We start from the raw sequence: 469,156 nt of genomic DNA, 5'->3' as shown, positions 1-469,156 counted from the left end.
TACTCCCATCCCCGATTGGGCTGTTGTGGGGGCGGGAGGAGGGCGACGATCCGTAGAGAAGGAAGGAGCAGGGGGTTGTCCGTCGGCTGGGCTAGGATAGGCGGAGTGGTGTCTGCAATTCCCTGCTGCAGAGAAGGGGTTGGGAGGGGCAGGAGAGCGTGAGGTATTTACTGCGCAAGCGTCTTTCTGTTCCCCTTTCTCTCTTTCCTTCACCCCCGACTCCTTAAATCTTCTTCCAGGAAGACATCCCTTCCCCCTTCCCCTCCCTTCTCTAGAGGCCAAGATGTTGGGACCTAACTTGTCCGGAGACCAAGTATCCCAGAGCGGAGGACCCAGTAATTCAAGTCTGTTCCCATTAAGCAGAGGTTAAAACTGAGGTCCAAAGAGGACCTGAATGACATGCCCAAGGTCACACAGCTCAGAAGTGGTAGAGCCTGGATGTAAACTATATTTTGGCTTTTAACCACTTTTCAATAAACAATGGCTTTTTTTTTTTTTTCAACCATAACACCATTAAACAGATATCGAATAAAAAATTGGGCTTGGAGCTCCTCCTGAACAAGAAGGGGACCTGGTACTGAATGAAGAACGTTGGTTAAAGGGAAGGAATCGGTGAATCCGCTTTGTTTCGCCCAACCACTACCCCTTGGCGCCCCAGAGACGTTTGGGTGACTGGCTTTGGGGAAGGCAAAGCCTCCGGAACTCCAACGACCAGGGCTAAAAAGAAATTTGGGGCAAAAGGAACGGGGAGAGTCCTTCTGTCACCTCGAGGAACTAAGCCCCACCCGCCAGCCTTTTCCAGTCTCAGAAGCCTAGTATTTTTGGAATGAGCCTTGGGGGAGTGTCACGGGTGCTGGGAACATCCACTCTGAATCCTGGGGGTATGGATAACGCCATTAAAAATATATATATTAGTAGTGGGGTTGGTACTAGTCTGCTTTTCAAGGGATGCAAAGAGAGACATCCAGAGTCTGAAGAACAGGAAAATTCTGTCCCTAAGGAAGAGGGAAAAGCGACCCTCTTCCCAGCTTTAACTATCCACCTCCCTCTCACCCACCACCTTCAACCCTTCACCCAGAGCCCACCAGGAGCCAGATAGAGTAAACTCTGGGTTTTTGTTGTGGGGTGAAAGATGTCCTGATTCTAAGTCCTGTCATGGGTAGGTGGGGGAACTCAGTCCTCTCCCAACCCCCTCTAGAGCTCATAAATTAGCCAAAAGTTAATTTTTAAGACTGGCTGTAAAGCAAAGGCATTCCGGGCACACATGAGGAGTCAGATTGGGAAGAGCCACCCTAACCTGAAAAACCCCGAGACTGTCCCATCCTGCGTGGGGGGTGGATGTGGCGCCACCCACAGGAGCTCATGGACTCATCCCTGCCCAGTTAGAGCAGCACTTTCCAGAAGATGTACAGTGGGAGCCACAAATACAGTTTTCAGTATACTCCTGCCACGTTAAAAAGAAAAAAAAAGTAAAAAGAAAAGGTGAAATGAATTTTAATAATATATTTCGTTTAACCCCGTATACCCAAATATTATCATTTCAACATAGTTGACATTCTTATCTTCCTAAGTCTTTGAAATCTGGTGTTTATACATATAGCACAGCTCAGCTGAGACATGCCACGTCACAAGCGCTCAGCAGCCACAAGGCCATTATTGGAAAGATAAAATTACAGGACCGGATTTGAGTAAGACCATTCTGGGGTTCAGGGGCTGAGGAGGTGACCCATTGCTAAGTTTTAAGACCAGGTCATGAACAAGTTCATATATGGGGGTACAGATGAGGCTTAGACAAGTCCTTTTTGGTTTCAAGATGGAGCATTGGGACTTACCTGGTGGCTCAGTGGTTAAGAATCCGCCTGCCAATGCAGGGGACACGGGTTCGAGCCCTGGTCCGGGAAGATCCCACATGCCGCGGAGCAACTAAGCCCATGCGCCACAACTACTGAGCCTGTGCTCTAGAACCCACGTGCCACAACTACTGAGCCCGCGTGCCACAACTACTGAAGCCTGCGCACCTAGAGCCCATGCTCCACAGCGTGGGAAGCCACCGCAGTGAGAAGCCCGCGCAGTGCAATGAAGAGTAGCCCCCACTAGAGAAAGCCCGCACACAGCAACGAAGACCCAACACAGCCAAAAAAATAAAAATCAAATCAAATCTTTAAAAAAAAAAAAAAAAAGATGGAGCATTAAGAGGGAACCCCAGGAGCTCCTCGAATTGCTCAGGGGTTGAACCACAATAGCTTTTAAGATTTTGACCTGAACAAATTAACTCCTGATTTTCTCCAGAAAAACTGGACTCATCCCCAGTCTTCCCATTTTGGCAGCTGGGCCCGCCATCAATCACCCAGGCACTCTTGCCAGGACGGACCCCCTCCTGTCCTTCACCCCAAACCAAAGCCAGAACACACCCCAAAGCCGGTCACCTCCTCCCATCACCACTGCCTCACCTGGTGCAGGCCACCATCACCATCATCTTTTGCCTGGAACCTTGTAGTGACATCCCTGGCCATTCTCCCTGCTTCCATCCTGGCCACTCAGGGTGCTTTTTGCAACATCAGTCAGCTGTGTCCTTCCGCAGCTTAAATGCACCAGACACACTGGCCTCCTCTTGGCCATTAAGACCCTCCAGACTCATTCCTGCCCCCTGCCCACCTCAGCTTTCCCCATGGCTGGCTCATCCTTCAGGTCTCAATGCAATGTCCCCTCTTAGGAGAGAACTTCTGGATTTAGGGATTTAAAGTGACCTCTCGGGACTTCCCTGGCGGTCCAGTGATTAAGATTCTGTGCTTTCACCCCAACGGGCATGGGTTCAATCCCTGGTCAGGGAACTAAAATCCCACATGCCGTGCATCGTGGCCAATAAATAAAGAAATAAAGAAATAAAGTGACCTATCCGTGTCGTACTTGAACACGTTATCCAGTATTAAAAAAAAAAAAAATGTGTTACAGCAATCCCACTCCTGGGCATACATCTGGGAAAGACGAAACTCTAATTCGAAAAGATACATGCACCCCAACGTTCATAGCAGCACTATTTACAATAGCCAAGACATGGAAGCAACCTAAATGTCCATCAACAGATGAATGGCTAAGGAAGATGAGGTACATATATACAATGGAATACTGCTCAGCCATGAAAAAGAATGAAATAATGCCATTTGCAGCAACATGGATGGACCTAGAGATTATTACACTAAGTGAAGTAAGTCAGAGAAAGACAAATATGATGTGATATCACTTATATGGGGAATCTAAAAAAATGATACAAAGAACTTACAAAATAGACTCACAGACATAGAAAACAAACTTATGGTTACCAAAGGGGAAGGGGGGAGGGATAAATTGGGAATTTGAAATTAACAGATACACACTACTTTACATAAAATAGATAAACAACAAGGACCTACTATATAGTACAGGGAACTATATTCACTATCTTGTAATAACCTAGAATGGAAAAGAATCTGAAAAAGAATATATATACACATATACATATATATATATATATATATATATATATATATATATATATATATATATATATATATATATATAAAACTGAATTACTTTGCTGTATACCTGAAACATTGTAAATCAACTATACTTCAATTAAAAAAAATTTCAAGGGACTTCCCTGGTGGTCCAGTGGTTTAGACTCTGCACTCCCAATGCAGAGGGCTTGGATTCAAACCCTGGTTGTGGAACTAAGATCCCACATGCCACGCGGCGCAGCCAAAAAATAAAAACAAAAAAAATTTTTTTTAATGTGTTATAGAAATTTTCAAATATACCCCTGCAAAGCAGAAGAGTATAATGCACCCCCATAAACCCAGCTCCAACAGTTATCAACATATGACCTTTATTCTTTCATTTATGATCCCCTGCATTTGACTTCCCTACCCCCCACTGGATTATTTTAAAGCAAGCCCCCCCCCATGATATCATTTCATCCCCATCACCCAGTTTCTTCTCCAACATTTCACAATGAAAATTTCTAAATATTCAGAAAGTTGAAACAACTGTACAGCAAACACCCATATACCCCATCGCCCCAATGCTGGCATTAACATTTTACTCCACTCGCTTTATCACAAGTCCATCTGGCCTTCCCTTCCTCCATCCATCATCCATCATGTGTTTTTTTTTTTTAATTTTTAAAAAATTTATTTATTTTATTTGGTTGCGCCGGGTCTCAGTTGCAGCAGGTGGGCTCCTTAGTTGTGGCTTGCCGGCTCCTTAGTTGCAGCACGTGAACTCTTAGTTGCAGCATGCATGCAGGATCTAGTTCCCTGACCAGGGATCGAACCCAAGCCCCCTGCACTGGGAGCACAGGAGTCTCTTTTTTTTTTTCTTCAAGTTATCCTAATTTATTTATTTCTTTATTTTAATTTTATTTATTTATTTATGGCTGCGTTGGGTCTTTGTTGCTGCACGCGGGCTTTCTCTAGTTGCGGCAAGCAGGGGCTACTCTTCGTTGCCGTGCACGGGCTTCTCACTGCGGTGGCTTCTCTTGTTGTGGAGCACAGGCTCTAGGCGAGTGGACTTAGTAGTTGTGGCTTGCGGGCTCTAGAGCACAGGCTCAGTAGCTATGGCCCACGGGCTTAGTTGCTCCGCAGTGTGTGGGATCTTCCCGACCAGGGCTTGAACCCATGTCCCCTGCGTTGGCAGGCAGATTCTTAACCACTGTGCCACCAGGGAAGTCCCAATCCATCATGTATTTTTAATGCATTCAAAGTAAGTTGCAAATAGCACTATTCACAATAGCCAAGATATGGAAACAACCAGGTGGTATATACACACAATGGAATATTATCTGGCCATGAGAAAAGAGGATATTCTGCCATTTTCAGCCACGCGGACAGACCCTGAGCACATTATGCTAAGCTAGATAAACCAGACAGAGAAAGACAAGTACAGTATGATTTCACTTATATGTGGAATCTTAAAAAGTCTAACCTGTAAAAAAAGATTAAAATGGTGGTTACCAGCAGGTAGGGTGTGGGAGATAAGATTGATGTTGTTTAAGGGTACAAACTTGCAACAAATAATAAATAAGCCATAGAGATCTAATACACAGTATAGTGAATACAGATAACAATATTGTACTATAATGATGTGATAATATAGCTACAACGGCAATCATATTATAATATATAAATGTATCAAAGTAAGACACACTTTAAATTTATAAACACTATATGTCTGGGAATTCCCTGGCAGTCCAGTGGTTAGGACTTGGCCCAGGTTCGATCCCTGGTCAGGGAACTAAGATCCCACAAGCCATGCAGCATAGCAAAAAACAAAACAACAACAACAACAAAAAAGTCAAATTTATTCAATTAAAAAAACAATTAAAAAACAGAATAAAACAAAGTTGCAGATATCAGTACGCATCAACCCTGTTACGGGTTGAATTATGTCCTGCAAAAGATGCTCAAGTCCTAACCTGCAGTAGCTGTGAATTTGGCCTTATTTGGAAATAGGGTCTTTGCAGATGATCAAGTTAAGACATGGTCATTTGTGTGGGCCCTAATCCAATATGTGCAGTTTCTTAAAAGGGGGGAAATTTGGACACAGAGATAAACAGTTCCACAGAGAAGATAGTGTGAAGACACAGGGAGAAGATGGCCATCTACAAACCAAGGAACACCTAAGGATACCAGATACTAGGGGAGAGGCACAGATTCTCCCGCACAGCCTCAGAAGGAACCAACCCTGCTGACACCTTGACCTTGGACTTCTGGCCTCCAGAACTTCCAGACAATAACTATCTATAGTTTAAGACGCTCAGTCTGCAGGACTTTGTTACAGCAGTCCCGGGGTCTAACGCAACTCCAAATATTCAACATGCACGTCATGAACTATAGTTCAGTGCTTGTTTAGATTCTTTAATCGGTAGAATTCACACACAATAAAAGGCTCAAATCCCAGGTGCACAAATCGACAAGCTTTGACAGACGTCCACATGGCCATCACCCAGTTTTGATTCCCTTTATATCACGTTCGGACATCTGGTGTTTTTGGTTTGTTTCTATTGCCCGCCTGTCCCCTTCCAACCCCCCATAGAATGTAAGATCCTCCAGCGCTGGTATTCAATCCCCGTCGTCCCCCAGATCCTGGGAAAGTGACAAATCCAATGTATTACATGATGAATCAAGTCTGAATGGAGGGGCTGGGTGACCCCACAGTGAGTTTCAGGGAAAGGTAATTTGGACCCCTCCCAAGAACCAGTGGGTCCGTCCACTGTAAGTTCTGGACTAGAATGAATTTCACTGTGTTTCTGAAGGGGAGGGACAGATCAGGGTAGAACTAGAATCCTGAACAAGAGTTCACTGAGGCCCCCGGGGGAACGTGCCAAGTCACGTTTCCCCACCCTTGTGCCCCCCCCCCCTTACTGGGGCCCCGTGGTTGGGTCCTTTATGAGGCAGGCTTGTGGGGACAGGGGACCTTGAGGGTCAGTGGTCAGTGTAGGTGGAAAGCCTCAGAGGAAGGAGCCCCTGGGAGCCGGGCCCTCCACAGGCCATGGCGAGCGTGGTGGTGAAGACGATCTGGCAATCCAAAGAGATCCATGAGGCCGGGGACCCCCCCGCGGGGGTCGAGAGTCGCTCCCAGCTGGTTCCCGAGGCTCCTGGGGGAGTGACCAGCCCAGTCAAAGGGATCGCGAAGAAAAAGAAGGCCGTGTCCTTCCACGGGTGGGTTTGTAGCACCCTGTCGGGGGCGGTTCCACCACCCAGCCCTTGCCTCTGACAGAGCACAAGTCCCCCTGTGGGTGCTGTTGGAAAGGGAGGAAAACAGGCAGCAGGGATGGAGGAGAAAGAAGAAAGCAGGCGTCGAGGTTGAAGTCAGAGAGAGTAGGGAATGTGCAGACAGGGAGGCGGGGTGGGGGGGGGCCGTACCCTGCTGGGGTGGCATCTTGACCCTCCTGCCTGTTTCTCCTCCCCAGGGTGGAGCCTCGGATGTCCCATGAGCCAATGCACTGGTGCCTGAACCTCAAACGGTCCTCAGCCTGCACCAATGTGTCCCTGCTCAACCTGGCCGCCATGGAGCCCACCGACTCCTCGGGGACAGACTCAACCGTGGAAGACAGCGGCCTGCTGGCATTGCCCGTGCCCATCCCACCCTGGGCTCCAGATGACCCAGACATCACGGAAATACTGGTGAGAGGGCCCTCGGCCGGGCTGGGGAATACGAGGGTTCTCACCCTGGTGGTAGGCAAATACTGAGGATGGGTTTGGGGGGGGTGTCTTCTTGATTTGGAATGAGAAGGTTCTTGTCACCCTTTGAGGCCCTACAGTCAGCCATGAGTCTGCTCCATCCAGGGTGAATGCTGCCTGCTGCCTGCGAGTTGGTCTTTTGTTCATTCAGTCACTTCCAAATGTCCTGGGTGAAGCTGGGGTCACAGATAGGAATCAGGCCAGGTCCCTGCCCCAGGAAAGCCCCCAGTCTGGTGGGAGTGACAGATACAGACTGGGGTGACAAATTCCATAATGGAGGTAACACTGGGGATCCAAGAAAAGGGCCCCTCAAACCAGGCCAGGGGTATCAGGGAAAACTTCTGGAGGAGGCAGTGTTGGAACTGGGCTTTGACGGATGAGTAGGAGTTCTCTGAGCAGACCACCTCAGACTGTGGGGAAAAACTGGGAGGTGAACAAGATCTAGGAGAATTTAGAGAATTCCTGACTAGAGCATAGAATGCTACAGCTTGGTCCTTTAACTCTCCCACCAACCTCCACCCCCTGCCAGGCTTCTCCTGGGTCAGACCCTGAACTTGGCTTGACATGGACACTGAGAATTACACTAACAATAATCACGGCCATAATGATACTAATAAGATTCGCTAGCGGGAATTCCCTGGCGGTCCAGTGGTTAGGACTCCAAGCTTCCACTGCAGGGGACATGGGTTCAATCCCAGCTCAGGGAACTAAGATCCCGCATGTCACACGGCATGGTCAAAAAAAAAAAAAAAAAAAAAAAAAAGATTCACTAGCATATACTGAGCACTTTCTGTGTTCCAGGAGCCTCAGTGTCCTCATCTGTAAAATGGAGATGCATGTGTTTGTTCTTTCAAGAAATATTTCTTGAACACCTACAATGTGCCAGGCACTGCTCTAGGAACAGGAAATATAGCAGCACCCAAGACAGAGTTCTGGAGAGAATTGCACCCATCTCATGAGGTTGTCATGACAATGAAATGAAATTCATTCATGTAAAATGTTTAGCACAATAGTCAGCTGTATGCACGGAATAGTTAGTCATTATTTTTATCCTCATTTCACAGATGAAGATATTGAGGGACTAGAAGGCTAATTAGCATATCCAAAGTCATACGGCTTCTAAGTAGTGGAGCCGGGCTTAGGAGTCAGCACCTGCATTGCTGGGGGCAGTAGAGGTCACTGTGGGAGCCCTGAAGAAGAAGGCCTTGGCCCAGCTGACCATGGTCAAGGAAGGCTTTCTGGAAAAGGCAGCACACAAGCTGGATCTTGAAGATAAGGAAGGCAGAATACAGGGAAGGGTATTCCACCTAGCTGGAACAGCATATGCAAAAGGGCAGGAGTTGAAAAGAGCCTGGGGAACATGTCCTTGTGGCTAGATTGTGGTGTGTGGGAGAGGTGAGGCTGGCGGGGGGTGGGCACAGGACACAGAGGCTGAGAAATGTGGGCATTCTCCATTCTCTTGAGGACAATGGGGAGCCATTTGAGGGTTCCTGGGGAGGGGAGAGGAACAACTCGGCATTTGGGCTCCATATCCATTTACTGAGCATCTACTATGTTCCAGGCACTGTGCTACATCCCTATGGTGGTGGGGGGGTGTCTCATTTTCCCCTCTTAGAGGTTCTGCAAGGAAGATGAAAACGAAAATAAGTGAGGTAGAGAGAGGTGGAGTGACCCCATGCAAGGTTAGAGAGCTTGTAAGAAGCAGGGTCAGGACCAGAAGCTTAGCGAGTGTGATGCTTTCTTTCCCTAGAAGATGCCTCTGGCCCCGGGAGGGAGACGTTTGGAGGGGAGAGACTGGAGGCAGGCAGGCCGGAGAGGAGGCCGGGCGAGGGTCCAGGGTAAGAGGACCAGGTGGAGAGAAGCCAGCAGGCAGAGAGAGAGAGTCCAGGTGGGATGGATGGCCTGGGAGGCATCCCCTCCCACCAGAACACTTTCCTCCCCTTCTCTTCCAGCATCGCTCAGGCAGCACTTGCAGAGGTCCGCCTCCCACTGGAGCTATTTCTGAGTCACATCCTCCAGAGGATTGTGATGCCTGAGAAAGAGCCCTGGGCAGCCAAGATCAAGGTCTGATGCAGCTGCGGCTCACTGTGGGGCTGCAGGGGAGAATCAGCCTCTATGGGGCTTCTCCATAAAATGGAAAAAGTACTGTCAGTCAACACCTTAGGGTATAGGCAGGAACCGTGAGGAGGTGGTCAGGAAGAACACAGGCTGACACACAGCATCTGAGCTGCATCGGGAGAGAAAGCTGGAGATGGGCAGAGAGGAGGGGGCGGAAACCCAGAGAAAAAGGAGGACAGAGACCCAGAGAGAGGAGGATGGGGACCTGGGGGGGGGGGACAGAGACAGAAAACCAGAGATAGAGGAGGGGGCCAGAGACCCAGAGAAGGAAGGAACGGACACCAGAGAGAGAGGTGGGACAGAGAACTAGAGAGGAAAGGAAGAGAACACGGGAGCGATGGAGACCCTGGGTGAGAGAGTGATAATTCCCAGACTGGATGGAGGGTCAGCAGAAGAATGGTGAAGCAGACAGCTTTGGCTCCTGGCTTTTTTTTTTTTTTTTTGGCCGCGCTGTGCAGCTTGTGGGATTTTAGTTCCCTGACCAGGAATCGAACCCAGGCCCCTGGCAGTGAGAGCATGGAGTCCTAACCACGGGACCACCAGGGAATTCCCTGGCTCCTGTCTTAAGCTCTGACATCTTTATGAGGCCAAAGGATGCAACTGAGGAGGTAGTATTGCTTTGGGGGAAGGTCAGTGCCTCCATGCGGAAATGGCCAGAGCAGGTGTTCTGAGCCCTGCTTGGAACTTGTCCTGCTGTCTACAGATTTCCCTGAGGCTGCTGTAGGGTCTTGGTGCTAAGCCCTTTCCTGGTAGGTCCTGTCGTGTTGTTTCTATGTTTAACGATGCTGACACTAATCACTGCGCTTGGCTTATGGATCTTATCATCTTCTTGACCTTTCCTCACCACCATCCGAGCAAGGTATTCTCATTCCCATTTGACAAGAAGGGAAACCGAGGCAGGCTCGGAGTGGGGAATTGGATTGCCCAGTTGCATGGCATGTGGACGGCCAAGGAGACGTTTATCCCCAGGTTTGGCTCCCCACCACCACCGTGCCATTCGCTTTTTTAGCCAAGGCTAGCAGCCTCTGCCTTCACCATTCCCGAAATCTGCTCTCAGTGAAGCTAAAACTCACCTCCAGTGACCCCAGCTGCACTTTCTCGTTTCCCAAGTATTGACCAAGGGCCTTTCTGGATTAGCCTGTGTTCCTCCCAACAGCAGCCCTGTGAAGGTCGTTATTAGTCCCTCCCCATTTTACAGGTAGGGAAACAGAGGCTTAGAGAGGTGAAGTCCCCTCCCTGAGGTCATACAGCTAGTAAGTGGAAGAACTGAGTTGACTCCAGAACCTGCTCCCCTAGTTTCCCAGAGCAGCTACCTATGGGAAATCCAAGACCGTTGGGTCTTCAGTTTAAAAATATCACAGCTATTGCTGTGAAACAAATGATTCCCAACCTTAAAACAACAAACCTGGAGTGGCTTAATTGGGTGGTTCTGGCTTAGGGTCTCTCATGAGGTTGTAGTCAAGATTTTGGCAGGGGCTGCAGTCATCTGAAGGCTTGACTGGAGCTAGAGGTTGGGCTTCCAAGATGGCACATTCACATGGCTCTTGGTTGGAGGCCTCAGTTCCTTGCCACACGGGCCTCTCCATAGGTAACTGTTTAGAACATGGCAACTATCATTCTCCAGAGTAAGAGTGAGCAAGAAGGAAGACATGGTTCCTCTTATGAACTCATTTCTTAAGTCACATACCATCACTTCTGCCTTATTCTATTTACTAGGTATGAGTCACTAAGTCCAGCTGACTCTCAAGTGACGGGAATAAGGCTCCACATTTTAAAAGAGCCTCAAAAAATTTGTGGGCATATTTTAAACCACCATGGTTTTGTGTGGGTTTTATTGCTTTTTAATTTTTTTTTTTTTGTAGGTGCCCTTCACCAGGATGAGGAAGTTCCCTTGTGCTTCTAGTTTGTTGAGTGTTTTTATCATGAAAGGGCATTGGATTTTGTCAAATGCTATTTCTCTATTCATTGACATGATCGTATTTTTCCCCCCGATATTTTACTAATATGGAATGTTACATGGGTTAATTTTCACGTTGAACCAATTTTGCATTCCTGGGATAAATCCTACTTGGCATGGTGTATAATCCTTTTTATATGCTGCTGGACTTGGTTTGCTAGTATTTTGTTGAAAATTTTGTGGCTGCTTTCAGAAGGAATATTGATCTGTAGTTTTATTATCTGGTGATGTCTTTGGTTTTGGTATCAGGGTAACATTGGCCTCATAGAATGAGTTAGTTCCCTCCTCTTCTGTTTTGTTTGTTTTGTTTGTTTTTTGTTTTTTTGGTGAAGGGTTTGAGATGAATTGGCAACAACTCTTTTTTAAATGATTGGTAGAATTCACCAGTGAAGCCATCTGGGCTTTTTTTGTTGGAAGTTTTAAAATTACTAACTCAACCTCTTTACTTATTACAGGTCTATTCAGATGTCCTAGCTCTTCTTGAGTTAGTGTTTTGCTAGGAATTTTTCCATTTCATCTAGGTTATCAAGTTTGATGACATACAATTGTTCATAGTGTTCCCTTGTAATCTTTTCTCTTTCTGTAAGATTGGTAGTAATGTCTCCTCTTTCCTTCCTGATTTTAGTAATTTGAGTCTTCCTCCTCTTTCTCATGGTCAGCCTAGCTTAAAATTTGTCAATTTTGTTGACCTTTTCAAAAACCCAACTTCTGGTTTTGTTGATTTTTCTCTACTGTTTTCTATTCTCTATTTCATTTTTTTCCACTCTAATCTTTATTATTTCCTTCATTCTGCTAGCTTTGGGTTAAGTTGTCTCTTCTTTTTCTAGTTTCTTAAGGTGGAAGATTAGGTTACTGATTTTAAGTTCTTTTTTGATGTAGGTGTTTACAGCTCTAAATTTCCCTCAAAGTATTGCCTCTGCTGCATCCCACAAGTTTTGGCATGTTGTGTTTTCATTTTCCCTCATTCCTAAGTATAATTTCTCTTGTGATTTCTTCTTCTACCCATTGGCTGTCTATGAGTGTGTTGTTTAATTTCCATATATTTGTGAGTTTCTCAAATTTCTTTCTGCTATTGATTCCTGATTTCATTCTACTGAGGTCATTGAGGTCAGAAAACATACTTTGTTTTCAAATTCTTTTAAATTTATTGAGACTTGTTTTGTGACTTAATATATGGTCTGTTCTCGACTATATGAACAATGTTTAATTTCACTTGAGAAGAATGTGTATTCTTTTGCTGGGTGGAATGTTCTGTAGATGCCTGTTAGGTCTGGTTGGTTTATAGTGTTGTCCAAGTCTTCTATCTCCTTCTTGATCTACTCTCTAGTTGTTCAATCCATTCTTGAAAGTGAGGTATTGTAGTCTCCAACCATTACTGTTAAATTGTCAATTTCTCCCTTCAATTCTGTCAGTGTCTTTTTTTTCTTTTTGGCCATGCCATGGGGCTTGCAGATCTTAGTTCCCTGACCAGGGATTGAACCTGGGCCCTCAGCAGTGAAAGCATGGAGTCCTAACCACTGGACTGCCAGGGAATTCCCAATTCTATCAGTTTTTGATTCATGTGCTTTGAAACTCTATTAGGTACATATATATTTATGATTGTTACAATCCCCTCAATGACTTGACTCATAGTTTTGGCCAGTTTGGAGGGGTGGAATTTGGGGGTTTCTGACTCCACCATTTTGCTGATGTCACCTTAATACAATATTTCTTATCACACTTGTTCTCCAGAGCAGTTATGCAAGAAATGTGAAGTTGTTCCCATTTTACAATGAAGGAAGCTTGTTCTCTCTTTTCTCTTTGTGTATTAGTTCAGCAGCTGTGAAAGAAACCAAAATATCTGGTTGAAGCAGGATAGTTTGTTGCTCACATAAATGTCTCAAGTACAGCAGGTCTCTTCAAATGCAGTAGGTTAGAGGCTCCAGTGTTCTGGGGGCTCAGCTATTAAGTCACAAGTTTGGCTGCTGTAACAAAAAGGCACAAAGTAGCATAAACAAGATGGAAAATGTTCTCTTGGTCACGTGTATAAAAGTATTCATAAGTGGTTGGAATTGAGTATGGCGGTGTCACAGGGTTGAGGATTCAGTCTTCTTTTATATTGTGTCCTCCATCTCATGGTCCAAGATGGCTGCTCTGGCTTTAGCCATCAACATTGTAGGGAGAGAGAAAGGGAGGTGTGCTCCCTACTTTCCTTTATTAAAGGCATGACTTGGAAATTGCCTACATCATTTCCACTCATATTCCATTGGCCAGAACTTAGTCACATGGCCACACCTGGCTGTAAGGGCACCTGGGAATTGTAGTCTTTGGCTGAGCAGTGATGTACCAGGCTAACTCTTCTATAAATGTGGAAATGGGAGGGTGGAGATCCTGTCACATGCATCCCTCCTGAGCCAGTTTGTTTGACAGGAGTCACAAAGCATTTTATGGTGACATAAGGTAGCAATGAACAGAGGCCATATGGCATCATGGTTTGAAACAAAGGCTCTGAGCATAAATTCTGACAAGGCCACCTCCTGTCTCATGTACCCAGGAGTACAAGGGACATCACCTCTCTGGGCCTCATTTGCCTCACTTGCAAAATGGGGCAAATAACCTCAAGAGGTGTGGTTGTGAAGAATAAAAAGGAAAATGTGGGTAAGGGCTTGGCTTGGTGCATAGTGAGTGCTTATATCTGGAAAGTGGGTTATCTTTAGAATTCTCCACTGCCTGGAGAGAAAGACAAGGCATGTGTTTTAACAGTTTATCTTATTTATTTATGTCTGTGGACCCCAAAGGCATTTACCTCAGGTTAAGACCATCCTCCTTCTCCCACATGTCTGAGCTTCCCACCCCCCACTCCCTCCTGGATCCTACTTATTTTTCTTGCCATCCGCTAAGCAGAAAACAAGGCTGCCCCCTGGTTTTTCTTGCTTTTTTGGTTTTTAATTTATTTATTTTTATTTTTGGCTGTGTTGGGTCTTCGTTTCTGTGCGAGGGCTTTCTCTAGTTGCGGCGAGCAGGGGCCACTCTTCATCGCGGTGCGCGGGCCTCTCACTGTCACGGCCTCTTTTGTTGCGGAGCACAAGCTCCAGACGCGCAGGCTCAGTAGTTGTGGCTCACGGGCCCAGTTGCTCCGCAGCATGTGGGATCTTCCCAGACCAGGGCTCGAACCCGTGTCCCCTGCATTAGCAGGCAGATTCTCAACCACTGCGCCACCAGGGAAGCCCCTGCCCCCTGGTTTTATACCAAGAATCAAAGAGGCGCAGCCCTGGCCCCAAATTCCACAGCTATTCCAGGGCAGAATCAAGGTGTAAAGCTAGTTCTAGACTTTCTCTTGGGGTTGGGGTTTGCTCCCATGCACCCACTGACCCACCTGTCTCCCGTTCTTCCCCAGAGTTGGGTTAACAGTGGATTGGTCCACGCCAAAGATTCCATCACCAGCTTGAAGGAAAAGACCACCCGGGTTAACCAGCACGTGCAGACGCTGCAGGTCGTGAGGACCACCCGCCCCCTCCCGCAACATCTCCTCTTCCTCCAGGGTCACATTGCCCTCTTAGAGCTAACCTCCAACTCAATGCACCCATAGCCCAGTTGGGGAGACTTAGGCTCAGGAGGGAAAGGAAGCTTCCCGCCTCTCCTCCCCACGGGGTGTCTCCTTGAGGCCCCGGCTAACCCCTCCTCCCTTCCATGCTCCAGAGTGAGTGTTCTGTGCTGAGTGAGAACCTAGAGAGAAGGCGGCAAGAGGCGGAAGAACTAGAAGGGTACTGTAGTCAACTCAAGGTGAGCTGCTGTGGGGCAGGAGCGGGGCGGGAGTAGGAAGCGGAAGTAGGAAGAGGGTGAGAGGAAGTGGGGAGGAATGGAGTGGTGGACAGGAGAGAGGTGGGGTGAAGTGGAAAAGAAGCATGGGAGAGGTCCGAGGAAGAACCATTTCTTTAGCCAAGGGAACCGAGCCGGGAAAGGGCAGACCAATAACCAGAAGGCAGACCTTGCGGAAGGAGGGGGCGTGCCTTAAACGCGGCGGGTGGAAGCTGTATGGAAAATAGCGAGGGTAACGGCTGGGAGGCGGAACTGGAATGGGAAGGCAGGGCCCCCCCGTCCTGGTGTCCTGACCCAGGAGAACTGCTGGAAGGTGACCCGGTCGGTGGAAGATGCTGAAATAAAAACCAACGTCCTGAAGCAGAACTCTGCCCTGCTGGAGGTAAGGGGGAGGGGTCTAAGGGCTTGAGGAAGGTACTCAAGTAACCGAGGTACTTGAGGTAGACTTCAGGTGGGACTTCCCGCCCTGCCACCACCACCACCACACTGCCCCTTCACGTTCATGGTCATACTTTTCCATGCACAGTCATATTCAAGTCCCGGAGAGAGAGATTCGTATCGGACTAGGAGTGGGAATGCCTGTCCTGCCCACATACCCACTCATTTCCCACCAAAATGTTGGAAAAGCTTCAGCTGTTCTTCCTAAACAGGAGGGACTGGAATTGGATACCTTCGAGGATTAGAGTGAGGGTGGAGGGCTAGATGGAGACACAGAGGCAGGCATTCAGTCCAAGGTGAGTTGGACTCCAGCTGGGCTTCGAATGGGGCATCCCTCCCTAGTAACAGCAAGCGGGAGTCCATTAAGACTTCAGGTGGGACTTCCCAATATCCCGTCCCCACATCCATTCTCTTTCTAGCCTCAGGAATTTACTGGGCGGATTTGGTGGTGGAGGGGGTGGTAGTGGTGGGAGGCAAGGGGCCGGACGCAGTAACCCTGCCCTCCTTCCCCACCCAGGAGAAGCTGCGCTACCTCCAGATGCAGGATGAGACGCCCAGGAGGCAGGAGGCTGACCTGCAGGAGCTGGAGCAGAAACTGGAGGCTGGCCTCTCCCGCCACGGCCTGGGCCTCGCCACCCAGCCCCCAGGCTGCTCCAGCCCGCCGGGGAGCCCCGACGAACCCCCGCGACGGCGAGGCGTGGCCCCAGGCGGCTGGGGAATGGGGCCCCGGGCAGGGGAGGGCCCCGTCGTGAGCGAGCAGGAGTTGCAGAAGGTCTCTGCCGCCCTAGATGAGCTGAGGTGAGTGGGATCCTGGGATGGGCCCAGGGGGTGGAGCCTCGAAGAGGAGCGTTCTGGGGGCGGTGACCCGGAAGGGCAGGACTTCGAAGAACCGAGTTTTGAATATAGGGCAGGTGGCAGGGAGGTCCGCGTCGGGTGAAAATGAGGTGGGCGGGTTTTGGGACGTGGCAGGTCTTTGGAGGCTCCAACTCCCGGGGGACAGGGTTGGCGCGAGCGGTATCTTGAGGAGGCAGTGTCTGGAGGAGCTGATGTGGGGCTGGGAGGCAGGCCGAGAGAAGGCCAGGATACCTGATAAGGGGATAGAGGCAGGGTTCTGGAGGACATGAGAGGGTCCCAATAAATGAACAGGACAGGAGAATTTGGGGACAGGGTGGGTCCGGAGCCACGGGCGTGGTCTTGACGGGGCGCGGCGGACGGGGGCGTGTCCAAACCTAGCCCTGACGCGTTCCTTACCTCTACGCCTACAGGAGGGAGGTGTCCTTACTGACCGCCCGGTGGCATCAGGAGGAGGGGGCCGTGCAGGAGGCCCTACGGCTGCTCGGGGGCCTGGGCGGCAGGCTCGACGGCTTCCTGGGCCAGTGGGAGCGGGCGCAGCGCGAGCAGGCTCAGGCCGCGCGGGGCCTGCAAGAGCTGCGGGGCCGGACGGACGAGCTGTACACCATGTAAGGGCCCAGATGCGCGCACGGGGCGGGGACGTGGGAGGGCGGAGCCTTGAGGGAAAGGGGTGGGCCAATCAGCTGGAGCCAATCGGGTGGGAGCGCATATACTGACAGGTGGAAGCCCCAATTAGAGAGTAGGGAGGGGCGTGTTATACCTAAGAAGGACTGAGGGGCGGAGCCACTTAGAGAAGAGGTGAGTTCCACACCTTAAAAGCAAGGGACGGAGCCAAGTAGGAACAGGGGAAACCAGTTAGAGAACAGGGAGGTACATTCCCGACAATAAAACGCAAAAGGAGGTACCAATCAGAGCAGAGGGGGCAAGGCAGAGCGGGGTATTGCAAACTGGATGGAGACAGAGGTGCTGGGCTAATTTTGGGTGGAGCCTTGCTGGGACTACAGGTTTCCCTGCCATCCAAAAGTAGAGCAGTTCCTGTGAAACCTTCTGTAAGCCAAAATAGCATAAAGCGAAGAAGCAATTACCTTAGAATACATCTTGCTAACAGATGCACAAAATAAATTGAGATAAAGCACAGGTGCCCATAGACAACACAATTCAAAGCTATGGTGGCTTGGTGTTGAGATACTGAGTGTAGTTCTCAGAGAAGGGGCTTGGTGGCGCCACTCTCGCTGCTTGGAGTGTGTCCTGCTTCGGTAACAGCTTGCTACAAAACAAATGCTTTGCGCTTTTTTTCATAAAAGGGAAAATCCTCTTCGGACTTCTTTTGGTTAGTGAAAACAGGTACTAATGTAGGCCTTTTGTAAAAATGAAGTGGGGTAAAGCGAACTTTCAAAAACCGGAGGATGCCTGTATACTGTTGGAGAGGCGACCTCACTGTACTGCTTACTCTCACACCGCAGGGTGGAGCGGTCAGCAGTGTCTGTGGCTTCACTGAGGAGCGAACTGGAGGCGCTGGGCCCAGTGAAACCGATTCTGGAGGAGCTTGGGCGGCAATTTCAGAGCTCTCGTAGAGGGTCTGACCTCTCTATGAACCTGGATCGGGCTCCCCAAGGCTCCTGTGCCCGCTGTGCCAGGTAAGGGGGCAGCGCCTGGCTCCAGGTGCATTCTGCATCGTATTGAGGACCAAGCATTGAAGGAGATGAGACTTTAGCAAGAGTGGAGAGGGAAACTCATTGTGGGAGACAGGGCATCCCCACGTATTGTAGGATGGGCCAGTCTCGCGGCATTATGGGAGTCACATTTCTTCCCTCCCCACAAGGTGAAGTCAGTGTCTTGTGGAACGCAAGAAAGACTTGTTATATTTCGAGCATCTTGGATTTCCAGTGCATTGTGGGAAGGCTGGGCAGTGGTACTGGGTGGGAGGCAGGTTTTCTCAGTGCATCGTAGGAAAATGAGACCTTGGGGTGTTGGAAGCCGACAGATACCATGCTTGATCTGTATTGGGAAGGGTGCAGGGCACTTCCAATACAACATGGGATCGGTTTTAACTAGTGCATTGTGGGAAATGTGAGTTTCTGATGAACCGAGGACCGTGTGGTGGAAATCCCCAGGCACTGTGGTAACTCCCCACGCTGTGGAAACCAGAGCATACCGGATGAACTATAGTTTGGGCCCAGTGCATGGTGGGAAGGTTGCCTGGGTGCATAGTGGAAACGGGACCTGGGTGGAGGCTGGGCAGATGGGCATGGTGTATCCTGGGAATGGAGTTGGTCCAAGGCCTCTTTCACCTGGTGACTACCCCTCCCCCAGCCAGGGACAGCAGTTGTCCACGGAGTCCTTGCAGCAGCTGCTGGAGCGAGCGCTGACCCCGCTAGTGGACGAGGTGAAGCAGAGGGGCCTGGCTCCTGCCTGCCCCAGCTGCCAGAGGCTGCACAAGAAGATTCTGGTACCAAGGACCATGGGCCACCATGCCCCACTTTTTGGTCAGGGCAGGGCGGGGGAGCCCCAGGCACAAGGATACTGCTGGTGTGTGGCAGGATGGGAAGGATGAGCTGTGGGCAGCAGGTGTTGGGGGAACACTTGGCTCTAATACGTCGGGACGGGGTGAGAGGGGAGCTGCTTGGTGTTTAGTGAGTCATAGGTCAATCATTATGGAAGCTTGGGTGATGGATATGGGCCCAAAGCATGATGGGACATGGATCTGGTGCACTGTGGGACAGAGGAGACAAACACCAGTCTATAGCTTCATGGAATATAAGCCTGATTTTCTATGAGCCTTAAGAGAGGCAGTGCATTATATGGGATCACTGAGATCAGACAGGGGACCCAGCGAGTAGCAGGTCACAGTAAGCTAATGCATTATGGGAAATGGAACCGCAGCTCTTCATGAGGCATTGCACACAGACTCAGGACCAATAACTGATGGAACTTGAGGCTGGTGTACATTCTGAAATATAGAGATCTAGTATATTATGGGATATTGGCCTAATGTATGATGGGATATGAGTTGTAGTGGGTGAAACAGACAAATGAGGCAGTAACGGACAGTCATGTGGCAGGCCTAGAGGACTAAGACATGATAGGACATGGGGGCTGGTACATTGTGGGATATAGGGAACCAGAGCACTGAGGACTATTATTGTGACCGAGAGGCTGGCCTAATAGATAGGATGTGGGGGTCACATCCCATAATGTGAATTATGGGATGTAGATGATCACCATGTGATGGGATACCGGGGCCCAGACATCAAATGCAAGATGGCTCATGGGCATTAGGGGACAATGTGATAGATGCTGATTTAGTGCTTACAGGGACAAAGAAGTCCAGTGCAATAGGGGACAGACAGTGGGACAGACACAAGTCTAGTGCACAATGGAACTTGGGAGGCCCAGTGCACCGTGGGATGCTGGGGTCAGCCTCAGGCTCAAGGCATGATGGGATACTCTGGGGGAGGAATGCGGGCCCTAGGGGACCCTGCCCCTTGCCCTCCGCGATCCAGATCCCCCTCCACTCCCAGCCCGGTCCAGCAAGCCCAGCAGCACCTACACTCCTCTCCCCAGGAGCTGGAGCGCCAGGCCTTGGCCAAACATGTCAGGGCAGAGGCCCTGAGCTCCACCCTTCGGCTGGCCCAAGACGAAGCCTTGCGGGCCAAGAACCTGCTGCTGACGGACAAGATGAAGCCGGAGTGAGGAAGGAGGCTGAGGGCATGGGAGGAGGGTGAGGTCTTGGGGAAAGGGCTTGAGTTACCCCCGGCTTCCACACCAGCCCCGAGGCATCGGGCCTCCCGAGCACTAACTGTCCACCCTCTCGTTACAGGGAGAAGGTGGCCGCTCTGGACTATCTACACTTGAAGATGTGCTCCCTCCACGATCAACTCAGCAACCTACCACTTGAGGGGTCCACGGGGACAATGGGGGGAGGGGGTGGTGGGGGAACTCCCCCAAAACGTGGGGGCCCAACCCCTGAGCAATAAATGGCCCCTCATGCTGGCATGAATTCCATCTCCTTTTTGGCACCAAAAGAGGGCTAGTAAAATTGCACACACACCGTGCACCAGCCTCTGTGCTCACTATGACTTGATCCTCAGCCAACAGGGTGTCGATGGTGGTACAGTTCTTTAATTTCTTGGGGTTTTTTTTGTTTTTTAATATTTATTTATTTGTTTACTTTTTTTATTTGGCTGCACCGGATCTTAATTGCTGCTCACAGGATCTTTTAGTTGTGGCATGTGGGATCTTCGTTGTGGCATGCGGGATCTAGTTCCCTGACCAGGGATCGAACCCAGGCCCCCTGCATTGGGAGCTCAGAGTCTTAACCACTGGACCACCAGGGAAGTCCAGTACAGTTCTTTGAAAAGGAGGCAGAGGGTAGAAATAAGGTTCTGTGGTGCAGTTTGAGCCTGTCAAGCCAACATTTTTTAGGATGACTTTTACTAGATAATGATATTGTCTACCACTGTGTAAAAAAAGTACCCTCCCCTCCAAAAAACTTAGCTGCTTATAACATATTATCTCACATAATTCCTGAGGGTCAGGAATCTGGGAGTGGCGTAGCTAGATGGTACTGGCTCAGGGTCCTCATGAGTTTGCAGTCAGGATGTCAGCTGGGGCTGCTGTCACCTGAAGGCTTGCCTGGGGCTGGATGTTACACTTCCAAGATGGCGCATTCACATGGCTTTTGGCTGGAGGCCTCAGTTTCTCATGGCAGCTAACTTCCCCCAGGGCAAGCAGTCTAAGAACAAGCAGGAAGCTAAGGTGCCTTTAATGACCTAGTCTTTGAAGTTGCATACCATCATTTTCTCTTTTTATATTGACTAGAACTGAGTCACTAAGTCCAGATCATACTCACATGGTGTGTCAAAGAATTTGCAGACATATTTTGAAGAGAATGTCAATTTGTGGAGATATTTTAAACCACCACACTAATACTATTTTTAAATGTACAGTTGAAATATAATATAAACAGAAAAGTCCACAAGTTAAAAGTGAACAGCTTGGACTTCCCTGGTGGCGCAGTGGTTAAGAATCTGCCTGCCAATGCAGGGGACACGGGTTCAAGCCCTGGTCGGGGAAGATCCCACATGCCACGGAGCAACTAAGCCCGTGCACCACAACTACTGAGCCTGTGCTCTAGAGCCCACAAGCCACAACTACTGAGCCCGTGTGCCACAACTACTGAAGCCCGCGGGCTTAGAGCCTGTGCTCCGCAACAAGAGAAGCCACCGCAATGAGAAGCCTGTGCGCAGCAACAAAGACCAAATGCAGCCAAAAATAAATTTTTTTAAAAAGCCAGTCGTTTAAAAAAAAGTGAACAGCTCAATGAATTATCATGAAATGGACGTGTTTGTGTAACCACCACCGAGATTTAGAAACTACACCTGACCAGCATTCCCTGAATCTCAATCACTACCCTTTCCTTCTACCCCAAAGGTAACCCCTATTCTTCTAACACCATTGCAATAAGGTAAGAAAAGAGAGACTATGGGATAGGAAAGGAAGAAAACTATCATTATTCTGAGATGGCATAACTGTACATATAATCATAGAGAATCCAATAGAATCTATAAATTACTAAAAATCAGCTTAGCAAGGAAGCTGAATAAAAGGTGACATAAAAGAATTATCTCTGTATGCCAGTGATGAAAGTTTAGAAAATGAAAAACTTTCAAAGGTGCTAGTTCTAAGTAGCATAAAACTAAAAAATGCCTAGGAATCCAACAAAAGATAAGTTATGATCTCTACATCAAACTCTAAAATATTACTGCGAGAAGTTAAAGGCCTTAACAAATGGGGAGTTATACCATATTCATGGTTTATAAGATATCATTATAAAGATGTTACTTCTCTCCAATTGATTTATAGATTCGAAGATAGCAGATACGAGATTTATTAATGTGGTTTTGTTTGTACCAACATGACAATGGGAACTGTGGGATCTAAAATCTCTCAGAGGATGAATAATTATTCTCATTTTATATAGTGCTGTGGACTCTATGTGTCCCTCAAAATTCATATGTTCAAGCCCTAATCCCCAATGTGGTGGTATTTAGAGATGGGGCCGTTGGGAGGTAATCAGATGAGGTCATGAGGGTGGAGCCTCATGATGGGATTAGTGCCTTTTTAAGAAGAGACAATCTCTCTCCCTACCATATGAGGATACAGCAAGAAGGCAGCCATCTGCAAACAAGGAAGCAAGCTTTTCACCAGGCACTAAATCTGCCAGCACTTTGCCCTGGGATTTCCCAGCCTCCAGAACTGTGAGAAATAAATTGTTTAAACTACCCAGTCTCTGGAATTTTGTTATAGCAGCCTGAACTGAGGAAGCTACAGAGGAGGAACTAGGTCCAGAGAGGATAAATTATTTACACAAGGATACATAGTTAGTGGGTGAAAGAACCAGAATTACAACACATTTTATATTCCTCCTAGAGACAATGTATTCTAGGGATAACTGTAATCCCATTTTCCCCCTACATAGATATCATTTCTTTGAAGTTCAAGCAGATGAACACCTAATCCCAGAATCCCATTTTGGGGATCTGTTTCCTGAGGTCACTCTTGGCACCAAGAACCACAGCAGTCAAGACTCAACTGAGGGACTTCCCTGGCTTTCCAGTGGTTAAGACTCCATGCTTCCACTGCAGGGGGCACAGGTTAGATCCCTGGTCGTGGAACTAAGATCCTGCAATCCACATGGCGCAGCCAAAAAATAGAAAATTTTAAAAATTAAAAAAAAGGTGGGCTTCCCTGGTGGCGCAGTGGTTGAGAATCTGCCTGCTAATGCAGGGGACACGGGTTCGAGCCCTGGTCTGGGAAGATCCCACATGCCGCGGAGCAACTAGGCCCGTGAGCCACAACTACTGAGCCTGCGCGTCTGGAGCCTGTGCTCCGCAACAAGAGAGGCCGCGATAGTGAGAGGCCCGCGCACCGCGATGAAGAGTGGCCCCGCTTGCCGCAACTAGAGAAAGCCCTCGCACAGAAACGAAGACCCAACACAGCCAAAAATAAATAAATAAATTAATTAATTAAAAAAAAAAAAAAAAGAATTATGAAAACTAAACACTTGGATGAGAGGCTCACTGAAGATGGAACTCAGACCACGAGGAGGAGGGAATTGTTCAGATGGTGCAGGTGTATCTGACCTCAGAGGACCACCAGGGACTAGGACCTTCCTTGGAAGCACCCTGAAATGGTGCTGGCATCTGTGAGGGTGTGCAAGATTTGGAAAAACTGCAAACTAGATTTAGCAGCTGCTACAGGAAGGAACTGCCTCAGCTGGGGTAAAGAAGCTGTGCTGGGTGATGCTGATGAGAACAAGAAACTGACAGGAAATAAGCAGAGAGCAAACCGGAAGAGCCCAGTCCCATTGCTTCCTCCGGGCTTCTTCAGTCCCTTTGGCGCCCCCTGTTGGCAGAGTCGAACACAGCCAGTCGGCAAAGAAGAAGTGCGGTTTGCAGAGTCCCACCCAGAGTCCCAGATTCACAAGGGAGTGAATTTGAAACCAAGAGATAATAGCTTAATAACTGTGCCCACATAACTGTAGTGTGTGCCAAGGACCAGCGGCTATGAGTAATCCAATTCCGTACCCCTAAGGCCCAAATATATCTTTTAAAGCATGCTTGAATACCTGAGAGTAATTATTTTCCTGGATAGCTAGTCTGAATGTTGTGATGTTAATTCTATCCAAGTTTCATTGTGGTTTTAATGCAAATTCAATCCAAATCCCAATGAGATTATTTTTTAAAGAATTTGATCCAATTATTCTAAAGGTCTTCTGAAGAAATAAGATGAGAGAAGCAAAGTTTTTTTTTTCTACAGAAGAGTAATAAGATGGGTCTAAAGCCAATATATTAAAATATAAGGTAACGCTAATCATGTGGTTCTGAAGGAAGATTAAAAGGATGATAAAATGGACTTCCCTGGTGGCGCAGTGGTTAAGGCTCCGCCTGCTAAGGCGGGGGACACGGGTTCAAGCCCTGGTCAGGAAGATCCCACATGTTGCAGAGCAACTAAGCCCGTGCGCCACAACTACTGAGCCTGCGCTCTAGAGCTCATGAGCCACAACTGCTGAAGCACCGTGCACCTAAAGCCTGTGCGCCACAACAAGAGAAGCCACCGCAATGAGAAGCCTGTGCACCACAGCAAAGAGTAGCCTCCGCTCGCCGCAACTAGAGAAAGCCCACGTGCAGCAATGAAGACCCAATGCAGCCAAAAATAAAAAATATAAGTAAAGAAATTTTAAAAATATTAAAAAAGATAAATATTAAAATTTCATACACAATAACATCTGACAAATATGTTATTATAAAGCAACAAAGAATAGTGAAATTATTCAAAATATTATTGGGGGGGAGTGAAAGTTTTTTTCCTCCCCTGACATCAAATAGTTTTTCCACACTAACTAATTCTCTGATTCTCCAACACCAGCTAGGTGGTCTAGCAACTCAATTCAATTCTGACACTAACCCTCCAGAGTTAGCCCGGACCCCGCAGGTTAAGACCTCAGATGCTGGCTGCAAATGGGATGACCAGTCTTCCCCCACTGCTGCCCAGCCAACTACAAATTCAGGAGTTCCCATGATCCATGACTCCCAGGTTCAATAATTTGCTAGAAGAACTCACAAAATTCAGGAAAGCACTTCAGTTACTATTACTGGCTTATTATAAAGAATACAACCCAGGAAGGGTCAAAGGGGAAAGATGCATAGATAGGGTGAAGCATGGGGGAAGAGATGCAGAGCTTCCGTGCCCCCTCTGGGCATGCCACCCTCCCAGCACCTCCATATGTTCACCAACTGAGAAGCTCAACAATTCAGGGGTTTTATGAAGGTTCCATTACCTAGACATGATTGAGTCAATCACTGGCCATTGGTGATTGAACTCAATCTCCAGTCCCTCTCCCATCCCCAAGAGGCCAGAAGGTGGGGCTGACAATCCCAACACTCTAATCACTGCTTGGTCTTTTTGGAGACCAGGCCCCCTCCTGAAGCTACCTAGAGGCCCCTCAGCCAAGAGCCATCTCACCAGCATACCAAAAACACTTTTATCACTCAGAGACATTCCAAGGAATATTGTCTTTTAGGAATTTTTAGGACCTCTGTGGCAATGAAGGGGCAAAATACACCACTTTGGCATAAGGATTATTTTGAACTGGAGGCAAATGAGAATCAACAGATGCAGAAAGAAGCCTTCTCAGAGCTACTCTTATCTGACTAAAAGCAGAAATTTCTGAGAAGTGAAGACTTTCATAAATCCCCTCTCCCAGGGCAGTTTTTAAAAATTAATTAATTAATTTTTTGGCTGCGTTGGGTCTTCGTTGCGGTGCGCGGGCTCTCTCTAGTTGCGGCAAGCGGGGGCTACTCTTCATTGCGGTTTGTGGGCTTCTCCTTGTGGTGGCTTCTCTTGTTGGGGAGCATGGGTTCTAGGCACGCAGGCTTCAGTAATTGTGGCTCGTGGGCTCTAGAGCACGGGCCCAGTAGTTGTGGCGCTCGGGCTTAGTTGCTCCGCGGCATGTGGGATCTTCCCGGACCAGGGCTCGAACCCGTGTCCCCTGCATTGGCAGATGGATTTGTAACCACTGCACCACCAGGGAGGTCCCCCCAGGGCAGTTTTATGACCATGAAGAATATGGAAAGTTGACACCAAGATGGGTCTTATCTTCCATTAGTTTTGCCCATATATATATATCCTAGTCACTTTCCCACAACTTATCACCCCTAGTCTAAAACATTTTCTTTTGTCACAGAGCATCTCCACAATTTATTGTTCTTTGTTAAAAAGGTATATAAGCTCTCAGTCCTATCCACTTCTTTGGGTCTTCACTTTTCTATGAAGGCCTCCATATGCATACTTAATATTAAAACTTTTTCCCTGTTACTCTCTCTTTATCAGTCTAATTTGCAGGGCCCCATGTACTGAACATAAGAGGGTAGAGGAAAAAAAGTTGTTGTGTTTTTTTCCCTCTCCTACACCAGGCATTAACGACAAAGACCAAATACTTTTTATCAAACCACAGTGTTATTGCTTAAAATATATAAAATTTAGATCCTTTTCTGACATATTACTGTAAAATAAATTCCAAATAGATCTTAGGAAAAATAGAAGAAAATTGAAATGAACTTATTTGAGTAAGCCCTCTTGGGGTAGATCTGTGAAACTCATCAAACTTTTCCCCTGAAAAGTGTTATTCCATGTTATAAATTGAATTGTGTCCCCCCAAAAATATATTTTGGTGTCCTAACCCCTACCCCCGTATCTCAGAATGTGACTGAATGGGAAGACAGAGTCTTTACAAAGGTAATCAAGTTAAAATCAGGTAGGGACTTCCCTGGTGGTGCAGTGGTTAAGAATCTGCCTGCCAGTGCAGGGGACACGGGTTCGATCCCTGGTCTGGGAAGATCCCACATGCCGCTGAGCAGCTAAGCCGGTGCACCACAACTACTGAGCCTGCGCTCTAGAGCCTGCGAGCCACAACTACTGAGCCCACGTGCCACAACTACTGAAGCCCGCGCGCCTAGAGCCCGTGCTCCACAACAAGAGAAGCCATCGCAAGGAGAAGCCTGCAAACCACAACGAAGAGTAGCCCCTGCTTGCTGCAACTAGAGAAAGCTCGCGTGCAGCAATGAAGGCCCAACGCAGCCAAAAATAAATAAATAAAAATTTTTTAAAAAGTGAGGTAATGAGAATGGGCCCTAATCCATTATGACTGGTGTCCTTATAATAAAAGGGGAAGTTTGGACAAAGACACACAGGGAGAATGCCATGTGGACATAAAGGCAGAGATTGGGGTGATGTTTCTACAAATCAGGGAACACCAAAAGTTGCCAGACAGCCACCAGAAGCTAGGAGAGAGGCCTGGAACAGAGTCACCCTCACAGCCCCCAGAAGGAACCAACCTTGCCTTTACCCTGATCTTGGACTTCTGGCCTCCAGAACTGTGAGATGATCAAGGCCTATTGTTTAAGCCACCCAGTGTGTAGTATTTTGCTACAAAAGCCCCAGGAAACTAATATACTCCCCTGCCTCTGGCAGTAAGCCCTCGTGGCAATGTTTACAAGTTAGTCAAAATTTAAGGGAAGGTAACAGAAGCTACCCTAGTTCTTTTAAGCAGAATAGATTGAATACAAGGAAATAAAGACAGAAACTGTCAGGAAGGGTTGTAGGAGAGGACCCTGGGCTACATCTCTGGGAAAGTCTCTCAGAACAGCACTGCCAAAGCACCCTTACAGGGTAGCTATTATCTCCTACAATCGTGAAAGCAGGAACTAGGGAGCTCCCACACCCCAGCCCACAGCATGTGGCTGCAGGAGCATAATAACACAGACATAACTGCTGGGGTAGTCAGTTTCATTAGAGGCTCAATGAGCCATAAATCCTAGTGTTCATACTCTCTGTAGGTCCCTCCCTTTCAGTCTGGCCTAGTGACGTGCTTTAACCAGAAGAATACAGTGGAAATGATGCTAGGATGGTTCTAGACCTAAGCTTAAGAAGGCCTGGCTCCTCCATATTTGTACCCTGGGGAACCTTGGGCTGCCATAGAACAAGTCAGGCTGCCCTGTTGGAGAGAAACTTGTGAAATAGACCCCATGGAGAGAGAGAGTCCTGCCATCCCATTTCCCAGCTGACACTTCAGCTTGATGCAGTGACCAATGCCCAACGACCACAGCAAGGCCAGTGAGTCCAACTCAACCCAGGCATGAGCAAATGCAATGGCTGGCTTTTAAAACTGTGGCAAAAGACATGGAAACAACTTAAATGTCCATCAACAGATGAATGGATAAATAAGATGTGGCATATATATACACAATGGAATACTACTCAGCCATAAAAAAGAATGAAATAATGCCATTTGCAGCAACATGGATGGACCTGGAGATTATCATACTAAGTGAAGTAAGCCAGAAAGAGAAAGACAAATACCGTATGATATCACTTATATATGGAATCTAAAATACAACACAAATCAACACGACTGTGAAACAAAACCAGACTCACAGATACAGAGAACAGACTTGTGGTTACCAAGGGGGCGGGTAGCGGAGGGAAGGATTGGGCGTTTGGGATTAGCAGATGAAAACTATTATATATAGGATGGATAAACAACAAGGTCCTGCTGTACAGCACAGCGACCTATATTCAATATCCTGTGACAAACCAAAATGGAAAAGAATATGAAAAAGAATATATATATGGGGACTTCCCTGGTGGTGTAGTGGTTAAGAATCCACCTGCCAACGCAGGGGACACGGGTTTGATCCCTGGTCTGGGAAGATCTCACATGTCGCAGAGCAACTAAGCCCATGTGCCACAACTACTGAGCCTGCACTCTAGAGCCCACGTGCCTCAACTACTGAGCCTATGCACCGCAACTACTGAAGCCCAAGTGCTCTAGGGCCCGTGCTCCGCAACAAGAGAAGCCACCGCAATGGGAAGCCTGCGCACCGCAATGAAGAGTAGTCCCCGCTCGCTGCAACTAGAGAAAGCCCGCGCGCAGCAACAAAGACCCAACACAGACAAAAACAAATACAATTAAAAAAACAGAAGTAAACTGACATGCTGATATTCAGCCAGTAGACCATGATACGGGAAAAAAAAAAAGAATATATATATGTATAACTGAGTCACTTTGATACAGAGCAGAAATTAACATATTATAAATCAATGATACTTCAAATAAATAAATTGTGGCAAAATATGCATAATATAAAATTTACAATTTTAACCTTTTTTTAAAAAAAATTTGGCTGCGTTGGGTCTTCATTGCTGTGCGCGGACTTTCTCTAGTTGTGGCGAGCGGGGGCTACTCTTCGTTGCGGTGTGAGGGCTTCTCTTTGTTGCAGACCACAGGCTATAGGCGCGCAGGCTTCAGTAGTTGTGGCGCACGGGCTTAGTTGCTCGGCAGCATGTGGGATCTTCCCAGACCAGGGCTCGAACCCCTGTACTCTGCATTGGCAGGCAGATTCTTAACCACTGCGCCACCAAGGAAGTGCCTGCCCCCTGTTTTCTTCTAAGAGTTTAATAAGAGTGCGCTCCGCGGCCCCCCTCCCCCGATCTGTCTCTTGCTTCAACAGTGTTTGAATTCAACAGACCCAGGGACGCCCCTTTGCTCCAGCCTCCCACCAGCCTCCAACCTTTTTTCCAGTCGCAACCTTCGAATCAGCCACTCAGCTATCCCCGCTCAATGGGACCAGCCAGCACCATTTTTCGGGCTTAACTCCTTATTACCAATCAACCATGAGCTCCCAGATTCGTCAGAATTATTCCACCGAGGTGGAGGCCGCCGTCAACCGCCTGGTCAACATGCATCTGCGGGCCTCCTACACCTACCTCTCTCTGGTGAGGGTCCCCAGGACGCCCCTAGCCCAAGTTCCCCTCAGCTGCACACCTCCGGCCCTCTGCGCACGCGCTGGCCTTCTTTGTCCTGTTGGATAGTCAGAAGGCGGAGTCGGCATGCCTGGCCCCGCCTCCTGCTAACCGTTATTCCCGCCATCTCTTCCCGCAGGGCTTCTCTTTCCACCGGGAGGATTTGACTCTGGAGGGTGTGGGCCACTTTTTCTGCGAATTGGCCGAAGAGAAGCTCGAGGGCGCCTAGCGTCTCTTGAAAATGCAAAACCAGCATGGCGGCTGCACCCTCTTCCAGGACGTGCAGAAGCTGTCCCAAGATGAGTAGGGTAAAACCCAGTACCTGGTGGTAGGGTAAAACCCAGGACGCTGTGGAAGCCGCTGTGTTCACGGAGAAGAACCTGAACCAGGCCCTTGTGGATCTGCATGTCCTGGGTTCTGCCCATGCAGACCCCCATCTCTGCGACTTCCTGGAGCCACTTCCTAGATGAGCAGGTGAAATTCATCCAGAAGATGGGCGATCACCTGCTCGACCTCCGCAAGCTGGCTGGTCCCCAGGCTGGGCTGGGCGAGCATTTCTTTGAAAGGCTCACCCTCAAGCACGACTAGGAGCCTGCAGAGCCCAGCAGACTTTGAGGAGACCCCCTGATGTCAGGGCTTCTGCCTGAAGCCCCTCTCTGCAGCCAGTAGGCAGCTTGTTAACCACACTGGAGCCCTCTCCCCAGCCATGGACCATATGGAAACAATAAAGCTTTTTGCAGAAAAAAAAAAAAAGAGTTTTATAGTTTTAGCTCTTACATTTAGGTCTTTAATTTTGAGTCCATTTTTGTATATGGTGTCAGATAAGGCTCCAACTTTGTTCTTTTGCACATGGATATCCAGTTTTTCTTTTGCACATGGATATCCAGTTTTCCTAACACCATTTGTTGAAAAGACTGTCCTTTCCCCCACTGAACGGTCTTGGCAACCTTTCATACCAGGGTTTATTTCTGGGCTCTCTATTCTATTCCATTGTTCCATATGTCTGCCTTTATGCCAGTACCACACTGTTTCGATTACTGTAGATTTATAATAACTTTTGAAATCTGGAAGTGTGAGATCTCAAACTTTGTTCCTCTTTTTCAAGATTGTTTTGGCTATTCAGTGTCCCTTGAGATTCCATATGAATTTTAGGTTGGATTTTTTTCTATTTTGATAAAAAAAATCACTGGATTTTGATAGGAATTGCATCAAATCTGTAGATCGCTTTGGATAGTATGGACATCTTAACATTATTGTCCTCCAAGCCAAGTTTACGAGATGTTAACAAATTTTAATTACATGTGTGGCTCACAGTACTGGCTTAAACGTTCCTCAGAACACCACATTAGTTCACCCTATCAATAATATCACGTTAATCAGACTGGATAAACAAGAAGCAGGAAGCGCATTGGAGGTATTGATAAGACACATGCTGTCCAGGGGATGGGAAATAAACTTTACAAAGTTTCAGGGACCTATCACATCAGTGAAGGTTTTAGGAGCCCGGCCATCTGAGGAGTGGGCAGTACCTACTGGAAAGGGAAGGACAAATACCGCATCTTACCACTAAGAAAGAAGCCCACGCTCTTCATCCTACGGGCTCAGGCATCTTCAGGTTCTGGAGGAAGCATATTCTACACTGGGAAATACTGTTCTGATCCATTTTTTGGGTGACACGGAAGACTTCTAGCTTTGAGTGACTCCCAGGCCAGGAAAAGACCTGCAGTAGGTACAAGCTGCAATGCAAGCAGCCCTGCCGGTTGGGTCATGGGACCCAGAAATATCTGTAGATTGGCAAAGATGTCACACACAGTTTCTGCCAAGGATTCTCCCGACAGAGAAAGCACAGTGTCGACCCCAGGGTTGTGAAGCAAGGCCATGCACCGTGTTCCAGAGGAACTCCTGGTGTGCTACTGAGCCGATAGAGATGGAGGATCAGAACACAGGATATCACATGACATGCAGCCAGCGTGGCCCATCGTGAGTTTATTCTGTTGGAACCCCCAAGTATTTCAGGGTGGGCGGATCCAACAGTGATCCATCGGGAGGTGGATCCTAGATCAGGCGTTAGCAGGACCAGAAGACACAAATAAGCTGCATAAGCAGGTGGGTCAGACCCCCGTGACATTCACCGTCCCCCCCCCAGCTTATGATTGCCCCCGCTTATGACTGTATTGGACAGGCTGGAGTGGGGAGGTGTTCTTTATAATCAGCAGACAAAGGAGGGAAAAAGCTGAGCAGTATTTTCACTCATTTAATTCTTTTTTTTTTTAAAGCTCAATAACCTTGAATTTAACTTTTTTTTTTTGGCCCCCCCTGCCCAGCACAGCATGTGGGATCTTAGTTCCCCAACCAGGGATTGAACCCGTGCTCCCTGCAGTGGAAGTGCGGCGTCTTAACCACTGGACCGCCAGGAAGCCCCCTCATTTAACTCTTTGTCATGGAATTTTTAGGCATCTACAAAAGTAGGACAATCTCTAACGAACATTGTAAATCAACTATACGTCAATTTTTTAAAATGACAAAAAAAAAAAGTAAGATAACATGATGAACCATCCCCATCCCAATGACCTTTCCCCTAGTTTCACTACTTATCAACTCGTGGCCAGTCTGGTTTCATCTATGCCCCTGTGGTACGCAGAACAATGGTTCCCCCAAAGATGCCCACCTCCTAGTCCCTGGACCCTGTGCATGTGTTATGCTACATGGCAAAGGGGAATTAGGTCGCAGATGGAATTAAGGTTGCTAATCAGTTGGTTTTAAGATTAGGAGCTAATCCTGGATTATCTGGGTGGGCTCAGTCTAACTACAAGGGTCCTAAGGACCACAAGGGTCCTTAGAAGAAAGATGATGGCAGGAGTCAGTCACAGGAGGTATGACCAGAGGAGAAAGCCACAGAGGGATGCAGCAATGCTAGTTGTGAAGATGGAAGATGGGGTCATAACCTAGGAATGTGGGCAGCCTCTAGAAGTAATAAGAATCCTGGGGGATTCATTTAGGAGATGTCAACCTTTAAGTTTAGGGTGGACAGGGACTTCCCTGGTGGTCTAGTGGTTGAGACTCTGTGCTTCCAATGCAAGGGGCGCAGGTTCGACCCCTGGTTGGGGAACTAAGCACCCACATGCCCTGCAGCCTGGCCAAGAAAATAAAAAAAAATAAAAAAAAAAAGTTTAGGGTGGGCAGTTGGTATTGCACCTGAGCTCATGAGAGCTCGTGGGGTTGTCTGACTGGGATGGGCCTTGAATGGTTGGGTTTGGTGTGACTGGGGCTGGGAATGCAGTAAATTGGGCAGGTGTTGGGGGTTATAGCTGATGTGGTGATTGTAACCGGGAATTCGTGGTGGGGCCCGGAGATGGATGGGAACTTTTCTCCTCCTCCACCCTGACCCTCACCTCTCCCATCCCTGCCCAGCTCGAGAGCATGGCAGACACCACATCCCCAGCGCACACATCTTTATTAGACCAGATGTGGGATTCCCAAACCCAAACAGGCTGCTTCTGTCCTGCACCAGCCCAGCCATAGAGACCTTCCCCCTAGTTCCTGGGGAGACCAGCTCCCCTCTGGAAGGTGTCAGAAGTTAGTGGCTGTCGTGGGTGCCCTGGAGCCCCTGGTATGGCAGGGGAGAGAGTCACGGCTGTGCTCCGAGCCCTCCTCCGCTAACCCTCTGCGCTTAAGACGCTGCCCCTCCTGGAAAAGGGCGGCCACGTCCAACAATGCATCCTCGATGTGCTGCCCCAGCCGGTGGGAGTCCTGGAAGGAGAGATGTGTCACGTCCAGGAGAAGCTGGGAGAGGAGCTCCCAGGGGCTGAGAAACAAGAGGGCTGGGGTCCCTGCTCCTGGGTCTGAGGGATGAGGGGTTTGGGTATTAGGACTCCTGGATCATGGGGTGGTCGGGAGTTGGGAGTCTGCACTCCTAGGCTGTAGGAGAGCAGGGAGGTGGGAGTCCTGAGGGAGGAAGGGGCGGGGGTAGGTTAGTCTCACCGTTCTTGTGCTTGATTTTTTGCTGGAGATGTGGAAGGTGATCACATCATCCCCCATGAAGATGTAGGAAACACCATAACCATGGTCATCAGCCTTGACAGGGACAGAGTGAGGGCAACAACATAGCCCCTGGTCCCCCTCCCCACCCCCACTAGGTAGGAGTGCGGACGCCCAGCCCCCTCCTGCCTCCCTCAGGGCCCAGTTCCACTCACAGGCCCGAATCCACCACCAGAGGAAACATAGTCGGGGTAACTGTGGACGTCGAACAGGTGGATTTGCTGAACAGGAATCTGGCTGGTGGCCAGCTGCCACTGCTCCGAGTGAACCTGAGGGACAGAAGTCGGTCACGTGTGCGATAAAGACAAACTGACCCACAGGTCCGCGCCGCCTTGGCTGAACTGCCTATTTCCCTTAAATCTGTGCCCTTCTGCCCCTCCGCTTCCTGACGTCCCCCCTCTGCTCTTCTCCCTTTTGACCACACCCCTCTTTCCTTCTCCCAGAACCCGCCCTCTCTCCTTGTCCCCCCTCCCCCAACTACGCCCCTCTCCCTTTCAACCCCTGACCCCGCCCCTCTCCTCTCTGACCACGCCCCTCGCGTTTCTTTCCATAACCACGCCCCTCTTTCCTGGCCCCTTTGCCCTCTCCGCTCTCTCTCCCTTTCTTTCCGCTCTCTCTCCCTTTCTTTCCCGGGTCTCCCTAACTCTCTCCTCTGCTGATACCTCCATTTTCCAACATCACCCTCCTTGCCCGGAAGTGCCTCCCTTCTCCCGTGGTTTGCCACTTCCCTCTTTAACCCTTTCCCTGCACCCCAACCTGGTCCAGGAAGGGAGACTGCAGGTGGAGGAACTGGGACACGATGTAGAGAGCAAAGAGGTGGCGGTCGACCCCCTGTCCACTCATCGCTGCCTTCAGCAGGGCTTGGTGCTTGTCCACCGCCAAGCGGAACAGGGCGAGGCACTGTGGGTCCTGGGGTCCCCGGGGAGGTCACAGGTCATGGAAAGACAGGAAGTGGGCTTACTGCTGAGGCCTGTCACACCCCCGGCCTCAACCCAGCTTGCAACATCCCTGCAAGGCAGAGATATCAACTCTATTTTGCAGAAGGAAAACAGGCACAGAGAGGGGAAGTCACTTGCCCAGGGTCACACAGCAAGGCAGAATCAGGTGGATCCCCAGGGCTGTCTGACTCTAGGGCCCAAACTCCTTCCATTGAACCACAATACTTCGTAAGTTGTGGGGAGAGGCAACAGAGAACCCTGGGGGGTTCTGAGCAAAGAGGTTATACAGGGAACATGAAGAATGGTACAAATGAAAGGCACAAGGTCACATAGAGGTTAAATAAAGAGACCTACATTGTGGAACCAGGGCTCCCTCTTGGGTGCTCCCCCAGTGCCCTCTGTGTGACCCCCATTAAAGCATGTATCACACTGTGCTGAACTACCTCTGTCTCCCCCCATCAGTGAGCTCCTTGAGGTCAGAGACCGGGCTTGGTTCCTCCCCTGTCCCATCACGGAGCTTGGACCTGAGAAGGTGTTCCTTAAAAGTTTGTATATGTATGAATGAGTATGTGGAAATGACTGAAGCCTCAAACGAGGCCCACACCCACTGTCTTCTCTTTGTCCTCCATGGCTCTCACAAAGTTGCAGGCCTCCCTCGTGCAAGAACGCACCGTCTCTGTCCGCCCTTCCAGGAACAAGCGAGTCATGGTCGACTCATAAGTCAGGCAGAATTGACCCCTGTCCTGGGGACAAGGAGGAGAGGAGCCTGTCAGCTAGGTCCAGGAAGTCTTCACGGACTTGACCCACCTCTGTCTGGACCTCCAGCTCCTCCTACCCATGGACATGCAATTGGGAGAGAGAAATCAAGATGGTGGACCCACCATGGCAATAACCAAGAAGTCATTAAAGGGGTCAATGCGGCGGGTCTTGGGGGCCCAGGTGAACTGAGGTCCTGAGAGGGGGTGGGGGTCGGGAACCCAACTGACCCGAAAGTAGGCCAGCTGCAAGGCCATCTGGATGAAGCTGTCTGAAGAGAGGTGGCAGCGTTTGATGAAGCTCTTGCCGAAGTGGGAGAAGGGGAAGACGTGGCAGTCGATGTTTCCAGACAAGGTCTTGGCTCCCCTCAGGGCTAGAGAGATGGATAGATGGATCTGCCAGAGAAGGAGGAGGGAGGAATGGCCAGGGGTTACAGAAAGGGGTAGGTTAGAGCTGGGCATGGGGCTGGAAGTGATGGGAATGGAGTGAGGTTGGGGTGGAATATGGAAAAGGGGACAAAGAAGGGAATGGAGCTGAAGGGCTAGGTTAAAGATGGAGCTGGGGCTGGCAGTGAAGGTCGGGATAGGATTGGGGTTGGGGATAGGGATAGGACGGGGAATGGGGTTGAAAATGAGGACTGAATTGGAGCTGGGGATGGGGTTGGGATTGGGTATAGGATGGGATATGAGTTGGGGTTGGGTATGGGATGGGGTTAGGGTTGAGGATGGGGTTAGGGTTGGGTATGGGATGGGGTTAGGGTTGAGGATGGGGTTAGGGTTGGAGATGGAATTGAATTTAAGAATAGCGATGGAGTTGGGGATGGAGATGAGTTTGGGGTGGAGATGAAGTTGGGTTTGAGTGGGGATAGAACTAAGTTGACGCTGGGGATGGAGATGGGATTGGGGTTGAGCGTGGGGTTGGGTGATGGGAAGAGGGTTAGTGTGGGGTGGGTTTGCATTTGGGGATGGGGTTAGACTGGAGATAGGGTTGGGGTCTGAGGTTGGGGCTTTTTGGGGGATGGGGTGTGGGTTTGGTGTTGGGTTAGGGATGGGGTTGATATTTCGGTTGAGATTGCGGTGGGGATGAGGTTAGAGTCAAAGCCAGGAATTTGGGGACTTGGAAGAGAGGCCTAGAAACCAGGCCTAACCTTGTCTGGAAGGTCCCAGTGCAGCCGCTGGGGCTGGGGCAGTGAGGGGTCAGGGTGTCCCTTGCAGTGACCGTCTGCCGAGTAGCCCAGCTGAAAGCATTCTGTGGCCAGAGTGAACTGTGTACAAATGGAAGCTGTCAGAGTCCCTTCCTCCCCCTGGACCAAGGGACATCTAACCAGGGACCTCTTATGTCCCTTCTTAAGGGGGTCAGGGACAATCCTTGAGAAACAGAAACCTCTGATGGTCACAGGTGGGTTCTTGGGGTCATACTCATTGAGAGCAAGGCTAATACTAATACTCGGTGCTTACTGCCCTTGTACTTCTGACAGGTGGATAAAGAGCCACCAATGGCTGCCCCAGCCCTCCCAAGACAACCCCCGCCATGATCCTAGGAGAGGAGAGAGAAAGCTGGGCATAGCATGGGCTTCTAGGGGTCAGCATTCCTTCTGACTGAGTGGTACCCATGCCCTGCTGGTGGTTAAATGTTTTAAATCAGTCCTGATGGAACACCTACTACGGGCCAGCCTCCCACTTAATTTCTCCCTAGAAAGAAGGGATTAAGATCCCCATTTTGACATTAGAACTAAATGAGAAGAAGAACCTCTCACTTTATGCCTTAGAGTTTCCACTTCTCTTTATCTTAGTCTATGTGACATCTCTTTGTTCAAAGTCAATATGCAGAGATGACAGATGACAGGCAGTGTCTTGAGGGTCTGAGGTTAAATTGAATTGAGAGTGTCATTTACCAATATAATCAAAGGCAAATTCCCATTTTATAAACAATAAACAGGCACAGAAGACTCAGTGCTTACCTGGGGCTGCTCTCAAGATCTGGAAGCAACCTCCCTTCCCCTCATACATGCCTGATCCGCACCCTGGATCCCAGCTAACCCCTCATGCAACACCACGAAGACTGGGAAACTGGTGGGGTGCAGACACCACCCCTTATGATTTAGGTACTAAGTGAAATAGAGAAAAGAGAGATGCTAAGGTTCTCAGGACTGGAGGGGAGCTTAAAGCTAAAAGAAAATCCAAGCTTTTCACCTGATGAAGCAGAAACTGAGGCTCAGAGGAGGGGAGTAACTTGCTGAAGGTCACACAGCAAACCAGAGCTGGGAGATAGGTCTGACTCAGTGTGAGTATGATATGGTTGGAAGGCCTCACTCACACTCTGGTCTCAGAGCATTCTGGATTCTTATTCTCGCTCTGCAACTTCTGATTCTGTGACTCTGGGCAAATCACTTCCCTTCTCTGAGCCCCAAATGCCCATTCGTCAAAGAAAGGTCATAGGGAATTCCCTGGTGGCCCAGTGGTTAGGACTCAGCGCTTTCACTGCTGAGGCCTGGGTTCGATCCCTGACTGGGGAACTCAGATCCCACAAGCCGTGTGGCACGGCCGAAAAAAAAAAGAGAGAGAGAGAAAGAAAGGTCATAATCCCAGACAACCTTTTTTGCTGCAGGGCAACCCTGGTCTGGTCTCTGCCTCTCTCTGAGCCTCCGTTTTCCCTCTGACCTTAAGGCGCTGGAGAGGAAGGTCTTTGGAAATGGGGGCGGGGGGGTGGCAGCCCCCAGGGTGGGGCCGGCCAGCTGCCATACCTCCCACATGTGTCCTGAGATGGGGCAGTCAGCCCACGAGTGCTCCACGCTGAGGCCCAGCTTCCCGTTGGAGAAGACGATTAAGGAGAAGGATTTGTCAAACCAGCTGCGGGGGGAGAGTTCAGAGTATTCACCAAAGAGGCCAGAAGGGACGTTGGGGGGCTCTCTGTGGGAACTCAGGGGGTTTCCGTGGGGAGATCTAGGAATCAGGGCTGGGGTCCTGGTATGGGGAGCTCTAAGAAGGTGGAGGTACTGATGGTCTCTGAGATGTGTCTCAGGTTTGGAGAGTTCAGGGCTTTTGAAAGAATGTGATAAAAACGGTTCAGGGTTTACGGGTGCTGAGAGCTTAGGCGGACTCTCCCAGGAGCCTCAGAAATCAGAGTGGTACCTGGTGGGCACCAAGGAAGTTGTCTGAGGATCTCTACGTAGGCGTGGTCCCAGGTGCGAGGTCCTGGGTTTGGGGTGCCTGCATTAAGGTCTGAGGATTCCATGGTTTGCAGTTCTGAGTCTGAGGTCCCCAGGCTTGGGGTCTAGCTGCAGGTCTCTGGGTCTAGGGGTCCCAGGTTTGGCATTTGTTAATCCTCAGATCTGGGGTCACTGGGTCTGAGATTCTGAGTCTGGAGTCCCAGGTCTAGAGTTTCTCATGGTCTGAGGGTCCAGGTCAGGGGTTTGGTGGTCCTTAGATCTGCAGTTCTGGATCTGGGGGTCCCAGGTCTAGCAGTTATCTGCTTCAGAGGTCCCCAGTTCTCAATGCATTGGGTCTGGGGTCACATGTGGGGTGGGGTCCAAATCCCCAGGCTGACTCACCGGTCGTGGCCCCTGCCGGCCAGCAGGGCGTGGGCGTAGGCGTCTAAGGAAGCTGCAGGGTCCTCCCTGGTGAGCCCCGCGGGCTCAGAGTCGAGTGATACAAAGAAAGCAGCCCCTTCGACGGCCTCCAGGGCCTCCTGGGCCTGGGTCTTCAGGGACCTCCGCACCTGGGCCCACATGTCCCTGTCGGGGGAGTGCCTGAGTTCCGGCTGACTCTCTACCATGCCCAGCCTCCACCCGGCCTGCAACCTCAAGACGCTGGCTGGGCCTCCGGGCCCCCAGATCTGTGACCCTCACCTCGGAGCAGCGGTCAAGGCCGCCAGATGCTCCTCGTGGGGGCAGGCAGGAGAGGGGTCGTCCAGGATTCGCTGGAACTGCTGCTCCAGGGCCCGCGGGGAAAGCAGGCCACTCTGGGAGTGGGTCCCCACGCGGAAGAATCGGCCCCGGTGGAAGACGGCCACGTGTCTGCTGTCACGAAGGTGGCGGATGTGGTCTAGGGGTGATATATTATAAGAATAACGTGCTCTGTGATGACCTAGACGGGTGGGATAGGGGGCGGGGGTCCAAGAGGAAGGGGATATATGTATACATATAGCTGATTCACTTTATTGTACAGCAGAAACTAACACAACATTGTAAAGCAGTTATACTCCAAAAAAAAAAAAATAATGACCTTTATTAGGCACTTACCAAGTGGCTTGCAATGTCCGACACACTCCTTTAGTCCTCACCACCCTAGGTACCCTTATTATCCCATTTTAGAGAAGAGGAAACTGAAGCTCAGAGAGGGTAATAACTTGCCCAAGGTCACACAGCTTGGGAGTTACAGAGCTGGTATTTGAACCCAGGCAGGCTGGCTCCAGAGAGCGTGCTCTTAGCCACTACACTGTTCTGCCTCTATCAGTGAGGAGGGGAGAGGGGGCTCACCTTTGTGGACCCCGGGAATTCGCGTGGTGTTGAATATCTTCTCATACTGGGCAGAGCACAAGGGCCGCATTCCCATCAGCAAAGTCTGCAGGAGGTCATGGGTCCATGAACTGCCTCCCAGGACCCACGTGGCCTCATGGTCTCAGGACCACAGCCTCTGTCCCCAGCCCGCGGGCGCAGCCCTCTTACCGGCAGGATCTCCTGGCGGTTCAGGCGGTAGCGGTACAGGAGGAGGGCGTGGACTGCGTTCCCGGCACGGGCGGCCTGCACGGGAGTGGGCGTGACATACAGGAAGTCCTGCGGGCCGGTCCAGGGGATAGCAAAACGCCTGGGGTCAGGTTTGCCTCTGATGGGGGCACTGACCCCAAACACAGGTCTTGATCCCAACAGAGGCAGGATAGTGAAATCCAGATTGTGATTGAGGTCACTGACCCTAAACCCCACATTCTACCCAGACACCCCAACCCTAGACCCCAGGAACTATGAACCCCATCCCCGGCCCGGTTCCTAACCTCCTTCTCCCCTTCTCACCATCATATAGTAGTTGCTATTCACCATCAGTGAGTTCCGGGAGCGCAGGTACACAAATTCTTCCCACCAGTCGCTGACCTAGGAGTGGGGCAGAGAGACACACAGCTGCGGTGGCTGGGGTCAAGGTACGGGGGGGCAAGTGGGGGAGGGGAGCCCCCCAAGACTTTGCTATGGCAAACAGGGAGGGTGGAGCTCCATGAAGGAGACATCAAGATCAATAACTAGCAATAACCTAGAAGTCCATCGATGGGGGATCAGTTAGCTTAACCATGTAACCCTCATGTTACGGAATACTTCATAGCTGTTAAAAATAAGTTACATCTGGGCTTGCCCGGCGGCACAGTGGTTAAGAATCTGCCTGCCAATGCAGGGAACACGGGTTCGAGCCCTGGTCCGGGAAGATCCCACATGCCATGGAGCAACTAAGCCCGTGCACCACAACCACTGAGCCCGCGTGCCACAACTACTGAAGCACACGCGCCTAGAGCCCGTGCTCTGCAACGAGAGAAGCCACCTCAATGAGAAGCCCGTGCGCCGCAACGAAGAGTAGCCCCCGCTTGCCGCAACTGGAGAAAGCCCGCGTGCAGCAATGAAGTCCCAACGCAGTCAAAAATAAATGAATGAATTAATTTTTTAAAAAAGTTACATCTATATTACTGACAGAGAATGAGTACCAAGACAGGCTGCAGAGTGAAAAAGGCTAGGCACACAACAAGATATATGAAACGATCCCATTTTATTTAAAAAAATACTACTAAGACCCAACCTGTCCACCAAGCGGATGAATAGACAACCAGAATGTGGTCTATCCATACGATGGAATGTTAATATAAAAAGGAATGAAGTTCTAAGTCTTTGGGGCTACAGCATAGATGAACCCTGAAAACATTATGCTAAGTGAAATGACTCAGACACAAAAGGACAAATTCCATTCCTATGAAAAATCTAAAATAAGCCAATTCAGAGAGACAAAGTAGAACAGAGGTTACCTGGGGCTTTGGGGAAGTGAGAATAGGGATATTTTGCTTAGTGGACACAGAGTTTCTGTTTGGGATGATGAAAAAGTTCTAGAGAGAGATAGTAGTGATGGCTACACAACACTGTGACTGTACTTAGTACCACTGAATTGTACACTGAAAAATGGTTACAGTGACAAATTTTATATTATGTATGTTTTAATCGCAATTAAAATTATATATGATATTTATGTTTTATATATAATATTAAATATTAGTGTGTTATATGATATATAACATATTACTAAATACTTTAAAATTATATATTATAAATAAAAATTATATACTTAAATATATATATATATCTCTCTCCCTGGGTATAAATATATGTATATATACACTCAGAAAAGACTCTGACCAAAGTGTTTCTCACAGGCGATGGTGGGAGAAACAAGAATTAAAGGGAGGTAGTCAGAGAGGACTTGAATGTTTTCTAGATGTTTTTCTTTCTTCTATGTCATAGAATCGCATAGAGTCTATGAAGACATACATGTTTGCTTGCGTCTTAAAGTTGATGGCATCCTACACTTCCTTACACTTAGACTAGGCAGGATGTAGTTGTCATTCCCTGGGAATGTGCAACATCTTCTGGAAAAATCCATAAGTTTCCAGCAAACGGTAGAAAAGTTCTATATCTTGACCTAGCCAGGGGTTATCTGGTTATATGCATACATAAAACTTCATTAAGCTGTACATGTAAGATTTGTGTATTTTACAATACTATATGTATAATATTGTGGAATTCCCTGGCTGTCCAGTGGTTAGGACTCTGCACTTCCACTGCAGGGGGCATGGGTTCAATCCCTGGTCGGGAACTAAGATCCTGCATGCCCCTGTGGCCTGGCCAAAACAAAAAAAAAATTGTAACATTATATGCATATCATGTACCATTTTTTTCAAAGAAAAGCCTCACCAGCATCAAAGCTTGCTAAAGTCTATGACTCAGAAGAAAATCCTAGAGATAATTGTGGAGCAAGATTTTAACTTCCAGGAACCCAACTGCTGGGATGGGAGGTGGGGGGGGGGGAGGGGCGTTGGGGAGGTGGCGATGAATCAGAAAATCTCCAAAGCAAAGCAAAAATTAATCTGGTTTTAATAAAGGCCACTTTAGTGCTCTGCACCAATGGCTTTAGGTACATTATAGGATCTTTCAGGAAATGCTGCATTGTCAAGGTTCTTGACAACACAGAGGATGAAGCTGTGCGGAAAGTAGGAAGATATGGACAAGTCTGAATCAAAAAGCAATTGAGAAGAGATGGATTCTGAGCGTGAAAGTCTTAGGGATGCCTAGGCCAATTTATTACAATTTACATTTCCGTTTTTCTGAGCTTGCTTGGGAGTGATAGTTGATACAAATCTATGTCTAAGTAAGTCTGAGCTGTTTTAACGTATACAGTTGATTCTCATTACTCGCGGTCGTTATGTCCTATAAAGTGGCAGTGAACGCTGATTAGCGAACACTGAGCCATTGTTCCAAGGGGAAATCAGGGTCAGGTTCCTTCCAGCCCTGTTCCATCTCAGCTTGGAACATGTGCATCGCGCAAGCCAAAATTTTTGCCATCCTGCGCATGTCCGTGAATGACTATGAAAGTGCCATGAATACTGATTTGGGGTTACAAATACATTTTAGCAAGTCGGCAAATCTGCAAATACAGAATGCATGAATAATGAGGATCGACCTATATAATAAGTAATAAGAAAGCACTGTGTTAGACTAGTTCTTTTCCCTTAGTTGTCCATAGATAATGGTGTATGTTATAACTGGCAGTGCCTTAGAGGTACAATGAAATATATCAATGAAATATATATAATATGGTGTGTACATACATTATTTATATGTAATAAACAACACATATTTATATACTTTATATATTATATAATTGCTATATTATTTATATGTGTATATATATATATCTTTTAAGAGCAGAATCTGGTCCAAGAGCATGAAGGGAAAAAAAAAACAAACCTTAAAACTAAGGCTTATTGGGCTTTCCTGGTTGCACAGTTGTTAAGAATCCGCCTGCCAACGGAGGGGACATGGGTTCGAGCCCTGGTCCGGGAAGATCCCACATGCCGCAGAGCAACTAAGACCGTGCGCCACAACTACTGAGCCTGCGTCCTAGAGCCTGCGAGCCACAACTACTGAGCCTGCATGACACAACTACTGAAGCCTGTGTGCCTAGAGCCCGTGCTCCGCAACAGGAGAAGCCACCGCAGTGAGAAGCCCGCGCACCTCAACGAAGAGTAGCTCCTGCTGGCTGCAACTAGAGAAAGCCGTGCACAGCAACAAAGAACCAAAGCAGCCAAAAATAAATAAATTTATGAAAAAAAAAACCCACTAAGGCTTGCATAAAAAAGAATGAAATATTGCCATTTGCACAACATGGATGGACTTAGAGATTATCATACTAAGTGAAGTATGTCAAAGAAAGACAAATATTATATGGTATCACTTATATGTGAAATCTAAAAAAGTGATACATCTGTCTCTTCTTCCTACCTCCACCTCATCACATGCTGCCTGACAGATATTTGTGGCTTCCTACGGAATGGGAGGCCTGGAAGCCGCTTACAGGGTGACTCGCTTACTGGTTCTATGCCTCGGTTTCCCAAGGATCTCAACTCAGAGTTCGTTATAGGGCTCTAGCTCCTGAAATCATAGTAGAAGCCCGTTTGGCGTCTTTGCCCAGACAGGGGAGAGGAAACAAGAACTGGGGGCGGGGCTTAGAGACTCGGCAGGTCAGAGGAGGGGCTGAAACGTTGGAAGGGGCCCGGAATTCTGATTTAAATATTGGAGGGTTGGGGGCGGAGCTCTGGATGTGGGCGGACCCTGGAGGCGGAGCTTAGATTATTGAAGAGCCGGGCTCAGAATGCGGGAGCATGGGGGGACGGGGCTCAAAATGTTGGCACAGGATGGACGGGTTCCAGAATATGGGAGAGGAGGGAGGAGCTCAGAATATTGAAGCCATCTGGAGCTGGGTTTAAACTATTGGAGCGTGGGGGTGGGGCTCAGAATGTTCTCACGTCTGGAGTGAAGCGCCAATCTCCGCTGGGCCTGGGGGTTGTGGGCGGGGCGTGGGGCGGGGCGAAAAACTCGCAGGGTTAGGAGGGCCGGCTCAGAACCTTTGCCTACAGGATGCGGTACTCACGTAATTGGACGCCCACCAGGACTTGAGCTGAAGGTACCACTGCAGCAGTGACGCCTGCAGCCTCAGGAATTCCCGGGCTAGGGCCGCGGTCCAGTCGAAGTCCTCGTCGGAGAGGACGGGTCGGACAGACTCCAGATACTGAGGGGCAAGGAGGGGAAGACGGCAGGTCACACCCCACTGCTCAGCAGCCTCCCGCCCCATCCCCGGGGACCTGGCCCACCTTGCGCACGGTGTCCTGCACGGAGGGCACAGGCTGACGCGGCAGGGAGCGTTGGTAACTGAAGAGCATTGGGTGGCGGCCGGAGAAGATGCGAACCAGGGCCTGGCGGAAAATTAGTGGTTCATTAAACTCCTCACTGCAGCCCGGCAGCCAGGTGTTGGGGGTAGCGGGGTGGCAACCCACAGAGAAAATGGGGCAGAGAGAGTTTGAGCAGGGCTCTGCCCCTCCCATACCAGCCAGGTCTTGGTGCGTGAGGACATGGCTCCGTGGGGTTGAAGGAGCCAGCCGTGGTAGGACAGAAGTAGCCTCAGGGCCACATGAAGCGTGAAGATCAGAGCTCCCCACAGACACGAAGCAAACAGCGCGGCCGCCAGGACCCCCCGAAGCCTGTGATGCTGTCCACCCCTGGGGTGGGGGGATAGAGAAAAAGAGTATAAGCCTGGGTCTCCTGGCCTCAGAACACCCCTCCCCTCCAGCCCCACCCAGCGCCTGCCGTTCCTAACACTCTCTGACTCTGATCTTTTAGCTGTTGGAGGAATATCCTGAAGCATTAGAGTTGGTCAGAAAAAGTCCAGTTTCCTCATTTGTGAAGTGCTAGGTGTGATTTTCTCTCGGTACGCCCACCGTCTCCTCCCAGGACTGCGGAGACACCAAGTTTCTAAAATCACTTCCCGTGGAAATTGGCACGTGCTTAATAAATAAGAGCTGGTATTTCTATTGAAATATACCAGATCAAATTACACTGTAAGGCAGTGGTTCTCAATGTGTGGCCCTTGGACCAGCAGCATCAGGACCACCTGGGAGCTTGTTAGAAATGCAACTTTCTGGGCCCCATGATCTCCATCTCTTGGCGTTCAGGCTAGCAATCAGTGGCGTAACAAGCCTTCCAGGTGACTTCAATACAAACTCAAGTTCAGGAAATGCTGGTCTAAAGATACAGTAAATCAACATGTTTGCAAAGTTGCAATCAGACAGGCTGTGAGCAAATCCCACCTGGAGGACTCGGGGCGAGTCACTTCCCCTCTGTGGGTAAATCTAGCCTTCCTAGAAATTTCTACGTCTGATCCTGGATCTGCCCTTTGAGGCCGTCTGCACAAAGTTTGAATCGTCTTCCCCAGGAGGACTAATCCAAGAGTTAGAACCTGCCACATCACCCACATCTGGTTTCCAAACCTTCCCCAACAACTATAATAATTCAACCACTCCCATTTAATAACCTCCTAGTACTGTACTGAATATTCCACATGCATGATTTTGTTTAATTCCTCCAACCACCCTAAGAAGCAATTATTATTATCCCCACATTACAGGTGAAGACCCTGACACCAAGAATGGTGAGGTCTCTTGCCCAAGACTACACAACTGTAGATTAGCAGAGTTCATACTTCCATTAGTATATATAACCATAACTGGATATTGTCTAGTTTGCCACCATCCCCTTTAGCAAGAAGCAGCCAGGGTGGAAAATGTACAGAGACAAGAGAGGAAATCACCTCCTTTTACTTGAGTCTGTACCTTTATTTATCTGACCCCAAGTAAGTCTCAAGGGTTGCTTTTCTTTAACCGGCATACATGCTGATAGAGAAACTTACTGGGTGGAGGGAAAGGGATTAGGAGGTTACTGGGCTGAAGTGGGAGACCTCACCAGTCTGGCAGCAACTCTTTGATTTTCTCCATCAGTCCTAAGGAAGGATCCAGCTGGAGGAACCAGGCAAGCTGGATTGCACTGAAGAGGAACAGCCAACTGAGGGGGCTAGCAGGGAACACACCTGAGAGAAAATCGTTCTGTGGAGAGGAAAGGGCACCTATTCAATCAATTATCCCATCTGCTCAGCACCATTCTTAGATGTTGATTCAGCACTGAGCTGGGTGCACCAGACGCCGTGGGGAACAGACACATCTGGGTCTTGCCCCCAGGGAGGTAAGACGAGAATGAAGTGAGTACTAATGGCGATAGGATAGGGCAGGTTGCTCAGCCTGAAGGAGTCAGGGAGGGCTCCCCGGAGGAGAGGTTACTCCCAGGCAGGACCCCGAAGGTGAAACTGTCAAAAAAGCAAACTGGTATCCCATATACAGCAGTGTCCAGAGCTCAGGAGCTGGCCATGGGATGACTGAGGAATGAATGAAAGTGTTGGGTAACTAATCAGACTCCCAGGGAAGCATGCTAGAGTTGACTAACATTTCTTTTTAATTTTTATTTATTTATTTATTTTTGGCTGCGTTGGGTCTTTGTTGCTGCCTGCGGGCTTTCTCTAGTTGCGGCAAGTGGGGGCTACTCTTCTTTGTGGTGTGTGGGCTTCTCATTGTGGTGGCTTCTCTCGCTGAGAAGCACGGGCTCTAGGCGCGCAGGCTTCAGTAGTTGTGGCACATGGGCTCAGTAGTTGTGGCTCGCGGGCTTAGTTGCTCCACGGCATGTGGGATCTTCCTGGGCCAGGGCTCGAACCCGTGTCCCCTGCATTGGCAGGCGGATCCTTAACCACTGAGTCACCAGGGAAGCCCCAAGAGTTGACTAACATTTAATGAGCACTTACTACATGCCAGGTGCCATTTGCAAGGCTTAAACTCTTTAATTAACTCCCAACAACCCCGTGAAGTAGGTACTAAGATGTTCTCTTTTTACAAAAGAAAACACGTAGGTTCAAAGTCACACAGAGAGCATGGTTAAGCCGGGATAAGAGCTACTGTTGGTTTTGGTATCACCACCAGGGCTCAAGAAACCACTCCCTCTCCTCTTCCCACATTTTAATGACCAAGAAGGCCTCAGAGATCATGGTTTAGACCTTGGGCTCTGGAGTCCCCACCCTCTGGGTTCAGATCTCTGCTCTGTCACTACCTAGTTGAGTGACCGCAAGCAAGTGACTTTACCTCTCTGTCTCAGTTTCCTCATCTGTAGAGTGGGAACAATCCCAGTACTTGGCTCATAGGGCTGTCACAAGGGCTGGATGAGGAAATATTCCACAAATGCTTACTGCAATCCAACAGCAGTGACAAGACAGCAAGATTCCTGCTCTCATGGGGGATAGAGACAATACCTACATAAGTAAAGGCTTTAGTGAAGTGGGTCGGATGACGAGAGGCGCTATGGAGAAAAATAAAGCAGAGGGCTCGGGGTGCGGGGAGCAGAATGGTAAATTGCATAGCTCATAGCCAGGCACACTGTAGGTGCTCAATAATTATTATGACGATCCTCTCTGTTGCTAATCTACTTCTCGCTGGAGATGTAGTTACTTGACAGTCTCCCTTTGGCTTGGCAGGAAAAGGTTACTGGCAAATGTGGTTATTTTTGTTGTTTAATTTTTCTTTTTAAAAGAAATTTTCAGTTCTTCTATCTAGGGCTCTGTATTGCAATAGAAGAGGGGCATCCTAATAACAGGAAATGTCTCCATAGCACTTCCCAAGTACAAGGAGCATTATTAAATTATTTCGTTCCCCTGTCACTCAGTAAGATAGAAATTATTATTATCTTCATCACATAGGTGAGGAAACTGAGGAGATAGGAAGTTTGAAGAACTCGTCGAAGGCTACATGGCCAGGAAGTGGTGGAGGTAGGATTTGAACCCAGGTTCCCTGGCTCCAGGGTCCACTGTCAATCACTTAAACCATCCGGGATGCCTTGTGACCCTAATGCACCAGGATGAACCACAAGGCACCGAACTCTGAAGTCTGCCGTATCTCAGAATTTCATATTCATTTGGAAATGATTTCAGATGACAAATCTGCCAATGAACCACCCACTAAGTGCCGGATGCCACGCCACATGCTTGGCCCAAGTGACCCACTGCACATAATTCACAACAGCTCTCTTGGCATAGATATTGAGATCACATTCTAGAAAAGCACCCCAGGGTAGTGGGGCCTCAGCATGGACTCCAGAGCCAGACTGCTAATTCTAGCTCTGCCTCTACTTCTGCATCTTAGCAGCTGTGTGACCTGGGAAAAGTGAAAGCACCTCTCTGGGCTTCTCTTTCCCCATCTGTAAAACGGGACTAATGATAGGCTTACCTTAGAAGACCCTAATGGGACTTCCCTGGCAGTCCAGAGGTTAAGACTCCACGCTTCCACTGCAGGGAGCGTGGGTTCGATCCCTGGTTGGGGAACTAAGACCCCACAAGCCGCGCAGCACGGCCAAAAACAAAAAGTCTTAACGAGGACCAGATGAGCAACAGAGTCAAAGGGCTTGGTTGGTACAGAACCTGAGACACATTACTACCTAGTTTGATTTTAGAAATGAGAAAGCAGAAGCTCAGAGAAGTGACTAACATGCTGGAGGCTACACAGCACCTGCGTGGCACGTAAGACAAGAATCGTGATGCTGGAGCGGTCACTTCTGTGAGCCAGGCCTTCTGCTAAGACAACTAATGCTTACAACAATCCCTTGAGGGAGGGACTGTCAAGGTTCCCATTTTTTACGTGAAGAAAGTAAGGTTTAGGGCTTCCCTGGTGGCGCGGTGGTTAAGAATCTGCCTGCCAATGCAGGGGGCACGGGTTCGAGCCCTGGTCCGGGAAGATCCCACATGCCGCAGAGCAACTAAGACCGTGCGCCACAACTACTGAGCCTGCGTGCCACAACTACTGAAGCCTGCATGCCTAGAGCCTGTGCTCCGCAACAAGAGAAGCCACCACAATAAGCCCACGCACTGCAACAAAGAGTAGCTCCCGCTCGCCGCAACTAGAGAAAGCCCGCACGCAGCAACAAAGACCCAACGCAACCAAAAATAAATAAATAAAATAAATTAATTAAAAAAAAAAAAAGAAAGTAAGGTTTGGCAATGAGTCTATGGAATTACAGCTCTGGCATTGCTGAGGGCACAGCCCCCATCTTGGGACCAAGTTCCAAGAGCTACGGCTTCAGGGTGGTTCCTGGGGTCCCAGATTGGAGAGGAAGGATGTGAGAGCTCCACGTGACCATCAGGGAGAGAGGCAGCTATGCGATAGAAAGGCAAGAGTTGTCATTATTACAATTATCAATTAATACTAATATGAGGTTCTGGTGGGGGCCATGGCAACAGGTGACATGAGTCAGAAAAGAGCTTCAGAGGTGACTCAAATACAGGGGTGACAGTCAAAATATTCAACACAGCAACACCAGTCCAAATCCATCTATAAGCATAGAAATCAGAACAGTGGTTGCCTTGCAGTGAGGGTGAGGTAGGGAGTGCTGGCTGGAAAGGAGCTCGAAGGAACATCCTAGAATGATGGCAGTGCTGTCTTGATGGGGAGTTGGTTACACAGGTATTATACCGGTTACAAAGATATTACAAAATTCAAGGACTGTACACTTAAAACAAATCTGTGCATTTTTCTGTATATAATTAGATCTTAGTTTAAGTGTCTATTTATGTGTATATATATAAATGTGTGTATTTAACCACAGGTTAACATTTTAACTGCTCGGTTGGCCTGAGGAGCAGGGGGCTCCAGGGGCAGGGTCTCTCTGGGGCTTTGGGTTAGTGGCTATTTACTCACTGGAGCAGATACATCTCTATTTTAATAACCATTTTAACAACCAATATGGCCATAGAAGTGTGATCCACCCTGCTCAAATGTCTCAGCTTCCAGAGATCCTCCTGGGCTGCCCCCTGGTTTTATTATAACACCTCCATGCTCCCTCTTCCCTGCCTGCTTTATCTTCCTCCATAGCACGACACCACCTAAAATACTCTATGGTTTGCTTATTTATCTTCTTTATTGCCTTCTCCTCCAGCTTGATCAAGAGCTCCATGAGGGCAGATCTGTCCCTCTTGCTCCCTGCTGTGTCCCCAGTGCTCCAAACAGTGCCAGGCCCTTAACAAATGCTCCACAGATATTTGGTAAATGACAAACAGTATTATAATCTAAAGCTAACCCTTACTCAGCACTTGCCATGGGCCAAGCACTTGGCTCAGGGCTTACATGTAAGAATTCGTTTAATCCTCGAAACTGTCCTGTGAGGGAGGTGCTACCATCACTCCTGTTTCACATGTGGGGAACCTGAGTCTCAGAGCAACGTGGCTGCCCAAGGCCACACAGCTAGTCAGTGGCAGAGCCAGGATTCAAACTCAGTCCTGGCAGACCCCACAGGTGTTCAAGACCTGTGTTCACAGAAAGACGGTGTGAGCAGCAGGGAGCCTCCATACGTAGATGGTGCCAGAGTTCTAGAACCGGGGAGTCTGGGGCTGACGTGGGCTCTGGGTAGATGTTGGCATTCTAGGGCAAGGGCAAGGAGCAGGAGCTTGGCTTTTCCAGAGCTGGGGCAGCAGGGTTTGTGGTGATGGGTAACTAGAGGATACAGACAGTGGAGGTTCACATCTCAGAGCCGTAGGGAGGGTGCGCCACATACGGGAGAGGGTACTGGAGGTTCACAGCAGGGGCAAGGAGGGGCCTCTCAGACCCAGTGGGTAAGGACTATGGGAAAGGGGGGCCTTCAGGATTGGCGTGTGGGCTACCCAAGATGTTGATCAGGCCATGGGGTTCTGGAACGGGAAGCACCTCGTTTAGAGCTAGAGATGAAAGGGAACGGTAAGGGGACTGAGTTCTAGAAATTGGGGTGGAAGTTGTGTTTGTGGGTGTGGGGAGAGTGGGAAGGGCTTCCAGGAAGTGGCTACAAGAGGTGAATGGCAGTTCCCAGTAGGTGAGGTTGAGGATCCCGGAAGTGAGCCATAGAGAACCCGGAAATGGCTTTAAGGGGTCCTGAAGTAGACACCAAAATTCCCAGAAGGGGTGACAGGATCCCAGAAGTGGGACCACCAGGATGCCGGAAGGGAGCCTTAGGCATCCCGGAAGCAGGTAACTGGATTCCTGGAAGGAAACCAAGCCGCAGCCCTCCTCACCCAGAAACGGGACAGATGCCTTTTCCAAGAGCGCAGTCCGGAGAGGTAGATCTCCTGCAACATCGGGGCACTGAGCTCCACTTCTCCCGCGTCCGAAGTCAGCGAGGGTCGGAAGCCCACGGCCTGGTGCGCTTCAGCCATGTCACGCTACAGCCCTGGGAGGAGGACAGAGGGTCATTCTCCAGACCCCCAGCCCCTTCTCCGCAGACCCAGGAATACAGGACGCCAGCTCACCCTTCCCTAACCACCTGAGGGGTCTTGAGGGTCCTGGCCGAAGACTCCGGTATTGGGGGGACTTCAATTGGGGACCTCTGTGAACGCACAGAAAGGCAGGAGGGATAATTTGCGTTAACCCCTTTTGCGGCTATTCTGAGAACATGGTGCGGGGACAGTGCGCCCCCCCCCCAAGGGCCTTTCAAGATTCGGGGGTCGGGGCGGGAAACCGGTCCAGGGTGAGTTGCGGGATCTCGGGAAAAACATTAGTCCCAAACCCATTTGAAATGAACACCTGCCAGACGTTGGCATTGTCCACTCCATTTCCGCTTCCCATTCCAAGGCTGGGGATGGGGGGTGGGAGTGAGGGGGGAGTTGGGTGGGGGTTCTCTATAAATTCATACGCTCTGGGGTAGCCCAGCGTCCCCTCCCCCCGCCCCCGGGCTGAAGGGGATGGGGGGAAGCACCCTACTGCGCATGCCTCGCGGGCAGGGATGCTGAGGCTGAGAGCAGAGGCGAGCGTCGAGGACAAGTGATGGAGAGGCCCGCACTCCCAACCCAAGACACAATCCTCCAGCCCCCACAGGAGCTCGGGCCCCTCCAGTCCGGCACTTACCACGCTGAGTCAGGGGTCCGCCGATCGGATCCTGGAGACCAAGCCCGAGTACACCCCCCCGACCCCCGATTTAGAGCGCCGGACTCAAGCCTCCCGCTTGCATATGTCCAATCCCAGTGACTATGAGTCCAAGACTTGGTCGATGGGCCTCCGGAGCACCTGTCCGCCTCCGACTATCCAACATCCAGGAACCCGGATTTCTGTCTCACGGGTGCCTCGCAGGGTATTCAAGTCCTAGGGTTTATCCCCGCCCCCTTCCAATCTTCTATCCCCGCCCCTTTCCAATCTCCGCGCTCAGTTCCCGCCCCCTTCGAATCCCAGCGTCCAATCCCCTCCCTCCGTTCGATCCCCAGCCCACAGACTCCTACCCGCCTGATTCTCCACCATTGGGCCTCCCCCGTTCTACGCAGCACCTCTCCTCCGAACCCCAGTTTCTTCGGCTCCCCAGTCCACTCTTTGTCTCTCTTCTTTCTCTTTGAGGAAGGAAGCTCAGCTTGGAGCTCACAGCGCACGCGCGTGGGAGCCAGAGTGAATCTCAGCCCTACCACCTAGGTAGGGGAGGGAGGAGGACTGCTTTGGGGTCAGGTCGGCCCACCAAAACCACCCACGGAAGATGCAGCTGCAGGGATTAAGTTGGCGTGGAGGTGCTACAGCAGATTGGATTCAAGTTAGTCAGAGGGACTTCCGTGAGGGGAAAAGTGCGTGGGTAAAGGGGAGGGGCTCAGGGACCGGGCTCAGATTGGGTGGCCAGAACGGGCACAGACAAGCAGAGACTGAAACATGGAACTCTCGTTTTATTCAGCTCTGGACGTTAATATTCTTTGTCCATGCTGGGTCCGGTGTGCACGTGGTCCAGCCCAGTCGCAGCCTGGGGAGAGCCCAGGAGGTGGAGTTAGGGGAAAAGAAACTTGGGGTCACGGCCCCGATACACAGATGGGTAGACTGAAGCCAGGGGACGAGCAGAGATGTGCCCAACATCACCCAGCGAGCTGGGCACTGAGCTGGCCTCCTTGCCGCAGGCTGGGGTCCTGAAGACGCAGCAAGAGTCTGGCCGCGCGCCGCCGGCGGCGCCCATAGCTGTGGGGATCCTGCGGCTTGCGGCCCGCCTTCCCTGAGAGCTCCTTGGTGGAGGCAGAGCGGAGCCAGTATATAATCTCTGGCAGGCGGTGCGTCTGGCACGTGCCCAGTGAACAGAGGTGCCCGCGCAGCTGGGAGACCTGGTGCCGGGGCCGCCTGGGGATGGAGCGTGGGAGAAGAGCGGGTTCAAACAATCCACTCGAGAAATGGAGCCCCGTGGGCGACCCAGAACTCCGAGATTGGCGGGCGCGTTTCCTGATCAACTTCCCATTCCACCGAAGCGGAAAACCGCCTAGAGAGGTCGCACGCCCCTCGCGTCTCCCTCCGGCTCTGTCCCCGCTGCCACCGGCGTTTCTCACCTGCCCGCGGAGTCCGGGTACCCCAGGGTAGAGGAGGCGAGGAGCAACAGCAGGAGGATGTGGGCGGTCATCGTGGGGGTGGGGCGGGCGGGGTCCGAGAAGCCGGTGGGGTAAGCTGCTCCTCTGGGCTGCGGCCCCGCCCCCTTCCCGGGCCTGGAAAATGCCCTCTGAGGGACTGCGTTAGTGCGAGGAATCCGGGCGTCCCCACTTCTCAGGCCGAGAAAACAGAGGCCAAGAGCCACACCATGCCAGAAGGGCAGGATTAGGATCCGGACGCCCACCTCCCGCACCGCGGCCACGGAGCCCTCGCGGGTCCCGCCGAGGTGCTATCGACGCCCCTGGGAGGCCTCGGGAGACGCGACCCCTTTAAGGCGGAGGGAGGAGGGGCGGGGCAGCTGACACCTGCAAGTGACGTCGCAGCTTCGGGCTTCCAGGAAAGGGGTGGGGGCGGGGAAGCGCTAGGCTACTTAGATGCGAACTCGCCCTCATCTCTGTCGGGGACCCGACTAGCGTTAAGTCTCAGGGGACAGGCGACTTCCAGAGAGGGGGCTGGGCAATGTGGGACATTGGCAATTGGGACAGGTGGCAAAGACAGCCACCTGAAGTTGTAGAGAGAGTCTGGGCCCTAACACCCTCCTGGTAGAAGAGGAATAGGTGTAGTCGGGTGTGGGTTGCGGGCAGGCCTAGCGCTCCAGCTGTACTGAAGCAGGTGTAGGAGGGCCGTGGAAAGAAAAGCCTGGGATTCTGTCTCCGGTGATCCAGATCGTATGGACAGAGACCTGGGGGACTAGCAACTCTTGGGAAAGGAAGGGCAGGCACGTGTAGACACCATGTCGGCAGCAGAGGCTGAACAGACAGCCCCTGGGGAGTTGTGAAGCAGGCTAGTGGGGCCTCAGTGTGCATCTCCGTAAAGTGGGGCAGAGGGTGGGAACCCCCCGAGCTCCGAGCCAGGCTGGGGGAGGAAGCAGGCACCCAACCCCACAAAGAACTCTATCCCCGGACTTCCCTGGTGGTGCAGAGGTTAAGAATCCGCCTGCCAATGCAGGGGACACAGGTTTGAGCCCTGGTCCCCTGGTCTGGGAAGATCCCACATGCTGCGGAGCAACTAACCCCGTGCACAACTACTGAGCCTGCGCTCTAGAGCCCGCGAGCCACAACTACTGAAGCCCGCGTGCCTAGAGCCCGTGCTTCGCAACGAGAAGCCACCGCAATGAGAAGCCCGCGCACCACAGCGAAGAGTAGCCCCCGTTTGCCGCAACTAGAGAAAGCCCGCGCGCAGCAACTAAGACCCAACGCAGCCAAAAATAAATAAATAAAAATTTAAAAAAAAGAACTCTATCCCCCTCCAACACCCCCCCCCCCGACTCAGTTTCCCCAGCTGGAGAGGGCAGGGCAGTAGTCTCTGCCAGTCAGCCCTGGTTTGGCCTTGGAGGGTCCTGGACAGGAAAAAACAGCCAGAGAGGAACAATGTGTGTGATGGGGGAAGGCGGGAGAGAGCTTTCTGAGGAACTTAAGGGCCCAGCTGTGCCGGGAACCCACACTCCAGCCCTCCCCCAGCCCAGCAGGGCAGCTGGGAGCAGGAGTCTGGCCCAGTGGGGACAAGAGGGACCAGGGCCTCAGGAGGCCTGAGAGAGAGGGAGGTGGGGGGCACAGACCCCGAGAGCCAGTGGAGAAGGCCCTGCGAGTGACCTGAGGGCAGAGGTGGGACAAAGACTTGAGAGCAGGGCTGTGGAACCCCAGAGACGGCGGGGGTGGGGTGGAGGTGTAGTAAGACCCAGAGACACAGAAGTGGTGACAGAAACCGGCAGCCACCAGCAGGCGCTGTCCCCACGCTCTGGGTGCCTGGCATCTCAGCACCTGTGGACGGAACCCCAACCCCACTTCGCCCCCAGGAAGCTGAGCCGTCCCAGCTGAGGATTTATTGGCGTAAATGCAACCATATAAAAACATAAGTTATGAAAAACACAGTCACGATGTGCCCGCCCCCCTCCCCGCCCCTGGCCCCGGCCCCGGAAACCCCCTTCTGTGGGAGGGAGGGAGAGGAAGGGGGAGCCCCGAAACTGCCTAAGAACGCTGCAGCCCCTGGGCCCTTGCAGGGCCGGCCCGGCCGGGGTGGGAGAAGCCGGATGCTGCCTCAGCGCATCCGGTAGTCAGTGGAACAGGACAGCTCACACAGCTGGCCTTTGAAGTCCAGGTCAATGGTGAAGTCCAGGTCACGCTGTGGGGAGAGTGCGGGCGTGAGGGGGAACCCGGGACAGGGCAGGCCGAGACAGAGGGCAGCGGGGGTGCGGTAGGGAGGGGTGGCCACCCCAGCCCACCTGAGGTGCCGTGGGCCCCCCGGCTGTCTACACACCCTCCCCAGAGACCCCACATTGCCGGTCCCACTCCCAGCATCTGTCTTGAACCCCGCCTGACTCCCCGTGAGAAGCTCCACGTGACATCCTCAAACCCACCTGGAACCCAGCCACGCCCCCGCCTTGGGTGGGGTGGCAGAGCTCAGCTGCTGTCTCTTGCATCATGATTTCCCCCATCAAAACCATCCCCATCAGCAAGTTATTTTCTCCTTCTTTTACAAGAAGCAAACTTCCTCCTCTCAAAAAGCCCTGTGGTCCTACCCCACCGTCCCCACTTCCTCTCCTCCAAGGCTTCCTGGACGCCAACCCTCCTGTGCCCGCCACCCCCAGCACGCTGGAAAAACTGGGGCAAAGTCACCAATGACCTCAATGACTTCCGCCCTCAGTCCTCACTGCACTTCACCCCTGGCTCCCAGCTTCCTCCTCCCTCTCTGGGTCTCTTTCAGTTTCTAGTTTGGATTTTCTCCACCTCTGCACTACTGACATCTAGGGCTGGACCACTCCTCGCTGTGGGGGGATTCTTATCTTGTGCGCTGCAGATAGAGCAGCTCCCCCGCCTCTACCCACTAGATGCCACCAGTACCCCTTCTTCAGTTGTGACACCCAAAATGTCTCCAGACAATGACATGGGTGGGTGGGGCAAAATCATCCCTGGTTGAGAATAGCTGCTTAAACCGGTTCTCATCTCCCTGACTTAAAAAGCGGGCGCACCCACACTGGCCGCGCAGAAGCTCCTGACTTTGCCCCAGACCTGCTTCCCCACCGTGTCTCAGGCTGATGGCAGCTCCGTCCTGCCAGGTACTCAGGAGAAAAAAGCAGGGGAAGAAACGGCCCTCCTTCCCTTCCCTCACCCCCATACCTGGGCGAGGATATCCTGTCAGGTCTCCCTCTGGCCCCGCCCCCACCTGCTCCAATAACTGCCAGCCCCTTTCCCAGGTGGACACAGAAGTCACCTCCTGCTGGCATTTACCACATGACTGTCCTGTGTCTACAACATGAGTGCCAGGACGGCAGGGGTTCAGCCTGATCACCGCTGGGGCCCCGCGGCCCCCTGGTTTCTAGTAGGTGCTCAATAAAACTGTGGTCCATAGACAGACCTGGGGGGCCCCCAGACAGATGAGGCCAGAGCAGAGTGTAGCCAGGCCGGCTGGCAGGCTTGGGGCTGAGGGGTGCTGGGGCCCCAGAACAGGGAGAGGTGCCCCTGAGTCCACCCCCCAGCAAGAGCCTCACGTTGTTCTTGGCATTGGGCCGCATGCCAATGGTGCCAAAGATCTCCTCTCCTGTCTTCACCGTCAGGTAGTCCTCCATGTAGAACACCGTCTGCTTCCAGTGCGTGTATGGGGACTCAGGGCCTGGAGGGGGAGGCGGGGGAGGCGGGGGAGGCGGGTCAGCCGGGCCCACCCGCCTCCGAACCTTCCCAGCCCGCACCTTCCCTCTGCCTGGACACCCCACCAGGCAGTGACTACCGGCTAAGCGGTGACTGTGGCCCCTTCACCCTTATCAAGCCTGGGAGGGGCTGTTTCACGGGTAGGGAAACGGAGGCACCGCACGCTCAGGTTGGCTGGCAGAGCTGGCGTCAGAACCCGGGTCCTCGGTGTCCCCGTGGCTCCCTCTGGCCACTCTTGTCACGTGCCCCACGGTCCCTGGGCCCCCGCCGCCCCAGGGCCCCGCCTCACTGGTGGAGAAACCGGTCCTCTTGTGGCAGCGGGTGAACTCGATGTTGAAGTAGGCCACCAGCGCATGCACGTAGTCATTCCGCTTCACTTGCAGGCAGAAGGGGGAGGTGAAGGTCAGGTCTTCCACCTTGACCGTGTAGATGTCCACCTCCTGCGGGATGAGCCTCGTGAGCCCCACTCCCCGACCTCTGGCCCAGCGGGGAAACCTGGGGGGGCCCCGCTGGAACCCTTGTGCCCTGCTCTCCCAACTCCAGCCCCAAATCTGACAGTTCGACCTCCTACAACAACTACTGTCCCTTAGAGAATCGACCGTTTTCCCCTCTCCACTGCCTGTACCCTGCCCGTGGCCACCATCCCCCCCTCCGATGCGGCAGCACCTTAACAGGGTTCCATGGCTCCCGCCCTCTCCCCCCACATCCCTTACTCCACGTTATCAGCCAGTGCGACAATTTAAAAACAGATCATGTCACATCCCTGCTTAAAATCCTTTGACTGCTCCCCGGTGCACAAAACAAAACCGGGGCTCCCGACTCAGGCCGTGGAGGCTCGTCCAGTCAGGGCGCCTGCCCTGCCATCTACCTCTACAAACTCCCTCCTCCACCCAGTTTTGCCCGCCATGAGCATCCCAGCAAGATTTGATACTGTGGGTCGGGAGGGGGACCTCAAAAAATGATGGCTGCTGGTAGTCTTTATCAGGGATCCATGTGTATATAAACTCACTCGTGGCGCTGGGCTTTCTGCATTTGGTGGCCCTGCCTGGGGTCTTGGCTGCCTGCCTCGGGCGGACGTGCCCTCCGGGAGGTGTGCCTTGGGAGCAGGGCCAGCCCACGTCACTGCCTTGTTCTGGAACCCAAGGGCCATGCCTGGCTCACAAAGCTCTTTAAATGAAGTGGCTTCTCCAGGCGTCTAGCGCCACCTCCAGCAGATCCGTCAGGCTCCCAAGACCTCAGGCAAGCAAGCACTCTGTGCACTGAGGTCCCACGCACTGGCCCTTCTTGGGTTGACCCTGTGGGACACCCAGCCACCCGCCCCCCCCTCACCTTTATCAGGCAGGCGTTGGTGACCAGCTGCTTGGGGTCCACCACATCCACCAGGGGCTCCTTGATGGCCACGTCTTTGATGCAAGACATGTCAAAGCCGTACACGTTCTCCCACCCTGGGGAGGAGGGGAGGGGTGAGCCCGTGGGGGCACCCGGCCCCGAGCCTGCCCCACCCCTCGGGCTCCTCGGGCCCCGAGCTCACAGTGGATCTTATAGTCTTTGTACTGCCGGTCCTCGATGGCCGTCACATACAGCGTGGCTCGGTCCGGGAAGATGAGGCCATCGGGCGCCTGCAGAGTGCAAAGGAGCAGGGCAAGGGCATGAAGGATGGGGGGCCTTGGCAACGCTGCCCCGTTTTGTCTCCTTGCCCGTTTTGTCTCTTTATCCACCACCCCTGCCCCCGCCCTGGTCTGAGCTACCAACATTTCCCACGTGGATTCCTGAAGCAGCCCCCTCACTGGTCCCCAGCCTTGGCCCTCGGTTTACTCCCCGGATGGCTGCCTGATGGCTCCCAGGAGCATCTACGTCAGACCCTGCCCTTCAGAGGTCCTGAGGGATCCTCAGAACCACCACCCCCGCCCCCACTCCCCTGAGGAGTAAAGCAAAATCTCTCAGGGGTCCACGAGGCCCTGCGAGACCTGCATAGGCCCCTCCACCCCTCACCTCCAACTTCACCTCCCAGCACTCCTCCAGATCCTCATTCCACTACAACTTCGCCGCTGCTCAACACACAGCAAGCGCACTCCTGCCCCAGAACCTATGCACTGGCTGAAACCCTCTGCCCAGTGTGCCTTTCCCCTCAGATCCCATGCAGCTCCTTCCCATCCTCTGTTCAGGTCTCAGTCACCTCCCGTGGGAGGCCTGCTCTGACTTGAGCACCTGGGACCACAGCCCCCCAGTCCCTCCCTATCCCTATGCCCTGCTATCGTTCTCTTCCCAGCATTAACTCTCCTGACACTGTACCATCTCCCTGTCCCTGTCTAGCTTCCAGTACTGGCTCCCCTCCGTCTTGGCTGTGGGCCTCCTAACATCTGTGTAGAAGATGTATTCAATCCCCTGTATTCACTGCCACTGTGGGAAATACCTAGCATGGCTTTCCTTTTCTGCCTGGATCCTGACATATGCTCAACAAACAGCTGAAGGACCCTGGCCTGCATCAGCTGCTCCCACCCCACTGGGGGCCTCACCAGCCACTTGTCCCGGGCGTAGAGCACGGTGTTGAGCATCGACTCGTAGAAGAGGCAGTAGCCCATCCACTCGCTGATGATGATGTCCACCTTCTCCACCGGAAGCTCCACCTCCTCCACCTTCCCCTTGATGATGGTCACCACTGTGGGGCAGACAAGGGCACATGCCACCAGCCCAGAGGAGGCCCATCTGCTCGCCTCCCTTGGGGGGGATGGGGGGTGGTCCAGGGCCTGGGGACCCCACTGGGACAGCCCTTGTCTTCTCAAGGAAGGGCTGGGGGTTGTATTGGGGCATCTACAAAGAACTCTGCGAGCTGAAGCCACACCCTGTTAACTTAGTTTTAAAATTCATTCATCATGGGGTATTTTTGAGGCAGGAGCAAAAACTTTACGTGGATTAGGTATTAGGTGATGTTAAGATTTTGCCACTAACAGTCAGGCCTGGGGCCCGGTGCGGAGAGCCCTTCGTCCTGGGACATGAGGCCCGGTCAGAAAGGTGGCTGACCCCTCGCCCGTCACGCACTGCACATTCGTGGGGAAGCTGCTAAACCATTCGTAGACGACCTGCTTCTGGGTCAGGGTTTCATACGCAGCAGAGAAGCTCCCTCGCTGCAGTCTATTAAAAGTCAGCCCTCGACGCGAGGGTTTTGCTTTGTTTTGTTTTTCAAAAAAAGAAAAAAAATTTTCCCACTAACAGTCATGGTCTTTTTTTTTGGCTGCACCCTGCAGCTTGTGAGATCTTAGTTCCCCGACCATGGATCGAACCCCGGCCCCAGCAGTGAAAGCGCCACGTCCTAACCACTGGACCGCCAGGTCACATTTTGTGTGTGGGGGGGGTTTAATTTACTTATTTTATTTATTTATTTTTGGCTGTGCTGGGTCTTCATTGCTGCGCATGGGCTTTCTCTAGTTGACGTGAGGGGGCTACTCTTTGTTGTGGTGCACGGGCTTCTCATTGTGGTGGCTCCCCCTGTTGCGGAGAACAGGCTCCAGGTGCTTCAGCAGTTGTGGCTCACGGGCTCTAGAGCGCAGGCTCAGTAGTTATGGCACATGGACTTAGTTGCTCCGTGGCATGTGGGATCTTCCCGGACCAGGGCTCAAACCCGTGTCCCCTGCATTGGCAGGCGGATTCTCAACCACTGTGCCACCAGGGAAGCCCAGGTCATGCTTTTAAAATGGCCTTATCTATTAGAGACACACACAGCAGTACTCATACAGTAGGAATTTGCTCCAGAAGGAGATATTTAAAGCTGAGTGATGGGTACTTGGGGATGCGTTATATTAGTCTCTTTTAATAAAATCCCTTCAGCTTCTAGAATGCCAAGAGTCCTCACATCTGGAAAACCCACCATCTTCCCATGTTCTCTGCCCCTCAAACCTTGCAGGTGGGAAGGACAATTTGGCAGTATGTGCCCAACTTCCATTTTTGACCCACACGATCCTACTTTTATGAACTGACCTCACAGATACACTAGTTCGTATATGAGATGACAATGATGTTACGCGTGGGGGAATGAAAACCTCGGAAGCTTAAATGCTCATCACCAGGGACTTGGTTAAGAAAGCTGGTGTATGTGTAGACAGATGATGGCAGCCATCAAAAAGCAAGATCCTCTCAACATTGTGAAAAGCGTTAAACCACACAATAAGCAGGTGAAAAAAGCAAAGGGCAGAAGACTTGTATCAATATGTATGAAATGCTATCTGTGTCAAAAACCGGCACGTGAACGTAGAAACACACACACACGTATATTTGCTCATAGATACGGACTTCTCTGGAAGGGACCATTGGCTGCACTCAGAGAAGCGCGGCTGAGAGGCAGGTAGGAGACTTCTTACTACAGGCCCTCAGATGCCAACCACGTGACTCTAACACTCACTGAAAAAACTAAAGACTGCTTCTTGCCCCGCTCCCCCTCCCCCCCTTTTTTAAAGACTGAGGCACTGAGCTTGCGACTTCTGCACTCAGATTCTAAGATGACTTGTCAGGTGGTAGGTTCTGAGAAGGCTGGATTCTTGGGCTGTCGGCAGCCCAGAGTCCACGGAGGAGGAACGCCTGAATCTGAGTTCAGTGGCCCCCATCCCCTTGCTGAGGGCCCCGGGGAAGCTGGGATCACCCGCTCCCTCCCCACAAACCCGTTCTCTTCCTGGGCTCACCGTGGTCTAACTTGTTGGCTTTGACGATCTTCACCGCATAATCAGAGATACTGGAACACTCGATCTGGGGGCCCAGGAAGAAGGGAGGGTGAGAGCCCCCCCAGTCCTACCCTCAGTCCCCATCCCCCTCCACCCAATCCCTGAGCCCCAAGGGGCCCCCTTTCCGTCCCCAGGCCCAGGCCCGCCCACTGCCTAGGACACTCACCCCGATGACCTTGCGGGCCCCGGCCTTGGCAGCGAACATGCAGAGGATCCCTGTGCCCGAGCCCACGTCCAGCACCACCTTGTCTTTGAAAAGGTGCCGGTTGTGAAACATGGAGTTTCGGTACGTGAGGGTGCGGACCTCATCTTTCAGCATTTCCTGGAGGGGGTGGGTACAAAGATATCATGAGGGGGCCTGCATCCCCAGCTGGAAAACAGGGTGCCCTGGCCTCCAACACACTGACCGTTTCGAGAGCTAGAGCTCAGACCTCAAACTTGCTTTAGTCCCCTTGGAACAAGTCATTTCCCTTCCACACGCCTCAGTTTCCCTATTTGTAAAATCGGATTGGGTGGACTAAACTCCCATATCAGCCAGGTTCTACCATTGACACCTAAGCCCCTGTGAGCCTTGGCTTTAAAAAGTCCTCAGCAAGTTAATGCCACTGAACCGCATACTTGCAAATGGTAAATTTTGTTATGTATATTTTATAACAATTAAAAAAAGAAAAATCTTCACAATTCCATCCCAGCTGCTTTCTGGGACCTCAGCCTCCATCGCGTGCAAAAGGGTCGAGAAGCCTTCGGCACACTGGGCACGAGCAGCTGGGGGACAATCCCGCCGCCGGTCACTAGAGGGCGGCAGAGACCGGCAGGCCCTGACCTCTAGCTGAAGTCTCAGGCACACATGCGCGCTCCAACCCCAGCCTCCCAAGAGGGGCCCGGCAGAGAGCCAGGCTAACCTCTGTCTCCAAGGCAACGAATGGCTGGGAGAGGCGACCCTGGAGTGAGCCTCGCATGCGCAGAGGGGAGGCCCGCTGCCAGGGAAGGCAGTGCGCATGCGTTGGAAATTCAGTTCCAGCCCTCCTAAACATTAACCCCCTTGAAGACTCAGCAGCTTTAAGAGCCGTCTGTCCGTACTCACCTCGTGGATGCCAAAGTGAGCATAGGAGTCAAAGTAGTAATCTTTGGACGTCATGTCCTCAGCGTTGGGCTTCTCGCTGCTTTCTGCCTGGGCACAGGAGACCTGGGAGCGGGCGGATGGGAGCAGGGGTCAAACCTGGGGGCTCCCCACAGACTCTTAAGTCTCCAGGTCCCTACTTCTCCCTGGAGTATAGAACCACCCTCCCAAACCGTACCATGGCAACCCTACAGCCCCCGCCTGCCATCTTGCCTCTCCCAGGAACCCCCAAACCTAACACCCCATTTTCCTCTTCCAGGACCCCCCCCAAAGCACCATCCAGGAGAGCACCCCTGATACCTCAGCCACGCCTACCATCTCTCCAGTCTCTCTGCCCCCGTCTCTAGCTCAGCCCACAGCTGGGGAGGGGAGGAGAGGGGAAGGCAGAACGGGGGCAGACATAGGGAAGGACAAAGGGGGGCTGGAAATGGAGTTAAGGAAGTAGCCACAGTGTTGGGGGAGGCCAGATAGGGGCCACAAACCTGGAGGGAGTTTGTACTAAGTGTTTCCGGGGCACAGGGTGAACTGGTTTGAAGCAGGAGGGATCATAGTTAAGACCACTAGAAGGGGCCTGATGTGTGACAAGATATGTATATGTGGGGAAGGGTCTCACAAAAGGATATTTACTTCTTCAAGAGGCGGCTGGAGGCTCATCCCATTAGCCAAGGTGGCTACAAAATTCTAGGAGAGAGTAACAGGGAGAAAGGATTAGCTACTGGGAGTGACTAGGGGAGGGCCAGGCCAGGGGACCCGGGCTCTTGGGGGAGAATGAGGTGTTTCCTACAATTCTGCTTTTTTTTGAGGGGAGTGGTGGTAGAGGGAACAAATAAAGAGGCAAGGCTGTTTTTAAAAGGGTGCAGGGCGGGTGGGTGGGAGCAGAGGGGGAAGGGGGGTTCTATCCCAGCTGTGGCTGGAGAGATGGTGGCCTGCACCCACACTGCCCCTCTTTGGCCAGGCACCTGATGACACACACCTCCCCCATCCAGGCCAGAGGAACTGGCACCCGCTGGGCACACAGGCACTGCCAGCTGTCACTCCCCCTCATCACCTAATCCCCCCAGATTAGGTGACACTTCCTGACACAAACCCCCATCCTGGGGTGCCACGAGTAGCTGGGGGAGGGTGGCTGGCAGGGGGTACCCACTGGGCACCTGCCACCTCTGCAAACCAGTCTCTCGTCTGAGAGGATTCCAGAAAGGAGGTGTGGCACACAGACGCCCCCACCAGAGCTGGCACCCCGGCCACTAGCTCCTGCCTTGGACTCAGGGAGTCCCAAACAAAACCAGTGAGAGCCAACCTTCTCGATTATCACCCTCTGCCCAGGAGGGAGGAGGCCCGACCCTGGATCCTCAAGCCCACCTACCCTCCATTCAAACAACTATCCCAGGCCCTGAAACCCCCCCGGTGTGGGGCGAAGTCCTGGGGCAACCTCTGGGGAAGATATTTCCTCCACCCACACAGGCCCTGGTCCAGGAGAGAGCCGAGGGGGATAGGAGTCATTGAAGTGTCCCCTAGGGGCTGCCCCCCAAGGTATGCATCTTGGGAGCCGACCTCCCATTCCAGAGACTGTTACAAGGTAAGGGGTGAGAGTAGGAAGACCCCATCAGATTACAGCTTTTCCCGATGTAACCACCCTCTAGGCTCCAAGAAGCGTGAAATCACAGACATGACCCCCTGGGCTCCAAGCCCCACCTCTATCCTCCCAAGCCAGTGAATGACGCGGATTAAGAAGGGCTGCTGGTGAGAGGATTTCCCACTGGGGCGCATTTCTCAACACCGCCGATACCACCGCCAAACAAGCCCCCAGAGCGCTTGAAACACAGCACCGGAACCAGCCCCACATGGCTGCACGAGAACCAAACCTCACGGGGCACCATTTCAGGCAACCAGGCTCAGGACCCTCAAACAGGGCCTCAGGAAGGGGGAGGTCAACTCCCACCCTCACAAATGCCCCAGGGAGAGAACGGGCTCCAGAAGCGGGTAAAGTTCGCTGCGTCCATTCCCTCACATCCCTTTCCCAGTACAGATTCTCCCTCCCCTCGCCCGGGAGGGCTTCGACGGGGAGGTGGGCTTTGGGACACGCCCCATGAAAAAGATGTCCCTCCCACACACCCAGAAATGGCCACAAGGGGGTGCACAGCGCCTAAGCCGGAAGGATCTCCTTCAGCTAGATGCCCCCCCACCAACCAGAGGGAGGTCACAGGGGCATGCCCCATCCCCCTAGCTCCCAAAGCGGGGAGAATCCAGGGACAGGAAACAGGGGGTGTGAGGGGGGCCCGGAGGGAACCAATCCTTCGTCTTCCTACAATCCCAACGCAAGAGTGCACGAAACCTGGACGGATGCCTAAACAGATGCCCTGGTCCCGGGAAGGGATTTGTTGAGAGTCGAGATACACTGCCCCTCCCAAGAGACTCTTTACTTCGCGGAGGTCCCCAAGTAAGTCCCATCCCGAGGTGCCGGTCACGATCCCCGGGGAGGAGGGCAGGGGGTCTCAGGAGGGTCGGAGCCTCCTCTCCGCCCCCCCGGGGCGCCCCTCCCCCGGCCGGGGGCGGGGCCTTTGTCCCGCACGTGGAACCCGCCGGGCCAGCGGGCACGGCACACCACCTCCCCACCCACCGCGCCGCGGCCACGTGGGGGCCAGGCCGGAAGCGCCCCCAGCCCTCCTCCACGTGGAAGGGGGCAGGAGACCCTCGGAGCGCCGTGCTGCCTCAGGCCCCCGAAAGCTAGGGAACCCGCACTTCAAACGGTATCTCCGGATCCGTTGAATGCGGCGCCCCCTCCGTAAGGCTGGGGGCCTTCAGCCCCAATCCGGCGACTCAGAGCCCCTTCCCCAAGACGGAGGCATAAAATACCGACCTCCAAACCGCCCCCCGCCCCCTGCCCCCGACGGCGCTCCAGGCGCTCACCTCCATGATGCAGTTCGCGGCCTCGGCTGCCGCCATCTTCACCCGCGCCTACTCCTCCTCCGGCCGCCGAGACCCCCCCCTTCTCCGCACTCCCCCGGGACCGCCTTATACCGGAGGGTCCAAGGCCCGCCCACCGCGACCCCGCCAGGAGATCTCATTGGCAATGGAGGCGACCCGTCTGGGAATACCGTTTAGCAATTGGGTGAAGAAGACGCCCATCAAAGTCGAGGGGCCCGCCCAGTCTGGCGTGCCGAACCCCGCCCCCATAAGTCGACCGGGATGGGAAAGACTGCCCGTCTGTCGCAAGAAGTGCGACTGATGATTGGGCAAAATCTACCGGGAGTTCCCGCCCCTACTCCCCAAGACCGCCTCAAAGCTTCCCGGCAGACCCTGCGCTAAGCGGACATCTTGAAATAGAGCTGTCTATCACCAAAATGACCCGCCTCTTCATAGCTGCTATTGGTTTATCAAATCTGTGACGTCACGAGGCCTTTGGCCAGCCTCCGCCAAGCGGCCGGCCCCAAGGAGAACATGGCGATTGGCCCACGAGAAAAGAAGGCAGGGCTTTAGGCTCCAGCGATTGGCTCAAACGAACTGTCACTCATCGTCCATTCGGTGGCTTCTCACAGTCTGTGGGAAATCCAGGAGGAACAAGGGAGCTCGTGCCCATTTTCCTGAGGGAAAACTGAAGCAATGAGAGGCCCAAAGAGAGGGAGGTCATGTCCGGGGTCCCGAAGCAAGTCAGGAATAGGACTCAGGTGTCGAGGCATTGAACCCCTAACCCTCTACTTAATTGTTCCAAGTTTTTTAAACCCAGTGACTCCATTCAAGTCACTTGGCCTTTGCCAAACCCCACCCCTGCCGGGAACACCCACCCCCTTCGTCTGGCCAACTCCTATACGTCAGTCAGGGCACAGCTTAGTCGCCACCTCCTCCAGGAAGCTTTCCTGGACCAGCAGAAAAAGTTACTAGTTGAATGAAGATAAATGCAACTTGTGGAATGTATCCGTCACCCAGAAAGTTCCTTCACGACTCTTTCTAGTCAACATCTCCCCCACCCAACCCCAGAAGCAATCACTTTCTGTTTTGTGTCACTATAGTGCAGCTTTTCCGTTTCTAAAATTTCGTATAAATGGAATTATACAGTATGTGCTCTTTTGTGTCTGTCCCTCAGCATAATGTTTTTGAGATTCGTTCATGTCGCATATAATGGTTGTCCAATCCTTTTTACTGCTGAGGAGTATTCCATTGTATGGATGGATCACATTTTCCTGTTGATGGACATCTGGGTGGTTTTCATAGGGCTGGTATGAATAAAGTGGCTATGAACGATCATGTCCAGGTCCTTCTGTGGACGTACACTTTCACTTCCCTTGGGTAAACCTAGGAGCACATGGCTGGGTCATAGGCTAGGTGTATGGGTTTTTTGTTTTGTTTTGTTTTTGTTTGTTTGGTTTTTTGGCCGCGCCATGCGGCATGCAGGATCTTACTTCCCCGACCATGGATCGAACCCGTGCCCCCCGCAGTGGAGGCACCGAGTCTTAACCACTGGACCGCCAGGGAAGTCCCCTAGGTGTATGTTTGTAAGAAACTGCCCAAAAGTTTCCCATGGTGTTCTACCATTTTGCATTCCCATCAGTGATGCAAGAGAGTTCTAGGTGCTCCACATCCCCTCCAGCACGTCATAAAATCAGTCTATAATTTTAATCACTCTTGTAGGTATGAAGAGATTATCTCCTGGTTGTGACTTGCATTGCCCTGACGGCCAGTGTTGTTCAGCATCGTTTCATGTGCTTATCGGCCATTTGTGTATTTTCTTTTGTCAAGTGTCTGCTCAAGCCTTTTGTGTATTTTTACAAACGGTGTTGTTTTCTTATTCACGACTCATAAACGTTCTTTATAGATTCTGGATACAGCTCTCTGTCAGGTATATCTACTTTTTTTTTTCCTTAATTTATTTATCTTATTTTTGGCTGCTTTGGGTCGTTGCTACAGCGCGCGGGCTTTCTTTTTAGTTGTGGCGAGCGGGGGCCACTCTTCACTGCGGTGCGCGGGCCTCTCACTGCGGTGGACTCTTGTTGCGGAGCACTGCCTCCAGGCACGTGGGCTCAGCAGTTGTGGCACAGGGGCTTAGTTGCTCCGCGGAACGTGGGATCTTCCCAGACCAGGGCTCGAACCTGTGTGCCCTGCCTTGGCAGGCGGATTCCCAACCACTGTGCCACCAGGGAAGCCCGGTATATCTACTTTAAATTTTTCTCCCAGTCGGTCACCTATCTTTTCCTTTTCTTAACGTTGCCTTTGAAAAGCAGAGAGTTTTTCATTTTGATGAATTCCAATTAATCGGTTATCTGAACCCACGTCTTGACCCCTACATTGTATGTTGCATGGATCTTTTTTTTTTTTTCCTTTTCTATTTCTCCAAATGTTTCAGCAGGGTGTTTGTTTCTTTTTACCTTTTTTTTTCTGATTTCCAAGCATTTTAACCCAATCAATTACTTTTGCTCTGTGTTGCTATGAAGAACGAAAAATTGTAACAAACTCTCTACAACACTAGGAAATAACCTAACGTCATTGGGTATAGAGTACAGAGGAGAAGTCTGAGCTGGAGGCAAAACTGGGGGAGTCGTCAGAGTCAAATTCTGCATTTTCCAAGATGGCAGCCACATGGGACAACTGAGCAATGGACCATGGCAAGTCTCAACTGAGATTTGCTATGGCTGTAAAACACACACCAGATTCTGAAGACTTCACGTAAAAAAAGAATCTATAATATATCATTAATATTTTTTATATTGATTACATGTTGAAATGATTCTATTTTGGATAAATGGGGTAAATAGAAATTATTGTTAAAATTAATTTAACTGTTACTTTTTACTTTGCTTTAATGGGGCTACTAGTGTATTCTAAATAGCACATGTGGTTCATATTATATTTCTATTGGCCAGTGCTGCACTAGGTCACGGAATGGACAAGAGCACCGGGGAGTTGGTGTGATTAGAAGTGTGGTTAGAGGGACTCCCCTGGCAGTCCAGGGGTAAAGAATCCGCCTTCCAATGCAGGGGATGCAGGTTCGATCCCTGGTTGGGGAACTAAGATCCCACATGCTGCGGGGCAACTAAGCCCGCGCGCCTCAACTAGAGAGCCCACGCGCTCTGGAGCCTGCGTGCCACACCTAGAGAGAGAAAACACATACGCTGCAACTAGAGAGAAGCCCACGCACCGCAATGAATATCCCGCATGCCACAACTAAGACCCAACGCAGCCAAAAATTTAAAAAATAAAATAAAAAAAAAGAAGTGTGGCTAGAAGACCTGAGTCAAACTGGAGAGTCAAGTGTCCACGAGCTGCGATGGTAGAAACTTACATCTCTCGCTAAGCTGGAACTCGGTCCTTCCTTTAACTGAGAATTTGGGCAACACATCAAAATAGGATTAGCTCCTGTGCCTGGTTCCGCAATATAAATCACAGAGGTTTGCATGTCACATGACAGTTGCTGTAGATACTCCTGTGGTGAGCAGGATTCTAAGATGGCCCCCATGATCTCTGCCCCCTGGTGTTACATACCAAGGAGTAGGTTGTGTTATATGACAAAGGAGATGGATGTCACTCCCTTGATTAGGTGACCTTATATGGCAAGGGTGAAGGGAGTTTGCGGATGACATTAAGGCTTCAAATTGGTTAATTCTTTTAATTAATTAATTAATTAATTAATTTATTTATTTATTTAGCTGTGCCGGGTTTTAGTTGCAGCATTCGGGATCTAGTTCCCTGACCAGGGATCGAACCTGAGGCCCCTGCATTGGGAGAGCAGAGTCTTAACCGCTGGACCGCCCGGGAAGTCCCTCAAATTGGTTAATTTTAAATTCATCAAAAGGGAGATTTTCCTGGGTGGGCCTGACTTAATCAGGTGAGGCCACACTGATTGTCCTGCTAAAACCACGTGCACTGGGAAGAGGCTCCCGAGTCTCAGATGAGATTGAAGCTGAAACCTTGATAGCAGCATAGTCATATCCTGAGCCAAGCACCCCGCTAAGCTGCACCTGCGCCCCTGACCTACAGAAACTGAGATTAGTGTGTTATTATAAGCCACTAAATGTATATGACTTGTTACGGTAATAACTAATCTGCCTCCAAATGTCATTCCTGTTCTATTTAGAAATCATGGTTATGAGACCCACCCTAGGTGTTTTTAATGAATGTGTTAATGAGGAGGCATGCCTATTATTATTTTTTAAATTTATTTTTAATTTATTTTTGGCTGCGTTGGGTCTTCATTGCGGTGTGTGGCCTTCTCATTGCAGTGGTTTCTCTTGTTGCGGAGCATGGGCTCTAGGCACACAGGCTTCAGTAGTTGTGGCACACAGGCTCAGTAGTTGTGGCTTGCAGGTTCTAGAGCGCAGGCTCAGTAGTTGTGGCGCACGGGCTTAGTTGCTCCGTGGCATGTGGGATCTTCCCGGACAAGGGCCCGAACCCGTGTCCCCTGCATTGGCAGGCAGATTCTTAACCACTGCACCACCAACTCTGGCATGCCTATTATTAGGCCACTAATTTTTATATTAATCTTGAAAGCTTTGGGACTCCTGGTGGTGCAGTGGTTAAGAGGCCGCGCTCCCAATGCAGGGGCCTGGCTTTGATCCCTGGTCAGGGAAAGAGATCCCAGATGCATGCCGCAACTAAGAGTTCGCATGCTACAACTAAGGGGCCTGCATGGGGCAACTAAGGAGCCCGCCTGCCGCAACTACAGACCAGGCGCAACCAAATAAAATAAATAAATATTTTTTAAAAAATCTTGAAAGCTTTATTTCCACATACACTCGATTCTTATTATTTGTGCTAGTTACGTCCTATAAAGTCGCTGTGAACACTGAACTGGCAAACACCGAGCCATTGATCCTGGGGGAGATACAGGGTCAGGCTCCCACGAGCATCTTGTCACAACACTTTTGCCAACCCATCAACATATAATCAGGTTTTCTGTGTGTTTTCTGTTTAAAGACACGTTATTTAATATAGAGTTGGTCCATTCACAGTGATCTCACAGCCAACAGCAGTGTAACAAAAATTATCTACAACGAAGCTTGTCTAATAGAGGCACATCGCAGCCTTTGTGCACTTAGGAACGCTGGCCAGCACTCCAGCGCTATGCTTGGGGCCCTTTCAAACAGCGAAATCACCACAAAAAAGCACAGAAATGTGAAAAATGTGCCACTAAACAGACTGCAGAAAGGACGCTTGTATACAGCGTGAGAGCTGAAACAAGAAGGCGCGTTGCCTCGCCTGAACTGAGCTGAAAGGTGCCCACAGGACGAGTCAGATCCTTTGCTGCTCTGAACACAAGCACGCCTGCCAACAACTGCGAAAGCACGTGAGTATTAGCTTGTGGACTACAAATAAATGTTCGCGAGTAGGTGAATTCGAAAAATACAGAATCCGCGAATACTGAGGCTCGACTGTAATTGGCTTCCTTTGTGATCCTGTGCGTTTCATTTTAGGCATTTACAAACATAATTCGGTGAAGGGGGTGACAGCCCTAAAAAGGTGACAAATTTCTGGCGGACAGGCAGATGAGGAGAAACCAGCAAAAAAGGCTCAGAAGGAGCTGTGTGAAGAGAAAAATGAGAAGAGGGTGGTGTTCTGGATGTCTTGTGAAGAAAGATCATAGCTTTCTTCTGGAAATAGCTAGAAAGACTCCAGGATTATCAACACAGGATTAGGTGGAATAAATAAATCATGCAATAGGGGAAAAATATAATTAGCTGGAATCATATTTACAGGTATCCTCAAATATGCTGTATATTTAGGTGACAGGTGCTTGTAGGTACCCCAAATAAATATTTCTGGAATGAATGAATTGGTTCTTTCCTCAATTTATAAACCAGAGAGGTCTCCGAACCGAATCTCCTCTACTTAGAACTTTAGTTCTTGAGTGAAAGGACAAATCATTAAATACTTTAAAAAGTTTTTAATGTCAAAACATTTTAAACTTTTTTTTTTTGGCAAAAACAGAGAGGGTGGGCACCACCCCACAGCCCTGAGTGGAATAGGAAGGCTTGGAAAAAGAGTGCAGGGACATGAGGTCCAATCTTGTAGCAGCTTCTGAGGAAAAGCTCAGTCCAGGGGTAAGTTCAAGTCCACAGGTGAAACTGCCAGGATGCCCCCCTGGAAGGGAAAAGTGGCAGAGCCCCCTGAGCAGAGAGGCGTCCTCCACTCACAGCAGCACCCACACCAGCCCAGTGAGAGCAGAGGCGGGGAAGGCAAGGAACCAGAGAGGGGGAGGGGAAAGAGACCCAGAGAGAGGTGGACAGGGATGAGGGATGGAGACCCCAAGAAAGGCGCAGAGACTCGGGGTGGATGGGAACAGAGTCCTAGAAGGGGCGGGGGGAGACAGAGCCCCAGCGGGGGTGGACAGAGACTCAAAGAAGGGGAACAAACAGAGTCCTGGAGCTTTAATGATAAAGAGCCCTGGCTTTGTGTTAAAGCCCTAATTCCAATCCCCCACCCTGCATAAGTGACTTTCCCTCAGTCTCCATAAAACTAGGATAATAATCGAATCCCATAAGGTTGTTGTGGGGTTTCAATGGGATCATTCCACTAAAGTCCTTGGCTGAGTACCTGGCCAAGCTTACCCGTTATCATTCCGTAACAAATAAAATGATTTTACAAATAAACCAGCTTCTGCTCTGAGCTACAGACACTAATATCGACTGTCCCGTCATCATCTTGCTTTGAGGTCTCAGGGGTCTCTCTCCCTTAACTGGACCACCTCCGATCACCTCTGCCTCTTCCCCAAACCTGCTCCCCACCTTCCCCTCCACTCCGCTCTTCCTGGTCCCAGAGGACATCAGAGGTAGCCCTGCAGCTGCTCAGGCCAGCATCTTTGGCATCATCCTTGACTCCTGTCTCCCATCCACTCCATGAGCAAAATCTGTCAGGTCTACCTCCAAATTAAATCCAGAATTCTCTACTACCCCGACCCTGGTCTGATCCACCCTCACCTTCTCCCTGGACCAGCCCAGTCACCCCCTTGGGTCTTTGCCCTCTACAGTTATTTGCCCCCTACAGTATTCTCCACACGGCCGCCAGAGGGCACCTGTGACCACCCAAGACAGCTCACATCCGTCTACTCTGAGCCCTCCTAGGACTCCTGGCTCACTGAGTCAAAGTGCAAGTTCTTACCTTGACCACAAGGCCTAAAGCCTTGCATGATCTGGCCGCCCCTCCTGCTTTCATCTCCCACCCTCTCCCCCTCACTAACCCTGCTCCAGCCCTATTGGCTGTCTCTCTGCTCCTCAAACGCACCTAGCCAGCTCCTGTCAGTCTATGAAGCAATGCTTACATTCTGAGAGCCTGGCAGTGATGAGGCAGGTGAGATGGTGCCCACTGAGCGGCGTGAGACTGGTATTCAGAGAGACGGGGACAGTTGCCTAGGTCACACAGCCAGTACACAGGAGCTTAATCCAGCTCTGAGCCCAGCACTGGATTTAAAGTGGTGAGCAAGCAAGGTAAGGTGGGATGGTGTGGAGGTGGCTGCGATTTTAAATGGGGATCAGGGAAGGGCTCGCTGAGAGTGATACCTGAGCAGAGGGGCAGAGGAAGCAAGGCAGGGAGATACCAGGCAAAGGGCATTCCCGCAGGCAGTGCTGCACAGGCAGACAGTCACCAGATAATCACATAAATGTCAAGTACTTACAAGGATGATCCCATTTTAATCCTCACAATAACCCTTTGAGGTAGGTATACAATTCTCCTCCCTTTACGGATGAAGAAACTTGTTTCTAGCTCATAACTGTTAGTGTATACCAGAGTGGTTTAAGTTGGGCATAGCATCTGCACTGATCACTACAGTGCCTCGTGTACATTAGGTGCTCAATAAACACGAAACGGATGAATGGTGGAGCTGGGAGAACACCCGTGACGTCTGAAAGGCAGCCTAAGAGCCTCCCCGCCCACCTCCCCACCCACCCCCAATACACACACATACAATTACAATTACAGTTAGGTAAAGGGAAGCCCAGAGAGGCTTTAGCGGCTCACCCAGCCCCCGTGGGCCTGGATCCAGGGCGCAAAGCTGTGCACGTGCTCTACGCTGAGACCGGCCAGGGTGCCCCCCAGCCTGGCCACGCGCCGGCTCAGCTCCATGGCCAGGGCTAGGCGGGCCAGAGGCTCCGGGGAAGGCGGTGGGGGCCCGGGGCACGGCAGCGAGGGGCGTGCTTGGCTTGGGCGAGGGTTGCCCTCCCGGCTAGAGAAGAGCTCCACTAGGCGGCTGAAGGAACCGGCGGAGAGGCGGGCCAGCTTGCGCCGCAGGGCGGGGTCTGAGGCCAGCTGTGGGGCGGGGAGGGGAAGAGGCAGGGTCTGCCTCAGTCACACCCTCGTAGCCAGCCAATGGGAGGCTGGGAGGCGTGGCTTCAAGCAAGCTCTAGATACAACTGACGCCCTAAGCCACGCCCCTATCCAGCACATCTGCCAATCACAAACGAGACTATATGATCTCGGCCAAACTACTCACAGCAAGATGGCCTAGAACCGGAGAAGCCAAGCCTCGCCCCTGCCAAGGCCTCGACAGCCAATCAGGACCAAGCCCTGTATTAGCTGTGTTCTAGCATGCTAACATTCTAGCCACGCCCCTGTGGGCTTCCCCGAAGGCCAGGCCAGTGACTACGGCAACCTTGCCTTCTACCAGACAATGAATATTATAAGGCCATACACTTTGCCCAAGCTCCTGACCCAACCTGATTCCAGGACAGAGTCACAAGCCACACTCCCTCCAGCAGTCCATTTCCCCCATGTTCTAAGCAACGTCCCTATATAGTCAATCAGGGCTTCAGATTTTAGACAGCTGTCTTCAAGCTACCCCCTCCTCCCTTTCCCATCACCATACATTCCCTTACTGCCTCACCTCGTCCAATCTCCTTCCTAGAACAGTTTCTGGTGGCCACACCCCTCTGCCTTCAGGCCACGCCCCTTTGACGATCAAAGAACGTCACTAATTTAAGGTATTGCCCTGGCTTACCTGTCACTCACCCCTTCACTGAAGCCTTGTCCCACCTTCTCCCCACCTGACCATCCAATGAGAATGCAAATCCAGCTTCAAGTCCCAGTGCAGAACCATGCCGCAACTCCTATCCTAGCTAAGGGATGGAACAGACCGCCCATCACCTTCTGGTTGATAACTTCTGCCTCTTCCTCCAGCAAGGCCACCAGCTTTCGCAGCAGGGCTTCCTTCTCTGTGGGTGCGTGACCCTGTAATTCTGGGGGGCAGAAGAGAATTTGGCTGGGGGCAGAACCGTGGCGACCCTCCTACCCTCATCCTTCTCCAGGGCCCTTCTGCACCTCACCTGGGCTAGGTGGGGATTTCAGTTGCTCTTGGACCAGCTGTTCCAGCCGCTGGGCCACCAGGGCATAGAAATCTGGAGTAGCTGGGCCTGGGATGAAAAGAGCCAATGATGGGCCTTCAGGACATAAGGAACTTAGGGATTCTCTCCTCCCAACCACCTTGCCAGGTAGCAATGATTTCCATTTCAGAATGGGATAAATTGAGGCCCAGTGAGCAAACTTGGTAAAAGACCCTTTTACTTTTCCCCAAATTGGACTTCGAATGTTTGAGCCGAACTGGACCTTGAAGATTATTCCATCTAAGGAAGGCAAACACATGGCACTCCAGCTACTACCAATCTATCCCTTGCCCATTTCAGGCAACAACTCATCACAGAACTCTTCTCCCCAGCTGTGAAATCCTCTCCAAGCGAGCACTCCCAGGAGCCATTGCTAGTCTATCCAGTATCACATATGAGAAGAAACCTACTGGTCACTCTTGATCAAGTCCAGTATCCACCGCCCCCCCCCATTCCTACTTTGCTACTGGAGAAAAGGATTCATGTAACCAAAACAGCCAGGGAATTGTGACTGGAAATCAGGTTTCCTGCCTCCCTAATGGGGGCACTGGTGGTTACAAAAGTCTTAGGGGCAAGGAAGCATGTGTGGAAAGAGAGAGGTAACAAATAGAAAGGCACCAAAACGAAGTGAGGGAGTGGCATGGACATATATACACCACCAAATGTAAAATAGCTAGCTAGTGGGAAGCAGCCGCATAGCTCAGGGAGATCAGCTCGGTGCTTTGTGTCCACCTAGAGGGGTGGGATAGGGAGGGTGGGAGGGAGACGCAAGAGGGAGGGGATATAGGGATATATGTATACATATAGCTGACTCACTTTGTTATACAGCAGCAACACAACATTGTAAAGCAATTATATTCCAATAAAGATGTTAAAAAAAAAAGAAAAGAAAAGAAAGAAAGAAAGGCACCAAAAGCCCTCCTGAAGCCTGCTCACAGAATTGACAGTTAGTAAACCAACTGGGGGTCGGGGGTGAGGGTAGGTGCTGGAGATCCCCCACAGCTACCCCCTTAGCTGAGTCATCTTGAACTAGTTCTTTATCCTCTCTATGCTTTAAGAATCAAAGCTGCCATTTCTTGGGTGATCGAGGGAAATCTCTTACCAGGCTCTGAACCATAGCATGGCCGGAGGGGCAGGGAGCAAGGCCGAGGGGACTCAGGGGGAACTGCTCCTCGCCCCAGGGAGCAGGGAAGACATCTTCGAAGGCGGCTCAGGAAGTCTGTTGGCTCCTCTTGGGCAGGGCTCCTGGGGAAGGGGACCTCAGAGAGTGATCCCAAAGGCCCTTTGCAAGCAGTACCTTTGTCCTCCCACTGAGGGCCTTTTCCTGCAACCCCCAGGACAAGGAGTGGAGCCAGATATAAAGAGGGGGGGAAAGGAGACAGACTGAGTCCAGGAGCAGGAGTTGGAGAGGGGCCCACCCCAAATGCCGTTCCCGGAGGGAAGAGGGCAACTCCTCTTACCTGGGTGGGGTCGGAATGGGAGACCCCGCAGCCTCACCCCGCCTTAGGAAGGCAGCTAGGACCCTCAGCGTGTCCTCTCGGAGCCCCAGCTCTTCCGAGCCTGCCATGGGGGCACCTGTGAGAGAGGGAGCTGGAGGATGGACTCCAGGGTTCAGCGGGAAGTAGAGGCTGGGGGCCCAAATTCCTAGTCCCCGAATGAGGAGGGGACCAGGACTTGTGAGTCCCCAAAGAGGGAAGGGGCTGAGGGTCTGCATTCCCAGGTCCTTTACGGGAGTTGGGGGTCTGGGGGCCCAGACGCTTAAGTCTCCAGATGGAGAAGAGGGGTGAGGAGGAAGACACCTTGATCCTGGGAGAGGAGAAGGCTGGGGATCCAGATTCTTGGGTCTAAGGGAGGAGGGGCTGGGGGCCTGGACTCCTGAGTTTTCGGAGAAGGGGGCTGGGGGTGTGAACTCTTGAGTCTAAGAGAGAAGGGGGCGGGGGCCTCAGACTTCTGAGTCCCAGAGGGAGAAGGAGGCTTGGGGACTTCTTGATTCTGAAGGTATATGCCAAGCTGCTCACGTCCGTAGAGGGTCGAGAACTACCAATCCCAGCAGGCTTCATAGCAAACATTCCCCTCCGTCCGTTACTGGTTCGCCGCGCAGCCTGCTGGGAGGTGTAGTTCCACTCTCTGAGGCTAGAATTTGAGGGACCCAGGACACTCAGATGTCGGAGAAGGGGGACTGAGTTGCCCCCTCGTGGATCCCGGCTCCCTCTTCTTCCCTCCTCACCTAGCCCTCGCTAACGTCCCGCTCACCTGGTCCCGGGCCCCGCCGCCGCCACCTCCTCCACTGAACTTGTATAAACTTTCTTTTCTTAATTGAACTTTCCCGCGCCTGCGCCCTGGGCCAGGTTGGTGACGGCCCAAACGTAGAGGGGCGGAGCGTTGGGTCCCGCCTAATTTGCATGTGACGTTCCCAGCATGCCCGCGGTCGGAAGGCCTAAAAAGAGCATGGGGTTGGGGGGCGGCGCCCCCGCTTATCGAGCAGCCTCTTTGGTTTTGGAGTCACCCAAACGACGGTGAAGTCGTTTTTATTTCAGGAAATCGATAGAAAAGGAAGCCCCACCTCTAAAGCTCAGCTGACAGGAAGTGGGGTGTGCAGCTAAGAGTTCGAGAGATACGAAACGCCAAAGACCGGCGAGGCTGGGGCACTCGACGCGCCCGACCCGCCACATAGGAAACATAGGTAACTGGCGAGTAGGTAGCGTTCAGAAGTGAGAAATCGGACAAAGGTTGGGTTTACCCTGCCAGTGGAGAAGGGGGGGTGTGTAGTCTGGGGGAAAGTGAAGTAAGAAAGAAAAAAGTGAAGCAATGACTGGCGCCGAGATCGGCTGTAAAAAAAGCAAACGTAGAAAAAGTAGTGGAGGGGAGAGGAGGCGTCTACACTGGGGGATCTAGGGGAGAGATCGATGGGACTCTGAGAATGGGAGGCAGTCCACTCTAGAAAGTGGGGACGTGCCCTGGAGGAGGGAAGCTGTCTGTCTGGGAGGGATTGTGGATGGTCTACGGTGGGAATGGGTGAGGGGATCATCGGGACGGGGGGAACTGTGGAAGGGGGTCTACCTTGGGGTAACTGCGGCAGGTAGCGGTCTACAGGTCACTAGTGTCTGCATTGCAATAACTAGAGGGAGGGCTCTACCTTGGAAGTGGGAGTACCTGCCTTGGGTGTGGGGGGGAAGGAGGGGCTTTCAGTGGAAGAGGGAAGGTCTACACGGGCGCAATTGAGGGAGGTAGAGGTATCTACACAGAAGAAGCTGGGGAAAGGAGGGGGGTGTAAAATGGGTTTGGGAGGGAGTTCTCGCTGAATTAGAAAGCCTCGCTGCAGGATGGGAGAAGGTCTCCTGTTGGTACCCCAGGAAGATATAGGTGAGAGACCTGCGCCGTGGCCCGTGAGGGAGGTCTGGGTGCGGAACCCCCGGACGGGGTGGCCCTGGGAGGCCGCCTGTACCTAGGACCTGTTCTCTGCGCGCAGGCCGGACCATGGGAACACAAAAGCCTCGTATCCTGCCCTGGCTGGTATCTCAGCTGGACCAGGGGCAGCTGGAGGGCGTGGCCTGGCTGGATGAGAGCCGCACGCGCTTCCGCATCCCTTGGAAGCACGGCTTGCGGCAGGATGCCCAGCTGGAGGACTTCGGCATTTTCCAGGTGCGGGCGCGCCGGGCGGGCTGGACTCCGAGGGGGCGGGGTGGACTCCGAGGGGGCGGGGTGGACTCCGAGGGGCGGGGCCGAGAAGGCGGGATTAGCAAGCCTGGAGAGGCCCGCTCTTATTCTGACAGACTGAGATGGGTGGAGTTAGAACGGGAAGGGGTGAAGTTAGCAGGATCCACGGACTGGTGTCGGAGAGCAGTCAGGATTAGAGCTGCCAGATTCCGGTAATAGAATCGGGAAAGTGAAGGAAATGCATCCTGGGGAGTTCGGGGCCCCCGGAGTGGGGCTCTTGGTTGTAGAATTTCTGGGGGCCGGTCTTGGACTATTAGAGGCGAGACTTGGCCCTGAAACTGAGGTTTCTTACCACCAAATTAGGATACACCGGTGGTGGTAAACCGAGTTAGAGTGCGAGGGGGCGGGGTTACTACAGAGGGTGTCCTGGGGCAGGTTGGTGGCAGAGTTAGACACCCATTAGGACCTGGAAGGCTGGCTTAGAAAGCAAAGGTGTTTGAAGGGTGGTGGTAGGGGGATTCGGGGCGCAGAGAATCTGAGAGTTTGGGGATGGAACCTTGCCAAGTTAGAACGTGTCGGGGGAGGACGATGTTAGGACAAGAGGAGACAGGGTTGGGACCCCTGGGGCAAGGTCTAAGTCATCCTCTCCACTGTCTTGGTATCACTGGTCCCCTAGGCCTGGGCTGAGGCCAGCGGTGCCTACACTCCTGGGAAGGATAAGCCCGACCTGCCCACCTGGAAGAGGAATTTCCGGTCCGCCCTGAACCGGAAGGAAGCGTTGCGTTTAGCAGAGGACCACAGCAAGGACCCCCACGACCCGCACAAGATCTATGAGTTCGTGACCTCAGGTGTGCTGGAAGTGAGGCTTCACTTAGAGGGATGGGATTTCGAGTGTCCCCGGCACCCCCACTCCACTCCCCACCTTTCTCCACAGGAGTTGGGGACTTACCTGAGCCAGACACCTCTCTAGACACCAATGGCAGATACAGTACCTCTGATATCCAGGTAAGAATGCGCCCTGACCATCCTGCTCTCAGTCTCTGCCCCATCCCCTCTCTGCGTCCTCATGGGCCTATTCAGGCCTCATCTTCTTCCCCTGGACCATCACCCCAGGCTCCATTCTCTCCCTTGCAGTCTGTCCCCAACCTGACTCAGTGCTGACCCTGTCCCCCGACCCCCTGCCCACAGCCCTCCGTGGCTTCCCAGCATCCTCAGGAGAAAATTCAGAGCTTTCAGCAGGCATTCAAGGCCCTAATCCACCTTTCTAGGATTTAATAGCTTTCCTCCCTGTGCAGGGTTCTCTCAGCGTTTTGGGAACTCAGAACCTCTCTATCCTTGATCTTGCCGATGTCTGTGCCAGGGGAAGTCCCCTCTGAAATTCTTCCCAGCCCTCTCTGCCCAGGTCTTGCTTGCAGAGAGCCAGATCCTTGGGTGGAATTAGCTGCTCCCCTCGGGCCACTGTAGTGCCCGGCATACATCAAAGCTGTACATATTTTACTGTCTGTGCCCCAGGTTAGAAGCCCCTTGAGGGCAAAGCTCAGGTCTGTCTCCTCTCTGGGTCCCCACATCGCTGAGCACAAAGCTTGGTCCGTGGGAAGTCTCCAGAAAAGGCTGTGGAAATACCTGGATCCTTTTTTTTTTTCCCTCTCCAGGAAGACATTCTGGAGAAGTTACTGAGTGACATGGACTTGGCCCCAGATGGAGGGCCCTCAAGTCTGACCATGGCCCCTGAGAACCCCCCTCAGCTCTTGTTGAGCCCCAACTTAGATGTCCCTGCTCCTTGCCCAAAGCCGGGACCCCCTGAAAACCCACTGAAGCAGCTGTTGGTGAGCGAGGAAGGTGAGCGCCAGCTGCGGGGTGGGAGGGGTCAGGGCTGGGCCGCAAGCCCCCTGACGTTCCCTCATCCTCTCTCCCCCTTCACATTGCTGCTGCTGCTCAGACTGGGAGTTCGAGGTGACCGTCTTCTACCGGGGCTGCCAAGTCTTCCAGCAGACTGTCTTCTGCCCGGGGGGCCTGCGGCTGGTGGGATCAGAAGCAGGGGACAGGACACTGCCTGGACAGCCGATAAGACTGCCAGACCCCGCGGCGTCCCTGACAGACAGGGGCGTGACAGGCTACGTGCAGCGGGTGCTGAGCTGCCTGGGCGGGGGACTAGCTCTGTGGAGGGCTGGTCAGTGGCTCTGCGCCCAGAGGCTGGGGCACTGCCATGTGTACTGGGCCGTGGGCGAGGAACTCCTCCCCAACAGTGGTCACAGGCCTGATGGTGAGGTGCCCAAGGACAGGGAAGGAGGCGTGTTCAACATGGGGCCCTTCATAGCAGGTGAGTGAGGCGGGGCCTCAGCTCTGCTGTGGAAACGGCAGGCAACGGTGGTTAAAAACTCTGGGGTCAGGAGGTTTGGGATCGAATTCAGACCCTGCTGCTCTGCTTGTGGTTGAACCTGTGGGTAGAAGGACTGGACTGCCCTGAACCTGTGGAGTCTGAGGACTGTCTCCTCTCTCTCACCTGCCCGGAGCTGGCAGGAGGCACAGGGCCCAGCGTACAGAAGGTGCTTCGGGGAATTAGCTGCCATAGTCGTTATCATTTATTACAATTATGGTGGAAAGACAGATGCAGGAGAAAGAAATCCTTTAGGGCTTCGCTCTCCAAACAGACCTTTCTGCAATGATGCAAATGCTCTGTATTTCCACTGCCCAATATGGTATCCACTAGCTACGTGTGGCTATTGAGTACTTAGGTGAGGTGAGTGCAAATGAGGAAGTGAGTTTTTTAAGTTTTATTTGATTTTAATTAGATACAACTAAAACTTAAATAGCCACGGTGGCTAATGGCTACATATTGGACAGCATGGCCTTGAAGGGTTAAAGAGCAGTAACCACCAACCACCTTATACTCCAGCATCACTGAGCATCCTTGGGGGAGTGGACTCCCCTCCTGGGCCTGTTTCCCCATCCAAGTGCTGAGGCTCCGGGCGGTGTGCGGGGAGGCCTACCTTCCAGCCCAGCCCTGATGGAAGGGAGGAGGAACATTTCAGCTTGTGCCAGAACAGGAGGGACTTCCCCCAAATCAACAGCCCCCCCTGGTCATGGTGGCAGAGACATGTTGAGCTTTAGATCAGGGAAGAAGATGAGGATGTTACTGAGGTTTTCGGGGAGCAGGGAGGGGCAGGTAGAGGGTCTTCTTCCCATCCCTGACTAGGTTCCTGGGCCCCCAGATCTGATTGCCTTCATCGAAGGAAGCAGACGCTCACCACGCTACACCCTCTGGTTCTGCGTGGGGCAGTCATGGCCCCAGGACCAACCATGGATCAAGAGGCTCGTGATGGTCAAGGTACTGCAGCCCCAGGCTCCTGGAGCTGAGGGGTAGATCCTAAAAGGGAGGAGGTTGCTTCTGGGAACTACAATTTCCACAGTCCCCTCGGAGAAACTACAACTTCTAAGAGTCTCTGCAAGTACCAGTTCCTCCTCAGGAGCTTCTGGTGTCCCTCCCACGGCCTCACCCCCAAAGCCTACTTTGCATTCTCCCAACCACGTGCAAGTTGGTGGACTGCAAGTCCTAGCAGGCTGGGTGCGGTACTACAGCTCCCAGGAGTCCTTCTCATCACAAGCTGCTCGGCTCTAGCTTCCAGGAACCCCTCAGCAGCCTCAGCCCTAAGACCCATTTTTGGCCTCCCTTGGTGGTGAATATGGGGAAAACTGTAACGCCCAGCAGCCCTGGGCCTAACGGTTCATCCTGGGTTACAGTGGGGGCTGTCGGGAATTGTAGTCTACTCAACCCATCCCCGACAGTAGATGGTGCTGGCTGTTTCCCCTGACTGTTTCTCCCCCACCTCCCTCAGGTTGTCCCCATGTGCCTCAGAGCCCTGCTAGACATGGCGCGGGTAGGGGGTGCCTCCTCCCTGGAGAACACTGTGGACCTTCACATTTCCAACAGCCACCCACTCTCCCTCACCTCGGACCAGTACAAGGCCTACCTCCAGGACCTGGTCGAGGACATGGACTTCTAGGTCACCGGGGAGGCCTGAGCCCTCAGCTTCCACCTCAACCAATAAACTGGTTCCGGCCATGGTCATCACTTGTCTGTCTGGTGTTCACTGTCCCTGGGCCAGCCCTGACCCACGTTGGGGGTTATTCCTTCTTAAGGCCCGTTTATCCATCTGTGCAAGCCACTTATATCCTAGGTGCTCACTGCATAAAGGCCAGGCACCGTGCAGGGGGCAGCTGACACTCCTTACCTCTTCCCTGTGGCCTGGTGAGTAGGTGACAGTCACCCCCACTTTATAGACCAAGACACTGAGGCTTAGAGAGGAGCAAAGTTCACAAAGTAGGAAAATACAAGACAGGTCAGAATCCAGGTCTGACTCTAAGGTTGCCACTCTTTGAGGGCGGCCTTGGGGCTCAATCTGGAACCCCCATCTTGCCTATAAACAGTTCAGGCCAACATCCAGTAAGCACAGAGCCTTTCGCCTGACTGTCCTGCCTGTCAGGGGCCTTGGGTCCCCTCCCAACTCCTGCTAGGTGACCTCAGGCAAGTCCTTCTCCTTTCCAGGCCCTGGGCTCCCCTCCGTGTGGGCCTACGAGGGCCAGTTGTAAAGGAGTTCTGAGCCCACCCCCAACCGCAACCCACCCTCCCCCCGCAGCCTGGCTGCACCCACCTCTCCTCACCGCGCCTGGGTTCTGGGTAACAGGGACTGATGGAGGCCAGCACAGCCCTGATTCACTGTGTGGCCCTTGCTGCTCTGTGCCTTAGTTTCCCTCTCCATCTCGGGGGAGTCAATTAGATCACCCCAGCCGCATAGGACTGATAAAAAGAGAATCCAACTGAATGGAGGACAAAGATCCTGTTTCTGGGGCAATTCCAAGGTTAGACAAATAGCACCTAGAGGCCCTGAGCTGGGCAGACACTGGTCAGGTGGGGCAGGGACCTCTCCCTCCCATCACCACCACTCTTTATCAGTAGCAACGGCTTCCTATGTGCCAGGTCCGGTTCTAAGTGCTTCATCCGCCTGCGTCTTTCTTAATCCTCACAACACCCACTTTATAGACGAAGAAACAGGCCCAGTGAGAGGAATGCACTTTTCCCAAGTCACACCGTCTACTTCCCTGCTAACCACCCTCACACTTGGGCCAAAGCTCCTCCCCAACCCTTTCCCAAACTGGACTCTGAAAAGAAAGGGCTAAAAGTCATGGGGCTCAGGGGTAACATTTCATGAAATCTTTAATGAAATTGGGGTAGGGGCACGAACAGAGGGGAGGGGCGATGGGCACAGGCTTGGGGCGAGGGAGATGGCAGTGGGGCTGGGCAGGGGGCTCTCCTCTTTCCCGCAGCAACCCTCCCCCAATCATCCCACTGACAGGGGAGGGACGTAGGGAGGCAGAGCCATAAATACGTCCAGAATTCCAGAGAGGCAGCGAAGGAAGAAAGGGGCGGCTGGGGATCTCAGAGAGGGGGCAGGGGCAGGCCCGGGCCGCCCTTATCAGGGGGTCCCGGCTCCTTGGGCGGCCGTGGGGGCCCCGGGGGGTCCCCCGGCTTGCGGCCGTGCTTGCGGAAGTAGCGGTAGCGTTGGACGTAGGCGCGCACCAGGTTGCTCACCTTCACCGGGTTGATCTCCCCACTTTTGCTGTGGCAGATCTGCGGGGCAAGGGGCAGCTGCAGTCACCGCCAGCCCCCAGGGTCCCCTGCACCTGGACTGCTGAGCGCAGCTGGGGACTGGGATGGGAACCCCTCTGCCAAGATCCAGGCCAACGTCCCTACTTGTCCCCCTGATGCCAGCAGAACAGGCCCAGGTGGGCTTGAGGCAATCCTGTCACCCTCTCGCCTTCTGGAGTGACCCACTGCCCCTCTGTCTCCCCATCTCTGTATGCCTGTCTGCTCACGTCCATCACTCCGTCTCATCCTCTCCCCACCTCTGCGCATCTTGCCCCCTCTGGGCCCCACCTTGTGGACGGCCTTCCTCAGGATGTCCTTGTACTCCTCCTTGGTGATGTCCTTCTTCTGATAATACGGCTTGATGGCCAGCTTCACCTCCTCTACTGCCCGCTCCTGCGTGTGCAGCTTCTTCAGATACTGGCGGGGGTGGCAACAGTGGGAAGAAGGGACAGCAAAGGCCAGGTAAGTTCCTGCAGAACCCCTACCTCCACTCACCTGCCCACCAGCTCAGACTTCTTGACCATCCAGCTACTCCCAGAGGTGGAAATCCTGCTTCGGGTCTGCCCTGTTCTCCCCTTGCTGCAGTCGCCCCAGACCCCAGGCCAGGCCTGGGCCTCTCAATGTCACTAGTATCTCCTCCAGGCTGGACCCTGGGCTGTCCCAGGCGTCCATGACCAGGACCCATGTGTCCCCTGCCCTTACAGTCTGGTAGGGAGACAGACCTGAGCCAGGCGGCTGTTCCCTACCATCCCAGAGAAGATGAGGGCAGGTAAACTGAGGCCTAGGAAGGGCAGGACACCCCAGACTTCAGGGCCAACATCTCCCATGAAACAAGAATGCCAACTGTCAGGTGAGCTACTGAGCTGCTGCGGGAGCCACGGACACCCCGGGGGGACTCCTCAGGCCTCCCTAGCCCCACAGGAGTGGGTTTCTAAATATGCGGCCAAGAGAAAGGGGTTGTGGCCTGCACCCGTCTCGTATGTGGCCAGAGAGGACAATGGCAGGGAACAGACAGGGCAGCCTCACTGGCGGAAAAGGGACCTGCTGCTCATCCCAGGGCCTGTACTGTCCCTGTCCCGCAGCCCATGGCACAGGCCATGGACAAGTACACATCAAAGCTGTGGCCCCACCTCCGTTTATACGGGGCTTATAACACGGGGGTTTGTTCTGCTTTCCTTCTGGCGCTGTATGTAGGGTGCGAAAAGGGTGAGCAGCGCCATCATCTGGTGACAGGGCCATAGCGACCAGCATCCAGATGCAACCAAAAGGTACACAGCCCCAAGGCCCAGGAGGAGGAGCCAGATGTAGTGGGGGGAGGGGGGACCTGTTTGCCCTGCACCCATTCTTCCTCCCTCCATCCAGGAACAGATGCTTGATTTTTTGTTTGTAAACCACCCCGAGCCCCCCTTACACAAAAAGATAGGGGTGAGAGAGAGAGATATAGATGACCAAAGGGTAGACTGTAGTAGGTATATGTATAAATATGCGTGTGTTTATATCCATATCTATTTCTTTTTCTCCCTACCTGCATCTCATCTCTATACGAAATTCTTTAAAAACCTGTCTAGCACCCCTTTCCCAATCATCTAATCAAGTGAAAGTTTAGTTCCTTATAATTTAATGATTTCAGCTTTATCTAAGTCCTCATCTGCTGGCATCAGTCTCTGGCATTCTCCTCAGGCCCCTGCATCTCAGTATCTGCCTGCATTCTCTGCAAAACTGTCACCACCAACCCACCTCTCCCAAGCCCAGTTCACCTTGTCTGTGTCACCACGTCCCTCGGAGCTGCTGCTGCCCTCTCTCTTGTCAGACGCTGCAGCCAGCCCAGTGGGCGTGGGAGGGGTAGAGCCACAGCCCCCCAGGGGGAGGCTGCCAGGGAGCAGGTAGCTGGAGGGGCCAGGGGGCAGACCCAGAGAGGTGGGCACAGGAGCTGGCGTCACCCCCAGACTTGAGGGGGGCTTCCTGTGGCTGAGGATCTGGGGGAAAAGGTTGGAGGATAAGCAAAGGGAGGTGGCAGGGAGGACGGAACATGTACCCCTATTCCCACCCTGATTTCCCAACAGTCCCAGAGGCAACAGGCTCCTCTTCCGGCAGACACCTTGCCCCAAAGCCTGCTGGGAGCTGAAGTTCCTCTCCTAACCCGGAGCAGGGGACAAGAGAAGGGGCTGCGGGGACTCTTCCCCAAGGAAGCCCACCTGGTTGGTGGCCTGGATCAGCTCCTGGGCCTTTGCTCGGCTTGCCAGATTGGCTTCTTCCATCTTGAAGAGAAGTGCAGTCACTGCGGTAGGTGGAGAGTGGACGACAAGGATTGGGAGTTGACGCACGAGGAGAGGGTGACCCTCACCCAGCCACGTGCCACCTCCCACCCCGGGCCCCCAGACAGGCTATAAGGTCTCAGGCTCATAACTGGGAAAGGGGGCCTCAGCCACCAAGAGAACCAGCCCACACCCTGTATGTTCTTAGGACTTAAGGTGTGTGGGGGTGGGCGTGTGGCCAGGGTCACACAGTGACGAGTTGGTCCCGAGCCCCCGTAGCCTCCCTCCCCACCTCTGCAGTCTAGCAAAGGCTCCTGCCATCCCTTAAGGGGCACTGCTCCCTGCTCCCCCATTCCGGTCCCTCCACCAAGCCTACCCCAGTCTACCTCTAGGTGGACCCCAGGACACACCCCACTCCTCCAGTCTCTGCTGGACTGGCTGCCCACTGCTCCCATCTGCCCAGCGCTCTCCCAGTGCACCCAAACATCGTGGAGCCTTCTGGACAGAACCTGACTGGCCCTCACCCACCCGAGGCCCTCCGGGTCCTGGTCACTACACCCACCCCTTCCAAGGTATCTCCACTGCCTCCAAGTTTGTCCCCACATGACCACCTCCCCGATCCTGTCTCTCCACCCTCATCTGCCCCGGCCCCCCCCAGAGAACACTCACAGGCCAGGACACCGCTGGTAGTGCAGTCTACACCAGCGGGCAGGCTCCAGGGCATGGGTGGGGGCAGTGTGGGCAGCTGGGAGACACGGGGGGCTGGCCCATCCTCCGCCCCCGAGTCACCAGCCGTGGACCCCGCACTAGGGGCGGTGCTGGGAGCCGCAGCAGCCGTGCTGGTGGCCGTGGTGGTGGCCGGCTGCTGCTCCTCCTCCTCCTCCTCCTCCTCCTCTTCTTCCTCTTCCTCCTCCTCTGCCCCACCTCGGACTCCAGCCTCCTCAGTGGCCTCTTCTGGCAGGAAGGAGACCTCAGGTGTCTTGCAGCTGCTATCCACAGTCTGTGAATCGGGCGTGAGAGCAGGGGGTGGAGGGGCCGCCTTGGGGGGCGGGGTGCTAGGGGCCTTCGATGCCCGCTCTTCCCCGGACCAGGAAGTCTCCTCGGCCCCTTTGGCTCCCGCCGCCTGGCTGCAGCTATCCGCCTTGGACTTCTTCAGTGTCACAGGGCCACTGCTGCCTCCGCTGCTGCCCCCACCGCTGCGGATCTTTTTCCTGGTCTTGGATGGCTTGGTCTTTCCCTTGGTCCCCTTGGCTTTCTTGGCCCCAGCCTTGGCCTTGACCTTGGTCTTTTTGGGCTTGGTGCTGCCCTGAGCTGCTTTGGCCACCTCAGCAGGGGCCCGCTCATCCGGCTTGAGGAAGGGGGAGCGGCTCTCTCGGTCTCGGCTGAACTTGACTCCGATGGAGCCCAGGCCAGCAGACGTGGCCTCCTTGGCTGGTGTGGTGCTGCTGACACCCTCTCGGATCAGCACGGCCACCTTGGACTGTAGCTTCACCTTCCGGGAGGATGAGGAGGACGACGAGGACGAGGAGCCTGAGCCGCTGCTGACAGGTGGCTTTGGCGGGGGCCCTGAGGAGGGCGCCAACTCCTTGGGGGGCCGGGCCTTCTTGGATGACCTGTCCCTGTCCCTCTCTCTGTCCCTGTCCCGGTCCCGATCCCCCCCGTCCAGTGCCTTCCGCCGCGATCCCTTCTCCCGGGAGGAAGAGGAGGAGGAGGCAGCCCCAGAGCGGCGCCGGTCCTTCTCACTGCTCTTCCCTCCCCGCTCCTCGGCGCTCAGTCCCTCGGAGTCGTATAGGACCTCGCGCTTGGGCGATGAGGCCGGAGCCGGTGAGGGGCCGCGGGGGTCAGGCTTGTCCAGCCGGCCCACGGTGATGGTCCGCTTGATGGCAAAGAGATCGTGGTCCGTGAGGTCCTGGATGGAGGGCGGCACGGCCCCCCGGCGGCGGCTGTCGCGCTCTCCGCCCAAGGAGGTGGAGCCGGAGGGCGGCTGGGCCGGGGCAGGGCCCTTCTCACTGTCCCCAGACCGCTTCTCGCCCCGGGACCGCGACCGCTTCTTCTTCTTCTTGCTGCCGCCGCCATCCCGGTGCTTGCCGCGGTGCCGCTCGCGCCTGGAAGACGACGACGAGGAGGTGGCCGGGGGCGGGGAGTTCGAGCGCCGCCGCCGCCTCCTTTTCTCCCGGGACCGGGACCTGCGGCTGCCCCCGCGGCGCCGGTCGGTGCTCCGAGAGCGGCGGCGGGCGGAGCGGGACCGCGAGCGGCGGCGGGCGGACGACGAGGCGTGGGAACCCGGCTTGCGGTCCCGGGAGCGGTGCTTCTTGGAGTCCCAGGGGGAGGCCGGGGCCGGCGGGGCGGGCTGCGCGCCGGAGGAGGACGAGGCGGCCTCCTTGGCCTCGCCGCCGCTCCTCTTGCGCTCCCGCCTCGACTTCTTACGGGTGGGCGGGCCAGTGGGGGCAGCGGAGGCGGGGGCGACGGCCGGGGAGGGCGAGCGCTGCCGGTAGCGCTCGCGCCGCTGGGTCAGGATCTTGCGGCGCAGGTCCAGGCCGCCCCAGCGCGCGTCTGCGGTGGGCGGGGCGGGGGCCGGCTCCCCCAGGTCCACCTGCAGGGCGCCCTCGCCGTCGGACTCCGCGTGCAGAGACAAAAAGTCGTCCCCCTCGGGGGCCCGGGGGGCGGGCGGCGGGGGCGGGGGCTGGGCCGCAGGGGGGGCCGGGGCCGCCGGAGGGGGTCGTGCGGCCCGGCCGCCGGCCCGGAAGAGGGAGAGCGCCATCCTGGGCTCCTCCTCAGGCTGGACAATCTCGCCCTCCTCAATCTCTGAGTCGCCCGGTGGCAGCAGAGGGGGCGGGAGGGCGGCGCCACCGGCCGTCACCACCTCCACAGAGACCTTGCCTTCCCGACAGGCCTCCGCCTCGGTCCCCACTACAAAGACGCGCCGGCGGGTGGCTCCGTCGGCCCGGGTGGAGTCGGCCTGGGGCGGTGTGCCAGGGGCTGGAGTCGGCTGCAGGGGCTGGGGGTCCGGGCCTGGGCTCTCGTCACCTGGGAAGTCCTGGCTCAGGCTGTTGTCGTCGTAGATGCCCGCCAGGGTCTCTGAGATGCGGCTGATGCTCTGGGACAGGCCTTCCTCCTCCTCTTCTTCCTCTTCCTCCTCCTCCTCCTCTTCCTCCTCCTCCTCCTCCTCCTCAGGTGAGGGGGTCCCCGCCGATGAGCTGGGGTTGGAGCCAGTGGGCTCGAAGGGGTCGTACTTCTGCTCTGGAGCAGGCGGTGGGGAATAGGCCTCGTCGGTGGGGTGGAAGGGGTCATAGATATCAAACCGGGGTGCAGGAGGGGCCGGGGGGGCCGGGGGTGGAGGAGGGGGAGGCGGGGAAGGGGAGGATGATGAGGGGGAAGGGGAAGGCGAAGAGGAGGCAGAGGAGGGGGCAGGGGGCGGAGCAGGGCCCCCGTCTCCAGTGCCCAAGGTGAGGAGGTGGCGGGCACAGGTGGGTCGAGAAGAGTGAGACTGTGGAGAAACTGCAAAGGAAGAGTGGAGACAGGGTGGCAGTCAGGTGCCTGTCCCGGTGCAGCAGAGGGGCCCGCAGGCAGGTCAGCACCCCATCTGCTGGTCCCCCTCGCTCAGCACTCGCCACACCAGCAGGCACTGCTTCCAGTGCTTCACGTGTGTCAACACATAAGATGCTCCTCACAACAGTACCTACGCTGCACGCTGTAGGTACTGCGACCCGGGGTCCCAGGAGGAAACTGCAGCACAGAGAGCTGTGGCATCTTCCTCTAGAGCACAGTCAGCAAGGGGGAGTCAGGATGCAAACTCGGTCAGTGTGGCCCCCGAGCCCGCACTCTCATATCCGGAGACGTAAGCTGGCCTGCGGCCCAAGACCACCCTGACCAATGACAGCAGTGACGTTCCCGCAGGAGGCACAGGCTGGGATGGGAGAGCTAGGGTTCCAACCTAGGACCACCTGCAGGGGTCAAGCCCTGGCCTGCTGAGCCGGCTGCCTCTTGAGGGAATCTATCCCTTTGTACAGAAGGCCTAATGTGAGGCTGCGAAGGTGAAACTCCCTCTCCAGAGTCAGAAAGTGGCAGAGCTGGCGAGCCCTGACAGCCCGAGTCCTCACCGTGCCCCCGTCACTCTGTGATGAGCCCCATCCCACGGGCGACATCTGCTTGGGACTCAGACATCACTGACCGGGCCAGGCATCGTGCTGTCCTCCGTTATTTTGTCCGCCCTCCCGAGACCTTGCTTTCGAAGCACTCCACGGTCTCAGCACCACAAGTCACACATGTGGAGACAACTGATCGAGGCTGCCCCCGGGGCGGGTGACGGGGCCAGGATTCAGACACACACATCAGAGTCCAGAGGCCACTCTCTCAACAACATGTAACTGCCAGGATCCTGCCCCAGCAAGGACATGGTCACGTGAACAGTGCCAGGGAAGCCTGGGGCTAAGAAGGCAGCACCAGAGCCACCTCCCCACCCGGATCCCAGGCTCCAGCCCTCTCCCGCAATATGCCCGAGGGCAAGCAACTCAACTGCTGTCTGCCTTGGTTTCCTCAACTATAAAATGGGAGTTTGCTCATTCATTCAACACATTTTTTCTGATCATCAGTCTGAGAGACGGGGTTTGGGGTATAGAATAGAACTGCAAACAAGAGACAAAAATCCCTGCCTTCAAGGACTTGATGAGCAAGAACTCTGACTACCCGGGCTGTTACTACCACCACCTGAGGCAAAAACCAAGTCTGCAGATTGCAGCAGTCTGCAAACTCGAGACATCCGCTTCTTTATAAATAGTTTTTTTTAAAGGACTACAGGTGAATTTTTCTTGCATTCTTAATATTTTCCAAACGAAGACCAAAAAAAACTTGGAATAAGAAAACAAAACATAGGGACTTCCCTGGTGGTCCAGTGGGTAAGACTCCGTGCTCCCAATGCAGGGGGCCCGGGTTTGATCCCTGGTCGGGGAACTATATCCCGCATGCATGCCGCAACTAAGAGTCCTCATGCTGCAACTAAAAAAGAAAAAAAGATCCCGCACGCCACAACTAAGACCTGGCACAGCAAAAATTAATAAATAAATATTTAAAAACAACAACAACAACAAAAACCCAAAACATAACCCCGGAGTCCTGCTGAAAACAGCTATTAGGTTCCAGACACAGTTACGGATATCACTCAAAGCCCAAGGGCCAAATCCCACACACCACCTGTTTTTGTAAATAACGTTTGATTGGAACCCTGTCCCGCCCACTTGTTTACTTATCCCCTGTGGCTTCTGATTGTAAAAGAAATGAAGAGGGAGTTCCCTGGTGGCCTAGTCATTAGGATTCTGGGCTTTCACTGCTGAGGCCCCGTTCAGTCCCTGGTTGGGGAACTGAGATCCCACAAGCCATGCGGCGCAGCCAAAAAAATAATAATAATAAAAAATAAATAAATAGAATTTTAAAAAATAATAAAAGAAATGAAAATACTTTTGTGGGCCCCTAAGAGTATGGTGGGCCCCAGGCACCATGTCCCCTGAGCCTAAAGGATAAGTAAGTCACCCCAGATCTGTGAGAAAAAAGAAAGGACAAGGATGGGACTTCCCTGTTGGTGCAGTGGTTAAGAATCCTCCTGCCAATGCAGGGGACACAGGTTCGAGCCCTGGTCTGGGAAGATCCCACATGCCGTGGAGCAACTAAGCCCGTGCGCCACAACTACTGAGCCTGCGCTCTAGAGCCCGTGAGCCACAATTACTGAAGCCCACACGCCTAGAGCCGGTGCTCTGCCAACAGGAGAAGCCACCACTGCAGTGAAGAGTGGCCCCCTGCTCGCCACAGCTAGAGAAAGCCCGCGTGCAGCAGCGAAGACCCAACACAGCCAAAAATAAATAAAGTTAAATCTTAAAAAAAAAAAAAAAAGGACAAGGAAAACGTGAACTGGTTCAGAGGGTGTGCAAGCCTCTGACAGAACAGTTGCTCGTAGCTGACCTTCTGCTACGCCTTCCTCTCCCCTCACCCCTCCCCAGATACGTATGTCCACGCAGAAGGGAAGTCCAAACCCAGGGGTCTCATCAGGGTCCCGGGGGACCAGCAGCAGCATCACTGGGGAGTTAGTCAGAAATGCAAACGCCTGGGCCCTACCAACTCCAGGCCTGCTGCGTCAGAAACCCCGGGGGTGGGCCTAGTGACCTGTGGATTAACAAGTCCTCTGTGATGGCTGTGATGCCCTTTCGAGGTTGAGACCCTCTGCTCTACCCTGCTCAGGGGCTTACCACCGTGTGCGGGGCTGGGGAGCAGACTCTCCCTCCGGCAGGTGCACATCGCAGAAGTCAAAAACTTGCACTTTACACACAGAAGGCCCCGGGCTCAGGGCCACCACTAAGCAACTGGCTGTGCCACCTCGAGCAAGAGACTTCCCTCTTTCAGACTCTTCTCTTCCTGGAGGCGGAGACACTGAGAGTCCCCCGTCCTGGGGAGACGAACTCCTAACGCGGTTACACTGATATTCAGAAGCCCCGGACGCACACTAACTGCTCCCACATGGTAGCTCTCACGTCAGTTTTAACTTTAATTACATCTGCACGTGCATATAGCCTTTACTGAAGTCTAACAGGAGAAAGACGTGAAAGTACAGATTTTGTCTAAATGACGTACGCAGCACCGCTACTACTACCAACGGCAGCTAACGCTCATGCGACGCCGAGGCTGACTGCCTGCCAACTCAGCCCTGGCCCCACATACCCGTTTTGCCCGTCCTCCAGGCCCTGACACGGGGCAGCAGGCTGGGTACGGGAAGAGGGACTGGATCCCTGTCCCCAATTCGGACCTCGGCCACCAGCTCCAGCATGTCCTCGCTTCTGCAAGACAGGGGGTGAGTGAGCCTCAGAGGTGCGTCCAACTCCCACGCCGGGGGCCTCTCCCACTCCAGCTGCCCAGATACTCACTCGCCAGGCCGCAGGTCCAGGTGGCTGGGAACCCAGGTATCTGGGGGATCCAGGATGCTCACCAGCCCCGCGAGGAGGCCATCGGCAGCCACGTCCAACACCTGGAATAGGCCAGGAGGGGCTCCACCCTGTCCCTGCTCGTGTGAGGACCCACACAGGCCCTAAGCTCTCAGTAACCCAAACATCTGAGACCCTATGAGAACACGAGGATCCAACTGACTCCTCAACCTGACTGCCTCCAGGACCCAAGGGACCAGGCCTCAGAGCCTCCGACACTGCCCCCGATCAGCACCCCAGACCCAGGAGCCTGGGTCCCAACCCCATTTCCCCATTTCAGGGATCCAGGCCCCACTGACCTTCCTCCCCCAGCCCCAGAAGTCCAGGTCCCTAGTCCCCTCTCCTTACTCACAGAAGCCGTGTCAGTCCCCCCTGATTCCTGGGAACGGGGCTCTGAACGTGGGCTCCGACAGCGCCTCCATCGAAGGCCATGACACCGAGAACCATCTGGAGAGAGATTTGCATGGGGGATTGGAGACAGGGGACTAGATGCAGAGACCTTGCTGGGCAGAGGAAAAAGAGCCGGCCTAGCTCTTGACAAGGGAACCAAGCTCCTGCCTACTCTCCCGGCCTCCATCCAACCGCTTCCCAACCTGGGTCCCAGAAGGACTTCCCAACCCCCTTTTGAGGCACCAACTCTCTCACCCATTTGTCCTCCCAGCCACCCTCAGGATGAAGTCCAGACAAGTCAGCTTGGCCTTTGAGCCTTGCTGTGACCCAGTCCCCACGGAGCGATCCTGCTTCCCTTCCCACCAACATCCTCTGCCCGCCAGCCCCAAAGACCCACAACTCGGTCCAGCAACGTGGTCCCTGTGCTCCGTGCCTGCTGGTGCCGCCCCCGCCTATCAGGCTTTCCTCTTCACCAGACAATGCTCGTACAGCCTTAGAGACACAGGTCCCCTGTCACCTCCTCGCTGAACCCTTCCTGGACCCCATCTCCCTCCACACCAGCTTAGCTGGGCCTCCTGCCCTCTCACGGTGCCTCGGGCTACCTCTGTGCTGGGACTGTGTCTCCCCTCTGCCAGACTGTGAGCCCTTCCAAGATGGCCATGGAGTCCAACCCATCTTGGGCTCCCTGTGCCAGCACAAGGGTGGCACCCAGGAGGCCTCGGGAAAGCGTATATGAATGAGATTAGGAGAAAGAATGCAGAGATGGGGCAGGGGGCTGGGAAGAACCAGAAGCTGTCATACCTTTATCATTTGGCAGGTCCCCCTGCAGGGAACTTCCCACAGCCTGCTGAATGGCCCGCTGAAGGAAAGGTGAGGGTGAAGGGGGTGGAAAGAAAGAGCAGTCAGGGGATGCATGCAGAAGGTCACAAGCTCTGCTGCTGGGAGACAGCCATTCCAGACACCCCTGCAACCAGACTCAAACCCTACAGACAGGCCAAGAGTCCCGGCTCCCCAACCCCTCCTTCCCCAAGGGTCCAGGAGTCAGGGCCCTGGAATCTGGACTCCCGGCCCCTCCCTCCCTCGGCCCCAGGCGTCTGGCTGCCTCACCAAGATAAAAGCAGAAGGAGAAAGCGAAGGGTCTCTGTCTGGCGCACCGTCACCCCGATCCTCGCCTGACTCCTCTGTCTTCCCTCGAGACTCATCTTCTTCCTCCATGGTCACCTGGTGGTGGAGGTGGGGGGAGAGTCTGGAGTAGAGGCTGGTGGGCAGGGCACGGTGGTGCCAGGTGGCGGAAGGAGAGGACGGACATGAAGACCTCAGGGGCCTCCAACACTGTATCCCCTTCAGCATCCCTCCTCTCCTCCACCGCATCCCAGGCCCGGGCAAGTACCAGGCCCAGTGCAGACACTAGAGGGACTGGAGCAACTCTCTTCCCTTGTCTGAATTTCAGTTGCCTCCTCTGCCAAAGAGAGGCCCTCCCGGCCTATTTCCACACACCCCTCCCCAGTTCCCGCACCTTCCTGCACAACGAAACTTTAAGACCTCACGGGAGCCCGCCTTCACGGGAGCCAAGACTCTTTTCTGTTGAGTTGTCATTTCAAACACCGCATCAAGAAGTCTCATAAACCCACCCTTCCCAAACCGAGATACGTGCCAGTGTGCTGGGTGCGCCTCAAACACCACGCCACTTCCTAAAGCGTCGATTCTCCTCAATGGTGAGGGACCCAACAAAATGTATTTACACACAGAAGATGGAACTATAATAGAATGAGCTACAAAACCAGTACACCACTTTGAAAACGAAAACATGAACTTCAGGAATGCTGTCCACCAGACGCCGCAGGGAACACCCTCGATCACCTGTCTGCCCCTTGTGTGGAAGCGCGGCTCAAGGCTTCGCCATGTCACAGAAATTCTCAGGTTATACAGAAGGTGAAAAATCACTCTTCAGACTGATGGGGGTCTTGATTAGGGCTTCAGAAAATACGAAGATTTCAGCTGTAGGCTTCCCTGCAACTGTCAAATCTCCTACTCTGAAGACAATAAATATCTGGTCCCACAGTTCCTAGAAAGCTTCAAAACCCCTAACCCTCAACTCCGTGTGCTTAGCTCTAAGTGGGCCCAATAGGAGTATCTAAGTCAGAGAAAGGCTGTGAGAATTGAAAGGAGACCGACTCCTGACACAGAGTTAACAGCCCAAGCCGGCTATACAGAGTAACAATAATTATCATCGGCCTTTAACGCCCAGGTTTCCCTTACTTCGGTCTCCCCTACACCCTCGGTTGCATACCTGCCAAAAAAAAAAAAAAAAATCTCGGTCCTGGTCTCCCTCGTACCAGATTTTCAGAAAGCTCTCCCATGCTGCCTCCTGGCTCTCTAAGAGCCTGCAGTTCCTTCCCAAACTCCCATAGACAACTCTCACCCTGATAAGCCCCTGTGGACAGTTCCCAGCCCTGGGGCTGCTCTCCGGCACCTGGGCACCTGGGTGGGGGTGGGGGGAGCACACGCTATGTAGAACAGCGTCTGTCACATAAGAGAAGCTTAATCAAGATGTGCTGACTACAGACCCACAGAGCCCCAAACCCTCTGTAGAATGAACATCCTCCCTTGCCCATTCACACATGCCCCAGGCTTTGCAGACACACCCCTGGCTCCTTAGGTCTTTTAGACCTGAGAAGCCTCTGCAGACGCTGCTAGGTCCCTCTAGATCAGTTTCCCAAACTATAGACTTGATAGTTCAGTGCTTCACAAATAGCTTGTTATCAAAGCAAATCGAACACAGTAGAAGATTCTTCACAATACATCACAAGTAAATGGAAATACTAATTAATGGGACTTGGGTATGAAATTCATATGACGGTGTACACTGGGTCTCAATGAAAAAATGTATTTCTCACTGTAGATCAAGGTCAAAAGAGTTTGAAAAGCACAGCACTAGATGAGTCTAGCCGATCCTATAGACTTTCCCAGACCAAGGAGGACTGATTCTAACTCTCTCTGTAGCCCCAGGGCCACGCAGAATTTTTCAACATTGTGCATTTGAATTACTTTCTAAGGGCAAGTACAATACAGCTGGGCAAATTTTCCAATACTCTTCATTGTCTTATCTCCACGCAATTATACGGCCCCCCCCCAAGGCATTCGAATTTGCAGTCACACTCAAAGCCACCTAGATGGTTCCAGGTCCTTCTAAGTGCCCCCAGCCTCCTGTCACCCAGATTAGACACTCCCCAGACAGCTGGAGACCCATCCAGGCCTCTCAGAACATCTCAGTATTTGCCTCTCTCCCTTCGTGGGTACATCCCGCTCCTCTGGGTAGCTATAAAGGACTTCCTAGCCCTGGAACAGTTCTTCCAGGCCCAGCTATATGGCCCCAGACCCCTGTAGGTGAGCCGCATCCTCAGGTCAGCCCATGTAGACACTTCCCAGCCCTAACAGACATACCCTAGGCGCTATAGTTGGCTCTGCAGATACTCCCCAGCTCTTGCAGATCTCCTTCACCCCGGGACATATCTCAAGATCTCAAGATGGCCCCAGAACCCTCTAAACAGACCCTAGCCTCCGGTCAGCTCATAAAGACGATCAACAGTGCCTACAAAAATGACCCAAGCCAGCTATATGATGGAAAGCAGGCTTAGTCTCAGTCCAGGCCCTGTGGACGCCCCCAATCCTCTCGGGGACGCCCCGTAGATGCCCCCCGGCACCACAGACGCGTCCCGGGGCCTTCAGAAGGCCCCCCGCTCGGCGCCAGGCGCCGCCGCCGCTACCAGGCCCGAGGCCGCCCCGCTAAGCCCTCCAGGCCCTGTGGCGTGCCGGGAGGACCCCGGGACAACTAGCGACCCGACTCCGCCCCGCCCACCCCGATAGGCCCGAGCCCCGCGGCCCGGACCGCCGCCGCCATCTTACCCCGCCGCTCGGGCTGCGGCTCCGGCCCCGGCGCGGGGCGGGGCGGGCTGGGGCGGGGCTCGCGAGCAGAGGGAGGAGAGGGGTGGAGCTAAAACACCGCCGAGCTTGCCGGGACTTCAAGTACCGAGCACGGTGCCGTGAAGGCTGGTGGGAAGGCTCCGGACTCAGTTTCCCAGCAGCCAATAGGACACATAGGCCGGGTGCGCGCGACGCACACCGGGAGGCGTAGTCCGCGCGTCGCCTCCGCCGCGCGGGGACAGCAAGCGGGGTGAGGGGTGAAGTGGGCGGGGTTGCGGTAGGCCGCGATTAGGCTCCAAAGTACCCAGCACGCGCGCGGAAAGAGCGGCGGAAAAGGAAGTGACGGAAAGAGCGGTCAGCGTGACAGATGCGAGGGAGTTGTAGTTCCGCGGAGTGGGGCGTAGGAAAAAAAAAAAACAGGACAGACAGGGAGTTGCCCCGCCCACATTCTAGGGATCCCACAATCCCGATACCAATTTCTCTCTAAATTTAGAACCAAGGAGCCCGGCCGTACAGCTTCCTCCTCATTTAGGACAGAAATGTCCAAATTCCGATTCCTCTCACTCAGAACACAGGAGTCCGGACTCACATTTCCCTCCTCCCTGGGACTCAGAAGCCGAGCCCTCCTTCCTGTTAAATCCAGGAGTCGGGCCCTCAAGCCATCCTCAGACCATTCCTGGTCTCAAACAACTACCTTACACTAACCCGAGTGTTCGGGTTCCCCTCCCTAACTCCCTCGGATCCAGAATTTTGGGTCCCCAGCCCCTCCAACCTCTGGATCCAAGAGTCTGGGCCCTCAGCTTCCCTCCTTTACCGAACCTAGTAGTAAGGACCCCCAGGTCCCCTCCTTCTGGGGTCCCACGAGTCCAAGCCTCCAGCCCTATTCTCCCCTAGGTACTCCTAGGAGTCTGGGCTCTCAGCTTCCTCCTCCTTCAAGACCCAGAAATCCTGACCCTAGACCCTTCATAATCCAGGCATCCCGGCTTGGGCGAACTGGCTCATGGATTAGGAATGCAGTGATCTCACGGCCCCTCCCTGCCCAGTTACCCGCTGTCCCCCCTCCAGGGCCCCATCTTCCCTCCCAGTCTGTCTTCCGCTTGGCTGGGACAGCGGGAACCGGAAGCCTGGGTCCCTTAGCGGGCGGAGCCTCCAGCATCCAGCCCAGACGCCCGGGTCGGGAGCTTGGCTAGGATCCCAGGACGGAGGTTGAGCTTGCCCTCAGGACTTGCTCCTTTCTCGGAGAGCGCCTATATACGGCCGCGCGCGAGTCCGCTAGCTCCGCCTACTGGAACAAGGCCTCGGAGAAGGTGCCCTGAGAAACTGCATCACAGGGCTCGTCATTTGCATAGCCCCACCCCGAGCTATCTTCCCGACCCATCCGCCGAGAGAATGAGATCTTATTAGCATAGCCCCGCCCCCAGACGGCCGGCCAGCCGAGAGCGCGTGGCGCCGCTCGGGGTGAGCCCAGTTCTCTTACTAGCGTGTCCCCGCCCCATTTGGAATTCCCCTTCTCAGCGAACGCCTTTCCCCTACCCTTATTATCATAGCTCCTCCTTTTCCCTGGCCTTGCCTCCTTCTTAAGTGTCCCGAGATACTAGCCCTTCTTGCTGGAGTTCATGATTATGCAGTAGCCTTATTAGCGTGGCCCGCCCCTAGGCCCCGCCCGGTTCCCCCCCAGGCGGTAGCGGCGGCAGCGGCAGCGGTGGCGACATGAGCAGCGGGGCGGCGTCCGGGACAGGGCGGGGGCGGCCCCGGGGCGGGGGGCCGGGGCCCGGGGACCCCCCACCCAGCGAGACACACAAGCTGGTGGTCGTGGGCGGCGGCGGCGTGGGCAAGAGCGCGCTGACCATCCAGTTCATCCAGGTAGTGGGCCCTCACCCCGGGGGGGTGCCCCCGGGACCCAGAACTGAGCCCTTTGCGGGATCCCTGAGACCCCGGTTTCCCCTCGATCCATCACTGATACCCTCCTGTGAGGCCTTCTAATCTTAAAAAAGTCCCCCTCAGATGTGACCCTGAGGCCCTCAGGGCCTCCACCCACTACATGAGGGACATTCCTCCTGTACTTGTATCTTGAGACCCACCTCCCCTACCCCCAGTACCCAAGACCCCGCTTCCCTACTGACCTGACCGTGGGTGCCTCCTGGGAGCACCCTAAATCCAGAAGAGTCACCCCATCCAGACCCTAAGCACTCTCATGGGCCCCCACCCCCCTAGGTGCCGCCTCCCCCCAACCTTAAGCACCATCTCCCCCAAATCGCAGACCCAAACTTCCCCTCTGAGCCACCCAGAACCTAACTGAGAGAATGCCTGTGCCCGATGCCCTTGAGATTCCCCCAGTCTGGATGCTTAGCCCCTTCAGGGACCTCCCCCAGAAACTGGAAATTATGCCCAGGCTTTGCCCCTGAGGCCCATCTAGGACCACCCAGTCCTGAGAGAGGCACCCTCAGACCTGAGAGATTTCAAAAAGATCCTGCCCCTTGGCCATTCCAGAGAACTCTAAGACCCCAAGTTCTGAGGATCCCCTATCCCACCAGACCCAGACCCCCACCCTTCCCCAAGGAAAACGCACCACTCCTCCATCTTGAGTTTTCCTCCACTCCGATTCCCCTAGCCCCTCTCTGAAACTCTGGCTAGCCCCCAAATCATCTCCATGGAGTAAGTCCCCAGATTCTTGACACCCCTAGAAAGACCTGCTCCTTGGGAGTTTCTCTGATATCTTAAATGCATCTCAGGGTCTTTAAGATTCTCTGGACTCTATAGTCTATGACAAACCTCCCAAATGCTCCCGAGCCCCCAGTTTTCACCCCTGAGCTTCTCCTGATGTACTTTGCAGATACACCCCTAATCCCCCCAGGGCCAGGTCCCTACACCCTCCCTCACCAAGCACCCCCCCTAACAGGCAGGATGCAGCCTGCAGACCCCCAGCTGCCAAGTCACCACTTCTTTCCTGAGAATCCACCCCTGCCCAGGAAACTTCCACCCCATTCCCCAGGGAAATCCTCCCACCTCAGAAAAACCCTAGAAAGGTGTCCGCTACTGAGATGCTACCGCAGAGCCCCCCGCTCAAGAGACCCCAGCCAGCACCTGCAAGGGAGCCCCTGTCTGTGTAGAGAAAGGCCCCAGCCCTGGGCCCCTTGCACCCAGGGGCAGACCCAAAGCTGGCCCAAAGCCTGGCTGGAGGCGGGCGGGACCCGGGCAGGAAGGGAGGGGCCCGGCCTGCGGGCGGGGCAGCTTCTCCGCAGCCGTATTGGAACCGGGACCTTCCCCTGGGAGGAGACACTGGAAGCTGACCGAAGAGGAGGAGGGGGAGGGGGAGGAGGAGGGGGAGGGGGAGGAGGAGGAGGAGGAGGAGGAAGAAAAAGAAAAAAAAGAGGGAAGAGAAAGAGGAGGAGGAGGGAGAGCTATAGACAGGCAGATATTCTGGGCAACAGTGGCTCTCAATAACTGAGCACCTACTATGCCCAGGGGATATATTAAATACTGAACAGGGATTTTCCCTGAATCTCACGAACAGTGGATTAAGCCTAGTGCTATTTTTATCCTCATTTTCCAAATGAGAAAACTGAGGTTCAGAGAGGGGAAGTGATTCGTTCAATGCCACATAGCCAGGATTGTAATCGTGATGTGGGAAATGTACTTTATACCAGAAAAACAGGACCAGGAGACAGAGAGAGGAGCCTGGGGAGGGCCATGGGAAGGGACAGAGACCCAGAGAGAGGGAGACAGACTCAAAAGAGGGGAAGAGACCCAGAAGGAGGGGGGCCAAGAAAGTCGGGGCTCAGAGGCAGGGCTACATCACCTCTGCTGGGACACTGCAGTAAAGGTGTCCTCTTCCCACCCCACCAGTCCTACTTCGTGTCTGACTACGACCCCACTATTGAAGACTCCTACACGAAGATCTGCATGGTGGATGGCGTCCCAGCCCGCCTAGACAGTGAGGGCGGCAGGGGAGATGGTGGGAGGAGGAGTGGCAGGGCTGAAGGCTTGGGGGGAGGGGGGTGGCTGGAGGGAGCCTCGTCCCCACAGAGGCCCCTCTCCCCTCCCTGCAGTCCTGGACACCGCCGGCCAGGAGGAGTTCGGTGCTATGCGGGAGCAGTACATGCGCGCCGGCCATGGCTTCCTGCTGGTGTTTGCCATTAACGACCGGCAGAGGTGAGAGTGATGGGGGGTGGGGAGCAGGGGGGGGCGCTGGGGGTGAGCAGTTGTCTGGACCTCTGGCTTCATCCGCAGTTTCAACGAGGTGGGCAAGCTCTTCACGCAGATCCTCCGAGTCAAGGACCGAGATGACTTCCCCATCGTGTTGGTCGGGAACAAGGCAGATCTGGAGACACAGCGCCAGGTCTGGGACACCCACCCACCCCCACCCCACCCCCCGGCCGCCGCCGACTGGACCCCATCTCAGTCTGGGAGGCTCCTTCTGGTGCACCTCCTCAGACTCCTCATGTCAGGATCCTCCTCTGGCTCCCTTGGTCCGTTGTCACACCCCCACTAGACGTGTTGCCCCACCTTGGACCTTCTGAGTCCACAGCGTTGCACACAGGTGTTCTCAGGAGAGGTGGCTGGATGGAAAAAAGGGCACCTCCCCCAGGGTCAACCAGCCCCAGTGTTCTGTCCTGTCCCCTCCTCTTGTTCCTACCTAGACCCTGGCCTCAGCCTCCTGTTTCTCCCCTCCTGTCAACCTCTCACTCTGGCTGCCCCTCCCCTGCTCACAGCCCTCCCATGGCTCCCCAGCACCCCAGCTCTTCCACCTGGCCCTTGATGCCCTCCATGATCTTGTCCTTTCCTTTCTCTGTTCTCACCATTTCCCTATACACACAGACTGTGTGATTTCCACACAGAACTCGTCTTTTTGATTAAGCCTTTGGGGATTTCCACCCTTTGGGACTTTGCTTGGGCCTCTGCTGGGAACACCCTGACTTTTCTGTTTCTCTGACAACTCGGTTGCAGAAGGTCTCTGGAGCCTTCCCTGACTCCTTACTTAGATGGCACCCAGCTAACCCCCTGGGCATCTCCGCCAGGACCTTCCTGGACTTCTTCCTCTTCTCTTGGGCCCTCACAGTATGTAACCCCAGTTAGAGCACACAGTGTGTCTTTCTGCCTCCCCCAGCTGGTACCAGCCTTTTGGGCGGCACCAGGCGGCATGTGGGATCTTAGTTCCCCGACCAGGGATGGAACCCGGGCCCCCTGCATTGGGAGCGAAGAGCCTTAACCACTGGACCACCAGGGAAGTCCCTGGGACCAGCCTTGAATGCAGGGACCTGACTCCTCCATGTCCCATGCCCCAGGTTCCCCGATCCGAAGCCTCCACCTTCAGCGCCTCCCACCACGTGGCCTACTTTGAGGCCTCGGCCAAACTGCGCCTCAATGTGGACGAGGCCTTCGAGCAGCTGGTGCGGGCTGTCCGGTGAGCAGTGCCCCCTTGCCGTCGTCCTCCACCACCCTGCTCCCTGCGGTCCAAACTCACCAGCCTCTTCCCGCAGGAAGTACCAGGAACAAGAGCTCCCGCCCTGCCCGCCCAGCGCCCCCAGGAAGAAGGACGGGGGTTGCCCCTGCGCCCTCCTGTAGGGACGGGAGAGGAGCAACCGGCACGAGCTCTCGGGACCAGCTGCCCTCGCCGAGCTTCTTTCCCCATCTGGGTCTCCCAGGAACACTACACTCCCACCCGTGATTCCTGGCCCCCTCCAGGGGCCATCACCACTGTGTGCCTTCTGCCACCGCCTCCTTCCCCCACCTGAGCCCCAGGGTGAGGGCTCCCGGGCGTCTGGGTCACTGCTGTATATAACTCCCCTCCCCCAGAGAAATAAAACATCACTGCCAATGTCAGGAGGTGCTTTTTAAAAAGGGAAAAGGGCAGGGGAGGTGAGTGAACTCAGGCTGCGCAGACACGCTAAAGCCTCGCTCCACGGAGAACCATACACCGAGAACCATTGGATCTAGGACCCTTTGCTTGGGGGAGGGACAGGGGATACACAGAACTAGCCGAGCCAGGCCTCTGGACCCCCACTTCCACTCCAACAGCACGATTGCACCCTTTTCTGTTTCCCCAGTGCCCAGTACTAACAAAGTACTAACGTTTGAAAAAAACATTCCCCCCCACCACCTCCGGAAAGCTCTAGAACTGCACCTTTCAGTCTGGCAGCCGGAAGCTACATGTGGCTATTTAAATTTAACTTAAATAAAATTTTAAAACTCAGTTCCTGAATCACACTAGCCACATTTCAAGAGCTCAGTATTCACACGTGGCTCAGCAGCTACCCGAACGGGCAGGGCAAATACACAAAATTCTCCTTATTGCAGAAAGGTCTATGGGACAGTGGTGTTCTAGGAGGTTCCAGGATCTCGGAGAGAGGCAGCAACTGCTACAAACCCTGCCCACCTGCTTCCCACCTCCAGTGTATATTGAGAAAGGCATTTTGGCTGCAGGAGGGAGAAGGGACAGGTGGGCTGAATGGTGTCCAAGCAGCCGACTGGCAAGTTCTGTTCTAGAAAGTTCTCAGTTGGGCTGACATCTGAGTCTAAACCCTGAATTCAACTGGAGGCCGGTGTGGACGCACCCCATTTGAGCCTCTCTCCCGGGGGGGCCTGAAGTGTGGGGCATCTTAAGGCCACCGCATATAAGGTGACAACACACTTCAATTTGAGAATCAGGACCCCCAATTCTGTACTCTAGTTGCTAACCTGGAAGGCTGGAGCCGGAACTGGAGACCACCACTCCCCTATCTCCCAGGCCCGTCTGACAGGCCATCTTTGAACTCCAACACCTACTCAACACACCAGGCCAGAAATCTCAACCAAGATTTCCCCGTGCCCTGGAACTCTGGCCTCCACCTTATAACTGTCACCAGTCAATGATCTGCTCAGTCTCAACAGAATCTCCGGGCCTCAATCCCAAAATATTCCCTTCACACCCACCCCAGAACCCGCTTCCTGGTTCTAGGGTAGACAGCGACCCTGCGTGGCCCCAGCAGCAGGCTGCCTGGGTTCAAATCTGGCGCTGCCCCCTCCCATCTGAGTGCCTTTGGGCGAGTGCTTCTCAGTCTTCTCATCTGTAAAGAGGGGCTGACCACAGAGCCACTTCCCAGAGCCAGAGGCCTTTAGGAGCCCAATCTGCAACTAGAGAATGAAAGCAGCGCCTGGGACGTACTAAGTACCCAGGAGCAATGACGGAGGCCCCACTGTTCTCCTGCCCCAGAACCATGAATGTCCCTCTGTATTCCAGATTAGAACAATGATTAGCTAAATATCCCTTTCCGGGTTTCATTATCACAGAATCCTTGGCCTGGGTTCAACCTTCCGCCCAGGGAATAAGCGTGGCTCAGATACATTGTGCTGCGGCGTTCACCCTCCACCCACCGCCCCCAGAACCTCTGTTCAGTGGGGGCCCTCCCCTGTGGGACGGGGATTTTTTTTTATCAGTTCCCAGGTTAAGATCTGACCTCTCCACCTAAGCCCCAGCCAGGGGTGAGGAGCTCTCAACGGGAACCAGCGAGTCCCAGGCCAACTTCTCTCTCCCCAGGGTCCCACCGCTGACATGCCACAAGCAGGCCTGAGTCTTTTCTGCATTGTCTAATGGGGCTAAGTTCCTGGCCGGGACACCCCGTTTCTCAGAGGACCTAGAGGCACTCTGAGGAGGTGATGAAAGCTACCGCTTGCCCCTAAAAAAGGCACACATACAAAACCCACATGACAGCTGGCAGGCCATTTTTGGAAGGTTTGCAGTCACCACCATGCCAAAGCTCATCAGACAACAGCAAAGAGGCTGGGATGGCCCCGTTGGCATCTCCCTAGGTTATGTGTGTGCCTGTGAGTCTCTGGTTCCTGCCCTCCCCTGAGCCTGGCAGTGCTTGTCAAAATTCCAAGTCTCTTGGGATCTTAATGTCCCTCTCTTTCTCCATCTTTGTCGTCCTCAGCCTCTACCCCCTCTTGCCATCTCTTGGACCTCCACCAAGCCCCCAGGGTCTCCTGCTATGGGTAACAGCAGCTAAGCGTTGAACAGCGCTTCAAACGAATTGTTTTCCTTTGTCTTGACAAAAGCCCATTTTACAGATGACAAAGCTGACGATGGAAGCTGTTATCCAACTTGTCTGGTCAGTGCTGGAGCTGAGATTCAAATTTGGTAAACTGAATTCCAAAGGCCAACCACAAGGTTATTCTGTCCCCAAAGGGATGATATTGTCCCCACAAGTCACTTTCTGAGCACATCATCCAATTTCTGCCCTGGATCTCTAACCTGGGACAATCCTGGAACCTTTGGCCCCAGTATAACATCCCAGTCCAGAGACTTGAACATGCCACTCCCTCTCAGAGGATGCATTCCTGATGTGCTACAGGCCAGAGTTCAAGGACGTTAATGACCCATCTTTACTCTAGAAAGTAAATGGCCCATCATTCACTCTCTTGCGGTCCTCAAATGCTACTTCACTCCTCTGTTCTGTAAAGCCAGGGCTCTAGAATTGATAACATTGGTTATGGTCTAGCCAATACCCAAGGTTCTAGAACAGGGGTTCTTCCTCAAGTTTCACCCAGAAGAGAATCAATCTAGAACGCTGATGATCTGCTCCCCCCCCTTTTTTTTTTTTAATATTTATTTGGTTGCACTGGGTCTTAGTTGCGGCAGGTGGGCTCCTTAGTTGCAACTCGCCGGCTCCTTAGTTGTGGCATGCAAACTCTCAGTTGCGGCATGCATGTGGGATCTAGTTGCCTGACCAGGGATCGAACCTGAGCCCCCTGCATTGGGAGTGTGGAGTCTTAACCACTGCACCACCAGGGAAGTCCCTGATGATCCACCCTTAAATCTCACGTTTGGTCTTTACCTACTGACCAGCCATCTTCAGTGCCAACTCCAGAGTTCAAGAATACCAATGGTCTATCTTTGAGGATGTGTCCAGGCTCTAGAACAACGGCTTACTCACTACCTTATAGGCTGGGTTCTAGTAGACCGCCAGTTGACCTCCACACTTTTTTTTTGACTGCACTGTGCAGCTTGAGGATCTTAGTTTCCCAACCAGGGATTGAACCCAGGCCAAGCACCGAGTCCTAACCACTGGACCACCAGATAATTCCCAACCTCCAAATTTTTAACACCCTTATTCTAGAACATTGTTCCTCAAACTTGAACATATGGTAGAATCCTCCCAGGATTTTATTAAAAAATGGGTTCTGACTCAATAGAGCTGAGAAACAGCCCATGAGTCTAAATCTCCACAAGCTCTTCAAGGACTCTAAGAAGGCATGAGAAGACAGAAATCCACATTCAACTCTGCAGGCCGACCTCTAAAATGCCAGTCCACTCGTGACCTTGTAGTTTCAGGGTTTGAGAACAGAGACCCACCCTCAAGCCTATCTCAGGGAGCCAAGAGAAAGCTGGTTAACTCCCAACACCCATCACTGCCTGTACTGGTTCAAAAATACACCCCCAAATTCATATTCTTTTCCCTTCACAAAGTAGACCTTGATTCCCCTCCTTGAGTGGATGCTGGGCTTAATGACCCTCCTCTAATGAAGAGTGTGGCAGAAGCAATGGTGTACAATGGCCGAGATTAGGACATCAAGATTGAGTGGCTTCCTCCTTGCTCTCTCCCCTCACTCACTCACTCTGGGGGAAGCAGCTGCCATGTCTGGAAGACTCTCAAGCCACCGCCACCCTATGGCGCGGTCCACATGGCAAGGAACTGAGGCCTCTAGCCAACAGCCACACAAGTGAGCCACCTTAAAAGTAGATCCTTCAACCCCAGTCAAACCCATGATGACTGCACCCTCACCACTGACCTCAGGCCAGTACCACCCAGCTAACCTGCTCCCAAATTCCTGATCCTCAGAAACCCTATGATGATAAATGTTTGTTGTTTTCAAGTTATTAAGTTTTGGGGTGGGCTAATTTGTTACACAGCAAGACATAATGGATACAATGACCCCAGCCCAACCATGTCCCAGGGCTCCAGAAAAGCCACGTGCCAGATCCAGACCTTCTGCCCCTGCCACCCCCTGGCCCCCCAACATGCCGCAGGACAGAGGCACTCCAGCCAGCCGATAAAGTGTTTGCCGTCGGGTTTTCGTTTGGCTGGTTGTGTGTACACAGTGTATACAAGTTGAGTTGTACAGAAGCCCAAGAAAGAGCAAGAGACAAAGGGTGGTGGGGAGATGGGAGCAGAGGGGTTAGAGAGAGGGAGGAGGGGAGAAGAGACCGATAAAAAATAGAACCACATCCAGATGACAATGGGATGGGGGCGGGGGGAGGGGGCAGACACAGACAAATCGCAGTAGAAAAGGAGTGGGAGGGGCAAAGAGAGGGGACCCTTCTCCCCCCTCCACCTCCCCAGCCCCCCGCCCTAGGTATGTACAATAAATAAGATTAAAAATAATTAACAAGATGTGTTTTCCCCCTCCCACCCGACACCAAATGCCCTGGGGAGGGAATGGCCTTTAGCAAAGATCTTGGCCTGTGAGGGGGGGATTGGGGGGAAGGGGTCCCCCAGCTCTCCGAAGCCGCCCCGCCCCCCTCAACCATACATAGACTTTTCCTATACATTATGTACAAGGTGGAGGGGGCTGGGGCTATGCCATGGAGGGGGGATTGGGGCAAGGTGGGGGAGGGAAACCGTTACTAAATAGACATTTATACATATATATAAATAATTTCTCTGTACACCGGACAGCGGGAGGAATGGGAGGGAGTGGAGAGGGCTTGGGACATGGGGGGAGTCGAACTTTGAACCCTGCCCTGTGGGGGCAGCATGGACACACCCTGACCAATGACCCCCCCCCCACCCCACCCCAGCGATGGGGCCCAGGGGTTAGCTCCTGAGGGCACAGTTCTGTCCCAATTCTCGGTTTATGGAGGAGGTGGCCCCCCCAAGCCAGGGTGGGGTCACCCGCAGCGGCTGTGGGCCTGTGCTTGGGCCAGCAGGTCGCTGAAGGAGTCAAAGAGCTGTTCCAGCCATGGCTGGTTCCGCATGCACTGCTGGACCACCTCCTCTTGGCCCAGGTCCTCAGCGCCGCCCTCGATGGCCAGGGTCTGCAGGGGGGTTAAACATGGAGCTGGGGTGGGAGGAGGCTGGGGGCCTAGGGCTCAGTGTCCCAGGGAGAGGGGGGCTGGGAGCTGCACTCCCGGGTCCAGGGGGGAGCCTGCGATGGCTTGAATCCCAGGGTGACCCGTGCGGGGCGTGGGTGGGCTCACCTGGTCCCGGCAGCGCAGGAAGGTGTGGTACTTATAGTGGTGGAGTGAGTGGTAGAGCGTGTAGTATCCCGACTTGTCCAGCTCAACCTTGAACTCCTGGGCAGGTGGAGCGGAGAAGCCTCAGCCACCCTGCTCAGTGCCGGGCGGCCCCTACCCCGCGCCCCGCCCCCGGCCCCGCCCCTCCCGGGCTCCGCCGCACCTGGGCTCTGACCACGCTCCTCTTGAGCTTGCTGAGCGTCTTGCGGTTGTAGGGTTCCCCGGCCGGCCGCAGACGCACGGCCCCCTCCTCAGGGGAACCCTCCCCACTCTGCTCCACTTGCAGCTGGGGGAACGTGTGCAGGGCGTCCTGCGGGAATCCGAGGGGTCAGGGGGACCTCCCTGGACCCGCACACCCCAGACCCACCCCCCAGTTCTCAGATCCTGAGTGATCAGATGCCTCAGTTTCCCCCAGGAAACTGCAGATCAGGAAAGACACTTGGGAGTGTCGGTTTCCTCAAAGGACAGCGGAAGCCTAGGCCTGTCTGGTGACCCTTATAATGTGCTTTGTGGCCCCGCCCAGGATTCTCCGAGACACCTAACATCCTGCCCAGGATTCTAGAGCCACCATCACATCCTACAAAAATTCTAAGAGTCAGCCTGAAATCCAGAATCCCTAGAGCCAGGCTAATGTCCATCCCAGAATTATATCAGACTCATATTCCACCCCATAATGCTCAGACCTATCCTAATGTTCTACAGTGGAATTCATTTTTTTTGGGGGGGGGGGTGGCGCACGACGCGGCTTGTGGGATCCTAGTTCACCGACCAGGGATCGAACCCACGCCCTCGGCATTGAAAGTGCGGAGTCCTAACCACTGGACCACCAGGGAATTCCCATTACAGTGGAATTCCTAACTCCAGCGTAATATCCTACCCCCCTTCTCAAAGCCAGATGAACAGTCAATCCCAAGATTCTCAGAGACATCCTAACATCCCATGAAGAGTTCCAGAACCAGATTAACGTTTTACCCCATGTTCTCATAGTCAGACTAACATCCCAGCAAGAATTTTCAGAGCTGGCCTAAAATCCATTCCAGAATTCTGAGTCATCCTAACATTTTACCCCCCGGTTCTCAGCACCACATTAACATCCCCATCAGAATTCTCAAAACCAAATTAATGTTCTCTCCCAGAATTCTCGGAGCCACCGTGATATCCCATCCCAGAAGGGAAATTACATAGATGACTTCGGATTGGAGCCTGAGATTCGAAGAGCCTGAATTACGTCGACAGAGAAGCCATCAGAATCCACTCAACGGGGACTTCCCTGGTGGCGCAGTGGTTAAGAATCCACCTGCCAATGCAGGGGACACGGGTTTGAGCCCTGGTCCGGAAAGATCCCACATGCCGCAGAGCAACTAAGCCTGTGCGCCACAACTACTGAGCCTGCGCTCTAGAGCCTGCAAGCCACAACTACCGAGCCCACGCGCCACAACTACTGAAGCCCGTGCACCTAGAGCCCGTGCTATGCAACAAGAGAAGCCACCGCAATGAGAAGCCCGCGCGCCACAACGAAGAGTAGCCCCAGCTCGCCGCAACTAGAGAAAGCCTGCGTGCAGCAACGAAGACCCAACACAGCCAAAAATAAATAAATAAAATAAATAAATTTATTAAAAAAAAAAAACCTCTATTCTAAAAAAAAAAAATCCACTCAACGCTCTGCCCCAGAGCGAGCCCTGGGTCCAGGCCCTAGTCCACCTTTTGTCCCCAAACTTGTACTCCACAACCACGCTCTGCTGGGCCTGCCTAGCAGCCCATCCCAGACCTTGCCAAGGACCCCGCCACGCCATCCCAGCTCACCTCCATCTGTGCTTGCAGGACTGCTGGGAACCCAGAGACTCCCTCCAGACAGCCCGGCCTCCACTATTCTCCTGGCCAAGCCCGACCCTTCCAACGATCGCCCCTCCAGGGCCTGATGCTCTGGGGACCAGCGCAGTGGCTGACATGCACGTGTCTCCTCTGTGCCTGAGCTCTGGGCCCCAGACGCCGCAGGCCAAGCCCCCCCAAGCACCTGCAGGGCTGGGCTCAGCGACAGCCGCTTTAGGACTTTCTTCTTGTGCTCATTCAGGAGGCCATCAATCTTCCGCATGGGCGGGAGGTACAGCTCGTCTGAAAGGCAAGACGGGGTGTCAGAAGAGATGCAGCCCCATGATGTATGGGAGGCAAAGGAGGGGTAGGGGGCTCTGGGCCCCCAGGCCTCTGCTCACCATGTGTGTCCTCCAGGGCCTGAATCATATCCGGGTCGAGTGCCGTGCTCACCAGCATCTCCACGTAGCTCCGGTACATCTCCCGCATCGCCCGGGTCTTCAGCAGACGCCCGGGTACTGCCCGTTCTGGGGGAAAAAAGGGAGACATGGCCCATCATTCCAACTTCCTCCAAGGCCGCCTGTGTGGCAGACGGTATTCTAAGCCCCAGAGACCAGGAGAGAAATCCCTACCCTCAGTGAGGTCCACGTCCACTGGGGAAGGCTCTCCAACACCAGGACAATATACTCTAACGGTGAATCACAGGTACCGTAATGAGCTCAGCCTGGCAAGTCAGGGAAGGCTATTAAAAGTCACACACATGCTGAGCCTTGAGTGATAGGAAAGAGTATTCCAGGCCGGTGACCATTGTGTTTGACTAGTTCAGTGTAGCTTCAGTAAAGTCTAAAGAAGCAGCAGAGTTGGTTTCCAAACCAGTGAATCAAGTCCAAGAGATCAGAGTTGGTTTCCAAACCAGTGAATCAAGTCCGAGAGGTGAGTTGGTTTCCAAACCAGTGAATCAGGTCTGAGAGATCAGGTCACAAAAGGCAAGACTGAGGAAGGAGATGGGAGCTGAGACTGCACAAGTCAGGGCAGGCCAGACCATGTGGGGCCTCTGAGATGAGGTAGAAAGGGGAGGGCCTTTTTTAGGGAGGGGTACTAGGGAGCCATGGGAGAGCTATGAGCAGGGACAGGCGAAGGTAAGTGGAGAGAGACCACGCCGAGGCCAGGGGATGGATCGGAGGGATGAGACCAGAGGCCAGGGCAATGGACCAGATGAGAAAGGATGAGGCTGGCCCAGGGCTGGAGGATCAGGATACAGAGACTGAGGGGCAGGAGGGCCAGCATCTGAGCTAGGGCTGTGGGAAAGAGCAGAGGGGATGGGGCAAGTCAAGGCTGGAGGGGTAGGGCTGGGGGCTTCCTTGCAGCAGAGGTGAGGGAGGTGCCTGGAGGGTCTGGCCTGATGACTTGGTTGCCAGTGGGGCTGTGTCTGAGATAGAGAAACTAGGACCAGCTCGGTGGGGTCTGGAAGGAGGGCGTTGCTGGGGGGTAGGCCTGGAAGGTGGCAGGGAGAAGAAATGAGTCTGAGGTTCACGGAAGTTGTGGGAGCTTGCCAAGTGAGCGATATGGAACGCCAAGCAATGAGGCCAAGGACGGAACTCTTTTTTTTTTTTTTGGTCCGTGCCGCATGGCTTGGGGGTTCTTAATACCCTGACCAGGGATCAAACCCAGGCCCTGGCAGTGAAAGCGCTGAGTTCTAACTACTGGACCACCAGGGAATTCTCCAAGGACGGGACTGGAGGGACAGCCACCAGAAACTCAAGAAAGAGCATCAGGGAGAAAAGAGAAGCAGGAGGGCCACGTGTGGGGAGACCCCAAAACATCCCTTAGGAAAAGGCACGAGAAATGTCCACCTGATTTACCCACATGGACGGTCCTTGCTGACAGCTGTTTCAAGAGGCCAGAGTGACCATTTAGCCATGGGAGTCAGACCCCATCAAGCCTCTGCCTGAACCCTCCTAAGGCTCCTGTCTCACTCTTGATAAAATCCTGCCAGTGGGGCCACAAAGCCCCAGGACCCTTGTCTCTCCAAGATGTGGTCCTGTTCCTTCTCTGCCCTCACTTCCTCCAGCCGCTGGCCTCTTTCCTGATCCTCAGACACACCCAGTCCATAATGTTCTCTCTCCCAAAGTCACACCACCCCAACCCTGTTGCATTCGGATCTCTGCTCCAATGTCACTTCCAGAAGCCTTCTGCAACTCCCCCTTCCCCCCCCCAAAATATCACCCAGGATCCTGCCTGGATCCTCTTTACCAGATTTATTTTTCTCTACCGCCTTTAATCTGACCCAGCCTTACACTGATGATTTTTCATATTGTTTTGTGTTCTATTACATAACATATTTATCTGATCGACTCCCCCGCTGAGACTGTAAGCTCCCACGAGGATACATGTTTTTGTCTTTTCTGTTTACTGCTGGAACCCTCAGTTCGTGGCACATAGTATGTGCTCAATTAACACCTGCAGAAAGGGGCTGAGGAAGCCAGATGAGAGTGGACTAAAGGAAGGGGAAGAGGGAACATCACTGCAGCCTCTTTCTAGAACTTTCATTGTGCATCTAAGAAAAGAGAGACATCAGCTTCTAGCACATGGAGGATCACCAGTCTTGGACCAGCAGGAGGGCTGGTTCTGAGACCTCCTGGTCTGGGCAGAACCTTCAGGGCATCCAGATGTTGAGTCAGGCTCATCCTGCCCAGGAGGGGCTCCTGGTCAAATGGGGTGAACAGAGAGAGACCCAGGCCCAAAGAAAGATACTGACCCTTCACGGGGGAATTGCTTCCCTAAGAGTGCAGAGTTTAGTTTCTCCCATTTCATAGGCTCAGAAAATTCTGGGCTGTCCACATATGTTCATAGCAGCATCAGCCAAAAAAGTGGAGACAACCCAAATGTCCACCAAGCTAGTCCATGGATAAACAAAATGTGGCATATCCAAGCAATGGAATAGTATTCAGCCATAAAAAGGAATGAAGTACTGCAAACAACTATGTATAATAATTAAGTAAGCTACAAGAATATATTGTACAGCACAGGAAACATAGCCAATATTTTATAAGAACTTTAAATGGAGTATAATCTATAAATATATTGAATCACTATGTTGTACACCTGAAACTAATATAATAATGTAAATCAACTATACTTCAATTAGAAAAAAAAAAGAATGAAGTACTGATAAACACCACAACACGGATGAACCTCAAAAACATTATGCTAAGCAAAGATGCCAGTTCCAAAGGACTGCACACTGTTCGTATGATATCCCTTACATGAAATGTCCAGAATAGTCAAATCTATAGAAATAGTAAATTACTGGTTGCTTAGGGATAAGGGTGGGGAGAAAGGGGAGTGATGGCCAAAGGAAGCAGGGTTTCCTTTTGGGGTGATGAAAATGTTCTAAACTTGACTGCCAGGTAGATGCACAACTCTGACTATACTAAAAGCCAGAGAATTATAGGTTAAAATTAGGTGAGCTACATGGTATGTGAATTAGATCTATAAACTTGTTTAAGAAAAAAGAAAAAGAACCTGCAAATCTGGGCCTTTTGTAAAGCTCCTCCCTTGCCAGCACCTTGCCCTGACTCAGCTTTAACTGCTTCCACCTGGCCAGATTGAGTCAACTGCCCAGTTAAAAGACTACATTTCCCAGGCTCCCTTGCAGTTAGCTGTGGCCAGGTGACTAGTTCTGGCCAATGGGATAAGAGAAGATAGGATGTGGGCCATTCCCAGATCTGGCACTTAATCAGAACTTCCCAACTTCACCAGGGCTTTGATGAAAAGATAATTCCAACTCTCTCATTTGACTAGCCTCTGTTACAACAGCTATCCCTGCACTACACCTGAAAGAGTATGTGACCTTGAGCAAGTCATGTCACCTCCCAGGGCCTCAGATTTCTCATCTTTAACATGAGGATAAAAAATAAACAAATAAAATAAAAAACAAAAAACCCCGAAAAATATAATAAAAAATAAAATGAGGATAATTTTACAGCATCTACCGCACAGGGTTTATGTAAAGATAAAATAAGCCAATGTGTAACATGCTTAAAGTGATGCCTGGCACTTAGTAAGCACTCAACAAAAGTCAGCTGTTATATTTATTTTACATATGTGTACATATATTTTTGTTGTTGTTATTGTCATCATAAACCAGACATCATTCTAAGCAATGGAACTCCCACCTGGTGCCCACTACAGGTGATTACCCTCCTATGTGCTTTTCTGTGAATACCCATTTTTACTTTATTATTAACCCATTTTACAGGTGAGGTCACTGAGGTGCAAAGAGGTGTTGCCCCTTTCCTGGAGTCACCCAGGGAGTCACAGGGAACACCACTATGTCTGGGTCCCCATGATAGATGCTGGTCCCCAGTCCTCCTCAGCCCTCAGAAACTGCCTATTCTGAGACAAAACAGCGCAGTGTTGAAGAACAGAGCCCAATGCTCCACTGGCTGCATTCCAACTCAGGTGGGATGTCACATCCCAGTTGTGCTGCACTCTCTTGGTGTCTTAGTCTCCTCACCTGTATTTGAGGATAATATTGGTATCTACTTCCTAGGACCACAGTGAAAAACTCAAACAAGTTAACATCTATGAAGAACTTACAAGACAGCCTGTCACGTGGTTAGGTGCCATATAGCTGTTAGCTACTGCTATTATTTTTAACTTACTTATTACTACTGTGACTGTTTGCTGATGCTACCTGGAGCCCTCTGGATAGCCCCCACCCATGCCTCCTTCTGAAAGCCAGAGTTGCCTCCCTACCACCAGCCCTACGGCTGCCGATGGCCTTACCATCCTCACTGGGCGCCCCGGGGGATGACTCTGAGTCCGAGGAGCTGCCTGGTGGGCCCCCGCCCACCGAGGCATTGCCTGCCGCCTCCTTCAGCCACTTCTTCCTCTTCTTGGGGGGCGGCTCAGCCTTCACCTTGGTGGGCCGGGACTTGGGCAGCCGGGAGGTGGCGGGCTGTCCCGTGGTGAGGCTCCGGTCTGGCCGAATCTGCCGGCCGCCCGTGCCCCGCTCACCCCGCAGCGGCCGTTCCCCACGCGTTGCCCTCTCTTTCTCCTTCTCTTTCTCCTTCTCCATGGGCCGAGGCAGGGATGGCTTCTCAGGGGCAGGGGGCTCAGGCACGGCCGTCTCGGGCGTCTGCTCTGGGGGCTTCTCGGATGTCGTCTTATCAGGGGTCTCGGGCTTAGGAGGTGGTGCCAGGGCCTTGGGGGGAGGTGCGGAGCTGCCCCCGGCAGACGCGGGGCCCTTGGCCTGCCCAGAGCGTCTGGAAGGGGACATAGATGGGACTGCAGTCAGCACCCCCTGAAACCCAAATTATCCTCCTTGGGGTACCCCCGCCCCCGCCGCCTAGCCCACAGCTCTAAGCACAGAATTTTGCTGAGCTGGTCTCCGTCCCCCTTTCTCTGGGGGCCCCACTCTCTGGGTCTCTGCACCCCCTCCACGACTCTGTTTCTAAGCACTGTGTACTTTAAAATGGTTTTTATGTTATGTAAATTTCCTTGTATGATTCACCCCATGCTTGTTGGCCCTGCCCACCACCTGACCCCCGGCCCCCATGGTACCTGACAGGCACTGGGGGCCGGTGCCAGGGTTTCCGAGCACAGACCCTCACGTAATCCTTCTTGTTGACGTTTTCCAGAAACTTGACGTAAAGGCGCTGGTACCGGTTTTTGGCATCCCCAAAATACCCCAAATACTACGGAGGAAAAGAAGCACATGAGGAACTCCTTCCTCCGCCCCAGCTAGGCAGCCCAACACCCAAGACTCCCAACCCCTGCCCTGGCCCACCACGGCAGGCACCCGGAGCCTGCCGCGAGGTGGAGACCCCCCATCTGGACACATCTTGGACCCAAGGTGAATCAGAATCGTGTGAGGGGGACAGCGGCTTCCACACACCCCACCCAGGGCCCCTCAAGCCCTCGCTCCCCTCTGCAGGCTCACATTACTGGTGGCACAAAACTGCCGCTGCCCGTCCTTGATCTCCGGAGTGAATTTCTGCAGCAGTGCCTTCTGGACTCGCCAGATGGGTGGAGGCTCGCGCCCCGTCTGCAACGCCAGCTGAGGAGGGGCACAGGAAGGCCGGCAGGGTCAACCCCCATTCCTGCCCTTCCCAACCCCAATTCCTGGCCCTCTCTCTTCCCTCTACACCCGCTTAGAGAAAAGGCATCATCATTAACAAGCATCAGCAGACTTCCAGCTGACAGGTATCTTCTGGCTGTCTGAGGTTCTTAGATTTGGGGATGCAAAGTTTCCCCAACTTACCATGGGGTTCCGTCCCAATAAACCCATCGTAAGTTGAACATATCCTAAATCGAAAGTGCATTGAATACCCCTAAGGACATCATAGCTTAGCCCAGCCTACCTTAAACGTGCTCAGAACGCTTACATTAGCCAGCAGTTGGGCAAAGTCATCTAAAACAAAGCCTATCTTGTAATAAAGTATGAAGCACCTCATGTAATTTATTGAATACTGTACTGAAAGTCAAAAACAGAATGGTTGTCTGGGGACAGGAGGGTTGGAAGTGTATCAGTTGTTTACCCTTGCGATTAACTGCATGGCTGACGAGGAGCTGGTGGCTTGCTGCTCGCTGCCAGTGCCCAGCGTCACAAGAGAGTATCGTAGCGCATATCACTAGCCCAGGAAAAGAACAAAACTCAAAATTCAAATGCGTCTTGCTTTTGCACTGTGATAAAGTTTAAAAATCCTAAACTGAACCATCAGGGAACCATCTATACTCTCAATCAGGCCGTTCATGCTGTTGTTGTTGTTTTTTTTTTTAAATTTTACTGAAGTATAGTTGATTGTTGTGTTAATTTCTGCTGTATAGCAAAATGACTCAGTTATACATATATATATTCTTTTTCATATTTTTTTCCAGTATTGTTTATCACAGGATATTGACTATAGTTCCCTGTGCTATATAATATAGTATAGTATAGTATACAGTATAGACCTGTTGTTTATCCATCCTGTATATACTAATTTGCATCTGCTAATCCCAAACTCCCATTCCTTCCCTCCCCAGCCCCTCCTCGCCCTTGGCAACCACAAGTCTGTTCTCTATGTCTGTGAGTCTGTTTCTGTTTCGTGGATATGTTCACTTGTGTCGTATTTTAGATTCCAGATATAAGTGATATCATATGGCATTTATCTTCCTCTTTCTGACTTACTTCACTTTGTATGATAATCTCTAGGTCCATCCATGTTGCTGCAAATAGGCCATTCATTCTGGGCTACAAGGTTTTAGTTATTATAGCTATACAGTGTGATGGTACAAGCCATCCGCATGACTCAAAGAAATGACAAAATCTGAGCACTCATCCACCCACCATCTTCTAGATACAGTGTTGGGCGTCACAGTTTGGTGGTGAACGAGATCGACAAAGCCTTTCTTGGGGTCTTCATTACAGAGGTAATAAGACAGACAAGCAAATAAACAGAACAGGGTGAGGTTGTGGCTTGTGCTAAGAATAAACAGGTGATGGGTTACCTGAGACCATTTATTTCATCAGCCTGTCCACAACAGGGCAGGACAGTGACACAAAGGCTCCCCGATCTCCACTCCCCCCAGCACACTCAGACCCCCATCCCCACCCCAAGGCTTGTGTGCCCCAGCTGGGCACTGGGAACCAAAGGATGTCAGACCCAGCATCTGATCTCAGGGAGTAAGGGGACTAGCAGGGGACCAGACACGGGCACAAAAAAATAACAGCACAAGTAATAAGTGTGCTAACAGCAGGTGCCCCAGAAGCCTAGAAGAAGGACTCTGGACTCAATCTGAATCCAAGAATGCTTCCTCGAAGAAGTGATACCTAAATGAGTCCTGGAAGGACTGTATCTTCCGTGGGGGGGTTGGGTGATGACCAGGGACTGCCAGGTAAAGTGTGTGACAGCTGTGGCTCTAGAAAAAAAGCAACTGACAGGCACAGATAAGTAAATAATAAGAACATAGTGGGAAATATGCACTGAGCTTTGTGATAACCCAGAGATGAGTGAGGGACAAGCCCTTGCATTTAAAGAATCCATAGTTGGGACTTCCCTGGTGGTCCAGTGGTTAAGAATCCGCCTTCCAGTGCAGGGGATGCAGGTTCGATCCCTGGTAGAGGAATTAAGATCCCACATGCCGCGGGGCAACTAAGCCCGCGTGCCACAACTACTGAGCCCGCACGCCACCACTAGAGAGGAGTCTGTGCGCCGTAACGAAAGATCCTGCATGCCGCAACTAAGACCCGACGCAGCCAAGAGTAAATAAATAAATAAATATTTTTAAAAAATAAATAAATAAAATAAAGAATCCATAGTCAAGTGATAAACAGGATTCAGATAACTCCAACTGACTGATCATGGCTGCCCTGAGCACTAGGCTCAGCAGGAGCAAGCTCTGGGATCAATTAGTGATGTCTGCCACTGGCAGCAGCTGCAGCACTGGAGTCTGAGTGCCAAGTACTGGCTATCTATTCTTGGCTTTTGGTCAAATGCTTTTTCATATCCTGCAGATCACCCAGGGGAACAGAAAGAAGGAGTTAGAATAACCTGATGAAAATGAGGTCCAGAAAGGTTCTTGGCTGAAATTCCATTGGACAAGAGTGAGGCAGGATTAGACAGGGATATGGGCATGTCAATCCCAAGTGCCTTCCTCCAGGATACCATGGTTCTCAATCCTCCCTCCTGGCTCCTCAGGGAGCCAGGTCAGAGGCCCAAGGATTGAAAAGTCCGTTTCAAATCCTTTTCAAGGACTGAACAGCTCATTTACATCCTGCCCTGCTCCAAAACCTTCCAGGGCCCCCAATGCAGATTCTACAACCTGGCATAGAGACTTTGCCTCAGTCTCCTTTCCTTTCTCCTACCCCTGCCCAGCAGGTCATCCAGCCCCTCAAAGCTCAGCAGACAAGCCCCAGACTTTCTGACCTCCAGGTTTCTGCACATGCAGGGCTCCCCACTAGGGGTGTCTTTTTCCCTCTCACTGTGGATATAATGTTCCCTGTTCCAGTTCTCAGAAGTTTCTGAAAAATCCATCAGAGCACCCCCTCCCCCAGCCAGGGGAGGGAACCCCCTCCTCTGTCTCTTCCCACTGCCGATCTTCCTCCTCTAAGGATCCAGCTGTTTCTCTAGCTGGACGTGGGGCCCTTGACTCACCACATCCCAGCTGGGCTTGGCTTCTTTCCCCAAACTACTCTTCTTCCCAGGATCCCCACTATCCCCCAGTCATCAGGCCATGGCATCATCATCCTTGCCTGCTCCCCAACCAGGGTCACTTAGTCCCAAAGCCACGTCTTGCCTGCCTCTCCTCATGTCAATCATGTCACTGACCACACCCACTTCCACCTGGTGGGAAGTTGCCCCACCCATAACACCCATTCAGTGGAAGCCACAGCTGATTGGAGGAAACCTGACAAGGGGTGGCCAATCAACGGGCATAACACGAACCCCATCCTGACCCAAAATGCTGTGCTGGGCCAATCAGATTCTCTTCTGGGAATCTGAACTGTGACAAGCTGAGACAAGGGCAGTAAGTAGCAGGATGTGAGTAAGTAAGCTAGAAGCACCCAGCCTGGTGTTAAGGAGAAGGCTGCAGGATCAGACACAGGGGAGTCAGTGTAACAGAACTAAGGCAGTGGACAGACTGTCATCAGGATTGCACACTTCCCCAGCCACCTCCCTGCTGGCCAGGGCCCTCGAAGCTGCCAGACAACCCAGAGCAGATTCTCCAACAGGCACCCACTGATCTCACCACAGGATGATCTGGACCCTGCCCACCTTCCCAGCCTCGGCACTCGCTGTCAATCACTCAACCCCTTGCATCTCTCCCTACCCATCACATAAACATCCCTCACCACAGGGCTTTTGCACAGACTGTTCTCTCTGCGTGACCCGCTCTCCCCATACTTTTCTCCATCCAACAAACTTATATGCTCAGAATTTACATGCTGATAAACCCTCAACATCTCCAAGGACTGGGAGTTAATATTATCACTCCCATTTTACAGGTGGGGAGGCTGAAGCAGAGAGGGGGCTAACCCTACACTGTCCAATTCAGCAGCCCCTCCCCATATGTGCCTCTTGAGCATTTAAAACGCAGCTCATTTGCATCAACATGTTCTATGAGTGTAAAATACACACTGGATTTCAAAGACTCGGTAAGCAAGAGAGAACATAAAACATCTCATTAACTTTCCCTATATTGACATGTTAAAATGACATTTTAGACATGTTGAGTTAAAGAAAATACATCCTTACAACTAACCTCACTCATCTTTTAACTTTTCAAAAGTGTGGATGCAAGAACGTTTAAAATGCTGTACATGGCTCATACGATATTTCTATTGGGCTGCCACTGAGAACAAACTATGACCCGTGGCCCATTTTTATAGAACTATGAGCTAAGAATGGTTTCTACATTTCTAAAGGAGTGTGAAAAAGAAAAACAAAACAAAAAACAAAAACCCAAGAATACATGATAGAGACCGTACGTAGCTTGCAAAGCCTAAAATATTTACCATCTGGCCCTTTACAAAAAAAAAAGTCTGCCAAACTCTGCACTAGAGATCTGCCCAAGATCACTGAATAATAGAAACAAAGTTTATAGGGCACTTTCGGCGTGCCACCCACAGTCAGAGTACTGGACAAGCCGTAAAGCCTGAGTGCTCACATTGTATGAAGGGGGTACTAACAGCATCAGCCCCCATTTTACAGGTGAGGAAACTGAGGCTCAGGAAGGGTCAACACTAGTCCAGCTTGGAAGTGGCAGAGATTCAAGCCAATCAGATTAACGCCAAAGCTGGGCCCTTAATGACCATGCTGCCAGCCTGCCCTGACTCCTGACACACGAATGAGTCCTCATCTGCCTGAGTGGCTCAATCCTGGGGCTGTGAGTCCCGCATCAGAACACATACTCGTGTTGTATTTTAAGCATCTGAGTCCTTGCCTGGCCCCCTCCCCTGCCCCATGCCAGCTGGGAGGTGGTATCAGATGGCCCTGGCTCTAATCCCGGCTTGGCACCCACCAGCCAAATGATTCCCTCTCCCTGAACGTGAACTTCCTCATCCGTAAACTGGGGACGGTCAGGGTCCCCACCCCAGAGCCCTGTTCATTTGGCCCAGTGCTGGGCGCCTAGCACCACTATCAATGTTTGGTAGAATATACACAGAGAGTGGTTGACTCTGGTGCTGACAGCGTGGGCTCCCAGGGCCAGTAGAACTGGGTGTGGGTCCCAAGCTGTGAAAGCCTGGAAAGCCCACTTTAATCCTCTGAGCCTCAGTTTCCTTCCCTGTAAAAGGGGGATAGTAATGCCTATAAAGAAAGGAGATTACAAAGATAAAACTTACAGGGGGTGGTGAAGGTGTTTGCACAACAAAGTGAATATACTTAATGCCACTGAACTGTACACTTAAAAATAGTTAAAATGATAAACTTCGTGACATGTATCGGTTACCACGATTAAACTAAATTCTGAATGTGATGTGCCCCAAATCCTATCCCCTGAGAGCTGGTAGCCGTTCCTGTCACTGCTGTTCGTTTGACACCTCCCTCGCCTGTCCCAGACTGATGGCCAAAGAGCCTCAGAAGTCTTGAAGTTAAAATGAAATAATGTACACAGGGCACTAGCAGAGTGAGTACAACTATGAGGGAGATGGGAGGACTGGCCAGGGAGGGATACTGAGACTCAAGGCATTGGGATTGTTCTGGTAGCTGGCTGAGGAGTGGAGTAGTAAGCCTTCACTCTACCATCCTGCGTTGACAACTTACATATCTCTTGTGAATGTTCTCTTGTATCATATATCATACTGAGAAGATGACAAAGTAACAATGAAAAGATACAGTCTGGGATTGGTGAGCTGGGGTGGACAGAGTAGAATGTGGCAGGGTGGAAAGCAAGCAGAACCAACCAGGAGGTGATAACGGTGGAAGCTGAGTGATGGATACACACAGCCCCGTTGCTGTATTTGCTCTACTTTTCCCACAATAAAATAGATTGAAAGGACTTCTCGGGTGGTCCAGTGGTTAAGACTCCGTGCTCCCAATGCAGGGGGCCCAGGTTTGATCCCTGGTCAGGGAACTAGATCCCACATGCCACAACTAAGAGCCCACATGCCGCAACTAAAAAAAAGATCCCGCATGCCACAACGAAGATCCTGCGTGCCGCAACTAAGACCTGGCGCAGCCAAATAATAAATAAATAAATAAATAAATAATAAATAAATAAATATTTTTTAAAAAATAGATTGAAAATAACATAGGAAAAAGCACACTAAGTTCCTCTCCCAAAACACACTTAATAATGAAGTATAATAGGGAATTTCCTGGCGGTCCAGTGGTTAGGACTTGGCACTCTCACTGCCATGGTCCTGGGTTCAATCCCTGGTTGGAGAACTAAGATCCCACGAGCTGCGAGCTACAGCCAAAACAAAAGTATAATAATATGCACTATCCTTATAATGAATTCACCCTACAATTTCTCCATCTGTAACTCAGAAGAAACAACACCCAAGATGAAATTAAACACATTAGGGCTTCCCTGGTGGCACAGTGGTTAAGAATCTGCCTGCCAACGCAGGGGACACGGGTTCGAGCCCTGGTCCAGGAAGATCCCACATGCCGCGGAGCAACTAAGCCCGTGCGCCACAACTGTTGAGCCTGTGCTCTAGAGCCTGTGCTCCGCAACAAGAGAAGCCACCGCAACGAGAAGCCCGCGCACCGCAACGAAGAGCAGCCCCCGCTCGCCACAACTAGAGAAAGCCCGCGCGCAGCAGCAAAGACCCAATGCAGCCAAAAATAAATAAAATAAATTAAAAAATGGTCCATGTCAAAAAAAAAAAAAGAAAAAAATCTTTAAAAAAAGAAAGAAATTAAACGTGTTAACATACATCCAAGACCAAACATGGTTCCTGCCCCATAGTTGCTACCCAGTCAGTGACAGTAACACGAAGAATGGCCTTAGCCCTTGGGGTCACCATCAAGGTGATAATGGCTTGCTGACCTACCGAGTACTCGCTCTACCTCATGCTCTGTGAGAAACACTACACAGGCATCTGATGTCACCTACCCTTGTCAAGCACTTATATTAACCCTCTGATCCAACTACCTGTCCAATGAACAAAGTACAGCAAAGGTCACTATACTTTTTCCATAACAGGACAGACAAGAAATATTTTTGGCTTTGTGGATCAGCTAAGCTCTATTGCAACTACCCCACTCTGCTAGTGGACGGGGAAAGCAGCCATAGCTAATATGTAAATGAGTGGGTGGGGCTATGTGCCAATAAAACTTTATTTATAAGAACAGGCAGGGGGCTGGATTTGGGGGGGCAGGGGGGGCATAGTGTGCCCACCCCTGTGTAGAATAACAGGAAGTAGTAAATGCGCTGGTGTACAAAAAGTGTTTGTTTTTTTTCAGCCACACTGCATGGCATGAAGGATCTTAGTTCCCTGACCAGGGATCGAACCCGTGTCCCCTGCAGTGGAAGCGCAGATTCTTAACCACTGGACCGCTAGGGAAGTCCCAACATAAAGTATTTAAGATGTGGCCTGACACACAAGCATTCCCAAACCACTGGCTATTACATCTGCACGTTGTATGTGTGCCTTTTTATAGGTATGTCACGTCAATACCTCAGCTTTCCACCTACAAGGCACAAGTTGCCTTTAAAGCATCCCTTGGCTTGTGTTAGAAGCTCCCTAAGATCAGGCCCTCCTCATCAGCTTTGTCCCTTAGTATAACCCTAGCACCCACAGCAAAAATATCTGCAATAAATGCTAATAATGGGTTTACCTTATTTATCGGTGACACACACACACACCCAAATAACATCTCAGAAGCGTGCAAGTCCTCTGCAGGGGTCCAGCTGGCCTCCTCTATCAGCCCCATGACTGTCAACTCAGGAGGATCAGATGGGCTGCCTCAGCCATCACTGTACCTGCAGCCCCCAGCACCGGGCCTGTCATCCAACAGGCGCTCGATAAACGCTCCAGTGACCAAAGCGTTGGGCCCAGTTGTCTGACACGACAGGAGACTCACCTTGAGGGAAGGGATGTCCTCGGCGCGGATGACGAACTCGTCGCGCTCCCGGAAGATGCCCTCCCCGCCGCTCTCGCCAGCCTCCTCGTCCGTTTCCCCGCACACGGCCGCGGTCTCCTGCTTCTTGGCCAGGTGCAGGGGCCGGGCGTCCGGCGGCTCGGGGTCGTCGGGGGACGGGGCGGCAGGCTCCTCCGGAGGCGGGGCAGGGGCGGCGGTGGGCAGGGGCGGCGGGGCGGGTGGCGAGGGCAGGGCCGGTGGGACTGGCACGGGCGGCGGGGGCGGCGAGCTGGGCGTGGGGGCCACCAAAGGGGGCGGCGAGGGCAGGGCCGGCGGCGGGGGCGGCGGCTGGGGCGTCGGGGCGGGGGGCGGCGAGGGCGGGGGCTTCTCCTCCAGCAGTGGGGGCTCTGGGGGCGAGACGGGCATCAGGGCTGGAGCCCCGCTCAACCCCAGCCCGCCAGACCTGTTATCTGCTACCAGTAAAAGGCCTCCCAGCCTATTCTGGGGGGTCTCAACACAGCCCTCTTCCCGCCCTGCATCCCAACATCCCTCCTGACCAAACTGAGCTCTTCACCTAGCATCCATCTCTGCCCTCAATCCCCCTCCATCTCCACTTTTTATTCCTCTTCTGCTGACCTTCCTCTTCCTGCAAAGCTCCTGTCTGACCCCTCCCTGACCTTCAATACCCACCCCTGTCCCCAGACACCTACCAGAAGCCCAGGACCCTTTAACTTCTCTCTCCAAGGTCCTAATAAACTTTCCTACCCAGACATGCCGCTCTGGTCCTCCCCATCTTTCCCCAGCCTCCGAAGGCCCCCTTGGTGTCTTAGTGCAGTTCTGTGCCCCAGTACCATTGCTCAGTGTCCCCACCACAATGGCCAGGAGGCCTCTCTGGTCCCATCAACACCCCACTCCGTCCCCCAGTCTAGTCCCTACAAAGCTCCTGGCCCTGCCCTAACTCCTAGTCCCCAAATACCATTCACCATCCCAGCACCTCTTCTCTTGTCCCTGAATGTCCCTCCCTGTGCCAACAGCCCCTCTGCCCCTTATTGCCACTCAGCTCCCCAGTCACCACTGTGCCACACCTGACTCCCTCCCTGAGACCCCTTCCCAGCCCCAGTGGCTACTCTGAGCCCCTGAAACTCTCTCCCAACCACAATGTCCATTTTAGTCCTGAAACGTCTCTTTGTTGCTTTGGAGCCCCAGTCTGACGCTTACCTTCCATTCCTCAATGTTCCTCCCAATTCCTCTACCACTCCTTCTGTGCTTCTACCTCCTCTTTTCCTGCTCAGAAGTCTCAAACTCCTCCACCCAAGCTCTCCCCTTTCCTTTCCTCAGCCTGCTCTCCACTCTCGGGATCGGCAATACCCTCTCCTTCCCGCTAACTCCCTGTGAGATTCTGTAACATTCCTCCTCTAACGCCTCGAGATCTTCTGACTCCCCCGACTGCTTTTGCTCCATCCCTGGGTCCTTCCAAGCTATGAGCCTTCCTGACCCTTCCAAGGCTCCCTCTCCCCCCAGTGCTCTCTGCCGTTACGGCAGATCCAGGCACTCCCCGTTACGGCAGATCCAGGGACTCTGCTTAGCACCCTCGTGTTTCTCATCTCTTCCCTGATGCTTCCCTTCGGCCTCTCACTGTGTCACTCCCCATTGCCCATCTTTCTACCACCTTTCAGAAGACTTCATTCCTTAAGACTCCTGTGAGCTCCCAAGCCGCCTCATTAACTGCTCCAAATGCCTTTCTCCAAACGCCACCTCTTTCTTCCCCCAATGCCTCTGTTCCCCCCCATCAAAGCCCCTCAAATTTTGTCCAACCCCCCTCTCAGGACAGAACACCATCCAGACTTGACTGTACCCCAAGACTTTTCCGATGGCCCCCCACGAGATCTGACTAGTTATTGTTGATACGTTTCTCTTTAAACAACCCTCCCAAGTCTCTCTCTGCCCCCCAGACCCTTTTCTTTCCTTTATTACACATCCCTAACTCCTAGAGCCTATCTCAGGTCCCATGTCCCCCATCAGTTTTAAAAGCTCTCTCCGTCCCTGTCACCCACCTGCCCCCATCACTTATAGCCTGCCCTGTCCCCCAGTGTTCTCCAATGCCCACCTTGGGGCCCCTGCTAGTCCCCTTAGCACCTGTGGGCGGATTAGAAAAAGATGCCCCTTTCTCAAAAGGCTTGCCCTCAAGTAGGAGGTTACCCTCGTAAACAGGCAAATCTCTATCAGTCATCTGTACTGTAAACAGGGCCTGATCTACACAACCAGACCTGGTGACCTGAATGTCGGGAAACCCCTGCCCCGCCCCCAAACCATCTTCCCAGAGCTCACCAGGCGTGCCACTGCCGCTGGCACTGGGGAGCCCCGGGAGAGGGGGTGGCCCGGGGACTGCAGCCTCAGTAGCCAAGGGGGGCCCGTCCGCGGTGGAGGTGTCCTTAGGCCCGGCCAGCGGCGGGTCGTCGAGGGCGGAGATGGCCGAGGAGATGCTCTCCTGCAGGTCCCGGTTCTTGGCGACAGAGTCTTCCTCGTCCGACGAGAAGGAGGGCAGGGTCTCGAGGTTCCGTTTCAGCTCCTCGTCCAGCCGCTTGCAGGGCGAAGGGCAGCCGAGCCCCAACCCCTCGCTCTCGGCGGCCTCCAGAGCACCCCCCAGCCCGAAGGCGCCGGCGGGTGGGGGCTGTGGCACGGCAGGCGCGGCGGGGGGCTGGGGAGGCAGGCCCCGGGCCGGCACGGAGGGCGGCACGCTCTTGGGGGGGCTGAGCGGGGGTGTCAGGCCGGCCTGGTAGAGTGGTGGATGGCGCTTGCCTGACTTGAGAAAGTCCAGGAACGAGGCCATGAAGCCGGACTTCATCTCGGGCTGCTTCTCCTCCACCTCCTTGATCTTGGCCTCGATCTTCTCCCGAGTGAGGCTGGAGTCCAGGCTGTTGTGGTCAGCTCCTGACACGGCATCGCCCGATGACACTCCCAGACCCTCGCCGGCCTTGGGCACAGACAGCTTGATCTAGATATGGGGGCAGTGGGGAGTCAGGGCCCACAAGCCCACTCCTCCCTCAGACCCAGGGGTCTGGGGCCCCAGACCTCTCCCCAGTTAAGACCCTAAAGTGCAAATTCTCAGAGCGTCAGCCTGTAGAATCCTATAATTCATGCCTGCGGACCCCTCTACTCAGATTCCAGAATGACAGGACTGGGGTCCCTCCCTCATTACTCACGGACCCTCCTCCCACAAGACCCAGGAATCTAGGACCCCTGATCGATAGTCCTGCAGGATCTCGAACCTAAGAATACAAGCGCTAACCCCCTGCCTCCCTCTAGACACAAGAGTTTCAATTCTCAGACCTCTACAACATTGGAACCCTGGAATTCCAGCCCTCGGATTCATTTCCTCGTGGGTGTTAGGAAGATAAACCACATCCCCTACCATGCCCAAGAACCTCAAATGTGGTCCCAACCCTCAGGCGTCGGGGTTTCACTCCCCCTCACCTTCAGTGGTTTCAGGGGCTCCAGCCGAGTGCCCCCGGCCTCCTCGGCCTTCCTGCCTCGGCCCCGGCCCCGGCCCCGGGGTTTCTTGGCCCCATCAGTAGGTGTGGAGGCCAAGGCTGGCCCAGCAGTGGTGGGGACCTCCAGTGGGCGAATTCGGGGTCTCCCCCGGGGCCGGGGCGGCCCATCACGCTTGGCCTTGGTGGGCTTGCGGCCACGGCGCCGGGGGCCATCGGGGCCAGGATTGGGTGGACAGAAGTCAATGTCGCCCAGCGGTGAGAGAGCCGGACGGGAGCGGCAGCTGGACACCAGGTCAGGCAGGCGCCGGGGGTTGAGGCGGATGTCGGCGGGCACGTCAGCCTTGTCCTCGTCGGCCTCGAACTCGTACTCCTGGGCGTACAGCTTCTTGGGCGTCTGGAAAGGCGGGTCACGGCGCCGCAGCAGGTGGAAGGAGGATGTCTTAAGCAGCTTCTTTGGCTTGGTAGAGCAGAAGATGGGCGAGGTCAGGCCTCCCTTGGGCTCAGAGGCAGGGGGTGGCGGCGGGGGCGGGGGAGGCGGGGGCGGGGGGGCCGCCTGGTGGGGCCCACTCTGGATCAGGCCCAGAGGCTCGGCGTTGACGGTGGAGGGCAGCTCAGGCGGCTTGCTGGGGTCCAGGCCCAGGCCCGGAGTCTCGGGACCGGCTCCAGACGCCCGACTAGGGCAGTAGGGCCCATAGGGATCATAGGCAGGGGGGCCCGGAGGCGGCCCAGGCCCCGCCTTGGGATCGCCCTCGTCCTCGGGCGGCCCAGCCTTTCCATAGTCATCTGCGGGGCCGCCGCCAAACATCTCCTCCATGGTGGGGAAGAAGCTGCGCTCCTCGTCTTGCAGCAGGGAGTCAGGGAAGCAGATGGAGGTGAGTGGCACAAAGCGGGGGGCCTTGGTGCCTTGTGGGCTAGGGCTGCGGTAGGCCCCCGAGGGATCCTTGCCCTCGGTGTTAGGTGGGCCCACGCCAGTGTCACCAGGCCCAGGTGGCAGCGGCTCCAGGGCCCCGAGCAATTCTTGCATGGTGCCGGGTGGCTCCAGGCTCTCCTCGGGTCGCAGGCGGGGGCTGGGGGCACCCGGCTCCAGGCCATGGCCGCGGAGGTGGGCCTCGAGCTGGAGGGGCATGGGTGGTGGAGGTGGCGGGGGCGGGGGGGGAGGCTGGGGTGCCCCATCACGGGCGGCCGGCTCAAGGAGATGGACGCCAACTTTGGGAGCACTGGAAGAGGGGCTGGGAGCATGGCTGAGGACCGAGGGGAGCAGCTGGGGGGGAGGCGGAGGCAGCACCAGTGGGAGGTCAGGGCCCCCGGCCTCTAGGAGGAGGCCGTGGGGGGCAGGCTGGGCAGACTGGGCCGTGGGAGTTGGGGGTGGAGGGCTCTTTTGGAGGAAGGCCCCCAGCTCCTTGGCACCTGTGCCATAGTGGACAACTGAGGTGGCCAGCCCCTCGGGGGTCTCGCCACCCCGTTCTGGCCCTTTCTTCTTCTCCTTCAGCCTCCCCAGGCCCAGCTCCAGGGCCGCCGTGGCACCCTCGTCAAGGCTGGCGCTGGTACGGATGACGCTCTGCAAATGGTACCTCTGCGGGTCTTCCTTGGCCAGCTCGTAGGGTGTGCCCGGGGGACCCCCAGCCCCGCCACTCCCAAGTCCCTTGGAGGCATCCGCCGCCCCATCTTCGCCCACCAGGCCATCTGCCCCTGAGGTCCTCGGGGGGCTGGGTGCCTGCAGGAGGTGCTGGATGAGGAATTCTTCATCCTCGGTGCGCTCAGCAGGAGGCCCGCCGGGGCCCGCCAGCAGCTCTGAGCCGTCCCCCTTGCCCTTGTAGCCACCTGCTCCAGCGGCATAGCTGCCGGCTCCTGGGGGTGCCAGGAATGGGGCTGACGCCAGGACAGAGCTCAGGTATTTGCCAGGAGCTCCTGGAGAGCCGACTCCAGGCGGGCGGCCAGGGGCCGGAGGCGACTGCAGCGGGCGGATGATGTGAGAAGGGCTGGCCTCTCCGCCGCCCCCCAGGGAGCTGGGCCCCCAACCACCTCCATGGCCCGAGAGTGCTGGGGAATGGCCAGTACTGTAGCTGAGCGAGGGGCTGGCTGTGGGCAGCCCCTGGGAGTGGGCAGCTGGCCCTGGGTACGGCTCACCCTGCACCCCATATAGCTGCCCCTGCAGCTGGTCTGGGGAATAACTCTGACATGTGGCTAGGCCAGGAGGCGGGGGACCACTAGGGGGCTGCTGGGGCCCCCCTGAGTAGCTAGGGCCTTTGCTCAAGTCCTGCGCTTGACCCCCTCCAAACCCTTGCCCATAGGCCTGGGGTCCTAGAAGCCCTTGGGGCTGACCAGGGGAATAGGCCTGGCCTCCCGCCCCCCCAGCCCCAGAGGCCTTGCCAGTGGCGTAGGCTGCTGCTGGCCCACCCAGGCTCTGGCATTTGGGCGTGGCAGTCGAACGGGGTGGTGGGGGCCTGTTGGCACCGCCCGCAGCTGCCCCATAACCACCTTTGCCCGTCTTGTAACCAGGCGACTGAATGATGGGGCGGTAACCTCCACCGCCACCCGCCGCCCCACCTCCTCCAGCTGCCTCGGGGCCCGCAGCCCGGCCAGATGCCCCGGCCGTGGCTCCACTGGGCCCAGCCTTGCTAGGCTCGCCACCGCCCGGGGAGGGCTCCCCACCACCCAGGGGGCTGCAGGCCAAGTTGGCCCGGTGGCCCATGGAGGCGTAGCTCCCTCCGCAGCTCAGGTAGTGCTGGAGGGCATGGGCTGGTGGCGGGGGGGGCTGGGCACTGGCTGGCCGCTGGTAGTGCTTGATGACGGTGTCCTGGCGGGGCAGGGCCCGCTCGGGTGGCGGCGGGCCGGGGGCAGCACCCGAGAAGTTGTAGAGCTGGGGAGAGGATTGCTCAGCGGCAGCGGCAGCAGCAGCGGAAGAGGAAGCCAGCAAGTTGAACTGAGTTGGGAGGTGGCGGGGAGGTGGGGGTGGATCTGGGGGGCCCGGGCGGTAAGGAGGGGTTTGGGCTGGGCCAAGACCAGCAGGCCCCAGGACACCACCCCCCGCCAGGCGCTCAAAGCCTAGCGAGGAGGGCACCGTGGGTGCCTGCGAGGGCTTCAGGTGCAGCACGTCATGAGGAGACAAGAGCCCATTAGCTGGGGGACTAAATGGGGGGTCCTGGAGGCTGAGGGAAGAGGGTACTGGGAAGGGGCGGCTGCCAAAGGAAGCCGGGTGCTGATAGGCCGACAGGGCAGAGGAAGATGGAAAGGTGCTGGAACCCGGCAGGGCGCCTGAGATGAAGAGCTCCGTGGGGCCTGGCGTGTGCATGGCTGGGGATGAGGGAGGAGACCACAGGTCAGAGTTGACCACAAGCCAGCCCCACCCTGGCCCTCCTGGACTGGCAATGGCCTTACCTGTTTGCCAGGAAGGACTGCGGAATTGGGAGAGGAGAGAAGAGGCAGAGGGACCAGGCTGGGGGCCCCGGGACTCCAGGGCCGAGATGAGGTTCATGACGGAGGCGTCGGGCCCTGCTGAGCCTGCGTGATGGAGGCCGGTGTCGAAGAGTCCAGAGAGGCCTGGTGAGGGTCGGGGGGGTAGAGTCAGCTAGGTGGGGGACAGGGCAAGGTTGAAAAGGAAAAGGAGCAGGCCAAAGGCAACTTGGGTCAGGAAAAGGGGTTGGAGAGAAGGGGTAGATTCAAAGAAGAGAAAGGAAGCAGAGACAAGTTAAGGAAACAATAAGCAGGATGGGGTACGATGCAATCATAAGGGCAGGGAGCCCAGAAGAAGAAAAGTAGACAAAGGAGTAGAAAAATCCATACATGAAAAAAATGGGAGCAAAACACAGAGCATCCTTATGGTCCAAGGGAGGCCAAAGGATTAGGCAATTCTAGCAAGGAAGGGGAAGGGATGGGATGACCGGAGCCACTGAGAAGAACCAGAGAACAAGTCAAAACGGGTTGAGTCAAAGTGAGAGGATCCAGATTTAAAAAAAAAAAAGAGAGAGAGGAATAAAGGGAAGGAGCCAACCAAGAGGGTCAAGGGTCAAACTGGACAACAGCCTCGTTGCTGATCCATCTAGGAAGGAGAGCGGCAGGATCAAAGGAAGGGAACCAATCCGAGGCACTAGAGGCAGGGCCACAGGAAAAGAATAAGGCAGTGGGCAAATCTAAGGAAGACAGGGGAGGTCCAAAGAATCGGAGCCAATCAGGAAGAAAGGGAATCAGGAAGAAAGAATTCCGAGAACCAAGAGGATGAGCAGACCCAGAGGGAAGGGATTGGGGTGGGCTGGAGAGGCGGAAAAGCCTGGAAGAGAAGGTGGGATTTGGGGGCTGAGACGACGGGACCAATTGGAACAAAAGAGGCGGGGCCAGAAACAGGGGCAGACGAATCCGGCGTGAAATTAAGCAGCCTCAGAACAGCCAATCAGAGGAGAAGTAGCAAGAGGCGGACCAGAACGGAGGGCACAGCCAATTAGGAAGGTTGTAACTTTCAGCAGCCAATCATCTGCTCTGGAGGGAGGGCCAGGCGGGGCGGGACAGGGGCCGTACCTGCCGGGTGGTGGTTGGTGGCATAGCTTTGCAGTGGGTGGGGGGCCGCGTAGGCCTGGCGGTGTAAGATGTCCGTCTCGGGGTGCGAGGTCCTTGAGCTGCCATAGACCAAGCTGGGAGGAAGAAGGAAATGTTAGGGTATCCTCCGAAGCTACCCTCGGAGAAGGGAACTCAGCAAATCCCCTGGGGAGTTTGGGAGACTCTTCCAGCTGACTGGGGGTTACCCTAAGGAACCTTGGGCCCTAAAGGAAAGAAGACAAGGGAATCCGAGTGCCCAACTAAAGAGCTATAGAAATGGTCCCCACTCGAGCCCCAGTGAATACAGCCCAGATAGCCTCACATTTACAAACACAGACATGCACAGGGAGGACACAGAGAGGGTGAAGAGCCAGAGAAAGTGCCTTAAGTTGAAAATGTGGACCTGCTTCCACAGCCCCCACCCCGCAGGTGACACAAGGCCCTGGGGCCAATCCCTGAGGGACGCCCCCTCTTCTTCAGACACATGGGAACACAGAGGCCCTGAACCTCACGGGATGGTGCAAACCGAGTCGGGAGCAGGAGGCAGATTGTTCCCCAAAGGGCAAGGATGGGAGGTGGGCAGAGGATAGGACTCCTGCAAAGTACCAGGCACAAGTGTGAACATGAACACCGTCCATCCTCCCGGGTTGAGGTTCAAATGCATGGGCGCATGCAAAGCCAGGTATGTGTGCAAACCAGTATCCAACTCACTTGTGTGGAAAGATACAGAGCGAGGAGTCCCACATGGAGAATACTAACACACGTGGGGTCATGCCCAGCCAAGCTGGGAAACCCAGGTGTATAGGGGGAGGGGGATTCGGGGGCAGGTGAAGAGTGAGGGTGTGACACAAACAGCAGGAAAGGGGCAGATTCGCAGGTGAAAAGGCTGCCAGCTACAAACGCACTGGGCCCACTCTCACACACACAACCACACACCCGGGAAATAGCCTAATCTTCCTGTGCAACGGCCCCAAACCATGGCCCAGACTCAAGAGGTCAAACACTCCACTCCTCGCCATCAACTAGGATTCTGTCTTTGGGGGTGGGGGAGCTCAAGGGGGCGTGTCTCAGATGCCAGGACCCCCACCTTGCACACACAGAACCCCAGCTTAGGAAGGGGGCGGGGCCCCGTGCCCACTCAGGGCGCGGAATTTCTGGGGGGGCCCCCCGAGTAGCGCGGCCTCGCGCAGTCCCGTAACAATAGGACCTGAGGGGGGGCCGCGCCCCCCAGGTCTGCGTTCTAATTCTCTTTTCCTTCCCACCTTTGCAAGAGCAGAACCTAGGGCGCGAGGGGGAGGGGTCAGCAAACCGGGAATCCAAGGATGGGGGGAAATCCAGGCCTTGCTTCGCCAGTCCCTCCCACCTTCCCAAGGCCTTTCCGTCTGAAATTGTTTTGCACCCCCATTTTTCCGCGGCATCTCTCCCTTTGCATGCCGGAGCTGGCTTTGGCGGAGTTTGCAATTTGCAAACTGGGGCGGCGGCGTTGCAAACCGAGGAAGGCCGCTCCCTTGCAAGCCGGAGGGGAGTTTGCGATGCACGCGTAGCCGGGCGGGCCCGGCCGGGCTGGGCCCCCACCTCTTGGCCCCTTCCTCCAGGCCACCCCCGGCTCCTTACCTAGCTTTCGCTGACCTCTCGTAACTCCATCCCGCCCCGGCGCCGAGCGGGTCCCCGAAGCCGGCGCTGGGGTAGTTCCTGTCCATGAATTGGCCGCGGTGGAAATTGGGGGGAGGGGGGAGGGGGAGGGGGGGGAGGGAGGGGGGCGCGCGCGCGCTCTCCTCCGCCGCCGCTCCCTCCGCTGTTGCTTTTTTTTCCCTTCCCTCTCTCCCTCTCTCTCTCTTTTTCTTTGCAGCCGCCGAAGGCCCGGGAAGGCCCCGGGCGGGGGAGGGAGGGGACAGGGGCGGAGGGGCGGAGGGCGGAGGGGCGGAGGGGCGGAGGGGCGGGCAAGGGAGGGGGTGCAGCCGACGAGCCAACGAGGGGGGAAGGGGGGTTCCCCCTGGAGGGAAAGAGGGGGGAGGAGGGACCCCGCTGTCTCCGCCTTTGCCCCGGCGCTTGCAGGAGACAAGGGGGGGCGCGCGCTCCGGAGGGGGCGTCCCGGGCGGCCCCGGGGTGGGTGCGGGCGCTGGGTGCTCGCTCTATCGCCGCCGCCGCCGCCGCCTCCTCCTCTTCTGCGCTCACGGTGCAGCCATCTTTGCACAAGGCGGCTGGGGGAGGGGGGAAGGGAAGGGGGGGCGGGCGGCGGGGTGTCTGGCTGCGCTCCGCTTCCTCCCACAATCCCGTGCAAATGCAAAAAAAAAAGAGAGAGAGAGAGGCAGACAGAGCGTTAGCAGGGCCTGAGGGTGTAGGGCGCAGCGTTTGTACAGAAAGCCAGCTCCGCCGTGCGCAGACGCGCCCGGGTATGCGGTTCAGTTTATTTGTTGGGTCTTTTTTTGCATTATTTCACTCTTTTGGGTCTCTTTTCCAAAGGGTTTTTATTTAAGGAAAGAGCTCAATTCCAGTCCCCCAGGTGCAGTGTGTGCCTCCCCCCAACCAAGCACGCTTGCAAATATGCCCCCCACCCTTTCCCTGGATTGCAGAGTGCCCCCGTGCGCGCACGGGGAGCACACGAAAACACGCGTGAACACAGGCGGGGCTCTGCCTGTCCGTGGCCTGTGACACTGAGAGCGATGGCCGTGTCACACTTGCTCACACGCGAGTCTGCGAGGCACTGCGCGCCTGAGTCGGAGTTTCCACGCACGCCTATCCCGGGGGCGGGGCTGGTGGGTACCCCCACCATTAGGAGAGCGTGGGGGCCTGCGAGGCGCCGGGACGCGGGAACACGTTGCCCGGGAACTTGCGTGTATCCGTACGCGGCGGAAACACGTGTGTTAGGGTAGGCCTCAGGCCGGACGATCCCTACTGCCATCACCCCTCCAAGCTCAGCTCCGGAGTTTAAGAGGCCTGGGGGTTTCCGGAATCCGGTGTGAATCTGGGGCACGGTGCGGAGAACCCCGGCTCCGAAACAGCTCTTCAGCGCGGCCTCCTGAGGCTGCAAGGGGAGGGGCACAGTGGGGAGTCAAAGGCCCGGCTGTTTTTGCCCCCTCAACCAAGACCACTCCGACTCAACCTGGGCGTCTCAGCCTATCCTCTGGGTACAAGACCCACCCCCCCTGTAATACTACACACACACACACACACACCCTATAATACTACACACACACACACGCACACACACACGCACACCCCTATAATACTACACGCACACACACACATGCACACACACACGCCTAGGCCACGCCCCCGCTCTCCAAGACACACACACACGGCTGGGCCACGCCCCCGCCCTCCAAGCCTCGCCCCGGATAATAAGGTCAAAATTCCAAATCCCGCCCCTAAGCCCGCGCCCCTCCTCCGGCAGTGCCCTCCCCTCTGTGCCCCGCCCCCAGGCAGAAGCCCAGCCCCATACCTGGCGTAGGGAGGCGGTGGTGCGTCGTGCACCCCAGGGGCCAACAGCGCCTGCTCGTAGGTGGGGAGGCCCGGGGGTGGGGGTGGAGGTGGAGGCAGGGGCGTCGGCGGGCTCAGAGAGCTCAGGGGGCTGATGAGCTCGGCCCTGGGGACAGAAGGTGCACTGTTAGCAGGATAGAGAGCCTTGGGAGAAGGAGGAAAGACGTAGGGAGACAGAGACACTGAGGGTGGTGGGGAGACAGAGGTGGAAGGGAGGTGGACCAAGGAATAAGAGGGTCACCGTCAACCTGACTCTACACAGAAAAGCACCTCGAAGTGACAGGCAGATGCACAGGGACAGGCAGCCACAGAAATCAACAACTGCTGAGACAGACTCGTTCACAGACACACGTGCTCCAGATACAAGCAGAGAGTCGTGGAGAAAGAGGCAGCCCTGCAGAGGCAGGCAGACACAAACAAGAAACAGACAGACACAACAGAGATACACTCAGCCACAAATTTCCCAGATCCACTCTTAACAATAAACTCTTCCTAGAAACCTTTAGACCCACTATACTTCAAGACTAATGCTCAAGCCCTCTCTTCGACCCTGCCACTGAGAGAGACACACCTAGACAACTGACACAGGCACACACAAACACAGCTACACCTTGTCACCATGGAAACTGACATCCCACAGACACCCACAGACCACAGGCTGCAGCCTCACCAGGTACAATACCCACAGAATGATAATCACACATAAAACTGGTACTGCAAAGACAGCCAGGCAGCAAATATTGAGTTCCTACTTTGTGCCAGGTGCTGTGGATATAGTCAGAGAGATGCCACAACTGGACACAGAATCTCACAGACTCACTCTCCACGTGACGGTCTCCTCAGATCTTTCAGCAGCGCCCAACCGCCCCCAATCTGGCCCATCTCCTTAGGTTGACCCTTCCTCCCTTCCCTGCTCCCCAGCCCCTCCTCCCCAAAGCCCCCTTACTCTTGAGGACAGGGCTGCTGGCCTCGGTCCTGACGGCAATGCAGATACCAAAAGGCTCCCAAGCTGGCCAGGACCATGAGCAGGATGCCCACTGTCAGTCCCACAGCCATGCTTGCTACGTCCACTCGTCCACGTCCTATGGGGGGGAGGAGGGCACAGCGTTAGGGGCTGTCACCCTCTCCAACATCCAGATACCTTCCCCTGAGGTAGGGGAAACCTTTCCACATTTCCCCTGAGGGAAGACGACTGGCCAAGAAGGCAGAGCTGGGGCCACTTCCTAGCTGTGTGAACTCAGGCAACTCACCTCACTCATTTCTGTGAGCCTCCATTTCCTGCTCTGTAAAATGGGAATAATAACCCCTCCCTGATAGGTTGCAAAAATGGGAATAATAACCCCTCCCTGATAGGTTGCAAAAATGGGAATAATAACCCCTCCCTGATAGGTTGCAAAAATGCAATGAATTAAATGCAGAAACCTGGGATAACCTCATCTGAGACTAGAAAATAGGGCAATTGTCTCTCTAAGAGGAGAGAGAACCCTCCTAAGATTGCAGTTGACATGCTTACTTAGGGTAGGGAGTTCAGACAGCCAACTCTCTGAACCCCCATACTGAGCATTGCCAGATTTAGCAAATAATAATGAGGATACCCAGTTAAGTGTGAATTTTACATAAACAGTGGATTTTTGTTTTTTAGCCACCGCAGACAGCATGCAGGATCTTAGTTCCCCGACCAGGGATCGAACCCGTCCATGCCCCCTACAGTGAAAGCACGGAGTCCTAACCACTGGACTGCCAGGGAATTCTAATTTTTTAGTATAAGTACGTCCCATGGAATATATGAGATATACTTATACTAAAAAATTATTCCTGTGTATTTGAAATTCACATTTAACTGGGCTGGGGGAGAGCTGTCCTGTATTTTATCTGGCAACCCCGTCCCCTCTGGAATGCAATACCTTTTACCAACCAGGCTAAAGAGGGGCAAGGCCTTACCAGAAGGCTAGGAACAATTTATCTATCAAGAAGGAATGTAGGGACATCCCCTCAAAAACAGATTGCTGGGGTTTAGAACTCATGTGGACCCTTGGCTAAGGTGAAGCGCCTTTAGCAATCAAGGCTTCATGTCTGAGGAAAAGGGGGGTGGGGCACAGGGAGGACCCTGGCTTTGTGAGGCCTTGCTAGGTCTTGCTGCTGGGGAAACTTCCTTTAGCACTGGGTAGGGGGGACTTTCCTCAAACAGTAAACCTCAGGCTTTTAGCCCTCTTAGCAAAAAGCTGCACTAAGAAGGCGGGGGTGGGGTGGGGGGGGTGGGTGGGGAGCAGCCTTCCTGATTCAGACATGTTTCAGGTGGACTCGAGAAGCCAACAGGCCTTGATAGGCCTGTAGCAAAGCAGTTACCTCCCCTAGCAACCAATGTGAGGACTTCAGCCCAGACTTAGGGCCTGTTGCTAAGGTGGAACCACCCCTAGCAACCAGGCCACTCAGGGGTGAGATGCCCGGTGCCTGGAGGGGGGTCCTCCTGTGGGCAGGAGGCCTTGGGTCCTGAGCTTGGCTAGGTGTGGTTGCTAGGAAGAAGGCCTCCTTAGCAACCAGGCTGAAGCCAGGATGGGGTTGTGGGGGAGGGGAAGCCAACCAGGTAGTGAGTGCTGCTGTCTTCCTTGGTCCAGCCTGGCCAGGCTTTGTTGCTAAGGAGCAGCCCCCTCTTAGCAACAAGGCTGCAGCCACGATGGGGCCTCAGAACTCAGAGGAGGGGTTGGGGCTGGGCTGATCGGGCAGGTGAGGACAGACAGGTTTCCACCAATTGGCCTAGCCCAGACCCGTTGCTAGGGAGCGACCCCCCTAGCAACCAAGCTGCAGAAGGGGGTGGGGCTCTGGACTCCAAAGAGGGGCTCAGGTGGGCCAGGGCCTCTGAGCCTGAGGCCTCAGGGCTGTAACCTCTCCTTCCAACTGTCCTCCTTCCTGGGGACATGGGACCTACCCCGAGTAAGGTGTGGTGGGTTCCTCGGGCAAGGGCTCTAGTCTCAGAGGAGGGGATTTCTTTACCAACCCCCTCCAGGAACTCAGGAGCATGGAACATGGAGGGGGTGAGATTGGGCTGGGGGATGTTCGTTCAGCCTCCACAGAAAGGAGCTGCCTTAGTTGCACAGAATGAGAGGGCTCCCCCGACTCACCTCCTTTGCCATTGTAGATGTAGTTCTCCCAAAAGCGCTCCTTGAATGGGCAGGAGGAGAGAAGGCAGAAAGGCATCAACTGGGAGATTCTACACCCCCAAACCAGCCCGCCCTGATGATCTCTGAGGCACGAGGGCAGAGGGAGCTGAGGGGCAGGACACCCCCGCCCCAGGTCCTGGAGAAGACAAAGGGACTCCGGGGACCCCAGGCCCTCACCGTCAGAGTATTGTCCTCAAAGTACTCCCGCGCCTCTTCCCAGGAACACCTCTCCTCTTGACACTCCCGTTCCAGGTTCCCTGGCGTGAACAGCTCCAGGTCCCAGTGGTTGGCTCGTGGAATCCGCCTACGGCTGCCCAGGAAGCTCTGGGCCTCTGGGGAGTCCAGGAAGACTTCTGGACCCAAAAGACATAAGGGACAGAAAAATGGAGGGTTCCTAGTATGGGGGACATGAAGGAGCCAGAACTTAAGGGGATGAAGAGCTATGGGGTCCCGGGGGAGGAGGCAACTGCAGGCAGGGTTTTTCCTGGGCCAGAGGAAGGTGGATGTTTGTGCCTGGACTCCGGCTCTTCCCGCAAACGCTCACCTTGGTCTTGCTCCCCACTGGGTGAGGTGTCCAGGCAGGTGGTCAATCCCAGGTACAGCAGCAGCACAGAGGGGTGGCTCCTCATATTTTGTGGACACTAGGAACCAGGTGTGGTTAGATGAGAAGTGCCTCAGCTCCTGGAGAATGAGGCCAGGTCTCCCCACCCGGACTCTGTGGTCCAGGAATTATAATAATAGCAGATACTTACGTGGCCTGTATCCTGGACCAGGCACTGTTCAAGGTCATTTACCTTTATCAACTCAGTTTCATTTTCACCACAGTGCTATTATTATCTCCATTTGATACAGGAGGAAACTGAGGCACAGAGAAGTAAAAGAACTTGCCCAAGTTCATACAGTTTGCAAGATTCAGAGGCAGGATTTCAGCAAAGGCAGTGTCCCTCCAGAAACCAGAGCCAGGAGTTTATCTTTTTTTCTGCTGTGTCTGCAGCCCCCAGCATGGGTTTTTGGCACAAAGTAGGAGCTCATAAACATGTCCATTGATAGGGATTCCTTCTTCCTGGTAATTTCCATGTATATCCACCTCTCTGTGCCCATTGCCACATTCAGCCACAGAATCAAAGATTACAGGAGAGGTAAAACCAGAGGCCTGTATCCTGGGGTCCAGGAGTTGGGGGAGGGGGCAGCGGTCCTGGACTCTTGGGTTTGGGGGCCCCAACTTCTGGGTCCCAGAAGAGCAGGGAGCCAGGTAGCCAGGGTCCCCAAGCCAAGCTCTGCCTCCAGGGACATTCACTTACCTGCCTAGACTTGTGAGCACTGTCCCCTCCTCCTTAATCAGGGCCTCCTCGGCCAGCTGCAGCCAGCCGTGAAGGGGGACAGGGGAGAAGGGAGGGGAGAGGAAGGAGGGGGTACCTTGCTCACTATAGTCGGCACAATCCTGGTTTCTGGCCAGAGGGGCGGGGTTTGCGATTACCTGCCCTGGGCGGGACTCAGGTAAGGGACAAAGTATTTAAAGGGACCTTATGATTAAGGGTCTAAGGTCCAGAGCCCCGTAGCGAGGCCAGGGTCTCCGACACCGTGGGGCACTTAGGGAGTTGGACAGGCGCCCCCTCCCCGCCTATCCAATTTCCCCCCAGAGAGCTCGCCAGACAGAGCTAGGGAAATAAACAGCTAGGTCTCCAGATATCTAGGTATCTAGAAACTGGCGGGAAACTTGTGCCTTGGTCCCTGGGGGTAGGTGGGTATGCCGTAGTAAATTCCTGCTTCCTGAGAACGGCTCTGACTTCCGATTTCTCAACTGCTCCATTTATAAAGTGGGGACAAGGGAGTTGTCCCTTCTCTATTGTCTCTTATTTTGCAGCAGAAAAGTGGATGATATGCTTTGGTAAGCGGGCTTTTCAATCTCTGGGCGAAGTGATTAGTCCTTAAACACAGGCTTGGGGAGAAGCAAAGCCTAGCTACAAGCAGGAAATCACCCGCGCAGGGAAACGCCTAGTATATGCTAAGCACGCCCCCTATTCACGCCAGTTTCACTGACCGGAACCTTCGACTTGCCACTCACGTTTCCGGAGGGAGGAAGAGAAGAAGGGAGCACTTACCAAGCCAGAAGAGATACCTCCGCAAATAGGGGCAGATCTACTTCCGGTCTCTTCCGCCGGGAGGAAGTGAGCGGAGCGGAGAGGGAAAACAGCGCTCCTTTCCGGTGTAGGGATACAGTTGAAGTAGTTACCGACGAGGGAGGAGTCGTTCGTGAGGTGAGTTCCAGGCGGTGGAAGGATAGTGTTAGTGAGATCGCCTTCCGGTGGGCAAGAGTCTTGGGCTCCTGAGGGAGACTAGGACAGGATTTTGAGTTCCCGACTTCCTGGCAATCCTTAATAGAGCACTCTAGGCGCCCCAAGTTTGAAGCCGGACTGCAGGTCCCAGAAATCCCTGGAGGTAGCCAAACCTTCAGCCGGCAGTTCTCAGGAGAGTTTTAGTTCCACTGCAGACGGATGGGCCGGGGATCCCAGGGGAAAGAGGAGACTGGGACTCCTAGGGGTCTAATGAGTGAGAGTTGAGGAAGAAGCACCCCTTTCCTGGCCTCCGTTTCCCAGACTGTGATGGGGAGGGCGGAGAAGGATTGTGCAGTCGCCTGCCGCCGCCTCCCTGCACCTTTTTGACGGCCGCTTCCCTCTCGGAGTAGCTGTAGGGTTAACGTTTTCCTCTTTGGAGCTTTGGGGTCAGGCAGTCCTGGGTTCACATCCTGATGGTGTTGCTGATTCGGTGTGAACTCGGGTCTTGATGGGTCCTTAAAGGACCCTTGATGGGTCCTTTCACTTTAATATTTTATTATGTTTTATTATGAAAATGTTCCAACTTATATAAAAGTGAGAGAATAATAGAAGAATCCCTATCGCCCAGAGTTACCAGTTATTAATATTTTTTGACATATTGGCTGGGTATTTTTTAAAATTAAATATATAAGGCAAATCCTATCCATCGTGAGATTTCACCCGTAAATACCTCAGGATACGTGTGTAAAAAACAGGGACATTTTAACAACATTGTAAATTAACTATACTTCAACTTTTTAAAAAATTTTTAATTTTTAAAAAGCACACACGCACACAAAAAAGCAGGGACATTTTCTTCCATGACCACAATACTATTACACTTACAAAAGCAACCCTAATATTACCTATTACTTGGTCCATAATCAAATTCTGCTTCTGAAAAAAATGCCTTTAAAAAAAAGAAGTTTCACTTTTTTGAATCAGAATCCATTCAAGTCATTGTTATGTCTCTTAAGTTGCTCTTAATTTCAAACAGTCTCCCCTCCACCCCACCCTGGTTTTTTTTTTGGCAATTGATTCATTGAAGAAACTGGGTCAGTTATTCCGTTATCATCCCACCATCTGAACTTGTCTCTTTGCTTCTTTGAAATGGTGATGGCCTTTCACTTACTCCTCCATTATTCCCGCCGCACCCCCTCTCCCCAACTGCCACACCCTCTCTCTATGGATTAACCTAATCCGGACTTTTCACATAAATGGAATCTTCTTCCTGTCTGGTTTCTTTCACTTAGCATAATGTTGTCAAGGTTCATCCATTTTGTAGCATGTATCAGTACTTCTTTTTAAAACTGAATAATATTCCTTTGTATGAGATACACCATATTTTGTTTATCCACGCGTCAGTCAATGGACATTTGTGTTGTTTCCACTTTTTGGCTATTGTGAATATGCTGCTTGCACTTGTGTACAAGTTTTAGCGTGGACATAAGTTTTCATTTCTTTTGGCGGTGGAACTGCTGAATCAAATGGTAACTCTGTGTTTAGCCTTCTGAGGAACTGCCAGACTTTTCCAAAGTGTTTGCTTCATTTTGCATTCCCACCCTCAGGGTCTGAGGGTTTCAATTTCTCCACACTTGTTATGATCCGACTTTTTCTTTTTTTGGCCATGCCGAGTGGCATGCGGGATCTTCCCCGACCGGGGATCGAACCTGTGTCCCCTGCAGTGGATGAGCGGAGTCTTAACCACCGGACCGCCAGGGAAGTCCATGATCTGACTTTTTTTTTTTTTAGCTTTTTAAATTTTTATTTATTTATTTATTTTAGTTTTGGCTGTGTTGGGTCTTCGTTTCTGTGCGAGGGCTTTCTCTAGTTGCGGCGAGCGGGGCCACTCTTCATCGCGGTGCGCGGGCCTCTCACTGTCGCGGGCTCTCTTGTTGCGGAGCACAAGCTCCAGACGCGCAGGCTCAGTAGTTGTGGCTCACGGGCTTAGTTGCTCCGTGGCATGTGGGATCTTCCCAGACCAGGGCCCGAACCCGTGTCCCTGCATTGGCAGGCAGATTCTCAGCCACTGCGCCACCAGGGAAGCCCATGATCTGACTTTTTGACTGTAGTCATCCTGTGGGTATGAAGTGGTATCTCACTGCTGTTTCTTGTTTTTGTTTTTTTTAAGATTTTTTCAATGGGGACCCTTTTTAAAGTCTTTATTGAATTTGTTACAGTATTGCTTCTGTTTTATGTTTTGTTTTTTTGGCCACGAGGCATGAGGCATGTGGGATGTTCGCTCCTGGACCAGGGATCGAACCCGCACCCCTTGCATTGGAAGGCGAAGTCTTAATCACTGGACCACCAGGGAAGTCCCTCACTGCTGTTTTGACTGCATTTCCTTCATGATTAATGATGTGAAACATTTTTTTTCATGTGCTTATTGGCCATTTATATATCCTCTTTGGAGAAATGTCTGTTTCGATCCTTTGCCCGTTTTTAAATTGGGTTATTTGTCTTTTTATTATTGGGTTGTAAACTTCTTATATATTCTAGATACAATTCCTTTGTCAGACAGGTGATTGGCAACCACCACCTGTTTTGGTACAGCTTGCAAACTAAGAATGGTTTTTAACATTTTTCAATAATTGGAAAAGACCGTAACCAACAAGGACCCACTGTATCTCACAGAGAACTATACTCAATATTTTGTAATACCCTATAAGGGAAAAGAATCTGAAAAAGAATATATATATCTCAATCCCTTTGCTGTACACCTGAAACTAACACAATCCTGTAAATCAACTATACTTCAATTTTTTTAAAATTGGAAAAAAATCAAAAGAAGAATAATATTTTGTGATATGTGATTCAGATACCAGTGTCCATAAAAGAAGTTGTGACAGGGGCCATGTGGCCCACAAAGGTGAAAATCTTTACTCTCTAGCCTTTTCTGGCGGATCCCTGCTATAGCCTCTGGCTTCCTAGAATCAGGAAATTAAATTGAAAGGCTTGATTAATTTAGCTTCAGGCATCTTGGCATGGCTGCTTCAGAGCTGCTAGCTTCACGCCTGGCTGTCCCACTTTCAGGGATGGTGAGATTGATCAGGGGCTTCAGGTAGTGTTTACAGACTTAACGTTTGTCCCCAACCCCACCCGAAATCTTATATCTCCAATATGACTATTTGGAGATAGGACCTTTCCCGAAGTAATTAGGGTTTAATGAGGTCATAAGAGTGGGGTCCTACTCCATGAGGTTGGTGTCCTTAGAAGAGCAGGAGATGCCAGAGGGCAAGCACTCTCTCTGCCCTGTGAGGACACAGCCAGAAGGTGGCCAGCCATCTGCAAACCAGGAGGAGAGGCCTCACCAAAACCCAACCATGGTGCCACCCTGATCTCAGACTTCTGGCCTCCAGAACTGTGAGAAAATAATTGTCTGTTGTGTCAGCCACCCAGTCTATGGCATTTTGTTTTGGCAGTCCTAGCTGACTAATACAGGTAGGAACAGCACAAACATGCCATTGTAAAGCTATGTTTTTCTCCTTTCTACCAGCAAGTATTAACACCCTGCGGATGTCCAGTTGCCATCAGGTGCCTTAGTGAATCAGTTATGTCATCAGGGGTTGCAAAATGGTGGCTTTCCAATTCTTTCATTCCTCCCACATTTCTTTATCCAAGCTGTTTTTCACCTGAGCCACGTCCAAGGATCAGTAGAAGGGAGTGACGTGATCTAAGCTCCCTTTTGAAAAGCTCACCAGGGCTCCTCTGTCAAGGAACAGACTGAGGAAGAGACCAGTTAATTCCTCTGGGCCTCTGTTTTCTCACCTCTAAAATGGGGAGAACCTACCTCAGAGGTTATCCCGAGGACCGAATGCGTTCAGAATTATGAAGCACTTTGCCCAGGGCCTGGTGCATAAGTGTTGGAAGGATGTGATGGTCATTTCTGTTCCTGCAGTGCTTTTGTATTGATTGGATGGATGATTCATTCATTGATTACACACTTCCCCTGGCCCTAGGGTTGGAAGTGGTTAACTGATCCTATCTGACATCTCTGTGCCCCCCAGGTGCCGGGCAGTGCCAGGACCCATCCTGGAGTCCAACCCAGGCCCCGCCTCTAGGGGCTTCTAGTCTGGGGGGAGAAATTCTGAGGGGTGGCAGCTATAATGGACGGAAATCAGGGCATTGTCAGAGCACCAGGAATGCCTAACCCAGGCTACCCAGAAGAGGCGACTCCTGATGGAGCCTGGGAGGAGGAAGGGGACGGGATTTCCAGGCGGAAGGTCCAGGCCTACAGGAGCTGCCCCGTTCCACGCTGAGAGTCAGCACAGTGCCTGAGGCTGCCTGCAGCCAGACAGCATCAGGGATGGTGAAGGCCACAGACTCACATGCCTGGGTCAGACCCCGGCTGCATGACCTTGGGCACCTTCTCCCTGCCTCTGTTTCCTTGTTTGTAGCAACTGTTCGGGTTGTGGCATCCGGTGGAGTTAATATGTATCAAATACTTAGAACAGGGCCAGGTTCACCAAACCTCTTAAATAAATACCAGTCATTATTAATAGAAAATCTCAGACCCTCGCTTTTGCTCTTAGGGAGCTCCCTCTTTCCTGCTTCCAACACATCCTGTTTGTGTCTGTGATTTCCTTGAGTGTAATCGGCCCTTTGGGTTCCTTTAACACAGGTCTCCGCCCCCCTGGGACGGCCTGCAGCATTCATGTGACCCACGCTATTCAAGGGAGGGGGCTCGTAGCATCCTTTAGTTCTCAGAGGGTTCTCTGATCCCAAGAGATTCAGGATTCAAACGAATCAACTGCAGAAAAAGACGGTCGGGAGAGAATAAGGGAGATTTGAATACAAGCTGAATAGTAAAGGATGTTAAGGGATTATTAATGCATTAATGGTATTGTGGTCATGTTTTCTAAACACAGTAGCCACGAGTCCCCAGAGGCTGTGGGGCATTTTGATATGTGGCTAGTGCCCCCGAGGGACTGTGTTTTTTTAATCATTTCATTTTGATTAGTTTAAATTCAAGCACCGATACTGGATTCAATCCCTGGAAAACTTTTAAGTACGTTTGGCACAAGCAGGGCGTGTGAATGTATATTTGCTCCTGTAAATTTTATGAACCCGAAATATAGGACAAGTTTCTCTAATGAAACTTTCGTGTCTGAATTGAGATGTGTTGAGAGAGTGGACTAGATTCTGGATTTTGAAGACTTTGTAGGAGAACGGGAATGAGTTGGCCTTTATTCTTGGATTGTGACCTCCCCGGGAGCTCTGCAGCTGTCACACGGTTAAGGGGGCAGCTCCAGAGCCCGGCTGCCTGGGTTCGAGTCTGGCTCTGTTGCCACTTCCCAGCTGGGGGACTCCATGGGCCTGTTTTCTCCTCTGTAAAATGGGAAGGAGGATATATAACAGCTGATGTTACTTTGGATGTGGCCTCTCTGAAAAGCTAGTGATGTGAGATGGTAGTAGTTCTGTTTTCTCTTTTGAGGTTTTCCTCACTGAGGAGACAATAAAGCTGCTGACCCCTGGTCAACCCTGGTCAGCGGTTCTCAAACTTTTTGGTCTCAGGACCTTAAAAATCATCAAGGACTCCAAAAAGCTTTTGTTTGTGGGAGTTCTGTCTAGCAGGATTTGCCGTATCAGGGGAATTCCCCCGGCAGTCCAGTGGTTAGGACTCGGCACTTTCACTGCTGAGGGCCTGGGTTCGATCCCTGGTCAGGAAAGTAAGATCCTGCAAGCCTCGCTGCATGGCCGAAAGAAAAAAAGATTTGCCATATCAGAAAGGGAAACAGACATGAAACTGTCTTTATTGAGATATAATCCACATGACACAAAACTCACCGATTTAAAGTATACAATTCGTGGTTTTCCGTATAATCACTGTTTTTGCAACCATCACCATTTTCTGACTTCAGGACATTTTCATCACTGCAGAAAGAAACCCCATACCCCTTAGCAGCCACTGCATGCCCCCCCCCTCCCGGTCCCCCCTTCTCCCAGCCTGTGGCAACCACCAATCTGCTTTCTGTCTCTATGGATCTGCCCATTCTGGACCTTTCACATAAATGGAATCAACAACACGTGGACTTTTGTACCTGGCTCTGTTCACTCCACATGATATAACAGACATTTTTAAAACCCAAGGATGTACAAGCACAAGTCACACAGCCTCTGGAAAACCCCACTGGACACTCGAGAGAAGGAGAGGAACAAAGGCAAACACATTTGTTTTATTTATTTATTTTTAGAGAGCTCTTTTTATATTTATTTATTTATTTATTTGGCTGCGCTGGGTCTTAGTTGCAGCACGTGGGATCTTCGTTGCGGCATGCAGGATCTTTAGTTGGAGCACGCGAACTCTTAGTTGCGGCATGTGTGTGGGATCTAGTTCCCTGACCAGGGATCGAACCCACGCCCCCTGCGTTGAGAGCACAGAGTCTTAGCCACTGGACCACCAGGGAAGTCCCAAACATGATTTAGTATTACAGAAATAGTTTCGTGGACTCCCTGAAACTATCTTAGGGACCCCTGGGGTCCCTGGACCTTCCTTTGAGAACCACTGCCCTAGGCAAATGGCTTCACTTCTGTGCCTGAGTTTGCCTCTCTCCAAAGTGGAGATGGGGATGGCACGGACCTCAGAGGGTGGCTGAGGTTGGACGACTGAGAGCTGGCCTGGGGGTCAGGGGTCAAGCAGTGTCCCTTGGGATTACTCCCATGACCGCCTGGCGAAGTAAAGAGGTGCTCCATCTATAGCGGTTCCTCTCTCTCTCAGAGGGAAAATGTCCCGGTCCACAAAGCCAGAGAACTTGGCCACAAGACAAGCAGCCCAGTGCCAAATACCGCAGAGGGTCAAGGCAGTTGACAGCTAAGAATAGAGTGGGGAATTTGTCCCCGAGGAGGTGAACTCGACCTTCATGAGTGCCAGTGGGGAGGGGGGAGCTGGGGCGGAAGCCAGGGGGCCAGGGCGGAGGAGGGGGATGGCAGGTGAGGTGGCAGCAGGTGCTGGGCTTGCTCCAAAGCTGGGGGTGAGGGGAAGCTGGAGGAGGGGCGGTGGATGGAGTTGGGGTGTTTCACCAAGGTTACCTTCTGCAAGCAGCACCGTGGCCGCAACTGGGGTGATAGAAATGTTCCGCATCTCGATTTGGGGGGGTAGTTACGAGGGTGTATGCAATTGTCAAAACCTATCAAGCTGCATCCTTAAGGTCTGTGCATCTATTCTATGTAAATATACCTACAAAACAGAAAATGGGTTTCTGGGAGGAAGACGCCAGTAGGGGGAGTGCGAGATCTGTAGCTCAAGGAGAGGTTTGTGTTTGAGTGTGAAAGTGAAAGGCAAGTTTCTGAAAGCATCCCGAACCGGAAAATAAAGATGAAGTTGCTTTTTTACATTTTGGGATCTCCTGGTTGTGCCTCCCTCCCCCACCTTCTGGATCCTCCTTGCAGCCACAGAGCCAGAGAGACTATTTCCTGAACATTCCATATGCCATGCTCTGAGTGTGACCTCATTTAGTCCACACAGCAATCCAGTCGTGTCAACTAGAGCCCATGGTTCTCCCCACTTCTTACCAAAGGACTCAGAGAGTCAGTTACAAGTCCAGAGTCACAGCCAGTAGGGGGCCAACCTTGGACTCAAGCCCAGGCAGGTCTTATTTCTTTGGTCCATATAACCCCCTCCTTCTTGTTCCATTTATTCTTGTTTATCCCCTAGTCAGTCCCCTCCCCTACGTGGGCGATCATTCTTACATGCATCATCTTTTGTTTGCAGGTGTTTAAAATGCATCATTCTGTGCACGTGCAGATTGTTGTATTTCTTACTTTTCTCACCCAGCATTGTGTTTTTAAGATCCACCCACAGGAATTCCCTGTTGGTCTGGTGGTTAGGACTCCGCGCTTTCACTGCCAAGGGCGAGGCTTCAATCCCTGGTTGGGAAACTAAGACTCCACAAGCTGCGTGGCACTGCCGAAAGAAAAAAAGTCACCCACGGTGCTCTGTACACACCCAGTCAGTTGCATCTCACTGCTGGGTGGTCTCCTTGAGGGGCAGTCACTATCCATTCCGCGAGGGCGGGATATTCAGTTGCCTTTGACTCCCCTCCAGTATAAATAACACCACTGTGAACATCCTCATACGTGCTCCCTAGTGGGTGTCGCCTTTGGGGCGCATACACCCAAGTGCAGAATCGCCTGCACTCACTTTGCTGAAGTACCACCAGCCTGTGTTCCCCCAGCATCACCAGAGGGGATTCCTATCACCCACCCTCACCCTATCCAGCTCCTATGTTATCCAGCTCTCAAAGTTTCGCCCACCAGCCTAGTGATAGATTTAAAATGATGTCTCACTGTGCTTTTCCTGTGAGGAGAATTTGAGGCATCTCTCCATCTACCTGTTAGTCTTTGAGCTTCTTCTGTAAATCGCCTCTTCATATCCTCTGCTCATTTTCCTATTGGGGTAGCTGGGTTTTTCTTGTTGATTTGCCAGAGTTCCACGTACAGTCAGTTCTGCTCTAACACTTGTTTTGAAAACTCGAGATTTATTCCAGTGCGATTGACACATTAGGGAACAATTTGAGCATAAGACATGTTGCACCTAAAGGAACCCAGGTGCGCTTGGTTGAAATGAGCGTGTAGGCATACACAGAGCACACGCTCAACACATCCAGAACATCTACTGGGCGCTTCAGTTCCCCACTTGTGTTACGAGCCCCACTGATCACATCTGGTGCTAGAACTTTCCGTTAGATAACCCTCCTTCCACCACCTCACAGTAACTCACAATGTGTACCCCTTCGGACACCACTTCCACAAGCAAACTTCAGGTCTTTTTCAGGGTTAATTGCCATATTTTTTTTTTGGAGGTATAGGCATTTCTTAACCATTTAACGTGTGCAAAACTCTCTTCCCCTGCCCCACTCCCAGCTTTCCCATCAGATCAGATCGGGGGCCAGAAAGGTCCAGTCCTCTCTGCCTGGGCTCCCTCTGGTCACACAGCCCTGCAGCTGCCCCTTCCTTACCCCCCGGGATGACGCGCCACGGCAAGAACTGCACGGCGGGGGCCGTCTACACCTACCATGAGAAGAAGAAGGACACAGGTACTGGGGTTGGGAGGGGGGGCAAATGGACCCTGAAGTCCCCATGTTACTTTGCTCCTCTGGTTGTGCTTTCTGGGCATGTGTCTTTCCCCTGACCATGTAAGTAACAGCCACGTGACTGATGGTCATGACTGGAAACGTAACAGCCCACGTGAGCCAGCGACCTTCTCCCTGCCTTGTCGTGGGCACTGCGTTAAGTGCCTTCCATGCTAAGCCTCCCGAACACCCACTGAGGAAGGAATCACTGTTGTCAGGCCATATTCCAGAGGTGGAAACTGAGGCCCAGAGAGGTACAGACGCTTAAGCTTGGTCACAGAGCCAGAAGGCCCGAGGGGAGCCAGTTACGAGCCTCTTCCCCGAGCTGCCTCAGGGACAGGGCCTGTCTGTCACTCATCCTCTGGGGATGAACGCCTTCCTGTGGGTTGTGCAGCCTTGTCCCCAACGCAGACGCACAGCCCAAGCTCTTGACTGCCTGTTCTCTGAGTCCCCCCACCTCGGAGTCCTCTCTGTGCCTTTCTCTCCGAGTTTGGAGAAGGGCACATCTCCTGCCTGTTCTCTGAGTCCCCCCACCTCGGAGTCCTCTCTGTGCCTTTCTCTCCGGGTTTGGAGAAGGGCACATCTCCTGCCTCTCCATCCCTCTACCTCTCTCCGTCCCCAGTGGCCTCAGGCTACGGCACCCAGAACATTCGACTGAGCCGGGATGCCGTCAAGGACTTCGATTGCTGCTGCCTCTCTCTGCAGCCCTGCCACGACCCTGTTGTTACGTAAGCTGGGAACGCGGGTGGGCGGGTCAGGGTGGCGAGGGCAAGGGAACCGCCAGGAGGGGGCTGCACAGCCAGGGCGCCCTGGCAAGCCACCTACCCTCCCGCAGCCTCAGTGTTCTCCTCTGAGACATGGGCATGATCCTAGTACGCTTCATGGGGTGTGGAAAAGAATACATTCACAATAGAGGGTAGGGCTCCTGGAAAGTTGCTAGCCCATAATAACAGCTCACGTGTGGAGTGCTTACTGTTACCTGCCTCTTAGCGTCTGGCAAAGGCTTCAGTGAGATAATGGGTAGAAGATACTTAGTCCACTGACTAAATATGTGCTCAACTACTGGTCCATTTTGTAGACATCGCGATGAGAGTAGATCGTGGTTCAGGGTCCCCGAGGCCACCGGGAGGCTCAATGGTTCACTAGAAGAACCCATAGAACTCAGCAAAGCAGTTATCCTCAAATGACAGTTTATGACAGCAAAAGGTTACAGATTAAAACCAGCAATGGGGGTGGTTTCCCAGGCAGTCCAGTGGTTAAGACTCCGAGCTTCCAGCGCAGGGGGCGTGGGTTTGATCCCTGGTCGGGGAACTAAGATCCCACATGCCGGGCTTCCCTGGTGGTGCAGTGGTTAAGAATCCGCCTGCCAATACAGGGGACACGGGCTTGATCCCCAGTCCGGGAAGATCCCACATACCACAGAGCAACTAAACCCATGCACCACAACTACTGAGCCTGTGCTCTAGAGCCCGTGAGCCACAACCACTGAAGCCCACGCACCTAGAGCCCATGCTCCACAACAAGAGAAGCCACTGCAATGAGAAGCCCGCCCACCGCAACGAAGAGTAGCCCCTGCTCGCCGCAACTAGAGAAAGCCCGTACGCAGCAACAAAGACCCAACGCAGCCAAAAATAAATAAATAAAATAATATAAAAGATCCCACATGCCGCGTGGCACGGCCAAAAAAAATTTTTTAAATAAATAAAATCAGTGGGAAAAGACAGATGGGGCAGAGTCCCAGAGAGACCAGGCACAAGCTTCCTTTGTCTCTCTCAGTAGAGTCGCAGGAAAGCGCTTAATTTTCACAGCAGCAGTTACTACCCACCAGGAAGCTCGCTCCAGCCTTGGTGTCCAGGGTTTTTATTGGCGGTTAGTCACCTAGGCCTGGCTGACCTTGGTCTTCAGCCCCTCCAGAGGTCCAGCTCACACCACATGGTCCCAGCCTCCCAGGCAAACAGAGACACTCTTAACAGGCAGGACATTCCAAGGCCTAGAGGTGCCCTCCCAGGAGCCAGTCCTTTGGCTGGAATGTGCAGGGTTTGGACAGCCCAGGCCTGCTGAGCTAACCCTTTACGGCGCGAGATTTTGCCTATGCATCAGAGAACATTATAAAGCCAGGAGAGTGAAAACAGTGCGGTCACCTCAGAGAGCTAAGCCGAGCCCTGAGTGAGCAGCTGCCTATAAGACGCTTAGTGGTTGCCCTGGGCAGGGAGCTGATGTTTGGCAGGTGACTTAACCTCTGGCCATGTGGCCTGGGCCAGGCCCTGTTTTCTCATCCCTTCCTCTCTTTGCAGCCCCGATGGCTACCTGTATGAGCGGGAGGCAATCCTAGAGTACATTTTGCACCAGAAGAAGGAGATCGCCCGGCAGATGAAGGTGGTGGGGCTGGGAGAAGGGGGTGCAGGCGTGGGTAGGCAGTTTCGATGCTGGGCCTCCCGTCTAAATTCCTCCCCGCCCAGGCCTCTGCCTGTGCTGTTCCCTCTGCCGGGCACACCATCCCCTCCCACTTCTGGTTAAATTCTTCTCGTTCTCCAGATTTCAGCCCAGGTGTTGCCTCCTCTGGCCTCTTGCTAGTCCAGGGCCCTGAGAGCCTGCCCCTGTCACCTCTTCTTTGGCACTTGTCACAGTTGTGACTCTACCTGTGGCTGTCTGATACAGGACCCAGGGGCAGGGAGCAGGGCTCTCACCCACCCCAAGGCCCTAGGTTCTCGGGACATACTTGGTAAATGAGTGGATGCCAGCTCATCTCCTTGGGCCTCAGTTTTATTGTCTCTAAAATGGGCTGACAGGGCCAAACTAGAGGGCACTGCAGGGCATGCGGGAAATGCTCACAGATAAGAAATTTTTAGGCATTTTCTTGGAGCCAGGCCCACCTTCCATGGCTGAGCTCATTTTGTGGCTAGGAGGGACCCAGTCTCCCTCCTTGTTCTGCCGGCTTTTCCGGAGCTCAGGAAGCACTGGGGGCCAGATTCTTGTTGAGCTTTTGGTCTGTAGTGCGTGGCTTCCCCTGTGCCCAGGTCCTCCACCCGGACTGGTGGCCCCCTCGTCGTGGAGCCCACCTCGGAAGCCTTCCCGAGCATCAGTCAGCGTCAGCGTTCCCTCCTTGCTCACTGGGTGGCCAGAGCAGTGTCTCCTCTTGCCCTCACGCTGCCTGAGCCTTCATGGCTCCATAAACCTTCTCTGCTCCCTACTATCCTGGAACTCGGGCCCTTGAGGGCAGGGACAGAGTCTACACTGCATGGACTGTATAATAGATAAGTGATAAGATATACTGTATAATTAATATCATATGGCCCAAAATTACATTTATTGAGCACTTACTATGTGCCAGGCCAGGTGCTAAGTGTTTTAAAAAATCATCGTGTGTAACCCTCCCAGTGAGCCTCCGAGGTAGGTCACCATTGTCAGCCTGTTTTACGGATGAAGAAACTGAGGCCAGGAGAGGTCACAGTGCTTACTGGAGGCCACAGAGCTAATCAGTGACAAAGGCAGGGTTTGAGCTCTGGCGGTCTGCCTTCAGCCAAGCTGTTGACCACCGAGTCCCAAACCAGCTAAACTGGAAATGGCTTAACCGTCCTACAGTTGGTGAAGGGACAAGCAAAGGCAGCAGAGGCACACCATGGGTGACTGTGCAGCCGATTAAAGATTCACACCCAGGCAGTCACCAGCCTCTAGCAAACAGAGCCTCTGCCAGGAACCTCCCCTGTATGGGTTCCAGTTCACCCACCTTTAAATTCAAAGAGGCACCCCAGCCCCCACCTAGGGTGCCCCAAACTCACAAGCCGCAGGAGGATGCCTAGCTCGCTTCTGCCTGGCTGCCCGTAGGCCTACGAGAAGCAGCGGGGCGTCCGGCGCGAGGAGCAGCAGGAGCTGCGGCGGGCGGCCGCGCAGGACCAGGTGCGGGGCTTCCTGGAGAAGGAGGCGGCCATCGTGAGCCGGCCCCTCAACCCCTTCACGCCCAAGGCCGCCTCCGGGAACTGCCCCGGTGAGAGAGAAGTGCACATGCGAGTGGGTGGGGGTCCCGCGGGGCCGGGTGCCTCCCTGGGTGCGGCGTCCGAACCCCTCTCCCCGCCCCCGCAGATGATGCCCGACCCGGGTCCAGCGCGGGCCCCACAGGCAAGGACAAGGACAAAGCGCTGCCCAGCTTCTGGATCCCGTCGCTCACCCCCGAGGCCAAGGCCACCAAGCTGGAGAAGCCGGTGAGCCGCCTACCCCAGCAAGCGCCCGTGTGTGCCCACTTTGCCAGAGAGAGCCAGGGTCCTGAGGGCCCTCTCCCCTCCCTCACAGGGACCCCCATCCTCCCTCCACCTGGCTCTAGCCCCGCCTGTTGACTCGGCCCCCCCTCCTGCTCCCCAGTCGCGCATCGTGACCTGCCCCATGTCCGGGAAGCCGCTGCGCATGTCCGACCTGACGCCCGTGCGCTTCACGCCGCTCGACAACTCCGTGGACCGCGTGGGGCTCATCACGCGCAGCGAGCGCTACGTGTGCGCCGTGACCCGCGACAGCCTGAGCAACGCCACGCCGTGCGCTGTCCTGCGGCCCTCGTGAGTCACCTGGGGGACAGCCTGGGGACCTGCGGGACGGGGCGGGCTTGGGGTGCGGCTTTCTCTTTGGGGCGGGGCCTCTGATCGTTGTACCCCACCGTCACCCTCACTGCAGTGGGGCCGTGGTCACCGTGGAGTGCGTGGAGAAGCTGATTCGCAAGGACATGGTGGACCCCGTGACCGGAGAGAAGCTCACGGACCGCGACATCATCGTGCTGCAGCGGGTGAGTGGCACCCCTCCTCCCTGTCCCCTCGCCTTCCGGTAACCCCGACCTGCTTCCAGAGGGCCCACCCCCTTACCGAGGCCCCGCCCCACCAAGGGGGCGGGGCCCAACCTCACCTCGCGGGCTAGGGAACCCCGACGGCAGCCCAGCTCCCCGACGCCTCTCCTCCTCCTCCTCCTTCTCTAGGGCGGCACGGGCTTCGCGGGCTCCGGAGTGAAGCTGCAGGCCGAGAAGTCCCGGCCGGTGATGCAGGCCTGAGCGCACGGGAAACCAAATAAATGGGCTTGTTGGACGCGACAGGCCGTGTGGCGCCTTCATTCACCGCGCCGGAGCCCGGTGACGGCGTGCGCTCAGGAATGACTGCACTTTGAAAGCGTGGGCTAAGAATATTTGATGTGTTCTCACGTTAAGAGTAATATCTGAATCGAATGCAAACGCACAGCTTTAAATGGGTTGAGTGGCCAGAAGCTGGAGTCTGGGCCGCGACCACAGGAGGGCGCCACTTTAACGGACTATAGAAATCCCCGCACTTTCTTTTGAGTTAAGCCAAATTTGAAGCCCAGGAGGCGACCCGGAACGCGTACCCCGTTGTAAAGTTTGATAAGACACGCAAAGGAAATGAAGTGCTGTGTGTGACTGAGAAAGCGAACAGCCGGCATCCTGTCTAGAGAAGGCAGTCAGGAACACTCCCTCCCCCACCACCTGGAGGCTGGAGGGTGAAGAGGAAGAAGAAACCACAAGTGCAGAGTCCCGGAGGCAGCAAAGTACTTGGCAGGTGTGAAGAGAGGGAGGAGTTCAGAGCAACCAGGCCTAGTGGACCTGCCCAGAGTTCAGACTTGACTAGGAGGGCAGGGGTGGCCTTTAAAGCTATGTTTTTAATAACCATTGAATCACAAAAGCAGACCCTGTGCAGTGTGGAGAACCAGAGCATACAGTCAAGCAAAGATTGCAAAAATAAAGACTTAAAAGTCCTGACTGTCTGAGCGATACCCGGGTCCTGTCCTTCCAGGTCTTTCTCACACGAGTTTTTTCAACAAAGTGAGATTTCCATGCAAATACTTTTCTGTTCATTGAACAGTCTCTACCTTTTCATTTTGGTAAAAGGTCTTCTCATCTAATGCCCAGGCGAGATTCAGAGTGTCCTTGAGTGCTGGGCAAGCCCCTGTCTGGTACAGGACCAGTTGGTGTGTCCGGCTGCAGGGAAAGGTGTTAGCAAGAGGGTGGGTCATCCTTGCACCCTGGGGAGCCCCGGAAACCCAGCAGTTCCTCAGACGCTTCTAGACCCTTCCCTTGGTCCCTAAGAGCCCTCATGCCCCACTCTTGGGCTCCCAGTCCCTCGTTTTGGGAGAAGAATGCTTGTACCCATTTTGCAGAACAGCCCACTGAGGCTGAGAAGACAACGTGCTCAAAGTCACACTGCTCAAGGCCATAGCTGAGCCCAGGTTCACCCAGAGGTCAGCCACCTCCAGATATCTGCACCCCTCCTCATTCAGTCCTGCCCTCCTCCACATCCTTTGCACCCTTCCTCCCCTAGGTTTCCCACACTACCACCCACAGACCTCTCCACCTTGGCAAGCTCCCACCCCATCCCTTTACCCAGAATGATAGAGATCGTCCCTCCTTCTCTAAACACCCCCCAATCCCTGTCCTCTTAAGAGCTCTCAACCACCCCGAGTCTTTTCTCTCAGTCCTCCCCACCCAAGGATCCTGTTTATGTGTAGTGCAGACCATGCCCCACCCCAAATAAAGATGTAAAGGTGCAAGATTGGAAATTCTGGATTTCCACAAGGAGCCTAAATCCCACTCTTTAGTTCACAGGCCCTTTGAGACACTCTGCGGGGAGGGGTGGGGTGTGAGTCAAGGTCCTCACTCTAAGCCATAGGTTTCCTTTAAGATTTCAAAGGTAACAAGGAGAGGAAGCAAGAGTCAGACCACAGCTGAAGCTGTGGCAGAAGGGCGGGACGGGAAGTGGAGACAAATTTTGTGTTTTCTCAGCAGAGGTTCCTTAGACACTGGTCTAGAGTTCAAAGCAAAGGGGCTTCCCTGGTGGCGCAGTGGTTAAGAATCCGCCTGCCAACGCAGGGGACACAGGTGCGAGCCCTGGTCCGGGAAGATTCCCACATGCCGCGGAGCAACGAAGCCCGTGCGCTGCAACTACTGAGCCTGCGCTCTAGAGCCCATGAGCCACAACTACCAGGCCCGCGCGCCACAACTACTAAAGCCTGCATGCCTAGAACCCATGCTCCTCAACAAGAGAAGCCACCGCAATGAGAAGCCCGCGCACCGCAATGAAGAGTAGCCCCCGCTCGCTGCAACTAGAGAAAGCCCGCGTGCAGCAACAAAGACCCAACGCAGCCAAAAATAAATAAATTTATTAAAAAAAAAGAATCAGAAGATCTGACATCGTCAAGAGACCCCACCCGACTGCTTCTCCCAGGCTGGCTCTCAGAAGCCGGTGGATTTCATCACTAATCTGGAGGTGTCAGGGGTCACCAGTGGGAGAACTAAAAGCAGAAACAGTTCCAAAGTTCCCGAAGTTCTCAGTAAGCACGTGGAGGAACTAGAATTTTCTTTACTACGCCGGTAGGCATGGAAACTGGGGAAACGATTTGGCCACATGTAGTAAAACTAAAGAACGGTGACTGCATGACCTGGCAATCTTACTCTGACCTCTGCAACCAACACACATACAAAGAGCCTCAACAAAACGCAAACTAGAATGTTCACAGCAGCTCTGTTTGTCATAGCCGCTTACTGGAAATGACCCAAGTTTATCAACAGCAGAATGCATGACCTGTGGGCCATTCCCAGTGGAGTGCTATACAGCAACGAAAAGGACCACTCTGCGAAACACCTATGAGTGCACACAACGTGCTTTTACTTCTCTAAATAAATAGGCGAAAGTATGCCCTTTGAAATCGGGGTAGTAGTTATCCTTGGGGAGGTGATGTCTGGGTCCTCCCGGGGGCTGATAGTGTTCTCTTTCTTCATCTTGAGTACTAGTTACAGGTGTGTGCATGCAGTCTGAAAATTCATGTTGCTGAACACTTATGTTGTACACTTTTCTATTCATATGTTATTCTCCCATAAAAATGTCCTTAAATTCACTGCAATAACAAAGAGATGTCCTTGGCAGTTTGGCAGTGTCTACCGAATTCATAAATTCCATTTCTAGGAATTTATCTGCAGTTAAATTCATGGAAAATTACGGATGTGCTAGTGCCTTCTGTGCCGCATCCTTTGGAAGAGAAAAGACTAGAAACAACTTAAATGTTCAGTAGAGAACTGGTTAAATAATCTATCCAGGGACTTCCCTGGTGGCGCAGTGGTTAAGAATCCGCCTGCCAATGCAGGGGATACAGGTTCGAGCCCTGGTCCGGGAAGATCCCCCATGCCACAGGGCAACTAAGCCCGTGCGCCACAACTACTGAGCCTGTGCTCTAGAGCCCGCGAGCCACAACTACTGAGCCTGCGTGCCACAACTACTGAAGCCCGCACGCCTAGAGCCCGTGCTCCGCAGCAAGAGAAAACCCCGCTCACCGCAACTAGAGAAAGCCTGTGCACAGCAACGAAGACCCAAAGCAGCCAAAAATAAAAAATATATATATATATAAATAAAATAAATTTATAAATAAATAAATAAATAAATAATCTATCCAGGAGAATATCACTCAGCTGTAAGACTGTGAGAGAGAGAGAGAGAAAGCAGGGGGAATGGGGGAGAGAAAGGAAATGAAGACTTTCTTTGTGGACTGAGTTGAAATAGTCTTCAAAATGTATTCTTAATTACCTTAATGAAAAAATAAATAATTTTTAATTTATTTATTTTATTTATTCCTTTTTTATTTTTGGCTGCGATGGGTCTTCATTGCTGCGCGCTGGCTTTCTCTAGTTGAGGCAAGCGGGGGCTACTCTTCACTGCAGTGTGCGGGCTTCTCATTGCCGTGGCTTCTCTTGTTGCAGAGCACGGGCTCTAGGCTCACGGGCTTCAGTAGTTGTGGCACGCAGGCTCAGTAGTTGTGGCTCGCAGGCTCTAGAGCGCAGGCTCAGTAGTTGTGGTGCACGGGCTTAGTTGCTCCGCGGCATGTGGGATCTTCCCAGACCAGGGCTCGAACCCGTGTCCCCTGAATTGGCAGGCGGATTCTTAACCACTGCGCCACTGGGGAAGCCCATAAATATTTTTTAAAATTTACAATTGGAGGATTCTGACTTTAAAAAAAAAAAAGGCAGTAAGAGAAACAAGAATGGTAAAAATATTATTTATCTGCTGTCATTTCCATTAAAAGTAAAACAAGTTGTGCTTTTTTTTGCTTAATTCTGTGTAAATTCTCCCTGAGAAAAACACTGGCTGCCAGAAGAGGCGACCTTAGTGGAAGGAAGACTTCGGTTTTAGTATCATCATATGTATTTAGAATTTTGTATCCCACGAGTATATTGCCAAAATTTAAAAATAAAATGTGCAAAAGATTAAAAAAAAAAAAAACCTGGGGAGAGGCACTAAGAGTGTCCAGGTGCTGGGCAGCTTTTTATCATAAGTTTTTCCATAAAAGTAATTTGTTGCTATGTGTGCGTATTATTTTGATTTAAAAAAAAAATGTTTTCAAACATGCAGCCCCCAGAGAGCTACAAAATTTCCCTACTCCTTCCTAAACCAATTCTACACAGTCCGCCACTAGGGGGCAGTATGTCATCATGTTTATAATTAAAAGCTTTTGAGTCACACTTGGATTAAAATTCCAACCCTCCCACAGATAACAATTATAAACTCCGGACAAAACAAAACAGTTACTGTCAAGGTCTTATCCCAAGTTAAATTAGTCTCTTGACATATTTTAGCAATGCTTTTTAATGTATGATTCATTTTCTCGGTTTTTCCTGTTGATTGTGGTCTCCAGGAGGAATGTACTTTCCAATTAATTTGCAGTGCTTTAGATACCTGTTTGGTTACACTGGAGACAAAAGCAGGTCCATTGTCACTTTGAAGGGTGTAAGACAATCTAAATCGGGTGGGATATGCTTCCACCCATTCTGAAAGTGTCCACAAACACCAGCAGGTATCTGAAATTTCCTGCAGCTTGAGGCATTTGAGTAAAGTCTATTTGCTGATCTTCGGTAAGGCAGGTTCCTTTGTGTTAAGTCCCCCTCACTCCTTTCCTTTTCTTCCTGTACCACAGATGTTCCCTTGGGTTTTTATTACCATAAAGTGACAACTGTCTGACTTTTCCCACCCTGATGTAGTAGCACAAATGCTTGCACCTAGAGGATTTCATCATTCTTCCCTGTTTCTCCGCAGAATAGCTACAGAGCCATTCAAAGGCAACCATAAAACCATAAATAGCAATGAAGCACCTCTAACCATTAAAAGGATGCCTATTGGCCTTGGCATCCACCAACCAGGCTGAATCCTGGGATGGGCCTCTCAGTGATTTTAAGAACCAAGTGGAACCTTTCTCTTCTCCCTGGGGATGTCCCACTTTTGGACAAGAACAGACAGGTGTTTGTGTGTGTGTGTGTGTGTGTGTCTGTGTTCCTTTCCTTCCTTTGACATCAATCTGTAAATGAAAAAATGGTACCAAAACAAAATGAAATGAAAAACCCCTAACAACAAACAAAAACCTAAATAAACCCTCGAGTTTGGTCACGGGACTTTACATATCAAAAGAGCCATCAACTCAACCCTCGCGCAATGCGACTCCTTGGAGAGCTGTTGGATCCAGACCAACAACACAGGAGACCGCAGGCAACGGAATTAACACCACAGCAAGGGTGACGTTACATGGGGCACAGGGTCCCAAGATAACCCTCCCTAGCCCTCTTGTGGAGATCCTGACAGGTATTGTGGCCACACATCGTTACCATGAAATATCATCTTCCTCTCAGTCATGGATTAATAGCTGTTATCAGATCACCTACCCAAAATACACCCCAGAGGACTTTCTTTAGGGATAGTAGAAACATTCCCCAATTTTTAAAGACAGAAATACAAGACAAAACAAAAACAGCGCACACAAACGCCAGCATCCAAAGAAACAAACGATCCCGTTCACAAATCAGGGGAAAAGTCCAGCTGTTATTGCCTCTCTCCAACAGGGTACCCCCACTCAAATACAAAACAAACTGGCTTATTCCGGAGAAAAAAAGCCCCAAGTGGAGGAAAAAGTTTCCGGCTGTACACACCAGAACTACTCACCCTGCTGTATGGAGCCTGTCGGCTCCCACAGGTCGATTTCTTGCTCCCAATGCCAAGCGATGGGTCAGCTGGTGCCGCTTTGGGGAATTTTGAAGGGAAGATCCTCAGGACAAGTGCCGGCAGCTGCTAGGGCCTTACCCGAAAATTCCCCAACCAGGGCTGGTTGGCCATGAGCAGCAAGGCTCCTGGCCGGCTTTGCAAAAATTGGTACTACTTGCCCCACGTCAGGCCAGTAAATCCAGAGATGAGTCATTGGGGCAAAGAATAGTGACTTCATTCACAAAGCCAGCATACTGAGAAGATGGTGGGCTAGCATCTCAAAAGAACCATCTTCCCCGAGTTAGAATTCAGGCTCCTTTTATACTAAAAGGGGAGAGAGAAAGTCCTGGCTCCGGGTCAGACTCCGGGTGTTAATTTCTTCCTTCCCTCAGCCATTCACAGGTGGGCCTGGTCAGGAGGTTTCCCTTGAGCTAAACAAAGGTATTTTAGCTTAATGCTCATTACCTGGGAGGCAGGGTTCCCCGAGATGGGTCATTATGGATGATTTAAGCTTATAGGCAAAATCCCTTTAGTGATTAACTTGTAATAGGATACAAAAGTTCTTCCCTATTACAAAATGAGTGGAAAGTAGAGAGTTCCCAGTTTTCCCTACTATTAACATCTTGCACTAGTGTGGCACTTTGTTATAATTGGTAAATCAGTATTGATACATCATTATTAGCTAAAGTGTATAGACATATTATGGTTCACTTTTTTTTTTTCTTTGAAGTACTGTTGACTTACAATGTTGTGTTAGTTTCCGGTGTACAGCAAAGTGATTCAGCTATATATATATTCTTTTTCAGATTCTTTTCCATTATAGGTCATTATAAGATATTGACTATATAGTTCCCTGTGCTATACAGTAGGTCCTTGTTGTTTACCTATTTTATATATAGTGCTGTGTATCTGCTAATCCCAAACTCCTAATTTATCCCTCCCCCCCACTTTCCCCTTTGCTAACCGTAAGTTTGTTTTCTGTGTCTGTGGGTCTGTTTCTGTTTTGTAAATAAGTTCATTTGTATCATTTTTTAGATTTCACATATAAGTGAGATAATATTTGTCTTTGTCTGGCTTAGATCACTTAGTATGATAATCTCTGGGTCCATCCATGTTGCTGCAAATGGCATTATTTCATTCTTTTTTATGACTGGGTAGTATTTCATTATATATATGTACCACATCTTCTTTAGCCATTCATCTGTCGATGGACATTTAGGTTGTTTCCATGTCTTGGCTATTGTAAATAGTGCTGTAATGAACATTGGGGTGCATGTATCTTTTCGAATTAGTTTTCTCCTGTTATATGCCCAGGAGTGGGATTGCTGGATCATATGGTAGTTCTATTTTTAGTTTCTTGAGGAAACTCCATACTGTTTTCCATAGTGGTTGCACCAATTTACGTTCCCACCAACTGTGTAGGAAGGCTCCCCTCTCTCCTCCACACCCTCTCCAGCATTTATTATTTGTGGACTTTTTAATGATGGCCATTCTGACTGGTAGTGTGAGGTGGTACCTCATTGTGGTTTTGATTTGCATTTCTCCAATAATTAGTGACGCTGAGCATCTTTTCATGTGCCTGTTGGCCGCTGGATGTCTTCTTTGGAGAAATGTCTATTTAGGTCTTCTGCCCTCTAGTTTTATTTTTTGTTTCCAGGGACGACCTCAAACCCTGCCCAACCCCCAGAGCTCCCTCTTCAAATGCCTTGTCCCCTCCTTCAGCCCACAGCCCCCCAACTCCCAGCATGTTCCTCTCCCAGCCACAGCCCCCAAGGCCCCTGTTACCCCCTCAGAGAGACACACAGATGGGGCCCCAGCACTAGATTTTATTGCTTCCCTGGCAGAGAGGAGGCATCCTTTGGGCAAGTGCTGGGGGCGAGTTCGGGGCACCTGGGGGAGTGTTTCTCGTCTCTGTGGTGTGAGGCTCAGATTCGGATCTGGGGGTTAGTGGAGGCTCTTAGAGGCTGAGCTTGGCGTAGGGGGCCTTGGTCTGGGCGGGGAGACTCTGCCAGTGAGAAGTGGGTGGTCCCTCACTTTGGGTCTGTGAGCCCCTGGGGGGATCTGGGAGGGGCTGTGATGTCTCAGGGAGAGAAGTTGACCTGGTGGGTCTGTGAGAGCCCAGGAGCAGGGGGACACCGGAGGCTGTGTCCGCATCCTGCAGGGCTGGACAGGGGGCCCTGGCCACGGGGGCCCCTCTGCGGGTCAGCCCGTGGGGCGACAAGGCTGCAGTGGGCACACTGGGGCTCAGAGCTCATCATGGTGACGCGTCAGGTCCTCGCCGTAGTTGGTGGCCTGGCTGCCCACGAACATGTTCCAGTTGCCCAGGATCTCAGCCTTGCTCAGACGCCCGTCCTGAGGCGGGGGGGGGGGGGGGGGGGTCAGAGGTCAGTGGGACGCCACAGGGGCCCTGCCTGGGAGACTCCTCCCTGGAGCCAAGTATGGCTCCCATGGTCTCTGTTCCCCTCTCTCTGGGTCCCCCTCTCCCTGGGTCCCTGTCCCCCTCTCCCTGGGTCTCTGTTCCTGCTTTTCTCCCTCCCCACCTCGATCTCTCTGTCCCTCTTTCTTTCTCCAGCCAAATAGGGACCCCAGAGCCCCAGGCGCACGTTTTGGTCATTTCCGCCCCCGGGCCAGCGTCGCCCCCTGCGCCCATGCACCTGGTCCGTGTCACTCTCGTGCAGCAAGTGGTTGGCCTCCACCAGCGGCTGGTCCTGGGCAGGGGGCAGCACCCAGTAGCCCACCTCACTCCCATCCAGCTGCCCGTCCTTGTTCAGATCTCGGAAGTCCCGGAACTGTTCCCGCTCCGTCCGCACCCAGGCTGGCTCCTCCTCCCCGGCCTCTGCCGAGTACAGATCCGCTGGGGTTGGGGGTGAGAGGGGGCGACATCAGGGGCAGTTCCCGGGGCCTCCCAGCCTGGCTCTGACACTCCTGGACCCCGGAACCTCGGACCACCCACTTCACTTTCCTTCACCTCAGTTTCCTCTTCTGTTAAATGGAATTGATAACAAACCCGACTTGCAGGTGATCATTATGCTGCACGTGAAATTGACTTCATTGATTGGTCAGTTGATTGATTGAATCATCCATCCACTTGATTGATACACGCATGAAACAGAGTGTGCCCTGTGTGGTGCAGTGCCTGGCACATAGTAGGCACCCATATGAAGGAGCAATGAGTGAAGGTTTTTATAGGAGATCCTCTAAAGCTACACTTTGATCAGCTCACCACACCCAGAACATCCCTAGAGATTCCAGGAGCCTCTCATTTGTTGCAATCATTTGTAAATGTTTGAAAAGCTCTTCACCCCAAGGACCCACAGATACATTTGGAAGACATTACAACCTGACAAGTCTTTTTATACCAGACACAAAGCCACCATAATTAGGACAGAATGCCTTCCTCTACTCCAGGGCCAGGCCAGGGAGCTGTCAGAGGGAGGGATGTCCTCAAAGATGGAATAGATGCCAGGTACACAATTACCCACTTAGCCTTCAGGCTTCCTTTTTTTTTTTTAAATGGTCTTACATCTTTTTTTTTTTTTTTTTTTTTTGCCATGCCGTGCGTCTTGCGAGATCTTAGTTCCCTGACCAGGAACTGAACCTGTGGCCATGGCAGTGAAAGCGCCGAGTCCTAACCACTGGACTGCCAGGGAAGTCCCTGGAGTTCTTTCTGACCAAAAAGGGAGAGAGAGACTTCTATCTTCCTCAAAGACAGAAAAAAATAAATGATGCTTAAATTAAAATGTCTTGCCTATGGGTTTGTTCCATAAAAGCATTCTATAAAGCAATGTTTTCAAACTTTAAAGACTTCCACGTTTAATAGCCTTCCCTTCAACCAAATTCTCTGTACCCCTGAGGACAGGGACAGAGGCAGGACCAATGGGGAATTGGGGGTGTCTCGGGGGCTCCCCGACATCCTGAATAACAGGAGATGCAGCATTTGCTGTGTAAATGCAGGCTCAAGACAATTTCCCTGACATCCTATCCCAACCAAACACAGCCCCTGAGCCCTGATTTTGTAGAAACTCCACACTCTCCCAGGAATGGACCTGCTCTGTGATATTCTCTGCTCTGTCCTCGACCACCAACGTGCAGTAGGTGCTTGATAAATGTTTCCTGGCCCGGCACACAGTAGGTGTTTGATAAATGCTTTTGCGGTCTGGCAAACAGAAGGGACTCAATAAATGTTTCCTGAGCCTGGTATACAATAGGTGTTTGATAAAGATTTGCTGGGCCCAGCAAATATATGTGCTCAGTAAATGTTCCTTAGGCCTGGCCCAAAGTGGATACTCAGTAAATGTTGGGTGGATGGATGGACCCAGGCAGCAACCCTGCCCCACTTGAGAGAGCCTTCGCTCTAATGGCTGATATATATCAGCTGGCACCCATGCTCGGGAGAGGACAGGCCTCCTTGGGGAGGGAATCAGGTCCCACTCACCGATGTACTCGTCCACTTGCACATAGCCGTCTTTGTTCTTGTCCAGATCCTCCAGGGTTTCCTGGGGAGAAAGAGGCATCAGGGCTGAGAAAATGCAGAAACAAAGGAAAACAGTCAAACAGGACAAAATATTATTAGTTTAGTCATTAAGCATAGTCAAGGACCCTTTAGTTCCTCTTCAAGGGCTATAGATAATATTCTGAGCCATGTCCTTTGAGCTGTCTTATAGGTACTGAAACCCCACCGGGTGGAAGAAGTTAACTACACCTGGCATGGGCAGGGGGTACAGGAGAAATCTCTAGACTTTCCACTCAATTTTGCTGTGAACCTAAAATGGCTCTAGAAATTAAAGTCAAATGGAAAAAAAAAGAGAGAAGAGAAAAAAAATCCTGCCACTCTAAAATAGAGACAGAGTTGGCAAAAAAAAAAAAAAAAAAAATATATATATATATATATATAAAGTAATAGAAGATGGGGGGACAGCAGGAATGGCCTCAGAGTGGACACTCCATGTCTGGGGTTGGGATTTTCCTGGGGTTCAGCCAGGATGGGGGCTATCTAAGGCACTGCTGGGGGATGTGGTTTTCTGAAGGCAGGCTGGGTGCCTGGACCCCAAATGTGAGCACAGAAAGGGGGAGGCCAGATCAGGAGAGATTAGATACTGGGGGGTTGGAGGGTGGGCACTGGAGCCCCGAAGGTAAGTGCTGGGAGGCTAGTCCTGGCATCAGAAGCCTGGGTCCTGGGAGGGAGGTGGGAAGCAGCGTTCCTCAGGCCCCCACTCACAGCAATCACGATGTCCCGCATATGAGGGAACTCCTCAGGATGCAAAAAGGCCGTCAGCTCTTCCCGAGTGGCCATTGAGTCCCCATCCTGGTCAGCCACCCGGAAACGCCGCTCGTCCCGAGTCAGCATCTTCTTGTAGGTCTCTGCATCCTCCACGTCGTGAAATTCTTCACCTGGAGAAGAAGGGATCTTGGTGGGATGTGCTTTAAGACAAAGGGGTGTGGGACTTCCCTGGTGGTCCAGTGGTTAAGGCTCCACCTTCCAATGCAGGGGACTCGGGTTCAATCCCTGGTCCAGGAACTGAGGTTCCACATGAAGCAGGGTGTGGCAAAAATTTTTAAAAAAAGAAAAAAAAAAGACAAAGGGATCTAACTCTGGGGAGTCAGGGCAGGGAGACCTCCACCGAATTAATAATAATTAATAGTAGCTACCTTGTAGTGAGAGCTTATTATGTGCTAAGCTCTTTATCTACAAAATTGCAATTAATTCTCACAAAAAGCAAGCAAAATGAGTTATTTTGTAGTAGTTGTTGTTGGGGTTTTTTTGGCCGCACCAAGCGGCTTGTGGGATCTTAGTTCCCCGACCAGGAATTGAACCCACACAGTTGGCAGTGAAAGCACAAAGCCCTAACCACTGGACCGCCAGGGAATTCCCAGTTTTTTCATTTATTCTTACTTTATGAAGGAGAAAACTGACTGTCAGAGAGAGGAAATAACTTGCCCAAGGTCATGCAGCCAGGAAGGATGGACTTTGAGTTGATACTGGCCCATTGGGCCCCGAAGTCATGCTCTGGTGCAGTATACTGACTCAGCTTGCTGGACACAGAGGAGGGGAAGGACATTTTCAACAAAGGGAACAGTACGTGCAGAGTGTAGAGGTTTGAAGAGCACGGTGAGTTCAGGGAAACTGCAGAAGATCCACTTAGCTGGGGCAGAAAATGTAGAAAAATGATGGTGGACGGTTGGGTGAGACTGGGCTGAGGCGCTAAGACTCTCTCCTGGGGACCCTGGGGAGCCATGGGGGGCTGTGAGCAGGGGAAGGTCAAGGTCAGCTCTGAGTGTGGAAAGATCCCTCTGGGTGTATGTGAGGGACAGGATGGAGGGGGAGGCTGGGTTGAGGGTCCAGGAGGGAGTGGAGAAGAGCCGTGGGGGGCCGAGGACTGGGGCATGGGGATGGAGGGGAGGGAATCCAGAAGCAGAGGAAGAATAAATGGCTTGGGGTTCTCAGGATGAGAGGTCAGAGATCAAAGGTCAGGCCGATAGGGCTTGGGAGGTAGATGTCCCCGGTCAAGGATCTGAAGTTCCTCAGTGGATGTCAGAATGAGAAACCAGAGATAAGGGGTTGGGGGTTTCAGGGTGATGGGGTTCTAGAAGTGGGTAGACCCTGGTCAAGGGTCGGAGGTCAAAGGTCAGGGATCTGGTTAACGGGCTTAAAGTTCTCAGGATGAAGGTGTCAAAAAAGGTCCGGGTCATGGTGTGTGTGGGGAGCAGGGGTCGGGTCGCGTACCCGGCTCGTAGTGGCCGTAGGTGGCGTTGCGCAGCTCCTCCCAACCCACACGCCCGTCACGGTCTGTGTCGTACGTGTTCCAGGCCGCGCTCACTGAGTCCCGTATGTGCCGCTGCTGCGTGTGTGCGATCCACGCGCGGAGCTCGGCCAGCGACACCCAGCCGTCCCCGTCCCCGGCGCGGTCCATGCGGTCCACGATGCGCCTGCGAGCCAGGGCGGGGCACACGTCAGTCTCGGGCCCCGCCCACCCCCGAGTCCCGCCTTCTTCCAGGAACTCGAGACACAACCCCACATAGGGCTGAAAATGTCACTGAGTCGCCAGCAAATTGGGGGGAGGCGCCTGTCAATCCCGGTACCACGCCCTCCTCAGGGCTCTGCCCCCTCAATCCAGGGTCCGCTCTCAGAGGCGATAACGCCCTTTCCGAGACGCGGCGGGCCTGTGGCTGGCGCTGCGGTCCACGACACGCCCGCCTGGGGATAGGACCTATGACAATCCAGGGTCCCACTCTCCACTCTGGCCTGCACGTGCTCCACCTCTAGCTTGAACGAGCTGGGGAGGGGGGCAGGGGGCAGGGAGTCACACCGTGCCCCTCGCCCGCAGATTCCCTGTCCCAAGACTCACTCTGAACTCCGATTGCCACGGCTACATACTCTCCGGACCTCTGGCCGTCTCAGGCCCCGCCCCCTTCCCCTGGCTCTGCCAGTCTTCAGAACCTCTAGCCCCTCTAGCCCCGGCCCCTGCTCGGCCCCCTCCCTGGCTGCGAGCGTCAATTTCAGGCCCGTATCCCTGCAGCCCCGAGGTATGCTGCGACTCGCCCCTTTCCTCTAGTTTTTCCCAGACGTTATCAGGCTTTGCCCTGTGACCATCAGCCCCAACACTGCAGGCTCGGCCTCCACCCACTCCTCCCCCTGCTCCAGCCTGATCCTGTACACCTCCATGTCACATGTCAAGCCCTTTTAGGCCCCCACCTCATGCCCCTTCTCTCGGGCCACGCCTCTCGGCTCCCAGGTCCCATCCCTCTCCCCTGGCAATGCCCCGTCATTGGTCTGTGTTCTCGCCCAACCGCTAACAGAGCCCACATGGAGCCCTTCTTCCTGTCACCGTCCCGAAGCCCCCGCAAACCAGTCCCTAGAATTGAATTTGAGATGGCCCTGCCCAGGTCGCTGATCCCTTCCTCCCGCGCTAGGCTGTCTCTGCTCTGTTTAGTAGGGGTCCGGCTACCCTGAGGTTCCAGCTGTGGTTAAGAGTTTGGGCTCTAGAGCCAGACATTTAGGTTCAAATCCTGCCACCTCTTCTTGTTGGCTGTGTGACCGTGGGCAAGTCGCTTACCCTGTCTGTGCCTTAGTTTCCCCCTCTGTAAAATGGGGATAAATAACAGAACATACCTCACAGCGTGTGGGGATTAAACGACTTAAGTCTCGTAAAGCACTTTGAACAGCGCCAGGCATTGTAGTAAGTGCTATGTCAAATGTGTAAGTCTATCACTGCCTTTCCTCCCCCATCCTTCCTACACCCAACCCCATCCATGCACAATATCCCAGCCAGCAGACCTGGCCACCACCGCTATCTCCACCCTGAATCTGGTGACCCTAGTCTCTTTTCTCCCACCTGGAAGACTGCAGTCACTTCCTCACTGGGCTCCCTGCTTCTTGCTTCCTATAGTCTGTTCCCAGCATGGCAACCAGAGGGATTCTGTTAAAGCCTAAAAGTCAGCTCACGTCCTCCCTCTGCTCAGAGCCATCCCATAGCCCTTCTCTCACTCAGAGAAAAGCTTAAAACTTCACTGTGGCCCCAAAGGCCCTGCACAACCTGACCCCTTTGTTCTCTCTGCCACTACCTTCTACTCTCTCCCTCCGCTCACTGGGTTCCAGTCACATAGGTCTCACTGTTCTTCAGACACATCAGGCACATCAGGCCCGATCCTGCTTCAGGGCCTTTGCACTTACAGTTCTCTCTGCCTGGAATGCTATTTCCCCATACACCCACGTGTCTCATATATTACCCTCTCACCGAGGCCTCCCCTGACCTCCCTCTTTAAAATTACAACCCTGAATCCTCCTCCCCCTCCATCTCTCTCCTACCCCAGACGGGCTTGGCTTTCCTCTGGGGTGAGTTGGTCGAATTCCTTGGCCACTTCTCGTCCCAGAAAAGCCTCATGATCATATTGGAAGTTCCCGTGAGCGTCATCATGAAGGGCCTCGCTCAGGGGGGCCGCGTGGTGCACCCTCCCCTCGCCATGAGGGCCGGCGTCAGGGGATGGCTTTCCCTGGGCTCCGCGCCTGAGCAGCAACAGCAGCAGCAGAAGTGACGGTCGCCACATCATCAGTCCCTGAGGAGTGGTGGAGGCTAGGAGTCAGGGGTCACAGAGAACAGGACAGAGACGGGACAGGAGGATGGGGATGGGGGAGCCTAGGACAGGACAGAGGGTTGGTAGCTGGCTGCAAAGTTTGGGGCTCAAGAAGGGACAGGAAGGGGAGAAGGGAGGCGGGGTTCTCTGAGGTTAAGCCAGCTGTGGGGACCGAATCCTCTGAGGAAGTCCCAGAGGCGTACCAGAGCCGCAAGTGGGGAGGATTCAAGCGGGAGACGTGGCGCAATTCCCAAGCATAGTTCAGGGCGGGGTCGTGGCCAGAAAGAAATCATGCAGGCCCCCGGGCATCGCTTTCAGCTTGGTCCCCAATCCTCCACCCAAGTGGACCCGAACCGTCCTCGCTGGGCAGGGCAGCTACCCCCGCCTCCCTTTACCCGGTCAAGCAGCTTCACTTCGCTCTCTAAATTCCACTCTGAGTTCTCCAAAAAGATGCCTAATTTGGCTGCTCTCCAGCCAGGCCCCGCCTCCCGCAGCGCAGAGGCCCCGCCCTCCTACCAATGAGCGCTCTTGAGGGCCTCATGGGGCGGGGCCGATGAGAGCTCGGCGGGCCAAGGGCGCCCCTCGCCACGTCCACAAAGGAAAGCGCAGCACCTTGAGGTTCGGCCCGTCCCTTCCCAGGGCAGGCGGGGTGGGCAACACCGGAGTGACACGGCCGGGGGAACTACAACTCCCGGCAGGCGTCGGGGCGCCGTGCCCGACCACCTGCAGTTGTTCTAGCTCCAAAGCCTCACGGGAGGTGTATTTTTATCTCTTTCCCTTTGTCCGCAAGTTTTAGGAAGGAAGGGAACCAAGAAGCCTGAGGAGGCTTTCCTTTCCCTCAAGGAGGGACTAACTCTTCCGCTCCACCAAGGAGTCAGGTCAGACTCCAGCCAAGAATTCCTCAAAATGCCGGGCACAAATATCCAGTAAATATTTGTGAAATTTATTAATTAAAAATATATGACTTGGTATATAAAATTGGTAGATTCCACCATGGCAACAAGTTAGCCTCAGGAGAGATTTGAAGTCCAAGGCTTACACCATTTATTCCCCCCACAATTCCCTAAAAAGTTGAAACGATGAGAACACAATGATTCGGGCCCAAACCCATGTTATATGTGGAGGTGGAAGGGAGCCATATATATCAGGAGGGGAAACTGAGGCAGGCCACAGGAAGAGAAATCCAGAGGGAGGACATCGGGCTCCTTCTGGAGGCTCAGAAATACGAGGATTCCAGGAGGTCTCACAGCATGAAAAGGACCTGACTACATTAGCTGGTAGCAGCCAGGATGGGGGACGATCGGCAGTCGCTGGGAATGCATTTATATCCTAAGATTCAGCTTCCTTGGACAGGCCAGGAGTGGGTAGGAGGGCCCCTACGTCGTCCCCACGGAAAGAGATCCAAGGGGCTGAGGAAAGAGGGAAGGGGGAGAATCTTTGAAATCCTCTGGGTCTCTGACTTCCCCTCCCCCACGTGTGTGTGTGTGTGTGTGTGTGTGTGTGTGTGTGTGTGTGTCTTTCTCAGTCTCTGTCCTACCCTGTGGGTTTCTATACGCTCTGAGTCTCTGTTTCACCCCTCCAGTTTTCTGTCCCCACCACTCTCTGGGTCTCTGTCCCTCTCTGTCTAGACCTCTGTCCCCCCAGGAATGTGTCTCCCTCTTTTTTGGCATCTCTGTCCCTCTCTCTGAGGCACTTCCCTCTTCCTGTCCCACACCTGGCAGCCCCTTCCTCATCCTCCTCCACAGAAGAGCTCCTCCTGCAGCCACTGTCATGAGCAGTAAGAAGCCGATGACGATTCCAACCACTGGCACCGAGGACTTGGCTGGTGATTCTGCAGCCAGAGAATGTTGTGATATATTTAATGGACCCTCCAGCACATCTGAGTCAGGACGGGGGACTGGGGGTTCTCAGTCCCTCCCAAGCTCAGAGATTCCAGCACCAAGTCTTGGGGGAGTGGAAAGGCCACTCACATGGTGCTCTAGGTCTAGAAAGCCCCCAGGTTGTATGTAAGAACCAGCCATAGCAAGAGGGGTCTCAGTCACTCTGGTCAAGAGACCTGTAGCAGCAGGGTGGGTGGTGTTCCAGATTGGAGAGGAGGGGTGGGCACAGAGCAGCGGAACATCAGACCCATAGAGGGCTGGCAGCAGCAGGCAACGAATGGTCAGACTCCATGAAGACTAGCAGCAGCAGGACGGAAGGTGGTCAGACTTAGGGAGGACTTTCCATAGTGGTTAACAGGTGGCCCGACTCAATGAGGCCAGCAGCAGCAGGATGAAAGGCACTCAGACTTGGGGAGGCAAGCAACACAGGACAAAAGGCTGTCAGGCTTTGGAAGAAGTGGCAGTGGTGGGGCAGAAAGCAGTCAGATTCAAGGAGAACGGGCAGCAGTGGAAGGTGGTCAGACTCAGGAAGGATTGCTGCAGTAGAGGGAGAAAAGGCAACCAGAAGTAGGCAGCGCATCTTTCCCCAGCGGGACCTCACCCAGCTCCACAGTGAGGGGCTGGGCCAGCCCTGCGTGCTGCACCACGCAGCAGTAGTGGTGCTCGTCGCCACTCTTGACTGTTAGCGATGACCAGGCGTGGAAGGAGCCATCACCGTTGGGGCCAATGTCACCCTCACCAGAGCCAGCTGCCATCCCATTCCGTACGAATCGCAGCTGCAGCTCGGGTGGGTAGAAGGAGAAGGCACTGCAGGTGAGCACAGAAAAGCCAGGGCTGCCCGGTCGGGCCTTCAGGCGCATGGAGGGTGGCTCTGCAGACAAAGAGGCGGACAGGCCTAAGCCCCAGGCCCATGAACCCCCAAGGCCAGGCCCAGGGTTGGAGAGGGACATAGAGAGGACTCCATTCCTTCCACTCTACCCAGCAGGCCCCACCACGTGCCCTGTGACTTCCTGAGCCTAGAGAATATAATGGTAAAGGGGGAAGGGCCTTCCCAGGGGTACAGAGACCCAACCTGTCTGCCACGAGGGTATCCATCTCTCACCCAGTCCTTCCTACCATGACACATACTGTGCCTCTACCGTGTGATGTGCCAGGCACTCTTCTAGGCACTGGGGATACAGCAGTGAACAAGACAGACAAAAGTCCCTGTACTCATGGAGCTTGTGTTCTAATGAGGGGAGAGAGACGAATATTTGTGTACATGTAAATAAAAGGGAAACGGTTTATGAAAGTGTGATGAGGGAAAATAAGACAGACCCAACAGTCATTCAAAAGATAGTAAGAGAGGGACTTCCCTGGTGGCGCAGTGGTTAAGAATCCACCTGCCAATGCAGGAGACATGGGTTTGATCCCTGGTCCGGGAAGATCCCGCATGCCACGGAGCAACTAAGCCCATGTGCCACAACTACTGAGCCTGCATTCTAGAGCCCGCGAGCCACAACTACTGAGCCTGCCCGCTCTTGGGACAGTGTGCCTCAACTACTGAGCCCGCGTGTTGCAACTACTGAAGCCCGCGCACCTAGAGCCCGTGCTCTGCAACAAGAGAAGCCACCGCAATGAGAAGCCCACGCACCACAACGAAGAGTAGCCCCAGCTCACCGCAACTAGAGAAAGCCCGCGCACAGCAACGAAGACCCAACACAGCCAAAAATAAAAACAAATAAATAAATAAATTTTTTTAAACAAAAAAATTGAAAGAAAAAAAACTCTTAGCAAAGTAGGAGTTGGAGGAAACTTTCTTAATTCGTCAAAGGGCATCAACAAAAAAATCTATAACTAACATAATACCTAATAGTAAAACGCTGAATGCTTTCCCTATGAGTTTGAGACTACAAGATGTTCATTATCACCACTCTATTCAACATTGTACTGGGGATCCTAAGATAAGAAAAAGAAATAAAAGTTACTAAAACTAGAAAAGAAAATAAGTAAAACATGTCAAGCATGACATGATCCGAAAGAATCTAGGAAAAATTAATAGCAGTAAGTGAATTCAGCAAAGTTTCTGAATACAAGGAAAATATATAAAACTCAATAGTATTTCTATAAATCAATAGTATTTCTGTAAACTAACTACAAACTATAAGAAAATGAAATTTTTAGAATTACCATTTACAGAAGCATCAAAAAATGTCTAATACTTAGGGAAAAAAAATCTAACCAAAGGGGTGTTAAGACCTCTACACTGAAAACTACAAAATATTACTGAGAGAAATTAAAGGATATCTAAACAAGTACAGGGATATACTGTATTCATGGATTCGAAAACTTAATATTGTTAAGATGTCAATTCTCCCCAAACTAATCTATAGATACAATTCAATCACTATCGAAATCCCAACAGAATTTTTGGCAGAAATTGACAAGCAGAAATGTATATAGAGATGCAAATGACACAGAATAACCAAGGCAATAAAACTGAAGAACTTAATTACTAGATATCAAAACTTTTTATAAAGCTACATTAATCAAGAGAGTGAGGTACTGGCTGAATTTCAGTCCAATAGATCAGTGGACTAGAAGAGAGACTAAACAAAAAAAAAAAAAGAAAGAAAAGAAGAGAGGGACTTCCTTTGCCGTCCAGCACGGGTTCGATACCTGGTTGGGGAAATAGGATCCCACAGGCACGGCCAAAAAAAAAAAAAATTAATTAATTGAGGGGACTTCCCTGGTGGTCCAGTGGTTAAGACTCCATGCTCCCAATGCAGGGGGCCCGGGTTTGATCCCTGGTCAGGGAACTAGGTCCCGCATGCCGCAACTAAAGATCCCACGTGCCACAACTAAGACCCAGCACAGCCAAATAAATAAATAATTTTTTTTAAAAAAAGTTAAAAAATTAACTGAGCCATGTACTTTAGGTAAGTAAGTCACACCTCAATAAAAAACAAAACAAAACAAAAAAAGAAATATGCTATAATGAATGAATGGACAAAACAGTGGCATGAGAGATAATAATGGGGGTGGGATGGCACGCCTCAGCCAGGGTGGTCAGGGAGGGCCCTGCTGAAGAGCTGACATCCAAGGTCAAACCTCAAGCATGAGAAGGACCCAGTCATGGTTGGATCCCAAGGAAGAGAATCAAAAGCAGAGGGAACAGCAGGTGCAAAGGCCCTGAGGAAGGAAAGAACCTGACATATTGGAGGAAAGGGAGAAGGCCACTGTCGTTGGGGGCATTGTGAAATTACAGTGGTGGAAGGCAGCCAGACCATGAGGAGCTTGCAGGCCTTGGAGCAGAGTCTGGATTTTAGTCTAAGACTAGTGGGGATCTACGGGACAGTTTTAAGCACTGGTGTGATGGGAGTTCATTTATGTTTTTAAAACATTCTTCTGACTGCTAGATGGAGGACTGTCTATATTGAGGGCCGAGATGGAAGTAGGAATTGCACTGTGGGGGAGGCTGAGGACAAAAGAGCTCTAACTGCAGCCCTTAAATTCCCCAGCCGTGTGTGTAATTATAGCTCAGAGTGACATATGCTATGTGGAACAGAGGTCACACAAGCTCTTGTGAGCGTCCAAAAGAGGCAAGTGAAAGCCTCATGGGCCAGAGTGGAACCTGACACCGGTGGCATCTGACACCAGTGCAACTGGCAAAGGTGAAGAACTGGGAGGCCTGGTGTGAGCTTAAGGGGCTCTGGGTGATTCCGTCTGGCTGAGTGGAGCAGATGGAGAAATGTGAGGCTGAGGAGAGAGACAGAGGCCATGCCACGTGGGGTCTCAAGGCCGGGCTGAGGGGCCTGAGCTGTGTCCCGAGGGCTCTAGGAGCCACAGGAGGGCCGCGTGCAGGAGAGGGGCAGGGGCAGCTTGGGATGGACAAAGACCCTCTGGAACATGACTGCAGGAAAGCGGGGTAGATTGGAAGCCTGGAGGCTGGGGAGGAGAGGCTGGGGAAGAGGATGAGGCCTCGGGGCGGGGCAGGGCTGTGGGGAGGAAGGGGTCCGTGGGCGTCAGGACTCCCAGCGGGGTCGCTCACCCTTCCACTCCAGGTTGCCTCGGCCCCTCTCCAGATGCCCCAGCAGCCGGTGGGGGCAGGAGTAGAGCAGGAAGGTCTTCTCCTTGTTGACTGCCTCGGGCTGCTGCGTCCACTTGATACCGATGGTCTGGGACTCAGGCCAGTCCCCATCCCAGGTGCCCATCTTGGGGTCAAATATCATGAACTCCTCGCCATTCAGGGCAAACTTGGCCACAGGCACCGAGACATTGTCAGGGCCCAACTCGCAGCCCAACAGGCCCTGCAGGGTGTAGGGACCTGGGATGCCCAAACACAGATGAGCAGGGCCCAGGAGCAGGGGCCTTGGTCCCCTCCTCCCTCAGACCCAGGATCCAGGCCCCCAGCCCCTCCTCCCTCAAACCCGGGATCCAGGCCCCAGCCCCTCCTCCCTCAAACCCAGGATCCAGGCCCCAGCCCCTCCTCCCTCAAACCCAGGATCCAGGCCCCAGCACCATCCATCCTCAGACTCAGGAGTTCCAGTCTCACCTCCTTCCCCTAAAACTTGGAGAGCTTCGAGGAAGAGCTTCTCCTTGTTCCTCAGATCTGTGGTCTCTTTCTCCCAATACCAGGACACCTGGCTTTCCCAGACCCAAGCGCCGTAGGGCTCAGCCTCAGCCCGCAGGTTATTGTAGCTCAGGTACTGCTGTGGACCCAGCCAGCCCGATACCCAGAAGGCAGGAGTCCCCGAGGCAGGGGCGGACACGGCGGTGAAGTGGTACAGGAGGGAGCGATGGCTCTCTGCCGGAGACACAGGTGAAGAGAGCAGATGGGCCGGGGTACCTAGATGGGAGCAGGACAGACACCCCGAGAGAGAAAAGACCCCACCGCAGATAGAGGGGCCGGAACCTGAGAGGGGGGCCAGACCCAGAGAGAGGGACAGAGACCCCGTAAGAAGGGGACAGGTGTTTCCCAGACACACCGCCAGAGGGAGGAGATCGTGAGAAACGAAGTGAAATGAGGCAAAGAAGGAAGTGCCCGGCTCGAGTGGGACCTCGGATTTCGCTTCCTTTGCTCTTTTCCCGGCGGGCGGCACCTCCCTCGTCCGCGGCAGCCCCGGCGCCCCCCGGAGCCCCCTCACCTGCACTCAACGTCCCAGGCAGGAGGACGAGCAGCAGACCGAGCCCCCAGGGCTGAGGCCGGCGGACCCGCATCCTGAATGGGAGACCTGGGGCGGGAGGGGGCGCGTGACTCCTCCGGACCCCCACCCCGCCCCGCCCTCCCTCCCTGCCCCAGCTCCCGCTCGGCTCCCCTCGGCCACCCCGCGCGCCTGCGACTGCGGGTGGAGGGGTTCGATCCCGGAGGATGACAACAAGGCCCTCCTCCTCGATGAACTTTCACCCCTTACTTGGCTCCGAGCTGGTTAATTAGTTACAGAGCCTGAATAGGCTGAGATTCCTTGCTCGGAGTTCGGCCCCGCCTCCTCCTCCTCCTCCCTCAGACCCGCGGGTCCCGGCCCCCCCCCACCCTCCGCGCCCCTCCTCCCTCAAACCCCAAAGTCCAGATCCCCGGCTCCCTCCTCCCTGAGACCCTGGAGTCCGGGCGCCCGGCCCTCTCCACCCTCGGTCTTGGCCCCAGCTCTGCTCACGGCAGCCACGATCCCTTCCCTCCTGCGGCCCCAGCTGGCTCCCGTGACTAGAGACCCCAGTTCCTCTCTCACATCCTGTCCGGAGACGGCTCCTCGACTCCAGGAATATCCAACCCCGCCCCCCAGCTGCAGGGCACACCCCGGGCCCTGGGCCCAGCCCTGTCTGAGTGTTGGTCTCTGCCTCTCTCTAGAAACTTTTGTCTTTTTTTTTTTTTTTTCCTCTCTGTTGCTCCCTTATTTTCTTATCTTGAGGGTGTCAGCCACCCAGCAAATTCATGACAAAGTTGGGAATCAACATTATCGGAGTCCCAAACTGGGAGGTCTGTGTGCGTCCCCTTCTTACGTCGTTGTCTGTCCCCACCACCCCCAACGCCCGTCACTAGCTCCTGCTGTGATAAAAGTCCTCCAGATACTTCCACACTTCCTCCTTCCAAACCCTCCCCCAAGGGCCCCTTAAAGTGCGCCTGCAGTTCTTTAGTATCTTCTGATATGACCTTAATAACGCACACACCCAGTATACTGTGTCAAGCTTCGGGGCACCCTCCAACCACCCACCGGCAGCCCACACTCCTGCTATAATGCTCCCATTCATTTGTTTTACTGTGGTAAAGTGCACAAAACAAAGGAGTTACTATTGGTTACATTTAGTGCATTCACAATGTTGTGCAACCATCACCACTATCTAGTTCCAGAACTTTTTCATCACCCCAAAGGGGACCCCAGAGACGTTGAGGGGCCCCTGCTCCCCTCAGCCCCTGGCAACCACGAATTTACTTTCTCTCTCTATGGATTTTGCCTATTCTGGACGTTTCAGATTAATGGAATCCTATAATATTGTGGCATTTTGTGTCTGGCTTCTTTCATTTAGCATACTGTTTTTGTTTGTTTGTTTGTTTTTGGTCGCGCTGCACGGCTTGTGGAAGATCTCAGTGAAAGCACGAGCCCTAACCACTGGACAGCCAGTGAATTCCCCAGCATATTGTTTTCAAGATTTATCCATATGGTAGCCTGTATCAGGACTTCGTTCCTTCTTATGGGTGGATAGTATTCTTTTTTTTTTAAGTTTAATTTAATTTATTTTTTATACAGCAGGTTATTAGTTATCTATTTTATATATATTAGTGTATATATGTCAATCCCAATCTCCCAATTCATCAGGTGGATAGTATTCTATTGTAGGGACTGACCACATTTCATTTATTCATTCATCAACTGATGGGCATTTAGGTTGTTTCCACTTTTTGGCTATTGTGAATAATGCTGCTGTGAACATTTGTGTACAAGTTTTTTGTTTTGTTTTGTTTTTGCATAGCTGTATTCAATTCTTTTGGGTATATACCCAGGAGTGGACTTGCTAGGTCATATGATGTATTAGTCAGGGTTTTCTGGAGGAACAGAATCAACAGGATATATATATATATATATATATATATAGAAAGAGACTTGGTATAAGGAATTGGCGCACGTGATTGTGGAGACTTGGTGAGTTCAAAATCTGATGGGGATGGCCGGCAGGCTGGGAACTCTGGAAAGAGTTACATTTCAAGTCTAAAGGCAGGCATTCTGGAAAACCAAGAAGAGTTCATCTTGCAGATGAAATCCAAAGGCAGTCTGCTCTCAGAGTTCCCCTTTGCTTGGCGGGTGGGGGAGGTGAGTTTTCCACCTTCAACTGATTGGATGAGGCCCACCCACATTTTGAAGGGTAGTCGGCTTTACTCAGAGTCCGCTGATTTCTGTGTAAATCTCATCCCCAAACACCCTCACAGAAACATCCAGAGTAATGTTGGACCAAACATTCGGGCACTGTGGCCCAGCCAAGTTGACACATGTGTTTAACAATGACAGATGGTAAATCTATGTTCAACTAAGTGAGGGACCTCTGTTCATTTTCATTACTCTCCCTGGGTCCTGCTAGAATATCCACTAAGATCCATCCTGATGCCGCCCGGAAGGATCCTGCTTTCATGTCCCATGAGTCCTAAAATACCTTGGGGAATTTGTCATGCCCAGCCGTCCCCTCTACGTCCCTTGGGATCCAGCTGTGTCTCCGGAGCACCATTCCAGCCCCTGTGCTCTCATTTTAAAGGCCCTCAGGACCCTACTCTGATGTTCCTTGGACCCTGATAAAAAGTGGTCAGTGTCTGTGACAATGTCCCCCAGGACCCTGGTATACTTTTCCTTGAAGCTTAAAAACCATCACACTGGGGTCCCACTTATGTCCTACCTTAAGATGCCCCAGGGACTTCCCTGGCGGTCCAGTGGTCAAGACTCTGCGCTTCCAATGCAGGGGGCGCGGGTTTGATCCCTGTTCGGGTAACTAGTATCCCACACGCTGCGGGGCATGGCCAAAAAAAACCCCAAATCCCAAAACAAACGAACAAAAAAAGATACTCCAGAACTCATCTAAATGCTCTCTGAGCCCTAATGTGATGTTCCTCTAGCCCCACTCTGAGGCCTGTTGGCCCATTAATGGCCTCACGATCCCACAGCTATGCCAGCACTCTGCTCCACTGCCCATCACACCCTGCACACCTCTGCTGTAATAACTAGTTTTTTTTTGTTTTGTTTAGCTTTGTGATTTGATTTTTAACTTTTATTTTATTTATTTATTTATATTTATTTAGGCTGCACTGGGTCTTGGTTGAGGCAGGTGGGATCTAGTTCCTCGACCAGGGATCGAACCCTGGCCCCCTGCATTGGGAGCGCCGAGTCTTACCCACTGGACCACCAGGGAAGTCCCTAGCTTTTTATTTTATATTGAAGTATAGTTGATTAACAATGTTGTGGTAGTTTCAGGTGTACAGCAAAATGATTCAGTTATACATATACGTGTCTATTCTTTTTCAAATTCTTTTCCCATTTAAGTTGTTACATAATATTGAGCAGAGTTCCCTGTGTTATACAGTAGGTCCTTGTTGGTTATCCATTTTACTTATTTTTATTTATTTATTTATTTATTTATTTATTTATTTATTTATTTATTTATGGCTGCTTTGGTTCTTTGTTGCTGTACGCAGGCTTCCTCTAGTTGCTTCGAGTGGGAGCTACTCTTACTCGTGGTGCGCGGGCTTCTCACTTCAGTGGCTTCTCTTGTTACGGAGCATGGGCTCTAGGTGCACGGGCTTCAGTAGTTGTGGCACATGGGCTTAGTTGCTCCGCGGCATGTGGGATCTTCCTGGACCAGGGATTGAACCCGTGTCTCCTGCATTGGCAGGCAGATTCTTAACCACTTCGCCACCAGGGAAGTCCCTGGTCATCCATTTTAAATAAAGCAGTGTGTACATTTCAATCCCACACTCCCTAACTGTCCCTTCCCCCCTGGTAACCTAAGTCTGTGAGTCTGTTTCTGTTTTGTAAATAAGTTCACTTGCATCATTTCTCTTTAGATTCTGCCTGTAAGAGATATCATACCATATTTCTCTTTCTCTGTCTCACTTACTTCACTCAGTATGACAATCTCTAGGTCCATCCATGTTGCTGCATTTGGCATTATTTCATTCTTTTTAATGGCTGTGTAATATTCCATTGTATATATGTACCACATTTTCTTTAACCATTCCTCTGTTGATGGACATAACTAGTTTTAACGCTGGTGTCCCTGGAGTTCTCCTGGACCATCACCAGAGGCCACTACCATGCCCCTGGGTCTCTGAAAATCTCAGGTTCCCACCCCCAAGCTCCTTGGGTCCCAGATAGTATCCTGAGACCCAGTGATGGAGTCTTCAGGAGGCTACACCAACATCCCATGGAGCTGGCCATGCCATCCCTGAATCCTGCTAAATCAGTCCTGAGCCCTCGCAGAACAACTACTGTGACCCACTCTGGAATTGCCACAAAGTGCCCTCAGCCCCAAGCTCACTCCCCGCTGCCGAGCCTGAGTGAATCCTTCAGGTTCTGTTGGAAAGCTAAGCGGGGCTCCCCAGGCCCACTCCTGGGTTCTCTCTATTACTGTCTCTCACCAGGCCCTGCCCTATCCAGAACCTCCCCATGAAAGACAGATAGACAGACAGACACAGAGAGATGGATAGATAGGTAGGTAGGTAAGTAGGTAGATAGATGATAGATAGAAAAATAGGCAGATAAGTTGGTAGGCAGGCAGTCAGGCAGACAGACAGACCGACGGACAGATGGATGATAGAAAAATAGAGACAGACGGACAAAACAGATGGACAAATAGGTAGGTAGGTAGACAGATAGACAGACAGATAGAAAAATAGAAACAGGGACTTCCCTGGTGGCACAGTGGTTAAGAATCCGCCTGCCAAGCTTCCCTGGTGGTGCAGTGGTTGAGAATCTGCCTGCTAATGCGGGGGACATGGGTTCGAGCCCTGGTCTGGGAAGATCCCACATGCTGCGGAGCGGCTAGGCCCGTGAGCCACAACAACTGAGCCTGCGCGTCTGGAGCCTGTGCTCCACAACAAGAGAGGCCGCAATGGTGAGAGGCCCACGCACCGCGATGAAGAGTGGCCCCCGCTTGCCACAACTAGAGAAAGCCCTCGCGCAGAAGCGAGGACCCAACACAGCCAGAAATAAATAAATTAATTAATTAATTATAAAAAAAAAAAAGAATCCGCCTGCCAATGCAGGGGACACGGGTTCCATCCCTGGTCTGGGAAGATCCCACATGCCGTGGAGCAACTAAGCCCGTGGGCCACAACTACTGAGCCCACGTGCCACAACTACTGAAGCCCGCACACATAGAGCCCGTGCTCCGCAACAAGAGAAGCCACCGCACTGAGAAGCCTGTGCACCTCAACGAAGAGTAGCCCCCCTCTCCGCAACTAGAAAAAGTCCACGCACAGCTACAAAGACCCAATGCAGCCAAAAAAAAAAAAAAGAAAAATAGAAACAATTAGACAGACTCTCTAGGACATTCTATAACATCCCTACCAGGCAAGAAACTTTCCGCATTTCCCAGGAACTTGCTGTCGTGGCCCCTCATACAGCTAGATTGCTGCTCCCTCATCCTGAGACCCCACTAAAAAAAGACCCTCAGGGAATTCCCTGGCGGTCCACTGGTTAGGACTCTGCGCTTTCACTGCCGTGGGCCCGGGGTGGATCTCTGGTTGGGGAATCCCGCAAGCTGCCTGGTGCGACCTAAAAATAAAAAAATAGGACTTCCCTGGTGGCGCAGTGGTTAAGAATCCGCCTGCCGATGCAGGCGACACAGGTTCGAGCCCTGGTCCGGGAAGATCCTACATGCCGTGGAGCAACTAAGCCCGTGCGCCACAGCTACTGAGCCTGCGCTATAGAGCCCGTAAGCCATAACTACTGAGCCCGTGCTCTGCAACAAGAGAAGCCACCACAGTGAGAGGAGCCCCCGCTCACCACAACTAGAGAAAGGCTGTGTGCAGCAACGAAGACCCAACGCAGCCAAAAGTAAATAAATAAATAAATAAAATTTAAAATAAATAAATAAAATAAAAATTTAAAAATAGTTTAAGAAAAAAAAAGGGCCCTCAGGTCCTGCTACACGCTGTGTGTATCCCCTTTTGATACCCTGAGTCCTACTCTAATGGTTCACACAGCCCGTAGGATTACAGCCTAGGCCCGTAGCCTCTATTGCCTAGGACCCTAAAATAATGCCACCAGAGCCCTGATGACAAGCCCTTGGGTTCCTGCCACTATGCTCCCAGGACCCAAGTACATTGCCCCTCGGGGCCTTCCCAGTGGTCCCAGGTCCATCTATAATGCTCACATCCCTCTGCAGCTCCTGCTTTACCCGTCCCTGGGTAGCTCCTCTAGGTGTCCTCAGTCCTACTACAATGTCCCATTGGTGTCACTTCAACACTTCTCAGGACCCCTAATCTACCCGTCCTGCCAAAAAGTCCTTTGGTTCCTGTTAACATGTCCCCAGGATCCTGCAGTACTCCCCCTGCGTGCTCAGAAGGTTCCCTGGATCCTGCTAAAATATGTCCAGTCTTCCCTCATGTGGCCTTGAGGGTCACCAAAATGAACTTGGGGTGTCCTCTCTAAGCCCTAGGGGCCCTGCCAGGACCCTATTAGAATGCCTCTAGCCTTACCATGAAGTGTGTTTTTTGGGGCCACGCTGCGCGGCACGCCAGATCTTAGTTCCCCGACCAGGGATTGAACCCATGCCCCCTGCAGTGGAAGCTTGGAGTCCTAACCACTGGACCGCCAGGGAATTCCCACCAGGAAGTCTTTAGGGTCCTGCTAAAACATACCAAGGGCCTGCTATTCTGTGTTCTATGGAGCTCTGGGAAAATTCCCACAGGCTTTTATCCATGCACCCTGGGATCCTGCATCAGCAGCCGTCCACAATGGGTCTAGAATGCTGTATTAGTGTCCTATGGCTGCTGTAACCAATCACCACAGACTTAGTGGCTTAAAATAACACAAACATATTCTTACAGTTCTGGAGGTCAGACATCTAAAATGGGTCCGCAAGACTATTCCTTCTGGAGGCTCCAGGGAAGAATCCATTTCTTTGCCTTTTCCAGCTGCTAGAGGCTGCCTGCATTCCTTGGCTTATGGCTCCTTCCTCTATTTTCAAAGCCAGCACCTTCTCTCCTCTCTGACTTCGGTGTTCCTCCTTACATCTCTCTGACTCTGATCCTCTGCCTCCCTCTTATAAGGACCCTTGTGATGACATTGGTCCCACCTGGATAATCCAAGATCATCTCCGCATCCTGAATTTAATCACATCTGCAAAGTCCCTTTTATTATACAAGGTCACATAATCACAGGTTTTGGAGGATTAGGGCACAGACATCTTTGAGGGATCGTTATCCAGCCTACCACGGTCAACGTCATGGAAGGTGCCCTCCCGTGACCCTGCTGTAAAGTCCCCATTCTGATCTTCTCTCCCTCTTGTTAGAATGGCCTCAGGGTTTAGCCAAGAGGCCTCTCAGAGGTCGGCCTGAACATTCCCCATAATGTCCCTCCTTCCTGCTACAAAAGAAAAAGCCCTCAAGGTCCCTTAATACCCACTGGGAATCCCTGCTAAGTATCCTGGGGTCCTGCTATGTCTTCAGGGACCATTTACAGCATCTGTTGGCTGTCTCCTGTCTTATCCCCAGGGTCCTATGCTCTAATGATCCCTGCCTATGCCCCCCCCTTTTTCTTTTGGGGGGTGTGGCACGCACCGTGCAGCTTGGAGGATCTTAGTTCCCTGACCAGGGGTTGAACCCGGGCCACGGCAGTGAAAGCGCCGAGTCCTAACCACTGGACCACCAGGGAAGTCCCTCTGCCTATGCCCTTTAGATCCCCTGGGGGCCTACTATCATGTCCTCAGGGGCCCATCACAAAGCAATAGAAAGCCCCAGCAGGACAATTACTAATGTGCAGGGCCCAATGCTAAATGAAAACGGGGGGCCCTTTGTTCCAACTTCAAAACGAACCAAGTGCGGGTCCCTTCAGAACAACTGCTTGGACAGCGTGGAGCGCTCACCCATGAAGCCGCCTTGGTCCCTGGGGACTGCCCCTGGCAGCTCCGAGCTTTCTCCCTGAATCACCACCTTAACATCCGCCCCTCCTCTCTGCACCTGCACTGTAGTGCCCCCTACTGACCCCAGGAAGCAATCACACCTGAGTTCAAAACCAAATCCTGCCTCTTCCAGGTGGGCCTCTCTGAGCCTCGGTTTCTTTATCTGTGAAATGGGATAATAATCATACCTACTTCGGTAGAGAAGCTTTAATGACTCAAAGGTTTGGCACAAGGCACATAGTAGAGCATAGTAATAACCTGTTCCCCATACTGCCCCCCCACCTCAGGATGCTGTTAAGGTCCCCAGGGGTGCACTAGATGGTAGGCTCGCAGACACCAGGCCCTGGATCTGTCTTGCTCACTCTTGCATCTGCAGGGGCCAGCACAGGAAATATTAGCAGAATGAATGAAGCCAATAATAAATGACCCTGGGCTGGCTTAATATGTCCCTAAAACTTTTCTAGAACGGCCTTGGTATCCTGTTAGAATGTTCTAGCAGAATCTATACTCACCCCTGAAACAATCCGTGGGTTTGGGAGCTGGGACTTCCTATAATGTGAGACCCCAGGGTTTTCCCATGATGGGCTCAGGGCAGTGTTAAAATATAGCAGCAGGGCTGCTCAAACATACGCACCTGCTCTGATCCCCTTTCCCTAGACTCCACTCACAGACCTCAGGGCCCGTTAAATGAATCCTGGTGCCCGCTCCACACATAATACCCACGCGCCGGCTCTCATATAACCTGGGTATCGCAACCACCAACAGAACCTGCTACAAGACCCTGAGGCCCCACTATAATCTATTATTACTACATCCTGCTGTAATACCGCAGGGGGCTGCAATGACGCTCGCCAGTCTGGCTACAGTAGAACATTCCTGTGGTCTGCTGTGACAGATGTGAGGCCATGATACATTATGATATAACCAACATCTGCCCTGTTTTCATGTAACAGGCCTGACACCCGCTGTCATCATAAGCCAGGACCCTGCTATGAAACTGTGCTTGGAGCTAATTTCCCTGCAAAATGGCCACTGGGGCCTCCTATGAGAGGCATGCGATAGAATATTCCAGAAGCATGCTAAAATAATCTCAAGATCCCATGACAAACCACTAGGATTTGCTATAGTAGACCCAGGGTTCCACAACCATTTAATACCTCTGGGGCCACCTGCCAAAGACTCTTGTCTTTGGGCCTGCCCAAGGGGACTCAGGGCCTGCTACACCAAAACATCACTGGGCTTTGTTCTAACAACAGGCTCAGGAATGCGACATAATCAGTTCCCTAAGAAGTATCACTTACTGGAACTAGTTCTACCGCCAACAACACAGGTGAGCATATTTCATCCTCCCAATGGGGCAGGGAGGCAAGATTTTACAGATTAGGAAACTGAAGCTCTGTGGTTCCCGGGGGAGTCACGCCCAAGGTCCCAAGGTCACGCAGCTAATGACAGCAGGGCTAGAATCTGGAACAGAGCCTGCAGGCTTAATGCTTATATTTGGAGGTTTCTGAGCATGTTCACTGCTTCCGGTTACTCCATGCCTTGAGACCTAGTGTAAACAGATAGGTTAGGGGGTCCCCGGAGAAAAAGAACCAGGAATGGCTTTCTTGACATAAGAGAAGCCATTTTGGCTTAAGCCGTTTTGTGATCTAAGCCTGGCTGCAGTGCTTGCCCTTGAACAGGTCTCAGTAATCCTTGATCTTAAGGGAAGTTAGGGAACAAAGGGAAAAGGAAAAGCAGTCAAGAAACAATAGTTCAACAATAAAATAGAGTCCTAATTCCTCCTCAAGGGATGTACAGAACAATCTGATACAGTTTTTGAGCTCTTCAGGAACTAAGGCCCCCAGCCAGGTGAAGGACAGAAAAATGTTGACCCTCCTGACTTCAATCAACTAAAGCTTGGACTCTGGCGACCTTTGCCCCAATTCTGTGCTGAATTCTCTGCTCCAGCCCCCTCATGAATATGCATGTCCCCTTAGCTTAAAACTTCCCCAGTTTTGCTGTTGGGGAGACACTGCTTTGGGAAAGATCCCCGGTGTTCTCCTTACTTGCTGCAGGTAATAAATCCTTTGTTCTCCTGATGTTTGGCTTGGTTGTGTCTTTTGGCTCGACACCCACCCAGAGGTGAACCCAGTTTTCGGGTAACACTAGGGGTCAAGCCTGGCCTGTGAGAATGTGAGGATTTAACTTTAAATGGACTCACTCAGGGAATTCCCTGGCGGTCCAGTGGCTAGGACTCCGCGCTCTCACTGTCAAGGGCCTGGGTTTGATCCCTGGTCAAGGAATGGTGCAGCCAAAAATACACAAACAAATAAATAAATTCACTCAACTAAACATGTTTGGAGCACCTACAATTTGTTCCAGGCGCTGAGGCTGCAGAGATTCCGTGTCTTCTTGGGAGTTTGTATTCCAGGGGTCAACAGGTAAACAAATAAACGTGCAATATCTTACAGGATTTGTACAACAAATATGCCATAAACGCGTTTTCCTGTCTATGTAAGACATTCAAGCAGGGAAGGGAGATTGGGAGGGTTGGAGGTTCTCCCAAGTGGAAAGAGGTCGGTGAGAATTAGAGATTAAGGGATGAGGGAGGGAGCCAGGTGGAAGCCTGGGGTTAGAGGTTCCGAGGGGCAGAGGGCACAGAGCCAGTGCAAAGGCTCAGAGGGAGCAAGTCAGGGGTGCAGGCAGTGAGGATGGGGGCAGGCAGGTAGGCAGAGGGGAAGCTCTGAGGCTGTGACCTGGGCCTAGGAGTCAAATCTCTAGCTGTCACAGGTCTCTAAGAAAGGCAGGTAAAGCCCTCTCCCACTCATCATGCCAGAGAACTGGTTCAGCCCTGGGAGCCTTCTCCTTGGAGCTTGTGAGCTGACCCACGAGGAGGCCTGTCGGGTGTGCCCCCAGGCACACGGGCTGCACCCGACACTAGGTAGCCTGAGATGGGGTGCGGAGGAGACGCCCAGGAACCCACCGCGCAGGGAGGAAGCAGGGGAGCCGGGCTGTTGTTTTTGTAAACACAGCGGCCCCACCCCAAACGGAAACACCTGTGGGTGTGGGCTCCTTGAGTGGCCTCAGATCCCCCGCTGGGTCTCTGCTCCCGCCCCCCGGGTCCCAGTCCCCCTCCTCAGGGTCTCCATCCCTCCAGCACTGGGTGGGGCAGGCGTGCAGGCTGAACCTCAGGGCGGTGCCCCCCTCTGACCTGTCCCTGCCCCTTCCTGCCCTCTTTCACGCGGCCCCGCTTCCTCTGGCAGGAACCCCCGCCCTCGCCGGGCCTGGGTAAAAAGGAGCCCCTGGGCCGGTCCACAGGCCAAGTCCTGGGAGGCAGCAGCGGCGGCTCCTCTCTCCTCACGGCCCTGTCTCCCAACCCTTGTACCAGTGTGTGCCTCAGTCCCTGGTACAGGCATGGGGGGCAGGGACCTGGGGACCCCAGCAGCGCCAGGCCCCGAGGGGTGAAGGCAGCGGGGCGATTCCGGCACCTCCCTTCTGTCTGTGCCTCCGTCTCTGCCCGGCTGTGGCTCTGGTGAGGGTCTCTGCTTCAGATCCCGAAGTCCCTGGGTCCCTCTCTGTGGTGTTTCTCATTCCGTCCGCACCTGCCACCCACCCCACGCGTGCCTCTTTGTCTTGTTCTCCAGGCCCATCTCTGTCTCTGGAATCTGAGTCTGTCCCTGGGCTGTGGTCTCCGTCCCTGTTCGGTGTTCAGCTGAGGGCTCTGTCTCAAATCTCTCTCCTGATCTCTGTATCTGACACTCAAGTTCCCTCTTCCTTTCTCCATTTTTCTCTGCTTCTAACAGAAAGCCCTCCTGCCATTACCAACTGTTAAGCTCTCTCCATCTCCCAGGTTTTTTCCCTGACAGTCAAGGTCACCATGTCCGGCCCTGTCAGAAATCTCTTCCCCTTCATTTGCCTGGCTCTGTCCCCTTTCTCCCCATCTCCAATTTCTCTCCTCACCCAAGGCCACCCCACTTGGTCTGTCCCAGATCAGTCCCACCTCTACGGACTTCCTATCCATTTCTGAGCAGCCTGCAGCCCCCCCCCCCGCACTGCTGGCTGTCCTTACTAAGCGACTTAACTTCAAGGCCAATTTCCTTACTTGCATGCTTAGGCAAAGAAAGTGTCCATAATCTGACACGTGGAGCTCAGCGACTCCTTGGGACCCCAGGCAGAGAACTTGCCCCCTCAGATGAGTTTGCTCATCTGCAAATGGGCATGGTGTCCACTTAGGAGGCGACGGTGCAGCATGCAGGGGGGAAGGTGGGTGCCTTGCTTCCCTGCCCCACTCCTTCCGTCAGGGTAGACAGTCCCAGGTTGAAGTCAAGACCCTCATAGTTCCGAACCACGCAGCTGCGTACTCCTCAAGCCCACCCAACACATGCCGACCCCCAGCAAAGCCCAGAGGGCCACTACTTCTTCCTTACCCTCCCCTCGGAGGCCAGAAAGGGCCCAGAGTCTAGAGAACCCAGGAACCTCCACCCTCACTCACTTCCTCCCCAGAGACTTGCAGGGGGAGCTCAACACCAAGTAGAAGGCATTGTGTACTCCGACACCAAAAGCTGACGAGGACCAAAAGACCAGAGAGGGGCAGCGTCGTGGTACAGGTTGTCTTCACCCAGAGACGAGAGGGCAGGAGGCAGGATTTGGTCCCCATCCTTACGCCCCCAGAGGATGAAAAACAGCCCCCTCTTTCACATCAACCCCACTTAATTCCCAAGGACACCCCCTCCCTCTGATAAGGGCATGGATACGGAACCTGGCCCATGACTGGGGAAATAACTTTTATTTTGTTTGGGGCAGCGGGCAGGGGTCTGGTCTCAGAACTTCTGGAACTGCTTCTTGGTGCCGGCAGCCTTGGTGACCTTGAGCACGTTGAAGCGCACCGTCTTGCTCAGGGGCCGGCACTCGCCCACTGTGACAATGTCACCAATCTGGACGTCCCTGTGGGGGTGAGCAGCGCCACATCAGAGGGACTCTGCCCCAAGCAGGCCCTAATGGCACCTTTCTCACTGTCTCCAGGCGGAGGCCTGTCACCTCTGGCTCCTCCAAACCCCAACCAAGCTGCTATTTCCAGTTCCATCTGCACTGCATGCCGCCCTGTCGTTATTTATTGAGCGCTAACTATGAAAGGCGCCAAGCTCAATACCATGCAGAGGATGCTCTGACCCTTCCAGGACAGAAGACCTCCAACTAGCATCTCCATTTTGCAGAGAACGGGAGGCTCCCAAAGATGGTGATACAGGGTCCCCTCACAAACCGTCCCCGCCCCCAACAGGTGACTACCTTCACCCGGCAGCCAGGGCGTCCTGTTAACGGCCAAGGCACATCCCAAGTCACCCAGGCTCTTGTGCAGCCCACCCCCTCCTCTCTGCCTGGGAGGGCGGCTCACCGGGGCTACCTGGGGCCACCGTGCTCACCTGAAGCAGGGAGAAAGGTGCACAGACATGTTCTTGTGGCGCTTCTCGAAGCGGTTGTACTTTCGGATGTAGTGCAGGTAGTCTCGGCGGATGACAATGGTCCTCTGCATCTTCATTTTGGTCACCACACCTGCGGGAGAAGGGGCAGATCCCGGGTCAGGCCCCATAGGGAAGGGAGCCATGGGCAGCCCAGGGCATGCTGGGAATCAGGGGCCGCTGAGCAGGGTTCCCAAGAAGCCCTGCTCCTGGCATCAGCTGTGCCAACTGCTTTCTCAGCAGTGCCCGGGGTGGGCATCTGAAGACCATCGTGAAAATAACAAACATCATCTGCCAGTGCCCCCCATAACCAGGAGTCTGCCAACCCCTTCCTCACCCAGGACCCTGGGGTCTCAGTGTCCCCAGCCCCTCCTCCCTCAGACCCGGGAATTTGAACCCAAGCCCGCAGAGGTCCTCACTTACCAGACAGGATTCGCCCTCGGATGGAGACATTACCAGTAAAAGGGCATTTCTTGTCAATGTAGGTGCCCTCGATGGCCTGAAGGAATAAGGAGGATTAGCAAGCCCCGAATGGTAGTTCCTGAAAAGAACAAGGGGTGTGGCCTCCCTGTAGACACAAAAACTACAACTCCCAGCAGCCCCAGTAACAGCCACTCAGATGTGGATAGGGCAACTCAGTTTGGGCACACGTGCAGGGAAACAGGGATCTCCTTCTTTCTTCTGAGGATCCCCATACCTCCTTCGGTGTCTTGAAGCCCAGACCAATGTTCTTGTAGTATCGCGGGAGCTTCTCCTTGCCAGTTTCTCCAAGCAGGACCCTCTTCTTATTTTGGAAGATAGTCGGTTGCTTTTGGTACGCACGCTCAGTCTACAAGGATGAGATGAAAGCTGGTAAGCTTGCAGCAGGCAGCAACCTGGTCTGGAAAGCTTCACAAACCCCCCAGATCCCATGCTCTGCAGTATTTAACTCCCCAAACGCTGCACTCACCCAAATTTACCTCTAACCCAGACTCAACTCTAAACCCGGGGTTACGTCGGTATTTACGGTCTAAAGCACCTTCCACCGCCTGCACAATTCACCCCTTAAAACCCAGATACAGAATCATCCCTCTAACACCCTGGACACCCTTCAGCAAGAATTATTCTCCAAGACACAAAGATACCCACCCAGGAGTCACTCCTTATTAATTACATATGGCTCCAAAATTAAATACCCAAACGATGGGTTCCCTGGAGTAGCCCTTAGGACTCAGTTCTCACAGGATTAACCCTACAGCCTAAGGCCTCCAGAAAAACACTCTGTAAACCTTGGGTTTTAAAAAGATAACTCCTAAAAAGCTTGAGCCTTAATTACACCCTAAATGCGGAGCTCCTAAGATTTAGGAGGCGCCAATCGAGATTAACGCCAGGACACGCGCCCTCTGCCCGAATTTCCCTGGGAAATCGAGGACGCCCAGAATTAACCCCCAAACTGGGGCGCAGAGTCCCGCTCTCCAGGACACGCCCCTGAAGCCCGGGCCCCGCTAGGTCTGCGTCAGTCCCGAGCCCGAACCTGAATGTCAGCCATCTTCCCGGCCGCCTGAAAAAAGGAAAGCCGCGGCGGCGTCCGGGTTTCCTTATCGATTGCACAGAAACTAGACAGGAAGTGACGAAAGAGGGGCAGGGTAACACGGTTTGAGGCGGAGCCTTGGCGAGACTCTGATTGACGGACTGCCCTACCCAAGTACGCGATTCGGAGACCGCACGGACCCTGCCATGACGTTAATGGCAGAGGGGCGGGAAGAGACAGACACTGTCTCGCGAGACTCTTAGGCCATCATTGCGCGCCAGCGCGCTAGGTCACGTTGGGAAAGAGTGGCCAGCCTTGTTATCGCGAGAGTTGTCGGGAGGCGGTCTTGTTTCTGCGGGGAGTGGGACCACGTGGGGTTTGGGGACAGCGTGGCTGTGTCCGCGCAGGGCTTAAACGGGTTGCGGCGGCGGCCATCTTTTTGCAGGACTGGAGACCGGAAAGTCTTAGGAGCATGCATGCTCTGTGGTGCCGCCATCTTTGTGAGGGGCGGGCATTACCCATGAGTTTGGTGCAGTTTAATGAAGGTTGTTTTCCTCTATGGGCCATTCATCCCCAAAGGTTTCGTGAAAAAATAAAATTAAAAAAAAAAAAAAAAAAAAGGCGGTCTTCTGATTGTCTGTAACAGCGCTGTCCAATAGTAGTTTCCGCTGTGATGGAAATGTTCTGTATCTGCGCTGTCCAACACAGTGGCCACTGGCACTGGAAGTGGGGTGCGTGCGACTGAGGACCTGAATTTTTAACTTTTTTTCTTTTTTTTTTTTAGGTGAGAAGTGGATTTATTTAGAGAGAAACATACTCCACAGACAGAGTGTGGGCCATCCCAGAAGGTGAGAAAGGCCCTAACTTTAATTTTATTCGATTTGAATATAAATAGCCACATGGGGCTAGTATCTACTGCGTTGGTCAGTGCACGTCTATAACTGAATACTAATTTATTGTTTTATAAATTCTTGTAAAGCAAAATCTAACAGCAATTGCCATGTGCCTGGCATTGTGCTAACACTCTAAGTATGGTTCGGTTACTATTCCCATTTTGCAGATGGGGAAACTGAGGCATTAGTTGCTCCAGGTTTCACAGAAAATGAGAGGCAGAGGTGGGAATTGAACCTGGGCAGTCTTGCTCCAGCGTTCTTAATCACCAACCTTTAAAGAAGGAAGCTTTGAGTCCTTTTTACAGTCACTTCACACTTAATGAGCACCTATTTGGTACCTGGCCCCCTTCTGGGCAGTGGTGGCAACAACCCGACCAACCCTGACAGCTGTCCACACTCTAACTGACTTGCACCTTGTTGGGAGATTTCAAACTCCAGACCTTGGCACGGATAGGTGTCTTATGCCTCTTTCCTTAGTTAAGTCTTGGTCTAAAATTTACCAGTGCTCTAACTCCACAGAGTGTGGTTCTCTCTAAATAAATCCACTTCTTACCTATCACAATAAATAAATAAATAAATAAATAAATAAATAAATAAATAAAACCCATGGGGAATATACAGAATATTCAGTGATTTCATGTTAGGACAAGTGTGCAACCATCTGAAAAAAAAATAAAGTTGGATCTCTACCACCTACTGTATGCCAAAGTAAATTTCTGATGTGTAAATGTAAAATTTAGGTGGGTTTGGGGAATGAAACCATAAATGTACTAGAAGAAAACATGAGTTTTGTTTTGTTTTTTTCACTTATGAGTCTAGTAAAGACTTTTTTTTTTTTTTTTTGGCTGCACCGTGCAGCTTGTGTCATCTTAGTTCCCATGGCAGTGGAAGCGCAGAGTCCTAACCACTGGACAACCAGGGAATTCCCTAGTAAAGACTTTCTTAAGCATTGCATTTAGAACATAAAATCTGTGCTCCCAACAAACTTTTACACAGGTCACAAAATATTATTCTTTTGATCTTTTTCCAATTTTTTAAAAAATTGAAGTATAGTTGATTTACAATGTTGTGTTAGCTTCAGGTGTACAGCAAAGTGATTCAGTTATACATATATATGTGTATATATTCTTTTTCAGATTCCTTTCCATTATATTATTACAAGATATTGAGTATAGTTGCCTGTGCTATACTGTAGGACCTTGTCATTTACCTATTTTATGTAGTGTGAATATGTTAATTCCAAACTCCCCCTGCCCCGTCCCCTTTCATGCTTTCTTATTTATCCTTTGTTTCCTCTTCCCCACTAAAATGAGGGCAGGAATTTTCGTTGCCTTTGTTCTCCAGGGCTTCTGGTGACTGTCACATAGTAGGTGCTCAGTTTGTCCTTGTTGAATAACTGACCAAATGAATGGAGGAGAATTAGATACACCAAAATGTCCACTTACAGGCAGATGGGTAAATCCTGGCATAGCTTGATCATGGACCACTCTGCAAGCACGTAATAAACATGAGGTAAGTCAACCAATCTGGAAATGAAAACACTGCCAGACATGTTTCATTTTTTAATCTTTAAATTTCCGATGACTTCTGAATAGGGATTTCATGCACATGGTACAGAATTCTAAAAGTACAAAGTAAGTTGTGAAAGATGAATCTTTCCCTCACTCTTCTCCCCGGACATGCGCACCCAGTTTCCCTCTGCAGAAGCAACTGCTGTCATCCTGTTATCATCTGCCAATGTGTCTTTCAAACTAGTCTACCCTCTGTTGAATTTGTATGTGGACAAAGCAAAGTGCAGAACAAGAGGCACAGCATGATCCATTTATTCAAATGTTTATGGACAATCTATAGGACGACTGCATTTTTTTACATATATATTTCTTTTTCATATTCTTTTCCATTATGGTTTATCACAGGATATTGAAAACAGTTCCCTGTGCTATACAGTAGGTCCTTGTTGTTTAATGCATTTTTTAAAGCTTATTACATGATATAGTTGTGGCTTATCTTTTTAGGTATTATAGACTACATTGTCCAATAACACAGCCATTAGTTACACGTGGTTATTTAAATTTAAATTGAGTAACATTTAAAATTCAATTTTTCACTCATTCTATTCATATTGCAAATGCTCAGTAATCACATGTGGCTAGTGGCTTGCATATTGAACAGCAAAGATTTAGTATATTTTTTATCAACATAAAAAAATGCTCTTATAGACAGAGAAGGCTGGTTGCATATATATGTATATATAATATATATGATGTCTTTTAAGTTGTAATAACTTCAGAAATATAAATGCTACAAACTTACAAAAAATCATTTGAAGTTTAATTGTTTAAATTTCTTTTACACTTGATAGCTTTGTGAATTTTGAACGATACATTTTTTAAAATTTATTTTATGGAAGTATAGTTGATTTACAATGTTGTTAATTTCTGCTGTACAGCAAAGTGATTCAGTTATACATATATATACATTTTCATATTCTTTTCCATTATGGTTTATCACAGGATATTGAATATAGTTCCCTGTGCTACACAGTAGGACCTTGTTTTCCCAACCTATATATAATAGTTGGCATCTGCTAATCCCAAACTCCCAATCTATCCCTCCCCCCAAGCCCCGCATGGCAACCACGTTTGTTCTCCATGTCTGTGAGTCTGTTTCTGTTTCATAAGTTCATCTGTGTCATATTTTAGATTCCACATATAGGTGATGAATGATATATTTTTAATTATCATTGTTTCAGTCCCTCTGGGGTAGCATTGAGGAGGGACTTTTCATTTTAGAACCTGCTATGTCTTCCCCCCAGTGACCTTGTAGTAGCTTTATAATTTATTTTTTGAAGAAAAAGTAAGTTCTGGAGTATTTGAATGACTTAGAAAGGATTTATGATATTTAGTTAAAAAAAAAAAAAAAAAGCAGGACCTGGAGTTGCTGTCTACAATGTGTGCTAAATAAACTATGTACAAAAGTTACATATAAAAGTCTGCATAAAAGTTTCTAACTTAGAAAAAAGCCTGGAAGGAAATGCATGATATTGCCCTGGTGGTTTACATCTCCAGGTGGTGAGATTAGGTATGATTTCCTGTCTCGTGTCTCAAATGCTCAATATTTTACAAATTGCTGAGCAGCTGGTGAGATTTTGATAAGGGAAGAGTAAAGAAAAGAAATACTGCTTCACTCTGAAGGGGTGAGGGCAAATCGGAGATGTTTAGGTCCTTAGCTTCTAGATATTTTTGATCACAACCCACAGAAGGAAATACATTTTGCATTGTGACCAAACACACACACCTCTCTCTCACCCTCCTCTGCCTTCTTCTCTCTGTTTTCTAATTTTTAAGTCTTTTAACTCTCTCCTTTCCTTTCTGTAATACACTGATTTTTTTCCTTTCTATTCAATTTCGTTATCACCACTATTATTTAAAATATTTATTTATTTATTTGGGTCTGCCGGGTCTTAGTTGTGACATGCAGGATCTTTCTTTTTTTAGTTGCAGCATGCGCAATCTAGTTCCCTGACCAGGGATCGAACCTGGCCCCCTGCATTGGGAGCGTGAAGTCTTAACCGCTGGACCACCAGGGAAGCCCCTCAATTTCATTATCATTTTAAGGCTGCTTACAACCCACCACATCGATTTTTTTGAACTGCAGTGTAAACAGCCTTGCTGCCCAATAATAAACTTCAGCCAACTCTAGTTGTTACCACTTGAGGGCGTATTTCCCTGTCTCTGCCAGATTTCAGACATTTACTAGCATTTCACAACAGAAATCCAAAAGCTAGGAGACCTGGAGACCCTCCCCCTCCCCAGTGAGCACAGAAATGTCTATTAAAACAAGACGTATCCCTGCACCCCACCCACAGACCAGGGTCTCCAAGGTTGCTATTAGCCCAGGAGATGAGGCTGACCTGGAGGGTCCTTTGGTTGTGGGCAGTTGGGCAAGATGGAACTGGAGCTTTGGAAATGTTCATTCTGTTGGCCCAGAGGTTCTGATTCCCTGTACTTGTCCCACAGGAATGATTAAGGTTATGCCTGGAGATTTCGTTTGCATTCTCTCTGAGGAATGATGAGCATCTTCTCATGTATTTATTGGCATTTGTGTATCTTCTTTGGTGAAACGTGTTTTCAAGTTTTGGCCGAAGTTTTATTTGGTTATCTCTTGTTACTGAGTTTTGAAGAGTTTTTCTCTGTATTTGGCATTCAAGTCCTGCAAGAGATACGCAAATAACTTCTCCCAGTCTGACCTGTCTTCATCTTTTTAATGGTGGGTGTCTTTGCAAGTGGCAAGTTTTACATTTGTAAGCCAAATATAAGGGATTGTGGTTTCCAGGGGATTATATTGTGCTTTTACATGCAGTCCTGTTAAACTTAAGACTTAAACTCTGGTTTTCAGTTGCTTCTGTTGGCAGCTCTGCTGGTAAGCGGGAGCCCCAGGAGGGGTAGGGAACCACCCACTTGCAAAATGATTCTTAGAGAAAATTTAAGCCACTGTGGTGTCTTAGACATTTTGGAGATTAAGCAAGAGAGAATGGCACAGTGCTCCAAGTTATGATCTACCCCGTGAACCAACTAGCAAGTACTGCCCACCAGTCCCAAGGGCAGCACGAATCTAGCTTTCTTCCCAGTACAGATGTGCGTACCTGGGTCATACCAGACCCCTCTGCGTGTCATCCTGGCTGACACCGCTGACTGCACATAACCCTCATCAGTAAGATGGGGATGGGGGCCCACCTGGGTCAAGTCATTGAGAGGTGACCAAGGGTGATTATCCAGGGCTGGGTACCCTAATGTTTACCCTTTCAGGGACTCACCCTGACAGATCTAACAAGCCTAGTTTTAATCTTAGAAAGCACCAAGAGCTTTCAAATCCCACTTTCTCTAATGCCTAACCACCGTTTACGAAATGTTTTTTCTTGTCCATTTCTTCACATTAAGCTTGGCCCAGCATGGCAGACTGGAAGAGACCACATGCCCCACAGTGAGGAACCGGTTTGGTTTTAGAGAATGGTGGCAACTCCATACTTTGCAGCTGAATTAGGGAAGACAACTTTATGCAAACTGGGCAACACCAGGCTCTACAGGTCGTAAATACCAATCCCATAGGCATCTCAAATTCCTTGGCATGTCAATCTCTACAAAGGTCAACTCCTCCACGAAAGGCAGTTTCTAATCCATCATCTGCAGAAAGAGCACAGCCAGTTTTATTCTTCAAAGCCTCCCATCAGCCGAGGGCCTTGCTCCCCTGGGCCTGCCTCTATGGCAGACACACACTGCAAAGACGCCAAATTTCTTTAAAAATAATTTATTAGTTTTGGATCACAAAATATAGGGAAGACACAAGGGCGATGCCTGTGACCCCTTGGGCCGTACTTCCCTTCCATAAACACCTTTTAGAACCCCAGACTCGTGCTGCCCAAGCATTCTCTCACATCCTAACAGCTGCAGAGTATAGTACCTGACCATGTGGGAAGCTTAGACTCCCTGTAGGCGACGTGAGTGGCCCTTCCACTTAGGTCTTCCAGCTCACTTTTGCCAGTATTGCAACAGCACGGGTTGTTCGAACTGTCCATGTCCTAAAACTCTCATGAATGAATAGGTCACAGGCAAATTCTGCCTGCACAGCCCTTACAACTGTCTACGCTTTTAAAAAGGCCTTTCTTAAACAGCAGTGGCTAAGGCCCCTTTGCTATACCCAGTCTTCTAAGCCCCAGGCTGCCTGTGGCACCTGGACGGCAGCCCCTGGGGGTCCCCCACATCCTAGAGTGGCGATGGAGGAAGGGCAGGCCAGGCCAAGCATGAAGAAGAAACGGTCAATTTTATTGGGCTCAGACTAAGAATCCATGGGTCTTGAGGACCTCTGTGAATCGGTCGATTTTCTTCTCTATGTTCTTTTCGGCCTGCTTCCGTAGCCTCTGTGGGGTCAAGGTGACAGGTGGTGGTTAGTGGCTGCTCCCTAGGACTGCCCTTATCCCAGGGGGCCACCCACACCGGGCCTTAGGCAGAGCCTTCCGAGGGCATAACAAAGACCCAAGTCAAGAGTAATCAGCTCCCAGACCCTGCCCCAGAAAGCGTGGTGCCCCTCCAGCCTCAGCCCCGCCCTCACCATGAGCTGCTTCTTTTTCCGGTAGTGGATCTTGGCCTTCTCCTTTCTCTTCTCCTCCAGTGTAGCCGTTACTGCCTGGTACTTCCAGCCAACCTCATGAGCCAGGCGCCCTAGGTAGGCAAACTGTGGGGGAGAGGGAGAAACGAAGCTGTAAGAAAACGAGGCCAGGGTGACTAGGGGAGGGGCGCTGACATCCTGTCCTAGAGGGTCCCAGTCCAGCCATACAACTTTGCAGCAAGCCTGCGCTCAAGAGACACAGCCACCCCTGGCAGGGCTCTCTGCTCCTCCTGGCATCAGCTGAGCCATTGGCATTATCGGCACTGCCCACAGTGGCATCCGCAGACCATCGTGAGAAAAAGCCATCATCTGCCAGTCTTAGGGCCCTAGGTGCACCCCCCAGGAAGCCTGGGACCCCAAGGCATCGCTCAGCAGACCCCGGAACTCACCTTCCGTGTAGGCTTCAGACGCACAACCTTGAGGGCGGCAGGAACCACCATCCGCTTTTTCTGTTAGAGAAGGAGAGGGACTTAGAGACCTGGAGTGAGGGACAGACAGGGAAGAAGGCTGGCTGGGGCAGGCGTCTCAGCCAGTGCTGTTTTCACGAGGATCAAACAATGTAGGTAACTGCAGAACATCACGGACGCCAGACACAAGGATGCCGCTGAGGAAGATGGGTCTCGCTCACCTTGTCATAGGGTGGCGGGATCCCATCAAACACCTTGAGGCGGTCCAGAGCGGCCTGGCCTCGCTTGGTCTTGTGGGGCAGCATGCCTGTGGGCAGAGGACAACGGGCCTGCTCAGTGGGGCATGTGAGGACCCCGCTGCCCCACCTGGGCGGGCAGGCGGGCAGGCAGGCGGCCTCAGATGGTAGTGCATGTGGAGTCATCTCATGGTTGGGAAACTCGAACACAAGTGGGAAAAGTCTTCATCACCGGCCACCCGCCCCATCAGCCCATGGTCCTCAGGCCCAGCTCACCTCGCACTGTCCGCCAGAAGATGCGGCTGGGGGCTCGGAAGTGGTAGGGGCCACGGGAGGGGTTGGTGTTCATCCGCTTGCGGAGGAATGCCAGGTACTTCACTGGGAAGAGGGGAGAGTGCGTGAGGCCTCAAGAGTCCTCAGGCAGATGGTAACTCCTTCCAACGCAGCACACAACCTTACTTCCGAGGGCGTGTTCGGGAACTCAGACTAACACCTCCCACCACTGGTGGGACTGCTTAGGAGCCCGTGAAAGCGTGAGCCTTACAGAGGTCCACCCTCTCCAGCCCTCCTCCCAGGCCCTCACTCACACTTGTTTCTATAGAAATTGCCAGAAATGTTGATGCCCTCACAGCGCACAACCACCACCTTTCGACCTAGAGGGAATGGAAAATGAGACAATCAAGGAGGTCAAAAGTTAGGAAGCAGGCCCAGTTACTGCTAAGGACCCAGAAAGGAGGCTCCTTCCGTCTCAAACTGGCCACAGTGCACAAGGAAGGCACGGAGTCTCCTGCCCCGTGTCACAGAGCAGCAATCGGCGAAGCTGGACTCATGCTTAAGTTCAATTTGTTAGTCTAACAGAGCCCAGAGCCCCCAACCTGGGAGGGGAGGAGGCTGGCAGGTCTCAGAGCGGTGCATGGGGTTGATCTCATGGTCGTTAGACTCAAACGAAAGATGGTGATTTTTGCTCATCACTGACCTTGAGGCTCGTGTCTGGGGGAGCTATGGGCAGGGAGCAGACTTACCCAGAAGCACCTGCTTAGCCACGATGGCTGCCAGGCGGCCCAGGAGATGGCCTCGGCCATCGAGAACCAGGACCTGTTGGAAATAGGTTGAGAGGCCTCAGAGGCACCCACAGCTTTGACTCCCCACCTCAAACAATCATTCCTCCCTACTTGTTCATTTCACTTACCTCCCAGGGTACCTGTTAACCAAGTACGAGACCCAGAAACTAGAACCTAAGGCTCACTTTACAGACAAGGCCAAGAGAGCAAATGACTGACTCAGAGTTTCAGTAAGTGGAATAAGATACCAAAGGACTCCCCTCACATCTCAGCTGCTTGAAGGGCAAGAATCTTTATGCCCAGATTATGCTTGACAGTCAGCAAATGAGCTACAATCTGAATCCAGACTGGCAATACTGATCCTCCAGGCAGAAGAACCTGTGATCTGGATACAAGCTGCAGAATCTCGACAGAATCTGATTCTGTCCTGGTCTCAGATACTTTTCTAGCATGAAGGTTCAGAGCGGATGAAGCTAGGAAGGGTAGTCTAAAGCCCTGGCTGGCTCTGGTATTGACTAGATTTGCATCATCCGGCGAACTGCTCAAACGCCAATCCTCAACTTCTTGTCAAGTGTAAAAGTCCCAAGTCTTTACCAAGGGCTTGCTATACATGTTATGATTTTTGGAAGCCGGTGCAAAAGGCCACAAAATCTAAAACCAGACTTCCTGACAACATAACTTTGGTCAAAACCCTCCAAATCTCCAATATCTGTTTCAGGAACACTATGATAAATTAACTGAATTACACAAAATACAAGGCAAACGGTACCAAGCGCCGTAAATGCAGGGACACGGTTTCGGAGAACTCTACCACTTGCCTGGCCCCAAACGTGGTTTTCCTTCCTGAACCACAGACCCATCACAGGCACACCCCTTCCAGAGGCATCCTTTCCTTTATATCGAATAGGTTACACAAGAAGACTGGGCAAAGTCAGAATTAAGTTTCTGCTGCCGTCCTTGAGGGCCTCCAGGTCGTTAAGGACAAACGATATCCCAGGGCTGTGAACATTTCATCACAATCCTGTTTCCAGCACCAGCAGACCTTTAGACTTCCTCGACCCCCAAGAGGAAGGAAAATAACAATTCGTGCCTGCATGCCCTGTAGGCAGGAGCTCTCTCGACCCACTGCAAAAATTTCGCGCTAAAATACCCACAGCTGCAGGGGAACCCTGATGCGCACTCCCACGAGGCCGAAACAACCCGCGCCTTGGGCAGGGCGGAAATACCCTCCATTTGGGCCAATCCTCGGCTTCTCTTCGTCCCCTGGCCGCGCAGCTGCCTTCCGCGTGCTTCCCCACCGCTGAGGACACACTGGCCCAATTCGGCCAAGGCCCGGCCAAAATCAAGGTAAATCAGGCCTAGTTTTAAAATAACTTTTCTTGTGCTGGAAGCCCCGATCACTGCCCCCTGGGCGAAAAATGATGCCGCATTCTAGCCAGCCAAGAGCGTAAAAACCGTTTTATATTTCCGTTTTGGGTTCCTCTTACCCCGAAAGCTTTCTGTTTTGCTCAGTTGTCGATCTTAAGTTCCACAGTACACTTACGAGAGGAAAGAGGTCCAACCCCGGTCCGGTCTCGACCCCACCCGGCCCCACACCGCTCCAGCCCGCGCAGAGCCTGTACCTGTCCCTCCGCCATCTTCGGCAGCCGCCTGGGAAAGAAGGAACCTTAACCGCAGGGTTTCTTATCCCTTGAAACAGGGGCGGAGGAAGTGACGCAACACGGGCGCTTTCCGTCTTTTCATTGGCCAGAGTGCCTTGCGCGTGCGCAGAAAGGCCCACTGGAAGGCGGGTCATCTTTTGACTGTCCAATCAGTATCGTTTCTATCGAACCTAGGCGGCCATGGCTGTGCCGGGCGAGATCACGTGGGGTAGGAGGGGGCTCTGCGGGGGCGGGGCTGTTCAGCCTCTGTTGCCGTATTTAGGAGGGGCTAGTAATCCTCGCGCGAGTTGCTCGCTGTGTTTGCGGTGGGGCGGGGGCGAGAAGGCTGGAGGAGAAGCGCTCTTAACCCCTAAAGCGATATCACGTGTAGGCCCACAGCAGGCAACGAGGCTTGCCCTTTAGCGCTCAGTCTAGGCTTAGAGATCTGGATTTCGGTGCCTGTCCGGCTTCCTTGTGATCTGGCTAAATCCCTGGCCGTGTATGGGCCTCAGTGTCCTCACCTGTCAAAAAGGTGGAGATAGTCTTCCCTATGAGATCTAACGTATGAAGGAATGACTTCTAGATGCCTGAGTGTTCCCCAAAGGAGCGTCTCACTTTCTGGACAAAGCCTTTGCTTTGGCGGTGCCCCTTGACTGGGATGCCCTCCCCTCCACCCCCACCTTCTAAAATCTGGCTTGAGTCCTTCTCTCTAGAGAGCCTCCCTGTTATCTCAGGCTGGCTCAGGTACATCCTCGGGGCTCCCACAGTGCCTATGCTACCTCCATTAGAGCGTGTGTCATCCTGTACTGGGGCTCTCTGGGGCCCCTGTCTTCTCACCCATGGACCAGGAACCCTGAGAGGGTGGGGCTGGTTCTCACTCACGTCTGGGTCCCAGCCTTGCCCTGCACTGGCCCTGGGGCCCAGGAGGCCTCAGAAAATAGGTATTGAATGAAACACTGCATTAACTGAAAAACCAAGACCCAAACCCAAACTGCCCCATCCACTCACCCTGTCCCATCCACAGACAGGCCTGGCCAGAGCTGGTAGAAAAGGATGATTTATATACAATTTCCTGGGGACAAGGACTTTGTACAGAGGGGGGAGGGTGAGGCCGGGGCCGCTGCTGGGTGCTGGCGTTGCCTCCATCCTGGGGAGACAGTGACAGGAGCAATGTGGCCAAGGAAAGGACCAGTTTCTAGCTGACTTCCTCCAAGTTCCGACTCTGTGTCCTCGGGCAGGTGACTCCTCTCTCTGGGCCTCAGTGTCCTCCTCTGTAAAATGGGATGATAGATGACTCACTGGGCTGTTTGAGGCTCCGTGGACAGAGGACAGGAAAGCACCAAGCTCAGGGCTTGGCACAGTCTCAGTGCCAAAACCAACTCCATTCACCCTGAATGCTCACTATGTGTTTGGGCATCGCTGGCCGAGAGAAGTAACTCTCTGCAACCATGAGAGATCTGCGCTCTCCAGGACAGCTGTGATACCAGCCACATGTGAATACTGGGCACTGTAAATGTGGCCAGCAAAACTGAGAAACTGAGTTTTTCATTTTACCTAATTTAAACTTAAATAGTGTGGTTATTGGGAGAGTGGGAAAACAGGGTGTGAACAGGGACAAGGGTAGGAGGAAAACTTCTCAATTGAAAATTGTATCTCGGGGACGTCCCTGGTGGCGCAGTGGTTAGAAGTCCGCCTACCAATGCAGGGGACACGTATTCAAGCCCTGATCCGGGAAGATCCCATATGCCGCAGAGCTATTAAGCTCGTGCACCACAAGTACTGAGCCTGCGCTCTAGAGCCTGTGCTCTGCAATGAGAAGTCCTCGCACCACAACAAAGAGTAGCCCCCGCTCACCACAACTAGAGAAAGCCCGTGCATAGCAACGAAGACCCAATGCAGCCAAAAAAAAAAAAAAAAAAAGTACTCCCCAAAACAAATGCTGACATGAAAGATCATTTAATTTAGAAATTGTTCCGTGATCCAGTTACTGGAAAACTTCTGTAGGTTTCAAAGAACTTGAGTATACGAATCTACTTATGCAGCTGTAAATTTCATGGACTCTAAATACTGATCAAATATTTCTGATAAAAATTTCGCATATGCATTGCGATGTGCTGTGAGTGTAGCATACACACTACATTCTGAAGACTTGGTATGAAAAAAAGAATGTAAAAATATCTCACTGATAATTTTTTAAAGTATTGATTACATGTTGAGATGACAACATTTTGGATACACAGGGTGAAATAAAATATATTCTTTTTTTTGGCCACGCCACTGGGCTTACGGGATCTTAGTTCCCTGACCAAGAATCAAACCCGTGACCCCTGCAGTGGAAGCACAGAGTCCTAACCACTGGACCACCAGGGGATTCCCTAAAATATATTCTTTATACTAACCTGCTTATTTTTACTTTAAAAAAAGATTCAGCTACTAGAAAATTTAAAATCACATGTGTGGCTTATATTCTATTTCATTGGACAGGATTGCTCAAAGGGTTTTTCGTGGTCACTTCCCTTAACCTCTCAACAACTCTATGGTAGAAGGATTATTATTAGAGTCTTTTGTACAGATAAGGAAACTGAGGCAGAAGAGTGAAAGGCACAGAAGCCGGAATCAGAAGGCCCAGAGTCAAATCTTGGCTCTGTCACTCATGAGCTGTGTGACTTTTGGCAAATGATTTACCTCTCTGGGCCTTGGTTTCCGCCTCTGTGAAATGGGGATAATAATGGCACCAGCTTCTCAATTAAGTGAGTTAATTTGTAGAAAGCTCCAGCACAAGACCTGAGACACTGAGGCACTCTACGTGTAAGCCATTGATGCCAGATGTTTCTTGTTAGATCCCTCTGAGCACATTGGGAACCTGGGCCCTCCACTCCTTCCTCCCTCGGGGAACCACCCACCTTCTGCCCCCAGACTGGTTCCCAAGTTTGCCTCTGGGGCTTCCTCTTCCTGCTGCCCTAGGTGAGAAGTCTCAGCTCCCTTACCTCGACTTTGAGGCCTAGATGTTGCTGTGCCATTTTCAATCCCCCACCCACCCACCCCAGGCTGGGCGAAGTTGCTAGAACACCCTGACGTTTTTCACACCAGGAGGGCTTTGCAGAGGCGGTCCCCTCTGCCTGCTCCAGGAGGCCGCTCTCTCCTGGCTTGCAGACTCCTGTATTCAAATACCTCCCCGGAGGTTGGGGTGGGTGGTGTCCTCATGTCCGCAGGTCCCCACTGAGCTCACTGTCTTTCCCGAATCTCCCTCCTCCCCCCAGGTTCCCCACTGGGCCAGACCCAGCGTCCTCTGCTTGCGCCACCTCCCCTTCCTCCTTCCTCCCACCCCCCACCAAGCCTGTCAGTCTCCAGCCCCATCCCTCCTGATGATCCCTGACCCGTGACTCTGCCCGTCCCCTCCTCTCCGTCCCCGTGGTCCGGCCCTGGCTCAGGCCTGGTCCTCTCTCCCTGGACCCTCGCCCAGCAGCCTCCACTTTGGCCTCCAGTCTGCTGTCTGTTCCAGTCTGTCCCCCTCCATGGCCCCAGAAGGGTCTTCTTGCATCCGGACTGACCCACACCTTCCCTGCTCAAGGCCCCCCTCCACACAGGCCACCCACACCAACACCAAATCCAGGGTCCTCAGCTTGATGAGGAGTCAGTGCTCCAAGCAGGGCACCTATGGCCCCCAAAGGATCAGCTGACTCCGGCCATGCCCTCTGCCCACCCCACTGGCTCACCCGCTCCCCAGGGTAAGGCATCCTCTGTCTCTTCCTTCGCCAGTGCAGGCACCAGGCAGCGGCCAGCAGCAGGAGGGCCACGGGCAGCAGCAGCAGCAGCAAGAAGAGCAGAAGAGGGGCCTGCGGGGCTGGCAGGGATGTGGCCCCCAAGGCCCCGGGACTCCTTGGGGGCAGCAGGGTGGAGGAGTCTGCCAGGAGAGAGGAGGCTGGGTGACTGAGAAGGGCCAGGCCAGGGAAGGAAAAAAAAGGCCTGCCTGGTCCTGCTGTGTGACCTCGGGTGGGCTGCTCACTTCTCTGGGCCTCAGTCACCTCATCCATAAAATGGGGATAATTATTGTGTCGACTTCATAAGGTTGTCACAAAGATTAAACGCGTGAATATACCGAAAGTGCTTAGAACAGTGTCTAGCACGTAGTAAGGTTGAATTTTATTTATTTTTTAAAGCCACTAATAACTTTTTATTTCAAATATATCATTTTTCTTCTTTTTTCTTTTTGCCCGTACGGCATGTGGGATCTTAGTTCCCCGACCAGGGATCGAACCCAGGCCCCTGCCAGTGGAAGTGTGGAAGTCCTAACCAGTGGACCTCCAGGGAATTCCCTACATTTTATTTTATAAAGGGACAAATGTGTGTCTAGTGCTTATGTATCGATTTCCTTATTTGTCTTCTTCCCCCAATAGTCTATGAGCTACATGAGGGTGACAGGAGCCTTATTGCCAGAACGTACTACTTAGTGCTGATGAAATAATAGTTTAATTTACATAAAGTAAATATCTGAGTGGATGAATGGACAGATAATAGAACAATGAAAGATACAATGTGTGAAGCTATGATGGCTCACAAGGCCCCACTTGATCTGGCCCCCTTTGTTCCTTCTGAACCCTCACCCCCCACCTTCTCCCCTTTGCTTACTTGCCCTCAGCCACTGGGGCCTCCTCATGATTCCTTAAACGGGTAGGCAGGTTTCTGCCTCAGGGCCTTTGCACTGGCTGTTCCCTTGTCAACTTTCAGTGACTTTCCAGTCAACCACCTCAGCCCATGATTCCATCACCCTGTTTTAATTTGCCTGCATGGGGCTCGTTACACTCAGATATTTTCCTGATTAATTATATGTTTACATGTTTATTATCTGTCTCCTTTATTAGCAGGTCAGCCTCCCATGGACATGGACTTGATCTTGTTTTGTGCTGTGTCTCCAATGCCAGGCACCAGGGAGATGGTTAATAAAGGTTGGTTGAATGAATGATTAGTGATACATGTAAATACAAATGACAACATTAAATATAAATGACTAGGACTTCTCTGGTGGCGCAGTGGTTAAGAATCCGCCTGCCAATGCAGGGGACATGGCTTCGATCCCTGGTCCGGGAAGATCCCACATGCCGCGGAGCAACTAAGCCCGTGAGCCACAACTACTGAGCCTGCGCTCTAGAGCCCGAGAGCCACAACTACTGAGCCCGCGCACCACGGCTACTGAAACCCACGCACCTAGAGCCTGTGCTCCGCAACAGGAGAAGCCACTGCAATGAGAAGCCCGCGCACCACAATGAAGAGTAGCCCCCGCTCGCCGCAACTAGAGAAAGCCCGCGCCAGCAACGAAGACCCCATGCAGCCAAAAATAAATAAACAAACAAACAAATAATTTATATATCTATAAATGACTAAACGATTGGAAATGCAGGAAGAAATTGAGAAGAATATAATTAGAGTGGGAGGTTTTCTTATGTCCCCCCACCCCCACCCCCACCCCCACCCCCCGCACGGCTTGCGGGATCTGACCAGGGATGGAACCTGTGCCCCCTGCAGTGGAAGCATGGAGTCCTAACCACTGGACCGCCAGGCAAGTTCCTAGAGCGGGAGGTTTTTAACCATCCCTCTCAGAACCTGACAGATCTTGTAGACAAATATAACGAAGTCAGAAAGTCTCTGAATAATACCAAGATAAGGTTGATAGAATATATACACACTGATTCAATCCTGATCATACCAAAAAAAAAAAAAAAAAAAAAAAAAATCTATTATTTTCCTAAGACCTTGTTCAGTTACAAAACTGATTATATACTTGGCCATAAAGGAAAACTTAATAAATTGAACAAGTTAAGTTTTCACAGGGCGTGGTCTGTCGTCATATTCCAATAAAGTTATTTCACTTTGAAACTTGTTTTTTTTTTGGCCGCACCACGTGTCTTGCAGGATCTTAGTTCCCTGACCAGGGACTGAACCTGTGCCCTTGGCGGCAAAAGCTCAGAGTCCTAACCACGGGACCTCTAGGAAATTCCCCACTTTGAAACTTTAGGGCTGGTCCATCCAATATGGCGGCCACTTGCCTCATGTGGCGACTAAATATGTGACCTGCGGCCAATCTGAACTGAGATGTGCTGTCCGTGTAAAATACACACCAATTCTTAAAGACTTAGTAGGGAAAAAAGGATGTGAAATACCTCATTAAGTAATTTTTAAAAATACTGATTATGTGTTGAAATGATATCTTGGGTTAAAATATATTGGGTTAAATAAAAAATATTGAGTTGGTAAAATTTGTGGTTTAGGGACTTCCCTGGCGGTCCAGCGGTTAGGACAGTGAGCTCTCACTGCCGAGGGCCCTGGTTCGATCCCTGATCAGGGAACTAAAATCCCACAAGTTGCGGGGCGTGGCCCCCCAAAAAACTTGTGATTTAAATATTATTTTAAAAATTATAAAATTATGAGAATTAAATTCAAGGGACTTCCCTGGTGGTCCAGTGGTTAAGACTCCGCTAAATAAATAAATAAATTCAATAACATCACAGAATTCCCGGGCGGTCCAGTGGTTAGGACTACACGCTTCCACTGCAGGTGGCACGGGTTTGATCTCTGGTTGGGGAACAAAGATCCTGCAAGCCATGCAGCACAGCCAAAAAAAAAAATAATAATAATAATAAATTCAATAACATCATTATAGAGAACAGATTACTGGTTGACAGGGGTTAGGATGGGAGTTTTAGGATGAGATCTAGTTGCACAAACTCACATGTGGTTACACAAAGCTACATGTGTGATAAAATTACATAGACACACATATATACACACACACACACACTCTCTCTTTTAGGGGTTGAACGTGTCCCTCAAAATTCATATGATGAAATCCTAGCCCACAGTACCTCAGAATGTGCCCTTATTTGGAGATCAGGTCTGCAAAGAGGTGATCAAGTTAAAATGAGGTTGTTAATGGTGGGCCCTAATCCAATATGACTGGTATCCTTATAAGAAGGGGAAATCTAGACACAGAGATATGCATAGGGGGAGAGTGCCATGTGAACATGAAAATGGCCATCTATAAGCCAAGGAGAGAGACCTGGAACAGATCCTTCCCTCACAGCCCTCAGAAGAAGCTAGTCCTACTGACACCTCAATTTCCCAACTGTAAGAAGATAAACTTCTGCTGCTTCAATAACCTAGTTGGTGGTACTTTGTTACAGCAGCTGTAACAAACTAATACTCACACACATGCATGCATGCATATATAACTGGTAAACTCTGAATAAACTCTGTGGATTGTACCCATGTCAATGTCTTGGTTTTGACATAGTGCTATAATTAATGTTACCAAGCAAAAGGTACCACTGGGGAGGCTGGGTGAAGGGTGTGCAAGACCTCCCTGTACAGATTCTATGCCCCTTTCCTTTGAATCTGTAATTATCCCAACATAAAAAAGTTTAAAAAATAAATCCACCAATAACATGCTAAAAAATAACAAACATTAAGAATCCTGAAAAATAAATGAATTAACCTTTTTTCTTTTTAACTTTTTTTAAACACAGCTACAACAAAATTTACACTCAAACGTGTGACTCTATTTCTATGGTATAGAGCTACCTCAGAGAAACAGGCAGGGATGGTTATTCCCTTCTCAGAGATGGGTAAACTGAGGCCCAGAGGGGGATGACAGGCCCAAAGTCACACAGCCCAAAGGAGCACGGTGGGGTCTGGGGAGCCCTGAGTGGAAGGGGTGAGGGCCTAGTGAAGGTGGGAGAGGAGGGGGTGGGGCAGTGGGCTATGGGGCGCTGGGCACCTTTACCCGGCTGACACTGCAGCTCCAGGCACCTGGAGAAATTCCGGCGGGTGATCCAGGGCTTCAAGGCCACCAGCTGCTGGGAAGTGTCCTGCAGGAGGTGGGAGATGTTGGCCTGGACGAAGCGAAGACAGCTGGGGAGGGGCTGGGGGCAGGGGAGGGAGACGTCACCACGGCATCACCCCCAGCGTCACCTCAGGTCAAGGGCAAGGCCTGGATCTCACAGAGAGTTTGGAGCCTTGCTCCCCCAGGTTGCTAGGGGGAAGCCTCCTTAGAAATGTCTAGCAATGCGGTCCAGTCAGACCTGGATCAGGAGGGAGTTTAGATCCCCTCCTTCTCCGGGTTGCTAGGGGTGAGAACCCCTTAGCAACATCCTTCAACAGGGCCTGAGAAACAAACTTAGAATTGGTGCATTGGGCTCAGACCCCTGGCCATCCTCCAGTACTTAAGAGAATTGTCACTTCCCAGCACTGAGGGCCCCCAGCAGGACTGGACTTCCAGCTCCACCTCCCTCAGGCTGCTCAGGTCAAAGGAAATCTCCAGTAAGGCCTAGCAGACCTTTGCTTCCAATCCCTAGGAAAGCATCATGCTCCCCTCACTTGTTCCCCAAGTTCAGGGCTGACCTGGAAGGCACATGAGGTGACGAAGTGTATCTCGGTGTTGACAGCCTCCAGCAGTTTCCCCATCTGGGACCCAGCCACGGTCTTGAGCCGTCCCATCCAGCGCTGGGCCAGGACCAGACGCCAGAAAGCCCCACAGAGCTCGTCCTGGGGAGAGACCACCCAGGCTCTGGGTTCCGTGGGCGGAGGGGGCAGGGGGCTTAACTGGTGGGGCTGGGGGCCGGGACTCCAGGGTCCCGGGGGAGGAGGGGGCCGGGTCAGCACACTAGCCTGGCTCCCTGAGGGGTGGTGAATCTTGAATCTCTCCTTCCCACCTCCATCCCGGGCCCCTCCCATCTGTGACTCACGTCCTGCAGGTTGGAGGCAACAGTGACTGGGTAATCTTGAAGCAGGTAGTCAGACTGCGGGAGAAAACAGGGTCAGGCCTGGCTGCAGACAGGAGGAAAGAGAGCTATGGGGACCCGGGGGCGGGGGGACAGGGACCCAGAGAGAAGGCGGCAGGGACCCAGGGTGGGGACCCAGAGAGAGGGGTACAGAGACCCGGGCGGGGCGGGTACCCAGAGATAGGGGGACAGAGACCCGGAGGGGGCGGGGACCCAGAGAGAGGGGGACGGGGACCCAGAGTGGGGAGACAGGGAGCCACAGAGACCTAGACAGGGGGAACTCAAACCCAGAGACAGAACCTCGGCCTCGGATTTGGAGCAGGGACGCTCACCAGCTTGCCGATGGTGCTGGTGAAGGTGGAGGAGATGGGGCTGTGGGGGAAGGAGCAGTCCGGGGTCCCGCGGAGGCCGGGGCTCAGCAGCAGCAAGAGCAGCAGGGAGGTCTGCGGGCGGCGCGGAGTGAGGGCCCCACTGGCTCTACGCCCGCCCCCCTCCCTCGTCGAGGCTGCCCCCTCCAGCCCCCTTTTCTCTCTTCCCTCTTTCTCCTTTCCAGCTCTTCCACTTCTCGGCTCCTCCTCCTCTTGGCTCCTGTGTGCCCACCTCTGACCATCTTTCCTGTATCTCTTTCTGCCTCTGGTCGGGTGCTGACCAGGTTTCACCCTCCTCTGCCCCATCTGTTTCGCCCCCCATCTCCCTACCTCGACCCATCTCTCTCCACTTCTGCTCACTTCTGCCCAGGATTTTCTCATCTCTGTCCATCCCTCTGCCCCTCCATGCTCATCTCTCCTGTTTCTCCCTCAATCTGGGTCCCATCTTTCCCACTTGTACCCACCTCCCTGTTTCTTCCCCCGACCCTTACCCATCTCCCCCAACCCCTGTCCATCTCCCCCACCCCGTCCATCTCCCCCCAACTCTGTCCATCTCCCCTCTCAGCTCTGCCCATCTGGACACCACTCTTCCTTTGCCCCACCTTAACCCCCAGGGATACGCACAGTTGGGCTCCAGGCTGGCGCCAGCACTATCATTTCGGCCCGGGGCCCCTCATGCCTGTGGCCGGATCTTGGAAGGGACAGAAGAGCGAGTCTCGGACCCCCGCACCCCAGCCCCTTCCTTGCCCGCCCCTCCCGCCCCTCCACCTCCCCGCCCCTCCCCCTCCCCGCCCCTCCGCCCCTCCCTCGGTCCTTTGATGTGGCTAAGTTTCCGCCTCCTACTCTGTAGAGCTTCCTGCGTGAAGCACGGTTATGGTAAAAACTCCTCATCTCCCCTTCTAAGAACCCCGACGTCCGGTGCCCGCAACCCTCCCCAGGCCAGGGACCCAGGAACCCGACCCCCACGCCTCTCCGCTCAGCCCCAAGAGGGGGATCCCGGCCCCGCCCTTCGGGGACCAGGAGCCCATTTCTCCTCACGCACCAGGCTTGCCCCAGCTGGGTGTGGAAGGGGCCACGCCGGGTGACAGCCGGAGATCGAAAGTGAAAGGAAATATTGGGGGGAGATAGTGAGCTGGGCGGGTGGGGATCGGGGTGGTGCAAGGGGCGCCACCTGGTGGTGACAGTGGCAGCTGACGCCCCAAAGGGCGCCTCAGTGGGACTCCCGCTCAAGCGGGCTGAGGTTGGGTTGTTCCCTGGGTGGGGGGGTGGGGGGACACAGTGAATGGAGAGCTGCGGTTCCAACGTGGATCTGTCTCTAGCTACAGCTAATCACACAGGGCCAGGAGGAGGTCACCCCGAGCCCTTCATCTTTGCCTTGAAACCTCAGCCCCAGCCCCCAACCCCGGTCACCTTCCACATCGAGGTAAGTGACAGCTCCATCCTTCCAGGTGTTCAGGCCCAAAGGCATGGAGGGGACTTGTGACTCTGTTTGCCTCTCACTGTCCACTGACAGTCCAGTCCGTCAGCAAAGTTGTTGGCTGACCATCAAAATGTATCCAGAATCCGACCACCTCTCATCACCCCCACTGCCGCCACCATCACACGCCTGAATATCACTGTTCCCTACTCACCTCATCAGCTTCCCTGCCTCAGCCCTCACCTGCCACAGCCTGTTCTCCATATGCAGCCAGAGGGAGCCTGTGAAGACCTAAGTCCCCTCACGTCCCTCCTCTGCTCCAACGCCACCGCCCACCCCCGTACCTGCCACAAAAGTCCAAGTCCTCACTGTGGCCTAAACAGACCTGCAGGATCTGGCCCTGTCCCCTGTCTCCTCTCTCCTCCCTCCTCGCTCAAATGCAGCCAAGCTGGCCTAAGGCAGGCACGCTCCTGGCCCAGGGCCTTTGCACTGGCTGTTCTCTCAGCCTGGAATGCCCTTCCCCCAGATACCCACATGGCTCAACCTGATCTCATTCAGGTCTTTGCTCAAATACACAAGGCAAAGCCTTCCCCAACAGCCCTTTTTCAAGTTGCACCCCCCTCCCAGCACTCCCACTCATCCCTGCTTTGCTCTCTCCCTCGTCACTCATGACCTTCTGACACACCATTGCCGTTTACTTTTCTTCTTTATTGTCAGTTGTCCCTATGAGGACGTCAGCTCTGGGAGGACCACGGTGAGTATCCGCTTACCCTGCTGGATCTCCAGTACCAAGAACTGTGCATGGCTCACGGCAAGTGCTCGATCAATATTTGTTAAATGAATGTCCAAGTGGATCCTGGCCCTTCGGCATTGTTGTGGTATATCGGAGAATGCATCTGGTGTCCGGCTGTTTCCTGGGAGACAACCTCTAAGTCCTTGGAACTTCCAGGTAAATGATAGGCTTGTCTTTGTTATTCATGGATGGGGGCGCTCCCTGACCACACCTGAGTTTTCACTAATGAGGGACTCAGGATGGGGCTGGTCAGGACCAGAAAAACCAGTCATGTGATTAGAGGGTTGGGGCTTGGAGGCACAGGAAGAAGCCTAACTTACCGACCTCTCAACTCCAACCTCGAGGGAAGGGGAGGGAGGCTAGAAATTGAGTTCAATTTCCGTCTCCAACTTCACATGGCTTTTTCCTCTTCTGTCTTCTCCTCTTTTGTCTCTTATAAGGGAACTTGTATTTAGATGTAGGGTATACTTGGATAACCCAGGATATCTCGAGATCCTTGACTTAATTACATCTGCAAAGACTTTTTCCAAATAAGGTCACATTCATAGGTTCCGGGGTTAGGACATTATCTTTTGGGGGCCACCACTGAAACCACTAGTTCCCCCAAAGCTGTTTTTCTCACCTCTGGAAACAGCATGTGCAAAGGCCGCACTGGCTGTTTCCTCTGCCAGGGATGCTCTCCCCCCACCACTTTTCTAACCTAATTAGATCTTCATTGTCCTTCAAGACCCAATGCAGTCACTAATCACCAGGGAAATGCAAATCAGAACCACAATGAGGTATCACCTCACACACCTGTTAGGATGGCTATTATCAAAAGGACAGATAAGTGTTGGAGAGGGTGAGGAGGAATGTAAACTGGTACAGCCACTATGGAAAAAGGTGTGAAGATCCCTAACAAAATAACAAATAGAGGCAATTCCCTGGTGGTCCAGTGGTTAGGACTCCACGCTTTCCCTGCCTTCAGTGCCGAGGGCGTGGGTTCAATCCCTGGTCTGGGAACTAAGAACCCGCAAGCCACGCAGCACGGCCAAAAACAAAACAACAAAAAAATTGTCCATTGGCTAATGGATAAAGAAGATGTGTGTATATACACACAATGGAATATTATTCGGCCACAAAAAGAAGGAAAACCTGCCATTAACCTGGAGGACATTATGCTAAGTGAAATTAGTCAAAGACTAATACTGTATGGTGTCACATATGGGGAATCTAAAAAAGTCAAATTAATAGACCCAGAGAGTAAAATGTTGGCTGCCAGCAGCTGGGAGGTCAGGGAAACAGAGTTGTTGGTCAGAAAAGACCAACTTTTAGTTATGAGTAAGTTCTGAGGATCTAATGCACGGCATGGTGACTCCATTTAACAAGACTGTATGGTATACTTGGAAGTGGCTGAGAGTGGATTTTTTAATTAATTAATTAATTAATTTTTGGCTGTGTTGGCTCTTCGTTGCTGTGTGAGGGCTTTCTCTAGCCGTGGCGAGCGAGAGTTACTCTTCGTTGCGGTGCGCGGGCTTCTCACTGCTGTGGCTTCTCTTGTTGCGGAGCACGGGCTCTAAGCACGCGGGCTCAGTAGTTGTGACGCAAGGGCTTAGTTGCTCCGCGGCATGCGGGATCTTCCCGGACCAGGGCTGGAACCCGTGTCCCCTGCATTGGCAGGCGGAGTCTTAACCACTGCGCCACCAGGGAAGTCCCGTGAGAGTGGATCTTCAGTATTCTCACCACAAATAAAAAAGGTAATTATGTGAGGTGACGGCTGTGTTAATTAACTTGATTGTGGTAATCATTTCACAGTGCATATGTATGTTAAATTATCATGTTGCACACCTTAAGAAACCACATTGTAAAACTGAAATATATACAATTTTTAACTGTCAATCATACCCCAATAAGGCTGGGGGAAAAAAAGCTCAGTGAAGGGGCACCTGCCTTGGGAAGATTCCTGCCATCTCTCTCGCCTTCACCTCATACACAGACACACACACACACTCAAGTTGGGAAAGGTGTCTTCTTCAGGCCCCCAGAGTGCCCTGAGCTTCTACCACTGCTATAGTACTGTACCTGTCACCTTAGGTTACATCAGTGTCTTTCAGCCAGAGCTGAGCCTACCTCTCCTCTGCTCACAGATCCTCTATGGCTCCCTAGTGCCCTTGGGACAAATTCCCAACCCCTGCTGACACCTTAATTTTAGCTCAGTGAGACCCATTTCAGACTTCTGACCTCCAGAGTTGTAAGATGATATGTTTGCATTGTTTTATTTAAGCCACTAACTTTGTGGTCATTGTCACAGCACTGACAAGAAATGAATATACCTCTCATCCACTGCATGAGCTCACAAGGCTAAGTTCTGTCTTGTTCATGGCCATCCCCAGCACCTACAACAGTGCCCCACTCACAGCAGGCACTCAACCGATTTTTGTTGACCAACTGGATGGCTGCCTTAACTAGGAGCTCCTGCCCCTAAGCCAGAGAAGATTGGACCAGAAGTGGACATCTACCCCAGTCTGGCCAGATTTCTTCTCCTGTGGATGTGGCACTAAGTGTCCTCTGTGGTCTGGGCTGGGGGTATAGAGACCTCCTGTAGTTGGCTTTGGCTGGTTAAAGCAACAGGACTAATAGGAAGGTCACTGAGGCAGCCCATGGAATCTGGGGGAAAGTTATGAAACCCCAGAGGAACTAGAGCCTTCCAGGGACTTTCCTCCAAGACGTTCCTATGTCTTTCCTGTCCAAACGTCCAGATCCTGGGAGAGGTTATCTATTCTGCCCAGCTTTAGTCAAATACTGACAGGAGGTTGTCTGCTCTCATTTGCCCCAGGACAAAATCAACCTCTAATTAACAGCATGTTTTGTGTAACCATCACAGAATCTACCCAATGAGGTTGGAACTATTAGCCCCAATTTATAGATGAGGAAACCGAGGCTTAGAGTGGTTAAGAAGCTTTCCTAACGTCACATGGCTAGAAGGATCTGGAATGAAGCAGACAGGCAGATACAAGACCCAAGAGATCACGTGACCCACTGAGCCGGGACCTGAATACAGCTCCTGCTTGCACTCGGGTTCTGAGGACCTGGGGTTCCCGGCTGTGTATCTCGCCCTATTTTCCATATCTCTGTAGCTTTCCAGAAAATTTCCTTTTATCCTAAGCTAGTGTGTGTGGGTTCCTTGCATCAAAAAGAATTCTCAAACAGTGGTATGCTGGAGTGGCTCGTGGGAACTGTTAAAAGTTCAAGAATTGTCAGCCGGTTGTTCAATCATCTGGAGCTTGAAATTGACACGGTAGGAGCACCATGGAATTGGCTAAAGTTACTTACCATGGATTTTATTTTATCCCAGAGAGCTACTGTATTTTATTTTCACCAGCACACCACAGATTCTGAGGCAATGCAGAGGCAGAGAAAACCAGGGAGCAGGAGCCATTGGATGGAAAAGACCAGAAGAGACAAGAGTCGCTGAGGCCCTGTCCAAAGTTTCTTAGAGTCCCTTGTATCTATTTCACAGACACTGTGTTGTCCTGGCGCCAGCCCATGGGGCTGCTGAGTCTCAGAACTGAAATGGCCTCAGTAGCCCAGAAGTTGCTATTTCCTCCCTTCCTCCCCTCAGAAACACAGCCAAGATTGGTCAGAGTTTATTGGAACCATAATAAGAGGAAAATTCCAGACGTCTGGCATCGGTTGGGGTCCATCTGTCCTCTGTCCAAGATGGAGTGGGTGACACTTGGGCAATCAGTCCCCCATGGGCAGCCACAGGGCCTTGGTCCGTGCTGCCCGCAGCCCCAGCTCTGGGCCTGCCCCCTCGGCGTCCTGATCCCAGGCCCGCGGGCAGCCTCTGTTCACCCACACTGGCTTGAGGTTTCCTGCTGAGGCCCATTCCACAAACTGGGAGCCCTGGCGTGGGGAGATGGGTGGGGGTGGGGGGGTGGGGGGGTGGTCAGCATTTCCATTGGCTTGGTTGCTAAGCAGCTGCTTCCTTGGCAACAAGGACTATTATTGAGGAGGGGCCTAAAGGCTTGCCTAGGCTCTGTGGCTAGAATGTTCAGCTCCTAGAAAGCAAACCTTCCAGATGCTGAGGGAAACAAGGTTGACCTTTACGGCTATGGAACTTCTTCCCCTTTAACAGCCCACACTCAAAGGAATGGGGCCTGAAGTTATTGTTGACAAGGAGTTCCCATCTGTTACCATCAGGAGGTTTAAGAGGGTGGACTGCAGGCTTCTGACACTGTTGCTAGGGTGTGGTCCTTAGCAATGGGTTGTCCAATGAGATTAAGTCTTTGGGCTAGGCAGGATCTCAGGCCCTTGTTGCTAAGGAGATCCTCTTCCTTAGCAACCAGGGCTCTAAAGGGGCAGGATCTCAGAACGTGGTTGCCAAGGAGTTTCTCCCCCTTAGCAATGGGTGTTCTAAGGGGGTGCAGCCATGTCCCCAGAAAAGGAAGAGTTTGTTGGTGAAGTTTAAGACACTGGAGATGGCAAAACAAAAGGTACCTGGGCAGATCCGAAATACCACAGGGCCTGGATGTCCTGGTGCAAGGCCAAGCAGCGGGTCAGGTGGTCCCGGTCTCCTGTCACCACATTCACCAGGCCCCCTGGCAACAAGGTGGCCATATCCTAGGGGATGGGATAGTGGGTCATCCAGGGTTGGGAGGGAGTCAGAGACCCCCAGGGCTGTCGGGGAGGGTAAGGAATGAGCATCTGGGGAGTGGCCATGGGGGTCCTGGAAGGAATGGGACTGGGGTCATGACTGGTGAAGGCTCACAGTCTGGAGAGAACCATCACTGGGTCTATGAGGAGTGAAGGTTTTGTGCCAGGATGCAGGTTACCACGGTTACCAAGGGGGTGGGGTGAGAGCTGAGCTCCTGCAGGTCTTGGGGCATCTTTCATCCATCTGCTGCTCCACAGGCTGCTGGGAGCAGCAGCAGGCAGGCAGGCGACTGTACCTGGCAGACCTCCAAGGCAGGGATGGGACAGGCCCCGCTGGGCACCAAGACCACAGTGTTGCCGTGGGCCAGAGCAGGGGCCAGCAGAGACACGAAGGCAAGCAGGGGCCACTCTTCCGGGCACACAATAGCCAGCACGCCCAGAGGTTCCTGCAGCCGAAGCACGGGGCCTTTCAGCTCTGCCACCTGCAGGGACAGGCAGGAGGTCAAGGGCGGGGCAGGAGAGCCTGACTGCCCTCCTTTGGTCTCCTCTATCACCCGCCCTTTTTCTCCTCTCATCCCCAACTTTACTTCTCCGTAACAACTCCAATCATAATAATAAAACCAGGTGATATTTCAGAGCATAGACTCTGGAGCCAGATGCTGGGTTCACATCAGCTGTGTGACCTTGGGTGGGTTACTTAACCTCTCTGGGCCTCAGTTTCCCACCTTTAAAATGAGGATAATAATAGTGCTTACGAACAGTCAGCTCTACCCACCACCAGAGCCTCCCATCAAGCCTCTTAGATAGCCTCAACCACCAGAGGGCAGACAGCAGAAGCAAGAAAAACTACAATCCTGCAGCCTGTGGACCAAAAACCACAGTTACAGAAAGATAGACAAGACGAAAAGGCAGAGGGCTATGTACCAGATGAAGGAACAAGAAAAAACCCCAGAAAAACAACTAAATGAAGTGGAGATAGGCAACCTTCCAGAAAAAGAATTCAGAATAATGATAGTGAAGATGATCCAGGACCTCGGAATAAGAATGGAGGCAAAGATTGAGAAGATGCAAGAAATGATTAACAAAGACCTAGAAGAATTAAAGAACAAACAAACAGAGATGGCCAATACAATAACTGAAATGAAAACTACACTAGAAGGAATCAATAGCAGAATAACTGAGTCAGAAGAACGGATAAGTGACCTGGAAGACAGAATGGTGGAATTCACTGCTGCGGAACAGACTAAAGAAAAAAGAATGAAAAGAAATGAAGACAGCCTAAGAGACCTCTGGGACAACATTAAACGCAACAACATTCGCATTATAGGGGTCCCAGAAGGAGAAGAGAGAGAGAAAGGACCAGAGAAAATATTTGAAGAGATTATAGTCGAAAACTTCCCTAACATGGGAAAGGAAATAGCCACCCAAGTCCAGGAAGCGCAGAGAGTCCCATACAGAATAAACCCAAGGAGAAACACGCCGAGACACATAGTAATCAAAGTGGCAAAAATTAAAGACAAAGAAAAATTATTGAAAGCAGCAAGGGAAAAACGACAAATAACATACAAGGGAACTCCCCCATAAGGTTAACAGCTGATTTCTCAGCAGAAACTCTACAAGCCAGAAGGGAGTGGCATGATATACTTAAAGTGATGAAAGGGAAGAACCTACAACCAAGATTACTCTACCCGGCAAGGATCTCATTTAGATTTGATGGAGAAATCAAAAGCTTTACAGACAAGCAAAAGCTACGAGAATTCAGCACCACCAAACCAGCTCTACAACAAATGCTAAAGGAACTTCTCTAAGTGGGAAACACAAGAGAAGAAAAGGACCTACAAAAACAAACCCAAAACAATTAAGAAAATGGTCATAGGAACATACATATCGATAATTACCTTAAACGTGAATGGATTAAATGCCCCAACCAAAAGACATAGACTGGCTGAATGGATACAGAAACAAGACCCATATATATGCTGTCTACAAGAGACCCACTTTAGACCTAGGGACACATACAGACTGAAAGTGAGGGGATGGAAAAAGATATTCCATGCAAATGGAAATCAAAAGAAAGCTGGAGTAGCTATACTCATATCAGATAAAATAGACTTTAAAATAAAGAATGTTACAAGAGACAAGGAAGGACACTACATAATGATCCAGGGATCAATCCAAGAAGAAGATATAACAATTATAAATATATATGCACCCAACATAGGAGCACCTCAATACATAAGGCAACTGCTAACAGCTATAAAAGAGGAAATCAACAGTAACACAATAATAGTGGGGGACTTTAACACTTCACTTACACCAATGGACAGATCATCCAAAATGAAAATAAATAAGGAAACAGAAGCTTTAAATGACACAATAGACCAGATAGATTTAATTGATATATATAGGACATTCCATCCAAAAACAGCAGATTACACGTTCTTCTCAAGTGCGCACGGAACATTCTCCAGGATAGATCACATCTTGGGTCACAAATCAAGCCTTGGTAAATTTAAGAAAATTGAAATCATATCAAGCATCTTTTCTGACCACAACGCTATGAGATTAGAAATGAATTACAGGGAAAAAAACGTAAAAAAGACAAACACATGGAGGCTAAACAATACGTTACTAAATAACCAAGAGATCACTGAAGAAATCAAAGAGGAAATAAAAAAATACCTAGAGACAAATGACAATGAAAACACGACGACCCAAAACCTATGGGATGCAGCAAAAGCGGTTCTAAGAGGGAAGTTTATAGCTATACAAGCCTACCTAAAGAAACAAGAAAAATCTCAAGTAAACAATCTAACCTTACACCTAAAGAAACTAGAGAAAGAAGAACAAACAAAACCCAAAGTTAGCAGAAGGAAAGAAATCATAAAGATCAGAGCAGAAATAAATGAAATAGAAACAAAGAAAACAATAGCAAAGATCAATAAAACTAAAAGTTGGTTCTTTGAGAAGATAAACAAAATTGATAAGCCATTAGCCAGACTCATCAAGAAAAAGAGGGAGAGGACTCAAATCAATAAAATCAGAAATGAAAAAGGAGAAGTTACAACAGACACCGCAGAAATACAAAGCATCCTAAGAGACTACTACAAGCAACTTTATGCCAATAAAATGGACAACCTGGAAGAAATGGACAAATTCTTAGAAAGGTATAACCTTCCAAGACTGAATCAGGAAGAAATAGAAAATATGAATAGACCAATCACAAGTAATGAAATTGAAACTGTGATTAAAAATCTTCCAACAAACAAAAGTCCAGGACCAGATGGCTTCACAGGTGAATTCTATCAAACATTTAGAGAAGAGGTAACACCCATCCTTCTCAAACTCTTCCAAAAAATTGCAGAGGAAGGAACACTCCCAAACTCATTCTATGAGGCCACCATCACCCTGATACCAAAACCAGACAAAGACACTACAAAAAAAAGAAAATTACAGACCAATATCACTGATGAATATAGATGCAAAAATCCTCAACAAAATACTAGCAAACAGAATCCAACAACACATTAAAAGGATCATACACCACGATCAAGTGGGATTTATCCCAGGGATGCAAGGATTCTTCAATATACGCAAATCAATCAATGTGATACACCATATTAACAAATTGAAGAATAAAAACCATATGATCATCTCAATAGATGCAGAAAAAGCTTTTGACAAAATTCAACACCCATTTATGATAAAAACTCTCCAGAAAGTGGGCATAGAGGGAACCTACCTCAACATAATAAAGGCCATATATGACAAACCCACAGCAAACATCATTCTCAATGGTGAAAAACTGAAAGCATTTCCTCTAAGATCAGGAACGAGACAAGGATGTCCACTCTCACCACTATTATTCAACATAGTTCTGGAAGTCCTAGCCACGGCAATCAGAGAAGAAAAAGAAATAAAAGGAATACAAATTGGAAAAGAAGAAGTAAAACTGTCACTGTTTGCAGATGACATGATACTATACATAGAGAATCCTAAAACTGCCACCAGAAAACTGCTAGAGCTAATTAATGACTATGGTAAAGTTGCAGGATACAAAATGAATGCACAGAAATCTCTTGCATTCCTATACACTAATGATGAAAAATCTGAAAGAGAAATTATGGAAACACTTCCATTTACCATTGCAACAAAAAGAATAAAATACCTAGGAATAAACCTACCTAGGGAGACAAAAGACCTGTATGCAGAAAACTATAAGACACTGATGAAAGAAATTAAAGATGATACCAACAGATGGAGAGATATACCATGTTCTTGGATTGGAAGAATCAACATTGTGAAAATGAGTATACTACCCAAAGCAATCTACAGATTCAATGCAATCCCTATCAAATTACCAATGGCATTTTTTACGGAGCTAGAACAAATCATCTTAAAATTTGTATGGAGACACAAAAGACCCCGAATAGCCAAAGCAGTCTTGAGGCAAAAAAATGGAGCTGGAGGAATCAGACTCCCTGACTTCAGACTATACTACAAAGCTACAGTAATCAAGACAATATGGTACTGGCACAAAAACAGAAACATAGATCAATGGAACAAGATAGAAAGCCCAGAGATTAACCCACGCACCTATGGTCAACTAATCTATGACAAAGGAGGCAAAGGTATACAATGGAGAAAAGACAGTCTCTTCAATAAGTGGTGCTGGGAAAACTGGACAGCTACATGTAAAAGAATGAAATTAGGATACTCCCTAACACCATACACAAAAATAAACTCAAAATGGATTAGAGACCTAAATATAAGACTGGACACTATAAAACTCTTAGAGGAAAACATAGGAAGAACACTCTTTGACGTAAATCACAGCAAGATCTTTTTTGATCCACCTCCTAGAGTAATGGAAATAAAAACAAAAATAAACAAGTGGGACCTAATGAAACTTCAAAGCTTTTGCACAGCAAAGGAAACCATAAACAAGACGAAAAGACAACCCTCAGAATGGGAGAAAATATTTGCAAATGAATCAACGGACAAAGGATTAATCTCCAAAATATATAAACAGCTCATTCAGCTCAATATCAAAGAAACAAACACCCCAATCCAAAAATGGGCAGAAGACCTAAATAGACATTTCTCCAAAGAAGACATACAGACGGCCACGAAGCACATGAAAAGATGCTCAACATCACTAATTATTAGAGAAATGCAAATCAAAACTACAATGAGGTATCACCTCACTCCTGTTAGAATGGGCATCATCAGAAAATCTACAAACAACAAATGCTGGAGAGGGTGTGGAGAAAAGGGAACCCTCTTGCACTGTTGGTGGGAATGTAAATTGATACAGCCACTATGGAGAACAATATGGAGGTTCCTTAAAAAACTAAAAATAGAATTACCATATGACCCAGCAATCCCACTACTGGGCATATACCCAGAGAAAACCGTAATTCAAAAAGACACATGCACCCGAATGTTCATTGCAGCACTATTTACAATAGCCAGGTCATGGAAGCAACCTAAGTGCCCATCAGCAGACGAATGGATAAAGAAGTTGTGGTACATATATACAATGGAATATTACTCAGCCATAAAAAGGAATGAAATTGAGTCATTTGTTGAGACGTGGATGGATCTAGAGACTGTCATACAGAGTGAAGTAAGTCAGAAAGAGAAAAACAAATATCGTATATTAATGCATGTATGTGGAACCTAGAAAAATGGTACAGATGAGCCAGTTTGCAGGGCAGAAGTTGAGACACAGATGTAGAGAATGGACATATGGACACCAAGGGGGGAAAACTGCGGTGAGGTGGGGATGGTGGTGTGCTGAATTGGGCGATTGGGATTGACATGTATACACTGATGTGTATAAAATTGATGCCTAATAAGAACCTGCAGTATAAAAAAACAAACAAACAAAACAACTAATACTAAACTTTCATTGGGTTATTTGTATGGAAATATGTTAATATAAATGTTTCAGACATTACATGAAATTTCTAAAAAAAAAAAAAAAAATAATAGTGCTTACCTCAGAGGTTTGCTATTAAGATAGAATGAGTTAATATGTGTAGAGGTCTCGAAATCTAGCCTATAGGTTTGTGTGTGTGTGTGTGTTTTTCTTTAAATTAATTATTTATTTTTGGCTGCACTGGGTCTTTTCTGTTGCGGGCGGGCCTTCTCTAGTTGCAGAGAGCGGGGGCTACTCTTCGTTGCGGTGCACGGGCTTCTCCCTGCGGTGGCTTCTCTTGTTGTGGAGCACGGGCTCTAGGCACGCGGGCTTCAGTAGCTGTGGCTCGCGGGCTCTAGAGCACAGGCTCAGTAGTTGTGGCACACGGGCTTAGTTGCTCCATGGCATGTGGGATCTTCCCAGACTAGGGCTCGAACCCGGGTCCCCTGTGTTGGCAGGCGGATTCTTAACCACTGCGCCACCAGGGAAGCCCTGTGTGTGTGTTTTAAAGCTTTATTGAATATAACTGACTATCACTAAACTGCACACACTTTAAAGTGTACAATTTGATAAGTTCTGATATATGGATACACCCGTGAAACCAATCACAACAATCAAGATAATGAACTTCACTCCCCCAAATTTCCTTGTGCCCCTTGGTAATCCTTCCCTCCCTGCCTCTACTTGAACCCTCTGTGCTCAGACAACCAGTGATCTGTTTTCTCTCTATAAATTAGTATTTTCTAGAATTTTCTAGACAAAGAATCATATACAGTCTGTACTCTTTTATCTGGCTGCTTTCACTCAGCATAACCATTTTGAGATTCATCCATGATGTAACTTGTTCCCTCCTGATTGCTGAGTAGGAGTCCGATGTATGGGTGGGCCACATTTTGTTTATCTATTAACCTATTGAGGGACATTTGAATTGCTTTTTTGGCTACCATGAATAATGCTGCTATAAACATTTGTGCAGGGACTTCCCTGGTGGTCCAGTGGTTAAGACTCCATGCTCCCACTGCAGGGGGCGTGGGTTTGATCCCTGGTCAGGGAACTAAGATCCTGCATCCTGCAAGCCGCACAGCAAGGCCAAAAAACAAAACAAAACAAAACAAAACAAATTTGTGCATAAGTCTTTGTATGGATATATGTGCTCATTTCTCTTGGGCTAAAATCTAGAAGTTAAATTTATTTAGATAAATACCTAGGACTCATGGTGGGTCATACGTATATCTAGGGAGTTCCCTGGTGGCCTAGTGGTTGGATTCCGGGCTTTCACTGCTGTGGCCTGGGTTCAATCCCTGCTTGGGGAACTGAGATCCTGCAAGCCATGCAGTGCGGCCAAAAAAAAAAGAGTATATTTAACTTTTTAAGAAACTGCCGAACTGTTTTCCAAAGTGGTTGTCCCACTGATGGCCCCACCAGCAGGGTGCGAGAGTTCCAGTTCCTCCACATCCTTGCCAACACTTGGTAAGGTCAGTCTTTTGAATTTCAGCCATTCAATAGGTGCCTAATGATATCTCATGATGATTTTTGTTGTTGGCTGCACTGGGTCTTCGTTGCTGCGCGCGGGCTTTCTCTAGTTGCAGAGAGCGGGGGCTACTCTTCATTGTGGTGCGAGGGCTTCTCATTGCGGTGGCTTCTCTTGTTGCAGAGCACGGGCTCTAGGTGCGTGGGCTTCAGTAGTTGTGGTTTGCGGGCTCTAGAGTGTGGGCTCAGTAGTTGTGGCGCACAGGCTTAGTTGCTCCTCGGCATGTGGGATCTTCCTGGACCAGGGATCGAACCTGTGTCCCCTGCATTGGCAGACGGATTCTTAACCACTGCGCCACTAGGGAAGTCCCTCATGGTGGTTTCGCTTGCATTTCTCCAATGACTAATGATGCGGAGCATTCTTCCATGTGCTTATTGGCCATCCATAAGCAAACATTTTCTGAGCCCTTGGCTACACGTCAGACATTAAATGCTCGGCTCACTTAGTTTTCATAACAACTTCTCAAGGTTGGTACCACTGTATAAGTGTATAATTGTATATCATTTATGGAGGAAGCCCAGGTCAAATGACTAGCTATCTTTCCATTATCTTTCTATTATCTCTATCCCTGAGTGTGCCCATGCCATTGCTTGAGTCACTGAATCCTCACGCTTTCTTCACTGGACCCACCATACGTTTCAGACCAACCTAGTATCTATATTTAGCTGCATATTATATATATAAACAAAACAAAAATCACACCAAACAATACTCTGTGCAATGCACTCTATATTTTCTATCCTGTTCTCTTTTGTTAAAAAAAGAAACAAGAACAAAAACACCAAAGCAGGGCTATGACCCCACTAAATTGGTTTTATGGCTCAGTAATGGGTCACTAACAACAATTTGAAACACTACTCTATGAGGTGGGCTGGATACCCATTATACAGAGGATGAAAGCAAGGTGTAGAGAGGTGAGGCCACTTGGGCCTGGACCCCTAGTCTGGCTCATTCTGGAGCCCCTCTGACGCCACTCCAGACTGCCTGCCCTGTCTGCCGGCCCACAGACCCCTCTCACCTGCAGGGTGCAGCCTGGGGCCTGGACGCGGGCCCCCCATGCCCGAAGCCGCCTCACGCTCAGCTCCACCTCCGCCTTGGCGACCTTGAGCTCCACTCCATGCCTCTCCAGCCTCGAGACCAGGGTGGACTCTCGGCGTTGCAGTGCGGCCGCCAGGGCCCACAGTAGGGCTGCTCGGGCCCCTGGCGACTTGCCCACCCAGCTGTGGGTGGACAGGGCACATTGGGGGTTGGTTTCCTCATCCTGGCTCTTTCCAGGTGCCCCACCTCTGTCCACAGCTCCTACCCTGGGGGTCCAGGCCCCGTAGCCCATCTGCCCGGGGAGGAGAGTGAGGGGCCAGACCCACATCCCGTCAGCCCTGGGAGCTCAGACTCCGTAGCCCACAGTCCTTGGGGTCCAGACCCCATGTCCCATCAGCATCAGCCCGGTCCTGGGGTTTCGGGCTCCCCTCTCCGACACCCCACGACCTCTGCGCTGTCTCACGTGACGCCCCGCTTCCTTACCCAGGGGCAGCCTGGTGCGCAGCCTCCACGGCGCCTCGGATATCCTTGGCTCCGCCCTCAGCCACGTAGCCATGGAGATCGCCCTTCGAATCCCGGATGGGCCTGGAGCTCCGGGCCCCAGGAGCCTGGAAACGGCCTCCCACAAAGAGCCCATAGGGGGGTGCTGGGCTGGAGCAGGGTGAGGTGTGAGGGTGGGTGCTGGGGCAGGGACTGCTCAGACCCCATCCCCACCCCACTGGATGGACCACTCGAGCTCCCATGAGCCTCTGCGGGACCCCACATTCCTGGCCCCTGAGTCTCTGGGAGAGCACAGACCTTCCACACGCCAGGAATTCTGAGAGCTGTAGTCCCTAGAACAGCTCACCTAAGCCCTGTTTCAGGCCCAGCTGGTAGGGTGGAGGGAACAGCAAGGCCAAAGGTGTCATAGTTCAGATTCTCCGACAGGTAGGGCAGCCGGGTAGGGGTCCCTGAGGGCCGCAGATACTCGTACAGACCCTGAGAGAGGGACAGTGTCAAGAGGACGTGAGAAGGGCACAAGGTGGATGAAGGGGTGGTGATGGGCAGGGAGGGGTGCACTCACATCTGGCCCCCCGTGCCAGGAAGACCCACTCTCCTTGCAGCCACCTGTTGGCACTGCAGGGTCTCTGAGGCCGTGTGCATTGATCCAGACCGTGCCCATCTGGAGCCTGTGGGGAGGAGGGGCCATCAGAGAGAAATGCACAAACTTGAGGCGGGGAGGGGTAGTCAGAGAGGCGGGGAGAGACCCAGAGAGAGGGGAAGACATCGAGACTGAAGCTGGGGCCATCCCAGCAGGGCCCCCCGTGTGCCCAGTGGGTGTGAACTGACCCATAGGCCAGCTCCAGGGCCTGCCCCAGTCTCTCGCTCCACACGCTGGCACTGCCTCCTCGGGGCGTCCAGTTGGCCATGGCCAGCGCCTCCTTAGCAGTGCGGAAAGGGGAGGCCACGACCAGAGGCCACGGCACCTGGAAGGGGTGACAAGGGAGCCCAGGCGGCCTGGCCAGCCCCTCCCTCCAACACCCCACCCACTAGGAGTCCAGCCTACAGCAGTCAGCAGCCCCCAGACCCAGTCCAAATGGTCACCCCGGGGTCCTCTGTGTTGTGCCGCCCATGTCCAGCTGAGGACGGGTGGATGGCCTAGGGTCTCTGAGACCCTGAGGGGCTTACCTCTGCCTGGGTACATGGAGAGGCTGGAGGAAGGTCAGAGACCAAGGATGGGGGAAAGAATGGGCTGTCTGGAGGCATACTGCCAGCCTGGAAGACCTAGGGAGACAGAGAAATAGATCTGCAAGTTCACTCCAGTCCTCTCCTCCCCAGGGATCCAGGAGTCCGGACCCCAGACCCCTCCTCCCTCAGACCCGGGAGTCAGACCCCAGCCCCTCCTTCCTCACACCCCGGAGTCCAGGCCCCCAGACCCATCCCTCCACAGACCCAGGAGTCAGATCTTGAGGTCCCTCCTCCCCCGGCACCCCAGAGTCTGCGCCCCGGCTCACCTGTGCACCCTGGCTCTGGGCCTCGCGCACATAGCGCTGGGCCAGGTCGCGTGCAGCAGCCCCCCGGGCCCCCATGTCCACGGCTCCGTCTAGCCCTTGGCCACCGCGAAGCCGCCCCATCCGCGCCTGGAGCCGCCTCATTGTCTCATCCCACACAGACTCCTGGATGAGGAGTCTGAGTCCCCCCTGTTAGGAAAAGGGGGGGTTAGGGTGGGCAAACCTGGAGCCTACGTGGGTGGGTCACATCCCCACAGAGGGCCAAGCCTGGGGGACATATGTGTACAGACCAGAGGAGGGTCAGGGAGAAGTGGCCGAGGACCAGGAGACTCCCTGAGGCCCCAAACTTCAGGGAGGACGTGGAGTTACAGAAAGCTGGTGACGCAGAGTGAAGAGAGACGCTAGAAAACTAGGACACGGACACTCAGAAAAATGAAGAGTCCTAAAGAACAACAGACACAGAGCCCCCGAGCCTGGAAGCCCAGGAGAGCCGGGAACATGGAGGTTCAGAAACTCGACAGGATGAGGAGTCCTTCACATGCGACGGTCTACAGATAAGAGTTTGGAGACACAAAGAACTGAAAATTAAAACAAATGAAGGGACTCCTCTTGTGGTCCAGTGGTTAAGACTCCGCGCTCCCCATGCAGGGGGCCCGGGTTCCATCCCTGGTCAGGGATCTAGATCCCACATGCATGCTGCAACTAAGAGTTCACATGCCGCAACGAGAAGATCCCGCATGCCACAACGAAGATCCCGCACGCGGCAACGAAGATCCTGCATGCCGCAACTAAGACCCAGCGCAGCCAAATAAATTAATTTTAAAAATAAATAAATAAAATGAATGAAGACATGGAGCCCCAAGTTCTGGAGACAGACATGCCCAGCCCCCAGGTCTCACCGGGCTGCGGTCAGACCAGGCTGCATCCACGACGCCCTCCACGGCCGAGTCCACATCCGCCGTCTCCATCAGTAGCAGCAGCGACTCAGCCCCCAGTGCCAGGCCCAGCTCGGGACCCTGGCCCGCCAGGGCCCGCCGTAGGGCACGGCCATCCTATGGGATCCACGCAGGGGTCAGCGGCGGGGAGGAGCATTCCAGCCCCCCAGCTGTGTCCAGACACCCTCCCACCCCTGAAGATACCTCGATGGCGCCACAGAAGGCCACCTTCTGGACTCCAGGCTGTGAGGCCAGGACAGGCCCCAGGGAGGCAGGGCCGCTGATCACATTGAGGATTCCTGGGAACTGGCCTAGCTCCCCCGCCAGCTGGGCCACAAGGAGGGGCGTCGGAGAGGCTGGCGGCACGAGGACCACCACAGTGCAGCCTGGGGAAGGCAGGCAGCTCAAGGACCCTGGAGTCCAGACCCCCAGCCCCCTTCTCCCTCAGACCCCGGAGTCCCAACCCCCAGCCAATCATTTACCCACAGCCAGGGCAGGGCAAATCCTCCACATCATCTCAAGGAAGCAGAATGTGGGTGGCAAGATGAGACCAATCACTCCTGCAAGAACAAATGAGACTGGCGCAGGCGCTGCTGGATGGTGAGGGAGGAGGGGGCTGGGGGCTGGGACTCCTGCTTCTCACCCAGGGGCTCCCAGCCTGCCAGCGCCTCCTCCTGGGTGTGTGCCTGGACTGCATGGTGCTGGAGCAGCTGCTGGGCCAGAGGGACATCCCTGTCTCGAACTTCTCGAATGGCCCGTCCAGTAACCAGGGACTCCAGGGTCCACAGCAGCCGCTGGTGCTTCTGGATCATCTTGGCCAGCCTGTGGAGCAAGCAGGTGGGATGGTCATTGTTTTCTTTTTTCCTTTTCCTTGGCCGCCCGCACGGCTTGAGGGATCTTAGTTCCCCGACCAGGGATCGAACCTGTGCCCCCTGCAGTGGAAGCGCAGAGTCCTAACCACTGGACCGCCAGGGAAGTCCTGGGATGGTCATTTCCCACTGCCCCTTGGCCTGATAGAGTCCTGGAACACGCCCTGTGTATACCTGAAGTACCATCCCCAGGAACCCCTGGGGCATCTTTGGTGGAGGGCACCAAAGATGTATGGGAAATGTAGTCTGGTAAACACTCAAAACCTCAGGGTGCTGTGTAAAGATCTTGGCCACCTGTAACCCCCAAACGTGCTAGGAAATGAAAGCTTTAAGTTCAATTGTTCTTTGGGAAATGGAATCTTTGTCTCTAACTTCCCGAAGAATGTGCTGGAAAACAGTTGCAGGAGCTTCACCAGCCCCAGTGAGCTGTTGAGAAATGGCGCCCGGATGAGTCCCAAGGGTATGCTGGGAAACAGGCTTTGTCATTTCTAGTCCCAGCGAACAGTGAGAAATGGAAGTTTTAGCTGCTAAAGGCTCAAAGCCATGCTGGGAATATGAGTCTTAGCAGCCAGTGAATTCAGGGGGATATTGGGAAATATAGAGTCTTTGTTCTCAAATCCTTCTTCGTCTCCTGGGGTCCGCACCTCAAGTGCATCACCTGGTCAGATGCTGGGCCCGAAAGGCTCCAGGTTGTGTGCTCCAGTTCTCCAACGAGGTCCTGGCAGCCTCCACGGCTCCCGCCACATCCTCCGTCTGTGCCTGGAGGCAACTGGCCAAGTTCTCTCCTGGGGAGATGAATGGGGGGAACCCAGTTGGGAGGTGGGGGGAACCCGTGTCAGAACTGGAGGGGGCTGACATTTCTGGAGCCCAGAAGCACCCCAAGGCGGTAAAGCTGGTCCCCCTACCCCACACAGGGTCTCAGTTTTACCATCTGACAAATGGGGATAAATCTATATAGGTCTTTGCTCTGACTGCCTCCCACAGGCAAGGAAGGGATTTTAGGAGACAGTGACTTCAAAAGTGTTCACAGGGACCTGGAACCATAATTAGGAGGACTGTTATCAAGAGGGGCCAGAAACCTCAGACTTCTTCTCCCATCAGCTGCTCCCTGCCCTCAGGGCCCTGAGCAGAGAGAATGGTATATTGTTGGTGGGTACACCTGGGGCCACAGACACCTCTTTCCCATGACTGGGGGACACCGCATACCTGTGATGGGATCCTGGCAAGGCACTGAACTCCTGTGTTCAGGCTTTAACCACCGTCCGTTAACATAGTGACCCAAGTGCCGGTCCTGGGTGTCCAGCCAGGCCTGGGGGAGGTGGAGAGAGTTCGGAAAGGGGTCTGAGAGGCAGCTGGGGGAGCTTGATCCCTACCCAGAGTCCTCTGGGAAGAGAATACCCACCCCCTTTGCCCCATCAGTTATTTTCCCGTGTAGGAGGAAAATACACATAAACATAAAAAATACATAACATGAAATTCACCATTTTAAAGTGTAAATTCAGGGCATTTTGTATCAATACATTCACAATGCTGTGCAACCATCTCCACTATCTACTTCCAGAACATTGGGAATTCCCCGGCGGTCCAGTGGTTAGGACTCCACGCTTCCACTGCTGGAGGCCCAGGTTCGATCCCTGGTCGCGGAACTAAGATCCCACGTGGCGAGCAGCGCAGCAAAAGAAAAAAATCCAGAACATTTCCATCACCCCAAAAGGAAACTCCATACCCATTAAGAGCTCACCCTCCCTTCTCCCCTGCCCCCAAGTCCTGGCGACCACTAATCTGCTCTCTGTCTCTATGGATTGGCCTATTCTGGACATTTCATATATAAATGGAATCCCACAATATGTGACTTTCTGTGTCTAGCTTCTGTCACTCAGCTTGGTGTTTTCGAGATTCATCCGCACTGTAGCATGGATCAGAATTTCATTTCTCTTTATGGCTGTATGGTATTCCATTGTCTGGAGAGACATTTTCTTTACCCATTCATCAGCTGATGGGCATTTAGGTTGTTTCTGCCTTTTGGCTATTGTGAATAGTGTTGCTGTGAATGTTCACGTACAAGTCTTTCTTTGAATACGTCTTTACTTCTTTTGGGCATATATCTCGGAGTGGAGCCACTGGGTCATATAGCAATGCTCTGAGTAATTCATGGAGGAACCACCAAACTGTTTTCCACAGCAGCTGCATCATTTTACATTCTCACCAGCAACGTATGAGGGATGTCCTATTGACTTTTATATACGGAGAATGTGAACAAAGGATTAATAAAACTTGTTCTTCTCCGTGGAGAAATGACCTTCTTGAATAGAAATGACTTTCTATTTCCCTGGAAATCTGATACAATTCAGTTATATTTCTAGACAATATTGACCCCCGACTGGTCCACTGCACCTGGACTGGGAAAACTGGGAATATACCATAAATATCCAGTGGGAAGCCAGAACTTTGGGGCTTCCTGGAGTGCTCTGCATTCTTGTGATAGGCATGTTCCTTGCCAGGACCCTTGCAATGCCCATGAGACTGTATCACGTGGTATCAGGTTCTCTTTGGGAGGTGGGGCTTTTAAGCCAGGTGACTCCCATACCTTCCCACGTGTGATGGTGTTCCCTCCCACCTCTGCTGTCATCACTCGGGAACGATGTGACCCCTACTGAAGACACAGGCCTGATGCTGCCTTGCCAGGTGCAGTTTACTTGGTTGTGAAGTGCCTAACTGAGCCCAAGGTAGGGAGTCCCTGGAGCCTGGGGCCACATGGCCTGGGTTTGAATCGTGGCTCTGAAACTTCCTTGTTGTGCAGTCTTAGCCTGGGTCTTAAAATACCCTGGTCTCAGCTAACCCATCTGGAAGATGGAGATAATCACAGTCTCTCCCTATTTCACAGGACAGTGATGAGAATTAAATGGATCCATATGTGTCATAGGCTCAGAACAGCACTTACTTAAGACTTCCTATTAATTTTATTGCATTTCATTCTGTTTCCTGTTTCTTTCTCTGTCTTCCCTAAATCCTTTCTAAATCCAAGACATCCTTTCCACTTTTTCCTTCTGCAAACTGGTTTTTGTTGTTGTTGTTTTTGGCCGCTGGCTTGCGGGATCTTAGTTCCCCGATCAGGGATTGAACCCGGGCCCTCTGCAGTGAAAGCGAGGAGTCCTAACCACTGGACTGCCAGGGAATTCCCCAGACTGTTTTCTCTTAGCATCCCCAATGCCTTAGTCTCCTGATTTTTCTCTTACCCTACCAACTGGGCCTCCTCATTTTTCTTTAAAGTAAGAAATAAATTTTTTTTTTTTTGGCTGTGCTGGGTCTTCACTGGGGCGTGTGGGCTTCTTCGCTGTGGGCTTCTCTCTAGTTGCGGCGCACGAGTGCAGTTGCCCCGCGGCATGTGGCATCCTAGTTCCCCGACCAGGGTTGAACTCGCGTCCCCTGCATTGGCAGCCGGATTCTTAACCACTGGACCACCAGGGAAGTCCCCAAAATTTTTAAGTAAAGTAAAAATTCATAAGTTTCAAATTCAAAGATGCCCCCCTGACGGAAAGACATATTTTTGAAATAGTCGGGCATATACGAACATGGGCTGGGCACTAGATAATATTAAAGAATGACTGTTAATGTTAAAACGGCCTGGTGGTTGTTACAAAATGAGTCCTTACCTGTTAGAAATGAAGATTCGAATACTTATGGGAAAATAACATGACATCTGGGTTTTAAATCACTCCAGGAAAAAAAAGAGATACAACATTGGATGAAATGTTGATGATCGTTGACACTGAGTGATGGGTAAATGGGAGTTCATAATTTAAGTACTCTGTGTAACTTTGCAAAATTTCCCCCCCAAAGAAAAACAGAACCCAGAAAGAATGTTCCACCGGGTCCTGGCAGGCCACCCTGGTGTGAGAAGAGGGCCCTGGTGGAGACTAGGAACTCATGACTTGTCTAAAAAGACAGTTAGCTATTGGATCCAGATTATCTTTGTCAGGGAATGTGAGGCAAAGGTTGCCAAACTTTGGAATTTTATTTTCAAGAGAAGCTGGAATCCCGGATGTTTACATGAAATTAGTTGTCCACTAATTCACATTTTTAAAAATAAAGTTCAGGCCAAAGAAAACATGTTTGTTGGTTGAGTCTGGCCCACAGATTGTAAGACTGAGCTGGGGGGCGGGGTGGGGGGGATGGGGGGCATGGGCTCTGGAATCCCAGGGCTCAGGTTCAAATCTCATTTTCACATTTTTTAAGATGTGTTGACTGTTAGCAAATTACTTACCTCTTTAAGCTTCTGTCTGCTATCACTAAAGTAATGACAATAATCCCCTCTCACAGCTGTTTTGGGGATTAAATGAGATCACGCTGAACACAGAGGCTGGCACATAGAAAGCACCCAATAAATATAAGCTATTATCACATTATTGCTATTTCAGGATAGTCCATCTCTAACCAACCTCCAAGGGTGGGAATTCTCTATACTCCATCCCAGATCCTCTTATCTGAGTCTACACTATAGTTCTAGATAATCTCATCATTCCCACCATTCAATTATCTTTCTACTGTGAGGTCCCTGTCTCCAGACCTGAGGCTCAGGCACAGGTAGTATTTGACTCCTGCACATGGCCCAAGGCTTTCCCTCTCATCATCACCATGTGATAACCAAGCCCACAGTCTTTCCCAACCTTTCTGCCACCCTACTCCTCTTGGGTTCACCATGGGGGGGTGGAGGGAGGACAGAGACAGCCAGACCCAGACCCGAGGCATTGTCCTTGCCCTCTCAATACCCTAAACCCTGTTACTCCTGCATCTCTGCCTCATCTCTTCTCCATCTCTACAGTCCGCACCAGGCTGTGGTCTCATCTTCTTCCACGTGGACCACTGTTCTAACCTCCTCTTTCCCTCCAGAGAAGCCCAAGCTTCTCACACCTAGGTGCTAGAGGGCCCTGTGAGAGCAGGATGGCTCCATAGGGGAATTCTGAGGGGGCTGGGTAACTATACAAAATTCGAAGCACCGAAGTTATACACGGGAACCCCAAGATCGTTCTGGGGGACCCTGATGGATCAAGGGAGTCTTAGGGAAGTTCTGAAGTACACGGAGGGATCACGGGAGCCCCACGGGGTTATTCTGCGGGGTTGAAGGTAATTACAGGAAGTTCTGATGTATTCTGGTATTCCGAGAGTTCCCGAGATTATAGGAACCCCACAAGTATTGACGTGACCCTGAGGACTCACGGGGGCTCCGCGGAGGTCTCCGGACGACCAAGGGAGCCCCCCCCAGGAATTCCGAGGGACCCCGGGAGCCATAGGATATTCTGAGGAATCACGGGAAGTCTACGCGGGTTCTGAGGGTCCTCGGAAGATCACGGGAGCCCCACAGGAATTCTGAGTCCCAGGGGATCACAGGAAGCTCTGAGGCGGCCCTGAAGAATCACAGAAGCCCCTCGGGGGATTCTGAAGAATAGGAGAATCACCACCGTGAGTTTTGGACCGTGGAACACGACAGCCACTAGGGCTCGCGAGAACAGACTAAAGGGCTAACAGGCAGCAACCGTAAGGGCTCAAGGGAACGTCCTCCAGGGTGGATCCTAAGGAGTGGCGGGAATCACGGGAGCTGAGAGGGGCGGAGCTGCTGAGCTGCCGCGGTGGATCACGGGAGTCCGCGCTCAAAACGGGGCCCGGAGGACTGGGAAGGGGGATGGGCAGCGCCGGCCGGGCAATCCTCACCAATGCGCATGCGTGGCTCTCCGGCACCGGTCCGTATTCCAGCGTGGTGAAGATCTCGCAGGCGCGGGATCCTGCGCGCGTCGCAGCCATCACGCTCCCAGGCCGCTTTCCACGGACTACGGGACTCTCTCCCCAAGGGTACCTCGAGGTCTGAAGGGCGGCACCGCCCCCTCCAGCCCAAAGGGCGGGGTACGGGAGATAGAGCGTAACCCCGCCTTAGGACCCGGTGACTCCGCTTATAGGTCTGCGCCGGGAAGTGTAGTTTGGAGCATGCGCATTCCTCAAAGCGGGGGGAGTGGGGAACGAAAATATGAATGCCTTAATAGGTACGAGGCCTCCAGATTTAGAAGAGTGGCGGTATTGGCGTCTTCCCACCACCCTGTTCACATATTGGAGGCCGAAAGTGCAGCTCTTAGCCCGAAATATCTTTACTCGAGAATCTAATCTACTTCTGGGGACGAGGTGATTGTTCAGAGATCAGAAGGGAGTCCTTTAGGATGGACAATGAAGTTAAGGTTTTAAAAGTGTGCCAGCTTTGCCCAGTATCCTGGCCAGATGTGGCTGTAGGGAAGGAGCGGAAGTGTGGCTTTAATCCACACCGGAAGTGTGGCGTTTAGCGGCTGTCTGGATTTAGTTTTGATTGGTTGAGGTGAAGGGCGTGGCTTCAGACTTAGACTAGATTGTTCTGTGATTGGTACCGAATGCGGTTGCAGGATAGATGAAGGAGCGTTGGGGTAGTCGGAAGTGTGGCGTACCCAACTTCCTGGTTACGCAGAGACCAGAAGAGTGGCTCTCATTTAAACACTTGGCACAAAGGGCTTAGAGGGCATCTAGAGACATTGGCTCCTAAAAGATTTGATGCAGTATCTGACCTGAGTAAAACTGTAGTCTCAGGCCAGATTCTTAGATTTTCGTACAGAATTGTGGGTGTCGGGAGTCGGTTGAGGGCCCGGGAGCAGGCGTCAGAGTTCACATCCAACCGAAGGTTGTTTTTGAGGACGCCTAGGTCTCTTCCCCAGGGCCATGGCCGACTTGAAGCTGCTGGTACCGGAGCTAAACGAGGCAGAGACGATGAGCGCTGAGACGGCGCGTTTCGAGGAGCTGCTGCTGCAGGTGCGCACTGAACGGACTCCTGGGTCCCTGAGGATTTGGGAGATTTTGTGTGTGTGTGTGTATGTGTATGTGTGTGGTGTGTGTGCGCGCGCGCACTCAGAAACGGGACTACAGTTCCCAGAATGTACTGGCGGGGGGCGGGGGGCGGGGGGGGGAAGCAACAGGGCCTACGGGAGTTGTAGTTGCTTAACTACTACTACTACTAGCTGTTCGCTAGTCTCTGGAAGAAATGGTAGTGGGATCAGGGTTGTCCTTCGGGTTCCTCAAAGTAGGAAGGGGACATAGTATGTCTCATGGCCTGCCTAGCTCATATACGTAAAAATTGCTCACTAAACATTTGAGGAACAAATGAGGGGGTTCTGACAGCACAAACGCCAAGCCTGGACGTTGTTTTCTTTCACACAGGCCTCCAAGGAGCTCCAGCAAGCCCAGACAAGCAGACCAGAATCTACACAGATACAACCTCAACCTGGTGAGAAAGACAGAAATCCAAAGAGAGAGGGATAGACTCCCAGAGAGAGGTGGTCACAGACTGGGGGCAGGGGCATAGGGAAAGGAGAGAGGAAGGAGACACAGTAGTGGTGTATAGTAGTGGTGTATAGTAGTGGTGGGTGATGGGAGTGAACGGAAACCCAGAGAGAGCAAGGAAGGGACTGAGATCCAAAGAGAGGAGGGGTAAGGGGGAGGGATAAATTGGAAGATTGGGATTGACATATACATACTAATATATATAAAATAATAACTAATAAGGACTTACTGTATAGCCCAGGGAACTCTACTCAATACTCTGTAATGACCTATATGGGAAAAGAATCTAAAAAAGAGTTATACATATATATATGTATAACTGACTCACTTTGCTGTTCAGCAGAAAGCTAACAATATTGTAAATCAACTATACTCCAATAAAAATTAAAAAAAAAAAAAAAGATGTGCGGTGACTAGGGGGACAGAGACTCAAACACAGAGAGTCAGAAATCCCAGGGGCAGGAAGGGGAACAGACCCAGAAAGTGGAGGACTAATACTCTAGGAGGGGGACAGATCAAAAGAAGGATGGACACTGAGACCCATGCAGAGACAGATGGTCAAGGACAAACCCATTCCCACCAGGTTTCTGCATAAAGACCAACTCATCTGAAGGGAAGGTTTTCATCAACATTTGTCACTCTCCCTCCATCCCTCCTCCCGCTGACTTGACCGAGGATGAGCTGCTTCAAATGCTGGAGGAGGACCAAGCCGGGTTTCGCATCCCCATGAGCCTGGGAGAGCCGCATGCCGAACTGGATGCAAGTCAGTGCCTTGAGAGGACCCAGGAGTCTAGCCCCCTCGGTCCTTTCTTCCCTAGAATCCAGGGCCCAGGACCCTCCTCCCTCAGGACCTAGAAACCTGGCACCCCTGTACTGATCCTTTTCCCCATGGCATATCCCTAGCCTCCTGGGCATCCAGAACTCTCACTGGACAGTCCTGGTTCTGCTCACCTGGCCAGGCTGGCACTTCTCCCTGCCCCACCCCAGAGCAAGGGAGGGCTGGGCAGGTGCTCATTAGCTGATCTCCTGGCTCTAGTCCTCGGCCAGCCCTAACTCATCCCTGATTTCTCCTCCACCCTCTCCCCTGTCTCTGTGTCTCTGCCTTGTCTCACCTCTGTCTCTGTTGAGTTTCTGTCTCTATATCCTTGTTTTTTTCAATTCACATATGTCCCCTGAAGCCTCCTGGGATGAAGCTTTGGCCAGTGCCCTGGGGAGTAGGGACTTATCAAAACCCAGAACCTGCCCTTGAGAAACTCTCAGGTTTGGGTGAGGATGAAGGAGGCAGATGTGATTTCAATGTGGTGTGACTCTGTGCTGTGCTCGGGGTGGGGTGGGGGGCCTCTTCACTCCCACTGAGGGATCAGGGAAGGCTTCCTGGAGGAGGAGATGTCGGATATAAGATTTCAAGGAACCAGAGCAGTTCATCAGGCCAAGACAGAGAAGAGGGTTCTAGGCAGAGAGAACAGAGGGGTCCAGAGGCCGGAGAGAAATGACTGAATTGAATTGATCAGTAATCAAGAGTGATTGGAAGAAATTTAAAGGAATGAGGTTGCTGGAGAAGTGAACTCTCTCCAGGTGGGAGGGGCAGACCACACAGGGCCTCCAGTGCCAGGCTGAAGGACTCAGTCCTCCCCCTGCGGGTGTTGGGGAGCCTTGGGAGGACTATGAACTGGGGAGGGTCAGGGTCAGCTCTGGAACATGGTGGGGAAGGACCAGAGGGGAAGAGACTGGAGCTGGGAGATGAGGCTGGTATGAATCCAGACTGGCAAGTGCGTGTCTTGACTTCCTAATGTCTCTGGGTCTGTGGCTGCTGTTCTTGATTGTGTTTTCCTTGGCTGTGCCTGGGCCGTGGGGTTCCCACCGAAGGCTGGGGTCTCACCCCCTTTCTCTCCCGGCAGAAGGCCAGGGTTGTACCGCCTACGACGTAGCTGTCAACAGCGACTTCTACCGGAGGATGCAGGTTGGGGGCGGGGCTGCAGGGGAGGCCTGGGCCGGGGCCTCTCCATCCATCCCCTAGCCCTCCCACATCTCTTCTCCCTCTTTCACTCCTAGAACAGCGATTTCTTGCGGGAGCTCGTGATCACCATTGCCAGGGAGGGCCTTGAGGACAAATACAGCCTGCCACTAAATCCAGGTGAGGGGCGGGGCCTGGGCCACGGGGAGGAGCCAAACCCGGAGGAGCTTGCGGGCGGCCCCTGGGAGAAGTGGGACTAGTGTGGGCAGGGATTATATTAGCCCCTGGGCTGTGGAGTTCAGGGAGAGGGCTGTGTGGGTCTTGGGAAGGGGGAGAGGGAGGAGACGGGGGAGTCCAGATAAGGGGGATTCCAGATAAGCGGCAGGGTCTTGAGAGCCTCGAGGGGAGGGGCTAAGGCAGGCACGCTTCCTAAAGTCAAGCTTGGGGGTGTGGTCAGATCCCTGGTATCCTCGGCAGAGGGCGGAGCCTCTCCCATGAGGCTCTCGCAGTGCAAGACCCCCTTCCTCCTCTAGGGGAGGGAGCAAAGGACACCCTGAGCCATGTGACCTTTGATCCTGTGCTCCTTCCCCTCAGAGTGGCGTATATTGAAGAACAGACCTTTCCTGGGCTCTATCTCCCAGCAGAATATCCGCCCCCAGCAGCGTCCTCGGATCCAGGAGCTGGGGAACCTGTACATGCCCGACTCCCCGAGACCTGAGAAAGGGTGGGCATTCAGTGGGCTCCCTATCTCCTGTCTCCCCGACATTCTTTGGAATCTCTCCCACCATCCTGTAGGTGTCGGTGTCCTGGGGCTCTGGGAACCCAGAGGGAGGAGAAGCAGAACTCTCTCTGGGAAGGTGTCCTGAGGCTGCAGGGCTGGGAGGGAGAAAGAGAGGGAACAACCCTGGTAAAGCCCTGGCGGCTCTTCTGAGTTCTGGGTCTTGTTCCTCCCCAGCCCTGAGAAGCCTCACCTGAACCTTTGGCTGGAGGCCCCTGACCTCCTCTTGGCCGAAATTGACCTCCCCAAACTGGTGAGTGCACCCTCCACCAGAGCAGGAGAATGAGGTCTGGAAGGGTTGGGGTCTTGGAGGGGAAGTGATGTGGGCTTGTTATCAGACCTGTGTGAGCCTGGCTAGTGCTGCCCTCTGAGCAGGTTGCCTCCTCTGTCCCATGGGGGCCTCAGGCCCACTTCTGGTGCTGTCCTGAGGATGCCCAGCGCGTCGTAAGTGCTCAGTCATAAACCTGTAATTACTGTGTCCCACCTTTTTCTTGGGAGATGAGACTCTTTAAATATGGTATCCCGATACACGAGAGTTCTCTCACTGGTCTGTGTTCTTACCGTCCTGTTGCTGAGAAGGGAAGGGTGGGCTGATTCCGCTGCATCCCCAGGAAGGCGCTCTGGGACTGTCGCTGGAGATCGGGGAGAATCGCCTGGTGATGGGGGGCCCCCAGCAGCTGTACCATCTGGATGCCTACATTCCCCTGCGAATCAACTGTGATGAGAGCAAGGCAGCCTTCCATCAGAAGAGAAAGGTACCTGGGGGGCCGGGGGTTGTGGGGAACCAGGGACACTCGGGGACCTGGACCCCTGGGTATGGGGGGGGAGGGGCTGGGGGCCTGGACTCTGGGTCTGAGCGGGGAGGGGCTGGGGACCTGGACCCCTGGGTCTGAGGGAGGAGGGGCTGGGGGCCTGGACTCTGGGTCTGAGGGTGGAGGGGCTGGGGGCTGGATCCCCAGGTCCTGAACCTCTTTCCTCTTCCTCTCTCTCCTCAGCAATTGATGGTGGCGATGCCCCTTCTGTCGGTGCCTTCTTGACTGGGTGTCTCCCTGTGCTTCTTCATGGAGGGAAGAGGATGGTGGCTTCCCTAAAATTGAAATAAAAGATTTTTGCCTTTGTTCTGTGTCTGGCTAGGAGTAAGTGGGGAGTGGGAGGGAAGAGGGACATTGGACTGGAGTCCCATGGAGGTCACTCCCCCAGCTCAGGCCTCGTCCTCTCCCCCGATCCTCTCCCTGGCCTCCTGGCCTCTAGTCTCTCCCCTTGTCAGTCTCTCTCAAGGCCCCAGAGCTGCCCTTGCCCCACTCATGTTCACAGCCCCTCTTTGGCTCCCCAGTGCCCCTAGGAGAAAGTCCAAGCCTCTCAGCTAGCACTCAATGTTCTGTGCTGTCTGGTCGCCTTCATGTTCCCTTTTTTTTTTTTTTTTTTTTGCCCACTGCAGGGCACATGGGATCTTAGCTCCCGACCAGGGATCAAACCCATGTCCCCTGCAGTGGAAGTGTGGAGTACTAACCACTGGACCGCCAGGGAAGTCCCCCTTCATGTTCCCTTTTGGCCTCTTCCAGTCACTCAGGCTAGTCATACTGAGCAGTGTCCTGACCACACCAGTTTTTTACACCTGTTCTTAGTTTCTGCTATTCCCCTACTTAGTATCCTCTTCTCCAGTACACCTACCCAGGTCTACTCCAGTACCTCTGGTTGTTTGCCCTCACAGGGCACATCTCCTTACTCTACACCCATGCCCTGCCCCGACCCTCCCAGTCATCCCTTTTAGTGAGCTTTTCCTGGGAAGCTTTTCAAACTTCAGGCTTTCTTTGATCTTCCCTGGCTGAGTTAGGATCCTCCTCTGGTGGTCCCCAATACCCAGTGATACTCTCATTAGAGCTATGTCCCCTATGGTGTGACAATGCCTGACGCCTAGTAGGAACTCAATAAATATTTGTTGAGTTCGTGAATGATTGCCAACACACTCTTCTTCCATAGTGAATCCTAGGAGGATAGGTAAATGCAGGAGCCTCAGTGGTAGATGTTGAAAGAAGAGCGAGGAGGCCAGTGTGGCTGGAACTGAGTGAATTGGGTGGGGAAAGAGGGATTAGATGGTGAGAAGGTGAAAAGGTTTGGGGATGACATTGGGTAGGGTCCCTTGGGCCTCGGAAATAGCGAACTTGGGCGCCATGTCCACCAGAGGGCGCAACGCAACGTCAGCCCGTTGTCTCAGAGAACTACAACTCCCAGCGGCCCTCGGAGTAAGCGGCCCTTCAGAAGCAAATGGTGAAGTCCAGCGGCCGCTGGGACTTGTAGTTTGCATGGGAACCCTCCGTGGGAGGAAGAAGAACTCATTCCCGGGTCCCGAAAGTGTGGGGCTGGGTCCTCTCTGCCTTCCTCGGTCTCCATGGTGATGGTTCCGGCGAAGGCCCGGGATTTGGCAGCTGCTGGGCCCCCTTCCCACTCCTTCCTCCTCACCATCTGCTCCACCTTCACACCTGGCCCGGAGCCGCGACCGCCGCCTCCGCACCCAGACCGGGGATTCTGTCACCACAGGGTGGCGCGTGTGGACGAATCCGTGGGCTACTCCTCCTTCAGACTCTGGAGTCCGAGCCCCAGGCTCCCTCCTCCCTCTGACCCAGGAGTTTCAGCCCCCAGCCTCTCCTCCCTGGGAATCCGAGGTTTTCTCAAACATAGGCAAAATTGTGACACCCAGAGGCCCAGCGAGACACAGCTAGAGGCTGCGGCGGGCAGCGGCTGCCGGGCCATCCCTTCCGTGGAGCCCGCCCGCCGCGCCGGCTGCTCCCTCCCACTCCCTCGGGACCTGTGCCACATCATGAAAATTTAATCCCAAATGTATTTTTGGCCAGACCCAGGGAGGCAGTGAGGAAAGGAGCACCCTCCTGGGGCCTGGATCTGGCGTCGGAAAGAGGGGCTGGCGGCGAAAGGAGCGGGGCAGGACCTGCCAGCGGGCTGGAGACAGGTCGAGGTTCAACCCCAGAGGGGCGGGGCTGGAATTCAGGGGTGGAGTAAGAAATCAGGGGGCGGGGACAGATCCCAAAAGGTGGGGCAGAACTCAGGTGCGGGGAGAGGACTCAGTAGCTGGGGACAGAACTCACGGACGTATTCCTGGTGCCGATTCCAGGGGGTGTGGGAAAATATCAAAACAGGGACAGATCCCAGGGGAGGGGACAGAACTCAGGGGTAAAGAAATATCCAAGGGGACACAACTCAAGGGGTGGGGACAGAACTCAGGGTGGGGAGAGAACTCAAAGGGCGGAGATAGATCCGAGGCTAGGGAGGGAATAATGACCAGCAACTGGGGGTGGAGGGAGTATAACTATAAGGGATGAACTTAGATGGGAAGGAAATCGGAAATGAAGGAACTGGAAGGCGGGATGCGCCTAGAGGGGAAATAGAACTGGAGGGACATGAAATTCAAAAGGGGAAAATGGAAACAGGTGGATGGGAGTCAAGGGCGAAGAAACTGGATGGGGAAGAACTAGAAGGGACAATGGGTGTATCGAAATAGGGGTTGGAATCTAGGGAGGGGGAAGGAATTCCCTGAATGAGAAAAGAACCCTCTGAATGAGAAAGTTGGAACTGAGGATGTGGCGGCCTGGGGATGGAGGGCGCTGGGCAGGATGTGGAACTGGAGGGCACAGAAATTCGGAGGGATAGGGCTGGGAGGATGAAACGCAAAGGAAACTCAGAGGAAGATGAAACTGTAGGGGATGAAAATGTGGGGACGAAATTAGGGGGAACTGAATCGGGGGGAGCAAATCTCAGATGGGAAAGAACTCGGGAGGAGAGAAAATCTGGGGTAGAAGGAGCTGGTGGGGGATGGATGAGGGGGGAGTAATTCCGGGAAGGGACAGAACTGGGGGCGATGCAACCCAGACACGTGAGTTCAGAACCCAGAGGCGTGGTCTTGGAGTGGAAGGGCGGGGCAAGAACCAGGATGGAGGGCTGCGAAAGGCGGGCGGGACTAGAATGCAAGGGGCGGGGTCTAGCATGGATGGGCGGGGCCTCTCCTTGCCCCATCCCACCCCCGACGCTGAGTCCAGTGACAGCCCCCAGACAGCCCGCACTCGCAGCCTCCTTCCCCCCGAGCGGAGCTGCGGGGCCGGCCGGGCCGGGGCGGACCCCGGGTACCCGGACGCGGCTGCCCGGGCCCGCGGGCGGGGGGATCGGCGGGGCGGGGGGGACCAGCAGCAGGGGCAGCCGCCATGGAGTTCCGCCAGGAGGAGTTTCGGAAGCTGGCGGGTCGTGCCCTCGGGAGGCTGCACCGGTGAGCGCGGTGGGGATCCTGGGCGGAAAAGAGGGCTAGGGTCCGAGGAGGACGCTCATTCCCACCTGGGCGCAGACGGACAGCTAGACAGGCGATACCCATGGGTGGGGGGACACCCATCTGTCCAGTTTTCTCCCTCTGTCTCCGACGGCGCCGCTCTCCCTGGTCTTGTCTCATCCATCATTTTTCTGCGCCCCACCCCATCCCAGGCTCTGTTCTTTTCTCTGGGATTATATATCCCCCTTGTTTGGGTCTCTGACTCCCTCCCCCGCTTCTGGGTCTCCGTTCACCTATCTTCTCTCTGCCTCCTCTCTTTAGATCTCTGTTCCTTCTCTCTAGGTCTCTGTTTCCTTTTATCTTTGAGTCTCTGTCCCGCTCTCTGGCCATTGCTCTCACTAGTTCTCTACAACCCCTCTGTCTAGGTCTTTGTCGCTCTCTCTCTGAATCTCTGTCCCCCAACTCCCTGCCCTAGGGCCTCTGACCCTCTCCTTTGGGTCTCTGACCCTCTCTCTGGGTTTTTATTCCTCCACCCCGGGTCTCTCCATCTCTGTGTGTTTGCCAGTTTCCATCTCTCAGAGAGTTTAATCTGAAGCTAAATCGGATTGGGGCCCATTGGTCCTTGTCCTTGAGGAGAGTTAAGCTGGCAGGAAGAAGCCAGGGTATCCTGGGTCTCTGGTGGAGAAGGGAGTTGCCGGCCAAAAATTAGGCTCCTGGGGTAGGACAGACTTCCCAAAGGGTACAGGCTAGAGCTCAGAGGGACTTCCTTCCAGCCAAAGAGATGACCCCAGTGACCTGGGTGTCCCCAGAGCAGTCTGGACACCTCTCCCGAGTCTCTCACCCCCAACCCCAGCCCTGGCTCCAAGTCAGAGAAATTACTCAGCTGCGGAGAAGCCTAAAAATATCTGGCCACAGTGCGGGGAGGAGATGGCCTCATCAGCACCATGCCCCTGCCGCCATTCCCTCAGACCCTTGGGTCCCCTTGGCCCACAGCTCTGATCCCATCTTTGATTGACCAGCTCACTAGACCATGCAGGTCCTTCTCTAAGTCTAACACTAGTCCTGCTTGCTGCAGATCACCTCCTAGCTCCAAAGTTACCCCACCCTTCAGTAACGTGAGAGATGGGAATAAAGCTGGACAGAAGGGAGGGGGCAGGAGGATGGCACAGTGATGGGAGGGGGGTGGGGAGATGAGATAACCTCACCCCTTCTTTTCCTAATCTTCCAGCCCCTCCCCACCCTTTTTCTCACCTCCTTTCACGAGTTTCTCAAAATACATCAGTGTGAAGTCAGGAGAGGGAGAGAGACGTGCTGGTGGAGGGGCTGGGAAGGGGGACGGCAGCAGGAGGGATGTGTTTCTCAGGCCCTCTCCCTCAGTCTCTGTTTCTCAGCTTCTCTGTGTTTGGGTTTCTCTCCATCTGTCTCTGCCTTACCGTCACCTCTCTGAGCTGCCTTCTGAGCCCCTAGAGACCCCAGAGTTCTGGGCTCCCACCAGGACAGCCACCAAGGAGTTTGAGCCCAGAAGAGCATCTGAATCCTGGGGTTCACTTTGATGGTTGGCGAGACAGGGGGAATGCCCTGTATTGGACACAACACCCTGATTCCTTTTAATCCTCTAGACAAAGCTGGGGAAACTGAAGCACAGTTGGAAAAGGGGGGGAAAACAATGGCTGAATAAATATGGCATCATTCGAACCCAGGTCAGTCTCCCTACCAAGTCTGGGATGGAGGCTGCAGACATCCTCGAGATGAGTGATGCTGGAGTGGGTGGAAAACTCCCTCAGACCAGGAAACACACGGTAACCCAGGTGACTTGGGGCAAGGACAAGGGGGGGAAGGGGAATACAGGAGAGACAGGAGCCAAAATACCTCCTTTCTGAGAGCCAGGCCTTGGGAGGGGTGAGGCTGAGGGCCAGGAAGTGGTCAGGCCCCATTGCTACTCTTGTGTGTGACCTTGGACATGGTACTTCCACTTCCTGAGCCTCAGTTTCCTCAGTTGTACAATAGGAAGATAAGGGAGAACCAAAGGGATATAAGAGAACAGAGACCTGGGACGGGGGAGAGGGGAGTGGACCGAGAATCTGCAAGAAGCAGAGGCAGAGACCCAGAGAGGCAGGTTGAGACACCGTCTTCATTTTGGTTACCTGCCTCCTAAGTGCTGCTTTTCCTCACCACCAAGTCCCTAGACCTGAGTTCCAGGCATCCAGAGAGGAAAAGGGACCCCATCCAGGGTCTCCCCTCTCTGTTCTTGTCCTCTGTGAAGTATTGGGGCCACCTTCATCTCTGCATCCCTGGTTCTCTTCTTCTGAAATGATAATATCACCTTGAAGTTCCCTCTTTGTAACCTCACATTCTACTCTTGCCCCCATTTTATAGGTATGGAATACTGAGACTGCCTCCCTCAGTTTAGAAAGCCTTGATCTAAGATCTATGTCCTAGTATTAACAATGAATATCACATTTCAGGGGCTGCAATCATATCTTGAGTTTCAGGGTCAAATAGCATGTGAGAGCAACCTGGGTCAAATTCTAATCTCATTGGCTGGCCTGTTCTGATGGGGGGCAGTCCCTACCACCCTGTGCTATTCATTCTGGGGGCTTCCATTCCCCTCTCTCTGGCTCTCTGCCCAGGGTCTCATTCCGCATCCCGCTAGGTTCTGTCAGCTCCCCCATCCCTTTCTCCACCCACCGCCCATTTCTTAACCCCCTCCTCCACTTCCTTAAATTCTAGGATGGGGAGGGCTGCTGTTCTCATCTCTTCCACCCGCCTCCTCCCAGACCGTCTGGCTGTTCTTTCCTCCCCCGTCCCAGTCTCCCTCGCCTCCATCTGTTCTAGCCCCTTCCTGGGATCCAGCCCGATCCCCTGGCTGCCTACCCGCCTCGGAGCGGGGCCGCACCTCACAAATCATATCCCTAGTCTGTCTCTCCTCACGCTCCTAGTCTCTCCATCTTTCTCTCAGCGTTCTGGGTCTCTGCCTCTGTGTTCTCTCTCCTGGGTTTCTCTCTCTACCTGACTTTGGGTCCCTCTCTGGGTTTCTGTCCCTTTCCTTCTCAGGGTCTTTGTGCTGTCCCCCACCTTCTCTCAGGGTCTCTGCCCCTGTCTTATTCTCTTCTTGACTGGATGTCTGTCTCTCTCTCTCTGGATATCTGTCCCCTTCTCTCTGGGTCTCTCTCCTTCCTCTGTGTCTCTGACCCTCTTTCTCTCAGCCTCTGCACTCCCCACCCTGTCTCTGTAGCCCTCCTTTTGAATCTTTCCACACCCACCTCAGGGCACCTCTTTCTCCCTGCAGCCTCTCTCTGGATTTGAGGTGGCCCTCCAAGTACTCTATACATCATCACAGACTCAATCCTGGATCCAGAACAGGCGGGGGCGAGAGCCTCACTGGGGACTGAGCCAATCCCCCTACCAGGGCCATCTGTCCCTTGCCAGGACACCTCCCGCCACTCCTCCTCCCTACCCCCTAGGCTGACAGCCTGAACTCAAGTTTCTCCAGGGATATCCAGCTGGGCTGCTGGATTCCAGTGCCCTGGACGTCTCCGCACCCCCAATCCCTGGGAATGGGCTTCCAGCGGCTGAATGGAGTCAGCTGGATGTCAGGCCCACAACTGGTGCCTGGAAGCAGGGAAGGGCATCCCACAGGGGCAGGGGAGGAGGGGGGACCGTATATATAGCAGACGTGGCTGAGAAGCATCTGTTCTTTTGACACCTTTGCTGAAGCATCTCCTTAGTGCCTTTTGCTTCCTCAAATAGGCTCATATCTGGAAGAGGGGGCTGGAGAGTGTCTCTGGACCTTGGCGGGGAGGGCTGGGGTCACAGGGTTTTGGATCGCAAAGGGTAGCCTGGGTCTAAAACAACTGAGTCAAGAGGTGACAGGGCTGGGGGAGAAGGGAACTGAGGAATTCCCCACTCGAGTCTGAGGGAGGAAGGGCCTGGGGGTGCGAATTCCTCATCTGAGGGAGATGGAGACCGGGGTCCAGATTCCTGGATCCAGAGGGGGAGAAGGGAGTCAGGGGCTGGACTCCTGGGGAAAGAGGGCTTAGAATCCCGGGTCTTGAAAAGCAGATTTTGCCCTGGACTTTTGTGTCATGGGAGGAGGGGGCTGGGGACTGGACGTCTGAGTCTGACCCTTGCTGCCTCTCAGTCTTCTGGAGAAGCGGCAGGAAGGTGCAGAGACGCTGGAGCTGAGTGCTGATGGGCGCCCGGTGACGACGCAGACCCGGGACCAGCCGGTCGTGGATTGCACCTGCTTTGGTCTCCCTCGCCGCTACATTATCGCCATCATGAGCGGCCTGGGCTTCTGCATCAGCTTCGGCATCCGCTGCAACCTGGGCGTGGCCATTGTCTCCATGGTCAACAACAGCACGACCCACCGCGGGGGCCACGTGGTGGTGCAGGTAGCTCAGGGCGGGCGCTACCTCAGGCTGCTGATAACACTGCCCACGCCCTCTGATGACGTCACATCCGCCCACACCACGCCCCTTCCACACCACAGCCTGAGTAGCCCCGCCCATTTGTGCTGCCCCCTCAGCTCCATCTCATCTCGGGGATCTTCCCTTCCTAAGCCCCGCCCCATCTAAATGAAGCCCCGCCCCTATTTTTTTCAGGTCTCTGATTCCAAAATGCAGACTGCCCATCATTAGGTTCCCTATGTGTTGCCCCTGCTTCATTTTGGGCCTCCTAGCAACTTTGCTCCACCTGCGTCCCACACCTGTTCCAGTGTTGCATCTTAATCCCAGGTGCAACTCAGGTTCCACCGTGAATTTTGATTCTCGATTTTCTGAAGTTCCACCGTTGCTTAAATTCCTCCCCCATCTGCTCTGGTCGTTACCTAAAGCTCCGCCTCATTTCAGACTTTCTCCCTATTTTAATTTCATTATAGGCCATGACCCCGCCTCAGAAAAAAATTCCTGATTTGGGCTGTGGCCTACCCGCCCCTTGTTCCCTTCCAATCAGGCCCGACCCTCTGGCTACTTCTTGTCCCTGCCTAGACCCCATCCTGGTCAATCAGCAAACGGTTTGTATATTGGTTAGAAGTGGAGAAAGAATCCCCACCCCCATATATGGGCCCCTAGACATTCAGAGAAGGGACCCTGAGACAGGGAAGCAGGCAGAGCTAGGCTTCTAGGCAGCAACAGGCCCCACTGCTAAGGTAGTGCGGTCTTAGCAACATGGAGGAGCAGAGTTGGGGTAGGTGGCACGAGCTCTGATTGGCAGGTGTTTTGAAGGCGAGAGGGGATCCTTGTTGCTGATTGGATGAGGGACTGTCTGTGGGTGCTGATTGGTGGAGGAGCAGAACCTGGGGCAGAGATGCTGGTTTGATGTGACTTTTGGCCCACAGAAAGCTCAGTTCAGCTGGGATCCAGAGACTGTTGGCCTCATACACGGCTCCTTTTTCTGGGGCTACATTGTCACCCAGATTCCTGGAGGATTTATTTGCCAAAAATTCGCAGCCAACAGGTATGGGATGGGGTCTCAAAGTGGGCGGCAGAGTGTGGGTGGAGTTAGAGGGTTTGGCCTTGCATTTGGGGGCTGACTCCGGGAAAATGGGAGGAGCCTGGGTTCTGGACCAGGGTCCTAGAGAAAGGCGGGGCTTGTGATTGTGGAAGGTGGGGGGTCACAGAGAAGGTGGGGCCTGGGGTTCTGGGGGCGCAGGGCCTCGCCTGCTGTGGGAGGAAAGGGCAGAATCCTAGGTATGGCGGGATAGCTGGACTCTTTTCTCGGACCACGAACTCTTCCTATCAGGGTTTTTGGCTTTGCTATTGTGGCTACCTCCACTCTAAACATGTTGATCCCCTCGGCTGCCCGTGTCCACTATGGCTGTGTCATCTTCGTGAGGATCCTGCAGGGGTTGGTAGAGGTAAAGCTCCGCCCCCTATGACCCCCGCCGCCGTTCTAGCCTCGCCTCTTCTCGTTGACTTTGGCTTTCTCCTCCCTAGGGGGTCACGTACCCCGCCTGCCACGGGATCTGGAGCAAATGGGCCCCGCCCTTAGAGCGGAGTCGCCTGGCAACAACAGCCTTTTGCGGTGAGAGGAAGGGGCTGGGATCCAGCCTTGTGGGTCTGAGGATGTAGGGGGCTGGAGTATGGACTCTTAGGTCTGAGGAAGGAGGGGAATGAGGGCTTGGACTCCCGGGTCTGAGAGAGGAGGGCGCTGGTGACCCAGACTGAAGTATCCGAGGGAGGAGGGGCTGTGGCCTGTGCATCTGTGTCCCAGAAAGGTGGGGGCTGGGAATCCGCTCTATTGCTTTTGAGAGAGAATGGGACTCTTCTCCATCCTGTATCATCCCCCATAGGTTCCTATGCTGGGGCAGTGGTCGCGATGCCTCTCGCCGGGGTCCTGGTGCAGTACTCAGGATGGAGCTCTGTGTTCTACGTCTACGGTGAGGGGCCCGGACGCCTGGGTCCGGGTGGCGCTGGGGCAGAGCGAGGCCGGTCGTCACCTCGCTTCCATCCCCCTCCTGACCCCCCCAGGCAGCTTCGGGATCTTCTGGTACCTGTTCTGGCTGCTCGTCTCCTACGAGTCCCCGGCGCTGCACCCTAGCATTTCCGAGGAGGAGCGCAAGTACATCGAGGACGCCATCGGAGAGAGCGCCAAACTCATGAACCCCGTCACGGTCCGGGCCCAAGCCTGCGGGGCGGGGGCGTGGTGGGGAGAGGAGAGGTATCGAGGCAGGGACGCAGGAGAAAAATGGGCTTTGAACCCGCACTGCATGTAGATCTTGGTGGGTTTCCATAGACATTTAGAGGAGACTTGATGGGAACGCAAGGTGGATGGAGCTAGAACCTAGGAGGCGGGGTTAAAGCCCGGAGAGAACGGCATTAGCAGGTGCTGAGAGCAGGGCTTGATGGCGAGGTGGGCGGAACCACTGATGGGCGTGGTTAAACCTGCAGAGGCGGATTAGAATGTGAGGTTTTGCTTAGACCTTGGGGTGGGTGAGGCTAGAATTAGGGGGCGTAATTGGATGGAAAGAGACTCTTGGGTCCATTTATGAGTCTCTGAAGGTCATCGTGGGCTCCGGACACCTGCCAACCTGAGGGCCACTGTAGAGTCGGGATCCCTGCATCCCTGAAGTGTTACTGTGAGGCTGGGATGCCAACGTTCCTATGGGGACGTGGTCAGGCTGGCGACCCTGCGTCCTTGGAGGTTTTAGTGAGATCGGGAAACCTGGGTCTCTGCGGGACTATAGAGGGATCCCTGTAGGGACACGGAGAGCACCCAGCCCCGCTCTCTGTCTTAGCCGTCCCTCCTCTCGCCCACCACAGAAGTTTAACACACCCTGGCGGCGCTTCTTCACGTCCATGCCAGTTTACGCCATTATCGTGGCCAACTTCTGCCGCAGTTGGACGTTCTACTTGCTGCTTATCTCCCAGCCCGCCTACTTCGAAGAAGTGTTCGGCTTTGAGATCAGCAAGGTTGGGCCCAGAAGGGAGGGTGCTGCGGGAGCGGCGGGGGTTGAGGGGGGAAGGAGAGGGACCTGGATCCCAAGGGGTTGGAACGGGGCACAGGGAGGAGCCAGTGGTACCTGAGCCGTGGAGACCCCGGGCACGTGGCCCCTGAGCCCCCTCCCTGTACGCCCGCTGGCGCAGGTGGGCCTGGTGTCAGCGCTGCCTCACCTGGTCATGACCATCATCGTGCCCATTGGAGGCCAGATCGCCGACTTCCTCAGGAGCCGCCGTATCATGTCCACCACCAACGTGCGCAAATTGATGAACTGTGGGGGTGAGTGGGGCGGGGCCTGGATCTGGTCTGGGACAGCCTGGGAGGGGCAGAGCGCCGTGGGGCAGATCTAGGGGGCCGGACTCTGGGGAAGGGGCAGAGCTCAGAGGGCGTGCCCAGGGGCGCGTCCAAAAAGGCTGAGCCAGGGTGAGACCGGACTTGGCTGGAACAGAATGGCATGTGGCAGCCTCAGGGGCCGAGGGGTAGAAGGGCAAGGCAGGTATGGCTGTACAGGTGGAGCAAAGGCGAGACCACGTTGGGTCTGGAAGGACGGGGTCTATACGAGGCTGGCCAGAGTAGGATGGGAACTGGGTGATGAAGAGGGGGAACCTGGAGAGACAAAGGTCTGAGTGTAATGAATAGGGACAGAGAGGGAAGGTGCGAAGGTGCCTGGGTGGGGCCTGGACCCTGCGTCTTCGGGGCGTGGCCTAGTCAGTGGGTGGGGCCACGGAGGGCCAGGTTGGGGCGGCGAGCCTGTGCGCGTGGCCAAGGGCCAGGCATTGGGGAGGTGAGGGCTTGGTTAGGGCGGGCGCGGACAGAATGGGGAACAAAGCCAGGGACAGGAGTGGAAGTGTCCAGACTGGGGCGAATAGGGGTCGGCTGCGGCGGGAACGGGTCTGGAGAGGCGTGGGGCGGCCAGCGCTCAGATAAGCGGCTCTCTGTAGGCTTTGGCATGGAAGCCACGCTGCTGCTGGTGGTCGGCTACTCGCACTCCAAGGGCGTGGCCATCTCCTTCCTTGTCCTCGCAGTGGGCTTCAGCGGCTTCGCCATCTCTGGTGAGAACCGCCGATCCGCCCCTGGGGGAACTCTGGTCACCTCTGTGGGGAACTTCCTGGCTCAGGAAGGAGACTCCCAGCCTCGCAAAAGGTGGACTAAAAAGCCAGAACGGCGGGGAGGGGGGAGGTAGGGGTGGGGGAGGAGTCACTCGAGCGAGAATCGGCTGTGATGTCTCCTGGCTCGCCTTGCCAGGGTTCAACGTGAACCACCTGGACATCGCCCCGCGCTATGCCAGCATCCTCATGGGCATCTCCAACGGCGTGGGCACGTTGTCCGGCATGGTGTGCCCCATCATCGTGGGTGCCATGACTAAGCACAAGGTCCGTGCGCGGGCCCTGACCCACTTGCCCTCCAAATTTGTGTATATTACCCTCCTGACGTGCGCCACCCTCCCTGGGCTCCATCCCTGCCCTCTCTGGGTCTCTTTCAGCCTCTTTCTGGATCTCGGTTTCCCTTTCTCTGGGCCTCCCTGCCCCCCACCCCCACCCCGCTCAGGTTCTCTCTCCACCTCCTGTTTCTCTGTCCTCTGACTTCACCTCCCCATTGTCCCCGCCCCAGACTCGGGAGGAGTGGCAGTATGTGTTCCTCATTGCCTCCCTGGTGCACTATGGAGGAGTTATCTTCTACGGGGTCTTCGCTTCCGGAGAGAAGCAGCCGTGGGCGGAGCCTGAGGAGATGAGCGAAGAGAAATGTGGCTTTGTTGGCCATGACCAGCTGGCTGGCAGTGACGAAAGCGAAATGGAGGATGAGGCTGAGCCCCCCGGGGCACCCCCTGCTCCCCCTCCCTCCTATGGAGCTACACACAGCACAGTTCAACCCCCAAGACCCCCACCCCCGGTCCGGGGCTACTGACCGTGTGCCTCCCGCTGGATGGCAGTTTCCAGGACCTCCATTCCACACATCTCTGGCCTGAGTGACACTGTCAAGGAACCCCAGTCCTCTCTGTCCTGCCTCAGGCCTAAGAAGCACTCTCCCTTGTTCCCAGTGCTGTCAAGTCCTCTTCCCCTCCCAATTGCCTCTCAGGGGTAGTGAAGCTGCAGACTGGCAGTTTCAAGGATACCCAAATTCCCCTAAAGGTTCCCTTCTCCACTTTTTCTGCCTCAGTGGTTTCAAATCTCTCCTTTCAGGGCTTTATTTGAATGGACAGTTCAATCTCTTACTCTCTCTTGTGGTTTTGGGCACCTCCCCCTTTCCTTGAACCCCAGGGACTCTCAGGCTAAGCCCTGAGATTACTCAGCCCCCCCTCCCCTTTCAGAAAAATTCAAGGTCTTCCGTCTAGAAGTTTCAAATCTCTCCCAACTCTATTCTGCATTTTCCAAGTTGGTTTACCTAATCACCCATCCCTGCCATTCTAGGGATTGATTCTCACCAGCGTTTCTGAGGGGAAATGGCAGTTTCAAGCACCCCCCCACACACACACCTCTTCACCCCTCCCTCCACCAGCATATTCTGCTGAAGCACCAAATTCCCCAAGACCTTCTCCCTAGCTTAGCACAATACCTAGGGAAACAACCAAAATGGCAGTTTTAACAATATGCCTCTCTTCACTCCCATGCACTTTTTCTGACACGGTTTTCAGGTCTAAATAGTGGCTGCTCAAGTCCATCAACTCAATGGTTTGAAGCCACCGGCATTGAACTTTCCCATGGTGGTTCAAGATGCTCCTCTTCCCCCCAATTCCTTGCACTTTATTCTTCTGGGTGGTTTCAAACTACCCTCATTTTCTCAGTGGCCATTTGTTGCCTCCCTCAGGGGCTAAATGACTCCAAATCTGGGATCCTTCCCCTCTCAGATTCCCCTATTTCGGCTTAGAATTTGGGGAACATATATAGGAGAAGTCACAGAATCCCAGGAAAGGGAATGGGGCTGGGGAAAAGGGGTGCTTTTCCCCGGGGCAGGGTTGTGTCTTTGTGTCTCTGTCTCTGTGATTGTAAACCCTGCCCTGCCCCTCTCCCAATAAAATGCTTTGGTGTACACACCCAGTCGTCATTGGCCTTGGGAGTCCCCAGCACGCTTCTCCCTGAGACCCAGGAGTCCAGGCCCCCAGCCTCCTCCCTCCTCACATCTGGGATCCTAGGACCCCAGCCACTCTCCTCCCCCAGGACTTAGGCCAGAGGAGTTGTCTAGCTGTGGGAACACGTGATTTATTCGTCCTTAGAGTATGTTCTCCTCTGACATCTAAAGCATCTCTGCGTGTTGGACCCTCTATCCGAGAGGACCCCTATGTAGCAAAGCGGGCCAGGAGGACAGGACCTCTGGGTCCTTCCTCCGTCTGGGGAAGGTGCAGGTCTTGAGGGGCTCACACGAAGTTGTTGGGGAGCGTGGAGGGGGAGAGAGGTTCCAGGTGCTGGGGGCGGCCCCCGCTGGGCGGCGGAGGCAGCTTGGGTGGCAGTGGGGGGGTGGGCGGTGGCTGCTTGGTAGCGATGTGTGAAGGGACCCAGGCGTTCGGCGCATAAAAGTAGAGGTTGTAGGGGTCCTTCGGGGCGTCCAAATGCATAACTGTGGGGACAAAGGAACGAGGTCATCCATAGGCTGACAGGGGGCCTGTCCCCTCTACTGAGCTGCTGGCCAATGAGGAGACAGGGAAGAGGATTCCGACCTTCCACTGGAGCGGGGTTTTCGAATTAAAGGGCCCCTGAATAGTCGAGGGGGCGTGGCGTCCACGCAGCAGGGGCGGGGCCTGCCGCGCTCCTGGAGGGGAAGGCGCGGGGCTTGTAGGGACCTGCAGCTCCGAGCGTGCGGCAACTCCCGGCTGGGCTGGGGGCGGAACTGGACATGTGTGTGTGAAATTTCAGAATACTGGGGGGCAGAACCTGACCCTGGAGGGTTCAGGGCTTCTACTGACCTTGGATGGGGACCTGTACTTTTAGGTAGGGCGCCCTGAAGTGTCAGGCGAAACCAGGTTAAGGAAACGTGCAGGCATTCAAGGAGCGGGACGCTACAGGGGTTGCTCACCCGGTTCATCTCCGTCGTTCGGGAGCCGGTGGTGTGCGAAGGGCCGGTGTCGAGCCGCCCGGCGGTAGAGACACCACACGAGTAGGAAAATGCCAATAAGCAGCCCGGTCCCGGCGAGGAACAGGCACAGGGCCCCGCCTGCCTCGCCCCGGGGACGCCCCACCAGGGTCACGCCTGAAGGAAGGAGGCCCAGGAACAGCAATCTAAACTCCTAGCCTCCTCCACCCTCAGACCCAGGAATCCAGATCCCACCCTCCTCCTGCCTTGGATCCGGGAGCCCCGACCCCCCGTGTCTCCTCCCTCAGACCCCGCAGTACCAGCCCTCAGCCTCCTCCCCACTTCAGACTCCGAAGAGGGGCTTACAGCCTTCTCCTCCTTTCGACCCAGGAGTCCAGCTCCCAGGGCCCTCCTCCCTCAGACCCAGGAGTCCGGGTCCTAGTCCCTCACCAGTCTCCTTCACTCGCTCCACCACGATGATAGTGTTGACTCTCTCACCTCGGCTGCGCCGCTGGGGGGCCCGCGGAGTGACAGGGGCCGGCTGATTGGGGGGCCCTGGAGGAGCAGGGGACCTCACAATCCGGGCTGAGGGAGGAAGGGCGTCGGGCCCTTTAGGGCTAGAGTTCTGGGGGACTTTCAGATCAACGGTCCCAGGAGATTCTGAAGTGGGCAATTTAAGGGCGTCGGGCTGGGTGGCTGCAAGGGTTTCTGATTTGGGATTCAGGGGCAGCTCATTTAGGGCAGTAACTTCTTCCTTGAAGGGTGCAGGCGTTTCTGGGGGAAGACTAGTGGAGATCTCAGGATCAGAGGCTGGGAGGGTCTCTGTTGCATCTTGGTAGGGGGTAGTGGGGAATTCTGTTTGGGGAATTTCAGTGGGGTTGGGATTGTGGCCTACATGAGATGCTGGGTGGGGGGTTTTGGTAAGGTCAGGATGGAGTGTCTGGAGGAATTTAGAATTTGGGGTCTCAGTGGTGTCAGGGTCATGGGTCTCTGGAGATTTGGGGTCAAAAGTCTTGGTGGGGTCAGGATTTGGGGTCTCAGGGGCTTCTGCATGTGAGATTTCAGTGGAGCTATGTTTGGAAATCTCTGGGGATTCTTGGTGTGGAGTTTGTGTAGGGGCAGGGTTTGGGGTTTCAGGAAATTCTGGGTGTGAAGTTTTGGACGAATTAGGTTTGGGGGTGTCAGGGGATTCTGTGTGTGGAATTTCAGTTGGGTCAGGTTTGGGGGTCTCAGAAGGTTCTGGATATGTCATTTTGGAGGGTTTAATTAGGAGGGTGTCCAGGGATTCTGATATTGAGGTGTTGAGTGAGTTAGGTTTGGGGGCCTCAGGAGACTCTGGGTGTGGGCTTTCTCGGAGGTCAGTGTTGGGGGTCTCAGTGAATTCAAGGGGGGAGGGCTCAGGGGAAACCGCATGAGGTGTCTTGCAGGGCTCAGGATAAGCGGTCCTGGGGGATTCTGGGTTACTCCCATTGAGAGTGGAATTTCCAGATGCAGGAGGGGAGGGCTGAGAGGGGTGGTCTATCCGCGAGAAGTCGGAACCCTCAGGCGGTGAGGCCGAAGGGGCAGCCTTGGAACCCAGCCAGGCGAAGAGAAAGACGAGAAGGAAGAGGATCGGGCTGAAGGATTTCATAGCTCTGGGATTTACCTGTAGCAGTGGGGGAGCGGGAAGGAAGGGGTTAAAGCCAGAAGTCGCCCGGGAGGCGACTCCGGAGGCCACGCCCACTGGTCTCCGGGTAGACCGCGTCTCCGCCCAGCTCGGGGCACCAGGTAAAGGAGAAGCCCCCTGCAACTCCCTGAAGGCTGTGAGGCGGTAGCCGCCGTAGCTAAGGGAGACTGAGGCACAGGGCTTCTTGGGAGTCGCAGTAAATTTCCTTATCTGTTTCCCTAAGGGGTCCCAGGAAAATTGGGAAAGAAAGACACCTTCCAAGCCCCCAGACCTCCTTGACTTCGGCTTCGAAGGGTGTAGACCTCTGAGGGGCATGGGATTTCTTCCTCTCCAAGAGCCCTGGGGACACCTTGACTTAACAGTTGTTTACATTAGAGGAGGCTCAGAAGGAACGCCTGCGGGCTGGGGTCCTGAACGCCTGGATTTGAGGGAGGAGGGGGCCTAAATGCCTGTAACTGGGGGAGGAGGGAGACTCCTGGATCCTGGTCAAGAAGGCTGCTGGGGGTTCAGACTCCTGGCTCCCAGAGGGTGGAGGGCCCTAAATGTGGGTCTAAATTCCTAATTCTTTAGAAAAGAGAGGCTTGAAGGTTCAGATGCCTAGAGTTTTGAGGGAGCAAAGCTTGGAGGGGGGCTGGATTACAGGGGAGAAAGGAAATGGGTGTCTGGAACTCTTGGGTCCTGAGTTAGAAGGAAATTGGGAACTCTGAGTCTTTGTCCTCCAGAGATAGGTGTATAAGGGTCTGGGTTCCTCAGCCTTCAGGAGGAGAGAGCCGTGGGGCAGGACTCAGGTCTCTGTTTATTGAGGATGGAGCTGGGATCTCAAGGTCTCAGGGGCTGGTCTGGGGCAGAGATGCCTAGGTCTGTGGTCAGGTGGAGGTGGGGTGGGCATACACCCAAATGGGACAGGGTCACTTGGGGTTTGGGGTCTCTTACCGGCTCAGTGGGGTCCAAGATAACAACAGGTGAGCAGAGCTGAATGCAGAAATCAGTGAATGCTGCAGAATGGCTCTGGGCAGGGCGGCAGGAGGTAGGGTCTCAGGGGTGCACATGACGCACCTGACCCCCACCCTGGGGATCCTGGGAGCCTAGCGACAGGCTTGAACTTTTACAGGGACAGAGATAAGGGAATTGTCTCTGGAGAGGGGAAGGGAGTTAGGGACTGGATCATTTGGTGGAGGGATGTGGCCCAACCAAGCTCTCCTCCATGTGAAGCCAGGGGTCCCAGCCCTCTGCCCTCTCCTACACCCAAACCCAAGAATCCAGGTCTCGGGTAGCCTCCCACTTCAAGAGCCAGGAGTCGGGACCCTCAGACCTCTCCCCTCAGATCCAGGAATCCAGTTTCCCAGAGCCAGGCTCTGTTCCTCTCCTCTCTGGGGAACTATGAGTCTAGGTTCCCATGTCCTGTCAATCAGAGATTCAGATTGCTACTGCCCTTTGGGACTTCCCAACCTTTGTCTACCATTCGATTGTGTAGACAGCACCCTCTTAAGAGCAAGTGTTAGGGGGATTGGGCCTTATCTTCACAACACCCCCAAGTTCCTCCCCGGGAAGGGCTTGGACACATCCTCAGGGAAGTCAGGGTCCTTGTCTGTCTCTTTCCCCTCTTTGCAGTGTCTCTAAGACTTTCCTGATTTCGCCTGTCACTATACCTGCCTTCACTGCCCCTCCCCCCGCACATACCCTTTGCTTTCTCTTACCAACCCCCTCCCGCGCCCCCCACCCCCACATTTCTCACTCTTTCTTTCTGGTTTTCTCACTGTCTGGATTCATCTCTGGACCTCTCTGTCCAGGCTGGCTGTCCTTCCATTTCCTGTCTTTATGCGTGCTCTTTCCCTCATTCCTCCATCTCTAGCTGGCTCTCTTGGTCCCTTTCCCTCTCTTTTCTCTCTTCCTTCCTTTTCCCTTCTTTCTTCCTCTGTTGCTCCCTTTCTTCCTCTCTTTCCTTTTCTCTGTCATTCTGTCTTTGTCCTTCCCTGTCATGGTTACTTCATCTCTTTGTGTCTCTGCTTCTCCCCATCAGTCCCTCTTCTGTTGCTTCCCCCTGTCTCTCTTTCTCTCTCTGTGTCTCTGGCTTCTGCTCTGATGGTCCTTCCGCCGGTCTCTATTTTTATCCCTCTGACACACCCCCTGTGTCCACTTCTCTGTCTGTCTGTCTCTCCCCCTCCCAATTCTCTTCAGGTCCCAGCTCCTGGTCCCAATTAGTGGGTGGCCGCTAAGGCAGCGGCGGGGCCCCCACCCCCAGCTCCTCATTATCGCTGGCGGCTCCTAATGAGCCTGGGCGGGGGTTGACCTGGCGCCCCCAGCCCCCTGGTCTGCGTCACTGCCCGCTGCGGGGGTTGTGGAGGCGATATAAGGGGGCTGCCAGCCTCGCTGCCGGAACCCACTGCGCGGTAGGGGGCCCTGCAAACGGGCTGCAGGGGAGTGGGGGTGGATGGTGGGGCCGGGGTTCTGTTCTGGGCCAGGACGCGGGCCTCACTGAGCTCTCTCCTGTCTCTCCACAGGTGATGGAGACCCGCCAGGTACCCAGGAGCCCCCGGGCGCGACTGCTGCTGCTGCTGCTACTTGTGTCCTGGGGCCACCGCACCGCCTCAGGAGCCGCCCTGCCTCCCGCGGGGGTCTTCAGGTACGTAGGACATCCAGGTCTCCCAGGAAGGGTGGAGACTCAGAGAGGTGGGAAGAGACCCAGAGAGAAAGGGGAACAGAGACTCAGAAAGGGGGAACAGAGACCCAGAGAGAGGACAGAGATGCTGGGTGGACAGGGAATCAGCAAGACAAAGAGATACACAAGGATCTGAGAAAGGCTTTGAGAGACTTGAAAGGAGCCGAAGCAGGAACGGGTTTGTTCCTCGAACAACGTTTACTGGGTCTTGGTGTGTGCCAGGCGCGCGCCGGGCGCTGGGGCCGGACAGGTGCATCAGACTCGGTCTCTGTACTCAGGAGGCTCCGAACCTGGTGAACACAGAGACGGAGACCCATACAGAGAAAGAGAGAGACAGGGGACAGAGACTGAGCCACTCCACAGACGGTGCAGTAACAGGGCTTCGAGTTAGACCGCGGGGAGGACAGTTGGCGGGCGGCGGGCCCGGACACATGGAAACCGCCTCTTTCCATCTCCCGGCAGACTCCACACCCCAAGCCGGGCTTGGGCGGGTCCGGTCACCCCCCAGTCGCGGCGGAGCCTGGCGCTGGCGGACGACGCGGCCTTTCGGGAGCGCGCGCGGCTGCTGGCCGCCCTAGAGCGCCGCCACTGGCTGAACTCGTACATGCACAAGCTGCTGGTTCTGGACGCGCCCTGAACGCCCCGCCCGCCCCACCTTAATAAAGACCCTGCTGTGCGTCGGGACTGCGCCTCCTTCCTGTGCTTTGTGTGTGTGTGTGTGTGTAGCGGGAGGGTGTGTGTGTGTGTGTGTGCACGGGGGCGGGCCCTGCGTCCGCTACGCTGGCGTCTACCTCCAGTTCCCTCTCTCTTTTCTCATCTCCCACTCTACTCATCCTCTCTCTCTCTGCACTACCGCCCCAGCTCTGTCCTTTCCTCTCACCCTGTGCCTTTGTCCCTCTCCACTCGCATATCTGCTCCCACCCCACCCCCGACTCTGTCCCCTTCTCTTGTTCTTTGTAACCTCCCAGGTCTCTGTCCCCCTCTGAGTCACTGCCTCTTTCTCTGGCTCTCTGTTGCTCTCTGGGTATCTGTCCTTCTCTCTTGGAGTCTCTATACTTCTTTTTCACCCTCATGGCTTCCCGGCCTTCTGGGGAATCTCTGTCTCCTCTCTCGACTCTTCTTTCTGCCTAAAACTCTTCCTTCCATTCTTAATCACTTTCTTTTTTCTCTGCCTGTCTCCTTCGTGTCTTTTTTTTCTTTCTTTCTTCTTTTAGGTCTCCGTCTCTCTCCCGGCTCTCATTTTCTCTGAATTTCTCTTTTTCCGCTCTCGCATCACTTCCCGACTTCTCTTTGGGCGCATTGGAAAGTTGGGGGGGGCGGCGGTGGGGGGACTCTGGAGATGCATCTGCCGTTCAAAACCGGGTTCCCCTAAACCTACTTGTGTGGTATTGGGAAGGGCTTCTAACCTTCCAGCCTCATTTTCCTCACCTATTTTGAGGATTAAACCAGATACACCATTAGAAGACTTAAGTACGCCCTTCTGGAAGCCAAACACATTATTAGAAAAGGGTTTCCAGGAATTCCCTGGTGATCCAGTGGTTAGGACTCGGCGCGTTCACTGCTGGGGCGAGTTCAATCCCCGGTCAGGGAACTAAGATCCCGAAAGCCACGGGGCCGCAGCCCCCCAAAATAAAATAAAAAACAGAAAAGGGTTTCCGCCTCTCTTGCAGCAGCCTGCAGCAGTTTCTTCAGGGTTTTCTAACTGCGCGCCTCCCGGGAGACCATTGGGGCGCCTGGGCGGGGCGGGAGGAGAGGAGAAAGGAGAAAGGCTTTAGGCTCCTGGAGGAACGGGACGGAGGCGGGGAAACACCTGGCCCACCGGTGAAGGAAGTAAGGAAGCAGCCAATCAGAATCTGCCTCTCCCTCGCTCTCTCTCTCTCTCTCTCTCTCTGGAGGCTCGGCGAGCCCTTCCGCCCCGCCCCTCAGTGGTGACCATAGCAACTCACTCCCTTAACTGGACCGCGAGGTTTCTGAACCTAGCTCCCGTGGCGCAGCTCGCACGGACTGCGCTCTGATTGGTCTAGAGAAGAGAGTGGAGCTGGGCGAGTCGACGTGAGGACAGGGGGCGGGGCTGGCGCTTGGTGATCGGCAAGCTCTCCCGTAATTTGCATTTCCGAGAGGCGGACCGCGCCCTAACTGGCCCTTAGGCTGTGGGGTGTGGCCTGTTTCCCTGTTATTCAGAAATACTAAACAATGAATAACTAACTGTATTTATTCCTTACAACTATGGGGAGTTGGCCAAATTTTACAAAGAAACATGGCTCTGAAAGTCAGGAATCATTTCCCCAAGTTGTCAGCGCTAGCGAAGGATAATTGGAACCCAAATCTGTGCAACTTCAGAAGTCTAGACCATTCCACTACTCTCATGGAGAAAGAGAATTAAAATGTTATGAGCAGTTACTATATGCTGGGCACTCTTCCACATACCATTGTATTGGCTCTTTCAGCCTCACATCAACCCTGTGAGAAGCCTCATCCTCTGTTTGCTGATGGGCCTGGTAACTCCGTCTTGGCCTGTGCTCTTCCTATACTTCCTCCCCACGTCTTTTTTTTTTATTTTTTAATTAATTAATTAGGCTGCGCAGGGTCTTATTTGCGGGAATCGTCGTTGCAGCATGCGAGATCTAGTTTCCTGACCAGGGATCGAAACTGGTTCCCCTGCGTTGGGAGCGGGGAGTCTTAACCACTGGACCACCAGGGAAGTCCCTCCTCCCAAATCTCTTGCCTAGCATTTGAGGCTTTTCACAAAATGGTGCCCAAACCCCTTCCCTTCTCACTCTACTCCCCTCTCCTCAGGAAATTTCAGCAATCCCCACACTTCAATCACCATCACAGCTAATAACATCCAGACCCCCATTTCCAGACTGAAAGCCCAATGCTCAGGGCTCCAGCCACTTCTTGGAACCCAGACACTCACTCCTCCCCACATGAGCTCAGAGTGTCCCCCCCAAGCCCACCCCTTCTCATGGGTTCTCCATGTTGGGAATGGCTCCACTGTCCACCAGTCACTGGGTCAGATGCAGGTGCAGTCCTTGCCCCTTCCCTCTTCATCCTCCTTCATAGCCTGTCAGTCCTGGCTCTGTCCTTCCTGCTCTGCCTCTTTCTGCTCTGCCCTTTTTTCCATCCATGCACCCAGCCCAGCTCAGGCCTCATGCTCTCTCACCTGGACCATGGCCCCAGCCTTCTCCCCACCTCCAGCCTCCAGCCTCACTCCATTATTATTCATCCTCTATACAGGCTCAGAAGGTCTCTTTCCCACCCAGAGTTGATTCTGCCCCTTCCCTGATCACAGCCCTTTCTTGGGCACTTGACAGTAGAGTTCAAGCTGGTGTTCAAAACCCTTAATGGGCTCTTGTCTACGTATCTTTTTTCTCACAACTCTAAAGCCTCAAATCCTTCCCTGGCTTTTTTTTTTTTTTTTTAAATCCAAGCAACATGGTGCTGCTTATGGCTTTCTACACACAGAGGTGCTTTCCAACCACCTGGTCTTCACACACTTTTTTCCCTCTGCCTGGGACACCCTCCCCCACCCCTGTTTACTATAACCAACCTTACCCATCTTTTAAGACTAAATGCAGATGTTACCTATTTGGGAAGAAATCTCTAACCTCCCAGGCTGGGTTAGGTGCTTTTCCTGAGCTCTCACAGAGCCTGTAGCTACCTCTATCACTGTCCTGCCTTGCTCAAAGCTCTCCCAAGGAAGCCTCTGCAGTGCTGAAACTGTTCTATATCTTGACCTGGGATTTGGTTTCATGGATGTTTACATGTGCAATAATTTATCCAGCTGATACTTGAGATTTGTCCATTTATCATTGTATGTAAGTTATACCTCAATTACAAAGTAAATAACCAAAAACAAGTAATTAAATGTCCCCCAAACTCCCATCAGCCTCAGGAGAAAAATCAATGCTCCTCAGCCTGGCATTGGAGGGTCTATTTTTCTGTCTTCTAAGGTCTAGCCATGGCAAATAGATGATCACTAAGTGTTTGCTGAATGAACAAATGGCACACCCTTTCCTGCTGGCCGTTGGTGACATCTATGTGTGTGCCTGGCCCACATCTTGTTCTCCCTCTTTCTGCCAGGAGAGATGCTTGCTCTCCGAGTTGCCCTTGCAGCTAGGGGTGGTCATGCCAAACAGTTCTGGCCGACGAGACAGAGTCTGCTGCTGGCTTTGGGAAGGCTATTGCTTTTCTTTATAAAAAGGAAGAGATGTGTCCCCTTCTCCCTGCAGATATGATGTATGAAGCTACAACACCTGCCATCTCCTGAGCACAGGGGAAGGGCCAAGAGAGTCACAGAGAATCACAGCACGCTGGTCCCGGTGCTATGGAGACTGAGCTGTGGGTCCTCAACTGCCCTCCTCCAGACTTGTTTTGTGAGGGAAATATAACCCCTAGTGCTTCATCCATTATTGGCTGTGTTTTGCTATTGTTAAGAAATGTAGTTGCCAATGTTAAAAAACCAAGAGACTTCACATAAAAACCCAATACAGGGCTGTGGACCCTGGAGCACTGTATCCGGGGTCCCGGCAATAGGATAATCCCGAATCACAGCGGCACACCCACGGGATTAACAGTAAAAAGAGCCCCAGGTAAGTCACTGAACTAGACGCCGCTCGCTCTGAGGCGGCGGGAAGCGTGCCTCACACCGGGGGCGGCTGGAGGTAGCAGAGCTGGAGGTGGGGCCAGGCGGGGGGCGGGGACTGGCCCAGCAGCCGGACCGAGAGCAGCAGCAGCAGCAGCAGCAGCAGCAGCAGCAGCAGCAGCAGCAGCAGGCCCAGGACCGGCGCCGGGATCAGCGGGTGGCGAGTGACTCTGTGGGGAGGCAGCACAGTGCTTGGGGGGCCCAGGGGAGCCCAGGGTATCCCGGCAGTGCCCTGATGTCTGACCATCACCCTCCCTCTGGAGGCGCCTTGGGGTGCACCTGAGCTGCTGGGGGTGCAGGGGGCGCAGGCAGAGGTGGCCCCAGACTGGCCTCCTGACTGGGACCAGCTCCTTCACCACCGGCACCAGGGCTTGCTGCAGCTCCGGCTCAGAGGGCCTGCTGGGGGGAAAGGAAGGCAGAGCGATAGTGCTGGACTTTTTCTCTGCCCCCAAGTCCGCCCCCCAGGCCCTTGGGTCCCGCTACCTCTCGGGAGGGCTTCCTGGGATGTCTCCAGGGTGTGAGTCTCCCAGAGGGATGGGGAGATCCACCTGGAAGGACAAAGGAGACAAACTTGAGACACCGGGTCCTGGATGGGGAGTGGTGCTCGGTTCAGCCCGCTGGACACAAGCGACCACATGGAAGGGGGTGGGACACTGTGGTTCAGTGCGTGAGCCTCCCGGAGACACACTGCTGCGTTGGGCTCCCAGCTCTGCCAGTTTCCTGCTATGTGTCCCTTGGCACGTCACCCCATCTCTCAAGGCCCCACTTTCTCCACGTGCTGGATGGGGATGATGACGGCACCCACCCCACAGGGCTGAAGTGGAGACTGAATGAGTGAATGTGGGCAAAAACCAAAAAATCAGGAGGCGGGCTCAGAACAGTGCCTGGCAGACAGTGAGCGCGCAATAACTGCGTGAGCTACTCAACATTATTATTTCCATCTTCCGTCTGATTCTGGAAGTATCCAGGCTCCCTGAGGGCAGAGACCCCATCTTCTTGAGGAGCCCAGCCCTGGGCTGGGCCTAGTCCACCGTGGATACTCTTTGGGTCCATCTTCCTGCCCTGCGCCAGGCCCAGCAGGCGCTTTAAGATTAAAGCCCCAAATATTCCTCCTGACTCACTTTCCCACCTCATCCCCCGTGTCTTTCTGAAAGGGCGTCCCCTCTGCAGATCTCAGGCTTTCCCACCCATGCCTTTGCTCTGTAGATGATGATATGGTAATAACAATACAATAATAAATAAAGAGTTCCAGGAACACCAACCCCAGCCACTATCTTCACCACCGTCACCTCCTGTGTGTCTGCTCTGTGCCAGGCACTTTACAACCTGATCCTTAACACTTATCCTCACCCTGAGAGCCGCGAGGAAACTGAGGTGAGGCCCCAGTCTCCATGGAAGGGAGCGTGGTGTGGTGGGAAAGAAGTGGGCTTGGGGTCAGGCTGCTTAGAGAGACCATGTTGGACGGTGTGGACCCTGAAGGGTCCCAGGTGCCTGGAACGGAGGCTGGCACACCTTTGGGGCTCACGGTTCTTATCTGAGGACTGCAGGCTTCTGACCTCGCCAAATTTCCTTCCCTCCCTTCCCTTGCCTAAGAATCAGGATTGTCACCTGCCACTTTGAGGAGCAGAGGAGCTGGTGTGGGTGGTACCGGGCAGGGCAGCTGTGACAGGGAGTTCTGGGGCTGGCCGGGGAGGGTCCGGCCCTTCCTGAGAGTGTGGGCGCTTGTGCGTGTGCATGTTTGCAACCCGGGGGTGTAGCCACGTCTGTGGTGTAGCAGCTGCAGCCCTGTACGTGTGCTTGGGGGGGTCCCCTGGGAACATTCTGGCCGCCCACTGGCCTGCAGCCTCCCTCTACAGTACCGTCTGCTCTCATTAGCTGCAGCGAGGGCATTGTTATCTCTTGGCCAAACTATTTTTCTGTCTGCTTGGGGGTGTGGGCAGGGGCTGGGGAGGAGCTGTGACTACAGCAGCCTCATCTGAGGGCCTGCAGTGGATGGTGCTGGGGACTGCCTACCGTGACCTGGATCTCTGCTTCCTCTTCTGTCTCTCTTCTGGGCAACCTGGGGCGACAAGAAAGTTGCTGCAAGCATCTGTCTCCCCTGCCTGGTTCCCATTCGCCCGCTGTGTGGCAGAACCTTTAAAGGAGGGCTCTTAACATGGATGGGCACCCTGGAGAGACCTGGAGGATATCCTGGAGCCCCACAAGCAAACCGTTGCGAGTAGGTCTCAGCATCTGTATTTTTTCAGGGGAATTTTTCACCAAATTCTCCAGAGTATGTGACTCCTACAGGGTCGGGGGCCTCTCCACCTCATTGGCTTTCTCAGCTGCTACTTTCCCAGCTGATCCCCCAGCCGATCAGAGGCTTCTGGTTCTCTCGCACCCAAAACACCAGACACTCAGATCTCTCCGGGACCCCACTCCCTGGCCCAGCTTCCTGCCTGGTGGGTTGCGCCATTTTCAGTCAGTCTCAGTCTCACTGGGTCTTCTTTGAGAACTGGGACTCCAGCTCAGACTCCCCTGACTCCAGAACCCAACTGTGTGGGCCCTGCCCCCATCCCAAATCATTTCTCTTAAGTGTGCAAGCTCCAGCCTCTGCGCCTCCTACGGTCACAGCTGTCTGAGCCCCTGAAATGCCTCTCTGGGGGCTCAGGCCTCAAGCTGGCCAGCCCTGACGTCCCTTGGAGACCCAGAGGTCCACACCACCTGCCACCACCTTCGCTGGGGATCAGGGATCCAACCTTCCAGCCTTAGCTACCAGCTTCAGGCCAAACACCCTCAGGATACAGCTGTTTCCTCAACTCCCATCCAATCCAGGCTCGTGGGCCCCAGCCTCTGCCCCAGTCAGACAAACAGCTGTCTGATCCTCTGGGACTTCTATTCAGGGACCCCCAGCCCCTCTCTCAAGGTCCAAGCTCTCACCCCTGGTCACGTCTAGGGGTCAGAGGATTCACCACTTCCCTCACTCCCAGCTTCCCAATCTGTGGATCATACTGCCCCTGCCCACCGCACCACCCCCCACCCCGGAAACTCGGAAGTCCAGCCCCTACGCCAGCCCTTGTCTCCGCTGCTGCTCAGCCCCCTCTTCCATTCCCTGGTGACGCAGGGGGAGGTCACAGCTCCAGGGCCCCCATCCTGCCCAATCTCAGCTTTCCCAGACAAGTCCAATTAGAGACCGTGGCAGGCAGCCTCATTAGTTGCCGCAGCCGGGAGCCTGCAAGAGGGGAGGGGGGAGAGAGAGGAACCACAGGAAGGCAGAGGCCCCATGGAGGAGGGTGGGCCCAGACATCTAGTGCTTTCTCTATCCTCGGAGGCTGCACATGAGCCTCGTAACAGTCGGTAACAATCACAGGGCAGGGGCTCACTCCACCCCATCACCCCAGGGGCTCACTCCATCCATCACAAAGTAACCGAGCTGGGATTTGAACCCAGGCTGTCTGATTCCAGAGCCCCTGGTGATCTCCCAACTGTCTGGCTGCTCTCCTGGGGCACAGTCGGGGTCTCATTCATCCCAGAGCTCCCTGGAGGCCTTGGGAGAGGTGTGTTCAGTGACAGTGACTTAGTGACTGAGCTGTCCCATCTGCCTGACAACTGTCTTCTTGTCTAAGGGCCTCCTATACGAATACCTCTCCTAAAGGACCCCAAGCAGGGCCTCCTCCAAAAGTATTTCCCCCCAGGTGGGGCTGGGTGCTGGATGTCCTCCTGGAACTATCAGGGTCTGAGGGCAGGGCTGGGTCTCACTCATCCTGGTCCACAGGCCCAGGGTGGCCTCAGCATGAATGAACGAGGGAATGAGTGATGCGCTCCCTCAGGGCTCTCCCAGGCCTTATACTCTAGCTGTCTGAGAGTTGGCATCACCTCGGGGCAGAGGGATGGCTCAGGGAGGACCAATCTTCTTACCACATTGATCGCTCCTTCCTTCCTTCATGAGGGTACGCAGGCTCTCCCTGGAAGTTTCTCTGTGGGAAAGAAAAGCTTAGGTCTCCCAGGCTGCAACACCTGCCAAGAATTCACCACCTGCTTCTAAGACCCGCCCTCCTCTTGGGCCCCCCTTGAGGATGGCTCTATCATCCCTCCAGGAGCAGAAGCCAGAAACAGGACAGTTGTTCCAGCAAGCCCCTTTCTCCTTCAGGACCCAGGCGTTCAGGTCCCCCTGCACCTCTCACACTCCTACAAGCCTCTCACACTCATCTGGGACCCGAAGAGGCTCAGCGTTTCCCTTCCAACACCCTTCTCCTCCCAAGTTCCCAGTCTTGGGGACCCAGGTCCCCCTCCATTTTCTCTGGAGACATCCATCCTTGCCTGTGGTCTCAACCACCAACTCGACACTTTTCTAAATACATCCCTGAGCTCCAGCCTTGTGCACCCACTGCCCCCGAGAAGCACCCCCCTATCCCTCAGGGTGTTTACCTCAGAGGGTTGCAAGCTAAGTTCAGTGTCTTTCTGTCTACTCCCTTCCCGGAATCCAGCGCCCTCAACCCCGCTGTCAGCGGGTCGGCAGCTCTGTCTCCCTGCCCCAATTCTCTCTGCCTGTCCCTTTTTCTCCATCCCAAGGCCCTGGTCTGGCTCAACCTTCACCCTCTACCTCTGGACCACTGCCCCAGCCTCCTCCCTGGCCTCCCAGGCTATCAGCCTCCAGTCAGTCCCCATGTGGCCCCAGAGGGGTCTTTCTACATCCAGAGCTGACCTGCCCCTCCCTACCCTCAGCCTTCCTGTGGCTTGATGGAGAAAAGCACAACCTCTCACCTTCACTGACAGGGAATTCCTTTCATTATCCAGCCAGACCTCATCTCTCACTAGTCACCCCCAACTGCCCTCTGCTCCCCAAACATGTTATGGGGTTTCACGCTCCCACATCCTTGCACTTACTATTCCCACTGCCTGGAAGACCTCTCCTTTCTCACACCACTTATCTTCTCTCTTTCTTTCTTCAAAATAAACTCGTGTCAGTTTCCCTGTGATATCTCCTTCAGTCGCCTACCCGACATGGAAACTCTCTTCTCTAGACTCCTACAGGGCCCACCGCCACCTCTAGCACAGGGATCATCCTGCACTGGGATGGCCTGATTGCATGATCTCTACCAGGCCTTGAGCGCTAGAGGATCCAGGCCCTGAATGATTCTGCTCTGTATCCCCAGGAGCCAGCGCAGGCAGCACCCGGAGGCCCGGGTCAGTCTTCCCCTCCAGAAGGCAACGGACCGCTCTCAGCAGAAGCTCTCTCTAACTTACACGTCCCCCGAGGAGCGCGGCTCTGCCCCCCACAAGCTGTGTGACCTCCCTCTGAGCCTCAGTTTCCCATGAGTAACAGGATGAGGGATGAGGGTGCCTAAACCTCGCAGAGGCAGTGGGAGAGGTCAGCGAGGAATCCAACAGGAGCGCTGGTGTCAAAGAGAAACAGAAGCTTCTCTCAACTCAGGGAAAAAGTGAACAGAGAAACGAGTTTGTCCTTTAAGGATGATGAACAGCTTTGAAGCAGTATAATTTTCAAGACAATACAGCGTTGTTTACAGAGCTGTTAGCAATATTTCCTTAAAAAAAAGGAATTCTTCTGGCACTAACAGCTTAAAATCTCACTTTTCAGCTGTGAACACTGAAGATGAGTTGTCTTCATTGTTTCAAACAACGTTTGAAATATTGTTCAGGTAATTACGGAAGTCATAAAACAATGGCTATTGTTGAATTCAAGATTACACAGCGGGCTTGTTAAGTTTTTCTTAAAGGTGACATATTCAAAAGGTAAATGCTTAATGTACCTTTATGGTGTCAGGAAGAACAATTCACTTACTCCCTTCCCGCTGTAGCACCATTTAAACTAAGGAGATTCCTGACAGTGTATTTGAAATAAGGACAACAACCACCACCATGCAGTTTGCGTGTTGCTTTGTCTACTTTTGTCTCCCACACCAGCAGGCCAGTCCCTAGAGGGCAGAGGTGGTGTCCTGTCTGGCCAGGGGCTCCTTGGCCAACACCCAGCAGGCCCTCAGTCAACATCTGTCTATGAGATGGGGAACAGTGAAGGCACATGGTGTCCCAGGCCCCTCTCCCGGCCCCTGGATCCGGTGGTCTCAGAGCCCCTCCTGTGCTCACCTGCCCCCCAGTTGGGGCTTCAGGTGGAAACTCAGCTTCCTCATTGGTCTCATTGATGACCTCCTCCCACTGCCACACGCCACACAAAGGGTTGGAGAGATCGGCGGCTGCCACTTCTTGTTTCTGGGAGAGAAGAAGTTGTTTCTGAGGCCAGGGAGAGTCAGATTAAGGCAGAAGACAGGTCAGGGGTGGGATGGAGATGGGCTGAGGCGTGAGGATGGGAGGCGGAAGGGAGGTGGTGTGAGGCTGGGCTGGGGAGTCAGTGGGGGCAGCACCCGGGAGGGATTTGGTGCCCAGACCAAGGACTGGGTTAGGGATGAAGTTAAGGACTGAGATGGTCCTGGGGGAACCGGGGTGGGGCGAGAGGGCTGGGTCAGAGTTGCCGCTGGTGGTAGGTTAGGGTGTTCTGGGGGTGTCAGGCCCACCTGCCGAATGGCCTGGATCTCCACAGCCAGCGATGGTGGTGGCAGCTTGGTCCAGTCCACTCTCCTCACCTGAGCCCCTTCGGGTAGCCTGTCCACACAGTCAGGACGGGGAAGGCTGCCTCCATGCCTGCCCACCACCTGTCAGTCAGCCTATGCTGGGGTTGCTGCCCTGCCCACCTTGGGGCTGGAGGCCAGGGGTCCCTGTCCTGGGGCTCCCCTCCTGCCTCCTCCACCCCCGCCATTCCACTCACTCATCCAGCCCCTCATGGGTCTGACTCAGCTGCTCCTCCAGGTGTGAGATTTCCAGCCTCAGTTCCTGCAAAGGAAGGAATGGGGGACCCCTGGGTCTCCGTTTTTCCCCACCCCCCATGCCTGGGCTCCTCTTCCAAGGTCAGTTCCACTCCTGTGACTTCTTTGGGCTCCTCCAGACACATATTGCCAAGGGAGAAGGGGAAGAAACAGTGACAGAAACTTAGGAAGCCAAAGAGAGGCAAAGAGCAACAGGAACCCAGGAGGTAACCTATCAGTCAGGAAAATTAAGAAAAGGAAGGCAGAGATGGAAACACATGGAAAAACGAGAGACTCAGAAACAGATTCACAGAGAGGCAAGAGACACACGAGGTGCAAGAGACTCTGAAGACAAGGGACAGAGAGAGGAGTCGCCTCAGGAGACAGAGGGACTAGACCCAGAGAGAGGCAGAGACAAGAATCTAAACAAGCCCAGCAGAGATACAGAAATAGGAGGAGGGGAGATGTGGTGAGAAGTCACCCACAGAGAATGAAAGTGGATGGGAGGGATTTCCCTGGTGGTACATTGGTTAAGAATCTGCCTTCCAATGCAGGGGACGTGGGTTCGATCCCTCGTTGGGGAACTAAGATCCCACCTGCCACGGGGCAACTAAACCCGTGCGCCACAGCTACTGATCCTGCGCACTCTGGAGCCCATGCACCACAACTAGAGAGAAGCCGGCGCGCCGCAACTAGAGAAGCCCGTGCACCGCAACAAAGAGCCCGCGTGCCGCAACTAAGACCCGACATAGCCAAGTAAATAAATAAGTAAATATTAAAAAAAAAAAAAAGAACGTGGATAGGAGATGGAGATACAGAGAGAGAGAGAGAGAAAGAGAGAAAGGAAGGAACAGAGGAAAAGTGAAAAGGCAGAGAGAGACAGAGAGGGAGAGAGACACACAGTCAAACAGTAGCGATGGGAGAAACAAGACGTGGAGACTTGGAAAAAGATCAACAGAGACAGGAGGAGGCAGCAAATCCCAGAGATGGCAAAAGAGAAGTGGGGAGAGTGGGGCCAGGCCAGTGGGTTACCTGGGTTGTGGTTCTGTACTCCTCCAAGGTCTCGGCCAGACTCTCCGCGTGGTGAGTACGCTGGGAAAGCCCAAAGCTGACTGAGTCTGGGCCCAGCCCCCCGAAGACGCTGAGGCTGGGTGTTGGGGGGACAGCCGGGGTGGGCTTGGGGGAAGAGCTAGGGCCTGAGGGAGAGCACCAGTTTCCCGGGAACCACTCTGATCTCTCCTGGCTAATTATCCAAGGATTAGAGCCAAGCAGGACTTCCCTTTGCAGACTCGGGGCAGGAGACACACAGAAGGCAAATGTTTCCCCCCAGCCCCCTCACCTCGGAGAGGATGGCGTCTCGCTGGCAAATGAGGCGTTCACACTCGTAGAGCTGCCGCTGCCAAGGAAGTCGCCCGTCCATCTGTCTGGCCCGCCCACTCTCCCGAGCCCCTCTCCTCAACCTCCCTTCATGTCTTTGGACATCAGCTACACCGAGGGGGGTTTCAGCTGAGTTGCCCACTGCCCCTGGGAACCTGAAGGCTGGATTGAAGTCCCTGATCTCACCAGACCACAGGGGCTGAAACTGGTGATTGTAAAAATGGCCTCGGGGTGGTAGGAAGTTGTCAAGGTGCTAGGGAGGGGTGGCACCTTCAAAGCATCTTTCTCCGTGGCCAGCTCCTCACTCCTCCTCTTCACTCCATCCCGCTCGGCCAGCAGCTTCCCGTTCTGAAAGAAGGGACCCTGGTCACATTCACTTCAGCAAATGGCCATGTTAATATTCATAGCTGACATTTGCTGAGCACTTGATGTGCATCGGGCCTCATGCTCAGCACTGTCTATCTTTTAGCCCATTTAATCCTTCCAACCATCCTATGGGATCTCAGCTTTGATTTGCAGATGAAACATCAAAATAGAGCTGCAAAAATGGAGATAAGATAGGATGCATGGGGTGGCTATGAGGATTAAATGAGCTAATAATTATTGCTAATAGTTATTGAGCACCTTGCCAGTGTTAGCTTATTTCTTATGCCCTATTTTAAAGATAAAGATGGGAATTCCCTGGCAGTCCATGGTGAAGACTCCGCACTTTCACTGCTGAGGGCCTGGGTTCAATCCCTGGTTGGGGAACTAAGATCCCACAAGCTGCAGGGCACAGTCCCCCCCAAAAAAACAGTATGATGAACCCCCATTATCCATCACCCAATTTCAATAATTATATACATTCTCCCTGTTTATTTCTTCTATATTTTTCAAATATTTTGTTTGTTTTGTTTAACCAGAGTATTTTAAAGTAAACCCCAGGCATCATATTATTTCACCTGTAACTACTCCAGCATTTGTATTTCCTACTTGAGGACTTTTCCTGTAGTAAAACCACAATACAATGATCACTCATAACAAAATTAATAATAATTCTTTAGTATCATCGCACACCCAGTGCTCTTTTTTGGTTTCGGTTTTCTCACAAATGTCTTTTCATGCTTAGTTTCTTTGAATGAGGATCCAAACAAGGTCCACCACGGCTTTTGGTTGAAATGTCCCATTTCTTTTCATCTGACAGTGATCCCCCACCTCCCCAGTCCTGGCACTTTTTCGGGTCCTTCATTTGTAGAAGAAACCAGGTCATTTGTCCTGTAGAATTGGTGCGTTCGGATTTGGTTTACTGTGTTCTTGTTCCCTGTGCAGGACGTTTACCATGCTCCCCCCCCCCCTCATTATTTCCTATAAACTGATGGGTAGATCCAGGGCCTTGTCCAGACTCCTGTTTAATTTTTGGAAGGAAGATTTCATGGATACTGCTATATGCATTTTACTGTGCCATTCAGGAAGAATGTAAAGTCTGGCTGTCCCAATTATTAATTTTTACACTGTCATCATGCCCAGTTTTACAGAAGAAATTAAGGATTGGCATGGCCAAGAAACTTGGCCAAGGTCACGTGGAGAGTAAGTGGACTCAAACCCAAATCTGATTCCAAATCCTGCACTTTTAACTCCCAGACTCCTCTGAGCCAGATGCAGCCCTGGATGAGAATGGGGAATGAGCTTCGGCCCTCATCTCAAGTTGCTCATCACTGGAGGTGGAGACCGACACAGAAGCAGAGGATAATACATGAGGTGGGCCTAGGGCCCTGGGCCTTGTGGGAGCCCAGGGTTTGCAAGGAGGCTGTACTGGGTCTGAGTCCTCAAGGGTAAAGAGAGTTATCTGCGAAAACAAAGGGGCTGGGAGAGGGCAGCCCACGCCAGCCACAAAATGGGACTTGAGAACAAAACGGACCAAATTCCAGTCTAGAGCTTCCAGGCACCAAAAACCTAGCAAGTTGCGCTGAGCTTTGACATGAGGCAGTCACTGGGGAAAGCATTTCGGAGCACGGAGGCAGTCGACTTCCCTTGGCCACACCCCTCCTCCCGGCGCCCCTGGGGATACCAAGGCCAGCTCCCCCCTTCACTCCAGCCTGGCTCAGCTCCAGGTCCTCCATCAGCTGCCTTCTCCCCCTCTCAGGCTCAGCGGGCCTGGGCTGCCAGGTGAAGGGCAGAGGAAGGACGGGCCAGGAATGCTGTGTCAACATCTGTCCACCTGGTCAGGATTTACAGGCTGGATCCTGGGCCACTCGGCAGGGAACCTGGTTACTCAGCCGCTCCTGCCTTCTTCTGCAGTAACCTGAGCCCTGCTCTGTAGGTTCTTGTAGGAAAGCTGAGTGTCCCTTACTCCAGCATTATTCTACTGTAACTTGAGAACTTGATCTATAGATGGTCTGTAGGCAGCTGCTGAGAAGGGAAAGGTGGGGGAAGGGAACCAAGAATAGCTTGTTTATCGAGCGCCTAGGATGTCCCAGGCGCTGCTCAAGGCACTTGACCTGGCACAGGCCTTCTGGGCCAGGAGGAGGCAGAGACCGCAGGCTGCCATTCACCCTGCTTATTCCCTCTCTTGCTTTCCTTGGGGGTCCACTCTCCATGCGGGCAGGTGGGTCCCAGCCGCAGCTCTGGAGGTGAATCAAGATGGAAATCTCAGCAGATTCAGGACAGACACCCAGCTGATTAGCTAACCCAGCAGCCATTCTCACCCCCTCTCACTCGTTTGCCTCCCACTCCAGAGGCTGAGGAAGGTCAGATATTATCCCAGCCTCTCTTGTCACGTGATCCAGTGAGCTGTGAGAGGGGTCTGCTGGTGTGGGGGTGGAGTGGAGGTGCTCCTGGAAAAATGTTTCCTTCTGATGAAGAGAGAGAGCCATGAGAGGAGCATTTGCCCCTCTTTGTCCTGCTTTGAGTGAGAACGCGAGGTCTGGAGCTGTTGCAGCCATCTGTGATCCCGAGGCCACAGACAGACAAACAAGTCAAAAAGCTGCAAACCAGCCCAGAACCTTCAAAACCTCTTGTTAAGTTAATTAGTGTCCTTCAGATTGAAGCGACCATTTCTTCGGTGCTTTCTTCTTCAGAGCTGAAAGTATCCCAGACCTATCGGTGGCTGTGTTATCCATGCCAGGGAGTGGTTTGGCTATAATCATTTGATGTCACTTTAGCCAGTGAGATATGAGAGGGAGGTCCTGTCATGGGGCTTCAGGGAAAGTTTCTCCTTGTTCTTAAAAAGAGATGTTTTGGGGGAGGGGGTGGGATGAATTGGGAGATTGGGATTGACATATATACACTAATGTGTATAAAATAGATAACTAGTGAGAACCTGCTGTATAGCACAGGGAACTCCGCGGCACTTTGTTGTACAGTAGAAACCAACACAACGTTGTAAAACAACTATACCCCAATAAAAGAGATGTTCTGGAAGAAACAGTCACATCCTGTCTGCACCCCATGCTTCACACCATGGCAGCCATCCTGCAGCGAGATTCCCATTGCCCCAACAGAGGGAATTTTCATGGAAGAGCCAGGGAATGATAGTGGAAAATTTTTTGGTTTACGTGTAAAAGCCGTAATACAGACATAGGACAAAGAGATTTGGGAGGATCAAGCAGAATGAGTATTACTGCCTGGACTGGGCAGAGATCCTCAGCGCTGGGGTAGGAGTTCAGGGAGAGTCAAAGAAGAGAACAACAGAGTGAAAATGGGCCCTGAGGCCAGTCCCAAGCCCCAGGTTAGACGGCTGGACAGGATGGATGCAGTTGAACCACAGAACCTCTGGAACGTCTGGGAATCTGAGAGAGGTGTTTCCCAGCTCAGTCTGTGAAGCAGCAATGTGTGTGAAAAATAGAACAGAGATGTCTGTGTGAGGAGCTGAGGCACAGAAGGCCCAGTGAGGCCCCTATAGACACAAAGTCACAGGAAAGCAGCTAAACCTCCTCTGTGCCCCTAGAAGGGTGTGGAGGAACCCCAGTGGCATTTGTGGGTTGTGGGGTTCCGACGAGGGCTACCACCAGCAGATGCAGTGAGGACAGTACATCCAGAGACCAGAAGGCAACGTCAGCCCCCCAGTGGATGCCAGCGTGCAGTGGTGATTAAGGCTAAGGACCAGATGGGACAATGAACATCAGTCTTGTGACCAGCAGAGAGAACAGACATTGATTGAGGAGCACTGAGATGCTGCGTGGATCTCCAGCAACTTAGATGCCACCTTCTGTGGGGGCTTTATTTCCACCTAAAAGGAGTAGGTGGACCCAGAATTAACTAAGACGATGTTTTCTGTCTCAGAATGGGGCTTGAATCAGCCCTGAGGTTGGACTGGGCCTCTTCATGCTATGTGCTAGGCTCTGGGCTAAAAGTGGCCATTTAATCCCCACAACAATCCTAACAAACAGATACCCTTCTCTCCTGTTCTTAGATAATAAAACTATGGCTCAGAAAGGGCACGTCACACGCCTAAAGGTTGTCTGTTGTGTAAGTGGCAGAGATGGGATTTTTTTTTTTTTTTGGCCGTGCTGTGCAGCATGCAGGATCTTAGTTCCCCAACCAGGGATCGAACCCGTGCCCCCTGCAGTGGAAGCTCGGAGTCCTAACCACTGGACCGCCAGGGAAGTCCCAGAGACGGGATTTGAATCAGGGCTGACTTTAAGGCCTGTGTTCTTTCCACCATAAAAAATATGAACAACACTAGCTATCTTTTTGTGAGCTCTTTCCATGTGTCCTGCCTTGTACCTAGCATCCTCTTGTTTAAATCTCACACAATCCAACCAGGGAGATTCCATTATTTTGCCCTTTCTCGTAGGTGAGGACACTGAGGCACAGAGAGGGGCAGACTGGCCCATGCTTACATAGGCAGCCTCAACGTAACCAGGAGTCCGCCCCACGTCCCACCCTCTTACCGACTGTGGCAGTCCTCACATGCAGCCATGTGATCTTCAGGGACATGCACACATTATTGGGCTTCTGAGGTCTCCCTCACCAGACTGAAGGGTGTTTGTTGTAGGCGGCTGGGGGTGCTTGGGGCAGCAGTGGGTAGGGCAGGAAGGTCCTGAGGACTGGGGAAGGGGTGGGGTGGGCACTGGGCCGCAGCTCACCTCCTCCTGCAGACTCTCTATCTCAGCCGCCAGCTGCTGCTGCTCCTTTTCCTGACCGAGCCCAGAGAGAGAACAAAGCCTTCTTTTCAGGCCTCCTTGCCCCCAAATTACCCTTTTTCCACCCCTGGGCACGCAACTTGGGCCTGGGTCATTGAGGAGCAGGGCCGGGGGAATGCGTCTGGGGAGCCCTGATGACTGCTGCTGTCCCCTTTGTCATGAGAGGGGTGGCAAGTAGATCCGGACCCAAAGTCTGGGGAGCAGGGCCTGGACTGAGGGAGGAAGCCCGGGTGACCTCTGCCCTTTCCCACTCCATAGTCAGTCTCTGTTGCTCAGACTCCAAGATAGTAGGAAGAAGAGTGCACCTTTGTGCCCCTTGCCAGAAACCCACCGTCTGCCGGGCTTGGGCCAGAAGGCCGCGATTCTGTTCCTCCAGGCTCTTGGCCAGAGTCTTCAGGTCCTCCAGTTCCTCATCCACGGCCTTGGCAAACTGCAGAGCCTGTTGGGTACTGAGTGGGGGCGGGGGCAGGTGGGCCACATGGGAGAGAGGAATGTAGAGATCATGGATGTAGATCCACTCAGAGCAACAGAGGAATCCCAGACAGATACCCAGAGAGAAAAGGAGGGAAAGAGACTGAGTGTGGGGGGACAGAGACCCAGCTTCTACCTAAAATACTAAGAAAGTGGGAGTGAGCCTGTGCCTGTGGGCAGGTGGGACACGGGGGTGTGCAGGAGGGTGGGTGGGGCCGGGCCCACCTGCGGAGCTGCTTGCGCAAAGCCAAAATCTCCTCCCCAAGGCGCAGGGAACCCTCCTCGGCTGTCTCCACACTGCGCTGCAGTTTGGCGTTCTCCCCGGCCAGCCGGCGGTTGCTGAGCTCCAAGTCCTCCAGGCTGCTCAGCAGGTCGGCTGTGGCGGGCCTGGGGGCAGGGAAGGTCCAGGGTCACTGCCCACAGCCCTGGCCTCCTTTCCCCAGGTCGGGGTAGGTGTAGGTGGCGGGGAGATGCGGCTCTTCTAGAGAAAGAGAAATAGGAGACTGCCCCACTCTCCCTGAGCTATTAGCACAGCCTGTGTCCCTCACCCACTTCCCAAAGGGCCCCAAGCCCTAGGCCAGGCCCTGGGCCCTAGGCAGGCTGGAGGGCATGGGCAGGGGGAGGGCAGGGAGGGGATGAGGGTAGGTACAGCTCAGGTCTGGGGTCTTCGCCTCCGAAGCTCTCCAGGTTGGCTGGATCCTCAGCTTCTGAGCGTCCTGGAGGGAGACAGACAGAGGGTGGTGGGCTCCCAGGTGGCCTGAGATGATGGATTGCTCCAGGATTCCGGCCTTGGTCTTCCTTTGGCCTCCATCCTCAGATTCACTCTGGGTGATCCCATCTGCTCCTGGGGCTGCAATTATACCCACCATCCAGAAAGCCTCTTGCTCATGGGTACCTTGAGCTCAGGCTGGATCTCCCCATAGCCCCCAACCGCCCCACATTCATCATGCCCAACACTGGGCAGCACCTCAACTGCCCCAAACTTGTCTGTCCTCCCAGTTCTCCCACTCACCCACCCAGCCCCTGGGCTGTCCTGGCTCCCTCACTCCTCCTGCCTCAGGCCTCACCTTCTCCCCCTGGATCCTCACCACAGCCTCCTCCCCGGACTCCTGGCCTCCAGCCTCTCCTCCCCGGGAGCTGACCTGTCCCTTTCCTGCTCACAGCCCGGCTGGAGGAGGTTCAAGAGAATATCAAGAAAGCTCTATTTTTTGACTTTTGTTTTGTTTTTATAAGCCTGGAGAAATAGAACATGAACACTTTTTTATGGAGCACCTCCTATGTGTGAAGACTTTGGGGTAGAATGGTGAGCAAACCAGCCAACCAAACAGCAGGGCAGGTAATGAGTCAGATAATCAGATTTCTGCAGGGGAGGACTGCAGATCTGTGCTGAGGGAGCTGGACAGAAAGGGACCTTAGCCTGCAGCATCCCAGGCCTTCCCCACCAGGGCTTCCCTATCAGGTGTGAAGGATGAGGGAAGACACGGAAAGTTTAGGCTGAGAAATAGCCTGAGCTGAGGCCAGGCCGGAGCGGGGCAGTGCCGGCAACAAGACCAGAGGGACCGTGAATGCAGGGACTAGAGTACAGGGAGGGGCCGGCTTGATGATGGTGATGGAGATGATGATGAGAGGTGGGAGGGGCCTCTGTAACAGGGCTGGTGTCAGGAGGGGTTGGAAAGAACCCGTGAGGAAAAAAACAAACAAACAAACCCCAAAGCTCAGGGCAGCTGGGAGGCAGTCATGTCGTGGAGGCGCCTAGAAAGCCAAACTCGCAGCTCCAGTTTAGAGCAAAGGTCTCTGGAGTCCTGCCCCATCCCCTGCTCTGCCCCTGGGTGGGAAGTTCCCCACACTGTCTGACCCTGGGCCTGCCTGCTTCATTCTATATATAACAATCTCACCAGATGGCAGTTGCTGGGAGGTCAGGGCTCCCTCAAAGGCGGTCTCCTCTTCCAGCTCTAATCCCCTGTATCAAAGGGATGAGGCTTAGAGCTCCCTGCAACAACCCGCCCAATCCTGACCAGCCACTGGCAGGGGGATTGCGGGCGGTGGGAGGAGAGGACAGGTCAGGTGAGAGTGAGCACCGTGGGGAGGAAGGTGAGGCCAGATGGCAAGCATCCGGGGCCAGATGGAAAAGCAGGAGGGGCAAGGACTGGGTTTGGAGGAGGGATGGGGACAGGCCTCTGTCAGCCCCTTAACATCGCCCTTCTCCTCCTTCCAGCCCATTTTATTTCTGCCCCCAGACTCCCTCTGCCTTCCCATCTCAGGCACTTTGTCCGCAGACCCCCCCCTCCCCCAACCCTATCTCTACTTTTCTCTCCTCCTCAGCTTCCTTCCAACCACAGCAGGTCCCTGTGCCCAAAGGGTGCTGGCTGCAGTAAGCAGGTATGAGGTTAGATCTTAGGAAGGGTTTCTTGGGGGAGGGTGGAGGTGCGGGGACCCACCCATCCAGCTGACAGGCAGCAATCCAGTCCCGCATGATGACCAGGAAGGTGTCCAAGTCCACAGTGGCCTGAGGGCCCTCCCCATTGGGGTCCAGGCTGCAGGCCAGTGTTTGGAGGCGTGCATCCTGGGGGCCCCGTCCCGTCACAGCCTCCAGGTAGGCTAGTACATGGGTCACAGCCACAGTGCCTGGGGATAAAGCAGGCTGTGAGAGGGAGTCTGGGGCAGGTGAGGGGTGGGGGATGGGGACAGGCGATGGCTTTGAAGTGGGACCACTGGCTGGGCTGGTGGCACCCCTGCACCATGGCCCTTGGGCAAGGGGGCCCAGTCATCCCCACCTCAGAAGGTACACCGAAGAGGACCAGCTGTGCCCCACCAGGCCCACAGTGGCTGCCCTTCCTCCCTCTCCCAGGCCCCAAAGCCCCACCCTCCTCTGTTAACGTTCCCCAAGTTTCCTCCCCTCACCGTCCTTGTCCTGAAAGGCCTACATCCCCTTATCCATTTCCTTCCTGAAGCTTCCCACAATCATCCACTTCACCCTAGCCCATCCCTCTCGCTATGGCTCCCCAGTTCCCAGCCCCCCATCCCCATCCCTTATAATTCCTTGATTCTCTGACCTGTCCTCTGGGGGTCACAAGCTTCAAACGTGGAGTTGAGTATTTGTTCCTCTAAGCTGAGCAGCGTCCCCGTCCCCAGGCTCCCCTCCTCTGGCTGGTCCCAGAGGTACACTGAGGAGACAAGAGAGCCAGCCCACCTATGAGGACGGGGGATGATGAAGAGCAAAGAGGGGTGACCCCAGGTCCTGGCTCCTGCAGAGGGGAAGGAATTCATTTCAAGCTGCCTGGAGTTTGGGCTGGTGGGGAACCGCAGGAAGCTTTGGGTGGGGGCCGCAATGTGAGGGTCTTTCAGTCACCTCCCCCATCCCCCGACCTGGGAATGTGGGCCCCATCTTTCAGGCCAGGAAGTGCCCCTGCTGTTGAATCCTTTGTGTTCAATCGGCTCAGGAGCCCAGATACTGAACAAATACTCTGAGTACAGCCTTTCCTCCTCTCTTCCCCTGCTTCCCAGGCTCGGCTCAGAGGGGGCTAAGGGTGGAGGAGGGCAAAGAAGAGAGGATTCTGGGAGAAGCCGAGGGTGAAGGTGGGCCCAGGAGGCAGGAACAATCCGATATCGCGCGGGCAGCCTGGATCGATCCCTCCCGGCAGCATCTCCGGTCTCCCAGCCCGCCTCGGGGCTGGGTCTCTCTCCTTCCCACATCCCTGAGGCTGGCATCATCAGTGCCCACGGCCTGGGGCCTGAAACGAAGGGGGATGAGGCAATCCAGGCAGGGTGGGTGGGTGGGGGAGCAGTTAGGAGCTCAGAGTCCAGCTTCAAGACTGTGGGCAAGTCTTTTCTCCTTTTGGAGCCGCAGTTTCCCCACCGGTAAAATGGGTGGATAGAGTGATCGCCCCTCCCCAGGGCTGGGAGGGCTAGGTCTGTGTATTTGAAGAGCACCCCCTCTCCCCTGCCTCTGCACAATGTGAATATCCTGGGGTCTGTTTGTCCACTGCTGTATCCACTGTGCCCACACATAACAGGCACTCAACAAATGCTCCAAGATATAGAAGGAGCCTATATGTTCTCTACCCCAGGACCCACTGGGCCAGCCCAGCCTCTTTCCCAGGGCTGGAAGTGACCTGCGAGGCTCCCTGCCCTTCCCCTGGACAGCTGGGTATAGCAGAGGGCCGAGCACAGGCTGCAAGGTCTGACAGACTCAGGGGGCAATCTGGGCAAGGGACTCAGGCTCTTGGAGCCTCAGTTTCTTCCTCCGGAAAATGGGTGGTGGGGGGTGGTTACTTCGCTCCTGGAGAAGAGATGAGATAAAATCTGGAAAGGCCCTGGCAGAGGGCCTGGCACATGGTGGAAGCTCAATAATAAAACTGAACATTTATTCAGCCTTTAATAGGAGCCAGGCCCCCTCTGAGCATCTTACACGAACCATGGTGGCTGCTATTATTAGCCCCACTTTAAAGATAAGGATACTTAGGCACAGACAAGTTAGAAACTTGCCCAAGGTCACATGTTCAACATATGAGTGCCCTTTCTCATCCCTCTGACTCTTCAAGGGTTCTTTGTAGTGAGCTAAGATTTGTCCCCTTGGGTTTGAACTCATGCTTCTAGGGAAGGGGAGCGGGAATGTATAGTTAGGGGAGACACCTCCTCTCACTGTGCCCCCATGTTATGGAGGAGGACCCTGAGGTCACCCAGGACTGGCTGGCTCCAGATGTCGTGGGATCTGAGGATCTGCATGTATCTACAGCGCAGATGTGACACTCTGCCTCCCGGGGCCCCTCAGGAAGATGTCACTCTGCTTCTCTCCTGTTTTCTTTCCTTCATTTCCTTCCTCAGTGTCTCTACCTCTGTCTCTTTCCTGTCCCTTTTCTAGTTTTTTCTCTCTGGCTCTTTCTCTCCATCCTCCTCCCCATCTCTCTGTCCCCTGAGTCCCGCCTGCTTGTCTCCATGTCCACCGCTCCCATTTTCTTCCCTGTCTCTGTGCTTCTTTCCCCACAACTCAGCGACTCTCCGTTCCCTGAGCCTTCTCTCTCCCTCCTCCACTGTCTCTCTCTTTCCCCCCTCTGCCTTCCTCGGTCTCCATCCCTCCTGGGTGTGTTCCTCCCTTTCCTTCGGGAGCCTCCCAAAGCTGGCTCAGCCTTTGGCCACGGGTTCCTCGGTGGCCGCACGCCCTCTGCTGGTGCAGATGAAGTTTAGGTGTTTAGATGTTGGTCCCTTGGTCAGCCTGCCCTAGCTTCCCGAACCCCGGTGTCTGCCTCCTACCTTCTTATCTGGAGAGCCTCCTGAGGCCAGAGTCCAGGCCTGCTAGGAGCCTCTAAGAAAGGGGTCTTGCCTCTCCTCTAGGGTGGGAGTCTCCCTCGGGCTCTCTCACTTAGTAGATGAGTTTCAGAACGGGCAACCCAGCATCTTCCTCCCGAAGCCGCTTTCACACCCATTTGGTCTGCATCCATCCAATTATTCAAGGACTTAGCAATTGGGTTCCTATTACATGCCAGGCATTGCTCCAGTGCAGCGTGACCAACAGGGCAGCCGCTGGCCACAGTGGTTCTTGAGACCTGAACTGCAGTGAGTGTAAATTGAGATGCTCTATTAGTGTAAAGTACACACCAGATTTTGAAGACTTAGTATGAAAAAAAGAGAATGACTCCAACACATTTTTATATTGTTGTATGCTGAAAGGATACTGTTTTGGATATATGGGGTTAAATAAGATCTATTATTGCCACTCATTTTGTCTGTTTCTTTTATTCTTTTTCTTTCAATGTGGCTACTAACAAAATTTTAAATTACATATACAGCTCGCATGTTGACCAGTGCGGCTCTAGGGACTGGGAATACCAGAGTGAGTAAAACCGAGGCTGCCCTGTGGAGCTCATGTTCTAGTGGGGGAGACAGAGTCTAAACGGACAGGCAAATAGAGGTCAGTGCTATGAAGAGAAGTAAAGCAGGAAAGGGGAGAGAGTGCGACAGGGCAGCTGCTTTACAGAAAGCAGAGATCTGAATGAAGTGAGGGTAGCCTGTGGGTCACTGGAGAGGGTGCTCCAGGCAGGGGCACAGCGCATGCAGAGGCTTCTACTCTCGCAGTCTGGCCTCCCCAGAGCAAATGAGATAAGGTGTCCAGGCAGGTGGGCACACAGCAGGCACTTAATCAAGGATCCCTCCCTGCCACCCACCCTGCCTTGAGGTGGAGGCTCAGCCACCCCAGGCCACCTCTCCCAAGTCCCCGAGTCACAGCCTGGCGCCCCATTCACCCACTCCTCCCTCTTCATCCTCCCACAGGACAAACAGGGACCCAGCCACTTACTTTCGGCAGCGGGGCCGCCCGCCTGGCTCTCTGGCAGGTCCATGGGCCACCCCCGCTGCTCTGCAGCTGCTGGCGAAACTAACAGCTCCCCCCCATCACTGGGAGGGACCGAAAAGGGACCAGCTTCTTCAAGAGATCCTGGAAGGACAAACAGGGGAATGGCCTCCTCAGACCAGCCACCCGCGGATGGAGACCTGCCCTGCCCCACCTGTGCCCCGGGCCGCTCTGGATTCTCAGAACCAGTTTGCCTACCCCTGCCTGGACCAGTGCAGCTCCCACTCAGACCTGTTTTATGGACTGGAGGTGTGAGCTGGGAAAATGGGGGGCCCAAGGAGTGGGTGGTGGAGATCAAAGGGGGTAGGGTCACTCCTTCCTGCCATCCCTCCTCCCTGCAGTTTGTCAAGTTCCCCAGCCCTGTCCCTCCTGCCCAGTGACTCTCCCCTGACCCCTCCTCTCCTTCCCTATGGCCCCAGGTCAGGCCTCAGCCTCTCCCCCTGGGCCCTTGGCCCAGCCTCCGACCCAGCCTCCTGACTCCAGTCTCCCGCTCCAATCCATCCTCACAGGGCCCCAGAGCTGACCTGCCCCTCCCCTGCTCAATGTTTTTCCACAGCTCCCAAGCACCCAGTGGACAAAGCCTAGACCTTGGACTTGATATCGAAGGCCCTGCATGGCCTGATCCCACCTGTCTCCCCTACCCCAAATCCCACTTGCTGCTCCAGCAACTCTGAACCGTGTGCTGTTCCCCAAACTGAGCCAGCTCTTCCCACCTCCGGGTCTCTGCCTGGGACATCCTCTTCACTGGCCCTTCCTGTCTCAGCTCCCATGTCCCCTCCTCTGGAAAACGTTTCCGAAAGAGGGGCTGTCCCTGGGTTCCCACACCACCCTGGGCTACTGACATTCTTGCCCTATCAGCTTGTACTTGGACCTGCTGGCTTCGCCTGTGAGTTTGATCCCCATCCCTCTCCTGCTCCCAGCCCTCCCATGGCTCCCTAGTGCCCCCAGGACTAAGTCCCAGCCCCTCAGGCTGGTGCCGCACACAGCGGTCCCTGCAACTCCTGGCTTCTTCTTGTCCCTTTTCTCTCCACTGGCCGACCTCCAGGTCCCTCACGGTCCACAGGGACTCAGCATCTTCCCACGGTCCTCCCAGGCCCAGGCTCCCAGCTCCTCTGGGGGGCCCTCCTTGAGTCCCTAGAGCAGTTAGGGACTCCCTCCTTTGTGCCCTGACGATGCCCTGTCCCGCTTCCATCATACCCAGGTTGACCGTATGACTTACTGTCCCAACTCCAGGACCCTTTCAAGAGTGAAAGGGGAGCTACGAAGAATGACAACAGACAATGGTGCCCACATAAGGCTGAACTGGGCACGCTGGGGCACACGGTCAACATACGGTCACCTGGGGCCTGTCTGTCCTCACCTCGCCCACTCAGCCCCCCCTTTCCTCACCAAGTACTCCCCACGCCCTGCTCTCCCTGGTGCCAGACGGGGTCCACAGCTGTGGAGTGCGCACTTCCTGCTGGCTTTAGAAGGTCCTAGAAAAAGGGGTCTTTGAAGAGAGACCCTTCCAGAGTGCGGACCAGGCTGGGGGGTGCAGAAGGGGGGTGACGGCTGTGGGCCCTGAGTGGGGAAGGGTCCCGGCGAGCGAGGGTGCTGACAGGCCCTGGAAGCCTCTGACAGGGTTTGGGGGACACACTCCTGGTGAGGGACCGACAGAGGCTCTGGTGGACCCCAGGGGTCTTTGACGGGGAGATTCTAGCAGGAGGACCACCCAAGCAGGCATTGTGGGGATTTCAAGGGGGCCTCTGACTGGATTTCAAGGGGGCCTCTGACTGGATTTCAAGGGGGCCTCTGACTGGATTTCAAGGGGGCCTCTGACTGGATTTCAAGGGGGTCTCTGACTGGATTTCTGGGGAGTCTCTGGATTCCGGGGGAGGGCGTCTCTAACAGGATTTTGGAGGGGAATCTGACAGGATTTTTGGTGGGTTTGACGAGATTTCTGGGGACCTCTGGCAGGACTTGGGGGGAGGGTTCTGATAGGATTTGGGAGGAGCGAAACAGGGTTTGGGGGGGGTGCCTCTGACAGGCTCTGAGGGAGAAGTCTGACAGAATTTCTAGAAGATTCTGACAGGATTTCAGGGGTCATCTACAAGATTTCCTGGGGGTTTCCTTTCAGTATTTCTGAGGGGATCTGGTCAGGATTTCAAAAAGACTTTTAACAAGCCTTGGAAGGCCCTGATATTGGGGACTCTCCCCTAGGATATGGGGGCTCTGCCAGGATTTCAGGAGGGGCTCTGACTCGGCTGGTCCGGGGAACCTCGCCACGGCCAGGGCGCACCTGGGGCCACGTCCCAGTCTAGGGACACAGCTGAGGGCCACGAACGACAAACAAACGGCACCTCGGTCGTTGAAGAGACGCGCGTGCGCTACCCCCGCCAGGAAAAGCAAAGGCGGCTGGGTGGGACCGAGAGCGCGCGCGGCGTCTCAGAGCTCCTCCCCCGACGCAGGCGCACACGGGGGCCAGGCGTGCGCTGGTCTAGTCGGTTACCTGTAAGGCCGCGCATGCGTAGGGCTGCCGGGGCGCGCGCCCAGTCTCGTGCAGCGGCCGCCTGCGTATTGGCCGAGCGGGCCAAGGGTGAAGGGACTACAGCTGCCGGGAGAGGGCGGCGGAGGCTGCGTCCCCTGCGCTGGGATCTTCTCTGCGCCCTCAAGCTTCGGTGAAATGGGCCCAAGCAAGGGAGCGTTGGCCTGAGGGACCCCTGGTCCATCCCCCACTTCTTATCAGTCACCAAGCCGTCCCCTTTTTGCCCTCCGTTCCATGCCAGGTTGCCGGTCACCGTACAATGATGCCCTGCCCTGTCCTGCCTCACCACTCCCGTGCCTTTTTGTGGCTTCAGTCACCATGTGTTAATAGGTCCCCGAAGGATTCTTTTCCAAACCGTTTTATTCATTCCTTTTAGGAGAGAGTGGAGGAAAAATAGCCTCAGCTTTTCTGGCTAGAGCGAGGAAGAGAATTATATCCCAAATTGACTCCTAAGGAGGGGCATTAGGGGTAAAAGATGTCCCACACAGTCGGCCTCTTTGCTAGCCTAGACACAGAAAAGGAATCATTTTGCATTCTCCCGTTCATCCCATCATTATTCATTCAAGTGTTACTTCCTCAGAGAGGCTTTCCTCTGACAAACTGCCTGTAATTCAGGCCCCCATCTCTCTACTTACTCTTTTTTATTGGTCCTCGTGGCACGTCTCGCCACGTGACATATGCTATATTTGTGTACTGTCTTTGTCACCCCCCACTGGAATGTGAGTTCTGAGCAGTAGGAGGCTGTCTGGGGACCAGAACATGGCTGGCCCAGCGTGGGCGCTCAAAAAATTTTCGTTGAGTGAATGAATGAAGGGACAGAATCCGTGCCTGGTAACTACTGGGCAGTGTAGAGTGATGATAAGGCTGGAGTCAGACATTCTTGGGTTTGAATTTTGGCTCCATCACTTCCTACCTGTAACCTTGGCACAATGGCTTACTCTCTCTGAGCCTCAGTTTTCCTCCCAGAAATGGAGATAATAATTGCTTCTTAGGTTACCTTGAGGACTTAAGGTGGTAATCCTTGTTAATTGATAGTTATTATTTTGGCTATTAGGTGGCAGCTTGTTATAAGACCTGGGAAAGAACCTGTTTGACAGGTGATGTGGTGAATGGTTAACAGTGTGAGATAGGGAATCAGACAAACCTAATGCCATTGCTCTGTGACTTTGGCAAGTGATTTCACCTCTCTGAACCTCAGCTTCTTCCCTAAAATGGGAACAAGTAATATCCACCCTATGGGGTCTTATGAGAGTTCAATAAGAATGTTTGCCTAGAGTCTTCTTAGCCCTGGCTGGTAAGTGTTGGACATCGTTAACTTTATTAGTATAATTTCATTCTTTCATTTTATTCCTTCAGTATTTCTTGTTTTTTTCCTTTTTTTGAGGAAAATAATTTTGTAAAACCTAAAATAATTAAAAAACCATTTTATAGTATAGTTATACATAAAGTGCTAAATCTTGTTATGCCTCAATTAAATTTTTATAGAGTAATACATTAATGAAACCATCCATATAAAAAAAGAGAGTATTGCCTGCAGCCCAGAAATCTTCACACCTCCTCTTAATCATTACCCTCTAAAGGTAACCTCCTTGAATTATGGCCTCTTTTGCTCAACGTTATATTTATAGAATTCATCATGTAGCAGTAGGTCATTTATTTCACTGCTGTGTAATATTCCATTGTATGAACATGCCACGACTGAATCATTTTACTCTCGATGGACCTTGGGTTGTTTCTGCTTTTGGGCAATTATGTATACTGTTACTATGAATTATTTATCCGGATTTTCTTTAATTACTCTCAGTAATGTCAGAGATCTAGCAAATCTTTTGTTAGATTTATTCCTAGGTATTTTGTTTTGCTAATGCAAATCATATTTTTTAAAATTGCATTAAAAATCTTTTTGTTCCTAATGTTTAGGAATATAATTGATTAGGGGATATTAATCTTATACACAGTGAAGGGTAGCAGAATATGCCACCCCAAAATATCCAGCTATGGCATAAGGATCATTTTGAACTGAACACAGTTGAGAAGAAGCAGATACAAGAAAAGCTCTCTGCTCTTCCCTATTTGCCTAAAAGCTGGATATAAATTTGTTTTGTTTGTTTGTTTGTTTTTTGACTGCACCACGTGGCTTACCGGGTCTTAGTTCCCTGATGAGGGATGGAACCCGTGTCCCCTGCAGTGGAAGCTCGGAGTCCTAACCACTGGACCGCCAGGGAATCCCCATGGATATAAATTTGTAAAGGTGTTCCCTCTCTCCTCTCTACCAGGAAGGACAAAAAGTTCATAACCCTAGACCCTCGTCCACCCAGACACAGCACTAGCACTCTCCCCAAGGGTACTCCCTACCCTTGTTGCTAACAGCATAGATTACTTTTTTTTTTTTTTTTTTTTAATTTTTATTTATTTATGGCTGTGTTGGATCTTCGTTTCTGTGCGAGGGCTTTCTCTAGTTGCAAGTGGGGGCCACTCTTCATCGCGGTGCACGGGCCTCTTATTATCGCGGCCTCTCCTGTTGCGGAGCACAGACTCCAGAGGCGCAGGCTCAGTAATTGTGGCTCACGGGCCTAGTCGCTCCGTGGCATGTGGGATCTTCCGAGACCAGGGCTCGAACCCGTGTCCCCTGCGTTGGCAGGCAGATTCTCAACCACTGCGCCACCAGGGAAGCCCATAGATTACTTTTGCTTGTTCTCATACTCTGTATAAGTGGAACCATATAGTATATACTCTTTTGTGATCTGGTTCTTTAGCTCAATTTTTGTGAAATTCAGCTATATGGTTGCATATAGTTGTAGATCAGGAAATCTTTGCCTTTATTGGGAGTATTTAGTTCCAGTTACTTTAAAAAAAAACTTCATTTTGAAAAACCTCAAATATATACAAAGTGAGCAGAACAAAGCCCCATGTATCCAACACCCGGCTTTAACAATGGTCAACATTCTGCCATTCTCTTATTTATACCTGTACCCTCATCCCACTTTATATATATATATATTTTTTAAATTAATTAATTAATTAATTTATTTTTGGCTGCGTTGGGTCCTCGTTTCTGTGCGAGGGCTTTCTCTAGTTGCGCCAAGCAGGGGCCACTCTTCATCGCGGTGTGTGGGCCTCTCACTATTGTGGCCTCTCTTGTTGAGGAGCACAAGCTCCAGACGCGCAGGCTCAGTAGTTGTGGCTCACGGGCCCAGCTGCTCCGCGGCATGTGGGATCTTCCCAGACCAGGGCTCGAACCCGTGTGCCCTGCATTAGCAGGCAGACTCTCAACCACTGCGCCACCAGGGAAGCCCCCACTTTATACTGTTATTTATTTTTTTAACATTTCTTATTTTCAGGTAAACTTTACATGTGTTAAAATGCACGAATCTTAACAGAACAATTCTGATAAAGTTCCATTTAATTTTAATGTAATACTGATATTTTTCTTTAGATCTACTATTTTGCTATTTGTTTTATATTTCCCCCATCTAATCTATTCTGTGTATTCTCTTCTTTTCTGGCTTTCTTTTATATTAGTCAAGTTTTTTGTTTTTTGTTTTTTTCTCTTCTGTTATGTTTTATTCTGCTTCTTCTGTTATGTTGATGGTTATGTTCTTTTATTCTTTTTTTGGTGGTTTTCCTAGAGACTACCATAGGCATCCTTGGCTTATTAGAGTTCTACTTTAAATTAGTACTTTTATCATTTCTTGGGCTATACGTGAGGACCTAACAACACTTTGATTCCATTTAGCTCCTCCTGCCTGTTGTCTTGCTTTTTATTTATTTAATTAATTTATTTTGGCTGCACTGAGCAGTTTGGGGGATCTTAGTTCCCCGACAGGGGATTGAACCCGGGCCCTTGACAGTGAGAGCACTGAGTCCTAACCACAGGAATTCCTTGTCGTGCATTTTAGTTCTACATATATTTTAAATTCCACAAGATATTATTGTTATTGTTTTAAGCAGTCAGTATTCATTTAGATTTGGCACATACTTACCTCAGCATTCTTTATATCTCCCCTCATTACCCAACTTTCATCTGGAGGCATTTCCTCCTACCTGACAAACTCTAGCATTTCTTTTTGTGCAGGACTGCTGCTGATAAATGTTTTGTTTCAGTTTGTCTGGAAAAATGTCTTTATTTTCCCATTACTTTTTTTTTTTTGTCTGCATTGTGTCCTAGTTGTGGTGCGCGGGCTCTCTCATTGAGGCGTGTGAGCTCAGTAGTTGTGATGCTTGGGCTTAGCTGCCCTGGAGCTTGTGGGAACCTAGTTCCCTGACCAGGGATTGAACCCGTGTCGCCTGCATTGGAAGGCGGATTCTTTACCACTGGACCACCGGGAAAGTCCCTTTGCCATTCCTTTTGAAGGATGTTTTCACTGGGTATGATATTCTAGATTGACGATGGCTTTCAGCCTTTTGACTGTGTCATTGAATTGTTTTTTGACTTCCATTTTTTTTTCCAATTTAAAAGTCAGCTGTCTGTCTTATTTCCTCTTTGAAGTAAAGTGTCCTTTTCCGTTGGCTGCTTTCAAGATTTGTTGTTGTTTTAGGTTTTCATAGGTTTTAATGTGATATGCCTAAGTGTGGTTTCTTTGTGTTTATTCCGCTTGGGGTTCCTAAAGCTTGAATCTGTGAGTTGATGTCTCATCAACTTTGTAAAATTCTTGGCTAGTGTCTCTTCAAATGTTGCTTAGTACTCTTTCTCTTTTCTCTCTACTTCTAGGACTTCAGTATATGTTTGATAGGCTTTTTCACCATGACCAGTATGTCTCATATGTCTTTTGTATATTTTCCATCCTTTTTCACTGATTCAGTCTGGCTATTTCTACTGACCTGTTTCCCACTGTGTCTAATCTGCTGTAAAACCCATCTACTGAATTTTTAATTTATTTATAAGTTCTAAAATTTACACTGGATTCCATCTCCTGCCCTCCCCCCCTTTTTAGGTTCCAGTTCTCTGATGAAATTCTCCATCTTTTCATCTATTTTTTTTTGTCCCCCCCGCCCCTATTTTTTTGAGTATATTAATCATAGTTACCTTAAGGTCTGTGTCTGATAATGCCAGTTTCTAGATCACCTATGGATGCATACTTCTATTGATCTACAGACAGGGAAACATCGATTTCCCCAGATGCCAGGTGTGGTTAAGGTTATGGAATCCTCATGGACTGCTAGAGGGAGTAGACTTGTCAGAACATTCTACCTAATCAAAATAGGTAGATGCATCCCCTACAACCCAGCAATTCTTTTACTGGTTATAGCTCCCCAGATCCCTCCTGCCCTCCTTCTGGGCCACAGGGGGACATATATACTAATGTTTATTGTAGCATTATTTGTAATGGTGGGAAATCAGAGGCAGTTCAGTTGTGCATCACTGAGAGTGTGGAAAGGTTACATGTGGTGAAGATTGACCATGGCATTTATTCAGTGGATTGGATGGATATTGGATGTACCAGTGCAATATGGAGGAGTCTTAAAGATGGTGCTGAAAATAAAAAGCCCCATAAGAATGACATGTGTAATACCACCTATGGAAATTACAAATACATGCATAAAAAGGAATGATCATATTTAGCAAGAATATGTACTGTTAGAAGCTGATGTGTGTCCTCCCAAAATTCATATGTTGAAGCCCTACCCACTGGTACCTCAGAATACAATCATATTTGGAGACAGATCTTCAAAGAGATTATTAAATTAAGATGAGGTCTCTAAGATGGGCCCTAATCCAGTATGACTGATGTCCTACAAGAGGAGGAAATTTGGATGCAGACGTGTGTGTGCATGAGAAAAGACCACGTGAAGACACAAAGAAAAGATGGCCATCTGTAAGTCAGGGAGAGAGGCCTCAGAAGACACCGAACTGGCCGACACCTTGATCTCAGACTTCTAGCTCCAGAACTGTGAGAAAATAAATTTCTGTTGTTTAAGTCACCCAGTCTGTGGTATTTTCTTATGGCGGTCCTAGCCCACTAATACACTTACCAAAAACACAAGAAATAGTTGTCAGTGGTGGGAAAGTGAATGGGACTGGGGGGTGGGGAGAGAAGGTATGGAAAGGCCAGTCAAGTTCTGATATTCTCCATGAGGACATATTGATGCTTATTTGGAATAATCAAAAACCTATTTTTTTTCAAAAGGAAGTTCTCTTTTATTTATGCCCACACATTGCTAGTTTCCTGAATGTGCTGAGTCTCTCTGTGGGGTGATCGAACCCTGAACCTGGGCTTTGAGGGAGAAAGTGCATGTTGTGTCTGCACCCCTACAAGATGCAGCACCATAAAGACCCTGATGTGCCTTCTCAATTTTTTTTATTTTGGCCGCACAGCATGGCATGCGGGATCCTAGTTCCCCAATGAGGGATCGAACCTGCGCCCCCTGCAGTGGAAGTGTGGAGTCCTAACCACTGGACCGCCAGGGAAGTCCCTCAATGGTGGGTCTTGAGAGAGGGGTCTTGGAGGGAATAGGAGGTGCTCTGAGGATGGGGGATGGGGGCACAGTGGCAGGGCACCCAAGACAGGGTCTCTGAGCTTCCAGGTTTGGCTGAGGCAGCAGGCCTGGCTTGCAGAGTTACAGTCTAAGGTGACGCTCATGGAGGGACAGACAGGGACAAAGGAAGAGAGTCACAGAGCAATTCGAGATGGAGTCAGCATGTAAATTGAGAGTCAGGGAATGAAAAGACAAAGATGAGAGAGTGGAGACAGGTGGATGTAACAGAGATGGGGCTGGAGACACAGACTTGGGGGCTGGAGGTGACAGGGTCTGGACAGAATAATGGCCCCCCCAAAGATGGCCCCCCTCTATTTCATGGAACCTGTTTAATATGTTGTCCAGGTAGGCTCAATCCAATCCCATGAGCCCTTCGAGGCAGAGAACTCTCTCCTGCTGGAAGAGGAAGAGGAAAGCATAAGGGAGATGGGGCAGAAGGGAAATACAGAGAGCTTCCATGCGTGAGATTTGAAGTATGGGATCCACATGCAAAAACCGGAGAGAGACCTCTATGAACTAAGTGTGGGTGGCCCAGGTGACAGCCAGCAAGGAAGCAGGGACCTCAGTCCAACCCCAAGGGACTTGATTGTGCCAACAACCTGAATGATCTTCGAAGCAGAGTTGTCCCAGAGCCTCCAGGTAAGAACCCCGCTGGCTAACACCTTGATGTTGCCCTTGTGATACCTGCACAGAGGACCAGCCCAGCCATCCTGGATTTCTGACCTGTAGACCAGTGAGAGGATACATTTGTATCGTTTTAAGTTGCTACATTTGCGGCCATTTTTTGCGGCAGTAACAGGAAACTAATGCAAGGGCAGAGTGGACAGACGGGACTGGAGTGAAAGAGCTGGGGGCCAGAGGGCAGACAGAGCTGGAGGTGACAGGGATGGGGACTGAGGATACTGATGGGGCTGGAGGTCACAGAGTTGCTCAGTCAGAAGACAGACGGCGTCTGAATCAGAAAACAACCCAGAGACGTTGGCAGGAACTAACAGCTCAGCCGGATGTCATGCTGAAGGTTAGGGTTGGGGGGACTTGCCATGGCTTGGCTGGCTGAGGCCTGGGGACAGATCTCCACAGGAGACAGTGCTGCTGGATGTAAGAAAAAGTTTAATTTCCATATTGTGGCTGGGGCGGGGTCTGGTGGGGGGGTACATGCAGGTGTTCCCCGGCCCCCACCCCTATAACTGCTGGGAGGGCCTGAGGATATACAGGAAGTGGGTCTTGCGGGCGGGCAGCCTGGCATGAGAGGAGCTCTGGGTCCCCTCTTCGAGGACGTCCTCGCGGGTCCCCTCTCGGAGCCCATCCCGGATGGCCTGCAGGCGGTGCCGCTTCTCACTGAGCCAGTGGCTGCTCTCCTGGGCATCCTGGTGGGACCTCCGCCGTGGCAGCTTCATGATCCAGAAGGTCATTCGGGGGTGGGGTTCCGGGTGGAAGCTGTCCACGGCCTTTGGCACAGGCACCAGGGCCTCCTTCTCCTCTATCTTGGGTACCTGGCGAAGAGGGACAAGGAGACCCTCTGAAACTCCAAGTGACAGCCTCAAGATGCTCCCCTGGCATATTCAACCCACTTTGCCACCTATGGGATGCTTTGGGAATTAAAAGCTCACCCTGCAGTTTACAAAACACGCGGGTTTATAAGCGCTTTAGAATTAAAAATACTCTGAGATTTATAGACTCCTCTGGGTTTGAAAACACATTTTGGAGGTTTCAGAAGCACTTTAGGATTAGGCATTCCCTGAGGTTTAGAAAGCAGTTTGAAAGGTACAAAGCACTTTGGGATTAAAGAATCATGACCACAGTTGCAACACGTGATCCTTGACTGAATCCTGGATCAAACATCAATCACGTCAGCTCTTGTGGACAGCTTTTGGTCCAGCAGGGACATTTCAATGTCTGTTCGGTCCTTGCTACTCAAAGTGAGGGCTGCGGACCAGCAGGGTCGGCCTCACTTGGGAGCTTGTTAGACATGCAAATGAGCGGGCCCCACCCCACCCAGACCTACTGGATCAGAGTCTACATTTCAGTACGTTGAGGTTTGGGAAGCCCCATAGGAGATGGTTACAGGTTGAATTGTGTCTCCCCCACTCTCCAATTCATATGTTGAGGTCCATTAGGACCCTAGTAGCTCAGAATGTAATCTCGTTTGGAAATAGGGTCACTGTGTAGTTTTCATTAGTTAAGATGAGGTCATGAGAGAGGGCTCTAATCTAATATGACTGGTGTTCTTATGCAAAGGGGAAATTTGGACATAGAAATGCACATAGGGAGAACCCCATGCAAAGATGAAGGCAGAGATGGGAATGATGCATCTACGTAGCAAGGAACACTAAAGAATTGTCAGCAAACCACCAGAAGCTAGGGAAGAGGCATGGAACAGATTCTCCCCAACAGCCCTCTGAAGGAACCAACCCTGCTGACACCTTGATCTTGGACATCTAGCCTCCAGAACCGTGAGACAATACATGTCTGTTGTTTAAGCCACCCAATCTGTGGGACTTTGTTACGGCAGCCCTAGGAAACGAATACAGAGAGAATAGTCTGATATCAATGTTAAATTTCTTGGGTGTAAAAATGGGACTGTGGTCACGCAGGCGAATGCATTATTCTTAGGAGATACCTGCTGAAGGATTTAGGAGTGAAGTGTCATGATGTCAATAATTTACTGTCATATGGTTCAAAAATAAAAAAGTAAAAAGAAAGTCAGTACGGTAAAATGTTAACAAGTGGTGAATCTAGGCCAGTGGTTTTCAGCCCAAGTCTGGAGACATTTTTGGTTGTCACAACTGGAGGGGGTGTGGGTGCTACTTCCGTCTAGTGGGTAGAGGCAGGGATGCTGCTAAACATCGTATAGGGCACGGGACAGCCCCCTACAACAAACAATTATCCAGCCCCACATGCCAATGGTGCTGATGTTGAGAAACCCTGCTCTGTGGAAAAGTGGATACAGGTTTATGGTACTATTGTTTTTGCAACTTTTCTGTAGATTTGAAATCTTTAAAATAAGAAACTGGGAGTGTGTGTGGGAGAACCATGTGGGTTTGCCAAGCACTTGAGTGTTCTTACAACAGTTTAGGATCAAAAAATAAGCACTTTGTGATTAGAATCACTCCTAGAGGTTTACGAAGGTGAGATACACAAAGCATTTGGGGTTCATAAAGTACTTAGGAATTATTAAAAATCACATTTTGATGTTTACAAGGGAGAGATTTACCAAGCACTTCGGGATAGATTAAAAAATCCTTGGAGGTTTGCAGAGCACTTTGAGATCAAAACACACTTTGAGGTTTACGAGGGTGAATCTCACCAAACACTTGGAATGAAAAGCACTTTTTCTGGCTTACAAAACCCTCTGGGGTTTGAAGCAAGCAAGGATGTACTCTGAGGTTGTAAACCTCATTTCTGAGAGCTGGTTAGTCCCTTTTGACAGATGACAAAACTGAGGCCCAGAGAGAGGGTGTCCAGCACAGAGGGAGTGGGAGAGTCAATTCATCTTTTCCTCCTAAACTACAGAAAGTGTTTGGGCTTGGACACTTTGCTGGGGGCGTGTCCTAACCTTCCAGTCACCCTGCAAGCTCCCCTCTCCTGGCTCGATGGATGCCACCACCTTCTCAGAGATCAGCACCTCTCCTGTCTTGTTGTTGGTCACCTGTGAGGACCCGAAGGAGAGTAAGAAAAAACTTCTTTCCTCCTATGCCCTCCTCCCTGACAGATAATGCAGCATGAGGGATCTTAGGGAGACTCCAGGAGGGACTTCCTGGCATAGGCACCTTGTCAATCTGGAGGTGGCTGGAGAGAGTTTTGTTTCCCAGCCTGTGCTTCTGGTTCTCTTCTTGGTGGTAGTTCCTAGGGAGGCCCCGGAAGTCCATAGGAGCAGAGAAGAAGCTGTCCATGACCCGCAGCAGGTCATCCTGGGGCTGGGGGAGGAATTGGTGAGCTGCTGGACCTCCGGACTCCCCAGGACATCTGTAGCCTTGGCAGGATCCCCTTCTCTCTCCATCCTCTGACCCTTAGGGCCTAACCAGGTCACCTCCTTTCCCCATCTGTCCCATTACTTTCCTATTTCTGTCTTCTGTCTCTCTGTCCCCATCCCTCTCTCCTCCTGTCTGTCTGTCTCTCTGCCTGTCTCCCTCCCTCTCTTCCTATCTCTCGGTCTCCCTGTTGCACGCTCTCTCTGTCCCTTGACTCCTCTTTCTGTCTATCTTTCTATCTGGCCGCGACCCGTCTCCCACTCTGTCTCCCTGAACCCCTTCCATCCCTCAGTCACCATCTGCCCCTGTCCCTCTTCTCGGTACCTCTTCTTTTCCCCAACACACGGCAGCGCTTACTTTCCGGAAAAGCCGGGTGAAGGCTTGGAGGAGACTCTGGAGACCCAGAAAACCCGAGGAGCTCTCCTGGGCGTCAGCATCGCGGATCGGGGCTGCAGTGGAGGGGGGCACCGAGGCAGAGGCGAGCAGCAGCAACAGGGCTAGCGGGTGCCACATTGCGGGGCGGGCCGGGAGGCTGTGGCAAGGGCAGGGGTCAGAGCCCCCCCGCCCCCCATAAAGGCTCCCTCCCCTAAGTGCCCACACCCCCACCCTAGACAACAACTCCTTCCTATCCTCGGCCCAGGAACTCCGCACACCCCGCCCATTCCCCCCGCCCCCTTATCTTCTGCTCCAGCCCCCTCCATCGTGTCAGGCCCCTCCCCTCCCCTCAGGCCCGGCTCTTCTGGGCTCTGCCTCACACAACGGATCTCATTCCTCTCCTTCGCCCACATTCGTATCCAGATCTCATTCCTCCTCACCTTCTCCCACGCCCCGCCCCTTCTTCTGGGACCCGCCTTTATACTAGACCACAGCCCGGTCACCGGACTCTCAGACTCCGGCCGTCCACGGACTGTTAAATCCAAACAGTTCTGATCTCGAGCCCAGGCCGGATACCTGGAGCGTTGGATGAGCTCCGCGAGGCCTAGGCTCGTCTCTATTGTCTGACCACGCCCCCATCTGCTGACCTCACCTATGAGCCCAGCCCTCTATTGGACAGTCACGCCCTTAAGGGAAGGGCCACGCCCCTTGAGCCAGAGCCGGGCGTTGATTTCAAGTTCACACCCCCATAGTCAGACCACGCTCCTGTCGGTTGACCTCGGCCCTGGAGACCCAGTGTTGCCCCTGTTCTCTGATCGTGGCCATCGTGCCGGAGTCACTCTGCAATCTCAGGTGGCCCCTCCCCTGACTTAGAGCCACGCCCCCGCACCTAGGCCACGCCTCTGTGCCCCAGATCTTGCCCCTAGCGCCCTCAGTTCCATTTCTAGCCTCTCTCTGCTCATGAAATACCCGTGTCCGAGCAGTCCTTCTGATTATCCCACTGCTTAGTTTTGTATCTATCTCTGAGAGTTTCTCCGTGTCCTTTTGCGTCTTCTCCAGGTTTTGAAACGATTAATACGCTCAGTAGAGTGCAGTGTAGGGACGCTGCACCCCGAGCCCTCTTCGGTTCCACTAAAAAGCTCCGCCCTCTCAAGAAACCCTAAATCCAGTCCTATGTACCACCTTACAAGGAACCCGGAATCCGGGGTCCCTTTTTCCTCAGGACCCCAGAGTGTGGACTCCAGCCCCTCTTGTCTCTTGAGTTTGAACACTCAACTCCTCATCTTTAAGGGACCCTTCATCTTTAAGGGGTATAATTAAGGGACCCTCATCTTTTTCCTCAGGCACCGAGGCTCTCCCCGGGTCCTGGGACAGCTGCCACCTCTAGTCTACTAGTGCGTGTGGATGCGGGAGTCTCCACCTTGGTGAACATCCAATAAACTCCCAGTCGTCTTGCTCACGACCCTTAACTCTGATGAGGTCACAAGGAAACCAATCAAGCAAAAGAAATCAGTGGAAATCAAGAAAAAACCCATCCCCATACCTCTAGTCTCAAAAATATACTTGAGGCTGAACAGGATTCTTTTGTGTTCCTATCAATCACTTCCACATCTCCAACACACAGACTACACTAGAGGGTAGCCAGGAGTCCAGGCACCCAGACCATTCCTCCTCCAGACTCAGGAATCTTGGCCCCCAGTTTCCTTCTCTCTCAGATACAGACAAGTTTCCTGGTCCCCATCAATCCTCCCTCAGACCCAGGTGTCCAGACCCCCAATTCTCCTCCTCTCTCAGGGATCCAAGCATCAGAATCCCGGAATTCTCACCAGGCCCCAGCTAGACTTCACCTGTCTTTTCCCAAAGCAAAAATCCTCCCCCAGACTGTCACCGTCGGATCCCCCTTCCCGCTGTCCGGCGCCCGGACCCGCCCCCCCTCCGGTCCCTCCCACTTTTCCCAAACAAAGCTCCCGGGCAACTTTCTCCCTCGCAGCGCCCCGCCCGCCCGCGGCTCCCCAGCCCCAGGCCGGGAGGTAGGTAGGAAGGCGCCGGCGGGAGTCGGGGATCCTGCTTCGGGGTGTGTGAGTTCGGGTGGGAAGTTATGCGTTATGAGTTGAGGTGTTTGTGGGACCGTCTCTGAATTGCTTGCAGCCCTCTTTTTGCCGGGGGGGCCCGAGTTTGCGCTCGTGACTGAGTCTAAGTGTGGAGTTGGAACTTTCGCCAGAGTTGGGGTGTCTGTTGATGGGTCTGAGTTTGGGAGTGTGCGCCTGGGAGTCGGTGAGGACTGGGGACTGTGGGGGAAATGTCTTTGGAAGTATCGGTTTCAAGTGAGAAAGGGCCCCATGCTTGTTTCTGATCGAATTGGTTTGTGTGTGTCATTTGTGGGCGCCTGGTCCTCCTCATGGAGAAAGGAGGCCTCCTGGGTGGCAGAAGGGGGGGCTACGGTGCTTTCTGGATCTTCAGTCTTGTCTCTTTGGAGGTTTGGGGCCTGGGGCAGGAAATTAGTGGGGACCTTTCTGACTCAGCTCCTCTGTCCCTTTGTCTGGCCACATGGGGGAGAGCTGGGCTGGGATTTTGGCCTACGGGGGTCCTGAATGCCTCAGCACCACTGGGCTCGGCCAGGGGTCTTTGTCTGGGCCGGAGCTCCGGGGTCCGAGGAAGGAGGGGGTTGGGAGCCTGGACTCTGGGGTCCTGGGAAAGCTGTGGAAGACGTGGAGCCGCCAGGGAGGCGGGATCTGACTGTATTGGAAAAAGTTTTCCCCTGTTCCCGGCCTCCGGAAAGTCACTGGGAACTTGAGTTGGATCTGAGCCCATGCCGCGGGGCGGGGGGGGGGGGGTGGAGGTGGGGGAGGAAGGGGAGGGAAGGGGCGGGGCCGGGGGCCAGAGAGGAGGCGCCCTCGCTGGCCAGCCCCTCCCCTGATGGGGTTGTGGGAAACTGGGGGAGGGGACGCCTGGGCCCTTTGTTCTGACTCTCCTGATGGCAGGGCGCCCCTGCCCCCCAGTCTGTGGTTCTGTAGGTCTTTCCTGGTCTTGGCTTGAGTTTGTGCCCTGAGTCTCTGTCCCCTTCCCTCTGGGTCTCTGTCCCCCGACACTGGGTCTCTGTTCCCTCTCTCTGGGACTCTGTCCTTCTCTCTCTCTAAGTCTCTGTCCCCCTCTCTCTGGATCTCCCCTCAGCCTTACTAGGGCCTGTGCCCCTCCTTCTTTTCTAGCAGCTGCTGTTCACATCCTGGCACCTGTTCTCGGGGTGGGACTGAGAAGATCTCACCCACGTCCCCCTTCCCTGCAACTAGGCTCTGACTCCTGTCTTCTTTAAACCAGTAATCCACACCCAAATTTTCAGCCCTCCTGGACCCTAGTCATTAATTACTCTGGGGTCTTCAAGACTTCATCACAATCCAGGCTCCCTTGAGAACACAGAGGAGAACGCTCTCACCCTAAGCTTCCCCAGAAATCCAGCCCCTTTCTCCTCCAGGACCCAGGAGTCCAGGCCCCCAGTCTCCTGCTTCCCTCAGATCCAGGAGTTCGGCCTCCAGCCCCCTCCTTTCTCAGACCCAGGGTTCCAGATCCCCGAACCTCTTCTCCCTCAGATCCAAGGGTCTGGGTGCCCCCAGCCTCCTCTCTCAGACCCAGCAGTCTGGACTTATAGCCCACTCTGCTCTGAGGTCCCTCTGGGTGGGTCAGGGGAACGTTGCTGAACTCTGTGTTCCTCCAGGCCCAGATGGGGGAACCCCGGGCTGGGGCCCCCCTGGACGATGGCAGCGGCTGGACAGGAAGTGAGGAAGGAAGCGAGGAGGGCACTGGCGGCAGTGAGGGGGCGGGGGGAGACGGGGGCCCAGACGCAGAGGGTGTCTGGAGTCCAGACATCGAGCAGAGCTTCCAGGAGGCCCTGGCCATCTACCCACCCTGTGGCCGGCGGAAAATCATCCTGTCCGATGAAGGCAAGATGTATGGTGAGTCCAGCCCGCTCTTTTGCCTTAGCCCCCACTGGTTAATAAAAATATTAAGCAACACTGATGGAGCTCTAAGCACAGTTCACATAAAAGCACATTGTGTCCTCAGAATGACTCAGGTAGGAGTTAGCATCATCATTTGCACAGATGAGGAAACCAAGGCCCAGCAAGGCTAAATGATTTGCCTGAGGCCACAAAGAACCAGTGTGTGGCGGAACTGGGATTTGAACCCAGGCAGCCTGGCTCCAAAGCCTGCAGTCATAACTCCTCTCCCTTATAGCCCCCGGCTTGCTGTGGACCTCTGGGAAATGTTGCTTCTCTCTCCTTCCCTGGTGTCCTCTCTGTTGGGAAGTTCTGCTGAAGGTCTAACTCTGTTCCATCTTTGACTTTTCAGGTCGGAATGAACTGATTGCCCGCTACATCAAGCTGAGAACAGGGAAGACTCGAACTCGCAAACAGGTCTCAGGACTGCCTTGTGGGCTTCTGTTTGGAGTGGGCTTGTCTTGTCAGGGTCAGCCTACCAGCAGATTCACGTTAGAGGAGAGGCTTGTTCATGTGTTTTTGCCTTTTCTTTTGGCCCCTTTGTTAGTACACTCTAACTGTGCCTATTTTGGTATAGTTCTCTTAGCAGTTGCATGAGAACTAGGGGGTAAGACAGACCAGAAGAGCCAAAGAGAAAAGGATGGGGAAGAGAAATAAGACCCAGATTTGCTGGGTGTGGGGATGATCAGTAGTGTTAGTGAGAAAAGAATAGCCTTTATGGACGCATCTGTGTTCTTACACTCCAAGACAGCTGGCACTTTCTATGTATTTGTCATCTTTTGTGTTTCAGCAGCTCCATGGGGCACCTGGAGGGAGGGAAGGGGTACGGGATGCAAGGGGTGAGTGGCTGTGGCCTGAATCTGCTTCTTTGTCACCCCCTTCAGGTCTCTAGTCATATCCAGGTTTTGGCCCGAAGGAAATCGAGGGAAATCCAGTCCAAGCTCAAGGTAGAGGTCAAAGGACCATGGCAGACACCCTGAGAGGGAGGCAGAGACCTTGAGAGGGGGGATAGAGACCCAGAGAGAGGAGGACAGGGACCCAGAGAGAGGGGGACAGAGACCTGGGTGGAGGGTATAGAGACCCAGAGAGAGAGGGGCAACAGAGGTCCAAAGAAAGAGGGAGAGACCCAGGGTGGGGGACAGAGACCCAGAGATGGGGACAGAGTCACACAGAGAGGTAGACAGATGGGGGGAACAGAGACCCAAGGTGGGGGTTAGTGGCCCAGCAAGGGGGTGAATAGAGACCCTGGGTAAGAAGAGTGTCATAGAGAGAGGGGGACCGAGATTTAGCTTAGGACAGGCAAGAAGGATGGGGCGTCAGGCCTGTCCTCTGACTACTGGGGTCTTCACCCTCCCTCTCCTCTCCTCCCCCTCCCTCTCCTCTCCTCCCCCTCCCCTCCCCTTCCCTCCCCTCCCCTCACTGCCTTCTCCCTCTTATGCTGTGAGGATCTCCTCTTTGTCTCCTTCTGGTTCATCTTTCCATGTTGCCTGCCTGCGTTTTCTGTGCCCAGAAATCTTCATTTCCTTTTGGAGATGTTCATATCCCTTTTCTTTTTTGCATCCTCTGGATTTCCTGTTCCCTCTTGGCCTGAGACCTTCATTTTCTACTCCTCTGAGTATGGGGTCTTTTCTGCCTCTTCCTTAGGACTTGGGGACCACTACTTCCTGTTCTTTTTGTGCCCAGAAGCCTCCCCATCCTTTTTCTTTAAGTCTGAAAACCTTCACTCCCAGTCTTTGGTCTTTTCTGGACCTCACTGTCCCCCTCTGTCCTGTCTGGGCTGGGAAACCTTCACCGTCTCTTCTCTCTGGGTCTAAAAGTCTCATTTCCTGTTGCCTGTGTATTCGGAAACCTCCACTTCCGGCTCTTTCTGAACCTAGAAACCCTCATTGCTTTTATTCTGGGCATGGGAACCCCTTTCCTCCTCTAGGCCTGGCTTTCTCTACTTTCTGTTCTATATTCATCCCTTGCTCCCCTTTCCTCCCATCGCTCAGCTCAGGGTGGCTGGTCTGTAGGGGTTGGGAGGGCAGGAAGGTGGAGTGGGGCAGTCCAGGCCTCATTTCCTAAGTCATGTTTTCTTTCTTCCTTTGGCACCCTCCCCCACCCCCATGGGCAGGCCCTGAATGTGGTAAGTCCCCTTGCCCATCCTCCCACCCTCTCCCTTTCCCAGACATTCCTGAGGAGGCCAGGAGGGGCAGGGGGCTGTAGTGAGAGGGATTTGGACCCTCACCCAACCCTTTGCCTTGTCTCCCCAACTCTGCATCTCCGCGGGCTTGCCCTGCCATGTCATTGTCCCACCCTTCCTGTATCGACTGGGACTTCCCGCTAACATGGACCTCCAACTTCTCCTCCAGGACCAGGTTTCCAAGGACAAGGCTTTCCAGACAATGGCCACCATGTCCTCAGCCCAGCTCATCTCAGCACCTTCCCTGCAGGCCAAACTTGGTCCCGCCGGTCCTCAGGTGGCCTGGGTTGGGGATTGTGGGGTTCAGGGCTGGAGGGGTGGGGTTGAATTTCAACAGGAAATTGATCGAGCCCCCTTCTTTGTCTCTTCAGGCCCCAGAGCTTTTCCAGTTTTGGTCGGGGGGTTCTGGGCCCCCCTGGAATGTTCCAGAGTAAGTACTTGCTATTCTGGCTCAGCACCTGCTCCCCCTCCGCCGACCTCCAGCCCTTTCTCACCCCATCTTCCAGCTCCCAACCCTCTTGTGAGCATAGATTCTGGAGTCAGGCTATCTGCATTTGAATCCCAGGGAGGAGGCTGGGGCAGTGGTCCGGAGAAGAGGACTAGGTCTGAGCTGGGATAGTGAGGAGGGGATGGGGAAGAGAGGAGAAGGAGGGATGGGGCTGGGACCTGATGGACTGAGAAGGAGGGACGAGGCAAGGAGAGTGCTTGGGGTCTGGCTGGTGACTGGGGTTGGTGGGACCATCCAGAAATGTGCAACCTGGGGGAGGAGTGGGTTTGAGGAGGAAATAAGCTCAGCATGGGATTGATTTGATGAATGTGAGGGGCCTATAGGATGCCCATGGAGATAATGACCTCCCAGTGAGATTGTCTGTCTGGGCCCCAGAGGCTCATGGGAAAGGCTTGTTCTTATCCCATAAAGGTGGTTCTTGGGCCTGAGGGTAGAGCAGGGCTCTTTATCTTCTCTCAGAGTCGGAAGGAAGAAAATGGGCCCCTTTTCAGCTCTGAGAGAGCCCTGAGGGTGACAGGATATGTTTTAAGCCTAGAAGATAGAAAGGGCCCCAGAGGCTCATGGGAAATGGAGTTTTCAGCCCATGGAGGTGGCAGTGGATCCAGGCTGGGAGAGAAAAAAGTTTGCTGGGGAGGTGCTGCTGGATGGGGACACAGGAAAGGGTCAGAACAAGTCCCTGGGGGCTGAAGGAACTACAGGTTTGCAGGGGAGAAGGTTGGGCTGGAAGGAGGGGTGGTTCAGCAAACATCGCACTGGGCATCGGAGTCCCACTTTTTATGGAGCTGATAGTCAAATGGGGGCGACGAATGTTAATTAAATCATCACCTAAATAAACACAGAATTGAAGTGTGTGCCGTGGTGTGGAGAATCAAAACAGGTTCTTGGGTGACGGAGCGAGTTCTGGGGGTTTTTCTGAGGAGGTAACATTGAAGGCCAAGTAGGACTTAGCAGGGTGCATAACGGGGTTGGGAATATTTTAGGTAGAGAAAACAGCATGTGCCAAGGTCCTGAGGTGTGACAGTTTGGGGAGTTCCAGAAACCGAGAGAAGTATTAAGCCATTGGCTGGTCAGTCAGATGTTTATTGAGCACCTACTAAGTGCCTGGTACTCTTTTTGTATTGGGGACCCAGCATTGAACAAATTAGAATTCCTGCTTTCGTGGAGCTTATATACTTGGAGAGGGGAGGAGACAGACAATAAACATATAGATAAATAAATAAGCATTAATAAGAAAAGAATAAATGTGGGAAATAAAGCAGGGTATATATCCTCTATTTAGACAGGGGTCATGAGAAGCCTCTCTGAGGAGGTGGCATTTGAGCAGTGGACCTCATGGGTAAGAGGGTAGAAGATAGAAAGGGCCCCAGAGGCCCTTTAGATTTCAGAATCTAAAAGGGGTTTAGATTTCAGAACTGGGATGGCAAGTACTAGGTTATGGTTTCTGCGGGTTCAGGTCTAAATGTCCATGGAGTTTGTGTCTTTCTTATCCTGATCTTTTGACACTTGGCCTCTGCCTGCCCTCTGACATCTCAGTCTCCTCACCACTATCTCCTGGGCTACCCAGAGGTTATTGGCTTCTAGAGCCTTGTTGTCGGATACCGCAGTCACTAGCCGCCTGTGGTTATTGAAATTTAAGTTAATTAAAATTAAATAAGAATTCACTTCCTTGGGAATTCCCTGGCGGTAGAGTGGTTGGGACCCGGCGCTTTCACTGCTGTGGACCGGGTTCAACCCCTGGTTGGGAAGATCCCGCAAGCCGCTCAGCGTGGCCAAAAAAAAGAATTCAGTTCCTCAAATACCCTAGCCACATTCATACTCAGTAGTCACAGGTCGTGTGCTCAGTAGCCACATGTGGCCAGTGGCTACTGTATTGGATGGCACAGATACAGAACATTTCCATCATCACAGAAAATTCTATTGGACAGCCCTGCTTTATTTTATTTTATTTTATTTTATTTTATTTTATTTATTTATTTTATTTTATTTTATTTTATTTTTTTTTTTTTAAGATTTTTAGAAATTTCATGTAATGTCTGAAACATTTATATTAACATATTTCATACATATTTCCATACAAATACAAATATAAGATTTTTAGAAATTTCATGTAATGTCTGAAACATTTATATTAACATATTTCCATACAAATAACCCAATGAAAGTTTAGTATTAGTTGTTTTGTTTGTTTGTTTTTTTATACTGCAGGTTCTTATTAGGCATCAATTTTATACACATCAGTGTATACATGTCAATCCCAATCACCCAATTCAGAACACCACCATCCCCACCCCACCGCAGTTTTCCCCCCTTGGTGTCCATGTGTCCATTCTCTACATCTGTGTCTCAACTTCTGCCCTGCAAACCGGCTCATCTGTACCATTTTTCTAGGTTCCACATACATGCATTAATATACGATATTTGTTTTTCTCTTTCTGACTTAACTTCACTCTGTATGACAGTCTCTAGATCCATCCACTTCTCAACAAATGACTCAATTTCGTTCCTTTTTATGGCTGAGTAATATTCCATTGTATATATGTACCACAACTTCTTTATCCATTCGTCTGTTGATGGGCATTTAGGTTGCTTCCATGACCTGGCTATTGTAAATAGTGCTGCAATGAACATTCGGGTGCATGTGTCTTTTTGAATTACGGTTTTCTCTGGGTATATGCTCAGTAGTGGGATTGCTGGGTCATATGGTAATTCTATTTTTAGTTTTTTAAGGAACCTCCATATTGTTCTCCATAGTGGCTGTATCAATTTACATTCCCACCAACAGTGCAAGAGGGTTCCCTTTTCTCCACACCCTCTCCAGCATTTGTTGTTTGTACATTTTCTGATGATGCCCATTCTAACAGGAGTGAGGTGATACCTCATTGTAGTTTTGATTTGCATTTCTCTAATAATTAGCGATGTTCAGCATCTTTTCATGTGCTTCGTGGACGTCCGTATGTCTTCTTTGGAGAAATGTCTATTTAGGTCTTCTGCCCATTTTTGGATTGGGGTGTTTGTTTCTTTAATATTGAGCTGAATGAGCTGTTTATATATTTTGGAGATTAATCCTTTGTCCGTTGATTCGTTTGCAAATATTTTCTCCCATTCCGAGGGTTGTCTTTTCGTCTTGTTTATGGTTTCCTTTGCTGTGCAAAAGCTTTGAAGTTTCATTAGGTCCCATTTGTTTATTTTTGTTTTTATTTCCATTACTCTAGGAGGTGGATCAAAAAAGATCTTGCTGTGATTTATGTCAAAAGAGTGTTCTTCCTATGTTTTCCTCTAAGAGTTTTATAGTGTCCAGTCTTATATTTAGGTCTCTAATCCATTTTGAGTTTATTTTTGTGTATGGTGTTAGGGAGTATCCTAATTTCATTCTTTTACATGTAGCTGTCCAGTTTTCCCAGCACCACTTATTGAAGAGACTGTCTTTTCTCCATTGTATATCTTTGCCTCCTTTGTCATAGATTAGTTGACCATAGGTGCGTGGGTTAATCTCTGGGCTTTCTATCTTGTTCCATTGATCTATGTTTCTGTTTTTGTGCCAATACCATATTGTCTTGATTACTGTAGCTTTGTAGTATAGTCTGAAGTCAGGGAGTCTGATTCCTCCAGCTCCATTTTTTCCCCTCAAGACTGCTGTGGCTATTCGGGGTATTTTGTGACTCCATACAAATTTTAAGATGATTTGTTCTAGCTCCGTAAAAAATGCCATTGGTAATTTGATAGGGATTGCATTGAATCTGTAGATTGCTTTGGGTAGTATACTCATTTTCACAATGTTGATTCTTCCAATCCAAGAACATGGTATATCTCTCCATCTGTTGGTATCATCTTTAATTTCTTTCATCAGTGTCTTATAGTTTTCTGCATACAGGTCTTTTGTCTCCCTAGGTAGGTTTATTCCTAGGTATTTTATTCTTTTTGTTGCAATGGTAAATGGGAGTGTTTCCGTAATTTCTCTTTCAGATTTTTCATCATTAGTGTATAGGAATGCAAGAGATTTCTGTGCATTCATTTTGTATCCTGCAACTTTACCATATTCATTCATTAGCTCTAGCAGTTTTCTGGTGGCAGTTTTAGGATTCTCTATGTATAGTATCATGTCATCTGCAAACAGTGACAGTTTTACTTCTTCTTTTCCAATTTGTATTCCTTTTATTTCTTTTTCTTCTCTGATTGCCGTGGCTAGGACTTCCAGAACTATGTTGAATAATAGTGGTGAGAGTGGACATCCTTGTCTCGTTCCTGATCTTAGAGGAAGTGCTTTCAGTTTTTCACCATTGAGAATGATGTTTGCTGTGGGTTTGTCATATATGGCCTTTATTATGTTGAGGTAGGTTCCCTCTATGCCCACTTTCTGGAGAGTTTTTATCATAAATGGGTGTTGAATTTTGTCAAAAGCTTTTTCTGCATCTACTGAGATGATCATATGGTTTTTATTCTTCAATTTGTTAATATGGTGTATCACATTGATTGATTTGCGTATATTGAAGAATCCTTGCATCCCTGGGATAAATCCCACTTGATCGTGGTGTGTGATCCTTTTAATGTGTTGTTGGATTCTGTTTGCTAGTATTTTGTTGAGGATTTTTGCATCTATATTCATCAGTGATATTGGTCTGTAATTTTCTTTTTTTGTAGTGTCTTTGTCTGGTTTTGGTATCAGGGTGATGGTGGCCTCATAGAATGAGTTTGGGAGTGTTCCTTCCTCTGCAATTTTTTGGAAGAGTTTGAGAAGGATAGGTGTTAGCTCTTCCCTAAATGTTTGATAGAATTCACCTGTGAAGCCATCTGGTCCTGGACTTTTGTTTGTTGGAAGATTTTTAATCACAGTTTCAATTTCATTACTTGTGATTGGTCTGTTCATATTTTCTGTTTCTTCCTGGTTCAGTCTTGGAAGGTTATACCTTTCTAAAAATGTGTCCATTTCTTCCCGGTTGTCCATTTTATTAGCATAAAGTTGCTTGTAGTAGTCTCTTAGGATGCTTTGTATTTCTGCGGTGTCTGTTGTAACTTCTCCTTTTTCATTTCTGATTTTATTGATTTGAGTCCTCTCCCTCTTTTTCTTGATGAGTCTGGCTAATGGCTTATCAATTTTGTTTATCTTCTCAAAGAACCAACTTTTAGTTTTATTGATCTTTGCTATTGTTTTCTTTGTTTCAATTTCATTTATTTCTGCTCTGATCTTTATGATTTCTTTCCTTCTGCTAACTTTGGGTTTTGTTTGTTCTTCTTTCTCTAGTTTCTTTAGGTGTAAGGTTATTAGATTGTTTACTTGAGATTTTTCTTGTTTCTTGAGATAGGCTTGTATAGCTATAAACTTCCCTCTTAGAACTGCTTTTGCTGCATCCCATAGGTTTTGGGTCGTCGTGTTTTCATTGTCATTTGTCTCTAGGTATTTTTTGATTTCCTCTCTGATTTCTTCAGTGATCTCTTGGTTATTTAGTAACGTATTGTTTAGCCTCCATGTGTTTGTCTGTTTTACGTTTTTTTCCCTGTAATTCATTTCTAATCTCATAGCGTTGTGGTCCGAAAAGATGCTTGATATGATTTCAATTTTCTTAAATTTACTGAGGCTTGATTTGTGACCCAAGATGTGATCTATCCTGGAGAATGCTCCGTGCGCACTTGAGAAGAACGTGTAATCTGCTGTTTTTGGATGGAATGTCCTATATATATCAATTAAATCTAACTGGTCTATTGTGTCATTTAAAGCTTCTGTTTCCTTATTCATTTTCATTTTGGATGATCTGTCCATTGGTGTAAGTGAGGTGTTAAAGTCCCCCACTATTATTGTGTTACTGTCGATCTCCTCTTTTATAGCTGTTAGCAGTTGCCTTATGTATTGAGGTGCTCCTATGTTGGGTGCATATATATTTATAATTGTTATATCTTCTTCTTGGATTGATCCCTTGATCATTATGTAGTGTCCTTCCTTGTCTCTTGTAACATTCTTTAGTTTAAAGTCTATTTTATCTGATATGACTATAGCTACTCCAGCTTTCTTTTGATTTCCATTTGCATGGAATATCTTTTTCCATCCCCTCACTTTCAGTCTGTATGTGTCCCTAGGTCTAAAGTGGGTCTCTTGTAGACAGCATATATATGGGTCTTGTTTTTGTATCCATTCAGCCAGTCTATGTCTTTTGGTTGGGGCATTTAATCCATTCACGTTTAAGGTAATTATCGATATGTATGTTCCTATGACCATTTTCTTAATTGTTTTGGGTTTGTTTTTGTAGGTCCTTTTCTTGTGTTTCCCACTTAGAGAAGTTCCTTTAGCATTTGTTGTAGAGCTGGTTTGGTGGTGCTGAATTCTCGTAGCTTTTGCTTGTCTGTAAAGCTTTTGATTTCTCCATCAAATCTAAATGAGATCCTTGCCGGGTAGAGTAATCTTGGTTGTAGGTTCTTCCCTTTCATCACTTTAAGTATATCATGCCACTCCCTTCTGGCTTGTAGAGTTTCTGCTGAGAAATCAGCTGTTAACCTTATGGGGGAGTTCCCTTGTATGTTATTTGTCGTTTTTCCCTTGCTGCTTTCAATAATTTTTCTTTGTCTTTAATTTTTGCCACTTTGATTACTATGTGTCTCGGCGTGTTTCTCCTTGGGTTTATTCTGTATGGGACTCTCTGCGCTTCCTGGACTTGGGTGGCTATTTCCTTTCCCATGTTAGGGAAGTTTTCGACTATAATCTCTTCAAATATTTTCTCTGGTCCTTTCTCTCTCTCTTCTCCTTCTGGGACCCCTATAATGCGAATGTTGTTGCGTTTAATGTTGTCCCAGAGGTCTCTTAGGCTGTCTTCATTTCTTTTCATTCTTTTTTCTTTAGTCTGTTCCGCAGCAGTGAATTCCACCATTCTGTCTTCCAGGTCACTTATCCGTTCTTCTGACTCAGTTATTCTGCTATTGATTCCTTCTAGTGTAGTTTTCATTTCAGTTATTGTATTGGCCATCTCTGTTTGTTTGTTCTTTAATTCTTCTAGGTCTTTGTTAATCATTTCTTGCATCTTCTCAATCTTTGCCTCCATTCTTATTCCGAGGTCCTGGATCATCTTCACTATCATTATTCTGAATTCTTTTTCTGGAAGGTTGCCTATCTCCACTTCATTTAGTTGTTTTTCTGGGGTTTTTTCTTGTTCCTTCATCTGGTACATAGCCCTCTGCCTTTTCATCTTGTCTATCTTTCTGTAACTGTGGTTTTTGGTCCACAGGCTGCAGGATTGTAGTTTTTCTTGCTTCTGCTGTCTGCCCTCTGGTGGTTGAGGCTATCTAAGAGGCTTGATGGGAGGCTCTGGTCTTATTTTATTTTTTAAACATTTATTTTATTGAAGTATAGTTGATTGACAATGTGTTAATTTCCGCTGTACAGCAAAGTGATTCAGTTATATATAAATACATTCTTTTTCATATTCTTTCCATCATGGTTTATCACAGTATATTGAATATAGTTAGCTGAGCTATACAGTAGGACCTTGTTTATCCATCCTATATGTAATAGTTTGCATCTGCTAATCCCAAACTCCCAGTCCATCCCTCCCCCACCTCTCCCCTTGGCAACCACAAGTCTGTTCTCTATGTCTGTGAGTCTGTTTCTGTTTTGTAGACATGTTCATTTGTGTCATATTTTAGATTCCACATATAAGTGATAACATACGGTATTTGTCTTTCTCTTTTTGACTTCACTTAGTATGATAATCTCTAGGTCCATCCATGTCGCTGCAAATGGCATTATTTCATTCTTTTTTATGGCTGAGTTGTATTCACTGTGCACATGTACCACATCTTCTTTATCCGTTCATCTGTTGATGGATGCTTAGGTTGCTTCTGTGTTTGGCTGTTCGGAATTGGACAACACTGCTTTAGATTCTGTTGTGCTTCACCTCCACGCTGAACTTTTGCCTGATGTCCCTCTGGTCATTTTCTCCCTACCCTCTTGAGCATTCAGCCTCCTCTTTCTCCAAGTTTCCTATTTGTTCTGTTTTCTCCCCACCTCTTGAGACCCCATTTGTGTTCTCTTTTTGCCATTTTGTGAGAGGCACCAAAATATCCTCAAGACCACAGGCTTTGTGGTTGGGACTGATCTGGGTTTGAGCCCAGGCTCCACCATGCCAGCTGTGTGACTTTGGGCGGGTCAGTTGACCCCTGTTTGTCTCCGTTTCCTTCTGTGCAAAATGAGAAGAGCAGTAATCACACCTACCTCATATAGGCTGTGAGGCTTCAGTGAAATGGTGCCCGTAATGTGCTTGCACAGGGTCTGGCTTGTCATGGCCCCTCAGTAAATGTTAGCTGGTACGATTAGCATCTTTCCTTCTTACTGACCCCCAGTTTCCTTTCTCCTTTAGTGTGAAGCCATTCTCGCAGACACCGTTCTCCTTGTCACTGACTCCTCCATCTACTGACCTCCCAGGTAAGAGCCTGTTCTCCACCCTCTCTTGTTTTCCCCTCTCTCTTCTCAGCCCTGACTGCCTTTCCTTCAACCTTCCATTGATCAGGGGATACATTCTTACTGAGATCCAGCTCTCAGGCAGGGCCTGTGGGGGTATGGAAAGATGAGTCACAGAATTTATAGTGGTTAAGAGCCTGGCCTCTGTAGCCAGATCTACTGGGTTTATGGTCTGTCACTTGCTAACCTAAAGGACATCAGGGACATTGATATATTAATCAAGATTCTTTAGCTGCACGTGACAGAAACCCAAATCAAGCTAGATGACCAAAAAAAAAAAAAAAAAGGGGAATTTATTGGTTCAGGTAACTGATATTTCAGGAGTTATGGCTTCAGGCATGGCTGGATCCAGGGGCTCAAATGGTAGCATCAGGACTTGCTTGGGTCTGCTTTCCTCTGTGGTGGCTTCATTCCCAGGCAGGCTCTGCCCACCTGGTAGCAAAGATGGCTTCCAGAAGTCCATGCTGATGTGGTCCTAAGAACTCACATTGGTGAAAGAGAGCTCTCAGGTTCCACAGATTCATCAACTGGGAATGCTTTTGGCTGCAAGTTACAGAATATCCAAATTAACAGTGCCTTAAATAGTAAAGGCTTTAATGATTCCACATAACAAAAAGTCTGGAGGTGGGCTGCTCCTGTGCTGGTTCAGCAGCTCAGCAATATCAGGACTGGCATCTCTATAGGTCTCTTGGCCTCTGTTTTATTATCCCAAGATGGCTGTTGTGACTCCAGGCATCACATCCCAAGCAGGACTTGGCCAGAGCCAAAAGCTTTCTCCTCCCAAAGTTCTGTCTTTTTCATTCAGGAAGAAACTCCTTCCCAGAAGCCCCCCCGCAGATTTCCCCTAACGTCTCATTGGCCAGGACTGTGTCACATGGCCACCTCTAGCTGCAAGGGAGGCTGGGAAAGTGAGTATTTAGCTTTTTCAGCTTCTAAGTGGAGGCAGGCAAGAGAGAACAGTGCTTGATATATTCAATAAATGTTAGCAATTATTATTGTTTGTTCTTCTCTCTCTAGGGTACGAGCCCCCCCAAGCCCTCTCACCTCCTGCTTTGCCCCCACCTGCCCCATCACCCCCAGCCTGGCAGGCTCGGGCTCTGGGCACTGCTCGGTTGCAGCTGGTGGAGTTCTCGGCCTTTGTGGAACCTCCGGATGCAGCTGACTCTGTGAGTGAAATTTTGGGATAGTCACTGGGGGGTTTTGGAATGAAGGGGGTTATAGGAAGGGAAAGCCTAAAGCAGGGGTTCTCAAATTTTAGCATGTATCAGAATAACATGGAGAGCTTGTTAAAACACAGATTGCTAGGCCCACCCTTGGAATTTCTGATTCAGTTGGTCTGGTGTAGGATCTGAGAATTTGCGTTTCTAACAAGCTCGCAGGTGATGTTGATGCTGCTGGTCCAGGGACCACACTTTGAGAACTACGGGAATAAAGGAAGTGGAAGGTCATGGGGTCATGGATTGGAAAGGCCAGAGAAATCATCCAGGACATCGTTCATTCATTCAGTAAACATTTTTGAGTGCCTACTGTGTGCCAGGCTTTGGGGTGGATACTGGGAGCCTGGAGAAGAAAATCTGTTTCTAGGTGCCAGCTTTCCTGGCCTAGGATGGAGACAGATGCCATATTAGTCAGAGTGGACTGACTGTTAGAAGAAATAACTCCCAACCCTCAGGGACTGAACAACATAGAAGTTTCTCACTCATTAACATGTCAGTGTGGCTGGTCGGTAGGAGCCTTCCACACAGTGATTTGGGGAAACCAGGCTTCTTCCATTTTGCGGCTCTGCCATTTTCTAGGGCTTCAGAAGATGCTGCTGGATGCTCTGCATCTGGCTGGCAGATGGTGGAAGGCAGAGAGTCAAGACTTATGCAGGTTTTATGAATCTGGCTTGGAAGTGGCAACTATCAGGTCTGCTCACATCCCACTGGCCAGAACTTAGTCACGTGGTCACACCTAACTGCAAAGGAGCCTGGGAAATGTAGTTTAGCTGTGTGAAAAGAAACTGGGATTTGTGAACACAGCAGTCTCTGCCATAGTGACCTAAACGCCAGTTGCTGTATATCGTGGTCCTGGTAAAACCCAAGTAAGATGAGATTAAAACCCTCCCATCTCACTTGGAACAAAAGCTAAAGTCCTTTCAGTTGCCTACAAAGCTCTGGTTGATCTGACCCTCATTCCTGTTCTGATCTTACCTCCTGCCCTCTCACCCTTGTTTACTCTGCTCTGCCACACTGACCGCCATGCCCTTTCTCAAACATGCCAGGCCCACTCTTGGTTCAGGGCCTTTGCATCTGGATGTCCTTTCCCCAGATATCCCCCTTCTCTCCCTCCATTCATTCAGGCCTTTGCTTGATTGTCTTCTCAGACTGGCTTTCCCAAGTCACTTTATGGAAAATGACAGTCTTGCCCACATTACTATGCTTTATTTTTTCATAGCATATGTCACTCTCTGAAGGTTATATTATCCATGGAATGATTTAAAAAAAATTTCTGTCCCTGCCAGTAGCTCCATGAGGTAAGGGACTTTGCCCTTGTAGCCCTGGGACCCAGAATAGTGCCTGCACACAGTAGGTCTCTCGACCGATGTCTGTTGAATAGCTAGTATGTGCTGGGATAGGGGAAGCTCATATTTCTATGGGTGTACAGAGGAGTAATTATACCTGGGGAGTGAGTGAAGACTTCCCTGAGACGAATTTGCTATGTGCAGAACTGGATGTTTCAGACACACAGAGAGAAACAGCATGAAGTTTTCAGGGAAACAAATAATTGAATATGGTGGGAGCTGGTGAGGCTGCAGATAGGTGGGTAGGTGCTGGTTCTGGAGGAGCTGGCATTGCCAAGCTGAGTGAGGGACCCAGACTTTGTTTAGAGGGTAATGGGGAACCACGGAAAAGGTAGGGTATAGAGATGCCATCTGACTGCAATCAAGGGAGGCTTTCAGGAAGAGGCAGATTTGGATGGACTTGGGCCTGGAAAGACAGAAGGAGGATTTGTATTGGAAGAGAAGAAGGGGAATATTTTCAGGGTATGGACAGAAGTGATAAGAATAAGAACAGATAGAAAGTCCTGATGTGGGCTCTGTGGATTTCCACCCATCCATCCATCCATCCATGAACACCTATTCAATACAGGGCCAGGTTGAGGGGGTGTGGGCTTTGTCCGAGGGGTACTGGGGAGCCATGGGAGGATTATGAGCAGGGGAGGGCCAGGGTTAGCTCTGTAGCCATGTGAGTGAAGAACTGAAGAGGAGATTGGAGGCTGGGAGGCCAGGGAGAAGGCTGGGGTGAGGGTGGGAGAGGACAGGGCTGTGGGGATGGAGAGCAGGGGACAGGGCAGAGAATTGGACAGTAAGGACAGGGCTTGGGGACTGAGATACTGCGGGAGTAAAGGGGCAGCAGGGAGCAGGGACAGTGCCTGAGAGCTGGGCCCAGTGGAACAGCAAGCAGGAGCTGTGGCGATGGTGACGGGGTGTGGGATGGGCTTGGGCAGTGAGGGCTGGGGGTCCAGCCCATCTCCCACTCCTCACCCATGGCTGTCCCTCCTCAGTACCAGAGGCACCTGTTTGTACACATCAGCCAGCACTGCCCCAGCCCCGGAGCGCCCCCCCTCGAGAGTGTGGATGTCCGGCAGATCTATGACAAATTCCCTGAGAAAAAGGGTGGTCTGCGGGAGCTGTATGATCGTGGGCCCCCCCACGCCTTCTTCCTGGTCAAGTTCTGGGTGAGTTCCACCACCAAAAACAAAAGTGCTCACAAATCATGTGGCCTCCTAGCTAAGGCCACTGGCTCTAACGGAGAGTCTCAGGACTTACCAGGTCAGCCTGGGCCTTACCAGTCCTCATGGCTCAGAGTGTCAGCCCCCTCAGCAGCAAGGAACACCAAGGAGTTCTGGATGGGACCAGTGCAGGTGTAGAGACCTCCAGCCTCCCCAGGTCCCACTAGACTTTGCCACACCCAGTCACGCGACTGATATGGCCCTGGGGATTTGCTTGTGACATTTCAGACTTCCCTATATCCCACCTGACCACACCAAACCTTGTTGCTAAGGAATGGCTCCTTCCCCTTAGCAAATGAATCCTGGAGTGTTTGGTCTCTAAAAAGGGGACGAGGCTTTACTGGGTCTCACCAGACCCTGTTGCTAAGAATGTCTGGCCTTGAGGAAGCGACTGAAGGAGCTGGGGAGTGGCTTTGTAAAGTCCTGTATTTATTTAGCAGTCATTTATTGAGCACTTAATGTATATAAGCCCTAAGCCAGGTATGTAATTGTGAATAAGAGGGTTTCTTAGGCTTGTTTGGTGTGGTGTCCAGTACAATGACTGATGCTATAGGGGTTCAATCAATATCGTGAATGTTTAGGTCGTGCAAACTCTTGTGGTAACCAGGGCTGTGGAGGGATCTACGTAGTCTCTGAGAAGGAAAGCCCGTAGCTTCCATGGTTATGAAGCACTCTGGTATGTGATGTGGAGGCCTGAGACGGCTCTGAGGATGTGCTGCTGAAGTTTCAGGCATTGCTAGGGCTTAAGACAGGCCTCACAAGGTCCCAGGTCTGGAGAGCAACCCTTCAGAAGCCCAGTATGTGAAGGGCTGCAGGGGAGTGGCCGGGAAGACCTTCTGTTTTCTTTGGCTTCACAAGGCCCTGTTGCCAGGGTGATGGATGGAGTCAGGCCTCTGGGGAGAGGACTAAACCACCCTGGAGAATGAATGACCTGACCAAGTTAGCAACTACAGTTAGGAAAAGGAAGAGATGTGCCTCCCAGGAAGGTGACCAAGGGGCTCAGACCAAAGGTGTGATGGGGTCTTAGGCTTCATTAGGCTCCACTTGGCCTAATGGACTGTCTGCCAATTGGCCACTGGGGTCATGAAGGGATCTGACATCTGAGAATTGGCTGAAAGGGCCTGGGAGAGTTTTCTAGAGAGGAGTCAGGCTTCCCCAGACCTCACCATGCCCCGTTGCTAGGGAATAGCCACTTGTCTTAGCAACCAGGGTCAGGAAGGGCCCTGAGGGAGAGCCTCTGGTTGCTAGGGAATAGCTGCCTCCTTAGTAACCAGGCCCTTGGAAGGGGCTGAACGCCTGAGTTGGGGGTTTCAGGAGAAAAAGTTGAATTCCAGGGCCTCTTTGGTGGGGAAGTTACTGAGGAGAGAGGGTCAGGACCATGGGGGACCCAGACATCTTTAACACTGATGGAAGGAACGGTGGGTCTTCTCCAGAAACTGGCCCATGGAGAGGTGGGGACTTTAAATGTTGAGGAAGAGGGATGGGCAGCTGCAGGGCAATGGGTGACACCAGGCCATGGAGCAGAGTTCCCACTTCAGAAGAGTCCCCACTGTTTATGAGGGACACCCCCTCCACCTTACCTGTGCCTCCCCATCCCCAGGCGGACCTGAACTGGGGCCCAAGTGGCGAGGAGGTGGGGGCCGGCGGTAGCAGCGGTGGCTTCTATGGAGTGAGCAGCCAGTACGAGAGCCTGGAGCACATGACCCTCACCTGTTCCTCCAAGGTCTGCTCCTTCGGCAAGCAGGTGGTGGAGAAGGTGGAGGTGAGGCTGGAGGGGTGGAGCTCTGGGCGGGTGAGCGCCCAGCCACCTGCCACTTTGGGGGTGCAGACTAAATGGACTGGGAGCCACGACAGCTCAGGCCTTTGGGGGTCTGCGTGGTGGGTGGGGGGGTGTCCTAACCTCTTTAATGCACGGGCTTAGAGCTAATCCGGAGTTCCAAAGTGATGTGTAGGGGTCACTTTGAGGATTCTTGTGGATTTGGAGGAGTCCGCAGGGCAAGGAGGTTCAAGGGTCACACTTAGGGCTTGCGGAGGGCTTGAGGGGGTTCTCAAATACAGAGGTCAAATAGACTTTGGAGATCTCATGGAGGGCCTTCGGAGGGTTTGAGGGTATCTGAGGGCCTGGAGGGTTTTGAGGGTTCAGAGAACAGCTTCGAGGGGCTGGAGGGGTCCCTAGTTCCAGGCTCAGTGATCCTGAGCTGGGTACCCAAGGGTTCAGGGTCCCATCTTTGGTCACTGTGGATGGGGCAATGGAGGGCAGATGGCAGTGGGAAGTGGGTGTGGCATCTGAGAGGTGGCATGGAGCGGGGTTCAATTCCTGGGGTGAACCCTGTGTCTCTGAGTCACTGTCCTCTCCACTCCCTGTCCCCTGGTTCAGACGGAGCGTGCCCAGCTGGAGGACGGGAGGTTTGTGTACCGCCTGCTGCGCTCACCCATGTGTGAATACCTGGTGAATTTTCTGCACAAGCTGCGGCAGCTGCCCGAGCGCTATATGATGAACAGTGTCCTGGAGAACTTCACCATCCTCCAGGTGATGTGCTGGTGCTGGGCCTGAGCAGGGACCCTGATGTGGAGGGGAGTGCCTGCAACAGACCCTCAGCCTAGGGACCCTTTACCTGGGAAACTGACACAGTGGGGACCTCACACTTGACCCTTAGCTTAGGGGACCCGTTTACCCAGGGAACTCTTATGGTGGGGATTCCACAGCATTCTCATAAAAGGGAAATTGACCTGGAGGACACCCCACAGTGGATCTTCAGCCTAGGGGACCCCCTTCACAGGGAACCTAACCTTAGCCCAGGGAACTTGATATGGTAGAATCTCCTTTAACTTTGGGAAGTATGATGTGGTGGGGACCCCCTTGACCCTGTAATGTGATATAGGATCTGATGTGAGGCCCCTCCCTACTGACCCTGAGACCTAGAACCTGGCATGTTGGCATCCCATCTACCTGGGGGAACATGACATGGTGGGGATCCCTTTCTTGGGTATCCCATGATTCCTCGGGGAGGGCACAGTGTTCCCTGCCCTCCCTTCCAAGCATAAACCCCTTCTCCTGGCCTCCTTGGCAGGTGGTGACAAACAGAGACACCCAGGAACTGCTGCTCTGCACCGCCTATGTCTTCGAGGTCTCCACCAGTGAGCGGGGGGCCCAGCACCACATTTACCGCCTGGTCAGGGACTGAAGGGGGGGCCCCAGAAGTGGCTCACTCCCAGAATACTCTCCTCCCAGGAAGGACCTCCAGCTTTCCTCACGCTTCTTACTTGGGGGGTGGGGGGTGGGCTGCTTCCTCTTAGGACCTTAAAAGCTCGGTGGTGAGTTGAATGGGCTGGGACTGAGAGGAAAGGATGGATCCTGATATTGGGACCTCACAGGGGTGTCTGAAAGGACAGATCACTCCAGAGCATTTGACACTGGGGACGGGAGTGAGACAACCCCTGGGACAGCACTGGTTTCTGTCTCTGACAGGCATCCTCCCCCTTCTCTGTTTTGGATGTTTTGGAGGGCCCCAGTTACACATTGGCTTGTCCCTCTGTTTTTCAGCACCCCCCTTCTTCCCAGTCTGCCTCTCCTTACCAGCGCCATCCCGGGACCCTGATATTGAATTTTGAAGGTTAACCCTTTCTGTGCAGGAGTAGAGCCAGGTGGGCCCTGGAAATTTTTTTTTTTTTTTTTAATATAACAAGAGATATTTATAAGTGGGTGTTAGGGTCGTGACTTTTTCTCAGCTGGGCAAGCAGTGGGGTGAGGCTTTTAAATCTCATGTCCTCTTCTAAATGAGCCGTGGGGCTAGACTGTGTTGCCTCCTTCTCCTCCCCTCCCCCCAAAGTGTGTTGGTTTGTGTTTTGACAGAGGATAAAGCTATTTTACCAAAATGCAGGGGATTTATTTGGCGTTTGGGCTAAAAATAATCTAGTGGGAGGTGGTAGGCCGACAGATGAGGCAAAGAAATGAGGTGTCTTTAGGGGCAGGAAGCTGGTGGCCGGAAACCCCAGGTCCCACGGGAGAGGTGACAACAGCGGGGCAGGCAGACATCTGGGTCCCCGAGGGGAATGAGGGCTCAATGGCTGGGACCAACTGGGGATTAAACAAATATTTACAGGCGACGGGGAACTAAATGCCCAGGGTACTTGAGGGGGTCGGGGCGGGGCTTCGGGAAGGGCGGGGCCTAGCGGTACCGAGCGAGCCGATCGTAGACGTGGTCCAGGTTTCTGCACAGGAATATGGAGAGCGTCATGAAGCTGAGCTATAGAGAAAGGAGACGCGGTCAGAGAGGTCGAGGGGGTGCCGGGGAGAGTCGGGGGTCCCCAGGGAAAACACCTAGGGGGTGGGGCCTGGGGAAGAAAATAAGGGCCCGCGAGTTGGGCGGGGCTGCGTCATGGGAGGTGTGGAGAGGAGAGTAGGTAGGAGATGGGCGGGACTAGAGGGAGAACTGGGCCTGGTTGTGAAAGACTCAGTCAGGGACGGGAGTTTGGAGAATATGGCGGAATTAAGGGTAAAAGGGCTAGAGGTCATTGGGTAGGACACCAAAGATACGGGCGGGCCGGGGAGGGGTGGGAGCAGAGTTGAAGCAGGAAGGAATAGGGTGGGGTAGGGGGAATCCAGCTGCGTCTAGCGTAGGTCTAGAGTCAGCAGCAGCGTGATCCGGAGAAAGCCCAAAGTCCTTTATTCCGGAGGCTCATCTATCTCGCCCTCCGTCTCGGCCTCTAATTCCATCTCGGCCTCCGTCTCCGCGCCTGCACTCCCGGTCTCAGGTTGTTCCTCGTCTTGATCCCAAAGCGGCCAGGGCCCGAGCCATGGGCAGTTTACCCTGCGGGGCCTTGTCCCCCCAGTTAGGGCAGGCACCCGCCATGCCCCAGCCAACCCACAGACTGCCGCTACGCCCCATGCTGCTCAGCACACCATAGCGCCCGCCGCTGCCATCGGTGCTCGGGCCCGGCCCGGGGTTCGAACAATAGGCATCCGGCACCTGCGGCTGGCGTTCCTGGTGGAGCATGCTGCGTGGTAGTAGCAGGCTCAGCCCCGCCACACTCACCTGAGGGGAAAGGGGAGGGATATTGCGGCCAATAGCAGGAGGCTGATATGCCAAGGAGGACCAATGGGAGCCTCGCGAGGAAGGGCGGGAACGCCTGCTCCCTCCGCGCAACCAATCAGGGCTCACAGAGGGTAGGTCTCCTCCCTCGTCCCTGGTGGAGCCTCAGGAGGGCCTGGACTGGCTGACGCTCTATCACGCATGAGCTTTTCCCGGAGAGAATGGTTGGACGCGCAATTTGGGGCGGGGCCACCTAGACCAATCGCGAGTGGGGGCGGGACCAGATTACCTCCAGTAGACCCACGCCGAGACAAATGCCCACTATGGAGATGAAGTTGTTGTGCAACCACTTCTGGAGGCTCCGTGCGCAGCCCTGGGGATATAGGGGAGAGGTTACGGGTAGGGTTCTTTCTGGGATTCGCCCTCAAGGCCGGGCCCACTGTTCTCCTCCGCCCAGCCCTAACCCTTCTTTCAGGTACCGCCCCCCTTCCCTAGTTACCAGGGTTCTCTAGTCTCTCCGCTTCGGCCGGTCCAAGCCTTCCCCCTCCCCAGGCATCAGTGTTCCAGATCCTGCCCTTTCGCCTAGGCCTTTTCTTTAGGCCCCGCCCTTCAAAAGACCCCGCCCCTTGCAGGAGCTCTGCCCCTCTTGTAGTACCGCCCTTTCTCGTAGCTCCACCCTGTCAGACCCCTCCTACGTCCTGCGCTCCAAGTCCTCCCCACCTCGCGGTAGATGTAGCTGTTCGCGGGGACCAAGCAAATGTCTGCATTGTGTCGGGGCCGCGCCAGTGGTCCGAGCCGGCTGAACTGAGGGAAGGAGATCTTATCGAAGATTGCGGAGTCGTTGGTCGCCGATGAGTTGTAGCAGGAGCAGGGCACGCGGTGCCCTCTCGATTCGTTGCTCCTCAGGCTGGGGATACGGAACCAGTCCTGAGGAGAGTTCCAGCCGCAGCAGCGCAGCTAGAAGAGTGACAAGAGTCAGAGGAACAGGGGCTGGAGGGATGCAAGATGCTTTGCGGGATGAGGGGACTGGGTGATGGGTATGAGGTCATACTGGGGAGTAGAGGGCTAAGTGGTGGGTGCAGGGTGGGGGACTGTGATCTGGGCCAGGAGACATTAGGGGAACATGAGGTTGGGAGAGACGAGTCACGGGGGTAGGGGTCATGGGGCTGGGGGAGGAGCTGCAGAATCGTGCTGTGGACTGAAGAGTGGGTAGGCAGTACAATTCAGCCTCAGGGAGGGGACAAATGGATGGGAGGGCGGGGTCATGTGAGTGACCAGGGAATGGAGCCTCACTTGGGCCGGGTGTCTTGGGAACCGGAGTCACTACTGGGCAGGGAGTGGGGTCACGCTAGGGCCTTGGGGCTGAGGGCGGAGTCTTGTCGAGGCAGGGGGCGGAGCCACTGCAGGAGCTGGGAGCTGGGGGACTGGGCCACGTCGCCACGGCTGGAGGTGGCGTAGGTGAGTAGGGTTACATTAGGGTCCTACAGCTGGGGGCTCGGGTCGCGTCGGGGCCAAGTCTCTTACAGGCAGTGGGCGGAGCCACGTCAGAGTCTCAGAGCTAGAGGGAGGGATCCTGGTGGGTGGGGGCCTCACGCACCTGAAACTGCACGTAGTCCCAACTCTCCTCCGCAGCCGTCTCCTCCGGGTGGGCGCGGTAGGTTTGGATCGTCTTCAGCACGACGTCCTCCACTTTCCGCTCCAGCTGACAGGCCGAGAGTGAGGATGAACCACCACCTGCCTCCCCACCGCCATCTGCCCCAACCCACTCCAGCCACTCCGTGGCTGTCTCAGCCTCAGGTAGTCCCTGAGCATCTTCAGGTCGGCCTCGGTTTTTCGCTGAATGTCTAGCTATGTCTCTATCCCTCAAAATCTCTCTCTCTGCCTGTTTCTATCGTCTGTCTTTCCGTTTCTCCACTATCTCCCATGATCTCATTCGGTTTCTGTCTCTTTCTCGGAGCCTTCTGTTTCTCCGAGGGTTTTTTTTTTCCTGTTTCCCTTTGGATTTCTGTCTCTCTTCCTCTGTCCGTGTCGGTGAGTCTTTCTCTGGCCCTAACTGTCTCTAGCTCCTTCTCTGTGTCTCTCTGCCAGTCTCTGCATCTGTCTCTGTCTTTCCGTGTCTCTGTTTCTTTCTGTCTTCTCTGTTATTTCTCTTTGTCTATGTCAGCCCCTGTCTGCCTTTGTTTCCATCTCTTTCCACCGCCCACTAGCTGGGGTTGGGGGGAGGAGAAGGGGAACTCACCTGGACCTTCTGAGTGGAGATGAGGATTCCCAGGGTGATCTGTGTGGCAAACAGGAGCAGCAGTGTCCCAAAATACTGGGGAGGGGCAGAGTGGAAAGGTCAGGCTGAATCCCTCCGCAGGATGAAGGAGCTGCCAGGGCTCTATTTGAGGGCAAGATGTGAATGAGCCTAGGGATGGAGGGGGGAGGGGCACTCACCAGGCCCAGGAGGCAGCGGAACTCCTTCAGGGCCCCCACACAGCCCAGGAGGGCAAGGCCCATGGTGAGGATTCCTGAGATGGCCAGGGCCTTGGACCAGATCTGCAAGGGCATGAAGGACAAGCCTGGGGGAGGTGAGAAACAGTGACGTTTGGCTCCATGTGCACAGCTCCAGGCAGCCCCATTCCATACCCACACACCACCCAAGCGGGGAACAGTAACCTGGGGGACGTCTTCCTGGGCTCCTGGCATCCTCTTCTCTGGGCCTCTGTCCCTGTCCCACCCTGAATCTCTCTATCCCTTTCCTTCTGGGATTCTCTCCACCTCTCTCTGTGGGTCTCTGTCCCTCTCTCTCTTTGGATCTCTGTTCCCTTCTTTCTAGATCTCTGTCCCTCTTTCTTCCCGGTCTCTGTCTTACCCTCTTGTTCTCAGTCTCTCTTTCCTCCGTCAGCTCCTACCCACCCCCAATAGTTTCAGCCCCATCACTTGTTCTGTGACATTGGATCAGCCATCTAAACCTCCCTGAGACCTAGGGAATAATGCTATCTGTTTCCTAGAGTTGTTTTGAGGAACACATGGGAGGCATGTGTTCAGTCTGGTCCTCTACACAGGGCAAACATTTATTATATATGAGCTATTAGGATTTTGACTATTACTCCATTGTTTTTTTCCTACAATTATTATGAGTGTTAATCTGTTCTTCTACTTCCTTGCTGTGTGACATCCAGTAAGTGACTTCCCCTCTCTGAGCCTCACAAGAGGGAAGATTTATGGGAGAATCTGATGAGCCTCTGCCCAAGATCTGACACCTAGGAAGTGTCTGAGAAATGGCCATTATTATTACTGGTATGCACAACTCATTTGCCAGAGGAAGAAGCTGAGTCTCGGAGAGTTATGGCAGTAGCAAGTGGTGGAGCAGAGCCTGAGATCAGAACAGGGAGTTGGGCACCATGGGCCTCCCTGGGATGAGGGAGACCACAGGAGGTCCTTGGAAGGGAGCCCAGTTCATGCCTGCTCCAGGAAGGCCCACCCGGACTGCCCCAGCTCCCTTACCCACAAAGGACACGAAGCTGGTCTTGTCGATGAGTATCCAGATGCCGAAGCAGAAAATAAGGCTGCCTAGGACCTGGGGAGAGGAGAGGAGAGCATGGCCAGTGGGCAAAGGGGGATTTGAGATTGGGCAGCTGCGGCAGGGGCTGGGGCGTGGGCTGGGGAGCCGGGAGGCAACTCACGAAGAAGAAGAGGTTGAAAACGAAGAGGAGGTACTTGATGAGGCTGAGGCAGCTGTCCTGGGCTGACATCTTCTTCTAGAGGTGTGAGAGAACAGTGGGAGGGACAGGACAGAAGGGGTGGTGGCAGTAGGGAGACGCAGGCAGAAAGAAAGACCGTGAGACAGATAGGGAGAGGCCGAGAGAGAAGAGAAAGGAAGAACTCAGAGAAAGAGGAAGTTCCAGGGGCAGAGCCCCACCCCCTCCCTTTACATGCGAGGTGACTTTCTTCTGTGTCTCTGTCCCCATCTCCCTCACCTGCCCCACTGGGATGCACACACCAGTACCTGAGGGGCCTTGGAATTGGTGGGCACCAAGGACATACCAGGCAGTTCTTCCCAGGTCTCCATGGCTCAGGCTGGGGGACGCACAGGGAATCCTGATCTACTTGCACCCACCTACTCTGGGCACCAGGACCCCAGGCTGGCCCTGGACAGCAGCCGACCTCACAGACACTCTGACCTCACCGCCTGCAAAGCTCTGCCACCTCTGCATTCATCTCTGTCCCTGCTTCCCAGCCCTCCCAGTCTCTTGTCCTCCTCTCTCTCGGTCTCTGTTCTTTTCTCTCTGGATCTTTATCCTCTCTTTACTTCTGGGTCTCTGTCCCCTTCCCCCCCAGGTCTCTATCCTCTCCCTCTCTGGTTTCTGGCCCCTTATCTGCGTGCCTGTCCTTCTTTCTCTGTTTATCTACCCCCTTCCCCCACCCTCCTGTCATTGCCCCTCTCTCGGAGTCTGCATCCTGTTCTTGGCAACAAGTGTAGACCAAGGTCCTCCCATGTGCTGGGCCAGGGGCTGGGCACCTGGGGGAAGTGAAAGTGCTGCAGGTCCCAAGTGGGAAGGTCCCCAGTGCGAGGGGTGACTTGGAGGTACCAGAACACCCAGAGCGGAAGCTGAGCCTCGGGCAGTACTTCCTGCTTCTGCAGTGAGGCCCCTAGAGGGGCAGGCCCCACAGGAGTCAGGATTGAGCCCAGGACCTTGGCCGTTAGATCCGGGTGTGCAGTACCTGATTGTCTCTAGGCCCGAGCTGTGCAGCCAGCAGCCTTTGAAGTCTCCCCTGATGCCCTGCAGGTTCCTCACTTCTGTCAAGTCCTAAAGGCCTCATGGATTTTTAACATCATGGATGTTCCTACCATCTTGACATCCACCCAGGCCCTGGAAAACCAGACCTTCTTAGAGACCCAGTACCCTCTCTCTCTTCTGAGTGATCTCATCCACTTTTTTTTTTTTAAGTCTCCAAATGTAATTATTTCTTATTAATGTCATCAAAAATCAATTCATATTAATAGTATTCTGATTTTTGACTCTGGGCTCACAAGTATAATTGTACATATTTAAAGTGTACAGAATGATGATTTTATATGTATATATGTACATACGTATATACATATATGTATATAGTGGAATGATTGCCAGGCTCAAGCTAATTAACATATTCATCACTTCACATAGTAAACTTAGTGTGTGTATGGTGAGAACACTTAAGATCTACTCTCAGCAACTTTCCAGCACACAAAACTGTATTATTAACTATATTTGTCATGCTGTACATTAGATCCTCTGATCAGAACTTATTCCTCTTATAACTGAATGTTTATACCCTTAGACCTATGTCTCCCCATTTTCCCCACTCCCCAGCCCCTGGCAACCACCATTCTACAATGTTTCTGTTTCTATGAAATTGGCCTTTAAAAAATTTTTTTTAAAAAGATTCTACATATAAATGGTACCAGTATTTTTCTTTCTCTGGCTTCTTTCACCTAGCATAATGCCGCCTCCCCCTCCCCCCACTGCAGGTTCATCCATGTTGTCCCAAATGGCAGAATTTTCTTTTTCATGGCTGAATAATATTCCATTGTGATATATATATATATGTATATATATATATATATATATATATATATATATATATATATATATATATATATATATATATATATATATATATTAAAGTTAGGGTTAGGGATGTATCACATTTTCTTGATCTATTCATCTGTTGAAGGACATTTGCTTCCATATCTTGGCTATTGTGAATAATGCTGTAATGAACATGAGTGAAAAGATATTTCTTCAAGATACTGACTTCATTTCCTTTGGATATATACCCAGGAGTGGCATTGCTGGAGCATACGGTGCTTCTATTTTTAATTTTTTGAGGAACCTCCATACTGTTTTCCATGGTGGCTGCACCAATTTATACATTCCCACAAGAATACACAATGGTTCCTTTTTCTTCACATCCTCGCCAACACTTGTTATCTCTTGTCTTTTTGATAATAGCCATCCTAACAGTTATGAGGTGGAATCTCATGGTTTTGATTTGCATTTCCCTCATGATTAGTGATGCTGAACACCTTTTCATACCTCTATTGGCCACATGTATGTCTTCTTCGGAAAAAAATGTCTGTTCAGGTCCTTTGCCCATTTTCAAATTGAGTTATTTGCTTTTTTGCTGTTGAGTTATATGAGTTCTTTATGTAATTTGAATATTAACCCTTTATCAGGTATATGGTTTGCAAATATTTTCTCATATTCTTCATTGAAAAGGTTGCCCTTTCAATATATTGATTGTTTCCTCTGCTATGTAGAAGCTCTATTGTTTCATGTAATCTCACTTGTTTATTTTAGCTTTTGTTTCCTGTGCTTTTGGTGTCTTATCCAATGAACTATTGCCAAGACCAATGTGGTAAAACTCAAGGAGCTGTTTCCCTATGTTTTTCTTCTAGGAGTTTTACAGTTTCAGGTTTTACATTTAAGTCTTTAATCCTTTTCAAGTTAATTTTTGTGAGTGGTGTACGATAGTGGTTCAGTTTCATTCTTTTGCATGTGCTTATACAGTTTTCCCACTTATTGAAGAGACTGTCCTTTTCCCATTGTGTGTTCTTGGCACGCTTGTCAAAAATTAGTTTACTGTATATGCATGGGTGTATTTCTGGACTCTCTATTATGTTTCACTGGTCTATGTGCCTGTTTTTTATACCAGTACCATATTGCTTTGATCACTATAACTTTGTAATATAGTTTGAAATTAGGAAGTATGATGTCTCCAACCTTGTTCTTCTTTCTGAGGAGTGCTTTGGTTATTCAGGGTCTTTCACAGTTCCATACAAATTTTAGGATAGTTTTTTCCTATTTCTGTGAAAAATTGGAATTTTGATAGGGATTACATTGACTCTGTAGACTGCTTCGGGTACTCTGGGCATTTTCACGATATTAATTCTTTCAATCCAAGAACATGGGATATCTTTCTATTTATTTGTGTATTCCCCAATGTTTCTTTTCTCAATGTCTTATAGTTTTCAGTGTACAGGTCTTTCATCTCCTTGGTTAAATTTATTCCTAAGTGTTTTATTGTTTTTGATACAATTATAAATGGAATTGCTTTCTTAAGTTTTTTTAGATAGTTTGTTGTTAGAGTATAGAAATGCAGCTGACTTTTTTTTTGGCTGCATTTGGTCTTCGTTGCTGCGTGCAGGCTTTCTCTAGTTGTGGCGAGCGTGGGCTACTTTTCGTTGCAGTGCGTGGGCTTCTCACTGTGGTGGCTTCTCTTGTTGTGGAGCACAGGCCCTAGAGAGTGCAGGCTTCAGTAGTTGTGGCATACAGGCTCAGTAGTTGTGTCTCGTGGGCTCAAGAGTGCAGGCTCAGTAGTTGTGGTGCACGGGCTTAGTTGCTCCGTGGCATGTGGGATCTTCCTGGACCAGGGATCAAACCCGTGTCCCCTGCATTGGCAGGCGGATTCTTAACCACTGCGCCACCAGGGAAGTCCACAGCTGACTTTTGTATGTTGATTTTGTATCCTGCAACTTTACTGAATTCATTTGTTAGTCAGGTTTTTGGTGTGTCTTTAGGGTTTTCTACATAAGATCACATCGTCTGCAAACAGATAATTTTCTTCCTCTTTGATTTGGATAAGTTTTATTTCTTTTTCTTGCCTAATTGTTGTGGCTAGGACTTCCAGTACTATGTTGAATAGAAATGATGAGAGTGGACATTTTTGTATTGTTCCTGATCTTAGAGGAAAGGCTTTTAACTTTTCACCATTGAGTGTGATGTTAGCTGTGAGCTTGTCATATAGGGCCTTCATTATGTTGAGGTACATTCCTTCTATACCTAATTTGTTGAGAATTTTTATCATGAAAGGATGTTGAATTTTGTCAAGTGCTTTTCTGCATCTAACGAAATGATCATATGCTTTTTATCCTTCATTCTGTTAATGTGGCATATCACGTGTGTTGACTGCCATGTGTTGAACCATGCTTGCACCCCAGGGATACATCCCACTAAATCATGGTGTATGATCCTTGTGATGTGCTGTTGAATTCAATTTGATAGTATTTTAGTGAGGATTTTTGCATCTACGTTCATCAAGGACATTGGCCTATAATTTTCTTTTCTTGCAGTGTCCTTGTCTGGCTTTGATATCAGGGTAATGCTGGTCTCATAAAATGAGTTTGGAAGTGTTCCTTCCTCCTCAACTTTTGGGAAGAGTCTGAGAATGATTGGAATTGATTCTTCTTTAAATGTTTGGTAGAATTCACCCATAAAGTTATCTGGTCCTGGGCTTTTATTTGTTGGGAGATTTTTGATTATTGACCCAATCTCCTTGCTCATTATTGGTCTGTTCAGATTTACTTTATGGTTCAGTCTTGGTAAGTTGTATGTTTCTAGTAATTTATTCATTTTTTCTAAATTATCTAATTTGTTGGTGTATAATTGCTCATAGTAGTCTCTTATGATCCTTTGTATTTCTGTAGTATCATTTGTTATGTCTCCTCTTTCATTTATAATTTTATTAATTGAGCCGTTTATCTTTTTTCTTAGTCTCGCTAAAGGTTTTTCAATTTTTGCTCATCTTGTCAAAAAACCTAACTCTTAGTTTCATTCATCTATTTTGTTTCTTTCTAGTCTCTATTTCATTTATTTCTGGTCTAATCATTATTATTTCTTTCCTTCTGCTACCTGTGGGCTTATTTCTTCTTTTTCTAGTTCCTTGAGGTGTAAGTTTAGAACATAGATGCAACAATTCTCAACAAAATGTAAACAAACTGAATTCTCTCTTTTCATTCTTATTTTTTTCTCCTCTGACTGGATAATGTCAAAATATCTGTCTTCAAGTTCACAGATTCTTTATTCCTTGGTGAACCAACCCCTGGGTGATGTCCTCATTTCCTCTCTCCCTCTTTCCCATATGGCCCATCAGTCCCTAAGCCAATCCCTTCTTCCCCCTGATTCTCTACTCTGTCCCCTCCTCTCTGTCCTCGTGGCTCGGGCTGACTCAGGACTTTTGTTCTCCCACCTGGACCCAGACCTCAGGCCCTTCCCTGGCCTTATTCTCTCCCCTCCAGTCCATTCCCTACGTGGCTCCAAAAGAGACTTTTTGAAACTCATACCTAGGTTACACAGCCCTATGTTCAAATCTCAGTTAGGACACTGACTCACCACCCCTTCCCCTGAGCGCCCACTTCTAAACCACCATGAAGTCCTTTATGCTCCACTACTAAAATACATTTCGAATCCATCCACTTGTGTCGAACTCCATGGCTACCATCCTAATCCAGGCTCTTATTATTTTCCACACAAATAATTATAATTGCCTCTGAAATGATTGTTATGTGTTGAATGGTGACCCCCCCCCCCAAAAGATATGTCCATGGCCTGGAATGTGACCCTATTTGGAAAAGCTTTTTTTGCAGATGTAGTTAAGTTAAAGATATCAAAATGAGATCAACCTTGATTATTCAGGCCCTAAATCTAATGACAAGTGTCCTATATTATAAGAGACACATAGGAAGACACAGAGAGAGGAGGAGAATGCCAGGTGAAGAGAGAGGTAGAGATTGGAGTTATGTAGCCACAAGCCAAAAAACTCCTGGAGCTATCATAAGTTGGAAGAGGCAATTATCTGATTCTCCCCTAGAGCCTCCAGAGGGAGTGCAGCCTTGTCAACACCTTGACTTTGGATTTTTGGCCTCCAGAATAGTGTGAGAGTAAAATTCTGTTGTTTTAACCTACCAAGTTTGTGATAATTTGTTCTTGAGTCACAGGAAACTAATACACCAATCTCCCACTTTTCTACCCACTGTTCCCTTCCTCAGAGATGAGTACGTGAGTACCTGGAGATCCAAAGGAAGGTGGCAGAGGTTTGCTAGATGCTCACCAATTTGGTTTCTTCTTTCTTTGGCACACAGGAAGACTACATTTCCCAAGCCTCCTTGCAGTGAAGTTGAGGCCATGTGACTGGTCTTGGGCCAGTGGAGTGGGTGCAGAGTGATGTAGGGCACTTCTGGACCTGGCCGTAAAATGTCCTGTACAATTTTTACCTTGTCTCTCTTCATTCATTCATTGGCTGTCTGTAAGCTGAGAATTTATTGGAGGACTTAAGGATGGGAGAGCCAAGAGATAAAAGAGCTTAGGTCCCTGGTTTCTTCTTGGAAGAGAGCCTTTTGGACTTTATGTAAGTAAGAATTTATTGCATTAAGCTATATAATATTTTATTAGTATATAAAGTTTGTTTGTTAGTATTAGTAAATAGGGTTGTGTGTTAAAGCAACTAGCTTTAATAATCCTGACGGCTACAGGTAAAATACCTGTCACTGCATTTTAGCCAGCATCAAAATTCAGATCTGTGATAAACTCCAGTGCTTTCAAATTTTCTTTTAGTAGTTTTGAGTGCATAATGTTATTTTTTTACCTCTTTCTTATGGTGAAAGATGACACATATAATAATGTTCACAAAACACAATGTACAGCTCAATGAATTATCACAATGTTAATACCCATGTAACGAAGATCAACATCATCATCGACCCAGAAACCATTTTCTCCCTTGCAAATCACTATCCCATTCCTCTTGACTTATAATTGCTATATTTTGGTTTGGCCTGTTTTTCATGATATAAATGGAATCATACAGTATTTATTCTTTTGTGTTTAACTTAATTTTGTTCAACATTATATTTATGAGATTCATCAATGGAATAAGTAGCAATAGTTCTTATATCCTCACCACTTTCAAGTATTTTATTGTCTGAATATCCCACAATTTATTTATGCATTCAACTATTGATGGACATCTCGGTTGTCTCCAGTTTTTTGATTATTACAGATCACACCAGTACAAACATTAAAAAAAAAGGATGAAATTAGTTTTAATAATATATTTTATTTAACCCAACATATCCAAAATATTAACTTATAATCCTCTCTTCCAAGTCTTCCTTGAATCTACTCGAATAAGGCTTTCATTCTGACTCGTTCACCAAAACCACTTTTGTCAAAGTCACCAATGATACCCATGTGGTCAATTCTTGGTCCCCATCTTACTTGACTTCTCTACATCACTGGTTGTGGTCCCCACACAGGCAGCATCAGTGTCAGCTGGGAATCTGTTAACATATTGTAAGTCCTCATCCCAGACCTACTGTAGTAGTCCCCCCAAATATATGTCCTTGTCCGAACTGCTGGAGCCTGTGAATGTGACCCTATTTTTTTTAACCCTATTTGGAAAAAGGGTCTTTGAAGATGTAGTTAAGGATTTCAAAATGAGATTATCCTGGATTATCTTGAGTGGGCCCTAAATCTAACGACAAATGTTCTTAGAAGAGACATCCAGAGGAAAGGCACTCCTAGAGGAGAAGGAGAAGACAGAGGTGGAGATTGGAGTTATGCAGATACAAGCCAAAGAATGCCTTGAGCCACCGGAAGCTACCCTTAGCCCACACATCCTATTGTCCGCCCAGAAGCCAAAGGGATCCTCCTGTTAAAACATGAGTCACTTCTTGACTCAGAACCCTCTAATAGCTTCTTATCTCACTCAGGAAAAAACCCCAACTTCCTATCATGACCTCTAAGGGCCTCCATACAATACTCTGGCCCCTGCCACTTCTCTCATTCCACCTACTACCACCCTTCCCTCAGTCACTGGGATCCAGCCATATTGGCTCCCTTGCTGTTTCAAGAACCTGTCAAGTATACTTCTGCCTCCAGACTTTTGTCATTGCTGTTCTCTCTGCCTGGAATGCTCTTCCTCATGCTGTTCCTAGCTCCTTTCCTCATCTCCTTCAAGGCTCTGCCAAATGTCACTTCCTCAGAGAGGTCTTACTTGACTACTGTCTACAGCTCTCTGCCTTGTCCCCTCATAACATTCTGTTTTGCTTTCTTAACAGCACTCCCATTCTTGGAAATTCTTATTTGTTTACATGTTTCCTGCTTTTGCAACTAGAATGTAAAATCTTTTTCATATAGTATCCCTAGGGTCTAGGGCAGTGTGGGGCACATATCATTCAATAAATATTTACTGACTGGCATTTTTCCTGGTGTCTTGAGTTCACAGATTTTCCTGCCCCAGGGCTTTGCATAGCCTCAGGGACTGAGATGTTCATATTCCATTTTTCACCTAGTAAATCAACCTTCAAGTCTCAGTTTCAGTGTTACTTCCTCAGGGAACTCCTCTTGTAACAGAGAAGAACAAGCCTGACTCCATATTGGATCTATTCCCTTAGTTCTAACCCTTGTGCTCTGTTGCCTGTGCTTAGTCATGCTGGCTCTGCACCTTTGTAGAAGAATGTTGCCAAAGCCTGAAATACACATGATAGCCCATTCTCAAGGCTCTGACCTTTAAATGTATAATGCTCTTCCATTCATATAAAGATAAAAAATTGGAAAACAGAAAATAAGTTGTCTTGTTGGAGGCTTATAGGAACATTGCGACCAGACCTACAGGTCACATAGGTATAAAAGAAGCCTGTATAAAAGAAGCCTGAATTTTAACTCCAGTAAGATTGTTCTTTTGGACACTAGTCCAGCATCTTCTTGGTATGCTGGCTTTCCAAATAAAGTTGCTATTCCTTCCCCCAGCAAGGATTTATTGGCCTGTTGTGTGATGGGCAGTATGAGCTTGGGCTCAGAAACACTCTCTCCAAATTAGGTCTCTGTGTTAAGGACTGAATAATTTCCCCAGATTGTAATGTATTCTTACAGCACCTAGACATTTTCCTTTACATCTTTTTGTTCAGTCATAATGATCTACGCCTGGGGACCACAGGTGGTTCTCAAAATGTGGTTCTCAAAATGTGGCCTAGGGACCGCTGGCGGTTCCTGAGACACTTTCAGGGGTTCATGAGGTGAAAATTATTTTCATAATACTACTAAGATGTTATTTGCCTTTTCACTCTCACTTTCTCTTGAGTATACAGTGATGTTTTCCAGAAGCTACAGCAAATGAGCTATTTTGACAAACCCTATGCAGAAGCAGATATGAGAATCCAATTGTCTTCTAGTAAGCCAGGCATTAAAGAGACCTGCAAAAATGTAAAATACTCTTCTCACTAAATTATTTTTGGTGTGGAAATTAGTTACTAAAAATGTTGTTTGCACAATGAGTTTTTGATGATAATACATATTTCAGAAATTTCTCGGTTTTAATATTGATAGATATAACTCACATAAACACAATCCACATAAATACAACCCACATAAATTATTGGGGTCCTTCATTTTTAAGAGTATAAAAGCAGTCCTGAAACCAAGAACTTTGAGTAAATCTTTAGGTTTTTTATTCTTGTCTGCAAGCCCAGCAGATTTCGTAATTCTCTGAAGGCAAGGTCCCCGTCTGTCTTATTGGACACATACTTAAGGTTTGGCTAGTAGTATGGGGAGACTTAAATGTTACTGTCAAAGATCTGAAGGCAAAAAGAAACGAATGGGAAGACCAATCCTCCCACCTCATCCTCACCTCCACATTACTCGGGGGACTGGAAGCGAAGCCCATGCTCCAGACGACGGACTCGGCTTAGAGCCTGGACTGAGCAGTGCGGGAGGATGGAAAGGGAAGGAGGTTGGGCACGTGGTCTAAACTGCACGAGAGGAAAGGAAGGAAGGAGGGACGCATGCGCATGTGTGCACGTGTGCGCGCATGTAGGGAGGGAGGTGGGGGTTGGAGAGGGCGGAGCCGCGGATTCGTTCCCTCTGTCAGAGGTGAGCGAGGGGAGTGGCGGCGCATGCGCAGAGGAACGCGGGAAAGTCGGTGCCTGAGGTAGAGCGAGGAGCGTCGCACGGTAAGGCCTGAGGCCTGAAGGGGCCTGAGGTGGTCGCTAGGCTCCTCAGTTGAGACTTCTACACCCTTATTTTCGGCTGACTGACCAGACTGAGGAGTCCAGGCCTCGAGGGTGAGGGTGAATTGGCCCCCGCAGGATCCCTGAAACGTTCATAAATCTGGGGTGTGTGAGGTTGGGTGTCACCCCCTGGGGTCACTGGACTTCGCCAAGGGATAACAGGCCACCTGACGGAACCTCCCAGACCCCGGGCTCTGTGGAGCTGAGAGGTCAAACGGCCCGAGAGGGCCCTCCTTTTTTCTCCCCTAGGACCTGGGAAATTGGCGTCAGCCACTTCGCTCACCAAATCTGACTTTGAGCCAATCCCAAGGCCTGACCTTCACGGGAAGCGGCCGTCGGTCCCTGCCCAATTGGGGAAGCCCGCTGGTTCAGGCTCCCAGGCGGCAGAGACCGGGTCTAGCCGCCTCACACGCCTGTTACGGACGAAGTTATTGCCTGCTCCTTGAGGAAGCTGGACACCAGCTCCCTCCTTTCATTTTTGGGGTTTATAGTTCCAGGGGAGGAGGTAAAGGGAGAGGAACGGGCATTTCCGGGAGGCCCGAGCGCTCTCCGGAAGGCATGGGCCTAGGAGAGCAGTTGCTGGGAAGGGTGGTGTAGAGCCTTACACGTTGGGCCACCATCAGGGCCTCTCCAGGCTGCGAGGAAGGGTTTACCAGGGAACCAAGGGGCTTTCTAGGTGTCACAGTGGCCGGTTTGCAGAATCTGTTTGCTGAAACTTAGTTCTCTCAGTAAGTCAAATTTACCGATTTACCAGAAAACTTGTAAATTCTGGTAAATGTACCAATTTACCAGAATACACTTGCTGAATGTGTTCAAGAAAGGTGGATATATTTTTCATGGGTACAGTTTTCCTTTGTTTAGTGGAACTCGGTGTCAGGGTCAGTGTTAACATGCATTATGGGAATCAGAAGTACTCCTTGTAATTTTGAGTTATGGTTCATTTCAGCTGCTGGCAAACCGTCTAGTAATAGTGAAGATCTGTGATCTTAGGTAAGCTGCCGACTCTTCTTTTTTAAATTTAATTTAATTTAATTATTATTTTTTTATACAGCAGGTTCTTATTTGTTATCTATTTTGTACATATTAGTGTATATATGTCAACCCCAATCTCCCAGTTCATCCCACCAGCTTCCTCTTCTTGGTTAACTTTTGAACAAATTGAAGTAAGATTATTGTTTTTCTGTTTATTCTGAAACCCAAAGGAAAGAATTCACTATGGACACGCTTTGGAGTTTCTCTTACTTGCTTTTGTGTTGATAACCTGAGGCTCTCTGTTTCTTTTTCATATCCTTAGCTTTTGTGACAGCATTTCCTTCTGGCATTTCTCCTAATTCTCTGGCCATTTCTTCTTCTTTTCTTTATATTTTATTTTTAATGTTCTAAATCATGAAATATGCATCCACAAAAGGGCATAGAATGTATAAACAGAGTTTTAAATGAATAATTATAAAGCTTACATCTGTGTAACTACCAGCCAGATCAAGAAGTAGAATATTACCATGACTCTGAAAGATCTTCTGTCATTATCATTTCACAATCAAGTACCCCTTCTTCCCTTTTAGAGGTAACTTCAAGTCTGACTTTTGTGGTGATCATTTCCTTGACTTTCTTTATACTTTTGCCATGTATATGTGTATCCCTAAATTACTAGTTTAATTTTGCCTCTGTTTTGAACTTAGAAATATGGACTCATTCTGTCTAGAATATTTTATGCTATGCTTCTTTTGCTCAGCATTGTGAAATTTATATTGTTGAGTGTAGCTGTAGTTCCTTTATTTTCTTCACATATGCATAGTATTCTTTTGTTTGAATAGTCTATGATTTATGCATTTTACTGTTGATGGGCGTTGGTGTTTTTCAACTTTATGACAATTATGAGTAATGTTGCTGAGAACATTCTTGTGAGAAGTAGAAGAATGTAGTTGGTTAAGAGCTGCTTCTGAAACCAGACTGTGTTAAATCCTGACTACCACTCATTGGAGGTGTAACGATGAGAAAGTTGTGTAACTTCTTTGTGTTTCAATTTTTTTCATTTTTGTAAAATGGAGGTAATAATAGTACCTACCTCCTAAGGTAATTGTGAAGAGTAATGTAATTTAAAAATGTAAAGCATTTAGAACAGTGCCTGACACAAAGCAAGCACAATGTGTTAGTTATTATTATTACTGTATTCTGTTGCACAAGTGAAAGAGTTTCTCTAGGGAATATATTGGGAGTTGTTGGGCCATAGGGTATGTGTATATTTGATTTTACTACTAATACTAGGTTGTTCTCCAAAGCAGTTATGACAATATACAGTAACGTTAATTGAGGATGAGACTCCCTGGTTGCTCTACATCTCATCAACACCTGGTATTATTAGACTTTTCCATTTTTTCCCAGTCTGGTTGGTGTGCAGTTGTATTTCATTGTAATTCTAATTGCCTTTCACTGATTATTAATGACATATTTGTAATAGTTATTGGGATAATTTAATTAAATGAATTATTTAATGATTATTTAAATATTATAAAATATTTATGAAGTGCCTGTCAAGCCTCTTGCCCATTTTCCTATTGGGTTGTCCGTATTTTTCTTCCTAATTCGTAGGTGTTCTTTATATCTTTTGAATGTCAGTCATTTGTTGTTATGTAGGTTGCAGGTATCTTCTCCCATTCTACAGTTTTTCTTTCTATTCTCCTTTTGGGGTCTTTTCAAAAAAGGAAGTTTTTAATTTTAATGTAGTAAAATGTATCACATTGAAATTTTATGGTCATTGCTTATTGTGTCTTTTATGAGAAATCTTTTCCTATACCAAGGTGTTGTGTTTCAAGGGGCACCATTCACATCAGCAGTAATTTTGTTCCCTGGAGTAGTATAAGACAGTGATTCTCCATTCTTTTATATTTTCTAGAATTTTATAGTATTGTTTTTCACATTTACTTCTTTTGTCCATCTGAGATTGATTTTTGCAGTTATTTGAGGTAGGGGTCAGTTTCTTTTTTTTTGCTGTATGGATACCCAATTGTCCCAGCACCATTTACTGAGAAGTTCACCCCCTACTTACAGGTCTGCTAAGGCATATCTATCATGTATCAGACTTAATATAACGATAAGTCAAATTTTAGGCTCTCTATTCTGTTCCATTAGCCTATTTGTTTGTCCCTGTCTCAATTCACACTGCCTTACTACAAATTTATAATAAGGCTTAATACTTGTTAGAGCATGTCTTCTCACTTTGTTTTTATTAAGGAGTATCTTAGCTATTTTTGGGCTTTTGAGTTTTCAGATAAATTTTGGTATCAAGGTTGAGCTAGTCTTATAAGTTGGGGAGTGTTCCTCTTTCTGTTTTCTAGGAGAGCATTTCTTTCTTAAAGGTTGGTAGAATTTGCCATTAATGACATCTAGTATTAGAAAGGTTTGTATATATGTGTGTGTAAGTGTGTGCACGAACACATATGTGTGTTTGATTTTCAGTTACAGTTTCAAGTTATTTAATGATTATAGGACTTCCTGGGTTCTTTATTTTTCCTGGGTAGTTCTTTGGTTAATTTTTACAAGGTATTTGAGTATTTCACCTATTTTTTGAAATTACTGGTGCAATAATGTTAATATTCTTTATTTAATATCTGCAGCATCTATAGTAATGTCCCCTTTTTTTAATTCCTAGTACTGGTTATTTGTACTTTTCCTCCTTTTTCTTTTATTTTTTTAAAATTAATTAATTAATTAATTTTTGGCTGCGTTGGGAATTCCTTGCTGCCTGCAGGCTTTCTCTAGTTGCAGTGAGCGGGGGCTACTCTTTGTTGCGGTGCATGGGCTTCTCATTGCAGTGGCTTCTCTTGTTGCGGAGCACGAGCTCTAGGTGCGCAGGCTCAGTATTTGTGGCACATGGGCTTAGTTGCTGCACGGCGTGTGGGATCTTCCCGGACCAGGGCTCAAACCCATGTCCCCTGCATTGGCAGGCGGATTCTTAACCACTGAGCCACCAGGGAAGTCCTCCTTTTTCTTGATCAAGCTTATTAGAAGATTGTCAACTTTATTAGTTCTTTCAAAGAACTTTTGGGCTTTGTTGATGATTTTATTGTTTGTTTTCTATTTCATTAAGCTTTGGCTATTATGAATAAAACTGCTATGACTGTTCTTGTAAAAGTCTTTTTGTGGCATATGTTTTTATTTTTCTTAGGTAAATCCATAGGAGGGGAATTACTGGGTCTAGCAGTTTAATAAGAAACTAAGATTTAAATAAATCTTTTTTTTTTTTTAAGTTATACAATTTTTATTTATTTATTTATTTATTTATGGCTGTGTTGGGTCTTCGTTTCTGTGCGAGGGCTTTCTCTAGTTGGGGCAAGCGGGGGCCACTCTTCATCGCGGTGCGCGGGCCTTTCATTATTGCGGCCTCTCTTGTTGCGGAGCACAGGCTCCAGACGCGCAGGCTCAGTAATTGTGGCTCACGGGCCCAGTTGCTCCGCGGCATGTGGGATCCTCCCAGACCAGGGCTCGAACCCGTGTCCCCTGCACCGGCAGGCAGACTTTCAACCACTGCACGACCAGGGAAGCCCCAGAAACTAAGATTTAAAAAGCCCATTTTCATAAGAAACTGCTAGACCTTTTTCAGAATGGTTGTACCATTTACACTCCTGGCAACAGTGTATGAAAGTTCCAGGTGCTCCACATCTTTGCCAGCATTTGGTGTTAATCTTCTTAATTTTATCAATTTTGGTAGGTAAACAGACCAGTATTTTTTTAAAATCATTATATTGTTCTCTTTCTTATAGTTATAAAGTTGTACACTCTGTATTTATTTAGTGATCACCTTAGAACTTAAAAAATGCACACTTAATTTATTGAAGTTACAGTATGTCTCCCCTTCTCCCAGAAGATGCAAAGAACTTAAAATATTCGAATTCTATTTACTTTCTTCTCAACTTGTATTTTATTAGTCTGATGGTTTTTATTTTTACTTTTTAACCTCCCAGGACATTATTATTTTGTTTCATATAGTTATTTTTTTCATTCGTATTTTCTTGCATATTTACTACATATGTATTTTTTGTTTCTCTTGGTTCTCAAATCACCCATCTGGGATTACTTTCCTTCTGCTTGAAAGACGTTTTAGAATTTCCATTAATGAAGATGTGTTCGTGACTGATTGTCAAAACGTTTTTGTCTGTTTGTAAACTATTTTTATTTTACCCTCATTTAAAAATATTTTATTAGGATTTAAGGTACTAGATTAGCAGGCTTTTTTTCTTCCAATATGTTGATCATATCCTACCATTGTCTTGTGGCTTCCATTTTTGATATTGAGAAGTCACCCTTATGTCTCTCCTTTGCAATAGTCTGTATTCTTCTTATAAGTGTTTTGAAGTGTTTTATATAAAATAATATGTCTGTATACAGAGTTCCTTTGGTCTCCAGTGGACTTCGTTGGGCTTTTTGAATCTGAGATTGGTTTATTTCACCAGTTCTGGAAAATTGTCTTAATCTTTTCAGACATTGTTTCTGCACCATTTTCTGTTCTTACCTTCTGAAAAGAACAATTAAATATCTGTTAGACTTTCAAAAATTTCTTTGATTTCTGTGTTTACTAACCTCCTTTTGTATTTTCCATGTCATTATCTCTTTGTGCTATGTTCTTGGCTATTTTTCTGACCTAAGTATTTCGGTTCACAAATACTATCTTCAGCAGAATCGAATCCACTGTTAAATTCATTCAGTAAACTTTTAATTTCAATTATTGTGTCCTACATTTCTTTTTAAATCTGTGAAATCACTTTTCATAGAGTCCTGTTCCCTTCAGATATTTTCAGACTTTTCCTTTATTTCTTGAAAAATAGAAACCAGTTATTTTATTGACTTTGTCTAATGATTCCTTTATTTGATGTCTTTCTTCATTTGATTCTGCCATCTGTTGTTTCTGTCAGTTCTCACTAGTGCCCTTTTTCCCTTATGTGCTATGATTCTCCCTGTTCTTGACAAGTTGTTTGTAGGAATAATTTAAGGCCTTAAAATTAAGGTGTCTTACTCCAGGAAAGATTTCAGTTTATTTCTGCAAAGTATCTGGGGGGACACCATTAGTCTTGTACCAATTATACTTAATTTGTGGGGTTTAATAGTATATTACTGTGATTTTAATGTGCATTTCTCTGATAACTAATGATGTTGAGGACCTTTTTTCAGATGTATTAATATATTGGCCATTTGTATGTCTTTGTGAAGTGTCTTTTTAAATCCTTTACCCATTTTTAATTGTATATCTTTTTAAAATTGAGGTATAGTTGATGTATTACATAAGTTACAGATATACAACATAGTGATTCACAAGTTTTAAAGGTTATACTCCATTTATAGTTATTATAAAATATTGGCTATATTCCATCTGTTGTACAGTATATCCTTGTAGCTTATTTATTGTATACATAATTAGTTTGTACCTATTATTCCCATACCCCTGTTGTATATCTTTTAATTAAGCTGTAGGAGTTCTTTATAGTCCCTAAATACAAGTCTTTGTCAACTGTATATCTCAGGATCATTTTCTCCTAGTCTCTGACTTGCCTATTGATTTTCTTAAGTCTTTTGATGAGCAGAGGTTTTTAATTTGGTGAAATCTAAATGATTAATTTTTAAAGATTATTGCATTTTATGTTCTATGTTTGAAATTTTTGCCTACCCCTAAGTCACAAAGGTATTCTCTTTTGTTTTCTTTTAAATGCTTTATAGTTTTAGATTTTACATTTAGATCAATGATTCATATCAAATTAATATTTGTATATGGTGTGAAATGGAATTCGAGTTTCATTTTTTTCCTCATATGGATATTCAGTTATTCCAGAAAGGACTTTTCTTTCCCGGTTGGTTGTCTTTGTATTCTATTTCAAGAATCAAAAAACGATATGCTGGGACTTCCCTGGTGGTCCAGTGGTTAAGACTCTGTGCTTCCAATGCAGGGGGTGCAGGTTCCACCCCTCGTCAGGGAAGTAAGATCCCATATACTGTGCATCATGGTCCAAAAAAAAGGACCATATGGTTTATTTCTGAATTACATTGCTACTTTTTTTTTTTTTTTTGGCCACGTGTTGCGGCATGTGGGATCTTAGTTCCCCAACCAGGGATCGAACCAGTGCCCCCCTGCACTGGGAGCACAGAGTCTTAACCACTGGACCACCAGGGAAGTCTCCTACCTTGCTACTTTTATATGTTAAATCGACCTTGCATTTCTGGGGCAAACTCCATGTGATCATTAGTTATTACTCTTTTATATATTGCAGGATTTGCTTTGTAACTTTTGTTGAGGATTTTTGTCTTCATCTATGTTCATGAAGATATTGGTCTTAAATGGTCTCTTTTACTAATATGATTATCAGGTTTTGGCATTAGGGTAATGGTAGCCTTATAAAATGGATTGGGAAGTGTTTCCTCCTTTTCTGTTTTCGAAGTACTTGTTCTTGGTGTGTTTTTTTTTTTTTTTTCAGTATTCTATATAATTCACTATTTGAAACCATCTGGGCGTGGAATTTTCTTTGTGGGAAGGGTTTTGATAAGGAATTCAATGTATTTAACAGACATAGGACTATACAGATTTCCCATGTCATTTGATATCAATTTTGTTAAGTTGTATTTTTAAGGAATTCCCCCATTTCATCTAAGTTGTTAAGTTTGTTGGCATAAAATTCTTATATTTTCTTATTATCCTTTTAATGTCTATAGGGTATGTAGTAATAATCCTCTTTCATTCCTGATATTGGTGATGCGCATATCTCTTTTTGTCCTATTGTTGATCATTTCAAACAACCAGTTTTGGCTTTCTTACTTTCATCTAGTGTCTGTTTTCTATTTCATTGATTTTTGATTTTATATTTATATTTTCCTTTTTTCCATTTTAGATTTACTTCTTTTCTTGAAACCTTCTTGTAAGACATTGATTTTAAACCTCTTTTCTAATTTCAGCGTGTAAAGCTATAAAATTCTCTCTAAGCATTGCTTTTGCTGCATTCCACAAATTTTGGTATTTTATAGTTTTATTATCCTTCAGTTTAAAATGTTTGGTAGTTCTTTGTGATTTATTCTTTGACCTACGGATTGTTTAGTAATACATTCTTTAATTTCCAAGTATTTGGAATTTTCCTTAAATATGTTGTTACTGATTTTAAATTTACTAACGTTGTAGTCAGAGAACATACTCTGTGATTTCAATCCTTGTAAATTTATTGATACTTGTTTTATGGCTTAGCACTGGTAAAGTGTATGTATTCTGCAGTTCTGAGGTTCTATAAATATCATTTAGGTCAAAGCTGCTGATAGCATTTTTGGATCTTCCTTATCTTTACTGATATTTTGGTCTTATTTTTTTCTGTCAGTTACTGAAAGGGTGTTAACTTCTACCATGATTTTGGAATTAATTTATTTTTTCTTTGACTTTTGTAAACTTTTGCTTCATATATTTTGGGACTTGTTATGTTTGTACACATTTGTAAACGTTGTCTTCATGATGAATTGACCTTTATTATTAGTAAATGTCCTTCTTTATATCTCATAATACTGTTTATCTCAAAGACAATTTTATGTTATTCTAATAAGGCCACTATAGCATTTTTATGCTTAATTTGCATGATATATCTTTTTCTAGTAATTGACTTTCATCTATGTCTTTGAACTTACAGCACATCTCTTCAGAAGCATCTAATTGGTCTTGCTTTTTTATTTATCCTGACAATTTTTGCCTTTTAATTGGAATGCTTAAACTAAAAACCTTTACTGTAATTGATATGGTTGGATTTTGGTCTCCCATTTTATTATTATTTTTCTTTTTGTTCATTTTGGGGTTCTGTTTCTCCTTTCTATCTTCTTTTAGATAGTTTGAATAATTTTTAGTATTCATTTTAATTTGTCTATTGTCTTGATAACTATAGCTCTTTGTAACATTTATTTACAGTTTTCTAGGGATTACAATTCATATTCTTTTTATAGTCTACTTAGAGTTAATATTTTATCAATTCACATAAAATGTAGAAATCTTGCAACTATATAGGTCCAGTATTTGCATCCCCCCCACCACTTCCAATGTGTTTTACATCTACCATGCAGTATAAAACCTACAACTTATAATTTTTTTGTTTGTTTTTAATTAATTTTTATTAGTGTGTAGTTGATTTACAATGTTGTGTTAGTTTCTGCTGTACAGCAAAGTGAATCAGTTATACGTATACATATATCCACTCTTTTTTAGATTCTTTTCCCATATAGGTCATTACAGAGTATTGAGTAGAGTTCCCTGTGCTATACAGTGGGTTCTTATTAGTTATCTATTTTATATATAGTAGTGTGTATATGTGAATCCCAAGCTCCCAATTTATCCCTCCCCCCCCCTTTCCTCCTTGGGAAACCATAAGTTTATTTTCTACCTCTGTGACTCTATTTCTGTTTTGTAAGTAAGTTTATTTGTACCATTTTTTTTTAGATTCCACATATAAGCGATATCATATGATATTTGTCTTTCTCTGACTTACTTCACTCAGTATGACAATCTCTGGGTCCATCCATGTTGTTGTAAATGGCATTATTTCATTCTTTTTTATGGCTGATACAACTTATAATTTTTGTTTTAAAAATCCATGTGTATTTTAAAGAAAATAAGAGGAAAATATAGTTTTTATATTTCCCACATATATACCACTTCCAGCATTCTTTATTTGTTCCTGAAGATCTGAGTTTCCCTCATTGTTACCCTCATTCTCAGAACTTCCTTCATCATCTTTGTTGTGTGGGTCTGCTGTGATGAATTCTCTTAGTTTCTCTTTATTTGAATATTTTTTTTTAAGGATATTTTTGTTGATTATAGAATTCTGATTGACAGTCTTTTTTTCCCCCTTTCTATGCTTTGAAGATGTTATCCATTCCCTTCTGGCCTCCATAATTTCTGATGAGAAGTACACAGCATTTAGTATTCTTCCCTTGTATATAATATGTTCTTTTTCTCTGGCTGCTTTCAAGGTTTTTCTCTTTATCTTTGATTTCCAGCAGATTGATTGTGCTCATGTTAGACATGTTTTTCTTTGTATTTATCCTGTGTGGCATTCTTTGAGCTTCTTTAGATAGAAGCCTATCTCTTTCACCAACTTTGGGAAGCTTTCTGCCATTATTTCTTCAAATATATTTTTCTGACTTATTTTCATTCTTTCCTGTCCTTTAAGGCTTATCCATTGTTAGACCTTTTGATTGGCCTCCCAGATCCCTAAGACTTTGTGACTTCCATCTTTTTCCCCCTTTTTCTTTCAGAAGTTGGATGATTTCTATGAGGGCATCTTCAAGTTTACTGACTCTTTGCTCTGTTATATCTGTTACATTATTTAGACTATCCAGTGAATTTTAATGCAGTTCTGCCTGACAATTTTATTTTATTTTAAAAAAATTTTATTGAAGTATAGTTGATTTACAATGTTGTGTTAGTTTCAGGTATACAGCAAAGTGATCCTGTTATACATATATTTATTCCTTTTCATATTCTTTTTCATTATGGTTTATCACAGGGTATTGAATATAGTTCCCTGTGCTATACAAGACATCTTGTATATAATAGTTTGCATCTGCTATTTATCCATCTTGTATATAATAGTTTGCATCTGCTAATCCCAAACTCTCAGTCCTTCCCTCCTCCACCCCCCTCCTCCTTGGCAACCACAAGTCTGTTCTCTATGTCTGTTTATGTGTTTCTGTATCATAGATATGTTCATTTGTGTCGTATTTTAGATTCCACATATAAATGATATCATATGGTATTTGCCTTTCTCTTTCTGACTTACTTCACTTAGTATGATAATCTCTAGGGCCATCCATGTTGCTGCAAATGGCATTATTTCATTCTTTTTTATGGCTGAGTAATATTCCATTGTGTATATATATCACATTTTCTTTATCCATTTATCTGTCGATGGACATTTAGGTTGCTTCCATGTCTTGGCTATTGCAAGTAGTGCTGCTATGAACATAGGGGTGCATATATCTCTTTGAATTATAGTTTTGTCTGGATATATGCCCAGGAGTGGGATTGCTGGATCATATGGCTACTCTATTTTTAGTTTTTAGAGGAACCTCCATACGGTTTTCCATAGTGGCTGCACCAATTTACATTCCCACCAACAGTGTAGGAGGGTTCCCTTTTCTCTACACCCTCTCCAGCATTTGTTATTTGTAGACCTTTTAATTAATTTATTTATTTATTTATTTATTTTTGGCTGCGTTGGGTCTTCGTTGCTGCATGCAGGCTTTCTCTAGTTGTGGTGAGCAGGGGCTACTCTTCGTTGTGGTGCACGGACTCTAGGCGCACGGGCTTCAGTAGTTGTGGCACAGGGGCTCAGTAGTTGTGGCTCATGGGCTCTAGAGCGCAGGCTCAGTAGTTGTGGCGCATGGGCTTAGTTGCTCTGCGGCATGTGGGACCAGGGTTCGAACCCATGTCTCCTGCATTGGCAGGCGGATTGTAGACATTTTAATGATGGCCATTCTGACTGGTGTGAGGTGGTACCTCATTGTAGTTTTGATTTGCATTTCTCTAATAATTTGTGATGTTGAGCATCTTTTCAGGGGCCTGTTGGTGCATTAATTGATTTTTCAATGTTGCATTCATTCAGCCTTGCATACTTGGGATAAGTCCCATATAGTCATGGTGTATATAATTCTTTTTATACATTGTTGGATTGTATTTGCTAATATTTTGTTGAGGATTTTTTTTTTTTTTTGGCCGCGTTGTGTGGCGTGTGGGATCTTAGTTTCCTGACCAGGGATTGAACCTGCGCCCCCTGCATTGGAAGCGTGGAGTCTTAACCACTGGACTGCCAGGTTAGTCTGAGGATTTTTGCATCTATGTTTATGAGAGATACTGGTCAGTAGTTTTCTTTTCCTGTGATATCTTTGTCTGGTTTTGGTATCTGAGTAATGCTGGTGTCATAGAATTATTTCCTCTGTGTCTGTCCTCTGAGAGATTGTAGAAAACTGGTATAATTTCCTCCCTAAATATTTGATAGAATTCATTAGTGAACCCCTCTGAGCCTTGTGCTTTCTCTGTTTTGGAAGGTTATTAATTATTTATTCAATTTCTTTAATAGAGGCAGGCCTATTTAAATTGTCTTTTTTGTGTTTTGGAAGGATTGTGTTTTGGAAGATTGTGTCTTTCAAGAAATAGTTCCATTTCATCTAGGTTATCAAATTTATGGGCATAGAATTGTTCCTAGTATCCCTTTATTATCCTTTTAATGTCCATTGGATTTGTGGTTATGTCTTCTTTCATTTCTGATATTAGTAATTTGTGTCCTCTTTCTTTCTTTCTTAGTTACCCTGGGTAAAAGCTTATCAGTTTTATTGATCTTTTCAAAGAACCAGCTTTTGATTTTGTTGATTTTCACTATTGATTTCTGTCTTCAATTTTTCTTTTTTTTTTTTTTTAATAAATTTATTTATTTATTTTTGGCTGCGTTGGGTCTTCATTGCTGTGTGCGGGCTTTCTCTAGTTGCGGTGAGAGGGGGCTACTCTTCGTTGTGGTGTGCGGGCTTCTCATTGCGGTGGCTTCTTTTGTTACGGAGCACAGGCTCTAGGCGCGTGGGCTTCAGTAGTTGTGGCGCACAAGCTTAGTTGCTCTGCAGCATGTGGGATCTACCTGGACCAGGACTTGAACCCGTGTCCCCTGCATTGACAGGAGGATTCTTAACCACTGCGCCACCAGGGAAGTCTCCTGTCTTTAATTTCTGCTCTGATTCTTATTATTTCTTATCTTCTGTTTACTTGGTATTTAACTTTTAAATTCTTCTTTTAGTTTCCTAAGGTGGAAACTTTGATTATTGGTTTTATATCTTTCTTCTTTTTTAATATATGCACTCAATGCTATAAATTTCCCCCTAAGCACTGCTTTTGCTGCATGGTCCCACAAATTTTCGTAAGTTGTATTTTATTTAGTTCAAAGTATTTTAAATTTCTCTTAGGATTTCTTCTTTGACCCATGTGTTATTTAGAAATTTATTGTTTACTCCACATATTTGGGGATTTTTCCAGTTATCTTTCTGTTATTGAGTTCTAGTTTAATTTGATTGTGGACTGAAAGCAGACATTGTATGACTTCTTGTCTTTGAAATTTGTTAAGGTGTTTTATGGCCCAGAGTGTGGTCTGTTGTGGTGAATGAGCTTGAGAAAAATGTGTATTCTGTTGTTACTAGATGAACTAATCTGCAGACGCCAACTATATCCTGTTGATTGGTGGTGGTGTTGAGTTCGACTATATCCTTACTGATTTTCTGTCTGCTGATTTTCAGTCTTTGTTCTCTTTGCTTTTCAGTTTTGGAGGTTTCTATCTGAGATATTCTCAAGCTCAGAGATTATTTTCTTAGCCATGTTCAGTCTACTAATAAACCCATCAAAGATATTCTTCATTTCTGTTACAGGATTTTTTTTTTTAATCTCTGTCAGTTCTTTTTGGTTCTTTCTTAGGATTTCCATCTTTCTGCTTACATTGCCCATCTGTTCTTGCATGCTGTCTACTTAATCCATGAGAGTCCTTAGCATATTAATCATAGTTTTTTTGTTTGTTTTTGGCTGCGTTGGGTCTTTGTTGCTGTGCACTGGCTTTCTCTAGTTGTGGCTAGCAGGGGCTACTCTTTGTTGTGGTGCGCAGGCTTCTCATTGTGGTGGCTTCTCTTGTTGCAGAGCACGGGCTCTAGGCACGTGGACTTCAGTAGTTGCAGCGCTTGGGCTCAGTAGTTGCGGCGTGTGGGCTCTAGGGCGCACAGGCTTCAGTAGTTGTGGCGCGTGGGCTCAGTAGTTGTGGCTCGCAGGCTCTAGAGTGCAGGCTTAGTAGTTGTGGTCAGGCTGAGTTGCTCCACGGCATGTGGGATCTTCTCGGACCAGGGATCAAACCCATGTCCCCTTCATTGGCAGGCGGATTCTTAACCACTGTGCCACCAGGGAAGTCCAGTCATAGTTGTTTTAAATCCCTGGTCTGATGATTTCAACATCCCATCCGTGTCTGGTTCTGATACTTGCTGTCTCTTCAAATTGTGTTTTTTTTGCCTTTTGGTATGCCTTTTAATTTTTTTCTTGATAGGCTGAATATGATATAATGGGTAAAAGGAACTGCTGTAAATAGGCCTTTAGTAATGTGATGGTAAGGTGTAGGGTGAGGGGAAATGTTCTGTAATCCTGTGACTAGATCTCAGTCTTTTAGTGAGCCTGTGTTTCTGGACTGTGAACTTTACAAGTGTTTCTCAGGGTTTTTTTCCCCTCTCCTTTTAGGTGGGGCAGGATGACTAGAGTGGGCTGGAGTTGGATATTTCCTTGCCCTAGGTGGGTTAGACTCTGATATTACCCCAACAGAGTAGGCTCTGGTTAACTAGTTTTTCCTGAGGGCAGGCCTTGTTAAGAACAGAGTGCTCTGGAGCAGTTCAAAATGTTTCTTTTTTTCCCTCCCCCTGCTGGAAGCACAAGGGAATTTATCTCTGATATTCTGTAAGAACCTGGTCGGGCTCCTGGATGTTAAACTCACAAAAATGTGCCCCTCACCAAATGACTGTGGCCCTTGGAGTTTTAAACTCTCAGAGTTGTCCACACTGAACCTCTAGCAATTCGTCAATTACAGTCAGGTTTTCCTATCCTGGTACAGGTTCTATGGTGATTTTTGCTCATGAGTCTCTGCTCCAGTCATTATTCAGTGAATCTTTGTATTTGCTTGTTTCTTCAATATTGAGGGCAGTGATTTGCCCTGTGTCCTCACTTCCCTTAGGGATCCAAGAAGAGTTGTTTTTTTTTTTTTCAGTCTGTGCAGGTTTTTACTTGTTAGGATGGAGCGGCAAGGCCTGCCTTACATGGGAATCAGAAACTGGAAGTCCAACCCAGATGTTTTTCAAGTTCCAGTATTAACTTCTTATTTTGACATCATTTGAGAGTTACAGTTGTAATTTTGGACTTAAAATTCTTCTGTCTTTTCTTGTCTCCCTGACTTTGACATTTTTAGTGAATACAGGCCAGTTACTTTATAGAATTTCCCTCAATTTCGGTTGGTGATATTTCCTTATGATTAGATTCTGGTTATACATTTTTGGTAGGAATACCACTGAAATGATGTTGTGTTCTTCTCAGTGCCTCATATCAGGAAGCAAATGGTATCAATTGACTTTCATTACTTGGTTAAGGTAGTATTTAACACTGTAAAGGTACTATTTTCTATTTTTGGGGGGGAGAATATCTTGTGGGGAGATACATTAATACAAGTACTTATTTGCCCCTATCAGACTTTCTTTCTTTTTTTAAAAATTTATTTATTTATTTTTGGCTGCGTTGGGTGTTTGTTGCTGTGCGCGGGCTTTCTCTAGTTGCAGCGAGTGGTGGCTACTCTTCTTTGCAGTGCGTGGGCTTCTCATTGTGGTGGCTTCTCGTTGCGGAGCATGGGCTCTAGGCGCATGGGCTTCAGTAGTGGTGGCACGCGGGTTCAGTAGTTGTGGCTCGCTGGCTCTAGAGCGCAGGCTCAGTAGTTGTGGTGCATGGGCTTAGTTGCTCCGCGGCATGTGGGATCTTCCTGGACCAGGGATCAAACCCGTGTCCTTGCATTGGCAAGCAGATTCTTAACCACTGCGCCACCAGGGAAGTACCCAGACTTTCTTGTGTGAGCAACAATTAATGATTCTTGCTTGAGTCAATTATTACTCTCATTGCAAATGATAATTTTCTGATTTCATCATTCCCATACATTTATTAGTTTGCATTTTACTGTAAGGAAGAGATTTTCCGTTTCCTTATTTGTATCACTGTGGATTCATAGATTCTTATTTTATTCTGTGGGTTCTCGTCTGTTAGTATTATTATTTATTTTGATGCTCCAGTTGTCCCAGATTTGGCTGATGGGAGCTCCTTCAATCTGACTTCTGTGTCCAGTATCATTTTATTTTTAATTTCTACTTATTTAAATATTTATTTATTTGGCTGTGCTGGGTCTTAGTTGCAGCACGTAGGATCTTTGTTGTGGCATGCAGGATCTTTAGTTGTGGCATACAGGGTCTCTTAGTCGCGGCATGTGGGACCTAGTTCCCTGACCAGGGATCGAACCCGAGCCCCCTGCATTGGGAGTGCCGAGCCTTAGCCACTGGACCACCAGGGAAGTCCCAATTTTTACTTATTGATGCATACTTTTCTGGATTATTAAAGTAACACTTTTTTTTAGACAGTTTACTAAACTAATTTAAAATCAGAGAGAAGGCTATAAAAATACCTATAATCCTCTTGTCTTCTATATCTTAATGTATTTTATTTCAGCCTTTTCTTTCATTGCATTTTTTAATTCTTTTTTTAATTGCATTTTTAAATGTAGTAGAGGTAGAACTAAACATAGAAATTTATATCTGAGTTTTGTTTTTTTAACCTGTCATTGAAATGTAAGCATTTCTTGAGCTACTAAGAACTCTTTGGAAACAGTGTGTCTCACAGTTGATTTATCCTTGTGACCCACATGTGCCTGTGCTGCCTTGGCATGCACCTGCTGCCTCTGCTGCTCCTTCCCCCTCTGAAAGAAAACTCCAGTTCCCTCTCTCTTCCCCTCTTCCACATCCTGTTTTTTTTTTTTTTTCCTTTTCTTGTTCATCATGATCCTTGCCCATTCCCTTGTAGAGCATTTGAGGAGCCAACAAAAGGTCAGAGTGGTGGAAGCACAGACAACAGAGAGGAGACTGGCCCCAGATATGAGGTAGAGCACCGTCCACTTGCTGGGGGTAGAGCAGTGGGGCGGGGGGGCACGGTTAGATAATAACTAGTTAACAATCAATAGGTAATTTCATCAGGAGGTGAGAAATGCTATGAAGAAAAATAAAAGTGGGTGGGATGGAAAGAATTGTGGGTAGGTAGCTGCTATTCTAGATAGGTTGGTAGGGAAGGCATCTCTGGTGAGGTGATATTTGAACAGAGAGACCTGAGTGTTCTACAGGTGAGAAAGCTCAGAGAAGTAAAACAGCTTTTCTAAGGTTGGTTTACCAGGCAGATTTAGTATTAAATTCATTTCTTTGATTCAGAAGCCCACTGTAAATGGTACTTCCCTCTGTACGGAGTATATCTGAAAGTTTTCAGAAATGCTTTGAGTGGGATTCCTAACTATTAGCTTGGCTATTTCTACCCTTATCCCTTGCACTAAAATATTTCTAAGAAATAAAACCTATGTAAGAGATTTTTTTTGTGTGCTTTGAATTTCAGTGGTGGTAGGGACAGAAATGCAAGTTTTCCTTTAAGGAGTTGTTGAGGATTGTTTTGGAACTCAGTCATTTCTTGACTCTAAAATCTAAAATCTGGTTTTTGGTGTCCTTAAGGTCTACTCAGAAAGGCAAACCCTCCCTTGAAAAAGTTGGAGCTGCTCCTGAGAGTCTGCCTGGAATGACGACAGAGGCCCAGACTTCAGAATCTTCACTGGCAAAAGCCTCATCTGCTGAGAGTTCCCTAGCAAGCCAAACTTGGGAAGACAAGGGCGTAGGGACCTGGTCTCTGACGGCCTGGGTTTCAGAGGCCCAGGCTTTGGAGGCCCGGGCTGCAAGGGCTCAGGCCTGGGAGACGCAAGCTTGTGAGGCTCAGAGCAGGGCCAGCCAACCCAAGCCAACCTCTGTATCGGGGGTAGAAGCTGCCCCAGTCCTGAAACAGAGACTCTTACCTGCGAAAGTTCAGGTGCCAGAGAAGGAAAAGAGTGAGGTTCTCTTTACTCGTCCATTCTGGTCCAGCAAGGTTGAGTACATCCTGGCCCAGGTGGGCTACTCCATGAGGCCAGGCAGTCTCTGGCATTTTTGCTACCTGTGGCTTCACAGCGGAGGTTGTAAGTCTGGGTACCAGGAATCACGGATCCACAAGGGGCTAGCAGGACGGAGGCCTGTCTGGGCTTCAAACTTTAAGATCTCTGGAATCTGTAGAGGCTAGAGACTTGGTGCTCTGAGCAGGGTAGGAGCCAGGTGCCTGAACATCAAGGATCATGAGAGGGGTAGAGGTGCAGGATATCTGAACATGAGGATGGTGGGGCTAGAAGCTGGGATCGGGGTGGGGGTGCACACTAGGTATTTGGGTCTTCCAGGAACTGGGGACCAAAGAACTGGGCACCTGGGACTGTGCGGGATGTGGAAACAGTTGATCCCTGATGCCGGTGGCCCTGAGGAGGTCACTGGTGGGGAACGTGTTTTCCTGGACCCATGAAGAAGTCCAGGCACTGAAAAGCCTGATGGTTCTAAGAGCTCCTCCTCGAATCCCCTGCACAGGCAGTTTTCTCATCATCTACATCTTCCTGCTGTTGTTGCTTGGGGTTCCTCTCCTCTTCCTGGAGATGGCAGCTGGTCAGAGGACTCGTCAGGGCACCATTGGTGTGTGGAAGGTCATCAGCCCCTGGATTGGTGGTGTAGGGTATACCAGCTTCATGGTGAGGAGCCCTGGGCTGCCCAGGCCTACCCTTTACACCCCCTCCCCACCCCAACCCTTGTCCTGGAATGGGTTCCATGACTTCACTTCCACGGGTCAGGTTCCTTCAGTTCCCCAGTCCTCTGTCAAATCCCCTCCTTTTTCCTGTCCCCACTCTTCCTCCCCAGCCACCTCCTCCCTGGCCCCTAGGTGTGCTTCATCACTGGCTTGTACTTGAATGTGGTCAGTGCCTGGACCCTCTTCTACTTGGGTCAATCCTTCCAGTTTCCTGTTCCATGGGAGAAATGTCCTTTACTGAAGAACTCCAGTGGCCTTGGTGAGGGGGAAATGAAAGATGAGAAGGGGGAAAACAGAGAGGTGGAAGGGAATTTGGAAAAGGAGAAAGGAGCGAGGAGCGATAAAGAAGAGGAAGATAGGGGAAGGAAGAAGAAATGGGAGGGGGAAGGAGGAGGGGGTAGTGGCGGAGGGGCTAAAGAGGGGAGGGGTAACCCTGTCTAGCAGGCATGTCCAGAGCCAGGTCCCCTCAGATCCTGAATGTGCACGGACGACACCCTCCCTGTACTTCTGGTACCGGATGACTTTGAAGGCCTCAGACAGAATTGAGGATGGTGGGCCACCAGTCTTCAGTCTGAGCCTGCCCTTATTCGTGTCCTTGTGTATTCTTGGTGCCCTCATGATTAATGGGCTCAAGTCCACCGGGAAGGTGAGCCACCTGTTTTTGATTCCTTGACATTGTCAGATGCTTTAGCCCTCACCTAACATTGTTACTCTTTGATCTCCTAACTTCTCACTCCCTCTGACCTTGTACTCCCACTAGCCCCTGACCCCTGCTGGAAGCTGTCTTCTTACTCCTCCTTATTTCTGATTCAGCACTTTTGATCGCTGCTGACTGATGGTTGTCTCCCACTGGTACATGCTTTGTCCCACTCTCAATTCAGGTAATATATGTCTTGGTATCATTGAGCTATCTCATCATCCTCTGTTTCATCATCCGGAGTATACTGCTGGATGGGGCAGTATTTGGCCTTCGGTATTTGGCAGTTATCAAGGTAAGGTGTATCTTCCTCACTGCCCTATCAGGCCTTGGAGGACAGTTCTTGCCTATTCTTATCGCATCCTTTCCCCATTATTTCTGTCTGTCTCTCTTTCTCCCCATTTCTGTTAAGGTTCTCCTCTCCTTCTTTGACATCTCCCCTTAACACTTGTCTTCTCCCTTTTTAGATATCAGATATGTACAACGTGAACGTGTGGTACCGAGCAGGGAACCAAGTCTTGTTTTCCTTGGGCCTCGGCTTTGGCTCCATTGTCTCCATATCCTCGCACATGCAACCGTCCAACAGCTGTCTCAGTGATGCCTTTGTTGTGGCTCTGGCTAACCTGGTCTCCATGCTGCTTTTCACACCTTTTATCTGCTCTGTCCTGGGCTTCTGGGCCACAGTCCTCACACACCGCTGCAGTGAGAAGTAAGGCCAACCTCTTAGTTGAGGGTCCCAGCCCCAGGGGACTACAAAACCCAGAGAGCCTAACCTTAAAGTCGCTACAAAGACCCACATTCACACATCTCAACCTCAGGTGCACTTGCGAACCTCTACTTTCCCCTATAATGAAAAACTGACAATAGAATCCCTGTCATATATTGTCCTTCTCAGAACATTTTTCTAGCCCTAGAAATCTTCAAACTCCGAAAATTGCCAACTGTCTACCTCAGAGTACCACCACAGAGTTATGCAAGCGTTCAAGGTTACTCTAATCCCAGACAGCATCCAGGACCACAGCCATCTGGAGACCTTTCTACTTTCTGAATGCCTACATTCTTTACTGTCAGCTCCTAAATTTAGGGATTTCTGTCAGTCTATCATACTTAAGCCCCAGAAGGACTCAGAACTAGAGCCTTTATTGTCTGCTCACCCCCATTTTTTAATTTCTTTAGGCATTAATTTCAAAAGCATCCATCAGACATTTAGAAAGTACTCCTTGTGTAACGCAGAGACTTGGACAGGTGAATCAGACCACAGTCCTTGCCTTCACTGAGTTTTTAGTTTTGGAGGGAGGAGGGGAGGGGAGTTAGATACTTGATTATACGGTCTTAAACTCATGATAACCAGCAGCAGGAGTGATGGGGAGGACAGAAGACAGAGCTGTTCATTCTGCCTGAGCTACTCAGAGAAGGACTCCCAGAGGAGGCAAACCTAAGCTGAATTTGTCCCTGGTAATCCTAACCCATGCAAATGGCCACGATTTCATTCCAGAAAAAGGCTGGGCGTATACAGATGCACACATGCAAGAGTTCTCTAATGTATATACTTAGGAATGGAATTGCTGGATAAGGTTGGCACACCTTCAATCTTAACATATGTTGTCTGATTTTCAACGTGGTTTATGATATGTGAGAATTCCATGTATTTCACTTTCTGCACAACACTTGGTTAAACTTGGTCGAACTTTAAAATTTTGACAGTCTGGTGGCAGTGTAATGGTATTTTTAATGTTTTTAAAAACATTTTGTTATATATTACTTACATATAGAAACATGCATAAAACAAAATATGCAATGTAAAGAACTATAAAATAAACAGCACCCATGGTAAGAACTAGAATGACCCTAGAAGCTCTCCATGTATCTCTAATTATAACCTCTTTCCTCCCTCCTAGAGGTAACCATTATCCTGACTTTTATGATAATTAGTTCGTTTTCTTTACATGTTTATCATATGTATGCTTATCTAAGCAATATAGTTTAATTTGAACACTTACATAAAGCAATATAGTTTAGTGTGTCCATCTGTGTAGTCTAATTTGTTCATTTACATGTACATTTTCTTTGTATTCTTTTATGTTTTACCTTTTTTATTCAACATATGTTTGAAAGATTCATCCATATTGTGCATACCTCTAGTCTGTGCTTTTTAATGCTGTATAATGTTCCAGTAAATGAACATACTGAAGTTCATTTACCGATTCTATTATTGGTGGACGTTTGGAATCTTTCCAGTTTTTGGCTGTTAAAGCAACGTTGCTCTAAACATTCTTATGCATTTTCCTTATGTACTACATATGTGCACATTTTTTTAGGGTATATAAGTATGAGTGAGATTGTTGGGGTGTACTTATCTATTACTATGTGATAAATCACTCCAAAAGTAAGTGGCTGAAAACAGCAGTGGTTTATTATTTCCTCATGATTCTGTGGGTTGACTGGAAAGTTCTTCTACTGGGCTTGGGTGGGTTAACTCACATGTCTGTGTTCAGCTGGGCCCAGATGGGACAGCACTGCTCTGCTGTACATGGTGTTGGCTGGGCTCACTCCACTTGCAGTCAGTTGGCAGTTCAGCAAGGCCTGTTTTCTTCAGGGAGGCCTCACCTTGTGGCTAGTTTGGGCTTCCTCACATGCAGCTTATAGAGAATAAAGGTGGAATCAGCAAAATGTCTTGAAGCCTATTAAGCTTGGGAATGCTCGCATTGTTACTGCTGTTACATTTTGGTCAAAGGAAGTCACAGAGCCACCCCAGATTCAAGGAGTGGAAAAACAGACTTTACCTCTTGATGGGAGGAGCTGCAAAATACCATGGCCATGTTTCTTCAATCTACCACATGTATCTTCAGCTTCACTAGATAATGCAAATTACTTTCCACAGTGTTGATAGGATTGTAATTCTCTCTCTCACTGTCTCTCTGTCTGTCTGTCTTTCACACACACACCCATTTACTTAATCCCAATGCTAGAATACATGGAAAATAGTTACAGAATTGCTAGTCCATACTATTGCAAAAACATACTAATCCCAGGTTTCCCAGGTATTTGTTGACAACTTTTTGTCTTTATCCTGAATTTTACAGTCAAAATGCTGTGTTCGGAAATTACTTGGGCTAGTTCTTCATTCCTCTATTCAATGTGGTTATGTTATTCACTTGAAATACAGTTATGTTCATTTGTCTCTGTTTGTATGTCATCTCAGTGCCCCTCCAAACTTGATTTTATTTTTTATTAAACATTAATGTGGTTTCAAAAGACAAAATTATATAAAAAGATACTCTAATATCACTCCCCCACCATCACTTCAACCCATTTCCTACCCATCCCTTGCAGGAAACTCATTATTTTTTGGTTTATACTTCTGGTGTTTGTAAAAATAAGTAGAAATATGTCTATTTTCTTATTTACCCTTCTTTCTTACACAGAACATAGCGTACTGTGTATATTCTAGTTTTTTACTTTTGAAAAATTTAATAAGATATCCTGGGAATCACTCTTCCATATTCATTCCTTTCTTATTAGCCTGCCTTAGGCCTAATGGTATTGCCTGTTATCCTCTATATCTGCTGTTCCTCTATTCTTTAGAGTTCTCATTGCCCCTAGTAGGTAAGCCCTTGTTAATAATTGGACAACGTCAGAGTTAAAATCATTTTCTCTTTGAAAGATACCATTAAGATAATGAAAGTACATGTCACAAAATTGGAGGAATTTATATATTCTGTACACAGTTGATCCTTGAACAACACAGGTTTGAACTGCACAGGCCCACTGTATATGTCGTTTTTTTTCAATAGTCAGTACTACAGTACTACATGATCTGTGGTTGGTTGAATCCATGGATACAGAACTGGATACGGAGGAACCGTGGATGTGGAGGTCTGACTATAAGTTATAAATGGATTTTCAACTGTGTAGAGGGCTGGCTCCCCTAACCCTCATTTTGTTGAGGGATCAACTGTATATGTTATCCAGAATATGTAAAGAAGTCTTTCAACTCAATGAGAAGACAAACAACCCAATGAAAGTGTGCTATTAACTTTTTACAGTCTGCTTAGAATTAATATGATATTTTACCACTTTAAGTGAAATGTAAAACCTTATCATCATAATAGGACCTTTATCTGCCCCCCTTTATGTTATGGTTGTCATATGTACTACATATACATACACTGAAAATCCCATCAAACAAGGTTATAATTTTTACTTTCAACTGACATACTTTCTTTTTTTTTTAATTTTAGAATTTAAAAAATTTTTTTAAATTTAAAATTTTTTTTTCTTTTTTTTTTAACGTCTCTATTGGAGTATAATTGCTTTACAATGGTGTTTTAGTTTCTGCTTTATAACAAAGTGAATCAGTTATACATATGTCCCCATATCTCTTCCCTCTTGCATCTTCCTCCTTCCCACCCTCCCTATCCCACCCCTCTAGGTGGTCACAGAGCACTGAGCTGATCTCCTTGTGCTATGCGGCTGCTTCCCACTAGCTATCTATTTTACGTTTGGTAGTATATATATGTCCATGCCACTCTCTCACTTTGTCCCAGCTTACCCTTCCCCCTCCCCGTATCCTCAAGTCCATTCTCTAGTAGGTCTGCATCTTTATTCCGGTCTTGCCCCTAGGTTCTTCCTGACCATTTTTTTTTTTTTTTTTAGATTCCATATATATGTGTTAGCATACGGTATTTGTTTTTCTCTTTCTGACTTACTTCACTCTGTATGACAGACTCTAGGTCCATCCACCTCACTACAAATAACTCAGTTTCGTTCCTTTATATGGCTGAGTAATATTCAACTGACATACATATTGTAATACTTAAGAGGATAAAAATATCCTGTTATACTTACCTAGATACCATTTTTGTTGCTCTTCCTTCATTTCTGAAGTTTGAATTTTCCCTCCAGTATTATTTCCATTCCATCTGAAAAACTTTTAACATTTCTTTTATGTTACAGGTATGTTGGCAATGAATTTTTTGAAATTCCTTTATCTAACAATGCCTTTATTTTACCCTTATTTCTTGAAGGAACTATGGGTTGACAGTCCTTTTCTTTCAGTACTTAAAAAATGTACTATTTCTTTCTGGTCTCCATTTCTTTTTTTTTTTAATTTAAAAAAGAATTATTTATTTATTTATTTGGTTGTGCCGGGTCTTAGTTGTGGCAGGCAGACTCCTTAGTTGAGGCTCGCAGGCTTCTTAGTTGTGGCTCACTGGCTCCTTAGTTGTGGCACGTGAGCTCCTTAGTTGCGGCAGGTGGGCTCCTTAGTTGTGGCATGTGAACTTAGTTGTGGCATGCATGTGGGATCTAGTTCCCTGATCAGGGATCAAACCCGGGCCCCCTCTTGGGAGCACAGAGTCTTAACCACTGCACCACCAGGGAAGTCCCTCTGGTCTCCATTTTTGATGAGAAACGTAGTCACTCAAATGGTTGTTCCTCTATATGTAATGTGTCATTTTTCTTTGGCGGCTTTCAGATTAAAAACAATTTTTTAAAATTGAAGTATAGTTGATTTACAGTGTTGTTAGTTTCAGGTGTACAACAAAGTGATATATATATAAATTTTATATATATATTTATATATATACACACACCCAGACACAAATACTATATATTCTGCATTTTTTTATGTTTAATTTTCGTTTGTTTGATTTTGATGTGTCTGGGCATAGGCTTTTTGGGTTTATCATGTTTAAGACTCACTGAGCTTCTTGAATCTAAAGTTCTATGACTTTGGCCAAATGCCAAATTTTCAGGGAAATTTTTCAGCCATTGTTTCTCCAAATATTTTTTCTGCACTGCACTCAGTTTGACTCTCATTCTGGACTCTGATGACACAGATTATAGGCCCTTTGTTATTGTCCCATAGGTTTCTGAGGCTCTGTATATTTTTTTCCCCACTGTTTTTCCTGTCGTTCATATTGGATACTTCCTACTGGTTTATCCTCAAGGTCACTGACTCTTTCCTCTGTCATCTTCATTCTGTTATTTAGCCATTCACGTGAATTTTTTGTTATTGTATTTTTCAGGTATAACATTTTCCACTTAGTATTTTTCTTATATCTTTTGTCTGCTGATAGTCTCTTTTTCCATTTGTTTCAGGTGTTTGCTTTGACTTCTCAAAGTATGATTGTAATAGTTGCTTTAAAGTCTGATAACTAAAACTGCTGTGTCATTTTGGGGTTGTTATGTATTGATTATCTTTTTCCTTGTGGCATATTGAGGTTTTCCTGGTTCTTTATAAATTAGGTAATTACGTATTGTATTATGGTTATTTAAAATATATATGAGACTGTATTCATTTGGAAAATGTTGATTTTTTTTTTTTTTTTTACAGTTTTATGAGGCAACTGTCCCAGTTAGATTTAAGTTGTAAATTTCTACCCATCTTCCCAACTTCTGTGGGCTGTGGTTCCAGTGTCAGTTCAGTTTTCAGTCTTTGCAGTGCTACTTGGGCCTGCCCTGGTTATGTGCCACCAGCAGTTTGGAAGCTGGGAAGTGGTATACCCTGTTTTCCAGTTGTCAGAATTTTTTGAATGCTGTTTAGGGTCAGATATAATCCTGTGCTGCCCAGGATTTCATATAACACTTCATAGGATCACCTTCTTGAGCTCCCTCTTACCTGAAGTCTCCCCAACACTTTCCAGCTCTTAGAAGCCCCACTAACTGGCTTTCTGCCTAGAAAACTAGGGCTTTAGTTTCTCTGCTCTGCTACTCCTTTCGTCAGCTGCATCTGTCTCCAGGGCTACACATTGAAAGAATAGAAAAAAAATGTTTAAAGTAACAGGGATTTTCCTCCCTTATCCATGTACTTGGAATCACAGTTTATTTGATTAGAGGAGGGTTTCCATCTCAGATGTATGTAGCTTGTCCAGCCACCACTGCCATAGCCACCATTGTTGCTGCAGGATTGTCTGACATGTTTGATAAAACAGAAAAAAGGAAGAAAAATCAGGGGATTTCTCTTGCTCTCTCTGAAATTTGAGGCCTCTTTTCTTTTCCTAGGACCTGAAATATAGGACTTTTCTCTCGGAACTCTTTCTGTCCACACCTGATAGGTAGTTCTGGGTTTCAGGCTACGTTTGAGTCCAGACCAGAAGGTACTATAGGGAAAAAGTATTGTAAACTCACTGCCAATTTGGTGGTACTTTGAATTCAACTTTCCTTCCCCCAGCTGCCAGCTACCGTTTACTTTTCAGAGTCCTTCCATGTGTAGGACTTTCAGTTGCATTAAGTAGAAGCAGGGTAGAATGTACATCTGAGCTCTAGTTTCTGATGAGAAGGCATTCAAAAAAAGATTCATCCTACTTGGGGTTGGCTAAGCTTTGTAATTTGTACTTTTCACCAAATTTGAGAACTTAACTGTCATTATTCCTGTAAATATTTTTTTCTGCCTCATTCTCTCCTCTCCTTTTGGAACTCTTAATTATGTGTATGTATGTTAAACTCTTTGTTATTGTCCCATAAGTCCCTGAGGCTCTGTTCATTATGTTCTAAAATATGATTTCCTCTGTTCCTCAGATTGTATAATACTATTGATCTATCTTTAAGTTCACCAACTTACCTCTGATTCCGCCTATCCTAGTACTTACTTATGTTATAACTAGAAGTTTGTACCTTTTGACCACCTTCATCCAATTCCTCCTACCCCCAACCCTGCCTCTGGTAACCACATATCTGATCTCTTTCTCTATGAGTTTCTTTGTTTCTGAAGTATAATTGACCTACAACACTATGTTAATTCCTGGTACATAACACAGTAATTCGATATTTCTACATTTCAAAATGATCACCGTAAGTCTAGATATCTTCTGTCACCATACAAAGATATTACATAATCATTGGTTATATTCTCCACATGGTACAGTTCATACCTGTGACTCACTTATTTTGTAACTGAAAGCTATACCTCTTAATCTCCCTCACCTATTTCTCTCCTCCCCAACACTTCCCCTCTAGCAACCATCTGTTTGTTCTCTGTAACTATGACTGTATCTGTGACTCTGTTTAGTTATGTGTGTTCGTTTGTTTTGTTTTTTAGATTCCACATATAAGTGATATCATACAGTATTTGTCTTTCTCTGTCTGACTTATTTCATGTAGCATAATATCCTCTAGATCCATCTGTGTTGTTGCAAGTGGCAAGATTTCATTATTTTTTGTGGCTGAGTAATATTCCATAATATATGTGTGTGTGTGTGTGTGTGTGTGTGTGTGTGTGTGTGTATCTTCTTTATCCATTCATCTATTTTTTAAAAACTTAATATATTTTGGATATTAACCCCTTGTTGGATATATCATTTGCAGATATCTTCTCCCATTCAATAGATGGCCTTTTTGTTTTATTGATAGTTTCCTTCACTGTGCAAAAGCCTTTAAGCTTAATTAGGTCCCATTTGTTTCTTTTGCTTTTGTTTCCATTGTCTGAGGAGACATATCCAAAAATATATTGTTAAGACTGATGTCAAAGAGTGTACTGCCTAAGTTTTCTTCTAGAAGTTTTATGGTTCAGGCCTTACATTTAAGTCTTTAATCCATTTTGAGTTTATTTTTGTATATGGTATGAGAAAGTAGTCCAGTTTGATTCTTTTGCATGTAGCTATCCAGTTTTCCCAACACCATTTATTGAAGAGGCTGTCTTTTCCCCATTGTGTATTATTGCCTCTTTTGTTGCAGAGTTTGGATTGTTGTGTTTTAATTTCCATTTGTCTCCTGGTATTTTTTTTTAAATTTCTTCTTTGATTTTTTTTCAGAGACCCATCAGTTGTTCAGTAGCATATTGTTTAGCCTCCATGTGTTTGTGTGGGGTTTTTTTTCTGCAGTTTTTTCCTTGTAGTTGATTTCTAGTCATAAAAGATTCTGATATGATTTCAATCTTCCTAAATTTACTGAGACTTGTTTTGTGGCCCAGCATGTGATCCATTCTGGAACATGTTCCATGTGCACTTGAAAAGAATGTGTATTCTGCTGCTTTTGGATGGAATATTCTATATATATCTATTAAACCCTCTGGTATAATGTGTCATTTAAGGCCAGTGTTTCCTTATTGATTTTCTTTCTGGATGATCTGTCCATTGATGTAAGTGGGGTGTTAAATTCCCCTACTATTGTTGTGTTACTGTCAATTTCTTCCTTTATGTCTGTTAATATTTGCTTTATGTATTTAGGTGCTCCTATATTGGGTTCCTATATATTTACAATTGTCATATCTTCTTAGGTTGATCCTTTGATTATTATGTAATGTCCTTCTTTGTCTCTTTTACAGTTTTTGTTTTAAAGTCTATTTTGTCTGATACAGGTATTGCTACCCTGGCTTTCTTTTTGTATCCGTTTGCATAGAATAGCTTTTTAACATCTCCTCACTTTCAATCTGTGTGTGTCTTTAGTCTGAAGTGAGTCTCTTTTAGGCAGCATATATATGGATCTTTTTGTGTCCATTCAGCCACTCTGTGTCTTTTGTTTGGAGCATTTAGTCCATTTATATTTAAAGTAATTATTGATAGGTATGTATACTTACTGCCATTTTGTGAATTGTTTTGGGGTTGTTCTTGTAGTTCTTTTTTGTTCCTTTCTTCTTTTGCTCTCTTCCCTTGTGATTTGATGCCTATCTTTAGTGTTATGTTTGGATTCCTTTCTCTTTTGTGTGTGTATCTATTATAGATTAAAAAAAAATTTATTTATTTATTTGGCTGTTGGGTCTTAGTTGCGGCATGCGGGATCTTTGTTGCCATGTGTGGTATCTTCGTTGCCACGTGTGGGATCTTCGTTGTGGCATGCGGGATCTTTGGTTGAGGCATGTGGGATCTTTTTTTTTTTTTAGTTGCGGCATGTGGGATCTTTTTTTAGTTGCGGCATGTGAACTCTTAGTTGCAGCATGTGGTATCTAGTTCCCTGACCAGGGATCAAACCTGGGCCCCCTGCATTGGGAGCACAGAATTAGCCACTGGACCACCAGGGAAGTCCCTATTATAGATTTTTGGTTGTGATTTCCATGAAGTTTATATATATATATATATATATATATATATATAATTATTTTAAGTTGCTGATCTCTTACATTTGAACACATTTTAACAACCCTGAATTTTTACTCCCACCCCATGTTTACTGTTTTTGACATCATATTTTACATCCTTTTGTTTTGTATATCCCATAAGTACTTATTGTGGATATACATGATTTTACTACTTTTGTCTTTTGTCCTGCTAGTTTTATAAGTGATTAATCTACTACCTTTACTGTATATTTGCCCTTACCAATGAGATTTTTCCTTTTGTAATTTTTATATTTCTATTATAGTTATGGCCTTTTCTGCTTAGAGAAGTCCCTTTAACATTTCTTTTAAAGCTGGTTTCTTTTAGCTTTTACTTGTCCGTAAAATTTTTTATCTCGCCTTCAAATCCGAATGAAAGCCTTGCTGGGTACAGTATTCTTGGTTGTAGGTTTTTACCTTTCATCACTTTAAATGCATCATCCCACTCCCTTTTGTCCTGTAGAGTCTCTGCTGAAAAGTCAGCTGACAGCCTTATGGGAGTTCCCTTGAACGTAACTTGTTGCTTTTCCCTTAATATTCTCTCTTTATCTTTAATTTTTGCCATTTTAATTAGTGTGTCTTGGTGTGGTCTTCTTTGGGTTAATCCTGTTTGGCACTCTCTGTGCCTCATGGTCCTGGATGACTGTTTCTTTCTCATGTTAGGGAAAGTTTCAGCTATTATGTCTTTAAATATGTTCTCTGCCTCTTTCTCTCTTTCTTCTCCTGGGATTCCTAAAATGAGAATGTTGGTATGCTTAATGTTGTCTCATAGGCCTCTTAAACTGTCCTCATTTTTAAAAAATTCTTTTTCCTTTTTTTCTGTTCAGCTTGAGTGATTTCCAACTCTGTCTTCCAGCTCGCTGATCCATTCCTCTGTATGTACTATTGATTCCTTCTAGCGTATTTTTAATTTCAGTTATTGTATTCTCTGATATTTCAGCTCTGTTTGGTTCTTCTTTATATGTTCTAACTCTTTGTTAAAAACTTCTAACTTCACACTGTGTTCATGCATTCTTCTCCCGAGTTCTTTGAGCATCTTTATTTTTTTTTTTTTAATTAATTAGTTAATTTATTTATGGCTGTGTTGGGTCTTCGTTTCTCTGCAAGGGCTTTCTCTAGTTGCGGCAAGTGGGGGCCACTCTTCATCGTGGTGCGTGGGCCTCTCACCATCGCTGCCTCTCTTGTTGCGGAGCACAGGCTCCAGACGTGCAGGCTCAGTAATTGTGGCTCACGGGCCTAGTTGCTCCACGGCATGTGGGATCTTCCCAGACCAGGGCCCGAACCTGTGTCCCCTGCATTGGCAGGCAGATTCTCAACCACTGCGCCACCAGGGAAGCCCCATCTTTATGTATTTACCTTATACTTTTTATCAGGTAGATTGCTTATCTCCACTTTACTTGGTTCTTCTTCTGGGTTTTTATATCGTTTTTCATTTGGAACATATTCCTCTGTCACCTCATTGCCTAATTTGCTATTTTTATTTCTATGTATTTGGTAGGTTGGTTATGTTTCCAGTCTCGGAGAGGTGACCTTATGTAAGAAACATCCTGTGGGGCCCACCAGTGCACTCTGGGTCACCAGAGTTATATGCTTAGGGGTGCCCTCTATGTGGGCTGAGTGGGTCCATCTGTTGTGGTGGGCTGACTACTGTGGGCACGCTGGTAGGCATTGCTGGACCCTGTTCCAGGTGGTTGCCAGGCCCTGCCTTGTGCAGAGGCTGCCGGCCACTAGTGGGCAAGGCCAGTTCCTGACATGGCTGGATGCAGAGTCCAGGGTGTCCCAGAGCTGGTGTCAGCATGCTGTTGGGTGGGGCTGGGATCCAGGGCATCCTCTGGTGGTGCTGGCCTGCTGGTGTGGGCAGGATCTGACATGGCTGGCTATGGGACTGCAGTGGTCCCAGGGCTGGTGTTAGCCTGCTGGTGGGTGGGCCAGACCTCAGAGGTTCCCAGGGCTAGTGCCAGCCCACTGGTAGGGTCCTGGGGTCTCTGGCTGCAGGGCCCTGGGGGTCCTGGAGTTGGTGTCAGCCTGCTGGTGAGTGGAGCTGGGGCCCAGGGGGTCCTGGGGCTGGTGTTGGCCCACTGGTATATGGACTTCGGTCCTGCCACAGCTGGCTGCAGGGCCTCAGTGGTCCCAGGGCTGGTGTCTGCCCACTGATGGGTGGGGCTGCGTCCTGGCCCTCTGGTGGCTAGGACTGGGTTCCCACTCAGCTAGCTGCTTGGCCTGAGGCATCCCAGGACTGATGCCAACTGGCTGGTGGGTGGATCTGGGTCCTGGGACTCATAAGCTAAAGGGAGAGTTCCAAAATGGCACTTGCCAGCTCCACTGTCCTCGTGGTGGAATGAGCTCCCCAAAATGGCTGCTGCTAGCATCTTTGTCCAGAATGAGTCCCAGTTACCTTCTTCCTCTCTGGGAGGCTCTCCAAGATCAGCAAGTGGGTCTGACTCAGGGTCCTTTCAAATTACTGCTTCTGCCCTGGGCCCTCAAGTGTGTGAGATTTCGTGTGTACCCTTTGACAGTGGAGTCTCTATTTCCCATAGCCCTCTGACTCCCCCGAAAATAAGCCCCACTGGCTTTCAAAGCCAAACATTCTGTGGGCTCATCTTCCCAGTGCAGAATTCTGGGGCTGGGGAGCCCAATGTGGGGCTTGGACCCCTTGCTCCCTGGGGAGAACCTCTGCAATTGTAAACATCCTCCCACTTGTGAGTCACCTACCTTGGTGTATGGGTCTTGATTATACCATGTCTCTGTTTCTCCTATCTGCCTTGTTGTATTTCCTTCTTTAATTGTAGAAGATCTTTTCTGCTAGTCTTCATGTTATTCATATCAGTAGTCGCCTTATAATTAGTTCTGCCTTTGGTGTGCCTGTGGGAGGAGGTGAGCTCAGGGTCTTCCTACTCTACCCTCTTGGCCACTTCCCCCATATAAGTTTTTTTAGAAGTAGCTTGTCAATTTTTTTACAAAATAGTTATGCTCTGCTGTTAATTGAGTTTGCATTGAATCTGTGGGTCATTTTGGGAAGAATGAACAATTAATATTTTGTCTTCTGATTTAGGAACATGGTATATCTCTGTTTATTTACATGTTCTTTAATTTCTTTCAGCAATATTTTGTAAATTTCAGTATATAACATGTCTTGTACATGTTTTGTAAAGTTTTTCTGCAATGATTTCTTGTTTTATGTTCTATTGTAAATAATATTCTGAAATTTTAATTATTTAATTGTTCATTGCTTAGTATATTGGAATATAACTAATTTGTGGGTATTGACCTTGATAAATTCATTTATTTTTGTAGCTTTAGGTTTTTCTACATACACAATCATGTATCTGCTGTGAAGGCTTTTACTTCTCCCTTTCTAATCTTTAAAAATTATTTTACTTGTTTTATTTCACTGACTAGAATCTCCAGTAGAAGATAGAAGGGGTGAGAATGGACATTCATGCATTTTGCCATTTTCAGGGGAAAACAGTGAATCACTAGTATGTATGATGTTATTTGTAGGATTTCCCCCTCAGATGTCTTTAATTAGGTTAAGCAAGTTCCCTTATATTCCTAGTTTTTCTGCAACTTTTTACATGAATGAACACTGGAGTTTTGTTATATCGTTACTCTACAACTATTGAGCTGATTATATCAATTTATTTCTTCTGTATTTTTGTTAATGTGGTTCATTGTATTGGTTGATTTTTGAATGTTTAAGCATTCTTGCATTCCTGGAATAAACCCCACTTGATCATGGTGTATTATACTTTTTATATATTTCTGGATTAAATCTGCTGATGTTTTGTTAAAGATGTTGAGTCTAAGTTGATGAGGGGTATCAGTATTTTGTTTTCTTTTCTTCTGGTGTCCTTGCATGGTTTTATTATCAGGGTAATACTGGCTAAATAAAATGACCTGGGAAGCGTTTCCTCCTTCTCTAGTTTCCAAAAGAGCTTCTGTAATATTATTATTATTTGTGACTCAAATATTTGATGGAATATGCCAGTGAGCCGTCTGGGCCTGGAATTTTCTTTGTGGGAAGGTTCTTAATTGTACTTCAATTTATCTAATAGATTGTGGGGCTCTTTTGGTTTTCTGTTTCATCATGTGTTATTTTTGGTAATTGGTAATTTATGTGCTTCAGAAAAATTTTTTCATTTTATCTTAAGTTGTCTATAGTTTTGGCATAACATTGTTCATAACACTCCTGTTTTATCCTTTCAAGGACCTGAAGTGATATTCTTTCATTGCTGATATTGGTGATTTTCATTTTTGGGGGGGGGGTGTCAGTCTAGCTGGAGGTTATCAATTTTAAAAATTCAATTTTTGGTTTTGTTGTTTTTTTGTTTATTAATTTTCTATTTCACTGACTTCTGCTCTTATCTTTAATATTCCCTTCCTCCTACTTACTCTTTTTTTTAGCTTATTATAGACATGTATCCACAACCATAGTATCATACAGGGTATTTTTACTGCCTTAAAATCCTCTGCGCTCCTCCTGTTCATCCCTCCCCCAGCTCTGGGCAATCAGTGCTCTTTTTACTGATTCCATAGTTTTACTTTTTCCAGAATGTCGTATAGTTAGAATCATACAGTATTTAGCCTTTTCTGGTTGATTTCTTCTATCATTTAGTAATATGCATTTACATTTCTTCCATGTATTTTCTTTTTTTAAAAAATAAATTTATTTATTTATTTATTTATGGCTGCGTTGGGTTTTCGTTGCTGCGTGTGGGCTTCCTCTAGTTGCGGCGAGCGGGGGCTGCTCTTTGTTGTGGTTCGCAGGCTTCTCCTTGTGGTTTCTCTTGTTGTGGAGCACAGGCTCTAGGCACGCGGGCTTCAGTAGTTGTGGCTCGCTGGCTCTAGAGCACAGGCTCAGTAGTTGTGGCGCACGGGCTTAGTTGCTCCGCGGCATGTGGGATCTTCCCGGACCAGGTCTCGAACCCATGTCCTCTGCATTGGCGGGCGGATTCTTAACCACTGCACCGCCAGGGAAGTCCCTCTTCCATGTATTTTCATTGCTTGATGGTTTATTTCTTTTTCACACTAAATAATAGTCCATTGTCTGAGTGTACCACAGTTTATTTATCCATTCACCTACTGGTTGCTTCCAAGTTTTGGCAATTACAAGTAAAGCTGTTATGAACATTCTCGTGCAGATTTTTGTATGGAGAAAAGTTTTCAGCCCTCTAGGATAAATACCAAGGAGCACAGTTGCTGGATTGTATGGTAAAAGTATGGTTTTTTTGTGTAAGAAACCTCCAAACTGTCTTCCAAAGTAGCTGTACCATTTTGCCTTCCCACAAGAAATGAATGAGAGTTTCTAATGCTCCACATCCTCACCAGCATTTGTTATTATTAGTGTTCTGGATTTTGGCTATCCTAATAGGTGTGTAGAGCTATCTTGTTTGAATTTGTATTTCCCTGATGACATATGAAAAGATGTTCTGCACATCATATGCTTATTTGCCATATGTATATCTTCTTTGGTGAGGTGTCTGTTAAGGTATTTGGCCCATTTTAAAATCAGATTGTTTTCTCATCAACATTTAGGAGTTTTTTATATATTTTAGATAACAGTTCTTTATCAGGTATATCTTTTGTGAATGTTTTCTCTATCTTATTCTCTTGATAGAGTCTTTCACAGAGCAGGACTTTACTTCAATTTAATTTAATTTTTTAAAAAATATTTATTTATTTATTTATTTATTTGGCTGTGCCGGGTCTTAGTTGCAGCACGTGGGATCTTTGTTGCCACGTGCAGGATCTTCGTTGTGGGGCAGGGCATACGGGATTTTTAGTTGCAGCATGCAAGATCTAGTTCCCTGACCAAGGATTGAACCTGGGCCCCCTGCATTGGGAGCGCTGTGTCTTAAGCACTGGACCACCAGGGAAGTCCCAGAGTTTTAATTTTAATGAAGCCCAGCTTATCAAATATTTCTTCATGGATTGTACCTTTGGTGTTGTATCTAAACAGTCATTACCATACCCAAGGTCCTCTAGATTTTATCCTGTATTATCTTCTAGGAGTTTACAGTTTGAGTTTTACATTTAGGTCTGTGATCTATTTTGAGTTAATGTTTGTGATGAGGTGTAAGGTCTGTTGTCTACATTTTTTTTTTTTTTTTTTGCACATGGATGTCCAGTTGTTCCAGTATCACTTGTTGAAAAGACCATCTTTGTTCCATTGTATTGCCTATGCTACTTTTTCAAAGTTAGGTTAACTATATTTATTTATGTGGGTCTATTTCTGGGCATTCTATTCTATTGATCTATTTGTCTGTTCTTTTGCCAGTACCGTATTTCTTGATTACTATAGTTTATAGTAAGTCTTGCCAGTCCTCCAACTTTGTTCTGCAATATTGTGTTGGCTCTTCTGGGTCCTTTTCCTCTCTTCATATAAATTTTGGAATTTGTTTGTCAGTATCCACAAAACAACATGCTTGGATGTGATTAGAAATGCTAGAAGTATGTTGTTCATTTTCCAAATATTTGAGTTTTTATTAGCCCTATTTTTATTGTTAATAATTTAAAATTTAATGCCATTGTGGTCAGAGAACATACTCTGTATAATTACCATCCTTTTATTTTATTGAGAATTGTTTTATGGCTCAGCATATGGTCTGTCTTGCAGAGCATTCCATGGGCACTTTAAATTTATTTATTTATTTATTTATTTTGGCTGTGTTGGGTCTTCGTTTCTGTGCGAGGGCCCTCTCCAGTTGTGGCAAGCGGGGGCCACTCTTCATTGCGGTGCACGGGCCTCTCACTGTCATGGCCCCTCCTGTTGCGGGGCACAGGCTCCAGACGTGCAGGCTCAGCAGTTGTGGCTCACGGGCCCAGTCCATGGGCACTTTAAAAGAAGGTGCATTCTGCTGCTGTTGGATAGAGTGTCCTATAAATGTCAAGTTGGTTGATAATTGGTTCAAGTCTGTGTTATTAGTGGTTTTGTATACTTGTTCTATCAATTAATGAAAGAAGAATGTTGGTAACTATAAGTGTGGATTTATCTCTTTTCAATTCTGTCAGTTTTTGCTTTATTCAGTTTGAATCTCTGTCACTAGTTGTATAAACATTATAATTGTTATATCTTTGTGATGAATTGACCACTTTATCATTATGAAATGTCTTTTCATCCCTGGTATATTACTTATTCTGAAGTCTACTTTGTCTTAATATAGCCATTTCAGCTTGCTTATGGTTCGTGTTTGTGTGGCATATATTTTGCATCCTTATACTTTTAATCTATCCATATCTTTATAATTAAAATATGTTCTTGTAGCTAGCATACAGTTGGTTCTTGCTTTTTTATTCAGTATGAAAATAGAATGTTTAGGCCATTTATGTTTATTGTAATTATCAATAGAATTGCCCTCTTCCTGCTTCTTTTCTTTTTGTCTTGTGTCTTCTTTGTTGCTTTATTTCTAATTTCCCAATTAGATTGCTTTTTTAAAAGGATCTTAAGGTTCCATTTTTAACTCCATTCTTGGCTTATTCACTATACCTCTGTTTTATGTGTTGAGTAGTTTTTCTAGAGCCTACAATACACATCTTTGATTCATCACAGTCTTCTTTCAAATAATATCAAACAATTTCATACAAAACTTAAGAACATTCCAACAATACACTTCTATTCCATCTTCCTGTCCTTTGTATTGTTGTTGTCACACATTTTTATTCTCGGGACATTATAAACATAATACATTGCTACTATTTATGCTTTAATTAATTAATACCTTTAAAATAAATTTTTAAATAAGAAAAAAATGTGTTTTATATTTGCCCAAGTATTTCCCATTTCCACTACTGTTCACTTCTTTGTGCAGATCCAAGTTTTCATCTGGTATCATTTTCCTTTCATTTAAGAAATTCCTTTTATTAAAGGAATGTAATGTTTTTGTAGTGCAGATCTGCCAGCAATGAATTATCTCAACTTTTGTTTGTCTAAAAGTCTTTACTTCACTTTTACTTATGAAACATATATTCAAATGAATATATGAAATACATTCAGAATGAAAGAATATTTCAGTGTAAACTTCATTTAACAGTTTTTTTTCTTTCAGCATTTTAATGAGGTAATTTCTCATCCTCATGCTTTTATACTTTCTGATGGCTTTCCTGCATTCATTCTTATCTTTGTTTCACTGTAATGTATCTTATTCTTTCTCAGACTACTTTTAAGATTTTCTTTTTTTCACTGTTTTTCAGGAATTTTATTATCATAGGTCTTCTTTCAGTGTTCTTTCTGTTTATCCTGTTTGGAGTTCATTGAGCTTCCTGGAACTGGGGATTTACAGTTTTTATCAAATCAGGAAAGATTTAGGCCAATATTTTTCAAATACGCTCCCCTTCCCTTTCCTCTTTTTCTGGAACTCCAGTTGCACTTATTTTAGAGGGCTTGATATTGTTCTGCAAGTCATTGGCTCTCTGTCTTCTTTTTCAGTATTTTTTCTCTGTATATTTACTATTGTATAGTTTTTATTTTATTTCTTTGGGTTCCTTGATCTTTCCTTATACAGTGTCTAATCTGCTGTTAATCTCATCTGGGAGTTTTCATTTCAAATACTATATTTTTTATTTCTAGAAGTCCCCCTGGTTCTTTTTTTTTTTTTTTTTTTTTCTTGCACAATTCATATTTTTTTAGGAACCATTGATGTTAAAGGGACTGTATTTAAAAAAAAAGTTATTTAATTTATTTATTTATTTTTGGCTGCGTTGGGTCTTCGTTGCTGCGCACGGGCTTTCTCTAGTTGGGGCGAGTGGGGGCTACTCTTCGTTGCGGTACACGGGCTTCTCATTGTGGTGACTTCTCTTGTTGCAGAGCATGGGCTCTAGGCGTGTGGGCTTCAATAGTTGTGGCTTGCGGGCTTCAGTAGTTGTGGCTCACAGGCTCAGTAGTTGTGGCTCGCAGGCTCTAGAGCACAGGCTCAGTAGTTGTGGTGCACGGGCTTAGTTGCTCCATGGCATGTGGGATCTTCCCGGACCAGGGCTCGAACCCGTGTCCCCTGCATTGGCAGGTGGATTCTTAACCACTGCGCCACCAGGGAAGCTCCCCCTGGTTCTTTTTTATCTCTTCCATTTCTCTGCTTGTTAGGTTCATGTTTTTCTTTAAACACTTTAACATAGTTTTAATAGCTGTTTTGATAAATATCCCTGACTGCTAATTCCATATCTGTCATTTATTGCTCTGTTTTATTTACTGATTTTTATAGTGATTATAGGTCACATTTTTCTCTTTCTTCATTTGTTTACTAATTTTTGACTGGAGGTTGGACTTTGTGAATTTTATATTTTCGAGTGTCTGGCTTTTTGTTGCCTTCCTTGAATGAGTATTGATTGAGCTTTGTTCTAGTAAGTAATGTTACTTGTGGTTCAGTTTGATCCTTTTGAGGCTTGATTTTAAGCTTCATTAGGGTGGGTCTAGAGTAGTCTTTTCTTTTTTTTAAATTTTATTTATTTTTTTGGCAGCATTGGGTCTTTGTTGCTGTGCGTGGGCTTTCTCTAGTTGCAGCGAGTGGGGGATACTCTTTGTTGTGGTTCATGGGCTTCTCATTGCGGTGGCTTCTCCTGTTGCAGAGCATGGGGTCTAGGGTGCACGGGCTCCAGTAGTTGTGACGCGCGAGCTCAGTAGTTGTGGCTCGCTGGCTCTAGAGCGCAGGCTCAATAGTTGTGGTGCACGGGCTTAGTTGCTTCACAGCATGTGGGATCTTCCCAGACCAGGGCTCGAACCCATGTCCCGTGCCTTGGCAGGAGGATTCTTAACCACTGCACCACCAGTGAAGTCCTAGAGTAGTCTTTTCTCCAGGAATACTTCAGTCCCATTGGGAAGGCATGGCCCTTCTGGGCTCTCTACTGAAAACCCCATTCAGAACTTGGATGTTATTCTTTACATAGCCTTGTGGATTTTCATCCTATATGTGTGGATCTTAAAATTCAGCAAAGACTCAAGAGCCTGTATGCACATTTCTGGAATTCTGTTTCTTTGTAACTACCTTTCCTCCAGAATTCTTCTTTGGAACTTCCAGCTTCTTTGGCCTCCGTGAACTCCCTCTTTGTCTCCCCAGCTCAGTGAGACTGCCATGCTTTACTTGTGATCTTCTTTTCTGCTCTGCAGACTAGAATGTGCCTTCAGGCAGAAAACCAGGGCAATTATATGGCACACCTCGCTTGTGGCACACACATCCTTTCTCTCAGGGATCACAGTCCTATACTGCCTGTTATCTAATGTCTGAAAACAGTTGTTTTATAAATTTTGTCCAATTATCTAGTTGTTTACAATGGGAGGGTAAGTTGTGCCCCTGTTACTTAATTGTGACTGGAATTAGAATTATCCACACTGAATTTTAAATCTCAATTATTTTTTATTTCAAGAGGTTCTGTTTCATTTTTTTAAATCTTCACGGTCATTTTATAGTTTCTTGTTCCCTACAAATGTTTCCAGCCTTGTCATTTATTATTTAATCATAGTAAACTTAGTTGTATTATAATCTTTGATAATTCTAATATTTGGAAGTAACTTTAGGTCTATTTTTACTGTGTTTCTGATGGTTATTGCTCATGTTGTCTTGTTTTTGTGTGCGTGGTTCTCTTCATGTCCTATTTATTTATTTGACCATTATTTGTAGGAATTCTTTAAGGTCTAAGAAGAGGATGTATTCATCCAGATAGGGCTTTTGTTTCTACTTGATGCATAGGGACAATTAGAAAGACTGCTTGAAACTCAGTTCTTAACTTGAGCTTTTTTTTTTTTTTTTTTTGGTTGATGTGGGCCATTTTTAAAGTCTTTATTGAATTTGTTAACAATATTGCTTCTGTTTTATGCTTTGGTTTTTCGGCTGCGAGGCATGTGGGATCTTAGCTCCCCGACCAGGGATTGAACCTGCACCCCTTGCATTGGAAGGCGAAGTCTTAACCACTGGACCGCCAGGGAGGTCCCTTAACTTGAGCTTTTGAGACAACCAGGGTCAAATATTTGGGCTCCAAGTCCAAGCTAGGGCTGGCTTGTGGTTATGACATTCAGGAACTTTAAAAATTTGCCCTTGTTTTGCTCATTTCTGAAGCAACTTTCCTTGCATTCCCTGTGGTGTGGAACAGTTGGGTGCAAGCTTCTGGTTCATGAAGGTGTAGCCCTTTGAAGTGCCAGATTTAGGGGAAAACCTTCTGTTCTAATCCTTACTTTGGGCAGGCTCTGGTGCTTTATATTTGACCCCCATGCTCTTTTTATTTCTTAAAGGTCACTTTAAATTAGAAACTTCAGGTACAGTTTGCTGTATTTGACATATACATTCGGGGCAAAATTGCTTTGGAAGTCTCCTTTCCCCACTGCTTTTGTTTGTACTTTGATTTTTGTCTAATAATTCCTTATTATCTCGTCAACATTTTTATTTTTTAAGAAGATTTAAAAATCTCTTTGAGACTTTTAAGTTATTTCCAGTGAGAAGTTTGGTCCAAATATTTAACTTGCCTGTTACCAGAAGAACATATAGTATTTTATTTTCTAAAATGTGATCAAACTATACTTATTTCTCTGCTGCTTGCATTTCGCCGTTATCAGCACATCTTGGCAAGCCTTCCACTGCAGTTGTTATAGAGCAATGAGCTGAAGTTTTAGGGATTTATAGGAATTAGCCCAAGTGAAGAATGATGGTGGGAATGGGGTTGTTCTTGGGCATGAGAGGGCATGGCAGGCCCTGAAACTGTAAATAGTTAAGTCTGACTAGAGTATAATATGTACAGAGGGTCATGGGGGGAAGATAAAGTTTAGAGAGCAGGGCTCAGATCAAAAAGTGCAAGAAGCAGTTTCTCACAACATAGTACAACTTCATGGGACCATTATGCACATGGTACACTTAAGTAAATGCTCCCTGACGTTCTGTAATATAAAGCTTAGAAGGTTGACTTTTACCCACTAGTCTAAGAAGGGAAGAGGTAGGGGGTGAATAAGAGACCCCATCACTAGAGCAGGGACCCCAGAGTCCCCAAGAAGACTATAGGAGAGGCTTCTCTTGGGGCTCCCCCCATGGTCATAAATTATCCAGGCTCATAAAAATTCATGCCTTTGAAGGTGGGTGGCTTCTAGATTTCATCCCAGGCTCTACCTTACCCAGATCAGTTATGTGATGTCCTTTCTTCTCTGGAAGATAAGGGAAAAGGAGGTGATCTTCTAAAGAGCAAAATGGTTCTATATGATTCAACTCCTTATCCTCAGGAATACTGAAACACTTTTAAAGCTGGTAACCCTGGGGATACTGCCTCCTGAGGCCCAGCCCCCTCAAAACCTGAATGGTGATCCGACCTCCATCTTCACCTCCTGGTTCAACAGCCTCTCCAACCCCATCAAGAGGAAGGTCCTCAGGCATGTGCCTGAGTGCAACTTAGAGAAGCAGTTTTTGAAGGTCAGTAAAAATAGGTGAGCGGGGCCTAGAGTTCCTTCAAAGCTTTTTGTAAAACAGAAATTTCACCAGAAAAAAATCCCAGAAGCACCAGGATAAGCTGCAGCCCTGGTAATGCAAAGAACTATAGCTTGCAGAATGCTCTTCTGTGGATAATGTTAGGTGGATTGGTTTCCATGTCAGAGGGTCAGCTTGGAGATCTGATTTTCTCAGTGACCCAGGGTTTTTAGGGAATTTTCCAGGAAAGATAGAATGTATCTTTGTCTGTATTTTGTTGTTGTTGTTGTTAAGTTCAAGGACACTTTAACTCCTCCCCTTTCTCCCCTTAACAGGTTAGGGAGAGCACAAACTTTGCTTTCCTGGCCTTCATTGAAGCCATGTCATTTATTCCTGGGTCTGTCTTCTGGTCGTTCCTCTTCTTCCTGATGTTGCTGACCATGGGGATGACCACCATGATAGGGGTCATGCAGGGCATCATTACCCCCCTCCAGGACACCTTTACTTCTTTCCAGAAATACACAAAGCCATTTACAGGTACTCTGACCCATGTCCCTGTACCCATCAATGACCCTGACTTCATTGAGACTCTTACCCAGCCCTAGTCTATCACCTCTGCTTAGCCCTTGTCACCCAGCCAGACCTCTGACCTTGATCCAGATCCAACGTTCCCTCCAGTGCTTGTCTTTCTGCTCATGTTCCTGTGTGGCCTCTTCTTCACTCGACCTTCAGGCAGCTACTACATCAGACTGCTGGCTGACTACTGGACAGTCCTCCCTGTAATCATCGTCATCATATTTGAAAACTTGGCTGTGAGCTGGGCCAGTGCGGCCAGGAGGTGATAGCTTGGGTCTATAGGGAAAGTTGACCCCTCTCTTGTTGCCTCTTTTCTCACTTGACTAGAGTGACATAGGAACCCTTAACTTCAGGGCCTTCTGAGAAATCGTTTTATTCACTCATTCATTTAACATATTTTTGGGGTGCTTAATATGTGCCAGGCACTGTTTTAGTCACCGGGGATACAGCATTGAGTAAAACAAGCATCCCTGTCCTCAGGGAGTTTACATTCTAGTGGTGGAGATAGACAATAACCAGATGAAAAAATTAAAATGTCAGGAGATGATAACTGACAGGCGAAAAATCAAAAGTAGGGTAAGATGATCAAGAGTGGGAGTATGTTTGGGTGCTAGTTTAGATAGAATTGCAGGGAAGGCCTCTATGATAAGGTGACATTTGAGCAGACTCCTGAATGAAATGAGGGGAGGAACCATGACAAGATTTTGAGAGAGCATTCCAAGCAGAGAAAACAGTAAGTACCAAAGCAAGAGGAAGCATCGTTCCTGGAATTTTTGAGCAACAAGGAGATCAGAGGTTAGAATAGTATGTTAGGAGATAAGGCCAGAGAAGTAATGGGATATTATGTAGGACCTTTTAAGCTATGGTAGGACTTAGTTTTTTATGTAGAATGAGAGAGGAGGCATGGCAGGGTTTTGAGAAGGGGACATTATCAGATTTGTTTTTAAAAAGATACCTATGACTGCTGTATGGTGAACAGACTATGAGGAGTCAAGAGTGAAGCAAGCAGAGCAGTTGGGAGCTATTGTAATACTCCAAATGGGAGCTAATGATGGCTTGGGCTAAGGTGGTAGAGGTGTAGGTTGAGAGATGTGGTCTAATTCTGCAAGGAAGAGCTACCAAGGAAGGGGAACAAGATAAACAGGGACACAGTAGACATAATTGTGAAAGGAAGAGTGGGAAAGTGCACATAAAATACAAGAAACTCCCAACGACTTTTAAACAGGCTGAGGTGTGGTTATCCAAGAGGTATAACTCAAGGGCAGAAGGTTCCGGTGGCAGCATTTTCAGGTGACAGTGGTTCTTGGAGTCAGGTTACTCATTCACTAACTCGCTCAATACATATGTTGAGACTTTCTTTGTGTCAGGAAAGCCTTGTCGTACTGGGATACAAATGAATAGAATAAGCTCCTCCTCTCAAAGAGCACAGAGTCCAAGGAGGAAGACATATATAAGCAGACAATCCCAGTACAAGGTGGAAAGCCTATAGTAGAGGTAGCCGGGGACATCTAGGGGCATCTGGAGAGTTGGGGAAGGCATCCCACATGAGAGGATGGTTGAGCATAGTCTGGACAGATGAATATGTAGACAAAGAGGGAGAGAGAAGGGCATTCTAGGCCAAAGGACCCCACTTGTATATTTATTGAGATTGAGAACATGGAGTGAAGGAGGCTGGATACATAGGTTGGAAGAAACTAAGAAAAGCTCCATGAGGGTCGAATGTCAGCTTTTTTGGAGTCTGTGGTGTTCACTATGGACACGCAGCACCTGGAAGAATCCCTGGTACATCATAGACACTCTCATATTCATGGAATGAATGAAAGGGACTTGGTCTTTATCCTGAGGGCACTGATAACCCATGAAAGGTTTTTGAGCAGTAGAGGAATGTTTGAAAATTTTTCTTGGGTTGGGATGAAAGATTGATTAAGAAGCAAATAAAGAGGATGAAGCTTGAGCTGAGGCAGGGGCTAAGGTTGGGCTGGCCTTGTCCTCCAAGACTGGATATGGCCCAACTGGGCCTTCTACTGTCTTGTGGCCCTTCCTCCCAGTTTCTTTGCAGACTTGGCTAACCTGTGGGGCCACCCCGTCTACCCCATCATTCGTTGGCTGTGGTCCTGTCTGAATCCAATTGTGCTGCTGGTCCTGTTTGTGACCACTGTGTTTCATCTGTCTCTGAAGACCATCACCTATCTGGCCTGGGACTCAAGCACTGTAAGTCTCCATCCTCAGACCCCTGACCTTCATAGGGAGTTGGGGGAGAGATTTTTCAATCCACTCTTGGTTTAAAGACTCTATCATCTCATTCTCTGACTCCCTGAAGACTCTTAGTCCTCTGCCCTGGTTCCCCTCCGACCCTCCCCTTCCACAGTCCTTTGTCTTATGGGAACTTTGATGTTCTGAATCCCTTTCCATCTCTCCACAGTCAAAAGAAGTGGTTCGACGATACCCATCATGGGGGCTGTTCGCAATGATTGCCCTTTTACTCATTGTCATTCTCCCCATCCCCACATACTTTGTATATTGCCTCACCCATGGGATTCCTGTCACCTCCACCCGCTGGGACAAGCCTGTGATATCCTCCAGATCCCTGCCCATAAGTGTCCAACTAACACCCATTAAAGAGGTCCAAAAGGAGGAAATCCTACAAGGTGATATTCAAATTGCTGATTAACCTGTTGTGTGACTTCCTAACTTTATTTATTTGGCCTGACATCATATATCCCTCAAAACAGATCTAACAGGCAACTCTTAATACCAACTTGCAACTGTTGATGTCTCTAGACCCAGAACTGCTTTTATTCCCAAGGGTGGGGACATTTTTGGCGGGGGGAGCTCATGGGGCCTGGCTTTGCAGTCTTCCTCCTAGACTGCATCCTCCCTGGTTACCACTTTTCATTGTGTTTTCCCCATCCCCTTCCTCAGTATATACACATACCATTTTATACGCCATCGGTGATGCCTACTAGAACCTGCTTCTCAACTGGTCTACCCAGCTCTTGGAATGAAGCTGGAAGAGTAATGCTGTTGGTCAATAAATTAGTCTACTGGGATTCCAAGCACTGGGTGTGAGCAGATCTTTTTTTTTTTTTTTTTCTTCTATAAATGTCTCAGACGTTGTCTTCTTTTCATGAGTTTTCCATTCTTTTGAGAGCCAAATACCCAGCCCTGAGTTCCTGCCCTCTCTTTGCCATGGTAAATTAGATGCTAGATTACTAGACTTGATTTATCCAAGGATTGGCCTTGAGCCAGGAGAAACCCAGGAAATAGTGGCTTCAACAAAGATGGAAAGGATATTAATGCACTTGCTGATGGGAAGTGGTAATCCTATCATTGGTCTAAAAATAACTTTTTAAAAGAAGTTCCAAGACTGTTGCGGACTGTGTATCTGTGAATCGACACACAACCAGCTTGGGGAACTACCAAATTGTATTGCTGAGCCCACCAGGGTCCCATATCTGCTTGGTAAGAGACATAGTAGGTTTTACCATAGGGCTAAATCAAATGAATCTGCCTAGAGGATGATAATGAGCGGGTCTCTCAGAACTTGTGGGAGGGGTGACTCTGTAACTGAGCTGAAGCACTTGCCAAAAGGAGGTGGCATCAGTCAGTTAGCAACCGGGATGGAGGCTGTGGGTGGAGGTTTTCGGGACTTCCGAGGATCCAGGGAATGGGTTTCCCTTAAATGTTCAAGAGATCCCAGGACTTCAGATTGCTTAGGGCCCACAGGGAGGCTGCTGCTGTGTAAGTTTCTGTGGCAAAGGAAGAAAAAGCAGACATCCCGAACCGCTGGAGCGTGGGACTCTAGGGATGGGTCTGGTGAATGGAAAGAGCAGAGATCCCAGATTTCTGCGCACCCCTGAAGTTTCGAGCTCAAGCTAGATGATTGTAGGGCTGGAGGGGATGCGAACCTCTATGTCATCACCCATTGGTTCCTGTACCTTGTAGCCCCACCCTCTCACGCTCCTTCCTTCCTGCCGCACCCCCTCCCCAATCCAAACGAGATCGTCTGCTTCAAGTCCCGTGCTGTTGAGTCGGGTAAGGTGAGAATCAGAGATAGGAGGCAGTCGCCTTCTCATGATCAAATAGTCTTTGAGTTTTCAACCTCCTTGTATTTGGGAGCCCAGGAGCTCATCCTCCTTTCTGCCCACACCCACCTCCTCCAGTTCCAGCTTTGGGAATGGAACTTGTCGGGGCAGGGGGGATTGAAAAGTAGGGTTTTACCGGATAAACCAAAGGGAGTGGAATGAAGATCTTGGTGTTTCTCCGCCTCGCACTGTAAATTTTTCTCTTCTCAGGCCACTTGTTGAATGTCCTTTGACACCTAACGGCAAGGTTGTTTGAACTGGGAATATCTCACATTGCTGTAGGGTGTACTGATTAGAGATAGGAAGACTGATTTCTACAGTAGGTATTTCTCTACAAAGCTCTGGGTCCTTGTTGTCTCAAGTTGGGTTTAGTAGCACCCTGTGTGTGATGAGCAGATTTTCTTTGGACTGCTCTTGGGAATCTCTGGCCATGTTAGACAAAATGGAGCCCTGTTCCTTGGGTAGGGAACCTTACACATCTTCACTTTTATTCCTCCCAAGAGTGGTGTGAGATAAAGGTATTGTCATCCTCAAGTTTAAGTGGGAGACCCAGAAGTAAGAGAGGTTCACATAGTGAGTCTGGGGTAGATCCTGAGAAATGTTCTTGTCTTGTGGCTCCCGGCCATTTTATTTTGGACATTTTCAAACACATCTGAAAAAGTAACGAAGTGAATTACTTTGTACTTACCACCCATCTTCAATAATGACCAACTTGTGACAAATCTGGTTTTATCTCTCCTCCCCCTACTGCATGCCTACCCATTATTTTGAAGCAAATCCCAAGTTTATCATTTCATCTGTAGATAAGTCAGTATATTCTCTAAAAAATACCCTTTTAAAAAAATCTGACAAAACTATTATCACACCTAAAACAAATAACAGTATCCTTTTATTAAATATCTAGTCAATATTCAAAATTTTCTAGTTGTCTCATAATTATTTTTTCTAGCTTTATATTTTTTTAAATAGCTTTACTGAGATATAATTCATATACCACACAACTCACCCTTTTAAAGTGTACAATTCAATGGTTTTTAATATATTCACAGAGTTGTCCATCTATCACTACAGTTTTTGTACATTTTCATTACCCCAAATAGAAACCCCACACCCCATAGCCATCACCCCAACTGTCCCAGCCTGCAACCCCAGTCTTAGATGAACACTAATCTACTTTTTGTTCTATACATTTGCCTGTTCTGGACATTTCATATAAATGGAATCATGCAATATGTGTAGGTCTTTGTGACTGGCTTCTTTCACATAACATGTTTTCAAGATTCACCCATGAAGTGTGTATCAGTACACACTTCATTTCTTTTTTTTTTTTTTTAAATTTAATTAATTTATTTATTTATTTATGGCTGTGTTGGGTCTTCGTTTCTGTGCGAGGGCTTTCTCTAGTTGTGGCAAGCGGGGGCCACTCTTCATCGCAGTGCGCGGGCCTCTCACCATCGCTGCCTCTCTTGTTGCAGAGCACAGGCTCCAGACGTGCAGGCTCAGTAATTGTGGCTCACGGGCCTAGCTGTTCTACGGCATGTGGGATCTTCCCAGACCAGGGCTCGAACCCGTGTCCCCTGCATTAGCAGGCAGATTCTCAACCACTGCCCCACGAGGGAAGCCCTTCATTTCTTTTTATTGCTGAATACTAGTCCACATTTTATTTATCCAGTTATCAGTTGATGGACATTTTGGGTTGTTCCCACTTTGGGGCTATTATGAATAATGCTGTTATGAACATTCATATAAAAGTGGGGTTTTTGGGGGCTTCCCTGGTGGCACAGTGGTTGAGAATCTGCCTGCCAATGCTGGGGACACGGGTTCGAGCCCTGGTCTGGGAAGATCCCACATGCCACGGAGCAGCTGGGCCCGTGAGCCACAACTACTGAGCCTGCGTGCCTGGAGCCTGTGCTCCGCAACTAGAGAGGCCGCGACAGTGAGAGGCCCGCGCACCGCGATGAAGAGTGTCCCCCGCTTGCCACAACTAGAGAAAGCCCTCGCACAGAAAACGAAGACCCAACACAGCCAAAAATAAATAAAATAAATTAAAAAAAAAAAAAAAAAAAGTGGGGTTTTTGGTTGGACATATATTCTTATTTGTCTTGACATATATTTAAGAGTGGAATTTCTGGATCATATGCTAACTCTGTTTAACTATTTGAGAGACTGTCTCATAATTTTTTAAAAGTTTGTTTGAATCATCATCCAAATAAAATTCATATGTTGCAATTCATTGCTATACCTCTTAAGAATCTTTTAGTCTACAGGTCTACCTTCCTCTTTTTTTTTTTCCCCTTGAAATGTGTTTGTTGATAAAACTGGGTTATTTGTCCTGTACAATTTCTAGCCATCTGGAATTTGCTGATTACCTCCCTGTGATGTTATTTAATATATTCTTGTGTCCCCCGTGTTTCTAATAAATTGGTAGTTAGGTTGAGAAGTCAATATTCTAGCAAGAATACTTCAAGGGTGGTTTTATGTACTTCAATTAGGAGGCAAAAAAAAAAAAAAAAAAGCCAAATGCCTGGATGGCTCTCTTTCTGTGATGTTAGCAGCCATTGATGATCATTGTCTAGATTTGCATATTTAATAGAGATTATAAAATGTGGTATTCTAAATTTATTATTCCTTTTTTTATTAGCTGGAATAATTCTAGGAAGAGAAACTTCTTATCAAACATTCATTACCCTGGCATGCATTTTGTATAGGAAAAACAATAAATTTTGATTCTTTCCCTTTATTTACCAGCTTAAAAAATGAGTTTGTTGCCTAATATCCTCTAAATATGATCATTGAGATTTTTAACTTCTAGTATTTCTCTGACTCATTGATTTAAACATATTTGATGTATTTTAGTCCTTTGCAGTCATTCTTACTGATGCTCAGATCATCTCATCTTTGACTCATGGGAGTGTCTTCAAGTTGCTCCTGCGTCCTTTAGACAAGACCCGAGTATATCTAAAAATGTCCTTGCTTTCTGGTATTGACTGTATGGTCCAGGATTAACTTGTACATTTCATGACCCAGATCTGAAATCAGCTATTTTTCCAAGAATACCTAATTCCTTTTAGTGGAAAATGGTATTTAGAGATCACAGTTTTGTGCTAGGGGTGTTCATTGCTACTGCATTGATCATTGTTTCTAAGCCTTTCAATAGATACAGCTAGGAAATACTTCTTTTCCTAAGACAAAATATATCATAAATGCATACTCATTTTTTCAATTCAAATTTAAGACTATAGCATTTCTACTTAGCCTCTTGGATCTTACCTTTATATTTTTTTCTCTATGTGTTTTTAGGCTCTTGATGTTTGTTTCTCAACTAGAAGTTGGTGCCCACAAGCCCTCACCCTCATCATTTCCCAAACTGAACTCATCATTGTCTCTATCAGTTTTCTCATTCCCAGACCTACAAACGCATATGTGTTTCCACCTAGGGAGTAGGGCAGCTGGACCCAGATCTGGTGGACCTAGAACCTAGGTGGGCAAACTGAGGCAAAACCTGTTTTAGGACTCTTTGTGGTAGGGTTTGAGGATATCTAAAATGGAAATATTCACATGTCCTCTCACTGTTTTAGGGGTCCACGGGCAGCAAGACTAATCCCAGATGTACTCACTGATGGAACTGTTATTGCAATCCCTGTCTTGAGGGGCTTCTTGGCTTGGTGAAAAGAAGGATAGCGTTTGGGGATAAACAAGTCTGTGTTTGTATGCTACATCAAACCCTTAAGTAATTCTGTGACTCTCAGCAAGTTGCTTTTTCTTCTTTTTCTTAGCTTTCTTATCTGTCAAGTGGAGATGGGGAAACAATCCCACAGATTTGTTGGGTAAATTAAATTGTTAAGCATAAGGGAATTATCACAAAATAAAAGAGCTGATATAGATGATAGTATGTTAAGATTATATAATTTTCTCTAAATCTCTACATTTTTTCAGATTTTATACACAGATATTACACATTAAAATATTCTGCACTATATAAAATATTTTAAGTTACTAGAAGGTAAGCTCAAGGAAGGCGGGAATTTTGTCTGCTGCTGTATTCATAATGCCTAGAACAGTGTCATACGTGTGTTTTCAAGCGCAAGTGGGCAATCAAATATTTGTTCAATGAATAGATAGATTAATCCCAGAAGTTGATGTTTTAAATAGGTAAAAACAGTTGCCAGTCTAGAAGTGAGAATTTTCTACTTCAAATGTTATTTCTCCCTTAATTAAAAAAAAGAAACCCCTTTAACAGTCTGAGGTGGTAAACTACAAATAAGAAAAGATTTCATTTTTCCCCAAGTATTGTATCCATCTTTATATTGTTGACTTTATCTTGCTGTGTTCCAGATCCCTTAATTTCTGGTCGTTTTCATTCATTAAAAATCCATTCTAAGGTCCATTTAAAAACTCCAGTCTTATCTGATTCAAAGCTTCCTCACTCTCATTCCTGGACAGGCTTGTGACTCAATGGACCTGAAGTGAGAAGAGACGGTCTGCTCTTTTATTCTTTCCTTCCTTTTGACTTATCTCCTCCCCCTTTCCCAAACCTCTGTTTCTAACACCAAGTCCTCTAATGTTTTCAAACTTGAGACCCACCCCCCTCCTTTCCCTAAGCCTAAGACTCCATGGAGGAAAATAAGGGACAATCATCTCCAACTTTACTGAGGACATGATTACAATTGTCTCTCTTTTGGTGGGTCTCTGATTCTCTGGCTAAACCATAGTGGCCTTGTATGCACCAAGGTGTAAGAGGTGTCTGAATGGTGACTTTTTTGTGGAAACTTACATGTGAATTCTCCCTGACAGCATAATTCCCTGACATGGGAGGTTTTACTCCAACATAACCTCTTCTGAACCTCCTCATATCCTACTCCAGAAGCCAGCCTTCTTAGGTATTGTACCTACTAGTGAGTATAAGCCAAGCTGTCTTCCATGATACCTATTTGACCCCTAGGAAATTCAGGCATTCTCGTCACTACCACCCTGGTCAAGATGTAGAACATGTGCCCTCTCCCCGTCACCACTACTTCCCTCCCCTCTAGAGGTAATCACTATCCTGTCTTTTAAGGTAATCATTTCCTTGCTTCTTTGTAGTTTTACAACCTATATATGTATCCCTATATAGTTTTGCTTTAGTTGTTTTGGGGATATCTCTTTATCTATCTATCATCTCTATCATCTATATAAAGCTACAGTAACTAGGTGAAGTAAATGTGCAAGGATATACAAAATGACCAGTGAAGCAGAATAAAGAGCCCCAAAACAGATCCACACATGTATGGAACTTTAATAAACAACAGAGTTGGCACTACAGATAAGTTGGAAAGAAAATTGTTTCATAAATATGCTGATACAATTAGATATCCATATTTTAAAAAACAAATTTGGATTCACACCTTATACCTTATACAAAAAAAAAGTCAGGTCAAGATAGATTAAAGGCTTAGATGGGGGGACTTCCCTGGTGGCACAGTGGTTAAGAATCCACTTGCCCATGCAGGGGACATGGGTTTGATCCCTGGTCCAGGAAGATCCCACATGCCACAGAGTAACTAAGCCTGTGCACCACAGCTACTGAGCCTGTGCTCTAGAGCCCGCGAGCCACAACTACTGATGCCCGCACGCCCTAGAGCCGGCCTGCCGCAACTTCTGAGCCCATCCACAACTACTGAAGCCTGTGCGCTCTAGGGCCTGCGTGCTGCAACTACTGAAGCCCGCGTGCCTAGAACCTGTGCTCCGCAGCAAGAGAAGTCACCGCAGTGAGAAGCCCGCGCACTGCAATGAAGAGTAGCCCTCACTCACCTCAACTAGAGAAAGCCCGCGTGCAGCAACGGAGACCCAATGCAGCCCCCCCACCCCCCCAAAAAAAGGCTTAGATGGGTTTTTAAATATTTTTTAATTTTATTTTTGGCTGTGTCAGGTCTTAGTTGCAGCACGCGGGATCTTCGTTGCGGCATGTGGGATCCTCTGCTGCAGCGTGAGGGCTCTCTAGTTGTGGTGCCCAGGCTCCAGAGCATGTGGGCTCTGTAGTTGTGGCACGTGTGCTTAGTTCCCCGGCAGGTGGGATCTAAGTTCCCCGACCAGGGATCGAACCCGTGTCCCCTGCATTGGAAGGCGGATTCCTAACCACTGGACCACCAGGGAAGTCCCAAGGTTTAGATGTTAAAAAGCAAAATTTTTAAACTTTCAGACAATATATAGAAGAATACCTTTTGAGAAGATATATATATATATATAATATCTATATATAGAGAGCAATCAATATACATATTTATATATACCACTTTACTATGTCATGATATCTTATTCTTCAAAAATATCTTCATTTTCTTTTTTTAATTTAAAGTTATAAACAGTAAAATTCACTCTAGCTGTAGAGTTCTATGAATTTTGACAAATACATGTGGAGTCATGTAACTATCAACATAGTCAAGATACAGAATAGTTCCATCACCCCCCAAACACTCCTTTGAGCTGCCCCAGTATAGTCTAACCCTATCTCCACCGCTAACCCCTGGTAATCAGTTCTCCATCACTATGGTTCTGCCTTTTCCAGAATGTTATTTAAATGTAACCTTTTGAGGCTGATTTCTTTCATTTTGTGTAATATATATGAGATTTGTATATGTTCTTGAGTTTATCAATAGTTCATTCCTTTTTACTGCTGACTAGTATTGCATTCCATGGATGTACCACAGTTTATCTATTCACTAGTTTAAGGGCATTTGGATTTTCCAGTTTGGGCAATCATGAATAAAGCTTCTATAAACACTGGTTTTTATAAACAAAATTTCTTGGAAAGATACCTAGGAGTGGTTTTGCTGGGTTGTATGGAAAGTGTATGTTTAACTTTTTTTTTTTTTTTGACTGCGCTGGGTCTTCGTTGCTGCATGCGGACTTTCTCTAATTGTGGCGAGCGGGGGCTACTCTTCGTTGCGGTGCGTGGGCTTCTCATCGTGGTGGCTTCTCTTGTTGCGGAGCATGGGCTCTAGGCGCGCAGGCTTCAGTAGTTGTGGTGCACAGGCTCAGTAGTTGTGGCCTGCTGGCTCTAGAGCGCAGGCTCAGTAGTAGTGGCGCACGGGCTTAGTTGCTCCGCGGCATGTGGGATCTTCCCGGACCAGGGCTCGAACCCGTGTCCCCTGCATTGGCAGGCGGACTCTTAACCACTGCGCCACCAGGGAAGTCCCTGTTTTCATTTTCTTCATTGTGATCTTGACCCATCTGAAATATATTTTCTTGTAAGGAGCATAATTTTCCCCCAGGTGGCTTGCCAATTGTTCCAACCCAATTACTGAATACTTCATGTTGTGTCCACTGATTTGAAACGCCACTTTATCACGTCCTGATTTCCATCAGTACCCAGGTCCTCTTCTAGACTTCGTATTCTGTGCTATCAAGCAGTTTATGTAAATCTACTCCAGAACCACCCTGTTTTATTGATAGATATTGAAGCTGTACACTATGTTGAGTCTTTATAGCACAGTGGTTAAGAGTGTGAACTCTGAAACACGTCTCCTGGGTTCCTATTTTAGCTCTCCCCTTACCTCAATCCACAAAGTGTGTTAACCACTAAGCTACTAGCCACAGTAAATATGCCTGGCAACCGGTGACTTCACTCCAGCCGCCGCAAGGCTGAGTTGGCCTAGTAACTGGTGTCCCTAGGGATCCTCCTCAAGGAATAAACTTGGAGAGAAGACGCTCCAAGGAGGCAGGGATGATGGGGTGAAAAGGAGTGGGAAGAACTGAACTATGCTTCACACCCAAGGCGCAGATCATCAGGTTTCAAAACTTTGGGAACCGTGGGGAAGGCGGCTCCCTTCAGCGAGATAAGTCCAGGACGCCGGCAGCGGCCTGCGGACGGCGGGTCCGAAGCCTAGAAGAGTGAACCAACAGGGGCTGGGCTGGGGGTCTCAAGAGGGCACCCCAAATGTGAGCATCTTCAAGGTAAACTGCCTAAATCACCTTTCGGCTACAGCGAAATATTAAAATCTCCTCCGACCCCAATGGCGATGGCTCCCACGGATCCTCGTACCATCGTCCCCTCGTCGCACGCCCATGCCGACCCTCCCACCCCCACCCCCAAGCGCCCGCAGAAGCGACCGGTCTTCTCCAGAGGCGCGCGTCAGTGGCGGGTAAAGGGGGGGCGCAGTAGTCCTGGCCCGCTGTTCCCGACCTCTCCGGGAGCCAGGCGTCTGTTCCCCCGGTCCCCACCCCTCCGCCTCTGGACACAGACCTCGGAACTTCCCCTTCCATCTCCCTTTTTCCCAGGAATTTATGGGTCCAGCATGCCCTGAATCTGGGAGCGGAGGGGCGGACCCCGGGCGCGGAGGGGCGGGGTAGTAAACGCCAGCGGGTAGAGCGGAAGTCTGGTGGCCCATCTCGCCGCCGCTCTGCTCGTCAGCTTGCCTCCCCTCTCCTCCGCCTTTCTCTTTCCTCAACCAGGTCTCGGATGGGCCCGCCCTGGAGACACCGACTTCCTCCAGCAGGTGATCGGGGCTGAGGCCGGTGGGGTTGGGATGTTTTTAGGCGCGTCCTTCACTGACTCGCTCCGAGGTGGACTCTTGGTATTTTCCCGTCTGGATCAAAGAATTTCTTAGCTGGCCTTCAAACAGGTTGTCGCTCCTTTGATTCTCAGAGAGCCCGGCGGAGAGTAGACAGAGTAGAGGGCACGGAGGCAGAGAAAGACCGGGTGCACAGATCCTGGTAGGGCCGGACTCGTGACAGAGACAATTATCCCAGGTGGGTGCTACCTGGGTTGACACTTCCCGGGGGTGAAAGCAGAGGGAGCATCGGCAGCAGATTGAATTGCAGGTAACGAGGCTTGAAAGGGTGACAAGGCGGTGGTTGCTGCTGGAGGAAGGGTGGGAGGCGGGAGCAGGAGCAGGAAGCAGTGGGCTGTTCAGGAAGGGCCCTGGGTGCTAAACTAAACGGGTTGTGAGGCATCTGTGGGAAGATTTAAGCAAACCATAGATTTGGTCAGGTTTATATAATGACTCTGGAATATTAAGTAGCCATTAAAAATCATATTTTTAAAGAATGCTTTATTACATAGGAAAATACTCATTATATACTCATGATATAATGGAAACATATATATATTATATATATCCAATATATCTTCAATCTGTAAGAAATACATACACATGTTCATAGAATATATATTAATACATATTTATATACTCTATGTTACATTTAACAGATTATCAAATATATATGTTCTATAATCATATCCAATTTGTAACAAATATACAAACACATATGTGTTAATAATAATATCTAGTTTGTAAGAAATATACATGTATAAAGTATTCATATAGACATATGATATGATAATGTCCAATTTATAAGATTGGCTGTGTCTCCTTCCAAAACCTAAAGGGAGCAGACATTCATTCATTCATTCATTCATTCATTCATTTATTTATTTATTTATTTATGGCTGTGTTGGGTCTTCGTTGCTGCACGCAGACTGTCTCTAGCTGCTGCAAGCGGGGGCTACTCTTCACTGTGGTGTGTGGGCTTCTCATTTGCAGTGGCTTCTCTTGTTGTGAAGCATGAACTCTAGGTGTGCAGGCTTCAGTAGTTGTGGCGTACAGGCTTAGTTGCTCTGTGGCATGTGGGATCTTCCCGGACCAGGGATCAAAGCTGTGTCCCCTGCATTGGCAGGTGGATTCTTAACCGCTGTGCCACCAGGGAAGTCCCGAGCAAACATTTAAATTATGGTATCTTTTAAGATTGTGTAGGCACCCAATTAAACTAAAATCTCAAACTTAAACCAAGAGGAGGCCCAGTGGCTCCATCTTGCGAATAGCATTCTCCCTGAGCCATCTTCCCAAATCCAGATTGAACCGAGCTCAGATGTGTGCTGGCTTGGTACAAAAGCTGATGCTGGTGCTAGTACTGTCCACAGAGGAGGTTGAAAGGAGTTTGCAGGTCAGGGTGACCGCCTCTTTGGCTGGAGTCTGTGCCGTGGACTCTTGAATGGGTTTGACCATCCTAGTCAAAAAAGGAGAACACTGCCTCTACCCTAGAAACACTTCCTTGAGCCTGTCCCAACCACCAATCCCTCATGCCCCCCAAGAGAGAATCACTATCCTGACACTTATGGTCATCACTTCTTTGATGTTATTTCTGATTTTACCACCTCAGTGTGTATACCTAAATACTTTAGTTTTGCTTGTTTTTTTGGACTTTGATATAAACAGAGTCATATGATATGTGTTCTTTAGGATATAGCTTCTTTCACTCAATGTTAAGTTTTTGAGATTCATCCATGTCATTAAGCATAATTGTAGTTCATTTCTTTGCTGTGTAGTATTCCTTTGTACTGGCTATATCACTCTATATTAATGCTACTGTGATGGATTTCTGGATTGCTTCCTTTGGGGGTTGTCGCAAACAATGCTGTTAAGAAAAATGTGTCCTTTGGTGCACATGTACACACATATTTTGTTGCAGTTATACCTAGGAGTGAAATTGCTGTTCATGGGATATGTATACTTCAATCTTAATAGATAATGGCCAACCCATCTCTCAAAATATTTTTGTCAGTTTCCATTCAGCAGCAGTGGGTAAGCTTTACCATGGCTCCTCATTCTTGCTAATATTTGGCAAGTCTTCTCATTCAAGCCAGCCTGGTGTGTAGTGTCACTTCATCGTGGCTTAAACTACCGTTTTCCCACTGTCTGAATAGCTTGAGAACATTTTCATATGTTCACTGGCCATTTGGAAGACCACTTTGGTGAAAGATCTCAAGTTTCCTGAATATTTTTCTATTGGGTTATTTATATTTTTCTTATTGCTTTGTAGGAGCTTTTTATAGATTCCAGATAAAAGCCCTCTGTCAGCTATATGTGTGGCAACTTTTTTCTACTCTGTAACTTTTTAGTCTTTGAATGGTGTCTCTTGATGAACAGATGTACTTAATTCTAATGAACTCACATTTACCTATTGTTTCCCTTACGGTGAGCCCTAAGTCCTGTTAAAGGAATCTTGCTTAATCTCCAGATCATGAAGATATTCTCCCATATTAACTTCTTTAGAAGCTTCATGGATTAATTTTTGTATGATGTGAGATAATAGTCAAATTTTGTTTTTTCCAAATGAATATACATTTTCCCATCATAATTATTTAATTCTGTCATTTCCATGATCCTCTGAGTTGACATGGAATACCTCTCCATTTATTTAAAACTTTTACTTCTCTTAGTAATCATTTTTAGGTTTTGGTATAAAGGTCTTATCTTTCTTTTGTTAGAATTATTCCTAAGCACTTGAAATGTCTTCATGTTATTATAAACATTTCCTTTAATTTTTTCATTACCTATTTATTTCCTGCTGGTATTAGAAATGCTATTAATGGTATTCCACTAACCCTGTATCCAGCAATGTTGTTAAACACACTTATTAATCCTAATTATGTATTTACAGATTCTTTTTTATTTTTCACATGCACAATCATATCCATAAACAATGACAGTTTTACTTCTTTTTACAAACTTTATACTCTAAAAATATCTTACTGCACTTTCTAGGACCTTGTATCAATTATCTATTGCCACCAAAATGCTGTATAACATACCACCTCAAACTTCAGTGATTTAAAGCAACAAGATGGGCTTCCCTGGTGGCGCAGTGGTTGAGAATCCGCCTGCCAATGCAGGGGACACGGGTTCGAGCCCTGGTCTGGGAAGATCCCACATGCCGCGGAGCAACTAGGCCCGTGAGCCACAACTACTGAGCCTGCGCGTCTGGAGCCTGCGCTCCGCAGCAAGAGAGGCCGCGATAGTGAGAGGCCCGTGCACCGCGATGAAGAGTGGCCCCCGCTTGCCGTAACTAGAGAAAACCGTCGCACAGAAACAAAGACCCAACACATACGTAAATAAAATTAAAAAAAAAAGCAACAAGATTTTATTATTGTATCTCATGAGTCATTAGACTGGGGTCAGCAAATATGTAAGGGGATTGACTGGCTATTGACTGATCTAAGTTAGCTTGAGCTAGGGCCACTGGAATGATTCAGCTCTGGTTTACATGTCTCACTTCCAGCAGATTAGCCTAGATGTGTCCTCATGGTGACAGCAAAAGAGTAAGAGAGCAAGCAGTAACAAGGAAGGTCTTTTGCAGCCTAGGCTCTGAATTGGCATACCAGCCCAGATTCCAGTTAGCGAGAGGATCTGAAGAATTACATTGTAAAGGAAGTAAATAAAGGAAAAAATTGAAGACTTAGGACCACTGATGCTATTAACCTACCCAAATTTTAAATTCAATTTGACTAGAATGGTAGTGGGCATCCTTGTCTTATTACTGAGCTCCAAGGGAAAGCCTTCAACATTTTATCACTAAGTTTGATATTTGCTGTAAGCTTTTTTGGAAATAACCTCTGTGAAATTAAGGATGTTCCTTTTTAGTCCTAGTTTCCTAAAAGTGTTTTTTTAAAATGAGTACTTATTGGGTTTTATAAAATATTTCCACAAATATTAAGATGATCATATGATTTGTATCCTTTGTTATGTTATCATTGATTGATTTTCTTTTTTCTTTTTTTTTTTTTTACTTTTAAACTTCCCTGCAATCCTGGAATAAATTCACCTCGGTTGTAATGTAATGTCGTTTTTATGTATTGATGGATTTGATTTGCTAGTATTTTGTTTGGGACATTTGCATCAATGTTCATGAGTGACATTGGCATACGATTTTCTTTTTCATAATTCCCTTGCCAGGTTTTGGTATTAAGGTTAGGCTGGTCTCACCACTGTTTCTATTCTGGAAGATTTTATGCAAGATTAGTAGTATTCATTTCTTAAATGTTTAGTACAATTCACCAGTAAAATCATCCAGGTTGGACGTTTTCTATGGAGGAATATTACTAATTAAGAAGCAATTTATTTAAAAGTTATAGGACATGTATCTTTTCTAATTATGGTTTTCTCCAGATATATGCCCAAGAGTGGGATTGCTGGGTCATATTGTAGGTCTATTTTTAGTTTTTTAAGGACCCTCCATACTGTTCTCCATAGTGGCTGCACCAATTTACATTCCCACCAACAGTGTAGGAGGGTTCCCTTTTCTCCACACCCTCTCTAGCATTTACTGTTTGTAGATTTTTTGATGATGGCCATTCTGACCAGTGTAAGGTGATACCTCATTGTAGTTTTGATTTGCATTTCTCTAATAATTAGTGATGTTGAGCATCTTTTTGTGTGCTTTTTGCCATTTGTATGTATTCTTTGGAGAAATATCTATTTAGATCTTTCACCCGTTTTTTATTGGGCTGTTTTTTTTTTGATATTGAGCTGCATGAGCTGTTTGTAATATATTTTGGAGAGTAATCCCTTGTCGGTTGCTTCGTTTGCAAATATCTTCTCCCATTCTGTGGGTTGCCTTTTCATTTTGTTTAAGGTTTCCTTTGCTGTGCAAAAGCTTTTAAGTTTAATTAGGTCCCATTTGTTTATTTTTGTTTTATTTTCATTACTCTAGGAGGTGGTTCAAAAAAGATCTTGCTACGACTTATGTCAGAGAGTATTCTGCCTATGTTTTCCTCTAGGAGTTTTATAGTATCTGGTCTTATATTTAGGTCTTTAATCCATTTTGGGTTTATTTTTGTGTATGTTATTGGAGACAGGTTTAGGTTTAAATCTACCATCTGATTAGGTGTTTTGTACTTGTCCTATCGACTCTATATTCCTTTTTCTCTCCTTTCTTGCATTCTTTGTACATTGTTTTCATTAGTCCATTTTTTCTCTGATAGCTTAGAAATTATACACTTATACTATTATTTTAATGGTTCCCCTACATACTAAATATGCATACATTTTATCAAGTAATATTTATTTGTACTTTTATCCCCTTCCTAGACAATGAAAAGTACTTATAATAATTAAACTCTATTTACCACCCTTCTAATCTCTGTTGTTATATATTTAATTCTTTACTTAATTAAAACCAAATAAGATGTTACTGTAACTGTTTTTTTGCAGCCTCAATTTTATCCACATATTTCCATTTTAATTACTCTCAATTCCTTTCTGCATGTTTGACCTTTCTTCTGAGATAAGTTTTCCTCTTCCAGAAGAATCCACTGTAGTATTTTTAGTAGTGCCAGACTTCTGGCAACAAAACTCTGTGGTTTTGTTAGTCCAAAAATGTATTTACTTCATCTTCATTCTTGAGGAATATGTTTTCGAGAAATGGAATTCCAAATTCACAGTTATTTTCTTCCAGGACTTTAAAGATTTAATTCCACTGCCCACTTGCTATAACAGTTATTAAATATTTTGCAATTGATCTATGCTTATAAGATGAGAAAAAAACAGAGTGTCAGAGAGATGAAATTATTTTCCCAAAGTCAATAACTCATGAGGAGAAGGGCCAAGATTTAAACTCTGGCCCTCATTGCTCTAAAACCTTTGTTGTCATGGAGTTTTACAGTCTGGTATCTGAGACATGTCCCTTAAAGTCTGCTATTCTTGGTGATCCCAGGATTCCCTTAGGAGTTAGTGGGCCTGTAAGAAGAAACTCATGGAGTCCCTTGAGGAAATCAGAGGAAGAGGCCCCCAAAGAACACCACTCTTCCTCAACCCCATCCTGGAAGCTCACGGCCAAGGAGATTCTGGCCACCAAGACCCAAAACTACTTTGCTCAGACTAAAAGAACTGAGAACATCTTGATCCAGGTTGCCTTCTCCGTTGGGCTAAACAGCATATGGCGTTTCCCTTACCTTTGTCATCTGAATGGAGGAGGTAAGGTCAGGGACCTGGATCCTGAGTTTAAGGAAGGAGTTTTAAGGCTGGGAGCCTAGACTGCTAGGTGCTGGGGGAAGAGATAACTGGAGGGGAGGCACCCAGACTCCTAGAGGATAAAGAGGAGAGGGGCCAGGACTCCTGGCTGCCTGAGCACAGCTCCTGGCTCTCTTCTTCAGGCAGCTTTATCCTGATGTACTTCTTCATGCTCCTCTTGTTCGGGATTCCCCTCTTGTACATGGAGATGATCATGGGGAAATGTCTGCATGTGGACAACATCCGGGTCTGAAAGCAGCTTGTCTCCTGGCTGGGCAGCATAGGCTACGCCAGCATACTGGTGAATGTGGGGCCCAGCCAAGAGGCATCCCAGTTCACCCCTTGTGGTCTCCAGGTTCCCTGTCTCCACCCATCCCACCCCTCAGGCCCACTATGTCCACCCCCAGGTATGCATCTTGGTGAGCTTGTATAACAGCGTCATCATCACCTGGAGCCTCTCCTACCTGGGCAACTCCTTTGGTCATCCCCTGCCCTGGGACAAGTGCCCACTGGTGAAGAACATCAATGTCACCAGTGAGGAGAGGGAGAGAGAAGGCCAGCAGAGCCAAGGGAGGCAGGGGCACCAGGGGGCAAGAGACAGGGAGTGAGAGCCAAAGGGAAGGAAGTGAATAGCAGGGGCAGCCACCAGGTGAGGTGGTACCTAAGCGCCTGGGTCCCCCCAGACCTCACTTGCCTTCGGCCTGTGTCCCACCAGTACTTCTGGTACCACACCACTCTGAATGCCTCAAACCACATTGAAGAAGGGGTCGAGGCCCTCGTCCTGAATCTCAGCCTGGGCATCTTCGCAGTCTGGTGCCTCCTCTTCCTAATCATGAGCACAGGGCTAAAGATTTCAGTGCAGGTAAGCCACCTTGATCACTGATCCCACTACCACTTCACCTTTGCAAATCCAAAGATCCTCAGGCTCCCTGCCCCCGCACCATCCTCCTCCTCCCTCCTTTCCAGGACCCAACTTCCCAGTTATCATGGAGATAGACAGTGTTCTCTCCAACCCCTCACCTCCACCACCAAACTGGATCAGTGGGGTGGCTAACTTCTCCGGGGCTGCCCTCTCAGAATGAAGCTGAGACGACAGTGCTGTGAGTTAATAAATGGGTCCACTGGGACGCCCTGCACAGGCCATGGGCATAGTGTGCTTTCAGTGAGCAGCCCAGATGTCAGCCTCCTCCTGCACATACACCCTCCAAATTGCCAACACCCCTGGCAAACTGAGTATCCAATCTGGTGACCCCAGTTTCCCCCTGCCTTTGAGACCCCTCCATCTCCTGGAGCTGAGCCAAACTGCGGGGGAACTTTGCAGCAATCAGTATCATGCAATCTAGAAAGTGTGTTAATCCCTAAAGCTAACTTGGTAATTGGTGACCATACTAAATCTATCCCATAACTCATCTCACTACTCCTACCAAGAGGGTAGCTCGCCTAGAACATTTAGGTCCTCACTAGCTGGCTGTTATGCTTCGTTCTTACTTGGGATAAGGTCCCTCACCCACTTGGGCCCTGGGAAGTAGGTCACCTGGTTTCTGTGGGCTCAGGACCAGGGAATCGTGGAGGACTTGGACCTTATTAGGGTTGTCTGTGGGAATAGGTAACACCGCCCTGCCTATCTGTCAAATGGAGTTAAGGGAGCTCAGGGGATGGAGGACAGAGGCCCCTTCTAGAAGCCACACCCCTTAGTGACTTCCTGGGCAAAAACCCTTCTCTCCCATTGCCTACTCCCGAAGGTCATGACCTTGAGAATCAATGCCAGCTTCCATTACCACCCACTCTGGTTCCCAATCACTTCTCAAATCTTCGCCTGCTCTTTCACACCTTTTAGTTACCGCAAATGTCTCTAAACATCTTTTATCACACTCCCCTATCAGTGACAGCTTTTTGAAAAAATATCCCCAACCTACGTAGAAAATTTACGTGTGAATTCCTGTCATTCTATCAATACATACTTGATATCAGTAAAGTTTCATTTGTTTTGCTCATTGATTTTTAAAAAAATAGATGTAAGTAGAAATCCTAAATTTTTCTTCCTGCATTCCCAATGTAATGGCTTCTCCTTCCCAATTTGGAGAGCCCTGAAAAGGTCAGAGGCAGAGGCCCCCAGGCCCTTCCAGCCCCTGAGATTCACCTCGGGGCCTCCTGCCTCCTCCCTTGCTCTCCATGCACCCTGGGTCTGGGATAACCCAGCTCCGGGAGTTGGAGGTGAGTGGAGTGGGCCTTGGTCCCCCTTCCACCCTCACCCTCACCTCTGTGTCTCTCCTCCCCTCTCAGAGTCAGGGTGGGCCACCATGAACCAGTATTACCAAGTGTCTGGTGGGGTAAGAGAAAGGCCAGTGTAGACGATGAGTCCTGCACTTGGAGTGGTAGTTGTAAGGTTGCTTTTTGTGAGGTTGGGGGGTGAGAAGTCCTGGCATGGAGGACACCTTCCCAGGTGCTATGAGAAGCCCCTCGCCCTTGTTAATACCTGGACAATGTATTAACGGACAGGCCCTTGGCTGGTCTCCCTCTCCACCTCTCCTTTCATGAAGTGGATATTGCAGGAGGCTCAGAGAAGAGAAAGGACAGCCCTGCAGTCAAACACCCAGTCAGTGACAGGTGGAGAGAGAATCAAGGTTTTCTGGCTCCTAGTCTGGGATCCTTTCGTGATTTGGATGACCATGACATTGGCTGGGGGAAGCCACATGAGGAGCTTTAGCAAGTAGTTGCAGCTAAGACAGGAGTCTGCAAACTTTTCCTACAAAGGGCCAGATGGTGTTTTTGGCTTTTCAGGACGTGGTCTCTCTGGCATACAGTTGTCCCTCAGGATTGCTTCCAGGACCCCCCACAGATACCAAAATCTTCAGATCCTCAAGCTCCTTATATAAAATTATGTAGTATTTGCATATAACCTACACACATCCTCCCGTATACTTTAAATCATCTCTAGATAATTAATACAATGTAAATGCTATGTAAATAACAGCCAGTGTGGCAAATTCAAGTTTTGCTTCCTGAAATTTTTTTTCGAATATTTTCGATCCACATTTAGTTGAATCCATGGATGTGGAACATGTGCCTACAAAGGGGGCCGACTGTGCAACTAGAACTGTAATCAGAAAGAACTTTTGTACTTTTGTATAACTTGATCGCCATTTTATATAACAGGTCCTGTTTTACAAATAAATTTTGATTTACTAAAAACAAAAACAAAGGGGGCTGACTGTATTCTCTTTGTTGTTTGATTTTTACAACTCTTTAAAAATGTAAAAATCATTCTTAGCTCACAGGCCAGATTTATCCCACACACAACGCCCGTAGTTTGCCAATCCTTGATCTAGGGCCATGTGATACCTACAAGAGAATGCTGGTGACTAAACCAGAATTTACTTTGAACTCCCTAGTTGGCCCACTTTGTGCCAGGCAGCCACCCAGAGGGTATAACCATCAGGCTGTCCAGCAGAAAGAAAGGTGACCCAAGAATGGTCAGGGGGGCAGAATCCTAAATTTTCAAAATGGTCTATATAACTCCCCCACCCCTTAGATCTCAAGAGATTGATCATCCAGGAGGCAGCCAAGAAGAGACGAAGCCTCTCTGGGGACACCCACATTCAGTGACCAAACTGCCCAACTAAGCTGTGTGGACCAGGAGGGGAGGAAGAAGGTAAAGTCAGAAATCTTTTTGAGCTGATTTTTTAGGAGATGGGTCCAACAACCATTAATACCAGATACATGTGGATGGGAGGGAAAATAGTCCCACCCAATACCTTAACCTTGACTGCAGTCTGTCTTCCAAGGTGGGCTCTGGGGTTGGATGGATGGACACCACCAGCTTTTAACTCAGCCCAACCAGCAGTGAACCAGGCCCAGTCACTTACAAGGACTTGTATAAATCGAGGGCCCCACTGAGCCAGCAGCTTTGCTTCAGGCGGTGGAGGGAGGGATAAAGTTTTCTCCAAAGCGGAAGCTGCTACTTCTCCACTGCAAAACTGAGATGACCCAAGGACCAGCCCAGCTGTGCCCTTGAACATACCATTTACATTTAACCATTTCAGACCTTACTAGTTGTCAAGTTCAAGTTGACCTACCCCAAAATGGAGGAGTCAAGCCAGGAAGTCACAAGGCCTCGGTGGGTTGGTGGGTCCCTTTCAACAGCGCTTAATAGCAATTAATAGAGGCCTTTCCTAAAAGGGGTGTATGTGGTGGCTGCGTCGGCAGGTGGCGCTGTTGTACCGGGAAATGACTTCTGAGTACCTCCACAGCCATTAGGTCATTAAAGCTATGATTTCCCTTTCTCCTGGGGTTCTACGTAGTTTCTGTAGTCGGCCGTGGAGAGGACCACACATGCTACAGTTCCTGGATGGGAGAATCCCCGGACACTTATGGGACAATCACAGTATGAACACATAAAACATCAATACCAATTATATATTCAATAGGGGAAGCCATGACAGCACACTGAATTGGCCCAAATGCCCGTACCCTGCAAGGTCACTTCAGCTTCCCTGTCCCCATAATGAGCCTTATCAGTTGAATTCAGGTGCTTTTTCCTCCTCGAGGAACATGCATGCGTCAGGGACTACAGCATCAGCTTTAGTGAAATTTCTACCTGGGGGATATACTGTCTCCAAAATCCACAAAGGCTGATCCTTGTTGAACATCCTTTGTAGCAGGACCAACAGTTTGTCTTTTCTAAGCTATGAAATGTCTGTCTGAGCCTAGATAGTCCTCAAGATGATGACTTGGATAGCAGGGTCTTCTCTTTCGTTTGTTCATTTGTTTGTTTAATATTTATTTATTTTGGCTGTGCTGGGTCTTAGTTGCAGCACACAGGATCTTCATTGCAGCATGTGGGATCTTTTAGTTGTGGCACATGGACTTCTTAGTTGAGGCACGCATATGGGATCTAGTTCCCACCAGGGATCGAACCCAGGCACCCTGCATTGGGAGCATGGAGTCTTACCCACTGGACCACCAGGGAAGTCCCAGGGTCTTCGTTTTTGTCTTCATTGAAGACCCATCCATCCTCAGTTAACTGTGATTGGGTGGCAGGTAATGCAATACAAGCAGTGAAGGTCATTACTAAAAAGCCATTCCTTCCAAAGATGTACAAATGGCCAAAAGCACACGAAAAGAAGTTCAATGTCGTTAGTCATTAGGGAAATGCAAATCAAACTCACCATGAGACACCACTTCATACCCACCAGGATATCTATAACCAAAAGAAAAAAAAAAAAAAAGGAAAATAACAAGTGTTGGTGTGTATTTGAAGAAGTTGGAACCTCATACACTGCTGGTGGGAATGTGAAATGGTGTGACCACTGTGAAAATCAGTTTGTCAGGTCCTCAAAAAGTTAAACGTAGAATCACCAGCAATTCCACTCCTAGTTATATACCAAAAAAACTGAAAACAGGTGTTCAAACAAAAACTTGTACCTGAACATTCATAGCATCAGTCACAATAGCTAAAAAGTAGAAACAACCCAAATGTCCATCAATGGATGAATGGATTTTAAAAAGTTATATATCCATACTATGGTTATTATTCAGCTATGGAAAGGAATGAAGTTATAATATAACATCAATGAACCATTGTGCTAAGTGAAAGAGGTCAGGCACAGAAGACCACATATGTTATTATTCCATTTATATGAAATATCCAGAATAGGCAAATCCATATAGATAGAGAGCAGATTGTTGGTTGCCAGGGGCTGGGAACAGAGGAGAATAAGAAGTGAGTTCTTAATGGATACAAGGTTACTGTGTGGGGTGATGAAAACTTCTGGAACTAGACAGTAGTAATGATTGTATAACATTGTGACTATTCTAAATGCCACTGAAGCGTATACTTAAAAAGGGTTAAAATGGTAAATTTTATATTATGTGTATTTTACCACCACCACCACAACAACAAAAATATAAATTGAAAAGAATGAAATAAAATTGCCTCTATTTACAGACAGTATGACATAGAAAATCCTAAACAATCTGCAAAAATAATACTAGAGCTAGTAAAGTGAGTTCATCAAAGTCATAGAATACAAGGTTAATATACAAAAAATCAGCAGTATTTCTGTATACTAGCAATAAGCAATTTGAAATTCTAAAAAATTTGAACAGTATCACATACAATATCACATTGTATAAGAATACATCTAACAAAATATGTGGAAGATTTGTGTGCTGAAAACCACAAACACTCATGATAGAAATCAAAGAAGACCTAACCAAATTAAGAGACATACAGTGTTCATGGATCAGAAACTACAGTACCATTAAGATGTCAATCACCTTGAACTGACCTGTAGATTCAACACAATCCCAAACAAAATCCCAACAGGTTGTTTCGAGAAATTGACAACCAGATTCCAAAGTTTATATCAAAAGTCAAAGGAATTAGGACAACTAAAACAATTTTGAAAAGGGAAGGCAAAGTTAGAGGACTCACACTACCTGATTTCAAGATTCAGTACAAAGCTACAGTAGTTGAAACAGTATGGTACTGGTGAAAAGACTGACATATAGATGTACTGATCAGAAGAGAGAGCTGAGAAATAGACCCACACATATATGGTCAATTGATTTTCAACAAAGGTGCCACGATAATTCAATGGAGAAAAAAGGAGTCTTTTCAACCAATGATGCTGAGCAATTAAATTACACATCTGCAAAAATAAATAACCTTGACTACAAAATTACCCTATGTATAAAAATGAACTCAAAATAGATTGCAGGGAGTTCCCTGGTGTCCAGTTGTTAGGACCCCGAGGGCATGGGTTCAATCCCTAGCCAGGGAACTAAGATCCCACAAGCTACGTGGCCAGGCCAAAAAAAAAAAAAAAAAAGATTACAGACCTAAATGCAAAGCCTAAAACTATAAAACTTTGAAGAGAAAATCTTTGTGACTTGGGTTAGTCAAAGATTTCTCAGATAGGACAAAAAAGCATCAAACATAAAAGAAAATGTTGATAAAATTCTTCCCTCCAAGAGACACCATTAAGAAAGTGAAGGGCACTTCCCTGGTGGTCCAGTAGTTAAGACTTCGCCTTCCAGTGCAGGGGGTGTGGGTTCGATCCCTGGTCGGGGAGCTAAGATCCCAAATGCTTCACGGACAAAAAACCAAAACATAAAACAGAAGCAATATTGTAACAAATTCAATAAAAGACTAAAAATGGTCCACATCAAAAAAAAAAAAATTAAAAAAACATGAAAAAGCTCAATACATACTGAGGGAAAATATTTGCAAAATACATATCTGATATAGGAGTATGCAGAATACATTAAATTTTACAATTCAGTGATACAAAAACAACCCATTTTTTAAATGGGTAAAAGATTTGAACTGACACTTCACCAAAAAAGCTATACAGGGCTTCCCTGGTGGCACAGGGAAGAATCCGCCTGCCAATGCAGGGGACACGGGTTTGAGCCCTGGTGCGGGAAGATCCCACATGCCGCAAAGCAACTAAGTCCGTGTGCCACAACTACTGAGCCTACGCTATAGAGCCCACGAGCCACAACTACTGAGCCTGCGTGCCACAACTACTGAAGCCCGCACTCCTAGAGCCCGTGCTCTGCAATAAGAGAAGCCACCACAATGAGAAGCCCGCGCACCGCAACGAAGAGTAGCCACCGCTCACTGCACCTAGAGAAAGCCCATGCACAGCAGTGAAGACCCAACACAGCCAAAAGTAAATAAAATAAATTTATAAATAAATAAATAAAATATCTTTTAAAAATTTTTGAAAATTTAGAAAAACACAGTGAGACACCACTACAAACCTCTTAGAATGGCTAATTAAAAATACTGATAATAGCAAGTGCTAGTGAGGATGCAGAGCAACTGAAATTCTCTCATAACATTGCTGATGGAAATGTAAAATGTGCAACCACTTAGGAAAAGAGTTAAGCAGCCTCAGATAAAGTTATACAGGGGAATTCCCTGGCAGTCCAGTGGTTAGGACTCGGCGCTTTCACTGCTGGGACCCGGGTTCAATCCCTGGTTGGGGAACTAAGATCCCGCTTATTATACAACCCAGACACCCCAATCTTAGGTATCTACCCAAGAGAAACAGAAACATATCCGATACCCAGTTTTCTCTAATTCAATCTAGGTTTGCATATCAGCCCCTTGGCTTGTCTAAGTAGGCTTCACAGGAGCTACCAAATCCATTCCAGTTTTTGGCGGCAGCTTTGAGCAGCCTTTACAGCTGTCTTCTCTAGCCCCACTTGTCCCTTTAATGTAGCAGGTCCTCAGCCTTCACAAAGCTCATGCATTCTTTTTTTTTTTTTTTTCACATGCATTCTTGAGTCCTCACTCCACCCTGCTGCCTCCATTTCTCTGACGACCTGCAGCTTCTTATCTGGAGTTTTCGTTTCTGTATAAACTACACTTCTCTTTCAAATGACCTATTTGTTTAAGATTTTAGTGGCTTACATATTCTACTGACAGTCACTCCCTTCCCACATCTGAGACTGGAGCAGATATCTTACGGGTTCTTTTGGATCACAGGCTAGTGAATGCCACAGCTGTCCCGTGCCCTCAGCAACCCCTCCAGAGGACCCTAGAGTAGCAGATCATGGCTATGCTGCTCACTCTTGGTTAATGGACACCCAGTCACTTACTGGCCTTGCTGGTGACCTGCAAGAGGTCCTCCTCACTCCTAAAAGGAAATATCTTCCACCTTTGTAATGGCCCAGTTAAACTCTGTGTGGCTTCCAAAAACACAGCATCAAGACAAGTGGAGACATTTGTGGTCACCAATTGTCATTTTAAGGGGCCAGGATTCCCACTGCACTAGGGCTGTGCAACAGAGAAGTGAAATAGGTTCACTGCGGGAAAACATACAAGTAAGAAAGATTTAAATATAAATTTTAGCAGTATTTTGTAATTCCTCGAGCGCCTAGCCTCCTCTTCAATTACAGGACTTTTGGTTTCCAAACTGATTTATGTGTGGAAATGAAGTGGAGGTTGTATCTCTCCATTATGATGACTCATGTCAGATTTCTACCTGCCAGACCTGGTGTTTTCCTGTTATACAGATATTTCAACAGAAATAAATTAATACAGGGGTCTCAGATATATTAAACGGGTCTCAGAAAACTGGGAAAGAAATAGAAAGCAGAGTTAGCACAGAAATAGTAAACTGCACGAAGCAAATATCACCCCCAGGACTGGAGAGACAAATGGAAGAGAACAAAGTTATCAGAACCTAAACTCTTGGAGACGCGCCGCTGGGAGCTGAAACTCAGGCTAGAAAAAGGGGCTGCTTGGATGGAGCAGGTGTGACTGAGGGCATAAACGGAACTTGTGGGAGTGCTGGGGCGGGGGAAGCTGAAAGCTGCAACCACATAAAGCAATGCTCTGGGGCTACGCTCAGGAACGGGAAGCAGCAAATCCCCTCTTCCTCCTCCAGTCACCGTTCTCCCTCTAGCGCCCCCTCTAGGCAGAGTCTAATAGGAACCCAGCTGGCAAAACAAATGTGGCTTGCGGAGTCCCAGCCCCAGCATCACAGAGCTGAATATACAGAAGGGCAGATTTGGAGCTGAGAGACAACAGCTTAACAAAGCAGCATGCCCACTGAGTGAATTCCTACGGCTTTGTAGCATTTAACATTTCTAAATATAAATTAGTGCTTTACAAAGGCTCTGGATCCAGATGGCCCAGATTCCTATTCAAACTCAGCCACTTTCTAGCTGTGAGACCTTGTGTGAGTCACTTAACTTTTATCTGTGCCTCAGTTTTCTTATCTGCAAATGGAGACATTAGTACCTACCTAATATATGGTTGCCATGAGAATTCCTTGACTTAGCACCTGGGAAGAACTTAAACACAATGCCAGACACATAGCACTCGTGTTAGCTGCTGTTGTTGTTGTTGCCACCATCGTCATTACTGTTATTATTACTACTTGGGTTAGTGAGAACTGATTCAGCATCTTCCAGAGAAATCTGGTTGCCACAAAACACTTGGCAATATTTCAAAGCTACTCTGCATCCAAAGTGGCAGACAGTTGGAATTCCTCCAATTTGGAAAAAGGATGTTTTGGTTTGCATTTTTGGATGTGTTGGTTGTTGGTGGCTTTTTTGCTATTTTACTAATAATTGCTGTCAGTTCAACCTTGTCATTACCAGTTTAGTTTGTTATGGGTTGTTTAGTTAAACGGCATGTATAATGATGCATATTTGCCTCAATTCCGTGCGTGCGTGGCCTGCAATTTTCCACTAATTAGACTTTTTAAAGACACATAGGCAGTTATCTACTCAAATTTGCATCATCTGTTCCCCTATTGCCAAAGCAGATGTACACAGCACCCACCCACCCCCACTCCAGGAAATACTCTTACTTTTTATCTCTGAGTTCTTCTTTCATTGGTAGGCAGGAATGGGGGGGGTACAGATGGTTGGGGTTCTTATCCCACTGAAGTGAGAGTCATCAAAATAGTGCAGACAAGAGGTGCTGGGCCTGAGTCACACAGGAATAGTGGGGCTGAGAGGAAAAAACAGCCGGGGGATACCTGAAAGAAAGCAGCAAACGAACCAAGGACCCCAAACACACCCCCAGCTTCAGCCCCCATCCCCAAAGGATCTAGACACCCACCAGTTCCCCAAGAATCAAGCATCCAGACACTACTCCTCTCAAATGGCTTTATTTCCCCAGTGTGGGGAGCTGTGAGTGGGCTCTGGTACCTCAAGGACCCTGCAGCCTTCTCCAGCCCAGCAGGCTGTGGTACAGCCTTGAGAGGCAATGCCTGGGCTCCAGAGGCTCATGCTTCCAGAGTAGGGCTGGTTCTCGGAGGATCCAAGCCTGCTGTGGTTTGTATGGATGACACTCCCTGCAGTGATCGTGACAGCGGCCGAGGTGGTAGTCCATGGGCATGAGGTTCACCTCAAGGACAAGGTCGCCAGGTGCAGGGGTCAAGGACCTGCTAGGCCTTACTCTGGGAGCAAAACTCCCTATGGCAGCTACTCTTTGAAGTCCACCAGCAGGGCTCAGTCTGGGGGAAGAGAGAAGAGGTGGTGGGCATAGAGGCGAAGACAGAAGAAATAGACTGGTAAAAACAAAGATGTACAAAAAGCCGAAAGGAGACCGAGAGTGAACCAGGGACTAAGGAAAGCCAGTTAAAGAGAAAAACACTCAGAGATAGGGGAAGAGAGACCCGGAAAGCAGGGACACAGACGTAGGTAGTGATAGACGCCAGAGATACACACAGGTACACCACACACACTGACCTTTAGGCCCAGGTGAGGCTGGGGGCAGCGGCCCCCCTGGGGGAAGTAATGCAGAGCGGCTCAGGGCCTCAGCTACCCAGCCCAGGACACGGCTACAGTACTGGACCTGGGGAGCAGGGAGGACATCAGGGCACCAGACTGGAACCCTACTGCCCCTCATCCCAGCCATACTCCCCCAGCCTGGCCCGGGGTCCTCACCTCCTGTTCCAGTCCTTTCAGACGCTGCTCGTACTCGCGGATCTGTCTCAGCTGCTGCAATGCTGTGTCCACCCTGGGGATCCAGGGTTTCAGGTCGGTGCCTGCAGCCTACCAGCCCCGCCCACCTTCGAAGACCCGCCCTCTGTAGTTCAGCTTTCCTCCCTAGCATTCTAGGACCCTGTCCCCGCAGGCTCCGCCTCTAGCCTGGGTCTTTGCAGGACCTAAATCATGGGATCGATTCCTGAAGCCAAAAGCCCCGCCCAGAGCCAGGCCCCGCCCTCACTTCTGCGATGTGCGCTTCAGACTTTCAGAGTCGCTCTCCCGCTTGTCCCGAGCTCGCTCCAGCAGGAAATTCTCCTTTTGCACTGACTCCCACGTCAACAGCCTCCGCTCTGCTTCCTTCGAGAGGTGGACCCCTGGACAGTGGGGTCAGGAGAGAGTCAAAGGGCTCGCCCGCTCCTAGACCCAGCTTCCCCACCCAAAACCATGAGCTTTGGTGATCTCCCAGACCACGCCCCTTCGCTGTTCTAGGCCTCCCACTAATATCCCACGCCCAGCTCCCTGACAGACTAAGCCCTGCCCACTAGTGCTCCTGGGCGTCCTCCTCCAGCCTATACATGCTCTTCTTTCTCTCCAGGTTCCGCCCCCTAGGTTTCTCTCTTTTGGGCCAAGCCGGCCTCTCACGAAAATGCTCGACGACTGCTGAAGGTGGCAAGCTGGCCCGGCGCCTGCGCAATCGACGGATGAGGGAGAGCACGTGCGAGATGACGATAAGAGGCGGAGCCAGTGCGGGCCGAGAGTGAAATTCCCGGATGAGGCTGTAGCGCTGCGCCTTCCAGTAGAGGTCGCTGTTGCCCTGTACTTTGCCGAAGGTATAGCTGTGGGGACCAGAGATCAAGGGTCACTGGAGGTCAACGCCCCTTCAGGAAGAGAGGATGAAGATTAGCTGTCAGGCAATATCTGTTTGAAGCCCAAGGCAGCAGGCAGATGTCAAGATCAATAAAGTTGGAGGTTATTACAGGACGCAATTAGTAGCTGGGTTAGGAGTGTCCAGGGTCAGATGTCATAGGTCAAGTTGGGAAAGCTATCATGAATTAAGTAGAGATTGGAGTCAGGTTCAAAAGTCAGCCTGGACACAAATAATAAAATAGGAAATGAAAATGGGGACACTACTATCAACCTTATAGAAATAAAAAGGATTATAAGAGAATGCTATTAATAATTGTACACCAACAAATTAGATAACCTAGATGAAATGGACAAATTGCTAGAAACACACAAATTACCTAAACTGACTCAAGAAGAAACAGGACAATCTCAAAAGACCTATAACAAGTAAAGAGATTGAATCACTAATTTAAAATGTCCCAACAAAAAAAGCCCAGGACCAGATGGTTTGACTGGTGAATTCTACCAAACATTTTAAAAAGATTTAACACCAATCCTTCTCAAACTCTTCCAAAAAATTGAAGAGGAGAGAACACTTCCCAATTCATTCTATGAGGCCAGCATTACCATGATGATATCAAAGTCAGATAAAGATATCACGAGAAAACTACAGACCAATATCCTTTATGAATATACATGCAAAAATCCTCAACAAAATACTAGAAACCTAATTTAACAACATATTGAAAGGATTGTAAGTGGGATATATGCAAGGAATGCAAGGGTGGTTCAACATACAAAAATCAATCAATGTAATATACCACCTTAATAGAACATAGGAAAAAAAACCATGTGATCATCTCAATTGACATGGAGACACAGAAAAGGCATTTGACAAAATCCAACACCCTTTCATGGTTACAAACAAACAAACAAAACAAAACAAAAACTCAGAAAAGTAGAAATAGAAGGAAACTTCTTCAACATGATAAAAGGTACTTACGAAAAACCCACAGCTAACATCATACTCAATGAAAAAAGACTGAAAACGTTCCCCAAAGATCAAGAACAAGACAAGAATGCCCACTTTCGGGACTTCCCTGGTTGCCCAGTGGTAAAGAATCTGCCTTCCAATGCAGGGGACGTGGGTTCGATCCCTGGTCAGGGAACTAAGATCCCACATGCCGCAGGGCAACTAAGCTCGCACACCACAACTACTGAGCTCCTGCACCTCATCGAGAGATCCCTCGTGCCGCAAACTACAGAGCCCACACGCTTTGGAACCCGCGCACCACAACTAGAGAGAGAAAAACTCGCGTGCCACAACAAAGAGCCCGCATGCCGCAACTAAGACCCTACGCAGGCAAAAAAATAAAGAAATATTAAAAAAAAAAAAAAAGAATGCCCACTTTCACCACTTCTATTCATTATACTGGAAGTTCTAGCCACAGCAAGCAAGAAAAAGAACTAAAAGGCATCCAAATTGGAAAGGAAGAAGTAAAACTGTCTCCATTGACAGATGATATAGCCTACATATAGAAATAGAAAATCCCAGGGACTTCCCTGGTGGTCCAGTGGTTAAGAATCCATCTTGCAATGCAGGGGATGCTGGTTCAACCCCTGGTCAGGGAGCTAAGATCCCGCAAGCTGTGTGGCACAGCCAAAACAATAAATAAACTTTTAAGAATCAAAGGGTATTATCAAGAAAAGGAAAAGACAACCAACAGAATGGGAGAAAATATTTGCAAATTATATATGTGATAGGAGTTTAATATCCAGAATAAAGAACTGCTACAACTCAACACTAAAATACAAACAACTCAATTTAAAAAATGGGCAAAGGGGGCTTCCCTGGTGGCGCAGTGGTTAAGAATCCGCCTGCCAATGCAGGGGACACGGGTTCGAGCCCTGGTCCAGGAAGATCCCACATGCCGCGGAGCAACTAAGCCCGTGCGCCACAACTACTGAGCCTGTGCTCTAGAGCCCGCGAGCCACAACTACTGAGCCCACGTGCTACAACTACTGAAGCCCGCACGCCTAGAGCCTATGCTCCGCAACAAGAGAAGCCACCGCAATGAGGAGCCCGCGCACCGCAACGAAGAGTAGCCCCTGCTCGCTGCAACTAGAGAAAGCCTGCGCGCAGCAATGAAGACCCAACACAGCCAAAAATAAAAATAAATAAAATAAATAAATTTATTTTTAAAAATGGGCAAAGGATTTGAATAGACATTTCTTTAAAGCTGTGCAAATGGGCAATAAGTCCATGGAAAGATGCTCAGTGTCACCAGTCATTAGGAAAATACAAAGCAAAACCACAATGAAATAACCAGTTCATGCCCACTAGAATGGCTAGAACCTCTTAATAAGGAAAATAACAACTGTTAGTAAGGAAAGGCTAAACATAGAATTACCATATGACCCAGCATTCTATTCTAGAAATATACCCAAAAGAAATAAAAAACGGAGACTCAAACAGATTTGTGAACAGCAATGTTCATTGCAGCATTATCCACAATAACCAAAAGATGGAACCAACCCAAGTTTCCATCATCAGATGAATCGATCAACAAAATGCCTTATACCAATACATCAGTATTATTCAGCCATAAAAAGGAATGGAGTGGCGGTACATGCTACAACATAATTGCACAATGAAAACATTATGCCAGACACAAAAGGACAAATATTGTATGATTTCACTTACATGAATCACCTCCAAGAGGCAGATTCATAGGCACAGAAAGTAAATTAGAGGTTACCAGGAACTGGGTGAGGGAGGGGAAAATGAGGCGTTACCCTTGCTTAGTGGGTACACACTTTCTGTTTGGCGTGATGAAAATGTTTTGGAAATAGATAGTGGTGATGGTTGTACAACATTATAAATGTAATTAATGTCACTGCATTGTACACTTAAAAATGGTGACGATGGCAAATTTTGTTATATATATTTTGCCACAATAAAAAAAATTTTTAATCTTCAGCCTGGGCTCAGAGAGCAGATCAGATTCCAAAGGCCAGGTCAGGAGCAGACTCTAACTGGGTTTGGGACAAGCCAGCATTAGATTTGAATCAGAGTTCAGAGACTAAAACTAGAATTGCTTAGACTGGGATCAAGAATCATGCTGGGGGTGCTTCTCTGGTGGCGCAGTGGTTGAGAATCTGCCTGCCAATGCAGGGGACATGGGTTCGAGCCCTGGTCTGGGAAGATCCCACATGCCGTGGAGCAACTAGGCCCGTGAGCCACAACAACTGAGCCTGTGCGTCTGGAGCTTGTGCTCCGCAACAAGAGAGGCCGCAGCAGTGAGAGGCCCACGCACCGCGATGAACAGTGGCCCCCGCTTGCCGCAACTAGAGAAAGCCCACACACAGAAACAAAGGCCCAACACAGAAAAAAATAAATTAATTAATTAAAAAAAAATCATGCTGGGCTCAAGGGTCAAGCTGGGATCAAGAATCACGCTGGGGTCAAGGGTCATGCTGGGTGAGGTCACCCAGATGAGGTCAGATCATCAGAGAGCAGTGGGGACTCACCTGAACATCGCGATGAGCAAATTGACCAGCAGGATGTTGGCCACGAGCAGGAAGATGACGAGGAGGACCAACACCAGCCAGTTGGCATAAAGCGAGACGCAGGAGCCTGCCTGGGTCCTTGAGGGGCGCGCCCATAAGCCCTTCTCCGATGAACAGTTGTCGGGCTTCATGAGGCCCGCTGTAAAGGGAGATAGAGATGGAGCCAGAGAGACAGAGACCTAAGGAAGACAGAAATCCAGACGGGCATGGGAGAGCAGAGAGGGAGACAGAATCCCAGAAAGAGGGGGGAACAGAGACGCAAAGAGAAAGAGGAGGGGCCAGAGACCCAGAGATAGGGGAGAGAGAGGGGGGACTCAGAGGGAGGGTGTCACGCCCTCTCATCCCTCCTCACCGTCTATGTCCTCCTGGGGGATCTGCCCAAAGATCTGCAGGTAGGGCCGGTAGAAAACCCGGCGCAGGATATTCGCGAGGTTACGGTCCTGGGGCCTAAGGAGCCCCTCCGTGGCCACCCCGTAGGCAATCAGCCACACGCCAAGGAAGAAGAGGAAGAAGAACACATCCTTCATCTGCAGAAGAGGAAGGTGAGACCAATCCGGGCCCTGCCCTTCCCTACTCTGGCCCCGCCCCTGCATCCAAAGCCCCGCCTCCTTCCCTGACATTGCGTTCCAGAGTCCACGACACCTTCCCTGGCTCCGCCCCTTTCCTCCTCTGGCCCCGCCCACACAAGCCCTACCGCACCCCTCACCATCTTGTTCACCATGACGATCTTGGGCCCCAGCTGTTTGTTGACTGTGAAGATGTGCAGCAGCCTCACCGTGAAGATCATGAAGTCGAGGCAGAGGACAGTACGGCCCAGGTCATACAGTCCTGTGGTCAGCCTGGGGTATGGGTGACGTGGCAGGGGTCACTCAAGGGTTACAGGGTGCAAAGGAAAACCCCGAGTCTTCCCAACACCAGGCTGAAGGTGAGGATGTGGCCTCCCCAGGGCCAGAACTGGGACCCCCCCCACCTCTGATTCACCCGGGGTTTACTCAGATTTAAAATTTGGCACCCATGACAGTGCCAAGCTGGGCCACGCAGGGCGCTGGTACCCATTAAATAATGGCTGCATGAACAATGGCCTTAGCAAAAAGCTGGGAGGTCCCTGTAGCAATCAAGTTGTGAAAACTGCAGGAATATTTGTCCAACCTATAAAAGGCAAAATATAGAGAGTTCCAGCAAACCAATAAGCAGAAGACAAACGACCTAACAGGAAATCGGATAAAGGATAACACACAATTCACAGAGGAAGGTCAAATGGTGAATAACATCAGCAATCCCTATGGGGAAAATAAAAATTATATCTCTATTTTGCATCATGTACTTTAACTTTGAAGGGATTAAAAACCTAGAGTAAAAGGGAAAACATCAAAATCTTAGTAAGAAAATATAGAAGAATTTCTTCATAAGCTTGACATAAGATAAATGTCATATAAGAAAAAGAGTCTTATATAGAGGACACAAAATCATAATAAAGGAAAAGACTGAATATTTAACTACTTTGAAATATAAAACTTATGTGTATTAAAAGATAACATAAATGTGATGGACAGAGAAAGGCAAAATTTTCTGCCAAAAATACATAGCCTAAATTTGATCAGGAGGGAATACCAGACAAATTTAAACAGAGGCAAATTCTACAAAATAACTGGTCTGGACTGTTCAAAAGTGTTAAGATCATAAAAGCCAAAGATGGACTGAAAAACTGTCCCAGATTAGAGACAATTAAGGAGACATGACAACTAAAGGCAACATGGAATCCTGGATTGGCTCCTGATCCAGAAAAAGAACATCAGTGGACAACTGATGAAATTTAAATAAAATTTCCTGGTTCTGATAATATAAGATGTTAACATTTGGGGGATCTGGATGAATTCTCTGTGCGGTTTTTGCAACATTTTTTTATGTCTCGGGGTTTTTCGAAATGAAAAGTTAAAGAATAAAAGAATGTTTAAAGAACATACAAAAGTGAAAAGACAAGCTGCAGACTGTAAGAAGATACTTAGAACAAAACCACCAAGGATTGGGATCCAGAGTATAAGGAGAGCACCTACCAAAAAATATATACATGCAAGAGATGGATGAACACAATAAATTAAAAACTGGGGCAAAGGATATGAAAAGACAGTTGACAGAGTACATGTGCCATTAGATATGAAAGATGCCCAACTTACCCAACTAGGAGTCAGGGATGCATAAATTAAAACAAGGAGAGGTCATTTTCCCCATCAGATTGGCAAAACATGTAAAGGTTAAATTGAGAGCTACAAAATTTTAAAGATTGAAAATATCAGGTATCATCAAGCATGTCCTCAAGGGGGCAGTGTCTTACCCAGATGGTGGGTGTGTAGCCGGAAGAAGCTATTTTACAAGGAAAGCAATCCACATCAAGAATACACATACCCTTTGACATCTCAGATGTAAACTGTTATTACTTTGGAATAATAAAAAATTAGAAACAACTGAAATGTCCATCCGGAAGGGATTGGCAAAATAAAACGATTCATCCATTCAATTCTGGAGAACATGGGAAATTTCTCCCGTGTAAAATGAGATTTTTGGCATTTTTTTTTCCTGTCCAATAATTCTTCCCCCACCTAAAAAACGATGAGCTTGACAAAAATGTCTATCACTGGTATTCCTAAAGGGTGGTAGCACATGGTCCTAGCCCTTTCCTCTCAGAAGATACTTTATACAAAATACAAGGAATAAACAGAAGCACAGTGTTCTACAAAACTTTCTTATCTTGCTGTTTGAATAAATTATTCATGTCGAATTACTTTGTACCATTTTTAACACAGCACAGAGGAAGCATACCTCTCAGTGTGTCAACTGAGAAAAGAGTAGGGGGTCATTGCTGTCAACCATCCAGATTATAAAAGGGGGTGTCAGGACACTTCATCCCCTGTAAATAGTCACTAGGTTGTGACCACAAAGTTCTTTGTCTGCTCTCTTCAAAAGCAGTGGTGTCCTAACAGCTAGGACTTTATTTAAAAACAAAAAACAAAAAAAACAACTCACCATCAGAGTACTGGACACAGAGCAGCTAATATCTGATTATAACTTCATGTTATCTCAAGTAGAAAATGAAAGACGCTTTGTAGAGAAATTTTTGGCCTAATTCTATCTCTTGAAGTTCAGAATTTTTGTCCCACTGCCTCATGAAAGGAATTCATTCATTTATTAAATCTGGCAAGAAGAAGTCTGTCTTGTCTGCCTTAGCCGGCGAAGACTAAAACCCCTTCTTCAGGAATCTGATGCAACATTTTTAAAGAATAAGGAATGTTTGCAAATACTGACATGGAAAGAATGTCAGGACGTATTACAGAGGAAAAGAAGAGGTTGCAAAAGAATAATAAAATATAGTATCATCTGTGTATAATATCTGTGTATAAAAGAAGTAGGTAAATGCATAGAAAAAAAAACAGGCAGGATGTGCACCAAACTGTTGATGGAGGTAACTGCTGAGAAAAGGAGGAAGCTTGAAATGGCTGAGGAAGATAATCCGTTTCTGTTCTATGCTCGTCTTCATTTGAATATAATCTTGTTCAATAAGGACGCACTTCTGCATTTCTTTGGGCACAGACTATATTCAAAGATGTTTTAAGTTGCTGGAAGACAAGATAGATGTGGCTTGAGGAGTTTATAATCTTGTATGAGGAGAGAGACAGCAAAAGCCATGGTCAAAGCACTATTGGGGGGACTCTCAGGATGTTAGAGGAACACAAAGAAGAGACCCAGAGTCTGGGTAGGAGAAAGGAAGACCTCCAGAGGCAGAGACAGCAAAGCTGAGGCTGAGAGGAAGTGTAGGAGTTGGCTTGGCCAAGGAGAGGAGGGAAAAGTGTTTCAGGAAGGGGGAACAGCATGTGCCAAGACCCAAAGACAACACAATTTATTCCTGAGGACATTTTGATTTGCCCTTTGCCCTCTCTCTGGCACCACACAATACAATCTAGAAACTATGGAAGAAATGAGCTAACATTATACAGCCCAGTCTGGGCAACAGAAAATAGTTGAGGGTAATTCCTCACAGTTAGTTTTTTGTAAATTAGCTAAGAAATAAGCAGAAACAGTCAAGATTTTTATGGAGTAAAAAGTTGACAAAGCATTGAGGCCCCCCTGATGAAATTTAAAATTATGAAATTTGACCCAGGAAAACCGGACATGCAAGAAATAAAAGCCACAAAGTAAAATTCACAAACACAGACCCTAGATTTTGGCAAAATTTGATACGGACAAAAACACAAACGTTGAAACAAATATTTGTTGTAAAACTTAACCCAAATAATAATTAATCAAGTTGAAATAATTTCAGAAACTGAAAAAGAAAATAATTGAAGCTACTTTCACTGCCCTGCAATGTAAAATCAATCAAGGCAGTTTAAAGTAACTAGAAAATAGTTCCTTGGTAAGAATCCGTCAGTACTGGTAAAATTCTGATTGCAATTTTATAATTACGCAGATTCAAAATACCAAGGATCACGGTCAAAACCACTGGCCTTGTGAAGAAGGAACTGCAAGTCGCTCTCAGACAAGCCAGAGTGTAAATGAAGAAAAGAAAGAAATCAGGGAGGCAGCCCTGGCAGAGAAGGGCAGGGGCTGAGACTCTGTGCATGGGCGCTGGAGAGCCCCAAGAAGCAGGGAGAGACAGGCCAGCTCTGGGAGTAGAAAGACCCTTGCGGGCCCTGTGGGGGATGGATTGGAGGGAAGAGAGGCTGGGGCGAGGGTCCAGGTGGGAGAGGCAGGCGTGGAGGTAAACAGGGGGATGAGACAGAGAAAGTCAGGGGCCAGGAGGACGGGGCCTGGGACCCAGGGCTGTAGAGGAAGAGGAGGGAGGAGGTGAGGGTGGCACTCGGTGTGTGGCCTGATGTCTGGGGTCCAGGACAGGGGTGCAGCTGCAGGGCCATGTTGAGGACTAGAGAAACATCCTGTAAAGTCCAGATCTAGAATGAAGAGCAGTGGGGTCTTCATTCTATCCTATCAGCCCTAAAGCCAGATATCCACATGTGAGCAGATGGCTTACAGAACATCTTTAGGCAGTACTTTCAATCAAGATGGGATTTTTTTTTTTTTTTTTTTTTTTTTTTTTACGAATAAGCAGGGGCTTCCCTGGTGGCAGAGTGGTTAAGAATCCGCTTGCCAATGCAGGGGACACGGATTCAAGCCCTGGTCTGGGAAGATCCCACAGGCCGCAGAGCAACTAAGCCCGTGCGCCACGACTACTGAGCCTGCGCTCTGGAGCCCGCGAGCCACAACTACTGAAGTCTGCGCGCCTAGAGCCCGTGCTCCACAACAAGAGAAGCCGCCGCAATGAGAAGCCTGCGCACCGCAACGAAGACCCAATGCAGCCAAATTAATTAATTAATTAATTTTTTAAAAAAAAGAATAAGCAAAGTTATTTTAAAACTGTGAATCACTATATGTATACCTGCATCTTATATAATATTGTACATCAACTATACCTCAACGAAAAAAAGAAAAGAATAAGTGGAGTTGGATTTAGCCTCTGCCTGCCGCAGGGAAGCCAAGAGTTGAGACCCCCAACCCCACCCCTCACCCCCATCCCCACTCCCACCCCCCCACCCCCAGGAAGGAAGGGTCAGAGGTCGCCATGGGCTGGGAGTGTAAGGTCACAGGGCACTCACCGGCAGCCCACGCCCAGGAGGAAGCAGGTGAGGGCCACCAGGTCGCACTGGTTCCAGGCATCTGAGAGGTAGAGGTGCAGGCGGCGGCGCAGTGGGTCCTGGTGGGAGTCTGTCCTGGGGGCCCCCATGGCCAGGCTGCCCAAGCCGCCACCCAGCCCCTGGCGGAACTCCTCGCAGAGCAGGGTGAAGGCCCAGAAGTAGAGCAGCAGCTCCAGGGCGCTGGGCGTCTCGGGCTGGAAGTCAATGAGCAGCACGTGGGCGAAGAGCAACAGGAAGAGGAGGTAGCTGACCACGTTGCCCATGAAGGAAGTCACCGGCGCTCCCCAGAACTGGGGCCAGCGGCGCAGGCGCTGGGGGCACCCCCCACCGCAGCTCCTGCGGCTGGGTGGCCTCAACACCCCCAAGGGCGTCTTCTCAGGAGGGTCTGTGGTCCTGGGGGAGAGAGGGAGAGAAGGGAGAAGGGCTCAATCTGACCTCTGCACCTGACTGTCACCATTACCAGGACCTCTAAACTTTCATATCCTCCTCATCCTCCTTTCCAGACATTCCCCACCTTCACGGCTTCTGACCCTGCCTGACCTGAAACTAAGTCTGATGTCCGCCATCACCTTGACTTTTGATCCCTGTATCTAATTTCTGACCTCTGAAATCTCCTACCATCAAGACTGCTGAGCTTGCACCTCTGACTTTTTCCACCTTTCTGACCTCTGGCCTCTAGGCTGACCTCTGACTCTTGTCTGGCTTTTGTCTCCAAGTCCCTCTTCTTTCACCTTCACAACCTCTGACTCTCTGTCTGACCTTGGACCATCTATCTGACCTCTGGCCCTCAAATATGACCTCTGACCCCCTCACTTTCATGGCCTTGGTTCCCCAGGTTTGACAACTCCATCCCTGAATATTAACTTCTAACCCATAAATTCTGATATCAGATTATCCAGCACAGTTTTCTCAGATAACTCTTCCTTCCCTATATCTGATCTCTGACTGTACAGCCATATCTGAATTCTAAGCTTCTAGGTCCACTCATATCTCTGACCCTTCTCACCTGAGTTCTGATCCTCTGTCCCAGTTTCATCCTAACTCTTAATTCTGACCTCAAATCAGAAACAGAAAAATGAATAATACAAATAATAATAAATTCAGAAAGCTAACAGGAAAAATAAACTGGCTTGGAAAGGCATCCTCTCTTTATAAACCAAGTGGAAAGAAAACCCCAAAGTGGAAACAACCCAAATGTCCATCAGCTGATGAATAGATAAATAAAATGTGGTAGATTCAAACAATGGAATATTATTCAACAATAAAAAGGAATGAAGCACTGACATATGCTACAAAGTGGATCAATCTTGAAAACATGATGTTAAGTTAACGAGGCCAGTCATAAAAGACCACCTGGTGTATGACTCCGTTTATATGGAATGTCCAGAACAGGCAAATCCGTAGGGACAGAAAGTAAATTAGCGGTTGCCTGGGACTGGGAGAAGGGAGGAGCGGGGAGTGAGACTGTTAATGGGTACAAGATTTCTTGCTGCAGTGATGAAAATGTTTTCAAATTAATTTTGTGATGATTTCACAACTCTGTGAATATATTGAAAACGACTGAAAATTGTACACCTTAAATGGGTGAACTGAATGGTATGTGAACTATATCTCAATAGGGCTGTTCTTTTTTTGTTTTTTTCAGGCTGTTCTAAAGAAAATAAGCAGAAAGAACAGTAAAAGCTAAAGAAAGTGAGATGCAGAGAGGAGAACTAGCTCCCCAATAATAAGAGAAAACAGACCTGGTAACAAAAATATGTGGTGGGTCAGAATGCTCCCCAAAGTCTGCCATCTTGAATCACCTCCAGGCAGGAGACACACAGATTCCTGGATGCTTCCCTGGAGGAGAAGCATCCAGGAATCTGTCCTTTTACAAAGCTCTCCAGGGAGGTGGCTTTCTACAGTGACTAAAAGCACAGATTCAGGAACAAGAAGATCTGGGTTCAAATCCCAGTTCCACCACTGACCAATCACATGATCTGAGGTGGGTGACTTAATGCCTCAGTTATGTCATCTGTAAAATGGGGATAATAATGGACCCTATGGCATAGGGTTGTTGAGAGAATTAAATGAACTGATTTTCAAAACAATTTAGCGCATTGGCTGCCCACTGTAAGTGTTCTATAACCTCAGCTATTGTCATCATCATATGGTACAAATGTTGGGAACTCACCAGACAAGGATACCACTATGGATCGTGACACTGGGACCCTCTGTCTAATTTTTTCAGTGGTCCAAATTTTTGTCTTAGTAGTCTCTTCTACCTTGACAAACATTTTGTATTCTTTGTGCATTGTCTCAGAAAAAATATGTATATACGTAATACATTTAAATTTGACTTGTTTCACAGCAGGTGGTAGGTTTTACAGACTTCTGGCTGTCTGATTATGTTTCTAACAGTTACCAGAAACACTTTTTCTTCTGGAATACTGGGGCTGAGTTTCCTCCCTGTTCCCATTCAGATGATTAAAGTAGAGATGGAGGGTGCAAAGGGTGCAAAGATGGGGCCTCTTCCTCTGTTTCTCTATTACCATAGATTTAGACCCTTATACCTACACACACACACACACACACACACACACACACACACACACACACACACCATTCAACAAAACAAATAAGTGTATCAGTAATAGCAGTAGTAATGCTAGTCCCCATGAGCTGAGCACTTACTTTGTGCCAGGCACTACAACATGCACATTTAATACACATTATCTCCATGAATCCTCCCAACTGTTCCATCAGGCGTTGTGGTATATTGTATTACTGTGGACCAAACATTTTGGTTCCCTCCCAGTGGGAGAATTAAGAGCTAAGGAATTATCATATGACTAGTTTTCGGCAATGAAATGTGGGCAAAAGTGACACGTGTCACTTCCAAGTGGAGGCTTTAAGGTCCAGAACCTGGTTTGCCATGTCTCTTTTCCCTCTACCATGATACCAGCAACATCTCAGCTAGGAGGTGTTTGCTTATCCCAAAGTGGAGACCACGTGGAGCAAAGCCGCAGACAACCCCAAAATGGAGCATGAATGACAATTAAATCCTCACTGTTGCCAGCCCACTGAGAGTTTGGGATGCTTTGTCATTGCAGCATTACTCAACCTAACCTGACTAACACACGTACAACCTTCTCTTTACAGCAAAGAAAGCTGAGGCTCAGGGGTGAAGCCACTTACAAAGGCAAAGTCGGGATTTGAACCCCGCTCTGCTTGACTCAGAGCCAAGTCCCCCAGCACCTCTGCTCTGCAGAATTAACAGAAGATTGATAAATATTCAATTTCATTTGCTTAGGACTGATTTTGAAAACACCTTCATGGGTACCACAGCACAGAGATTAAGAGCAAAGGCCCTGGAGTCAGAAAAAAAAAAATTGGCAAAAGATCCCTAAATGAACCAAATCCACCCAATTCCACTTGCTTTATCAAGACAGAAATACATGTATCATGAAGCAAATTGATTTTCAGTGAGGAACTCCTTGGTGGCAGAACCAAAGTTGAACCAAGCCTTGAGCCTGGCATTTGGGAAACTTCCTCAGTATTTTCAGTGGCTTCATGAAACCACCATCTCCCGAAGCCCCACTTCTCCCCTCTGGTTTTGCTCCCATTACCTGGTGCTCCTGGAGCTGCCTAGGGTGCCCCCTACCCCCGCACAGTGCTGGTGCTTCACTTACTCGCCAGGCCCTTCCCCACTGACGTCCCTGTCCATGTCAAATGCCAGGTCCTTCTGCGTGGGTTCCTCATCTGGCTTCCTGGCATGGAGGGACACACAGAGTGAGAAATAGGGGGAGGGTAGGTGGGAGAGGAATTCTCCAAACCAAACTCAGTCACCCAGAGACATTGCAGGGAATGAGAGGTATCATCCCAAAGTGACCTTCCCCCCAGAGTCATGGCCAGAGGGCAGAGGAATTGCCCCTAGAGATACTGCAGAGACCCACCCCCAAACCTCGCTTCCCACAACATGCTCCCAGTCTGGGGGAGGGAAAGAGAATGAACAAGGGTGGGGGAAGCACTGGACAGACCAAGTAGAAAGGCAGCCAGAATTCAGCAGGAAGTAGAGACTGATCTCCCCTCTCCCCCTCCTCCTGCCAATCTAACCCCAGGGGACTGACCTGAAGGTGATGAGGTTGGTGTAGATGAGTGGGGGGCAAAAGAAGGTGAGAACCAGGGCCCAGATGGGTGTGGTGCTGTCCATCTCCCCCCACCACTTCTGTGTCAGCAGAGACTGTGGGGTGTGGGGAGGATTAGGAGCCTGAATCTCCCCACAGCCCTCTCCCAAAGACCCCAGACAAGGATCAAGCCACACTCCAGAGCACAGAGCAAATGCTCACTGTGGGGGCCATAACTACTGGGGGTTGGGGGAAAGGAGTCAAAGGCAAGGAACATCTGTCCCAGATTTTAAAAGAGTTAAACAGCCAACATTTGTTAACATGATATACCAGATACTGGCCTAAGCACTTTACATAGATTAGCTCACTTAACCCTCACCACACCTCCAGGAGGACAGGTACTAATATTTTCTCCTTTTTCACAGGTGGAGCACAGGGAGGTTACAGAAGAGGCAAAAGCTGCAATCCATGAGTTTAACCACCATTCAAAGCAAAGGACTCAGGGAAAGTATTTGAAGTGCCAACAAATCATTCCAAGAAGTGAAATGGGACTTCCTGCTGGGTAGGCAAAACTTCTTGTACTGAGGATGGGACTCTCTTTGCCCCTGTCAGATTTAGATTAAGGAGACCGAGAGTGTTTTCAAAATGTCAGGATTAGCAGGATGGGAGCAACTATGGGGGCACACAGGTCTTCCCAAAGGAAGGGTAGGATTTCCTAAACCAGAGTTTGTCTATATCCAAAACACTAAGTAATTGTCCAGTGACACCATTTTAATTGTTGAAGCCTGGCAGTGGGCACCTCTTAAGGAAGTGGGAAGGACTTCTTGTGTGAGAGGTGACACTTCTTACTAAAGTCCCAGGTATTCCTATATCTGGAATAGAACTTTTTTTAGTTCCCTGACCAGGGACTGAACCTGGGCCACGGAAGTGAAAGCGCCGCATCCTAAGCACTGGACTGCCAGGGGATTCCCTGGAATAGAACTTTTTAGGAGGGTGCGCTTTGCTGTGGGAAGGTTGGCTTTACTGTGGCAGGGTGTGAGGCTTCTTTTGGGAAGACCAACCCTTCCAGGAGAAGGCTGAGACTTTCTGGAGAGGGGTTATCTCCAGGGGGAGAGGCTGGTCAAGACCATGGACTGCCCACCATGGCAGGGGCTTATCCTCCAGACTTCCCACAGTCCAGCTGAGAACTGTTTGGGATGTTGGTATATCAGATGCTCACCTGTACCCCATCCTGGGCAAAGAAGGAACGGGCATCAGCCTGCATGGCAAGGTGGAGGCAGGTGGCATCCCCCCAGAGTGGGCAGCGCCAAAGGAGCAGGTGAGCAGCCCGTTCCTCGCTGCTGCGGTAGCATTCTCCAAAGAGGTCTGGGTGCAGGAGATTTATGTGAGAGGGAGGAAAAGTAGTAGGAAGACGGTGTGAGCGAAGAGATGAGGGGATTGAAGGGGAAGAGGCAGAGTGACGAGAGGAGGAATGGGTAGGTTTACAACCCCCTTCATGGCAGCTCCCTGTCCCTGCCCCGCCAGGCACCCATGCCCCACGCACCAACACCCAGCCCCTCAAACTTGGCTGCCAGGTCCTTCCTCCGTGCTGCCTCCTCAGCCTCAGTCTCCAGGCGCCCCAGCATTCGCAGCAACAAACAGGCCCCAAGAGCTGAGGCCACAGAATTGGAACCCTGGAGAGACAGAGACGGGGGTCACAATTAGGGTCAGAGTTTGGAATGAGAGTCACAGAGGGGTGAAGAAGGTGAGAGGAAAGCTTGTGATCAAGGGAAGGGACAGAGCCAGAGGTTAGGAATTAACTAAGGTCGGGAATTTCCTGGTGGTCCAGTGGTTAGGACTCCATGCTTCCATTGCAGGGGACACGGGTTTGATCCCTGGTCGGGGAACAAAGATCCCGCAAGCTGCGTGGCATGGCCAAAAAAAAAAAGAATTTAACCAAGGTCATCAGAGACCAAGGATGAAGTAATATTTGTAGATGGATCTGGAAGAAACTGGACATCAAGGGAAAATGTCAGAAGTCAGGTGGTTCAGAGACCAGGGGCTGGGCTGGAATTAAAATGACATCAGAGGTTACAGACAGGCCAAGAAGCAATGGAGATGTCACCTAAGATGGCAGAGTAGAGAACTTCAAAACACTGTCCCTCCACAAAAGCAACAAAGAAGCTGGCAAAAAACTGTCAGGATCAACTTTTTCGGAATTCTGGACTCTAACATAAAATTTACAGCAAACAGGAGAATGCTTAATGAAAGATCTCAGTAAAAGAGCACTGTGACATTTTAACTAATCCACTTACCATTGCCAATTCCCCAGCTCAGTGGTTGCCTTGAAGGCAACAGCCCACATTGCTGCTTCAGGTTGTTGGTATCAGAAGGAGCAATTCAGATCTTACTCTTAAATAATTGTGGTTGTGTGTATAAACCTAGCTGGTGGCTCTCTGAAGGGACAGCTCAAGGGTTGGCCTTTGTTTCACTGTTTTTGGTGCTTCCCCAGAGCAGAAGTGTCTTCCCAGGTGGTGTTTGAAAACATCAAACACAAATGTATCAGCCTCAGCTAACTGAGGCAAAGAATAACAGATTCTTTGCCTCAAGTAGCTGAGGCAAGCAATAGATACTCTGAACAGCTTGGGAGGGAAGAGGGAAGCAGCTGGGGAAGGAGATGCTTGGGGGAGTAAGGGGTTTTAAAAGCTCCTATGGGGAATTCCCTGGTGGTCCAGTGGTTAGGACTCTGAGCTTCCACTGCAGGAAGCACGGGTTAGATCCCTGTTGGGGGAACTAACATCCCGCATGCCACGCAGCACAGCCAAATAAATAAAGAAGTAAAAATAAAACAAAAAAATAAAAAGCTCCTACATGTACCAGGAAATCTAGAAGGCTACAAACATGACCAAGACTGGATGCACGCTCAGAAAAGACTATGGAAAGCCCTAAGCTTTCACCTCTGGCTGACCTTTAGGCTCAGCAAAAGCAGGAAGTGAAGGCTAAAGTCAAATTGTAAACAGCCTGCCTAAGTGTTGAAAGACAGCTCCACAAAGAGCCAACCTGCAAAGTGGAAGAGCTTTATTCCCCCACCCCTGTGCATTTAAGGGAATCTCTGTCAAGTCACTAGCTGACCACTAAGCTAACAGAATGGGATTTCAGTGGCCATACATGACAAAGAATACAGACTTTACAAAAATAGCTTAGGAAAGTCACTAAACAAACAACAACCACCCACAACAAGCAGCAACAACAACCCCTGAAGGAAGGAGTTAAGCTGATTTCCAAAGTTGCCATATTATAATATTCAAAATGTCCTGTTTTCAACAACAACAACAAAAATTATGAGGCATGCAAAGAAACAAAAAAGTATGACCCATTCACAGGACAAAATAAATTAGGAAACTTAGCCACTGGACTTACTAGAGAAAGACTTTAAATCAACTGTCTTAAATATGCTCAGAAAGCTAAAGGAAATTATGAACAAAGAGCTAAAGGAAGCCAGGAGAATGATGTGTCAGCAAATAGAGAATAGAAATAAAGATATAGAAATTATAAAAAGGAACCAGGGACTTCCCTGGTGGCGCAGTGGTTAAGAATCCGCCTTCCAATGCAAGGGACATGGGTTCGAGCCCTGGTCCAGGAAGATCCCACATGCCATGAAGCAACTAAGCCCGTGTGCCACAACTACTGAGCCTGTGCTCTAGAGCCCACGAGTCACAACTACTGAGCCCACATGCCACAACTACTGAAGGCCGCACCCCTAGAGCCTGTGCTCTGCAACAAGAGAAGCTACCGCATTGAGAAGCCCGTGCATTGCAATGAAGAGTAGCCCCCGCTCGCCACTAGAGAAAGCCTTCACGCAGCAACGAAGACCCAACGCAGCCAAAAATAAATAATTAAATAAATAAATTTTTAAAAAATAAAAAGGAACCAAATAGAAATTCTGGAGCTGAAAAGTGCAATAACTGAAATGAAAAATTCATTTAAAGGGCTTAAGAGCAGCTTTGAGGAGACAGAAGACAGAATTTGTAAACTTGAAGATAGGTCAATTGCGATTATCCAGTTTGAGGTGCAGAAAGGAAAAAGAATGAAGAAAAATAAACAGACCCTAAGAGATCTGTGGGACACCATCAACCATACCAACATATGCATAATGGGAGTCCCAAAAGGAGAGGACACAGAGAAAGGGACAGAAAGAATATTTGAGGATATAACATACTAAAACTTCCCCAATCTGATGAAATACATGAATCTGTACATCCAAAAAGATGAAGAAACTCCAAGTAGGATAAATTCAAAGAGATCCACACTATAAAACATTATAATCAAATTACTGAAAGCCAAAAACAAAGAAAGAATTTTAAAATCAGCAAGACAGAAGTGACTCATCATATGTAAGGAATCTCAATAAGATTAACATGTAGGGTTAAATAATTATATATATAATAGTTATAAAACTATAAAACTCTTAGAAGGAAACATAGGGATAAAACTTCATGATCTTGGATTTGGCAATGGTTACTTAGATATGACACCAAAAGCACAAGAAAACAAAGGAAAAAAAAAGACAAATGGGACTTCATCAAAATGTAATACTTTTGTGCATCAAAGGACATTATCATCAAAAGGAAAAGACAGCCCACAGAGAGAGAGAATGTATTTGCAAATCATCTATCTAATAAGGGATTAATACCCAGAACATATAAAGAATTCTTTAAACTCATCAACAAAAAAGACCAAAGAGTCAGTTAAAAAATGGGCAAAGACTTGAATAGACATTTCTCTTAAGAAAGATAGATGGCCGATAAGCACATGAAAAGATTCTCAACCTCACTAATCATTAAGAAAATGCAAATCAAAACCAAGTGAGAGGGCTTCCCTGGTGGCGCAATGGTTAAGAATCCGCCTGCCAATGCAGGGGACACGGGTTCGAGCCCTGGTCCGGGAAGATCCCACATGCCGTGGAGCAACTAAGCCCGTGCGCCACAACTACAGAGCCTGCGCTCTAGAGCCTGCGAGCCACAACTACTCAGCTCACGCGCCACAACTACCGAAGCCCGTGCTCTGCAACAAGAGAAGCCACCGCAATGAGAAGCCCACGCACTGCAACGAAGAGTAGCCCCCGCTCGCCACAACTAGAGAAAGCCCACGCACAGCAACGAAGACCCAACGCAGCCAAAAATAATAAACAAATAAAATAAATAAATAAAAATAAAACTTAAAAAAAAAAAACCAAGTGAGAGGGACTTCCCTGGTGGTCCAGTGGTTAAGACTCCAAGCTCCCAACGCAGGGGGTTCGATCCCTGGTCGGGGAACTAGATCCTGAATGCCACAACCAAGAGCCTGCATGCCGCGACGAAGATCCCACGTGCCACAACTAAGACCCAGCGCAGCCAAGTAAATAAATAAATAAATATTAAAAAAAAAACAAACCAAGGTGAGATCACACCCATTAGGATGGCAATTATAAAAAAGAAAGAAAGAGACAGAGAGAGAGAGAGAGAGAGGAAGGAAGAGAAAAGAGAAAAGAAAACAACAAGTGCTGGTGAAGATGTGGAGAAATTGGAACACTTGTGCATTGCTGGTGGAAATTTAAATGGTACCACCACTGTGGAAAATAGTATGGCAGTTCCTCAAAAAATTAAACCTAGAATTACCATATGGTCCAGCAATTCCACTCTTAGATATGTACTCAAAACAATTGAAAGCAGGGACTCAAACAGATATTTGTACACTAATCATAGCAGTATTATCCACAATAGCCAAAAGGTCAAAACAATCCACATGTCCATCAACAGATGAATGGATAAAGAAAATGTAGTATATCCATACAATGGAATATAATTCAACCTTAAAAAGGAAGGATGTTCTAATACATGCTACAACATTGATAAACATTTATCTCAATTAAAAAAAAAATCTATTTATTTTTAACCAATGACTGGATGGGCTGAAAATAACCCAGGGCTGAAGAACTCCTGTCAAGATATTTCTTTGACATAAAGATAGGGTCTGTCTTTGAGCCTATTCGAATACCATGACTTTTTTTTAAACTTCTCAAATGTGTCCCAACACCTATGTCTCACCAGCTTTAATCCAGGCCCCCATCTTGGCTGCCTGAAGCTTTACCTTCCTACCTGGCATCCTTGCCTCTAGTCTTGTCCCCTTCTGCATTGCAACTACAACAATGCATTTAAATTGCAAGCACAATTATGATGAAATGAATCCCCATCAGTTACAGATAACGTCTAACTTCCTCATACAAGCAACCACTTTGAAAGGATGAGATTGATGCATATGTACGAACAAGGGTAAATGCCCAATATACACTGTTAATGGAAAAAGCAAGTTACAAGAAATGCATGATATGGGGGGGTGGGGAGGAAGAAACAGCACTCTGGGTCATATATCAAGAATGGAGTGGAGTGGGGGACGGGTGATATCCTAGGTCAGGGAATCTTACTGCACAAGCATTGGAGTTTGGTAGAAATAAAGGACAGGAATGTAGGAGAGAGTAGAATCAGAGATCAAGTCAGCACTCACCATCTCCCAGAAGTACACGGCCATCTGAGCCCTGTTGAGCAGCAGTGCCCAGAGGAGCAGGTCAATCCAGGGTGCCTGCCCGGGGATGGCTTCCAGCACAAGTTCTGAGGTAGCCTTGTCCCACAGCAGATACGACTGGAGGCGAGGAAGGCAAGGTGAGCGTTGTCTCCGCCCCAGACCTTTCCTGACTCCGCCCCAACCATCAGCCCCACACCCCGTTCAGTCACACACCCGTGCTCTGACCACGCCCCCTCCTGGCATAGCCCCGCCCCCAGACCCTTTTGTGCTTCCCCCACCCACCCCATTCCTTACATCCTCCTTGCTGCCATCGCCCTGGTGGGTGCCCCCGGTGGGGAACGTCGGCGCACACGTCTTCCCCAGCAGCATCCGCAGCACCTGCCCCACCTTAGGGGGTTGTGGCTCCGAAGAGGGTTTAGAGACTGGGCCTTTGTTGCCTGTGCCGTGGGATGCCTGGTCCAAAAGGCTGTGGATAAGTGAGTTGGGGGGCGCTGCGTTGTAGAGCTGGGCCAGGCGCGTAGGGGTCAGGAAGCGGTCCAGGCTGAGGCCATGGGAGATGAGCAAGCGCACGAACTCTGGCCGGTCATTCAGAAGGGCGTCCATGAGGGAGGCTTCCAGGTGGAAAGACTGGTGGGGGCGGAATGAATGGGGGAAGAGTTGAGCACAGAGACAGGCAGAAGGCCAGGTGAGGTCAGAGATTAAGGACAAGAGATGGGGGTACAGAGCTATGAGTGACGATGGATGGATGGATGGTTGGATTGATGGATGGGTGGAGGGGTGGATGAGAGGATGGATGGGTGGGCAAGTAGATGGATGGATGGATGGGGAGAGAGGGAACAAGATGGGGACAGACGGACAACCAGAGATGGATGGACAATTAAGAGAAGGCTGGACAGGCCATAAAGGAAGATAGAGCCAGATGTCAAAGGAGTCAGGGAGTGGGGGAAGTGCATCCCTTTTGTCAGGCTCCCCAGTCGCCAGGCCCCAACCCCTCACCCGCCATCGGATATCCCCCCGGAAGAGTTCACTCTGGGCAATGTCCACACGGTTCCAAGCCACAGCCAAACGCAACTCATCCAGGTAAGCTGAGGCTTCAGAGCTCCCACAGGCTGAAAGGGTGAGAAGGAGAGGGGGCAAGAAGTCAGGGGAGGTTGGGAAGATCTGATGAATGTCTGTATTGCTTCTACTTGAGATGCCTGACATTTAAACTCTGTATAAAGGCAATGTTGTTGGGCAGAGTCTGGGGTCTTAAGAAGTCAGGCTATTACAAGCATAAGGTCATTCAACACAGGGGCAGAGTTGAATGTAAATCTCTTCAGACCAGTGGTTGAGAGGCCCCAAGAAAAGGAAAGGGAATCATTTATTCATTTAACATTTACTGAGGTAGGCTACGGGCCAGGCAGTAAGAGGGATGGAGAGAGATTGGATACAGTCCCTGCCCTGAAGGAGCTCATTCCCGGGAAATATGTCCCAGAACCACATAACTGCCCTTAGAGTGATTCGTGCCCTTGGAGGAGGGCATAGAATGTGATTAGGACCCAGGGGAGGCTACAATCACAGAGGTATGGAGAGATCCAAGGGAGCCTCCTAGGGGATGCACATTGAGGTAGGGCTTTTGAAAGACTAGTAGGATTTGGAAGTGTGCATCTAAGGTGAGAAAAGAATCATCAAGGCAGCAGGAGCAGCTTGAGCAAAAGCCTCGGTGCAGGAAAGCACAGGCTATGATGGCAAATGTGAGTCACTCTGGTTTCCTGCAACTTGGGAGTATTTGTGAGACGAAAAGTAGCAGAAAAAATGTAAACATTAGCCGGACTTCGGAAGAACTTGGAGGTCATTAAATAGAACAAGGAAGAACAAGTGGCCTTTAAAAATTTGATCGGATAATTTAATGGATCCAAAAGTGTGCAGTCAACCTTGTGTGACCTTGGGCAAGTCACTTTCCCCCTCTCTGAGCCTCAGTTTCTTCATCTGCAAACTGGGGAGACGGTCCTTATAGGAAGGGTTAGAGGATCAGGGGCAATAATGTGTGCCAGCTGCTCAGCACAGTGCCTGGCTGTTCCTAGACTCTCATGAAGCATTCATCCCCTTCCCTCTTCCTTCCTCACCTGCTGAAACCCCATCCCTTCAACTCTGCCAACACTGAGACTGTCCAGCCATCTCCAGTTTCCCCAGCAGAGTGTGATCACTTGTACTTCTGCAGGCAACAGACTTAAAACACCACCCCCTCAAACCACATCTTAGAGAGCCGCTGTGTTTTCCCCCAGGAGGCTGATGAGTTAACTTCTGTAAAGTAAATCAGATTTGCCCACTGACTGTCATCCTCTATTAAAGGATGTGTCCCCACAAGAAATGGAATCATATTAAGAAGAGTTCCCATTTATTAGGCTCCCCCTGGGGACCAGGCACTGCCCATAATCTGCCTCTGAGGCCCACAACACTCCTGCCAGGTATTATCTCAATTTTTCAGAGAGAGAAACGAAGGCTCAGAGAGGGAAAGTCTCTTTCTCAAAGTCACACAGCAGAGAGGGGGCCAAGCTGATACTCAAATTTTAGTTTTATCTGATTCCAAAGTCAAAAATAACTACCACACCACAGAACATGGTAGATGCAATTGGGGTGGGGACCTGGAACTCAGAACGCATTACAAATTGACACTATGCCTCTTGAGAGTTTTTATCTAAGTGGGTGTTTTCCCTGTAAAACTCTTCTGACATCAAAAACGCCCCTCCCCACCCACATCCCCACAGAGCCCTGGGGAACCCCCTTACCACTTATTTATCTCACCTCCACATCTTGCTAACTCCAAATTCTACTGGCTCTTCAAGGCTGCCCAGTTTAAATACCACCTCCCCGTTTTTCTGACAGCAGTTCCTCTCCCATGCTTTTGTCTTGAATTTTACTTAAGGTTGTGTCCAAACAACCCTGGTAGGAACTGCTTTTATCTCTGAGCCTAATCTTTGTTGAATGAATAATGAGCTCCATCCTCAGCCTCTACCAAGCAGCCATTATGCTCCCTACCTTGGTTTTCATCATGCATTCCTCTAGTGAAATATCAGGAGCTCCTTGCTGGGAGATAGCACTCTGGTTTTTCTCTGACTCCACCACCCCTCAGGGCTTAAAACATATTGGAGGCATATAGGAAAAGTAGAAAGGGTGAGTGGGTGGATAGATGGAAGAATGGACGGATGGATGAAAAGATGGATGGATAGATGAAAGATGGATGGATGGAAGAATGATGAGTGGATGGAATTGTTACTAGATGTGTGAATAAACTGGTAGAAGGATGGGTGGATGGCAAGATGGATGGATGATTCGATGGATGGAAGAATGAAGGATGAATGGAATAATGGGTAGATGGAAAGATCAATGTACATATGGCTGGCTGGATGGATAAAGGATGAAAGGATGGGTGGATGGATACAACAGAAGGAAAGCAACGTTGGAACATAATGAAAGTATCTTGGGAAAACTGTCCAAATAACTCCATGCAAAGCCCCAAAAGGTAATGATAAAAGGAAAAAGATAAAAAGGGGCGCAATTTAGAGAGGATGGATAAAGTGCCGAGGCCACGAGAGGTGTCCAAAGTTGAGCTGACAGTGGGGGAAGTTTTGGGACTCCAAGCCTTACCCTTGACAAGGGCCTTCAAAACGATGGTCTCAAATTCCTCAGGGCCATCATTAGCTGAATAGACTGTCAGCAGCTCCTTCCGAGTCATGATCCTCTCCACCTGCAGAATACCAAATTTTGCAACCCACACCCAACTCCCTGGCCCTGTCCACAGAGATATAGGAGAACATTCCCCTGCAGGACCCAGTAGTCTAGGTGCCTAGCACCCTCTACTCCCAGAACTTAGGGGGGATCCAGGCCCCCAGGCCTCTCCTCCCTTAGACCCAGGAGTCCAGGCTCCCAGCCTTTCCTCCCTCATATCCATGAGGCTGGGCCCCCATTCCCCTTCCCTTGGATCCAGGACTCCAAATCCTCAGCATCCTCACCTCTCAAGACCCAGGAACCCAGGTTCCCAGCTCCCTCCCATCTCAGGTTCCCGAGTTGGGCCCCCAATGTCATACCTGGGCCTGTAGAATCTCAGGGTCCCCTTTGGGGAAGAAACGTTTAATCAGATCTTGGGCTTCACATCGCCTGCCTCCTCCACTCCCTGGAGCCAGAGTGTGGATCTCTGCCAGGCAGTCTGCAGCTCCCCCAGACCCGGCCACCAGGAGGCAGGGGAGCTGAGCCTGGGTGGCATTCTCTATCCGCTACAGGACAAAAGGGGGAGTCAGGTTAGGGAAGGAAAGTATTCACACCTCCTGGAGTCTAGATTCCCAGCCCCCTCCTCCCCTAGGACCCAGGAGTACAGCCCCCGGCTACTGCCCCCGCCCTTAGACCCAGGCACCTGGGCCCTTATACCTTCAACATCTTTTCATCACCATCAATCAAGAGAAGGAGGACAGGGATGTCAATTCCAGTCCCTGAGGAGAGAAGAGAGCACAGGGCTTGGTCACCTCCCATCAGCCTCTGTCAGCGATGGGAGAGAAACACATTTCCCAGGAGTCCCCAGGGCAAATGCTGGCTTCTGCCTAATCCTCTGTCTTGAGGCTCAAGAGAACTGTCACGCCTTTGAGGATGTTGGGAGGGGCCAGATCTTGAAGACAGTAATGTTCAACTTCTCAAGGGAGGAGAGGGCTGGGAGCCTGGACTCCTGGGTTCCCGAATGAGGCATGAGTCAATCCTATAACTGATTAACCATCCAGGAGCCAGGAGAGGATGAAAGTGCAAACTGAAAATAAAGGAAATAAGGAATAGAAAGGACTATCCAAATACAATAAAGATATTTATCAAAGCCCAATAGCAAACTCATATAAGTTTTTTACGAACTCTATTCCAAATAAAATAAGAACTGAAACAACATTGCTACTATTCACACTTATCTGGGAGTTTTGAGCTAACGTAACAATGCAAGAAAATGAAATAGTTGGAATGAAAACTTGTATATATATATATTTTAAGCTGGAAGAGACAAAGGTATCTATTTGAAGGAAAGATGATTTATATTCTCAGAAAATTGGAGAGACTCCACTCAGAATAACTAAATATTAATAAGAGAATTTGGTTACGAGGATTAATACAAGAAAAATACACAAAAATAAAAAACTTTTCTCCAACTATTATAATATGTATCTTATCCATGTTTTCACAAAAATGATAAACTACCTGGGAATTAATTCATACAGAAAGGTATAATATTTTTATAAGGAGATTGATAAACCTTACATAAGGACAAGGCCTGAATAAATGGTAAAACAAATACCATGTTAACCTGTCACAATGTAACACATAAATTCAATGCAGTTTGGAGAAAGAGGGAGGTAGGACGAGGTTGGCAATGTTTTCCTTTTTTTTTCTTAATGGAACAAAATAATTTTTAAATTCATATGAAAGAATTAATATCAGAAGAGTTAAGAAATTTTTGAGAAATGACAGTGGGGAGAAACTTTCCCTAATATACATTCAAATGTCTTTAAACTGCTGTAAACAACAAGAACAACAACAACAACAAAAAAAAAATATATATATATATATATTTTTTTTTTGGCCGCGCTGCACAGCATGTTGGGTCTTAGTTCCCTGACCAGGGATTGAACCTGCACCCCTTGCATTGGACACGCAGAGTCTTAACCACTGGACCACCAGGGAAGTCCCAAACAAAATATATTTTTGGCACAGGAATAAATAGAGAGGTAGAAGAGGAAAAGGTTTAGAAATACTTCAACATATAAAGGAACTGAATATACAACTTAAGTGGCATTTCAATTTAGCTGGGAAAAGATGGTTTATTTATTAAATGGACATGAAGAAAACGTGGCTTCCCATTTGTAAGAAAAAAATGTAGACTCCCTATCTCAAGACACCTAAAAATCATTTCCAGATGGATTAAAAGTTTAAACATAAAAATATAAGATATTAAAAAAGAAGACTTAACATATTTGTATAGCATTGGAGTGAAATGGACCTTCCTAAAAAACCAAGGGAAACCAAGGGGCTATAAAAGGAACAACAAATATATCTAACCACATAAAAATGATAGAATTTTTATGGAAGTAGACACCATAATTAAAGTATCTTTTAAAAATTTTACATCTAACAGTCAAAGCATTACTAAGGACAGGATACAAAGAATTCTTACAAAAAGACAAGAAAGAAATAACCCAATTCAAAAATGTGCAAAGAATATGAATAGACAGTTCATAATTGAGGAAATCTGATTGGCCAATAAAATATGTTTATATCTTTTAATAGTGGTTAGATAAATTAAAAAATCAAATGAAAAGTGGCATGTCACTTTTTATCCATCAAATTTGCCAAAAAAAAAATTTTAAACCAAGAGTATCCAGAGCCGGTTAAGACCGGACAGAAAAGGAAACTCTCACACATTCTCGATGAGAGTGAAAACTGCTACACACTTTTAGAAAGTTATCTAGTACTATCTATTAGTATACACACAGGGCAATCTCACTTGGGGGATCTACTGTATAGAATTTAAAACACCTGGATGTAATTATGGATGTTCATACAAAGATATTTATTCAGCATTGTTTGTAGTGCCAAACACTGATAGCACTTTAAGTATCCACCAATTGAGAAAAATTTAAATAACAGATGGTACAACCATTACCAAGGAATATCATGCAACTATTAAAAGGAGATACAGGGCTTCCCTGGTGGCACAGTGGTTGAGAATCTGCCTGCCAGTGCAGGGGACACGGGTTTGAGCCCTGGTCTGGGAAGATCCCACATGCCGCGGAGCAACTAGGCCCGTGAGCCACAATTACTGAGCCTGCGCATCTGGAGCCTGTGCTCCGCAACAAGAGAGGCCGCGACAGTGAGAGGCCCGCGCACCGCGATGAAGAGTGGCCTCCGCTTGCCGCAACTAGAGAAAGCCCTCGCACAGAAACGAAGACCCAACACAGCCATAAAGAAATAAATAAAAATTTAAAAAAAAAAAAAAAAAAGGAGATACAAGATAGTTTGTATCTAAAAGGGATGGTTGTAAGAGAGTGATATGTATATGTATAGTATAAAAGAGAGAAAGGAACACCACTGAGCATAGGATTTTATAAGCATAGACAAAGATATAAAAGGATTAACTCCAAACCATATAACACAGATTACCCCAATAGAAGGGATTGGAGCTGGGAAGGGAATTTTCTAACGTCTTTTGTTTTCTTCTTTGACCAGTGGGTTATTTACAAACTACAATTCAGGCAATGATATGAATTTCCTTATATACCTTCGCGTGGTTTGATTAGTTCCAATAAACACATATTAAAGCTGCCATAAAATATTATGTTGAGTGAAAGAAGCCAGTCTCAAAAGGTCATGTATTATATTATTCCATTTATTTATCTTCTGGAAAAGAGAAGACTAGAGTGATGGAAAACAGATCAGTAGCTGCCAGGGGCTGGGCACAAAAGGAATGCCTTCATGGTAACAGAACTGGTCTATGTCCTGACTGTGGACTGAATCTCTACATATGCCTAAACTCACAGAATTATACACCCCAAAAAAGTCAGTTTACACCCCAAAAAGATAATTTTAAAAATAAGATTAAAGTTGCCAAAAAGCTAAGTAAAATTTAAGAATTAAATGGGGGACTTCCCTGGTGGTGCAGTGGTTAAGAATCCGCCTGCCAATGCAGGGGAAACGGGTTCAATCCCTGGTCCGGGAAGATCCCACATGCTGTGGAGCAACTAAGCCGGTGCGCCACACTACTGAGCCTGCGCTCTAGAGCCCACGAGCCACAACTACTGAGCCCTCATGCCACAACTACTGAAGCCCACGCGCCTAGAGCCCGTGCTCCGCAACAAGAGAAGCCACCGAGATGAGAAGCCCGTGCACTGCAACGAAGAGTAGCCCCCGCTCGCCACAGCTAGAGAAAGCCCGCGCACAGCAACGAAGACCCAACGCAGCCAAAAATAAATAAATACTTTAAAAAAAAAAGAATTAAATGGACACTTTTTAAAATACAGGAAATGTTCATAAAGAAGCAGGTTTCTGTTTAGTTGACTTTCTACATTGGGCATTTCTTTCTGTTTTAGTGATTTCTGCCCTGTCTTTATTATATCCTTGCTTCTACTTTCTCTAGATTTGATTTGCTCTTCTGTTTCTAGGATTTTTTTAAATTGGAGACTTAAATCATTGATTTTCAACCTTTCTTTTCTTTTCATTTTAGATAAGCATTTAAGTCTACAGATTTCCCTCTAAGTACTGCATTAGTTGCATCCCCAAAGTGTTGGTATGTCATAACATCATTATCATTCAGTTCAAAATATTTTCTAGCTTCTTTTTTTTTTTCCTTCTTTGATCTGTGGGTTATTTACAAACTACAGTTCATGCAATGATATGGATGAATCTCACAGAAATAATGTCGAATATGAGAAGGCAGAATTTAAAACATGGGGTTGTATTCATATGAAACACGGTCAGAACTACTCTATGCTGTGACAAGCAGAATAGGGTGGCTCTTGGGTGTGGGCAGAAGGCTTCTGGGGGCTGGTATTATTCTGTTTCTTGATCTGGGTGCTGGTTGCATAAGTGGGTTCAGTTTGTTAAAAATTCATCAAGCTGTCCACCTTTCGGTATTGTAGATTTCAAGACAATGATTTTTTCAAACACAGCAAATGATGGGAGAAGGCACTTGACTACAGGAAACTCCCCCTGGCCGCAACCCCCAAATTCCGACCAGATCTGACCACTGGGATCCTGAGTCTTGGGCTGTGAATCCCCAGTGGAAGGAGCCACTCACCTCCCACGCCCGTCTTCTGTTGGGCAAGGTAGGACTCGAAGCCCAAGCGGAAGCGGTTCTCGCCGCCCAGGCGGCTGTGGGTGCCGTCGTCCACCAGGAGGAAGGCCGAATAGTTGTAGTCAAGAGGGAACTGGACCCCATCCTCAGGGTCACCGTGCCACCGGTACCTCGCAGGAAACGAGCCCTGGGGGACAGGTGGCAAGACCAGGGAGTCTTTCCATCAGGGCCAAGAGGACAGACACCAGTCGTTCGTCCTTCAGACCCAGGAGACCAGACACCCAGCCCCGTCCTCCCTCAGACCTGTGACTACAGGTCCCCAGCCCCTCCTCCCTCAGACCCAGGAGTCCAGGCCCCCAGCCCCCTCCTTGTCCAAGACCCTGGGTCCCACCTTGGGGTTGATGAGGGTGTGTCTATTCCGAACCACACCCCAGGGGGCCACGCCCATGGCCACCACCTTGTTGCCCCCAGTCCTGGCCGTCTGGTGGTCCCGCACAGCCACACCCACATGCCGTCCAATGCCCTTGTGCAGCCCTCCGGTGACAATCCAGGCCCCTACACAGCGACACAGACTGGTGGTGAGATCCAGAGACACACAGGAGTGCAGAGACAGAGAGAGAGAGACTAGAGAGTGAGACAAAACCCCACACACAAAGACGGGATGGGGGGAAAACAGAATTCCAGGGAAGTGGCGGAGATGGGGGAGCAGTTGGCCCCGGCCCAGGAGGCAGAGCCCCTGCCCACCCTCAGTCACCTGTGTTCTGGGCAGCCCGCACCAGCCCGCGTCGCAGCAGGTCCTGCAGCCAAGTCTGCAGGGTGGGGTCCCCCGACCCCCCCAGCACTGACACCACCAGGTTCGGGGCCTGGAAGCCCCATATGTTCGTGACCAGATTATAAACTGTAGCTGGATCCGTGCGGTCAGAGAGCCGGAGGAACTGTGGACACACAAGAGGAAGGGACACGGGGAGGGGGACAGAGACAGAGAGAAAGGGACAGAGACGCAGAGAGAGGAGCACAGAGATGGGGGGAGGGGAGACGGGGACAGAGACCCAGAGGGGAGGGATGGAGACCCAGAGAGAGGAGGACAGAGACCCAGAGAGAGAGAGGGGGACAGGCTCAGAAAAGACAGACAGTGGTGGAGGGGACAGGGATCCAGGAGAGGTGAAGATAGGGATGGGCAAATGAGGAGACACAGCGTTCAGCTGGGACACCCCCAGGCCCTGGCTCCGGGAGCCCCTGAGGCATGCAGCCCCACTGGTCAACCCTGGCCCTGCCCAGACATGCAGGCCTCACATTGCTGGCCTTGCGGCCGGCACCCAGGAAGTCCAGGTCTCCGAAGGCATCTGTGGGCTTCTCCGTGGTGTGCAGGTCACTGTCCCATACGGTCACCACGGCTGCCCCGAATGCATCCTCCACAGCCACCGATGGGTGGGCACACCGGGGTTGCCCACACTGGCACAAGGTCCCCCTGAGGGGGAAGGGGAAGGAGGAGAATGAAGCCCAGAGGTGTCCGCACCGACCCCAAGCATCCTGTAGAAATGTCCATATTTCTGCACCTCCCTCCAGAGGAGCTCACAGTCCATACTGACCCTGGCACTGGCCCTCCACGGTTCTGACCAGCCTGAGGGAGAGACTGGGGCAGAACAACCACAGTCACCTCACCCACCAGCAGGAAGCCGCAGTGGCTCAAGAGCACCTGAGCAGGGAGGTCTACATACCAGGCCCCACACTCACTGTTGCCTTCAGGGCCTGAGGTGGAAAAGTGCAGGGGGCCATCGGGGATGTCCTTGCTGCCCCCATTTCAAACAGATGATATTCACATGAAAAGGAAAATCAAGAGAGTGATTCACAGAGCACGCACGCACTAGAGGCCAAGGCAGCTGTGTGACTTTGAGCAAGTAGCTTCACCTCTCTGAGCCTAAATTTCCACCTCAAATGCAAAGACAATGATAGCACAGCCTACGTCATAGAACCATGAGGAGCCAATGAAATAACACAACATTTCCTAAAATGGGGGCCGCATACCAGATCCAGTCTCTGTGAACTCCACACAGAGCTTTAAATAACCTTGAACAACACAGTGAGAAAGTCATTCCTTTTTGAGCTCTCCTGATTACTGTCAAGGAGAGAGGCTCAGCGGGTGCTAGAATATTTTTAATGCCTAAGTCTTTACTTTTTCTTTTTAACAGAGAAAAGCTGGCCTCATGCTCAGAAAACTGGGCTGGCAACAGCAACCATTTAGACGGTAAATACTTTTTATTTGGTTTTCATTGTGGTTGTCTTTTATGCCTTGTTTCTTTCTCTTTGTGGCAAATGGAACAGATTTTGCATTTATGGCGATCACATATGAAACTTTTTTCCCCCTAAATAAATACACAAGTATCCCTTGTCACCTAATGGGATTGGCACCTGAGTTTAAAAACAGGAAGCAACACGGGTTTGGGAGATGAGGGATTTATTTGAAAATGTATCTAAATCTTTTTGGTCCCTGATTCCAGAAGGGATTCAAATATCAGGGGAGACCTGCATTTATGTAAACAGAGTGAGCCATGATTTAAGGACTAATTTTATGGAAAGAATAGCACAGGTGGTCCATGGATTTGACAAGAGTTGTAAAGTCACTAAAAGAATGGCCAACAAATCCAAACAGAATACACCAGCTCCTGGCACAGTAAGGAATATAGGATACACCCCTCCGTCTTCCTGAGTCTACCTCCAGGGTCCTGGCATGCCTCAGTTTACCCACTTGATCCTTTCACCCATCTCAACCCCGTCCCTGGACCCCCCCTCATTCCTGTCCATCTACTTCTCACGAGCCCTTCCGGGCAAAATTTCTTCATGGAATGTTCCAGAACCTGAACTGTCCAGTACAGTAGCCTCTAGCCACACCGTGCTCCTTATATTCAAATAAATTAAAATTAAATACAATTAAAAATTCAGTTGCTCTGGCCACATTTCAAGTGATTAGGAGCCACATGTGGCCGATGGCTGCCATATTGGATGTGGATATAGAACATTTTCACCATTGCAGAAAATTCTGGTAGACAGCACTGGCAGACTCCCCCTCTGTCCGTCTCACCTCCTACCCCCCCTTTCTCTGTGTGGCCACTGAAACCGAAATTGTTCCCGATAAAATCAGCAATTACCTGCACGTCCCTGAATACAGTGGCTTCTATTCAGGTCTCATCTGACTCAGACAAAGGAGCACTGGTCATAGCTAAAAGGCTGATTCTAGAAAACCTTCTCCTTGGCAAAGCACACCTGTTCCCCTGCCTGCTCTGTCTCTGACTCATCTGTGGCTTTCTCTTGCTCTGTGCCTCCCTTGAGAGTAGGTGTTCTCCAGAGCCAGGACCACATGCCTTCCCTACATGGGTCTCAAACTCAGTGCCCCCAAGGGCCAGGCAGGTAACGTAAGAGAAAGAAGCATCAGGTGGAAAATTATAAGTGGATGTGCCGGAGGCTGTGCTGACTTGAGGCAGCATGTCTGTCTTGAAGCATTCAGAGACAAGTGTTTAGCAATCCTCTTCCGTGGAAGAAAAAAAAAAAAACATTGGCCATAGAATTGCCAGTTTGCAACCTCCTCTGATTTTACACTTTCTTCCCCCCATCCTACTTCCACAGTTTCCATTACCACCTACAGCTAGGACTTCTCAAATCTTGGATGGAAGTCACAGACCTTTCCTGAGTCCCTGAGCCAGGTTTGCAACGCCCCTGGCTCCCCCAGGCCCCTCCCACACACGAAGTCCCACTCTGAGCTGGGTGACATTTCCCAAACCTACTCATGCACCTGGATTCCCACCTCGGGGACAAGCTCACTGTTTCCCAGGCCCCAGACCAGATGTCTGGGCCCATCCTCCCCTCTCCCCTCTCACTCTGCAAATCCATCGGTTCCCAAGCTCCTGCCCCTGGCCTGCCTCAGGCCTGTTCTCCTCCCACCTGCCCCTTGCCCAGCCTCTTCCCCAGCTTCCTGAACTATTCATCCTTACATGGCCCTCAAAGCATCTTTCCACACCCAGAGCTGACCCTGCCCCTCCCATGGCTCTCGGGAACACCAAGACACGGTCCCAACCCCTCGGGGTGACATTTAAGGCTGTGTGACTTCTGGCCCTGCCCTCCTGCTTGATATCCTCTTTCAGATGCTCCTTGCACCTTGAACTCTGCCCCATTTGCAAGCCACATCATCAAATAGGGGGCAATTTATACTTGTTGTTCCCACTCTTGGAATCCAACCCACCTTCAACTGTCAAACTCCAACTTTATCACCTTCCAGTGTCACCTCATTAGCCCCTCCTCCTCCAGAAGCCATTGGTGACACCCTGTGTCCCCTCCCCGGACTTAACCAGATGCCTCCTCTTGGCTCCCACTGGGCCCAGTGGCTTGTCCTTTGCAGCTCCCATCTCCTTGCCTTAGAATCATCTTCCTCCCACCAGACCAGAGGTTCCTAAACTTCCTTGACCGCCCTTTCCATCAGCAAAAGTTTTTGAGCACTCACCCCCAAATAATATATATGTTTATTTATACATAATTCAAGCCATCCTGCACTAATATAGTCATAATAAAACACACACTAAATTAGGAACGTTGACATTTCCCATACCCCAAAGATTGCCTTGAGGACACTAGAAAGCCAAAACCCACTTGAGAGACCATCACTGAAGGCCAGGAGCTCCTAAGGGTGGCCACTCCCCACCCCCCAGCCACCCAGCACAAGCACAGGCCCTACACATGCTAGTAATTGCTACCTTCCGGTGGTTCCTATGGACATATTTTCCAGTGCTTACTATGTGCTGGGCACTGTTTCAGAAATATCACAAGCAGTAACTTGTTTAATTCTCACAATATCCGCAGGAAACAGAGCCTGTTTTTATGCCCAGATGATAGATGAGGCCCAGAGAAGTGAAATGACTTGCCCGAAGCCACACAGCACGTGTCCCAGCTGAAATCTGAACCCTGGCAGGGCCTGTGCTCTTGAAAATAATGCCCCCTTGGAAGTGCTGAGTGAGAGTTTCTTGGAGGAATGAACGAATGAGTGAATGAATGAAACAGAGAGAGCCAAGAAAGAAAGACAGAGAAAGTGACACCAGGAGGCAGAGACACACAGAAGGCACACGGGGAAGGAAAAAACCATAACCCAGCCCTGGGGCTTGAACACTGACCCTGAGCGGGAGGATGGGAAATTGGAAGTGTTTGCAGACTGACCCAAGCCCTCCCCGAGGTAGAGAGCCACTAGGAAACGCCCTAGGGAGTATCGGCTCTGACAAGACTGGGGAAGGGAAGGAACCGAAGGGCGGGGTCTGCGGTGGGTGGGGTCAGCGGACCCGGGACACTCTGGGGTCCGTCCCCGGGGCGAACTCCTCACCCCGCATCTGTGGGGTCAACGATGAAAGTCGTGCACGTCTTCTTCTTGAAGATCTTGGGGATCCAGCTCTGGAGACAGGAACAAGGAGTGGGGGGGTGTTGATCCAGTTCGGTCCTATGGGTCACGGAGTGACCCACCCGCGCCCTAGCCGGAGAGCCAGGAGTCCGGGACCCCAGTGCCCTCCTCTCCCAGACTCAGGAGACTCGACCCCCCAACCCCCTCACCAATCCGTCCCCAAGGACCCTGGAGTCCGGGTCCCCAGCAACCCCTTCCTTTGTCTGACCCAAGAATCTGGGTCTCAAGCACCCTCCTCTCTGGAAACCAGGAGGCCAGGCCCTAGCTCCCTGTTCCCTCAGGCCCGGGTCCGGCCGCTGTACCTGCTCCTTCTCCGCACCCACCATGCTGCCGCAGCCACCGCAATCTATCCGACTCCCTGCATTCCCTCCACCAACCGGGTTCTAGATGCGCCCTGGACAAACCGGATCCGCCACTTCCCAGCCCAGCCTGGGGCGGGGCCAGGTCTGGGGGGCGGGGAGTCTCGGAGAAGCGTAGAGCGGGAGGCGGGGCAAAGGGTCGGACAGGACCCAGAGAGAGGCGGGCAGGGACGCAGGGAGAGGGGGACAGGAACCCAGGGAGAGGGGACAGAGACCCAAAGAGGAAATGCCAGCGATGAGAGAGAGGGCACACTGACCCAGGTCGGGGGATGGGGGCCGGGAAACACAAAGACTTAGGTGGGGGCAGAGAATCAGAAAGGGGGAACAGAGATTGGCGGGGCGCTACATTGACCCAAACACGGAGAGAGAGAGAGAGAAAGGTTTGGATGGGTGGCAGACACTCAGAGTGAGAGGGAGAAGGGGACAGAATCCTCAGGAGGTGGGCAGCAGGGACCCTGAGAGAGAGCTGGTGAAGAAACAATGACAGAGAGAGGGAGACCCATAAAGAAGGATGGGAACCCAAAGAGCGAGGGCGACGGTGACAGGATGAGGAGTGGGAGGTATTGATATGCGGACAGGCAGGGCCACATGTCTCCTGACAGCTCTCTGACAGGGACAGCTGCGGCCTCCTGGGTAACCTGAGCCCCTTGCCCCCCCTCGCTGTATTTATAGCCCTGGCCTGGCACCATCCCCTGCCCCCAGATCTGAGTTCCAGGGACAGGAGGTCATGGGTACGTGTGCTGGAGCAAAATTCCTTTCGCGCCATTCCAGGGCTTCCATATTGGCATCCACCGTCTCAGCAAAGTAGCCCATTCTGGCCAGAAACTCCCCATAATCTAACCCCCAGTCCTTCTTTGGCAGGGGTTTCTCCCCTCAGATACATCCCTCCTGCTACCCTCCCCCATGGCCCAGGCTCCCCCCAAATTGGCCTACTAAAAATCTAGCCATCGTCTTTGCAGCTGCCGAACATGAACTTGTTGGCAACCCAAAGTCAAATCCCTTGGCTCCTCTCTCTTGGCCAAGGAGAGACCCCTTCATCCACCCCCTCCCCAGCTGGGAGGAGGAGGAGCAGGAGGGGAGGGGCAGGTGGGGACTGACCCAGAATAACTCAGGGCTGAGAGTAAATTTAGCCACAGAGAGGGGAGGGGAGAGACCCTATTGGCTGGGAAGTGGGAGGGAGGGCCGGAGAGGAGGGTAAGGGGCTCTGGAGACTGCCTCAGAGGGCCTGGCTGTGAGGGCCAGAGGGCAGAGGCCGAGAGAGACACAGCAAAGGAACAACACAGGGAGAAATAAAGAGAAGGAGCCCAAAAGGGACAAGGACCCCAACATTCATCCACATAGCCATAGCCACAGTGGGAGCCAGCCCTGGGAGAAGCTCTGCTGCCTGTCTGTCCCCATGGGCCACTGTGGGCCATGGCTGCACACTTCTCTCCTCTGGGCTGCAGTGGCCAGCCTGCTTCTCCCCACTGCCGTGACCCAGCAGCTGAGAGGGGCTGGGCCGGGGCCCAGCAACTGGAACAACAATGCAGGAGCTTCGGGGCCCTCAGAGGACGCGTCGGGCAAGTTTGGCCACCCCACGCACAGCCATAGAGGCCACGGAGATGAGAACAAGGATGTTTCCACGGAGAGTGGGCATCATTTCTGGGGCCACGGAGACCACAGAGAAGAGGACGAAGATGTCTCCAGAGAATCCCAAGACCATAGGTACCAAGGCCCCAAGGTGGGAGATGAGAACATCTCTGATGAGGAGGAATATACAGAGCATGCTCAGCAGGCCCGTGGGCACAGAAGCCATGGGAACGAAGACGCGGATGATTCAGCTGAGCACGGGCACCACTTCCGCAGCCACGGGAGCCACGGCCATGAAGATGAGGACGAAGACGAAGTTGTGTCCAGTGAGCATCACCATCATATCGTCAGGCATGTACACCGAGGCCATGGAGAAGAGGAGGATGAAGAAGAGGAAGAGGAGGATGTCTCCACTGAGTATGGACACCAGGTCCACAAACACCGAGACCATGGGAAGCAAAAGGATGAAGATGTCTCAGATGAACACCACCATCATGGCCCCAGCCACAGACACCGAGGCCGTGAAGAAGAAGAAGAAGAAGAAGATGATGACGATGATGTCTCCACTGAGTACGTACACCAGACCCACAGGAGTCAAGGCCATAGGAAGGAAGACAATGAAGATGTCTCAGATGAACACCACCATCATATCCCTAGCCACAGACATCAAGGGCACAGAGACAAGGAAGATGAGGATGAGGATGTGTCCACTGAACACTGGCACCAGGTTCCCAGACATACCCACCATGGCCTTGGAGACGACGAGGAGGAGGACGAGGAGGAGATCACAGTCAAGTTCAGCCACCATGTTGCAAGCCACCAACGCCAAGGCCACAAGAGCGCTGAGGAGGAGGACTTCCCAGAGGAATATGAAAGAGCAGTCCCTGGCCGTCACCACCGCGGAGTCCCCAAGGAGGAAGATGAGGACATCTCTGCCAAGCTTGGCCACCAGGCTCCCAGCCACAGGCAGCAAAGCCACAGAGATAAAGGGACTGGCCACAGAGGGTCCATCAAAGAGGAGACTAGCCACCAGCCCCCAGAACACATGGGGGTAAAGGATAGAAGCCATGTAAAGGAGAGTGATTCTGAGGAGGAAGAGGAAGAGAAGGAAGAGGATCACAGCTCCCATGAAGAAGATGATGAAGGTTCAGAGGAGGGAGGAGAAGGCACCCACCATGGCAGCCTGGACCAGGAGGATGAGGAAGACAAGGAGGAAGGTCATGGCCTCAGCCTGAGCCAGGAGGAGGAGGAAGAAGAGGAGGAAGAGGAAGAAGAGAAGGAGGAGAGGAGGGAAGAGAGGGCTGAGGTTTGGGTCCCACTGAGCCAAGACCACCAGAAGGAAGAAGGTGAGGAGGAGGGGCTGGAGGAGGATGAGCTCCCCTTCACCATCATCCCCAACCCACTGGCCAGGAGGGAGGTGTCTGGAGGTGCCTCCAGTGAAGAGGAGAGTAGTGAGGACATGGGTAAGTGATCTGACTGGATGATGGGGGTGGGGAGGAGCGGAGTCAGCCTGGGTCACCGCTGCCCTCTTGTCCCCACAGATCAGCAGGACGCCCAGGAGTACGGGAACTACCAGCCAGGGTCCCTTTGCGGCTACTGCTCCTTCTGCAATGTATGTCTGCAACCCAGCTCCATCCACCAAGCCGTTCCTAGAGTTTGTGCCAGGGCTCTGGTGTGCCTTGGGAGGGCCCTGAGCAACGGGCCTGAGTAAACAGAGACACTTCTGGGGCCAAGTAGGGGACAGACTGGAGGCCAGGAGGCTGGGGAGGAGCCTGGGACAGTGGTCCAGGAAAGAGAGGGTGAGGCCTAAGCTGCACTTGCAGATGTGGGGACAGGGAGGAGGGTTCAAGGCAGAGCCGAGGGAGGTGGGACAGGACTGGAGACTGACAGGCTATGGGGAGAATAGGAAGAGAGGGGGTGAAGAGAGTACCCAAAGGTCCAGCCCACAGTGACAAGGGGACGTTGGGGCACCTTGCAATAGGGAAATGAGGGGGTGGGAAGCAGGTTAAGCAGGTTGGAGGAAGATACTGAGCTCAGTGTCAGAAGTAATGAGGCTGAGAAGTTGGGGATATGTCCAGCGGGCAGGGTGGAGGACTGGCGGGTGGCTCCCAAACGTCTCTGCCTAACCAGGCTCCTCTGGTCCCCAGCGATGCACTGAATGTGAGAACTGTCACTGTGACGAGGAGAACGTGGGAGAGCACTGCGACCAGTGCCAGGTGAGACTTCCCCCAGACTCAAGGATCCACCAGGTTTCCGGATGGCCCGGGACCATCTGAGCACCCCCAGCCCCAAATCCTCTGCCCTCAAACTGACCTAACCCCTTACCCCTGATGCAGCCTTGACTCCAAACCCGATCCTGCCTCTGACCTTAACCTCCACCTAGCTAGCCTCCTACCCAAGTACGGCCCACGCCCCATCCTAACTCCGCCCCTGACCACCTCCTACCGCTCATTCTCTCTCCCCATCCCCGCCCGCAGCACTGCCAGTTCTGCTACCTCTGCCCGCTGGTCTGCGAAACTGTCTGCACTCCGGGTGAGCATGGGTGGGGCCCAGAAGAAACCTGATGAAGGTTTCTAGGCCGCGGGGCCTAGTGGGTGGAGCCAACCTGAGGAGCAGGCTGGAAGGTTGTGGGGCGTGGCTATGTGGGGAGGCGTGGCCAAGGCTGGGACTCTGTGACGAGCGGGAGGAGCACGGAGGGGCGGGGCCGGGCAGAGGGAAGGTTGGGGATAGGTGCCAAAACCTAAGAGGTTCGGATTGAGGGGTGAGCCTAGAACAACCAAGAGGTTGGGGCCAAAGCAAGTGGAATTCGAAGGACGCGGCGGGGGGGTGGGGCTATTGGAGAATGGGAACACTTAGAGCCAGGAGGAAGGAAGGAGTCCCTGTAGAAGGAATTAGTTTGGGGGAAGGAATCCAGAAAAGGGGGCGGAGCTAGTCCTGATCCTGGACTGAGTGAAAAGTGTCCCCCAATTTCACCCGTGGTGTACCCCTCAAGCCTCTTCTCTCCCACAGGAAGCTACGTCGACTATTTCTCCTCGTCCCTGTACCAGTAAGTGTATGGAGGAGGGATGTTTAAGGGCCCCGTTTAGAAAGGTGTTGTCCCGCTATGAATTATTGGACAACCCTGAGCCTCTAGTCCCCCCTTGGTGAAATGGGCAGGTTAACGATCTCTAAGCGCCCTGGTGTGAGCTTTGGACACTTCGGCTGTCCAACCTCTGCGTCCTTCTCTCCAGAGCCCTGGCAGACATGCTGGAAACTCCGGAACTCTAACCCAGACACACGGCTGCGGCGCAGATACATCTCCCTGGCCCTCCAACCCCTTTCCACGGGCCATATTTATTTCTCTGAATAAACGTGCTCCCCGAAACCTCACTGTCAGGCCTGGGATCTGGATCCTCTGGGCACCGGGGAACGCGGGTGGGGTCTGAGGGAGAAGGGGCCTGGACTCCTCGAGGTGGGTGGTTGCTAGGTCCTGATAAATAAATCAGTCAACACGGGAGCTTTTTGAAACAGTTCTCTTTACCCGTGATCACTGAGTGACGCCTAGGGCAGGGAGGCCGACCAAGAGTCGGGGGCGAGGGCTCCCCCACCGTCTTCCCTCTCCCCACGCCACGTCGCCCAGCGGCATCGTGGAAAGAGGATTCTCCCATGCAAACCCCGGAGCTGGAGCGGAACGGGGAGCGCAGTTCTGCACCCCCTACCCACCCCGGGGCACGGACACGGCCACAGCACGGGGGGCGGAGGGGCCTCGGGGACACGAGACACTGGGGAGAGAGAGGAAACCCCGCCCGCGGCTGACCCCAGGCACCGGCGACCGGACGCCGCGGGGCAGGGCTGAGTGGCACAAAGGGCGAGGCTTTTAGCAGCGAGTCCCCCCTCCCCTCCTTTCGGACGAAGAAGGACGACTTGGGCCCCGCGACTGGGAAGAAAGGGGAGGGGGCAGCCTCTCCCCGCATGCGGCCCGGGAGGGAAGCCCCGCCCCCTTCCCGCGGGGAAAGGGCACCCATCTCCCACCGGAAACTGATCAATAAATTACAAAGTAGAGGAAAGGGAGGCGGAAGTTTGGGGCGGGATTTCTTCCTGCCGCCTTCTTCCCCCCTCTCAGTCCAGTGCATGTGGTTTGGTCCAGGCCCAGTCCATTTGTGAGGCAGGGACCAGCATTCCCCGTTTGTCTGTACAGATGGTCCAGTCCGCGGCGTGAGCTCCCCAGCAAGCTCTCCCCGGCGAGACCATACTCTGGGCAGGAGGGGAAACAGCCCAGCCTCTGAAAGGTTCTTCCGTCCGAGTGAGGTCACCTGCATTGACGCCAGGCAGTGCGTGCAGCTGTGAAGATCCATTGTGCCGCCCAGAACCCCAAGAGCGCCCAGTGCAGTCCTCACCTGGAGGCGTACACTAGCAGGAATAGGTCCGGACAGAAACGCCGTCTGCCCGGGAACTCCCAGAAGTCTGGCCTGGAGGGAGAGTGAGCAGCGGTTCAGCCTGGAAAGCGCGCACGCACACACACATACACACACACACGCCCACTTCCTCCCCCAGTATTTCTCCGATCCTCAACCCCAAGCGTCCTCCCTTGGATTTCCCCTCCCGACATGACAACGACCGCCTAGCTCCAAGCCGGTGTCCCACCCTTTCCCATAGCCTTGGATTCCTTCAAAGTATCCCAGGTGACACTGGAAGAGCTCATTTCCCACCCTGGATAGGGGGTGTGGTGGGGTTGAGGAGGTTGGCTTATAGGAGCGGTCCATTTGTCATGGTTGGGGGAGAAAGGACTAGGCCATTTCAGAACCTGAAGAGGGAGGTTCCTACCCCCGAGGAAAGGGAGGGGAGGAGAGGCCGTCGAGTTTGGGATCCGCCCACCTTCCGGCTGCAGCTTGCGGAGAGGAAGCCCCGGCGAGCCCAGGGCCCCTGCTGCGGCCGAACGAAAGTTGGGGGGCAACATCTCAGCTGAGTCAGGAGTTACGCCTCGGAGGTCCTTCTCTCGGAACATCTTCCGCCAGGATGGGGAGCGGCTGAAGGACTTGGCACTGTCCTAGGTATAGGGGCCCGGCAGCCGGTGAGGGACTAGGGCCGCGTTCCGACTCCGCCCCTTCATTTGACCCCACCCCTCTCCGGGTCCTTCCCTCCTTTAACCCCGCCCCTTTTCTGGCACCTCCTCCAACCACGACTCGCTGGCAAAGTCAAGCCCCACCCCTTCAGCTCCCAGCCTAGCGGTGCCGCTGGGAGTGGAGTCTCCTATGCTGCTGCTGCGCCCACCTCATCCAGCCGCCTGTCTGTGCCCAAGGAGATGAGGTTGCTGAATTCCTTCTCCAAGAGCTGCCGGGCCTGGGGAGGAGAGGTGGGAGAGGGGTTAGCAGCGTGCAGTCTGTGAGGTGGGGATGCCCAGTATGCCCAGGGCCTAGCGGCAGCTCACCTGTGCATTCTGTGTGGGAATCTGCAGGAGCAAGGCCAGGTCAGAGTAGTCGAAGGTCTCGTCCAGGGCGAGCAGCGCCCCGTGCACCCCGCTCTCCGTGAGGTTCGTGGCGAATTCCTTCAGGCCCAGCCCGGACACCCAACCCATGACCCGCTCATTGGACCACACCATCACGTCTGGGGACAGAAGGGACCCTCAGCTGCTCCCCTCCTGGGGCCAGGCCCTTCCAATTCATCCCATATCTCCACCCCCACTTCCTCTTCCTGGCCACGCCCCTATGCTGGCGCCATCCCCTCTTCCCTGGCCTCCCTCCCCTCCCCTATTTATGCCTCCTCCAGCACTGCTCCAAACCCCTCCAACGTGGCTCCCAGCTGGACGTTTACACTTTTCTCCTCACCTCGGATCTGGGTCTGACTCTCTTCCCGCCTCCGCTCCAAGTCCTTCCGGTCATAGTTGAGCCGTTTCAGGCACATGATCCCGTAATGCAGACTCACCCTGAGTAGCAGAGATAGTGGAGTTACAGATGAGCCCTCATACCCCAATGACTGCTACTCCTATTGGGCTCTCCCCGTTGTCTGTGGTCTTGTGGCAGAGGTTGGGGAATTGCTCCATTGGATCTGTTCTACTGATTGCTGACCTTCCCAGGAATTGCAATATTTTCAAAAAGCAGTTCCTATTAGCCAACCTCTAAGGGGTATGGGGTCAACTAGCTAAGCTGTCTCAGGACTTGGGCTTTTCCTAGTGGGCCTTCTTAGGGGTGGAAGGGGCACAGAAGTCTGGACTGCCTGACAATCAGGGCTAGAGGACCAAAGATAGTCCAAGGAATTCCCCATCACTGGTCCTATTTGCCAAAGACTCTCTAGAAGTGGGGCTTCCCCCCTTGGACTGTCACCATGGGCCAGGCAACCCCCACCTGTGGAAGCTGTCCACCATCTTGAGTTGGCCCCGGAGCTCCTTCTTGTTAAGATGATCTAACATTCGGGCATCCACCAGCGACTCCATGAAGTAGCTGCGGTACTGGGGCAGCCCCAGGCTGGGCAGCCAGTCGTTCCCCACCCATTCATGGTTCATGTCGCCATATGCCAGGATCTGGGGCCAGGGGCAGGTGGGGGAGGAGTCAGGCCCTCTGACCCCTTCCCATGTATGTATGAAAGGGTATAGTCCAACCCCCGTCCCCCAGATCCGAGGTTGTTCTTTCTCCATCCCATAGCAGGACAATGGCCGATCTCTGCTCAGGACAATGGACAATCCAAAATTGTCTCCCTTTCCTTCATTATGACAGCATAGACCCTTGTCTGCTCACAGTGTGGTCCTTGGACCCACAGCATTATCATCACTTGTGAACTTGCTGGAGTTGCAGAATCTCAGACCCTAGCCTACTGAATCAAAATTTTATTCTCACAAGATTCTCAGGTTATCTGAACTGTACATTAAAGTTTAAGAAGCTCTAGTCTAAAGTTGTCCCAACTCAGAACAATGGATCAGTCCAACATCACTACTCCCCCAAGTCAACACAACGGATTCTTCCAATGTAGCTCTCTCCCCAACAAAGGATGATGGATCTATCCACCACTCTTGCACTGTTCCCAAAATACTAGTCTAGCTATATCTGGCCCAGGACAATATTCTGGATCAACCCCAAATCCTTCACTCCTCTTAGCATAAGGAAATAATCCATACCTTCCCCCCTGCTGGGAAACAAAGACCCAACACAGCTCCTCTGTCTCAGGTGAGGTCATCCCTCTCCCCTCTTGAGAACAAAATGTAGCTCCTTTTCCCCAACTTCTCACCCTGACCTGCCGCCCCCTCGCCCCAAATGCTTCCCCTTTTCACCCCAGTACAGTGGAACAATCCCACTTCCCTCTTTTCTAGGGAAAAGAGCTGCTCAGCACCTCCCTCTAGTTAGAGCAATGAAACAGCCCGTGGAGCCCCCGCAACCCAGCATAATGGAATGACCCGTGCACCACTAACAGTGGAATAGCCGGGCTTCTACGCCGACCCCCACCAAGCCACAGACAAGAGCAGAGCTCCGCGCAGCGCCCCCTCCCGCGGTGAGGATGGAATGCTCCGGCGAGGGGAGGGGCGGGGCTCGGAGAAGGAGGGGCGTCCATGCAGCGTGCACAGCCTGTTCATGCGCCCACGGCCCGCCCCGCGCCCCCTACCTGCTCCCAGCTGATCTCCTTGGTCTCCTGACCAGTTAGTGGGAAGAGGGGAGAGAAGGGGTGGGTTAAGGGGCAGGCGGAGGAGGGCGGGAGGGACGAAGAGACGGACAGACAGCCACAGATTCATCCGCCCCCCCCCCCCTGCTCCTCCCGAGGGAAAGTTAGTGCCACCCCCAAGGCCACCGGCAGGGGGCACTCACAGGCTTGGTCGTCGCGGTAAGGGACTCCATCTCTTCATGTGTCATCCACACGTTTCCTGTGGACTGAGGGGCGAGGGGTGTTACAGAGGTTGAGAGAGGGCTTCTGAACAGGGGAGGGGAAGGAGGTCGTGCTCCTGGAGGAGCCGAATTAGGCATGGGAACACATAATTTTCTGTATGGAACAAAATGATAAAATTTTAGAAGTCAGTATGTGCTATGGGAAAAAAAATAGGTGTTCATGTGTTGGGGTGATGGGGCCGGTACTAGTTTAGCCGTTGAGTTAGGGAGGCCTCTTGGAGGTGGTGACATTTGAGCTGAGACTTCAAGGATGAGCAGGAGCCAGCCTTGGGGGAAAAAGAGGGAGGGGTGCTCCTAGGAAAGGGAGCAGCAAGGGCCAAGAAGCAGAGTAGAAAAGGGGGGGTGGTAGGGGCCCCTCATCAAGGGCCCTGTAGAGAACCATATGAATTTGGCTTTTTCTCCGGGATGGGATCCCTCTGGCTTCAGTGTGTAAAACAGCCTGAGGGGAGGCAGAGGGACCTGAAGGGAGACCCCACTCTCAAGAGATAATCCAGGTGAGAAACTGTGGGGAGCAGGGTGTATCAGACAGAGCTGGAGTGAGCGGACCCAGGATTGGCTACTCTGAGGACAGTAGGCGGGGCCTTGAGACAGCAAGACAGCAGGGGCTGGGATTGGCCCCTGGACACTCACAGTGCGGGAGGAGGCAGGAGCAGAGGGTGAGGTGAGTGAGACCATCTCCTGGATAGCGAGGCGCAGCTTGAGCCGGTGCAGTGGGTTGCTGATGCCGATCTCGCGCTGGATCTCCGTGTCTGACAAGTTGGCCATGATGGCACCACTCTTGACATTGGCCCGGCAGGCGGCCACATACCACGCAGGCATGCCTACCCACAGCTGGACCAGAGGGAGGAAGGGAGAAATGGGGAAAAAATGAGACAGAGAGACAGAGACATACAGGAGGAGAAGTGGGAGAGGGACAGAAAGAAAGGGAGAGAGGGAGACAGAGAGATGGGGAAAGGCAAATGGGAGAGAAACAGAAAGACATGAGAAAGCAGTGAGAGGAGGGCAAGGCAAAGAGATGCGAGAGTCAGAGGGAGACACAGGAAAACAAAGGAGGAGAGTCAGAGAAGGGTAATACCAGAGTCAGAGGGGAAAGAGAGAGATGGGGAGAGACAGAGATGAGGAGAGACACACAGAGATGAGAGGCAGAGATGGGGAGAGAAAGGAGCAAAAGACATAGACATGGGAAGAAATACGGGGAATGACAAAAACACAGAGATGGGGAGAGAGGCAGGAAAATAGAGACACAGAGAGAGAGAGAGCCATGGGAAGACACAAAAAGATAGAGAGAGACAACAGGACCAAGGTGGGCATGGCCAGAAGGACAGGGGTGAGGGGAGGAGGAAAAAGAGCAACAGGAAGATCTACAAGAAGCCTGACCCCTCCCAGGGCCTCCCCCCCACCAACTCCTCTCCACCGCCACCTCTGAGTTAGGAGGATGGTACTAGGTGGACCCGGCCAGCCCTAAGGGTGGGGTTCTCAGACCAACTGGGGATAAAGAGTCAGGACGTTTCTGGGCCCCAGTACCTCTAGCCAGGAGACCACAGTGGGCCCATCCCAGGCAGCAAAAGGCAGGCCCTGACGGCAGGCCTCTTCCAGAAGTTCATGCCTGGGGAGAAGGGGCCAGGGCAGGAGATCTCAGGGGCAGAGACACCTAGCCCTCTTGGATGGCCCCCTTCACCAACTGCATCCCCCCACCAAAGCAATTTTTATGAATGTAAAAAACATGGCAGGAGGCTAAAAAAAATACATGTGAATCTTTGTAATCCACCTTCCCTCCCCCCAACACACCCACACTAATCAAGAGAAAAGGGGGAATAAAAGAAAAGAAAAACTCTAAGGGTTCCCAAGTTCCCAGGCAAGCAAGTTCAGGATCTTGGACACCCCCTCCCAGAATTTTCTTCTCACTTATGACCAACCCTCCCCACCTCCACACCACACACCCACACTCACTTCCTCTTGTTCCTTCGGTCCTTGTCTCCTGGGCCTGTCAGCTTGGCTAGCCCCAGAGGGTCAGTGGCCAATGTCTCGTCTGAGGGTGTTCCAGCTGGAGGCAGGGAGGGGCCAAAATTTGGAGAGTCTCAAAGGGGAGGCAGAATCTTTGATGCTGGGGGGTTGAGAAGGATGCCAGGAAAGCAGAGGCCCAGAGGGATTAGTAAATGCGGCCACACAGAGGGAGTGATAAAACCAGACAGGGACCAATGTCACCTCCTAGGCAAGGAATTGGAGAAATCCCCAAAATAGGGCTGGATTCACTGGGCTGGCCTTGGTAAGCTGGCAGTGGTGTGCTGGTAAATATTTAACAACTGGCTCCCTGGGGAAGGAGAAGGTATTTCCTGATTTGTAGCATATGCCAATTTCCATGGTGTAAATAATCCCACCAATTTCAAGCTACCAGTGTGATGTCAAAGCAGCTCATAAAATTCCTGAAAATTTAACTAACTTGGATTTCACAAACCAGACAAGCAGGCTCCAGCCCATCAGATGCCCTGCCTTTAGGACGCTCCTCCCTCTTTCTCTATTTAAAAAATAGGTAAATAACATAACAAATTCATTTGCCCACCAGTCACTCAGGCAGGCCTCAGAGTGCCCTTTCCTTGTCCCTTCTCCTCCCCTCCACCTCTGCCAAGGTTCCAGTGTTCTAAATGAATTCCCAAATGAATGAAGACAGGATTGTATGTCAAATGAATATGTAAAGAAGAAGAAGGAAGGAAGAAAGGAAGGGAGAGAGGGAATCAGGGGACTCACCCAGAGAAGAGCTGTCCCGACCTGGTGGTCCCATTCGCCCCTTCTCCTTCTTGCCAAAGAGACGGCCTATGGATGACTTGATGCTCTTCTTCTTGGGAGCTTTGTGCAGGGAATCTGGGGTGCCCTCACTGGGTGAGCAAGACAGATAGATGCCATCTGGGATGCCTCCTCTCATCCCAAGTCTTTGTCCACTCCCACCGCCTCCTCCCAAGCAAGTCCCTCCCTGTCCCATCCCTTATTCTTACTGACCTTCCCCGTGAGGGCCCTCCATCTTCCAGGGATCCCGCCTGCAGTGCCAAGGCCTGGGTCATTCTCTCAAGGCGGGCAGAACGAGGAGTGGGAGGTGGGGTGTCTCCTGGGATTGCTGGTCCCTCCATTCGTGGAGCCCCAGCTTCCTCCTTGGGGGCATGATTCTGGAGACAGAGAGGCAGAGATGCTATATTGAATCGGAGGGATCATGTTGGGGGCTCATTAGTTGGGATGTCTACGAGGTGTCTGGGATACCCCTGATTTGGGGAACCACTTCTAAAGATAGCCTAGATTAAGTGCGGGTGAGTTGCATAAATATAAAGGCAATAACTGCAGTCCCTCTGGAGCTTGATAAGCCCATATTTATACTGTCTTAGCTTCTGGTGTCAGGAGTGGGATCTGCTCAGCCTCAAGGAAAGCTAATGAGTTACAGGTTCTGGAAGTAGGAAATCTGAGTTTAAGGCAATAAAATAGGGCAGATAGATATTGTGCCTCCCTCAAAGGTCAATTCTGAGGATCTAATGGTAGTTCTCAAATGTATATTTGGTCACAGAGACATTTTTCTAAAAATCCTATGCAGTGGGAATTCCCTGGCCATCCAGTAGTTAGGACTTGGTGCTCTCACTGACAGGTCCCAGGGGTCGATCCCTGGTGGGGGAACTAAAATCCCTCAAGCTGCATGGCATGGCCAAAAAAATAAAAAATAAAAGTAAAAAAATAAAAATAAAAATCCTATGCAGAAACTTAATTCATAAAACAGGTAAAAGTAGATCAGATCTGACTAAAGTACAAGTTAGGGTTCAGGAACCCAGTGGCTCAGCCTCCCATTTGCCCTTTGAGTTGGAACTTTTAGGGAAAGCTAAGGTTGCTTTTGAAAATCACTGGTGTGTTGGTCATTGTTGCTTTTTGTTAGGGAGCCCTGTTTATGACCTCCCACCACCACCACCAAGCTGAGGAGACTTAAGAATACTCACAGCTTTGTCGGTGCCCTCACGGGCAGGGCTAGGGGGTGCCAGACGGGGTGTTGAGTGGCCAGAGCTGGGAGGGGAGGGGCTGGCAAGGGTAGAGGTGGTGAGGGACGGGGGCAGTGAGCAGCTACTGCGGTAGCGGCCCAGTGAGTCCAGGCCCGAGCCAGACACCCGGCTCTCCAGCTCTTCTGCCCTCTGTTCTGTTGTCTCCTTCTCCTCTTGGATTAACCTGAGGAGGAAAAGGGGGAGATGGGGTGAGAGGACTCAGGCAGACAACAGGAGAGGGAGTTGGGGGATCCCAATGTGCCAGGAAGGCTTGGCGGAGCAAAAATAATTCTGAGGAAGGGACAATGAGGTTAGAGGGTCTTGGTGGATCCCTGACGGCCTCACAGGTTCAAGGGGAGTCAAGGGATCATGATACGCTCAGGAGGTCGTGGAGAGATTAGGGATGACAGGATGATCAGGATCTGCATCAGGATGACGCTGATAGTAAACAAGTGGTTATGGAAAAGCACAAGTGGATTACTATGGGCAAGAGGTCAAGTTCCAAGGAGGACAGCAAGAGCAAGCTCCTAAGAGCAGAGTGAGATCAGGGACTCTGAGGTCAACCTAGGATCTGGGAAGGTCATAGAGACATTTGGTGAGAGTCACTGTCTCAAGTCACAACAAGTTTGAATGGAAGATGATGGTCATGTTGTTACATTTGCTGGGGCCCATGGAAAGTGTTTTATTAGAGAATTGTTAAATAGGGCAATTTCTGGGGAATCAGGGTAGACTTTATGTGATGGGGGTTTCTTAATAAATTGAGGATTGTTGTTATATTAGGTAGAAATTCTTGTTATCTAGAGTTGAGGTTCTCAAGGTGTTTTGGACTGGGGGACCTTGTGTTGTGTTGAGATTCGTAGGGTACTGGGAGTCTCTGGGTAACTGTTGCGTGAAGCCATGAAACCCATGATGTAATGGAGGATTCTTGATGGATTGGATTGTGAATTTTGGCATTTGGGGATGCAGTCTTGGGTATATTGGGAAATTGTGAGTACCGGCCGGGGGGGTGTGTAATGTATATATAGCACATAGGAGACTTCTTGGTATTTCCTCAGGGATTCCTGGATAGTGTTGGGCTGGGAGAATTCCTTGAGGATGTTGAGGAAAGGAGTTGGGCTTAGGTGTGCAGATTAGTCTCCAGAGCCAGAGGGGCCTTGGGCTAAGCTCAGGCAGGGTGGGGAAGAACTGGGCCAGTGCTCACTTGATCTCTTTGTTGATGGCCTCCAGCTGCTCCTGAAGCATGATGGCCAGTGTCTGCACATCAGCCTGCCCACTGGGAGACAGCAACTCAGCTCCAAACATCCCCTCCGCCTCCTCCTCATCTGAGCCATCCAGCTCCCCAGGGAATGGAGGTGGCATGGACCCCGCAGGGGCAGACCGCTCCCACTCCTATCTCTGTGTGGAGACAGAGAGATGCCAGGTGGACAAGGGCCGAGGTAGGTGCTGGGTCTTCCCTCACCTATCCTGACCTTGCCCACCCTCTATAACCCTGCCCATGTCCCCTGACACTGACTGCCCTCACCATGTGACCCAGCCCCCCAGCCCAGCTTTCTCTCTTGGTGGGTCCTTCTTCTTGACCACCCATGACTCTGCGCTCTCCCCTGATTCCACTGTTTCCTTTGACCCAGGCCACTTCCTTTCTTCACTTGGCCCCATCCATTCTAGGATTCTACACCCTGCATACCATCCCCCCCAAACCCACCCCTCTTCCCACCCCATCGTTCCTCTAAAGTTCTCACCAGGCAGCAGGACATCCACGTGAAGAGCCATCGAGGCAAGTGGGGATGACGGAAGAAGAAGAGAAGACAGTGTGGGTCCAGGAGACCTTGCTTCTCAACTCAGTCCCCTCCCAGAGCCCTGCATGTTGGGCTCCACCTCCTACTGCTGCCCTCCCAAGCCCTGCTCAGTCCAGGCCCCAGAAGTGGCTGCTGACCTTAGAGGGCTCATCTTTGACCCCTGACCAGCGACCCCTCTTGCTTGCCCGGCCACTGCCAGCCCCATAGGGGTCCAGGTGGGCGCCAGAAGGTAATGTGGGTGCCTGGGAGTAACGGAGCTCCAGGGCACTGCCAGGGAGAGATCTGTGGGCATAGAGAGGGCAGTCAGAGACCAAGGGGTCAGGAAAAGGAAACAGAGGTGAGTGGTCATGGGGAAGGGCTTGGAGTCAGAGGATTGGGAGAGGGATCTGAAGCCAAAGGTCAGGAAAAAGGGTCTGGGGTCAGAGGTCATGAAGTCAGGGGTCAAAAATAAAAGGGACCAGTGGAAGTCTCAGGAGGACAGGGAGTGGGGTGGGGGAGACTTCGTATCAGAAGGGATGTGCTTGGCCAAGGGGGCTCCATGGGCAGAGGTGGGACAGGAAGATTACTGTCACCTGGAGTAGGAGGACGGTGGCCTCCCCCGCAGCTGGTCAATCTCCATCTGCATGCGCTCCATCTCCGCCAAGAGCTGCTCCTGGGGGGAGGAGGTTGGAGATGTCAGGTCAGAATCTGCCCCCTCCCCCCCACTGAGTGTCAGCCCCTCCCAGCCAGGCTGATTCCAACCCCAGCAATGCCTGCTCCATTTCCCTGGCCCTCACCCCCAAGCGCCCCCCCCCAGCCCCCTCCCTACCTTGTTGAGCAGCAGCTCATCCTGAAGCTTCTTCATGCTGGCGATCTCCTCGCTTAGTGAGTTCTGTGGGGGGCAGGGGGGCAGTGAGGGGGCGGAATCTGGAAGCAGCCTCCAGTGCGCAGAGACAGGCCTGAGGGGACCCCAGGGGAAATGAGGTGGGCTTGAATGGTGAGCTGGATGGGGAGAGGGTTGTGGAGCCGAAGATGCCGCTTAGGCAGGGAGTCCCTGGGAGCCCAAAATTCAGCGTCCTGTGAAATTTCCACGGATTCAGAGTTTGAGGGTCCACGGGGTGAGAGGCTTGGGCAAAAGCCAAGAATTCAGGCTGTAGGTGCCCCAGAATTCAGCTCTAGGGTGTTTAAACTAGGTGAAAGTGTGGTGGTCCCAGCAATAGAGCAGTCTATTAATTTCAAATTCAGGATGCCCAGATTTGGGGAGATCTCAGATAACTGTTTGGGGAAAGGTCTGGGGCCCCAAGATTCCAGCTTATTGGAGTCCTAGGCTGGGGCACACCTTCTCCTCCAGTGCCCCCATGCGCTCCTTGAGGTGAAGCTGCAACCGTTCGTTGGACTCACTCAGCAGCTTGTCCACTGTCTCGGACAGCCGCTTATTGTGGTCATCGTTCATCTTCTCCCGCTGCCGGGCCTGCCCAGAGGAGAACAGAGCAGAGGTGCTCAAGCCCCGAGCGCTGTCCCTGCTCCGAGCTCCCGCCCCCCCGGCACAGCCCCCTCATCTAGGCGCATCCCCCAAGCCTCAAAGCCTCCTCACCCGCTGCAGCTCCTGGTTCTTCTCCTCCAACTGGGCCTCCAGCTGCCGAAGCCTCTCCTCAAAATTCCCATGACGTTCCTCAGCCTAGAGGATGGAACCCATGGCATCTGACTTTGTCCCACTAGGACGCAGTCAGCCTCCAGGCCCCACCTCCTCCAAGGCTGGCTTCCAGGCCCCAGGCTCCTCCCCCACAGGACTCCAGACCCTGCACTTGTGATTCAAGCCCTGCCCTCTCCTCTAGTCTACAGGCCCTGTCCCCTTCTCAGTTCATGTTCTCCCCATCTGTTCAGTCCAAACTAGAGAGCACCACCCCCCACCAAACCTCCAGGCGCTTCAACCATCCCAAGTCACGTCCCTTCCCTAGACCCCAGGCCCTGCCCTTTTCAGCAGAATTCGGGCTGTGGGTCTCCTACCCCTCCAGACTCAGGCCCTGCCTCCTCCAAGCCCCGCCCCTTTGCCCCAGAGACTCAAGGCGCCGCCCCAGGCCTCCCTTCACCTTGTTGAGCGCCGCCACTCGCTGGGCCAGCTGGGCCTCTATCTCCGGCAAGGTCTCCGCCTTCTGCAGCGTCTGCTGCAGCTTCTGCTTAGCGTCGTCCAGCCACTCGGCCAGCTGACGGCTCTTCTCTTCACTCTGGGGGACACAGACAGGGGGAAGGAAGGGAGGAGCTAGGTCAAACTAGCCACGGCCTCGCCCCCACCGCCCCTCCTCGGCCGTCCTCCCACCTGCCGGTACAGCGACTCCTTGCTGGCCAGCTCGTTTTCCAGCTTGTCGTTGGCGTCGTGCAGAGACGTGGCCTCTCGCTGGGCACTCAGGTAGCGCTTCTCTAGCGTTGTGATCCGCTCCTCCATATCCTCCCGCTGCGCCAGCGCCTGCAGAGGTGACAGAGGGCCGTGTGGACTACAGCTCCCAGAAGGCCGTGGGGGTAGCCTAGGCTTAGAACCCCAGTTCAGGCACCCCAGGGTATCCTGGGAAATGAAGTCCCCTGCCCTCAGGGTGTCAGAATGATGGAACCACACCTGCCGAGAGCTCCCAGGCATAGCCAACATTAGATCCCATGCCACCTGATAGTTAAAATGGTGGTACAGCACCTCCCATAGGCTTCTGGGGCAGTACTGGCTTAGACCCTCCTCATATGGATGACCTAAGACCCATGAGATGGAATGTCTCCACTCTTCTTAGCCCACTTGCCTCAAAAATCCAGGCCTTAGATTTTTCAGCAACTTCTGGCACAGCTCAGGTTTAGAATCACAGAGCAAGTGCCCTAGGGTCTCAGAGGAAACAAGGGTCCCTTCCACCTGGGAGGCAACATCTCCCAAGAGCCCCCAGGGTAGCGCATGCTTAGAAAACCAGAGAAGGTGCTCCAGGGTCTCATGGGGGAAGGACTCCTGCCTGGGAGCCGGTGTGGTGGGACCACATTTCCCAGTAAGCTCTGGGGCCATCCACACTTGAAATCCGAGGTAAAAGCCCCAGCGGATGATGAAAACTAAAGTGCTCTCTCTTCTTTCTCATTCCGTGCTTTCAAGAATCCATGCCCTACATTTCACAGCAGTCCCCGCAGCGTGGGAGTTAAGGTCAAGGAACCTCAGCCAGGATGGGGTGAAATGCAGACAAAGGAGTTCAGTTAAGAGGTGCAAGAGAATTTCCCAATGATAACATAATAACTACAACAAGATACTGGGTGACTACCAAGTATGTGCCATGTGCCAACTCTCTGACAAGGGTCATACATCCCATTAGGTGAGGAAACTGAGACTCAGAGAGGAGAAGAGTCCACACAGCTTGTGGACTGAATCCAGATTCGTGAATTCTGTGACTATGGGCAAAGGGGGACAGGAAGGGTTGAGGGGAGGGGAGGGACAGAGGGCAGCCCACCAGGGGCTCCGGCCTCACCTCCTTGAGGTCGCGCTGGAGCTTGGCGTTAGCTTCCTCGGCCTTACCCAGCTCGCGGTGGGCCGTGCCCAGCTCCTCCTCCAGCTGGCTCATCTGGCGGCACAACACCGCCAGGCGCTCCCGCAGCTGGCACACCTCCGCCCGCTGCCGCTCCAGGGCCTCCTCCAGCTCTGCCGTGCGCCGGTTTGAATCCCCACCAGGACCCAGGCCATTGGCAAGAGTCTGGAATGGGGACAGTGAGGGAGGAAGGGACAGAACTCAGAGTGGGGAACACAGAGATAGAGAATGCAAGGAGAAAACTGATGGGGGTGAGGGGCGATCGAAGATCAGTAAGAGCCATGGAGGTCACAAAAGTTAGCTAGCTGACTTGAATCAGAGGTCAAAGGCCAGTAAGGGTCTGAGGTGTTCAGATGTCCTAGGGTCAGTGAGAATCGTACCAAACATTAAAAGGACCATCACAAAGTCAGGGGGCTGAGTGGGATCACAGTGAGGAGGACCAATGAAGAGCAAGGGGAAGGAAAGACTTCCACCTCTTACCTGCCCATCCCCATCCTTGCCGGGCTCCTCTAGCCCCGACCGGCGCCTAGACAGCTGCTCTCGAAGGCTCAGAGTCTGGCAATGGGAAAGGGAGATCAGGGCAAAAGAGGCCCTAGAAACCCCGTTTGTACTTCCCACTGGCACTGGTCCTGCTGGGGCCACCCTTATCCCACAGTCTACCCTTAGACCCTGTGCCGTCATTATATGTCTCCTTAGCCCCCCACCAGAGAAGAAGTCCACCCTTATTCTTAACCTTAGCCTACTTGTGGAGGTGTCCTGACTTTCCCCACCCAACCATTTCCTCCATAGTCAGTTCTTTCCCTTAGCCCAAGCCCTGGTTCTCACCTTAGTCTCACTGTCACAGGGCAGTACTCCCCTTAGTCCTGCCCAATGAGTTCCTCCTTAGGAACCTCACTGGTTTTCTCCATAGTCCTACCCCACTGGTCTTCTGCCCTAGTCCTGCTCCCAACAGATTCTAGGACCCACCCAATCAGTTCCACCCCATTGGTAGTTCATAAGTCCCTCCTCCTTCTTGGTCACGCCCCCACCTCCTGATTGCTCAGCTCCAACTCTTCCTCTAGCACTGCCACCCGCTCCAGCGCCATTCGCAGCCGCTCCCGGACCTGGGGGTGGGGGCAAGACAGTGTGAGATGGAGATCAGACCCGATCAAGGACAGTTGATGCAGAACACCTTTGGGATGGACCTGATAGGGCGACATTAGCATTCCTCTATTTATAGTATGTGTGCATCCCCAACTAGCTACCAAGTCAGCCTCACCCGCTGGTATCCCCCATCCTATTATATTTTTCTATTATCAGCCACTCAGGTCCCAGTCTGCATAACTTGTCTCAGTCAATTACAGTCAACATTCTTCCCACTTGGGCCATCCCCAACCAATCACGGCCAGAATTTCTGCCTATTATATTTTTCTATTATCAGCCACTCAGGTCCCAGTCTGCATAACTTGTCTCAGTCAATTACAGTCAACATTCTTCCCACTTGGGCCATCCCCAACCAATCACGGCCAGAATTTCTGCCATTCAACATAGCCCCAGCCAACCACGAGTTTCTGTTCTGTAACCAGGCTCTTTCAATTCTCATACCTTCTCATCCAGGGCCTTGTGGTGCTCGAAGAGGGATTTTAGAGCCTTGAGTACCTCCACCTCGGAAGAGACCCCTCCCGGGGACTGGGCCTGGCGCTTTACCACAGTCATACGCAGTGACCTCTCGTGCCTGGACACCAGGCACTCCAGGTGTTCTAGGAGAAGCTACAGAGATAGGGCACCGGGCCAAGGAAAAGTGTCAAGGGCAGAGAGGCAGAGTGAAGGAAGAGGATTCAGACAGGTGGGGCGGACACATGGTAGAGGTGGAGCCAAGCAAAGTGGTATGGAGAGAGACAGGTCAGGAAAAGAGAGGGATAACAGAGGTGGGGGGCAGGTCAAGGAAGGAGTGGTACAGGAAATGAGAACAGTTATGGAGATAGGGGAGGGGACATGAAGGAAGGAGGGGACCAGAGGAGACCCGCCAAGTTGTAGGAGCAGGGAGAAGAAAAGAAGGCGAGATAGAGGAAAAACAATGGGTCAGGCTGCAACACCCAAGGCCCCGCCCACCGCACTTAGGTCCCGCCCCAAGACCTCTCACCCGAGTATTGTTCCGCTCTGCCTTCAGCTCCGCAATTTCTTCCTCCCGTTCCAGTAGCTGCTCCCGACACAAGTTCAGCTCCTTTGTCAGAGCCGCAAACTCCTGTCCAGGTGTGGGCAGGATTGGACAATCAGATCAATCCTTTTCCCCATCTCCTTCATTCCATAGGACTGGGAGGTTTGGAGACCCCTCCCCTCTCTGCCAAGCCCCGCCCCTTCAAGCGGCTCGGGCCCCGCCCACCACCGGCAAGCCACTCCCCCTTCCAAGTGCCAAGTTCCGCCCCTTCCGGACCGCCCTCCCTGTGCCTTCGCGAGTCCAGGCCCCGCCTCCCTCAGGCCCCGCCCAGGCCCCGCCCAGACCTGGGGCAGCGCGATGCTGAGCTGGCGCTGCAGCGAGTCCTTTTCGTGGCCCAGCTCGCGCAGCCGCAACTGCGCCGTAGCCAGTCCGTCCTGCGCCTCGCGTAGCGTCTCGAGCAGGCGCTCGCGCTCCGTGAGCATCGTGACCATGAGGCGCTCCAGTTCGCCGCCCGCCTCGTCCGGGCCCAGCGCCGAACCCCGCCGGCCATCCTCGCTGATGGTGGGCATCACCTCGCACATCATGGCGGCGGTGCTGGCCTGCGGGTACGGGGAGGGGGCAGGGAACCGAGAGGGACTTCGTCAAAGCACACCAGCGAAACTGAGGCACGGTCACTGGGATAATACATAGTGAAAACTGAGGCAGGACAACCCAAGCGCTGCACAGAAGAAACTGAGGCCCATCCATTCCGATCACGGCACAAGATAAACGGAAACCCATTGCTCCCAGGAAACCAGGCCTGGCTACCTGGGTGAGAGCATTTGGAGAAACAGGTCAGACTCCATCAGACACTGGCAGCAAATCTAGGCCCAGCCTAGTCAGAGAAACCGAAGCCGGGTGCCCCATTGCCTGAGTGAATGTGGAAAGTTTGCAGGCCCCTCCCCTCTGGTCCAAGTCCCGCCCCTTCAAGCAACTCAGGCCCCGCCCATCACTATCTATTCTGGCCCTGCTGAGAATCCCCTTCAACCTACTGCATGAGCTAGAAAACTCAGGCCCAGGCGAGGGAGACCATGTCTTCAGGAGGCCACAAAACTGGGGTCACAGAATTAGGTCACTGGTACGTAGTCACCTGTATAATGTCACAGGGATGGTCCTCACCTGCTATTCAGCCCAATTCCTGCCTCCTTCAACTTCCCAGATATCTAGATATCTAGCTCCAGGAGAGTCTAAAGACCCACTCCAGTCGGGAAAAACAAAAATGGTGGGGACAATGCTAGCCATCTCCCACTACGCAGGAGTCCAAGATCCAGCTGCCTCTTCTCTCAGGTCACAGGAATCTAGGTCCCCTATCCCTCCCTTCCCCCAGACTGAGGAGTCTGAGCCTCCAGCCTTCTCCTTCCCAGTCCCAGGAGTCAGAGACCACATCCCCTTCCTCCCAGGACACAAGAGTCTGGGCTTTCAACCTCCAACCGTAGACCCAGAAATCTCAGCCTTCAGGCTTCTCCCCCCTCAGAACTCAGAAGTCAAGGCCCCCAGGACCCAGGAGTCCAGGTGCATGAGCCGCGGGTGGAGATGAAGGGAGGTCTCCTGAGCCACTCCCGCCACACACATCAGGTCAGACGGGTCCATCTAGCTGAGCCGAAAGCAGGAGGGACCTTCACTCTTTCCCTCCTTTCTTTCTCTCCCTTCAGGCAGACGCATAACCGGTTCTCAGAGTAGATAATTTCCAGCTCCACCCAATATTCGGACTATGTCTGAAGCCTGGGACTGGGGCCTTGGACTCCTGGGAGTACAGGAGGGGACTGAGGGCCCTGGGACCTGGGAGAGGAGGCAGCTGGGTGCCTGTAACCTTGGGTCTTTGAAGAGGTGCGTCTGGGAATCTAGACACCTGAATCCCAACACTCAGAGATCAGATTCAAGAAAATGTTTATAAGAGGGCAGGCCAGACTTAGACCAAAACCCAACATGGTATCTAAAACCCAGAATCTTCTCATGAGATGCAACTAAGGATGTTTTAGGGAGGCTGCTCTAGAACTTCAAATTCCCTGAGAAGGAAACAAAATTCAGCTAGGCTGGGTGTAGAATCTAGAAGGCCACGTGCAAGAAGACACAGTACAGAGTGCAGAGAGGACATACACTTC

At 50.2% G+C, this 469,156-nt stretch overlaps 30 protein-coding genes, 2 long non-coding RNA genes and 5 other non-coding genes across 71 annotated transcripts; 11 read left to right on the top strand and 26 right to left on the bottom strand.

The window, feature by feature from the left end:
• The first annotated feature begins 6,525 nt into the window (after positions 1-6,525).
• Positions 6,526-20,357, top strand: TSKS (testis specific serine kinase substrate). The gene is made up of 11 exons (XM_068529217.1): positions 6,526-6,695; positions 6,947-7,160; positions 14,669-14,764; positions 14,971-15,054; positions 15,389-15,472; positions 16,046-16,326; positions 16,794-16,988; positions 17,844-18,017; positions 18,694-18,829; positions 19,945-20,069; positions 20,201-20,357. Exons 1-11 carry the CDS (start codon positions 6,526-6,528, stop codon positions 20,355-20,357), a joined length of 1,716 nt encoding a protein of 571 aa, XP_068385318.1.
• LOC137753835 (uncharacterized) lies at positions 14,133-17,018 on the bottom strand. The gene is made up of 6 exons (XR_011071596.1): positions 16,780-17,018; positions 16,061-16,614; positions 15,761-15,866; positions 15,260-15,425; positions 14,648-14,715; positions 14,133-14,454 (listed from the first exon to the last, which is right to left on the bottom strand). It is a non-coding gene; the product is annotated as an uncharacterized lncRNA (long non-coding RNA).
• Positions 20,358-33,182: 12,825 nt separating the features above from the next.
• Positions 33,183-53,031, bottom strand: CPT1C (carnitine palmitoyltransferase 1C). Its single transcript, XM_068527569.1, has 19 exons — positions 52,877-53,031; positions 51,680-51,834; positions 46,516-46,655; positions 45,104-45,275; positions 44,871-44,972; positions 44,651-44,788; positions 40,486-40,563; positions 40,144-40,251; positions 39,955-40,039; positions 39,325-39,520; positions 39,028-39,210; positions 38,221-38,326; positions 36,625-36,741; positions 35,708-35,872; positions 35,330-35,464; positions 34,540-34,692; positions 33,939-34,052; positions 33,727-33,819; positions 33,183-33,495 (listed from the first exon to the last, which is right to left on the bottom strand). Exons 2-19 carry the CDS (start codon positions 51,818-51,820, stop codon positions 33,316-33,318), a joined length of 2,406 nt encoding a protein of 801 aa, XP_068383670.1. The 5' UTR covers positions 51,821-51,834; positions 52,877-53,031; the 3' UTR covers positions 33,183-33,315.
• Positions 53,032-53,294: 263 nt separating this feature from the next.
• ADM5 (adrenomedullin 5 (putative)) lies at positions 53,295-55,227 on the bottom strand. The gene is made up of 2 exons (XM_068528269.1): positions 53,945-55,227; positions 53,295-53,741 (listed from the first exon to the last, which is right to left on the bottom strand). The coding sequence occupies exons 1-2, from the start codon at positions 54,013-54,015 to the stop codon at positions 53,486-53,488; spliced, it is 327 nt and encodes a 108-aa protein (XP_068384370.1). The 5' UTR covers positions 54,016-55,227; the 3' UTR covers positions 53,295-53,485.
• An 82-nt stretch (positions 55,228-55,309) lies between these two features.
• LOC137752459 (uncharacterized) lies at positions 55,310-56,073 on the bottom strand (the record flags this gene model as incomplete). Its single annotated transcript, XM_068527158.1, is given in 3 exon segments — positions 55,310-55,825; positions 55,827-55,848; positions 55,850-56,073. Coding segments are annotated over 3 exon segments (762 nt in total), but the record flags the coding sequence as incomplete, so codon positions are not given.
• PRMT1 (protein arginine methyltransferase 1) lies at positions 55,851-66,513 on the bottom strand. 3 transcript variants are annotated; one of them, XM_068529021.1, is made up of 11 exons: positions 66,425-66,507; positions 64,145-64,198; positions 63,482-63,583; positions 62,564-62,719; positions 62,359-62,422; positions 60,202-60,344; positions 59,217-59,304; positions 59,015-59,130; positions 57,975-58,125; positions 57,529-57,650; positions 55,851-56,162 (listed from the first exon to the last, which is right to left on the bottom strand). In XM_068529021.1, the coding sequence occupies exons 1-11, from the start codon at positions 66,458-66,460 to the stop codon at positions 56,079-56,081; spliced, it is 1,116 nt and encodes a 371-aa protein (XP_068385122.1). In that variant the 5' UTR covers positions 66,461-66,507; the 3' UTR covers positions 55,851-56,078. The 3 variants fall into 3 exon arrangements, with proteins under 3 accessions (XP_068385122.1, XP_068385123.1, XP_068385124.1); XM_068529022.1 differs by lacking the exon at positions 64,145-64,198 and having other exon boundaries at positions 66,425-66,513; XM_068529023.1 differs by lacking the exons at positions 64,145-64,198; positions 66,425-66,507 and adding an exon at positions 63,818-63,913.
• Positions 66,514-72,374: 5,861 nt separating this feature from the next.
• On the bottom strand, positions 72,375-78,159 carry BCL2L12 (BCL2 like 12). 5 transcript variants are annotated; one of them, XM_068529025.1, is made up of 8 exons: positions 78,073-78,159; positions 77,838-77,952; positions 77,280-77,394; positions 76,922-77,064; positions 75,763-75,849; positions 75,584-75,675; positions 74,462-74,749; positions 72,375-72,586 (listed from the first exon to the last, which is right to left on the bottom strand). In XM_068529025.1, the coding sequence occupies exons 3-8, from the start codon at positions 77,384-77,386 to the stop codon at positions 72,536-72,538; spliced, it is 768 nt and encodes a 255-aa protein (XP_068385126.1). In that variant the 5' UTR covers positions 77,387-77,394; positions 77,838-77,952; positions 78,073-78,159; the 3' UTR covers positions 72,375-72,535. The 5 variants fall into 5 exon arrangements, with proteins under 5 accessions (XP_068385126.1, XP_068385127.1, XP_068385128.1 ...); XM_068529026.1 differs by having other exon boundaries at positions 77,838-77,924; XM_068529027.1 differs by having other exon boundaries at positions 77,838-77,921; positions 78,073-78,091.
• An 82-nt stretch (positions 78,160-78,241) lies between these two features.
• Positions 78,242-83,545, top strand: IRF3 (interferon regulatory factor 3). Of its 2 annotated transcripts, none has more exons than XM_068529020.1 (8): positions 78,242-78,502; positions 79,289-79,461; positions 80,153-80,324; positions 80,411-80,481; positions 81,129-81,315; positions 81,416-81,796; positions 82,689-82,804; positions 83,313-83,545. In XM_068529020.1, exons 2-8 carry the CDS (start codon positions 79,297-79,299, stop codon positions 83,478-83,480), a joined length of 1,260 nt encoding a protein of 419 aa, XP_068385121.1. In that variant the 5' UTR covers positions 78,242-78,502; positions 79,289-79,296; the 3' UTR covers positions 83,481-83,545. The 2 variants fall into 2 exon arrangements, with proteins under 2 accessions (XP_068385121.1, XP_068385120.1); XM_068529019.1 differs by lacking the exon at positions 78,242-78,502 and adding an exon at positions 79,100-79,182.
• Positions 83,546-84,666: 1,121 nt separating this feature from the next.
• Positions 84,667-98,714, bottom strand: SCAF1 (SR-related CTD associated factor 1). Of its 2 annotated transcripts, none has more exons than XM_068527862.1 (11): positions 98,640-98,714; positions 95,841-95,954; positions 95,535-95,592; positions 94,696-94,790; positions 94,287-94,387; positions 94,084-94,199; positions 88,048-90,876; positions 87,319-87,401; positions 86,881-87,099; positions 85,412-85,540; positions 84,667-85,105 (listed from the first exon to the last, which is right to left on the bottom strand). In XM_068527862.1, exons 2-11 carry the CDS (start codon positions 95,946-95,948, stop codon positions 84,914-84,916), a joined length of 3,930 nt encoding a protein of 1,309 aa, XP_068383963.1. In that variant the 5' UTR covers positions 95,949-95,954; positions 98,640-98,714; the 3' UTR covers positions 84,667-84,913. The 2 variants fall into 2 exon arrangements, with proteins under 2 accessions (XP_068383963.1, XP_068383964.1); XM_068527863.1 differs by lacking the exon at positions 98,640-98,714 and adding an exon at positions 98,178-98,586.
• A 1,618-nt stretch (positions 98,715-100,332) lies between these two features.
• Positions 100,333-104,475, top strand: RRAS (RAS related). The gene is made up of 6 exons (XM_068527864.1): positions 100,333-100,520; positions 102,504-102,591; positions 102,707-102,809; positions 102,888-102,996; positions 103,943-104,061; positions 104,138-104,475. The coding sequence occupies exons 1-6, from the start codon at positions 100,368-100,370 to the stop codon at positions 104,220-104,222; spliced, it is 657 nt and encodes a 218-aa protein (XP_068383965.1). The 5' UTR covers positions 100,333-100,367; the 3' UTR covers positions 104,223-104,475.
• A 4,214-nt stretch (positions 104,476-108,689) lies between these two features.
• On the bottom strand, positions 108,690-135,810 carry PRR12 (proline rich 12). 2 transcript variants are annotated; one of them, XM_068527861.1, is made up of 14 exons: positions 135,332-135,810; positions 133,700-133,812; positions 132,566-132,727; positions 129,171-132,481; positions 128,025-128,670; positions 125,700-126,103; positions 117,626-117,742; positions 117,247-117,380; positions 116,470-116,948; positions 112,080-112,205; positions 111,884-111,981; positions 110,033-110,179; positions 109,834-109,929; positions 108,690-109,671 (listed from the first exon to the last, which is right to left on the bottom strand). In XM_068527861.1, the coding sequence occupies exons 1-14, from the start codon at positions 135,415-135,417 to the stop codon at positions 109,525-109,527; spliced, it is 6,066 nt and encodes a 2,021-aa protein (XP_068383962.1). In that variant the 5' UTR covers positions 135,418-135,810; the 3' UTR covers positions 108,690-109,524. The 2 variants fall into 2 exon arrangements, with proteins under 2 accessions (XP_068383962.1, XP_068383961.1); XM_068527860.1 differs by having other exon boundaries at positions 128,025-128,691; positions 135,332-135,457.
• Positions 135,811-136,170: 360 nt separating this feature from the next.
• Positions 136,171-142,473, bottom strand: PRRG2 (proline rich and Gla domain 2). Of its 3 annotated transcripts, none has more exons than XM_068528300.1 (7): positions 142,458-142,473; positions 140,900-140,996; positions 140,533-140,708; positions 140,317-140,356; positions 138,144-138,279; positions 137,160-137,303; positions 136,171-136,742 (listed from the first exon to the last, which is right to left on the bottom strand). In XM_068528300.1, the coding sequence occupies exons 2-7, from the start codon at positions 140,982-140,984 to the stop codon at positions 136,724-136,726; spliced, it is 600 nt and encodes a 199-aa protein (XP_068384401.1). In that variant the 5' UTR covers positions 140,985-140,996; positions 142,458-142,473; the 3' UTR covers positions 136,171-136,723. The 3 variants fall into 3 exon arrangements, with proteins under 3 accessions (XP_068384401.1, XP_068384402.1, XP_068384400.1); XM_068528301.1 differs by lacking the exon at positions 142,458-142,473 and adding an exon at positions 142,397-142,425; XM_068528299.1 differs by lacking the exon at positions 142,458-142,473 and adding an exon at positions 141,657-141,924.
• Positions 142,474-142,505: 32 nt separating this feature from the next.
• On the top strand, positions 142,506-157,489 carry NOSIP (nitric oxide synthase interacting protein). The gene is made up of 9 exons (XM_068528298.1): positions 142,506-142,613; positions 151,533-151,705; positions 152,364-152,469; positions 154,036-154,117; positions 155,567-155,726; positions 155,822-155,940; positions 156,098-156,285; positions 156,401-156,509; positions 156,696-157,489. Exons 2-9 carry the CDS (start codon positions 151,636-151,638, stop codon positions 156,765-156,767), a joined length of 906 nt encoding a protein of 301 aa, XP_068384399.1. The 5' UTR covers positions 142,506-142,613; positions 151,533-151,635; the 3' UTR covers positions 156,768-157,489.
• Positions 157,490-164,544: 7,055 nt separating this feature from the next.
• RCN3 (reticulocalbin 3) lies at positions 164,545-172,311 on the bottom strand. Of its 3 annotated transcripts, none has more exons than XM_068528392.1 (7): positions 172,206-172,311; positions 171,545-171,792; positions 169,463-169,665; positions 167,957-168,129; positions 167,174-167,234; positions 165,393-165,592; positions 164,545-165,090 (listed from the first exon to the last, which is right to left on the bottom strand). In XM_068528392.1, exons 2-7 carry the CDS (start codon positions 171,784-171,786, stop codon positions 164,983-164,985), a joined length of 987 nt encoding a protein of 328 aa, XP_068384493.1. In that variant the 5' UTR covers positions 171,787-171,792; positions 172,206-172,311; the 3' UTR covers positions 164,545-164,982. The 3 variants fall into 3 exon arrangements, with proteins under 3 accessions (XP_068384493.1, XP_068384492.1, XP_068384491.1); XM_068528391.1 differs by lacking the exon at positions 172,206-172,311 and adding an exon at positions 172,014-172,182 and having other exon boundaries at positions 165,393-165,574; XM_068528390.1 differs by lacking the exon at positions 172,206-172,311 and adding an exon at positions 172,014-172,179.
• A 421-nt stretch (positions 172,312-172,732) lies between these two features.
• On the bottom strand, positions 172,733-179,428 carry FCGRT (Fc gamma receptor and transporter). Of its 3 annotated transcripts, none has more exons than XM_068527499.1 (7): positions 179,324-179,428; positions 178,817-178,903; positions 178,225-178,476; positions 177,721-177,996; positions 174,292-174,561; positions 173,525-173,641; positions 172,733-173,219 (listed from the first exon to the last, which is right to left on the bottom strand). In XM_068527499.1, the coding sequence occupies exons 2-7, from the start codon at positions 178,887-178,889 to the stop codon at positions 173,140-173,142; spliced, it is 1,068 nt and encodes a 355-aa protein (XP_068383600.1). In that variant the 5' UTR covers positions 178,890-178,903; positions 179,324-179,428; the 3' UTR covers positions 172,733-173,139. The 3 variants fall into 3 exon arrangements, with proteins under 3 accessions (XP_068383600.1, XP_068383599.1, XP_068383598.1); XM_068527498.1 differs by having other exon boundaries at positions 179,296-179,354; XM_068527497.1 differs by having other exon boundaries at positions 179,266-179,348.
• A 12,091-nt stretch (positions 179,429-191,519) lies between these two features.
• Positions 191,520-193,831, bottom strand: RPS11 (ribosomal protein S11). Its single transcript, XM_068529109.1, has 5 exons — positions 193,722-193,831; positions 192,906-193,037; positions 192,632-192,707; positions 192,173-192,302; positions 191,520-191,696 (listed from the first exon to the last, which is right to left on the bottom strand). Exons 1-5 carry the CDS (start codon positions 193,734-193,736, stop codon positions 191,573-191,575), a joined length of 477 nt encoding a protein of 158 aa, XP_068385210.1. The 5' UTR covers positions 193,737-193,831; the 3' UTR covers positions 191,520-191,572.
• Positions 192,415-192,504, bottom strand: LOC137754038 (small nucleolar RNA SNORD35). Its single transcript, XR_011071716.1, has one exon. It is a non-coding gene; the product is annotated as a small nucleolar RNA SNORD35 (small nucleolar RNA).
• Positions 193,832-194,173: 342 nt separating the features above from the next.
• Positions 194,174-198,303, top strand: LOC137752691 (uncharacterized). The gene is made up of 4 exons (XR_011071263.1): positions 194,174-194,263; positions 194,503-194,566; positions 196,059-196,123; positions 198,109-198,303. It is a non-coding gene; the product is annotated as an uncharacterized lncRNA (long non-coding RNA).
• Positions 198,304-200,412: 2,109 nt separating this feature from the next.
• RPL13A (ribosomal protein L13a) lies at positions 200,413-204,180 on the bottom strand. Its single transcript, XM_068527443.1, has 8 exons — positions 204,103-204,180; positions 202,442-202,514; positions 202,007-202,072; positions 201,696-201,797; positions 201,405-201,490; positions 201,166-201,225; positions 200,720-200,842; positions 200,413-200,528 (listed from the first exon to the last, which is right to left on the bottom strand). Exons 1-8 carry the CDS (start codon positions 204,115-204,117, stop codon positions 200,442-200,444), a joined length of 612 nt encoding a protein of 203 aa, XP_068383544.1. The 5' UTR covers positions 204,118-204,180; the 3' UTR covers positions 200,413-200,441.
• LOC137754037 (small nucleolar RNA SNORD35) lies at positions 201,004-201,090 on the bottom strand. The gene has a single exon (XR_011071715.1). It is a non-coding gene; the product is annotated as a small nucleolar RNA SNORD35 (small nucleolar RNA).
• LOC137754030 (small nucleolar RNA SNORD34) lies at positions 201,295-201,365 on the bottom strand. The gene has a single exon (XR_011071709.1). It is a non-coding gene; the product is annotated as a small nucleolar RNA SNORD34 (small nucleolar RNA).
• Positions 201,574-201,658, bottom strand: LOC137754028 (small nucleolar RNA Z195/SNORD33/SNORD32 family). The gene has a single exon (XR_011071707.1). It is a non-coding gene; the product is annotated as a small nucleolar RNA Z195/SNORD33/SNORD32 family (small nucleolar RNA).
• Positions 202,315-202,398, bottom strand: LOC137754029 (small nucleolar RNA Z195/SNORD33/SNORD32 family). Its single transcript, XR_011071708.1, has one exon. It is a non-coding gene; the product is annotated as a small nucleolar RNA Z195/SNORD33/SNORD32 family (small nucleolar RNA).
• Positions 204,181-205,153: 973 nt separating the features above from the next.
• On the bottom strand, positions 205,154-214,374 carry FLT3LG (fms related receptor tyrosine kinase 3 ligand). 5 transcript variants are annotated; one of them, XM_068527798.1, is made up of 8 exons: positions 214,305-214,374; positions 213,887-213,953; positions 213,227-213,337; positions 212,859-212,912; positions 212,515-212,658; positions 211,892-212,036; positions 207,837-208,024; positions 205,154-205,391 (listed from the first exon to the last, which is right to left on the bottom strand). In XM_068527798.1, the coding sequence occupies exons 2-8, from the start codon at positions 213,917-213,919 to the stop codon at positions 205,179-205,181; spliced, it is 888 nt and encodes a 295-aa protein (XP_068383899.1). In that variant the 5' UTR covers positions 213,920-213,953; positions 214,305-214,374; the 3' UTR covers positions 205,154-205,178. The 5 variants fall into 5 exon arrangements, with proteins under 5 accessions (XP_068383899.1, XP_068383901.1, XP_068383902.1 ...); XM_068527800.1 differs by having other exon boundaries at positions 211,898-212,036; XM_068527801.1 differs by having other exon boundaries at positions 211,892-211,982.
• A 4,711-nt stretch (positions 214,375-219,085) lies between these two features.
• Positions 219,086-238,222, bottom strand: ALDH16A1 (aldehyde dehydrogenase 16 family member A1). 5 transcript variants are annotated; one of them, XM_068527550.1, is made up of 17 exons: positions 238,104-238,222; positions 233,601-233,703; positions 233,053-233,179; positions 232,169-232,347; positions 232,008-232,085; positions 231,730-231,911; positions 231,490-231,642; positions 230,594-230,779; positions 230,268-230,363; positions 229,929-230,065; positions 229,663-229,768; positions 229,447-229,577; positions 229,083-229,250; positions 228,580-228,781; positions 220,404-220,589; positions 219,952-220,074; positions 219,086-219,357 (listed from the first exon to the last, which is right to left on the bottom strand). In XM_068527550.1, exons 1-17 carry the CDS (start codon positions 238,191-238,193, stop codon positions 219,196-219,198), a joined length of 2,409 nt encoding a protein of 802 aa, XP_068383651.1. In that variant the 5' UTR covers positions 238,194-238,222; the 3' UTR covers positions 219,086-219,195. The 5 variants fall into 5 exon arrangements, with proteins under 5 accessions (XP_068383651.1, XP_068383652.1, XP_068383653.1 ...); XM_068527551.1 differs by having other exon boundaries at positions 229,929-230,020; XM_068527552.1 differs by lacking the exons at positions 233,601-233,703; positions 238,104-238,222 and having other exon boundaries at positions 233,039-233,118.
• PIH1D1 (PIH1 domain containing 1) lies at positions 238,073-243,593 on the top strand. 3 transcript variants are annotated; one of them, XM_068527555.1, is made up of 10 exons: positions 238,073-238,251; positions 239,123-239,216; positions 239,622-239,688; positions 240,328-240,507; positions 241,643-241,704; positions 241,797-241,878; positions 242,293-242,422; positions 242,654-242,729; positions 243,088-243,231; positions 243,472-243,593. In XM_068527555.1, the coding sequence occupies exons 2-10, from the start codon at positions 239,127-239,129 to the stop codon at positions 243,511-243,513; spliced, it is 873 nt and encodes a 290-aa protein (XP_068383656.1). In that variant the 5' UTR covers positions 238,073-238,251; positions 239,123-239,126; the 3' UTR covers positions 243,514-243,593. The 3 variants fall into 3 exon arrangements, with proteins under 3 accessions (XP_068383656.1, XP_068383658.1, XP_068383657.1); XM_068527557.1 differs by having other exon boundaries at positions 238,246-238,345; XM_068527556.1 differs by lacking the exon at positions 238,073-238,251 and adding an exon at positions 238,275-238,292.
• Positions 243,594-245,344: 1,751 nt separating this feature from the next.
• On the top strand, positions 245,345-256,927 carry SLC17A7 (solute carrier family 17 member 7). Of its 3 annotated transcripts, none has more exons than XM_068527805.1 (12): positions 245,345-245,441; positions 250,888-251,140; positions 252,085-252,203; positions 252,489-252,603; positions 252,683-252,770; positions 253,039-253,125; positions 253,217-253,359; positions 254,009-254,158; positions 254,333-254,465; positions 255,128-255,238; positions 255,432-255,559; positions 255,798-256,927. In XM_068527805.1, the coding sequence occupies exons 2-12, from the start codon at positions 251,027-251,029 to the stop codon at positions 256,089-256,091; spliced, it is 1,482 nt and encodes a 493-aa protein (XP_068383906.1). In that variant the 5' UTR covers positions 245,345-245,441; positions 250,888-251,026; the 3' UTR covers positions 256,092-256,927. The 3 variants fall into 3 exon arrangements, with proteins under 3 accessions (XP_068383906.1, XP_068383905.1, XP_068383907.1); XM_068527804.1 differs by lacking the exon at positions 245,345-245,441 and adding an exon at positions 248,493-248,554; XM_068527806.1 differs by lacking the exons at positions 245,345-245,441; positions 250,888-251,140 and adding an exon at positions 251,691-251,760.
• A 611-nt stretch (positions 256,928-257,538) lies between these two features.
• GFY (golgi associated olfactory signaling regulator) lies at positions 257,539-259,821 on the bottom strand. Its single transcript, XM_068527496.1, has 3 exons — positions 258,642-259,821; positions 258,195-258,368; positions 257,539-257,738 (listed from the first exon to the last, which is right to left on the bottom strand). The coding sequence occupies exons 1-3, from the start codon at positions 259,819-259,821 to the stop codon at positions 257,539-257,541; spliced, it is 1,554 nt and encodes a 517-aa protein (XP_068383597.1).
• A 2,540-nt stretch (positions 259,822-262,361) lies between these two features.
• Positions 262,362-263,153, top strand: PTH2 (parathyroid hormone 2). The gene is made up of 2 exons (XM_068529448.1): positions 262,362-262,480; positions 262,979-263,153. The coding sequence occupies exons 1-2, from the start codon at positions 262,362-262,364 to the stop codon at positions 263,151-263,153; spliced, it is 294 nt and encodes a 97-aa protein (XP_068385549.1).
• A 4,006-nt stretch (positions 263,154-267,159) lies between these two features.
• On the bottom strand, positions 267,160-287,264 carry KASH5 (KASH domain containing 5). Its single transcript, XM_068528860.1, has 19 exons — positions 287,222-287,264; positions 283,983-284,093; positions 283,368-283,554; positions 282,825-282,889; positions 281,579-281,645; positions 281,155-281,316; positions 280,790-280,907; positions 280,402-280,452; positions 275,606-275,683; positions 275,298-275,354; positions 274,991-275,050; positions 273,922-273,986; positions 273,671-273,758; positions 273,246-273,368; positions 271,059-271,117; positions 269,175-269,220; positions 267,645-267,709; positions 267,441-267,557; positions 267,160-267,331 (listed from the first exon to the last, which is right to left on the bottom strand). Exons 1-19 carry the CDS (start codon positions 287,262-287,264, stop codon positions 267,160-267,162), a joined length of 1,734 nt encoding a protein of 577 aa, XP_068384961.1.
• A 10,139-nt stretch (positions 287,265-297,403) lies between these two features.
• DKKL1 (dickkopf like acrosomal protein 1) lies at positions 297,404-301,190 on the bottom strand. Of its 2 annotated transcripts, XM_068528810.1 has the most exons (5): positions 301,063-301,190; positions 300,605-300,779; positions 300,047-300,193; positions 299,833-299,925; positions 297,404-297,769 (listed from the first exon to the last, which is right to left on the bottom strand). In XM_068528810.1, exons 2-5 carry the CDS (start codon positions 300,758-300,760, stop codon positions 297,458-297,460), a joined length of 708 nt encoding a protein of 235 aa, XP_068384911.1. In that variant the 5' UTR covers positions 300,761-300,779; positions 301,063-301,190; the 3' UTR covers positions 297,404-297,457. The 2 variants fall into 2 exon arrangements, with proteins under 2 accessions (XP_068384911.1, XP_068384912.1); XM_068528811.1 differs by lacking the exon at positions 299,833-299,925.
• Positions 301,191-302,597: 1,407 nt separating this feature from the next.
• TEAD2 (TEA domain transcription factor 2) lies at positions 302,598-323,191 on the top strand. 3 transcript variants are annotated; one of them, XM_068528213.1, is made up of 12 exons: positions 302,598-302,652; positions 304,332-304,569; positions 304,964-305,028; positions 305,496-305,558; positions 306,963-307,070; positions 307,165-307,223; positions 315,641-315,705; positions 316,759-316,907; positions 319,288-319,461; positions 321,116-321,277; positions 321,893-322,045; positions 322,587-323,191. In XM_068528213.1, the coding sequence occupies exons 2-12, from the start codon at positions 304,338-304,340 to the stop codon at positions 322,698-322,700; spliced, it is 1,344 nt and encodes a 447-aa protein (XP_068384314.1). In that variant the 5' UTR covers positions 302,598-302,652; positions 304,332-304,337; the 3' UTR covers positions 322,701-323,191. The 3 variants fall into 3 exon arrangements, with proteins under 3 accessions (XP_068384314.1, XP_068384313.1, XP_068384312.1); XM_068528212.1 differs by lacking the exon at positions 302,598-302,652 and adding an exon at positions 302,696-302,896 and having other exon boundaries at positions 321,116-321,238; XM_068528211.1 differs by lacking the exon at positions 302,598-302,652 and adding an exon at positions 302,698-302,896.
• A 493-nt stretch (positions 323,192-323,684) lies between these two features.
• On the bottom strand, positions 323,685-328,397 carry CD37 (CD37 molecule). The gene is made up of 8 exons (XM_068528214.1): positions 328,217-328,397; positions 328,038-328,110; positions 326,985-327,109; positions 326,788-326,862; positions 326,146-326,250; positions 325,269-325,505; positions 324,838-324,921; positions 323,685-323,762 (listed from the first exon to the last, which is right to left on the bottom strand). The coding sequence occupies exons 1-8, from the start codon at positions 328,283-328,285 to the stop codon at positions 323,685-323,687; spliced, it is 846 nt and encodes a 281-aa protein (XP_068384315.1). The 5' UTR covers positions 328,286-328,397.
• A 10,907-nt stretch (positions 328,398-339,304) lies between these two features.
• SLC6A16 (solute carrier family 6 member 16) lies at positions 339,305-383,457 on the top strand. Its single transcript, XM_068528246.1, has 13 exons — positions 339,305-339,351; positions 354,986-355,061; positions 355,675-356,168; positions 356,602-356,759; positions 356,948-357,074; positions 357,286-357,461; positions 357,697-357,807; positions 357,980-358,221; positions 379,736-379,922; positions 380,252-380,453; positions 380,595-380,754; positions 382,541-382,703; positions 382,915-383,457. Exons 2-13 carry the CDS (start codon positions 355,057-355,059, stop codon positions 383,161-383,163), a joined length of 2,274 nt encoding a protein of 757 aa, XP_068384347.1. The 5' UTR covers positions 339,305-339,351; positions 354,986-355,056; the 3' UTR covers positions 383,164-383,457.
• A 26,506-nt stretch (positions 383,458-409,963) lies between these two features.
• On the bottom strand, positions 409,964-446,207 carry TRPM4 (transient receptor potential cation channel subfamily M member 4). 5 transcript variants are annotated; one of them, XM_068528323.1, is made up of 25 exons: positions 446,082-446,207; positions 445,705-445,772; positions 441,639-441,813; positions 441,100-441,280; positions 440,737-440,900; positions 440,349-440,532; positions 435,953-436,014; positions 435,616-435,801; positions 435,176-435,275; positions 432,545-432,657; positions 431,843-432,175; positions 431,531-431,665; positions 426,552-426,681; positions 426,228-426,373; positions 425,012-425,124; positions 424,574-424,651; positions 420,864-421,295; positions 415,925-416,057; positions 415,571-415,745; positions 415,180-415,357; positions 411,445-411,638; positions 411,044-411,176; positions 410,761-410,833; positions 410,563-410,668; positions 409,964-410,327 (listed from the first exon to the last, which is right to left on the bottom strand). In XM_068528323.1, exons 1-25 carry the CDS (start codon positions 446,103-446,105, stop codon positions 410,323-410,325), a joined length of 3,621 nt encoding a protein of 1,206 aa, XP_068384424.1. In that variant the 5' UTR covers positions 446,106-446,207; the 3' UTR covers positions 409,964-410,322. The 5 variants fall into 5 exon arrangements, with proteins under 5 accessions (XP_068384424.1, XP_068384425.1, XP_068384426.1 ...); XM_068528324.1 differs by having other exon boundaries at positions 415,937-416,057; XM_068528325.1 differs by having other exon boundaries at positions 446,103-446,207.
• Positions 446,208-447,534: 1,327 nt separating this feature from the next.
• HRC (histidine rich calcium binding protein) lies at positions 447,535-451,076 on the top strand. Its single transcript, XM_068528743.1, has 6 exons — positions 447,535-449,170; positions 449,249-449,319; positions 449,855-449,923; positions 450,185-450,239; positions 450,717-450,753; positions 450,938-451,076. Exons 1-6 carry the CDS (start codon positions 447,535-447,537, stop codon positions 450,972-450,974), a joined length of 1,905 nt encoding a protein of 634 aa, XP_068384844.1. The 3' UTR covers positions 450,975-451,076.
• Positions 451,077-451,222: 146 nt separating this feature from the next.
• PPFIA3 (PTPRF interacting protein alpha 3) lies at positions 451,223-467,599 on the bottom strand. Its single transcript, XM_068527242.1, has 28 exons — positions 467,360-467,599; positions 467,001-467,102; positions 466,463-466,627; positions 465,907-465,981; positions 465,359-465,433; positions 464,822-465,043; positions 463,654-463,800; positions 463,427-463,561; positions 462,931-463,014; positions 462,676-462,807; positions 462,166-462,228; positions 461,930-462,009; positions 461,495-461,639; positions 460,763-460,950; positions 459,523-459,745; positions 458,549-458,712; positions 458,300-458,427; positions 457,505-457,598; positions 457,079-457,160; positions 456,185-456,385; positions 455,477-455,539; positions 455,277-455,303; positions 454,028-454,203; positions 453,512-453,609; positions 453,115-453,290; positions 452,958-453,026; positions 452,562-452,733; positions 451,223-452,155 (listed from the first exon to the last, which is right to left on the bottom strand). The coding sequence occupies exons 1-28, from the start codon at positions 467,597-467,599 to the stop codon at positions 452,097-452,099; spliced, it is 3,585 nt and encodes a 1,194-aa protein (XP_068383343.1). The 3' UTR covers positions 451,223-452,096.
• Between the last annotated feature and the right edge of the window lie 1,557 nt (positions 467,600-469,156).

Source organism: Eschrichtius robustus, chromosome 19 (assembly GCF_028021215.1).
Source record: "Eschrichtius robustus isolate mEscRob2 chromosome 19, mEscRob2.pri, whole genome shotgun sequence".
In the NCBI taxonomy this organism is placed as follows: domain Eukaryota; kingdom Metazoa; phylum Chordata; class Mammalia; order Artiodactyla; family Eschrichtiidae; genus Eschrichtius; species Eschrichtius robustus.
Note: the sequence above shows the minus strand (reverse complement) of the source record. Positions and strands in the feature narration are given on the sequence as shown.

Bases quoted from the DNA above. Each gene is read 5' to 3' on its own strand.
- CD37 (XM_068528214.1), bottom strand. From the start codon at position 328,285: ATGTCAGCCCAGGACAGCTGCCTCAGCCTCATCAAGTACCTCCTCTTC. The intron at 328,111-328,216 runs GTGAGTTGCCTC...TCCTCTCCCCAG, and splicing joins TTTTCAACCTCTTCTTCTTC to GTCCTAGGCAGCCTTATTTT. The intron at 326,863-326,984 runs GTGAGTGCCCCT...GCCCCTCCCCAG, and splicing joins TCCGCTGCCTCCTGGGCCTG to TATTTTGGGACACTGCTGCT.
- IRF3 (XM_068529019.1), top strand. From the start codon at position 79,143: ATGGGAGAAGGTCTCCTGTTGGTACCCCAGGAAGATATAG. The intron at 81,797-82,688 runs GTGAGTGAGGCG...CTGGGCCCCCAG, and splicing joins CATGGGGCCCTTCATAGCAG to ATCTGATTGCCTTCATCGAA. The intron at 82,805-83,312 runs GTACTGCAGCCC...CACCTCCCTCAG, and splicing joins AGAGGCTCGTGATGGTCAAG to GTTGTCCCCATGTGCCTCAG.
- PIH1D1 (XM_068527555.1), top strand. From the start codon at position 239,127: ATGGCCGACTTGAAGCTGCTGGTACCGGAGCTAAACGAGGCAGAGACG. The intron at 239,217-239,621 runs GTGCGCACTGAA...TCTTTCACACAG, and splicing joins TCGAGGAGCTGCTGCTGCAG to GCCTCCAAGGAGCTCCAGCA. The intron at 242,730-243,087 runs GTGAGTGCACCC...CTGCATCCCCAG, and splicing joins AAATTGACCTCCCCAAACTG to GAAGGCGCTCTGGGACTGTC.
- PPFIA3 (XM_068527242.1), bottom strand. From the start codon at position 467,599: ATGATGTGCGAGGTGATGCCCACCATCAGCGAGGATGGCCGGCGGGGT. The intron at 462,229-462,675 runs GTGTGCCCCAGC...TGCCCCCCACAG, and splicing joins TGGGGGCACTGGAGGAGAAG to AACTCACTAAGCGAGGAGAT. The intron at 462,010-462,165 runs GTAGGGAGGGGG...TCCTCCCCCCAG, and splicing joins ATGAGCTGCTGCTCAACAAG to GAGCAGCTCTTGGCGGAGAT.
- RRAS (XM_068527864.1), top strand. From the start codon at position 100,368: ATGAGCAGCGGGGCGGCGTCCGGGACAGGGCGGGGGCGGCCCCGGGGC. The intron at 102,810-102,887 runs GTGAGAGTGATG...CTTCATCCGCAG, and splicing joins GCCATTAACGACCGGCAGAG to TTTCAACGAGGTGGGCAAGC. The intron at 102,997-103,942 runs GTCTGGGACACC...CCCATGCCCCAG, and splicing joins ATCTGGAGACACAGCGCCAG to GTTCCCCGATCCGAAGCCTC.
- DKKL1 (XM_068528810.1), bottom strand. From the start codon at position 300,760: ATGTGGCACCCGCTAGCCCTGTTGCTGCTGCTCGCCTCTGCCTCGGTG. The intron at 300,194-300,604 runs GTAAGCGCTGCC...TTCCTCCCCCAG, and splicing joins TCACCCGGCTTTTCCGGAAA to CCCCAGGATGACCTGCTGCG. The intron at 299,926-300,046 runs GTGCCTATGCCA...GGGTCCTCACAG, and splicing joins GCCACCTCCAGATTGACAAG to GTGACCAACAACAAGACAGG.
- PTH2 (XM_068529448.1), top strand. From the start codon at position 262,362: ATGGAGACCCGCCAGGTACCCAGGAGCCCCCGGGCGCGACTGCTGCTG. The intron at 262,481-262,978 runs GTACGTAGGACA...ATCTCCCGGCAG, and splicing joins CCTCCCGCGGGGGTCTTCAG to ACTCCACACCCCAAGCCGGG.
- ALDH16A1 (XM_068527550.1), bottom strand. From the start codon at position 238,193: ATGGCTGCGACGCGCGCAGGATCCCGCGCCTGCGAGATCTTCACCACG. The intron at 232,086-232,168 runs GTGAGAAGCAGG...TTGTTCTTGCAG, and splicing joins GGCAGGCTGGGAGCCCCTGG to GAGTGATTGGTCTCATCTTG. The intron at 220,075-220,403 runs GTACAGTCGCCT...CCCATCCCCTAG, and splicing joins CTGCCTTGGAGGTCTGCCAG to GATATGGCCACCTTGTTGCC.
- RPS11 (XM_068529109.1), bottom strand. The intron at 192,708-192,905 runs GTATGGGGATCC...TTATTCCTTCAG, and splicing joins GCTTCAAGACACCGAAGGAG to GCCATCGAGGGCACCTACAT. The intron at 191,697-192,172 runs GTGAGCACGGTG...TCACCCCCACAG, and splicing joins CACCTTTCTCCCTGCTTCAG to GGACGTCCAGATTGGTGACA.
- RCN3 (XM_068528390.1), bottom strand. From the start codon at position 172,103: ATGATTTCTTTCTGGCCACGACCCCGCCCTGAACTATGCTTGGGAATT. The intron at 171,793-172,013 runs GTACGCCTCTGG...ACCACTCCTCAG, and splicing joins CCTCCCCACTTGCGGCTCTG to GGACTGATGATGTGGCGACC. The intron at 165,091-165,392 runs GTGCATGGGCGC...CCCCCGCCTCAG, and splicing joins ACGAGAGTGACACGGACCAG to GACGGGCGTCTGAGCAAGGC.
- RPL13A (XM_068527443.1), bottom strand. The intron at 201,491-201,695 runs GTGAGCTGGGCC...CTCTGCCCACAG, and splicing joins CTTCTGGCGGACAGTGCGAG to GCATGCTGCCCCACAAGACC. The intron at 200,843-201,165 runs GTGAGTTCCGGG...TCTCCCCCACAG, and splicing joins GTCTGAAGCCTACACGGAAG to TTTGCCTACCTAGGGCGCCT.
- GFY (XM_068527496.1), bottom strand. From the start codon at position 259,821: ATGAAATCCTTCAGCCCGATCCTCTTCCTTCTCGTCTTTCTCTTCGCC. The intron at 258,369-258,641 runs GTGAGGGACTAG...TCCTTCCTTCAG, and splicing joins GGAGCGAGTGAAGGAGACTG to GCGTGACCCTGGTGGGGCGT. The intron at 257,739-258,194 runs GTGAGCAACCCC...TTGTCCCCACAG, and splicing joins GAACGACGGAGATGAACCGG to TTATGCATTTGGACGCCCCG.
- NOSIP (XM_068528298.1), top strand. From the start codon at position 151,636: ATGACGCGCCACGGCAAGAACTGCACGGCGGGGGCCGTCTACACCTAC. The intron at 152,470-154,035 runs GTAAGCTGGGAA...CTCTCTTTGCAG, and splicing joins TGCCACGACCCTGTTGTTAC to CCCCGATGGCTACCTGTATG. The intron at 156,286-156,400 runs GTGAGTCACCTG...CCCTCACTGCAG, and splicing joins TGCGCTGTCCTGCGGCCCTC to TGGGGCCGTGGTCACCGTGG.
- KASH5 (XM_068528860.1), bottom strand. From the start codon at position 287,264: ATGGACCTGCCAGAGAGCCAGGCGGGCGGCCCCGCTGCCGAAA. The intron at 269,221-271,058 runs GTAAGAAGATTG...TTGTCGCCCCAG, and splicing joins AGGAAGGAGCGATCAATGTG to GTTGCCCAGAAGAGAGACAG. The intron at 267,332-267,440 runs GTGCACCCCAAG...GCCTCCCCACAG, and splicing joins CTGCACCCCCAGCAGCTCAG to AGTCACTCGCCACCCGCTGA.
- ADM5 (XM_068528269.1), bottom strand. From the start codon at position 54,015: ATGACCGCCCACATCCTCCTGCTGTTGCTCCTCGCCTCCTCTACCCTG. The intron at 53,742-53,944 runs GTGAGAAACGCC...CTCCATCCCCAG, and splicing joins TACCCGGACTCCGCGGGCAG to GCGGCCCCGGCACCAGGTCT.
- FCGRT (XM_068527499.1), bottom strand. From the start codon at position 178,889: ATGCGGGTCCGCCGGCCTCAGCCCTGGGGGCTCGGTCTGCTGCTCGTC. The intron at 178,477-178,816 runs GTGAGGGGGCTC...TGTCTCCGGCAG, and splicing joins GCCTGGGACGTTGAGTGCAG to AGAGCCATCGCTCCCTCCTG. The intron at 174,562-177,720 runs GTGAGCGACCCC...CTTTGTCTGCAG, and splicing joins AGGCAACCTGGAGTGGAAGG to AGCCACCCTCCATGCGCCTG.
- BCL2L12 (XM_068529025.1), bottom strand. From the start codon at position 77,386: ATGGCAGGCTCGGAAGAGCTGGGGCTCCGAGAGGACACGCTGAGGGTC. The intron at 75,850-76,921 runs GTAAGAGATTTC...TTTTCATCCCAG, and splicing joins ATGCTATGGTTCAGAGCCTG to GCCCAGCTACTCCAGATTTC. The intron at 72,587-74,461 runs GTGAGCCGCTAA...TTTCCCTTCCAG, and splicing joins TCCAGGCCCACGGGGGCTGG to GGGGGCATCCTGGCAGTTTC.
- TSKS (XM_068529217.1), top strand. From the start codon at position 6,526: ATGGCGAGCGTGGTGGTGAAGACGATCTGGCAATCCAAAGAGATCCAT. The intron at 7,161-14,668 runs GTGAGAGGGCCC...GTTCTTCCCCAG, and splicing joins CAGACATCACGGAAATACTG to AGTTGGGTTAACAGTGGATT. The intron at 15,055-15,388 runs GTGAGCTGCTGT...GTCCTGACCCAG, and splicing joins GGTACTGTAGTCAACTCAAG to GAGAACTGCTGGAAGGTGAC.
- SLC6A16 (XM_068528246.1), top strand. The intron at 356,169-356,601 runs GTAAGTCTGGGT...TCCCCTGCACAG, and splicing joins GTGGCTTCACAGCGGAGGTT to GCAGTTTTCTCATCATCTAC. The intron at 379,923-380,251 runs GTCAGTAAAAAT...TCCCCTTAACAG, and splicing joins TAGAGAAGCAGTTTTTGAAG to GTTAGGGAGAGCACAAACTT.
- CPT1C (XM_068527569.1), bottom strand. From the start codon at position 51,820: ATGGCTGAAGCGCACCAGGCCGTGGGCTTCCGACCCTCGCTGACTTCG. The intron at 40,040-40,143 runs GTAAGAGGGCTG...GACCTCCTGCAG, and splicing joins ACCGCCAGGAGATCCTGCCG to ACTTTGCTGATGGGAATGCG. The intron at 34,693-35,329 runs GTGGGTGTGGGC...CGGGGACCCCAG, and splicing joins TGGAGGACAAAGAGAAGACA to GACCCACAGTGCCTCGCCCT.
- FLT3LG (XM_068527798.1), bottom strand. From the start codon at position 213,919: ATGATAGTGCTGGCGCCAGCCTGGAGCCCAACT. The intron at 213,338-213,886 runs GTGCGTATCCCT...CGCCGCCCGCAG, and splicing joins CGCCAGCCTGGAGCCCAACT to ACCTCCCTGCTGCTCTTGCT. The intron at 208,025-211,891 runs GTGCCCAGCGCC...CTCTCCTGGCAG, and splicing joins GCAGTGTCAGCCGGGTAAAG to ACTCCTCCACCCTGCTGCCC.
- HRC (XM_068528743.1), top strand. From the start codon at position 447,535: ATGGGCCACTGTGGGCCATGGCTGCACACTTCTCTCCTCTGGGCTGCA. The intron at 450,240-450,716 runs GTGAGCATGGGT...TCTCTCCCACAG, and splicing joins CGAAACTGTCTGCACTCCGG to GAAGCTACGTCGACTATTTC. The intron at 450,754-450,937 runs GTAAGTGTATGG...CCTTCTCTCCAG, and splicing joins TTCTCCTCGTCCCTGTACCA to AGCCCTGGCAGACATGCTGG.
- SLC17A7 (XM_068527805.1), top strand. From the start codon at position 251,027: ATGAGCGGCCTGGGCTTCTGCATCAGCTTCGGCATCCGCTGCAACCTG. The intron at 254,466-255,127 runs GTGAGTGGGGCG...GGCTCTCTGTAG, and splicing joins CAAATTGATGAACTGTGGGG to GCTTTGGCATGGAAGCCACG. The intron at 255,560-255,797 runs GTCCGTGCGCGG...TCCCCGCCCCAG, and splicing joins GTGCCATGACTAAGCACAAG to ACTCGGGAGGAGTGGCAGTA.
- PRR12 (XM_068527860.1), bottom strand. From the start codon at position 135,417: ATGGACAGGAACTACCCCAGCGCCGGCTTCGGGGACCCGCTCGGCGCC. The intron at 126,104-128,024 runs GTGAGCTCTGGG...TCTCGCCCCCAG, and splicing joins CAGCGGCAGTGGCACGCCTG to AGCCCCCACTGCTGGAGGAG. The intron at 111,982-112,079 runs GTGAGCAGAGGC...CTTGCCTTTCAG, and splicing joins GGCCCTGGAGGACACACATG to ACGAGCTGTACCTCCCGCCC.
- TEAD2 (XM_068528211.1), top strand. From the start codon at position 302,861: ATGGGTCTGAGTTTGGGAGTGTGCGCCTGGGAGTCG. The intron at 302,897-304,331 runs GTGAGGACTGGG...GTGTTCCTCCAG, and splicing joins GAGTGTGCGCCTGGGAGTCG to GCCCAGATGGGGGAACCCCG. The intron at 321,278-321,892 runs GTGAGGCTGGAG...CCCCTGGTTCAG, and splicing joins AGGTGGTGGAGAAGGTGGAG to ACGGAGCGTGCCCAGCTGGA.
- PRMT1 (XM_068529021.1), bottom strand. From the start codon at position 66,460: ATGGCGGCAGCCGAGGCCGCGAACTGCATCATGGAG. The intron at 64,199-66,424 runs GTGAGCGCCTGG...ACTCTCTCCTAG, and splicing joins CCGCGAACTGCATCATGGAG to AATTTTGTAGCCACCTTGGC. The intron at 60,345-62,358 runs GTGAGCCCAGGA...TCTGCCCCACAG, and splicing joins AGCCAACAAGTTAGACCACG to TGGTGACCATCATCAAGGGG.
- TRPM4 (XM_068528323.1), bottom strand. From the start codon at position 446,105: ATGGTGGGTGCGGAGAAGGAGCAG. The intron at 435,802-435,952 runs GTATAAGGGCCC...TTTGTCCTGTAG, and splicing joins GTGATGAAAAGATGTTGAAG to CGGATAGAGAATGCCACCCA. The intron at 426,682-431,530 runs GTGAGTGCTGAC...CTGTCTCTCCAG, and splicing joins CCGTGTACTTCTGGGAGATG to GGTTCCAATTCTGTGGCCTC.
- SCAF1 (XM_068527862.1), bottom strand. From the start codon at position 95,948: ATGGAGGAAGAAGATGAGTCTCGAGGGAAGACAGAGGAGTCAGGCGAG. The intron at 95,593-95,840 runs GTGAGGCAGCCA...CCTTTCCTTCAG, and splicing joins CTCCTTCTGCTTTTATCTTG to CGGGCCATTCAGCAGGCTGT. The intron at 85,106-85,411 runs GTGGGGCCCAGA...CTTGCCCCGCAG, and splicing joins TGAGGAAGGCCGTCCACAAG to ATCTGCCACAGCAAAAGTGG.
- PRRG2 (XM_068528300.1), bottom strand. From the start codon at position 140,984: ATGAGGAGCCACCCCTCTGTGCTGCTGCTGTACCTGGGATTGACCACC. The intron at 140,709-140,899 runs GTGAGCGTTTGC...TTTTGGGTCCAG, and splicing joins CAGTGGGGAGCAAGACCAAG to AAGTCTTCCTGGACTCCCCA. The intron at 140,357-140,532 runs GTGAGGGCCTGG...TGCCCATTCAAG, and splicing joins TTGAGGACAATACTCTGACG to GAGCGCTTTTGGGAGAACTA.